The 421028-nt window shown below is 38.0% G+C and overlaps 1 protein-coding gene, 3 long non-coding RNA genes and 1 other non-coding gene across 8 annotated transcripts; 4 read left to right on the top strand and 1 right to left on the bottom strand.

Moving 5' to 3' along the window:
- Positions 1-60077: 60077 nt before the first annotated feature.
- Positions 60078-317841, top strand: Sema3e (semaphorin 3E). 3 transcript variants are annotated; one of them, XM_017592522.3, is made up of 18 exons: positions 60101-60591; positions 60668-60865; positions 191918-192078; positions 209349-209408; positions 212265-212384; positions 261778-261871; positions 276629-276748; positions 277827-277969; positions 279459-279573; positions 279996-280065; positions 283536-283680; positions 285919-286141; positions 291401-291492; positions 293982-294023; positions 294212-294378; positions 298192-298259; positions 299415-299554; positions 313659-317841. In XM_017592522.3, the coding sequence occupies exons 2-18, from the start codon at positions 60751-60753 to the stop codon at positions 314109-314111; spliced, it is 2328 nt and encodes a 775-aa protein (XP_017448011.1). In that variant the 5' UTR covers positions 60101-60591; positions 60668-60750; the 3' UTR covers positions 314112-317841. The 3 variants fall into 3 exon arrangements, with proteins under 3 accessions (XP_038963180.1, XP_017448011.1, NP_001100049.1); XM_039107252.2 differs by lacking the exon at positions 313659-317841 and adding an exon at positions 307236-311970 and having other exon boundaries at positions 60078-60865; NM_001106579.1 differs by having other exon boundaries at positions 60153-60865; positions 313659-315661.
- LOC120102552 (5S ribosomal RNA) lies at positions 95662-95780 on the top strand. The gene has a single exon (XR_005504194.1). It is a non-coding gene; the product is annotated as a 5S ribosomal RNA (ribosomal RNA).
- LOC134486716 (uncharacterized) lies at positions 140348-154144 on the bottom strand. The gene is made up of 2 exons (XR_010066071.1): positions 152643-154144; positions 140348-152181 (listed from the first exon to the last, which is right to left on the bottom strand). It is a non-coding gene; the product is annotated as an uncharacterized LOC134486716 (long non-coding RNA).
- Positions 317842-360446: 42605 nt separating the features above from the next.
- Positions 360447-382185, top strand: LOC108350655 (uncharacterized). Its single transcript, XR_001837508.3, has 3 exons — positions 360447-361087; positions 380809-380890; positions 381737-382185. It is a non-coding gene; the product is annotated as an uncharacterized LOC108350655 (long non-coding RNA).
- Positions 382186-399598: 17413 nt separating this feature from the next.
- Positions 399599-409577, top strand: LOC134486715 (uncharacterized). 2 transcript variants are annotated; one of them, XR_010066069.1, is made up of 4 exons: positions 399599-399807; positions 406496-406532; positions 406922-407098; positions 409264-409577. It is a non-coding gene; the product is annotated as an uncharacterized LOC134486715 (long non-coding RNA). The 2 variants fall into 2 exon arrangements; XR_010066070.1 differs by lacking the exon at positions 409264-409577 and having other exon boundaries at positions 406922-407267.
- The last annotated feature ends 11451 nt before the right edge of the window (positions 409578-421028 follow it).

The raw sequence follows: 421028 nt of genomic DNA, 5'->3' as shown, positions 1-421028 counted from the left end.
ACACTATGGTTAGATTTCATATTAACTGGATCTAAAGGTATATATTCCACACATTAGTGATATCAAGTCGCCATATACTACTTGCTAGAAAAAATGTTTGTTGCTCATAAAATATGAGAAAACAATTGAAGTAATCAAGATTACATTTTGGAAGAATCAAGAATTCTTAGTGTTATACACGTGAAAGCCAAAAATCAGAGACAAACCAATAAGGCTATAAAACAAAGCAAAAGAGCTAATATTTTAATAGAGTAAGATTTGAAAAAAAAACTGTGATACTCTGTGAGGTATTATCTTTTATGTTGCTGAGATGCAATTACGTTTGTAATATTATATTTCAAGGAATCATAGTAATATAATTGGTAAGGTCTAGTTTTTGCAGAAGAAAGTGCATGTAACTTTAGAATTAATCTGTTTATAAGTCATTAATACTTTTGATTACTTTAATGTCAATTTTTCCAAATGTATTAATTTGTTTTGGTAACTATTTATGTCTATTTGGGGGGAAAAAAGGTGCTTAATTTTAAAACCCATTTCCAAGTGGAAACCTACAATCTCTGAAATAAGAAATGATAACTGGAGCTTGGTCCCAAATGAATTTGAAACAGTGAAATCTATTTCTAATTATCCATTGCTAAGCAGATCCAAATACTAACTCAAAACACGACTATGTGCCATAGACTTGATCATATATGACCAAAACATGTGATTTAAGGTTATTAGACATTACTATTATCTTGTCACAGAATTGTGCATGCTACCTACTGTATATTGCAGTTGGGACAAAGAACTCAGACCTCAAGGTGGGAAGGGGGTGGGGGTGGGAACAATCAAAAGAAGAGAAAATCTTGCTTTATCAGAGTTCAGTTGTAAAACCTTTCTAAGAGGCCCAGATATAAGAATCAACATCACAGCAAACTTTGACTTACAGGTTTAATTGACACAGAGCCGTGACATATGTTAGGGATCAACACAGAAAAACAATGCATTCATACGAGGTTGTGGTGTGAAAGGGAAAAAAAACCCTCATGTTCCTAAAATGCTTGCTAAACGTTCAGTTTATTTGTACACAAAATGAAAAATAATCCTGACTTCTTCTGACCAATATGTATTCTCGATGAAATATTATTACTTCAAATGCCACATCTGATTTAAAACAAAATAACAATGCAATAGAAACTAGATGTAACTTTTTTTTTTCATTTTGCAGCAAGAAGAAAGGTCTCAGCAAACACTTCCTCTGGCAAGGGTCTTCTCCCTGTGAATCACTAGCAGGTGCTAATTGGCAAAAGAGAAAACAGTTTGCAATAGACACCTTTCTCCATAAAGTGTTGAGCTGCAAAAATCAAGTTCTTTGAACTTTATTGGCTGTTCAACAAATAGGCTTTTCATGGAAATAAATGCTCTGCTTCGTGTCAGCATCAAGGGATATCATTGGTAACCGTTCAAATGGGGTAAGTTCTGCTGACTTCCTTTCATAACAGGCTTAAGTCCTAGGGCCAGACAAAGAAAACCAAACTGTATTTTAAGTAGTTAAAAGATATATTTGGACAGTGACTAGTTCCACTGAACAGCAATGGGACCTGAGATACAGGAGTAGTTTCACATTTATTATGCAGTGAAAAGGTGTGCCCTATATAGAAATACAAGCCTCTAACATCATTGAAAATGTATGCAATATCTACAATAAATTCTTTGAAAAGGAAACCTTTTAAACACTATATCTAAGCCCAAATGCTAAATGACTTCATGTGTATACATTTTGGGTTCTAAAAGTTTTATTCCCCCATTTCATAACATAATTTTATTTTTTATTTATTTATTTTATGCATATGAGTACACTGTAGCTGTCTTCAGACACACCAGAAGATCAGATTTCATGACAGATGGTTGTGAGCCACCCTGTGGTTGCTAGGAATTGAACTCAGGACCTCTGGAAGAGCAGTCAGTGCTCTTAAAAACTAAGCCATCTCTCCATCCCATAACATAATTTTAAAATGACATTTAGGGAATGGTTACCATTTCATTTAATAATCCATAGTTCCCCACTTAAAAACTCATCCCAGTAGGAAGTTTACTGTTTTGTCACAGTAGATATAAAGCAAAATCATTTGTTAAGATGTACCTATAATTTAGAACAATTTAATCAGTGTTTACCTGTGTCAAACGTTAGGCACCCTTTATAACAATAAACTCAAGCTCCTAAAGATAATAGAGATTTCTTTGTTCAGAACTACAAAGTCTTCTTCTTTGTTGGTTGGGGTGTTTTGTATGTTTTATAAGCCATAGCTTATGAATAAACATTTGTTCAATTTCTATCAACTGGATCCCACCTGGATCTTGTCTAGAGACGGGAGTGAAATGAGTTGAAGTTTTACAACAAGGCTGTGTCGATAATGATATCCTATGGAGCTCTGGAAATATTGGCTATGGCATACTACGATTCACTCTGAGTCATAGCCCAATCTTACTGTAGATAGGCGAATATGTTCTAAGGGTAGACAAACTATATAGAAAACTTTCAGCACCTCTTTTCAAACAAAACCGAAATGAGCTTTCTGGGAGCTTAACATCCGGCAGGTGATAGTTGCAATCTGCTGACTGATGAATAATGCAGTGTGGCTGTGCATATAGATGTCGCAGCACAACATTACTAGTGCACACATGATGACATGTGGCGGATAGGTTCGTGTCTTCAGTGTGGTTACTACTGAATTAGAGTAAGAGCTGCTTTTGGACAACTAAGCCCAAAGCAATGGGAGATTGGTATTATAATGATAACAGAAATACAAAAAGTTCATCTTAGTAGGTGTGTTGTCCCAGGAAGCGTTTGTGAACCCCAAAGAGCACCATGGAGCTGATTCCAATCCAATCAGACCAGGGTCTCTTTATTCAAGCAGGAGCTTCGGCTACACCACCTGTCAGAACGGGATAGTGCAGCTGCGAGTCTATTTATAGTGCAGGTATTTATAGAGGCACAGGTAGGTATCTGGCTTGGTACTCATCTGATTGGAGGGCCATTATGGCCTTCAACATGATTGGATGGTGCTGGGAGCCAACCTTAACTTCTGTTTTCCTCCTGATTGGTGGTTGTTAAGAAATGAAGTGCCAGAGGCAGGCTTGTAACCTGTAGGTGCAGATTTGTTGGGGAGTAACTTGGAAACCGGTGCCAGATTCTGGCTTGTTGGGGAGTAACCTGGAAACTTGTGCTAGGTGCCAGTTTGTTAGTTAACCCGAGTTCAACCTTAGGTCAGGTTCTCTAAGATAGAGTCTGAACCCAAAAGATCTGGTCTCTCAGGTATACATTAGTATCAGAGCTGATGAAGGCTAGCTTTAAGTAAACTAGGATAAGATGCCCCATGATGCACACAACACCAGAAATGTCATATAGAATCTAAAATATCAAAAGTAGACAAAAGCAATGGCTGGAGGAAAGGTAGCTCTTACACATGATGTCTATCAACATTCGCAAAGTGAGCTGGGCCTGAGGAAACACCAAGTAAAAATAATTACTGTACTTTCTTTTTTTTTTTTTTTTTTTTTTTTGGTTCTTTTTTTTCCGGAGCTGGGGATCGAACCCAGGGCCTTGCGCTTCCTAGGCAAGCGCTCTACCACTGAGCTAAATCCCCAACCCGTAAAAATAATTACTAAACCCACCCAACATACACAGATGAAAATGTGGGTGAGCTTGATCTGGGAATATCAGTCAGTGGTAAATGTTTCCATTCTCTGGTTGAGGGCTCAGTTTTAGTCTCCAGGTCTTCAGCAGGGGAGGAGAAAGAGGAGGAGATAAGTTACGCTAATGCATCCGTACAATAGCATGTCAAATATAACTCTCTGTCTTACCTGAATGGTTACATTCCTAAGTTTAATTACACATTAAATGATATGGAGATAGTTAAAACTAAGCAATGGAAAGAAGATTAGGAGAAATGGGAGAGAGAGATGAAGAAAGTATTCAGGAAATGCCAAGCAAAGAGGGAAAATGTGAAAAGAGACTAAAGGCACAGAAAGTAGATTGAGAAGTTCCAACACTCATCTTTCAGCCTACTAGAATGATAAAATGAAGAGGAGGAGCTTGCAGTGAAACCAATACATTCTGAGGATTATAATATTCAAGTTAAGTATAAATCTTCTAGTTTAAAAGATGCATAATCGCCTTGCACATATGTACCAGATATGTAGCTTGGTCTTCATGTGGGTCCCTAGCAACAAGAACAGGTGTCTGTCTGTGGAATCTGTTGCCTTAATTTGACTGTCTTGTCTTGTCTGGCCTCAGTGAGAAAAGAAGGCCCTAGCCCTCAGACTCGACGTGTCAAGGTGGGGGATATCCAAGGGACCCCCACCTGCTCAGAGGAAAAGGGAAGGGAAGATCGGGAAAGGAGCTGTGAGATGGAGAACTAGGAACAGGGACAGCGATCAGGATGTAAATTAGATTAATTAATTAATTAATTAATTAAATGAAGAGGTATATGAAAAATGTAGCACTGGACATGTAGAAATCTATAATGTTTCCTTTTATTTTCTGTTGTCATTATTATAAATAAAATGTTGGGGATTGAAATACATCCCCAAAAGTTTTACCTTAATTTATATATGTTTATAATATTAATATTATTATATATTGTTAATAAAATATTGATTTATTGTTAATTAATATGTGTGTTATGTGTAACATTATATATAAGTTATATCATATGTAAATATGATTATAAACATAACTGCATATATACATATATATTGTAAATATTTTATTAAATAATATTATGATTTGCTTTAATGTTGCCTACACAGACTGCAGTCACTTAAGAATAAGCACCGTTTTAAGGGCGATAGTTTTGAAACAGAAAGCTATATGTGAATTGATACTTTATCAAAAGCCTTAGTATCTCAGACCTGAAGGTAGGAAGAAGGGAATTCACTAGCACTTGAAAGGAATGCCCTTGAAAATCTCCATGAAAAGGGCTTTCTGTTTTCTTAAAATAGATAATTCAGATAAGTTAATTTGAAAACATGAATCAAGAGGTAGACTTAATTATTCATACTTTGAATTATATAATGAAATTTTATAAAGGTAGTATATCTCATTGAAGAATTCAGAAATTGTCATGAGTACACTTATAATTTTCTAAGAATGATTTGAACATATTTCTCAAAGGCTTACAATTCCATAAAGCAAAAAGTTTCACCATGAATAATGAAATGGGACACTAAGCTGGAGGAAATCAAGCATCATCTATAAGTTGAGAAACATTTTCATCAGACAAAAACGATGTGGGTATATGAAATTTAAACAGAGGATGGAGTATCTTACTGTGACATATGTTCCAATGAGAAAGGTCAAGATATGCCCTTATGCCAAGGCACCCTGCTGAGGGACTTAGATTCTGACATTAGTGTTCCTTTGAGGGAAAGCAGTTGTTTTAGTGAAAGTATTATCTGGTACATTGTTAACCCAGTAGCTTAAGTTTGCTGAAAACATTAATTATCCCAGCATCCTGTGAGTCACTGAAGTAATGAAATTCAAGATGGGTTGATTTGACATTGTTAAGGGTCTTCAAAGAATGTGGAAGGGCCAGTGCTGATTTGAGGGACCAGGCCAGCAGGAGGAAGTATAGAGAATGCTACAGGCAAAAAGGCAGTGAGTCATCTCCAGGCGGCTGTTGGCTGAGTCACTCCACTGGGCTTCTCAGTAGCTTGTATTTCTCCAGGCAGTCATGGCCACTCTGTCTTTCTCAACATTCCAAATCCACCATCTTTTCCTGTCCTTCCTTTTAAATGATCTCTTTTGATGATATCTATACGGTTCTTTTTCCCTAATTCCAAACAACAACAACAACAAAAAGGATGTGTGTACAAAGGTCAAGGAAAGTTGATAAAGAGACAAAATATGTAGGTATACCTAAAGTTTTAAAAGTCTTAAGCCTTCAACACTGTGACAATAATTTGGAACAATTTAATAAATTATGAAATCAGATTGTGTAAATTATATTAAATGTGGAATTAGAACATATTTATAAAACCATCTCATTTGCAACATGTTAAATACATATTTATAAATTATTTCCTAAATTTTTTAAGAACAAAAAGGAAAAAATGTTATTTCTTCTACCATTTTCAGGGTGTTTTCATTTTGAAAAACTAAATGTAAAACCATATATACAACTTTTAGTAAAGAAAGCTACAACATACAGCATAGATATCAATAAGTATAAATTTAAATAGAATGTATATCTAGACTATTTCATCTGAGGATGTGTGTGCCTACTGATCTATATCATGTCTATATATGTGTAGCACCTATGAAGAACAGGCCAGAAGGGGACTTTGGATCTCTTGGAACTGCACTTGCAGGCAACTGGGAGCTCCCAAGAGAATTCTGGGAACCAAGTTTGGTTCCACTATAGGAGCTCTTAACTTCTGATCTATCACTGCAACCCTAAAACATCGCCATAATTTAACTAACTTTTATTGTTGTTTATACTTTGAATAATAAATATTCTAGTTCATGTGAAGTATTGTTTCAGTGTAACTTTTACCTTCATTTCCTTAATGATGATGATAATAATAATAATAATAATAATAATAATAGTAATTTTCTATATGGTTGTTGAACTATTCTTGGACAGATGTGTACAAATCCATGTATGAATTATTACTGCCCTTTTGAAAGCATCTTGGTATTTCTTCGAAAAATTATGCAAAGTTACCTTGTGATGCACCGTTCTACTTCTAGACTTCTATGGGTGTGTCCAAAAGAAATGAAAATAAGTGACACTTGTATATGAATGCTCAGTGGCATTATTGATAATAATCTAAAGAGTAACCACTGAAAAATATCCATTAACTGATAAGTGGATATTTAAATATACTAGCTATAGTACTGAGAAGCATTCCACTATTAAAAGGCGAGAAAGACTGATATTGTGTGTGTGTGTGTATGTGTGTGTGTGTACATGCACACACACACACAAAAATAAATATGATAAAAATATTTTAAATTAGTTATAGCTATGCAATTGTGAATATAACAAGAAACACCACACTGTACTGATTTAGTGAATATTGAGTGTGAATATTCAGTGTAAATTGTATCACAAGCAACCTGTTTTGCAAAAGAGAAAATCCAGGTAGTCTGTCTTGACTCAGTTTGGGCTTTATTGCTGTTAAGAGACACCATGATCAAGGAACTTTTATAAAGGACAGCATTTAACTGGGGCTGACTTATAGCTACAGAGGTTCAGTCCAGTATCATCATGGCAGGATGGCAGTGTCTAGGCCGATATGATGCTGGAGAAGGAGCTGAGAGGTCTACATCTTGGTCTGAAGGCAGCTAGGAAGAGACTTACTTCAGTGAACAGCCAGGAGGATACTCTCTTTCCCACTGGGCAGAGCTTGAGCACAGAGGAGATCTCAAACCCCACCCCCAGAGTGACATACTTCTAACAAGGATGCACCTCCGCCTATAAGACCACACCTCCTAATAGTGCCACTTCCCACGGGTCAAGTGTATTCACACCACCACACTATCCCATGATTACATAAGGACTACCCATGCACATGACTTAGCTGCTCAGACGCCATAAATAGAAAGGTCACTATAAGCTCTTTTGTCTATAGTCAACTGGACTATAGCGAGACCTTGTCTCAAAAGCATTGTCTCAAAAGCATGATGTTATCAATTACATCTCTTTAGTTATGACATACTGTGATGTGTAGAGGAATGACTAGGAGGTAAAGCTGATAAGTGAAGTGTATGTGTCATGAGAGAGACCAAATGAGTACTGGGTTACTGGAACTGAATTATGGCACGTTAGTCCTAGACGTTGAGATATTGATGAGGTATAAAAGATTTATATGGAAAAAAAATGACACTCAAATTGGTCTCAAGGTATCATAGGAGCCTAGCTGAGTAAAAGGATACAGCTTGCTACAGAGTATTGCCCTTCCATTCCCCAAACCTCCAACGATAATTTACTGCTGACAAGCGTACTGTTATTATTAGGCCCTTCTGCCAGCCACAATTGACTAGACTATAAATAAATCCTTGGCCAAAACTGCTCCAGATGTTTTCTCCAAGGAATTGAGAATTGGGATTTAGGTGGGTGTAATGTGAACTGAGGGCTGTAAGTTTAAGAATTACATGTCTGCCATCATCTATTATCTATACGGAGAGGACAAGAAAGTCAATCGGGGATGACTGATATTTAAAAAAATGGTACCCAGAGAGAAGAGACAAGATACAAAAAGCAGGCACTACTTGGATACAGAGGGCTCTGTGGTCCCATTTCTTGGTTTAAGTAGGGGTTCCTCAATTTTATTAGTTACTCCCAAGTCCTTCAACACAATTAACCTTTCCAAAAAAGGAAATGAATTGGAAGAAGGGATAGAACATGAGGCTGGAATACTCCTTCCTAAAGAGTTAATATGGCACGACCACAGAAGTTTGAAATCAAGCAGTGCAGTATTTGCTTTAGTAAATTTTATGACTTTATATTACAATTATTTACTATGATATTAGAATAGTACATCTAATCACTTCCCACTAAACAATATGTTCTTATTAATATCTAACAAACTTCATTCAACCCATGATGATGATTTTTTCCCACCCAGAAACTTTTGAATATCAATGATATTATAAGAAATCAGGACACAGAAATCCCTAGCTATTGGGCAGGAAATTTTTAAATATAAGTGAGGTAAGCACACATGACTACCTGAATTTATTGCTAGAGTACACACACACACAAAGACCAAAAAGTGTAGCATTTATAAGTTATCCCAGCAACCCTGCGGTATGATGGGAGGCAAAGAAAGGAGCATCAGGAGAATCCTCTATCATCTAGAGCTAGATAGTTGAAAGCCACCTAGGCTAAGTACTCAGTAACAGTAGAAAAGACATCAAGAAGGTCCTATCCCATCACGGTGGTAGTCAAGAACTCTCTGAATGTTGTCAGTTTTGCTCTGAACTACACACACACACACACACACACACACACACACACACACACAGAGAGAGAGAGAGAGAGAGAGAGAGAGAGAGAGAGAGAGAAATCTAGATGCCCTCAGATGCACACAGCATGTATACATACAACAATGACAAACACTTTTTAAATTTTTGTAACTCATTTAACTTCGAGGCTTAGATTTTGTTTCTCTCAATGTTCAGAGCAATGCTTTAAAATAGTTAATATTCAGTCCGTATACATATTAGAAATTTCAATTTAAAAAGCTTTAGAAGCGAGAACTGATAAGGAAGCAGTCCAATTAAAATCCTTAAATTGAACAAGGATTTGAAAAGTTACATGAGAATATGGAGAAAGATTTTCAGAGCTTGAATTAGGTAGTATGAATAGAAAGAAATGGAATAACATTAATAACTTTCTTAAAATTTGCTCAAAACTTTTATAGTCTTCTAGCCAAGAAGGAAAAATCTTCCAGTTCATTTTACTATCTGAAACTTTGCCCGATACCTTTTTTGCTTGGATTGATCCATATGCATTTTAATTAACATTCAATTCCTCTTTCTTATTATCATTCAGAAGAACTTAGCAAAGAACATGACTCCATGCCATTCATCTTAGTCCCTCATACACTCCTCACAATAGTGGGAGCAAGTCCCTGACACCGGGACAGCTGCCATGGTTGGCATGTGGTAGATAATAAAAGGAGGACTGAATCTCAGCAGGACACAAAGTCATTTGTACTTACAAATGTAACTTACACAGAGTTTTGAGCTCTGTGTCACCCATGCTATTTTTTCTAAATAGGAACATTTCACAAGAGCAAGGCTGATGGATGCAGACAGTCTAGTTGTTAATTTTCATAGCTGATGTTTTTATTATTGTTGTTCCAACTGAAGTAAAGCTGTCAGTTCACTCTTCACAAGCAAATCTATTAAAATTACATATAATTTTATTAATGTGTTGCAACATGGTTCTGAATCTTAAAAATGATTATAACCTTTCTTACAGTATGGCTATGAGACTCTTTCAAAATGTTTATCAATTGCTTGAGGCAGTACAGATGGCATACTAGCAATTGCTCCACAGCCCATAATTCTAGATTTCTCTATAACTCTAGAGGTGACATAGAGGAATAATTGCTCTTACAGAGAACATAGGTTCTGTTCTCAACAGCCACATGGAGTCTCACAATCAATCTTACTCTAGTTCCAGGGAGCGTTTTCATCTCTGTAGGGACCAGGTCCACATTATGGCACATAAATGCAACCAGGCAAAATACTCATACATAAAATCAAACAAATATATCTATTTTTTAAATTAAAACATCACTCAATGTTATTTAGGCAAACCTTAATTTTTGGCATTGATGAAAATATTAAATACAAAATAGCATCATATGTACAGTACAATTCTAAGTCTAATTTTACTCAAAGGTACCTCTTTTGACCTTCTCTATCTTTGCATTTGTCCTTTGGGCCTTTTAGTTGGTGTCTAGGTTTTCCTGATCATTTTGTCTCCAAAGCCTGACGTAAGGTCCATAAACAATAGATCCTCACAAATGCTTGATAAATCCATAATTTTAGAATATGTATTTCTTGGGTTCAGGAATATGGCTGAGCGGGTGAAAATGTTTACCAAACAAGTGTGGCAGGCTGACTTTGGATCCCGGAAACCTTTGCAAAAGCAAGGAACAATGGTACCTATCTGAGATCCCAATACTCCTGTGGGATGGTGGAGTCAGAAGAGGGGAATTCCCTGGCAGCATGCAATCCAGCAGCAAACAAGAGGGGACTCAACTTGAGGATGATGCAAGATGAGGAATGACACCATATCTTGGGTTATCTAATATCCAACCAGGGAAATACATGCACCAGCACACGTACACATAAGCACACAAAGAATTAAATAAAAAGTTTTCAAGTTTCATCTATATCATTGTCAGATCCCTCTCTAGGTAATATATGATAGACTGTAGTAACCTAATTTAGCAACAAACAAAACGAAAATCCTACTCTCATGAAACAAATATGTTGCATATAATCAAACAGGTAGACATCTGCTTGATTTTCATCCCAAGCATTAAGATATAAACTCTATGTTCTGAAATATTGGTATGTAGGTGTTTTTCAGTTCCTCTACAGTCTTAGTTTTAACCTCATCCCCTTCTGTTAAAAGATGATTATAGTCTCAAAAGGCATAGGTTGCTGAGGTAAATGAGTAACACAAAACACTTGAGTAGTGTCTGACATGCCTAAGAAACACTGCATCATTCTGATTTTTCCTAGAAGCTATTGAAATGGCTCAGCATTAGGGCAGGAAAAATGATCGGATAGAGAACTTCAATAAAACTCTGAGGTTCAAATCTCTGTAGGACTATGACCTAGGAGCTGACAAGAAAGGGACTTAGAGGTGGGTAGTACAAAAATGTTGCAGGATCAAGGTTGCAATTAAAGGAAAGAAAGACATGACAATGAAGGTGACCAGGACTCCAGCAGTGTAGAGGACCAACTAACAATGAAGGGAAACCAATGGCCTCAAGCTTTGACCCTCTGAATCACTCAAGTGTAAGTCATTGAGGCTTATAAAAAACGTTAAACAAGAAATTAACTTATTCCTCTGAATTTCTACCTGAAAATTCAGTGTTCTTGATATTTCTGCGCCCCCTGTACTATCCATTTGAAGTCTCTCAATTTGTTTCCATTTTTATTGTCACCAACTAGAAGTAGGTCTTTGTTGGTTAATTTTGTATTATTCTTGCACTTGCTTTACCTATGGTCTAGTTTATATTTTGTTCTATCCTATACATTTCTATCTGAAATGTGTCTCTGTCTGATTCACCCTCTCCCCTCATACTTGATCATAAAAATTAATATTGGTTACTATGTCAGAAGAAAGCTAACTGCTTAGGCCTGATGTTAGAGGTCTTTCTATATTCATACTGAAGACCCCCCCCAAATGTACTGTTAAAAAAAAGAGAGTATTCTCTGTTCAAAGCATCAGCCCTTGCCTCTTTTCTCACCTTAACTGAATTTTCCCTCTACCCTCAACGCTTTACAACTTCTATTGCCTTCCAGAAGTTCTGCCTTTGCCAGCTGGTCCTCGGGATGCATTGTGATTTAAATTTTGAGGAATTATGCCAAGAGAGGAGTTGGAGAGGGGTTGCCATACTATATGGGTGGGCAAAGAGTTTTGCTTTGATGGGGAAAGGGGGAAATAAGCAGGTTTTTATATGAGAACACTCAGCAGGAGAGAAAATCTACAGCTTTGACACCCCTTCTTTTGGAGGACTGTCTCAGGATTCCACTAAAACCATCTGGGAAGAGGATAGGAGATGAAGTTTAAACTGTAACCATGCAATTAGCATGTGTATGACAGGTCTGAAAGAGTGCTGCTGCAGTGTTCTTCCCCCAGAGGCCAGCAGTATGGCTTTGCTTTTAAAAATGGGTGACCCAGATTTGTACATGAATGACTTAGTCTCTGCCTTGGTCCTCTACATAACCTCCCCACCCATGGACTCTCTGAATTCCTACCATTGTTGAAACAAATAAGGCTGAGGTAGAGAGAATGGCTACTGTGCTCCCTGCTCAATAAACAGAGCTGAATGCCCTGAATGCGGGCACTAGGGACCACCTCCAGGGTAGTCAAGCAGTGGGAAGTGATCGCAGATGCATATGCTTTTCCATTGTGGAACAACTAGCAAGGTCCTGATGACTGGAATTACATTTTCCATTACTGGTCACAGAACTCCCGCCCCCATCGCCCCCATCGCAAGTCAATCTAGAGTTCAAGAGGAGGCCTCTGCATCCCTGCATTTGTTTCCATGGAGGTGTAGAGTGTAACAAGTGGGTTTGCCTTAGTGACTGTGCACCGATTTGTTGATGTTTTAAAAACAATAGTTCTCTTGGGCTGAATCCAATGTTTATCTTTAGACAACTGAAAACACTGAATAGGCTTAGCATTTTTTAAATTGTGTCTCAAGTATCTGAGGGCAATCTGCCCCTCTGAGGGAAAGAACTCGGAATGCAAACAATTCTTCTTAGCCTGGGAAGCACATAGGCATTGGGAGAAAATGACTTTAAATTTTAATATTAATTCATTTTTTCTCCCTTTAAATTTCTAAGAGAATTTTTATTAGGTCAAGTAAGAATTTCCATAGGCATTTTAGGAAATACCGATGGAGAAAAGATTAGAGCACAAACACAAAGTATCTTGATATGGAACAAAAGGAAAGCTTGCCATTCTTGCATTAAGAATGCAACTAACTGGGCTAGAGAGATAGCTCAGTGGTTAACTGCTCTTCCAAAGATTATGAGTTCGAATCCCGGCAACTACATGGTGTCTCACAACCATGCCTGAGCATTGCCTGAACAACCATCCTGTAATGAGATCTGATGCCCTCTTCTGGTGTGTCTGAAGACAGTTACAGTGTACTCATACATAATAAATAAATCTTTAAAAAAGGAAAGAATGCAACTGGTAGAAGCATTGTGAGTTTAAGGTCACCTGAGCTATGAAGTGATGAGCTGTGCAGTGCAGGTGGAAAAAAAGAAGAAATGAATAAATGAGAGAGACAGACACAGAAAGACAGACAGACAGACAGACACACACACACACACACACAGAGAGAGAGAGAGAGAGAGAGAGAGAGAGAGAGAGAGAGAGAGAGAGAGGTTTGTGAAATATGAGAACATATGGAAAGTGAGAAGAAAAGATTTATTCACCTGTGCACTTTGCCCCTGTCTTCTCTTCCCTTTGCTAATGGTCCTGCTTCTGCCCTGTCCTTTCTCTCTTCTAGGGCCTGAATGTTCTTGCAATTCTTACAAGATCTCTGGATCCAGCAGCCACAAAAGGCAAGGCTTGATTGTCCATCCTAACACAGCAATTATCAAATGCCTAATGCTGAAAGCAGGGTGAGAGTTATTCATTGTGGCCATAGAGGGAAGATGAACAAATAGAGTGCTCCACAAAACCCTTGTCTATCTTCCGGGTACTAATATGGGCTTTGTTTATGTGAAGAAACAACTGGGGTGGGTAGGCCAGAGGTATGCTTACTGAGCAACCGCAGGCAAAGTGTGGTCTGGTTCTGCAAGGTCTGGTTCTGCGAGGTGGTCCTGAGGAAGCTGTTATCACAGTCATTGCTTGAGGGAAACAATCTGGTTCTTTTGAGATGATTACTTCTGCTCCAGGATACAGCCTCACTATCATGGATAATTGCCCCTATTTGGATGTCCTCTGTCCTGCTGTCTCCTTGATTGCTTGGGAGTAGTTTGAGTTATATACCACAAAGATGTTTATCAATCAGTCAGTCCCCTTGTCCAAGTAATCCAAGGTGACTCAAGGGGGAAAGGTTAAGAAGGCAAAAGAGAACCACAAAACAGAGTGACCCCAGTGACCAGTGAAAAGCTGTGATAGCTTCCACAGCCTAGGAATCTATAACAAAATGTAAGCAAGAATTAAAAGAAAAAAAAAAAAAAAGCACCCATCATGTCATGCCCAAAGGAAACTCTAATCTGCAGACTCCAAAAGGCAGTCTGGGACTATAGGAAGATCTCTGGTAGGTAGCTTGTTTTACATGCAAAAACAGAGCCCTGCACACCCAAGGGAAACTACCTTTACACATAGTTTTCCTAAGGAATGCACAGCAAGGGAGATATGGGATTGCATATGGGAGTAGGGGATTTCCCTTTAGTAGAATGAAGCAGGAAAACAGGTAAAGCTCTCTGTTCAGATTCTCCCTGGTCTGTCTATCGCATTCACCCCAGATGTGGGCCAGGACCCCTCCCAGATGGCTTGTAAAGAGAACCGAGAAAAGGAAGAGCCAGCTCCTTCTGTTTGGTTTGCTTTAGGATAGCTGGGTTTTAGTTTTTACGAGCTACATTTGTGAAGTAGAAGTGGTCAGAGAACAAACTGTGGAAGTCGGTCCTTTTCTTCTTTCATGCATGTTTCAGGAATCAAACTCATGGCAGCAGACTTGGTCACAAAAGGCTTTCTTTGCCTGCTGAGCTAACCTAAGAGTTCCCGACCTTTCTCTGAACGTTTTGACCATGTGACACTGGTAACGTTCTACTACTGTCTTCTTTCCTATCAGTTCTGAATTGACTTAGCTCAGCGACTGCATCTCATTCATATCTGAGACATGGAGATAAGCTCCAAACCATCTTCTTTATAGACGAAGGCACTGAAGCAGAGAGAGCAGAACTGCCTGACTAGAAAGCATTAAAAACATCAGACGTGAGACCAAGTACTATATCTTTTGACTCAAAGTAATACAAATACCTAAATGGCTCTTGAAAAAAAAGTACCTAAGCATAATTGATGCGTATAGCATTCAACAGATGGTTCATGAGTTAAGATAATAATATAATAAAGAAGTTATAAATCAAGAAGTTATGATTTTTTTGGCAAATCGAATCTAAATGTGTATTTAAATTAATTTAAAACAATGAATAATCCTATTCACATTTAATGGCTAAGTAAAATATGTTGACTTTAAGAATTTCTGTACATTTGTAACGTAGTGAGGTAATAAGTATATTACATTTAGTGAAAAGATACACATTTACAGAACATATAATGGTGTGAAATTCTACAGCCACAGAGAAATTGGTAATTTTACACCATAGTTGGAAATCATACTGTTAAGGCCAGCTGTATTTCTTTTTTCGCCATATGAAATTTTAACTTATACTCAATGAATTTCAGAGGTTTTATAAAATTCTGGAGACATTCATTTCGTGTTATATACTTAATTTTTCATAGTGACTATTTTTATTTTCTTTGGAAAAGATGATGTAAATATTAATTTGATAAATGACAATAGAAATTATAACCTGTTTTTATTTTATTTTTGTAAAGTTGATTGTCAGCACAATAGTTAATCATCCAAACCAATCCACATGATAAATACATAAAGTTACATATTTATAATTTTATTTTTCTTCATTATTACACATACTAAATATACTGTCATTTTTTTGTAAAGTAGCTCCCTCTTTTAGTGTTACAATTAACACTGTTGTTTCTAAATCTGTATATGTGAATTATAATTCATGCAAACATTAGCAATGCAATGCATGTCCACGCTTCAATGTTTCCTACATTCCCATTCTAAAAGATAAGCTCCTCATACAAATGTAATATCTCAAACTCGTGATTCAACTTCCTGGTCTCTATCTCTTTTATCTTATGAGCAGATGAGCCTATCTGCATATCTTATACAATCTCTTCCTGTTGCCTTTCTCGCAGTTAGAGAGCTAGCTATAATCTCTCTAATTAGACCTGCTGACCCCACTTCCTGTACCTATCACACAGCTATGTTGACTAACATCCCATGTGCAGGATCCCTTTCCATCACCTTGCTCCCGTCCCCTGGGTTGAACGTAGGTGTCCTAGATTCCTTCCTTTTCCCTATGAAGTATGCTACTGTTTCCCTCTGGGGTCTGCAAGTCATAAACTGTTGCAGCTGCTTCCTGTGTTCTGCAACGTCTCCTCCTCCGTGCCTCACCTACCTAACATACAAGGACATCTTTCCCAGTCAGTGTTTTCCTAGAAAGGAGGAATCTTGGTACCAATAAAGTGGACATAGGTCAGATGAGAGCTACAAAGGTGTTTGCCAGTATGAGCAATTTTCTTGTGAAAGTGATCCCTGGTCATAGGTCAAACAATTAAGCTTTGGCTGTCTGCCAGAATAAAGAACTATCCCATGAAAGAAACACTATAAACATCCATGACAAAAATCCCCCTGAATCCCATCAGAGAAGGATTTGAGTTTATAGCATATCCCCAAGAGAGTCTACAAATACAAATTAGTGAACACACACGTACGTGCACTTGTATATGTTCATACACGCATGCATGCATGCATACACACACACTCATACACTTAAATATCTTAAATCATAAAATGTAAAGTTTTTACATGGTGCTTCTTTTCATATGTTCACAACATCGTATAGGATAACATCAAGGAATGGGAGTCCAGAAAGATCGGGACTTTGAATACATTGCTCTAGAATAAATCTGTGCTTACTTGAATTCCAGTGTAACTAACATTAAGAATCCAGATCTTTCAAATCTTGAAATAGATTTTTTTTCCTATACCTCGAGTGGTTCAACACCGTGTGTTTCTTCTTCTTCTCCAGAAGGCTTGAGAAGTTCAGGTGTGGCACTAAAGGATCTGACTTTACTCAAAGGGACAGTAAAGTGCTCGGTATTCAGTGTAACTTAGTTTTCTTCTCTTTCTCTTCTGCATTAAATAAAGGTCAAACATTTCCAGCAAGAAATTGTTAATATTACACTGGACTGTAAATATTTTAACTTATGACCTGAGTTTATTTTAAACGTTGTGTTTCACAATGTGCCGTCTGTGTAACACACCATCTTGGAAAGGTGTAGGAATTCAAATAACAAACACCACACTTATCTCAGCCCTTTGATTTCTGTTTGAAGGAACTGGGTATTTTAGACTTTCAGGCAACCAAATGATTTGCTTTAATGAAGGGTGGCAACTATTTTTACAACGTAACACAATTTCACCCTTGCAGCCAGTGAGTGTTATGCTTAACACAAAACACACTGCTCATCATCTCTCCTCTAAATGGTGCTTCAGAATGTTTATTTTAAGTAAAGAAAATGTCTTAAATATTTCTGGAGCTCACTATTTAAACAAAAAGTATACAAAATACACGTTGGCATGGATATTACACAGACAATTGTCATCCCAGCAGGCAGGCAAGGAGAGAGTGAACGGAAACTTAAAAATCAAAACTAAACAAAATAAAAGCCACATACTACCCCAAACTGAGACACAGACTCCCAAGAGATAAAGAGCCACCGAGGTGGAAATGAATTACTCCAGTACACATTTAAAAGCTTCTCTCATCATACTCCTGCTCTTGTCCTTGAGCAGAACTGGAGAAATTTCACCCTTGTCTTACATCCTATTTATTGAAAGTTATTTTCTGATCGACAACTTCAATAGCTTTCAGATCAGCTATACTTACATGTATGAAGAATATAAATTTTTGGTAAGTACGTAAGACAATCTGAGTATGTAGCATACAGTAAGTAGTTTCATTCAACTACGTTGTTTTAAAACGATTACAATTTTATTATTGAAAAGGGATCTTATTTAGGTTTTAGGTCTTTAAATTAAATAGGTTCTATAGGTGAGTTGCCGAATAATGTTGGGGAGGATAGAATGCTTCTCTGACCCATTGCTCCAAACCATTTACAGAATGGGGAAGCATTTATGCATCTACCATAAGATAAAGTAATCTTATCAGTAGCTCCTCAGACTCGCCGTAAGTTTTCAGAGAGAAAATATCTGATTACTCATTGATAGTTGTTATCATTCTGTCTAGGCTTTGCTCCACAGTTACCTGGCAACTGCCAGGTATGCCTGATTCACTATGAAAGGGGCTGCTTGCCCCCTCCTCCCTCCCTCCCTCCCCCTCTCTCTCTCTCTCTCTCTCTCTCTCTCTCTCTCTCTCTCTCTTTCTACTACCCTCTCAATTCCCCTCCCATGCCCTGAGTAAGCTCTATTCTATACTATACTATACTTTTGTGTGGCTGGTCCCTCACGGGGAAGAGATGCCTCAGTATGGGCTCAGGGAGGCAGCCCCTTTCCCCACACCCGACTACACATCCACCAAACATTCTCTTTCCCTATCTCTTTATAAAACACAACAATAGTCTTGAGATATTTTTGGACTCGTGAGGGAAAGAAATCATCTCTAAAGTAATTACTGACCAAAACAAAGACGATTGAAAACCATAAATTAACTAATAGGAGTGAGATAGGAAAGAATTACAATATTTAAAAACTCAGAGAATTAAAGTATCCGAAAAATCAGAATAGGTGATGAACTCACCTATTATCAGTTTGACAGGAAAAGAGTAAGAAACAGACTTCATCTCATGGATTCTTTTAGCATGCAAGTGTATGGAACCAGTCATTGCAAATGATAAGAAGTGCGAGGATAAAGCTCTTGGTTTTGTTGAGTTTCAGATGATCCTTGTAGTGAGAAAATGTATGCTGTAAATTTGCTCTAATGAAAACGCCATGACTCCTGGAGTGGTGAGGCATGCCTTTAATCCCATCAGGAAGGAGGCAGAGGCAGGAATTTCTCTGAAAGTCTAAGTCCAGTCTTAAAATCTTCACAAAATAAAGAATAAAGTAAAATATCTATTTTCTAATAGCTTGCTCTACAGAATAAGTTAGAGGACACCCACAGTTACACACAGAGAAACCCTGTCTCAAAACAACAACAACAAAAAAGTATGAATTAAGATAAATGAAATAGTGGTTCAAGATTTCCCAGACCTCATTTTATGCCTCATTTATAAACTTTTAAACTTGAAGATATTGTTTTAAAACTTTATTCCTCAACTTTCACATTTAAAAATTATGGCTTTAATAATATTAAATAGGATGGTGGTGGTATTGTTACCTTTGTAGATGTGCAATAAATTATTGTTGATTATTTATATTCCACACCACAGGGGGTTAGCCAACCTTCTGATCTTTGTCTACATGATTTTGGCTATTTTAGAAACCTTCTGTAGGTATAAAGATGTGTTGGTCTTTCTGTGCCTGAAGTGCCTGATAGACAGTAATATCCCGCAAAATACATCTTACATAGGTATAAGGGAACCTAGAGGATGGCATTTTTGCTTTCTTTTTTAATCCATGTAAGTTTAATGAAAATATGTGCATGGTGCTTCCATGGATACTGTAAAATGTTAGTTCTTAGTAGTCAGGTTGTTGTGTTCTACAAAAAAAGGAGGAACCAGGAATATGTTTTACAGAGCCAGGTATGGTGAGGTGGAAGGGTGCTTCACTGGGCCCATGCTGAGGCATCCCTTCTCCCTGAGGTACCAGCCACACAATTGGTATAGTATAGAATAGAGTTTATTTAGGGCCTGGGAAGGGGAGTTGAGAAGGGAGGAGAGGGAGAGGGAGGGGTAGGGGGAGGGAGGGAAGAGGGCAGGGGAGAGGGGAAAGGGGAAAGGAGAGAGAGGGGTGAGAGGGGAGAGGGAAGGAGGGAAGGAGGGAAGAGGGAAGAAGAGGGAAGAGGGAAGAAGAGGGGAGAGGGAAGAGAGAGAGGGAGAAAGAGGGAAGAGGGAAAAGGGAGAGAGGGAGTGAAGGAGAGAGGGAGAGACAGGAGGGAACCAGAGGGGAGAGGAGATGGTGGCCAGGAACACGTGAAGAGAGGCAGAAGGGAGAAGAGAGATTGGGAGAAGGGAGTAGATGAGAGAAAGGAGTCAGAGAGAATAAAAGAGTAAGAACGCGAGGAGGAGGCACACAATCCCTTTTAGAGTAAGCCAGGCCTATGTGGCTGTTGCCAAGAAACTGTGGAGTGGAGCCTAGAAGGAATGCTAACACAAGAGAGGCAGTATCCTGAAGGACAGATGCCTTATGGACACATCTTCAAACCATCTTTTCCTTTGGCTCCAGATAACACCTCTTTAGATAAACGCAACTGAATATACTCAGGACTTGTGCTGTCTACTGTAGTTATGATGAAAGCTAAACATATTGTGAAGCACTCCAGTTCACCACTTTAACCTCTCCAACCGGTTTCATTCCTATTACATAAAGTTCAAGATGCTCAATTAATAGAGCTAAACATTCATTGAGATGAATGCAGGATCTCTCGTTTTTGAACTCTGATCTTAGTTGGAACATGCTTAGTAACGGACAACTTAAACTGAGCACACCCAGGAACATGACCTCCAAGTGCTGCTTTGTAGACTGTATAGACTTCTTGAATCAAATTCCCATGTGCCCTTTGTTTATGTATAGCACTGAACTGAGAATGATCACAGTGTTCTCCTCCTTTCTACATAGTAAACTTTTCTCTACTTTTTTAAATTATCAAGTTGTATTCTCTATTTAGTATTAGCCTACATTGTATTTAGTTATATATATTAATTCCTGGCTAAGGACAATTTACTAAGTGGCTGTCAACTAACAAGGAGCTGATTAAATCCTGATACTTAGACTACTAAAATCCTCTAAGCTTATTGACCTGAAGGGTATGAAAAGGAAGGAGAAACGAAACCTCTAGAGGATCAGAGTGGGAGTTCCAAGACTCTTTACAGCCTTAGCAGCCCCACCGGGCAAAAGGACCTGCTTGGTGCTAATCACTGTCTGCTACTCACTTAGAGCTGGAATCTAGGCTGCAGTCCCTTCTAAAAATGTTTATTCCAACAACATACGATTTTACCAGTTATTTTGTTCTTCGAATTGCTCTTGAACTTTTTATATTAAGCTTAACTGACAATTTCCAAAACTAACAACTAAAATAATCACATTACAATTTGTGACTTTTTCAATACTTACCACATTTAAAACAAACTTATAAGTTACAGTTTAAGATGTTCAAAGAATACAGTTTTAAGTAATTAGTCTAAGCTCCACATTTTTCAAATACTGAACTGGTGCCCAGAGTGGCAAAGTTATCTCCTAAGGTTTCTGCTATCTAGCGCAGAGTGCATACCTATCCTCTGATCCAATAAAGACCTTAAGTTTGCGTTCTTCATTGCATAATCAGGTAGCTGTTACAGATGCTTCGATTATTTACGCTCAGAATAAAGATTACACCACGATTTAAGCAATACTGTAATCTGAGTAAAGTTACCTGATTCGGGCCAAATCTGTAGATACACTTTTTAGATAACCTACTGCTTGACATCCTCCCTGCTCCTCAATTTGTTCTTTGTTTGGTTTCGTTTCAGAAATGTGTGTTGAAGGAACGCCAGGAGGACACAAGCACTGTGATTCCGAGAGTGTTCAGTCTTCGCTTTGATTTATGGGCAAACGCTGGCCCCCGCTCCTACTGAGTTTTGAATATCTCCAGTCTCTAGAGCCCTGGGAAATAGGGGAGAACTGCCTGCTGCTTCAAAGCCCTAGGTAAAGTGGAAAGTCCACATTCCATCCATTCTTCCCTGGGAGGGAGTCTGTTCCTGCTTCAGAACAGGTTGCAGCTGAAACCACGAAAGGATTCCCACAACCCTTAGGTTTTATTAATCCTGAAGCTCTGCCCAGTACTTCTCTAGATCACACCTGGGCACCTGCCCCTTTCACCTCGGGCAAATCAGATGTGAGCCCCTGGTGCTTTGTGAACTTTCTCACAGCTCCTTAAACAAGTGTTGCTACACCCTTAGAATTTCAGTACAGTGAACTTTCAAAAATCTGAAATTAAGGAAGTAACAATGGAGCCAAAGCTGTAATTAAAACGCATGACTCCCTGTAACTTTTAATAGAACTTTGAGATTTTTCTTTTTTTAAAAAAGATAGCCAATAACTCACAGTATGCTGGAAATCCAATAGGATTTAAATTATTTGGTAGCTAAAATTGATTTAGTATTTCTCTTGAGAAAACATGCAAATAACGAATCAGTCCTACCAAATCGACTCAAAACTCTAATTATTAAAATACAGGCTATGAAGATAATAAAAACTTCTCAGTTCAGTAAATCATCTCAATAATTATATTAAAGGAATAGTTTTGACACAGAGATGTATGATATTAACACAGTACAGTCCTAACTAAAGATCCTAAAATGTTTGTGAGTACAGGGAGCAGTAAAACAATTGTCCATAGATTCTATATTTTCCAAAACTAAGGGGTTATTTTATTTTTAATTTGTGGTGTGTGTGTGTGTGTGTGTGTGTGTGCGTGTGCACGCGCATGTATGTTGGTGTGTCAGCATGAGTGTAAGCCACATATGAGTATATGCCTTCAGACACCAGAAGTATTGCATTCCTGGAAGTTAGACTCACAGGTTAGTCACCTGATATGGGTGCGGTGGAAGTAGATGGTCTCCTAACCTTTTTTTTTTTTTTTTTTTTTTTTGAGCTGAGGACCCAACCCAGGGCCTTGTGCTTGCTAGGCAAGCGCTCTACCACTGAGCTAAATCCCCAACCCCAACCCCGGTCTCTTAACTTTTGAGACAACACTTTATCACTAAGTTTTCAAAAAAAAAAAAAAATTGCCCTATGAAATGTTCAGGTTCAAGAAATGGTCTTTTATGTTTTGCTTCTTTGCCCATGAAGGTTTATGTATTGACACTGTAGTTCCTAGTTATAATCATCTTTTTCAATGCCTTTATCTTTATATATTTGGGAGTTTCGCCTGAATGTGTGTCTGGTCACTGAGTGTATGCCAGATGCTTTTGGAGGCAGGGAGACAGTGTTAAATCCCTTGGAACTGCAGTTAAAGATTGCTGTGAACTGTCAGGTAGGCACAGAGAACGAAATCCAGGTCATCTGGAAGAGCATCCAGTGTTCTTAACCACTGAGCCATATTTTCAGCCCATTCAGTTTATTTTTAAGGGAAAAAGGAACAGACTTACCATTGCTACTATTTTGACTTATTTTAATAATTTTGCATTTTGTCTATTAATTAACAACTCCTCAGTTAATGCATATTCAATATTTTTCTCTAACTGGTAGAAATTACAGAGAACCTTTCTGTATAAATGTTTCTATGTAGTGGAATTTCTTAGCATATCACATATTAGTGCTAAGTAATTAGAAATTGTCACATTATACCAACACTCCTAATTTATTTTATGTATGGAATTCAAAAGTTTTGATTTTGAAACTGATAAGTACAATAGTATGATTTAGTATCTTTGTTTTTCTTACAGACCTGAGAAAGCTAGTCATAGAGTACATTCAAGTTGAGGGGTCTTTTGGGAAATATGGGTTTTATATGATCCTAATATTATATTACATTTTCAACAATCATAATGTGCTTTATGTATCTATTAAATGAACAATGAATGTACCATTAAGCAAACCAGCAATTGCACACTGTGATTGCCAAAGTCAAAGTATCGTTTGGATTTTCTATTTAATATTGGTTTGTACTACTGTTATATTTTCATCTACTTTCTTGAAAGCTTTCATTCTTCTCTTGGATCTTCTATGTTCAATATTTAAATTTTTCTTTCTTTATTCATTCAGAGTTCTTCTGTATGAACCTATTAGAACATATTGCCAAAGTTAGTAGGAGGCCAAGCAGAGCAATTCAGGAGAAGCCAAGAGAAGCTAGATTGAATCAATTAGCTTCGAGAGGAGTTTGAACCAGAATAGCTGAGTTGAATCAGTCAGCCAGAGATCAGACAGAACTAGGAAGGGGTGAGCTTATTCAGCAGTAAGATTCAGAAGCTGAAAACATTCTAGGCCTAGATAGGATTGTATGAAGGCTAGAAGCTTCCAGGACTTGGTCTAGGTTAACAGACAGATGCAGTAAGCCTCAGAGACAATAATTTCATAATGTGAATAAAAGTTATTTTATTCTTCTAAATGAGTATATTATCTGATTGATGTATAGCACCAGGACACAGTCTCTCTATCATTTCACAAGGACCAATCATTTCTCTTTCTCAAAGTCTTTATTCTGCTGTGTTCTTTGACAATGTACTTGATAGATGTGCATATTTTCCTTGGCTTTTCTGGCCATGTCTGATCACTTCAGAATCTGTACATTAGACCCCAAAATATGGCGTAGATTTTCAACTAAGGGCTTTGGGACTCATAACAGAAATGGGTAAATGATGCATCTATTTTGTGGGTTACCATGGTAGCTTTTGAAATGAGTTACATTGCTTCTCAAAGTTAAAGATATGGTGAATATGTGGAAGTAGAAACACAAGCCCTCTCATATGATATTGGATTTGCTAAAACAAATGTTTTTATTATCTTTTATATTAAGAATGGCAAAAAAAACTCAAGTTTTTTTCACATACTTTTGACAAATACCAGATACTATCAGTAATTGGTGTGGGTAGCCACTTTTATATAGAAATAATCCAGAAAATTTGTCTTGATATAGAAGACAAAAGTATGGAGAATTTGTGTAAATCTTCACATTTTTCACATTTGCTTCTACATTACAGAAAGATCATGAGTAGGCAAGAAACAGTGAGAGATGTTGAATATAAGCACTAACAGTAAATTTCAACTATTACTTTAAAGCAAATATTGGCCACATAAAATCTATATTACAACTAATTAGCACTACAAAAATAGTTTTAGAAATACTTAAAAACAGTATGTTTTTATACATGGAAAACACTAGTTTTGTCCCTAAAGTCTCTCCCAGTATATAAAAAATTTTCGAGTTGAGGGTACTGATTATTTTAGATAATAAAATTTCTTTTCCAGAGAGCAGTGCTATAAACCTTTCTCAAACTTTATAAGGAATCATAAAGGAATATATAAGGAATATATAAATCTAAAAGTATGTTTATTTGTTACATTAAGCTTTTATGCCAATGAACCCCATGTATTCATGAGCTCTCTGGATAAAAATAATATCCATTTTATATTTTGTAAAAAATGACTACCAGCAACTTATATTCTTTAACTTAAAATTAAAATGTTAAGAAAGCACAATTTCATCTAATTTGTTTTATAACAATCAAATAAAATTTATAAAATGGCTCATAAAAGACTGAACATGGTAGTGACAATCTTAGGATTTTGGTTTCTTTGAAAATCATATTATACAAGTATGTTTTTGTTTTAATTTCAGGTGTGGGATATGAAAGTGTTTCATACCTTTTGCCTCAGCTGACTATGATTTGCCTCGTGCTTTAGCAGAAGCATTTTGTTTGTTTGTTTGCTTGTTTGTTTGTTTTGCCAGCTGCAGATAGTCCTGTGACTGTGAAACATCTGAGAGTCTGAAGACTGTTGAGAGGGTGTATAAATGCTAGGGTCCTAATAGGTGGAATTGTTGTTGGGAGGTTGTTGATTGGTTGTTGTTCATTATTATTCGTAGCAGTTTGTTAAGTAGTTATTAAGAAAACAAGAAGAAATTAGGTATCTCATGGTCAAGGTTAAACTTGTCCTAAGGAACTTGGCATTCCTAATCAGTAGGAAATAGTCTACTGATAATGTTGTTAACCCCCTTCTATTCCCCGCCTTTATTCAGGGATGTCTTTCCTCTTCCTTCTATTCTTTTTTTTTCTCCTCTTGCCTAGTGCTAGGGGCATTGAAAGAGTGGAAGAAAATGAGTGTAGAAAGGTGGAAGAGAGACGAACCCATAACATAGCAAAAGACCAGCTACAGCTTATTGTTAGGCTTAACAATAAGATTTTAATACTTTAGTAGGCACACAACCTACACGTTAGCGAGGGAAAATAGGAACCTTCACATCTATATAGCAGTAACATTTATTTCATTTAAAAAATTAAAGGAGATATATTTATGTTGCTGTATAGTTTGAGAAGGAACACTCTAACACACAGGAGAAAAAGAAGCAAAAGGAGTGTCTGGAGGAGGATGCAGAGAAAGGGAATGCTGGGAGAGTTTGCCCTCTTATTTTTCCCTGTTTGTTCAGTTCAGGATCTCAGTCCATGTGATGGTCTGTTTACATTCAGGGTGAGAGTTCCCTTTTCAGTTATGCTTTCAGGATATATTCTCTCTCTCTCTCTCTCTCTCTCTCTCTCTCTCTCTCTCTCACACACACACACACACACACACACACACACACACTTAAGTTGTGCCTCATAAACGCCTTGCATGTTTTAATTCAATCAAGATGATAATTGAAATCAGCTCTAAAAGTGAAGTTGCTTTTAACCCTAAGCTGGAAATGCAAGTATGAAAGCATTGTGTTGTTGTTCCACTGATTAGATGATGATGTCACCAGTGCTATGATGATATGCTATGATATCATTGTTCCACTGGAAAGGAGATTTCACCTCCTAAGTTATTTCCTGTGCTAGAGAAGAAGCGGATGTGTAGGATCTATAAGCTCATGAACTGAATTTCCATGGAAAAGCATTTTTGTTGAGGATTCTGAAGACTTATTGACTGACTGGAACTTTGTGATCCTGGAGAGTTGTAATCCCTGTGATGCAGTACCAAAATTATGTTGGGCTATTGTGGAAATAAAACATTGCTTTGTTTCAATCTACCCCAAACTATGTAGACTTCCAGTCTGAGCTTTGCTTTGAGTGACTACATTTTACCAAATAACATTTGACTCCATTTTGATTGTATATTCAAAGGCAGAATGACCTTTTATTTCATTTGCACATATACACATCACCACTTGTTCACCATCAAACATAAAGCATAGACTGATAAATAACTTATACAAGTTAAAAAGGTACCATTTAGGAACTTGTCAAAGTAAATTAGAAGCATATAGGCATACTAACTTAATTTTGAAGTTACATCAGAAGGCTGGAGAAATCATTCAACAATTAATAACATTTTGTGTTCTGCCAAAAAAAGTGAGTTCAGTTCCTGGTAGACAAATTGCAGTTTAATAACATTGCCATGACAACAGCCCCATCAACCTGTCATCTAAACATCCAATGAGGGTGAATAACTAACAGAGAGATTGTCAGATAGGGAACAATTCACATTTACATATGGCTTCAGATTATCAAGTTACCAGACTCAATAGCTTCCATGTAATTATTGGATCAACACTCTTTACCATTTGACTTCGACAACAAATATTATTCCACCTTACATCAAAAATAAAATGAAACAAAACACTCTCTGTGTTTTATAATAGAGAGACAGAGGAAGAAAAGGAGGAAAGAAAGCAAAAACAGCAAGAAGCTAGAGAAGTCAAAAGACAGAAAGAAGAGGAGGCTAGAGACTTAAGGAGAGATAGGAGACAGGAAAGAAATCTTCACAGAATCCTGGCCACCAGAGTAGAAGAGGCTAGAGGACCGAGAGGGTCTGAGAGGATAGTACCTGGCAACAGAAGAGAGACCTAGAATAGGGACCAGTGTGTGTGCTGCAAGGAGAAAGGGCACTGGGCAAGAGAATGCCCTAATAGGCCCAAGAAGAAGAGAGCCCCACACCCCAGAGTGCTGGCAATGCAAGAAGAGGATAGTGAATAGAGGGGTCAGGGTTCAGAACCCCTCCCCAAACCCAGGGTAATTCTCAAATGGAGGAGAAGCCCACCTATATTTTAGTAGACACAGGAGCACAACATTCGGTCTTACTTCAAACTAACGGGCCTCTGTCTTACAAGAAATCATGGTTTCAAGGGGCTACAGGGAGTAAGCAGTATTCATAAACTACCTGAAGAATGGTGGACCTAGTCATGGGCCAGGTATCCCACTCATTCTTTGTTGTACCAGAATGCCTCTACCCATTGCTAGGATGGGACCTTCTCACCAAATTTTGGGCCCAAATCCATTTCCTCCCCGAAGGGCCTGTGGTTAAAGGGCGGAGAGGCCAGCCCTTACAGGTCCTGACTGTTAAGCTAGAAGCTGAATAAAGACTCTTTGAACAGGCACAGCCATCTTGACTCAAGAATCAGCTAAAGCAATGATAAGCAAATGCATCAGTGGACCCACTTGGGAGTGAGCAAATTGACTCAAACCATCTTAAAGACTAAGTACCACGTTCTAGGGCTAAAACACCTGGTGGAGCAAATTGTCCATAACTATATTACCAAGGCAAAAGGTAAGTATTTGCAGGAATAAACTTGACTCTGGAAGGAGGCTCTGTGGGGACCGGCCTGAGACCTACTGGGAAGTGGGCGTCACTGAAATAAAACCAGGAAAATATGACTACAAGTATGTCCTAGTATTTGTAGATACCTTTTCAGGATGGGTAGAAGCCTTCCCCACTAAGCAAGAAATGGCCTCAATAGTTGTCAAGAAGATACTGGAAGAAATCTTTCCCAGGTTTGGGATACCCAAGGTAAACGGGTCAGACATCGGCCCTGCCTTTGTTGCCAAGGTCAGGTATTTAGAGGATGATTGGAAATTACATTGCATCTGCAGAACTCAAGAGCTCAGGACAGGTAGAGAGAATGAATAGAACTCTAAAAGAAACCCTGACCAAGTTGACCATGGAGACTGTGTGGTGGTCCTCCCCTTGGCCCTTTTCTGAGTTAGGAACACCCCTTTCCACTTTAACCTAACTCCTTTCAAAATTCTGTTTGGGACCCCTGCACCCCTGACAGTGTTGGGAGACGTATTTAAACCCACTTGTCATAGTAACAATGACTTATATGCTAGGTTGAAAGGACTACAGCTGGTACAAAAGGAAGTGTGGTCACAGCTGGCAACTGCCTTCGAGCCAGGGACCCCGAGACATCCCATCCAGTCCAGGTCAGAGATTCAGTCCACCTACAATGACACCAAGCCCAGACACTTGAGCCTTGCTGGAAAGGACCATACCTGGTGCTGCTGACCATCCCAACAGCTGTCAAGGTAGATGGAATAGCTGCCTGGATCCACGCATCCCACATAAAGATGACTTCTCAGGCAGAAGAGAAGGGCAGCAGTCAAGATTGGACAATTAAGGCCACTGATAACTCCCTGAAGCTAAAAATTATTAGAAAAACTGAAAATGGGGCTCATCCCCCTGACGGTGGTACTGTATCTTAGTTCTTATACTTAATGTTACAAACCCTGAAATGAATAAACGATGTACTGAGTTACGATTTTAAGATTAAAACCATGGCAAAAGAAAAAAGGGGGGAATGAAGAAATATGTGCCAACCTGACCTTATCCGACCACCCAGCTGCACCACGCCCCCCCCCTGGACTTTCCGAGGCCAGGTGCAGAGCGGGATGAGATAATTGGCTAATTAAGCCAAAAACAGCCCCTTGAGCAAATCAACCAATGCCTGAAGACATCCTTTCTCCTGTGTTACATCAATCAGAGTAAGCCAGCTAGCCTTGTTGCTGAGGTCTGCCCTCTGTAAAGTATAAAAGACGTGTGCTTTTTGAATTTGGGGTTGACTCTCCCTGTGAGGATGAGCAACCCCACATGCATGGATCAGTAAACCTCTTGACATTGCATCGGTCCATCGTCATATTGTGTGCAGTGGGTCACGCTCCTAAGCTAAGACCACTTTGGGGTCTTACAACACAGCATTGATCTTTCTATACATACCTATTGATGAGGAGCACACATTCTTAGTATAATCAGTCCAGCCAGTTAGATGTAGCGTAAATCTAGATAGTAATCATAACTTTATACATATAACAACTAACATCAACCTATCCCTACGTTGAATGTCCATTGCATGTTGATTACCTCAACTTAATATTTATACAGAAAAAGCAAACCCCTATGAATGTGGGTTTGACCTAATAGGCTCATCGAACCTTTCATTTTCCATAAAGTTTTTCCTTGTTTTCCACCATTCAGTACAGCTCACTGGACTCCTTATTGTCCATCCATGAGCTTTATCTAGGTGGTCTGATGCTTCTATGGCTCAGCTTGACCCTATGATCTTATGGCTTATTTGCTCTAGATATCCCTAACAGGTCTCTGAATGAGTGTGTTAATATTCTACCTCTCAGTTTTAAATGCTCGCTCTCTCTCTCTCTCTCTCTCTCTCTCTCTCTCTCTCTCTCACACACACACACACACACACACACATCCAGTGAATTATAGTTCAGTTGATTTGCTTCAACAGGAACAATCTATTTTTTTTCAGGAATTGTCAAATAAATTCCAAAACTAACTATTATTCAATAAAGACTAAGTGTTAAAAGCTGAAGATTTTATATTTTAGATCATTTGAAAATTATGTAATTCTGAAATAATTTCAAGAAATCAAAACTTATCCGGAGATGACATTGAGATGGAGCATTTCATAGGTCCAGTACCTTCTACTAGAAATTGGGATAGCTCTAATGAAAAGTTTTCACTTGTGGGAGTCAGAGTTTATATTGGTCAAATTAACCATCTTTTCAGTGCTGACTCTAAAATCATATCCTTGCCCTTCCTGTGTGAGCCAGTGCCCTGAGCATACCTTGGATGTTGGCTTCATATCCAGTCCCACAACACCCAGAGGAAGTCCCACTCCCACATATTCTAACACACCCAGGATCACAGGACCATGGGGAAGCTGGAATTCTAGTAGATCAGACACAACCAGGAACACTACAGCTCTGATACACTCAAGAGCTCTGTTGAGACCACAACATCTTTCCCAACACCCAGCATAACTGGGACCCCCACCGCAACAAGGAAAACACAAATGCCTGCCCAGCCAGAGGCATGGGTTCTTTTCAGCTTGCACCTGTGCCAGGAGCAAACCCAGGGCTCTGGCTCCCCACCCACTAGTGCAAAACCCTGAGAAAGCTAGACCATCAGGGGCGCTGACAAAAAGAGAATCTCAGGAGTTGGTCACACTAGGATTTCTGGATCCCAGAGGCAGCTTGATTCCCAGGAGTTCTGACACTCCCAAGATTTCAGGATCCTAGGATCTCAAAATCACAGGATCACAGAGACAGTTGGATTCTGAGGAGTTCTGACACAACCACGATAACAGGAGGGACAGGCTCCAGTCAGAGACAGCAAGGGCAGGTAGTACTAGAGATAACCAGATGGTCAGAGGCAAGAACAGAAATAAAAGCAACAGAAACCAAGGCTGTTTGGCATCATTAGAAGCCAGTTTTCCCACCACAGCGAGTCCTAGATACCCTGGGACTGCTTTTCACACTGGAAAAGCAAGATTTGGATTTAAAATCACATTTAATAATGATATAGAGAACTTTACGAAGGACATAAATAACTCCCTTAAAGAAATACAGGAGAACATAGATAAACAGTAGAAGCCCTTAAAAAGAAAATATAAAACCAAATGTAAGAATAATAGGTATAGAAGAGAGCAAAGATTCCCAACTTAAAGGGGCTGTAAATATCTTCAACAAAATTATAGAAGAAAACTTCTCTAACCTAAGGAAAGAGATGCCCATAAACATACAAGAAGCCTACAGAACTCCGAATAGATTGGATCAGAAAAGAAATTCCTCCCATCACATAGTGTAGTCAAAACACCTATCAAAAGCAATAAGGGAAAAAGGTAAAGTAACACATAGAGGCAGACCTATCAGAATTACACCAGAGTTCTTACCAGAGACTGGAAAATCGAGAAGATTCTGGGCAGATGTCATACAGACCCTAAGAGAACACAAATGCCAGTCCAGGCTCCTATAGCCAGCAAAACTCTCAATTACCATAGATGGAAAAAACAAGATATTCCATGACAAAATCAAATTTACACAATATCTTTCCACAATCATTGTATTGACACCAGGGCCCCCAATGGAGGAGTTAGAGAAGGGACTGAAGGGGTTTGCCACCCCATAGGAAGAACAGCAATATCAATTAACCAGATACCCCAGAGCTTCCAGGGACTAAATCACCAGTCAAAGAGTACACATGGAGTAACTGATGATTCTAGCAGCATATGTAGCAGAGGATGGCCTTGTTGGCTAACAATGGGAGGAGAGACCCTTTGTTCTGTGGAGGCTTGATGGCCCAGTGTAGGGGAATGCCAGGGTGGGGAGCCAGGAGGGAGTTGGTAGGTGGGTGATGGAGCAGGGAGAGGGGGGATGGGATAGGTGGTTTCCCGAGGGGGAACTGGGAAAGGGGATAGCATTTGAAGTGTAAATAAAGAAAATATCCAATGAAAGTAAAAAAAAAAATGTGCTGTACAAAGCATTCTGACAAAGATTATAATAAATCTTTTTTTCAAATTTTACTCTGAAATAAAATATATAACTTTAGAAAAGAGACTCATACATAGAGAAAAGGTAATAGAAATGTTTGTTTTATATTACATTTACTTAATCCCTCTTACCAAGTAACAAATTTATTTTCAATCAGTCCTATTATAAATCTAATTAATTGACTTTCCTCCTGTGCTTAGGTCTTTTATAAAGAGCCACTGTCCTTTTAAAAAAGTACAAAATACCTCCAACAGACTCTGTGTATTCTTTTTTTGTTGAAAAAGTTATATTTCATGAAATTTGTTATAAAGTGTCAAAATTACATTGCCAGGTAATTAAAAGCTTAAAATAAAAGCATACCTTCTGCCTTCCCATCTTAAGGAACACTTACTTTCCTTTTCCCAAGCTAGGTGATAGGGCAAGATCCAACCTGCATTCAAAGGGGCTCGATTTTTTCTGTATAAATATTCAGTTGACAATCGTTATGATCAGTTTTATATTCCAACACTTTTGTTTCTTTCTTCCTTTCTCTAAATTTGCCTACCAAAAACTCTATACCTAAAACCCTTATCGCTTTAGATGGCTTAGTCAATAAAACTTGTTCTTCCAGATGTTTAGGCTATACCCAGCTGTTTACCTCATACCCCATATCCAGTGGATTAGTAAATTCTGACAGTTCAAAAAAATAGGTCTAGATTCCAAGATGGTTTTCATCATTTTCAATACTCTGTCTTTTTCTAGTCCAAGAAAACGTCATCTTTTCTAGACAAAGAATTTGGTTTGCTAACTGGGTTAGTTTTTCCTTGCTCTCTGCTCCCTTTAGACTATCCTCAAAGGTCAGATGAGTCAAGCTAAGTTAGAATTACTCTCTATCTACAACACAGTCACCCTTATTTTATCCTGAGCTTCTACTCTGTCTTGATCCCTCAAGAAGTATCTCCTTTACTCTTGGCTATTTCTCTGTCAATTTCCTTTCCAGGTCTCCTCACAGTCTGATTTACCCTATTATTTCCCCAAGAAGCAGAGTAAGCATAAAATGATGGATGTTTTTCTTTCCCCTTCAGGCCTTAGTTCAACATTATCCTAAGGGACAGCTTTACTGTCTACATGATATTTTATTGTTTGTTTGTTTTTTTATCACCTTGGTAGCCCATATGAATTTATTTACTTCTTATAAAAGTAAGCCTCAAATACACAAGCTGGCTCCAAACTCCCTAGACAGTTGGAGATAACTTTGAACTCATGATCATTCTTGAGTGCTTGGTGGCAGGCACACAAACATGTGTGCCCCAATAACCCAATTTTTCACTCCAATATTTTCCCTGTATTTCAGTAACACAATATAATCTTATTTATTGTGCTTATTGTCTTTTCCTTCTTCATAAGAATAGTTCTTTTAAGTTTCCAGGGACTAAGCCACTACCCAAAGACACTGACCCTGGGCTCCAACCTCATAGGTAGCAATGAATAGCCTAGTAAGAGCACCAGTGGAAGGGGAAGCCCTTGGTCCTGCCAAGACTGAACCCCCAGTGAACGTGATTGTGGGCGGTAATGGGGGAGGAGGGGGAGGGAACACCCATCTAGAAGGGGAGGGGGAGGGGGAGGGGTTAGGGAGATGTTGGCCTGGAAACCGGGAAAGGGAATAACAATTGAAATGTAAAATAAGAAATAGCCAATTTAATAAAGATGGAGAAAAAAAAGAATAGTTCTTTTAGGACATTGTTCCTTGAGTCTATTGTCCATCTCTCACTAACTACACAACAATATTTCAACATAGTTGGGGGTTAATGTATGTTTGGCAAATATATTATAAAATTTCCTTTTTGTCTATTCTTTTACTTCATTAAAAATTGAAATATTTATTCAGAAAAAAATGTGTATGCAGCTTAACCTTAATAATTTGAATTAATTTGGAATCCAGAGACAAAAGATCTTGTGTTCAATGTTTTTATTTCTCAAGATATAAACTACATATCTATAAGATTAAAGAAAATGCCCACTTCAAGGCATGATCTAGCTATATTGAAGGAAATTAATCAAGTCAAGGTGTTTTGTAAAGTTCCTGCTTACACTTATCATTGATTGTACTAAAGATACTGGAGTGGATGAGAAAATGTGACTTATATCTTACATAGTGAATCTAAATTTTTGTCTACAAATAAGACACGAAGTGCTGTTGCTTCTGGAGACTCCCTAAAACCTGGACTACTCCAGTCTCAAGAAAGGAATGGCAAGATTCCTGTTTTATCTGAGACGGTGCCATGGTCAAGTGCACACTGGACATGTCTTACTCTATTTGGTAGTTACTGGTACTAACTAGAACCTACTAGAAATATAAACAAAGAATACTATTCATTCTGATGAGTATGATGGGAGACAGAGGAAAATAAAATAGTGTTATAAATAAATTCTCTCTGAAACCCTGGGCAGTTCAGGAATAGTGAGGATACTTTGAGTGGATTCCAGCTCTACAGATCCCTAAAGGCCTTCAGGGTGTTTACTTTCCATCAGGTGTTGGCCTGTGACTCAGGTTGAATCACCAGAAGGTAACTAATTCAATTATTTCCATTTGTAAGGCTGCAGTAACCTCTTTGGTCTCAGGCTGTTAGATTCCTCTTTTATGTTGGTGAAATGACTTCAAACTTTAAAAAGTAAAACATAATTCTGAACTGTTTTAAGACTTGTAAGTCTACTGAGGGCCCAATCCTCAATTACAAAAAGTGGAAAAAATTATTACTCCAACTCTCCACTTAGAAACCACTCACACTGCTACTAGCTTGAAGAAAATGAAAAATGAGGATGTTAACCAGCAATATGGTAACATTTCAAAAACAGCTTTACTCATAATACAAGAGTTTAAAAAGGAATTAATCTCTTGTAACTCTAATGTTTATTTCTGTAGGCTTGTTATGATCTGTAAATATAGTTGAATGGGTCTGAGTTATTCTGGAAGAATATATTTTATTGCTGTTTGTGGAAATGTTTGCAAGGCAATGGCAGTAATGTATTCGAAGACTAGAGATGACTCTGGCTTAGTTCCCGGAAAATACAATATTCTGTAAAGAAAAGCAGAAATAATCAGTTTCTTATGCTACCCATTCAGGTGCCCTGTGTTTCATGCAAATTTAAACCAGATACTAAAGAAAATGTATCTAAATAGGAAGAAATGTATCTATATGTATCTAAATATAAAGAAATGTATCTAAATGTATCTAAAACACACAGAAATAACTAAATATCTACTAACTGAACAATGTTTTGGGGATAAGAAGTTTCAAAGCAAGAAATACATAATTGTCATAGAATTGGTGGGAAGTGAATGTTTCTAGAATTGTTAAACTAAAACAAATTTGGAAGATTAAACAAAAGATCAATTTTACCTCCATGTACATCATCATCAAATAATTCCTCTCTGAATTCAAGGGTAATCAGAACTGCTAACCCCCACTCTAGTGGGAATGTGCCTCCTTTATAGAAAGCAGTATTATTCCAGGTAGGTTAACTTCAATTAAAACTATGTTATACACACACACACACACACACATGTACACACACACACACACACACACACACACACACTATATGTAATTTTAGGCAAACATGAAATAAGATGATCGCTATTCCTGGTTGTCAACTTGACTCTATCTGGAATGAACTACAGTCCAGAATTGGAAGGCTCATCTTTGATCCTAATCTTGACTCAGGGAGATAAAAGTTTCTGAGCTGGATCTTGGCATGGAGATCTTGAGGCAAAGGTAATCTTAGGAGCCTCAGGCAAGGAGATCTCTGAGTTCAAGGTCATCTGGGATAAAGCAAGTCCCAGATCCAGGCGTGGTGGTACACACCTTTAATCTGGGACATACCTTCTGCGGGAGATCAACTTAAGGATATTGGAAGAAGGAAGATGCTCTCTTTTTTGCCTGCCTGCCTTGTGGGACTGAGCCACTGCTAGATCCTTGGACTTCCGTTCACAGCAGCTGCTGATCACTGTTGGGTTGTTGGACTACAGACTGTAAGTCATCAACAAGTTCCCTTACTATATAGAGATTATCCATAAGTTCTGTGACTCTAGAGAACCCTGACTAATACTGGTTGTAGTGGTATTGTACTCGTTGGTTTATGTGTCAACTTGACACAAGGTGAAGTTATCAAGAAAAAGGAGCCTCAGTTGAGGAAATGCCTACATGACACCCAGCTGTAAGGCATTTTTTCAATTAGTGATCAAGGGGGAAGGACACACCCCATTGTGAGTGGTGCCATTCCTGGGCTGGTAGTATTGGGTTCTATAAGAGGGCAAGCTGAGCAAGCCAGGGGAAGCAAGTCAGTAAGAAATATCTCTCCATGCCCTCTGCATCAGTTCCTGCTTCCTGAGCTGCTTGAGTTCCAGTCCTGGCTTCCTTTGGTGATGAACAGCAATGTGGAAGTGTAAGCTGAATAAATTCTTTCCTCCCCAACTTGCTTCTTGGTCATGATGTTTGTGCGGGAATAGAAACCCTGACTAAGACAACAGAGTTTTAAAACACATTTATTGTTATTGACCCTCCCTCCTTCCACCTCTCTCTGTGTTGCCCTCCCACTCTCCTCCCCAGGTATATCTCTGACACATATTTTTCCCATTTCCATGGCACCCTTATCCTATTTCCTTCTTTAGAATGAATTCCCTTCCCACTCCCCACCCCTGTCTTAGTCCATTTATGTTTTTCTGATATCTGTAGTTACTCCAGCTTAGACTACAAAAAACACTCCGGTGTTAAGCGTGGGAAAACACCTTTCCCCTTCTAGGTCGGGGGAGTCCAAGAGACCTCCTATCCAAACAATATAGGCCATTGCTGTAGTCCTTAGCTCACTTTCACGGGGGGAGGGGGAAGGTTAGGACTCTACTGCTGAAGACACCACATACTTCAGGCAGACTTAAAAGCATACTTCCTTACAAGTAGCTCATAGTGTCAGAAAATGCTATGCAAGCTGCCAAGGGCGCGGAGGTGGTATCGTGTTGGTAACCAACAGCTACCTTATTGGACTTCTGTAGGAGGAAATGCAGCATCGCCCAGGTCTGCCTACACTGCGCTTCTAAGTAAGCAGCATGGCACACCATGCTCCTATAGTAGGCCCGGAAGTCAGAAGGCTGACTCCCCGCCCTCCCGCCCGCTGCATCCTTCGAAGTCAAATTGACTTCTTGCTCCTCCTCCCGGAAGTCAGATCACTGACTTTGATATCCACTCTGTCCCCGAGGTCAGACCACTGGCTTTCCCTTACAGAATGAATGCCCAGACAAGTGGTCAAACTGAGAACAAGTGATAGTGCAGTGACCAGCCCCAGTTGATACATATATAATACAACTACACCTATGGTTAAGAGACAGTTGTGGAAGGGAGGAGTGAGGGAAGACTGAAAGAATCAGAGGCCCAGGACAGTTGCTATAAAATAGTCTCAACTTTTTTTTTTTATTAAAAACAAACAAGGGGTTGGGGATTTAGCTCAGTGGTAGAGCGCTTGCCTAGCAAGCGCAAGGCCCTGGATTAGGTCCTCAGCTCCGAAAACAAGCAAACAAACAAACAAAAACAAACAAACAAACAATAACAAAAAGAGGACACAAAGTGGAGGGGTAAAGGGAGGACAGAATCGATATGGGAGCAATTGAGTACGGAATTCTCGAATGACTAATAAGATGTTTTATTACTGAAAACAAAGGGGGAGGGGGAGAAATGTGCTTCATAGAAATTGAATGAATATGTGTAAAAGTATCTGTCAGGCAAATTGAGATTTGTTGACACTCAATACCTCAGCAAAATGCCTAAAATTAGTCGGATGGGTAGATTGTTTTGTTTTGTAAAATGGTGATATAACACCATGGGTGACATGTTGGCACATGCTGAAGTCCCCCTAAACATCAATACATGCAACAGACTTAGTGCAAAGATTTATTGGTGGGGGAAGGGAAGAGATCCTGGAAATGGCTAGAGACAGAGAAAGGTGGGGAAAGAAAAGGACAGGAAGAGGGAGAAGAGAGAGAGGAAGAAGCGGGCAGGAAAACATAGGGCATGCAGAGGGAGAGAGTAAAGAAGGGAGGGAGGGGAGAGAGTATAGGAGATGGAGAAAGACAGAGTGTGTGGTAACAGGTGGTTTTCTTATTCGCCTGGCTTGTACTGGGCCAGCAGAAACCAAGCTGTTGCTAGGTGGAGCCTAGTGGAATTGTCTGTAAACCAGTGTAGAAAATCCCACATTATTGTTCAAATATTTAATTTCCAAGTACAGTCTTCTGGGTTTTGCATTGCTTTGTTTGGAGTTGCTCTGTATGGCTCTGGCTGGGCTGGAACTAGCTCTGAGGAGCAGGCCACCCTCAAACTTGGGAGTTCCCCCTGCCTCTGCCTCCCAAGTGCTGGGCTTAATTAAAAGCATGTGCCACCGCATCCGATGTAGGTCTTCTGTTTATAAATGAATGAAAATGGGATATATAGAACACTCAAGGTATTGAATTATGAAAACACAATAAAAATGATCAGTTCTGATTCATGAATCTGTAAGATAGGTTCTTAGTGAATTATTTATCATCAGGAGTTCCTTAGCCTCTGTGGGCATTTCTAATTTTACAGTTACTGGGGCACACTATCTCATCTGTTATCAGCTGACAGCCAAGGTTGGTGGTCAACCCCCAATGAAGATGCTACTCCAAGAAAGATGTCTTACATCACTTTGTAATGCTTTGTTTACTTTTCCTTTAGTCAAGACCCTTCTAGTTATCTTAATCAACAATCTCACTCCACTTTACAGCTAAACATTCTTTGCATATTATCCCTAGGCCAGGTTCTCTGGGGCTACAACTACCGACTAAATAAAATTGTCTATTTATTTATGCATGTATTTACCTGCTTTATGACCTACAGATTCAACGAAGTCACCACTCTCTGTATAGTTTAAACTGGAATTCAATATACTGATACCTTTCTGGACCTTCTTTCTTAGAACCACCATCTTTGTTAACCAGAGGCAAGGAATCTTGGTTGAGGGAATGGGGATCAGGGAGGGAGAGGAAGAACACTTCTTGCAAGGCCTCCAAGTATAATAACCTGGGCTCTGTGCCTCCCTTCCCCGGTTATGCTAAAGGACCTCCCAGGGAGATGTAATTGCAAGCTCATCCTTAACACCTCTCAGCCTGAGGGGAAAGAAAGTAATTTCCACTGTGTGGAGAGTCCAATCAGGGCAAACTTTGTAACTCCTTTGTTCCCTCAGCCTCTTCTGACACAATTGTTTTGTGTCTCTTAATGGTGAGAACCAGTGGCCTATCAAGGCTGCTGTAGCAGAAGGCCAGCACATATGTGTACCAGAGCTACTCCTGTTGTTTTGTAAAACAGCTAGGAGAAAAGCGCTTGAAAAGAGAAACCAAAATTTCAGTAATCGTAATCTAATAGCTATTATACATTTTACAGGTATATGTGTCACTATTTCATTATCCGTGAATATTGTAATGACTTTGTTTTATGTATCAGCATACTGAAACTTTTAAAAATATCTTTCATTGAAAATAGATTCCCCCCACCTTACATAATGTATCCTGATTCTAGTTTCTCTTTTCTTTATTCTACTCACTTCCTACTTCCCTGCCTGTCTGAATCCACCTCCTTTTTGTCTCTAACTAGGAAACAAACAGACTTCTATGGGATAATAATGAAGTAAGATAAAAAGAAAACGAACCTGATAAAGATATTTTTCCCCCAGTTGAAATGAGCCAATTCAAGCCAGATTAGATTATATTACATGTAGGTTTATTGGGAAGCTGCTCTCAAGCGGGTTCACTGATGCCAAGGACTGAGGCCAGGGAAGTCTACATCTTCAGAGAAAAGGAGTAGGGTGGGGGCGGGGAGAGAAAGAGAGAAGGGGATGCTCACAAAGAGAGCTAAGAGGAAGAAGAGAGAAGTGAAGGAAACATCAAAATGATGGGGTTATATAGCCCTCTGCGGGAAGGGCACGACAGCCCCTGGGCTGGAAAGTTCAGGATTGTGGGTATACAAGATAGGAATTAAGGAATGATGGGAGAACCTGAAAGCCAGGTCTGCTTTGATATGTAAAATATGCACCTCAGTCCCTTGTCTGAGGGTCTGAAACTAAACAGACAACACCAAGAAGAAGAAAACTCGACTAATCAACCAACCAAACAAGGAAACCCAGCTCATTGGAATTGAACAAAATAAGAGAATCCAAGAAATGGCACAAAAAACAAAGACCCACTCCTTGGCATACTCAAGAATCCCATGAAAACACCAAACTGAAAGCTATAATCTACATATATATGTGCAAAGGGCCTGTTGTGTAAAAAGTGAGACAAAAAAATATAAATACAGTGTAAAAGTAAAAGATAAAAAGGTAAAATTAGAAAAGAAACGAAAAAGGAAGATTCCCAACATGACACTGAGACAAGGAAGCCCCGCGGTTGTGTAGCTGAGTTCTGTTCTGTTGGCCATCTACTGCTGGGCATGTACTTATCCTAAAGACTAGTTTGTGGGTGAGGTATGGAGGGCATGTTTCCACTTCTTTTAGGTCTAGGACCCCAACAGGTACAAACCTGTACCGATCCTGTGCATAGTATATTGAACATTTTATATATGCTAGAGTGTTTAGAAATTTTCCAGCAAAAATTTACAAGAGAGCAATCCATACCCTATTCCTGCTCATTTTTAGTGATTTTCGGTAAAAAAGAGCTGTTATATTTTACATAAAAACACACATAGACACACACAGATGTACATATGCAAAGACTACACCATGATCCTGGAACTGGAGCTTAGCTTATGTATTTTACGTATTACATCAACACAGTTTCTCAAGCTTGGCTGACTGCAGTGTAGTTTATAGATGCTTCAACAGCATTAACATCACCTGGAGTTTGATTGAATTGCTGAGGTCCAATGCCCAGCCTCAGAATCGGCATTCTATGAATTTTTCTAAACAGTTTTTAAATACTCAAATTTAAAAATGAATGACAGTGAACATAGATCAGCAAATTTCTGCAGATGGTTTTTGTAATTATTCTTGGTTCTGTGAACCGTCCTCTCTCTAAACTACCCCACCACCGGAACTTTGTACCAGAAAAGTGCCCATTGGTCACTTGTAAACAAATAAGCAGCCTCTGACCCATTCTCCAATTGTATTTTCTGAGCATGAAACTAGTTTCAAGAAATCTGCTATTTATCCTGTCCTTTTTCACTAGAGTGTAAGATTCCTCTTAGCCCATGTCCATTGCACTGACAGGCAATCTGGGTACTCTACTTGCTGACCTTGGAATTGAAGCACGCTACTCTTCTGGAAGGTGATTATTTAGAGAGACAGCTGAGTAACTGAGAAGATGAAAGAACAACTGCAAGTAAAAGAGATCCAACTTCGCATGCTGACAGGAACCGGATATAGATCTGTCTTATGCTGATGGGAACCGGATATACGGATATAGATCTCCCCTATTCTGACGGGAACCAGATATACGGATATAGCTCTCTCCTATGCTGACCGGATCCAGATTTAGATCTCTGCTATGCTGATGGGAACCGGATATAGATCTCTGCTGAGAGATACAACCAGAGCATGTCCAATACAGAGGCTAACACTAGCCGCAAACCACTGAACTAAGAACAGGACCGCTGTTGGAAGAATTAGAGAAAGGATTGAACGAGCTGAAGGGGTTTGCAACCCCTTAAGAACAACAATGCCAACCAACCAGAGTTTCCAGGGACTAAACCACTACCCAAAGACTATACATGGTCTGACCCAGGGCTCCAGCTGCATGTGTAGCAGAGAATAGCCTTGTTGGGGCACCAGTGGAAGGGGAAGCCCTTGGTCCTGCAAGGTTGGGACCCCAGTGCAGGAGAATGTCAGGGGGAGATAAGTGGGGATGGATGAAGGGAAAACCCTTACGGGGGAGGTGGAGGGGAGGTATAGGAGGCTTATGGGAAATGGGAAAGGGAATAACATTTGAAATGTAAATAAAGAAGTATATCAGAGAGAGAGAGAGAGAGAGAGAGAGAGAGAGAGAGAGAGAGAGAGAGAGAGATATCCAACTTCAAACATCTGAGGACATTAAGGTAAATCGACAATAAAAAGACAACTCGAAGAAAAGATTATGTCCTTCATGATTTATAATCAAAGCCTTGCATGTACTACATGCTAATCCTAAAGGTATTGAAACATATGGTGGAAAAATTGTTATGTACATTGTTCCCCTCAGGGACTCACATGGTTATTTTATTTGTATACACTTATACAAATATTAGTACAGTTATAGTTTTATGCTACTTTCAAAAACCATGAACCTTAAGGACATGTTTGAAATGATGTGTCTTGGCATTTTTTAAAAAGGCTACAGAAAATAGATGTCTACATGCTAGGAGAATGAGTGATATTCAACTTAACATGCCAACCCTAAAAATTCCAGGAATGTGTGTGTCTTCAGGCACGACTCTATTTACAGGATCCGTGAAATAAGTAAAGGGATCAACTGAAGCGTAATGTTCAGGCATGCTGGGCACCTGTACAGATGATAGAAGGATAATGTTCAGGCATGGTGGGCCAAGGGAGGGTAATGATCTATTTTTTTATTGTCAAGGTCATTCACTCATGTATAGAGAGTATAACAAGCAAGAAATGTCTTAATACTTCTGGTATTTTACTGAAATGAAAAATAAAAATAAAAAAGTAAAGTTAGACACAGCAACCAGAAGAATGCAATGTCAGAGTTACTGTGACCAAGAGTGTCAAGACAAGAAGTTTGCTGACGCCATCCAAAATTGCTGCTAATAGGGACTGTACACTTTGTCCTTGAACACAAAGTATGTGCTAAAATAAAACTTCTTTACAGAGGGATAAAGACAAAGATGACACAGCAAATACTAAAATACCAAAATGAAATTTCTAATTGTGTGTGCTGCTGGGAAAAAGCTGTACCATTTACTAGCTCAATTCATCATGAGCAAGAAAGTGAGCCTAATCATCTTCATTTTAAAAAATATAGTGTTTCTTTCTAAGTCAGAGGTAGAAAGAACTGACTAGTGGGTGGTTAGTTAAATTTTATGCATTTTCAAATCTAAATTCTAAAAACATCATTACTTTATGTAATTAGATTTGATTTTCACCTAACAAGTTAAGTTATAAACATTTATTCAAGTTATCAGAGTTTACAGAGAGGCACAATGTACATCTGTGAATTTTTGTTTGTTTCTTAACATTAAGCTACTTTGGGTGTTTACTATTCATAGATGAACCATTATTAAAGGTCTGACTACTAACATCTAAGTCGATGACATATAACTTTCAAAATGTAATTTTGCACAATTTCGTAGGAGACAGTTTTATTTATGAAAAGGGAAATACGTTATTTATTTATTCATTACATCCCAATCGATGCCCCTCCCATGGTCGCCTCTTCACAGAGTCCCTTTCTCCCTCCCTATCCCCTTTTCCTCTGAGGCATGGTGCCACCCTGGTTATTCTCCCATAAGCTCATCCAGTCTACATAGGGTTAGGTATATCCTCTGCCACTGAAACCAGACAAGGCAGTCCTGTTGGAGAATGGATTCCACAGAGACTTAACAACCTGAGGGACAGCCCCCGCTAGAGTTGTTGGGGAACCTACATGGCAACTGAGTGGCACATCTGCTATATATGTGCTGAGGGGCCTCAGTCCAGCCCCTGTATGCTCAAAAGGCAAATTAGTAAGCCAGCTATGATAGTTACTCATTAAAATTACTGGTAAAACACTAAAAAAATTTTTTTAAAATTAAAAATTGAATATAACCGAGCTAATATTTTATTGTATATAAAGTCTAAACTGAGTTAATTATAATAAAAAATATTTCAAAGAATTTATATAAATTATCTTAAAAGCAAAATATATCTTAAACGACATTATTTCAATTTAAAGTAAAAACACTGAATACAATACACAGATAACATGAAAAACTAATTGTTTATAATGAAAATAAATCATACATGACTTTAAAAAGGTTTCTTTTCTCTTATTTCATTAGTGTCTTAGTCAGGGTTTGTATTCCTGAACAAAAAAGCAAGTTAGGAAGGAAAGGGTTTATTCAGCTTACACTTTCACTTTGCTCAAGTTCATCACCAAAGGAAGTCAGAATAGAAACTCACACAGGGCAGGAACTTGGAGGCAGGAGCTGATGCAGAGGCCATGAAGGGGTGCTGCTTACTGGGTTGCTTCTCCTGGTTCGCTCACCTTGCTTTCTTATAAAACCCAGGACTACCAGCCCAGGATGGCACCACCCACAATGGGTTGGGACCTCCCACCTTGATTACCAATTGAGAAAATGCCTTGCAGCTGGATCTCATGGAGGCATTTCCACAAGGGAAGCTTTTTTTCTTTGTGATAACTCAAGCTTGTGTCAAGTTGACACACAAACCAGCCAGCATAATTAGTGGTTGTAAAGTGGCATACAATATATTCTGATTATATTTATTCCAGTCTCTCAGTTCTTTCCAGTTCCATCTCCACTTTAATATTTACCCAACTTTTTGTCTCCTCTCTCTTTCTCTCTCTCTCTCTCTCTCTCTCTCTCTCTCTCTCTCTCTCTCTCTCTCTCCGCCATAAAGTCAAATTTGCATTGTCCAAGTACTCTTGGCCGTGTTGCCTGACCTGCATGATAACCTACGCTGGATCACAACATTAAAGAACATTCACTCTTCTCTACTAGCAGTTGTCAAGCGCATGTAGCTTCCCAGCTAGAAATACAGCATCATGCCCACTTCACCCACTTCTTACTGGGATTTTGAAATGCTTGAGTTTGTGCAAGTCTTAGGCATGCTGTCACAACATCTGTGAGTTCAAACATGCATCTGCTCTTTAAAGTCTAGAAAACACTGGGTTTCTTTTTGTAGCCATCTGCCATCGTTGGCCCTTACAGTAATAATTCTGCCTCCTCTCTTTGAGATCCTTGAATCTTGGGGAAAGGAATTTGATATGGAAGTCCCACTTGGATCTAAGTACTCTGTACTCTGTTATTCTCTACACATTGGCCAGTTGTAGTCTTCTGTATTAACTGGCATCTACAGCAACAAGACGCTTCTCTAAAAAGGATGGAGAGATGTGGGTCTAACAGTATGTTATTAAGATTTACTACTTGTTTTAATACTCTGCCTGTTTTGCAGTGCAATGCAACTAGGGTCTCCCCTAGGTCTCATGATCTAGGCATATGTCTTGGCCCTAAGTTGGCAGCAGCTATGGGTTCCCTTCCATCACACTGGCCTCATATCTAATCACAGAGTAGTTTGTTACTCCCATAACATGTGTGCCACTATTGTCCCAGAGGCCGCCGTATCTTACCAGGACAGTCTCCATGTTAGCTCATAGGGTTCACAGCTGAGTGAGAATGATGGTTGATTTTTCTCCTCAGGTAACATATATTAACATTTCAGTACTAAGAAAGCTAGAGAGTAGGTATGAAGTTTCCAGGTTAGCCCAACTTTATTTTCTACAACTCAAGTATGTGGTATTTTATCAATAGAGTCTCACCATCGAATTCTGGAAGGTAACAAAGAACACTGGCTTTGTGACTCTCAAGGCGTTTGCTTTTTATAGGTAAAAAATTAAGCTCCATATGGAGAGATTTTTCGTATCAACTCAAGTGTCTAAAAATTTTAAGTTTTTAAACAATTTTAATTGATGGAACATGTAAACTGATGTTACAGATGATCAGAAATGTCAGAAAGTCTGTCTTGACATTTTGTTACTTTGTATTTTTTTCTCTGAAAGGAAAAAAATAGTTCTAGTAAGCTGTTTCAGTTTCAGTTTTAGTAAGCCAAGTTTTAGAACAGAACATGATGCCTTAACTTAATTTTCTTTCCAAATTTTTCCATCATAGGACTTCAATGACATAAATCTAAAAATTAAAGAAGTTCAATTTTTATATTATTCTACTTATCTTTAACCTTTACTGAGGCCTAAATGTCATACAATAAAATGCATTGAATACATATAATTTGATAAATATGACACATGAAAATCTTTATAATCACGATCATGGTGCTGGAGACAGTGACTCAGCAGCAAAGCACATTTGGTCTTACAGAGGACCCAGGTTCAGTTCTTAACCCCCACCCCACATCAGTCCATAGGCACAGACACATCTGGTACACACATATCCACAGGCAAAATACACAGGCACACAAAATAAAGTAATTAAATAAAAATATCTTTAAAAATAACAAATATTTTCATCATCTACAATATTTTGGTTGCGGTTTCTAATATTTGTAACAGCTGATTTTTAAATGTTTTTCTTTTAAATTTGTCTTGTGCTGTGGTGTGTGAGTGTATGGATGAGTATGTCCGTGCGCTTGTGTGTGAACATGCATATATTTTTTTATGTGGATGACTTTGGAGGTCAGAAAATGGTGCTGGATCCCTTGATTCAACTGGACTTACAGGCAGTTGTGGGTCAGTGGATGTGGGTTCCAGGAACTTAACTCTGGTTCTTGGCAGGAATGGAAAGCACTTTACACAACTTCACTATCTCTTTAACCTACTACACAGCCCAACTTTAACTTAGTGTACTTGATATATTTTATTTTATTCATTCTTTTCATTTTACTAAGTTTGTATTACATATCGAGATACATAAGTACCTAGATTTTAATGATAGTAATGTAATGAAGGAACACAGATTCTAATAGTAATTAACATTTCCCCCAACATGTAGCTAATTGATATTTTTTTAGATTTCTTTTTTTTTTTTTTTTTGGTTCTTTTTTTTTGGAGCTGGGGACCGAACCCAGGGCCTTGTGCTTCCTAGGTAAGCGCTCTACCACTGAGCTAAATCCCCAACCCCTTTTTTAGATTTCTTAATTGGTCTTTTTTTTTTTTTTTTTTTTTGCAACAGTCAAATTCTACAGAAAAATACTCAAATAGACCAACTTTATAGAATACATTCTTTTTAGCAGATGTATTTCTCCAGCAATTTTTTCCAAAGGCGTTTTATATTCTGATATTCTGACCACATGGAAATGTGCTAAGGTTATTCTTCTATTGATTGTGGGATATGAGCTGATTCATTCTGAGAGCTGTATTGTCTTTCTGTGAAGGTCATTCACTTCATTAATGGGACGAAGAGGTGTTGAGTTGCCTGGTGCATAGATCTCTTTAACACTACATAAGAGTTACTCTATACCTTCAGTAATGCCTCTGAAAATATAAAACGTTTGCAAATGGCATAAGAACTACAGTGCTAGAATTATGAAAAAAAATCACTTATGCTTCCTGTAAGGCTATTTTCAGAAGTACTCCATAGTGGTAGTTTTAAGAAAAATAATATTTTATTTCATTATTCATATGGCAAAAATAAACCTTGTGTTCATAAACCTTCATGAAGATCTTTTTCTTTTAATCATGTATTATTATTATTATTATTAGTAGTAGTAGTAGTAGTAGTAGTAGTAATAGTAGTAGTAGCATCAGCAGCAGCAGCAGCAGCAGCAGCAGTAGCAGTGTACGCTCTCATCTTGCACACTGAGGTCAGATGAACTTTTCTGAAGTTGTTCTGTCTACTTTGGTTCCATGAATGAGACTCCAGAGATCAGATTTGCAAGGCAAACACTTTTCCTTACTGAACCATTTTGCCCATTGAGCTATTTTTCATACTTCAGACAGAAGAAGGTGAACTTATTTCAATAATTTAGAATTCCCACTGCAAAATAGAATATAGACTTTATAATCTCTAAAAATAAATATTTAAGTGCATTTATATCTGTCTCAGAACACTTAAGTTTTTCACTACATTTTACATATGTTCTAATGTTCCAAACAGATAAATATTTTGATTAAGGACACCATCCAGCTGCCTGATATTAAAACAGAATTCATACCCTCCCTTTTACTCCAAATATTGGTCTAGGAATTTTTCATATGTTAAAACATCACTGTAAATATTTTCACATAGTTTAAATATAATAAATTAATGTTTAACATCACAAAGAATAATTATATTTAATGTTTTTTAGTGATTATGTGTTCCTGAATCTTTTGCTTTTAATAAGAAGACTTATTTTCATATGAACATGAAAGCAAACAGATCACAGGCCCTGAAGCAGGAATGTGCTTAGTGAGGCACAGACTTTGCAGAAAGCCCTAAGTGTGGCATGGGGAGCAGAAGAAAGGGAGATAAAGATAAAGCAAAAACCCAAAGCAGTGGCCTGGATCAAGATGGAATTCTTAGACTGTTATATGGGTTTTACTCTTTGGATTGGCACTGAAAAGAGAAGAGATCTAAATATGAAGACAAGTAGATGAAGACAAGTCTTACAGACAGAAAGAAAGTTACAGATCAAACTCGTGCTTTGAACATGCTAAGGTAAAGTTGTTGATTGAGCATCCAAACAGCGATGTCTGGAAGATTCTGAACGTAAAGATCTGGACATTAAAGAGCTGCGTGTTTGTGTTTGCAGATACAGATTGGTATCTCATCTCTTAGATATGACGGAAAGTCATGGTTTTGCTTGGGATTACCAGTCGTTGAAATCAAAGGACCAGCATATCTAGGAGATAAACATGGATTTGCTACAGGGATTTAACATGAAGCCTTTGTGGAGGTTGGCCCATAAATCTTTGTTGGGTGGTTTTCTTCTTGCTAGGGGCTTGGATTTAGCAGCCAGGGGAGAATGGAAAATGTGGAGACAAAAAGCAAGCTGGGACTAACAGGCACGAACAAGAACGCAAAGACGAATGGAAACCAGCCTGGCTCTGTTGCCTCTGACATCAGTAACGCCGATGTTTTGCAGAGGCCTCATCAGACCTTCATCCTGAAGCTAAAGACACACACCTGGCCCAGGAAACGGAAAAGCTGAAAGAGCAGCTATGTAACTAACCCATCAGTTACCCGTTTCCACTCTCCATACTTCCTAGGAACGCCCTTTTTGATTTATGTGCCCGGAAATAGGTAAGAAACAGAAATCTTAGAAAGGTAGACCACTTTGGCAAAAATGAGGGGTTGCAAGTCTATCCAAAGGGGTTCGGTCCAAATGGAGAAGAGGTTAAACCACAGTTCTAAACTTCTACTACTAGGACATTTAGACGTGAAGAGCACAGACATTTCTAGGAAGATTCTTCCCTAGTAAACAATGCATCATTTTTTATTCCATCATAGTTATTAGTGCTTGGAAAGACGTGATGATTGGCATCTGTGTTGTGATTTATTGGAGATGAACCATGAGGATGGGAGAATTCCCCTATAGAGAGTGCTTGTATCAGACACCTGGACATCCATGTCATCGCCGCACTATTCACGGTAGCCAAGTTATCGAATCGGCCTAGGTGCCCATCAATGGAGGAGCCGTTAAAGAATACGTTAGTTTTACTCAGCCATGAAGAAAAATGAAGTCAAGTTGCTTGTAGAAAAATGGATGGGAATGGAGACCCGCAAGAGAAGCATAGGTTTCTTCTCTCGTAGGTGGACACTAGGCAAAAGCCAACTGGTGGAAAAGAAAGTTAAAAGGGATTATCAGCCAGTGGTCATGGCACACACCTTTGATCCCAACACTTGGGAGGCAGAGAGGCAGAGAGGCAGAGAGGCAGAGAGGCAGAGAGGCAGAGAGGCAGAGAGGCAGAGAGGCAGAGAGGCAGAGAGGCAGAGAGGCAGAGAGGCAGAGAGGCAGAGAGGCAGGTGGATCTCTGTGAGTTGGGCCTGGTATACAGGGCAAGTTTCAGGACAACCAGGGTTACACAGAGAGACCTTGTCTCCAAAAGCAAAATAAAACAAAACAACCAACCAAACAAAAAGGTGGGGGTATTATGAATGTGGAAGGAAAAGGAAAAGGGTCCGGGGGAAGGCAGGCAAATAGAGTAAGTACAGGAGAAAAAGGCAAAGTGCAGCACACACACAGATGGGAAAGTCACGATGCAGCTCCTTATTTTGTAGGATTATTGTTAGTACAAAACAAAAAGCTCACACCAGAAGCCACCGTCACCATGCCACAACCTGAACGTACAGCATGATGCCTTTATAAGAAACAAAATGTATCATAATTATATCACTATTTTTTGTGGGTCTGTGTATCTGGTGGATTAATTTATTTGCGTTTTTCTATTGCTGACATTAAATAAAAAACTAATCACAGAACCGACTTAAAGCAAAGCGTGAGATGAACGAGCGAAGACAGCATGTACCCACCCAACGTTTTGCATGCTTTTTTTTTTTTAAATCAAAGTTTTAAAATGGAAAATAGATACTTATCTGAAAGGTAAGTTAAGAACGGTTCATTTTGAAGGTAGAAAATGTAACATTTGTGAAGCGGAATACTTCTAAGACAGAGGAATCATTTAATTTTATAAAAAGAATTAAATTAATGCAAGGAATTATGCAGAAGATTGTGGTAGAAACGGGACATTCTAGGAGAAATATTTAAGTTGAAAATTTATTCAGACTATGAAAATTTATACTTGAATTATTTATACCTTAGGTCAATGGTAATATTGTTACATACAAAGAAAACTGCACCACACAGGCTTCTGAGAATTTATACTCGAGTGTGAGAAAACTAAAGGATGTGTCACATTGTAATGCAGTAAGATGCAAAGATGGCTGTGTTGGAAATAATTGGAAAAGTAGTCGCTCTTGCTTTAAAATTCACAGCATGCAGTAAATATTTAATTTGATCTTCACCTTTAGTTTTTAAAACACATTGTTTCTTGTATTTCAGAGATTTTTAGCTATTTGTAGGAGTATGATGCACTCATTACATTTTTTACTTAAGTATTAATATTTCATGTGGCTGTTTTTGTGAAATTCTATACAGCTTCTCTTACGATGATGTCAAGCGATCCACCTTCAGATGATTAAAAAATATGTAAAAAATTCTTCTGATTAATTCTAACCACAGTTCTAGGCTCATACACTAATCTCTCCCTGGAAACATGCTAGTTTTTGGCCTTGTGCACCTCAAAGTCAAACCGTAAATGGAAACATTGGTGTTGGGAACATCGGGCAGTGACACTGGTTTTATTTTTACTATTTGGCAGGTGAGTGAAATGACATGAGGCTTAGGGTACTTGATACTTTCTGGTTTTAGTTTTGAATTATTTATTTCCCATTAGGAAGCAGATTACATAAAGGATACATGTGGCAATTACATAGTTATCCCAGAGAGGAGTGCTACTAGAGGTGGTGTGGGTACCGGTATTGTACTCACCAACCAGGCCTTCTTAAATATAGAGTTTTCCAAACTACCAACATTTCGACTGAATTTGTTTAGGTTAACATGTTAACCCACACACCCTCACAAAGTGTACTTCTGTACCTAACACTTTAGTTTATGACTTATCTATGATTATCTTTTAATAATTCTAAAATAGTTAGTCAAAATTATTTCTCCAGGAGAAATTGTAGTACTCTTGGGCCTTAAATATTCTATTCAAGTATTTAAATGCTTGGCTTCTTACCTGGAAATCACCCATTCTAAAAACGTGAAGCACAGCTATATTCAAAACATATACATTTCTGTTCTCACTGGACAATGTATTTTTTTTAATTTTGTAACAGCAAAAACACAAAAATTGAGTGTACAAATCAGTTAGTAATAGTCAATTTCCTTAATAACTAAAACCACGCAGTACCAGGCTTTGCCTGCGTATGGTGCTAGTGCTATGTTCAGACATAAGTCTCAGAAATACCTGGCAGTGCAAAATTATCACTCAGCGCCCATGGAAAAGAACCTTAACAGATTTGACGGCACCGACAGCATACCTGAGATCTGGCTTCATGTGGAATCTGGCTAATTCACAGTAATGATTTTGCTAAGTTATTTGTAGGAATTACAGTGAAGTCAAAGGTTATATGAAATGTCTATTCCAGATTTCCTCTCCCATCTCTGGATCTAACTAATGGCTTCACTGGCACTTTTATTTGCTCATACATTGTTTTCTCTCTTCAGTGGATAGTTATTGGTTATATGCTAAGAAAAGCAAGGTCTTGCAGGAAAAAAGGAGTCACTGATTTACATGTGTGCCTATATTATATTTTTTTTTTGTACTGACTATTGCAATTGTTTTGAAGTCTAAAAATTACTTTCAAAATCAAAACGTGGCTTATTTAAAATATCTTGATTTTCCATTACAGCCTTTGCGAATTTTAGTGTTGGTTTCCAATCTGGCAAGGTACCTGGCTGTAGGAAAATATTGACTATCCGTTTCCCTAATTAAAAAAAAAAATTTCCAACGATGTGCGGCTTGGTCTTCATGTGGGCCCCCCAACAACTGGAGCTGGGTCTGTCCCTGACTCTGTTGCCTGCCTGCAAATTCTATTTCCTTAACTTGGCTGCCTTGTCTGACCTCAGTTGGAGAGGATGCTCCTAGTCCTGAAGTGACTTGAGTTGCCAAAGAGAATTGGAACCAAGGGGGAACCTCCCCTTTCTCAGAGGTGAAGGGGAGTGGTGAGGAAAAGGCCATGTGAGGTGGTTACTGAAAGGAGAGGGGGCTTCAGTAGGGATGTAATATGAATAAATAAATATATACATAAATAAATAGCAGTATGGGTGTTCTCAAAATCTACTATGAGATTCTAGACAAAAAGGGTTAGACAACTCCATTGCTACAGTTTATAGTATTTAACACTGGTTTCATACTTAATCTACTTTTAAGCAGATGAAACATAAAATATTGTCTTTTGGTTAGCTATTTTAGTAATAACACTGTTGGAAATTGTTGAAATTTTTCCCATAAAATATCATAAGTATCAGTAAATATACATGATTTATTATTTAAACACTTTCTTGGAGACATCTTTCTCTCTTTATAATTCAACAACACATATGTATATCTGGGTGTCCATACAGTATGTCAATATGCTTATAAAAACACAATAACCATTATTACCTCATGGTTCTTCCTAAAACTTAGTTACTTTAGAATGTATTCTTTCATAGTTTTCTCCTCCGTCTTCAGTTCCAGTAATTGCTAAGTCAAGATGACTAGTTAAAACATGCTTGCCTAAAATGGTCAATTTTCTGCCTTCTGACTCAGCCAGGAATGGAGGAACATCCGATGATGTCAATCCCAGGTGATAATTGTTGAGAGGAGAGCAGCAAGCACCTAGAGAACTTTTTGTTTCAAAACTTAACGCAGTGTGTTATTAACATGTCTTAAGGCTATATTACCTGGGGTGGGAGGACCTGAAGAACCGTGACAAAATTTTGTCTCCATAGTATTCTCTGAAGAGTGAGAGTCTTGGTTAGAACTCACACTCTGGAATCAAGTTGGATTTAAGATGGGAGTTGTTTCCCCTTAGAGAGCTTCACCACAGACAAGCTATCGGTATCCCTGTCCTAGAGCCTCCTTATGTGTATGAACCAATGAAAAGGCAATGCCTTGCAAAGGGCTGCTCTCAGAGTTCAGTCAGATTCCACACAAATGCCCCTCATGTGGCGGTGAGCGTGTAGAAAACAACACATCAACAGTAATCATTACTTTCACTCTGTGACGTTGAACTCAATGCTGTTCATTGAGGAAGTTAGCAACGCCCTGGGAAAAGCCGCTCAGCAGAGACAGCGCCAAAGCTCAAAAGGTCACAAACAGATGCCACAGCTTTTATGGAAAACACTGTGCAATATTCTTTCAAAGTTACTGTGTAGCTTTTAAAATGCAGAGCTCTGTCATTTAAAAAATAATTCTCTGTGATCCCTACAGAAATAAAACCTGTGTCTAAAAATTAAAGGCTTTCCAGAATGAGTCACATCCATAGTAATTTCATTTTGCCAAAGAAGGGGGCACAAGTAAACACCGTTCTTAGATTAAAAGCCATTAAAGACTTGTTTTACATTATAAAATACCTCAAAGGAGATGAAACCAAAGTTTAAGTCATAAGCAAAGAATTTGAAATTTTTATAAAGTATTTTTTTTTAATTTCCCACTCCTCTTCCTAGTCCTCATTTCCTTTCTCCTCTCCCTCTTCCTCTCCCTCTTCCTCTCCCGCCTCCTGGAATGGTTAGACTCAATCAAGGCTGATTTACTGACTTCTCATCTAAATGGTGACATTAGAATGATTGTCAACCTCATTCAGACAAGTGAGTAGCTTGGGCCCTGAGTGGCATTCATTGATGTCTTGCCTTTCCTTACCACCAGCAGAAGCATACAGCGGAGAAGAGTTTAGGCATCTATTTTGTCCTCTACATTTTAAGTAACAGGATGGGGGAGATAGGTAACATAGTCACACATCTTATGAGACAAGGCAGCGTAAATGAAAGGCCAATAAAAAGATCAACAGGTTTGGTCTGTAAAATTTAGCCTTAGCAGTGGGGAGCAGCAGCTGCTGCGTTGATGAGACACTTGAGATGCTCTGCACTGGAGATCCTTGGCATAGCCGGACTAGCACAAGTAGAAGAGGGATTACTGAAGCCCAAATTCCACGGCTACCAGGAAGAAATTTTATCTTGAGGTTTGAAAAGGCTCAATACCACTGCCATTGTGATACTATGATCTATTAATAGTATCATGATGTTCTTGAAGTGTGGTTCCATGTTGCTTGTGGATAAAGAGTGTTTGTGACATTATTTCTGAATACAGTCCTCAACTGGAAAAGCTGAAGACCCATCCCACCATTCTAACAGTGACTCCAGAAATCAACCAATCTCTTGTTTAGCCTCTAGGAATCTCAACCACTTTCTGGCTTTATTAGTGACATCTGCTGATGTCAGTGACAGACAGCAAAGGGAGATGATGGCTTTGGGATGGATTGTCTGAAAGCATGATTACCAAAGGAGTAGGTAAAGTATATACATATTTAGCCAGGGGAGTTTGTGCTATGATATGGTAAAAAATTAAAAGCAAAACAAAACAAAAAGCTTAGCATAAGTTTTTGATTCCTGCTCATATAACATCTGTTATACTCCTGAGTAACTTTCTCAGGAAACTTCCTCCAATATGATAATCCAAGATGCTTCAGTTTCCTGCCCCAGCATTCATTGTTTAGTCTTCCACACCTGTCTCAAAAAGACCTGAGAAAGCAGAGTTTTGGGGCATGCCTGTTCCACTGTCTCAGGCTTGATGTAATACCTATAGCTTCTGTTTGTATTTCTTTGGTCAGAATTAGGCAAATGTTTTCACAAATTACCCAGAGACTAGGCAGATTGTCCTTCATATGTGAAGGAAGAAAGATGAGAAATTTCTGGTTCTATTGACAAAGTATAGTCTCCCAAGGTGCACAATATACTTTTTAATTTTTTTAAAAGATTTATTTATTTATTACATGTATATGATTACACTGTAGCTGTCTTCAGACACACCAGAAGAGGGCATCAGTTCCCATTACAGATGTTGTGAGCCACTATGTGGTTGCTGGGGGTTGAATTCAGCACCTCTGGAAGAGCAGCCACTGTTCTTAACTGTTGAGCCATCTCTCCAGCCCCACAACATACTTTTAAACTGTGCAGACACACATGCTCTCAGCTTGTATTTTGTTTGGCCTATATTTTGAACATCTTAGTAGCTCATCAATGCTATGAGGTAATTGTTTCATTTTATATAAAGTTGTTGGATTTTAATTACTTATGCTATAAAAATAAAAATGACTAGTGAAGCATCCTGACGTCTAATGCTTAGATAATACTGGTGAGAGGATTTCCTAAACCAAATTCAAAGTCTGAGTATAACATAGGAATCTGTCAACAGATATTCCACATGATTCACAAGATGGGCAACCACTATCTCAGTGAAGGATTGTGTGAAAGTCCAGGTGCTTTTCTGCTCATAAGACTGGGATCCAGTGATTGACCTGTCTATACCAACACACTTTGGAGGGAACTGGAATGTCTGATCTTTATTCCCCCAACTTTACCCCTTATATCTAGTTTGAAGTTGTTCTTCATATAATAAGATTAATATTGCCAGGTGGTGGTGGCTTATCCTTTAATCTTAACGCAGAGGAAACAAAGGCAAGCAGATCTCTGACTTCAGTCTGATTAGACTACAGACTAATTCTATGACAGACAAGGCTACACAAAGAAATTTTGTAAAGAAACAAAAACAAGGGGCTGGAGAGATGGCTCAGTGGTTAAGAGCACTGACTGCTCTTCCAGTGGTCCTGAGTTCAATTCCCAGCAACCACATGGTGGCTCACAACCATCTGAAATGGGATCTGGTGTCCTCTTCTGGTGTGTCTGAAGACAGCAACAGTGTGCTCATATACATTAAATAAATAAATGTTAAAAAAAAACAAAAACCAAAACCAAAACAAACAGAAAACCCCCAAAATTAAACAAAGAAAAAACAAGCCAAAAATCCAACCAACAAACCAACCAAACAAAAAACGAGATTACCACCAGTGTCAGATTTAGAATGAGACATTATGTTTGACAAGAATAACTTTATTACTGGCATTGTTTACCTGTAGCAACATGGCTGCTCTGGCAAGGAATTACATCCAAATATCTTCTCTGTCTGGGTGATCTGCCTGAAAAACACATTTTTAATCCCTCTGTTTGAATATAAACAAATCCTTAGTACACACCTTGAATCCCAAACAATGAAGATAAAGTTAGTTTGAAGAAGGATGCATCCATGTTTGAAATCAATGTCTACCTCAGGGGCAGACAAAGTGATGAATCAGAGAAAGAATTGACAGAATGAGTCAGAGAAGGTATTGCAGAAAATCTTAAAAATATCCATAGATCCTCGCTAGCCAGGATCATCCAGCCATATGGCTTTAGCAAGGCAAATTCATCTCAGAGGCAGCTGGTTCTAGGGCACCACGGCATGCTTCTTCTAGCTATTCTCTGGTCCCAGCAGCAGCGCTCTCCTGACTCTCTGCTGCCTAACTCTGCTCACATTCCCAGCATCTGCCCCCTAATGCTTATAGTATCAACTCCTTGCAACCCCTTAAAATCAAGACTCAAATAACTTATATTTAGCAATCAGATTTATATCTTAAATTCTCTTTCCACAAAATGTCTATACAATAAACTCACAACTATTGATAATGATATAAACTGCCCACCTAGATAAGATAAATTTACCTATAAAAATCCACCCTGTAAGAAATATTCATAACTACCTGTGGTCCTTTGAGTCCACAAGGATTTGGGTTGTCCTTCTCTGCCTCCATCGTGGTTCTTCCCCTTTCTCTCTCTCTCCCCTTACAAAAACTCTATCCCTGCCCTACTGTCTCACTGCCAAATCACAGGCCCTGCCTCACCTGCCTAAAGACAACAATTCACAGATAGGATATACTCAATTCTTATCAGGAAAGCACAGGAAAGAGAAGGTATTTAAGAGCAGCACAGGAAGAAGGGTGAGTCAGTGCGGTGACTACAGAGCAATGGAATTGAGATCATTCATGCAGTTGAGTGAAGGTCAACAGAGGCAGTTGAAGCCAGAGAATGAGAAGGAGCCAAAAGATTAGAACAAATTGCCAGAGTTAATCTGAGGCTAAGCAGAGCAATTCAGTAAGAAGCTGAGAGAAGCCAGACTGAATCAATCAGTTTGGAGAGGAGTCTGAGCCAGAACAGCCAGATTGAGACAGTTACCCAGAGTTCAGGATGAACTAGAAAGGGTAAGCTCATTCAGCAGCAAGCTTCCAAGACAGCAACTACGTCAGGTTAATAAAAGATGTATTTTGCAGTTACCCATTTTATTCTCCCACATGTTTATACAGCCCAGACTGACAACCTGTAGCATCCCAAATCAAACATGGAATCATCAGATATTTCTGTTTATCCAAAATACCCACAATTCACAGGGATACTTTACTTACTGTTGAATTTATTTTAATTTTTCAATTTCAAATTATCCACAGTACTTGGGATTCTTCCTAAGTATTGTGCCTTTCATGTCCTGATATGTCTATATTATTCTTGGATTATACATAATTACTTTAAAAAAAAATCCACTGCCCAAAATGTCATCCTGAAATGAGAATATGAATGGCAAACCCACTTCTGACTTTTTATTTTCTGAAACTAATTATTCTTAGTTTCTTTCAAAAAAGTGAATGGCCAATTTTGTCTCAAAGACTATTCCAAAGGATTGTCTGAAAACACATGGTGGAAGCTGGAGTTTCAAGAGTACTGAATGTTTAGTTTAACAGTCATTTCAATTATTAATTTATTTCACATTATCTGTATGCTTTCTATAAAACACACACGGAAAGGTAAAAGGCCATAGAAAGGACTAGAAGGAATGCACAATACAAACATGAGAAGAACAAAACAGAGCATATTTTGTGGTGTTCAAAAAAAATGGATTACTGTGGTAAATGTTTTGAAATTGCCTCATCCTTACTTTGAGGAAGTAAGAAATATCAGCATCAATAATATTTATTCTCCCATTTACTTTGAGTCTTAATGAGATGGCTGTGATGGTCTTGCTTTAACTCTATAGCAGACACAGAATAGACACTGAGATGTTAGGTAGATGTCAGTTGAATAAGGGTATTAATTTTAGTAAGTAATGCACAGACCCTACATTTAATTTCCCTGCCCTTAGATAATGCTGAAAAAGCTATCTGTGCTCTTGTTACTTGGATTCTGGAACAGAGTGAGATGATTGTGAAGTTACAGCATGTCCCAGTTATGTCTGTAGCTAATCTGCCTGGCTTTTAAACTATGCAAGTGCCTAGGAAGACCACCCCGCGTTAGAAGTCTCTACATTATGTTGTTTCAGTGGTAAGTACTGTCTAGTGTTTGTTATCTTCTGTGAACCTTGCAAATCTAATTATTTATAATCTTTCTCGACATTTACCTTTTGTTAAATATACTCTGCTTGTATAAGGACATGATATCCTTTAAACATGGGTAAAGAATGCCTGGTTGGACTTCTTGCTTATATACAACGTAGGATATTGCAATGACCTAATTTATGTTTTCGTTATAATCACATGATTTTAGGCACATAATTCTGACAACCTGCCCACAGCCATTGCTATATGTAATAAAGAATAAGAGGGAAGTCATCGTAGCTGATATCGTTTGTTTACCATTCAACTCTCAGCTGTCAGACCAAACAGCGATTGCAGTTTATTGCTGTCTTGAAATAATACAACTCGTTTCCATGCCAGCAGCTCTAGAATGGTTGGTTTAGTTTTTGGAGCGGATTGAAAGTAGATTGAAAAGCTGACCTATTGTGTTAAGTTTATTTACACAAACACGGCGTTATGAAAATAAACTCTGAGAGTACACAACACTGACTTCCCAGGTATTTCAAGTTCATTAGCCACCAGGTAGAGAATTTCAACTTCACCCACAGACACCTCATTCAGAAGACCAACACCTTGACCTTTAATCTTTCTTAAATGTGAGGGGAGATATACATTTTTGCTTTGGGAAAGTGAATCTACGGCAGATGTTTTTTTTCATACCAACCCATTTTTGAAACGATGGAAAAATGACATTCCCTCTTCCGCACCCCCAGGCTCTTGAAATATGCACTTTCCTCAAAAGAGTCAAAAGTAACATTCGTAAGATGGAAAATACAGAAAACTTGAATTGTGTGGAAACAGTGAACAAATTAATTTGGCTCCTGGAGAGTGGCAGATTTAGACCGTGGTTTTATTCAAAGATCACTCTTGGTGAATGAGCATTTCAACGTCCTTCCCGAGGCCACGTCTCAGCCTTTCACAAGCTCAAATAATCGGAGTATCCTGCAGGTCTTCCTGGCCCCGCCCCGTCAGGGTGAGGACCTGTCTCCCTAGGCTGGCGGGCGGGTCAGAGCCCGGGAGATGCGGCGAGGCACGTGGGCTGGAGACACTTCCTAGAAACGCGCACGGGCTCAACCCTGCCTGAACTTTCCTGTAAACAGAGCGCTGACAGGCGGCATCCCCACTGGGTGGATCCCGCGCTCCTGGCGCAAGTGGCACTTCTTGCTTTTAATTATCGAGAGGAGAGGCGAATACGAACTAGCTGCACGGCAAGTCAGTGCAGGAGGCTGACTTCTGCGAGGCTTGCGGGGAGGCTGGGGGAAGAGCTGGGGGAGGCTGCTGCTCTGCTCCGGCTGTTTTCTCAATGAATAGCTGGCGGGGAGACTGAAGCTAGCCACAGCCTCCTCCTCACTCCGCGGCTGGGTGACGGCGACAGCTCCAGCCGGGACCTGGCTCTCAAGACGCGCTCCTTGGAATGTCCTCTTGCTCTGCGCTTCTAACCCACGGGTCCCCAGGACAGAAAGGCTTTCCGGATCCAAATATTGGTCGGCAAATGGTACTTGGGAATGGTATTTTCTGATGACAACCCCTTCTGTTTGTGACAAAGCCTGTCGCCCGCAGTTGCCCCTGAAGAGAAGTACGAAGTAAAACTCAGTCCTGCCTTAAAGTGTGGCTGAGGGACCAGAGGAGAGTCAGCACGCACCATGGCACCGACCGGACACATCCTCACCTTGCTGCTCTGGGGTCACCTGCTGGAGCTCTGGACCCCAGGTTACACTGCGAACCCCTCCTATCCCAGGCTACGACTGTCTCATAAAGGTAGGTTACCTTTCCTTATCCTTTTGTTAGGAAAATGCCCAAATAGAAAGTCACTTAACATAGGTCCACGATCCCCACCCCCAAGACCCCCAAAGCGCACCTGAAACATATTGCGACACTTCACCCAGGATTGTAAGCACCTCTAGTTAACATATCCTACCTCATCTGGGAAAAGTGTTACATCGCATGCCAACTTGGAGGTGTTATTTTTGCCCTAGAAATATCAGATATTATTCTGGAGAAGTTCACTCACCACTGTGCAGAACTGAGAAGGTGGGGCGCAATTGCTCAAAGCTGGAAAGGCTAAGTCCACCAAGGGAGCTGTAGGGATTGAAACACCACTACTTGCATTATGGCAGGTATATGGGACCGGCTTTAAAAGTAGAGGCACACTTTGTTGTTACTGCCACCGTTGTTCTTGGATGTTTTGATTGTTTCCTTTATAATGAGATTGAGAGGAGAAAAGAAAATTCCTGAGGAATAAATGATATCCCCGTGTAATTTAAATGACTAGCAAATAATAGAAATTAGCCTTCACGCTGAGTTGGTTATTAGAATATTTTAATGTGTGGCCAAATAAAGTAGTTTTCTGGCAATCATGGTAAATTGACTTATAATGATTAAATATTGCTATGCACTAGCTATTTCTTAAGTGTGCATTCATGTATTTTTACTGAATGTCTGGCAGAGTGTTTGTTTTATTCTATGCACAGCTACATCATATTCATAAATAAATGATCAAAAGATAGGTTTTGCATCAGGAGCAGTCAAAACCAATCATGAGTCTTCCTGTCACCAAACAAATAAAGAGCAAGACCTGTTTTAAGAGGAAGTGATTTTGTTGACTTAAAAGGAATTTGGAATAAATTATTGGGAATGAAGTATTCATTGCCACCACCAATTAAGGCAGAGAACAGATGCAATAATAAGGATTACATAAGAGCCATTTTATTCAACCGAGTAAGCTTTTAAATTGTCTTTCACTACGGAAAGAAGAGAACCTGCGTTTTTGAATACAAGACAGACTATTTAGCAGAGGATGGAACCAGGAGGTCTGAGTTTTGTATGACATAATTGGCCTTTTTGTTTTTTTATCGTACAGCAGTAAATGTAATGGTGACTCTAGAAATTTCCCATCTTAATACTTAAAACTACGACTATCTTCTTGATTTAAATAATGTCCTTGTAACATTATGTACTAGGTACCAAAAATGGATTAAGCACAAATCACAACACATTTGTAACATGTTTAGAATGTAGTGTCCTTTAGCCCATGCCTTTTGAGTTGGGATGATATATTATGATGGGTAGCAAAGCCTCTATTTCTAAGAAGTTATAGCCAGACACATCAAAATGCAAAATTTGATGGGATGGAGAAATGAGGATGCCAGAAAAGAATGTTTCTTATAAGTAGTATTTATCCTAGAGCTATTATGCATGAGTTATTTCTTCCTAATTTCTTTTCCTGAGTGTACACTGTTGATATCACAAAAATTACAGGAAAATGTATGGACTTGGTAAGTGCACTGTTAAGTGAGGTGAGCCAAACTCATGCCAGAAAGCACTGGACGTTCGTTCTTTCTGAAGTGTGGATCCCAGCCTATAACATGTGTACTGTGTGTCTGTACACAGCAAGCAAGTGTGACCAACTCTAGGTGGAGTGTAAGATTTAGAAAGCAGAGCAAGAGAGGGTGACGTTAGGCAATGAGGAAGGATGGAATGTAGGCAAAGGGACACGTGAGTCATGAAAGGATACAGGGCTTGTTTTTTTCCCTTCTAGTTTCAACTTTGCCATAGTTTTTTCCTTTTTTTTTTTTTTTTTTTTTTTTTGTAGTGGATAACTGAAGCAAAACGTAGAGAAAAGGAAAACAACAACAGCAGCATAGGCTGTTGGTTTTGACATGCTGCTCTTCTGTTAAGCCTTCTATTAACCTTTATACCTCAGGCAGACTTGGCTTTTGGTAGCTTAGTCTCAGTATGTTTTCCAAACTGCCTCATTTGGTTCTGCACGGGAGAGCTTATAATTGGGTCAGCATACCAAAATTCCATGGTAAAGTTGATCTCATTTAAATATATATTTTTTTAATCAAGCTCGTCTTCAAGATGTCTCTCTTCATCAGGGAGATAAGTGTAACTGATTTTATGAGCCGTGTCATATGCTGTGGAAAGGATCTTCATGTATTTGCGTGTAGCAGACTGAAAACTCTCACAAGATTTTTCTTTGGCATTTCTTCTCTGTTTATTGGGACTGGCTAAACAGACAATTTTATGATGCTGGTTTTATATGAAGACAGTGTAGCGATATCTGTGAATAAAATGTTCTTACTTGTGAAATTTAGGAGAGTCAGCTATGAGATCACACCAGAAAGGGAACCTGGAGCAGCAAATGCTTGCCGTACCACAGGTTCCTCAGTGACAGGAAAAGCAAGGAATGTCAGAGCAAGGACATCCAGTTCAGTCAGCACAAAATGAACCATTCTCCACACTCTGGAATTCAGCAGACCTTCCAAGAGTCTTCCAATATTGGGAATCATGCAGTGCAGATTAATCTTCTGAGGTATTGAATGGTGACAGTAATTTTGGGTTTTTAGTAGCAGGAGGAATTAAGTAATTAATATTACCAGTGGTTTGTTCAGTCTTTCAAAGTAAGATATGCAGGTGTATGTGACATAGCACCTCTGTGCTGCTGCCTGACCCTATGGGATGACACTGTCAGGTCCCTAGAGGACCCATGTTGTGTGTATCCATCATTCTTCTCATGGCAGTGGTCTATGTTATGTGTCAGGTGGGAGAAGGGCAGCCAGTTTTCTTTTACTCTCCACTTCCAGCAACAACAGCAGCAACAACAACAAAATCTCCCCTCCCCCATCCAGGAGGAGATTTAACTGTCATATACAAAGCTTGAGTTAATTTCTACAAAAGTATATTCACAAACGTGTCTAGAGGCCAACTGGTCCTTTCATTTTTTGTTTGTTTGTTTGTTTGTTTTTTCTTTTTTCTTTTTTTCGGAGCTGGGGACCGAACCCAGGGCCTTGCGCTTGCTAGGCAAGTGCTCTACCACTGAGCTAAATCCCCAACCCCATGGTCTGCTCTTAAACCTTTGAAAAAGAAGGCTTCTAAGTAGGAAGGCAATACAGGATAGAGAGCACCGTCTGGCTAGTTTCTAAGCATTTTTCACCTGTGATGGGACTGTCTTCAGGCCTCAGTTTTTCTTACCATCTCAATCTATCTTATTATTTAGAAAATGTGTCAATTTAGGGCAAATATAGGACATGAAAGGATAAGACATCCTCTATTCAGAAAATACATGTATCTCTTGGTGAGTTTTATAAGAACAAATAAGTTTTGTTAACAAGTGAAAACATAAAAAAAAATTAGGTGGCAAGATGCTATCTCTCCCTGAAAGAATATTTTTCAGTCAAGATTAGAGTTGAGGTTGACTATGTAAGGCAAAAAATTTAACATACAGTGGTAGTCATGCATCATGTGCATCATAGTGGTTTATTCTAGCTAAGGAGCCTAATATTGGTGAGATTAATGGAGAGTGAACTTTCTGTTCAAAGAGTTTTCATAGAAACTGTTTGCAACTCTCCTCAAAGACTGAATGGAAAGAATGAGGAGGAGCCCTGGTGAACTGAGTTTCTCCATAACCGTTCTTTCCTTATCTGTCACCATCCTGCATTAATGAGGTTACTGGGAAGGCAAAAATAACCTTCTCGAGAATGGAATTGAGAGAAGGAACAAACAAAGAAACAAATTAGCAAAGAACCAATCACGAGAACTGTAGAAAGCCCCAGTCAACAGAGACTCCCATCAAGGACAGTCAATCAGGAGAGTCTAGAAGATAGGAGTTCAAAGTCCCCCTGAGGAATGACAGTCACAGAAGACAAGGAGTGATTGCTTCAGCAAGACAGAGTTCTCCTAGGATGTTTGGGGAAGAGGCAGTTAAGTCAAGATATGTTGACATTATAAATGGAGAATTAGGCTTTCAATAGATACCCATGAACATAAAGCTTGCAAGTGTTAATCAGTATGTCTGAACTCAGACATGCTAACTCTGAACACCCAGGTCTGTGATAGTTCAGAGAGCTCAGGATTTGACATCAGCAGCCTCCACATCAGGTCCTCCTCCTCCTCCTCCTCCTCCTCCTCCTCCTCCTCCTCCTCCCCCCTCCTCCTCCTCCTCATAATGGCAATTCCTGACTCAATGAGCAAAGTACTGACCGCCATGGTGCCTACTCACAGAGGGTTAGAGAGCATCTTCTGTCACTATACTTGTGAATGTTCTTCGTAATCTAAAATTGTGTATATCATTAATAGTTCTTAAGCACTACTGGGGGTTGATTATTTTGGAAGGCAGCATGTTCTAACCCCAGGGAGTGGTAGGAAATTAGATATGGGTGAGTGTTAAGTTAGTGCCGCCCTACAAGGAAGAATTAGGTCTAAAGTAATATTAAAATGTTGTGGTTGGTCCTCAGGGACTGTTCATCCTAAATGCCACCTTCGGCCCTTAGTTATGCCATGTTAGTTATGTCTGTCTTCACTTTCAACATTTTCATAGCCAATATTGACTCAGATTTTAAAATTCTTTACGTTTATCAAACCAGGGTGCTAAAATGCAATGTTAAGAAAAGCTTTGTCTGAATGTCCTAGAGACTGGTGTTTTATTTTCTCTCCAGAAAAAAAATTGAAAGAAAATTAAATATAATAAACAAGGCAGTGATTAAGTTGGTATTTTATGACCCAGCTCAGAGTTTTGGTTTTAGCCAGTAACTAAGCATTATCAATAGTGATATTAGTCACACATCTCTGGGTGTTAATAAATAAAAACTGGTCATAAGGCATGATTCATAACCACAGTAGTTAAATAGGACTCGGGAGTAAACATTAACCCACATGCCAGACTCCATTAGGGAGTGTTGGTGAGAATTAAATGATGGTTTTATTAACAAATAGTTTATGGTAAGAAATAAACATAGAACGAAATGTGAGGAATTACAGTATGTTTTGTGGAGTTGGACTTACGGGAAAAAAAAAAAGCTTTCTAAGACGAAATCTATGTAAGGGTGTTTTCTTCCTTGACTAATTTCAAGAACTGACATCTTTCAACTGAGAACTTGCCTTCCTGTGATGAGCTTGTGGCGGTCACGGCAATTATTATTCAAGAACAGCTCTGCCTATTCAAGTTCTCTTGTGTAGATCAAGCTCTTCCCACCTATTACCTGGGTGCTCTAACCTGAAATCTTACAGGTTAAATCCCAATGGCCCCTAAAAAGAACAAGAGAATCCACTGATTTGCTTGAGTTTTTTTTTTAAACTGAGAAGTGAATTTCCACATCTATAGCTGGCTTCTTAAAATTCTCAGTCATCTCTGCTCTGTGCCTAAGGGTTTAGCAGTGCAGGAATGGTAAACAGAACAAGTACTTTAGGCTCAGACATTCCAAAAACACTCACACATTCTTATTTTGATGGGCTCAGTCCCCCTAGGTTTTGACAAAGCATGCCTAACTTAAATCTTGCTTGTGGTTCAGCAAGTAACTTATGTTTTGTGACCAAGAGCCTCCTCAGCTTTAAAGCAGGGCAGCATTTAATTTGCAGATGGGGAGGGATCAGGGAAGACAATACAAATCGATGTGGCACAATACTTTAGCCTTAGGAAGCCTTTCAAAAATAACCCAGTGAACCAGAAGAAACTTGAGAGAGCATCATCTTTGCTGGTTCCCATTTTAGATGTAAAAGGAACCACAAGCAAACTCAGCTTCCAACTTAAAGTAAGGGAAAATACTTACCCATCACAGGGTTTTTTTTTTTTTTTTTTTTTTTTTTTTCTAAAAGCAAGAGTTTTCCAGTTCTGACTACTGTAGGTGCCTACAAATTGTTGGGAATGTGGGAGTCCCTTGCATTTATAAGCTACTGTAGAATTACTTTGTTAATAATTTAAAGGAAGTTGGAACTTTACCAGCTGGCACCTGGGAGACAACAGACCAAATCCTAAAAATACCTACCCAACAAAGGTAATTGTGGCCCCGCCATTGTAAAGCACAATAGCGCTGATATTACAAAAGCCAGACCACACCGAGTCATGGTAGTCTAAACAGTGTCCGGCAGGCGGCTATCAGCTCAGCATGTGTTGTTTGCTTTGAAAGTGAAAGAGAACCTCTGCTCTGTCTTTCCTGGCACAAACTAGGTAAGGTGGCTGGGACAGGACTCACTCCTTACACTTAGGTGGAATTCGGTTAATGCCCATTGCCATACAAGCAAGGCTAAATGGCTTAGACACTGATTTCCAAAGGTGAGTGGAATGGGGTGGGGTGAGAAAGGTTCCAACGGAAACTGAGGTGTCCTGATGAGTGTTTATGACTTCTTCAGTAAAGGATACTTTAGAGGAGGGGCTTAGCCTGGTCTTCCCATTCATCTCCTTTCCCCTCCTGAGCGAAACAGCAGGGCTTCAGGAAGTCCTTGGAGGCATCTCTCATTTTCCCACCGTTGCAGCACAACCTTCTATGTTTTTAAAAACACTATTCTGCATGCACGTGCCAATCTTGGGTGATCACACTCCTCTTTTTTGCCGGCTCGATCCCCTGCTACCCAATGCGCACTTTGGCACCATCTCTCTCCCAACTCTTTCCCCAGACAGTGATTCCTTATCTTTACCTGACTTTAGGCCAAAGAAATGAAAACAGGTTGTAGTGGATGAAACATATTCATTCATCCTCAGTTTACCTTGAAACTTCATCTTATTTTTGTTCAATTTGATAACCAGAAAGTAAGATCTTTTTAATTAGAAAAAAATGCAATTATTAGGTACTCAAAATTTGCTGTAACGCATCTTATAATGAAATACACACTAAACAACCAAAAATTGTCCTGTGTTTTCAGGGCCCGACGTAGCTGACGCTGATAGGTGCCCTGAGATTGAGGCAGTGGGAGCACAGGGCGGGGCCGATGAGGATAGTAGGAAGCAGAACCTGTTAACTGACATCATCTGTTAAGGACACTTGATTTTAGGTGACAGAATATTATCAATGCAAACCTCTATGCTCTGTGTTTTGAGCTTTAGCTTGGAAAAAACAGAATGAGAAGAAGGTTTAGTCGGAGGTTATTGTGGAGGCGTAGAGTCTCTAAGAAGAAATTCCACTGGTGATTTCAGGTAGGCATAGCTCCACCGCCAGATAGAGCGGCCACAAAGTATAAAGAGAATAAAAGAGGGAGAGAATAGCAGTCAGCTGGGCCTGCTGACCCGTCCTCTCCTGGAAAAGAGGGAAATGAAGAGGCCTTTAAATTGTGAGTTCAAAACATACTGTAGATCAAAAGGCCAAAACAAAAACGTGTTCACAACGTTGCTCCCAGCTATTTACTGCTCCTGATTGCTCTTTTCCTGAGTGAAAAGTTTACTGTGGACCACGTGCTGTCTCAGGCCCCTCCCAACTTCACAAATGCAAAGACTCCTTTCTTCTCCCGATAGACCTCCCTGTGTGTTTGATTTCTCCAGAATCTTTAAAACCTACACACCTGGGAAACAGTGTGCTCTATTGGGAAAAGCACAGATGAATGGTGTTTAAGTTTCTGGATTTGAACTAATAGTGTATCTTATTTATGCTTCGTTTTTCTTGTAAGTCACTGAGCTCTGAGACTTATTTTCCTCAGCGCCAAAAAGAAGCTAATGGAAGTGTTTTGTCCCTTGTGATCATTACAGAAAAATGTATCACATCATAGAAATACAACTTGATATTGTCACCTGGATACTGTTCCTTACTTTATAGAATTTTAAGTGCCTTTAAGCTACTTGAAGTCAAGGGAGAATATTTTGTGATGCAATTGTATAGTGAATAAAATTACTTATTCAAGTCATTTTCGAAACCTATAGTTATTGAGTGGGTGGTTACTATGGTGGTTTACTTTGTTTTCAAATAAAAACATTTTTAGTTGACTTCTGCCTTATGGTCAAATGAAAGGCAACTTGATTTAGGGCTACTGCTAAGTACAGTATTTGTTTTGTTTTGTTTTGTTTTGTTTTGTTTTGTTTTGTTTTGTTTTGTTTTGTGATAGGGTTTCTTGGGGTAGCTGCGGCTGTCCTAAAGCTCACTCTGAAGATTAGGCTGGCCTTGAACTCACAGAGAACTACATACTTCTGTCTCCTGAGTGTTGGATCACAGGTGTGAGCCATGACACCCGCTAGTATCTTAATGTCCAAAATTGTAGGATTGGGGGTTGGGGATTTAGCTCAGTGGTAGAGCACTTGGCTTGCAAGCTCAAGGCCCTGGGTTCAGTCCTTAGCTCTAGGAAAAAAAAACAAACAAACAAACAAAAAAACCAAAAAAACTCAAAATTGTAGGATTGGTCATGATAAATACACTCAGAAGTTGAGCAATCTTACTATTCCCTGGTTTTTCTTTTTTTTTTTTTAAAGATTTATTTTATTTATATGACTACACTGTAGCTGTCTTCAGACACAGAGAAGAGGGCATCGGATCCCATTTCAAATGGTTATGAGCCACCATGTGGTTGCTGGGAATTGAACTCAGGACCTCTGGAAGAGCACAGTGCTCTTAACCGCTGAGCCATCTCTCCAGCCCCTGATTATTTTTAATTAAGCATGATGCATATGTATTTACTGAGCACAGCATAACATCTAAATATGTTTTATTCATTACTGATGCTGTAAATTGGGGCACATATTGCTATACTAAGTGCAAAACTTTAGTCAATTTCAGAGAAAGAAGCATCCTGTGAAATTCCAGAACATGTATATCTCGCAAAGATACGTTTTCTTGGACTAATGACAGTGTCACCACTGTTTATCCCTAGGCTCTGAATCTTGGTCTCTCACCTTGGAAATTTAGAAAATTTTAACCATTCAAAAAAGTTGGATTCATTCAACACTACCTTTTTCTGCGAATATTTGTTGAACTTTATCAGTGTTTTAGAGACTAAGAAGGTGGCTAGGGTTTTAGGACCTAAGGAGACAGTTTTCTTAATATAAGCGGTATGCTGGGTAAGTTTCTGGAGGGAGTAAAGGTTTGTCAGGTGAAAACCAAGGAAATACAAGCACAGTATAGATTTTAGTTAGTAATTATGTATCAGTGTTGGTTTATTAGTTGAAGTTACCATTAGGTAAACTATTAATAAATGGAAAACTGGGTCTAAGCATTATGGGAAACTAGTGTACTCGTTTCAAAACTAATCTTCCTGTTAACCTAATATTATTCTAAGATAAAGTTTTCTCTCTGTCTCTTTGTCTATCTCTTTCACACACACACACACACACACACACACACACACACACACACACACAGTCTTATGCCAAACCCTATTCCCAGAAGGCTAAGATGTATTTGTAAAGAGACTTACAATGATGAAACAAGAGATTCTAATGTATTAAGTATTAAGGTGAGGTCTACAGAGACAGAGCTTTGATTGATAGGGGAGCTAGAACTTTTATCTTGATGACGAGTGGGTGGCGGGCAGGTCAGAACCCACGAGCCAGTTGCTGACATCATTTCTCTAACTTCTAGCCCCTGGCTATGCTCCCACAGTTCTCCCAGTCTATAGGATGATCGCGCCAGAGACATGCTCTACTATATATCTACTTCCCCATTTTGTCGTTTGTGTGTTTACCACACACACTAATATCACCTATGCTGTTTGCCCAATCACACTCCTCCCCATACAGTTTCTGTGAGAATTTGAGAAATTTTTCTTTATTTAGTATGAGGGATATATAATTACTGAAACGAACTACTTTAGTTACATTTATTTTATTTATTTATGTACATGTATGTAGGCCTATGTGTCATGACAAACTTTTGGGAGCTAATTTTCTCCTTCTATCGTGTGCTGCTGGGAATCTGACCCAGATTGTTAATGTTGGCCACTTGTACCCCTGGAGCAATCTTGCCTGTACAGGTGCTGAAATTTTTGGTAGCAGTTTTTATTGTTTAGTTTGTCTCTAATGAATGTTCGTTATGTAATATGACTTATTACATATTGTAATGTCTATGATATAATTGCTGTATATAATGACATTTATATTACCTATTAAATTTTTGGCTGGATGACACTCATAAATATGTTCATATCAGACATCACAGAAAAGGAAATGATTGGTCTCGGGAGCACATCAGTGAAAGGAAAGATAGAAAAATTTATTATTTACGCCTTCTTCAAAAGGGTTTCTATTTGTAAAGTTCTGGAAAGGAGCCCAAAATGCTTTGAAACAACCCAGAATGCACTTGGAAGACCTTGTCTGAGGTTTGCACTGAAGCAGTGCACATGTGGGCTACACACGTGATTCCTTCACTTGCTCCTCAGCTCTTGTTTGTTCCAGACACCATCTTCCAAGGCCAATGCAACATCCTGCTGATTCCCACACTGATACATTCTGAAGAAACAGACACAAAGAAACCATAAAAGAAACAAGTGACTTCAACTCAAGGAGTCTATGCAAAAGAACAGTAACTTGTTCAACACTTAGGTTTTTGAACATGTCCTTCATAGGCCAAAGCATTTTGTTTTGATTTGATTGTGCGAGGATATTTGATGAACAATTTGATCATGGTACTCTGATTTTTCATTCTAAAGATCTTAAAATAAGATATTGAGATGGAAAATATTAAGATATTTTCATTTTTACTGTTTTTGTTTAAGGATTTTGTGAGTTTAAGATAAGATATTGATGGTCATGGTTGACCAGTTATACTGTTTTTTACAAGCTAGCAGGTGGTAAATGGAACTCATTTCTCATCCAATTTTAAGAATTTACATGGAATTTTCTGATTGTATAAAATAATACGTCAAGAGATAATTTTGTACTTAATTCATCATAGTCAGCTAAGAACATATTTCATTATCTCTAATATTTTTCTCTATTTTTAAATTTTGGTAGCAGATTAATTAAATACAATCTACATAAGTACAGATATAAACTAATGGATTTAACCAGTTTAGAAAAAGTGTACATTTTCGCTGTTCTATAAAAAGTAAATAAGCACAGAATTGAGAATCATTTAATTAGTTTTAGTAACTAGAATAAAAGATTTAAAAATAACTCAAAAAATTGTTTGTGTGTGCAGGGGTAGCTTGGAGAGAATTGTGGGTTTCTGTGGTGACTATACTTTGTGCACCTGTTCATGGGGAAGCCAGAGGTCAACCTTGTTTTGTTTCCTCAGAAGCCACCTACCTTGTTGTTTGAGTCAGGGTCTGTCAATTGTCCAGAGCTTGAATGAATCTAAAATGGCTGACTAGGGAATTGCAAGGATTGTCCAGTCCCTGTCTTCTCAACACAATTACAAATAGAGACACCACACTCAGCTTTTGTAAGTAAAGTCTCTGTGAATTTGAGACACTCCCTGGTCCCTGTAGCAACTTATTTTCAGGCTGATATATCATATATGTTTATCTATAATCTCTGTGTGTGTGTGTGTGTGTGTGTGTGTGTGTGTGTGTGTCTATCTATGCATCTCTCTCTGTAAAATGTAAAACTTCCATATATAGAGAGGAATTTTTCAAAAGATAATAAAAGGCAACAATGATTGAGAATAATTCTATTATTGATGAACATGTAATACTTTTGCACTCATCTTATGCAAACTCACGAAATCCTTATGCAAAAACAGTAAAAATGAAGAAAGAAAAAAAGATCTTTTCAAACGTAACAATGTAGCACTGGGTATGTTGTACATTTTTCTGGCTGGATAAATAGTATCCAAATGGCCAAATTTGCAAAATTGGGAAGAATGAATACCAAACACTAAGCATGGTGTCAGCTTAGAATTTGGATTAATGTGACATAATCATTCTTAGAAGAACCAGCACATCACTAAATTGAAAAGAACACTAAAGAAATGTTCACAGTCAAATGTTAAAAGTTTTACTTATCAGAATATTCAATTATCTGTACCACTGCATATTTTCATTACGATGGAATCTCAAATTAGTTCTTTTTTTGTGTCCAGAAAGAAAAAAGTGAAAGAAGATATAAAACACTGGAATGGATTTCACAACCACTTTAAATATCAATTTCAATACTAATTTGTTAAAGTCATGAGAAATGAGTGTTTAAATGTCTATGATATTAATATACTTTAATTTTATGATAATTTCTATAGCAAATTTCAAAGAACTATAGGAAGAAGAAAATATTATCATTCAGCCAATTATAGTCCATTTAACAGAAATAAATTTTATCCCCATCATTATATCTCTCACTTAAGACTAAGGTTATGCATTGAACATTACTTTTTGACAGATTTTCTTTTTTTGCCTTTTTTTTTACTCGCTCCACAATATGTATACCCAAATTGAAATCAGGTGTGTCGTTAGCGCCGTACAGAGACTTTTTATATTTGAAGGGGGAAAAAGACAATGATATCAATCTTAAGAATAAATAAAATGAAAAAATAATGAAAATTGGAAATAATAGGGAATTGCATATCAACGTCTTTAGGCTAAAGACGGAATAATTGTTTAGAAAGACATCAGATCCTTTATAGTGCTGTAAAATAAATGATGTACTAGGATTTTATTATGTGCAGTTTCATTTAAGCATGCGTAATTACCTTTACTAGATAACTGCATTTCTGCATTAGTCAACATGTAATACACACCGTTTGTGGTTCTGGGTTAGAAATGCTCTTTCGCCATTTACTGCTCATTTATCTCCACTGGATCATTAGAACAAACTTTGGTGTTGCTTACTATTGAATGTCTTCATAGTGATCAGTAATAAATAGGGAACTGCTATTGGTTTAGTTCTGTGGTGGGTGAGGAACTGCTATTGGTGTAGTTCTGCGGTGGGCGGGGAAAACTCCGGCCAGCAAATGGCCTCCTGGGTATGCTTGTCAGGACCACCGTTGTTGTAATGTCATTGTAGCATCCCACTCCTGAGCCCACCCGCACCCCATCGCCCAAATTTCCATTCATACTGCTAGCCACCGAAATTAGCCTTTGTCTTCCCAGCCTGCTTGCATACTCTACAAATAAGCCCAGCTGCTCCCGCAGCAGGTTGTTTGCGCAAACTCCCCCGTCCTGCTCTCCAACAGGATGGCAGCCAGGGTAAAGAGTAACAGCTGGGATTGGCTTACTCTGGCATTCAAGTAATTTGGGGTGGGTCCATTCCTAACTTTATTTCATTCAGATTTATACTCCTTCCTTCTGCTGATCATTACAGACAGATAAATGATATTTTTTCCTAAAATGTTTTTCGCATCTGCTGATATATCTGTCCATTCAAGGCAGGAAAAAATTATTTTTCGGATAGCTGTCTTCGTCCCTATTTAAAGACTATTTAGAAAACAAATAAGGGAAGATGAATTAGTGTGACTTTTAGACATAATAAACAGCAGTTGTTTCATTGGTTGGATAAGGATAAAGTGAAATAATTTTTAATGTCTTCAGAATAGGGCTTGACACATAGTAATTGCTAAGTTAGTATTTGATAGGAAGGAAATAGAGAATGAGGGAAGGGAGTGAAGAAGAGAGGAAGGGAGAGAAGGAGGGAGGAAAACAGGAAGGACCCGAAAGGGGAGGGAGGAGGGAGCTAGGTAGGGATGCAGAGTTGAGTAATAACTGCCTGATTGAAAACCTAACTGTACCTAGGCAATTAAAACCAGTATGACATATTTAACGTTTTCTTTATTGACTTCAAAAGTAAAGGAAAATAAAATAAAATCACAAGTGGAAAAAAAAAAGGCATTGGTCTAGGAAAGCCGTTCTACTTTCATCCATGTTGAGAAAGTTTTTGAATGTGCAAAGTCCCCTGATTCCTGCCGGTTTTGTGTGGCAACCAGGTCTGTGGCCTCTGAACAATGGTCAGGTGCCCACACACCTGCTATTTGTACTGATTGAGGGTGGCCGTTAACAGTCTAGTGAAAAGAAAACAACTGCCTACACAGTCTGCAGTGTGAATTATTGCCTCTTGGTTCACGTCACTCCATCTTAAGTTATCCTTTAGTGTCTCCAGGACATGAGTCTTGTCGGATTGACAGATGTTTAAAGGTGCTTACTGTGGTCCTCTCTTTATGGAGATTACGGACATGGGCCATGCTCGCTCTGGTCCTGTTCCTGTTTTGCCAGTGCTTGCCAGTATTCCTTGTCACCATAATTCCTCATCCAGGAAGGCCTGCCTTGCTCACAGGAGAGTCGTGCTTTTTAATTAGCAACATTTATTTCTCAGGGCTGCCTGGAGTTGACGTGCCTTACTTGTCAAATATGCTTTCTGTTCATTTACACTGAGATGGCTGTCAGCCCTTCTGAGAGCTTTGCATAGCCCAAGGAAAGCCAGCTTCTTTCTTCTTTTATTTATTTTATTTTACGTGTGGGGTTTCTTCGTTGAAGTTAAGGGAAACCCTCTTCTATTCTTGTCAATCTGTGTAGATCCTAAAAGCCTAGTAACCACACGTGGTTGTTTTTCCAAGGAAAGACATGAACTTCAGTGAGAGATCTTTCGTCAAAATTGTATGTTTTGCTTAATTTGCCTAGCATCAGTTTTTACATTTATTATCTTCAGAAAGTTAGAAATGACAAGGCTTGCACTAGTTATAAAAAATGCTTTTAAAGTTACTTTCTCTAATATAAAATATATTGATCATTGACTCTATCTAAATAACAGTAATCAGAAAGAGACGCAAGAGATTTTTTTTCCCACTAGATTATGTATCATATATGCTTTTTATGTTTATGGGATATGTGGACCAATAAATGACATTGCTTTTTGAAGTAGATATTGTGAAATTATATAATTATAGTTACTGAAATGTGAATGTAAAATTCCTTAATATGGAGAGACAGAATCTTTCTTCATAGCTAAAGTAAACAGGAGACTTTGAAAATGTCTGAGCAAATTTTTATGTGAAAAGAATCTGGAATGGTCACCACACCAGAATGGCAGAATTAAAATACCATCATGGCTGTGATTGCTTAATTTCGTAACTTTAATTTGCTGTCGTTTTGTAGATTTGCCAGTCTCTCTGAGTATTCATAGCAAGTCCTGTGTTTTAAAAAGAGGCATATAATTTCTTTCAGAAAAAAACCATTTTTTTTATTAACTCCTTGTAATTCAGACAGAAAACTAAAGGAACTCACTCTTGAGATTTTACACGTGGTAAGTACTCTGAATCTCTTCTGAATTAAAAAAGTTCTAGTCTAACCCAATTTCCTTGTAGTTCTGATTCCTTTTTTCTTCTAATACTTTGCTTCACTCAGTGCTGGGTCTCTATGTTAGTGGTACACACTTTGCACGTAGTTTTCCTTGTTTTGATACACAGGAGCAATGCTACAGGACTGTTCTGTGAGTAGTCAAACATCACCATGATAATGTGAGTTTCACGTAACTACGCTTTCTCACCTTCATACTGTCCTTTTTCATATTAATACATTAACGAGGGCTTCAAAATTCTACACTGTGATAAAGAGATTTTAACATAAGACAGACACACCCATGTGCAATGTTCCCATTTTCTTCAGAAGGTGAAGTTTATAATCAGTAACACTAAGGAGTTTTCAGCTGTCTTCGGACTATTTATAATTTCTTCCTTACACGTTATGCGCATTGTTGAAAAGACTGAGCCTTTGCCGCTCTTTCCATGTTATTTAATGTGGCAGTCATATAAGTTTGAGGAAATGGAAAAATAATCACACACATTCATATTATTATAAAAACTGTTCCTTTTCTGAATATACTATCATTTATGCATGCATTTTTATTACTATTTTTATTTACTGTATAAATACTCATATGTTCTTATTTGCCTAGCTCCTAACACCTAACCTGCTATCAACTGAAATGATGCTTTTGCCATGTCCCGGTGGAAACTTTTAATAATATTTCTCCATGTTTTTATCCAAACATTTCTTCAGGCACTTTAATATACCTACTTTCTATAAGCAAATTGTATTCAAGGGTCAACGCTAAGTATATGCCAGCTTTGATTTATGTGGGTATTAAATATAACCCATAAATATATCAAGGTTGGCGAGGAAAATTGTCTTGCAAAATATTGCATTGCGTTCATCATCTGAACTATTCTGTTCAGGAGTCTGCAGAAATTCCTACAGAATGCAGAACAAAGGCTTCGTGTCCATTATTCATTTTATCCATTATCAGCTATGCAGGTGATGGGAGTGCTACTTTCCTCACGATCCCGGACATCTTGCTGGGCCAACCGTTATTGTAGTTCATAGGCTTTGTAGTGGGGTAGGGCTCCCTCGGCGTCTTGCATAACACCTTCTAATATTATGAGAGTCAGTTTTCAGGGCAGAGGCTTCCAGGTCAGTTCCAGATAGATTCCTTCAAGCCCTGTGTTTAAAGTGTGACATGTTCGCAGTAATCTTTCCGTTAATTTCTAGGAGGTGACCAAGGTAGTGGCAATTCAGGGAAATTGCTCAAGCTTGACATTATTTTGTGTGTATTGTGTGATAGTCTATTGCTCTTGGGAGAAGCATTATCACATTGGGTAACGTAACTCCACTTAAACTATATTCACATGCATATGTATATATTAGCATATTTATTCATATAGATATAAATTATAATACACACCTATATGTGTGTGTGTGTGTGTGTGTATGTATGTATGTTGTAAAAATCATGTTTCCCTATGGTATTTTCAAACACCCATGTGCTATTCCCTTCCCTCTCAATCCCCTCTTACCAATTAAAGCCTCTCCTCCCCATTTTTCCCTTTTCCCTTTGTAGCACTCATGTAATATCCTCTCTCTAGGGCCTCTTCTCCAGCATGGGTCTGTTAGACCTTTCTGTGCCTGTTGTTACTCTGTGTTGCATGCTCAGAGTGAAGATTTGGAGCTAGGAACAGCAGATAGAGAGAACACGTGACATTTGTCATTATGGGTCTAGGTCACATGACTCATGCTTTCTAGTTCTATCCATTTATCTGAGAATTTCATGGTTAATTTTTTTTTATAGCAAAACTGGTATTCCTTGTGCATGTGTGCCACACTTTCATTATTCAGTCATCGGTTGAAAGTCATTTGTGTCGTTTCAGTCTTCTGGCTTTTGTGAATGAACTGGCAATGTGCAGGATTGAGTCAGTATCTCTGTAGCAGGATGTCAGGGAATGGTAGAGCTGGGTCGGATAGGAGATCTACTTGGAGCTTTTTGAGATTTTCCCACAGGTCTCTACAATAGCTGCAGTAGTTTCAATCCTACTAACAGTGAGGAGAATTCCCTTTTCCTTGAACCTTGACCAACATTTGTTCTTAGTTTTATTCTCAATTTATGCATTTGAACTGAGGTAAGATAAAATTTCAAAGTTATTTCAGTTTGTATTTCAGTCATTTTCTAAGGATTATGAACGCTTTCAAAGCTGTTCCTTTGCCATTTTAATTTGTGCTTTTGAGAGCTCTCTGTTCAAATCCGTAGCACATATTTTAATTGAGTCATTGCATATACATATTTTCATAAATTTTAATGCTTATTTTTATTCACCTATAGGAAGCAGCGTATGAATAATTTTTATTTTCTCTTTATTATATAGTTATACTTTTCATTGATATTTATAATTAGAATGCTAAAAAGTATTACTTTTATTTTAAAAACCAAAGTCATAGACCAACTTGCCTTCCTTTAGCTGACTCAGAGACGGTGTCTTCATAATTGGATGTTGTCTTCTATAATGATCGTCTGTCCCTCCCTTTTTGTGGTTCATGAACTGCACATGGATTAACCCAGCTAGCCCAGTCCCAAAGGAACCGAGGATAATTAATCTTCATCTCCTTACTCTCCTCCTGCCACCGTCAGTCCATCTGCTCCTGTAGAGTGAGATAGCTGCTTAGGTGGCTGCTGCATTGTTTCTCAAACCCTTTTGTAGCCTTCGTAGTTCCATCAATGGTTTGGAAGGTGAGCATTATAGCGGGTGTTTCACGATTGATATTGTCCTTACCAGTAAGTGAATCTCCTTTGCATAGTATAAGCAGAGCGATTATTAAAAATTCAAAACATTTCTGCTTCCATTCCTCAAAATAACACTAATGGAACAGTGCATAATGCATTTTTACAAAGATGCATTCTTGGCACGATTATGCTGTGCTCTTCAAGATTCAAGACCTGTTTATACCTTGACTTCTTGCTGTCTATCTCCTAACATTTCATTTGGTTTGATATTTAGACAGGGTCTCCTTCAGTTGCTAAGGCGGTTTCTCAAACTCATAGGCAACCAAAAACCAAAAACCAAAACCAAAACAAAAAACCCCAAAAAACAAAAACAAAAAAACCAACCTCCGGTATTCAGACATCAAGTAACTGAGATGACATGAGGTGCCATGACAACCAGCTTGCTCTGCATCTTCTTCTTTTTTTTTTCTTTCTCCATCTTTATTAACTTGAGTATTTCTTATTTACATTTCGATTGTTATTCCCCTTCCCGGTTTCCAAGCCAACATCCCCCTAACCCCTCCCCCTCCTCTCCGTCCTCCCCCCATTGCCGCCCTCCCCCCAACAATCTAGTTCACTGGGGGTTCAGTCTTAGCAGGACCCAGGGCTTCCCCTTCCACTGATGCTCTTACTAGGATATTCATTGCTACCTATGAGGTCAGAGTCCAGGGTCAGTCCATGTATAGTCTTTAGGTAGTGGCTTAGTCCCTGGAAGCTCTGGTTGGTGCTCTGCATCTTCTTTACAGAAGACTTCTCTGGTGATACTGAACTTGAGACCTGTCCAGCATTTCTTGCCTCCAGGTCTCTGTGCTTTCTGTCTTTGCGCCTTAAAATGCCTCTTGCTCTTCTCCCCACACTCCCTGCCACTATGCTATATATTACCACCTTCCTATCTTTTCGACTTGATGTACACATAACCAGTGCGCTTTGTACCTACCTCAGTTCTGTCCCAGGCATACTTTGTAAACTGAATACTGCTTTGCATCATGTTTACCTAGTCTTCCTTACCAGCAATCCAATCTTCTTTGCACAGTATACGTGGAGGGTTCATTAAAAATTCAAACGTTCTGCTTCCATTCCTCAAAATAACACTAATGGAAGAATGCATAATGCATTTTTAGAGAAATGTAGAGTAAACTCGTCAGGTATAGGGACAGTACTTTATCCACTGGTACGTTTATAGGCCCTATTAGAAGACCTATGAGAAGCAGCAGTGTAATAAATATATAAAGTCATCGAATGGGCTGTGCAGGGCTAATTGGCCTCTCCACAAGAAATGTGGAGAAGTATCCACATTTTACACAAAAGATTCTTTTCTCCAGCTCAGAAGATAAACAGCCTATTCATAAATAGCTCCAGAATTACCCACAGTTATGTGCCCATATATTTAATCATCTCTATGTTGATATGACTTTTTTTTTCTTATTGTGAATGAAAACTTTTCAAGCATTACTTTGTGTGAATTCCAGACTTTGCTCTGTCTGAGTTCTAGATCAATATCTTTGGCAAGACCTGGTACGTAAAGCGAGCTTGTCAAAAACTCTCAGTGGCTAACAATTTTCTCTTTCATAAAATCATTTAGTTACTAATGTATTCAAATTATAAATTCCACAAATGAAATGGAAGCTCTTTATGATCTGTGACTTGGTTACGGAAGAATACTTTGGGGGTTAGTTTTATCACTCTATGGTTAACCTCCTTAGAGTTTATATTAACCTTCATATAGGAAATGGAGATCAACATTCTCAAAGGAGGGTTATTAAATTTACGCTTGCAAGGTGAGCATTATACAGGAGCTTAAAGCATTAAAAATATGAAGATTATAATGGCTATCAAATATTTTAAATTCTAGAATATATTTACACATTTTTATTATTGTGTTTTTTATTGAAAAGATTGATTTTTAAGATATTTAAAAATTTTAACCACATTAATTATTAAAACAGACAAAGTATGTTATTGGTTAGAGTCTTTGAAGACTGTTTCTTGGTACGGGTGGGATCTCTTCTAGACCTTGATTGGTAGATTCGATTTGAGTCAAGAGAAAACCAGCAAAAGGGCCTAACTGCACAACCAAGAGGGAGAAATTGACTCTCTAGTTGTGGGTTTTCAGGGAAAGTTGCACACTTGAAAAAGAGCAGGACAGTCTCTGGAACTAGTAGATCAGAGGTACTTTGTCAGCTCTTTCCCTTTAATTAAAATCTTATAGAGGCGTTAAAGTGTGACAAATTTGTGATTTTTGTAAGCATTAAAATTACCATTGCTTCTTCATCTTTTTCTGGTTAAATGTTTCATTGTAGAGTTCCTGAGTTCTGAGAAGTTTGGTATTTCTTATTGATGAAGAATTTCTGTATACAAAAGTAGGAAAAGTGAGAAAAAAAGTGCACACAGTTTAAAAAAAGATATATAATGATGGTTTACCTTGGCTAGATCACTGTAATAATCAAAGACTTATTAGTCATCATAATAAGTTTATGATGACTTTTGTCATGGCTTTTGTACACATTTAATCTGTTTCTCAAAAGATAGGAAATAGAGTCATATCCAATTAGCAGTTACAATTCATCCCAGCTTAATATAATTATTTAAATGATAGCATCACAGATTTAGAAGACCCCCTGCAGGTTGTGCAGTATTTTCCAAGGTAGTGTTTAACCCCACAGGACACAAGTGCCTTTTTCTTTTTCTTTGTCAGGCTTATCTGCTGGGCTACCTTTAAGCAGGGTTGTTCAGAAGATCTCCTGATGATTAAAAAAAAATGTTCCTTTTAGTGGTTAGATATAGTGGGTATGTTTGATGCTGCTTGTATCCTATAGCTAAAACTGGTTCCTTAAGATGTGATTGCCCCTGAAGAGCAGATGCTCCCATATTCAAGTAATGCCATGTGAATCTTCTCCTCATTTTAATTGGTCAATAAAAGGCTAGGAGAACTTATGATTGGGCTGTGAAAGGAGTAAGGTGGGACTGGAGGTTCAAGAGGAGGTCACAGATGGGAGAGAGAAGAGGATAGATGGAGACTACCATGGGCCAGAATCGCATGGTCAGGAGAAGCAGCAAGTAACAAGGGGCTTTGTAGCTGGGGAATAAGATAGAATAGTATTAGATCTGCCCAATCTAGACATTTGGCTTATCAATAAACTATCTGGATTATGTGTCTTTTATACTGGCTTATTAGAACACTAATTCCAACAACAGTTGCAGAATCTGGAGATAGTCTGTTCTAGCTTAATGTTGACCTCTGGTTTGTCTAGCAAATCTCACAGAACAAATTATTTATGATATTTAACTTAGCCCTTATGTGTTTGCCATTGAAATCCATTTTCCCTAGCACTGTATGGCTCATGCATAGTAATAGAAGCCCTAATTCATATTTGATATGATGTGCCTTTAAGGTAGATGAGTGTGGTAGATCTGTGCAAATCTCTCTCCTCTGTTTAAAAACAAATAAGAATGAAAAAGAAGTAGAGAGGGGTATAAAGGAAGTAGAAAAGCAATAACAGCATTAAGACCAATCCTGTATTCCTTTTCCAAAACTCAAATATCTGCCTTTTCCTCCCACGGTCTGGTGGCTACTCTATCTGTCCATACCTAGCACCCACCCATCTGAAGTCAATTTTTGTTAAACTCAAGTTTTCTATATTTTTCTTATCCTTCTTTAACGCTGTTTCCAGGTGCCTAGATGATGTACTTTTCTCTCAGTAAAGAATCCACAAAACCTTTCACAAGAATTGAATGTTATACTTAAGTGATATAATTACAATATTTGTGTTCAAAATATGACTATTTTGAAGAGTCAAAATTAATGGCAAAATTAATGATAATTAGGTAAAAACTTAGGATGCTTGAAAAGTACAGCATACACAGTAACTATAGAAGCATTTGAAAGGCAAGGCCACTTCGCCTCAGTTGTAGCTTATTGTCTGTAGTGTGGCAACTGCTCCTGTAATATGGTCTAATTATGTCAGGGCAGGAATTGTGTCTGGTCCTTTGTTTTGTTTCCTTGGACTGTAATGTTTTCTTTAATGAAAGATGTTTGTTTAGTGGGCTTGTGTTGATTCAACCAAAATAAATTTTCTTTAATAGCACAAAGTCCGAAAGTGTTTTACATTTCTGAATCTTCTCATGTTTCACTGGGTATTCTTGTTAACAACTTGCTGTCTTTTGTAAGTTAGTATAGTTTTGTAGCTTGTTTTAACCAATTGAATGGAAACAAAAATTATAAACAAAATTGATGAATGCCTCCTTGAACATAACCCGGGAGCCTCATTGTTTAGAGAGTTACTGTTACATTTTCTTTCTCCTACTCCTATAGACAGTTTCAAACACATGGGCCAAGGATAAATCTTTTCTGCTGTGTCTAGAGTTATTGGTAAAGCACAACTGAATTGAATACCTGTTTGGATATGTCAAATGTGATACACATGTGTGTTTGAAACCATTGAGGATCTGGTTGTTATTTTTTTTTTCTGCCATAAATTGTCCCCTCTTGACTGACAACTGGCAACATACTTGTTCACAAAGACAATATTTTGGCAATTAAATATGACTAAGTAAACTGTTTTCTCAGCAATAGGATCTGATGTTTTTTGAAATTTCCTTGGTTTCTGTTGTTATCTCTTCCTTTTCATTTTTGATTTTGATAATTTCGATACTGTCTCTGTGCCCTCTGGTTAGTCTGGCTAAGGGTTTATCTATCTTGTTGATTTTAGCAAAGAACCAGCCCCTGGTTTTGTTGATTCCTATATAGTTCTCTATGTTTCTACTTGGTTGATTTCAGCGCTGAGTTTGATTATGTCCTGCATTCTATTCCTCTTGGGTGAGCTTCTTTTTAAACGTTCTAAAGCTTTCAGGTGTGCTGTCAAGCTGCTAATGTATGCTTTCTCCAGTTTCTTTTTGCAGACACTCAGAGCTATGAGTTTTCCTCTTAGCACTGCTTTCATTGTGTCCCATAAATTTTGGTATGTTGTGCCTTCATTTTCATTAACTTCTAGAAAGTCTTTAATTTCCTTTTATTTCTTCCTTGACTAAGTTGTCATTGAGTAGAGTGTTGTTCAGCTTCCGTGTGTATGTGGGCTTTCTGTCATTTTTGTTGTTATTGAAGACCAGGCTTAGTCCGTGGTGATCTGATAGGATTCATGGGGATTATTTCAGTCTTCTTGTACCTGTTGAAGCCTGTTTTGTGATCGATTACATGGCTACTTTGCAGAAGGTACCATGAGGTACTGAGAAAAAGGTATATTCTTTTGTTTTAGGATGAAATGTTTTATAGATATCTGCTAAATACATTTGGTTCGTACTTCTGTCAGTTTCACTGTTTCTGTTTAGCTTCTGTTTCCATGATTTGTCCATTGATGAGAGTGGGTTGCTGAAGTCCCCCTATTATTGTGTGAGGTGCATGCGTGCTTTGATCTGTAGTAAAATTTCTTTTATGAATGTGGGTGCCCTTGCATTTGGAGCATATATGTTCAGAATTGAGAGTCCTTGTTGGATTTTTTCCTTTGATGAGTATGATGTGTCCTTCCTTACCTTTTTTGATAACTTATGGTTGAAAGTCGATTTTATTCGATATTAGGATGGCTACTCCAGCTTGTTTCTTTGGACCATTTGCTTGGAATTGTTTTCCCAGTCTTTTACTCTTGGGGACTGTATGACATCTGTCCAGGATCTTCTAGCTTTCATAGTCTCTGAAGAGATGTCTGGTGTAATTCCAATAGGTCTGCCTTTATATGTTACCTGACCTTTTCTCTTACTGCTTTTAATATTATATATATATATATATATATATATATATATATATATATATATGTTTTCTTTGTTTTGTGCATTTGGTGTTCTGAATATTATGTGACAGGAAGAATTTCTTTTCTGGCCCAATCTATTTGGAGTTCTGTAGGCTTCTTGTATGTTCATGGGCATCTCTTTCTTTAGGTTAGGGAAGTTTTCTTCTATTATATTGCTGAAGATATTTACTGGCCCTTTAAGTTGGGAATCTTTGCTTTCTTCTATACCTATTATCCTTAGGTTTGATCTTCTCATTGTGTCCTGGATTCACTGGATATTTGGGGTTAAGAGCTTTTTGCATTTTGCATTTTTGTTGACTGTTGTGTCAATGTTTTCTATGATATCTTCTTCAACTGACATTCTCTCTTCTGTCTCTTGTATTCTGTTGGTGATGCTTATGTCTATGACTCCTGATCTATTCCTAGGTTTTTTATCTTCAGGTTTGTCTCCCTTTGTGATTTATTTATTGTTTCTATTTCCATTTTTAGGTCATGGTTTATTTTCTTCAATTCCTTTACTGGTTTGGTTGTGTTTTCCTGTAATTCTTTAAGTGGTTTTTATTGTTATAGTTCTTGTTTCCTCTTTAAGGGTTTCTATCTGATTACCTGCCTTTTCCTGTATTTCTTTAAGGGAGTCATTTATGTCCTCCTAAAGTCCTCTAACATCATCACGAGATGTGACTTTAAATCAGAATCTTTGTTTTCCGTTGTGTTGGCGTATGCAAGTCTTGCTATGGTGGGAGATCTGTGTTCTGATGATGTCAAGTGGCCTTGGTTTCTGTTGCTTAGGTTCTTATACTTGCTTCTTGACATCTGGTTATGTCTGGTGTTAGCTGGTCTCTGACAGTGGCTTGACCCTTCTGTAAGCCTGTGTGTCAGCACTCCTGGAAAACCAGTTCTTTCTTGGCTGAATTTGGGTCCAGAGAACTGTGGCACAGGGTCAGCTCCGAGCATAGACAGAAACTGGAAGCCCCCAATGCCTTCATTAATTTCTATCATTATTTATTTTCCTGATTTCATGAAATGTGAGGAGTTTGACTTACCTACATGATCTCATTTTTATAAAAATAAAATAAAACTCTCATTTGAAGCATTACAAAGGGCTGGGGTGTGTTTTTTAGTAGAAGATTGCTGAGTTACCACACCCTCCTGGATTCTTCTGCTGCAGCAACTAAAAAACAAATGAAAAAGCAAAATAAGAAGCTTGAGTACGGAGGGAAGCTCTGAACTGGGCATTTAACTTGGTATGTAGTAGGTATGATATAGATCCTTGGGGATTTTAGTCAGCAAGAACTGCATTTTTTGTTTTTTCCTTTGAGCAAAAGAAACTGCATGGTAGAGGAGGCAACCCTCCTCACTTCCTCCTCACTTCCACCTCACTTCCTCCTGACTTCCTCCTGACTTCCTCCTGACTTCTTCCTCACTTCTGCCTCACTTCTTCCTCACTTCTGCCCCCCATTTTCTCATCACTTCCATTTGTCTATCTCACATTCTTGTATTTTGCTTAGACATTCGATGATGATTACCAACTTCTGTTCTTCATTTCAATATGTGGATATTTTGTATCTCAATTTCTCTAAAAGATATCTCATCCTTAGAAATGATTTGATTTAAAAAGTAAAATTGCTTTATATTTTTTAATGGAAATCAGTGGGAAACCAAGATGAAATATTTAGTTTTCAGAGCAAATGAAGTTGTCTTTGGCAAACAGAATTCTCTGAAAGGTATGTTAAGTTAAACGAATGGACTTTCAGAGTTTGTTTCTGTCTTTCTCTGAACTACTAATTTTAAGTTTATGAAATCCTTGCATACATTTGACTGCTTGGTGTTAGGACCAAAAGTTTTTGTTCTAAACAGTTGAAAAAGGGACTGTAGATGACAAAAGAATAATTAACATGGAAAACTGATACACTTAATGCAAGAGCATTGCTAATCGTATTCTCCACTGATTATTTTTAGACCTGAATGCTTGTTCTCATGTTTCTGTAAGTCTGTTGCTCTATGCAGATGGTAAATAGGGCTCTTGTTGGTTCAGTGTTGGATGAAACGAGTAAAGAAAGGGTACTTTATAAAACAGTAACCAATTCATATTGTATTGTGGTTTTACAGTGGTCTCCTTAAAACAGTGCGATACTGTTAGCCTTGTGGTTAGCTTTCATAAAGTTTCATTCAGAGAGGAGAATTGATAATTCTTTCCTATGCATTATTTCTGTATATCACTAGTTGCTTTCCTTTATGTTATTTTCTTGTTAGGAGGAAGGCAGGATGGGTGAAACGCATTCAATGGATGCAGAGAAAGGACAAGTCTCCATTGCTTTCAGAGTGGATGAGAGTTACTGATATTAGGCCACTTTTCCCATCTGAATAAAAGTAGCCATTATTAAACATCTATTGTGTGGTCAGAGCTCTAAATGACCAGTGAAAAACCATAACATTTTATTATCCGCTCATCAACTAAAAAAGGGTCAGTTTAATAAAGATATAGCCAACAGATGACATGTCTATACGCTGAGTTTACTGGGTTCTTAGGAGAAGGCTTTAAAGGATTGTTCACACTTAGTATATCAAAATGCCTTCCCCAATGGTAGGAAGACTGCTCTTCATCCTATTTTTCTGAATGAAGCACTAGATATGGGGAATGTTACAAGGATGGAGAACTCTTACTTATGAAGTTACTGTGTGAACTCCAAAGCATCAAATCTAAAGACTTGGTCCTCTGAGTTGGAGTGTGCCTATCCTAGAAACAGATGCTTATCTGACTTACCAGCCCATGGAAACACTTGGAGCCCTCTGGTTCTTAATACTATGCAAATAAGGTTTTAGTAGAGCAAACAAACATCCAAGCTTACTTTAATATTAGAAAGGAAGTGGGACTGAGGGAGAAGATTTTGCTTGCCTGGTTTTCTGGTTAATTGAAGTAGAGTCATATATAGCTGTGTCACCTCCAATATTGACTATTAATCCTGTGTTTCAGTCTGTTCAGAATTGAGTTAATTTAAACATTACATTTAATGTTCATATTACAGAGCAAGGCATAGCACAACCTTAAAATTGTAAGCATGAAAATTAGCAATAGCATGACAGCACAGTTAAGGAAGGAAATTCTTTACTGTGAGGATCTGTAGAAAATCTAATAGAATTACTGCCCGGATTAAGTTTATATTTCTCTGGGAGGAATAGACTCTTCTCTCTTCTCCTTTCCTTCCCTTCTCTCCTATCCTCTCTTCACTTTTTCCTCTCCACCCCCATCCAGCCTCCTCTGACTTTACTTTTTGAATAGTATGCAGAGTGAAATTAAATATTAAATCAAGCAGTTTCAGGCCAGAGCACTGCAGGGATTCTCACACACAGTGTGTCAGGGAGAATGTCTCTGGTAAAGTGGTATTCAAGTAGATATTAAGGGAAATGACATAAGTGATGTCAGAGAACATCATAGGTAGAAGAACTGCAAGTGAATGCTTTGTACATCTGTCATCCTTAACTTTAACAATAAAGTAATCTCTGCCACTGACTTATTCTCCCAAATAGAAGCCTTCCTGTCAGATACTTAAAAGAACGTGTTGGTTCACACCCAAGACATATACCAAATTCACATAATGCAGTCACAAAAAAGAAAAGGCAAAAGCTGGGTAGTGGTGGCATACGCCTTCGATCCTAGCACTTAGGAGGCACAGGCATGTGCATCTATGAGTTCAAGCCCTGTCTGGTCTACAGAGCTAGTTTTAGGACAGCCACAGCTACAAAGGGAAATCCTGTCTAGAAAAAGCCACCACCACCACAACCACCACCAATAGCAATAACGTCAACACAAAGAGACAGAGAAAGAAATGACAAAAGGAAAAGAAAAAGAAAAAGAAAAGAACAAAATTCCACCAGAATAGTTAGCTTTTATAAGGAAGCAGGACTGACCAGTCATCCATGTATGTGAGCAGAAACATTTTAGTTTGGTTTAGTCTCTCTAGCTTGTTTTTGTTTTGTTTTGTTTTGTTCTTTCTTGTTTGCTCTCATGATAAAAACTTCTTTGTCAAGAAAAAATATATATTATAGTTTGTGGTTTATTTGACTCACAGTCAAGTTTAAAAACTCTACAAAAGTACTTTGACTTATTTTTAGTTCACTGTATAGCATTCACATGGCTGTACTGAAAATCTATTAGATGATTAATACAAACATTTCTTTTAACTATCATTTTGAAAATATTTCATTTTCAGATTAACTGGGTAGGGATCAAATATTAATTTTACTTTATATGAATGGGTAAAAATACATATTTAATTTCAAGAAGGAAATAACCTGTTGGGTGTGGTGGCCCACACATTTAATCCCAGTACTCAGGAGGCAGAGGCAGGTAGAGCTCTTTTGAGTTCAACATCAGCCTGGACTGTAGAGTGAGTCTAGGAGAGCCAGGGCTATACAGAGAAACCCTGTGTCAAAGAAACCAAAAGAAGAGAAAGAAATAACAATCTGTAATGCCAGATTGTTTTTCATGAGTCTTATGTCACAGAGAAAACACGTGACTTGACAAATGAAAATGACCACTTGAGTGTTGCTTGTCACTCATGGCTGGAAAGATCCAACCACCTTAAAGAATGGGCTGGTGTGATTTTTGTTAGCATCATAAGCTAGAATTTTGGTATTTCCTCCAGGATAAAATAATTACTTCTATTCAGAATAGTCTACTTCAGTCAAACTTTAAAACTCAGTGAAAAACCAGCCACCTACAAAACTTTTCATAATTTAAGTGTCATACGATGTGATCACTTGTCTTTGAAAACACGAAGACTGAGACAAGTTAGGAACATACATTTGTTAAGGAACACACATATTACTGAGAAATTATTACACATATTACACTTTTTCTCTTATTAAATAGAATTTATATCTTTAAATTGAATCATCAACCCATTTTATAAAGTTGGAATTGATGCACATGACTTCTACATAACCTGTTTGTATTGCTGGTGTAGCAACCTTCATGATGGTGCTGTATGATAAAATATTTATGTAATGAAAGAGAGAAGATATAGAAACAATAACATCCTGTTTAAGTGACACAAACTCTCAACAGTAATTCTATACTTTCTCAAAACCTGTAGTTGCTTTCCAGGTCTTTTGTTTTACGTATTGGCAAACTTACCTTAAGTTCTTCAAATGAAAGAAATTTTAAGCTACAATTTGCACCACCATCTATTAATTCTAACATGGTTTATCAAACAATGACATGACATTTCTACCAACTGTGAAAGCGTTTTGGATCTGTAACTATTTTGGGTTGATATCATTTGAAACATTTGATTAATATACTATTGGTTCTGCAGAAAGATTCAAAGCTTTGTATATACATTAAATATGTGACATAATCATCAAACAATTCATGTGTTTCTGAGGGACAACATGACTGCAAGTTACAATACTGCTCATGAAGAGAAAAATTGACCAATCAATTTTGGTTTATCATCATGATTTATTATACTCTACAGAAGAACTAAGAAGGTTGTCCTTAAGAACAATGAATTCCTACAGTTTGGTATTTGTATTATAATGAAAAGGTGCATCCTTTGGACAAAAACATGAAAAAGCTCATGCATATAAATTAGTTTTTAAGGGTAATGAGATTATAGATATTTTAGTGCTCCTTTTAGAAACCCTTTACCATTTTGGTTTTAGACCTCTTCCTCTTACTTTATGCATTTAAGCGCTTTGCCTGCATATATATATATATATATATACATATATATAATGTTTCTACTGCCCATGGCATTCAGGAAGAAGGATCCCATGATGCCGGGCTTACAGATGGTGATAAAGCACCTTATGGATGCTGGGAAAAGAACCTAGGTCCTCTGCGAAAGCAACAAGTGCTGTTAAGCACTGAGACGCCTCTTCAAGGCTCCTCAGACATTCCTTTTAATGCTATTAAAAATGATACAGTAATACAGATTAAAAATAACACAGTGATATGAGCCTCAACGAAAAGTGACAATTTACAGGTTGACAAATGTCACCATCCCTTAATTGTTCATCAAGCACTCATTCTGTCAACTCCCTTTCGGTGCTGTTGAATGCAGCTGAAACGTTTGCCTGGAATGTCTATCTGCTCATCTGTACTTCTGAGTAAAGCTTCCAAGGGCTTCCGAGTCTTCCCAGGATAAAATCCCTAATGTGATTTCCAAGGCTCTGCTTGCTGAGATAGATGCCTTGTGCCATTTCACCATCATTCCCAAGAGTCTGCTACTTTATCTCCTGGAGAATTTCTTTCTGCTTTACCTTGTGCCTTTCCATGTTCTCTTCATTGCCACTCCTTCTCTTTCCTTAGATCCTATTCAGCCTTCAGAATTTAGCTTCAAAGTCAGTTTCTCAGGGAAGGTCCTGTGGGTTTTCCCCTTTGATCACTGAAAATCTTCTGTTTCTTGTTTGTTATAAAACGGGGTCTTACTATGTATTCCTACATGGCCTGGAACTCACAATAGAAAGCCTTGAATACACAGAGTTCCCTCTGCCTCTTGAGTACTAGAATTAAAGGCATGTATCACCATGTTTAGCAGTGATGTGTGTGTATGTGATATAATATCTATCATATATATATGTATATATCTGTGTGTGTATAAAATGAATGATTATATATGTGTATATACATAAATAGAACATAATCTAATAAACCAGCTTACATTTCATTGCACATTAAAGCAGCAGACTAAAAATTATGGATTTTGAAATTTCTACACATAGCTAATAACAAGGATAGACCATTGAAGTTTTTTAATTTACTCCATTTAATTCTTTCTGCCACTCCTGTTTGTATCTAAAGGTTCTTTGAGATAATTGCTAGGGCTGGTTGATTGCTCAGCAGTTAAAAACACATATTTCTATTGTAAAAACTGATGTGATTTTTACCATTAGCATTAGTAGACTCATAAGACTTTTAAAACTCCAGATCCAGGCAATCCATCACAGTCCATCACTTTTTTTTTGTTTGTTTTTGTTTTTGGCCGGCACTATTACGTGCACTCATGTACACACACACACACACACACACACACACACACACACGTGCACACGTGCACACGTGCATGCACGAGCACACACATCTTAAAAATTTGTAAGAGAAAAAGTCCTCAGTGATGTGGAGAAGATACTTAAAACATTCAGCATCGACACCGCCCGGATCTAAAGGGACCTGATCAAATAGCTCCCTGCACCCAAATCCTGTGGGAGGGAGAGCTAGACCTTCAGAGGGGCAGACACACCTCAGAAGCCAGAGGAGACTACTCTCTGCCCACATTTCTGAATCTAGAGGAAAACACCTAGCACCATCTGGGCTCCCTGTGCACAGGGTCCTGAGAGAAGGTGGAGCAGGCCCTATGGTTGCTGCCTTCACGGAGAGCTGAAACCTGGCTCTGTGGAGTGACTTCAGGCCTGAGACCAGAGGTAAGACCAACTTTTCTGCTCCAAGTGACCTCCCTGGTAGACTCAGGACACACGCCCACAGGAACACCTGAAGACCAGTAGACAGGAACGACTACACGCCTGAAAGCAGAACACTCTGTTCCCATAACAAGCTGAAAGAGAACAGGAAAACAGGTCTACAGCACTCCTGACACACATGCCTGTAGGAAGGTCTAACCACTGTCAGAAATAGTAGAACAAGGTAACACCAGAGACAACGTGATGGCAAGAGTCAAGTGCAGGAACCCAAGCAACAGAAACCAAGACTACATGGCATCATTGGAGCCCAGTTCTCCCACCAAAGCAAACACTGAATATTCAAACACACCAGAAAAGCAAAATCTAGATTTTAAATCACATTTGATCATGATGATTGAGGACAGCATTTTTAGCAAATGGTGCTGGTTCAACTGGTGGTCAGCATGTGGAAGAATACAGCTTGATCCATTCTTATCACCCTGTATAAAGTTTAAGTCCAAGTGGATCAAGGACCTCTACATCAAACCAGATACACTCAAACTAATAGAAGAAAAAGTGGGGAAGCATCTCAAACACATGGGCACTGGAGAAAACTTTCTCAACAAAACACCAGTGGCTTATGCTCTAAGATCAAGAATTGACAAATGGGATCTCATAAAACTGCAAAGCTTTTGTAAGGCAAAGGACACTGTTGTTTGGACAAAATGGCAACAAACAGATTGGGAAAAGATTTTTACCAATCCTACAACTGATAGAGGGCTTATATCCAAAATATACAAGGAAATCATGAAGTTAGGCTGCAGGGAGACAAATAACCCTATTAAAAATGGGGTTCAGAGCTAAACAAAGAATTCACAGCTAAGGAATGCCAATGGCTGAGAAGCACCTAAAGAAATGTTCAACATCTTTAGTCATAAGGGAAATGCAAATCAAAACAACACTGAGATTCTACCTCACACCAGTCAGAATGGCTAAGATCAAAAACTCCGGTGACAGCAGATGCTGGAGAAAAAGGAACACTCCTCCATTGTTGGTGGGATTGCAGACTGGTACAACCATTCTGGAAATCAGTCTGGAGATTCCTCAGAAAATTGGACATTGAACTACCTGCGGACCCAGCTATACCTCTCTTGGGCATATACCCAAAAGATGCCCCAACATATAAAAAAAACACGTGCTCCACTATGTTCATAGCAGCCTTATTTATAATAGCCAGAAGCTGGAAAGAACCCAGATGCCCTTCAACAGAGGAATGGATACAGAAAATTTGGTACATCTACACAATGGAATACTACTCAGCTATCAAAAACAATGACTTTATGAAATGCATAGGCAAATGGATGGAACTGGAAAATATCATCCTGAGTGAGGTAACCCAATCACAGGAGAACACACATGGTATGCACTCATTGATAAGTGACTATTAGCCCAAATGCTTGAGTTACCCTAAATGCACAGGACACATGAAACTCAAGAAGGATGACCAAAATGCGAATGCTTCATTCCTTCTATAAAAGGGGAACAAGAATACCCTTGGGAGGGAATAGGGAGGCAAAGTTTAGAACAGAGGCTGAGGGAACACCCATTCAGAACCTGCCCCACATGTGGCCCATACATATACAGCCACCAAACTAGATAAGATGGATGAAGCAAAGAAGTGCAGGCTGACAGGAGCCGGATGTAGACCTCTCCTGAGAGACACAGCCAGAATATGGCAAATACAATGGCGAATGCCAGCAGCAAACCCCTGAACTCAGAATGGGACCCCTGTTGAAGGATTCAGAGAAAGGACTGGAAGAGCTTGAACGAGCTTGAGACTCCATATGAACAACAATGCCAACCAACCAGAGCTTCCAGGGACTAAGCCACTACCCAATGTCTATACATAGACTGACCCTGGGCTCCAACCTCATAGGTAGCAATGAATAGCCTAGTAAGATCACCAGTGGAAGGGGAAGCCCTTATCCTGCCAAGGCTGGACCCCTAGTGAATGGGATTGTTGGGGGGAGGGCAGTAATGGGGGGAGGATGGGGAGGGGAACACCCAGCTAGAAGGGGAGGGGGAGGGGTCATGTGGCCCGGAAACCAGGAAAGGGAATAACAATCGAAATGTAAATAAGAAATACCCAAGTTAATAAAGATGGAGAAAAACAAACATTCAGTATCTCTTTCTTGAAATTTAGACTGACAGCATGGCCCCAGTCTTTCTAGTGATCATGGTTTATTATATATTCAGAGAAAGAAACTGAATTCCATTGAAAAAAGACGGGTAAAGCATACTGTTTGTTCTCTTGTGGACATAATAGTTGTCTGAATCTCTACTTTTTTAAGGTTATGTATGTTAGATTTTCAGTTATTTCACATGAGGATGATTCAAATACAGAATCAAAGGAGCCTGGGGCAGGCCCTCAGCATTTTCTCAGCTGTTGGTACAGCATTCACCTCTAAGCTCCTTTAAAAGGGCCATCCTTCTGAACTATTTTCTGTTTTATTTCAGCAAGCAGAACGTGGCATTATTGTCACCCATGTGCACTTAGGACTAAAGGAAGAACTGAGAGCATTACCGCCATCATTGCACTTCCCAAAACCTAGCTTCCGGGAAAGAAAATAAAACCATACGGTTTTTAGCTTTAACTTCACAAAGTTCGTGGAATCTCAGCTTAATAATCTTGTTCTCAATCTAATATTAGTCACACAATATGCAGATGAATGCACATATTTTAAAATAAGAAGGCCAAATATTTTTGAAAATACTGTATTTCCAACATAGCAGATATCCCATCATCAATTTGAGGCTTTTAAAAAGAGTGACTGATTCGTTGCTTGATTGTATAGATGTGTGTAGTATGCTTGTGCCCATGTGCTTTTTGTGGTTCCTTGCACAATAGATGAGTTTGAAGGCCAAGGGTTGACATGGAAATGTAATGTCTTTTTTAATCACTTCTTTATGTTAATTTTTGAGGCACGATCTGTCCCGTAACTAGGACCTAGCCTTGACCCTGAAAACCTACCTAAAATAACATTATATTTATGAAACAAGTTGCACTTATATATTTTGGAATATATATGCTTGTAACAACAATCAATGAAAAAAGAGGGATTTTATATGCATGAATTTTAAAAAAGAGTAAAGACAGGTACATGGGAGGGATTGGTGGCAGAGAAGGCACAGGGAAATATGTAATTAATAATTGTTGAATTATAATATGAAAAATAGTAATAAACACGATTAAATATTTTTAGATATGAAGATTAACCTAGTGAAAAATGTCCTTCCTTTATATACTTATTCAACGAAGAGGCATAGCACACTGGAGAGACCATTTTTCGGCTTAGCGTACTATCCCCAGTTTGTCTGTTCTCGTACATTGCCTTCAGATCGATCTGTCAGTCTTCTTGCAACCCCACATTCTACTCATTTCTGCCTGTCTGCCCTTTTTTCAGCTGATGCCCCCTGTTGAGCAAAAGGCATTCTTTGATTTGTTTGTTTAAGGTGTACAATTTATGAAGACTCTCTGATATGCTCCCAATAATTGACATATTCTGTTCTTGATAACTCCTGGACTATTATGTTTTTAGGTTGATTTATTCATTATTTGAAGTAACCTTTGAAGCCACACTCAGATTTTAGTAGGTGCGCATTGAGTTGCATTTCTTTATGAAGAACTGTGGCTTCATCTTTGTTGGAAAGATGAAAGAAGAAAAGGCTACGGCCATACCACCCTGAACGCGCCCGATCTTGTCTGATCTCGGAAGCTAAGCAGGGTCGGTCCTGGTTAGTACTTGGATGGGAGACCGCCTGGGAATACTGGGTGCTGTAGGCTTTGGGGTTGGGGATTTAGCTCAGTGGTAGAGCGTTTGCCTAGCAAGCGCAAGGCCCTGGGTTCGGTCCCCAGCTCCGAAAAAAAGAAAAGAAAAAAAAAAAAAAAAAGAAGAAAAGGAAGTAAAGATCAGCATCCAAGGAGTTTTCAAATGAGTCTGTGATGCAATCACACAAGATTGATGCGAAACTGATGCTTATCATGATATCGAGCATTCTATAAACTTATCTTGTAAAACGTTTATTGTTTTAAAAATGTCTGTTAATATACATGGGTTTACCCCTCAAATTTAGAGACAATTAAAAATTGCGATATTAACCACTTCTTGTTTGGAAACACCCACAGTCTCCAACACGGACTGACAAATCTTCATGCGAATCAGGCTGTACCTTGAAGTAAAGGTTTGATTTATTAGGTTTATTTCATTCAGTCGTTCTGATATTTTCATAGCATCAACTGGTTGTGTGAAAAAGACTAATGGGATACATGCACATTGTTAAGTAGCAAGCAAGTAATACCCAGAACATATATTTGTTTGATTTGATTTAATTTCATTGAACTTGGATAGAACTATTTTCAACTTAAATTCAATTACTCAGGACCAACCATGTAAGCATTTAATGCCTCTATGTCAAGTTTGGGGCAAAGCTAGGTTACTTGCATTTGAACACTTGGTATAAATGAACTATTTTGGCGTCTGTTAGTTTCAAATGATTAAATTGTTTCTCTCCTGTGTCTCATAGTCACATAGTAACTTTTGAAAACACTTTACCCTCTAGGTGGGATAACTAGTTCCATAGCTTCTTAATGAAAGGAACATTGTGCTACATGTAGCTAATGTCTCCTCTAGATTTACTGTTTTAGCAAAGAGCCAGAAGTGGAAAATATTAAGCATTAGCAACTTACAATGACATCATTCTGTGTTTAATTAAAATGTGTCCTCTATTTCACCAAGGTGTTCGCTTCATACAGCCTTATCTGATTTCACTTCTCTTAAACTATTTTTAGTTTTCATATTTGATACTTAATTTCTGAAGACTAATGAAATGGTACCTCAAAACATTTAGGAAAATTGAACTCAGGAATATCTTGCATAAATTTTATCTTTGGAGAATCTGTTTATAAGGAAAAAATTATACTGTTTCTTATACATCACTTAGCCGTGTATATTAAGTGCCACATACTTTTAGGTCCTATGGATAGAAAGGTATATAACACAAGAAGAAAAAAATGACATAAAATTTTAGTTCATGACTTATGATGGAACAAATGCTGAAAGACATTGAAGCATCAATAGTTCCCATAGGCTTTCTGACCATACCATTTACATGCAGTTGACCCCTTTAATACAAGGTTTCCCTAATCCCAGTGTAACCTCTGCAGTACTTGAAGGAGCAGACTGGTGTTCTTAATCCAGGATTGTCAGTGAGGCTGTGTAATAGCATCATCTCACCATTGATATAGATACAGAAACACTGAGCAGAATATATATATGGGCAAGCAAAACATGGATGAAAAAAAAACCACAAATTTACCTTATAAAAGACATTTTGGTGTTTTCTTTCAATAGACTACAATGGGATATATAGATACTATTTTGCTTATTGGTTTTTGTTTTTGTTTTATCTATTGAGAAAGGGTCTCTTTAGCTCTGGCTGTTCAGTAACTCACTATGTAGACCAGGCTAGCCTCAAACTCAGGGATCCACCTGCATCTGCCTGCCAAGTGCTGGGATTAAATGTCTTAGCTCTGTTTTTTTGCTCATGTGATAGTAAGATATCAATGTTAGAATAAATATATGGATTCATCTCTAGTAAGGAATATAGTTATTTCTTAAGTGAACAATGGTACTGATAACTCTAAGTTGAGCATTATCATTCTGTCTCATAGAGTCAAATGGTCAGTAAGTGAATTGGTCTACCCATTGGTCTATTCATTCACTGAGATATTTGACTAGCATGTGGTGTTAAGTGGGCAAGCTATAATCAGGGCAAATAAAAGGACTGCTGGTGCAGAAACTTTAAGGTGACAAAGATTCCTATATTCCTTCTTGTCAGCAGTCATTTCACCTAATTAGACTGACTCTTGATAGCTGTACTTCTGTGCCTAGAATGATTTTCGGGAGCACCCAACAATATTCACAGGTTCAGAAAAATATTGAAAGATCCAAATTGCACAAAGGAGATTGAAAATCACTAGAATTGGATAGAAGAGAGACTGATGGAATCATGGATTTGAATGAGGAGCTGGGCATTGCTGAGTAACTCAATGCTGGAGATGGGCAAAGCCAGGACAGAAAGATGGCTGGTAGGCCACGTTTTCTTATAGAACAATTATTCTTATAGTATGCACATATACATATCAGAGATAGAGAAATAAAGTTTTCCCTTATACATACATATTATATAGTTAAATTACAATAGTGTTTGTGTGTTTCTGTCTGTGTGTGTGTGTGTGTCTGTGTGTGTGTGTGTGTGTGTGTGTGTGTGTGTGTCTGTGTGTCTGTGTGTTTGTCTGTATCTGTCTCACTATCTCCTGTGTTGATTCACTGAGGGATCCTGGAAGTAATGACACTTAAATAGCAATACCTTTATTCACCAAATACCAATCTTATTAAAAAGAATTAAGGATCCTTGTAGAAGTGGTTTGACTAAAACATAGAAAACATAAGATGAATCTTAAATATTCATGTGCAAATGAAGAATGGAAGGAAAGCAGGGAGGAATACAAGTAAGAGATTAAGAAATGGATCCCTCCATCTCTGGAGGACTGGAAAAATATGTAAGATCGATGAAATGTTTTATACACACACACACACACACACACACACACACACACACTATTGGGATCACATTGAATTTTAGAAGTAATCACTAGACAGTGGATTTCTCCTCTTAAGATGAGAGTATGGTGTTGAGCAATTTAAAGTTGATTTAAATACATAGACAAACATAGGCCTAGGAAGGAGAAACGTGTATTATGAAATAATCCTTACTGCCCACTTTAAAATATTTTTCAAACTCAATTCATGGGAGTCATCTGATAAAATTTTGATGTGACATAAAATGCTAGGCTATCTAAATTACATACCCTAACAGACAACTGGCAAGGCTGTGTGTTCCCTGTCTGCCCCACAGTGCTATAATTATTTCATTAACCTAGGAGGTAGTTTTATTAATCTTTGAAATTCCATCACTGATTAGCCTGATCCCTTTCCACATTTCAATCACCATCCTTGGAAATAGTCCCTTTGTTTACACACATTTGGCACAATTCCCACCTCCTAATTTGATCACCTGCACCTGGAAAAACTGGTAATTTCATTCGACAACTCAGGTGCCCTCATTAAGGAACAAAGCGTTACATAAATGCTACGGAACAAATTTGAATTGTTCTCGCATGAGCGCCCCACTTTCCGACACACAGTATGTTCTGTGAAAAACACAACACAATCGTATCTTTTGGCCGAGAGTAGAAACACTCCATACTGTCTAGAGGAAAACACTGTGGAACTGGAATGAGCTGGCAATGTTCTTTCCATTTTTGGCATAGTTCAACACGAAGGACAACCTCTGCCACCAAAGTGGCTGGCGTGATTCTGTGTTAAAAGACAGCTGGCTTATGGACCTTTAAACACATGCATCGGCTTTCCCCAAATGTGAAATGAAACAGTTTTGCTTGTGACTTTCGCCATTGAAATATAATTTTGAGAACTATTCATATGCTGTACACAGAATTTGCCCAACTCCACTTATGGACTGCGTTTTATGCTATGAATTGCCACGGTCCGTTTTGACAAGTTTTAAAATATAGTTGTTTCCCCTGCAAGGTGTGTGTGTAGCTCTGACTTGATCTTCGTTTTTAGATGCAGACTTGATTCTCAGGGTCGCCCTACTCCATTAGGGAACCGTTCAAGCTGTAGTGAGTTGCAATATAATCCAAATCTATAGCTTCCTCTTGTACCTCTTGGTAATGAAGTGGTCGTGAAATCTTCAAGGCAGGAAATCAGTGCTCATCAGTCATTTTCCCTGCTGCTTCTTACCTTCAAGACGCAGTCACCAGGTGCTATTGGCTGTGTATCCAGAGTAGGGAATTCTCTTAATCCATGCTTTGTTGTCTGTTCCTGCAGTCCCTATCTTTACTGTGGACTATGTACTTCTACCTGGCTCCAGATTCTCCCTGTTCTCTGAATACCCTTCCCCTTCCCTCTCCTCGTCCTCTTTCTCATTCTTTTCACCTCTTCTCCTCCCCTTTCTTTCGTTTTTCCTCCTCTCCCACCCAGCCTTTTGACTTCTCACTCTTCTTAGCTTAGAGAGCTGATTCTCCCTTCACATCTGATGGCTCACTACTGTCTAGTGAGTACATTTAGTCAACAAAGTACCCCCAAAGTTAGGACAAATCATCTTGACTTCTGTTTACCACGAACACCTGCTTCTCTGGTATTCCAGAAACCTTTACCTCTTGCAGATACATTTTGAAAATATCCGCTTGACTTTGTCATCGTTAGCAAATATCTTTCTCTGTTTTCTAGATATCCTCCACTTCTGCCTCACATCCCTAATTGATTAGGATTTACTTCCACCTGCTCTTCCTATTTTAGCCACTTCCTCCGTGAAAATTGCTCCCAATTTCCATACCATCATCTGAGTCACTTTCATGAAATTTAATCGTGTACACCAACCACATACTATTAAATATGTATTCTTGGACAACAAATCCGACCTATCACACCGTCATCCTTTTATGTCCATTCATCAAGCTACAACAAATAAAACTCATAAATAATATAGTAGTGTCTGGAAGCTTCAATGCCTTTATCTGGATCCACCCAATTGAAAGGAGATGGTAACAAAAACAAAGTGCCTTAGGATATTTTGTTTGAAAAGGACATCTCATAGACTATGGAGATTACAGAATAGACAAAAAAGCACTTTAAATTATTGAGATCTTTTATGTAAACATAAAGATTATCACTCAAATAGAAATGCAAAGTAACTAAATCCTAAACATCCCCTTTGTACTCTTTCCTTTTTGGACGTATGTAGTGTACATGTGTGTATGTATATTTTTGCTTTTGTGGGGCCACCCATGTTTTTGCGCCTGTGCGCTTATGTGGAGGGTAGTGTTGGAAATGATCCCTTGCTCTTCCACTCATCAGTTTAGGTGGTGTCTCTCAATCAAACTCAGAACTCACAAATATGGTTTGCCTTTCCCAGCAGATTTCTAGGGGATTCCCTGACTCCATCAGATTATGGAGAGTTACGAAGCCCATCTGTGATAAAAGTGGGTTTCTGGGATAAGACCTCACTCAGTACAATGCTTGAAGGACAGTTGCTTAACCATTGAGCCATGTCCCCAGCCTCCCTCCTCCCCCACCCCCTAGTTTTACCATTTTCCATGTAAATGATATGTTAATGGCATTATTATATTTAGCATTCAGAGTTTATGCTAGATATAATTTTATTATGCTGTTTGCAAAGTGCTAAAACACACATTAATTAACCCCACGGTATACTGGAGCACAAATACTTCAATGAGAACAGAACACAGTGTAAAACAAAAGAAAAGCACTGTTGAGGTCGCATTTTCTTATAATTTTATGTACAAGAATGAACTAGTGTCACATCCGGAGTTAACATTAAAAAAATGATTTGAGTCATTGCTATTGAACCAAATCCTAACATTACTTCTGTTCTATTGCTGCGTTAAAGTTATCAGGTTGAATGTATAGTTTGCTTTCTGTCTCAAAGTATGTTTTTAATGCAAATTTTTTTCTGCATGATTAAAGTACATGGATACAAGTATTCATGATACCTGTATCTGTTAGGATGCTGTATGTTTCATGTATTTCAAACAGGACTCAGTTGTTTAACAATGAGTATGTTATTACCTCAGAAGACACCCATTTTGCATAGGTAGGAATGATCCAGTTTTTTTCCATTCCTTTGCCCTCCAAGTCTTGATTCATCCACTTGGACTTTTAAGTTGGTTATTTAAGAACTGCTCCATAGCTTCAGGCGTAAGAGGTTCAAGACAGACAGAGTATTTCTTTCATACAGCTGTGTTTTGGTTTTATTACAAAAACTAATCATTTCCTTGTCTTTTGTTTTTACTGGATAGAAGTATAGCACATACCTCTGGCAAGCCAGTCATTGGCTAGAAAAAGGTAATACCTAATTGGCTTAGACTAATCAATATTCTTTATTTTAGTGTTTCTCTTGCACATGGTAATTGGAAAGTGAGCTGTAGGATTCAATGGTGGCTTTGTCATCAACAAAGAAAGCAGTGCCTACAGGTAGGCAGTCTGCTGTTCTGATAGTCATCAAACATGTTCATTCACTAGGCCTTGCTAATGAGCCTACAAGTCTTCACCGCAGGGAATAAAACACACCGAATGTTATAAATGAATCTAGGTATTAAATGTATTTTTTGGACATTTATAAAAGGGTACACAGTAAACCTCTGAGTAACTAAAGAACAGAAGAGATGTTCTAAGGGACTACATTTGCCTTCTTTAAAGTTATATATTTCTGTGTGTCAGACTTTTTACAATGAGATCGTGTCATTAGTCTTGTAAATTGGAAACAATGATTATAGTGTGCCTTAGCTGTATATTAAAATATAAAAGCTCCTGGATTAAAATATTCTTCCTGCAATTAAAAAGTTAGAATAAAGCATAATGGCAGACAGCGTTCTGCTAGTCAGTCATCCAAGAAAGCAGTTTCTGGAGGTGTAGGAGGATGCTTATTAAATACAATGGAGAGAGATATGATACTTAAAAAATATTAAAGGATTTATACCAGTGTAAGCCATCAAGTCACTTTAAAACTAGTCATTTCTGAACCTATTAGTTCTTGACCAACCAGTATGTAGCCACTGGCCACATGAACCTATTTAACACTTGAAGTCTAGCTAGTTGAATCGATATGTGCTTGTACCATAGGAAACAATTAATTTCAATACACTAAAATATGTCTTGAAGCAATATTCTGGATATATTTGGCTTCTCTAATACAATATTAAAATTATATTTCTCTGCTCCAATGTATTTATTCACTCATCACTTACTATTTATTCACTTGTTTCTTTGCTCCTAAAGATGTAAAGTTATACAAGTGACTCACCCTGTATCTGTGTCATTGTGTCAGGCTAGACCAGTGGTCCTCAACCTTCCTAATACCACAACCTTTTAATACAGTTTCACATGTTGTGGTGATCCCCAAACCATAAAAGCATATTGCATTAAAGCATAAAAGCATAGTACATTATAACTGTAATTTGGTTAGTGTTATAAAACATAATGTAAATATCTGATATGCAGGATGTCTGGTATGTGACCCCAAAGGGGTTGTGACCCGTAGGTGGACAATTCATTATTGGTCTATAAATGTTATGATGTGAGTGGATGAGACTTCAGGTGGTAGGGATGACTGACCTCAAGTCAACATTAGTAGCAACAGCTAGATATCTTGGGAGCAATGTCTATTTTAATAAGTACAGATAAAGAGAATCTAGACGGATGTGGTCTATATAGAAACTAGATAGGTAGGGAAGGAACACTCTCAAGAAACCAGAAGGAACTACTTTTTAAAATCTGAATAAAGGAATGTTACTAAGAATGCTGTGAGATTCCATCAATCAGATAAACTTTTGGGTATGATAATAAAGAAAAACCCAAATGCAATTAATTTAATTTATCGAAATGGTAATTGAATGGGTCAATGTGTTATACTCCACTGCACTTGATTCCGACCTAATGATGACATTGAGCTTAACAAGTGGAGGGAATTTCTACCTCTTCTCAGTTCAAGAACTGTAAGCTTATGAGGTCCCATGCTTAAAAGAAAAGAGAAAGACACATTCACTGGGAATTTCTGATAATATTAAGCCTGAGACTCAGGGGCTTATTAGGCCTCATGAGGCGCATCTGGCGAGCAGAATTCTAGGACAGAAGGATGCCCTGGGAACCTTAGGAAGTAACTGTAGGGATTTCAGAATAAGCTGCCATCAGAAGCAATATTTTGTGGATATATTTCTAAAATTATATCCATTTATTACTTATCTACTCATTTGTATATTTTAGCTCTGAAAATATGTGAAAATACGTACATGATTCATCCTATGGCGCCGCAGCTAAGATTTTATGTCCCCCCTCCCCATCAGAATCACTTTCACATGCTTTTCATGATAATCACATCCAGAGCAAATGTAGGCTTCAATTTACAATATTTGGGAATGATTGGGGGGACATGCTTTGCAGTACTCAGGAATGAGGGACACTGAATATTCAGTGTGTACATTCAGGACTCTAATTATACAAGCATCTCCCTCTTTAAAACCTTCTGAGATCAACTAGTATTTCCATCTCCTCCACAAAATAATTTCTGGATGAATTTGAATATCAGCTTCTTAATATCCATTTGCTTAGTGTCCTAGTTGTCTCTTGTTGCTATGATCAAAATCTTAACCAAAAACTATTTGGGGAGGAAAGTTTTATTTTGCCTATACTCACATTTCATAGTCTATCATTGAGGAAAGACGGAAGAAACTCCAGGCAGGAACCTGTATGCAAAAACCATGAAGGAACGTTGCTTGTGGGCTTGCTCATCAAGGCTTGTTGAGCTTGTATTTTATACACTGCAGGATCACCTGTCCCCGAGTTTGTGAACCTTCCCACATCAATCACCAATCAAGAAAATGTCCCACAGACATGCCCACAGTCCAAACTGACAGAGACAATTTTTCCATTGACGTTTTCTCTTCCCAGCTGAAACTGGTTTGTGTCCATTTGACAAGAATATCAGTTTCAAACCCAGGGATTCAATTCTTAAATTGTTCTTACCGATGGTTGTGAGGTGCCATATGGGTGCTGGGAATTGAACCAGACTCATACAAATGCAGCTTGTGCTCTTATCTAGCACCAAACTTCATATCTCAATACTGAAATTTGACTCCATTCCTTTCATATAAAAACTGACTTTAAGTATTAATAATCAGAAAAATTAGATGCTTTCAGACACTTTATATGATATATGTAAGATACAGAAATCAGAATATTTTTATAATCTCTATACATATAAATACGTGTATATGTAGATATTCGTGCTTTCATAATGCATTAATGCAATCACATAACTATATGTTTTTAGACAAATGTAGTGTCTTTATCACATCATATAATAATATAGAATTTATGAACTTGATCGTCAATAAGCAATGTATCTAAGATCATTCCATTTAAGCAATATATATCTACATCATTCTATGAAAGGTTACTTAGGTTTATTTAGTATGTAGTATTTAAAATGTCCTTCCACAAAGTCTGAGGGAAGCCACTCTGTTTACTTATGAATAAATAAACTATATTTTTATTCATGCTCTTAGGCAGTTCTGAATTTGAGAAGTTGATGTCTGTTATTCTCTATACTTACAAATAAAGCAACAATTTCCAGCAAACATCAACCCAGATCAGTCGGAAATATGTCACTCTGGCATCGGAGTATACCTGGCAACCTTTCATTTCTGTCAATTGGATTAGAGCAAATGACATTGAATGAAGGATGTAAGGAAAGGAAGACTTCCAAACTGCCTAAGTAGCTGTGATAACAATTTGCTATTGAATAAAAACTTCAAGACTCTCTAGATTTTGTGAAATACAGGCTGTGGTTGTTAGAATGATGGAATCTGAATGTCAAGATGACTGCGGCAGAATTTCAGCTTCATTCTATAATACACAGACACCGGACTAACTACCACCTCTCTGCCTTTCTGGTAAAATCATACAGTTCTAAAAATAGTGGAAGAAATTTCCATTTGTTTCACAGAAGGTCAAACAAACAAATGGACTATGAATTCCCTTAATTCCCTCTGATACCTATAAGAACATAAGACTGAAACACAGTATATAGTATATGGTGGAGACATTTGTGTCCAAGTCATTGCTAGTCACTGCTCACCATGGCCAATATCTGTCCTTAATCAACTAGTTTGACAAGCACCAGCAATTTCTTTTGGTAGGGGATAGCAATCACTTCAAACACACCATGTTGTAGACATATTTGATACATTTCACAGGGGACATGTTATTTATCAAATAATAAACAACACTTACACTCCATATTGCATAAGCTGTCAGATTTATTGCAAGTGGTCTTCATCTAGTATCTAAGTTGGCCTTTATTCTCTTCACGTATTAGTATATTCCTAACGAATAAATGGAAAATTAAGTTTGTTTTAATTTTCAGGAGGGATTGCTAAGAAATCTATAATATATTTCCTGTAAGCCTTAAGCTACCTAAAATTATATTAAATCAAAAGGGTCTTTGAACATAGGTAATGTCTTTGCAGGAAGGTTTACCATACAATTAGTGACATGCTTGCACTGTTGACATTTGCTTGTTGTGATGTACAGAAGATAGTTTCTGTTTGTTATTTTAGGAAGGAGTAAAAGAGAGAAAATCATTTCTAAGGAGATCATCATATCGAATCATTCTCATATAGATGTCTATTTTAACCCATGTTTCGTGGGCTTCAGGATACAATGTAAAGATGCAGATGCTTCAGTAAGTACAACCTTGAGACTTCTAGTGCTGAAAGAACTAAGGAAACCGTGTATTTGTCATTTGTTTTCCTTTCTCTCTCTTCATAAGTCTCTGACCCTTTAACTTGAATATAGCAATTTCAGAGCTCAAGGAAACCTGGACTCTGTATTTATGTTGTTGACTATAGAGATTACTTCCTTTGCTGGAGCATGGTGGGTAATGACAGGCCGTACACAAGAAAACGGAAATCTGTAGATTTTTATTATAATGTTTAGAGGGAGATAAGTTTACTTAAAACAACCTCTATTATAGCCCTTTCTTTTTCTTGCCCTTTGTATGAGGAAGGGTAGTACTGATTAAAATAGCATGCCAAACCACTTGGGTTGCTCTAAAATGATATAGACCTGATATATTATAGCAACATCACAAACAGAAAAGACATTCACCATTCTCAGAATCTGTGGTTTTAAGGTCCCAAACTCATCTGACATCTGATAAAAGTATGCAGATTCTCCTGAGGAAGAGAGACCTTAGGTTATACATAACATTTGGCAGTAGGCAGTGAGGGCTTCAAGACCCTCAGATGTCCTTCAAAGCTACTGCTAGAATCATAACTTCTATTTTGGATCAAAATCATTGTTTCAGAGATAATAAGATGATACAATAAGATAGATTTGAGGACAGAAGAAAGAAATACAAATTATCTCTACAATGTAATGTGTGTATCTATTTGAATAAATATATGTAATAATACATTTACCTTTTTAATGTATATAAATTGTGATCAGGTAATCCAGCCTCTGCCTGTCAATTTTACAGAAATCGTTACTCCTTATGACAGTACTATGGGATGGAATTTAAGGTGATGTCATGATGGATGTCTTATTTATATCTACAAAGATTCTTCCCCTAAAAGGTTGCCTTCATATGCTTTAGTACATGAAAAATGTGTTAGGGGAGGTATGTCATTTAATACATTATTATCACCATTTATGGATCAATTGCTAGTAGCAAGACATTGATTGTATAATTTCCATATATTTAAAAAAACTCTTAATAGCTCTAGTTAATGGTAGAGTTCTTGTTCATCCTGTGTTCATAACTATTTGAATATGAAGAAATCTCAAAATAGATATCCCCTAGAAGACTATCGATTATTGAGCTAGAACAAATATCAGCACAATTACCAGGAAAAAAATATATATATATATATATATGCCCTCAACATGTATTGAGTATCCTATACAGTAACAAACTTGGAGGGTTCATTAGTTTAAAAGAAGATAAATGCTGGATATATCATCATGGACTGTGTATTGCAGGGACAAAGAAACTACAAAGAAAAGACATATCTGAAATGAAATGTAGTTCTGGATAGTACAGTGAAAGCTATGGAGGATTTGTGGAGAAGAGCCTTGTGTAATTGTGCTCATCAGAGAAGATTACTCTGTGAGTAGAGCATTGTAGCAGAGACGTAAACAAGGAGAAAGACTTAACTAAGAGAAAAGGAAGAGATCAGTGATGAATAAGGGAAAAACATGCCCGTGTGGCCCAGTTCCAGAAACTATTTAACATTTGCAGAGAACTAAAAACAATGTTCAGTTCAGGAGCATCAGATAATATGATATTAGATAAGCAGTGAGGAATATTGTCAGGTATACTAGAAATGCAAAAGAGATCTCACTTAGTTCTTCTTGGAAACAATGTGTATGCTGTTTTATGAAGAGCGGATGGGAGAGTGGCCAGATAGGAAGAAGAACAAAAAAAAGAGATGATGAGAAACTGAATGTATTTCAGTAATCTAATTCACTTAACATGCCCTGACACCTATCTATGAAAAATGCATTGTATATCAAACTATAGGAACTGGTGACTACGTATGGTTTCTTTGGGAATTGATGTTGACATCACCCTCATGGCTAAGTATGTTGAACATTTTAAGTGTTTCTCAGCCATTTGAGATTCTTCTAATAAGAATTATTTGTTTAGATCTGTACCCTATTTTTAAGATTGGCTTACTGGGTTTCTTGAATTCTTTGTATTCTCTGGATATTAGTCCTCTATCAGATGTTGCGTTGGTAAAAATAATTTTCTATTCTGAGGGCTGATGTTTTGTTCAGTTGATGGTGTACCTTGCCTTACAGAAGCTTTTCAGTTTCATGGGGTTCCATTTATTAATTGCAGATCTTTGTGCTTGTGATATTGGTATTCTGCTCAGGAATTTGCCTCCTGTGCCAATGTGTTCAATGCTATTTCCCACTTTTTCTTCTATCATGCTTATTGTATCTGGTTTTGTTTTGAGGTTGTTGATCCATTTGGATTTGAGTTTTCTGCAGGGCGATAAACATGGATCTATTTGTGTTCTTCCACATGGTGACAACCAGTTAGACCAACAGCATTTGTTGAAGATGTTTTCCTTTGTCCATTGCATACTTTTGGCTCCTTTATTAAAAGTTAGGTACCCATAGGTATTTGGATTTATGCTCAAGTCTTCAATTCAGTTTCATCGATCAACTTGTCTGTTTTTATGCCAATACCATATGGTTTTATTACTATATCTCTACAGTAAAGCCTAAAATCAGTGATGGGGATATCACCAGCAGTTCCATTATTGTCCAGGATTGTTTTCGCTATCCTGGGTTTTTTGTTTTTCCTTATGAAGTTGTCCATATCAAATGCTCTTTCAAGTTCTGTAGTTCAAGAGTTGTGTTGGCATTTGGATGGGAATTGCATTAAATCTGTAGATTGCTTTTGGTAAGATGGTCACTTTTACTGTGTTAATCCTACCGATCAATGAACATAGGATATCTTTCCATCTTCTGATATCTTCTTCAATTTTTCTCTTCAAAGACATGAAATTATTCTCATACAAGTCTTTTAGTTTCCTGGCTAGAGTCTCTACAAGGTATTATATTATTTGTGGCTAATATGAAGGCTGTTGTTCGGTTGCTTTCTTGTTTTTATTCTCATCACATTTGTCATCGGTATATGGGGGGGTCACTATTCTTTTTTATTTTTTAGTTAATCTTTCCAGCAATAAGTGGTGAAGGAGTTTATCAGTTCAAGGAGTTTACCAGTTGTAGAAGTTCTTTGGTAGGAATTTGGGGGTTACTTCTGTATACTAGGATAGCAATAATTTGACTCCTTCCTTTCCAATTTGTATTGCCTTGATCTTCTTTAGTCATCTTACTGCTCTAGAAAAAGTGAAACCCTGTGTGGACAAACAAACGCAACCAACCAACCAAACAACCACCTAAGGAAGGAAAAAGAAAGAAAGGAAGAAAAGAATAAAGAAAAGGGAACCCGTATTACCATCGAATACTTGATTTACGGTCTTTCCCCTCTGCTTTAGCTATGCTGTAATATTCAGGGCCTGCTGTGGTAAAAAAGGTGGCCTCTAGTGGAGACATTCTGTCCTGGTTGTTATTGTGTTCTTAAGCTGGTGTCTAGCATCTGACTCTCAGGCAATTATAGGTCTAGATTTTGATTTCTGCATTTATCTTTGTTGGGTAGGTATTTTCTTCCTTGGTTTCTGCTTCCTCTGAATATTCAGGGAGTGAGATTGTTGCTCATTGCTTGTTTTAGTAGCCGGGTATGTTCACACGGAATGCCTGCTTGTGTTGCTGTGCTAGGGGCTAGCCTGGGGGGATTTGGTCTAGAACAGTGAGAGCAGAGAAGGTAGTGGGCAGGCTACCTGGTCTTCTAATTGGAGTGGTCTGTGGTTGAGCAGGGGTGTCTTTTTGAGGTTCGGACTGGGACATATTGAACAGTGTGGGAGGGAGACCCAGAGAGATATACAGGAGACATAGGCATGGGGTGGGGAGCCACAGCTAGTGATTTGTTGCAGTTCGGGAGGAGACTGAGGGATTGGGTGTAGGAAAACAAAGAGATTATAGAAGGTCTGTGCACAGCCCAGTTAGTTTTCTGGCAGGTGTGACCTCTTGTTGACAAGGGCTTCTGATTGAGTTGGGGGCTGGGAGTTAAGTAGGGTATACATACATGAATGAGATTCATAGTAGATGTGAGCAAGGAGGAAGGAAGGCTGCAGCCAGTCTTCTGTTGCAGAACTAGGACCAAATATGAGAAATTAGGTCTAGGGGATCAGAAAAAGTGAATTAGGTCCAAGGGCAGCTAACTTGCTTATAACAGGCAGTCATTGCCTGTGTCACGAAGTCCTTAAGTTGGTTTTAAAACAAAAATCAGAGATAGGAAAGTCCAAGAGCCTTCCTACATTCTAGTATGTCTTTGTACATATTACTAGGGAAGACTCAACAATATGAATAAACCCTTTATATAATTTCCAAATCTACGATTCAAGCTCCCTTCCTAAATCTGATTCTCCTAACACAAGTGCCTTTGCTGTAGTAAGAAGACAACACAACAAACGGCATATCTCTTCTCGGAGGTCTCCTTAGAGCATTGAGGAGATTTCACAAGAATAAGCCTGCAAAATTTCTTTACTATTTCCTAGTCTAACATGCCAAACTTTAGGTGAGTCACTGAAAAGGATGGCATTGACAAGGTAGTCAGAAGTAGACATTTGACTGCAGAGCTTGGAATGCAATGCAGTGACTCAGCGAACTTGGGGAGACGCAGGACAGGGTGAATATGGCTGACAGAATGCAGGTCCTGGCACCAGGCAACATCTTCCTTCTTGTGTGTTTGTCCTTGGGTCTTCACCCTAGTACTGCTTTTTGTCTATCAGAGATGAGCCATTTTTCAATATCCATGAACAAACGGAATTCCAAAGATTATATAGCTGAAGGTTTTAAAAAATGCATCACACTAACAGTATGTAGCCTTGCAAATGAGCTAAGACCATATAAATATTGCATATAAGTACTGTTGACTTAATTAAATGGTAATAAATGTTTAATCATATTCTAATGTCGAGATCAGAGAAATTATTATTTTCTGATTAATTTAGAATTAATTTCTATATTAATGTAGTTATGTCAGAAAAGGAAGTCGTCACAAGGAAAGGGTAATTTTCTTTTTAATGTAACTGTACCTATAGACATTGAAACTAAAATTAAGATATCTTATTTTGCATTACTTATCTTCCAGTGTGTGTATATTCATGTGTACAGGTATCCTAACATCATCTAATGAAGCAGAATTCTTATCATTGAAAGATATGGTTGAATGTTGTTTTGGTGTATTGTGCTGGCAAGATCTGGTAGAATTGACACATTGTATCCAGCAGTGATAGGCAGCATAAGGGGCTATAATTTGCATCTAAGGTATTATGCTTCCAAATCCATCTTTAAAACCACAGACTTTATTCCTTTATTAAGTTGTATCTACTGATTTTTATTATTTGTGTATATAATCTTACTTAGATGCCTGATTTTAACCCATTGTTTAAAATTAAACTTTACTGTTTCATTTACTGTTTCTGTTTTTTATCCTTTAGCATTTGAAAAGGATATTTGCATTTATGATTAAAAACGGAAATGCTATTCTTTGTACTCCTGGACCATTAAGGGTTCTTTAGAAAGTAATAATTCCTTACAGACTTCCTTCTAACAAGTCAGCATTCTTTAGATTTGAATTCTCTTCCTTTTCTTAGCACATCAAGAATAATAATATTGGGTCTGTGTAGTTAATTTAATTACTTTCCACTTTGAAATGGCAATAGGATTTCCTACTATGGTGGGAGTCCTCCAACCATTGCCATTGATAAGCACGGGTCACAAAGTTTGTGAATGAAATAGAAGCATGCCAGCTCATGTCCAGCCACACACGGTAGCAGATGACATCACGCGGAGTTTCAGTGCATTGCCTGAGCTTTCTACTCCAGTAGCAGCATGATGATCAGTGGGCTAACTCATCATCCTTCTCCAGCTCTAGCTCATTGCTTGCAGTGGTCTGAAGATGTAATATCATTTTATATCTTTATTGTTTTTTAAAAGAATTTTATTTATTTTCTTTTTATGAGTACACTGTAGCTGTCTTCAGACACACCAGAAGAGTGCATCAGATCCCATTAAATGGTTGCAAGCCACCATGTGGTTGCTGGGATTTGAACTTAGGACCTCTGGAAGAGCAGTCAGTGCTTTTAACCACTGAGCCATCTCTCTAGCCCTGTCATTTTATAACTTATTTGCACTTAGGTATGTTAATTATCTTTACAGTTTTTCATGCTGAAAAGGTCAATGTTCATTAAATTAAAAACTCTCAAGATAGTAATTTGAAAAAGATTCTAAAATGTTAATTTAATTAATTAAACTATTATACTACGGATAAAAAACAACCAAAATGAGATATGTGTAGTCAAAACTCAGATGGCTGTATGGATACCACAGGTCCTTCAAGTGGGGAATTTGTGATGAATTTACTTCTCTTTCCTTGTGACACAGAACTTTAAATTACAAAGAGACTATTTCTGGACCCTTAAAAGGGAAAAGTAAATATTTTTATGAGTACTGGGTTTCAAGAGACTGTGTTTAGAAAGGTTTTAAAAACAGTTTGTAGTCTTAATGGTAGGATAATGCACACTATAGGAACATAGATAATACATAGATAGATGCTTTTATGTTTAAAAAACATCTGAGAAGTCGGACACATTAATTTTGATGCAGATTTTGGGAAAGATGCTGAATCTTGTGACGTTCTAAGTACTTAAACCAGGTACATTATGAAATAAATTAGTATTTTCATATTGTTTTTTTTATTTTCATATTGTTTTTGAGAGGTAGGCATAACAATAAATTTCATAGTAGGTACGTACAACGTTTTTATTTATAAAACTGTATTAAATATTAATTTAATTTTTCTTAAAATCCAAATTCATAAGAAACCTACTACTTTAAGTTCTATCAGCTTCCACAAATGCACACATATATGAAAGACATTTGAATGATGTTACCCTATAACTTGGGAATAATCCTTCCCCACTGCACAATAGGCTGTAAAATTAAAGGTTTGGGGCCAGGAATGGATTACTCCATTTTGAGTTATTACACATCTAAGACTCCCGGACATTACAGGCCATTGCGATTGCTCTTAGTAACTCTCTAGCTTGATGGTAAGATGCTATTTCCAAAGCCATCCTACACTTGAGTCATAAGGTATGGGGAAATCAAATTGGTACAGACCCTGAAGCTTCATCCCTGTTGGCTAGGTATCACAGTCCTGGAATGTGCTATTTACTTGGGAAAATAATCAACAGTAGTCTTACTCAACTGCGAACCTTGTAAGCTGTAGTCACCAGTGGTCTGGCAAGATACGCCAGCTGGTACAGCAGTGATGTGACTGTATTGAACACAGCTGACTACTCTCTAATTAAATGGAACTCATGTCTGATCCCACGTACTGCAACACGTACATCCAGTGTAAGCTTTTTGTGATTGACTAGGTTCTAGAGGAAAGCTAATACTATTATTTGATGGATTTACAAAGTTTCATGAACCCAATGTGCCAATATTCGAATAAGTTCATTTCTGTTACGTCTATATTTTAATCAAATTTATACACAGGTATGTCTATTCTGAAGTCATCTGCTTTTAGTTACAGTGGATCCTTGGTTTCCATTTTTTTTTCTTTCCAAGGAAAAGGTTTGTCCTGTAATAGTTGTGGGAGAAATAAGATACATTTTAATTTTATTGAATAACAACTATTACATATGTTTTATGAATTTATAGGGCTGTTTAAAGCCTATCTTTGCTTTGGATGGTGTCTTGTAATCAACCAAATTATAAAGTCTGTATTTTAATAAACAAAGAAGGAAAAACTAGTTGGCAGAGCGATAGAAACAATGCAAATGTGACAGGGCCATTCATCCAAATCAAATTATCAGAAGCTTAGGAAATGCTTAAAGCTATGTTCTTTATATGCTTAACGCTATGCCCTTAAGCATCTGCTACATGGTTAATGGAATGTGTTCCTTCCTTCTTTGGAAATCACAGAATATATCCCTCTTGTTCCATGAAGAACTTATACATTGGTGTATTTTCCTGCCTTCCGTGTTGCAATATGGTAAAATAATTCCTCCTTTTCAATTAATCAAAGTCAGAAAAATCAAAAGACATAGTCTTATATTTGGCCTTCAGCAAGAAAGTAAGAACACTGTATGTAGTAAGGCTTGCCCATCACTGACAGTAGGTCCCCTTCACAGCTGTGCCATTGACTATGCCCCATCCCAAGGAATGATATAACTTATAGCAAGTACTTTGACTTGAATGTCTTATAGTGAAATGTTTCAGAAAGTAGAAAACATAAATATTAGCAAGTTGTTGAGTATGCTGAAGATTCTTTTGATAACCCTTTCCATTTAATTTTAGAAATAAAGCTGGTTATTTCACAGCCTAGGTTAAGTAACATCAAATGTTACGGTATTAAATCTTATAAAATGCTTTCCCATTAGTTTGTCTCTATAGTCATGTAGTGGGAGCTTCTATCTTTGATTTGATTCTGTCTGGCATGGAGTTGCTAACACTGATACACTCCTCTCCAAAGAAAAATTTTATGATTTTCCTCCATCCCTCCTGTTACTCTCTACAAATCTAGCACCATGATGAAGATATATTCTTTCTTTTCTTGCTTTTGTAGTAATGATATTTTTCAGGATAAAAATAAATTCATGAATAAGATTTATGAAACCAATGCACGTTCCTAACAGAAGTGAAATGGTCACTGGTTCTGAAGTCAACAAACATGATGAACCACTAACTAGAGAAATAAAAATAAATTGGAAAAATAAACATTTCTCACCTTGTTACTGCTCCCTAGTTCAGGTTACCATTCCTTGTATTAGTTAGCTTTTGTTATTATAAAGTGGCCCCTCTTCCAAATGTACTGACTGAAAACACTTGCCTTCTGCATTTGGAGTTCATGATTCTGCTTTTGGGATGAGAGCAGCACATGTGTTTGACGATGGCCTCACTGGTCTTTGCTGGCCCTGCACAGGTGTCTGACCAGCTGTGAGGATGACTGGAGTTAATGATCCAAAATGACCTGAAGCACGTCTGGCTGTTTGCCTGGGGACTCTCAGTTGTTGTCTGAGGTGTTTCAGTTCTGAACAGAGCAATGAGTTCTGTTACAGAGTAATGCAGGGTTGGATTCAAAGTGGTCCAAAGTGGTCTAAAGATTAGAGCCGGAGCAAAAAAAGAGAGAGATGCCGTAAAGGTGTGGGCTTGTGAAGACTGCTCGTACAGTCTCTTCCTGCATTTGACTAAAAGTACATATGACTAAGCTCAAGTTTATGCGGATAAACATGCCCTAAGGTGCAGATACCAGACAGCTTACTGTCTGCAATTTACTTCACTGTATGTTTTACTTCCATTTGCTTTGTGTGCGTGTGTGCGTGTGCGTGTGTGTGTGTGTGTGTGTGTGTGTGTGTGAGCGTGTGTATGAATGTGTGCATATGCCTACATCCTCTCCTCCTCTACACCCACCCAACTTGAAGTTCTTTCTCAGAAAAGAAACCCTAACTGCCCCAAACCTAATATGACAATAATTCCTCCAGAAATAAAGAACACAAAATAAAACACCCCCCCCCTAGAAAAGCAAACAAGTAACACCAACCCTCATCCCCTGTCAGATTCTAACCAAAACAAATGCACTGCCAGCACATAGCAAAATGGTGGGGTACATTATGTGTTGTCCGGTGACTCTTGAACATGAGGCCTGTCTAGGAGTGGCTGATATGCCCAGTGTCACTAAGTGATTTTCCCTCTCCCAGCAGATATAAGTGGCAGGCCCATTATTAACCCTTACCCTAGTGGCTAGGTTTTCATTCGTTTATTTTTTTTAAGTAAACAAAATAAAATATAAAAATATCATGTTGAAGTTAGACAAGACAAAGAAAGAGAAGGGAAAAGAGCCCAAGGGAAGGCACAAGAATAAGGGACTCACTATTTGCACATTCAAGAACCCATAGAAATATGGGTTGGGGATTTAGCTCAGTGGTAGAGTGCTTGCCTAGCAAGCGCAAGGCCCTGGGTTCGGTCCCCAGCTCCAGGAAAAAAAAAAAAAGGAAGAAGAAGAAAGAAAAAGAAGCCATAGAAATATAAAAGTGAAAGCCATAATATATACACAGATGACCTGATACAGTCCCATGTAGGCTTTGTGTATGTTGCTTCAGTCCCTCTGAGATCTTATGAGCTTTGATTTGTTGACTTAGAGCACCTTGATTGTTTTGTGGTCATCTTTCCCATGCTGACTCTTAAACTCTTTCTGCCACCTCCTTTTCCTGGGCTCTGAATGGAGGGATTTGATGGAGACCTTCTTTTTAGGACCGAATGGTTTATGGTTTCTCCCTCTTAGTGTAATGACTGCTGTGGGTCTCTGTGTTTATAATCTGGACTTCTTTCTCCCCTCTCCTGTGGGCATTGCTTTTTTTGCTGTTAGTATTTTTGCTTTTGGAGTCGTTTTGTAACAGAGATTTCTTTCTCTGGTCCTATTTGTCTGGTGCTATTCCTTTGCTATTTCTTCCTTTTCTCAAATTCTACTGAAATGCTTTGAGAAGAAAAACAAAATTATTCTCATTCAATAGCTTCTTTCTTTAATTTTCAATAGTTCTGTGAACAAACTTTAGGCAGAACTTTTAGGCAGAACTATTCCCTAGTGATACACATTCTGGGTTAAGGGTTTTTTTCTCCATTAATTAATTTACTTAATTAATTTGCGTCACTGCCTGCCCTTCTGGTACCTTCCTCACAGAGTTCCTCTCTCATCCCCTTCTCTTCTGAGAGCTACCCTGGGTATCTCCCCAACCCTGGCACATCAGTTCTCTGAGGGATTAGATACACCCTCTTCTACTGAAGCCAGACTAGGTAGCCCAGATTGGGACTGGATTCCACATTCTGGCAGAACTAGTCCTAGGGATACAAATTCTGGGCTAATGTTATTCAATTCAAACCCCCGTGGGACTTGAATTGCTTTGATATTTGTTTGGTTCCGGAAGAGCTGAGAGAAGTCAAGGTTAATACTTGAAGATTAAGGGGCAGGTTTAGCATTTACATAAAAATAGGCCACAGGAAATTTTAACATTCGTAATTATAGTTCATTTAAAAAACCTTTCCAGGAAATTGCACGTAGCTTTAAAAATGGATTCTAGAGGGGAATAATAAATCGATCAGGGTTCTAAAGATCATTTTTTTCTATAAACACTAAATGATTAACTATTTTTGTAATAAAATTATGAGCCCAAGAAGAATATAGTACAGAATTGTGTATATGAGCTAGTATCCATTTTTATCATTCCCTAAAACTAAGGATATTCCGAAGCATATAGATGCCAATTTGCTTAAGTATGACTGAATAGTTACCTGAAAATGCTAAGGTCAGCAAGATGTCACAATAGGTAGTAAGCAATAGAAATTATCCTAACTTTGAAGAATACTTAATTTCAAAGAACAAATGAAATTATAAGATCTGTACATCACTGATGCCTTAAAACAAATAAATACTTTATCCTCCTGTTATATAACTGTCCAGACACTTTAAGGCAGTCATACACTATTTTCTTCTATTTCCAGAACTTAGAAGTTCTGGACACTAATAAAACACTAATAATTTCAACTAGTGTCATTTTTATGCAAGAATTAAACTGCTGCATATTTGTACAGGTACTGATATATGTGTTATAAAGCTAAAAATCATTAAATATAAAATTCTTTGAGTGTGTTCTATTTATTATTAGAGTAATTCCAAATGGAAGCGAGTGACAAAAAATGACAATGAAACATGTCCTGTGTCACATAGAGTCATGGCAACACTGTTTTCTCCCTTCATATTCCCCCCACGTGTGGCCTTATTGGTTTATAGTGATATAGGTAGATACTGGGATACATACATACTTTAGTTTAGACAACTGGCAACAGATATTAACAGGGATTAAGTTCCAGCTTTTAGTCATAGGATTGTCTGATGTTTCTAGTTGGTTGTTCCTTGACGATAGAATCTAGAAAAACCCAGGAGAGAAACTTCTGGCATGCTGTGAGGGATTACTTAAATTAAGCTCATTGAGGTAAGAAGACCTAAGCTTGATGAGAGACATCATGCTGTGGGTGGACCTAATGGAATACAAAGGAGAAGATGAACCATGGGAGGAGCATGAACACTCCTCTCTAGCATTCAACTGTAGAACCCTGCAGTCACAAGTTTAAGCTCTTGCCTCTGTGACTACTCGTACCCTGGAGTTGCCACAATAAACCTTTCTCTTCTGTTGCTTTTGTCCAACTATAACTCTACAGGCACAAGAAAAGAAACCAATAGCCATGCTAAAACTATACAAGAGACAGAAATTTCATAGCTAATTCCCTCCCCTGATAAAGTTGCTCCGCTTATGAGGACAATTTCTCCTGACTAACCACCTCTTAAGATGGCACAGTGGGAAATCAATGTTAACATGAATTTCGGTGGCAATGTTCAAACCGTAACAATGTGCTTATTTTCCATTTGAATGTGAGACTTACAACACCACTATCACCACCCCCGCCATTAGTTGTTCTTTCTTTTTGTGAGTATCAGTCTCACTGTGTAGCTCAGGTTACCCTAAAATTCACTTTGTAGCTTAGGATGGCCTTGAGCTTCCTGTAATCCTACTTCCTTGTCTGCCTCTGTTATTTCACTAATATCATTTCTTGACAGTTATAATACTTAGGATACTTACAGAAATGTGGTTATAACTGAAGGCTGAAGGATAAACTTTTGCTAAAGATCACCTTAGATTTTTGCCTAATGTTAGAGCCTTTTGTATATAACCATCTTCTAATCCAGTTAAATAGCGTAAAGGGAATATTTTAAGGAATAGGAAAGCTAGGCATAAATATATCAATTTCCTGAAGTCCCGAATGTAGCAGATGTCCCAGCAAGGATCTGGGTTCATTCTCTTTTGTTCTGTGCCATTTGATATTTCTGTTCCATCAAGATTGACCGAAAGTGGAACCATAATTATTTGTGGGCATTTATTTGTTAGTTCTGAACACCAAAACTGGCTTATCACTGTGCAGCTGGTTTAAGTTCTAATTTTCTTTGTACCCCATAAGCGGCAATGTATCACCTAACTATCACTTCAACCAGAGATAGAGTTAATTCAATGAAATCAGGAAAGAGCTTAAAGCCTAGTACCGTATGTTTGACTACTGTTGTAGTTTATATTCTTAAACTATTATATTATATTCTTATTTATTTTTTATTTCATGTGGATTGGTAATTTGCTTGCATGTATATCTGTGTGAGGGTGTCAGATCACTTGGAACTGGAGCTATAGGGATTTTTGAACCACCGTGTGGATGTTAGGAATTGAACCCAGGTCCTCTAGAACAACCGGTGTGCTTAACCTCTGAGCTCTCTCTTCAACCTGTGTCTCATATATTTTAATAAAGAAAATATTTTACATATCTCAAAAGTATAATTTGGTGGTGACATGACATTATTAATCATTATTAATGAAGTTACTTGTAAGAGTTCTACTGTTCCAATTTTAGGTTATAATAAAATTTTATTATAATAAAAATGTCATTTTATTATGGTCTGTCATAGCTTTGGTTTTCAAGTGTGTTTTTATTAAAATACATCAGAATACTTGCTTCATCTCTGAACTCTAGCCATAATGTAAGAAACCCATCTGGTATATATCTTTGCTAATGTTAGTAGCACTAATATTTTTTATTCAGCATAATTTAGTAACTGTAGTTTTAAAAATTAGGTAAATATACATTCCTTATGATGTTTTCCCTCTTTAAAAGCTATATTTCAAATTTTAAGGGGAAATTACTAAGTGAGTGCTCTCCGAACAAGTCTTTATTTACCTTTTGAAATCCAACTCCAGTAGCGCAGAAGATCATAAAACTGTTTGGTAAAATATTGGTACCAGTTTCTGTAGGTGAAAGCAATAATGGGAAAAACTTTGTTTTGAAATGTCAAGATTGGTGGATTTCTCCATATTCATAATTACCCAAATCATCTAGATATGGCATAATCACTCATGCCACAATTGATCTCTGTGATTTCTTCAAATCCTTGCTTTTATAGAAATAGTTGTAGTTGTTTCAAGGCTCCTTCAGCCATACACAACTTATATGGCGATCATCTACCTCATTCCTTCTGCTTTGCCAGCTATGAACTTACAAATGTAGCAGTTACTGGGAATAATATATTTTCAATAACAAATCAGTGCATGGTGTAATTGGACAGTGGCGTCAATTTTGTGCTATTCTCTCAAAACCTAAAAAATCATATTTTGCAATGCACTCTACTTAATAGAAAATTCCTCTCTCTTAGTTTCATAACCTGTTCAGGCATAAGTACAAATAAGAAGATAGATATACTGGAAATATGTTTTGGAGATTCCAAACCAAGTTCAATCCCTGTTTCTGTGACTAAAACAAGAGCTGCGTTTCATCCCACCTACCCAGCAATCTTAGGGCCGAAGCATGGCAGAGCAGCACACGTTGGCCTACCTGACTGTTAGATAAGCTACCAGCATCAGTAAACTCTTTTGTCAGAAAATCAGGCAAGACACAGGAATATGTTTCTCTTGCTTATGCGATTGCCAATATCTTTATTTTTATAACGTGCAGAATTAAATTTATTTTAATGTATAAAATATCTTGAAAATATTTCCTGAATAACATGTCAAATAACAGTCAGTGTGCCTTTTCCGTACTTTGTCACTGACACTTTGGTGATAGCAAGTGACACTAAAATGAGTGACCACCACTTGTTAGTGTTAATTTTACATGGCAATGGATACTGAAATGTTTATAATATGAAATGGAATGAAGTTTAATTAATAATGTTGGGTAGATTAAATTCTATTTTGATGTGCCTTATTGACCTATACCCTTAGTGTGTGTACTAATTAGTGCTCCTTTTCATTATGTTCTCTTTGCAGATTCACCTAAATTAAGTTTTACTTATGCAATAAAAAGGGAAAAAGTTAATTTTAATTATAAATCATCTAATTGGCATGCAGACAGTACTTTAGCTATTTCCCACAGGACTCGAGCTATTTTGTGCCTCGTTGCAATACAGGCCTTAAGCTATTCTTTTAAACTGCACCATATAATTGAAACGCCACATTTGTTAAGTACATTTTGTATAAAAGCAAAAACACTTTCAAATAAAGTGCAATGTCATAGGCTTTATTAAATTTTCAATGTACGTCTTACATGTATTCACTAATTTATTAACTCAGTAATCAATTTAGTTTATTCATGTCATTATAGGACATCCGGACATGTCTTCCTTCCTTTAAGATGTTGGGTTGGGAGAGTTAGAGGAAGCAAATTGGATACCCTGTGTCCAGTGATTTAAAGGTAGAGGATGGTAAGATGGGGTGAGGTACTTGCCCAGCTCTAATCCCAGTGGTCTAGAGGCAGTGGAGAGCAAATATCTCTGAATTACAGGCCAGTCTGATACCTACTGTGAATTTCAAGCAAGGAAGAACTCCATAGTGGGACCCTGTCTCATAGAAAATAAGAAATTAATTAAAATTCAGGGCTGACAATTTGGTATTGGATAAATAATTGGGGTGGTCTTCCCCAAAGAAAATTGTCCCCTCTCAGCATTTCTTAGTTTCTTGTAGTGTTGTTTTGTACACACACACACACACACACACATACACACACACACACACTCCTACAATTAAAGGAAAAGAGGCCATAAATTCAAAATAAAGCAATTGGCAACAGTGGAGTGTAGAAAGGTTTGGAATTGGGGCAAATGATGTAATTTACATTTTAATTTTATAAAGAATAGGAAAATGTCAGGGAGAATGACAGGGACCTAACACACATCCTCAGGCAAGTTCTTATTTTGATTCTCCTACTTCAGGAGGTGATCAGTTTGGAGTAAATTGACCCATATTAACAAACATGGCTACAAAGAAGCAAATAGGATTCACTAATGCAGAGTGAAGTTAACATTCTCTAAGATGCAGAAAATTAAAAGGCATCATGAGAATAAGAAACAGAAATCCAATTTTCAAAATAGTTTAAGCCATTATTTCAGTAGGGTTTTTTTTTTTAACATGTCCAAATTATGTGAAGGTTCATTTATTGATTTTCAGCAATATACAGGCGATGATGACGATGATGGTGGTGGTGGTGGTGGTGATGATGATGATGATGATGATGATGATGATGATGCATCACAGCGAGACAGTCATGGACATGCTGCCTGCCAGCTTTCTTAGGTTCAGTCTCCACAAGGAAAACATGTTTGCCTCCAGTTGAAGAAGGAAATAAAGAAACTGGAAAGAAATAAGAATCATTTAGAACATGACCATTTCAGCTATCAAAGCATATATTTTATGTTAATGATGGGAAATGCTGTGTTTTCAAACATGATTCTTCTTTTTAATTTTTTAAAAAAGATTTCTTTTATGTCTGACTGCTCTTTCTTTTATGTATACCTGCATGCCAGAAGAGGGCATCAGATCCCATTGTAGATGGCTGTGAGCCATCATGTGGTTGCTGGGAATTGAACTAAGAACCTGTGAAAGAGCAGCCAGTGCTCTTAACCATTGAGCCATCTCTCCAGCCCCATAACCCCTCTTCTATAGGTGCATTAAGTGAGAAATGAATCAAGGCAAAGTAACTCATCATTCTCTTTCACCGTTTTAATATAGAAAGTTGACTCCATGTAGATTCACTCTGTGCCTATCAGGAGAAATATTGTTCGTTCACAAAACGACATGAACTGAACGGGAAGAATAATTTCAACACGTCAATTTAAGTGGTTTTCATTAATTTGAATGGTTTTCTGATAACAGCTCATCTTAAAAAAATAGTGCTTAATCTGGCTACAAAGTGAAGGTTTTAGTAATAAAATTCAAAAAGGTATAGTGCATGGGGGTTGGGAGTTTCATTGAACTTGTACCATGGTAATTGTTTTTACATTAATAGGTTTGGGAGTGCTGACAGTCTATTACATTTATTTATCCTGAATAAAATTTTCAAGTATCATGAACCTTCTTAGTTCCTGTAATTTTCCTGATTGTTTGTGAATGTGTAGAGCAGTAAGGATTAGCTCTGTGTAGATGTTGGAAGTATTATTGTGCACATATCTGTACCCAGAGCCTAGAGGGATGTGGTACTCTCATGTCAGAGACTTTCACCTCAGCATTTCTCCCTGCATTTATTACTCTAAATATTATTTGTAAACTGACAGCTTACCCTTAAAGTTCGCTGTTGCAATTTAAAAGGAACTTGTGGAATTTTACCTTTTAAAGTCTTAAGTTAGGACTAAATATTAATGAAACAAAATAATGTTTCATTTTTGCATTTTTAAACATCTGTGTATTGTTTAAAAAGATGTTACTTAACCCCTCCTATCCTCCCTGGTCTTTCCTCTATTGCCCAGCTCTTTCCCTGTCTACTTTTCTACCTTTCTTTTACCCATGCAGATTTCCCACATTAGAGAATGCATGTGATACCTAAGTTTATCTTTCTGGCTCATAGCACTTTGCATGATTTCTCTTGTTCCATTCATCTTCCAATTGATTAAAATATGAAAAATCATCAAATCATGGTTTCTTTATTCATTTGTTTATTGATGGGCACTTGGGCTAATTGAATAATGTGTGTGCATGTGTCTGTGTGTGTGCATGTGTGCGTTTGCATGCACATGCACCCAAGTGTAACAGCATATTTAGGCTACAATGGGAGACAATAGGAGGTAGAATTCACAAAGCCAGAAAAAGAATAAATTCTTAGTGAATCAGAATGACTCACATTCAGAAACATTATTCATAGAAGCATTCATAGATATAGAATTCATAGAATTCATAGAAGCATTGTTGAAAGTCAGACAATATGTGCAAGTTTGTGAAGAGGTAAGATTTCTTGATGTCTACATTCTGACATCATGCATTTCACTGACTCTGAATCATACTTCATGCATAATGTAAAAGCATCTGATGAGTGAAAAATAGTATGATTAGTATTCCATGTGTTCGTGTGTAACAGTAGCTGTTATAAGGGTTTTAGATCCCTAAAATATAACTTTTTAATATTAATATTTTATAGTACTTAAGTACATGCAATATATTTTTTTTGCAATTTCACACAACCTATTCATACAAAACAGTAGATCTCAAGTAGATACAGTTTTGCCCCACAGTTTTGGTACTGCGTGCAGACATTTGCTATGTAATTTCTAAGGAATATGTCTTATAAAATGTCCAAGGAAAATGAGGGTGCTATCCTGATGTGAGACTTCTATCTGAATACTCCTTTCTTTTTCCATCTTACCTCTATTCAAAAGTTCTCTTTATGCTGAACTTTATATTTTTCATTCTTATTGCTCGTGCTTGTTTTATACTTTAGTGACGAAGTGTATTCCATATGTTCTTTCATTATATGTCTTTATGATAGCCTGCTAGAGTTTTAAAATACTTCATACTGATGTGAATAGCCATATTTCAGTGTTTTCCACTACTACCTGTTACTATCTGAGGACGGCTGTATTACCTTTGTAAAGGCATGAACCTATGCTTTTGTTGGAAATTTGGACTGCTCTCAGAACGTTCTGGGGCAAGGAATAATTTTTCATCACTATCTTTGTAAGTTGTAATGTGTTTTGTTTCATGATAACTTTATATGTGTGTATGTATGTATATATATATATGTACATATATGTATAAAAGGCTATATGTGTATAAAAAATGTGTGTGTCTTGGTAGCATTTAAGTTTCCTATGAATGCAAATATTTATGTATTTATGTGACCTCTCTTTCCTCTCCCTTTCTCCCCCTCACTCTCTTTCTCATTCTTTCTCTCTTTGAAGATTTCTGTGGAGTGTCTTGTAGGCCAGGCTGAACTTGAACTTGTGATGTAGCGTAGGAGGAACTGGAATTCCTGATTCCCCTGTGTATATTTCTCAAGTGTTAGGATTAGAAGCATGAATCACCAAATCCAGTTCCACAACACTTTCTTTAGGACATATGCTTCTGAGTAGAATTTTAAACCCACAGGACATGTGAATGAATGTTATGAACAATATTTTTTCAGAAGTTATCCTCATCCTAAGGCCACCTATGTGTATGTGTGAATGTTTCCCTTGGTACATATGTTCATCAATACTTTAAATGATCTGATTTCATCAGTTTTTCTGATTTTTTTTTTATGTCTCAGACAAATTCTTGCTGGTCTTTAGTATGTTATTCTTTTGAGGTTGCACATTTTTATAAGTTTATTCCCACCCATATACATATTTTTGTAGTGAAATTCCAGCCAAATTTCTTTTAACATTGGAATATTTCGATTTTATTAGGACTTATTGCACTTTTTATATGTTTGCCAATCCTCTTGTGCAATGTCAAGGATTAATTACCAGAAATACCAGTGGTTTCTATTTCTCAGTTTCACTAGAGATCTTTAATGAATGAATGAGATCCCTAATGAATGTATCATAGAAAAATATATACAATAATAGAAAGATATTCAACCTGGTAGTTATTCTGTGATTTAAAAAACACACATAAAAATGCCTTTCCTTAATAAGTAAACACAGTATTTCTCATTTCATGCCAGCTATCTTTATACTTCTCACATCGTAATTTCTTCTTTAAACTCAGAATATGTTATGATGCCTATTTGTGACAAACAATTGTTTAATCAATTTTAACAGTCAACTCAGGTAAAGAGACTAACAACTATAATGTCTCCAGCATGGGGAGGGGGTAAAAACTCTAATGAAATCATTCCTAATTTCTTTTCTATGTATAAGGAACCCATTGATATTACTAGGTACCACACACATGTGCACAGAGATCAGAAAATTAGCCTACTGGAATTGAAAAAATAGCAAAACAATTTGATTAGTTCTTTAAATCAAGGGTGTTGGATCCATGCAAAATATCATTACATATTCAATTGGGATTACAGGTGTTCCCACTTCTTCAATTTATGGGTGACTTTCCTAGTCAATCCCGTTCGCGTTTAATATTACCAGGAGCTAGATAAATGGAGACGGTTGATTTCCTTGGCAGTGGATGTTTCTTTAACGTATTTTCTGTGGAAGGATTTGTGTAACCTCAAACAATGTAAATAAAACTGTGGTCTTTACTTTGCAGACTAATGGACAAAAGTAAATGTACTGCAGAGTAGGGAGAGGGTGCTCAGACATGCCAATGCTAACACTGTAGATGGCTGAGCTTGTTGATTTAAACTACAAGCTCCTTGATTTTGAAAATGAAAATGGCCGAGTATAATTACTTAAAATTCACAGTTGAATTAAAATTGGTAAGGCAGTGGATACACAAAAGAAATAGAGGATGAAGGAATAAATCTCTTTCCCTAGATACCCCATGAACATTTTATTCTGGGGGAAAACATGAGCACCCATGCTTGTGGCATTGGTGCTGAAGCAAAGACTTTGAGGCATTTGTCTGGAGTCTAAAAGAAAAAGGATAAGGGCGGACAGATCATTTAAATACATTATTTTATCTTTGATATTGTGATCATAGCTCATAGATTTTGGGTGTAAAACAAGAGGAGTAATACATACAGATACAAAACATAACTGGAGACCAGTGGAGAGTTAAAGAACAATACCTCCACTCCTTTCAGTGATAAAGAGAATACTGAGTGATGAGAATTAAATCATTTAAACAATCCTGCTTTCATGTTGAGAAAATTACATGTCGATGAACTTAAAAGAGGAGAAGTGTTTTGGTCCATTTCGTTATCAGATTAAGTCATGAAGATTCTAGCCCAGAGTTCTTTGAGAACAGATTCACTTGACACCTAGCTACAGCCTTATGGTAAATAACAGCATCAAGATTTATAGACAGGGAGAGTGTATGAGTTTGTTGAGGAATTAAGGTTGGATGTTGAAAATATAAAGTAAAGCAATTTACACAAGTAAAATTCCAAAAGTGTATTTACGATTCAGGACTGAGCTGAAATTTGCCAGACAATATGTAGAGAAAAGTGGAGGTTAGAAAAAATGATATAGAATATTGGTATGAATGTTTCCTTCTGACTTAAAAACCAAAATTTCATGGTGTGAAAAAAGTTACTTTCCAATGTAAGAATTTTGTCTTAGACTGGAAAAAAGTCTTTTAAAGTGAGATATTAATAAGTTTACTATGTGACAGTTCTGAAGGGCCCACGCTTCTGATTCCAATGTCTAGGAGACACATTGTATTAGCAGTTGTTTGGCAAAGGTAAGTTTTCTTCCTGTATTTGTTTTCAATCCAATTTAGACAGTAAGGAAGAGCAGTGGGAATCAAAAATGTGGTTGAGTCATATCCACAGGATCTAATGGGTCAAGGCCTGGAAGCATTAGGAAGTAATTGGATTCTTGCCTTTATTATTTCTCTTGCTCTGGGAATGTGATGTTGGTTTTCTATTCAGAAGACAGTATATAATATAGGTAGGGGCAATCTCCTAGTGCATAAGGGATAGTGTATGTAGTACCTACTGTTTCAGGAACTATGATTCTTAGCCTTCATAAGAATCCCGGTTCCCAAGTTTGCTGACCATCAGAGGGTCACAATCTAATAAGGTAAGGTAGTATGGGTCTTGAGGTCACATACATTAGAAATGGCAAGATAAACTCAGGATCAGAAATCAGAGGACCTACTCACTAAACATTGAGTGTAGATGTGAAAGTCGTAGAGATCTCCTCCAGCCTTTCTAGTAGAAGAAAGCATCTGAGTAATCCACCACACTGAAACCCACCTTCTTGTTTACCAGAGTCTTAGTCATACATAGGTTGGTGTGTTTTTAACTTCTATGAAAAAGACAAGTCCTGAAAAATAATAAATTATGATTGTGTATAGCTGGAGGTTTGTTTTTCCTCGTGACGTCTAAAGTGGAGAAAATGTAAAGTCATGGCATATTTCAGACACCTAAGGAGTTACAGCATCCATGGCGATGTGAGTTGTGATCAAATTCATCTCATTATGTTTATCTACTCTTCTACCTATTCGTGTGAGTGGAGAAGGGAAAGGCCTGGGAGCAGACTGTGCTGTAACTGAGTTAAAAAAAAGATTGATCTAGGAACAAAGACAGGAGCTGGTGAGACTGAAGCCAGGTCCGGAAGGGACTAATATACTACCCAGGGCAGCAAAGTTCATTCCTCCAGTTCTGGGTGCTTTATCTAGACTGAGAAATGCTACCAATTCCTCATTCCTCCGTATTTTATTTTCTGTTGAAAGATTGATGATTACTTTAGTATCGGAGTGGGTGGACTCTCTCATATGTCTGCTGCGGTAAGCCTGCTGGAGTCTGGCAGTGTGCCTCACCTGGCAGCTAAGAGGCAGGATATACCCTAGTGAAACTCTGTGGGTGGAAGAAAATTTGTCTTGGCCCATGTTTGCCTTAGAGAAACCTACTAACCACCATTTCTAGCAGCAACCCAGAAGTTTGGGCAAGCAGCCAATTTCCAAAGGTTAAGTATAAATCTTTAAATATGATTTGATAAGAATATAATACCATGCATTCTTCATTCGGGGAGCATTTGAAACAACATGTGTCTGTTCACAGCAGACCACGAAAGCCTTTGTACCATAAGTTGTCCTCCTTATTTAGGCTATGGATGAGGACTCTGCTGTGAAGATTAAAATTCATATAGTAATGGGGGCTAATGGCGTTGCTGCATTAAGTGTAGACTTTGTTAAAATGCTAACAGCAGCTTAGCAAGTGGGATCAAGGCAAAAAAAAAAAAAGAAAAAAGAAACAGACTAATGATTGCGCTGATGGCATCTCTCAGAATTGGACTTTATGTTGTTCATGGGGGTGAACGATGCACTTTTCTAGTAACTATGACTTCTCATCGTCTAATTATTAGTAAATAGTAATTTACAGGGTAATGGATTAATAATTGCATACTATTCAGGAGATAATTTTAATGTTTATTAGAACTCAGAATTCTTATATGATTATTTGGATCCAGTTAACGTCTATGGGCTTTTAAAATCGTTAATGTATCTATGCACACACAAGTGACTGAGCTGCTCTTGGCTCTGTTGTTGCTGTTCTTCTTCTGAGATGAAGCACTATGTTTGCTCATGCTTCTTCAATTAACTCCACCTTGCACTTATTTTAAGAGCAACTCTGGTATTACCAATGAATATCAACCCAGACATTAATTTTAACTACTTTGCTCTTTGTCTTCCATGCAAACAATTCATCTCTATTGATAAATAATTGTACACACAGAACACAAACACTGGAAATCATGTTTCCTATTAATGTACTTATGGTTATCCTATCATTTCTTCAATTGAGAACCCTTATTAGATAATAGCAGAGACTTAGTATTGAGAATGCTTTGTATATCACCATGACTAGTTCTGTGAGTTTAGAAAGAAAATAAGCATTGGATTTTTTTCAACAATTATTATTTGTTCAAGTCAAAGAAACCATTAAATCTTGATTTTTTTTTTTTTAAAAAAGTAGCCACTGGGTCTGGAGATATGATTATTGGCTGCTCTTCAGAGGCTCTGAGTTCAAGTCACAGAACTACGTAATGGCTCACAACTCTCTGTAATTCCACTCCCAGGGAATCTGATGCTTTCTTCCAGACCACATAGGGAACCTGGCACACATGTATGTGGTGCACACATATACAAGCAGGCAAAACACACATACACCTCGGATAAATGAACAATTGATTACTTAAAAATATCATCCAATCCAACCAATCATATAGGTGCTATGAAACAATGATTTGAAGTGTCTCGCTTAGATAACACACAAATATTTTAAAAATATGTCACATAGGCCCCATCACTTTCATGGTTACAAAAGCCAACTTGAAGGCTTAGCTTTGGCGCTTCTTATGTTATCTCACTTTTGCTGGTGTGTTAGCAATATGTCTTTCAGAAAACCAATTAAATCCTGGGTCAGGTTCCCCATAAAACCAGTACTACGTGCCTGCCCTTAGTAAGGCAATACATACAAAATAGTTAGAAAAAAAAGGGTACATGTTGGTGCATGCAGCTTTAATACCTGACGCTTGTTAAATTATCTGGGGTTCAGAGAACAGCACAGTGGAAAGTTTTCTCTTTTGTCAATGAAGCTTTCACACCTCCCAAAGTGGAACAATTTTCCACAAATCCCACAAGTAAATAGTAATCAGCCTAGAGTTTAGAGATGATAATTATTTATGTGTGCAGCTGTTCAAATGAGGAATTAGCATGGCTTCTAAGTGATATCATTATTTGATATCATATACACTGGATTTGTTCAAGCACTGTGATTTTCAATTATCTTCAATTAAGGTTTTAAATAAATGGTGACGGAAGGAAACAATATGAAGAATTTACAGATCCCTCTTAAGCATGTTTTAACCTTCCTGTCATTAGAAGCCCATAAAGAGTTACTATTTTCTACAAGGCAATTATACAGATGTCTGCGTCTAAGATGTCTTATGAAATCACAGGAAATAATTTAATTGGCACTTTACAGCATTTTTGGTTAATGTCTTCATTCTAAATGAACCTGTTATGTGAAGCAGAAAAGAGAAGTAGCAATTGAAGTGCTCTTCAGGGTGAGAGACGAAATGGAACATAGAACAAACCAGGGATTTTTGACCTATGTAACGTTTAAGGGTTATGGAGCAAAACAGATGAAACCAGACTGGAACAGAACCACTCTTGACTCTGAGGTTTTTCTCTTCTTTTCTTTTTGCCTGACACTTAACACAACAGTGCTTCTCAGCTCTGAAGTCAGCATGCCTGGTGCGTCATTTTATAGGTATGCAGAACAAAGAAAACAGTCATTCCCCTGCCCAGGAAAAGAGCCACATCTACCCAATCCCCCCCACTTCTTTCCACCTATGTCATTTTCTTTTCACCAGGAGGAGTTCACTTTACTGGTTTAGTACAAGCTAAGCTGCCTTAGCTTGCTGGTTTCCTCCAAGCATTTTTATGAGAATATATCACCGTGAACTTCTCTACCCATGAAATCACAAGCTTCTCATTAAAAAGGAGCTTGTTAAGATGATAGGAGCTGGAACTTTACCACACTAAGAGATCAGAACTGTAGACTTGAATTAATATGAGTTGGGCACATCACCACAGGCCCAACAGAATCAAAGTAAAAGTGTTTATGTGGTTGTAACCCTTAACTACATTTGTTCCTTTCACGAATGTAACATAGAAATCTCTAAATTTTTTCTTATTGATACTTTTGGCATAATATATTACATATGTTAGGGTATACATAAAATATGTGGGTCTTTTCTTTCTTTAAAACAAGATTTCATAGTCTATTTTGTGATGTAATGTTATGTGTGTGTGTGTGTGTGTGTGTGAGTGTGTGTGAGTGTGTGTGTTTGCACTCCATTGGTTTTTGTGATGTGTGTGTGTGTATGCTCCACATCATGAGTGTGAAGGACAGAGGGAGACAGTTCTCTTTTCCACTATGTATGAGTCAGAGATCAAACCAAATTTGCCAGGCAGGGTAATGAGTTGTATTTGCCATCTGAACGGTTTAGTTTTTTCGACTGATTCAGTCAAACAGCTTTACATTTCTTTGTGCCAGTTACCCCACACCAAAATTCAATTCATTCTGTCATTGTTATCACTAAAATACTGATAGCAATGGCAGCCACTTATTGAACATATACTACATAGAAAGTAGTATAAATTGTTTGATATCAGCCTTACAGGTTGTATACTTTGGGGAAATGAATTCTGTCAACACATAAGGTACTTTCCCTAAAGTCTTAAGATGGGTAAGCTTTCAAAAACAAATCTATACAGATGTAAAGAAGTGGATGTATTTTGAAAGTACAAGCTGCACAATTGCTTTCATTAAATTTTTTATTATGTCTTTTCTTGTTTAAATTTTTATCTATAAATTCATATCCATGACATACCATCAGAAGTCTATTTTGAAAACAGATCCACAAACCATCTAAATTTTATCATTTAGTAGTTTAAAGTATAGTGACAGACATGTTTTTAAAGCTGATCACAACACCAAGTAGTCTAGGGAAGAAAAAGGCAAAGCTAGGTGATGCACAGTGGTGAACACATGAAGTCACAGCCCTTGAAGAGAGAATGCAGGAGAATCATAAGCTTAATTCCAACCCAGGTTACTTGGGAACACACTGTCTCTGGAGGGAGACAAGATAAAATTAAGACTATAATCTTTGACAGCAATAAAATGACTATCTTCTACTTGCATTCTAGGCTGAATTGTTAATCTTATTTTTAGTCATGCTTTGGAAAAGGTCAACTTTTCTCTATGCATTTCATTTGCTTATTCAGATATTCAACATTTTAGAAGAAAATCACATTGATTTCTGTGTGCTTGCATCTTAAATCTTTGCATCTTTGTAAATATAAAGTAGACTTAACAAAGAAAACGATTTCAACAGCTACTAAGTCTCTAAATGTCCTTGGGGTTTTCTGTTGGGTTAGCTAACTTTGTATTGGAAAGTTCTGCTTCCTCCCTGGTTCTCAGGAAGTCCCTCCAAAGGACTTTTAGAGAGCTAAACCCTGCAGGGATGTGACTGACTGCAGCAGAAAGCTGATTTTGCCAAGCTCATCCAACCTGCTCTCCAAAGACTGTGCTTCCTCCTGTTTGCTCCTCTAGGGGCCTCTTCAGCAGTCTGTTTTTGTGCCCTCCCTTCTAGGAGGGCTCTTTGGGGAAATGTTTTTACCCTAACTTAGAAAACCCAAGCCACCTGCACTTAGTATATTTGACTCTCTTAGGATGCCAGAGTGCGGCTGTCTTTTTCCACGTTCTCTGAGGAACTGGAAGGTTGCATGAAGAAACGACTCCTATTTTGCTTCTTTCCAGCAGAGAGGAAGAATTGATGGAGAGAGCAGGACTTCCAGTACTTGCTGACTGCTGTAGCATCTTCTTCCATAATTTTGTGTACTCTTGCTTTCTTGACAGTGCAGCCTCTCATTCTCAGGTGTAATTTGTTTGCTTATTTATTCATCTTACTGACCTCCGCTGTGTGGAGAGGCTGGCTACTCTGCTGAATGCTGAAACAAGGCAAGGCACTTGACAGATATGGCCCCAGCTTCCCCTACTCTTAGAAACGTTAATTACCACCCTCATGCCACTTCAAAGCACTTCTGAAGAGTTGAGAGATGAGCCCAGCCCAGGCCCTTTAGCAAGAAACTCAGAGGTATAGCTAAAAATCTAGAGACTTCTTGTACTCTAGTACTTTCTCTAAAGTAGTGACATTAATATGCAGAATGTCTTTGCCTATCTCTCCATAAGCAAATTAACCACATGTATAAATTAATTTATTGCTTATGGATTTGCTCATCTAAAAATAACTGTCTTCATTTCAAGCACAGGCAATTCAGATAGGATGTAACCATTCTGATCGTGGACTCCATTTTTTTTTCCAGAAAAATAAAAAACTTTGTATTTACCTGAAACCTCTGTGTTTTAGATGACTTGGGATACTCAAGGACCAGTAGTGCTATTGAACTTTGCAAATGATAAAACACTATAAATTAATAGGATTTAGTAGATGTGTTCATTAGCTTTTGACTGCTGTAATTTAATACATGACACAATTCAAAAGGAGGAAAATTTGAGTCACGGTTTCAAAAGTCTATGGTCACTTGACTCTGTTGTTTTCTGAAGCTATGGTTGCACATAATGCCACAAGAGAGTCGTGTGGCAAGAAAAACCATACAACATCAGGTAGTAGGAGACAGGGAGATGTTCCTTTGATGGGTCAGGAGCACCAATTTGTTCTCTCTTTAAAATATGCAAAGATATATAGAATTTTAAAGCATTCCATTTATGTATTTGTTTGTTTGTTTGTTTACTTATTTATTGTGAATCTGTATATGTGAGTGGGCTTGCACATGCTGCTGGGAAAATATGGAGGTCATCGGAGAGCTTGCAAAAGTCCATTTTCACTTTCCACCAAATGGGTACTGGGGTTTAAAGCCAGCTCACCAGGCCTGACAACACACATCTTACCACTGAGCTGCCTCATCAGCCAGATATATACTATCTTAACTTTGAGCTGTTTTTATCCATTAAAATTCATGTTTTTAACCTAAAAGTAATGTAATATCCAGTTTTGTGTAATTAAGAGAAGACTTTCCTCAAGTGTTGACAAACTGTCACCTTCAGATTTTCAGAAAGTTCTTTTTCCACCCAGTTGTTGTGTTTCGCCTAATAGCAAAGCTGCTCTCATCCTCTGTGCAATAAACTGAAATGTTCTGGACATACAGGAAACAGTGGATATCTGCTTATAGAAGAAGAAAGGGAGAATCTTTATTTTGTAAATAGATTATCAGCAAATCTCAGGTATTAGGCAGGTATGGTAGGTGCTTTTAACCCCGGAACCATTTCACTTACATCATTGTAGAGCAGAAAATCTTCACAGTACACCACCTTTATGCCATCATTCTACTGTTTGTTATGGGTTGGATATTTTGGGAAGACAGTCTCTGTGACTGGCTTGGACATGCTTTGTAGATCAAAATGAATTCACAAAGAACCACTTACCTCTTTGTTTTCAGAGCTAGTATTAAAGGCACTACAATATCCAACAGTGATTTGGATATTGAACCTCTCCCAGGGACACATTTTAAGACCCTGACAAGCAGTGTCTGTAACCACAAGGAAGGGGTAGAACCTTTAAGAGGCAAGGACTACATACAAAAGGAGTTAGGGGCCTAGGAAGACAATCTCCAATAGAAGGGAGGAAGAGGATCCTATGGATCTATCAACCAGAGATCTCCAAATAAGATGTCAGACTCCATGGCTCGAAAAGATATTTATTCACAAGAAGATAAGATTTCCTTTGATATTTTGACAGGGTATTACAACTAAGGAAACAAACATAGGTATATGGCATTGAGAACTACACAAAAATTACAGTTATATGGCAATCATTCTAGAGTAGTAAATGTTATTATTTTGTTCTTTTTATATTCCTTTCCTCAGTTTTATTTACTTATTTGTTTTTTGTTAAAATTTATTTCCATACAATATATTTTGGTATGTTTGTCTCCTCCAAGGTCTTTTTCACTTCCCTATCCACCCAACTTTAACAAGACCAAAGCTTTTTTTTTTTAAAAAATTGATATACTTACATAGCAAGTTAAAAATTAAATACTGGTTTCACAATTTCAGTATCTTGTGAGAAGGAGAATGGGATTTTCAGATATGCTTGATGAAAAACATTTGGGGTATGTTGGGAGACAGACATCTAGAGTAGAGATTCCCCAAAAGGGACCTACAGACAGCCAACAAACATGAAAAGTTATTTAAGTGTTAATCAAAATCACCTTAACTAGAATTACGAAGCTTTAGGGAGAATGTGAAGAATCAGAACTGTCACAATGCTGGTGGGAACCTACAAAGGTAAAGACGTTTGGGGCAGCTTTTTCTCAAACATATGGAGTTGTTACAACCATGCAATCCTGCTAGATAGATATGAAAACATGCCTACATAGAGACTTATATTCAAATGGTTATAACAGCATTACTCAGGGTGACTGAAAATAGGAAGTTCCCAAATTTCCATCCATGAATAAACAGACACAATGCTATAGAGTAGCTACTCAGCAGAATGAATACTGACAGAAATGTTTCTTTAGATGAGTCTGGATGCAGGTTGTTGAGTTAAAGAGGAGAGGCAGAGAGGTTTTACTATGTGTCTCCATTCACAAAAGATACCAGAATACAGAAATTAATAGAGACTAGTTGAAAGTGGATTGTTTGCTTAAGGTTAGGAGGAGGATTTGGAGGACTCCTTGCCCTATTTACAGCAATAGTTAAACGACAGGAAGATTGTGGTTGAGGTTATAGAAATGTGCTAAACTCATCCACATTGGTGGTGGCATGTAGATCTGGGGCTACGTTGCAATCCAAAGGTCACTAAGAGTGATGGGATGAAATATGCTTTCCTCTAGACCACTGTTGCTCATCCTACGACAATTGACACCTGAGAAGAGATCACGATTTGTTTTGCATAGTTGTCTGGTACATTTAAGAACAGCTTAAACATTCTTTCTCTCTATCCATTAGAAGGAAAGAATCTCCACCTTTTGTTTTCTGGTTTTGACAATTTAATATGTTTCTGGACATTGCCTTGGGGCACAAAGAGAGGGAGGGTTTCTCAGTTAAAACAATTACTGTAGGGTTTTGGTTCTCTGAATCTATGACTTAAGACCCCTTCGACAAATGTCTCTAAAAATATTTAGATTATGATTCATAGCAGTAGCAAAATACAGTTAAAAAGTAGCAATGAGAATAATTTTACAGTTGGAGGTCACCACACCATAAGAAACTGTATTAAAAGGTCACACCATTTGGAAGGTTGAGCAGCACTGTTTTAAGGCTTAGAAATTGAAGAGGTGGAGAGCTACGGAGTAGAAAACTGCATGGCTATTTTTCAAAACAAATATTGAAGAATTTGATGGGGATATTTGACTATTTAAAGCATGACCAAGTATGTCTGAGTCAGCTGGGGATAACTCTAACAAGGTATTACAATGGCATGTCTTAAGTAATGGAAAGATATTTCTCACCATTCTGGAAACTCAAACCCAAGATTCTCTAAAGGAGGAAAGTAAGGGTGAGTTATCTGTCTTCCTGTTGGGCTGCAGCCTCTCCCTAATGATCATAATTACTCCCATCATAATTACTTCCTATGGTTCCTATCTGTTAATAGTCTTTGTAATTAGAGCAAATAACTTCACTATATTATGTGTGTGTGTGCATACACACATTAAATATAAAATTAAGTATAAAATTATGATTCCTTATGGCTTTTTTGGTACCAACCTCCTTACTGTTGTTTATTCCTCCTCATTTCCTCTCCTTCTGTACTATCCTCTGTCCTTCTTCACAACTTAAAGAATAGCCCTATAGTCCTCATTTCCTTTTCATATTAACTGTATCCTGCCCTTCATATCTCTAGGGCAGTGGTTCTCAATCTTCCCAATGCTTCCACCCTTTATACAATTCCTCATGTTGTGGTGAACCCCGCAACCATTATTTTCATTGCTACTGTAATTTTGTTGTTACTATGAAATGTAATGTATCTGTTGGTAGTAGGTGACCGCTGTGAAAGGTCATTCAACTGCTGCTCTAGGGCCTTTCCTCCACTCCTCATGGTCCCTTTTTATTTTCCTGTCTTCCACCATTACTCAAGGCTTTATACTCAATATGTAAAGAGTTGGAGTTAAGAAATACAAATAAGAAAATTGTGGCTTTTCATTTTATAGGTCTGGGTTACAAGTTCAATATAATACTTTCTAGATTCATACATTAATCTGCAGATTTCTTAACTTCATTTTCTTTATAGTTCCATTGTACTATGTATTGAATTATCAGTATCAATTTGTCAGCAGAAAGACATTTATGTTGTTTCCATTCTCTAGCCACTGTGAGCACAGCATCAGTGAACATGGCGGAGCAGGGATGTGTGGATGTCTTGGTTTTGAGAATGTGACAAGGGGTGGTGTTGCTGGGCCATAGTTTATATTGTTTTTAGCTTTTTGAGAATTCTGCACACTAATTTTCAGAGTGGCTGCACCGGTTTGCAAACCCAACGAAATGTATGAGTGTCCCTTCCCTCACCTCCTCACCACCATTTGCTCTTGGTGCTCTATTTATCTTTGCATTCTGACTCCGGTAAGATGAAATCCTAAAGTTGTTTCTATTTGCATGTCCTTAATAGTTAAGGATGACAAACACTTTTTGAGATATTTTTTTTTTTTTTTAGGTTCTGTATATTTCTTTTTTTTTTTTTTTTTATTAACTTGAGTATTTCTTATATACATTTCAAGTGTTATTCCCTTTCCCGGTTTCCGGACAAACATCACCCTCCCCCCTCCCCTTCGTTATGGGTGTTCCCCTCCCAAACCTCCCCCCATTGCCACCCTCCCCGCATAGTCTAGTTCACTGGGGGTTCAGTCTTAGCAGGACCCAGGGCTTCCCCTTCCACTGGTGCTCTTACTAGGATATTCATTGCTACCTATGGGGACAGAGTCCAGGGTCAGTCCATGTATAGTCTTTAGGTAGTGGCTTAGTCCCTGGAAGCTCTGGTTGCTTGACATTGTTGTACTTTTGGGGTCTCGAGCACCTTCAAGCTCTTCCAGTTCTTTCTCTGATTCCTTCAACGGGGGACCTATTCTCAGTTCAGTGGTTTGCTGCTGGCATTCGCCTCTGTATTTGCTGTATTCTGGCTGTGTGTCTCAGGAGCGATCTACATCCGGCTCCTGTCGGTCTGCACTTCTTTGCTTCATCCATCTTGTCTAATTGGGTGGCTGTATATGTATGGGCCACCTGTGGGGCAGGCTCTGAATGGGTGTTCCTTCAGTCTCTGTTTTAATCTTTGCCTCTCCCTTCCCTGCCAAGGGTATTCTTTTTCCTCATTTAAAGAAGGAGTGAAGCATTCACATTTTGATCATCCGTCTTGAGTTTCCTTTGTTCTAGGGATCTAGGGTAATTCAAGCATTTGGGCTAATAGCCACTTATCAATGAGTGCATACCATGTATGTCTTTCTGTGATTGGGTTAGCTCACTCAGGATGATATTTTCCAGTTCCAACCATTTGCCTACGAATTTCATAAACTCGTTGTTTTTGATAGCTGAGTAATATTCCATTGTGTAGATGTACCACATTTTCTGTATCCATTCCTCTGTTGAAGGGCATCTGGGTTCTTTCCAGTTTCTGGCTATTATAAATAAGGCTGCGATGAACATAGTGGAGCACGTGTCTCTTTTATATGTTGAGGCATCTTTTGGGTATATGCCCAAGAGAGGTATGGCTGGATCCTCAGGCAGTTCAATGTCCAATTTTCTGAGGAACCTCCAGACTGATTTCCAGAATGGTTTTACCAGTCTGCAATCCCACCAACAATGGAGGAGTGTTCCTCTTTCTCCACATCCTCGCCAGCATCTGCTGTCACCTGAGTTTTTGATCTTAGCCATTCTCACTGGTGTGAGGTGAAATCTCAGGGTTGTTTTGATTTGCATTTCCCTTATGACTAAAGATGTTGAACATTTCTTTAGGTGTTTCTCAGCCATTCGGCATTCCTCAGCTGTGAATTCTTTGTTTAGCTCTGAACCCCATTTTTTAATAGGGTTATTTGTTTCCCTGCGGTCTAACTTCTTGAGTTCTTTGTATATTTTGGATATAAGGCCTCTATCTGTTGTAGGATTGGTAAAGATCTTTTCCCAATCTGTTGGTTGCCGTTTTGTCCTAACCACCGTGTCCTTTGCCTTACAGAAGCTTTGCAGTTTTATGAGATCCCATTTGTCGATTCTTGATCTTAGAGCATAAGCCATTGGTGTTTTGTTCAGGAAATTTTTTCCAGTGCCCATGTGTTCCAGATGCTTCCCTAGTTTTTCTTCTATTAGTTTGAGTGTGTCTGGTTTGATGTGGAGGTCCTTGATCCACTTGGACTTAAGCTTTGTACAGGGTGATAAGCATGGATCGATCTGCATTCTTCTACATGTTGCCCTCCAGTTGAACCAGCACCATTTGCTGAAAATGCTATCTTTTTTCCATTGGATGGTTTTGGCTCCTTTGTCAAAAATCAAGTGACCATAGGTGTGTGGGTTCATTTCTGGGTCTTCAATTCTATTCCATTGGTCTATCTGTCTGTCTCTGTACCAATACCATGCAGTTTTTATCACTATTGCTCTGTAATACTGCTTGAGTTCAGGGATAGTGATTCCCCCTGAAGTCCTCTTATTGTTGAGGATAGCTTTAGCTATCCTGGGTTTTTTGTTATTCCAGATGAATTTGCAAATTGTTCTGTCTAACTCTTTGAAGAATTGGATTGGTATTTTGATGGGGATTGCATTGAATCTGTAGATTGCTTTTGGTAAAATGGCCATTTTTACTATATTAATCCTGCCAATCCATGAGCATGGGAGATCTTTCCATCTTCTGAGGTCTTCTTCAATTTCTTTCCTCAGTGTCTTGAAGTTCTTATTGTACAGATCTTTTACTTGCTTGGTTAAAGTCACACCGAGGTACTTTATATTATTTGGGTCTATTATGAAGGGTGTCGTTTCCCTAATTTCTTTCTCGGCTTGTTTTTGAGATATTTTTTAGTCGGTTTTCTTTCCTCTATAGCCCATCTTTAAAATTGGGTTATTTGTATCTTGGTTTTTTTTTTTTTTTTTTACTTTTTAATGTAATCTGGGTATTAATCTTCTGTCAGATATGTAACTGGTAAAGATTCTCTCCTAGAGTATGGACATTTTCTTCATTAAACTTTCACTTGTTTTACAGAAGCTTTTGAGCATTATGCTGTCACAATTGTCAATGGTTGGCCTTAACCACTGGGCAAAAGTCCTTCCATACGCCTATACCAGTAGGGCATAGCATATGTTTTTCTTGCAGCAATTCCAGCATTTCCCAATTCATCTTGAAATCTAATCAATTGGAGCTAATTTCTGTGCATGGCACTGAATATGGGTCTAATTTAAGTCATCTACATGGGGACATCCAGTCTTCCCCAGCACCTTTAAAAGAAAATATTGATTTTTCCTTGAGCATGCATTTTTGCATCTTTGTCAAATAGTAAATAGCTATTGTTACCTGCATTCATGATTAGATCTATTTTGTTCCACTGGTCTATGCTGTCTTTATTCTAGTGTCATCCTCTTTTTCTTACTAAAACTCTACAGTATATCTTGAAATGTGGAATTTTAATCTCTCCAGAATTATCGGTGCTGCTAATGGTTGCTCTGGTTATATATGATCATTTGTAGTTCCATATAAATTTTAGGATACTTTATTTCTGTCAAAAATGTTGTGGTAGTTTTGGTAGGGATTGCAATGAATCTGTGAATTGCTTTTGAATGGGTAGTTATTTTTCACGATATTAATTTAGTCCATATTGATGCTAGTGCATAGCAAGATGTAAGTGAATAAAATAAGAATGAAATGTTGGATTTTGTTTAAAATAAAACACTTTGAAGAAAAAGTCATAAAAGTTACTCCTCTCTAGGGTTCCTTGTGAGGATATTAGTGCATGGGTATAAAGATTCCACTCTCATGGGACTTTATTGAAAATGGTAGGGATTTCTCCCCATCCTTAATTTTTATAATGGCTTTATTTTCAGTTATTTTATTTCAAAGTGTGGTGAATTAACAAAAAATACCTACCCCAAATTATCTAGAGTATTTTTTCATATCTGGGGTGTTTAAGAGACATGAGAATCATTTTATTTGCTTTATTGGTATTAAAATATATTGGGACACAAATTGCTATATTTTTTAAGAACGACACTAGAAAAAGTACCATAAGTGAAATATGTACTTAATTTTATGTCAAGCAGTTTTGCAGTAGACTTAAAATATACATTGCTACCCATTGCTCAACATCTTCACATTGGGGCGAATAACAGACAATAGTGTCAGTTGACCAGGACACTCTTCTTACAAACTAAGTCATGTGATATAGTGATATTTTCACAGACATGGATTCTGTTACAAGCTGTTACTTCATCAAATCGTTGTACAAATCAAAGCTTTTGGTCCAAGTGATCAAAGCTTCATTTATATTTTTAGCAAATTATTCATCTTTTTTCCCCTCTATACATTCATCAACCTATATAAGAAACAACAGAGCAGGTATGTTTGCAGGAATTACCTCATTTATCAAGTTGACATTTTGGCTGCTCCACAAAATAAGCAGATTCCATCACTGGTATAGAGAGAAAAACTCAAATCGAATCTTGTGTGCCATTTGAGGACACATGATTAATGAGCATGTGCTCGGTTTTATTAATCTTTCTGAATTCTTGACATCTTACTCTCATCACATAACCTTTCATTTTGGAAACCACCTTTATGTTTAATGTAGATTTAATAAAAATGTAGGTTTGGAATTTTTCCTTGAATTTTAAAAATATACTGCTTATGAGGCTTTTATTCTTATGTTAAATATATCTATCTACCCTGTGCATATTATAAATAGCCATTTATTTCCCTAGGCTCTTATTAATAAAATACACTTGGTGAATCATGTTTAAATGAGTAACTGGTGCTAACACCTGAAGCATATATTTCTGGCCATAATTTCAGAATATGTAAAGCTATAATTGATGCTTTAAATTTTAGTATCAGAACAGCAATCATTTTAGTAGCTCCCATAAGGCCTAGGAGAGGTTCTTGAATGCAGTCTTTGAAGCAAATGTGAGCAGTCTAAACAACCCTGTAACGATGTGGTGGCAGCCATCCTTAGCCATTTTTATCTGATGTCCAACAATGTGAGGGGTACTCAAATGGTGGAAACATTTAGAATATCTGCCAGTAAATAATTAACTGTTTGAAGAAAAGAAAGTTTTTTTTACACTTTTAATTTGATAGGTTTTCATACACCATAGGGAGCTCAGGCAGAAAATGACCCATCACCAATACCATCTCTAAGAAAAACAAGTAAAAACTCCTCTAGTTAGATACAAATACGTCTAAGGAACATAGGTCAGCATTATGAACAGCTTTATGAGACTCAAGACTTGTTACAAATAGGAAAGAAGTCCTAAATTTTGGGACTGTCATATTTTAAATAGGAAAAGGTTACATTCACATTTAGTGGACTCACAAAGAATCAATTGCTGGAGTCTACAGAGGCACAGAAACAAGATGTAACTAGATCTCTCCTCAATGAGCTGTTGTGAGAGTTTCAGAACCTGTGAGAGACCACTGAATGGAACAGAACTTCACCCACAATAGGATAATTCATCATCACCCTGGAACCTAGCCTTTGTTTTACAATGATGGGATAATTGGATTTTGTCTTCTTTTCAGCCTAATCCTTATCTTAAACCTAACCCTCCAAGTTGAAAGCCTTAATTTAAACAAGAACTAGACAGACATTCTGTAGAATCTGATACTACGTAGATTAGCCTTTGACGCCATACAGTTGTCATTCTTAGCCCTGCTATCCTTTCCAGGTTAGGGTCAGGGTCAGGGTTAGGGTTAGGGTTAGGGTTAGGGTTAGGGTTAGGGTTAGGCTTAGGCTTAGGCTTAGGCTTAGGCATCAGCGTAGGCATTGGGGCAGATAATGAATAAAACATTAGCAGAGTTGAGCCATTACCAGTACAGCTTTATGTATAAGAACAGGTAGCGACCTGCTTTAGTGGGCATACAGATTCCTGCTCTAGGCCAATTTGCATGTCGTGGGTTGTAACTATTTAACAATATGTGCAATCAGTCCTTTATGTCAGCCAGCCAGCTTTTGGTTGTTTTTACTGCTTTAAATAGGTGCTTAATTTTATTATCATTTTACATCATTTTGATAAGTTTCACGATATAGAAAACAAATAAAAGTACACTGAATATTAATTGAGATGAATCTATTGCAAGTTACAAATTACAAGACCACAACCCTAGAAACTGGAAGGCAATCTCCTAAAAGCTTCCAGAATAATAGTACCTAACGCTACCTGCAAACAGGAATCTCTGGAGTGTCATCATCAGTAAACAGTGGCATGCCTGATCTAGCTGGTATTTGAAAGAATAAAAATTCAGAGTACAAAATGTCCTTTTAGATACTCAGGTAGATTAAGCATACCCTTGTTTTGGATGGTGATCACACATAACTGTGCATATTAGATGATAAAAAGATTCTCTTAACTGTGTCTACTTGTGTGTGGAGTGAACCATAGGAAGTTTGAAGGGAGGAGGGGAGGGAGATAGGGAGGGAGGAGGCTAGTGGACAACCTTAGACTGTAGATATGGTTCCTTGGGTAGCATCTACCTTAGTTTTGAAACAGATTCTCCTTGGCTTGGAACTGGCTGATTAGGCTATTCTGTTTGAGGGCGGGGGAGAGAGAGAGTGGCAGAGAAAGAGATTTCCCCATGATTATGACACAGAACAAAATTTAAGTAGTTAATATAAGTGTGACAAAGGGCATCTCCGATCTAGGGAAGCCTTCTAGAAAGGCCACTTAGCTTAAAGCACAGCTGTGCAGCTAGGCATGTCTGGCCCCCATCTGCACTGCCCACATCAGCCACCCAGGCTCACTAGTTCCATAACACAATTTCCTTTTCTGTTACTTGGGTCTCTGTAGGTAGACTGGTAAAACTAAAAAGAGATTTTTTTAATCAAAACTTCCCACTTAGAGAGTAACTAATCTTGTTGGAACATACAAAAGAGAAGGAACTCCTGGCTTACTGTCTTAGGGGAAGGAGCTGCGTGACACTAAGTTCTATTGTTTTTTTTTTTTTTTTCTCTTCTCCAGCTACATAGCTTTTTTTCCCCTGTGTCTGTAATAAAAGGGTGCCTTAGGGTGAGAATGAGTTGGCGCCATATTGGTTATATCTATTGCACTGTATATGATTCCCTAAGGAAACTGGACAGATGAAGGAGAGAACGTAGGAAGTGACTGCAGGATTCAGTAAGAATTTTTTGTGTCTTGGGAAAGATGAACAGGAACGTTTAACAGAGTAAATGAGGAAGGACTGGAAAAACTAGCCATTTATCTTGGAGATTGTGTGTGTGTGTAAGGTGAAAATGCATATATGCACATCTCATATGCAAGGAGGCTAGTGGACAACCTTAGACTGTAGATATGGTTCCTTGGGTAGCATCTACCTTAGTTTTGAAACAGATTCTCCTTGGCTTGGAACTGGCTGATTAGGCTATTCTGTTTGAGGGGTGAGACACCTCCCCAGCATGTACCAATATGCCATGCTTTTTATATAGTTCTGGGGATCAAAGTCACATCCTCATGCTTATGCAGCAAGCACATAGGTTACAAACTGTCTACACACCATCCACAGGATCTGCGATTGTGAGATTGTGTTTATTAACCAACACAAATGTGCAAAATAAAATATGGCGTCATCTTTATTTTTGTTGCTTTTTTGTTTATTTAGACATGAAGTGATTTCATCTCATTCTGATCTTAAAACTGGGAACATTTTCAAAGCCTACAAAAACCATATAATTTTTTAAAAAATCTTCCTTTTCAGCTGATGTTAGTGAAAGAATTATTCAAACAATAATTAGATTCCAGATATCAGGATTCCTGGTTGGGTTATTTCAACCAGGGTAGAACAAAGAAAAGAAAAAGTGGTGCCTTGTTAGCCTGGTAATAGCCCATTCAACCATTAATTTGGTTTTTTATATGTGCTAGTCCCTCTTCTAAGAATGAGATACGATTTGTGTCTGCCCTCCTATATTCATCTCTAACAGGGAAGAGGAATGGTAAATCACCTTTCCAGATGCAAAGTCTGTTGAATATGGCTTTCCATGGTCAAGGATCTGGATATTAATTCAACCTGATTATTAAGAATATGAGAAGAGCTCTTTTTCTTCATTTATGTTTTCAAGTTCAAAGAAGATGTGTCATCAACTTAGCAAGAAAAATAGTCTAGTAAAATGGAGACCCTTAAACTCTGAAATGAGTTTGTCCTTAAATATCTTAAAGTTTTCCTTTGATATATCTCTGTCAGGCTTCTCTAATTTGTGCATGTTTTTCCTGAGAAGAAACAGCAGACAGCAACATATGATGGCTTTCAAAACTCAAATTAATCACACCGGTTTGAGAGCCCAGAGCCACATGTCCCAGCTCTTGAGAATCCTCGGATGTAACAATGTCTAATATTTAGACTCAAGTTGTTTTCATAGGTGCTAACCTTTTGTCTTAAGATGATTCAAATTAATAAAATAATATACTGTAACACAATTTCCTATCATAATTTTTGCAGCAATAAAAGTAAAATACTTGTTAAATAGAAAACATTTGGACACCTTAAAATTTATGCATTTTTGTACTTAACATCTATTGGAAATTAAAATTTAACTAGGTTAATAAAGATTTGTTAGAGATATAATTATTTCAATGAAATAAAATAAGTGCACAAAACTAACTTATTGTTTAAAAATAAATTAGCTTTGCTTTTGAGGTGTGGCATGTTAAGAAAATATAATAATATGGACTGAGTGTATACATTCCCAAGATCTTTTCTCCTTGTTTGATTTTCGCTACAAATAAACAAATGCAAAGAAATAAACAAAATATTGTCCTTCAGTGCTTACTTATGAGTTGTTATAGTGGACATTAAGACAGGCTGCTTATGTTATTTTTTTTATTATAGTAGGTACCAAGATAAAACTTTATACTGGACTCCAAACATATTCTTTGTCATAAGAAGATGTATAACAATTTGAATAAAAACCTGTGTATACACACAATATATATATATATTGCATATATATATGTGTGTGTGTGTATGTGTGTGTGTGTGTACACGCAAAACACAATAGACTCCTGCTCACTGAATTCATGAATACTTGTGTTAAAACAATATATATCAGAAGTTGTTGTAAGCAGAACAAATGGCCCTCAGTTGTGCTTTTCAGTGGCTATATAGTGTGTCCTGGTCAGAAGATCCCATGATTTTATATTAATCAGGATCTAGATTTACAGCTTAGGAAAGGAAATCCAGACTAAATATGTGAAGCTTCATACACTGTATTGATAAACTCAGGCACGTAAGTCTTCAAAGGAGGCAGGATTGAGTGATGATACTCCTATGCCAAGCTGAGTACCTGCCAGGTTCATTTGAAGTATATTTAGGCAACTGAATCTTCACACAATTTTGTTTGATACATTGATGGTATGTGAACCATTATCTATGTCAATAAAATTAATTATGCATTTTAAACAAAATATGACTATTTTAGCATATATTTGAAGCCCTCATAAAACCATATGGTCCATAAATTAGATTGTTTATGATACTGTGTTAACTGAAGTCCCACATAAACATGGGCTGAGCCCATGTACCCATGGCTGAGTCACTAAGTGGGGATTAGTAAAGCTCATGAGAAAAAAAAGTTAGTGTTTGTTTTAATAATAACAACAATAACAATTGTATTCTATGATATTTTTATCCTTATGCTAAATATTTCTACAACATTGTTTTATTTAATGATTATATAAAGGCCACTTTAATTAATGTTCTCTTGAAAGTTTCAGAAATAAAAGCAAAACAGTCTCATGAAAATATTTTGATTACTCTTTGAAAGACTAAAAATATGTTTTGGATAATGTTCTTTTAGTTTCAGCTTAATGTTGCAGTATTTTCTGTGGAAGCTATAATCTAAACCACAATCCTAATATTATTTCTCTGAGTAAAAATTTTCCAAGTACTAGAATCATTTATCTAAAATAAATACTTAAAATATGCCTTAAAATAGAAAGAGCACAGTGTTTGCTAGTGAATACAGTTAATGAGTATGGTTCTGTTACTCATCATTTGTCCAGAAATAAAAACAACAAAAACAAAAAGAGAAAAAGCTGTGGAGGAATTCTTATTTATTCATTCATTCACTTTACATCCCAATATTAGTCCCCTTCTCAGTTCTGCCCCCCAATTCCCCCTCCTTCTTTAATAAAAGGGAGATTCCCAGGGTATCACCCCCATCCCAACTCTCATTTCTCTACCCCCACCCTCCCACCCTAACCTCATCTTTGGCACATGAAGTCACTGCCAGAGTAGGCGAATCCTCTGTCACTGAGGCAAGACAAGGCAGTTAGGGAACAGGATTCAAAGGATTCAGGGATAGTTTCCAATCCAGTTGATGGGGAAGCTACATGAAGACCAAACTGCACCCTGCTACATATGTGTGTGGGATAGGGGAGGCTGAGATCCAGCCTATGATCACTCCGGGAACCCCAAAGGTCCAGGTTAGTTGACTCTGTTGAACTTTCTTTATTCTGTAAGAACAATTCTTATGCCTAAACTTTGGTGTGAACTGCTTTTAAACCCCTGATATGATTTGGATACATGGAAAACAAACCCAAGATTAGGGCTAAGATAGTGCAGTGTTCTACTGGGGTGAAATGATGTTACATTGTAGGCTTAAATTTTTCAAAAGCTACTTTAATTATCCAACAAAACCAGAAATTCCCACTTCACGACACGCAATCAGGGAAAGAAACAGCATAGATAAAATAACAAGCAAAACCTTTTCACCCTGATTGCTCCCTCCTCCTTCACTGGTCAAGAGGAGAGGGAAAGGCACTGCTGCTGCCTGTTTCCCCTGACATTGACCATAGCCTTACATAGTTCACTGTGTTTAGAGGAGACTCGTTGACAAATTACATTTCACCAAACTGGAATTGATATTGGGAGGTAATTGATGTAGAGTTTCCAGAGAATTGGTGTTGGGGAGAGTGGTGAGTTTGCAGAGTGATCTTAGAGACCACAGGGAAGGAGTGGAAGAAACAAGGCTGGGCGAGGAGAAGCAAGGGGATGCATGTGATGCCAGCCACTGCATCCCAGAGGGAGACCATTGCTTTCACCCGCTTCTGACTTTTATGGAGCAGTTGCAGATGTGGGCTGCCCAGGGAAGGAGCTTGACCTTGGGCAAAGTGCCTCTCCCTCACAGACATCAGTAGAAAGCTTTTACAGCTGAACATTGTTGGTAGTACTCTCAAAATCTACGGGAGTAATTCCCTTCATTCACATAGGATGTCTTCTATCACATATCGTAGTTACTGTCATTCGACAGAGGCAAAGAAGGAAGAAATAACCCCAGAAACCCAACAAAGAAATCAAGGCAATTTAAGAGGATGGCAGAATAGGAGGTGAAGGATTACTGTAGGGTCCTGGATTCTGTGCTTATCCACTCCAGACACTAATAAATACTTTCTAAAGGAACAGCTCCCATTATTTGTTTATAATCAAGAGATTATCCAGTTATACGTCACTCAGCAAATAGAACATTAAGAAAAGTCACTCTGGTGTTTGTTAGTAATAAGAGGAACTTCTATGAATTGTTTCAAAACAAATATGCTGAGCCAAGATTCCTGTATTATTACTTGAGAAGTTTCATAGCGAGCACTTCTATTCAACTTTCTAACGGAGAAAATGAGATGGCCTACCCCCAGGCTATGTAAAGAACAAGCATATTAATACTTAGTAGCATGTCCCTTAGAATAATGATGTGCATCAAAGCATAAGGCCCACTCAGACATCATCTCCTTTTGATCAGTGCATTAATATCGGGCCAAGAAAAGCAGACATCACAAAGTATTAATGGATATATAACTTGATATTGTGTTTACATCATAATCACAAGATATAAAGAAGTATATGAGCTTTGTTCTAAAAGAATAAAGTAGACTCAATGTATCTTGATTTCTTCTTGTAGTTCATTTAAAAATGTCAAATATTGGAGGGATTCTTAGTAACTTAGAAAATGTTGACTCCTCCACGTTTGTGGCATGTGCGACTTTGTTTCCTGTGACTATATTGAAACACTAGAGGCAGTTTCACTCCATAAAGAAATGATTCTTTAACTCAGTTTCAGAGGTCCAAAAGGTAAAAAGTTTGGTAAGGTAATAAATTGGTAAATTGCTAATTTCTCCCCTTCCTCATATGACCCAACCTCCTACTGCACATCAGCACTTACTGAATGCTGGGATCTCGAATGCCAAGAAAATGATCACATTGCCAAAACAGAAGCAAAGTAGTGGCTGAGTCCCACAGTTCTGTCATTTGACCCAAGGTTGCCTGTTAACTTTTCATCTTCAATGGGCCACAGCTCTTAGTGCCAGCACCCTGATAACAAAGTTCCCAACCCATGAACACTGGGGAACAGCTCACTTCCAATCTCCAGAGTCGACAGATCTATATTTTTATTTCTCCCTTCTTTACTTTCTTCTAATTTATAGTTGAAAAGAGTTTGGGGGAAGATATGTAATATTTCTGTAAACTCTATATACATAATGCTTTTATCCATTAACCCATATTTATTGATTTTTTGTTTTTATTTATTCAAGATACATTTTATAAGTCTTCATTACTGTATTTATGATTATTTCCCTTTGTCTATCTCTTGAAAAACTTTGGTGATTGATTTTTACAAACTTTAACAAGCACACAAGCCCCACTTTCTGTCCATGAAACTCAATGTAAGAAACCAAACCGTGGATGAATGGGCTAGATGTGCATGGTACTCTCTCATCATTAGAGGTGACAGTTAAGCAATCCAATTAATGAGGGAAACTGCAGATGAGATGTGGTAAAAAGGGAACTGCTAAGTTTGTCCTCATCATGAGTGTAGCTGACAAGAATAGGTATGTTGAGGCCAAAGCTGCAGAACCTTTGAAAAGAGATATCCAAAGAATATATAGAGTTTTTGTGATGGAAAAGCATCCTGAACATAGTTGCTATATCCTTCCATCTTCAAACTCAATTTTCCTAATAATTTTAAACAGGATTTATTCCAAAACTTTAAACCCAATTTCTAGATGTCTACAAGTACACAAATATTAGGAAATTCATCTTCTTGGAAAAAGGCTAGGTTCAAGCCTATTAAGGAATGGTATAGAAATTACTGTTAATTAGTAGCCATTTTCTTCCAGACACCTTGTTTACCCAGCTTTGTGCTTTGCAATGTGGTAGAACTATTTTACCTTATTTTATTTTTGCAGTTAGTTGTAACCCTTCATTCTCTGACACTGAGGGGCACTTTTGCTGACTTGGAGTTGAAGGAGGTCTGTCCAAGCCTAATTACTGGCCATTTGCCAGCTCATTTTGTCCCCATTTAGTCTCCTGTCTACAGACAGAAAGAAGAGAGTGCAATCATATACAAAACTAGGGGAGGAGGAGGAAGGAGGGAGAGTAAGCAGGAACTCTTGAAGGTTTTTATTTTTAATACTCTGCCCAATTAAAGAAGTATTTCGATTCCCGATTTCTACTTTAGTGATCACACCACACATTTTCTTTCTTTATTTTTTTTACTTAAACCTACTGTAGCTAGTTCCCATCATTCATTAGCTTTGTCTGGTGCTCTGCAAAGCCACAGTGGACTCTTCTTTAGTCAATATCTTTTAGTAAATGGTGAAATGTTCTATACCAGTTGGATTACATACAATATACCTATCTACCTAAACATTATAAATGTTAGAATGAAAACATGTACACATTGGGTTTGACCCAATGTTTGATAAATTTGAAAACAACATTTAGTCTAATGAGATACTTTACCTTCTTAACGTACTGTGTTATACATAATTTCTATATTTAGCTTTTGACAGTGAGATTTTCTACTAATTATCAAGAGCATGCAAAGAGAATATTCAGCACTCCTATTCTTCTGGTGCCTTCCTGGGTACCTCAGTACTGGTAGAAAGGTACAGGCATAGCCAAATACATTGACACAATCCCTGTGGCATTGTGAGATGGGATGCTCTCCACTGAGTATGTGTACTTACAAGGAAGGCTATGAGATAGAGGAGAAACAAGTGCACAGCTTCCAAGCACCTGAAGGCCTACTTCCCAGAAAGTTTTCAGATTCTTTAGTTGCTGCTAAAAGTACTTATGTCACATTCCAGTGATCACTATGTGAACGATTTCAAACAATCTCTTAGACTGATAGCCCTTCACATGGGGTAGAATGGGCAACTTGAATACTCTTTTAATCTCAAGCTTTGTCTGGGGGATTTCTGTAAAGACACAAAGGACTCACTATCTAAAAAGTATTTACTTCATCACTTCAGAGCATATTTTCCAGATACTTAAAGTCTTTACAGTTAGCACAGTGCACTAGGCCTCCCCTCCGGAAGACTTACTGCATACAGAAGATAATAAATTTTCATGGAGTTTCATTACATTATTTTGTTCTCATGTTTCCTTCTGAAATGTATTTGTTTTTAACATTAAAATTAAATTAAAAATTAATATTTAAATAATTTGATTTTAGTCAAAACATTTTGCCAGTAGAGTCAGTAAATGAAATTATTTAAACAACTCCTGGTTCGGAGGAGAGTTGCTTTAATAATAAGATACTTAATTTCTCTCAGGCTTTCAGTGCTGATATTTGTAGTTGTATGCATCCATACATGACAATTAAAAATGACTTGACTTGAAGAAGAAGCTTGACTGTAAAATTTATCATGCCGATCTTTATGGGTTTTGACAGTAACAAATTTAATTTTGTACTTGGCTATTCACTCTCAGATTTGAACCTGTAATATTAATTGCTTAATAGGTTAAATAATTGAGGTGAAATAGGCAGAGATTTAAACATTATACTCAACTGAACCATGGTTTCTCTATATCATGCTTACAATAGTACTAATGGACTAGTAAATCTTTGTCCTCTATGCTTACCGGCTCCAAGAAAATAGTGAAGCCTTGAAATCAGATGTTCTTGCACCCCAGGAACTACACAAAATGCTCCATGAACTTGATTCTGTTAAACAGTAGAAATCTGTTCTCTCATAGTTCTTGAGATTACAAGGCCAAAGTCAAGGTGCCTAGCTGGTCATGCTCCTCGTGAAGGATCTAGGGAGGCATGTTTCCTTGTCACTAGTAGACGTATCACTCTATTCTTTTCTCCCCTTGTCCCGTGGTGTCGTACAAAACATAAATTTCCTTGATCCTGTGAGCCTTCCCTCCCCAGCCAAGCTAATATTCTTTCACTTACCTTGATTGTTTATGGAACCATAATGAATCTAGCTACTGCTAATTAGCTGACTGATACTTTTGTTCTACTTCTGTAGAAAACATAGAAAACAAAGCAGAAATCTTGACTCGTGGCTTTTGTTTCCTCTGTGTTCAAGCATGTAAGAGAAAGCAATAGTAAATGGTGCCCTTCAGTGTTGTAATCTGCTTGTATGACTGAAACACAGACTCCTTTGCCCTTCAAGAATCTCAGTTCCTGTGAAGGCCTCAGGTATTCTAATAACTTGGCCGTTGGCAGTAGTCAAAGTTAACAGCTCTCAGCCATGACAACTCAAGACATGACAACTCCATGGCTATCAATGCCTTTGTGTTTTCTTCTATGAATCCTTTCAGCCTTTTATTAGCTCTTCATTTTCCTCTTGTTGTCTATTTCATGCCCCAGTTCCTCTTGGGATGTTGAACGGCTTCTTCATTTGTTGGGAATCTGGCTGATTAATTAACTACTACACTCAGTTGCTATTTTCAAGGTGACCTTAGAAACCATTACTAGGAATGTGTTTAGCAGCTGAAGTAAAAACTTGGGCACTCCACTGGTGCTCAAGAATTATGGGATACTTAGTAACCAGACAAGCAGCACATATGACATCAGAATGGCAGAGAGCCGAGCCTTTTATTAACCCACTGACTGCCAGATCCTCTTTGTGGATGGTGCCAGGAAGGTTCAAGGGTTGGGGAGGTCCTCTTGCTTTTTAAGCTGTTGTAAAGGTGACTACCTTTAAGTCACCTGATGCTATGAATATAACACAGAGATTGCCACTTTTTGCTGTATTTGATGATCAATTTTTCAGTTTCCATGTCACCATTGTCATTGTCCTTGCTGCTATTGTCATCTCTATGTCCTGGTACCTCTGCTGCTTCCACTTCTTAATTCATGTTACCATATAGGATTGCTCTACTGAAAAGAGGCAAGAAGAGACAGCACAAGAGACATCTATACTGGGCCTGATGTTGAAACACCAGGCAGGCAGCACAAGGAAGTGTCTTTCAGCCCAGTTACTTTGGAATCCTGAGTAGCCTGTTTATACAGCAGCGGAAGGGATGGGTAGGCTGATCATAGCGACTTAGTGGCCCAATGATGGATCTTTCGTTTACATCATCACAGTTAGATTTGTGTTTGGGGCCAGTCATGGCCCTGTAGTTATCGACAATGACAGTAATCTCTCCAGTAGGGGATGGACTCACCTCTGGCCATATTGGAAATGGTTTCTCTAGGCACAAAGGATTCCAAAGAAATCTGGCAGAGGAAGTGCCTTTCAGAAACTCATCTTGAGGCATGGTGAAGGTGTTTGAGAAGCCTGATCCTGGCATGATTGTCTAGATTGATATTTACACTGTTAGCCCCTTTGCTTAAGTTGTGTCCACATTGGACACAGGTCTCTGACTGTGAAGTTGGGAAGAAATGCACATAATCGGCCTTTATGATGAAGTTCATGACAGGGGCAGCCAGTCATTGAGGACCATCTACCTTTTCCCTCATAATGATTCAGAATGTTAGCTGCTTTCTATAACACTAGTAAGCTACTCACAGAGAACATAGTGTTAAGTTATGATGCCTGGATTTCTTAAAGAAATAGTCTGCCAACGCCATCTCAGTCATTCACACAGTTGTCAGGTCTTGACCTGTGGCTTTAAAAGCTAATGTTCTTGATCCATTAACTATAAGCATGTAACTCAAGAAGGATGGAAAATTGAGAGGGGCTTCTAAAATGGAATACAGAGATAAAATTATTTGAATAGAGAGACATAGAGGGAGCAGAATTATATTTCAAGAGAGAACTTCTTACAAACTAGAGAAGGCACAGTATCCAGGAACCAAGGTCAAATTCTATTTACATGGGAGTGGAAAAGCAACGCTCTGTGGCTTTTAAAATAAAGACTAAATAGCCCAAGCACTGTTTTAAAGGTTAAAACTGAAAAAGTAGCCCATGAGTAGAGAGAACAACCAAAGGAAATAAATGAGAAAAATGTGAAAAATTGATGCCACTCAAAAGTTCAGTGAGGAGAAAATGTAGAAAGAAGGTATGCCATGTGATAGAGAAGTATCTGTAAAGTCACTGAAGGAAGAAGGAAGTTTCTTCTTTTTTTTTAAAGATTTATTTATTTTATATAGGTGTGTATACCGTCGCTGTCTTCAGATACACCAGAAGAGAGCAACAATGTTACAGATGGTTCTGAGCCACCATGTGGTTGTTGAGAATTGAACTCAGAACCTCTGGAAGAGCAACCATTGCTCCTAACTGCTGAGCCATCTCTCCAGCCCCAGAAAGTTTCTTCCTGATATGGAAAGAAAAATGATGTGCTCAGGTGGCCAGGTTTATTAAAGGCAGCATTCTAACTCAACGGTCATTACTGTGACACTTTAGGAAGAGATTCCCTGAGGCACCAGGGAAAAGAAACAGTACTAATTTCTTAGAGTTCAAAATTGCTTATTGTTTTACCCACAGATTCAACTCCAATTTCAGGAGACAACAAAAATTGTCTTCAAAGTTCAGTGAGAAATGATATCTAACATCGAAGTCTTTATACAATCAAATTATTAATTAACCCAAAGGAGGGTAATTAACACAAAACATAGGACAAACATGCAAGTCACTAGGGAGATCAGTTTCATTTGCCATTTCATAGGACACTGTCACATGATGTACCCTCCCAAGACAGGATAATAAACTACAAGAGAACCATTGAGTCAGGAAGGACTTAAAAGACCCTCTGAGCTCTCAAGGCAGGGTGCAGGTCAACAGTGGGTGGTGCAGTGAGCTGCTGCAGGGCAGAAGCACAGGAGACATCTCAGGGCAGTGACTCTGACGGACATCCTGATCCATTTGGAATTGCTGACAGAAGGCCTCAGACAACAGCTGGAGAGTTGGGAAGTGCACCCATGAGACAAGGAAAACAGAGAACCTCGGCCCACAGAAATGAGGGGTAGGTGGAAAGTACAGTGTAAGAGGACAGAAAGAGGGGATATCGAATCCCAGGACTGAAAGATCAGGAAGAAACTTTATTTTTATGTCTTATAGAGCTTTATTCAGAGATAACTTTTAAGAACTCACACTGCCATAAGTAACCAGGAGCCTTTTGTTCTCCATGACACACACTGATTGTTTAAATTCATTAAACATGCCACCTGCTTCTTGGAATGTGGCATAGCCCCTCACAAATATTCTCTCCAGATTCCTAGAATTGCTAACTCGGTGAGTAATGAGACAATTTAGCATTTCCTCTCCCTTTCACTAATACTCAAACAGCAGAAATGTCTCAGCTTTTGGCAGAATTATGCCACCTTCCCACGGATAAAATTTGCCTGAGTTTCACCTTTCTACAGTTTCTCTTTCTCCTCCTCTGCTGTGAACACTTTGTAGATATCATCCCTTTAAGTCTCCGAGATAGGCTCAAGGTAAATGTCTCTAAGGTTTGAACTCCCAGTTATACAAAAAGTTACTGCTGTAGCTTTCATAGAGCACACAATGTAGCTAAATATAAGTTAAAACATATGCTTTTCCTGTAATCTATTTTTACTGAAATAAGTTTGTTTTTAATTGTTCACAAATATTGGATAACAGTTTTTAATTAGTACATAAATATGTTTATAACTCACAAATGTGATTAAGCAAAAAGAACGTTTAAGTGTGAATTTTGCTATTTGAGATACCGTTTCTCTGTATAGCTCTGGCTACTCTAGAACTTGTTCTGTAGATCAGACTAGCCTAGGCTAGCATAACTCTACCTGCCTTTAAGTGTAAATTTTTCAGAATGAATTTAAAGACTTTTTTCGAAGAGGAATGTGTGAACTAGTTTTGATAAAAAATTCATAATAACCATGCAAATTATTCAAAATCCAATTTCTGGTTGCCTTGTAGATATTAAGCAAAGGGAATTTTTACAAGCAAGACACATCCTTGCATAGCTGTGAAATAGTATCCTTCTAAGCTCTTTTGTTTGTTTAGGAGAATTTCATAATGTAACATTTTAAGTGTAACACTTTCTACCACTCTCTGACTCCTCTCAACCCCTGCCAATCCCTCTCCCAATATTCATGTTCTCTTTTTGTAACTCACAGCATCCAACAGTTTCCCATATGTGCATGGTTTTATGTCCACCCAGGAAAGAATAGCTGACCTACCAAGAGTCATTTTCCTATAGAACCTGACTCTCCCTACTCTAGGCAGTGTCAGATTTATCAATTTGTAGTATTATCAACATTCCGTGAAATTTCATAAGATATACTTAAAATCATAGATAACATGTAGAAACACTAAAGAAAAACACACTCAATAGCAAAGTTTGTTTTTTTTCTTTTTTATTGGATATTTTATGTATTTACATTTCAAATGTTATCCCCTTTTCTGGTTCCCCTCTGCTTCTATGAGGATGCTCCCCCTCCTACCCACCCAGTTCTATCTCAACACCCTGACATTCCCCTACACTGAGGAGATGAGCTTTCTCTGGGGACCAAAAGCTTCTCCTCCTTAACTATATAATAACTCATGGAAAAACTAAGCAAGAAATTTCTGCCAAGGAAATACAGGAATTTGCGGGTTGTGGGGGACAGAAGAAAGGCTGACTTCAAGGTAGCAGAATGACTCCCTCAGTATGAGAGAGCTGATGACATATAAGTTACTAAATGTAAGTAAGAAGAGGAAAAAAAAAGAGCTATCTTCCTAGATGAAGTTTCAAGTACTGGTAATGAAGATTTTCTGTTCATACAGGAATTTCTTTGTACTCCTCAGATTCCCCACTAGCCATATTGTCTAACCTCTTCCTTGAATATTTTCCTTTGTGTCTAACTAAAAGCAAACAGTCCATGGATACATCTAGAAATGATTCAATATCTAAGCCATAAGTATTTGAAGGCAGAGAGGCCAGATAGATCTCTCAACCCTCCTCAGTACTGTTAGGCATAGTGAAAAATCTGCAGGCTATGCTAGGTGCACTGGAGTGCAGATACAGATCTGCAATCTCTGAGTCTCAACTTCTATGCCATATTCTCTCTAGCTCTTTCGCCTGCTGCTGTCTGCTCTCCTCCTTCTGTATTGTTGTGCCTGCCTACCCTTTATGACATCTCGTGCTTTTCATGAATCTGTACTTAGCAGATGAAATGTTGCAGATTTGCATTTCTCTATTGTCCCAACTGCATTTCCATCAATTCAGAGAATGTCCTTGGGAGTAGACCGAAGACAGGAGGACTAATTTTCTTGAAAATAACAGAAAAACACCCATCAGGCTGTTAAGTCCAAAAGACAATATAGTAATAATCTATAATATGCTATCTTTCTTTTTTAAAGATTTATTTATTTATTTATTATATATTTCTTTTATATTATATCTCCTTAAGAAGTGGTTGATGTGATTTCAATGTCTGTGGAAGGCTGTATTCCCTCGAAGATTCTTTTAAGATTGTGATATGGTTTGTCCCTAATGTGTCCATGTACTGGAGACTTGATCATCAAGTGACAGTGTTAGAGGTGAAAGAGTCTTTAAGAGCTTAGACCTAGAGGAAACAGTTAGGTCACTGAAGGATCTGCCCTTGAGAAACTTTACAATGGTTTTCTAGGTACTTAACTGTTGAAATATATTTTTAAATAATGAATCCCTTCAGCAGGCTCACTACCTGCCTCAATGGCTTATGTTTCCAAATGAAGGACTTTTCTATTTTAACATACCTTAAACAGCACAATAGCTGGGCCACTGCCTAACCTCCAAGCAGTGAATCCCAGTTATTACTTACCAATTCTATGTTCTATCTTGGCTGCCCTGGACCCAGTTAGGCAGCCCAGTGGGCTCAGACCTCTCTGTACTTCACTTTTCTCAGACATGTCTTTCCTCTCATCCACACTTTTCCAGCCTGGTGGATCTCTCTCCCTTCCTCTTCCTCCTCTCAGTTCTAAACTCGAGAATCCTAAAATCATGCCTCTCTCTGTCCTTTCCAGCCACTGGATGTTGTCTTCCTTATTTTCCAATCAAAACCAACTGGGGTCAGTTCCTAGAAGCTACATTTAGTCATTCTCAAGCAAAAAGTTTTAGAATACAAGGACACCTAACTTAATTAATTCTCAAAGAATTGTCTATGAAGTGGTCTATGAGCTCCTTTTCTAATTCATTGTTGTGACCTAATCAAGGGGCCCTGAGGTTTCCAATACCATGAGTTAAACATACCTCCCTTTTCTCTTTTTCCTTCCTTCATTCCTTCTTTCTATTCTTCCTTTCTTCCGTTCTTCGTTTCACTTTTGATTTTTCTAGAAAGGTTTTCTCTGTGTAGTCCTGACTGTCCTGGATTCTTTGTAGATGAAGGCTGGCTTCAAACTCATAAAGAGTTCCACCTGCTCCTAAGTGCAGGCCAATACCTCTTTTCTTTATGATTTCTTATCTTTAAGCATTACCTTATAGCAACAGAAAGTGCACTAAGGGAGACCAAGGCATGCATACTGGTGTGTAAATGCGTCATGAGAAAACCTTCTAGGAGAACCAGGTCAAGTTGAAGGATTAATACAAGGAAAGATGAGAAAAGACAGATAAACATGTGATCACAGGAGAAAATGCCCCAATGTTCTAACTTCCTGTGAGAAACTGTAGGATATAAATCAAGTACAAGACATGCCAGATTAAGGAAAGGAACTTGGTGTTTTTATACCCATGAGCTGATCTCATATGGGTTACTGACTGAAATGTATTTGTGGGTCCTACTCTAGGTCTTTTTCATATTTACAACACAGCTGGGTAACTGAGAGCAGTGGCCTGAATAGACATGAATCTAAGAATACAGGAATGAAAGCCTACTGTGTTAGAAACACGGGTAAGAATATGCAAGCAGAAGAATAAACAGTGGCTATAAAAATAAAGCACTGATAGGCACTTGGGCTAACATTATTGCTTAAGACAATGAGAAACCTGATTTGTAATTTCTCAAAGAGCAGCCAGGAGAGATATCATCCATCTGAAGATACTTTTGACTTAAATACTTCTCTGTGAAAAATGAAAGCATGTACTCAATAATCAAATGGATTATACATACACACACACACATACACACACACACACACACAGATACATATACATATACTTCTTGTCTCTGTTCTGAAGGTCCTCATACTAGGGAGCTTAATAATTTATTAAGGTTTCATCAGTAGTCTGAATAGTGTGTTCCAAATTCACATAAGAAAACCCTAAGTTCCCAATGTGAAGTGAAAATACTTAGGGTAAGTAAATATGAAAATCATGTGGGTTCTTAATAGGATTAATATCCTCTGTAGAAGTAAGTGAAAGCAAGCCCACTTTCTATGTTGTGCAAGAAGCTGTAGAGATGGTATTAGAGGCCATGTAGATATCCATCACTGGGAAATGCATTAAGTGACACTTTTGGTCTTGGGTCTTAGACTTTCTAGGATCAAAAATTCTGAGAACAGAATTTCTGTTGTTTTATCTATCTTGTCCATGTTACTCTGTAGGAGAAGCATGAACATTCATCTTTGAACATGATTTGTTTTATTAAAGATAAAATAATACTTGAAACAAAATTATGCAATCTTGTAATACTATCTCTTTCCTACCTAATGAACAATAATGCAAATATAATTTATTTTGTATATAATCTTAGTATATTTGTTATTATAAATTGTACAAAAAGTCAGAAATGTGTGACTTTTTTCCCCCAAGTTGAACCTGTGTGTTACATATGGTATTTCTATGAATCTTAGTGGAGATTGACTTTCGAACTTTCCAGAAAGGACTATGATTTACATATTGTCAAGAACTACTGGAGAGGTACCTATTAAACTCTCATTGACATTTTGAATATTGATACATGGGTCCTAAAGGTCTTAAATGTCCAGGTATTTAAAAAAGAAAAGAAAAGAAAAAGACTGGAATTTCTTTTTACTGCTATGAAAACATTGCATTTACAGGCACACCATAGAGTGGGTTAGCCATATGGTCGACACATTCACCCCTCAACCCATGCCTCATACTCATAGAGTGTAAAACTGTGTAAGGCAAAGTGCTATTGGTACCCAGCTAGCAATGCTGGAATGATTTCAACTTACTTTCTAAGTCTGGTGCCTGTTACTGATCAGTTACACAGAATGTTATCTGGCCAATTTGTTGTTACCAGAAAGCAAATCCTATTTTGGGTTTAGAATTCTTCTTGGTGGTATTATCTTTAAATGAACTCAACAATACCTTCTATACTATTTATCCCCCAAAATGGTTTCTGCATTATGTAAGTGATACTTGTATCCATTTCTTAAGTTGGAGTTAGCAAACAATGCTGAAGGCATAAATGACTGGTTTCTTACGATCTGTTCCCCTTATCACTGCAGACTGTCTTCAGCTTTTTTTCACTGATGCTCCCAACACTCTATATCATGAATACGGGATCTTCTTACTTTGTTCTATTTCCATGGGTAAAAGGAAGTGACGGAATGATAGGTGTTGCAGAAAGTACATGAGCTTTCATTATAATTGATAAGGAGGGAGGAAAAGAAAATGAAAGAAAACCACCATTGAGTCTACTGCCAAACTTTTGTCTCCAAAGTATTTTCAGTGGTGAGGGGCCTTGCTAGCAGAGACAGAAGCAGCTGGCCTCTCAGAGCCATTCTTGACATTCCCTATTTTCTAATGACCTGAAAGAAGAGCTGTAATTGGCAATAAATGTGTAGGCAGAGGAGAGAGCTCTCTAGCCCATGATGTCTTGGGAGCTAATTCTACACAGAACACAGATGAGACATATTTCTCAAGAAGGAAATCATTCTGGCAATACCTAGGACAATGAATAGAAGATCTGAACTTATAAGCCTCTCTAAATCTAGCTAATTCATTAATTTGCCATCCACCCAGTTAAAGAGAACCTATATTGACAAGGTCTTAGGCTTGTGTAGTATTTAGAGCCGAATGAGTATATTAGGTCATACCATTCATGTCTCAGTTCTGAACATACCCATCATGCTTATGTAGCAATGTTCTCTGAGATTAGCCCTCTGTCTTGGAGGGAAACTCATTACAACACAGGATGGATCAAGAAAATTCCTTTTGCACAGAATGTTCTAGGAGGAGGCAAACATTCTATTCTTCAAGGAAGCTAGTTAAGCTCAGAAAATAATTAAAATGTTAAGTGGTAGTTATTCAAAAGTAAATAATGTGAAAGAAAATCCCTGAAACCGACTACATACATTAGATTCCTCAATTCCTACACATACATATGTTATAAGGTCTGCTGAGAGGTCAGTCAGAGAAACTGAGCTCTCTGGAAAAGACACCCTCCAACTTGTCGTAGTGACCTTAGGTTGTGCAGTATGTTCCAGGTCTCCAGCTTTGTTGAGCTGTCACCTATGCTCTGAAGGACTTTGGGGCTGTAGCTATCCAGATCATTTCTGTTCCTGTAAGTAACCCCTTGCCCATATCCCTGCAAGTAAGCCCAATGAAACTCAGGGTTCACTTAGTTGGACTTTAGTGGTCTCTTCGGAATTCCATTGCACTGAGACACCATGATCAAGGTAACTCTTAAAAAGGACAACGTTTAATTGGGGCTGGCTTCTAGGTTCAGAGGTTTAGACCATTATCATCATGGTGGGAAGCAGGTCAACATCCAGGCAGGCATGGCATTGGAAGAGCTGAGAGTTCTGTATCTTGATCTGAAGGCAATCAGGAGAAGACTGTCTTCCAGGCAGCTAGGAGAAAGCTCTCTCAAAGCCCACACCCACAGGGACACACTTCCTTCAACGGGTCACACCTATAGATACCACTGCTGTTAGCAGAACACTTAACACATTATGTCTTATTGTTTTGTATTATCATTAGACCACCGAAACTAATGAATCCTGCGTGTATTTATCTTGATTTATATACACACAGAACCTGAACCTAGAATAATCTGAGATAGTAATAATTACTTCATTGAAGATGTGCTATCATGCGCCAGATACAACTTACCTAAAAGCAATGGACCAAGGGAGACATTTAAGGAAGTGAAATAAAAATGTGTAAATAATTTTTACGATTCAAATATTAAATAAAATAAAAATGTTAATTAATTTTCTCCAATTTGCGTCCAGTGCTTCATGTTTCCCAGCAAACTTTCTGCATACCTCCCTTCCATGCTGTGACCCATTACATGCAGACTTTGTTTATATGTACTAACTCCAAACTCCCAAGTCACAACTTTCACAACTATTTTTGCTTTCAAAACAAAACATGTATTTCTTTAGATTTCTGATCCTTCTATACATTCTCTTTTCTTTTCTTTTCTTTTTTTTTTTTTCGGAGCTGGGGACCGAACTCAGGGCCTTGTGCTTGCTAGGCAAGTGCTCTACTACTGAGCTAAATTCCCAACCCCACATTCTCTTTTCTTTTTAATTGCATACTCTTGCCCCTTGTGTTTCCCTGCTTCTAAAAAAAAAGCTGTGGAAATTCCAGCCTCGAATAGAATTAGCTACTCTAGTTTCTCTAGTTTTCTCATCAGAATCCAAATCCATTCTTTTCCACCATAACCCTCACTGTACAGACTTGTTCCCATTCACCTCCCATCAAACCTTGTGTTCTTGCATAGAGTGAAGTCACACATAAGAAACATGACATCTCACTTTTTTTTTTTTTTTTGGTTCTTTTTTTCGGAGCTGGGGACATCTCACTTTTAACTGCATGCCCATGGGCATACATCTGAGCCTTGGCAGATTTGTATGTGCATTCAGAGTGTGGTGTCCAGCCTGAGCCTTTCCTTCATAAAGACACCTTCATCCATCTATCCATTCTCGTTCTCTTATGCCTGCCTTTCCCCCGTCTCTTCTACTTAAGGAAAATTTGCTTATTTAGCCTTCTATCCTCTCTTTATTCTTGACCCCATTCTCTATCACAAAGGCAGTAACTAGGCAAAAAAAATCCTATCTTTCAGAGTGGAGAGATGCCCGTAGTTAGTGCACTGCCAAATTTTTACTTAACAATGGACTTCTTTTGAGGAAGTGTAGCAAAAGCAGCATTTCCTGAAGTATGATTGTAGGGAATTTTTTCTTTTAAATTTGACTGTTATTTCCTTTTCTAAAACTTCTGGGTGAAGGAAGGTTTCAATGTTGTTGAAATTAGTTCCAGTTCTTAAAGTGATATCACATCTCCATTAGCTCTTCCTCCGTAGCTGCAAAGCCAACTTGTATGGAGTGCATGAAGGCCACAGAGAAAAGGCTTTCATGCTCTGTCTAGCATACGGCAGCTGCAAAAACACATGATTTGGAGCACCAAGGCTATTGCTTATGTCTTTCTCCACTGCTACAGATGTGCTGTCTAAATGCATTGGCTTGTAGACCCTTGAAGTATAAGGTTGAGCCTCTATGGGAACGCTGAAAAAGTGTGTTCCTTTAGTTTTTCAGTCACAAAGCTAAACTGTATTCTGGGAAGTCAAATGTTCTGTGGGGCACACACAGTTCTCTGGCTATAGAAAGTTCCTTTATGCAAACTACATGATGCACTATTTATTACATGCTGTGTGACCATCCAAGGTACATGTATGTCATGCCTATGACTTTACAGCCTTCCTTCTATGTCTAGACTTGAGTGTTAAAGTTTTGCTGGAAGGAATCAATGGAAACAAACCCTCTCAAGCATTCCTGGAGTCTCCGACAAAGTTAAAGCACAGTTGGGCTGGGGAAGGAGGAAGACTCTATTTCTACTTCAACAGATATTTTGCCTCCATTGATGCTTAATGTTAATTTGTGTGCTGAGAATATCAGAACTCACGGCCTAATCATTACATTAAGTGTATTCTCTCTCTTGTAAGCACTTACACGATTACTTTCTAAAAAAAAAGTTTACATAAAACCGATGTATCTTTTTCAACCAAGTAACCGAACCTTATCCCTTGACAATACATGGGCCAAATGCTAAAGCAGGCATTTGTTATGATTTGCTGAGTGCCATTTCCATACTGAAGTGTTAGTTTCACCTTGTTCTTATTTGAAAAACACATTTCCTCCTAAGGAATCAAGCCTTAGTCTTAGAAATGTTTTCCAAGAAAAATCACGTTGGAAAAAGTGAGTCATAAAGTTTTAATTTTTTTATCGTTCACCTTTCTATCAAAAAAATGTTAAAGGCACCTAGTTTACGTGCTTATTGAGAAAGAAGTTTTAGCTCTTTAAAGGAGAGTACAGCCTTTGCTTTAAAGGATAAAGGCTGAGGAGCCAGAGTCTATGACTATTTTTCATCAGTGGACCTGAATATAAAAGTATGAAGATGCTCTTGAAATTAATAACTGAAACTATGGTTGGTGTCTTATATGTTATTGTAGTTAATAACGTTGGCATTTCATCTGGGCTCTGCCCCACAGTTACCTGGCAACAGCCAGGTGTGTCCCACTCATCATAAAAGTGGCATTTCCCTCTCCTCTCTTGCTCTTGTCCCTTATCCTCTTCCTTTTCTCTCCCTATTCTCCTCCCCCTCTCCCCATTTTTCTCCACCCTCTCTCTCCACATGCTCATGGCCTGCCTCTATTCCTCTACTCCTCTGCTTCCCCTCTCTGCCTTTCTCTCCCCTCCTCTCCCCTCCCCATGCCTTGAATAAACTCTATACTATACCTTCCTATGGCTCCTCCCATAGGGGGGTAGGGATGCCTCAGCATGGACCCACAGAGGCGCCTCCTTCCCCCATACCTTACTGCACCTCCACCGAACATTCCTTCTCTCTATTGTTTTATAAAACACAACAAACAACCTAAGAGAACCATTGAATTTAAAAAATGCTTTATACAAAGATTCAGTATTTGGACAAAAGCACAGGTACAAATGCAGGTTATGCAATGGGACATTTGGCAAATATCCACTTCTTCAGCGTTGTGGTGTGAAGATGCTCAGGACAGGGATAGGCCAGCTCTCCTAGCAGACAAGAGGGAAGCATCTAGGCTGCCAGAAGGAATTTCAACTATATTTCTTGATACTTGGCGTTGGTGTTTTAATCCGTTATGAAAGAGTATCCCACTCCTGTTAAGCTTCCATTTACTTTGTCTTAACCTCTTTTCCTCCCGTAAGTGAAGCCCTTTGGTGAGTTTTAAAACACCTGCAGAGCAGCTGTTCCAGGAGGTGTCAGCTCCTCTCCAGGGACCAGGACAGGGAAGAGGAGAAGGAAGGGGAGAAGGGAACGCTTAGTACCAGGAGAGGTCACAGTGTGAGCTCAGAGCCCTCACCCTGCTCCAACCAAGGCTGCTGCTTAGTTCAATTATCTCCTCTCTGCCTTGGCAAGGTTAGAATACTGTTCAATTAGCAGACCTTCTGCTGGCAATAGAGGTCTTCTTGAAGGGAAAAAAGCATGGGTTGGGGAAATAGATTTTATTCATTTTTTCTATATTTTTGTTTATTGTGTGTACACAAAGAAAAAACTATATACGCTGACAAGGGAATTGTGTCAGTGATAATAATTGATTATTCAAATAGAAATTCATTTCACCTTCCACTTTCTAGCTCTTTTGATTAACACACACACACACACACACATTCACACACACACACGTGTCATATGTGGGGTGTGCGTGTGTGCTAATGGAGTCAGATCAAAAAGAAAATTTCAACTTCATTAGAAATAGTTGTACAATGTCTACTTAATAATGCTATGTAATATAATCTTACTTCATTGAGAATAAGATTAGGATTTTGTGGGTGTTTTGTTATTTATTTATTTAATTTATTTATTTTTGATGTTTTTTTTTCGCCACACAGGAAGTTTCCAGTTAAGGAGGGAAACAGAATGTAGGCTGTGCATTTACTGTAATATTGAGTCTCCCAAGAGAGCACATATCATGAATGACACTGCAGCACCTTAAGTTTTGTTCTTTGTGTTTTAAGGAATCCAATGCTTTAAAAAAAAAACAGTAAAAATATTAGAAGCTAATATCCTCCCAACCATGAAGCAGGGGTGCCTTTACATTAAATGCCTGGAAGAGATTTTGACAGCTCTGAAGAAATTTGGATCAAAATAGCATGACAGTTATCGGAAACACATATAATTGGTTACTGGGAGTTGAACTCCTAATTTTATAAGACCTAAAAGTATATGGAATGATGGCTTTTCTAATAGTTCATACTGTAGTAGTTACTGGGGGTGTGGGGAAGAGGGTGATCTTATGTTGATTGGGAATACAGCTGCCCGGGTTGTTTAGATTTTTAAATAATACTCACCAATAGTTTGCCTTTAATGATAAAATATAACCTAATGCTGGTTTCGCAAATTTTACATTTTGTAACAAAGTCATCTTCATTTAGAAAGGATGCCTTCTAAATGCATAAACTTTAAAAGGTGTTTGCACTCTATATCTTTAACAAAAATTGTACTCATGAGTTCTTGTTAATTTTCTTTTGTAAATGTGTAATTCTGTTTTGCTTCAAACTTATAACATTTGTGGCTCCTCCAGTCCGATTACCCTGGGAATCATACATGGGTATTTGGAAGTGCAATCGGAAGGGGCAATTATGCTCTTCAGAGGACTTGTCAGGGAACCGAGCTGAAGGAGATTAAAGTAGATGTGATGGTTGCAGGGGTCACAGCCTTGATTTTGAGCCAAGACTTACTATCACTGTTTTAATTGAGCCTGAAAACTCAAAGGCTACAATGTGGTGGCCACCTATTACCATAGAAGACATGGCTCACTAATTGGAAACGAGCGATCACAGGCTTCTTCCAGGAACAAAGACTCAGAGCAGCCAAATATGAGTGGCAGTTCATTAAAGCAAATGTGCAGAGACTTGCAGGCTGCAATTGAGGCGGAGCTTTCCTTTTTACCTCTCAAAAATATGAACTCCTCACTGACTCTTTCTTAGAGGCGTGCACATTCTCATCCTAACTTTTATCTTAGTTTTAGTCTTGCTATAAGAGGATGAGAAAAGTCTTTTCCATTAGCGATGATGAAGAAATTTCCCATTAAATGTAATTTTGTATCTCCCAAATACATTTTAAAAATTATATTGGTAGGTTATCCTACCATATTACTTTCATTGCCATATCACGAAAGAATTAAAATCCAGGAAAATGTATGTAGTACGTTCTCACCCAAAGCACAGAAGTGGGCACAAGGTGGCATTTAGAGCATTGTACTTAGCAGAATAAGTGCATTTTGATTGATACACTTCTTTTCTCACCACATTCTCTTATATGTACAAACCTCACATAACCAAGTGCTAATGTCAGCTGCTATTAAATAAGACTAAGTTTTCAATTAAAATAATTTGTGGTGCTTTAATAGGAGACATATATTTTAGGCTTACTTCTTCACCTCAAAGAGATGTCAAGCACAACTATATTTAAAATATAATTGAGATTTTTTACTTTTCTCTCTTTAACATTATATAATATAGAATACAATATAGTTTATTTTTGGAGTGTGCTAGCTTTCTCTTTGCTAGTCCATAACCAGTGCTTATGCACTCAGGGCTGAGTGAGCTTGTCCACAGCCTGCATTTCATCTTTCTTGTTGATTAATTCTTGATGTTGATTAATTTTAAAAAATTCTGTCCCAAGTAATTTAGCAGGGATAAATGCTTTTTTAGGTTGCTTGCCCATTTTTTCCCAAAGATTCTTTCTACTTTAATGAAGAGTGTCTGTGCATGCTTTCTCCAAACATGGGGTCTGAAGGAGATCATATAAGTGTTGCATGTACCTACCAGCCCCTGCCCAGAGATCAGCATATGAAACACACACACACACACACACACACACACACACACACATTGTTCAATTTCAACCTGCCTTATTAGCTCAATTGCTGGGCACTGCTAATCTACTGTGGCTAGCGTGCTGTTCCGAATACTCTTAGCTCATCACCTCTCAACCTACCCTAGCTTCAGTTGTTCAGCTACCTTCAGTCCCATTTCAATAATCCAACCTCCCCTGTAGAGGAGGCCTATAGCTGCTCTGCCGAAGATCTCACATGGCTGGTTGGCTTTTCTCTCTCCAAAGCATGGCAAAACTCCTTTCTTTTCCCCAGTATCTGCTAGCTTGCCTGCAGGTAACCTGAAGTCCCGCCTCCCCTCCCCCCAACAATTAGCCTCTAGCATGTTTATTGATGGATCAAGAACCAACTGTAGAACAGGACCTTAGCATCAGAATCATTCCTACATATAAGGATGAACAGGGAAAAGGAAGGTGATCAGCTACCCAATAACCAACCATTGGTCACCTCAGAGAACACTGAATACCCCAGTGACTACCACCCACGTCAGCAGCCTCCAGATCTGGGTAGTAACAAGATTAGTGGATAAAAGTCCCAATAAATAATCTATATAATACTCTTACACCGATGGCTCAGGAACAGTGTGAAAGAGGTGTAGGAATGATTTAAATGCCAGATGATGAGGTATGGGGAGAACCCATGAGTACTCAACCCTACAAAAGACTACATACAACAGTGCTGTGAGTGGAAGACGTGTTCCTTCCCAGTCAAGAGCACACCAAATTATTGTCCAGTACTAAGCAATCTTCCCTAAAACAATATATACAAGTAATATTATATGGATTCAACAGATTATATTTGGAAATACATGTGAATATACAAATGAATATATGCATATAACAATAACTGAGGGAAATAGGGAAGGGGAAGTTAAAGGAAGAGAAGGGAATATAGAAGCTTTGAGAAGGGCGAGATGTAATTAAAATATAACATCATAAATAAGCAATCATCCAAAAAAGAATCATTAGGCAAATATACTTTACAGGGTTTGAATACATCCTAGTTACCATTTTACTGATCATCAACTTTGGGATAAAAAAAATGAGATTAACAAATTATATGCTTTTATCTCTGGCATCATATGTATATTTCTTGATCATGAAATCTTTGTCAGAGTTTACAACACTAACAGTAGTCATTAGTCATTTCTTTGTTGTTGCTATCAGAAAATAGATGGAGGTTGTCTTCTTCATCCCAACCTCAGTTGGTGGAGATCCTAATTATTTCCTGCTCAGAAGTATTGATGAGATTAGATAAATTTAGAGCTTTTAAAAATGCCCACCTGAAAAACATTTAGCCACTGAGACTAATTAAAATTGTTAAAGAAGAAAATAATGGCGTTAGAACAATCTCATGCTTCTATTTCTTGGTAGTCTAAAATACCTACTTTATTTTTCATTATATAGTAAACATATTTAAGATGTTTGCTGGAAGCATCTCAGTGTAATATTCATGTTAATGTTCATTGTGATAAAATACCTGAGGCAACCGATTAAAAGGAAGATGTGTTTATTGCATGTTATTAGTATCACAGTTTCAGGCCAAGGTCAACTATGTTGAGTTTGTGTCTATGGTGAATTGAGATATCACGAGAGTGAGAATTTGCTAGAATGGAGACCCTTACCTCATAATGGCATGACAATGGAGAAGAGGGACTAGCATCCCAGTAGTATCATTGAAGACATCCCTCCAATCGTCAAACTTCCTTCCACTGAGCACCTCCTACCAAAGGTTCTACCATCTCCCAATAACACAACACACAGAGGATGCAGCCTTTATTTACTACCTAGATCTTGGATGAACATGAAAGGTTCAAAACATAGCAATTGGAAAGTATTCCCTCCTGTTATAGTATGACTTTTTATGACTATATTATTTAAATGTGGCCTCAAGTATTTTCAATTATTAGTTTTATTAAATCAAGGATTATGTTAGTTGAATTTTTGTTTCTTGATATCTAAATGAAATAAATTGCTCATATAGAGGGAGATGTATTTCTTCAGAGTCTCAGCCCATGATTGGCTGCCCTCACTGGTATGTAAGAGAGAAGGTGTGTGAAGCCTGTGGAAGAGGTGGCTGCTCTCTGTAGAGTGGCCGGGAAGCAACAGAAGGGAAGACATGAGAAGCAGAGGGCAGAGTTCGGTCCTTAAGAGCAACTCACAAGAAGCTATTCCTTTCAGTGAGGTCTCATCTCCCAAGATTTTATCACCTCTCAATAGCACATAATATTTAATATATTATGTATTAAATATATATTTAATATATAAGGGATAAGTCCATTAGTGATGCTGGAGACCTCATATCCCAAACATTTTCCAAATCCAAAGGCCACATCTCAGAACAGTGCTGCATAGAGGACCTAGGATGAAGCCCATGAGTCTTGGAGAGTACTTTTAGAATACTAAAGTATAATAACAAAAATTAAGTGTTTCAGAACACAAACATTTATTCTTTAACTTACTTTTTACATAATTATGAATGATTAAACACCCTTTCAAGCAAGAAGAAAATAAACCTTCTGTCAACTGAAATAAACGTTAGCTGTTATACAAATATGTATTTTAATATAAGTACGACTATTTCTTTAGTCATTGTAAAAATGGATTCATTCACAGATTTATACGTGAGAGCTCTCTTATGGGCCATATGACAGACAGTCCACCACATGTCACCCAACCAAATTAGAGAATACACAGAAACAGTTAGGGAAAGCCCCATCTCCTCTTCAGATTCCAAAGTTCAATTTGGCACACATCATAAAGAATTTTGTCATTTGAGCAAAATTTTTGATTAGGGTTAAAAACACTAGCAGTGGCACTGGGATAATCCTATCAAAACTTTATTTTCTTCATGGAAAATAGAGAAATTCAGTTTCCTTTCTAGAAGATGAATGTACTGGAAACCTTAGAAATAGTGTGGCATTTCTTTTTTGTTGAAAAATGGAAGTTTACAAGTACACTATAGTGACACGTTCCTACTCCATTGAAATACTGACCTGTATACGAAGATGACATGTTAAAAATCAAATAAGTGCAAGAGTTCCCTAGAAATAGGAATCCCCAAGTAAACTAAAATATAAAATTATGCTAGATTTTTCTTTCAGAAATACCGATCAAAAGAAATGAAGAAACTATAGATATCATTTATTAAGCCAGCACTCTTCCCTTGAAAATCTTAAATAGAAAAGGAATGGCTTATTTTTTATTTCTCTAAGATAATATTTATTGCTTGCCTAATTAAAAATGGAATGGATTTGGCAGGAGCATGTCTCACGAATAGGTTTCTGTTTGAGTTTTTATATTCTATCTTAACATTCATTCAGAACACTGGCAGCACCTCTCAGGAATGTGCTCTTAACATTTCTCTTCTCATATTACCATGTTGATATAACCTCTTCTTGATCTTTTATGCAGTTTCAAAGAGAGATCAGTCTCACTTTACAACTGGTATTAACTTGGGATTAGAAAGTGGTTAGAATATTTTTACCATGTCTGGAATTCTGGCAATTCTTTGTACCTCATTGCCAAAAGGGTAGGCCCTCTGATTGTGTGAATACGTATTTACACCTATTTAATAGAATTTTTCTATGTAGAAGTTCCAAATCTTCATATCATACTGGAATTTTGGGGGGATTTTTTTTAAAAGCTCAGTGTCAAACCAAATACACCTCACATTCTTGGAAAGGAAGGCAGAAATCAGCGTTTTAGGGCTGTGGGCCTGCTGCAGTGTGCAATCTGAAGTAAATGTTCTAGAATTAGTGAAGACAATATCAAAATTAACACGAAGGATCTGAACACAAAACAAACACTGAATTTACTGTAAATATAGCATTTTTTCCTACCAGATTGAAGGTGATGAAGTAAATATTGTACTGTGTCATGTAGGATTTTGACATCATGCAGACATGTATACATGTGTCACAGAGGGTGTCTGCCTCCAGAATAGAACTCTGAGAATGTAGGTAGGAACCTACTCTGGCGATACATCAGATATATGGATCAGCTTGACCTTGAGACAGTATCACGAACCCTGTGTTTGTGTCAGCTTCCGTGGTCTCCCTTTCTTTCCTCACAAACTGACTTCTAACCTGACATTGTCACTTACTTCTCACTTGGGAATCACCCTCCCTCCCGTTGGTTCTTCTATTTTTACATTTATGGTAGCCCTACCTGAAGTGTTCAGAGGAAACATAGTTATCAGTTGACACAGGATTATGACATAATCCTTCCCAAGGTTTTCAAAATTGTAGTAAGTTCTTCTGAAACAAATAGCAAGCTTGTAAACGTTTAATGACAGGAGTAACTCCGAAGGGATTAAATGATTAAACAGTTGATCTTAAGGAATCTCCTCACACATCTTTCAAATTCTACAACATGAATGGCCCCACCCTTTCCAAGATCACATGTATGGGATGTCACTATTACATTAAAATGACACTATTAGTGAAACAAAATGCAAGTTAATTGTCATCTTAAAGAAGACTATATTGTAGTCAATGTGCACAAAATTTCTTTGTCATATTTTACACTCTTCCTACATAAAATACTAAGGACATAATGAAGTAAATACTGTAGAGTGAAACTTTGAATAAGTCCTTAAGCTTTGGCCAAAAAGAACTATGTTATTATGTCAATCAAATGTTTAGTTAACCTATTAGAATTGTTCATAGTTCTCAGCATAACTATTTTAAAATCAGAGGTTTTTAATAATTTAAGAACAGAATTTTGTAAACATATGAATGGTAGAGTCATGGAACTCTGGGTGTTATAATTGTGCTTTACTAAGCAAGCTGAGACTTCATTTTGAAATGGCAGTATTTTGATTCTTAATTCATATTAATCCTGCATCAATAGTAAGAACTGAATCTGAAAACTCATTTCTTCATATACTTGCATTAATTTTAACTGTCATCTTCCTTTTCCTGATTAGGGTATTTAGCAAAACATTAACATGCATGAAAGTTTATATGCCATTTGCTTGCTTCTGATAGCTGCACCACTGAGGTACACCTTTCAATTTTTCTGTCTGTTGTTATTGTTTGTCTCCCTGTGTGTCTATGTGTCTCTATGTCTGTCTCTGAAACACACACACACACACACACACACACACACACACACAGGCATGCATGCATGAATGCGCATACACAAATACGGATGCACACAAATGGATGCACACACACATGTATGCACACACACAGATGCCCGCACACGCACATGCACGCATGCACCTCCATTAAGATAGTAAATCTTAGTCCTTAACCAGGAACATCACAGAGAATTGCACCATTGCACTACCTCCTTACTGGGCAACGAGGGTTAATGCATTTCTCTTTGTTCTTGACAATGGCATAAAAAGAAAATTGACTTTTTGTTCTCAATTTCATGTGGAACTTCTTTTTCCAGATAGGAGCAATGACCTTGCCAGAAGGATCCAAGATTTTAAAATCACATTTGACTGGATGATGGATGGCCAGCTACCTGGTTGCACGCATCTGTTCTGGCAAAATCAAGGCTAGGAGTTGGGCAGCTCCATGTTTAAATATTTTCCTCTTGCCTTCATCTGGCAGAAACAATACTTTCAGAAATTCGCTTGACATGTTCAATGGCGATATTGTAAAAGAAACAAGTGTCTTGGCATATTTGGCAAATCAGTTTTTTTGTTTTCAAGGATATACTATCACCTTTATTTATTGGAAATTAATAGAGGTAGATGTTTTAATTCATTTTATTTTCTTCAAGTTTTATGCTGTGTGGTATTTTCTGAGTTTACGAAGTTGTCAAATTTCTCTGGAGTATCTATCTGCTGGTCTGTGAAATGGGACTGGGGCCAGTGGTGGAAGCGACATAACCCCTTGCAGACCGCATCTCCCAGTCTCTATCACACCACACAGGAGACTTTCTATGAATAAAATTCTCCCACAGCCTCTGGATTCCAAAGAATTGATGGGTGGTCTTCTAGCTATTATTTGCTTTGTGACAGGGTTTTCTGGGAAGGGAGTTGGTGCTGAGAACATGTAGAAGAGGTAAAAACAGGGGAATTTGTGAACAGCTTAGATACTAAGGCAACTTTTGTGAAAGAAAGTCATCAGTGAGTTGTACACATAGGGGTGGCTTGTCTCTCCTCTTCGTATTGATTTCAGCCTCATCTGAAGAAAACCCACGCACCCATGGGGCCGATTACCTACCAGGTGGCATCTGGCTCACTGAGGAACAACTACAGTAATTGAAAGACATGTGATGGAAAAGGAAATAAGGTTTCTGTGGCTGTATAGCATTTCCAAATCAATCAATCAATCAATCAATCAATCAATCAAGTAATTACAAATACCCCACAACCTCACTTTGACACCCCCATAAATAACCACTGCCAGTATTATTTTCTTCCGTATTGTGATGTGAGCAAGTAGGTTTGATTTTAATTTCATTAACAATATTTACAGGATCATAGTTTTTTCTCAGTCCTCATGGATTTGAAATTCATTACACTTTTATCACTTTTGTAACTATGAGAGTGAAGTGTTACTATAAAAAAGTATTTAAGATGTACACTAGTCATTACTGTCTACTATTACAAAAATTTAAAAACTATTGCTATTTAAAGATACAAATGTAAGACTGAGTAGTCCTGGAACTATTCATATAAAAATATTTTTTGAGATAAAATTATTTGAGTTGAGGAATGATTTGTTTCGATATACATGAAAGTATGGCTTTGTATCAGAGATGGAGATTGTAGCATAATGGTAGTTTTGTTATGATGCTGAAAAGCCACATAAAACCATCCACCTGTGTGGAAATGGACTCTGTTCCTATCCTTACAAAACAAAATAAGTACCAGGTTATATGTAGAAAAATCAATAACAATGTAAGGTTTAATAGCAATAGTAAAAAAGCTTAAGGAATATTTGGCTCCTTTTTGTACTTAGAATTTAAATGTGATGCGTAGATTGGAAACAGCTCTGTGTGACTGATTTTAGATAGAATTTCATAAACAAATAGATAATGAAATGAAGCAAATTTCCTGGAGATATAGGACAGATTTCTTCCTGTAAGCTGAGATGTGTATGAGGGGAAATAAAAACTATGAAGTTAACCTAAACATTTCTTTGTAACCAAATCAAGTTTTCTCTTTTAATTTACACACACACACACACACACACACACACACACACACACACACACACACACGGTATTTTCACTGATACAGTGACTGGATACTTACAGAATTTCTATTTAATGTTTAGCCATATTGTGAGAATAATGATATCTTTATAACATATTCAAATAAAAAATGTCTATTTCTATAGGGTATTTGCCATTATTACCCTTTGTCTTTTTAAAAATATTTTATTAGACATATTTCTTTACTTACATTTCAAACATTATTCCCCTTCACGGTTTCCTGTCCATAAGCCCCCATTCCCTCCCCTCCCCTCCCCCATATGGGTATTCCCCCTATACATTCCCCTTACTGACCCCCATATTCCCCTGCACTGGGGGTCCAACCTTGGCAGGACCAAGGGCTTTCCCTTTACTGGTGCCCCAACAAGGCTATTCTCTGCTACGTATGCAGTTGGAGCCCTGGATCAGTCCATGTATAGTTTTTCGTTGGGTTTAGTCCCTGGAAACTCTGGTTGGTTGGCATTGTTGTTTTTATTGGGTTGCAAGCTCCTTAAATTCTTTCAATACCTCTTCTAATTCCCTCCAAGGAGGTCATATTCTCAGTGCAGTGGTTTGCTACTAACACTGACCTCTGTATTGGACATGCTCTGGATATGTTTCTCAGGAGAGATCTATATCTGGTCCTTTCAGCATGCATTTTCTAGCTTCATCAATCTTATCTAGTTTTGGTGGCTGTATATATATGGACCACATATGGGGCAGGCTCTGAATGGCCATTCCTTGAGTTGTTGCTCTAAACTTTGCTTCCATATCCCCTCCTATGGATATTTTCCCCCCTTTTAAGAAGGAATGGGAGCATCTGCATTTTGGTCATCCTTCTTCTTGAGCTTCCTGTGGTCTGTGGATTGCATCTTGTGTAATTCGAGCTTTTTAGCTAATATCATTTATCAGTGAGTGCATACGAAGTATGTTTTTCTATGATTGAGTAACCTCACTCAGGATGATATTTTCTAGTTCATTCCATTTGCCTATGATTTTCATGAAGTCATTGTTTTTGATAGCTGAGTAGTACTCAATTGTATAGATGTACCACATTTTTTGAATCCATTTCTCTGTTGAAGGGCATCTGTGTTCTTTCCAGCTTCTGGTTATTGTAAATAAGGCTGCTATGAATATAGTGGAGCATGTGTGTTAGTTGTATGTTGGAGCATCTTTTGGGTATATGCCCAGGAGAGGTATAGTTGGGTCTGTAGGTAGTGGAATGGTCAATTTTCTGAGGAACCTCTAGACTGATTTCCAGAGTGGTGGTACCAGTTTGCAATCCCACCAACAATGGAGGAGTGTTCCTCTTTCTCCACATCCTCACCAGCATCTGCTGTCACCTGAGTTTTTTATCTCAGCCATTCTGACTGGTGTGAAGTGGAATTTCAGGGTTGTTTTGATTTGCATTTCCCTGATGACTAAAGATGTTGAACATTTCTTTGATATTCCTCAGTTGAGAATGTTTTGTTTAGCTCTGTACCCCATTTTTAATAGGGTTATTTGGCTCTCTGGAGTCTAACTTCTTGAGTTCTTTATATATTTTAGATATTAGCCCTCTATCACATGTAGGATTGGTAAAGATCTTTTCCCAATCTGATGGTTGCCATTTTGTTCTAATGACAATGTCTTTTGCTTTACAAAAGCTTTGCAGTTTTATGAGATCCCATTTGTTCATTCTTGATCTTAAAGAATGAGCCATTGGTGTTTTGTTCAGGAAATTTTCCCCAGTGTCCATGTGTTCGAGACTCTTCTCCACTTTTTCTTCTATTAGTTTGAGTGTATCTGGTTTGATGTGGAGGTCGTTGATCCACTTGGATTTAAGCTTTGTACAGGGTGATAAGCATGGATCGATCTGCATTCTTCTACATGTTGACCTCCAGTTGAACCAGTACCATTTGCTGAAAACGCTCTTTCTTCCATCGGACGGTTTTAGCTCCTTTGTCTAAGATCAAGGGACTATAGGTGTGTGGGTTCATTTCTGAGTCTTCAATTCTGTTTCACTGATTTATCTGCCTGTCTCTATACCAATACCATACAGTTTTTATGACTATTGCTCTGTAATACTGTTTGAAGTCAGGGATGGTGATTCCCCCAGAAGTTCTTTTATTGTTGAGTATAGTTTCGCTATCCTGGGTTTTTTGTTCTTCCAAATGAATTTGCAAATTTCTCTATCTCTATAAAGAATTGATTAGGAATTTTGCTGGGGATTGCATTGAATCTGAAGATTGCTTTTGGCAAATTGGCCATCTTTACTATATTAATCCTGCCAATCCATGAGCATGGGAGATCTTTCCATCTTCTGAGATCTTCCTCAATTTATTTCTTCAGAGTCTTGAAGTTCTTGTCATACAGATCTTTCACTTGCTTGGTTAAAGTAACACCAAGATATTTTATATTATTTGGGACTAATCTGAAGGGTGTTGTTTCCTTAATTTCTTTCTCAGCCTGTTTAGCCTTTCAGTAGAGGAAGGCTTCTGATTTGTTTGACTTAATTTTATACCCCGACACTTTGCTGAAGTTGTTTATCAGGTTAAGTGGTTCTCTGGTGGAACTTTTGGGGTCACTTAAGTACACTATCATATCATCTGCAATAGGTTATCAATGCTGAAGATAAGAAAAACAAGACTAGATGCCTAGAACAAATGAAACTCAAGATGGATGATCAAAATGTGAATGCTTCACTCCTTCTTTAAAAGGGGAACAAGAATACCCTTGGCAGGGAATAGAGAGGCAAAGATTAAAACAGAGACAGAAGGAACACCTTCAGAGCCTGCCCCACATGTGGCCCATACATATACAGCCACCCAATTAGACAAGATGGATGAAGCAAAGAAGTGCAGGCCGACAGGAGCTGGATGTAGATCGCTCCTGAGAGACACAGCCAGAATACAGCAAATACAGAGGCGAATGCCAGCAGCAAACCACTGAACTGAGAATAGGTCCCCCGTTGAAGGAATCAGAGAAAGAACTGGAAGAGCTTGAAGGGGCTCGAGACCCCATATGTACAACAATGACAACCAACCAGAGCTTCCAGGGACTAAGCCACTACCTAAAGACTATACATGACTGACCTTGGACTCTGACCTCATAGGTAGCAATGAATATCCTAGTAAGAGCACCAGTGGAAGGGGAAGCCATGGGTCCTGCTAAGACTGAACCCCCAGTGAACTAGACTGTTGGGGGAAGGGCGGCAATAGGGGGAGGGTGGGGAGGGGAACATCCGTAAGGAAGGGGAGGGGGGAGGGGAATGTTTGCCCGGAAACCGGGAAAGGGAATAACACTCAAAATGTATATAAGAAATACTCAAGTTAGTAAAAAAAAAAAAAAAAAAAGAAAAAAAAAAAGAAAAACAAGACTATTTATATGTGCTGCCTTCTAGATACTTTGGGATTCTTTTTATATACTGTAAGAGATAATGGGATTCTTATAACAAATCTGTCAATCAATTATCATGACTTCACAATAGGGAGTTTAATCACTTATCATTTAACACATCTTTAGTATCCCTTAAATAAAATGTATGTAGTGGTTTAAGTCCGAATGATACCACAGTATTCAAAGTGAAGTGTATGTCACTCCTGTGAAACTAATTTTATATAAGAAGAGAGAATAAGTATATATGAAGAACAAAATGAGAAAAACAAGGGCATGTTCTGCGTTTGATAAACATTGGAGTCCTCTGAGACCACTAACTAAAGTTTGCAAGTGTGAAGCTGCATAAATAAATACAGATCAGGAACTACAAATCAGGATTAAAACTTTAAGGATGAATGAGCTTTAAGAATCTGTCGTGCCCACCTCGGCCGGCAAGGAAGATGTAACACAGTTGGATTCTTCTCAACAGCCTTTATTGCAGGACCACCTCATTGCTGATATGGGGACCTTGAGCGTCAAAAGTGCTCGCCTTATATACACAACAGGCTGGGGCTATGCTAATTGTCTCTCAGGGATTGGCGGGGCACGAATCACCCCACTAGCACCCCTGCTACTTGTCCTCTAGGGATTGGCGGAGCATGAACCACCCCATTAGCATAATACCGCCCTGGCCAGATTGCCACCAGGTGCAAACCAGCGCATGCGCAGTACTGTTATATACCACAGGAGGACGCAGGATCACCTCATTATCCTATGGCCCTGGCAAGGGGACAAGCCTGTGCATGCTGATAAGTTGTTTACATCCAGACAGGGCTGGATGTTGGTGCCATCTTTGTTTTACCGCGCTGTACCCTACAAGAATCAAATATTTATTTTCTTTGTTGATCAACATTATTATTTTATCAACATTATTAGAAAAGTTTGGTGGAAAGGTCAGTATAGTTGTTGCTACAGAGAGGTGTAGAATTCTCGTAAAACCTTTTAAAATGTATTTTCTATATACTCATAACCTATATACATCACTTTAAGATGACTGAAATGATCAAACTTAAAAATAAAGAAATATTTGATACTTGCTCAACTAAGTTGATAGTGTGTTTTAAATTCAAATATGAATATAGATTGTATGAAACTTTGCTGGTTTATCACATAGAATGTGTGTGTGTGTGTGTGTGTGTGTGTGTGTGTGTGTGTGTGTGTGTGTGCATGCGAAAGCACATGTGTATGAAATGTACACCTGAGTTCAGGTATGTGCCTTCCATGAGGTAAGAAAACAACTTTTGGGAATCTGTTCTCTCTTTTCGCCTGGCTGAGGAAGGGACTCTCTTCTGTTTCTGCTGCAGCTTCGCACACTTCAGGTTAGCTTCCAGATGATTCTGCTATTTCTATCTGCTCTCCCATCATGCTGGGGCTAGCATTACAAGTATACTATGCATCTAGTCATCAGGCTGTGTGGCAAGCACATGTGGCACTGAGCAATCTCTTCAGTCTAACATAGAATATCTGTGAATTAAGAATAACCTGTAATATATTTACATCATAAATAATAGCGATGATTTCAATTATGTATATATTAGTCAAATTTCCCCACATATATGTATTTAAAAAGTGAATTTTTGGTAGTGCTAATTGCCAATAGTATTAGTTGTTAAACATGTATATTAATTAAAACAGACAAATATTAAGGAAACTAGCCATGATCCACTTATTTTAAATGTAATTTTAAGTATGATACAAATTTATAAGACAATAGTATCCTACTATTAAGTTAAAATGTGAGATAGATTCATCTGTGAAGTGGCTTTAGGCTAGAAAAATGGGATTTTAAATATTCATGTAAAATTAATCTTGTCATAAGGTATGGTCCTATGTATGCCTATAATCTCAGCACTTGAGAGACAGAAGAAGGAGGCTTGCTCTATGTCAGAGCATATTCTAGCTGCAGAGAGAGTACATCAGGTACCAGGTCAGCCAGGACTATATCATAAGGGCCTGACTAAAACAAACAAGCAAACAAACAAACATCTGCCTCACATTTAGATATCTAACTCTTTCAAATCAATAAAATATAAATAAAGGCAAAGCTGTATTCACTGTTGCATAAAGCACATATACACTTTTGAAAGATAAATGTTTAGATAATGGTGAAAGCCAAACTATAACATACTATTAATACTGAATGCTGCTGTGTCCTTGTCCAGTTTCAAATGGCACCAAGGCAATGAAGAAAGGACAGACACAGGGACACAGAAAAGCTGGCATCATGTAGTCTGGACTCTCCAATGGAGAAACATCAGCAGCACTGGAAGCTCCGGTCATATATTACACACAGGGAAACAGGTGGGAAGGGTACCTGCATACAGTGTGACGATGAGGTAGATTTAGATAGTCTCTGTGGGAGTTATCTCTGTAAAGGAGCAGGCTAGAGACATTGAAGTGGGAGGAAGCCGTGGTGGGAATTTTCTGAACTTTCCACATTTGCACAAGGACTGCCATCCCTCTAGGAAGAGTACCTCATTAGGTCGAGAGAATCTTTGCCACTCCCATTAGACTGAGGCAATGGGGGGGATCTTTGATATAGCGATGCCCATGTCTATAGCCCATATTCACACAGGCCCGCACTCAGGGCTTTCCCTCTTTCCCACAGAGAAAATCTTGTAAAGGCTCTAAAAATCTAAGTGTTTCCTCAGAAAGTATGAAAGACTGACTTTATAGAAAATGTTATAGCTTTTCACATATGTTCCAGGCTTCCTTAATCTATGTTTTGGTTATGTAATATTTTATTGTACATTTTCCCTCAGAATTCTGGAATTCTCTAAACAAGGTATAGTCAAGAGTAGGTTAAATGTAGACTTTGAGTCATTTTTTTCTCCTATGTTGAATAATGAGTTTACATTGTGGGTAAGACTAAACCCTTCTCATTTCCACTTAATGCCACAGCTGAACAAGTTTTTCTAGTATTAACTTTTCCTAGTATTCCAAAAGCTGGAAATCTTCCTTGTCTGCCTTATAGCCAGAACATTTTGTGTATAAGTCTTTATTAATTCAGTATGTCTTGAAAAGTGTTCATTGCTGAACAGGTTGATTATGTCTGATAATAAATACCATTTGAAGGCAAAATTGAAGGGGAAAAATCATTCTATTTACTGAAGTAAAGACACATCGCATTGAAATACTCTCCTAACATTGTCAGAATGCAAATTTTAACACCTATTGAAATACCTTCCTTCATCCCTCAACTGTAATCTACAGAAAACATAAGTGTTTGAATATCTTATTCCTTAGTTATGCCACAATCAATGGAAAAACAGCCAATGTGTACAATGAGGGGAAAACAATCACACAGCATGAATCTTTAGGCACTAGCTAACTTTATTTAGTGCATCAGACAATTTATATATTGAGAGTTAACGAGAGACACCTGAGTAAGTGAACCCAAGGCAAGCCATATGTGGTGTTTTTCATAGAGGCACATGAATGAGAACAGCTGAAGAAAACTGTCTTTTAACCACTACACGGAGAACAATTCTGTTTTGAAGAAACACTGCTCTTGTTTTCTTATGAGCACTCGGCATTCCCCTTGCATGGTTCCATTCTTGGACTGTGTTCCAACACACTTCCTCTTGCTTTATTTTTAATAATTAATCTTGTTTTTCTGAGACAGCTGTGTAGACCAGGATGGCCATGAACTCACAGAGAGACCGGAAGGATCCTGTCCCCAGCTGCTATGCACTTCCTGTGTCCTATGCGTTCCTGGCGGGTCCCTCTCTGGCCAGTTATTGAGGAAAAGTGTTGGTCTCACCTGTGAACTTAGGAGTGACAGCGCTCCTGGGAGACCAGCTTTCTCCGGGTGGGATTTGGGTACGGAGGGCTGTGGGACAGCCTTAGTTCTGGGGCACAGATCATTGCTGCACTGTTTTAAAAGCAAAATAGAAAGAAAAACATTCCTGCTATTAGTGATCTGAATGTTCTATAATTACTATCTGTAGTCTCTATTTATTTCTACTTAATAAGTGTTCAAGCTATTAGATATCACTAGATAATTTTCAAATAAAGTGTGTTTTAGTGGATTCTGCTTTCCCTTTAACATTCTTCCACACTTCTTTTTAATCCTTTTAATGTCCCTCCTCCACTGTCCTTTCTGTTTTCATGTCACATGTCACACGTCACACGTCACACGTCACACGTCACACGTCACACGTCACACGTCACATGTCACATGTCACAGATTGTTTCCCCAATTCTTTAGTACTTCGTCTCACCCTCTCTTGGTCTATTTCTACCTTTTTTTGCTTTTCCTATTTCCATTAGTTGATAGACACACGTACATATAACTTTCAAATGTAGGATCCACATTTGACAGAGAATATGTGGTTTATGTATTTCTGAGATTTAGGGACAATGCTTCATGTTATATATTTCAGATTCATCCATTTTCCTCCAAGTGTCATAATTTTGTCTTATTTTTTTTTTTTTGGGTTTTTTTTTTTTTTTGGTTTTTTTTTTTTTTTTTTCGGAGCTGGGGACCGAACCCAGGGCCTTGCGCTTTCTAGGCAAGTGCTCTGCCACTGAGCCAAATCCCCAGCCCCAATTTTGTTTTATTTAGATCTGAGTAGAGTCTTTCTCCCTCTCTCTCTCCCTCTCTCTCTCCCTCTCTCCCTCTCTCTCTCCCTCCCTCTCTCTCTCTCTCTCTATATATATATATATACACATATATATGCTACATTTCATCATCTTTATTCATGTGTTAGTGCATATTTATGCTGCTTACATTTCACAAATAAACATGGATATGCAGTTGTCTCTGTGATAGAGTGTGAATTTCCCTGGGTATGTTTGGTTTAGAATCATAGTTATATTTTTTAACTTTTTGAGCAACCCCAGATTTTCTTAATGTCTCAACTGCTACTAGCAATAAATAAGGGTTCTTTACTTCCCCAGACACTCAACAGAGTTTGTTGTTACATTTCTTCATGGTAACCATTCTGATTTGGTATACTGAGCACCATTGAAAATGTCTATTGACTATCTCTTCCACTTAAGCTTTCAAGTTCTGTCCTCACTATGCTTACTGCTTCGTTTCCCTCATTCTCTCTGTTTGCTCATTAAAGAGCTATCTGCAAACACTCCTTCATTGCTCCTTTCTGATTTATAGTGTGCACACCCAAAAGTAGCCAATGATTTTAAAGGAAATATGGTAATACCATTGGAGAATTCAGAGCATATTCTTTCCAAGTTTATAGTAGCATATCCTAGGTACACGCCCCTCAAGGACCACAGAAGAAGCTCCTCCCTGGATACAAGTAGAGAATACCACCAAGATATTCCCATAGAATTCCTTCATTTGGTCTTCAGTGAAATAAAATATACTCATGATTAAAGGCATAGATGGCGTTCGTAAAAACCAATTTAACTAATTGACGTTTAGGTGGTATTAACTCTACTGCTTGATTTTCCTCAGTTAAATGATTCAAATTCATGCATTTGTACGTATGTTTAATGAAAAGGTAGACAGTCATTCTGTGTAAACATGTCCCCAGTGTCTTCCTGTTTACAGAATTCAAAGATCAGAAAGCCAGAATATTCCATAAAATATTAAATGCTTACCATGTGTGTAAGATAAGAACTCAAGGAATCTTAAAAGACGATTTACTGTGTACCCTTATGTACATTGAGATTATTTTATTGTGTTTGAAAGTAGGAATTAGGGGGGTGGGGAGGGAGGGGAGAAAAAAAAGAATGTAGGAATTAATTGAAAATTTTAGTTCACTGAAATGCCTGTTGTTACCTTTGATTTGTGACAAAGAATTTAAAAATTCAATGAGTGCATGAAAGGCTAGCATTGCCTATTAAGAAAAGAGCAATTTACAAATCATGGCAATCCCATTATTACAACTTTCAAAAAGTTAGTTGATAGTATTTTGGCTTTTTGCACAGTTTGGGATACATATATGTGAAGGAAGAACTCTGCTAATAAACTACATTCTCAACACAACAGTTCGTTCCATTTTTAAAAATTTAATATTTTTCAACATTGTTACTGGCTGTTATTACTCATCTGTCCTGTCTGTTAAAATCATCAAAACATGATGCAAAAAAAAAATTTCCCATTTTAACTGTGAAATTGAAGTTTTTATTGGCTATTTCCATATTTTGTTTTAAAATATGATTTTGGTTGAGTAAACTTCCAGAAACACTAAATAAATCATTGATTTGGGAAATAATGGCATGTTTAATTACAGGACCAATTCTCACAGAGCTCTTACTTTGTGAGTTGACAGTGGAACGGGAAGTGTGTATTTAAGAAGGAAGCAAATCTATTTAAACTTGTGAGTTAGATAATATGCATGCTGTCCTGCAACTGACGCCTTACACACAGAAGCGCAGCACTTAAATACATTTTAACTGTAGAGAATGGTGCCTTAATATATCTATGTCAGTGAGTTTTAACACGGTGAGCCTTGCAGGTTAACAAGAAAGGCCCGGAGAGGAAATGACTAAATCCTCCGTGTAAATCTTCATTGACAGCTGATAATTAGCATGCAGCTTAGCTGCAATAATTAGTTCCCTCTTTAGAAAATTTCCGGATGAACTCAGAGTTGGTACATTTCGTTCTGTCTTATTTCTTTGTCCTTCTCTCCCAAGTGATTCATGTTATTTTTAGGAAGAAAGAACTTAAGATGCCACTCTTCTCCAGAGTCAGCACTGTCCATTACTGATGCCATCTTGTGGGGATTGACTGGGATTAGAGTCCCTTTGTCCCTTTCTTCCTGTAGATTTTGTCCCTTTCCTCCAGACAGCTTAAAGGCGGTGGGGGATAAAGAAGAGAACCACTTCCTGGTAAATATGTCAAGTCCATGGGATATCTGAGGCTAAGATCAGAGAGAAAAGTCCTCAAGGAGAGAGGGAGCCCCTTCTTGCCAGTCCAATCTGCCTTGGTCTGCATCAAAACAGATTTTGAAACTATAGCAAATTAGGAAATTAACATGTTTTCTAAGAAATAAAAACATATAAATCTGAATATGACACAAACTGACAAGTAAAAGCCATGTGAAAACCCCCATATTGTTATGCAGCTCTTTGATAATGCAAATTAAAGGTATATAAAATTGATATTAATGTGATTTTCTTGTTTTCTTTTTAATTATATCGAATCAAAAATGTTAAATTACAGGAGAGCTTCCATTCTAACTTGTATTCTCTATGGGGCGGTGACAAAAAAAATATTTCAGTTACTGATACAATATAATTCCATCATCAACTACAATTTTTTTGAGATCTATTTCAAGTATTTTATGTATATGGGTGCATTCTCTGCATTTCCGTGTGCATATCAGAAGAGGTTCCCTTATAGACAGTTTTGAGCTACCATGTGGGTGCTGGTTATTGAACTCAAGAACGCTTAAAGAACAGCCAGTGCTCTTAACTCATGAGCCATCTTCCAAGGCCCCACCCATTTTAAATAATTTATTTTTTGTTTTATATGCAGTGGTGTTTTGCCTGAATGTATGTCTGTGTGAAGGTGTTGGGTCCCTTGGAACTGGAGGTACAACTTATAAGTCACCATGCGGGTGCTGGGACTCCCACCCAGGACCTCTGGAGGAACAGTCAATGCTTGTAGCCACTGAGCCATCTCTCCAGTCCCAACCAGCCTTTCTTATAGTAAATTGTAAAATATGCATTTGATGCATCATTCATCAAATCTTTACTAATAAAGGACAAACATTTAATAAATTCAACAACTGTTTTACTTTTGGTGTCAGGAACAGTGGAGAGACCGAGTTGCCTGAGCTCACATTTATGACTTCATTTGCAGTTTAAAAATCTGTACTTAAACATTTTTCTTTACATTATGGTATAAGCACATTTTTCCTTCCTTTCAAACTTCAGTATATGACTTTCTTTCAAATCTACCTTTTACTTTAATTGATGTTAAATGCATACATTTTCGTGTCTATATGTATGTTTATATTCCTAAAGTTGACAATCAACAATTCTTGCTCAAATTTTGTACCAAAATCAACCAAATAACGTTAGCCATGCACTGATTTACTATAACTTCCAATTTTTAAATGTAAAAAATAGAGTTTTCCTGAAGAACAGTAATATTTATTTAATGCGGGAATATATATCTAGCTCTTTGAAGATGACCCATGTCATATATTTATTAATTTAATTGAAAATATTTATGTATAAAATTTATATATAAAATTTCAGATCCATAGGTGAAGAAGTTAAATTTGTAAATAAAATAGTGTAGTTAATGCAGAATAAATATAAAATTAAATAGACATATCCTTTTCAAAAAACAGTTTGATAATGGAATGCCTGGGTCTGTTATTACAGACATATGTCTAAAGCTAAGTCTTCATTCATAATCAGTACTGTCAACTTCTGAGGCTAAGTCAAAGATGTATGACTGTGTTTTAGGAAAGACAGCTAAAGTGTACTAAAAATGTTAGAAGGTTAATGATAAGAAAAATCGGGGTCTTTGTCCTATGAAGACGAGTAAGAAGATGTAAACCATTGCAAGGATAGGTTTTGCTTATTTTTCTGGTTCTGAGATGCGAGGTCAGTTGACCAGCCTAGGCTGCTTGGTGAATCATAGCTGGTGCTGTTCCGTTGTATGTGATGATCACGGTCAGCAGCAGTTGATGCATTTGACACACTTAGGGTTTAAAGAACATGACATATAATCCTTTGTTCTTTTAAAATGTTTTTTTAACTTAAAATTTTAAAATCCCTTAGGAATTATTATAGGAAGAATCTACATTTCATAACATAGAATTCTTTGGGCTGGAGAGATGGCTCAGTGGTTAAGAGCACTGACTGCTTTTCTAGAGGTCTTGAGTTCAAATCTCGGCAACCACATGGTGGCTCATAACCATCTGTAATGACATCTGGTGCCCTCTCCTGGTGTGTCTGAAGACAGTTACAGTGTACTTATAAATAAATAAATGAATAAATCTTTAAAAAATTCCTCAACTTGTTGCTTAAGATGTGTGGAAATTCAATTTTATTTGAGTTCAAATCTCGGCAACCACATGGTGGCTGGCAACCATCTGTAATGACATCTGGTGCCCTCTCCTGGTGTGTCTGAAGACAGTTACAGTGTACTTATAAATAAATAAATGAATAAATCTTTAAAAAATTCCTCAACTTGTTGCTTAAGATGTGTGGAAATTCAATTTTATTTATCATAACTGTTCTGGCATCAATTTTCCCCAGAGGGAATATGAGTGAGTTGGGATAAGTAAGGCTCAAATTGTGTAATACAAGAAAACACCTCATAATATAATCATCCATTAAAAATTATAAAGGTAGAGAAGGATAAAAATATAAGGAATGCAACCCAGAGAGGTTTAAAGGCTGATCTTTAACTGAGATCAAACTCATGACTAAAATTTGTTTCTTCAGATTCTGTATGTAAGAATTTGGTTGTAATGCACATGTATGCTGTACATTGATTATTATGTTTTAATAAGTAATCTGACTGTTATATTCTTGTAATAGCATTTACCTTTTCAAGACATTAAATTTGGGGTTGCCTAATTTTTTTCACTAATAAAATAAAGTCAATGGTAATTTAAACTATTATAGAGTGGCAGTTCATTGTGTATGTGGGAAATAGTAAAAGTCATTACAATTTAGCAAGTACATCATTCACACGAGTTAATGCATATTCCAGTTCTTTCCTTTTGCTTCACTTTGTCCAATCTCTATCTACAATAGCATAAGTGTACTTTTGAATCCTTCGGGTTCCTTAGGACTACAGAGAAGCAAAAGGGGTTAGAGAAGAAGTTAATCCAACACAGTAAAAGATGATTGGTGACACAGTAAATGACATTTCTTACTATTCAAAAATAAGTAAGAATCTTTAATCATTTAGAATTATCTTAAGCTTACAGAATTGGAAAACTCATAACAAGTAGAAGTTAATATTTATCTTTTTTGTATATGGAGAGGTAATGAGGTGGTAATGACCTCATTCAAAACTAAACAAGATGCATAGATGGACTTAACTCATGAAATAACTTCATAGGTTCTCATTCCAATTGCACATTTTCAATAAACAATCTTGACTTTATCTAGTAAACTCTGATAATAGTTCAGGCAAGGAAACTCCTATCAGAAACCTTTTATATATTTCATCTATTTTTCCAAGAAATTTAATTTCCTGAGCACCTCTATAGCCTAAAATGTAATAACTAATGTGCAGTCATTCTTCATTTGGACTTAATTATTATAGAGAAACTTTTATTGTGAACAGAAAATGGTAAATATCAGCAAATTATCAGACTACCTGGGGAAATTGTATGGAAAAGAGTCCACTTAGTAGGGTTCACATGAAATTAGGAACTCTCATTTATAACAACTAACTCATAATGTCATCTAAGAGCTTCTTTCCATGTTTCTCCCATGATATTAAAATGTACTTTCTAACTGGTGAATGCCTAGTAAGGAAAACAGGATTACTTGTAACTTTAAATACAGCACCTGGGTTTTTTTTTCCTTTCTTCTGTAATTCATGGGCCTCTATCAAATCTCTCTTGAATTCCAGTTTTCCTTACCAACAAAATACCTGGTACTCCTTCAGTCCTACCCTCAACAGAAGTGCTATGAAATTGATCTGGGGCTGAAAAAGGTGCTTTCTCGTGTTATTCTAGGACTCACAGATGGTCCATCTAACAATTCCTTGTAGATTAAGTTGCATAAGTTCTGAATAGTAAAGAAGAGAGTTTTCTAGTAGAACAGCTTCATTCATAGATTCTTTTCAATTTAATACACATTATAATTGCTACTATCAGTAGAAATTTAATGTCAAGCCATCAAGTATTTTGTATACACTTTTTTTTCATTTATAATGTTTTTGTTGTATATATTAGTTAGATGTAGTATCTTTTACAAGGACATTTTTGCACAAGGATGTTTTGTATGTTGAAAGCATTCCTCACATGCAGCTAATCTTCCTCCACAAAAGCTGTTAAGGCTCACTAAATTCACAAGAATTCAGGTCTAGCTCAATCAGTGAACTCCAGATTCAGTGAGGACACCTGACTCAGTAAATAAAGTGGAAAAGGGTCTTGGAAAAATCTAATATTAACAGAGAGCCTCCACATGCACACAGTTGTGTGTGCACATATACCCATATTCAAATGAATGCATATGCATATGTGCATACCATATACATGAGCATGTACAAACACATAAATAAGAATATAACAATAAAATAAAATATGTTTCTTCTAGATGTAGTAATTTCACTTTCCTTTTATCTAGTTTGGGTCTTCAACTATTATCATCTCGTTTCCTGGCTGTTTTGGTTGGAGATAATGGGTCTGATGGAATTTCTATGTGCTTCTGATACATCCCTCAGAGGAATAACTCATTAAAACTGTTTTAGTTACAGTTGTATTGGTTTGAAAAGACTCCATAACCAGGACAACTGTTATAAAATAAAGCACTTAATTTGGGAAAAAATAGCCTAAGATTCTTTACTTAGGCCAAGTGGTTCAATAGTTCATACGAGATGTATATATGGAATTTTAGAATCTTCCAACATTATTTAATTTAAACCCTAAATTTCAAGGTAACTCTACTCTACAGAATTTTGAGCAGAAAACCAGATAAGAAACATGTTCTTTTTTGTATTATTGTTTTCATTTTGTTCATTTGAACCAACTCTCACTAAGTAGCCCAGGCAGGCCTTGAACTCTCAACCCCCTGCCTCCTAGATTCTTAAAAGAGAGTAAAAGCAATTTCATATTTAGTGTTATATTTCATACTTGCATTTACTGCTTGTGAGTGTCCCATTCAGTAAGGATCTGCATGCTCCATGAGCTGATTGGTATTAAATTCTTCAAGATGAGTTTCGATTTTCACTATTTCCGAAGGAAACTTCTGCCATTCTGTACTCAGTCTGGTTGTGGGGCCACTATTCCTTCACATCACCTAAACCTCTCTCAAATGTACAGTTTGGAAGTCCTAAGCACTGAACTGGCATATTAAATTAAAGATAATACCCCAACAAACAAATGTACAGATGAGAATCGCCGAATTCTGGTTTCTTTAAATTTAATATATGTACCCCAAATATATATTGTTTGTAATTCCTAACATAGACAAGAATGCATGAAGATAGACTGAATCCCAGTCGTAGATTCCCAATGGGTTTCACAGTAATCAGAATTGTGATTACAATTCGGTTCTTGCCAGGGTCATGCAGTTTGATTTGTGTTTGATTTTCAATATCAGTTTGAGGTCGAAATACGATTTTTCAGAGTTGGAATCTAGTGGGTAAGTAGATAGACTTGGGTATACTTAGTCTAATTGCTATATCTTCTTATGCAAAGAAAGGCTTTAAAATGCCCTTGCACTGTATTATTGTACAATTATATATAACTGCACTATAGAGTACCTATTGTGATGAATAGTTTCGTCCATATTTTAAAAGCATCCAATATTTACGTTACAACTAAGTCTTATTTAGTTATTCAGATTAATAAATTAATAAACATCTTAATGCTCACATATTAAAATATTATATCATATGACTATATAGTCAGACTCCCTTGTATCTGTGGGTATTGTTTCCAAAGATTCAACTTCAGACATAAATTTTTTAAGGTGTTATATCTATCCAGAACATACCAGCACTTTTCTGCTTATTCACCAGACAGTAACGTGTGACAGCAACTCACAAAGCATTTATTTCGCATTAGGTAGCTTAAGATTTTAGAGATGACTTAAGAAATATGGAAGAATATGCCTAGGCTATAAGTAAAAAATAGTCCAAATTTATAGAGAGGTGTTGGAGCAGTAGAGTATTAGGAGACCTAGGACAAAATCCATGTGGATACAGAGGACTGACCGGATAATTTTTATTTTCCTTGAGTAATTCAATTTAAGGATTCTTATTTATGGAACAAACATGCTAACTGAGCTTTGAGAAAATCATTATTGGCAGCATTATGTGTTTTTATGTACCTCTTAAACCTCTGTTCATTTCAGAACTCTTGGAACTGAACAGGACGTCAATATTTCAAAGCCCCTTTGGTTTTCTTGATCTCCACACAATGCTGCTGGATGAGTATCAAGAACGGCTCTTTGTGGGAGGCAGAGACCTTGTCTATTCCCTGAACTTGGAACGCGTCAGTGATGGCTACAGAGAGGTATTGAAACACCAAGTGTTTAAAGTGGGGAAAGTAGAGGCGGGTGGTATAAGTGTGTGTTAGCTTACGTTTTTCCTGTTGTCTACTACTTTGAAGTTTTGAGTGGTTACGTAATTGAAATAAAATATTCATTAAATAGGAAACAATCTGGGGAAAACTTGTAAAGTATCATATATGAATTTTCTAGCCCATCAATGATATCAAGATGCACAGAGAATTATTTTCCTTGTGATTTAATCTTGCCTAGTGAGTGAGTTTTTTACCACACCCACTGTCTTGAGACCTGGTTTGCAGAATCCTAGATAAGTAACAGCGCCTCTAGACTCTAGTTATTGTTCTAATATCCAAACATGGCTCTGTCAGTATAACTATCTGGGTGTAGTTGTTATCAAGATTGTTAACTCAGATAAATGTTTCTGAAGCTTGCTAGAAAGTAGAATATTAAAAAAGTGGTGGCATATGTCTTTAGTCCCAGCACTATGGAGTCCCAGAGGCAGGGGACTCTCTGATTTCAAGGCCATTGTGCTTTATGCAGTGAATTTCAGAACAGCCAGGCATTGTCATGAAAAAAAAACAACAACAACAAGATAAGAATGTTGAAATATATTCCAAGAATATGTTGAATATGTTGAAAATGGTTAACTGTGGGGAAAAGAACAGCTTATACAAAACAGAGTTGGGTTACATTTTCAAGGTTGTATCAACGTGACATGAAATATGAAGACGTTTAAATCCTATTGTTTGGCATTAGTATGTGTTTGAAATAATCCACTTGGTTTATGTTTTATTTTTATGTTCATAAAATTGGGCCAAGTATGCGTGTTTTCAAGTTTGAAAAAAAATGACAAAAAACAGGATCCCCTAGTCTTTGCCAAATCCTAATCCCTAGAGGAAATAATTTAAAATGGTTTGCTATTTTTTTGGGGATCTTTTTTAATTTTGTGTAAGATGTGCACTAGGATTTGGGCTTAAAGCTAGAGCTTAAAGATAAAAAATATAGTTAGCACTCAACATCTTGGGTTCAACCACAGCCTTCCTCATTCCCTGCAGACGTGAAAGCCAGCCTTTTTGTATTGTTGTCCATTGATAAAGCTGGTGTTTGAATTTATGTACTATTTGTTAACTTTCAAGGAGATGAACACTTGCTTGCCTCCTTTTCACTAGACACATTCAAGCATCTTTACACCATCTGTTGCTGAACCCCTTGACCGATCCTTCCTTTTCCCAATATGCAGAGACTGAAAGTTTGGTTAAATAATCATAGCCTGTTAGAATGATTAGAACAATGAAGATAGTTCGTAACATCTTCACTTCCTTCCACACATCCTTCTTTTCCCTTTTCTCCTTCCTTCTCTTCCTGAAACATTCCTGTTTTTTGGGAAAAGTAAAATTGTGTTTCATATCATGCTTTAGTTTTTGTTTCTTGACACACCCGTAAGATGATTTGGATCACAAAAAACTAAGAGGTTAGATTAGACTTCTTTCAACATAATTCAGATCATATGTTATTGGCATACCCTTCTCACTTATGAGAATGTTCAGCTGTTTATGTAGATGTTCAACTGTTTAGAGCTACATCCTTCTGGCTTTAGTCTCACATATCCGAATCATATCCTCTTTGACCATTCTGAGAAAATAATTCAAAGTCAACTTTGATTAATTATATATACATATATTATATCTACATAATTATTTATTATATAATGCACTTATATAATATATAATGAAGATATATTTTATTTATATATCTTCATTAAAGTTAACAGATACTGCCTAAATTTAAACACCAAATATATGGATGCAGAGAGTACATTGAGTTGGATTTTGTATTTTAGAAGGAAGAGAGTGTTATTAAATTTAGGACTTTATGTCATATATATATATATATATATATATATATATATATTCCTAAATGTATAAATACAGTCTACTCTATTATTTTATGGCTGATCACTTGTTTTGGATAACCAATGGTACTCATTTGACTTGAGATAAGCATATCGACTTCCCTCTTCTCTAAATGCTTTTGTATCTGGATCCATATATATCCACATGACCTTCCCACTAAGTTGTCCAGATTATTCCCTCACTTATTGGATTGTCTCCTTCACAGCTTATTCTTTCTCTTTCCATGTTACTCTCAATAATGATATGCCTGTTTACTCAGATTTTCTGTAGTGGAATCTATAATGGAGAGGCAAAAAAAAATAAACTAAGTTTTATAATAATAAGCCTGTCAACATCCAAGCATTGATTTATGAGGAACTGAAGAGGCCCTACCTCCCACTGCTGAACAATTTGCTACTGATAGGTTCAGAGAAAGTGGGACTCATTGCCAGCAGTTGGATTCCCACTGAGATCCCATAAACCTCCAGTGGAATTCAGTGCACATAAATGGCACTTATTAAATTAAGTAGTCACAAGACCAAAGTGAAAGTCATGAATATTGGAAAGGAGGCAGTAGGGATGAGAAGACAGGCCTTGACACAGGAGGGAGATAAGATGGTAGAGGGGAAAGTAATCAGATTTAATTTTATGCACGCATGAAATTGTGAAAAAGTAGTATCATATGAAGCCCAATGAACCATTATTAAAGTTGCTAGTTTGTTGATTGAGGGGATGGGGTAGCAGGTATAAATTTGTGGGATAAACTTGCCAACACCAGTTCAGTCTCTGAAAAACTTAGGATTGACTCCTACAGTTCTTCTCTGACTCCGTATGCATTATGGGACATGACCACCCCCCTTCACAAGATAAAATTTCTTTTTCAAAATGAAAAAGGTAATTTCTAATTTACATGTTCCATTTTAGTCTTGTAGACGGTGAGTCGTATTTGCATGACAGACATGGTTCTTACATGGTAATCTTTGGACTGGATCAGGTCATCTCACAGGAAGATCTTTCAAGTTACAGTCAGCATCTTAGGACACAGTCTCCTAGTGATTTTCCTCAGCTGTTGTCTTCTGAAGCCATCACTAACCTGGTGTGATGTCCCTTCCAAGTAGGGAAAATTGGATTTCCTTCTTATTTCCCATTTATTGTTTTGTCCTAATTGTACCCTCAGGTCTTTAATGCCAGAAGATGAGATTTTAATGGAAGAAATGACCCGTAAAAATAATATAAGAGTAGGGGACCTGGAGCACACTGGGGTTTTATGAACTGATTCTCAGGAAGGCAATAGTGTAGCATGAGGCCATTGCGCTTCAGGGCGCATCTAGTGAAGATGCCAATGAAAGTATTTTATAACACTATTAAATTGAATGTCTTTTCTGGACTGAAGGAAACATCTTGATTTTTGTGGTGCTTAAAGCTTACATGTTATTTAGAGCTTTTTCAATGTAGATAATTCAACAAACATGTCAGGCCGCTAAAGGTTCCTCTCAGGGCTACAGCAGGGGCAGATACCAAGCAATTGCACCAGGGTTTATGCCTACTTGACTCTAAGGTAACGTCTTCAGTACACACTTCTTATTCTGCACTTGTCCTGACCATTTCACTCAAATAATGAGACAACTCCTGGGGACCCAGTAAGTCCTGTTCGATTGTTTCTGCTTATAGGAGCATCATGGTGAAGTACACTTCACGGCCTATCAGTTTAAAAGGAATGGGCTTAGCATAAGTTGAGTTTTTCAGTGCTCTCAGTTCTGAAAATCTAAATGGTCTTCTGATTAAGCTCTCCCACTGACTTTCTGATTGGATAAATGTCAACAGTTAGAGTCTCAATGCTTTCTGGTTTGTCAACATTTGGATTATGCCTCCGTTCTCTTGAACCAGTTCTATTAGGAAGGGTGGTTTTCTGTGTATTTTAGGATGTTGAAATGAATCCACAGTCTTTACCCAGTAGATACTAATAACATGTGTGGTCATTTGAATGAGAAATATCCTCTATAAGCTCAGGCATTGGAATGCTCTGTCCTCAGTTAATGGAGAAATCTGGGAAGGCTTAAATGGGGGAATCTTTCTTTGGAAGTATGTCATTGGGGCAGACTTTGAGAATATGTACCCTAACCCAACTTTCAGTTCTCCCTGTCTCTGTTTCTCTGCCCCCGTCTCTGTCTCTCTGTCTCTCTCTCTCTCTCTGTCTCTCTCGCTCTCTCTCTCTCTGTATGCATGTATATGTCTGTCTGTCTCTTTGTCACTGTCTATCTGTATCTTTTAGTCTATCTGTCAGGAGACCATATCTGCCTGCCGGCATGACTCATCACCACAATATATTCTTATCATTCTGAAACCATAAAGCCAAAATACCTTTTTCTTCTATAAGCTGATTCTGATCATTGTGTTTTATCACCAAAAATTTGCCTCTAATGGTGTGCAAATAATCTCCAATGACTTGATAATATAAGAAATATCTCCAAACATAGTCAGATAAAGTATTACCCTCAGTCAGTCTGATTATGTAAATGCAGGAATAGACCCTTCCATTAACATTGTTACAACCACCAAAACCAACACATAGCCTAGCTGTATATCTACTGATTAAACCACATCCATTTTTCCATTCTTTAGATCGAGGACTTTGAAAAATACACCCAAAGCCTATTTTTATTATCACATCTTACTTCTTTATTTCTTAATTTAAATGTGTTTAAGATGTAATAAATGTGATATGTAAAACTAAATAAGTAGCTCAGATACCTTAGAACAATGGTTTTCAACCTTTCCAATGCCGCCATGTGTTGTTCCTCATGTTTTGTGACCCCCACCACAAAATTATTTTCATCTCTACTTTATAACTGTACTTCTGCTACTGTTGTAAATGGTAATATCTATTCTGATAGGAATGTAAATATCTGATATGCAAGTATCTAATAAGCGGCCCCATGAATGGTTCATTCAACCCAACAGGTTGAGAACCGCTGCCCTATATGATATAATAACCACTAATCACCTCAAGATGAGACTATCACCAATCTTGTTACATAGGTGACTGTATTTTTCTTCTCTCTACATCTCTATCCATATTTTGCCAAGAAAAGTAGGTGCTATTCCTTGTTTTTAGAATTATTTTGTCATGTACTTTCTATACATTGCTTCTATTGGTATAGGTAATTTTAGCTATGATTAAAACTGACATGCAACAATATATTGTAATTTCCAGGGTTGTTTCTTCCTTTCTGTCAGTTAATCATATTTTGTAGATTTAGTCCCATTCATCATTCTTGTTGGTTCTTTGCAGTTAGAGTTAGGAAGGCAACCAGGGTGTCTAGCTCTGATTTCGAAATTCAAATCTTGACTTGGTCTATATAACTGTGGGTGAATTGCTTCACTTGGTTTGACCTCTGTTATACACTTGTAAGAGGCAAATATTAGTCTCCTTTGAGTATACAAAATTTGTTGATTTTAATGAAAGACCATCTGAGGTTTTTAGTTATGTAATAAATAGTAGTTATTATTTATTTTGAGACTGTGGGATATTTTCCCTCATGTAAATATAACATACTTTTCATTCCCAGGTCAAATGACAGTAGGTGAGTTCTAGTTTTTTACTTTATTAGTGGTACTAAGATCATTCGAGAATGTGTCCCCTGCTACACAAATATAGGAAAACATCCAAAGAAAGCATGCAGTAGAATCACTAACTTAATGATACATGAATGTCACTCATACATGAAGAGTGATGCAGTTAACTTTGCCAAATCTTCCCCAACTAGTGTATGAGGTGCCAGTTCACTGCAAATTCACCCACATTTTCCCACTGGTTTCTGTGACCCACATGTTCTTCAACATGTTTTTGACTCATGTATCACTGCATGAGCATATTACTAGCTTTAGAACTCCAAATCACATCTTAGTTATTTTAACTCACTTGATTATAGTTTTAACATTTATATGGATGATATATAGTGGAAAACTTAGAACTAGTGGTGAGAAAAATAAAATAACATTTTATAGTATCAAATATGATAAGTGCTACATGAAAAATAAAGCACTTTGAGATGGGGAAGGGTATAGAGGATGCTATGGAGAACAGGATGCCAGAAAAGATACTTTCTAAAGAAGAAACTTGATAACACACTGTACCTCAAGGCTCAGTAACTAACTTTGGCTACTGAACTAGACTAAAGGGCAGGAGAAAGAGGTTATGGTTGATTTGGAAAACCAGATCATTGAGACAGTTAAGCATCAGGAACTGACTGGCTGCTGTGGTAGATGGTAGGTCATGTTTGAAAAGAGAAAGACAGGAATATAAAAAGAGAATTTCCCATTTAGAAGAAGGAGCACCAAGGAATGATTTGAAATGATTACAAGCGTGTAGGGGTGATAGGTGTGTAATTCTACAAACTTCTGAGTACAAGTTTCTTTGTACTGCTCTATTTCAAGATTTTATTAGGAGAAATTTTAAAAATTTAGACAATATTTAAACCAGAAGAGGCAAAAATCAATAGAAACATCTTAACCAGAATAAGAAAGTCACCATTCCTAGTGACAGCTGGTAGGGAGCCACTGGTCTCAAGGGGGAAATTGGTTTTAATTAGAGGAAGATAAAGAGGAAAAATGGTCAAGGTAGGGGGAATGTTGTTAATGGTATTCCAGAGGATTTAACAAAAGGATTTAAGGCATTTAGAGGGGTGAGGTCAAATTAAAGGCCATACAGTTGTGACTCTAAGTATTGATTATTGACCCAGGGTAAGGGTCAATGGCCCATCGTGACCATAGTCATCAGTCAACAGTGATGTGTCATGATGAATTAGCCTTGACAATCTCCCAGGAAAGATGAGGAACTACTAATCTTCCTTTAGATTGTTGAAATCATCAAACACCTTGATCCTCACTGTCAGCCATCAACCATTTCTGTGATGCTTCCCCCCCTTCCCCTGTTACCCATAGAGGATCCCTCTTCTTCCATAAGGTGACAATTGTTTTGTATGTGATATGAATTCTCCTATGCTTATCTGTCTTTACAATTGGTTATTTTCGATCCTCATTTATATTTTTATATCCCCCCCTTTCTGTAAAAATCAAACAAACGTACATTTGTGTAGGAGTTCTTAATGTTTTGGGGTTCTGTTACTGTCTGTCATATGTTGAATGTCCAGTAATACTTACAAGTGTAAAATAAATACATAGAATTGCCAAGGAAATGTTAAGATTATTGAGATATACAGAATTCTAAGATTTCTGAACAAACTTGGAGTGAATATTCTGAGTAAAAGTTAGATCATGAAAAACTGTTACACTTAATCTTAGCTTGTTCACACCCACACATAGCTAATTAGATCACTTCTGTTTATTCTTCCTTTCATGATGTTTTCCCATTTCGCCTAAATCCAAACATTTTTCATCATGATCATCATCATCATCATCATCATCATCATCATCATCATTATTATTATTATATTATTATTATCATTATATTTGCAGAACGTTCCCTGGTCTTTCCTCACCCTTCTGTATAATTTTGATTCCCACATTGAATTAAGATTGACTATGCTCTGGTCCATCTGCATGATAAAATGGCTTCTACGTGAAGAGCTTGAATTAGATCCATCTACAAAGATGTAGGCAAATCAATTAACAGTGTGATGGTTTAATGAGAATAGCATCCATAGTGTCCTATATTTGAGCACTTGGTTTCCAGTGAGCGAAACAAAAGGATTAGGAGGTGTGGCTTTTTAGGAGGACATCTAATACTCTCCGTCTCACAGTTTGTGGTTTAAGATGGGCGCTCTCAGCTACACCTGCTTACCTGTTGCTATGTATGGTCTATGCCCACAACATGTTGATACACTCTTATTTTTCTGAAAGTGTGCACCCCAAGTAAACTCTTACTTTTATAAGTTGCCTAGGTTATGATGTTTTGTAACATAAATAGAAAAGTAACTAATACACATAGACAGTGAAAGAGTAAAAGTGTGTGTGTATACATATATATATATACATATACATGTATGTGTATATATACATGTATATTAAATCTAAAACAACCCTATAAATCATCATCTCTGCCATCTCTTATAAATCCTATTGTATTTATTGCCAAAGCTACTTTAGAAAATGTGTTTTCTAATTTTCATTAGGCTAATTACATCTGCCTTCTGTGACTACCACCTTACTCAGTTCTTATCTGTGCACTTCCTGCCCCCTCCAAATACTGTTTTACTTGTACCAGTAATTTCAGTCTTAACTTTACATTTGTAAACATTTAATGATCTTATAAATCATGTCCATGCCTTGACCCCACCCCTGAAATGAATTGAGGAATGCATGTTACTACTTAAATCAACCCAGGTTACTGGAATGTATATGTAGATCTTATGACTATGAGAAACAGTAGTCAAATTATGTAGTTATAAGTATTTAAAAATATATTTTAAACAGAAATATGTGGACATGTACGAGTGAGTTTTTCCACTCACATGTAAGAACCTATCATTTAATAAGCCTTCTGAGTTATGCAGTTCTTAGGAATTGCTATTGTTTGAAAATTGATTTCATTCATTATACTTTTCTAAGCACGTAATAATTTTGTTTTTAATCTGTAAATATCACGCTGCTCAATTCTTGTCATATTCATGAAGCACATTTAACTTTCTCTAAAAAATAAAATTGAGTCCTAACGCAAAATATTTCATCCTAAGATTTTCCAGTTATAATTTGTTACTTTACCTGAGAATTCTGCACTGTTAAAATTTGTATATCACTCTCTCCAAAGTCTCTAAAATACCCCCAAATGATGTCAGCAATTTTAGATTTCAACTCTGTTCTCATCATCTCATCCCTGACATTTTAGAAAAATTTAAAAGGCAGGCAACCTCCCACTGTTTAAAGAAAAATACATCTAAAACCCTCTTCTCTAAGAGAAGATTTGGCTGAACTGGAGAAAAACATATTCTGGGTGAAATATATTGCAGCATCCTGACATTTCTGATCAAGATGTGACAATATCGTGATACTAACATTGACAGAAGAGAAGAGTTAAAAGAGAGAAAACATTTCCTTTGCTTACAGAGCAGCATCCTTCCCTGGCCTTCTGCACCGGTGTGGTCTATGACGATGCTCAATCCTCAGATTCTGTTCTGGGATTGGTCTCCATTTACAGAAAGTCAGGGTTCCGCAGGCTTAATATTAGACAAGTTTTGTCACAGTTGCTACCATTTTCCAGTTACGATTCTGTATTGAGGAAGAAATTCTGATTTAGATAGTTCGAAACAATACGTATACATCCTTCCATTCTACTTTCAATGTATTTATCAGTGTGGTAATGTCAAGTTGCAACCAGAGAAGATAGTGATCGTTTATATCATGTTACATTTTCTGACCAGCAGATTCATACATAGCGGCGATACATTTTGTTTTGCATTAATATTGAATGTTGTTAATTTATTGAACCCTAGGATTGTTTGTTAAATATTTTAAGGCTTAAATATGTAATTCATAGATAATCCTTGATATGTTCGACAATATAATAGCAAACCCACAGATTCTATAACTAGATTGCCTGGAGTTCCACCTTAAGTCTACTGCTTATTAGATTATTGATTCTCAACCATAGACAGACTGAGCCTAGTACCGTTTTCTTACCTTTTGTGAGAGGTTTAAATGAGTTAGTACATATCAAATAAAGTGTCTGAAATGTAGTAAACATTATGTAAATACTTGCCATCAGTATGATTTTAAGGCATCTGATTTTAATGTGTCACTATTTCTAAGTGAGAGGTAGGAAAGAGAGCCGGGGTTAGAGATACAGATGAGAGCAGGACCCAAAGTGAGTAGAAGATGGGAATGAAGCTGCAAATGAGTTAGATAACTGACGGCTTTGCTGCTGGGACTCAATCTTATGATCCATGTCAGTGTAACTGGAGCATCCTGAACACCAGGCAAACATAAAAAGAATGAGAGTTCACTTGTGTTTATGCCGCAGCAGCATGCTGAATAAATGAAAGAAAGAGACCTGAGACCTGAAGGTAGGCCGTAGTAGCTAGACCAGGAGACCAGGCACAGCTCTTCCCATTGCACTTCATCTCTAGAGCTCTGTAATTACGGCCCTGGTCTCCTCTGTTGGTCTCCCGTGTGCCATCAGACCTCCTGGCTGCACCGTTTGTGATTACGTAGCTTCCCTTGGTTTTCTTGCCTCGCTGAGCTGCCTTTTACCTTAGCAGTGCTTAAGACCCGATGGAGTAGTGTGTCGGTGATGACAGCATGAAGAATTAACAAAGAACTTCACTACTTTTGGTTATTTATAGCAGAGCAGAACGGAAAGCCCTAGGAGGCTTCAGGGTCTAAGCCCAGGTAGCAGAAGGATTATCTGGGTCCCGTCCTTATCTCCTGTAGCTGTCTCTTCCAGGAAGACAATTACTATGACTTCCTGAGAAGCAAACATAACCTCTAGATAACATCAATTTTGGGCTAAAGCATAAAATTTTCTCTTTCCTATGAAACATCAGAAATGGATATTTTCTTTATATAAACTATATTTTATGAAGTCACAATTTAACCAATATCTATCAATAAACCTTTAGTTAAAAAGCTTTGGAAACATATTTTGCTCTCTAAATTTCTAAGTCTAATCTCGTTTTGTTGATTTTGAGCTAAAATTGTGTTATGTAATTTGGATGTCTGTACTTATGACTGTCCTTAGAAAATTCTGTTTTAGAAAACTTTACACAGTTTTCACATTTGTTCAAGGTTAAAAAGAATCATGTAGTTTAAATTTAGTTTTTGACTGAGTGGATGAAAGCATTAAAATATAATTTGCATATGAAATTTTAGAGGGTAATTCACATTAATGATAGCAATTGAGAAAGTTTTGTATTTAAAGGAGGACATTTATCAGGTCATTGATGTTTGTGTAACGGGCAAGTTCTGTTTGAGACCAAATACTTTGGAAAATAAGCCTTTCAAGTATTGATTTTATCTAGAGCCCAAAAGATCATAGTTGTGACTTATAAACAACTTGGATAATGACAGTCATTATAATTAAGTGCAAAGTCAAAAGCCCTAGGAGTGATAATGTGTGTGAGGTTAAGGATTACCATTTATAAGCCATTAGAATTATTTTAATGTGTTATATACAAACATTTTTCCTTTTAATGATATTTATGACATATAATTTAAGTGTATAGCAACAGTTCCTTTTATTATACATAGATAAAAATATATAGAAAGTAAAATCAAATTACAAAGCACTTACTAAAATATTGGAAATCTGAATATAATATTGCATGGAATTATAGTAGCATCATAGTTGTATAATTTATATGAATTATAATTTATGATAATTTACTTACTTTTAAGTATAACAGACATTCTAAAATTTTTAAATGATCCTATCTTTGTTAATTTGTTTTTGGTCCACTAAATCTGAATGCATTACAACAGTGAGCTGTTAAATCCTTAATCCTAGTGTAATTATGAAACTCAATAGGGAGCCCAGAAAAATGACTTAGTAATTTAATTTATATTTTATCTTATTCCCCTCCTTTGAGATGTGCAAGAACAGCAAATGGCTGTTAACGTGGAGGGATGACTGATTTATACAGCAGAAGTATTGTGATAAAATGATGTATATTTAACCTTTTACTTTTTGTACTTTTTTTTAGTACAAACAACTTGGAAACAACATTACACCCTGTTGTTTAACTGCCTTTAAAATGTTTTGTGCAGAACAAATAACTTAGTTTTATGGGGATTTTTGGATGCTAAATAGTGGAGCAGAACCAAAAGACATCCGGACTGCCAAAGCAAACGGAGGAATGAATTTCCTTACTGCTTGGCAGAGCATTTACACATGACGACTTTAAAAATATAACTTCTTATTTTCCTTGAAGTCACTTTGTCTTTTTCTGTCATCCAGTCAACTTTTGTACAAAGTCCTGAGAATGTTAAGCTATTAAAATGTGCAAACAAAATCCCTCCAAAATAAACCCCAGAACAAACAAAAGTTTAGGGAAGAATTTCCCATGCATGGACTTTGCTACACCGTTGATAAGCCAGTCTCATTTCCTTCTCTCTTTTTTTTTTTTTTTTTTTTTGGTTCTTTTTTTCGGAGCTGGGGACCGAACCCAGGGCCTTGCGCTTCCTAGGTAAGCGCTCTACCACTGAGCTAAATCCCCAGCCCCTCCTTCTCTCTTTAATTAGAATGATTTCACCATTTTCCCCTGGTGATGCTACTGTCATTTTTACCAGTTATGATCCTAACAATCTCTTGAAGCTTGATTCACTGTAACTATGCTACAGCATCCCCCTACCCCGATAAACCTGGACATTTTTACTTTTCAGTTGACTTTTGTTAAGACATTTTCATGTCTGTGAACTGTATGCCTCAGAGTTCATGGTGAGATCTTTTTAGCTGTATTGTCTTTATAAAGAATGTGATAAAGATGCCAGTCATCAGACACTGAATAAATAGACTATCTAAACCATGGGTCCAACTGACATTCACAGGCTTTGTTCCCTGGATTGTAGTAAGAGAGCTAAAATTAAGTATATAAATCATTGTAGTGTTTGCACAAACAAGAATGTCAAGAGGGATCAAAGTAAGAGAAATATTGTCTGATGGAAAGATATCTGGAAAGGTTTAAGTTGAGAATTGCTCCGTAAAACATGCTTGCAAGGTTGGCTTTATCATCTTTAGAATAATTGCCCCTAGTAGATTTGCTCGAGGACCAATGCTTACTGTGAAAATGTTAGAAAGAGTATTTATTGTCGTGACTCCTCCATAATAAACCCCCCCTTTTTTGTTTGGTTTAAACTGCTAAGGGCCTGAGGTTTTACATCATATTTGATGCATGCATAGTTTCATGCACTTCGTCATAAAGCATTACCCTCCTGGGGAAGAGACAAAAGGACACTGACTAGTCAGAACTATCAGGGAAGAACATCTCCGGGTTAAGTTCTCTAAGCAGCAATGCCTAGAAACCTCAGCAGACTAAACAATGGATGCTTTACATTTAAGGATCTCCAGCTCAGAAAATCTTTTCCTTTAGATAGAGCAGCGGGCTGTCAGCAAAATGTCTAAATTTTACTCAGAGAGACATCTTCCTTTTCCTGACCAGGGAACAAATTTCCCTTTTACCTTGCACAAAAATTTTGTCTGTGTCTCTCCTACCTATTTGGAAAGATAGTCTACAGTAAAAGTCATGAGAAAATAAGTAGAAATGCTGTAGGGGTTTGCCATCAAAACAGTAAGCTTGGAAATAATCATTATGAAGACATAAGAGAATATGTAATAATGTTCTCAGAATCTGGTTTAAAGAAATCAACATTTTATAATGAAGATAAAGTTCATAAGGAAGGATGATAACATTTTGATGAGTCCTATATATTCTAGGTATGTTAAGGTTTAACTCATTATTCTGAGTTACTGACCTTTATTCTAATTTGTTTATATCAGTAAACTGTTATAAAATGGCTAACATAGGAAAATGAGCTTTTACCCTGTTTAAGATGTATATTCGTACATATATATGTATAGAAGTCTATACATATTTTAACACATCAATTTGCATAAATTCTGAATCCACAGCAATGTTATAATTATCAACTTAGTAGAATATGTTTCATAAATCATTGGAGAAGATATCTTAGGGCAATTTTTTAAAAATATAAATAAATACTAGGTAAATTAAAGATCATAAATACTGCCGATTCACTTCTAGGATCCACACCATCAACACTTTTACATTATGTCTTGTTTAATTGAATGTGATCCACTGAGGCAGAAACGTGGAACAACAATAATAAGATTTTATGTATATGCTTTACGTTATTGTTTGTTTGTTTGTTTGTTTGTTTTTGAAGGTGATTTTCTTCTCTGGGTTACACTGATCTTTGTCTTGTCTTCTTATATACCAACACCAACAACCACTCCAAAAAAACCAATAGACTTTTGTGTAAGGTTCGTATGGTATACTCTGAAAGGTACAAATAAAATAATGATCTGAGTAATTGTCTGCAAGAAACTCTTGGGAAATCAAGGACAGGTCGAAATCACAACACAGAGTGCTCAGTCAGACGATAATATACTTAGTCACATACAATGCCATTGCTACTGTTTTGTACATTCTCAACATGACTACTGCTTCAAGCCTGGATCAGGCTGTATCCTATGTGACTGACATGAGAAGGCCCCTGCACCCACTTCTGGAATAGAATCCCTTTTCATGGTGCATCAGCTTTTAAAAGAATATTTATATCTTAAACATAGGTGGGATTCAAATATGAGCATCGATTCTTAAAAACTAAACTGCTTAAAAGGGTGATTGGTGAAAGAAAGCCAGCCAACAATATTTTAATGAGTACAGGCCCTGCCGAAACATGACTACAAAGAATCCTGGCCGTGTTGTTACAAAAGACATACCCTGTACAGCCTGCTGTTTGATTGTTTTAGAGGCATCCCCAAAACTTGTTATTTAAACATTAATTCTCATTCTTGATGTTGACCAACTGTTTAATAAAAGGAAATAGCAAGTGTTCAGCTTGATAATCAAAATGTTTTTGCAGACAAATTTGACTCAGAACACAGACAGGAAACACGAGAAGTCTAAATGAGAGATGCGAGGCACAAAAATATTTCCTATCTCACATAGACTTCGTTAAAACATCTACAAGGTTGAGCTATGATTACCTGAATTAGAAATGTGAACACAATAACAATAGTAAGTATCTGTAAGAATATATGCAAGCATGAAAAATGTATGCAGTTACAAGTCACAATATTGTACTCCTGCATGATAAGTCAGATGGACAGAATAGAAAGAAGGAAAGAATGAATAGCTAAAGGTTAGGGGAACAGTGGAAGGAAAGAGTGAATAGCTAAAGATTAGTGGAAGGATGACTTTGAGTTACCCAGTGATAATGAACAATGGCTTTAGTAGTGTTACAAACTAAAACCTCTGTGTATACATTTATAGTGCCAAAGGAAAAAATAAATTAAAATTATCAGTGCAATGTGTGGCCCCTTGTAAATTGATTCTGTAGTGCAGAGGGGGGGGGAGGTAGAGGGGGAAGGGGGAGAGGGGTAGAAGGGGAGAGGGCGAGAGTGAAGGGGAAGCTGGGGAAAATATAATGACAAGGAAAACCACTTCTTTTAATAACCTAGAAATTATGAAAAAACTAGTTTTGTTTTGTTTTTTGTTTGTTCATTTGTTTTCCTTCTGTTTGCTTCAGTTTCAGCTTGTTATTGCTTGATACTGTTGACAAAGAGAAAGAAGGTGTTTTATTTCGTTTTTATATTCTTCTCTTTAAGAAAGAAACCAACACACTTGAGATATCGTGACAACTTCTTCAAATCCATGTGGAAGCAGGAGGGTTGAATAGTTTTGTTTTTTAAGGCAGTACTGAGACACAGGCCTTGTAGGCATGGCTGTCCATAAACAAGCTATTTAGCCACTCAAAGCTGTGTCTATGAGTTGTTAAGACGCAGCGATGCTTTTAAGAGCCATCCATTCTTTCATACTCGCCTATAGCAGAAACATTCCTGAAAGTCCAGAACATTCTGATTTCTGTGCTTGGTGGTATAAATGCAAAAGGAACTTGAAAACCAAAGGGGTTGCTTGCATTTGCACCACAAGTAGTCTGGTTGTCCAATAGAATTGATGGCAGAGGTTACAACAGGTGGAATATGGAGAGGAGCGGGTTCTAGACCAGTAGTTCTCAAATTTCCTAATTCTGTGAGCAACATAGTTCCTCATGATGTGGTTACTCACAACTGCAAGGTTATTTTGTTTCCACTTCATAAAATGCAAATCAAAACAAACCTGAGATTCCACCTCACACCAGTCAGAATGGCTAAGATCAAAACCTCAGATGACAGCAGATGCTGGTGAGGATGTGGAGAAAGAGGAACACTCCCCCATTGTTGGTGGGATTGTAAGCTGGGTACAACAACTCTGGAAATCAGTCTGAGGGTTTTTACCCTCAGACATAGTACTACCTGAGGGCCCAGCTATACCACTCCTGGGCATATACCCAAAATATGTTCCAAAATATAACAAGGACACATGCTTCACTATGTTCATAGCAGCCTTATTTATAATAGCCAGAAGGTAGAAAGAACTCAGATGTCCTTCAACAGAGGAATGGATACAGGAAATGGGGTATATTTGTACAATGGAGTACTACTCACCTATTAAAAACAACGACTTCATGTAATTCGTAAGCAAATGGATAGAAATAGAAAATATCATCCTGAGTGAGGTAACCCAATCACAAAAGAACACACTTGAAATTCACTCACTGATAAGTGGATATTAGCTCCCAAACTCGGAATACCCAAGATACAATCCACCGACCATATGAAGCTCAAGCAAGAATTTGGAATACCAAGGAGTGGTTACTTCAGTCCTTCTTAGAAGGGAGAACCAAATAATCACAGGAGGAAATACAGAGACAAAGTTTGGAGCAGAGACTTGGGGAAAGGTCATCCAGACAGATCCATCCTATCTATTGTCACTAAACCCAGACAATATTGTGGATGCCAAGAAGTGCATGCTGACAGAAACCTGATATAGCTGTCTCCTGAGAGGCTCTGCCATAGCCTGAGAAATAGGGTCAGGTGCTCTCATCCAACCATTGGAAAGACGGGCCCACAGTGGAGGAGTTAGAAAAATGACTGAAGGAATTGAAGGAGTTTTCAACCCCTTACGAAGAAGAACAATATAAATAACCAGACCACCCAGAGCTCCCAGAGACTAAACCACCAAACAAAGAGTACACATGGAGGGACCCATGGCTCCAGCCACATATGTAGCAGAGGATGGCCGTGGGCCTGTGAAGGTTCAATGCTCTCATGTAGGAAAATGCCAGGGCAGGGAGATGGGAGGGACTGGACAGGTAGGTGAGGGAACACTCACAGAGGGAGCGAGAGTGGGGAAGGGATAGGGTGATTCCAGAGAGGAAATCGGGAAAGGGGATAACATTTGAAATTTAAGTAAATATCAAATAAAAATACGAAATATGCAGCATAAAAAAGAATTATTACTACGGCTATGAATCATAATGCAAATATCTGATATACTTGATATGTGATATTTGACCTCTGAAGGGGTCGCAATCCACTGTTGTTCATGCACATCCGGCTCTGGAGGCCTAGGCCGTGCAATGGACTGCCAGAGTAAGGACTGCTAAAAAGGTTTAGCGTGAAGTCAAAGCTCATAGCTAAGTTTCCTCAAATGATTATCTGAAGAAAATGAGATTTCATCTATCTTTTCAGAAATTTGAACAAAATGGGAACAAATGGAATTGTGGAAGAAAATGATGTGGTTTTTTTAAAATATGTTTTACTTATAAATACAGTTGCCCTAATGATACATTATCTTCCATTTCAGATATACTGGCCTAGCACAGCAGTAAAAGTAGAAGAATGCATAATGAAAGGAAAAGACGCAGTAAGTACTATTCACTGTACATTAAATAAACAGTCTATTCTTGGTTGCCTATAAAGAACTGAATTACCAAAGTTTTACTTTCTTTTCGAAAGATATATACAATTGTGTTCATAAAGGGAGGAAATATGCAATAGTACATTCTTCTATGAAACTAATTTCAATGTATAGTTGAAAGAACATAGGGCACCATCCTGACTGGAGCATGTACTTTTTAAATTCATTTCTTTTTATTGTACACACACACACACACACACACATACACACACACACACACACAGACACACACATGTTTTGCTTACATGTCTGTCTGTACATACATGTATGTATGGCCCAAAGAAATTGTTTGGTTCTCTAGAATTCTTAACCGCTGAGCCATCTCTCTAGCCCCAAGTTGAGCTGTTGATTTATTATATTTTAAGAAACTTAGATTTATAAATTCCTTACACAAATGTTTTTCTTCTGATAATTTGGGAGAAAATAGTGATTCTCGGAGGTTTGATTTTTGTTTGATGGGAATAAAAGAAGACACACTGTTCAGATGATTTTGCTTCACTTTGATTAAGTAGTTACGAAAGCAAAAAGAAAATGAGACCATAAAGTGTGAGAAGATATAGCAGGAAAAATGCTTGACTCATTTTACAAAGCTTCTTGGGTCGCCCCTGGTGTTTGAAGCAAAGTGTATCTCATATCAATTCAGAGTCCATGACGTACAGGAATGAGAGGTGCTGTTCTCAATACTCCAGATTCTCTCAGACGTGGCAGAGAGGCTTCCACATGTAAGGAGTGGCCATCCCTGAGGGAAAATATATGCCTTGGAGAGAAGCCATAGGTATTTCCTTGAAAGCAAATGTATCTTTGTTTCTATTAAGCTAAAATATGTAAACGACTGACACATTATTAGTATCTCCCAGTGCTCTGTTGCAACTGGAGTGTAGCCAAGGAATGAGTCAATGCTCTTGCTGCTTTAGTCCACACCGTGATGCTGAGAAGGGAACATCCTCTCAGCCCATGTCAATCTGTGCTCAACTGAGCCAAAGTGTGGTCTAATAAGCTTTTCCCAAGGACAGTGTGTCAATAGAGGAAAAAGCAGATGCTTCAAGCTATGTGAGGACAAATACTTTTACCTTGTCTGCATGGTAAGATTCTGTTAACTGTGTGGGCTCACACTCTAAGCAAAATGTTACACATATATGAGAAGTCGAATATATATACATATATATATATATGTATACATACATACACACACACGTGTGTGTGTGTGTGTGTGTGTGTGTGTAACATCAATTAATGAAAAAAGAGTTCACGAATTTAAAAGAGAGCAAGGAAGAATACATGGGAGGGTTCGGAGGGAGGAACAGGAATGTATAAGTGATATAATTGTATTATAACATCCCCAAATAAACTAAATAATATACAATATTGCTGTGGCAAAAATAGGTTATCTGGGAAGAGATATATTTGCATGAGGGCATGGATGATCGAGAAAGAATGAAAATAGCAGAGGCACAGTGTCAGCAGAGAAAGAGTAAGTGCTTCCATCAATGTGAGGGCAGATCATTTTCACCATGTCTACATAGTCAGGCTCTCCTACAATCTTTAAATTTTTATAAAGAACCCCATCATTTTGCTCAATGAGTCCATTATCTTGAAAATAAAAATATAGTATTGATTATTACAAATTCAGTGCAATTCTGGTAAATTTTCTCATTGTTTGAAGTCTACGCAATGTCACTAAAAAGAAATTGTTGAAAATTGGGAGGAGAAACAGTGTCAGGCAAGTCCTGTGTGTCAGAGTCGATGTTTGACTGTTAAGTGAGCTCAACAATGAATGAGTTAAATATTGTTCTCTGTAAACTTGAATTTAAAACTAGTGTTGCCCAACTAGAGCTCCCTGAAACATGGCCTGTATGATTCTCTGATAAACAGAGTTGATCAGATGCAGCACACCCTCACACACCCCATTCTCTGTGGCTTCTTTCCTTCTGTTGCTGGTATCCTGGGGACAAGCACGAGTTGGCACACAGTCAGTATCTTTATGTACCAAGATGGTTGACCCTTGGACTATAACATTCTGCAGCAACACGATCCTCAGAGTAATGTTACAGTCAAATGTTATTTCTAGTGGATGGTTTTATATATTTTTAAAACATTTTCCCCAAATTACATTTTACGTAAATTTATCACTTTGAGGCTAAAAGTACTATTTTGCCTATGAAAACTCTTTAGTGCCAATGGAAACTTCTACACCTGAGGGTGTATTTTAGTTTAAAAAATAAGTATTGGATTTTCTGTGTTAATGCTCACTGCAGGGATTATGGCAAATTGGTATTGTGGTTCAATCTTCATCAGAATTACCTTCGCTAGTTAAAAACCTTAAGAGTATTAAAAAGTTCTGTAGTACCCAATATCTACATCATATATTTTCTTAATAATAATGCTGTTTTTCTAATTACTGACTTTCTAATTTTATTCTGGTTCACTGTTTATATTGTTCTTTAAAAATGTCAGCACTGGGAATAATTTAATTACATGGGAAACATACTGGATGCAAATCAGTATAATTGAATCATTTTTAGATGCATTTGTGACCCTTGTTTTATTTCCTCAGTGTGATAGACTACCATAAAAATGGCCTACAGTATTATACAAATTATAAAAATTATGTCATATTTCGGTGCACTTTAAAGTGTGACTTACTCTAGCTCCTTTCTCCCAGGTCCTCATCTTCTTTATTCTGTTCCTTTTTTTTCCTCCCGATTCATTCTCCCGTTCTAGGACTGAGGGACAGCAAAGATCAAAGGCAGGTTAAACATTTGTTTTATTCTCACTCTGTGTTTCCTTTTGAATCTTTTTTAGAATGAGTGTGCCAATTATGTCCGGGTTTTGCATCACTACAACAGGACACACCTTCTGACCTGTGCTACGGGAGCCTTTGATCCACACTGTGCCTTTATCCGAGTCGGGCACCATTCAGAGGTAAGAAATCGCCTCAAAAAGAAAGACTGTGCTGTTTCCCTTACAAAAGATAAAATCACTGAGTTGTATTTATTTAATGTACGTGAGACAGAAGACTGATCTCTCGGTATCTTTAAAATTCCCATCAGCTCTCAACCTGTGAGCTAATTAGCCTACTGTGTATTTATTTGTGAATTTATTCACCAAACAATTTCATCTGCTTAACTTGTCTGCTTGGAACAGATTTTGCAAAACCAATGTGTGTTGTCTGCCATGCTCTTACATATATTTTACTAAATAAATTAAGCAAAACAGAGTCTATGTGGTGTGTGTTTACAGACAGATTCAGAAAGAGCCACACATAAACAAAGAGACATATGACCTCTATGAATAAAAATTTGCATGCTGTGCTTTACAAATGATACATAAAGCCTTTTGATTTTATAATTATGTTCTTTCCAGTCAGGCGAGGTAAGGAACACAGCAGAGGGAAAAGATTTCAAAGCAATAAAGGATGAATCTCAGTGTGAGAAAGACATGCATCTTATCCCCAAATATATCGACATTAGGCAATATGATGCTATATTAGCAATGACTCCATTACCACAGCTACTCTTAACAAGACAATGTGTGCCAACAAGGAGTCTCCAAGGTTAGGTAAACTCCTGGGTCCCGCAAGCCGAGTAAGCTCTGCTTTATCTTGCTCATAATTTGTAGCATGTTCCACCCCAATTTCATTCAGCAGTGTGTGGAATAGTACTCTGATTTCACGAATTGCTGCCTGTCATTTACACAAGAAGGCATAATTGAATATATTCCTTGATTTATCATGGCATATATATAGGTAAGGCATTTAATACTTACATCCTATTTATGAAAATGCAGTAGTGACTATAAATTTATAAAGAAGACCATTCATTTATAAGAATGCTTCGTTCAGATGGTACTTGTACTACTTAGTACAATAGGTATTAATAGCAAATACAATTAGCAATATCAAAGCACTTAATAGTTTCCTCTAGAGACTGCCCCAGATTGAGGTACTTTAGGAGTACCGAAATAGTATAAGTATCACACACAAAGACACCTCAATGCACTGCTTGGTACATCTTAGAGACACGGGGATGGGATTGGAGAATTTTAGTTAGAGATACAGAAGGGAACTCAGACTAGTGCAAGGTCAGATTGCATAATTGCACAGGATAAATTAATCAATATGCTTCCATGCGGACATATGCACATACATATTCTCTGTATATCTGCTAGCCATGTGATCTCTGCTGCATTTAGTTACTGGTACCTTTATTAATCCTTGACTCTCTGAGCAGAGGATTCATGATTAGATCTGCGTTATTAATCCTTTCAGTATTTTAAGATGCTTTGTTATCTCTATTTTTTGATTTTATTAGTTTTTTGAGAATTTCATGCAAGATACTTTGATCATATTCACCCTCCAAACTCTTCCTTATCCTCATCAATCCAACTTTGTGTCTTAAACCAGCAACAACAAAGAAATAAAATGATCAACCAACAAACAACAAAACCCAACCATGACCAGTTGTGTTGCCCCAAAATTCTTGGATGTGTGTGTCATTTAGAGAAATTGGCCTCTCCCTTTCCCAACTCCAAAGTTAGGCATGGGATTGTGTGCCCACCTCCTCTCTCCATGATGGGACATGGTCTGGCTTGAGTTTTTGCATGCTGTCACATCTACCATGTGTTCACAAGTAGAGCTGCCATCATGTATGCAAAGGATTCTAGCTCTTGGTACTCATTCACAACCTCTGACAATGATTTCTGGACATTGGGAGGAAGATGAGTGGTATATGTTCCATTTAGAGGTGAATATTTCCTCTGTGTTTGTTTGTTTTCAGAATAGTGTCTGTCTTTGCTTTTCAGCAAGTCATCTGAAATGCATCTCTATGTGCAGAGGTCTTTGACAAAAACATACCAATATTTCCTAGGATACCAAGACATGAGGTTCATCTATCACCTACCTTTATGTTTTACAAGTGAATATCATTGAATAGCATCATTTCTCCTGTCAGTCTCTTGTCCGTTTCCTGTAGAGGCTTCAGCATGCGTACATACATGTCATCTCACATGTCACTAACTCAGTTCACTTTTATGCAGTCATTTACTCTCCTTCCATCATTATGAGAATTCTGGGAACGGAAATCCAGTGATCAAGCTGGTGTTGCAGAAAGTCATCTCATTCAAGAAGTTTACTTTTGTTCCGGAAGATCAAAGACTATCCACCACTTCAGTTGAAAGTGTCCCTTTCTTTGTTGTCTTAGCAAATGGGTAAAATGTCTTCTGATCACTGGAGAATACTCTGGCAGTCATCACTCTGCTGCTCTTCTTTTCTGCTTACTAAGTGATAAAGACTGTTATTTTGCATCATAGCTCAACTTAAGGTCAATGTTTTTCTCTTTCTAGTCATTGGTGAGGGTCTGCTCACACACACACACATATGTGTGTGTGTGTGTTGTGTGTATGTGTGTGTCTATATATATTATATGCATGTGTGTCATGTGTGTGTTTGTATGTATGTATGTATGTATGTATGTATATATTTCATGTATTGGATGACTTCGAACACAATTTATGCACAGCATGTAGAAATTCAGGGCACAACCTCAGGTCTTAGATACTGTCCTCATTTTCTAACTGAGTTAACATTTTAAGCCTTGCTGGTGATTTCTCAATAAGTCTTCCACATTGGTACTCACTACTACCATCCACAGGAACTAGGTATGCCTCAGGAGAAATAAGTCTTCGCCTTGCTCTTCAACAATCCCCAATGCATCCAAATAGTTTTTGTTAAAGTTTTTTCCCTTGCTTCAATCATGCTGGAAAAGTTATTTCAATACAAAAATCTGTTGAATTAACAAAATAGAAGCATATGTAATTAAGCTTAATATCCACAGCATTGAATGTTTGATGTCATGCAGTCCAATATGAAAACTCTACATGTCATAAAAGGAATTTGTAGCTCCATGATAATAAGCGGTGAGGGATCTATTCCCACAGCACCTCTTGGAAGCTTGGAGCACTATGTGAGTAAATGCAAAGTTAACAATTATTGCAATGAAGGAAATCACTTAAATTAAAAGACTCAGAGAGGGTCATTACGGATGAGTTTGCAAATATTTGCCTAAGTTATATATGAAAAAATAATGATGGGGAAACCTAATTGTGACCTCAATGGCATATGGTGGTACTTGAAAGTTTTCAGTATTGAGAAGACAGAATTTTGAGCAGAGTACTGGGCTGACCTGACTTTAATTTGCATTAATTCAAGCAGGAAAGATGAAGGGCACAGAAGCACTTGAGGAGCCTATCATAAGCATTCTGAGAGATCACAAAGTGTTTAGCAGTGTTGCTGTTATAGCTGAGACACATGCATGGAACTGAAGGGAGAGACTGCTCACCAACAGACTGTATACAACAATTTTTATTTAAGTGATAAAGGTAAATGGGAATGAGAATTAAAAGCAGCTCCAGTTGTATTTCTTGTTAACCAGGGAGAGATGTGGCCTTTAACATAGAAGCACTTAACTCTGCAAATGGTGCATTCCTTGAGGGCATCACGAATGCTCTGAATTTCTTAGATTTTTTCTTCCTTTTCATTCTCATTTACAATATGATATGAAAGATTTGATCTTGACCAAAATGGATGTTAACACAGATTTTATTAGTGAATTATCTAGGATGGAGATGATGGTAGTCCCTGAATGTCTACTATCCAACTTCAGATTTATTTCATCTCTCACAGATTATTTCATGTATATCCATGGAAACAGAGTGAGAAGAGATGTGGCATAATTAGGTTGGTATAAATTCATACTCGTATAGGAGAAATGACGATCATGATTAAATTGGCAGGCAAAGATCACCAGTCAGTTCTACAGGGAGAGCAGTTTTGATTACAGGAAGCCAAATGTGGCTGAAATAGTGACAAATTAAACAGAATACTAATGTCCATTTAACTTAGTAAGACTTGGCCATGCATTCAAAGAGTTAAGGGAAAAGGCATGGGCAAGTACTGAAGTGCAGAAATTACTTTTATCAGTGTACTAGATACAGATTTTAACTCTTTTACAAAATCAGAGGATAAAGGTACCATCTTAGATGTAAGGAAGGTCGAGAAGAAGCAACTGGCCAGAGACAAATACCAGAGACTATTCAATCAATACAGCCCAAGCGTGGCATACTAAGGGTTACTTCTCAGGACTGAGACTCAAGCAGGAGGTATATTTGATCATTCATTCCTCACTAGTTTGAGTGTTTTATTGTGTCCATTTATATTTGGGAGTAAGTGTATTTGCATGCCTACCAAATCTTGAGTATGATTCCTTGCCTGGGAGAATTTGAGAAAACAGCTAAATGGAAAGCCAGGGGTCCCTGGAGTTTGGAAGGTGATAGAGAATGAAAGTCCACAAAGATAAGTAAGGAGGGAATAGGAAGGTTGGCAGAAAACGAGAAGAGTGAGGTGTAAAGAATGATGGAGAATCTGTATGGTTTAAAGCTTCCCAGGACTGCCACACCCAGGAGACCTAGAGGTACTGAAGAGGGAGGGCATCTTGCTGAAGTGCGCATGCTTACGCCAGCCTCCTAGACCAGAAGACCAAGGCCAGGCAGCTCTTGGATCACTTGTATCTCTTTGCTTCATTTATTTTACTTTTAACTTTTATTTAGTACATAATATAAGTACGGGAGTACAAAAATGTAAATGTTGAATTACTCAGGACTGCTGGGATAGCGTAGTAGTTATGATGGGACCTGTTCTTCCAGAGGTTCTAGATTCCGTTACAGATCGTGGTTAAGAAGCGTCTGTGATTCTAGTTCCGGGGGATCCAAAGACGTCTGCTGGAATTCACAGGCCTTAGACTGAACACTGTGTGCAGACATATGTGCAGTCAAAACATACTCCATACACTTAGAATAAAAATAATAAAAATAAAGAATAGGTCCCAGACCCCGTGGGAAAGAGACCTCACCGCCTGGTCAGGTGGGCACTCCTGAGGCTGCAGAGCAGAAGAGACCACCAACACTGCCCACCCCTGCCCACATCCCTGGCCCAAGAGGAAACTGTATAAGGCCTCTGGGCTCCCGTGGGGGAGGGCCCAGGAGCGGCAGGACCCCTGCCTGAGACACCGCCGGAACCTGAAGGAAACAGACGGGATAAACAGTTCTCTGCACCCAAATCCCGTGGGAGGGAGAGCTAAACCTTCAGAGAGGCAGACAAGCCTGGGAAACCAGAAGAGACTGCTCCCTGCACACACATCTCAGACGCCAGAGGAAAACACCAAAGGCCATCTGGAACCCTGGTGCACTGAAGCTCCCGGAAGGGGCGGCGCATATCTTCCTGGTTGCTGCCGCTGCAGAGAGCCCATGAGCAGCACCCCACGAGCGAACTTGAGCCTCGGGACCACAGGTAAGACCAACTTTTCTGCTGCAAGTGACCTGCCTGGTGAACTCAAGACACAGGCCCACAGGAACAGCTGAAGACCTGTAGAGAGGAAAAACTACACGCCCGAAAGCAGAACACTCTGTCCCCATAACTGACTGAAAGAGAGGAAAACGGGTCTACAGCACTCCTGACACACAGGCTTATAGGACAGTTTAGCCACTGACAGAAATAGCAGAACAAAGTAACACTAGAGATAATCTGATGGCAAGAGGCAAGCGCAGGAACCCAAGCAACAGAAACCAAGACTACATGGCAACATCGGAGCCCAATTCTCCCACCAAAACAAACATGGAATATCCAAACACACCAGAAAAGCAAGATCTAGTTTCAAAATCATATTTGATCATGGTGCTGGAGGACTTCAAGAAAGACGTGAAGAACTCCCTTAGGGAAACACAGGAAAACATTAATAAACAAGTAGAAGCCTACAGAGAGAAATCGCAAAAATCCCTGAAAGAATCGCAAAAATCCCTGAAAGAATTCCAGGAAAACACAATCAAACAGTTGAAGGAATTAAAAATGGAAATAGAAGCAATCAAGAAAGAACACATGGAAACAACCCTGGATATAGAAAACCAAAAGAAGAGACAAGGAGCTGTAGATACAAGCTTCACCAACAGAATACAAGAGATGGAAGAGAGAATCTCAGGAGCAGAAGATTCCATAGAAATCATTGACTCAACTGTCAAAGATAATGTAAAGTGGAAAAAGCTACTGGTCCAAAACATACAGGAAATCCAGGACTCAATGAGAAGATCAAACCTAAGGATAATAGGTATAGAAGAGAGTGAAGACTCCCAGCTCAAAGGACCAGTAAATATCTTCAACAAAATCATAGAAGAAAACTTCCCTAACCTAAAAAAAGAGATACCCATAGACATACAAGAAGCCTACAGAACTCCAAATAGATTGGACCAGAAAAGAAACACCTCCCGTCACATAATTGTCAAAACACCAAACGCACAAAATAAAGAAAGAATATTAAAAGCAGTAAGGGAAAAATGTCAAGTAACATATAAAGGGAGACCTATCAGAATCACACCAGACTTCTGGCCAGAAACTATGAAGGCCAGAAGATCCTGGACAGATGTCATACAGACCCTAAGAGAACATAAATGCCAGCCCAGGTTACTGTATCCTGCAAAACTCTCAATTAACATAGATGGAGAAACCAAGATATTCCATGACAAAACCAAATTTACACAATATCTTTCTACAAACCAGCACTACAAAGGATAATAAATGGTAAAGCCCAACATTAGGAGGCAAGCTATACCCTAGAAGAAGCAAGAAACTAATCGTCTTGGCAACAAAACAAAGAGAGTGAAAGCACACAAACATAGCCTCACATCCAAATATGAATATAACGGGAAGCAATAATCACTATTCCTTAATATCTCTCAACATCAATGGCCTCAACTCCCCAATAAAAAGAAATAGATTAACAAACTGGATACGCAATGAGGACCCTGCATTCTGCGGCCTACAGGAAACACACCTCAGAGACAAAGACAGACACTACCTCAGAGTGAAAGGCTGGAAAACAACTTTCCAAGCAAATGGTCAGAAGAAGCAAGCTGGAGTAGCCATTCTAATATCAAATAAAATCAATTTCCAACTAAAAGTCATCAAAAAAGATAAGGAAGGACACTTCATATTCATCAAAGGAAAAATCCACCAACATGAACTCTCAATCCTAAATATCTATGCCCCAAATACAAGGGCACCTACATACGTAAAAGAAACCTTACTAAAGCTCAAAACACACATTGCACCTCACACAATAATAGTGGGAGATTTCAACACCCCACTCTCATCAATGGACAGATCATGGAAACAGAAATTAAACAGTGATGTCGACAGACTAAGAGAAGTCATGAGCCAAATGGACTTAACGGATATTTATAGAACATTCTATCCTAAAGCAAAAGGATATACCTTCTTCTCAGCTCCTCATGGTACTTTCTCCAAAATTGACCATATAATTGGTCAAAAAACGGGCCTCAACAGGTACAGAAAGATAGAAATAATCCCGTGCGTGCTATCGTACCACCACGGCCTAAAACTTGTCTTCAATAACAATAAGGGAAGAATGCCCACATATACGTGGAAATTGAACAATGCTCTACTCAATGGTAACCTGGTCAAGGAAGAAATAAAGAAAGAAATTAAAAACTTTTTAGAATTTAATGAAAATGAAGGTACAACATACCCAAACTTATGGGACACAATGAAAGCTGTGCTAAGAGGAAAACTCATAGCGCTGAGTGCCTGCAGAAAGAAACAGGAAAGAGCATATGTCAGCAGCTTGACAGCACACCTAAAAGCTCTAGAACAAAAAGAAGCAAATACACCCAGGAGGAGTAGAAGGCAGGAAATAATCAAACTCAGAGCTGAAATCAACCAAGTAGAAACAAAAAGTACCATAGAAAGAATCAACAGAACCAAAAGTTGGTTCTTTGAGAAAATCAACAAGATAGATAAACCCTTAGCCAGACTAACGAGAGGACACAGAGAGTGCGTCCAAATTAACAAAATCAGAAATGAAAAGGGAGACATAACTACAGATTCAGAGGAAATTCAAAAAATCATCAGATCTTACTATAAAAACCTATATTCAACAAAACTTGAAAATCTTCAGGAAATGGACAATTTCCTAGACAGATACCAGGTATCGAAGTTAAATCAGGAACAGATAAACCAGTTAAACAACCCCATAACTCCTAAGGAAATAGAAGCAGTCATTAAAGGTCTCCCAACCAAAAAGAGCCCAGGTCCAGACGGGTTTAGTGCAGAATTCTATCAAACCTTCATAGAAGACCTCATACCAATATTATCCAAACTATTCGACAAAATTGAAACAGATGGATGCCTACCAAATATCTTCTACGAAGCCACAATTACACTTATACCTAAACCACACAAAGACACAACAAAGAAAGAGAACTTCAGACCAATTTCCCTTATGAATATCGACGCAAAAATACTCAACAAAATTCTGGGAAACCGAATTCAAGAGCACATCAAAACAATCATCCACCATGATCAAGTAGGCTTCATCCCAGGCATGCAGGGATGGTTTAATATACGGAAAACCAACAACGTGATCCATTATATAAACAAACTGAAAGAACAGAACCACATGATCATTTCATTAGATGCTGAGAAAGCATTTGACAAAATTCAACACCCCTTCATGATAAAAGTCCTGGAAAGAATAGGAATTCAAGGCCCATACCTAAACATAGTAAAAGCCGTATACAGCAAACCAGTTGCTAACATTAAACTAAATGGAGAGAAACTTGAATCATTCCCACTATATCAGGGAATAGACAAGGCTGCCCACTCTCTCCCTACTTATTCAATATAGTTCTTGAAGTTCTAGCCAGAGCAATCAGACAACAAAAGGAGATCAAGGGGATACAGATCGGAAAAGAAGAAGTCAAAATATCACTATTTGCAGATGATATGATAGTATATTTAAGTGATCCCAAAAGTTCCACCAGAGAACTACTAAAGCTGATAAACAACTTCAGCAAAGTGGCTGGGTATAAAATTAACTCAAATAAATCAGTTGCCTTCCTCTATACAAAAGAGAAACAGCCGAGAAAGAAATTAGGGAAACGACACCCTTCATAATAGACCCAAATAATATAAAGTACCTCGGTGTGACTTTAACCAAGCAAGTAAAAGATCTGTACAATAAGAACTTCAAGACACTGAGGAAAGAAATTGAAGAAGACATCAGAAGAAGGAAAGATCTCCCATGCTCATGGATTGGTAGGATTAATATAGTAAAAATGGCCATTTACCAAAAGCAATCTACAGATTCAATGCAATCCCCATCAAAATACCAATCCAATTCTTCAAAGAGTTAGACAGAACAATTTGCAAATTCATCTGGAATAACAAAAAACCCAGGATAGCGAAAGCTATCCTCAACAATAAAAGGACTTCTGGGGGAATCACTATCCCTGAACTCAAGCAGTATTACAGAGCAATAGTGATAAAAACTGCATGGTATTGGTACAGAGACAGACAGATAGACCAATGGAATAGAATTGAAGACCCAGAAATGAACCCACACACCTATGGTCACTTGATTTTTGACAAAGGAGCCAAAACCATCCAATGGAAAAAAGATAGCATTTTCAGCAAATGGTGCTGGTTCAACTGGAGGGCAACATGTAGAAGAATGCAGATCGATCCATGCTTATCACCCTGTACAAAGCTTAAGTCCAAGTGGATCAAGGACCTCCACATCAAACCAGACACACTCAAACTAATTGAAGAAAAACTAGGGAAGCATCTGGAACACATGGGCACTGGAAAAAATTTCCTGAACAAAACACCAATGGCTTACGCTCTAAGATCAAGAATCAACAAATGGGATCTCATAAAACTGCAATGCTTCTGTAAGGCAAAGGACACTGTGGTTAGGACAAAACGGCAACCAACAGATTGGGAAAAGATCTTTACCAATCCTACAACAGATAGAGGCCTTATATCCAAAATATACAAAGAACTCAAGAAGTTAGACAGCAGGGAAACAAATAACCCTATTAAAAAATGGGGTTCAGAGCTAAACAAAGAATTCACAGCTGAGGAATGCCAAATGGCTGAGAAACACCTAAAGAAATGTTCAACATCTTTAGTCATAAGGGAAATGCAAATCAAAACAACCCTGAGATTTCACCTCACACCAGTGAGAATGGCTAAGATCAAAAACTCAGGTGACAGCAGATGCTGGCGAGGATGTGGAGAAAGAGGAACACTCCTCCATTGTTGGTGGGATTGCAGACTGGTAAAACCATTCTGGAAATCAGTCTGGAGGTTCCTCAGAAAATTGGACATTGAACTGCCTGAGGATCCAGCTATACCTCTCTTGGGCATATACCCAAAAGATGCCTCAACATATAAAAGAGACACGTGCTCCACTATGTTCATCGCAGCCTTATTTATAATAGCCAGAAGCTGGAAAGAACCCAGATGCCCTTCAACAGAGGAATGGATACAGAAAATGTGGTACATCTACACAATGGAATATTACTCAGCTATCAAAAACAACGAGTTTATGAAATTCGTAGGCAGATGGTTGGAACTGGAAAATATCATCCTGAGTGAGCTAACCAAATCACAGAAAGACATACATGGTATGCACTCATTGATAAGTGGCTATTAGCCCAAATGATTGAATTACCCTAGATCCCTAGAACAAACGAAACTCAAGACGGATGATCAAAATGTGAATGCTTCACTCCTTCTTTAAATGAGGAAAAAGAATACCCTTGGCAGGGAAGGGAGAGGCAAAGATTAAAACAGAGACTGAAGGAACACCCATTCAGAGCCTGCCCCACATGTGGCCCGTACATATACAGCCACCCAATTAGACAAGATGGATGAAGCAAAGAAGTGCAGACCGACAGGAGCCGGATGTAGATCGCTCCTGAGAGACACAGCCAGAATACAGCAAATACAAAGGCGAATGCCAGCAGCAAACCACTGAACTGAGAATAGGTCCCCCGTCGAAGGAATCAGAGAAAGAACTGGAAGAGCTTGAAGGGGCTCGAGACCCCATATGTACAACAATGTCAAGCAACCAGAGCTTCCAGGGACTAAGCCACTACCTAAAGACTATACATGGACTGACCCTGGACTCTGACCCCATAGGTAGCAATGAATATCCTAGTAAGAGCACCAGTGGAAGGGGAAGCCCTGGGTCCTGCTAAGACTGAACCCCCAGTGAACTAGACTATGGGGGGGAGGGCGGCAATGGGGGGAGGGTTGGGAGGGGAACACCCATAAGGAAGGGGAGGGGGGAGGAGGGATGTTTGTCCGGAAACCGGGAAAGGGAATAACACTCGAAATGTATATAAGAAATACTCAAGGTAATAATAAAAAAAAATAAAGAATAGAAATAAGAATAGCTAAGTCTTTTAAGATATAAAACTGATATTTTTTCTTTCTTTGCAAATGAGGTGTTAACCAACACTCTAATCTTTTTTTCTTAACCCCTTTCCCTCAGGGTGCAATATTTCCACTTTTTTTGCCTTTGTTTTCTCTTTTCTGTTTTTCAGTATTAGTAGTTTTCAAACTTACATTTCCTTTAATATATTTTTTCTCTCTATGACTTTCCGCATTCTGTCATGCTGTGTCTTGATGAGTTTATAATTTTGTTCCACATTGTTTTAATCCTAATGCCATTTTTCTAATTTAAGTGTCTATTTAAATACTAAGTTATATTTCTATATATTTTCTGCTGTCTTTTCATTAGCTTCCATTGTCTGTCTGTATTCCTTGTTTGCTTTTCTTGTAGCATTGTACTGGATTCAGTCAGAAACATTTCTGTTACTTATTTTGAATAAACGTTTAGGAGGGCAGTAGGGTTCAAAATAGATGTCCACCTTCACAGTGTGGAACTCACCATTCTTTCTTTTTGGGACTCTTCCAATTTGTGGACACGTATATGTATATTCTCCTTGTTCTTATTCTCACTTTTTTAAGCTCAGTATTAATTTTCCCATAACTTTCTATATGTCTTCCTTGGATAATATCTTTACAACTTCCAGAAGCAGCTTCATGGAGCAACATGGACCTGATAACACAGAAGCTCATGTGTTCATATCCTACTCCAAAAGCCCTTGCCATCACGTGGAGATTGGGCAGAGCTGATGAGTTTCAGCTGTTTGTCTAGAATGGTGTTTCGGTTGTTCTTGTTCTTGTTGTTTCTTCCCTCTGTGCAAGCCTTGCCTTGACTCTCTTGTCCGTTCATTGTCCCGGTGCTTCTGCTGTGTTTTTTGGTTATAAGAAATCCCTTCCTGCATCTGTTCAGCCATTAAAGGCAATTGCAATAGGTGTTAGAGAGACTGATTGTGGGAACCTGATCGCTCTGTTTTTATGGAGAATGTACGGAAACCAGAATGCATGTCTTTACACAAATATAATGCATTCCCTAAACCACACATCTCTGTCTAGCTCTAATCTCTTCTTAAAATGGAACCCATGCAGGGAATGTAGAGAGGTTCACAGAATAAAAGGGAGAGCTTCTGATATAAAACCTGAATTTATGTGTGTCAAGGTCTTGAGACTCTTGAAAAGTTACAATGGTTTTCAGAACATAAAAGCTCTCTTACCACAGTGTTTTGAGTACAGTGGTGCAGCATTAGTATAGTCCTATTCATATGAGCTTTATTTTACATAACAAATTATTAAAACGGTAGTTACTTTCAAAACTACATGTATTTTTTTTCATAGTTTTCATAGGGTAGGCCATACGGTGCCACTTGCCTGGTTTCTCTGCTCAGCTCTGCCAGGCTGAAATGGTAGTGTTGCCGAGACTGTGGTATATTTGGTCACATTTTTGTTGATACTAGTTTGATTTGGTTTTTAGTTCTAAGACTGAAGTCTTCATCCTGTCGATAGCTGGCCTTACCTGAGAGAGGTCATAGCCTGTGAGCAGGCTTTTCTATAGCATAGAAAAACACTTGTCCAGGGTCAGAGAAAGTCATGCAATAAAAATTATTGAGGGGACTTACTTTCCTGTCACCCGTGCAACAGGAAGCAATAACAATCCAGGTCTGGACTCCCAGCCATTTCAAAGGACCCACCAACCACACACAAGGAAAGGGAATTTCCCATGGAGTCCTTACCTGGGAGTGGAAATCTTGCCTGACATTGGCAGTGTTCCCACCTTACACCTGCTCTTTTCATCTTTTATGGACAAAGAGAAGGTTTGATGAATGCAGATGGTTTTAAACTTTTGGGGAAAAGGCACGTAACGAAAGGCCTGAAAAGAAGCGAATCTTTTTGAACTTTATTTAGAGCTCCCCTTTTGGATTTTTACATGGGAAGTTGCATTTTTTTTCTTACAGGTTTTCTGAAGATTATGGGATGACTATATTGGCCACCTCCCGAGTCTGTATACCCAAATAAGGGAAATTTTGATTGTCTTTGAGGGCATATGTTTTTAAAATGGAGACTGCTGTCATGTTTTATAAGTAGAGAGTATTTTTTTCAGTGTAACTTTATGTAAAGTGTATTTATATCACTTTTAAAATATGCAGACAAGATTAGTCATGCAAATGTATTTTGCACCAAGGAAAATTAAAAATGAACTTTAGGAATTTCAGCATGTGATTTTGATAAGTTTCTCCTCCTGCGGAGAACAGCAGCTCAGCTATTTAAGTTTGTATGTTTGCTGGCCCTGCAATCACTAGAACCGTAAGTCTACCTCCAGAAGCCTACATACGTATTGGAAAATATGTTATAAACAGTACCTGTGACATTTTTGCCAGAGTGCATCTGAACCTTGTAGTCTATAAATTATTTCTTTTTCTTCTTGTGTATAGTTCCCATAACTTCATATATTTTTAGATATTATCTTGCATTTTTCCTAACTTTGGAAACTATATTTTAATGGAACCTGAAAGAATGTATATACGAAACATTGTAAAAACATATTCATTATAAATACATACATTTTGTTGTTTTTTTTTATGTGCTTTCATACAGGGTTTCGATATGTAGACCATGTTGGCCTCAGATTTATAAACCTCTTTTATTTTTTTCCGAGCTGAGGACCGAACCCAGGGCCTTGCGCTTGCTAGGCAAGCGCTCTATCACTGAGCTAAATCCCAAACCCCTATAAACCCCTTAACACAGTCTCCTGATGTCTAGGATGACAGACATGTGGCATCCTGGCTAGCAGTGTGGCATTTTTATTGGGATATGTTTTTCTTCATGGTGTTTCACTGGTGCTGTTTTTTCAATATATTAACTTTTCCCTGTTAACAGTGCACACTAAGATCCCCACTGCAATATTAGTAAATATTTTATAATACTTTTAAGTATTCAAAAGTTGTCCACTAGCATTATCTACGTAAAGCAAGTATTTTATTTTAAACAACTAAAGTTAGTGTAGTCATAAACTTAATAGTATTTCTTTTGAATTTTACAAAGAAATATACCCACCCTGATTTAGAAAATTATTTTATTATTAACTCTTGTTTTTTAACCCATAAAACATGAGATTTCAAATTTATTCTTTTGATGTGTTTCTGTAAGATCTATTTAGTTTTTGGACTGGAGAGATGGCTCAGCCGTTAAAGGCTAGGCTCACACGCAAAAATAGGATCTATTTAGTGTTCTATGCTTAGATAAATATTTTACTAGTAGCTTAAAAATAAAGATAAGTAATTAGAGATAACTTTAAATTATTGCAGTCACTAACTACATGAATAAAATAGTTCTACACAAATATGCACTTGTATTTAACAATGTTTATACTTTCACACATTTTTTAGATATTAAGCTATTCTTTGTTTAAGAGAAGTATGCAAAAACATAACTTATAAATACTGTAATGATTATATGTTGATACATATGAAATGAAAATATTTTGTTGATTTTCGATAGATAGCATATGGGAGTGGTTTATAAGTGTATGTACTGTTCAATACTCTCTTACATTTTGTTTGAAATAAGTGATAGAAAGGCAAATTGGTATTATTTTAAATTTATAGTTTATTTGGAGTTCAGTCTATGAAGTTTTTGTTCTCCAGTGTAGGAGGCATCTGCAAGTGTATGTGTAACGTTGACTAGACAATGTAATCCCTATGAAAAGCAATAACAATAGTGATCATTTGGGGCTGGAGAGATGGCTCAGTGGTTAAGAGCACCTGCTACATTCAATGTCCAGCCACCGCGTGGTGGCTCACAACCATCTGTAATCTAATCTGATGCCCTCTTCTGGTGTGCCTGAAGACAATCGCAGTGTACTCATGTACAACAAATGAACAAACAAACAAATAAGTAAATAATTCTTTTTAAAAATAACGATCATTTAGTGATATATTTTTAAGGTAGACTGTGTTGTACATTGGGGTAGATAGCGAATGTTAACTGCAGAAGAGGAAATTACACTAAGTCAGCCGCTATCAAACATAAATGCTAAAAGATTAGTTCTGTAAAAGGAAGACTTATTTTCTCCCTTTCGGCCATTTCAAATCTTATCATATCAAGGTATATTTGCTATAAGGTGGAACTGGAAGATGTAAACAGTAATTATTTAAGAGGTTATACATCTTCTCTATCAGAATATCAGTCACTCACTATACTGTTCCATTTGCTGCTTGTACATAAAATCTCAAATCACTCTGCATTAAATAGTAAGGAGGCCATGGCAGATGCCCATTATTTTTGGGATTTTTACAATCCCTAAAGTTGTGTTAAAATGTCTCAAAAGAAAGAGATTGTTCCTTGACACCTTCAGCTGTTTTCAGTCTCATCAGTTGTAAACTGGTTAAATTTCCTTTCTAGGGGAAAGGGAATCAGGGGTCCCCCTGCTAGGTTTTTGCCCATGAATGATTATCTTGTTACTGGGGAGGCAGTCCCCACTTTGCATATTCTCTGTGTGTGAGGCAGTCAGTGTGAAACCTCCTCTCTGTGCCAGGAGCCTGTGCTTTGAGATTTCAAAGACCAGTAGGATGTTCAACAGCCTTCCCATTGGCCACTGGAGAATGAGGGTCCAAAGGAGACGTATGCTGAACCAGAACTGTAGCTAATTAAACAACTGGCAGGCCCAATACCCAGGGAACAGTGAGTTCTTTTGTAAGGACATTTTCCTAACTTGAGTAATGAATGCATGGAAAGGGTCAATAAACAAAAACTTGAAAGTTTGCCAGTGCCAGCTCCATATTCACCACCTCCTGGGCACTCCTCCATCGGATTGTGTTATCATCCCTCAGAACATGAGCGCACACACACACGTGCACACATGGAGGAGAAGGCATATTTCTATTCCAATCATGCCAATGGGTCCTTTTATGTCATTGGGAGACATAAATAAAAAACTATTAATCCTGAAGTGACAGTGAACCAGGAGGAGAGCAGCGTGCTCATGCGGCTGGCCATCGAAAGGCCAAGAAAGCACTTGTGGCTGCTGCCCAGCCAGCATTGTACCTCAGACTTTATAAACCGGCAGCCATATGCCTAATTCGGTTCACAGATGTGCCCTGTTTGTCGCAGCCAGCATTTCTTGTTTGTTTTCTTTTACAGAGCGTATATTCGGAAAACGCTTGGGTTCACATAGTGAATTGTGATTTCTATTGGACCTGCATGAAAAGATCAGTGGGAACCCAAAGCTTGTCAGCACACTCCCCACCCAGAGGTCTAAGCTTCACAATGCCCCCATAGTTCGAGGTCCCCACCACTGCCACAATAAAGGCTTACCGGATCCAGCCTGCCTGTTTTCATTCCCACCTGGTTCTGACTGACATTGACATTTGTGACTTAAGCACTAGAAGGACAATAAACTTAAAACTCTTAAGTACTTGCTTAACTAAGTTAGCCACTAACTTTTGAGTGAATGAGTAAACTGTGACAGCCTTTATACTTTGATAACAGCGTGGTATTCTTTTAAGTTTCTATTTTGTAGCAATATTTTTTTAATATTATTCTTTAATCTTTTCTTTACAGTCCAGTTATTGTCCCCTTCTCCTTTGTCCTCTGACTGTTCCTCATCCCATAGCTCCTCCCCCCCAACCTCACCACCATCCCCAAGAGAATGTCCCCAACTCCCCCATAAACACTAGACTTCCCCACTTCCTGGGACCTCAAATCTCTAAAGGGTTGGTGCATCTTCTCTCACTAAGGCCTCACCAGGTAATCCTCTGCTGGGGGCTTCGTATCAGCTGCTATATACTGCCTGTTGGTGGCTCAGTGTCTGAGAGATCTTGGGGGTCCAGGTTAGTTGAGACTGGTGGTTTTAAATATGGTATTCTCAATAAGTTCAAGTTAAGATCCTTTGTTTTCGTTGTTGTTTTAATGCATAAAGTTTTGGTTAAATTTAGAAAAATTGGCAGAAGTATATGTAAAATATAAAAAGGTAACAAATATAAATCTTCCCAATATATTTTGTTATATACATTTTGTATTGCTCTTGAAGAGCTTTGGTAGTAACAGGATAAACATTCATTTATTTTACATTTCAGTCTTTAGAATATGCATTATAACATCACAAAGAACAGAAACATTCTTTAGGTTCACTGCTAATTAAATTGTTAAATGCATGAATAAAAAGTTACATTCTTTTAAAAGAACCTGTGAAGAGGTTTCAAAATTTGAATGTATCTGTTAACCAACATTAGACCAAGAAGGGCATACCTAATGCCTCACAAGGTTATACCTCTTTCCTGCAGTCTCCTGCCAGAGAAGCACTTTCCTGACTATACCACTTTCCTGCATTCCCCCTGCCACTACCACACCCCCCCCCCATCCCAAGCAGGCACGATCCTGACTCTGTCACCATGAGTGGTTGCAACTTTTAGAGTGCAGTTGAATGGATCATATCACATTCTTGAGTTCAGCTTCCTTTGCTCAAAAACGTGCTCAGATTTTCACACTGTATAATCGCAGATCACATGCTACTTTGCTGTAGCATTTTGTAGAGGATAAACCTCAATTCATTTGCCTTCCTTCTTTCCCTGACCTTGCAGTTCAGTCTTATTATCAGTTTGTTGCTGTAAGCATTCTTTTTTGTTTTTTTGGATGTTTTCTTTATTTACATTTCATATGTTATCCCATTTGCTGGTTCCCCTGTAGAAACCCCCTATCCCATCCCTGTCCCTCTGCTTCTATGAAGGTCCTCCCTCACCCACCCTCTCCCTCCCACCTCCCTGCCCTGGCATTCCCCTACACCTCAGCATCTAGACATCACAGGACCATGCCTCTCCTCTCAGTGATGTCCAACAAGGCCATCTTCTGCTACATATGCAGCTGGAACCATGGGTCGCTCCATGCATAGTCTTAGAATGGTGTGTGGTTTAGTCCCTGGGGACTCTGGGCAGTCTCATTAGTTGATATTGTGGTTCTTCATATGGGGTTGCAAATCCCTTCAGATATTTCAGTCCTTTCTCTAATTCCTCCATTGGGGACTCCTTTCTCAGTCAGTTGGTTGGCTGCAAGCATCTGCCTCTGTATTTGTCATGCTCTGGCAGAGCCTCTCAGGAGACAGCTTTATCAGGCTCCTGTCAGCATTTACTTTTTGGCTTCCACTATAGTGTCTGGGTTTGGTCACTGAATGTGGAACTGACTGATCCCCAGGTATGGCAGTCTCCGGATGTACTTTCTTTCAGTCTCTGTTCCACACTTTGTCTCCTTATATCCTCTTGTGAGTATTTAGTGCCCCTTTCTAAGATGGACTGAAGCATCCACACTTTGGTCTTCCTTCTTCTTGAGCTTCATGTGGTCTGTAAATTGTATCTTTGGTATTGTAAGCTTTTGGGCTACTATCTACTTATCAGTGAGTGCATATCATGTATGTTTTTTTTTATGATTGGGTTACCTCACTCAGGGTGATATTTTCTAGCCCCATCGATTTTCATATGAATTTCATGAAGTCATTGTTTTTAATAGCTGAGTAGTACTCCATTGTGTAAATGCAACACATTTCCGTATCCATACCTCTGTTGAAGAGCATCTGGATTCTTTCCAGCTTCTGGCAATTATAAATAAGGCTGCTTTGAACATAGGGGAGCACGTGTCTTTGGTATATGTTGGAGCATCTTTTGGGTATATGCCCAGGAGTGGTGTAGCTGGGTCCTTAGGTAGTACTGTGCCCAAATTTCTGAGGACCTCCAGATTGACTTCCAAAGTGGTTGTACCAGCTTGCAATCCCACCAACAAAGGAGGAGTGTTCCTCTTTCTCCACATCCTCACAAGTATCTGTTGGCACCTGAGTTTTTGATGTTAGCCATCCTGACTGGTGTGAGGTAGAGTCTCAGAGTTGTTTTGATTTGCAATTCCCTAATGACTAAGGATGTTGAACATTTCTTTAGGTGCCTCTCAGTCATTTGATATTCCTCAGTTGAGAATTCTTTGTTTAACTCTGTATCCCATTCTTTTTTTTTTTTTTTTATTAACTTGAGTATTTCTTATATACATTTCGAGTGTTATTCTCTTTCCCGGTATCCGGGCAAACATCCCCCTCCCCCCTCCCCTTCCTTATGGGTGTTCCCCTCCCAACCCTCCCCCCCATTGCCGCCCTCCCCCCACCAGTCTAGTTCACTGGGGGTTCAGTCTTAGCAGGACCCAGGGCTTCCCCTTCCACTGGTGCTCTTACTAGGAAATTCATTGCTACCTATGAGGTCAGAGTCCAGGGTCAGTCCATGTATAGTCTTTAGGTAGTGGCTTAGTCCCTGGAAGCTCTGGTTGCTTGGCATTGTTGTACATATGGGGTCTCGAGCCCCTTCAAGCTCTTCCAGTTCTTTCTCTGATTCCTTCAATGGGGGTCCTATTCTCAGTTCAGTGGTTTGCTGCTGGCATTCGCCTCTGTATTTGCTGTATTCTGGCTGTGTCTCTCAGGAGCGATCTACATCCGGCTCCTGTCGGTCTGCACTTCTTTGCTTCATCCATCTTGTCTAATTGGGTGGCTGTATATGTATGGGCCACATGTGGGGCAGGCTCTGAATGGGTGTTCCTTCAGTCTCTGTTTTAATCTTTGCCTCTCTCTTCCCTGCCAAGGGTATTCTTGTTCCCCTTTTAAAGAAGGAGTGAAGCATTCACATTTTGATCATCCGTCTTGAGTTTCATTTGTTCTAGGCATCTAGGGTAATTCAAGCATTTGGGCTAATAGCCACGTATCAATGAGTGCATACCATGTATGTCTTTCTGTGATTGGGTTAGCTCACTCAGGATGATGTTTTCCAGTTCCAACCATTTGCCTACGAATTTCATAAAGTCGTTGTTTTTGATAGCTGAGTAATATTCCATTGTGTAGATGTACCACATTTTCTGTATCCATTCCTCTGTTGAAGGGCATCTGGGTTCTTTCCAGCTTCTGGCTATTATAAATAAGGCTGCAATGAACATAGTGGAGCACGTGTCTTTTTTATATGTTGGGGCATCTTTTGGGTATATGCCCAAGAGAGGTATTCTTTAATAGCATTATTTGACTGGAGTCTAACTTCTTGAGTTCTTTGTATATTTGGATATTAGCCCTCTATGGGAAGTAGGATTGGTAAAGATCTTTTCCCAATCTGTTGGTTGCCATTTTGTCCTATTGACAGTGTCCTTTGCCTTACAGATACTTTGCAGTTTTATGAGGTCCCATTTGTTGATTCTTGATCTTAGAGCATAAGCCACTGGTGTTCTGTTCAGGAAATTTTCCCTTGTGCTTATTTGTTTGAGGCTCTTTCCCCGCTTTTTCTTCTATTAGTTTTAGTGTATCTGGTTTTATGTGGAGGTCCTTGATCCACTTGGACTTTGGCATTGTACAAGGCAGTAAGAATGAATTGATTTGCATTCTTCTACATGCTGACCTCAAGTTGAACCAGCATCATTTGTTGAAAATACTATTTTTTTCCCACTTGATGGTTTCAGCTTTGTCAAAGATCAATTGACCATAGTGTGTGAGTCCATTTCTGGGTCTTCAATTATATTCCATTGATCTTCCTGCCTGTCTCTGTACCAAAACCATAAAGTTTTTTTTTATCACTATTGCTCTGTAATACAACTTGAGGTTAGGTATCATGATTCCCTGAGAATTTCTTTTATTGTTGAGAGTAGTTTTTGCTATCCTGAGGTTTTTTTTTTCATTTTTTTCTTTTATTAGATATTTTTTAATTTACATTTCAAATGTTATTCCTTTTCCCAGTGTCCCAGACATATCCTGAGTTTTTTGTTTTTCCAAATGAATTTGCAAATTGCTCTTTCTAACTCTATGAAGAATTGAATTGGAATTGCATTTTGCAGACATGGATGTGCTTTTGTTGAGTCTATTGTAGGAGTACAATTGCTGGGTCATAGAAGATGCCTGTGTTGGCCTTCAGTAAATTTCAGTAGATGACTCTCAGTCATCATCCACTCATAGTCAATTCCCAGTCTATTGCACCCTCATACAGTGGCTATGTCTTCTATTTACATCGTATACCACAAGCTGACTATTGTCTCTTTATTCTGATGACTTTCTGGTGATATCACATTGTGGTTTTAATATTCGATGACTAAGAAAGTTAGGCACATTTTCCATTGCTAAGGTTTAGGATTAAGTAACCTTTGAAGCTTCAGTTTAAGGGCTGTTGGACATTTGCCGAATGACAATGTTGGTGAGACAGTTCATGGAATAGCTCATTGGAGTATCCAGTGTTGTGTGCAGTATACAGAAAGTCCTCTGTGAAGCTTACTTCCTCTCACAAGCAGTTCCATTTGTCTTTTTAAAAAGAGATAAAATTTAGGTGAGCGTTATACTAAAAATAGGAAGGGGGTAATGAAAGTGAGCCATAGAGTTAAATATAGGAATATAGGAACAGGGAGTGGAAATAAAAGCAGCACTAGGCTGGTTTGATGTTCCTTGTTTCCAGACAATAGTACCTGACATAAATCCCTGACACCCACATGGTGAAAGTAGACAGTGAACTCCCAAAAATTGTCTTCTAATCACCACATCATGCATTGAAACACAACACAACACACACACACACACACACACACACACACACACACACACACACACACAAGAAGTAAGTAAATGTAAAGAGTTTAAAACAGTATTTTTCAGGCATGGCATTTAAATTCTTCACTATGCAGCTAAGTCCAGAATAATGTGTGTTATACAATCCTGAGTGTAACATTAGGATTTAAAAACATCTGAGCTTCAGGGACAGTGTTTATATTGTAAAGAATATCTAAAGGTTCTCTGTAATATATTGTGTACATTACAGGGATTCAATAATACTGTCTTTTTAACATCAGTGCTTCTATTTACCTTTCTAAATTTGTATAAAATCAATACTATCACGAAACAGGATTATTAGAATCTTCTTAAACGTCACATATCTTTCAGTGATTAGTAGAGTAGTAATTACTACTTCGAAGTGTGCATTTTATTTAACCTTCCTTTCTTTACATTTGATATGTAATAGTATTTTCTTTGTAAAAGGACCCATATCTTCAGTGAACATTGTTCAACCTTTGTACTATGCAAAAAATCAGTAAAAACTTTCTGTATGTGGACCTCATGCTCATGCCAAGAGCTCACTGTTATTTCAGTTTCTAACTTTCCTACTTTGTAGGAAATACTATGGCAGCATGATAGTTTATTTCCGTTTTCCTATGGATATCATAGTAGAGGTTTAGTCATAGCATTATTACCTTACAGTGGAAATGGCTGATAAATTTAGATTTTAAGTAAACTACATAAAAGTAAGTCTTAAGATAGTAAAACTCTAATTTAAAAAAGGTTTGCCATTCACTTGAAGTCCATGATTATAAAAGGATACATTCTACCCTGGTGAAAGTTTCTTATTTTTGATCACATTTTTCACTTAGAAATTTGAATAATATCAGGTAGACGAATATATTCTTTTTCCTTACTACCAATATGGACATTATTAGTGAAGTGTGATAAAAGTTCTAAATTAAATCACACACAGTGTGATAAATGACAGACATGATATAGAACAGATGTTCATGGAGGAGAATTTGGTGCCCTAATTAAATATTTGCCCATCTAAAATGAGTTGCTAGTTCCAAGAGAGCAGTCAGAATTTTGTCAGATGATTTTTCCCTCAAATGAATAACAAAGCTTATTTTAAATGTCACTGAGCTCTGATCTTACTCACTCATGTTAACTATCCTAATTCTGTGTAGATATAGTTTCTTGAATGTGGATGAACTGAATAAGAGGACAGGACTGTGCAGCTGATCACTTGACTTTCTTAGAGGAGAAGCAGAAGCCATGGAAGACCCTTATTATCCTGCCGCTGGGATGAGCATTATTGGCCAGGCACTTGTGTTACTGTACATTGTATTAAACTGACTTCTGCATCCCTGCCACTCACAGTATCATCAGGTGTCATGGAGCGCAGGTTGATTCTCGATTTGAATCATGCTTCCTAAATACCTTTTCTTTATTTGCATTTAGAACAAATAGGCTCCGATGTTTACTGTTCTCATAAGCCCAGCAATGACCTTGTTTACTTCTAAGATTAAAATGTTGAACATGGTTCCGTGTATTCCCCCAGGTTCTCACGTGTCTGAAATATTTGAATTGGTATTCTAAGCTGAACTTACTACACAGATTCAGTTTTTGTTTGTTGAATAAAAATGTTAGGCCTTAGGGTTCAGGGGAATGGTACCGGAAAGGTATCAGTATGTCTTCTCCCAAATCTTGGTCTCATTAAGAGGCACCATTCAAATTACCACTGTTCAGTATGGTGGATGACAGGAGATTAATGCAGTACAAAACACAGGCTCTGGAACTATAAAGATGCAGTTTAATTCAGTAGTCTCCTACTTATTGTTTAACTATGACCTAACCTCTCTAAGCTTCAATTATCTCATATTCAACCTGAAGCTATTTTTTAATACCTAACTTGCAAGAATTCTGAAGTCTTACATGGGAAACTGTTGCCTTGGAACTGGGAATGTATTAAATATACATGAGAGTTAATTTATTTTCTGTGATGCTTACATAGATAATAATTCTGAGCTTTCAAATATATTCCTATTTCTAAGAACAAACAGGGACAGGAGATATGGCTCACCTGGTAAAGGCTTGCTTTGTGAAATCAAAGAGAAACAAATCCAGATGGCCAGCACCTGTGTCAAAGCTTACCATGGTAGTATATATCTGTAATTGTACCGAGGAAGGAGGGACAGATGAATTCCTGAAGGTCACTGGCCAGCCAGTTTAGGAGTTATAGAACCGGCCTCAAAACATGAGGTAGAGAATGGTAAATTAAGTTTCTCTCTCTCTCTCTCTCTCTCTCTCTCTCTCTCTCTCTCTCTCACACACACACACACACACACACACACACACACACACACACACACACACACTAATGTTCCCTGGGGAGTGCATAACATACAAGTTTGAGACTTCCTTCTGTTTGACACATCTAATTTAAATCCTTTTTTCCATTTGTTTTGACCTTATCTTCCCAGTTCTTTTCCCTCGTCTTCCCGTTACTCTTTCCACCAAACTTCATATATTCTTCCGAACAAAGCAACACCACTGAATCTTTATAGTGCTGCCAGTAGGAGTGGGATGTAGGACGATGGACTGGAACATGGGTACCTTTTCTGGGGCCACATTCTTAAAGAAAACTGATCTTCCCCCCGACCCCCAGCTGCCACCAGTAGCCAGTAGCTCCTCATCTAGGGGTGGAACTTGTGGACTACTCCTTATCCATGTTTAGATTTTGAATGGCTTATTCTTTTTTGTTTCACCTTTATTAACTTGGGTATTTCTTATTTACATTTCGATTGTTATTCCCTTTCCCGGTTTCCTGGCCAACATTACCTTAAACCCTCCCCCTCCCCTTCTCTATGGGTGTTCCTCTCCCAATCCTCCCCCATTACTGCCCTTCCCCCAACAATCACATTCACTGGGGGTTCAGTCTTGGCAGGACCAAGGGCTTCCCCTTCCACTGGTGCTCTTACTAGGCTATTAATTGCTACCTATGAGGTCAGAGCCCAGGGTCAGTCCATGTATAGTCTTTGGGTAGTGGCTTAGTCCCTGGAAGCTCTGGTTGGTTGGCATTGTTGTCCATAAGGGGTCTCGAGCCCCTTCAAGCTCTTTCAGTCCTTTCTAAAATTCCTTCAACGGGGGTCCCATTCTCAGTTCAGTGGTTTGCTGCTGGCATTTGCCTATGTATTTGCTGTATTGTGGCTGTGTCTCTCAGGAGAGATCTATATCAGGTTCCTGTCGGCCTGCACTTCTTTGCTTCATCCATCTTATCTAGTTTGGTGGCTGTATATGTATGGGCCACCTGTTGGGCAGGCTCTGAATGGGTGTTACTTCTGCCTCTGTTCTAAACTTTGCCTCCCTATTCCCTCCCAAGGGTATTCTTGTTCCCCTTTTAAAGAAGGAGTGAAGCATTTGCATTTCGGTCATCCTTCTTGAGTTTCATGTGTTCTGTGCATCAAGGATAATTCAAGCATTTGGGCTAATATCCACTTATCAATAAGTGCATACCATGTGTGTTTTTCTGTGATTGGGTTACCTCACTCAGGATGATATTTTCCAGTTTCATCCATTTGTCTATGAGTTTCATAAAGTCATTGTTTTTGATAGGTGAGTAATATTCCATTGTATAGATGTACCACATTTTCTGTATCCATTCCCCTGTTGAAGGGCATTTGGGTTCTTTCCAGCTTCTGGCTATTATAAGTAAGGCTGCTATGAACATAGTGGAGCATGTGTCTTTGTTATGTGTTGGGGTATCTTTTGGGTATATGGAATGGCTTATTCTTATGCAGGTCTTAATGCCAGTCATAGCTTCTGGGAGTTTATGGGTAGTGGGGTCTTGTCACATCTGGAAAATGCTGCTTAGTGGAACAGTGTTTTCATCTAGTAGCTCTGGTCCCTAAAATCTTTCACACATTCTTCCACATGATCCTCGAGCCTTTATGGATTGAATGGCTGATGTAGACGTGACATGTCATTTATTGTCCTATTCTGTGTGAGTTGACCAGTTGTGAGTCTCTAAAGCAAATGCCATCTACACCAGAAAAAATCTCTAATGAGAGTGGAGAGCTGCATTAATCTATTGGCATAAAATACTTAGGGCACAATATAATACTAGTCACACTTAACAGAATAATTGTTGTTCTCTAGGGTCTATGACCTACCAAGCCACAGGTTCCAGGTAACAGTAGCAGATTTCAATTCTTTTGATTGTTGAAAGTTTTAAATCCCATCAAAAAGTCATCGGCTAATTCCATAGAATTCATACTGTACCTATTTTGCCAGTTAGTTGTGATCGTACAGTCAACAATAATTACACATGGATGTAATTATTGATTACTTCCTTCCTCTAATAGCATGCACTGCATCTTCCAATACTCTGAAAGCTAGCCAGTAGACATGTGTCTTCTATGCCATTACCCGCTTGATGTCTTCATGCCTATGACTCAAGTCTGTTGTATATTCAGCAAAATTATCTTACTGTCTAGTTCTGGGGGGTCATCAGCAGCGATGGCAATAACCTAAAACAATTGTGGGTATCTGAGATACCCCAGTAAACAATGAGTTGAAAAGAAGTAATTCAAACATGACACTGGGCCTCTTGTTCAATATCCTGTGGAACTGGCAAGAGAAATTGTCTACCCATATAGAATAACTCAATTTAAACTCATTTACGTGTGTGTGTGTGTGTGTGTGTGTGTGTGTGTGTGTGTATTAGAAAGCTGCTGAGTAGTTGGGTGTCCATATAGATTCTTCCAAATTACTTAGTCTTAGTAATCCCTATTCATACAGGTTCCTCTGTTCTGCCTTTCCACCACCATCACCACTAAACACTTCAAGCTCCATTTTTCTTCTTTCATCCCAAAATTATTTTAATGCTTTTTACTCCAAATTAGAGAGAAATTTTTGCTCAGTCTCTACTTGACCTGAGTGCTTGTTTCTGACCTCACTGTATCCCTAGCAGCAGCCTTTTCTAGTTTGTCTATGCAGTGTTTACTCTGCCCACATCTACATGCTTTGAAGCCATGCATGCATGCATGCATGCATGCATACATACAAATACACACACGTATTTGCATACATGCACACACACAAACACACACACAAACATCACTTTGTGAAGAAGTTTCATTTAACCCGTTCACTTTCCTTAATCTCTGCTACTGTCAATAGTATTTATAATCTTTCTCTGAAGGCTTTCCTCATTTAGCTTTTAGGACCATATCTCTCTGTGTTAAAAATAATCCCATGCATTTCGCCTTTGCTTTTGACATTGATGATCATAGGATTTTAACCTGGTGTGTACTCTGCAATTTATGCTTTCCTGGAAGTACTTTGACTTTATTATCTACTTTTAACTCCCACATTTTATCCCCACTCTTAGTCTCTCTGGAAAATCAGAACATACGTCTTATCATTATAGAATTTACAGTAATTTCTAAAGGACACTGTCAGATAATACCTTAATAAGAAGAAAAGTATAATCATTTTTAAAAGAATTTTTTTTGACAGGAAAGGAAATGAATCAACATCCCCCTCATGTCTCTTTTACCTAATAAGAGAGGCTTAGGGCACACCAGCCAAATTGTACACCACATTTCAAAAACATTGTTTTCTCCACTGTCCCATGTTTTTCCACTTGTCAATCCTCATACTTGGACATCACAAACCCTCATTCTCTGCTTAGAGCACCCTAACTCATCCTACAGGACTCCAATCGAATGTCATAGCCTCTACAATCGGTGTCTTGACATGTGCTAGTTGAAGTTAAGGACGTCTTCCCTTATGCTTTAGTTTTGAGGAAAATCCTAATTGCTAACTGTTATTTTCATGAACATCAGCCTATCACTAAGGAAGAGACTGGGATTTCTATCTCCATATCTTCATGTCTAACCATAACTCTGGCAGTAATTATGAAAGCAATTTATTAAAAGTATACTAAGCAAATATGTAAAGCTCATTATTCTGTTTAATCTGGTGATTCAGAATCTTTTATATTCTAGAAATTCTGCACATTGTGGAATTGATCTAAATTTGTAAAAAAAATGTTCTGAATACCCTTGCGGGTTTATTCTTTAAAATTAAGAGCAGGTATGATCAAATATTAATCTTTATTGTCTTGCATTTAAACTACCATTTATTGAACTATAAGAAATCTACACATATACACGTATAAATATGCATGTATGGTTATCTTCCCAACTCATTGAACTTGCTGCTCTGTGAATTTTCCCTCTTCATGTGACTACTTATAACTTTGTTCTGTAGAACTTCTATGGTGAGGTACTGTGACTTCTTCTGCAGCATCTCTCTGTACTTTTACTTGATATGGGTTGCAGGCTAGGCAAGGAAAACTTTCTTAGCTAAAATGTGTGTGTGTGTGTGTGTGTGTGTGTGTGTGTGTGTGTGTGTGGTGTGTGTGTGTGTGCTTACATACCTTAGGAAAGGGTCTCCAATGTGCCACCTGTCTCCCAATATTTAGTTTTTTCCCCCTGATTCCTTAGTCTTTTTAGTTTTATCTATTTCCTTAATCTTACCTCTGCTTCCTCTTTACTACACATTGGGAGAAAGGACCACTTGTACCCCATCCTTTGTCTTCTTGAATTTCTTGTTGTTGGAGTGTGATAATGTGTCACAGGATGGCCACCTTACTGCTGAGTATGTCTTGTCTTACTTGCTTTTCTGACTTTACCATCCTGCTGCCGAGTGAACTACTGGACTGCAGTCTTGAAAATCTCACGTGTTAGTGATATCCTCTTGTTCCTCCAGTCACTGGCACTTTCACCTGCCCATCTCTACACTAAGTACGCCTAACTGTCCTCTCCTATTCAATGACTCAGAAAACAAAAAGAAAAGCAAAACAAACAAAAAACAAACTTTTCTTTTGCAGACCAAATCTAAACTTTGATAGAAGAGATAGCATGAATCAGCTAGAGAGAGATGAAAATCAGCTTTTACAAAGGAAGGGAAACTATTGATTTCCCTTCGAAAATGCTGACCGATGCATCATGTTCTAGACCTACCGCAGTTTGGTTATCCCTTCACCGCTCAAGGGACCTCTGTGTCATTTCCTTTAATTTGATCATCTACAATGCACCGCGGGGGAAGACTGACTCTAACGCAGTCTTCCAAGACTTGTTTCCTTAGGCCATCCCCTCCTTTCTAATGAGCACAATGTGTAACTTGCTTTGGCTGCATTGAATATGACAACTGTGACAGGCTATCATTACTATGGTGATCTTATGTGACAAACACTGAAAAATCTTGTAGACTAGTTCCTAATCAGTTTCACATTGAATAACAAATTTTGTCAGTGTATGGTAATGAGACACCTTCTAGAAAGGAGAAGCTCTCCTCGTGCCTGGAGAAGGACATACTTTCACCAAGCTTCTAGAAAAAAACACCTTTACAACGTTGCTTAGCTCGTGTGGTTTTATTCAGTGTTGAGTACCTGAGACACAGCCTTCTCCCACAAAATTTCAGAGCTGACCATTCTGATAAAGGCACTGTGGAAAGCCCTGAGTTTCTTTGCATCTGCTTATCTGCTTATCCCAGTTCCTGTTTCTCACATCTTACCCTTATTTGCCGTATATGTGCGTCACACACACACACACACACACACACACACACACACACACACACAGAGGAATGCTGAGGTCATGGACTGTGTATCTAGAGAACCACACATGCCCAAAGCCTACCAGTATATTAGTTACTATAGAGGGGCAGACTTCTCTCACTCCCAATGCCTACAGTAGGATATTGACATGCTGTGTGAGCAAATCACCATGTTACACTGAGGGAATTTTTGTTTGCCAAGCAGCTATATTATTCACTTTTTCCCTTTCCTCCATCAATAATCTTTTCATAGAGTTTTTCCTCAACCTTTGGTCATTTCTATATTCAATTTCCTAGTACAATTAATAATTGTTCATGTGAGTCTGAGCTTGCATAATTCACTTTATCATTTCTGGCCTCAACTCATTCTCAAATGATACAAAAAATAACCTACTCTATAAAACTTAAAAAAAAAAATCAGTGCCTTGCTAATCTTATCGAAATGAGTGAAACAATTTTATCAAAAGAGAAAGCTTGCATGAGTCTAACACACTACGCAGACCAATACTACCATGTGTTGGTAAGATCGTGGACATTTCATTAGATATAATACAAACCCAAACGTTAACTAGTATTATGCAGCAAATCAGTGGACTCCTCACAGGAAGAGTAGACAGTGTCACAATTCATGAGGCTTTTCCAGGAACACCAGCAAGAGACAAGCAAAAAGGTGGCAGTCTATCTAATATATCTGTTAACCTAGATACAAAATAGTATGTGGACATGGACAAATCTAACACAGGCTCAGACTGAAGCTTGACCCTGTGTAACAACTTACACCAAGACAGAAAGGCCAAAGATAAAAACAGAAACAAAAACAAAGACACCAAACCCCACAAACAAACAGAAACAAGTCAAGAAACAAATGCTATTGGTATTTTCTTAAAACTATCATTTCTTTAGGTGGATAAAGTGTTCCTGTAGTAAGAAGAATTTCAGGGGACTATGGCAAAGAACAAAAGCAGACGCTTAATGGCAGTAAGATAATTGATGAATGGGAAGTTACTCACCTTGTTTCTAGACAAATCCAGGTCTAGTGGATATTCTAGCGAAGTTCAAATAGTATCAGAGAATCCTGAGACTGAAGCAACTCTCCACATCAAACGTCATCATATTGGAGACTAAAAATGGATGAGAATGGACCCAAATTTTTAAAAGAAAGTGAGGTCAGGGCGAGGGAGATAGCTCAGTGAACAAAAACATCACCATCAAACCCGAGAAACTTACTGAGTTTAAACCTTGGGACCTACAAGTTAGAAGGTGATGACCGGCTTTCATGAGTTGTCCTTTGACTTCCACACATGTTCCGTGGTCTTCACACCTCCCATTAAATAAATAATCTTATTAGGGTTTCTGTTGTGGTAAAACACCACGATGAAAAGCAACTTGGGAAGAAATAGGTTTATTTCACCTTACACTTCCACACCATGGTCCATCATGGAAGGTAAATCAGGGTAGAAACTCAGGCAGGGCAGGAGCCTGGAGTGGAAGCAGTAACTGAGGCAGAAGCTGGGGAGGAACAGTGGTTACTGGGTTTCTCATTTTTAGCACTCACAGCCTATTTTCTCACAGTACCCAAGGTGACCTTGGGTGCCACCAGACAGTGATCTGGCCCCTCCCACACCAAGCATTAATCAAGAAGATGCCCCGCAGGCTTGCCAATAGACCAGTAATGACTGGATTGAGGTCCCTCTTCCCAAATGACTAGTTTGTGCCAATTTGGTATAAAACTAGCCAGCTTGTAAGTGCATAATGAAATAAAAATGAAACAAAACATACTAGTTTTTACTTCAAACAATAAGAAAAATATGAGCTCTATGAAATAGGAGGTTAAAACATCAGAGAATTTGATATGACTTCAACGGCACTTACCTATCAATATTAACGAAAACCATTTTCAGCTTTTTTCTGTTTATGTGCTATTATCACCTGCAAACAGTGAACTCTTTCACCCATCCTTTAAAAGAACTCAAAGAACAGAGATATATTGAAACCTCATCTGCACAAATTGTACAAGATATCTTAAGTTTTTGATATCTGTCATCTGTCTGTCTGTCTGTCTATTTTCACTACTGTGTACAGCCAGGTATGTTTTTATCTCACATAGGGCTATTTTTATACATATAGCTCTGGGTTTTTCTATATCCATTTCCCATAGATATTTATGGCAAAATTCTTAAGAAGATATAATGGTTTCCAACTGGTCATGTCATCTGGGACATGTTCTGTTTGTGGCCCAATGTCCTCCTGGATTGAAGAGGAATTATAGAAGTGTGTGATGTGTAGAGTTGCTGTGAAACTGAATAAAGGTAAATAAACTACCTAGAAGTAGTACTTGGAAAATAAATGCTCAAACATCAGCTATTGCCATTACCATCTCCCCTGTACTTATAATATCTTACTTTCCCCTGCAACATCTCCCGCTACCATCACCCTTTACAAATCTGAGTTTCGTTTTCTGTTTTCCTTTCGGTTATTAGGAGACAGGTTTTCTCTGTGTAGCCATGGCTGCCTGAGAAAAACCTCTGTAGACCAGGCTGGCCTTGAACTTGAGAGACCTGCCTGGCCTCTGTCTCCCGAGTACTGGGAATAAAGATGTGTGCCAGCACTCACTCCTAATGTGTGACATAAAATTCTTTATCTGCCTTCACTTTAAAACCACCCAAGCTGACAATCATATAGTCAATGTGTAATTTCCTTAAAAGCCCATTCTTCCATTCCTCCCTACTTTATACCCTGTCTGTTTCCTTTCTGCTTTTGCCTGTAATCTCATTTGTCACCTTGTTCTGCCAAGTGCATAGAATCTGACTGTATCCAACCCTCTCCCCAACCCACTTCTCTTTTTGTCGGCCCCTGCGCCGCCAGTGTGAATATCGAGCGTAGGTCTGTCGGATTGAAAGAAAACACGTACACGTACACGTACACGTACACGGGTCACCCATTTTCAGCGAGTGCCACCAAGGCTTTACTGAGATCTCCTTATATACCCGAGGCAAAAGCATTGGAAAACAACAAGGCAGGTGAAAATCCCCAACCAGGAAAACAGGAAAAGTCTGTGTGGTGGAAAGTTCAGGGCCCAATCAGGGGCTAAGAGCAGCTGCCAAGGGTGTAAACAACTTCTTGCTATAGCAGGCTAAAAGGCTCGGCGAGGGGGAAGGGAAACACCAAGGTAGGGCCCAACATCTTTTCTTTTTCATGTCAGAATCATTATCTTAACTGTCCTGTCAGCATGACATACTTTCCCCAACATTATTTCTGATGTCAAATCCATCTTCCTAATCATTGAGTCTCTGCACACATTTGTGAATTTCTGTTGGATCCCGAGTGGAAGAAATCCAAATGCTTTATCTCCAAATGCTGTAGCCAGTGCCCCTTGCAGCCAGGGTTTTTATGGCTGCTCAGTCTTTGTTCCCGCCTGTTTATTAATCTTGTGATATGTGTGTGTTGAAGCAAACAATATTTATTGTGACTGCTCTCCTTAATCTTTCACTTCTGTTTATACCGAAATGACTTATTTATTCTTCTAGGTTATTGTGTGTGTGATTATGGTAGTGATGAATAAGAGCTTTCTCTTAGTACCTGTGAGTTTGGATACGTTCGTTAAGAGATCTGAAACTATCAACACAGGATAAGATTACCTATCCTATTGTAACAGCAATGCGTTAAGTAAAACGTTAAGAAGTGAGAGAGAAACTATTCCCAATATTGGACTTTTAGCAAACTAGTGTTATTTAAGTCTTCATTAAATCATCTTATAATATTACTAATATTCTCCCTCCTCTCAAGACAAACCACCCTAATCTCAGGGCCGGAGATAGCTTCAAATGTTCACGTGATAGTTTTACTTAAGTAAGATTTTATTATAAGAGATTACATATATGGAACCCTTCATCAGACCCTTTCAGTTTAGTTCCTGTTTAATGCAGAGCTCGCTTTTTGTCTCTGATGTTCATTGGAGGATCATTGTACATTTAAATTATTATATTTAATGTTTGTTATCAAAACTAAAGAAAAACAAGCAGGGCACAGTGGTACACACCTTGTAACCTCAGTTCTCAAGGAGCTGAGGCAGGCAGATCTCCGTGAGTCCTTTGATACCAACCAGGTCTACATAGTGATGTCTTGTCACAACCAAAGTGGGGAAAGGAGGACAATATAAGAAAGCACTTAGTGTTGATGACATGCTCTGAGGAAATGATTAAATGACCATTTGTATAATAGCACAGTGTTGTACACAGAGTGCAGCACTCTTTGATTTGAAAAGCTGACCTATGGCGGAGTGGTCATTGGCGAGATATTTACTCTGCATTGTTTGTTCTTTACCCACTTATCAGATGCTTCTACTGAAAGGTCCTGGTCACCTAACTCAAAGAATTTATATAATTCTATTATATATAATAATCTCTTTCACACACACACATAATACAAATGTGTATATGTGGCAAGAGAAACAACTATATAGAGAGATTAGTAAATATGTAGAGAGACATAAATCCTTAAAATGAACTATGTTAAGGAGGTTGTTATTCTGTTTCCATACTAAAATAGCTCTCTTATACTTCGATAAGATGAGGATTTGGGAACAAAGAGAAAGGTTGGAAATTCAGGCTCAGGCCTTGTAGCAGGTGCTACACACATAGACCTTGCCCCACATACGGACATATGCAAAAATAAAATACCTCAATGCAGGCACATTTCTTGTTCTATTTCTTCTTTCCTTCAGAAAAAGCCAGGAGGCCCTTTATCAGGGCTCCTCTGAGTATTATAAACATCTTTGTCCATTAGCCCTATTTTTTCTACTTTTCTTTGTTGACACTATTATGTCCAGAAGCTCTGTGGCTTCAGCCAGGCTGAATGACAAGTCGACTGTTATAGAAGGCATGCTTTGCCATGCAGCTGTCCTGCCCCTACTGCACAGATGGCGGATTTATTTTCCCTTTTACCAGCAGTCCCTTTCTTCTCCGCACAGGACTGGGATCCTTTGTGATTGCGTATGACTCAATGCAGTAGTAGCACCCAGCCTTGAGGAGTTTTCAAATGTGCCCAAGTAAAGGGGAACAGGGAGTGCAGAACTGAGGCCATTTAGAAGACTGTCTGCATACTAAAAAGGGGTATGACCTCATGAGAAGCAGATATTCATCATTTTATAAAAAGCATCTTTGTCCTAAGAGCAGAATTATGATCTTTCCTTCATTCTGCATGGTCAGAATAACAGTAGAACAGTCACATTGAGGGACGGTGCACAGGAGCAGCCAGCAGCAGAGAATACCCAGATCTCGCCACTCAGTTGGAGCTAAGATTAGTGCTTTCTTGCCATGTGTACAAGTCTGAATGACTATCAAAGGAACAGTTAAACTTTTGAATGTATAAATGTTCATTTATCTTCCTATATAATCCTCCTATATTATGTCAGAGATTATCATCTACAAATGATTTAATCTCATCCATAGGTAGGCATATATAATTTATATATTACACATATCTTAATGCCCTTGTGTATCATATGTTTAATAAAAAGCAGGCATATTATAACTCAGTTATTCAGTACTGACTTGCCAGTTATCTTATGTAATGAATAGAGAAATTGAATACCTTAAACTAAAAAACTAGTAACTATAATATGGTTTCTACAAAATTATGTACACAATAAACATATATCAAAAACTGTTTAAACATTGTCTCTAGTAATTGTTAATGTGCTTGGTATTTTGCTCTGTAAATGAAATGATGGTAGTTGGACCATGAAGCCAGTTATAAAAAAAGCTTGTTTTCTTCTCCTGTTGCACACATAGAGAACCTGCTTGGATATTGAGTGATTTGTTTATGTAAAGAGAATCCAGATAATCTGCCTATGAGGCTTCCTATGGAATGGTGTTTCTGTTTCAACTGAAGCTGCAGATCAGAGATCTTTACGGATTGGTTACCCATCAGTGATGGATTTTTTTTTATCCCATTAGTTAGTCATTCTCCAAAATCAAACACAGATGATAATAAGATGAATAAATCAGAGTCAGATGGATAATACAGTTGAAAGAAAACTGTGCTGGTATTTCAAGTAATAAAAAAAATGCATTTGTTTTCTTAATCTCAATAATAGATATTTAATTGTGATTTTTTAAATTTATCTTTATTTAATTAAAACACAATTACATCATTTCCCTTTCTTTCTCAATTTCTCTAATCTCTCCAATTTTCCTTACAAATTCATGCACCTTTCTTTAATTATTGTTTTAAACACAGACACACAACTAAACATGTAAACCTAACTAAAGAATCCGTTAATGTTGCTCGTTTGTGTATAATTTTGGGGTGGATTGCTGATTTTGAATAACCATTTATAGGATTCTTCCTCAGGAAAGACAAATTCTCCCTCCCTTAGTACTTGTTAATTGTCTGTAGCTCTTCATCGAGAGGTGGAATCCTGTGAGATTTCCCCCAACCACATTATCATTGTCAGCTGATGTGATTATTGCTCAGGTCTTGTCTAGGCTGCCATATTGTTGAGAATTCATATACGCACCTTTCCTGTCACATCTAAAAGATACTCTCAAAGCCTGGTCCTCTTGGCTCATACACCCCCCCCTTCTATGATGTTTTCTGAAACTTAGCAGGAAGGATTTTTGTTGTAAATGAAATAATACAACTGTTTTCCGTATTTTCACCAACTATATCTTCCTTCTGCTTCCAAGAGAAGCTTGTTTGATGAGGGGTAAGAGCTAGACTTGTATGTATTTAGACTACAGTTAAGAACTCTACAAGCTTAGAAAAGTGGCCACAGCAAGTTCTTCCCTAAGATCTGTGATCTCACCAGCCTTGGGTAGCTGGGTAGGTTTACAGTGCCAGGCATGGCTTTCTTTCTGTTTAGTCGAGCTTAAATCCAATTAGACAGCTGTTGGTTGCTAACAGCATGTAAGTGCCACTGTTATATCATGAGAGCTGTCTTACTGTTTTGGACACTACTATTGTTTGTAAGCATCACAGCTGGGTAGGATTCTTGATTACATTCTTCCTTTTGTCAGCTAGCATAGCATAGCATAGCATAGCACCTTGCATAGCATAGCATAGCATAGCATAGCATAGCATAGCATAGCATAGCATAGCATAGCATAGCACCTTCTGCTATCATGACTTAGTCCTCAGGAGGAGGTTTTCAGGGCCGAACAGCTCCATTCCTGGATCCTCTTTCCAATATATATGGTTCCAAAATACTTCCTGAAGGCAACTCGGAAGGGTAACAGAAGCCTAATAATGTTTGCAGTCTTTCGGACTCTCCTTATCAACAACCTCAAAGATGGTCTCTCATGCCCGTCACTAGGCTTTCTGGTGGGTAGTCTATGGCTCGTGGGAAGAAACATTATATCCTCAAGTGGTACAACTTTATAGGCAAAATGGACACACAGACACTCACACACACATTTTATATAATTGTAGTAAATATAGAATGATTAATGATTGCCTATGACTATTTCCAACATCCTCAGTGTTATTTATCTTTCCTTATTGCCCTTCCTTCTCTCTCCCAAACAACAGCCCCTTCCTTCTAAGTATAACTTTTAAAATGTGACCGTGCTGGCTAGTTTTACAAATACTACCCATGTATGCCTGTTTATTCTCCTAAGCTTGTTTATTCTTACTTCCCTCGGTCAAGTTGGCATCCTTTTGGTGACCCAGTTCATTTGGTCCTCATAAAATGATAGTATGCAATGAAAATGTCATGAAGATAGAAATCAATCGGAATGAAAGATAATAAGATATAAGTTAGCTAGAATATTAATGTTGAGTTCAAAAATTATAAAATTCTACTGTTAGAAATGATTTTTTTTTTGTTCTTTTTTTTCGGAGCTGGGGACCGAACCCAGGGCCTTGCGCTTCCTAGGCAAGCGCTCTACCACTGAGCTAAATCCCCAACCCCAGAAATGATTTTTATAATTTGTTGTGTAGTATATGTTAAATTAATTTATGGCACCTGGTTGTGAACCGAGAATTACTATGAACATATTGAAGAATACATACAAAACCTAAGAATTTTCCAAAATTCTGCAGTGTCTTATGGTGAACAAGAAGGTACTTGTACTCGAACAAATATTTGCAGAAGTTTCAAGAAGGACATAGTTTCTGTGAGCATGCTGGTACAAAGGATCCCATAATTGCTAATTTAAAAAAGATTTATAAACTAATAGGAAAGTGTTTTAAGGACATTTGTGTGTGTTGAAGGAAGGTTAGGGGCTTGTAAGAATGTTGATAAAAAACATTTGAAATCAGTAAAACTGAAGTAGGGCAAAAGTCAAACTTGGGACAGATGTGGCCCAGCTGTTTCTTCTTTGGAAGCTCTGAGACAATCAGTTCTCTTTATGACTATATTAGCTTAAGCAACCTCTCCAAGTACATATTCTTGAATTTTAATGTCCCCTTTACTCTAATAATCATAGTTCCTACTGCTATCCAATAGTGATTATAACTTGATTTTTAACTTACTTAGAATAAAGCAAGTTTAATATATTTTATATAACACACACACACACACACACACACACACACAAAGAATACTTTATTCATATCCAGAGTAGACTTATGAGGTCAGTATTTATGGTAGGCTCACTGAGGTATTATGTACACATCATCATGCCAATAAAAATGTGGCCCTGGTGTGTTTAAATAGCTACTGTTCCTTAACACCTGAGAGGAACAGCATTCCTTCTGCTTCCTGAAATCAATGTTGAGAGAATATTTGGACCATGGACAATTAAAGATGCTGTAAAGTGCCTATTAATACAACAACATAGCTGCCTTAAGTAATACTATAGGAAAGGTAGCTTAGACTCTGAAGAAAGTTGCATAATAAAGCATCGCAGGGTATCAAGGATGTCATTTTAAAAGAATACATTTTTATGGGTAAATAGAGAAAAGGTATAGTGGGATTCTGTTTCCAACAGTAAAATCGCAGTACAAAAACTGAAAATATTATAAAAAAGAATTTGTAAATTAATTGGGATATACCAATCCAGTGTTGATTAGATAGATGGGAGAATAAGGAGAAATAAATATGGGACCAAAGAAAGGTCCTGCCTGCTGCATGATGGGTTATGTTTGCTTGTTCCCACACATGCCCAGTAGGCAAGGGGCGCAAATTGAAGCTTAAAAGAATTTGAAAGGAGTGAGCACAAACTACAGGAATGGCATAATACTATTAAACTAAGAAAGAGGAGGAAATGAATACTCCAGGAAATAATTAAGAGAGATCCAAAAAGAAAGATAATTTTGACTTTAAATATAGATTAAAGTGAATGTTTGTATAAAACCTGAAAATTTACTTAGGTATGTTATACCTATATGATGAATGCTTTTAGTGGCAGTTTAGTGGCACTTGCCAAGCCCTTCCAAAAATATTGAATCAGATATAAACAAATGAACACACGTCTATCAAATTATGAGATAAACATTTTCTTAATTAAAAAACCCTAATATTCCTTTTTATGACAATTATGCATTGAGAACCTCTTAAAAGATACCCAGAAATGTTTGGCAAGGCAAACACATGCCCCTTCTTGTTTGCAGTGACAGAAATGAAGGAGACTAAAATGATTATGGATATAGAATAGAAAACACTCACTGAGTATTACAAAGCCTCCCATTGCTTCTGCATCTGTGGAAAAGTTGCTATTTACCAGGAGTGCTTCCTGACTTTTATGTGGAAGGAACAAGTAATTTTTGCAAAATTTCTTCTTACCTTTTAAAGTGCTATACAAACATTAAAAATTATCAGTGGTGAAAAAAATAAAAGAACGGAATAAAAAATACAATAGTATTAACTTTAAAGTCTAAACATTTCTGCACAGTTTTACTTCTTTCCCCCCTTTTGCTTGCTTGTGTTTGGAAAAGACTTCAAATATGTGTCAGTGTTTGAATTTGAACGTGAGAAGAGCAAAAACAAATAATTAACTCATACTGCACAAGTACTTGTGATACACATTGCTATCGTCCTCTCATGAGAAGAGCTAAGGTCTAACTTTCATGACTGAAAGTGCTGTATTAACATGCGATGTATGTTAGGAACTTCAGCTCTACCACTGCCTTACCCCTAACAATAGCAAAAGCTTGAAATGATTGTCAGATTTCTCCTGTATTCATGATACTTCAGTTTTTCCCCCCACATTTCTTTGAGAATGTCTAAGTGACACACAAAGGAAACATGATGCTATTAGTTTGAGAAACTAATTATTAGTTGAAACCATTTTATTTAATTGACATTATACTTCCCATCTGACAGAATTACTTACAGTTCTTGAATCAAACAGCTTTTAGGCTAGCTGGATTCTACGGGCCTGGTGCAACTTTGATAAAGGAAAAATCCTGCAAACAATTACCATTCATATTTAGACATATTTTTGAGGTATATATGTAAGCTGTCTGCTCATATTACTATGCTAAATGTTTTGCTTATTTTCAATGGTGGGAGAAATTCACAGGCAAATGGATGAAACTAGAAAATATCATCCTGAATGAGGTAACACAGACACAAAACCACACAAATGGATATTATCCCAAAAGCTCAGAATACCACGATACAACCCACAAACTATATGGAGCTTAGAAGAAGGAAGTCCAGGGTGTGGATGCTCTAGTCCTACTTAAAAGTGGGAACAAAAAAAATAATTGGATATAGAGGGAAGGCCATGAGAGGGAGAGAGAAGAGGGAAAGAAAAAGTGGAGGCAAGACCAGGTGTAGGAAGAGGGAGAAGAGAGGTACAGACAGGAAATTGAACAGAAATATGTAGAAGTGGGAAATAGGCAACTGGGGGTAGTCACTAGAAAGTCCCAGATGCCAGGGAAGCAAGAGGTTCCCAGGACCCAATGGGGATATTTTTAGCCGAAATACAGAACAAAGGCTAGTTAGAACCTGTAGAGACCATATCCAGTGGTTAGGCACAGCCATTGGTTGAGGATGGAGCCACCCTCCCATCCCAAAAATATTAACTCAGAATTGCTCCTAGGATTCTAAATTCTACAATTGCTGCATTCTAAAGAAAATGCAGGGACAAAGAGTGGAGCATAGACTGAAAAAAAGACCATGAAGAGATGGCCCCACCTGCATCCATCCCATCTGCAGACACCAAACCCAGACACTATTGCTGATGCCAAGAAGTGCTTGCTGACAGGAGCCTGAAAGGCTCTGCCAGAGCCTGACCAATAGAGATGAGAATGCTTGGAGCCGAACATTGGATTGAGCACAGGATCCCAGTGGAGGAGTAGGGGAAGGTCTGAAGGAGCTGAAGGGATTTGGAACCCCATAGGAAGAACAATATCAACTAACTGGACCTCCCATACCTCCCAGGGACTAAAGCACCAACCAACAAGCACACCTGGAACCACCCATGGCTCCAGTTCCATGTGCAGAGGATTTCCTTATCTATCATCAGTGGGAGGGGCCACCCTTGGTCCTGTGGAGGCTTGATATCCCAGCATGAGAGGATTTTAGAGCAGTGAGGTGAGAGTGATTGGGTAGGTGAGCACCCTCATAGAGGGAAAGGGTGGGGGGATAGGATAAAAAGTTAGTAGATGGGGAACTGGGAAGGGGGACAACATTTGAAATGTAAATATATAAAATAACCAATAAATAAAAAGAAAGTATTGACCATATCACCCTGAAGCAAAAAAATATGCCCCCATGCAAATGCTGGTGATATCTTGTAAATTTAAACTATCTCATTCAGACTAAATTCCAGCTGTTAAAACACAGATAATGAAAAACCAGTGTAAGTAGTGACCGACATCCTCAAGAAGGTTAACTCCAGAATTACACATTGCTTGAACTGTGAACTTGATTGCTTGGGGGTCATGACAATGGCTCCATGCCTCAAGTTCTCTGGTTTAGTGACTGATTTTGTGGAAGACAATCGTATTTCTTGATTATCAGCATATATTTGTGTGCATGCGTGCGTGTGTGTGTGTGTGTGTGTATGTGTGTATGTGTATTTATATATATACACACATGTACACACATACGTATACATACATAGATATATTTGCTACTGACATGGTGAAGACAGTATATATATATATATGTACATATATATATACACACACATACACACATGTACATACATACATATATATACATAGATATATTTGTTACTGACATGGTGAAGACAGTATATATATATATATACACACACACACACATACACACATGTACAGACATATATATATACATAGATATATTTGTTACTGACATGGTGAAGACAGTATATCTATATGTATATATATGTGTATGTATATATATACACATACAATACATATGTATACAATATACATATATTGCTTTTATCACAACAATAGCAAATGATAGAATTTTGAAAACTTCTTATACAAACTTCAAATTACTTCATGCTGTTTTCAGCAGCATCCATAGGGAAAAGGATGTAATCTGTACAATTCCTACATCTTAAGTCTTTAATTTCATTTTTAAAAACTGCCGTGACTCACTCCGTTATTATCTGTTCACTTCAAACTTAACATTAATCCTGGAAAGAATCCATCATAAGTTGCAAAAACACCTATAAAATATATTATCTTTGTTGAATCCCTGGGGCAAGGAAGAACATATCTATTCTTTCATTGATTTAACAATCTAATCCCACAATGAAAGCCTAATCCATTAATGCAGAGAAGAATAGGACCATATTTATTGGCATTATAGACAGCTACATTAAGTATGCCCAAGGTACAGATGGTCTAATTTAGGTAAACACACACAAATCACACCTATGTTTTATAAGGTGTTCTGTAAGTATACTCTGAAGAAATCAGATAGGGAAATTGTCTTCTGGATGGGCAGCATTGAGTTGAAGAATATAAACAGTTGTGAAGCGTATACTTGGTGCCAGGTATTTATTTGACATAGGAGTTTCAAAGATGGCCGTTGGAACATTTCCTCGAGCCCAGAGACCTGCAAGGGAAAAAACAAGTGGATAAATATAATGTTTTTTTTATATTGATAGATAAAAAACCAGTAGAATGCTATGAGCAGAAGTTAAAAGAGCATTGTGATAGGCTGTGGAATGACAGGGAATCCTGGGGTGCAAAGGGAAGACAGGTTTTGATAACTACATGGGCAATGTTATCCTAAATGCATGGTTGAGCTCACAAAACAAAAGATCCTTAGAAACTGGCAAGTCCTTCAGGATATCTGGTTTACAAACTGGAAGAGAAAGTGCTGGAGGAGGAGAAGCACTCCAGTATGCAGCACTGTGTATCAAAGCCAAAGGACTTCGGGCTGCACTAGAATGTGTGCAAAGTCAGCAGAAGCGGTCATGGGCTCTGATACGAAGACATTCACATTTCTGAAAGAAAAGGTCCTTAGGGAGCAAAGGTCTGAGATGTGGGTCATAGAATCTATCCATGAAGCTGGGTTAAAATCGGGAGGATAATTCGGAAAGGAGTGAGACAAATAAGTTCCAGAGAGCAGGCAAGGATGCTAAGGAAGGGACAGTGAATACAGAGGAAAATGTGTATGTATGTCTGATGACAATACAGCTACTGTCCTGTTTGGTTTCATCTCTGTACTAGTCTTTTACCTTGGAACATAAATGGTGAGAACCAATTTTCTGCATAAGGTAATTTGGCCCAAAGAGTGAATTTCAATAACAGATTTGTTCTTAATACTTGAAAGTTTATTAAATTAAATTAAATTCTTTATTGATGTTGAATGAAGATCAATTACAGATGAATTTGTTTTATTGTTCTTTAAAATATTAATGTATATAATATGTAAAATTAGACATTTAAGGATTTCCTATGATGCCTCAATTTGGATACATATAGTAAAATGTACTAATCAGGAAAAAAATGTATATATCTCCTCAAATACTGTGTTTCTCTCTGGTGAGAACATTGAAATTTTTTTCTTCTAACTTTTTTGAACAATGTTTTTCAATTGTCATTATAGATAGTTCCTATTGTGTAACAAGACCCCAGAACTTCCTAGTTTTATTGTGACTTAGTATTCATTGTTTCTATTTTTTTCCCTCTTTACTCTTCTCTTTTCACTGTAGTCTTTGTGGGTATTTGTGGGGTGCTAGGCGGATGTAACATGGTGCACTAGACTGCATTTACTCTGCGCTGGCTCGAGCAAAGCATCAATACACCCTCAGGGGTAAAATGCAGCCTAGGATGTGGGAGGCTGAAGCTGGGGTTCCCAAGCTTCTGGGTCTCCGGTCTCCGCTGAAAAGTGTACGGAATCCGGAAGGAAGGGTTGGGGGTCCACGAGCCTGTGGCAAGGAGACTGAGCCGGGGGTCTGGTCCCCAAACTCTTGGACATCCAGATGTCACTGGATCACCGGGAATCGGGAACGGAGTGCACGCACAGACTTCCGGACATTCATTGCTGCTGGAAGTCACAGAAGACCAGAGAACCGAGGATGTCTGCAGGCTAAGGATGAGCCTGGGGTTAGCGAGTTGGGGAACTGTGGCTTAGCTCATGAGCAGAAGTCCTTAGCTAGTGGTGGTTATCTGAGAGCGCAGGGGAGCCTTCTATGGGAAGCTTAGACAGCAGGGCCCTGTAGACAAAGGTCTTCTTCATGTTCCCCATGGAGGTTCTTGATGAAAGAAACAGTCCTTGGTTCCGAACTGCTTATTGATTGCTCGTCATGGAAAATGGGTACATTTCCATCTTTTCAGGGTGGACCAGAGATCAAATTCCTTTTGCAGGAAGGAAAGTCCAGGAAGGTAACGTTATTGGCTAAAACCTCAGGGTCTCTAGATACCTCATTAGTACGGAGAACTCTGTTCTGGGCTACATGACCATAGGTCCCGTTTCCTATTTGGGAAGTGTGCACGTGTTCTAGGCCAGGAATCTGGCAGGGAGCAAGAAACCAGCTACCGTCTCAGGTGTGTGTGTGTGCCTGGGTGCTGGGGACTCTGAACCTGCTCAACTTTAACAAGTTTCCTGCCAGGATTCTCTGTCCCACAGTCTTGAGTGTCATGAGTCATTCATGATATTCTCCATTGTCATTATGAGATAAGGTTTAATGACATGGAAGCTAGACACTCAGAGAAGAGAATGATGGAAAAAAGACATGAGACTGATGAATAGACAGAAGGAAGATGAGTGCTTTATGCCCAAATCTTGGGGACTGTATGGGTTAAAGAATATTTTTTACATTATGGATAACTTTGCAGCAAAGTTTGGGGAGAAGATGGTTAATCTAGGTCAATAGACCATTCAAGCAATTGCAAGGATGACAGAGATGTACATCTGTGATATGGGTGAAGGCTTGTGGGCTCTCATGCCTGGCAACTGAAGGGATAGGACCGTCAGACTAGATTGTGGACATGAAAATTTTCTAGTATAACAGCGAACTGAGCAAAAGAAAAGCACAGATAATTAGCAATTTTGACAAAATACAGATGTCATTGTGTGACTGAAGCAAAGATGTTTGAGGGATTGGACAGTGACAAGGATTTTTTTTTAAAGATTAATTTGTTTTATGTATATGAGTACAGTGTAGCTGTCTTCAGAGACACCAGAAGAGGGTATCAGATTCCATTACAGATGGTTGTGAGCCTCTGTGGTTGCTAGGAGTTAAACTCAGGACCTTTGGAAGAGCAGACAGTGCTCTTAACCATTGAGCCATCTCTCCACCCCCAGTGAAATGGATCTTGGTAAGAATGGGTTTGATTGTTCTGGTTTGCAATGCACATTGTGTGGAGAAAATAGTAATATTCTTAGAACACAGTGTATAAGAGACAAAAGGACAGGTAAACACCACGTCCTCTTGGGAGCTGAATTACTTTTTCTATGCTATTGTAACAAATTGGTTTTGTGGCAGAACTCTCCATATTGTCTAGCTTATAATTCTCTAAATGAAAGCACCCAAAATGCATCTTACTAGATGAGAGTCGAGATATCAAGAGGACTGCCCCATTGGGAACTCACTTCATCGTCATTAGCATCTTCAAGAGATCAGCCTTGAACTGGTACTGTCCCATTCATCCATCATTAAAGCAAGCATTGGTGACCCACACTTTGCCTATCATAAATTTCACCGGCTAATCCTGTTCTTAATCATCAAATCTCCTTTCTCAGGGCTTATGTTATTATATGGCATCCATCTGGAACATCAGGTAGTCTCCACTTCTCAAAATCCTTAAGTTGTGCCATCTGTAAAATGTCTTTGGTAGTATTGGTCTAGGAATTAAGCAAGTCAAGATTTCTGTGTGTCTGATTTTTTTTTGCTTGTTACAGTATCTGTAACTTAGTTATAGAAAAGAGATTGAGACATACTACAAATTGATTGCAACTGTGTCATTTTAGAAGACATCCTGAAAAGTCCCAGAAAAGATACAAAATTGGAACAAAATTGAGGCATTTCTATTAATAGTAGAGCCGATAGGATGCGCCTTCCAAAATTATCTGTCTCCTGGTTTGTTTATTAGGAACTGTATACTTGCTATCAGCAGACTGGTGGGTTTAAAATTAGACTGTTTTCAGTGTGTCCATAAAAGAGGCAAACTCTTTTTTAGGGTTATTTGGCCTTAACACTCAAAAACTGTTTTATGTTACTGACTCTGTATGTGACATTTTTATTTCTGATTTATTTCTGCTTTAACTTTTAATTGCTTTAAACTGTCAGAAAGCTTGTGGGTACAGATAACTTGCTTAGGCAAAATGTCTGACAGCCACTTATACATTTGTCATAGGCAACTGTGAGGTGGTGATGAAGTTGGTACCCGAAAAGGAGCTGAAATAATGACTTTTAAATTGTTGCCTATGGTCAGAGACTTAATTCAGAACACAGATCATCATAGTCAACTGGGTCCTTAGTTTCCTTTTACTATCAGGTGCTTAATAAGCTTATTATAATAGCTCTTGTGACATAAAAAGTGAACAAAGTGTTATGACTTCATCTGATTCAGTAATTCAAGAACAAAGTTAAAAGTAGGCATATAAAAATTAGATACAGTATTATTTTAAAGGCATTCTACAATTAACATAAAAATACTTGGAGCACTCATATTAAAATTCTGCAAGAAGACTTCCCCATATTCTAAGCAGCAAGTGTGGAAACAAACAAGCAAACTTCAAACAAACAATGACATTTCCATTAGTGGACAAAAAAGAAATTACAAATCTTTTTTTTTTTAATTGAAATGATAGATTGAATAGACTTTTAGGGTAGCAAGGATATAGACTTTTATTAGAGAGGTAAAATCAAATAAAGAAGTTTAATTTGTTTGTTTTTTAAAGTGAGCATTGTTGAACCCAGGTTTCGCCATGATCAAATAAATATGAAATCTCCACGAATAGGGGAAAGTGTTTTTGGTCACAGTCTTTCTGAATATTGTCTGGCATGAGGTGTTGATTTCTGTCTTAGTAAGGGTTTTACTGCTGTGAATAAATACTAAGACCATGCAAGTCTTATAAAGGCCATCTGACTGGGGCTGGCTTACAGGGCTAGAGGTTCAGGCTATTATCATCAAGGCAGGATCATGGCAATGTCTAGGCAGGCATGGTGCAGGAGGAGCTGAGAGCTCTACATCTTCATCTGAAGGTTGTTAGCGGAATGCTGACTTCCAAGCAGCTAGGATGAAGGTCTTAAAGCCCACACCCACAGTGACACACCTCCAACAAGGCCACACCCACTCCAAGAGGGCCATCCCCTCTAATAGTGCCACTCCCAGGGCGAAGCATATACAAACCATAGCAGTGTCTGAGACTGTATTAGGATTCAGTGTTAACATTCATCTCTTCTCGCTGTGGAATTTGATTTAACGAGTCTGTCTTCTCACAGCCTCTGACAGGGCTAGATGTTGCATTGGTGTGCCCCACATGGGATGAACATTCCAGCATTAGTATCCATTAACCGAATTATTTTCAAAATGTCAAGGCTATGGGTTTCTTGGTTAATCAGACATGTGCTGAAATCCAAAATTCAGTGTAAGCCTCAGGAGCCTATATGATGATTTCCACTAGGGAAAACTCTCAAAATGTAAAGGAATTTTAACTTCATTAACTCCTGTTCCACAAAGCTAAGAAAGTTTTGATGACTATTTCTTTAGCATTTCCTACTTCTCTCACTTATGTGAAATTTAAACTCTTGGTTCTTCCTCAAAGAAATCAGCACTGTTCTTTTTACACTCCCCAACTCCTTCAGTGTTTGTGCTAAGGTGTCTAGTACTATCTGTTAGAGACAATAGCCTCATTAGCATCTTGAGACGAGAAGGTAAGTACTATAGAGGTTCAGCTTATGCAAGATCTTGACCTTAGCAAACATGCCTGTATTTTCTTTATGAGTTCTCTATAACCTTTAAAATGTATATGCTTTATGTTGTTTGTTTTTTTCAAATCCGTCACAAAGTGACAGGACTTAAGGGGCAGGCAAAACCCACACTCACACACTTGCTATCTTGAATGGTGTGCATGGGTTTGCACTGTAAGTTTATACAAAACTCTCCCCATCAACAATAGCTTGTAAGATCAACAATTCCTTCTCACTTGGCCAACTTTTTTTTCTCTGAAAATTATTTTCCGTGAACACTTAAAGAAGGAGCTCCTAATTTACTGCCACCCATACTGTCTTCTACGTTGTGCACAACACCTGAACAAGAACACATTTCTGCCGAGCCCAGTATGGCAGCCACAACTCTATGCTTTTCTACAGACAGTGTTTCACATTCAAAGGAAAGACTCGATAGTCACAGGGGTCAAAGGGTTTCGGCATTTACTGGAAGGGTTTTGAAATGGAAAGGCCAGGACAGTGATTTTAGATGACCATACAGAGAGAAAAGGCAACATGTAGAACAGGAAACAGGAGGTAATTGGGTGACAGGTAACTCAAAGTGAAGCTTAAGAGAAGCATACCCAACTGTGGTCAGTTGCCATGGGTGTGGGTTCACTGCTCTAAGTAGACTGCACAGACCTTACTAACAGAATGTTCTATTGCAAATTACGTTTTTTCTACAAAAGTTTCCACAGTTGTTGTTATTGCTACTTTCCTATATGCCTTTCATGTACCCAAACCACTTATGGCAGACTTGCTGGATATTACATGTGTATAGATATAGAAAGATATAGATATGGATAATATAGATAGGCTGGATATATAGATATAGAAATAGATATATATAGAGAGAGATATAGATATAGAAATAGAGATGGAGATAGAGATGAGGGTTGTGAAATCTAGAAACAGCCAGAGAAAATTTCTGTAAGTATATTCATGAAATCGAAGCCAATTATATAATAGTATTTTTGTGGAAATATCTTATGTAATTATGTATGTGAAATGTGAAAACCAATATATAAATTAAAAATGAAATAGTGACTATGACATTGACACATGCATTGAAATGAACAAATTATGAATTAATAATTCTAAATTATCAGTATTGATTATTTAAAAATAACATTTTTATTAAAATAAATATTCTAAGCTATTGGTAGTAAATTTTATTATTACTTTTTTCCAAATTATTCCAAAAGTTAATAAGCCACATTAGGGATAAAAACCTCAATTTTCCCTTTATCACTGGATCTCTTTTTCTGTACCGTCTTCATCCTGTTTCTTCTCTGGACTGTTTAATTGACTTATCTCAGTGTAGCTAACGTTATCTGACTGATGGAGAAAACCTGCTAATTTCTCGCTTCCCTCTGACAACAGTGAGTCTGCCTGAGGATCTGCCAAGCCTTTGCTTATTTATAAAACGCAATGTGTAACTACACATCTTCCTGTTATCAGGGTCCTGATGAGACCGTGTAAACTGTTAGTGACCTAACTTTACTGTGTTTTCTGTGTGCAAATAAACTCTTACCACAATTGGCACCTTCACAATGTCTTTTTCTGTTTTCTTTCCAGGACCCCCTGTTTCACCTGGAGTCACACAGATCTGAGAGAGGAAGGGGCAGATGTCCTTTTGACCCCAACTCCTCCTTTGTGTCCACACTAGTTGGTAATTATCTTTGACACACACATCAGATGTCAGTCATGGTGATTTAGAGTGTATTTTTCAACTTCCATACGTTCTTAGGCATTTCTTTATATGCTTTGCCTTGCGGAATCTGTCAGCTTAGGTACCTGGAGAAATGTACTGAATTTCAAGTCCTGCTGTCTTTGGTAATCTGACTCTGAAATAACTGCACGTGCCATAAAGTACCTGTGTCTCATGATGAAAATCGATCACCTACAAATACTCAAAACACAGTGATCTTTATGGATCTTTATTTTTGCATTCAGAAAATATAACTTGATAGTGGCTTTATAAAAACAGAGCCAAGGAAAATCAACTGTTTTAAAATATGTCTGAAATACCTTAAAGAATTGTGTGTGTGTGTGTGTGTGTATGTGTGTGTGTGTGTGTGTGGCTGTTGTATGCTTATGTTGCATTTTGTTATCCATAGTGTTCAGCAAAAACTCAATCTAAATTTACTTATTTAAATTTTTATCTTACATTTATTCTCTCTCTCTCTATATATATATATATATAGAATAAATATATATAATATATATATATATATATAGATGTGTGTGTGTGTGTGTCTGACCACTTGTGCACATGCATACAAATGCAGAGGTCAGAGGACAATACACAAGTGTCTACTCATTTTTCTACCATGTAGATGCTAAGATCTAAGTCATGTCATCCAGTTTCCTGAGCCATTTCCTTGTCCCCACTCATCTAAATTCTTCATAAGCTAAAATGTAAACTATAGTCTTATCAGCTCAAATTCACACTAAATGTGTACATTGAAAGAATTCAGTAAGATCATGCAGTGTGATAGATGTTTCAGTTTAATTCGGATTAATTAAGTGACTTGGCCAAACACCTCTCTTGTTACAATGAAGAAGCATGCTTTTCTGTATTGTTTAGATTTGAAAACCAGGCCCTTGTCAAAATACTTCAGAACTGCAACAATGGAACGACTTGAGAATTTCTCTACTTAAAATGAATGGAAGCAATTCCTGATACCTAACATGTGAACTAAGAGTCCTCAGTATTGAAAGGCTCTGAGGGTCCCTATGAACAAAATGCTATTATTATATTTTCAGTGTATATTTTCAGTATATATGCTCATTTCTCAGGACCATCAACATTCATTTCTCTTTGAAGAAAATAAGAAACTATGAGTTGTAGGGTCATCATATTCTAAGTAAACTGATAAAACTTGGAATACTTTGCTGATGTTCAAAAATATACTCTGAAGGGCTGAAGAGATGGTTTGTAGTTTAAGAGCACTGGTTGCCTTTGCAGGTTCAAGTCCCAGCACTCACAGTGTCTCACAACCTTCTCTAATGCTAGTCCCAGGGCATCTTGGTGTCCCCGACAGACACCACACCCACAGGTGCAGACACACATGCAGACAAAACACCTACATAATAACAATTAAGATTAAAAATGTAAAAGTAAAATATGCAATACCTGATTTCGACTGTACCCTGGTGAATCTTCGAGTGTTGCAAGATTTTGAGCTTTGCCTTCTGCTCACTACACTTTTCTTTCGGGATCATTGTTCTCAGATACAGACAAGAAAAATTTTATAGAAAAATAAAATCTGATGTTACCTTTATTAGTCAGAGGCTCTAACATTAACGTTATCATTAAAAAATTCTAAAATGAGAATTCCGCATAGTTAAGTTGAGACTTGACTAAATATGTGTTTTTAAAAATGTACACTTTTTAAAATTGTCTAATTGAAATTATTTTAGCTCTTTCATAAATTTGTACATAAAATGTGGGGTGTGTGTGTGCTTGTGTGTGTGTGCGTGTGTGTGTGTGTGCATGCATTTACATAGACTGTGAAGAGACCCTAAATATAAAACCAGAGATGTAAGACACCTTAGACAGTAGTAATCACAACATTAGGAATGGCATTCTTGTTGAATACTATATCCATAATTGCTAGACATTCCACAGGAATTGGCAGGGTCTGAGTAAAAATGCTTACATTTGATAAACTGAACATCTGGATGGAGTACAGACTGAGAAACTTTGGCAAACAGCAAACAAATTTTGAGATATTTCTCTTATTAAAAAGAAATTGGAGTTTGGATATTGCACACCGTGAGTTCCTATACAGTGAAATCCTTAAGTGTTTGGAAGTGAAGAACAATCATTCCAACATTTTGTTTAAGTGGGGAACACAGTCATTTCCATAGTGATCTCTGCCACTCAAGAGACAGTCTCTCTGGGGCTTGTTTATTCATGGAATCAGGAATTTAAGGCTGAAGTATTTAAGTGGGGGAGGATTACTGCAGGGCCATTGCCAAGTGAATTTGATTGAACTACTAAATTGAATTACTCTGTGCTGAAATGTGAAGTGCTTGCCATCTGAGGGCTGTTATATTTATTCAGAAGAGAAATCAAATAAAAAATAGCTTTCCAAGCTAAACACAAGCTATAGAACAATCTCTCCAATGAGAAGAAATAAAAATAAAATTCTTCACGTTTGTCCAATCTTCCTCATCCCAAAAGTACTTTGGAGAGATCATTTACTCAGTGTGGAAAAGCTGTAGCCACTAGACTGGAAACCAGATAACCTATGTGAGCCACCACTCTTTACAAGATAGGAAATAAAAATAATTCACTTAGTTGAAAAAACAGAAGAAATTGAGCTGAAAAAAAATTGGAGCTCCCTAACTTGGAATCTGACAAGTTTGGTGTTGCTTGCATGGGCAGAGAATAATGTATCAATCATTCCTTGTGACTTTGCTCAGTGTGTATCACACGATGGATAATACCTGTTCTCATGAAGGTCAACATAATGAGAAAACACTGATAGCAGTATTCCTGAGACTACGAGGTCTCAAAGAGGAATAATATAATTTTTATTAGTTCTTTGAAAAAATTTCATACAACATGTTTTGGTCATGCTCACCCCTTCCCTGTGTCCTCCCAGGTCACACTACATCCCTAACCACCCAAGTTGATGTATCCTTTTTTCTCATCCCCATCAACTCCAGTTTGTTCTGCCAATGTATTCTTGGAGGGGTGATGTTCAAGTGGCAAGGAATCAACTGCTCATATCTCTGCCTGTAGGGGTGGGACTCCTTGTCCATCTCCCCTGTCCATGTTGACATTTTTGTCTTGTTGAGCTTACACAGGCCTTATGCATACTCCTAGGACCACTGTGAATTCAGATGTGTGTATGTTCCATACATGGATGGAGGCTTCTATAATAGTATGTATCTATATGACTTCTTCACATGGCTTGCAATGTTATTTACTCTTTCCTGTGTTCTCTATTCTGCACTTTACTCCCCAATCCAAATATCCTTCTAAAACAATTAATATTTTATAGTATTTCTTAAAATTATTTATTGATCCAGAGTCTCACTATGTAGCCTGGCCAGTCAGGAACCCAATATGCAGACTACACTGGTCTTAAACTCACACGCATCCATTTGTGTCTCCGCCTCTCAAGTTCTGGGAATAAAGGCGTGTACCAATCCGTTTGTTTATGTTTTGACTTTAGAAACAACTTTAATTTTAGTGTAGTAATTCACTTTACTTGAGATTCTCAGGAGGAAAACTGAATATTATTACTAGGCAAGCAAAAAGAATTCAATATGCATGCTTTCATTAAACTAGGAAATAAAATGATAGCAGTTTCTATGTTAAAAAGAATTCAATAGTCATATGGAGTCATGTTCCCTATGATCAGAATCTAACCAAACTGAAGTTAAACATTAGTATAGCTTGTCCCCAAATGTCATTAAGACCTGATTTATTTTGGTGACCTACATAGAAGTTCATGCTTCAAGCACAGTATTTTTTATGTGTTTAACCAATGTCTTCCCCCAGGGTACTCGCAAATATATTATCAAAAGCTACTTTAATAACCGTTAAGTATTTAGCAGTTTAAAAGCTATTGCCATTCTGAAATTTGCACTAAACTCAGTTGCTGTGTTACTTCCTTGTGGCTTTCTAATACCTTGAAGAAACTTAGCACTTAGCTTACTTAATAAGATAAAATAAGCACATTATTTGGTAGTCAGCAAAATCAGAATCCATGAACTGTTTTCTCTGTGTCCCACATTTTCTTTTCAGCCGTTCTGTTCTGTTTAAGGCAATGTACCTTAGGGTCTCTTGAACTCTCTTTCAATCATATGGATACTTACGTTTCACATATTGCTTTTTCCATTAATTTTGTTAGAATTTCTGGTGTATTGTAATCCTATCACACTTGAAATATGTGTCCTTATTAAGATGAAAAGAGCTAGTTATAGAAGCCACTTGACTGTGTCACATTGTGTGTGTGTGTGTGTGTGTGTGTGTGTGTGTGTGTGTGTTGTAAGCACATATGTTTATGTGTGCCTGTGCCTCTATTCATATGTGTAGCAGATGGAGGGTGTTGGTTGTTCTGCTTTAACAGTTTGCGATTCTTTCCTTTAATGGATGGTTTCTCATTGACCTGGAGTTAGTCTGGTGTCCATCCTGTCTCCAGTTGTCCAGTTCTGGCCCACTAGGCATGTGTGAGGGCATACCAGATTTTTGCATGCGTGTCCCAGATCCAAATTTCTGTACTCATGCCTGTCTAGCCACTGCCCTAACTCACAAAACCATTTCCTCAGCTCTGCATCTGTTAACTCTTAATAGGACATCCTCAGGGACACAAGTTAAAGACTTAATATTTGATTTCAGTAAATAGCCAGCATTAAAAATTATTTTGGGAGCGGCAAGATGGTTTAGCAGAATAAAAGTGGATCCTACAGGGGCACAGATAGTCTGTGATTTCCACCTGTGAAACACACTCACATTCCCCTTCTTATCTGCACATGCTCACACATGTGAGTGTGCATGCACACACACACACACACACACACACACACACACACACCATATACAATAAGTTTCAAAATGTTTTAAAAGTGATTCCTTTTATGGTCCCAATGTGAGTTTTTCAGCAAATAAAATTACAAAGTCTATAAACATTAAAAATTTTGTGGTTTCATTAAAAAATTATATTTAGAAATATAACCTATTACCAGTTCTATGCATTAAGCATAAATGTTAATAGAACAGAACGTAACTGAAGCTCACCAGAAAAACATAAGCAATTGTGTCAAGTTCTTAGTGGCAAAGAATAAGTAATCATTTCTGCTGAATTAAGTATATTTATATCAAGAGCTGTGAGGAATGAATATTTATTTCTTGAATTCACCCCAACTGCAGAGAGAGAGATGTCTAGTTACTCTCTTACCACTTTGCCATTCCAAAAGAATGTCTTATTCAAGGCTGCTGTTCCCTCACATTGGCAAAATGCCCATGTCTGCATGCTTCCTGCAGCTTCTGGCCGTGCCTGGGTCTCCAAAGAGCTATTTAAACCCTTTGCTTATATTATAACTATTCCCTCAAATAAAAGGCAAAGGAAAAGAAACACTCAGTGTCTCCCTAAAAATATCCCTACTCTTCAAGCTCATGTCTTCATCATGTCCCTCATGAATTTAATTGACCGTGACCGTATTGATTGATGTCACTGGTTGCCTCCCAAGAAAATACAGACACAGACGTGAGTATCGGCTAATGAGCACACTTTTCTTTTACATTTTTGTCCCTTCTTAACATTGATGATTATGGCTAGTCAATTGGCAAGATGAAAAAAACCAAAACGCCCCAAACAGCTAACTAACTAATGTCATTTCACTCTCTGTGGGCTTTCAGGATGGATGGTCACTTATCATTCAGAAGGCCGATGAATTGGTCATCATTATGGTTCTTAGAGCATGCATTTATAAGATAAGTAGGAGAATCCTCTGAGTTAAATAAAATAAGAAGGTTGCAAATAACTATTGGGAATTGCACTTCTTAAAATACTAAGGGGGGGCACTAGGTCCAAACTACAAATAGAATCCCATTATAAGAATAAACTTATGCAGAAAAATGTTTATTGCATATTTTACCTTCACAGTGTATTTGTTTTCATATATAACTTAGAATAGTCTCTCTCTCTCTCTCTCTCTCTCTCTCTCTCTCTCTCTCTCTCTCTCTCTCTTCCTCTGGAATTTTGAATTTGCAATTTATTATATACACAGACTTGCAATAGCCACAAGGTTTTGAGACTGCAACTACTGTGGACAAATGCCAGAGCAATAATGGAATTTCAGGCTTCATGATTTTAAATTATGAAATTATCCTAATGTCACAATATTAATTAACAGAATTAACAGTTTTATAATGTTCTTAATTGTTTTTAATATTAAGATTAAAATAAAATTTCAAGAATTCCTTAATTCATATAAATGTCTGATAGACTCCTATCAATTGATATTTTTTTCCTTGCAGTCATTCTAAAACATTAGTCGATGAATTTGAGGAGAGGCGCAGAGGAGTTTGAGGATAGAGCTGAGGAAATAGAAATGATTTAGTTACTGTACTCATGAGTGAAGTTCTAAAAACATTTTTTCACGTAAAAATAAATCCAGTCTTACCCTGAGAACTTTCTATCATGTTTCATAGCATTTTTAACACCTAAAGGGAGGTTTAGATACATGTGATTGTTAACTCATTGAAGTATCCATTGATTCAATAAACGTTTATCTAGTATCATCACTATCCAGACATTGGCGGAGTATAATTTCAAGAACACAAAGAGCCAATTGAAACACAGCAGATGATTGATATGTTAGAAGTGAGCAGGGTGCTCATGGTGGCACCAAGCAATCCAAAAAGGGTTTGTGAAGGGAATGAGGAGTCGCCATAGAAATGGCCCAGGGAGTAGAGGTGAGACCCCATGGTTTCCACTGGTGACCAGGACTTTGAGACAATAAATGGTTTTCTCAGGGTCAAATTGAAGATATGGAGCTGGACATTCAGCTGGTTTCCAGTGCAGAGTTATACCCATCATAGTCATCATAATGTTGCCTATAGGTAGAGATTAGTATTGGATATAATAAGTTATATCCTCCTGTCAAAATGCCTTGAAAACATGTGTCTTCTGTTCATGTATAACCAGTTAGCTACCTAAAATAAATACAATATCACTTACCATTCAAATCTAGTTCTATATCAATAAGAAATGCCATTTGGCATAAAAATCAAAAACATCAAAATAGATTGGATATAAGTTAAAACTTTGTCTAAGACAATACGTCAGAGGGCACAGAAATCTAAAGCCTTGGACGTTTAAGCTCCTACTATTGAACCACTAAAAGACATTTTACTCCAAACATAACTCTACTTCCTTTCTTAAGTAAGGAAAATAACATTAATCTAGATCTCATTTGATGTTTCATTCTAGGAATAGCAAAATATTGATTTGACACTTTAATGACACCAAATATTTATAACTTTAAGAAGTATTTTTAAAAATATTTACTTTCTCTAAGTATTTATTTTCTTTAATATAATAAGGAACAGTTTCTCTCATGTAATTAATTATTAATTAATCATACCTAAAGCTTAATTCTAATTTATTTATATTTCTTGGTAATGTATTATCTTCTGTTTAGTTTTTTTGGGGGGGGTGGGGGGTGCAGGGAATGGTTTGGCAAACACAGTACCTACACACTATAGCTTCCTTTTGTTGTCTTTTCACAGTGATAATAAACATGAAAGCAGAAACGTTTCCTTCTGAGGATCAGCTAACATGCCAACCAAAACACATTTGGTTGTTTCCATAGCTTATGGTGTTTAGCACCTGGTTAGCTCCTTTGAAGTTTAAATTTAAAAGTTTATATTTAGTTATTTGAATTTTTCATGAAGTATTTTCTTTCATCTAACTACAAAAGGAGAAATTGGGTAAAAATGAAATGTATATCCTCTTGGAGCACACAGCCTGCCAAGATGAGATATTATTTGCTAACGTCACGCTGCCATCTACTGGCTGATATGGTCATTGTTTGGCCTTAATCAGTACAAGTAGAATTTTGAAACTGAAGGAAAAGAAAATAATCACAATATTTTAACGATCTATTCTTCACAGAAATAGATCTGTATCTCAAAGTAAACTCTGTCCCTCTTTTATCTTATTCCCTCATCATCACACCTCTCACTTTGCATGCGTTGATAATTGACAGGTACACAGCAGGCCTCTCTCCACAGTAAAACTTGCTTTCTTGAGAAAATTCAATATAGACCCAAGGGCGAAAGGAGTGAACTGGACACTCTCCGTTTTTCACCCTGATTCGCTGCTTTCGAACATTCTGATCATTTGCTTTTCCATTTCTTTCCTGCTTTATGAAAATTATGCCCTCAAGTGAAGTCCTGTGAGCCCATCCTGCATTCATGCTGGAACGTTTACTTATCCAAGCATCCAAGCTGTCGAGAATTCAGAGATGGACAATGTCACTGTCGTGTCCAGAAGACTTTATTTTTCGGGCGATCTCAGGGTTCTCTAGCCTCGATGATCTTTCTGCATTCCTTTTTTGTGATGGTTCCTGATCCTCTGTAGATGTTTCATGTGGGACTGATACTTCAGAGCCACTAAGTCGGCCCTTTGATCAGTTATGGATTTCTGTAAGAGCCTCTGTTCACGGCAGAAAGACATTTCTTTGATAAGCAGTCAGAGCTGCTCTGATCTGTAGCGATTAAGATTCGTATTTAGAAACAGTTGGATCTAGGTTGATTTAAGTAAATGGTAATAATATTTTCTTCTCTAAGGTCTGTGACCTCTCTATCTGTGAGTTCTTGCCTAGGTTTTGCTACTGAGGGAGAAAGAGAGAGCCAGTTTTCTGGAGGGTCTCCTGATTTCCTATGCTCAAGAGGTCAGCCCTATCTACATTTCTGATCATTTGATCCATAATAAATGAGTTCAGTAGAAAACAGACATGCAAAAGCACACACACACACACACACACACACACATACATATATATACAACAACAATAGTTACAAAAGAAAATAGCATAAATTTGAGAAATTGATGTAGGGGAAATGTAGTATAAGTTAAAAGTGGAAGACGCTTATAGGAAGATGTCATGCATATATATCTATATATGTAAAGAATTATATGCATATAATTGTACATGATATTATATAATTATATAATACATTATGTACAATTTTACATATATAACTATATTATTTGTTGTCAATGTATTATATGTTATACCACATATAATATATGTATATATTTATAAATATATAAATATATAATATATGAATATACAATATATTATATTATAATTATTATATAATATATTATTATATTATCATATATTATTAACATATAATATTATATATACTATACTATATGTTATATATGATAATAATAATTGTATATATAGTTAGTACATTCCACTAAAGTAGCAGTTGCCCCCCATAAAGTAAAGCAAAACATTGTCATAACATTTTCAGAAAATACAAAAGCTTTTATATTAAAAGTTTGACAATATTGGTATGAGGTCTTCTATGAAGGTTTGGTAGAATTCTGCACTAAACCCGTCTGGACCTGGGCTCTTTTTGGTTGGGAGACCTTTAATGACTGCTTCTATTTCCTTAGGAGTTATGGGGTTGTTTAACTGGTTTATCTGTTCCTGATTTAACTTCGGTACCTGGTATCTGTCTAGGAAATTATCCATTTCCTGAAGATTTTCAAGTTTTGTTGAATATAGGTTTTTATAGTAAGATCTGATGATTTTTTGAATTTCCTCTGAATCTGTTGTTATGTCTCCCTTTTCATTTCTGATTTTGTTAATTTGGACGCACTCTCTGTGTCCTCTCGTTAGTCTGGCTAAGGGTTTATCTATCTTGTTGATTTTCTCAAAGAACCAACTTTTGGTTCTGTTGATTCTTTCTATGGTCCTTTTTGTTTCTACTTGGTTGATTTCAGCTCTGAGTTTGATTATTTCCTGCCTTCTACTCCTCCTGGGTGTATGTGCTTCTTTTTGTTCTAACAGAAGATGGAAAGATCTCCCATGCTCATGGATTGGCAGGATTAATATAGTAAAAATGGCCATTTTACCAAAAGCGATCTACAGATTCAATGCAATCCCCATCAAAATACCAATCCAATTCTTCAAAGAGTTAGACAGAACAATTTGCAAATTCATCTGGAATAACAAAAAACCCAGGATAGCTAAAGCTATCCTCAACAATAAAAGGACTTCAGGGGGAATCACTATCCCTGAACTCAAGCAGTATTACAGAGCAATAGTGATAAAAACTGCATGGTATTGGTACAGAGACAGACAGATAGACGAATTGGAATAGAATTGAAGACCCAGAAATGAACCCACACACCTATGGTCACTTGATTTTTGACAAAGGAGCCAAAACCATCCAATGGAAAAAAGATAGCATTTTCAGCAAATGGTGCTGGTTCAACTGGAGGGCAACATGTAGAAGAATGCAGATCGATCCATGCTTATCACCCTGTACAAAGCTTAAGTCCAAGTGGATCAAGGACCTCCACATCAAACCAGACACACTCAAACTAATAGAAGAAAAACTAGGGAAGCATCTGGAACACATGGGCACTGGAAAAAAATTCCTAAACAAAACACCAATGGCTTACGCTCTAAGATCAAGAATCGACAAATGGGATCTCATAAAACTGCAAAGCTTCTGTAAGGCAAAGGACACGGTGGTTAGGACAAAACGGCAACCAACAGATTGGGAAAAGATCTTTACCAATCCTACAACAGATAGAGGCCTTATATCCAAAATATACAAAGAACTCAAGAAGTTAGACCGCAGGGAAACAAATAACCCTATTAAAAATGGGGTTCAGAGCTAAACAAAGAATTCACAGCTGAGGAATGCCGAATGGCTGAGGAACACCTAAAGAAATGTTCAACATCTTTAGTCATAAGGGAAATGCAAATCAAAACAACCCTGAGATTTCACCTCACACCAGTGAGAATGGCTAAGATCAAAAACTCAGGGGACAACAGATGCTGGCGAGGATGTGGAGGAAGAGGAACACTCCTCCATTGTTGGTGGGATTGCAAACTGGTACAACCATTCTGGAAATCAGTCTGGAGAATCCTCAGAAAATTGGACATTGAACTGCCTGAGGATCCAGCTATACCTCTCTTGGGCATATACCCAAAAGATGCCCCAACATATAAAAAAGACACGTGCTCCACTATGTTCATTGCAGCCTTATTTATAATAGCCAGAAGCTGGAAAGAACCCAGATGCCCTTCAACAGAGGAATGGATACAGAAAATGTGGTACATCTACACAATGGAATATTACTCAGCTATCAAAAACAACGACTTTATGAAATTCGTAGGCAAATGGTTGGAACTGGAAAATATCATCCTGAGTGAGCTAACCCAATCACAGAAAGACATACATGGTATGCACTCATTGATAAGTGGCTATTAGCCCAAATGCTTGAATTACCCTAGATGTCTAGAGCAAATGAAACTCAAGACGGATGATCAAAATGTGAATGCTTCACTCCTTCTTTAAAAGGGGAACAAGAATACCCTTGGCAGGGAAGAGAGAGGCAAAGAGTAAAACAGAGACTGAAGGAACACCCATTCAGAGTCTGCCCCACATGTGGCCCATACATATATAGCCACCCAATTAGACAAGATGGATGAAGCAAAGAAGTGCAGACCGACAGGAGCCGGATGTAGATCGCTCCTAAGAGACACAGCCAGAATACAGCAAATACAGAGGCGAATGCCAGCAGCAAACCACTGAACTGAGAATAGGACCCCCGTTGAAGGAATCAGAGAAAGAACTGGAAGAGCTTGAAGGGGCTCGAGACTCCATATGTACAACAATGCCAAGCAACCAGAGCTTCCAGGGACTAAGCCCCTACCCAAAGACTATACATGGACTGACCCTGGACTCTGACCTCATAGGTAGCAATGAATATCCTAGTAAGAGCACCAGTGGAAGGGGAAGCCCTGGGTCCTGCTAAGACTGAACCCCCAGTGAACTAGACTGGTGGGGGGAGGGCGGCAATGGGGGGAGGGTTGGGAGGGGAACACCCATAAGGAAGGGGAGGGGGGAGGGGGATGTTTGCCCGGATACCGGGAAAGGGAATAACACTTGAAATGTATATAAGAAATACTCAAGTTAATAAAAAAAAAAAAAGTTTGACAAGATGTTGAGTATATGTCTAGACTGAAGAGCAGGCTGCTGACAGGAACGCTCTCTGCTACAGCCGGGAGCTTCCTTTACTTGCTCCTCTACGTGTCCTACCTTTGCAGACTTTGATTATTTTCCTCCCCATAGCCCAATAGGATAACTTCTTAGAAATCCTGAAGTCCTGGCTACAGAATTATGATAACTAGACTTAATGGAAGGGCGAATACTCAAGTTAGAGTCCATAGAGTATGTTTCTACTTGCCCGTTTCAAGGCAGCTTTAGAAAATTGTTTCTGCCTACGTTGAAAACTGAATCTCGCATGGCTTTGCTGTACACTGCAAATAGGAGACTGAAAATAAATAACTAAGGAGTAGATTCCTTTGTGAGAAGACTACATTTACTTTTACCATATACAGTTTTTATCCACATATATTTTTAAACACCAATCATGTGCTTTGGAGACGGAAAAGTGTCTCATTTATATTTGCTATTTTTAAAAAATAATGAAAATTGGTTTATTGCAGTAATAGTTATAAATACTTTTAAAAAACTTTGAGTTTGATTTATGACTCCTTAACCTATTTCTCACTGGTATAACAAAACAAGTATTTTTTAAATCAATACTTAGTTCATGTTGGAAAGAAATATCTTTATGAACTGCCTCTTATATAACTCAGTTGACTACTTTTCCAACTTTCTACCACAGAAATGCATGTGATAATTTGAAATTTTTAAAAAAGTTTTAATCATTTTACATTAGACAAAAGCAACAACACAAACTCTGAAACAAATCCCGTAAACTAAATTTGTAGGCAGTATCTCCAATTTTCACAATTGAGTAAATATACTTGGTTAAAAAAATTTAGATTTATTTATTTTATGTATGTGAGTACACTGTCGCTCTCCTCAGACTCACCAGAAGAGGGCATCAGATCCCATTACAGATGGTTGTGAGCCACCCTGTGGTTTCCAGCAATTGAACTCAGGGCCTCTGGAAGAGCAATCAGTGCTCTTAACTGCTGAGCACGCAAGCCACTGATTAAATTTTTTAATAGTAGTAGCATTGTTTGTATTTCAAAACTTATAGCAAAAGTGACATATTAAATTAGAAGTAGGATTATGGTGAACTTTTTTAAACTTTGAAGTTCTTTAAATCACAAGTGTACATCTGCACTTAGGAACACAGTTTCAGTATTTGAAGAGCATCACTAGGGGTTAAGGAGAAGCTGAATTAGTGCAGTGCTTTGCCACAGGTATGAGGACCTGTGTTTGAGTCTCAGTATCTAAACAGCCCAGCCTGGCATGTTTTCTTAATCAGTGGATGCACAGACAGGAAGACCAGTAGTCAGTGAACCCAAATCCCAGTGAGAGAACTCGTCTCAGGTAGTGATGAAAGATGATGATGATGATGGTGACGATGACGAGGATGATGAGGACGATGCTGGTGGTGGTGGTGGTGGTGGTGGTGGTGGTGGTGGTGGTAGTGGTGGTGGTGGTGAAAAAGAAAAATGAAAGAAAAGAAAAGAAAAACTAAGATACACAAGGAGTATCATCCAAATTTGACCTCTGACTTCTCCATACTGGCAAACACATTTGCAGTCTAGTGCATGCCAACACACATGCTTAGGAATGTATACAAGTGTAAGAAAAAAAAAAAGAACCCAATAACGTATTTTTCAAGCATCATCTTTTCTGTATATATTTTTAATGCCAGCTAGAGTTCTGGGCACACAGCAAGGGAATAATTTAACCATTCTAAATGAAGTTTCTATTTCCAGAGATATGCTGTGACTATTTGCTTCTTTGCCAGAGACATTCATCTGGGATAGATCAGGACAGCGAGACTAGGCATGCCCAGAATAGGCCTCCTGGGCTAACTGATGCACACAGATTATGTCATCTGTGATTAGGAGAAGGAAGAACATTCAAAGTCCCCATGCCTCATAGCTGATAACATTTCTAAGGTTCAGTCATGCCCTCTTGTTTCCTATTTGTTTAGGAAAGAATGTTGTTTTCTCCTCCTAAGCTACTGTTGATGTCTTCATTTCTTTCTCTAAAAAAATATGTTGTGATTTCTTGAGATCTCACAGACATTTGAATAATCCTAAAACTTTTTTTTTAATCTGTGGCTTCTTCTCGTGCTGTAGCTAAGGTCAGTCAGTCATGCTGCTCTGACTAAAGATAGATAAGTCTTGAGCTCTTTACCACTCTCTTCTGACTCAGCTATAAACTCACCTGTTGGATGATTGCAGATACGACTTCAACAGAAGCTGTACTTAATGTGGTAAAGTCATATCAAAGGCATCAGATTTGATGTCAGAAGCACTTGAATTAATGGAACAACATGTAATCCCGATACAGTGATAACCTTAGAACAGTTAGCATGGGGGTTGAAAGAAGCATACTAAAATAATATGGGTCCAGGCAATACCACCAAATAGGTCTCAGCTGGGATCACCAGTGTCTCCCAGTGCCTTTCTCCTAATAACACTGAGTGTTGCTGCTTCTTGGGTTCAGAAAGAAAATGGTGCCCGGGATTCACAGCCAAGAGGCTGGGCATCACTTTGTGGTTGCTTTATTTATTCCTGCCCTAGATAATAGTGTTGGTGGCCTTACATTGGCTGTGTGTTAAACTGGTATGTTTGACATAACAGTGTCTTTACCTCACCCTCAGATTGGAGGACAGACATTGACTTGATTTCCTCTGGGTCGCTTCTGTAGGTAATGAACTGTTTGCTGGGCTCTACAGTGACTACTGGGGCCGAGACTCAGCGATCTTCCGCAGCCTGGGGAAGCTCGGCCATATCCGCACCGAGCATGACGATGAGCGGCTGCTGAAAGGTAGAAGTGAGGAATCAGAGTGGAAAATACGTCTACAGGCCATGGCTGAGTCTGCCGTTTTGATAATAAAATATAAACTAAAAATAGCCTTTCTAGCTATCATATATGTTCTCGGCCCAAAATACATGTTTATTACTTTATGCATAAAATACCTTAATTATGCAGTAAATTTATTTAGTGCAATGCTTGGATATTAAGAGTTAAATGAACAAGCTGGCTATAGGAAAAATAGAGACTCATTTAATAGCCTCTGCCTGTCTCATTAATTGGCATTGCTGCTGCATTGATTGTGCCCCCTGCTTGCTTTAATAGGATCATGCTGTACTTTAGAGATAAATAAAACTTTAGGAGCATCCAAACCATCTCCTAACCAGATATTCAGAAACACACACACACACACACACACACACACACACACACACACACAATCTTACATATAAACTTGCACATATACAAACATATAAACATAAGTATTACATACATGTTCATATATATGAGTTTTATATTTTGTCCCCATACTGGTATATCTAGGAGTGAAAATATGTATATATATATAATTTAATATATATAAAATTTAAATACTCAGTACCATATCAATCAAAGCCACCTACTCAGATTCTGTAGACTATAAAGGCAAAAGCTTAAATTCCTCACTTTAATAAGTGGTCTTCAAATTAAAGATAAATATGAAATACTTTTAACTTTTAATGTGGAGCTTAACATGTTCATTTATTTAATATAGATTGAGACAAAATTCATGGATGGTTTCCATAATGCTTCCTGCTTTTCTTCACTCAAGATGTTTTGTTTGCAATGAACGCTATGACGTTCACTGAAACCCCGACTCTTAGATTTTCTATTTAAATTGCATTTTAAAAAGTTTCTTGATTTGCACATAAACTGAGAGTAATGATCTAGGTTTCAATAACTAAAACTTCATCTAAAACTTTCAAGAAGGTTTTTTTCACACGTGGGTGAAACTTTGACAATCAGTTGATAAGTAATTTATCCGGGTGACTTTGTCATTGTACCATTACATGCATAATTTTTACATTCTAATGTGTTTTTTTTTCTGTAGAACCAAAATTTGTAGGTTCATATATGATTCCTGATAACGAAGACCCAGAGGACAACAAAATGTACTTCTTCTTCACTGAGAAGGCATTGGAGGCAGAGAACAATGCCCACACGATCTACACCCGAGTGGGGCGGCTGTGCGTGGTGAGGCTGGCGAGTCCGTGCCATTATGCTTTCTTACCGCAGTTTACATCACTCACCTCCGGGTGTAGAGCCAGGCATTTGTTACATTGTAAAACACTGTTTTGGCATTTCATTGGTTCTCAGGAGAATTTCCTACAGGACGCTTTGATCGTATTTGTCTCCCATTTCTCAACCCTTCAAAGATCCACAGCCATTCTGTACCCATGAGGCTTTGCGTTCTCTTGTCAGTTTCTACTAGAAATATATAGTATCTTGTAATATTCTGTAGACCGTCTTAACCGGGTAGTTGCTAAACCAAGGTTCCTGTGTTATAGCCATAGTAACTTTAGTGCGAATTAGAGTTTCACTGTAAAAGAGGCTCACCTCTGGTGAGTTTTCTCATTTTCAAAGCCATGTTACATAGTGACCCAAAATTAGCACTTAATACCCCCCAAAATAGCTTGTTATATTTTTAAAAATATTATGTGCAGTTGTTCATTTGCTTGTGTTCATAGATGTCTCCGTGTGTATTACTGTTCATGCATGTCGTAGCATGTGCATGGATAGATAGAAAAGATCCATTCTCCCCTGCCCCCATGTGGGTATTGGGGATTGAAGTCAGATCCCCTGGATTTGTTGGGAATCCCTTAACCTTGGGAGCCACCATGTTGGCCCAATTCTACTGTATTTTTAAATTCTATTTAACCAATTTTTTAAATTAATATCACCATCTTTTGGGGATGTATATGCTTGGATATGAACCAATCAGTTGCTCAGATCTGGAGTAAAAATGCAAAGCAAACACAAAACTGGAAGAATGCAGTTGCTTTGGCATTTAGTAAGATATTTAATAAAAATAACATACATTACATATAAATACACACGTACGCAGCTGGGAACAACCATGAAATCCTAAAGTGTAGCGATTGCAAATAGCAGTCACCTTGACTTGTCTCTTAAGCCTTCCTTCCCAAGGGAAGTAAAAGGAATGTTCCATTCAAATTTTTGAGACAGGGTTACTACACCATAAAGGCAGTATTTCATCTGGAAAAGGCAACCATAGTGATACGTATGGTAGTTAGACAATATATTGAGAGTACTTGAATGAAAGTACTACACTGAGAGATATCTTAGCAGTTAAGAATAAGCCTTGCATTTGCAGAGGAGCTCAATTTACTTCCCAGCACCCACAGCAAACAGTGAATGATCACCCGTGACTCCAATCCTGGGGATCAGTTGACCTCTCCTGGCCGGAGCACCCTCATACTTGTACTGGGTGAAACTCAAGTTAAAACAATCTTTGCTTTAAAAAGTACTGCATTGAGAAGGCAATGCCAGGGGGACGTGAGAAGGAACTATTTGCTTTTTGAGAGTTTTTTTTTTTTTTTGAGAGTTTTGCTCGATTTTCTTATACAAAGGAAAAGAGCCAAAGCATCTGCTCACTGCACCATATTAAAATGTGGCTGGTAAATATCCTTTAGGTCCTCATTTGTCCATTTTGATTTCGCAGAATGACATGGGAGGACAGAGAATCCTGGTGAATAAGTGGAGCACATTCCTCAAAGCACGGCTGGTTTGCTCAGTACCAGGGATGAATGGAATTGACACACACTTTGACGAATTAGGTAACAATTACTGGAGGATCTACATTTCACTTTTCTGCACACATGCCCCTCTACAACCATCACTTTCTAAGGCATAGGTGAAAAATATGTCTCCTGTGGTATTTGAGCTCTATACCAAAAAGACAAATGTCTATCTATTCATTTTGATCCGATCACCCACCTCCTAGGGCAGAAGGGTTGCAAGACAAAATGACCCATCTCTCTTCTGTAGAGGGGCACTGTTGGGTCCTTCTCTGCCACTCAGCTTACATCACCCAGAACAGAGCAATAAATAATTCATTGTTTTATCCTGGTCACAGCTGTCAGATGGGCAATCGGGTCTTAAAATCTACAGCTCTGTATTATTTTACATAAAAACATTTTCTTTGCATGCACAGAAGGTTAAAAGTACAAAATGATGGAATGCTTTTTCGCTCTTTCAGAGGATGTGTTTTTACTGCCTACCCGAGATCCCAAGAATCCAGTGATATTTGGACTATTTAATACTACCAGGTGAGAACTTTACAGTCAATAAAACACTACAGAAGATTTGCCGCACCACAGGTCCGTTTGTGGTGTACATTACTCAGAAACACTGGTGTCCCCATTGTCATTCCCATCCTCTGTATGCTGTAAATGTCCAGTTTCTCCTGCGTTCCCTTCGACTGTAGCTGTCTGTCATTCAGGTTCAAAGCCAAAGTCTCGGTCTAGACATTATCGTTTTGTTTGTAGCATCCCGTTATCCCTCTGCAACTACACTTCTGGTTCCTTGAATCACTCATGGACAACCATTTGATGCTTCTGATTGGTCAGGTTATGAGATATTACTTATGCTGTCAAGTCTAGCGTAATCCTTTTATTTATTTCTCAGATGAAAATTTCTAATCCATTCAGGCCTTCAAAGTGCTCCGGGAAATGTTCAGCTTCAGTTTAGGGGTATTTTTTTTTTGAATCTATGTTTATTTTTCCCATAGCAAACAATACCTTGACAGATCTCAGCATTTATATTGGCAGTTCTTAGCACTGGGTCTTTTATTCACTGTGACTGTTGGAAATGACTCTCCCTTCCAACTTCAGTTTATATCAGTGCTCTCATATGTAAAATAACTTTTATTCACCTGATGTAATCGTCATCTCTGAGGCTTACTGCCTCCATCTGCAAACCCAAGCCTAGTCCTGGACGCTTCTAGCCTCCCCACAGTCTTACTAGGCCTAGAATGGTTTCAGCCTTTAAGTCTCACTGTTAAGGGGGCTGGAGAGATGGCTCAGTGGTTAAGAGCACCTGACTGCTCTTCCAGAGGTCCTGAGTTCAATTCCCAGCAACCACATGGTGGCTCACAACCATCTGTAATGAAGAGTGCCCTCTTCTGGTGTGTCTGAAGACAGCTACAGTGTACTTTATATAATAAATGAATAAATCTTTAAAAAAAAAGACTTACTGTTAAATAAGCTCACGTACTCCTAGTTCTTTCTGATCTCTGGTTGGCTGATAAACCCCGCTGTTCTTGCTTCTTCTCCAAGATGACTGATTCGATCCGGCTTCTCTCAGTTTCTCACTGAATTACTGTCCTTGGCCTCACATTAACTTTGGCAATCTGTTCTAATTTTCTGTCTTTCTTTCTGTTCTCATGGGAGTTGGGCATACCCTATTCTGGCAGATCTTTCTGTGATTTGTCTCTTTGTCTGCCACTCAATTAGACATCGCTTCCAAACTTGGGTGCAAAGTACAAAGTAACTTTATCTTCCCCATTTGGGCTGAAAAGTAGGTTTTTCGAGTGGACAACACAATCTCAGGTTCACGTTGGGATCAAATACCCCGCAACACTAATACTTGCTACCCATGTCCAAGAAGTGATCCTGAGTCCTTAGTCAGGAACGTTGTCACAGCTTTGTTCTGATTGTCTTCATCCTAGGTAGATGCATACTGAACAAACCCTTGTCATCTGCTTTCTGTCCTAAATGCAGTGCTTAAGTTTAGAGCTTATAGATGTGTAATTTTTCTCTTTTGTTTGTTTGAATTTTATGTATCTATGAAAGAGTACTGTAAAGTAATATATCACTTATATTCATATATGAAATAAATACTCCTAGAATGAATTGTGTGTGTGTGTGTGTGTGTGTGTGTGTGTGTGTGTGTGTGTGTGTGTGTGTGTATTTCCCTGGATGTCTTTCAAAAAGAAAATGGCAGCATTAAGAATAAAGAAGAAAATATCTCAGTATTTCTGTAGAAAGGGAGTGATATTATTTAGTACTTAATTACCAAAGAATTAACCACAAATTGCAATATGATCCTGTACCTGGTGCTTACTTGTGGTCTTTCTATGCTTTTCCTTATGTTCCACAGGTGATTTTTAATGATCACTTTGAATTAAAAAGATTGAAAAGTTCTTTGAAAAAGTATCTCATTGTAACAAGACCTTTTCTTCCATACCCTAATATGGAAAACAGTTCTATTAACTATACTTTGATGTAAATTTAAAAAGTTAACATATACTGGTAGTCAACACAATACACAGGCAGTCTCTTTTACTTCATTTTTCTTATTCCAGAAAATAATTTTCGCATCACATGATAATTCCTTAAATGGTAAACTCTATGAGATAATCTGTATATTTTCCATTGGTTAAAATGATCAGTTTAAAAGCAAATCTCCAAAAATGATAGCATATTGGATCATTCAGAGAAATCAAAGCCATGATTTCCTTCCACGATTTCAACTTTGTTCAATTTATATATGAATCTGAGAGTGGAAAAAAGCTCCCAGCTGTACCTGCCATGGAGCCTGATATTTGCAGAATGGTGATCAAAGGTTTATTGCCACTTCAGCCGAGACTGTCTAGTTTTTGCCAGTATCACAGGCATTTCCAATTGCTTCAAGGTGTGTTATAAAATGTGTGAATTGATGTCCTAAGACAGTAACATGACTGCTGTTCTACAGCTGGCCCAGGGTGCAGGAAATACATTTGCACAGAGTTTACATTTACTAAAGCTCCTTCACAAACATCATTTATTTTAACTCACATACTATGGAGGCTTCAGAATGGTGCACTTCTTTCAAATGACGGCCCTCTGTTCTAGTAATATCATATACGCTTTTGAGTAAACGTGATTTCAGATGCTTCTAATGACTTGCACTAAATGATGATCTTAGTCCTTTGAAGGCAGAACTTCTTTCCATTTTAAAAATCATTGATCTCTGCTACATATGTGTATCAAGTATCTGAGTTTTATATAATTTTTCCATAACTGAACAACTCAGCGACCTATTTACAAAACCCCGGGCTGCAAAGTAGGGCAAAGGTTACCAGGAAATCTAGTAACATACAAAAGAATTTGTAGTGAAAAAAAAATAACAGCACAGTGATTAAGGGAACGCTATCTACATTCAAGATGTAGTAACTAGAAATAATTCCTTTTAATGACAAATTCAAATTGCTAATAATATTTTAAAAGGACATAAAGAGGGAGGCTGAAAGATGGCTTATCAGGAACAGAACTCGCTTCCAAGCCTAACAACACGTGGTTTGATCTTTAGAGCTCACACAGTTAAAGGAGAGAATTGACTCTTGAAAATATCTGACTCTACATACACACTGTAGCTCATGCCGTCCCTAAAGAAGAGTGTGTGTGTGTGTGTGTGTGTGTGTGTGTGTGTGTGAGAGAGAGAGAGAGAGAGAGAGACAGAGAGAGACAGAGAGAGACAGAGAGAGAGAATCAAGTGAAAATAATTCAAATAAACTAAAAACATATAGGACTTAACAATTACAAAGTGAAGTTGCACAATTTTATCTTTAAAATGTCATTTACTCATTTAGTAAGTGGAAAATGAAGGGATGACAAGTCTTTTAGTCTTATTACTTCAAATATTATAATAGCTAAGATTTCTAGAATATTCTATAAGTGCTCTTTACTCAAAAGACTTTATGCTAATGTACGTATATTGATATATTTGACTAAATGAATTCTTAATTTTTACTTTTCAGCAATATTTTTAGAGGCCATGCTGTATGTGTGTATCACATGTCAAGTATCCGGGAAGCCTTTAATGGCCCATATGCACATAAAGAAGGCCCTGAATATCACTGGTCACTGTATGAAGGAAAGGTCCCCTACCCAAGGCCTGGTTCTGTAAGTGTAATCATTGAACATACTTTTCTTATGTTTGAAGTCTTCGCTTCACCTGTTCTATCTTACTTTGCAGCTTAAGTGCTTAAGAATTTCATATCTATAAAAATGTTCCAATGTAAAGAGCTAACAATGACACATTGAATTTTATGCTAATTATTTAATGCAAGGGACATAAGCTAGCATTACAAGCTACCTAAATGGCTACATCTTAGCAGCATTGGCAGACCCCACTGATATGCCAGTCCAATAACTGAATTTTCAGTTGTACACGTGCTGATAAGCATGGAAATATTCAATAAAATGGGCACAGTGTAGTTTTCTTTGAGATTTGAGAGGATAATTAGTATTACTTGTTACTTTAAAACAATAAACTCTTTTTTGGTTCTAATACTTTAATATCTGTGTTCACTTCTCTGTTCCCCAGGACAGACTTGCTATTTTGTTCCATTAGCAGAATAAAGGAATTTTCAATGTTTTGCTTCTGCAGTCATACTACCAAAGCCCTAACTATTTATATCAACTTCTGTCCTTTCTACTAGGACATGTCTAAAGCTCACAATAATGAAGACGGTGATATAAATTTAAGCTCATTGATCACATAGGCAACTAGGCTGAAAAAGTTTCCACTGCTGTGTATTTTATCTGAGTCACAGTGTGCAAATATTTAGCTTGTCAATCAGGTCCAAATCTTCATTTTAGCAAGCAGCTGGAGAGATTGGGAGACTATGCTGGTTCCATGATTACCCCAACTCACAGAGAAACGGTTTTTGTAGGGACAAATCTCCAAATGACAGCAAACCTCACCTCCATTAACAAGTGTAAAGCTTTATCATGATAACCACCCTCACTGACTTAAAGTTATTACTTCCAATAAGACATAAAGTATATTTATTTTGCTCTATTGCTTGAAATTGCAACTTAAACGGGGAACCCCAGTACTCTGGCTTAGCTGAAAATGCTTCTTGAAACCACATGGCCTTAGAAAATGTTGGAGGAACTGATTGGTTGTTGAACTTCTTCCAAGGTAGACCAAAATGTTTCCACTAACGTATTGTGCAAGTGCATGCAAGTGCACAATTCATGTCAAATTCAGGCATATGGACTGATTTTTAAAAACAAACAATTATAAATGCCCCCTTTTATGGAACCTGGTTACTTAACTACTGCATTTATATATTAAATTAGAAAAAAAAAGCCAAGATACTCTTGGGCCATGCTGATTCTGGAGGAACACATGTGAAAGTGAGAAGCAGTTGTTAGCGAGCAAAGACCAGCCTGAGTACGCCTCATGATGGTCTGGATTGTATGTCTTAGCAACATTTAAGAGCAAGTAACTAGTTGTTCCTTTTGCCGGTTTGAAATCTGTATAAAATAATACAAAAATCACGCCGATTATATCAGGACAAGACAGAGAGTCTCTCTTCTTAACTAGTGATGATGGAGTTGAAATAGCTCTGAACTAAAATGCTAGAATTATGATGTCAGAAAGCAGAAACCATGACCCCATTGGTTTCAATAATGAGAACCCTATTTTGTACAATTATGGTCACTTTATTCATTCATTCATTTAGTTTTAAAGGCAAAGTCCCTCTTTGTATCTAGGCTGCCTTTAGACATGGGACCCTCTATTCCTCAGCTCCCCAGAAGCTTTAAACATTTATTAGTAAAAGTCGTGGTTTTGATGAATGGTGGGTCCTCTCTTATTCTTTCCCTCTTTTCTCTTTTCTTTCCTTTTCTGTTTCGCTTTTCTATTCTCTTTACTTTTTCTTCCCTTTTTCCTTTTGTGCCACATTATATTGAATCCAGGGCTCCATGTATTCAAGCACTCTACCACGAAACTATACCAACAGTGAATGACGGATTCTTCAGCCTATAATTTGACTTCAAATAAGAAACAAAATTTAAAACCATGAAAAAATATTTCGCTCGTTCATATTTTTGCATCCATTTGCCATCCACGAATTGTCCTGTACTGTATATATTTTCCATTCTGTGGAACTCAATGTTCTCTGTGTCTTTTCAATGATGAATTTTAAAAGTAACGTGGGTATTTTCTTTTTGAAACTGTTAATGCTGAATCCATTTCAGCAACAAAAGATGCTGAGCCACCATATTATGACGGAACGCACTGTACATTGTGTGAGGTTATTTGGCTTGTGTGGTGCTCCCTGCTAGTGGTCACATATTTGCTCTTTAGGTGTAAGAGAAAAAGAACAAATTAACCCGTGCTCATTTCAGTGTGCCAGCAAAGTGAATGGAGGAAAGTACGGATCCACCAAAGACTACCCTGACGACGCCATCCGATTCGCAAGGATGCATCCACTAATGTATCAGCCCATAAAACCTGTCCATAAAAAACCAATACTGGTAAAAACGGATGGAAAATATAACCTGAGGCAACTAGCAGTGGACCGAGTGGAAGCGGAGGATGGCCAGTATGACGTTTTATTTATTGGAACAGGTAAAGTCCTAAGAAAGCATTGACACATTGCAACTCGCACTCAGATAATGTGTGTCAATCTGCACATGTCCGGTTGACCCACTGACCCATTTGCACACTGATAAAGATGAGATGACTAAATGAATTTGTAACTTCAACTAACGCCATCATGTTGTCTTATTTATGGTAAGGAACTTGCAAGTTGTTCTGAGGAACACAATGTGCATGGTGACTTAACCTTAAAACTCCTCTTCCCTGTGTGAAGCTCTGCACTGGTCACAGCAACGACCATAAAAAGCATTCTTTTTTAAATTATTGGATATTTTCTTTATTTACATTTCAAATGTTATCCCCTTTCCCAGTTTCCCCTCCAGAAAACCCCTACCCCCTACCCCTGCTTTTATGAGGGTGCTCCCTGACCCACCCAACCACTCCTTTCTGCCTCCCCACCTTGACATTCCCCTATACTGGGGCATCAAGCCTTCACAGGACCAAGGGCCTCCCCTTGATGCCTGACAAGGCCATCCTCTGTTACCCATGCAGCTGGAACCATGGGTCTGTCCATGTGTACTCTTTGGATGGTGATTTAGTTCCTGGGAGCTCTGGTTAATTGGTATTGTTCGTATGGGGTTCCAAACCCCTTCAGTCATTTCTCTAACTCCTCCATTGGGGACCCTGTTCTCAGTCCAATGATTGGCTGTGAGAATCTGCCTCTGTATTTGATATGCTCTAGCAGAACCTCTCAGGAGACAGCTATATCAAGTTCCTGTCAGCATGTACTTCATGGCATCTACAATAGTGTCTGGGTTTGGCGACAGTATGTGGGCTGGATCCCCAGGTGGGCCAGTCTCTGGATGGCCTTTACTTCAGACTTTGCTCCACACTTTGTCTCTGTATTTCTTTCCTTGAGTATCCTTGAGTATTTTGTTCCCACTTCTAAGAAGGACTGAAGCATTCACACTTGGATCTTGTCTTCTTCTTGAACTTCATGTGGTCTGTAAATTGTATCTTGGGTATTCTGAGCTTTTGGGCTAATATCTACTTAGTGAGTGGAAATCATGTGTGGTCTTTTGTGATTGGGTTACCCACTAAGGATGGTATTTTCTAGTTCCATACATTTTTCTAAGAATTTCATGGAATCGTTTTTAATAGCTGAGCAGTATTCCATTGTGCAAATGTACCAGATTTTCTGGATCCATCCCTTTGTTGAAGGACATCTTGGTTCTTTCCAGCTTCTGGTTATTATAAAGAAGGCTGCTATGAACATAAGACTATTATGAACATAGTGGAGCATATGTCCTTGTTATAAGTTGGAGCATTTTTTGGGTATATTCCCAGGAGTGGTATAGCTGGGTACTCAGGTAGCACTATGTCTAAATTTCTGAGGAACCGCTAGACTGATTTCCAGAGTGGTTACACCAGCCTGCAAATCTCACCAATAATGGAGGAGTGTTCCTCTTTCTCCACATCCTTGCCAACATCTGCTGTCACCTGAGTTTTTGATCTTAGCCATTCTGACTGGTGTGAGGTGGAATCTCAGGGTTGCTTTGATTTGCATTTCCCTGATGACTAAGGATGAAGCATCCTTAAAACACTGCTTTGTGAGGTGTCAAAGACGACTTTGGCCCAGAAGAGGATGTAATCCTAAGGCCCTCTGTTCATGCTTCTCCAGGTTCCTGCCTTTTCTTTTTAAAAATTAAAGGTTTAAGCAAAAATTATTAAACTAAATTTAATAGACCCACAGTGTAGGCTGTATTTTATCACCATCAATAAGGTTAATAATATGCTCTGACAGTTCAATATTATATAAAAATCAGACTTCTGTAAGAAACCTAAAAGTACCTGATTGCTAGTCCACACCTACTGATTTCTGATCATTAAAAAAATAGGTGAAGAAAGTTCTAAAAAGCAAGACTGGAGTGTGATTAAAATACTTTAAGTGTTTTGTTTTAAATGCCTTAGAAAGCAGAGCATATATTCAGCAAACCAAAAGCTATTTTTCTCATTTGATTAATCAAAGCTCATTTAGAACATTCAGGAAATATCTTCTACATCATATTTAACTCATTGATACTGTCACATTGGGCCAGTCTTCCAAAAACAAATTAAGCCATTAGAGACAAGTAAATTGGAAAAGCCAATAAATAGTAGATTTCTCCCCAATAATTATCAGGCATGAGTTCTAATACAATATTAGGCTGTCATTATTGCCAAGTTACTGCTTCCAGATGAATAAATCAACTTATATTTTGCTTTTTATCTGATGTCATAATGTATTATGTGTGCTTAATTTTCAAAATGTGACCATTTTCATTCCCTTTTAGTTAATGATAAAGAAAGGTGATTGCTATAAGGTTGATTATAGTTTTATCAACTCATATATAGGAGTTGACAAATTCTATGTATGACATCTCACAAAATTTCATGGATTAATACTTCTAAAAGTCTAGTATATTTTTTGGACTATTATTTTTTACCCATAACAAGTTATATGTATGGGTAAAATTTATTTTTTATTACATTTTTTTCCTCCATCTTTATTAAATTGGGTATTTCTTATTTACATTTCAATTCTTATTTACTTTCCCGGTTTCCAGGCCAACATCCCATGTTAACCTCCTCCCATTACCGCCCTCCCCTCAACAATCCCGTTCACTGGGAGTTCAGTCTTGGGAGGATCAAGGGCTTCCCGTTCCACTGGTGCCCTTACTAGGCTATTCATTGCTACCTATGAGGTCAGAGTCCAGGGTCAGTCCATGTATAGTCTTTGGGTAGTGGCTTAGTCCCTGGAAGCTCTGGTTGCTTGGCATTGTTGTTCATATGGGGTCTCGAGCCCCTTCAAGCTCTTCCAGTCCTTTCTCTGATTCCTTCAATGGGGGTCCTATTCTCAGTTCAGTGGTTTGCTGCTGGCATTCGTCTATTTATTTGGTGTATTCTGGCTGTGTCTCTCAGGAGAAATCTACATCCGGTTCCTGTCAGCCTGCACTTCTTTGCTTCATCCATCTTATCTAGTTTGGTGGCTGTATATGTAGGGGCCAAATATGGGGCAGGCTCTGAATGGGTGTTCCTTCTGCCTCTGTACTACAGTTTGCCTCCATATTCCCTCCCAAGGGTATTCTTGTTCCCCTTTTGAAGAAGGAGGGAAGCATTCATGACTACCATTCCATAACTTAAATGAAAACACACTGATGCCTGTATATTTTCACTTATTTTTTAGTGGACAGTGTCATGAAGCATATTCTACCTGGGGGAAAATCCTGCCACCAACTCCAGCATCTGCCGTCAATGGATTTCAGCTGATGCCTCCTCTTTTTTTTTTTTTTTTTTGTTTTTTTGCATTTTTTTTTTTATTAACTTGAGTATTTCTTATATACATTTCGAGTGTTATTCCCTTTCCCGGTTTCCGGGCAAACATCCCCCTCCCCCCTCCCCTTCCTTATGGGTGTTCCCCTCCCAACCCTCCCCCCATTGCCGCCCTCCCCCCATAGACTAGTTCACTGTGGGTTCAGTCTTAGCAGGACCCAGGGCTTCCCCTTCCACTGGTGCTCTTACTAGGATATTCATTGCTACCTATGGGGTCAGAGTCCAGGGTCAGTCCATGTATAGTCTTTAGGTAGTGACTTAGTCCCTGGAAGCTCTGGTTGCTTGACATTGTTGTACATATGGGGTCTCGAGCGCCTTCAAGATCTTCCAGTTCTTTCTCTGATTCCTTCAATAGGGGACCTATTCTCAGTTCAGTGGTTTGCTGCTGGCATTCGCCTCTATATTTGCTGTATTCTGGCTGTGTCTCTCAGGAGCGATCTACATCCGGCTCCTGTCGGTCTGCACTTCTTTGCTTCATCCATCTTGTCTAATTGGGTGGCTGTATATGTATGGGCCACATGTGGGGCAGGCTCTGAATGGGTGTTCCTTCAGTCTCTGTTTTAATCTTTGCCTCTCCCTTCCCTGCCAAGGGTATTCTTTTTCCTCATTTAAAGAAGGAGTGAAGCATTCACATTTTGATCATCCGTCTTGAGTTTCGTTTGTTCTAGGGATCTAGGGTAATTCAAGCATTTGGGCTAATAGCCACTTATCAATGAGTGCATACCATGTATGTCTTTCTGTGATTGGGTTAGCTCACTCAGGATGATATTTTCCAGTTCCAACCATTTGCCTACGAATTTCATAAACTCGTTGTTTTTGATAGCTGAGTAATATTCCATTGTGTAGATGTACCACATTTTCTGTATCCATTCCTCTGTTGAAGGGCATCTGGGTTCTTTCCAGCTTCTGGCTATTATAAATAAGGCTGCGATGAACATAGTGGAGCACGTGTCTCTTTTATATGTTGAGGCATCTTTTGGGACAAAGAAAATATCAGCAATAATAAACATAAAATGAAACTAAACTAGAAATACAGTTTTATAAAACAGCAGGCAGATGTGGAAGGTGAGTAGATGGTCATGGATTATTGATTGAGCAGACTTTGCTGGACAGAAAGCCCCAGGTGTTATTGTCTTTGCATGCCTAGTGCAAGGATTATAGGGGTGCAGCTCTGACCACCTTGTTACAGGAGTGTTGAGGCTGAACCCATATCCTGAGGATTACACGGCAAACAGCTTCCACACTGAGAAATTTTGCTAGCCCATTCTTTCAAAGGTATATGGCTGTATGTATTCTAGATTCATTGATGTGTACAGTTTCTCTCAAGCTAAAAATTTAGAGCAGACCATCTAAAGGAACGAATTATATCAGAGAAAATAAGGAGCTGAAAAAAAAATCTTCTAGGGCCTCTGTTATTAACATACATTGAACTTTTATTACCCCAAACCAGATATTTGAAAAACAGTATAGGTAACTTTTGGAATGCAGCCCACTGGTAGCAGATTTGCCTAGTATATGGTACACTCTGTGTTCAATACCACCAAAAGAAAACAATGTGTGCCTCTCTTGGGAAAAAAGCATATCATACTTTCTTCCCACGTAGGGGGCTTAAGGAGAGTATCATCTTGCCTGATACATAACAAAAGAAAATTCTGAAATATGAGAGTTTGATTTCTGAATCTATGATTTTGTTTTTGTATTAACCTAATTATTTGAAAAACACTATGTATTACTTAAACTTTTGGTGAGGTATGCAAAAATTGCTCCTTGCTAATTGAAGTTATTGATGTCTAAGTAGTCACATGATTTTTAACTGGCAGTGATTCTGTGTTTTGCACAATCATATTTTCAGTTCTGTTTGCCATCTGAGTCCTTACACTTTCCACGTTGATTATTGCTGAATTTGCTTTTTCGCAGACACAGGAATCGTGCTGAAAGTAATCACAATTTACAACCAAGAAACAGAGTGGATGGAGGAAGTCATTCTGGAGGAACTTCAAATATTCAAGGTAATGTTATCAGCGATAAGGCCAAGATTCAGATAGCAGGCACAATCAAAGCTGAAAGCCAAGAGAAAGCTGTTGTACTGGTTTCAGGTTTTCTCTAGTGTCTTTTGAATGCAGAGAAAAGTAAAGTGAAGGATAATTTAAAATCTAGTGCTTCTCTCTCCCTCTCTCATAGTCAGAATGTTCAAAAGTGCCAATAGTCATGCAATAGAAAAATGTATCAATAACCCACCACTGTCCCAAGGGCACACTTGTCACACATGTGAATACCAGAGCAACTACTGAAGACTCACATTTTGCACAAACATATTATTAACACTGTTGCTAAGTGACACATTTCAGATAGTGCACAGTGGCAGGAGGAGCATGTGGTGTTTAACTGTAAAATGTTAATTACACACAAAAAAAAGTCATCAAGAAATTGAGATTATATGGACAGAGTAAAACAAATTTTTGACAATATATTTATTCATTCAAACTTATAATCAGTATATATATACTGTGAAGTGTTACTAACAAAACAGATACCGCATTTAAGCCCATACATCAATTCCTGACTCATATTTCTGTCCTCATGGATCTTGCAAATTTCTGATCACAGTCTTTTCATCTGAACAAGTCACAGCCTTGCTTTATGTGTGTTTCTGTTTAAAGGAACACAGTCTACATCATTGCTGACATAGTACTGAGCTCACCATCAATACCATTATAACTCATGGTTGGATGTAGCTTAAGTCATACGTAACTGTACATTATATCACACGTGCACTGTATCACAGCTGTTTTGAGTTTTGGAAACACTTCATAGCGTATCGGTGTCATGCTTGCGGCACATTTTAAACACCAAAAGAGTACCGAAAAGGTTACTAATAAAACAAAACAAAATAACGCTAAACAGTCTATGAGATGCACACTCACTTAGACCAGAGACTGAAGGATCTGAAGAGTCACCATATTGACCCAACTAGGAATGTATATATTCCATACTGCAGCTCTTTTACTGGTGTGTTTCTGCATTTGTCTGAAAAAAGAAAAGCACATACTTCAGGTATTGATATTAGGATTACAACGCAATTCAGCAGATAGACATATCAGAATCAAAAATGATGATGACTATGTACGACTGTAGTGGGTTTCCTTTGAAAGAACTGGCTAACGAAGAATGAGACGTGCTCCCTTTGCTGTCCTTCAGACTGGACATCCCTTTTGCTTTTTACTGAAATAGCCTCCCTTCTACCTCAAATACTCCAAACACACTCGATGACTCTTCACTGTAGGTATCTACGTAAGATATAGTTTCACATTTGGGACAAATAACTCTTATTTCTAGTATACAGCAGTGTATCTTTCCCACAATAACCCTTTAGGAGAACTGCTACCTGGATGAACACTTGAATAATGCCCTCCTGTGTAAAGAGTTTCTTGTCTAAATGTTACAAAAAATATTTACACACACACACACACACACACATAAATAAATAAATAATGAAAAAATAAGACAAAAGTTGCTAAGGCGTGAGAGATGTCTCGGCCACAAAAAGTGCTTGTTGCCAATACTACTGTCCTGACTTTGAACCCTGCGTGCTGGAAGAAAAGACCACATTGCAGAAAGAAGTTCTTTCACCTCCCTACATACACCATGGCACAAGGACAGGCACTCAATAAATGCATTCAAAGAGTAACTTAAAAACCAACGGGGGTGGTTGGGGATTTAGCTCAGTGGTAGAGCGCTTGCCTAGGAAGCGCAAGGCCCTGGGTTCGGTCCCCAGCTCCGAAAAAAAGAACAACAACAACAAAAAAAAACCCAACATACACTATCCAATTGTTTCTCTTAAAAATTAATTCTTCAAAAGGATAAATATTTCCAGGGTGAATTCCATCTTCCTGACATTTCTCTGCTCGCAGGATTAACATAGATTTCCTTGTGCTCATTAAAAGGCTCGGCTGTTAAATAGCATTGTTAAACTAACCTGAGGGCTCCTAATGCTATACCCTGGACTGTCTTTCCTCTATTGTTATCCTAAGAAAATGAGGGTCTTAATCTTGGTCAAAGATATACAGTGATTTATGATTAATCCAATACATACATGCTCCATACGGGCTTGAGTTTAAGTAATCAAAAAAAAAATAAAGTTTACTAGCCATAACAAGTATTCTAAAACGTAGTTTACTTCTAATGGTTTAAGCACTTTAGTAAAGTTTCCTTTATTATTCTAAAAATGAATGATTGGTGAGTAACAAACACCATTCAAAACAGTTACTATTTATTCTGGAGTCCAGGAATAAGAGGATAGGATCCACAGTTGTTTGTCATATGCCCAGCTATTAGAAATTAATTAAAAGGTATATTCTAGTCATGTTTGATTTGCACAGTGATTTACAAAAGCAAGAGATACAGACTGCACACATAGAACCACTCATAACTATTCTGACTTCTTGTTAAGCAGCTATTTCTGTATTTACTCAAGATGAATTTTTTTTATTCATTTTAGGATCCAGCCCCTATCATTTCTATGGAGATTTCTTCAAAGAGGGTAAGTTGCCTGCACGTCTGAGTCCTCTCTGTCTGTTAGTTAAAAACCAAAGTGTTTAACAATGTGAACATGTGACTTATGTGAGGAAAGGAGATGGCTCACTGTTTTCTGTTATTACTGTAGGAACCCAGGGGCTATTTCAGGGATCTCTGTAAAGTCACCTCTGCTAACCTTCTTGTTTCCTGCAGCAACAGCTCTATATTGGGTCAGCCTCTGCTGTGGCACAAGTCAGATTCCATCACTGTGACATGTACGGCAGCGCCTGTGCTGACTGCTGCCTGGCTCGAGACCCTTACTGTGCCTGGGATGGTATCTCCTGCTCCAGGTACTACCCGACAGGTGCACACTCAAAGAGGTGAGCCATTCCCCTGAATGTTTCCGTTACTCAGGAAATAAATAATTTTCTGCTATTTTTTTCCTTTTTGTCTCCATTCAATGAAAATAAGCTTTTTTAAAAAATCTAAACAAATCACCCTACTTATATTCTGATCATAAAGGTAAGCATTCATATGTGAAATTTTTCTTCACGTACAGTTGGTGCACTACCGTGCATACTGACCAGACATGATCATCCTATTCGGAGTTTTCCTTTGTAGCTCACTTTGCATTAAATCTCCCCCTCCTTTTATCCCCCCACCTTCCCCCACCACCGCAAGACACAATGAAGTTCAGATAAACTTAAAGCGTAGAAATGGCAGCCACCACCCTTGAAGGATTCGGAGACTTAAAAAGAAAATAAATAAATAAATCCTAAAATATGCCCTGCCGTTTCCCAGGTCCCCTCAAGCAGCTGGTCTTCATTTATTTCATTTAGAAAGTGAATATTTTTAACTCCTAGGCAAACGCACGACCTGTGTAATTAATGAAACCTGTGATTTAATTCAACACAAATGAAAGGTACCAAGAGACCTCTGAACGCTAATGTCTATGGCTTTGTGAAGTCATCGCCATTTGCAAGGAAAAGTAAACTCAAGCTGTATTTAAACAAGATTTTAGGCTCACAGAGCACTTTGAAGGGCATTTTTCTACTCAAGCTTTATGAGGCTGTATACATATTAAAGAATAAATAAGAAAAGAGTCTTATATAATAAGCAGGCTGCTTTTTTTTCCCTCATGGGGTACAAATAACACAGAGAATGATCTATAATTCCATCAGAAACGAAATTTGTATGAATTCCAATAACTTTTTCCATTTAATTTTGGGTTATTTTTCCAAATATATTTTGAATTAAATTGAATCTAAATCAGTATATTTCTCCTTTTAGGATCATACAAAATTTTTCTCTCATATTCTCCCTGCCTCCTCCTCCCCCTCTCTCCACTCCTCCCCTTCCTCCCTCTCTTCCTCCCCCTCTCTCTCTGTCTCTCTGTCTGTCTTACACACAAAAACATAACAGTCTTCACCAATTCAAAACTTTTATTTATTTGACTCTAGGAAATTAGCATCCTAAGAAGGATTTATAGACAGAATAGAATAAGCCAAAAATGAAGTGGGCCTTCCAAAGAAGTGTGGGTAAAATAATTTACCAACTGTCCTAAGCACGTGAGCGACTCATTTTGTGAGTACAAAGGCTTGTAGGTATTCCAACCCATTCTTGAAGAATACAGCTGCAATGGAGCGTTAAAGGATGAGGATCCTTTGTCGACCTGCTGCAGGTGCACTGTCCTGCAAGCTTGGCATATGAAGAAACAATGCGTGACCTTTGTTACAGGAAACCAAAGCCTCAGGTGGCGAGTGGAGCCACAAACAGCACTGGTCGTGGCTCACCTCTGAGCACTTTGGGTACTTGACCAAGTGCAATGTACAGAATGTTTTATTGCATTCTCTATAAAGCTGAGCACACTCTTACAAAGGAGTTTATGGGGGTTTTTGGTTTAAGAGAATTAATTATGCAAAGGTATGGCGTGCTCAGATGGACCATGCTAGTCCCCGACCCAGGAGAGAATGAAAGTCCGGGGCTCATCTGAAGGGATTGCTTTAAACTCATGGTTTTTAAATTTTTGATTAAATTTATGCTGAACTGACACAAAATAGAGATTTATAAGCTATAATAAGATGTTGCCAAATATGTCTATGCTGTGTAATGAATTAATCAAGGTAAATACTCTTAGCTCATCAAAGCTTTATCATTTAAAATCCTCTCTTTAAACTTTTAAAGTCAAGGTGTGTGTGTGTGTGTGTGTGTGTGTGTGTGTGTGTGTGTGTGTGTGTGTGTCTATGGACAAAGTTCATCCAATGTTTCTCTAAATTCCTTTATTGTCTATCTTTAGTCATGCCACAACAGGATAATTTACAAATATGGTAAATTTTTGATGCACCGTCATTGGCAATCATTAAAAAAGCTGTTTGTAAACCTTGCACCAATTGCTTATGAGTTGCCCACAATAATGTTAAGTTGTAACCGTTTCCCCGAGCTAGTACTTCTTTTGCTGTGCAGCTTTTAAAAGTATGAAACCACATGGTTGGTAATATTTATAAGAATAGGTTAAAAGAGTAGCTTAGAAAAGGTTAGATAAATGTACAAAATATCAGACACAGGATAGCAGTAAGGCATACTATGCAGAGTCTGGAGCCTTGCTTTTAAATGAATTAACTCAGGTCATAGTACTAGAGATCTTTCACTGTGGCAGATTCCTTTCAGCCACCACTCACTCCTGAAGGAAACGCTTTTGGGTAAGTTCCAGCATGTGGAGAGAAAATAGTTTGCTTTTATAGGATCATGTCTGCCTCAGACCTGAATAGAAGCTGGAAGAGAAAACTGGTCATTTACATAAGCATTTTTTTTTCTGCTCGCAGAGTGAAAATGAGTCAATAAGGGAAATACTTTACCTCACAATCTGGCTGCTTCTTTAAGTGACCTTCCAAAATACACTATAATCTATGGACTTGGCTCTTTTCCTCCTGGCTCTCCGTTTGTCTATTTCCAGTGTCCTCTGTAAAAGTTTCTAAGAAGTAAGGGATATAAAAAAATATGCAGCCTTAAATAATGTGAGGCTCCTTTCCTCAAACACTCTCCTTCCTTTGATCATAACACAGGTTTCATTTGAACGTGGTACAAAGGACAATTATATTGGGGTACTACAATAGGAAATGGAAGCTCTCAGGAAGATGTAACCTTTTCATAAATGCACAAACACATTTTAGAATTATTTATATACCATTCGAATCTCTTATCTAGAATGATCTAGAATGTTGTTTTCATTATCCTCAAATGGCTAGTATAATAATCTCAAACACCATCTCTGCGATATGGAAACTCTTTCCTTCCTCACTCTTTTATATCCCCTCTCCCATAATCACCATTGAGCAGCAGAGCAAAGCCATGGTCCTCTAAGAGAGGAAGCAATACTGACGGTTGAAGTCACACCTTCACTGGTGTCAGTTGTAACTAGTTGTTCACAGTAGCATAAGAGAAAAAGAAAAAATTCCCAGAAATTTCTTACCTTTGCTTTTATTATTATAAGGTTTTGTTCAGTAGCCCAAAGCAATGATAGAATGATATATGAAGAATTTTGTAAACTTCTGGGCCTTCTGGCTATGTTCTCTGATTGGCAATCCATTTTAAACAAAATGAAACAAGTATTCTTCTGTACATAGAGTATAACCCTGAAATTTGATTGACAATATCTTCAGCTTTTGCCTTTCCTCATGTGAGGAAAACTTTCATCCCTTGACTGGCATTCCATTGGCATTTAGTGAAGAGAATTAAGTGCAGTAGCAATGAAAAATGGAGACTCTAATAAGTTGAAATAGTTGGACTCAAATACCTTTTCCCTCCTTGTGCTTCATGATATCTAAGAGCACCTCCTACTCAAATAACTATTCCTGTTGGAATTACCCGCATAGACCCGCTGTCAACCCTTTGCAAACTAAACGTTTCTTGTTGTTTGATAATGCAATGAGAAGTGTATTAAATTACCATTTGGAGATCTGGAATTCAAACTTAATATAAACATTTAAAGAAGAGTGTTGCAATACATCTTCTAGCCATCGAAAATACTCCAGAGAAGTCAAAGCATAAAGCTTGGCGTTTATGCTAGTTTCATGCAACAGATAATTTTTTTTTCTCTGACAACAGAACTTTGCCGGAATCTTCGGGGTGGTTGGCTGTGTTTTGAAACACAGGAAACTGAAATCTCAGAATCTCCTACATTTCCTTTCTTCCAGGAGATTCCGCAGGCAGGATGTTCGGCACGGCAACGCCGCCCAGCAGTGCTTTGGGCAGCAATTTGTGGGTAACTATTAGAAAAAAAAATCAATCGTTATGATTTACCCAGCGTATGCTGAAGACGAACTGCACATTTCTTTAAATGAGTCATTTTCCTGAAACACTGTATTTGTTTCCCTCCCTAAATGTAAAAATCAGTGTCTGGTATTATACAGAACTATCAGAACTGGCTCCAGATCCAACCACTAAAACAATCTGACATTAGAGATCAAGATTGAAGAACGTTAGGACCAGATAGCGGTGACTGATAGCCGTAGCCCTCAGGAGTTAGCTCTGCATAGCCTTGGCTGCCCTGGAACTCACTCTGTAGACCAGGCCCATCTTGAACTCAGACTCTGCCTGTCTCTGCCTCTGTGAGTGCTGGGATTAAAGGCCTGTTCCACCACCACCCAGCTCAAATGTATTTTACCTATGTATGATGTAATGTGTATTATCTTTAGAACAAATGAAAACTCTTGCCTCTTCTGCTACAGCAGAGTAATTTTAGAACTGATATTAGCTGTCCTCAGATTTATGCAAAAATAAGAAACTTAAACAAAATAGAAAAAAATGAATATTTTTTTGGGTCATGTCACAATGGGCGACACCAAACTGGGCTTTATGTTATTGGGCTCATTGAGAAGCAAGAGACCATGGATGCCATTACTGGGCGCCAACATGGTTATCCCACTTTATATGTTTTTAATTTGTTTGTATCTAAGCAGACTTGGGATTCAGTGCAGGAACTCCAGCTTCTAGGATTATGAGTAAGAGAAAGTATGGCCATAATCTTAGGAAGTTTAGAGGTCAGCTTTGAATGTGAGGGTGAAAATTCTTAGGAAATCAGATGATGCCTTGTTTCTACATATTATACTCAAGCCTCTCCCTGCCTTATCAGGAAACATTGTCACTGATTTCCAGTGAGTTTCCCTTTGATGTAGTTTATCACTGTGGTTGCTGCCCCATATTTTAGAGCCAACTTCCCAGACGCCACATTCCAATCCACTTCATCATCTACTTGCCTTCTTAATTTCCATATTCTCAATAACTGACTAATGACTGCATAGAAATGAGCAACCAGGAAAGAGCTATTTACATTGATGTATGACCTGAGTAGAGTTTTTAAAATTAGCAAGAAAATCCCCAACCTCAAAGCTGATGCTATTTTACCTTTCTGTTGTAGGAGACGCTTTGGATAGGACTGAAGAGAGGCTGGCTTATGGCATAGAGAGCAACAGTACTTTGCTGGAATGCACCCCACGATCACTACAAGCAAAAGTTGTCTGGTTTGTACAGAAGGGACGCGACGTAAGAAAGGAAGAGGTAACTCATAGCTATGTATTCCCACTTGATGTCTTTCCTAGAGTGTGGAACAAGAAAATAGGTGATTTGGGTGTTTAAAATGAAATCATGTTGAGCTAAATATGCCTTACTCGTTCTAGAATATAAAACACCCAAACTTGATGGAGTTGTAGATCCCAAAGGTGGAGAGGGTAAGGTAGGTTAATCTTGGGGGCCTAGGGTCCAGCCAGGCTTCTTTCTCATCTCCAGGCTAGTGAAAATACCTGTCTCAAGAACACAGCATGAAAGGTTGCTAAGAAATGATACAATGGTTGTCTCCCAGCCTACGAATGCACTCCTACCCACATGCTTCTCAACACACATACAAACCCAATTTGTAAAAAGTAAATTTTCTTCGTTATTATTGTACTTATAAAATTACATATTATAAGTGTAGATTTTTATAAACATAATGTGTGCATTTCAATTAGATTTTACATAGTGTATGAATTCATATTTTAAATTATGTGCATTGATAATTCCTGTATTTCTTGCTAAATGTACTTACATCCTCATGATAAATGTCATGGAAATATATTAAACTGTATCTACCTACCAAGGCAGCATTCCTGAAAAATAGCAAACCAAACGTATTAACATATAAAATAATAGTGATGTCAATATTAATAAAGATTTAAATCAATCTGAGACACTGACACAGGGCTCTAATTCACTGGAAACAAAGGCAAGCCTCACCACTCTCCACATTTGGAGTGGTTTTGATATTTTTCCAGGTCACTTAAGGATTACGGGCAGTTACTTCTGTACTTAGAGAGCCAGGGCCAGAGGCAGACTTGAAGCACACCTGGAATGGCCTGGAGATGGTTATAAGAACATAAAGGTGATGGGCGTGGACTGGGCTGCATCCAGGGCATAGAGCCTCAAGGAGGAGAGATGGCTGATGCTTATTGAAGATTTCAACTCTGTTTTCACAAGTGACATTTCCAATTAGCAAGAAGAATGCTCATAGCAGTGGGAAGAATTCATCCTGTTGAATACAGTACAGATGGTCTTTGGTAAGGAGACATTTTCAAGTTGAGTGATTGATGGGATTCCTACAGCCCTGCCTTGTGCACAGAGAAGAGCCAGGAGCTCATGTCTGATAGGTGATCAGTAGAAATGACTACTACAGCCTTTTCACTGGTGATAAATCTGTCCCTGAAGTCTAAACTACGAAGTCCCCAGGAAATACTTTTTTAGGCTTTGATAAAACTAAAAACCTAACACCTGTAGTCTGTAGTCATATAGTACATTTTTGAGACATATGAGATTTATAAATTCTGGGTTCCCTGAATATTCATTACAGAAGAAGACTTGTACCAGTTCAAGCCGGATGGAGACCTGGCATTGCAAGACGGAAAGGGGCTCAGATCCACTTCTAATCTAAAAGTGTTTGCAATTGGTAACTACTGGCAAACAGAAGCTCGGTTTTCTCCAATGTTGTGTCATTGGGTATATCAACCACTCCCAGGCAGGTCCTATGTCAAGGGATAGTTGGACATCACGAAGCCAAATCCGTGCTTGTTTTGTTTCTTGTTTTATTTTGGATTTTTTGTTTTGTTTTGTTTTGTTTTCACCCAATATTTCTGCCTGTTCTTGAACTCCCTCTGCACATGAGGCTGGCCTGGATCTTAGATTTTTGCATGTCTCTACCTCTCTTGTGCAGTGATTAAAGATGTGCACTATTGTAACCAGCATTCTTTTGGAATCACTCTCTCTGTGTCTCTGTCTCTGTGTCTCTGTCCCTGTGTCTATCTCTGTCTCTGTGTCTCTGTCTCTGTCTGTGTGTGTGTGTGTGTGTGTCTAATTTTTTTCTTTTGGGTGGGTAGGTAGGTGGGGACATCCTGGGTGAGGGGAAGCACATGATCTTAATATATTGTATGATAAAAAATTTAAAAGCAATAACTTAAGAAGAGCTTCAATGTGCCATGGCTCATAGATAAGAATGGAAGTTTACCAGGAAAGAAAAGCTCTCCTGAATTTTCATGGCAGAGTACCATCGCACAAACATATAGGCAAAGCTAACGCAGCATTCCTCACCGAATTAAACTGTTTATTCACTGCCAATACATTTCCCCTTCTCAAATGTGAGATGAAATGCCTTGTAAATTACACTGCAACACTTGGCAGGAGGGGGGTCCTGGGAATAGTCCACAGTTCCTGCAGTCAGAAGGCTTCAGAAGACAGAAGTAATTCTTTCATCAGTAGACTTCTTCACTCAGTGAGCTCTGGTTCTCATTTGGAACTCAATGTAATATGCCTCATTTGGAAGTCATTCCGACATGATGCATCCATCAACTCTGAGCTTCTCTCCCGTCTTACTGATTATGTCTACCTTCTTTCCAACTGCATGCTAATTTCTCTAACATAGAGAGCTACTGATCTATAGAATTCTGCATTGACTCTCTACATGAAAGTCATAGCACAGTCAAAGAGTTAATCATTAAGCATAGCGATATATGCATTTAATTATTCACAAGTTACTATAAAACAAAACTGCTGAGTTCATCAGAGGCCAAATGCATAGATTCTATAATTACTTAGAAAGTAAGCCCTGAGTTTCATTTCATGGAACCTTTGCATTTATTATCATTTCTATGTCTTATTTACTTTGAGACATAGTAATCATATTGCCAAATGTCGACCATAATGAAGTATATTGAAGTTTGCTTAGTCAAATTCTTAGCTTTTATGAGGTTTCTGCGTGCACCACTCCTGGCAATAACAATCAAAATTTATTCCTCACTTCATAAACTTGGAAAAGATTGTTAACTTCTCAGACCACAGAGTATAAACCCCTTCCTCCTATTCAACTTAAATCCTTGATTCTAAGAATTTTATTCCTTTGAAGTGTCCATAAATACCTCTTATACTGAACCTTGTGGTGTGGATCGAATATTTGATCATGTTATTCTTTAGAATGTGTACACCTGCATTGCCATACATCTAAAATCTTGTGTGTGTGCCCTCTAAACTCTGGGTACCAAAATTTCTCTCAAATATATATCTTACAGTTTCCAGTTTCCTTAAATACACCATGTGGGAACAATCCCTGTGCATTTTATTAGATCTTTAAATATTAGTATGTCTTTCAAACTATTTTATTCGGGATGTATTCCATTGTTAATTATTTTTTAATAGTTATTAAGCATATTAAATATTCATTGAATAAGTTAAATATACTGGTTGCTCGACATAGCATTGTGATATGCTAAGGAAAAAAATCATTAGAATACATTTGACCAAAGAAGTTGTTCTTTGTTGCAAACCTACTGACCATGGATCTATGCTACGTGCCTTCCTTATTATTGCTAGATCTCTCAACTGAATAGTAGACATGATTATTCTCTTCTTATACTTAGAGAAACTGAAGTTGAGAGGGTTTATACACAATCAGTGACATACCCGATGTTTAAACTCAAGATTTCCTGACTCAGTGTTAGCTTATTGTCATCCGTTGTCCGAATATGGAGGAACTGTATAGTCTATGACAACCATTCTAAAAACATAGTTTATAATCAAAGTAATTGAAACCCAGAATGTGTAATAACTCACACTTAATAAAATAAACTCAGGACTAGGTCTTGTTCTACTAAATGTTCTTTCTACAAAATGACAAAATCTTCTGAAGTCAGAATATAAATACAGTTTCAGATGCTTGGGGGTGAAGAGCGAGTGGGAAACATCTCAGAGCAGTAGTACAGACATTTGACATCTGCCAGTGTAATCCCTACGACCCTTCAGCAGGCTGCTTCAGCTTCCCTGACAAAGCCATTTTCCTTCATGTTTAAGAATCTAAAAGCCCTTGCCACAGTTTGAGCTTTCCCCACTTTAAGCTCTGATATCAGGAATAACTGTTAATAGGATATGCAACAGTGGGTTTTCATCTTTCGTGTGACTTCTGAGTCTTCTTCTATTCTGTGTCTTTTGGTTAAAAAGAGCTCTTGCATTTCCGTGAGCTGCTGTATCCCCTGCGCTTGTGTGCTTTCCAATACCCTAAGCATTTTGTGTCCATTAATTCTTCTATCCTCTGCAGTGCTCTGGGGCTGAACCCTTGTAGGTAAAGAAACTGAAGCAAATAGAAATTGGGGAACTTCCGTAAGAGTCCATGGGCTGTGAAGTTATTGTGTTTTGATCAGTTTAAGAGGGAATGGAGAGAGAATGGACAATGAACGATTAAGAACTAAGGGGAACTAACATTATGAACAAAGAGGAAATCATATTTAAGAGAAAATTAGATGACAGATTATAAAAGAAATAGAAAATAATTAATGATTATAGTTACCATTCATTCAATGCTTCTTGTGTGCCCTGAGCTGTTCTGAGCATTCTACACACAGTAACCTACTTAAAACCTCCAACATTTCTCTGAAAAGGTATTATCATATACATTAAGGAAATGAAATGAAGTTTCCAGTATTTTTAGAGTAGAGTGGTTTAAATGATTAGAAACGGAAAGGTCAGACAGGGATATGATAGAACTTATGAGAAGAAATTGGGTAGGATATGGTAATCAGAAACATCTTTTGCAAAATGCTGGAAACGTACTCAGTTTCTAGCAAGAACAGTGTATGGGAAAGCTACAGAAGAAGCCATCAAGCAATAGGGTTACAGACACATGCATCTGGGTTGAACGAGAAACAGCACAGAGGGTTGTACCAGAGCTAAGATGAGAGAAGAACTGGAAGACAAGGGGAACCATGAGTTTGTTTCTTTTGAAATATGGGACTTGGCTCTGTTTATAGTTGGAAGGAAGAAGCCAGAGGGGGGTAGGATGTGCAGCTAACTGGGGAAGCCAGATAAAGAACATGTGTGAGAGGATCTAGTCAGAGAGAAAAGTGACAGGTTGTATTCTAAAGGAAGGGAAAGACTGGGCTAGGGAGATGACTCCACCATTAAAGGCAAAGCTCAAAAAGACAAGAAACAATGACGTCTCTTCCTCTGACCGGGGATGGGTGGGGGACAATAGTTGACTTAAGTGGATAGTGTGATTTCATCCACAGATGAGGGGTAGATGTCTAATGGTCTGCTGTCATTAATTAAATTTGGTATGTACATATGTTTTTACATACCATTTTCATTAAAGATAACAGACCAAACTTTACATGAAGCAGATGTAAATTGTTATTTTCTTATGATTGCAAAAGAAAACCACTTTTATAAGGAACTCTACATTATTGCCTTTCCCTGGTTTATTGATCCATAATTCCTACAATTTTGCATACTTGCAAATATAAGACCCCCAAATAATTGAAGATTTTCAGCCCTAGCATTATTAAGGAAAAACAGTATTTCTTGTTAAAATATTTAGCTGTAAAATTTAAATATTTTTCTTCCCTTAAAATGCATAAAATTATATTCTAGAACTCAGGAAATTGTAGATATTTTAACACACATTATTTGCTAAGATTTGCATGCTTAATAGTTAAGAATAGTGACAGTAGTGACCATGATTCACAAGAAATAAGGTATTTACTATATCGCTCTTCATGAAAAAATATTCTGACCCTAGATTTAAAGGTTGATGAAAATCCTGATACACTGAAGCCTTACCATTTAGTAGTATTGCCAAAAGTGTTTTGTAGAAAACACCCTATCAGGAAGCACCAACTCTTCCCTGTCTGGTGAGCACTAAAATGTCATTACATGAATTCTCACTAAAACCAAAGCAACAGTGTGAACAACATCTTTGACATTCAATCTTCTGGGATTTTTCTCTTTGGTCATAAAATATACTAATGATCCTGTAAGAAGACTAGATTTCAGCAGTAAGCTGAAAACGTGTCACAAATTTCTTGGAAAGAATTTGGGGGCAATGTGAAAACAGAATACACCCGGTGCCTATGATCAATGCAATCCCGTGTAGGACCTCTGTTTTGGTGAGTAGAGAGGAATCATCATCTCCCCTCTTAGTATTGATGTTACCATTGTGAATACTTAGTTTAAAGGGAATTGCATGTTGTATGTTTTAAAAAGAATATAACTTCAATGTACCGTACTGTGAGCATTGCACAAAATGACATCGGCCCCATATCTTGAATTGCAAATTATTCCCAATATTGTTTTAATATCATTGCCAAGGTTACCATTTTTAACTCCACATTTAGTCAATCCCTTGTGTACAAATTAATCAAAGTCACTTAAATTCTGCTGAAAAATGCAATATTCATTTTTAACCTGATGATCAGTGACTCCCCCCACCTAACTTAAGAGTTCTTACTTCTGTATTTACTGTATATAGATAAATTTTATCTTCTAAAGTAGAAGAGTTACAGAGTATAAGGCTCCGTGTTTCATCCACCATCTTGGTTGCTACTTGACTCATTCTCCTTTATAAATACTAACCAAGGACAAGAAATGTAAGGGATCAAAGACAGCCATGTCTGTGCTTCTGACTTTACACACATGAACAGAGAGTATGGCATTTGCTTTGGAATCAGCGTTCTTTGCTTTTTCCTGTTTTCACAACACACAGCGCATAAACTATAGCCTCTTTTGAAACATCCGCTTAGTAATTTTGATGTTTCTTGTTTTAACCCATTAAAATATTTTTTTAAACAAGTAACATTGTGCAGTTGGCAAATATTCAGACCTTCAGTTTCAATGGAAATGAAAACTCCATAATATACTATATCCTAACTATTTTCTTGTTCTGAGATAGTCATTTAGCTTGCTTAGTGATCCCAAACAATTCCTGTACTGTGAATAGAGAGCCCGAATGCACCCAAAGCTTTAGAGAAATCTCTCTTTGGTTAATTCTTCGAAACAACACTGAGAATCTTTGGCTATGAACTATATTGTCCTGCATCTATGGAAGCAGATGCATATGTGTTTTCTCCCTCTGACATTGGTCTTGTCAGGCTTTTGATGAAACCAGCGAACATGGCCGTACAGGAAGCCCTCTGCAGACACATGTGGATAGTGTGCTAAATCCCTTCATTTTCTGACTGCTCTTGTTATAGAATGCAGCTTTGGTGGTCTAGAAAATTAAATGTGATCACGCATTTTGATCCAGGTAGGGCAGCTTTGGTTGAACTGCCCTTGGGCGTCCCCCCTTCATCTGCAGTGAGATATCCACTTTAAGGAAATCAGTGCATTGCATTCCCTGCTGCTCTCTGTACATCTCTCATTTCATGATATACAGGGGAGATTTCCACAGGACTCAGTGCCTGAAATATGTACTTCCCCAAGGGGCACATTTCAAAGTATGCTTTAGAGATATAGTGAATTTTAGAATCGCTCATATGTTCCTCGTTCCTTTGGCCAGTAGGAATCCCAGTGTTAAGCTGCACTTGTAGGACAGTTGTACAGTTCCCTCTGGTAAGCATTTCTATATTTGAACTTTCTCCTCTTTCCTCTTTTCCTCCATTCTGATATTCTTGTCTCTGGACAGCTAATGACATTCATTTAAGACTTAGTTTTGATTCGAGTTTCTGAGTGCCCGTGACCCCAGTGATTTTGTACATGTAGACCCAGAAACCAGGTTAGTTTGCCAGTGCAAGTTGCTGATTACTCGGAAACCCTAGACTTCTCTTCATCTCTCTGGCTCTCCTTCTTGTTTTTGATTCTTTTTCGCTCCTGTTAGATAAATTAGTCAATTTTGATTAGCTATTAACAAGTTGCTATGATTTGCCTACAACATTTCTCTCGTTTGCTTTTATAGTCCCTGGATCACCTCTCCACACTCCCACCTTCTTCCCGAAATGCCCATTGGAATGATCTAAAGCAGTCCAAGTCCACATCTGCATAATAGATAGCTATACAATGTAGTAGACATGGATGAGCTGTAAAGGTAACACTGTTGTCGTACATGTCTTACTTCCTTTAAAACTCCTCACCACGATGTATACCACATCCTTGATTCAAGGATCTCTCCTTCATTCTGGTGGAAACTGAACATCATACAAATATATATTCATTGTAACTTCTGTTGTGTTAATAACAGTCATTTCTGCAAACAACACTGATAGACCCAAGCATGAATCTGTCAGCATTGTTCATTTCTGTGACTATTGCCAGTGTGTGTGTATGTGTGTGTGTGTGTGTGTGTGTGTGTGTGTGTGTGCATGCGCGTGTGTGTGCGCACGCGGGTGCACGGGGTGTATGCATACATTGCATGGTGTATGATGTGTATGTGTCAGTGAGGTCATGTAGGTGATGGTCAGAACACAAATTTTAAGACTGAGTTCTCTACTCCTTGGGTTACAATGATCAAGTGTAGGCCATCAATCTCACATAGCAAGAAATTTTATTCTACAAGCCATTTTGCACATCGTGGATGTTTTAAATATGGTGGTTACTCAAATTTCAATTCTTATTCATGATGACTTTCAGTGTCATCATTTGTTAGAAAAAAAAACAACTTTCATTTTTTCACATTTGTTCCCTGTACCATCCTAGACTTCCACAATGGAGACAAGAAGCAGTTCACTCTCTAGTTGGCAATAATCTCTGTCATATATATTAGAGCATAATTTAGGATAAAAAATTTTACTTTTATCTTACCAGATATATTTTTTTCTCTAAGTCAACCATTGTTTATATCCAATATGGGTCAGATACGTAAAACAATATATTGTTGGCCTTTGTTTTTTGACAAAATTGATTTTGTTACTTGGTTATAATGTATTCTGTGTTGATCCAATTTAAGGTCTATGTCTGCCTCTTTCCATTGCAAGACATGGAACCACGTGGCTTGTACACATGGGAGCCACTGCTTTCTTCTGACCAGCTCCCAGATGTGCACAGCTCCTGATGCAGTTATGTTTTTATTTGATATAATGGCACATCCTGAATCAATATTTGTAGTAAAGAATATTAAAACCATTTTTAGTAAGAAATGCTGTGTTCATATAGATTGCCCAGAAGAATATTTGATAGAATGATGTATTATTGTGCCATCTTCTTGACCACAGAAATCTGGACTGCAGATAGAGGACAATCACAGCTGTGTGAAAACAATGCTGTAATCAAGATTTGATGATGGGTATGACTAAGTTAGCGAAAGCAGAAGAATTAAATCACAGAAGGAATGCAAGTGCAAATTTCTAAGTCGTATTTATTTTTAGGTATCCATTAACCGCAGAAGGCACATTCAACTTTTAAGGCTATGTAACTTACACAGTGGACACTGGGAATTGTAATAGCACTTATTCCTGGGGGGAAAATGTGAATTCTCTGTAACCAAGAAGGGCAAAAAAAAATTACGAGAATAACATCATTTTTGTTGTGCAAATAACCAACGTAAAACAATTCCCATGGTAACTGTCGTGTTTCTCTGATATGGTCTGGGCTTTATATGCCTACAGTGACTTGCTTCTCAAACTTCAACATGTAGTTATGGATGAAATATTACCTTATGATATCAGACATCAAACATACCCCTAATTTCACTGAACACAGGCTTAGAGCTCATCTATTTTTCATTAAGTGTCTGACTAGGTGCAAGGTGAGTTTTTCATGTGCTATTCACTCTAACAGGAGACAGGAAGGAGACAGAAGATGATACTCACTGTAGGTGTTTGTAGGTGCATGTTTTTTCTAGTGAAGCCAATGCCCTAGACCGTCCTTACTTATGTGTGCTGCAACTGTCTTTCCTGAGTCATGGGCTGTTACCAGAATCATGCTGTCTTCCTTGCTATTCAGATCACTATTAGGGAGTTCTAGGAAATATGAGTGTTAGATCCATTTTCACGGACATACAGCACCCAAGGGCAAATTGATACATTTTGTTTACACTGTATTCTGAGCCCAGCACTTGTTGTGTAATGACTCATGAAAAATAAGAACACCAGTTCCCTTCATGACCTTGTCACATGATTAAAGAGAGGAACATTGTTTTGAAAAGAAAATGACTTAAAGAATATGTTAAATATCTTATGCGTTACGAACACCAGTGATGGTGAGTTGTAAAATGACATGAAAGATTCTTATGAGCTGTAAGGGAGGTATTATAAAGCAAATGAAATTTAAACCGAGGCCTAAAATGTAAATGAGCTAGCATACACTAGAAAAGATTTCACTGAAGAAAAGAAACACACACACACACACACACACACACACACACACACACACACACACAAAACCACCAACCGAAGAGTACACATGGACAGACCCATGGCTCCATCCGCATATGTAGCAGAGGATGGCCTTGTTGGGCATCAGTGGGAGGAGAGGCCCTTGGGCCTCTGAAGGCTCAATGCTCCAGTGTAGGGGAATGCCAGGGCGGGAAGGTGGGGGGGAGTGGGTATGTATGGGGAGGACCCTTATAGAAGCAGGAAGATGGGGACTAGGATGTGGTGTTTCTGGAGGGGAAACCAGGAAAGGGGATAACATTTGAAATGTAAATTAAAAAAATACCCAAAAAGAAAAGAAAAAAAAAACAAAACAGATGAAAGAATGTTGGGAATGCTTTGCTCCTACGAAATCATCTTGCTGGTGTGTGAACTGGCCCAGTGGGTAAACATGCTTGTTGTCAAGGATGAGGTTGCTTATGGGACCCACCTAGTGGAAGGAGACCTCTTACAAGCTGTCCTCTCATTTCCACATGCAGACCATGGCACATGTGCTCTGTGTGTGTGTGCACATGCACACACACAATAATACATACACACATATATACATATATATGAACATATGTATGTACATAGGCTAGAAGAGAAAACATGGTGGCAGTACCAGGAATGAAAGCAGACAGAATTAGAGAAAGAAATATTTGATTCTTTAAGTATTCTGGATGTCCCTGTCACCTGCTCTCAAAGATGTAATGTCTGCTTGAACTCTGACACATCTTAAAGGGTTTATTATATATTTAGAAGAATGGAGAAATGAATGCTTTGTATTCTTGTTGTATTGATCTTTCAATATTTGAAATAAAACATTCTTATATTGTTGAAAATTTTTGCAAACAAGGAATTTAAAAGTCTGCATACCCTTAAAATTATTTAGTATGATGATTTTTTTCATGGAAATGATTGTCTCCATAAGATAATATGGAACAATAACTATAATGTGTGTGTGTGTGTGTGTGTGTGTGTGTGTGTGTGTGTAAAACTTTCTTCCTACTGCACTGTATGTCATGTAATTTCATATTCCAACACTTATTTCAAATGCTTCCTTTTTCTACATTGTACTACATAGGGATGCTGTTTGGGCTCATTTGATTGGGACATACCATCGGTGTGATGAACCCATCTTTGCTTTTCTTACATCTGGGAAACACTTAAGTTTTGAAAATGGTTCACATTTTATGGTAAACACAAATATTAATACCGTGCTCCATCTTCCATATGATAAGAAATACAGTTTTTAAGTAAGTATTGGCCTTGGGATAACAAACACAGTGACTTAAAACATACTCGTGGGAAAGTCGCTAACCTCAGAAATGATCACTTTGGCTCCCTGCTGTGGGAAACAGCTTGTCATGCTGGTCACCTGAGCGACTCACATCTTCATGGACAAGCAAATGCTCTGAAGAAGCGTAGGTCCTTATTAGTTTGTTAAAGAAAAGATGAAGGATGCCAGGGAAAACCTCTGTGATACATGTATGTGCAACATTGCATGTGCACATGTAGAGAGGAGGTGAGGAGGTACAAAGATCGAAAGGAAGGAGAAATGTCATGTGACTGGACGAGGATATATGCAGTATATAGCCATTTCTCAGGGCTACATCATGCCATTCATCAGCAGACATCGAAAATCCTCCCAGTCAGTGAAGAGAGCAGAGTTCCTCCAACACTGCTAAGGAGGATCTGATGGAAAGAATGGACAGAAGGAAGGTTCGGGAAGTCTGCTGTGAGACCAAATGAGACAGAGCAGTGTGGAGTCTAACACTGGCATAAAAACCAATGAGGACAAAGCATCTTTTTCTGGTCACCACTGAAGAAATGTTCATATGGATTTGTTACAAGTTGTCTATGAGGATAGACACATAGATAGGAGATAGATAGATAGATAGATAGATAGACAGATAGAAGGCAGAGAGATAAATATAAGTATTCATTGATAGAGTTTGCGAGTCCTGGAATGATTATATAATTTTTAGAATTGGGAAGTGGCAAACGGAAGGGGTAGTTTCAGTGGAAGATTAGTATATCATAGTTGCTAAAGACCGGTATAAATCTTAGTATTATTTAAATTAACATAAAGGCAGTGGACTGTCTGTATAATGTGTGACATTTTAGGGAAACTGGTTGAAACAAAGAAATAGAAAGGTCACAATACATGGAATTTATTTTTGGAAGACTAGGAAATCTGATGATAAAACAAAGAACTAAGGAAAAGAATCATTCATTGGGGTTGGGGATTTAGCTCAGTGGTAGAGCGCTTGCCTAGCAAGCGCAAGGCCCTGGGTTCGGTCCCCAGCTCCCAAAAAAAAAAAAAAAAAAAAAAAAAAAGAATCAGGGCAGGGTAATGGCACAGGTAACACCCACTCATGAGCACACGCAACATGCAAATGCCAGAGGAGAAAGGCACATCAGCAAATGCAAGGTTTTAAAACCAGTGGAGGCTGCCTTTGAATTGGTATCATCAATGGTGCTGCAGACACAGGTTGAAACAGATGTGGAGTTAAGGGGAAGATTCACAGTGAACTCAGGCTGTATCAAAGTCTAGCATAGAAGGAACGAGACCGCAACACAAGCCTCTTGAGAGCTCATTGGCTGTCTGTTGGATGTTTAGTATCGAGTTATTTACTTTGTAGTTTAAAAAATAGCTTCTAGATATTAAATTCCCATCTCAATGCTAATTTAAAAATAACTTTAGAAAAGAGGTCAGTAGGCTGGGGTGGTGTCCACAATATTCGTATCACCAGCTATTACCAAAAACCGTCTGCTCATATGCAGAGAAGATGCCTTCGGCTTGAAGAGAATCAGGAATGAAGAGTGTAGTGTATCTGGAGCTCCTTTTGTCTCAACTGTTACACTCTCAAGCTTCTAATTCATCCTGTGGAACTAGAAACATATTCCAATTGAAAGTCTTACAAATTAATATTTCCATAGGTATGAAGGATGGAGTCTCTAATTACAGGACCAACACCATGTTGTCTTTATGTGAAAGGTCCAGTTTTCAGTCTGGTGTAATCAGGCCTAGTCCTGATTTTGTAGTCTCTGCAATGGCGACAGCAGCTTTTTGTTTGGTATTACCCCAGAGAACCCTCCCAGTGTGGTCTGGATTGCCAATCTACCATTGATACTAAAATCACAAAAACCACAAAAACACATTTGCCTTACCGAGCACCATCTATCCAAGCAAGGTAGAGGTGGCGATGGACAGCGCTGTACAGAGCATACAGCCTTCACAGCAGACTTTCTAGTCTCTACATTATTCCCTCTTTCATGAAGAAAAGTAAGTCAGAAAATAAACATAAAGGCCACCAGTCACCAAATTAATAGCCATACCTGTATTTGAAATTCTGCCCAATATTAAATCATATACAGGTATTGAAGACACAGTAGGACCCACCCATCGAAAGCCTTCATATGGCTTTCTTCTCTGAATTATATGTATCTATTTATAAGAGGTAATTATGTCCAAAGCAGACATGGGAGTTATTTGATCATCAATCATATCATAAAACTTGCCCTAAACTGTAGGTTCCTTTCCAGTGGAACTTTGATTTCATTTGTTTGCCTTCAGAAGTTGTTAATAAAGTCTGAACAAGGATATTTTGATGCTTGCTGAAATGTTTTTGTGGGTGGTTTACAGGAGTCAGTCAATGAAAGAGTCCCATCATTTAAACAGCCCTGTTGTTTATATAGCGAATCTTCACTCCGCTTTATTGTTAACTGCTCTGCTGATATAGATTGTTTTTTCTCCTCTTTAATGAGATTCGTTAGGGAGAAAGCTCTCTCTTGCGCATGTGTTTGGCTCCTTAATGTATTGGTGGGAAATGACCTCACTATTATTGATAAATGTGGCTTCCAATTTAAGTAAGTGCAGGGTTCATTTAATTACTTGGCACGTTTGTGGACCACCATAATTGTATGGTGTGATCAGGAATGTGTAATGGGAAAAAAACCAGGTTAATGTTTTCTGGACTATACTCATTGCTATTTACTTACTTGTTTGCTTGATTTGGGTTTTTCAGGTAAAGACGGATGACAGAGTTGTTAAGATGGACTTGGGCTTGCTCTTCCTCAGAGTCCGCAAGTCGGATGCAGGGACCTACTTTTGCCAAACGGTAGAACATAGCTTCGTCCACACTGTGCGCAAAATCACCTTGGAGGTGGTCGAAGAGCATAAAGTGGAGGGGATGTTTCATAAGGACCGCGAAGAGGAAAAACATCACAAGATGCCCTGCCCTCCCTTAACTGGTATGTCTCAGGGGACAAAACCCTGGTACAAGGAATTCTTGCAGCTGATTGGCTACAGCAACTTCCAGAGAGTGGAAGAATACTGCGAAAAGGTGTGGTGTACAGATAAGAAGAGGAAAAAGCTGAAAATGTCTCCCTCCAAGTGGAAGTATGCCAACCCCCAGGAAAAGAGGCTTCGCTCCAAAGCTGAGCATTTCCGCCTGCCCAGGCACACGCTGGTCTCTTGAGGGCGCCCTCTGCTGGCTGCCGAGGAACCTAGAATGGAAACATTTTTGTAAAGGGGGGGGGGGGGAGACTGAAAGCATGCAAAGTGTTTCTATTACTTCAAAGAGCATTCTGTCGTACTGAGAGGCGAGAAAGGTGTTTTAAGTTATTCTGCATACTCATCTGACTGTGCAAACCTCTCACAGTACTAGTACTTAAACCAGTGTCTTGCTTAAAAGGCTTCACATTGTATTTATCAACATGATCCGGGCTGTAACTTTGAGCTTGCTTTTCAGGGAAATTATTTTGCCACTGGGATATGTATTATAACTATAATGTTAAGCAAAGGTTATAGGTTTTCATAATCGAGAAAAATGTAAAACTAAATCAGCTCTGATCTTTCTGGAGTCTTTTGTTATTGTTAGATTTTTTTTTTGTTTTGTTTTTGTTTTTTTCACTTTGCAAGCATGAGGTAAAATGTACAGAATATCAGATACTGTAGGATTACCATGTGAACTTTTTGGTCGGTTGCTGTTTTGTTTTCTTTTTTTTTAAGCCATAAATTTTAAGTAGCTGTGTTGTGGTTGCTATAAACCGTAAAAGAAACCTCGGTCCATCCGTTCTTAGGCTTGTTCTCTTCATGGAACACTCACTAAACTATATTAAAAATATTTCTGTTTTATAAACAAGACATATCCTTTAAATTTCACCTTGGTGTGGAAGGAAGGAAGATAATCTCTCAGAAAGATATTTTTAAATGTTTTCAAACCATGAAAGAATTCTGTTTAAACGGTCTGTGCTGCCCTCTTGTGGTCGAAGAGGGCATCGTCTCTGTCGGTACTGTTTTCCTGCAAAGATTTGAAAAACAAAATTTATGAGTAGATGAATCTAGTTCCTTTTTCTGAAGACAAGATTAAAAATTTAATTGTAAATCATAATTTAATATGGAAACAGCGTGCTTGTGGATAATTGATAACTTCACAACACAATGGAGATATTAACTGCATTTGAGCTCTGAAATAGTAAAAAGTAAACTTTCAGTCCTTCCCTGAGACAAGAAGATATTCTGGAAGTATGTTTTACCTGTAAAGAAACTTTCAAAGCATTCTCTCTCACACGTGAAACCTTTCTATTTTATATTTGCTTTGAGGGTTCATGTTACTGCTGATGTCTTCAGAGAACCATTATCTTGGTCTTCTAAATATTTCCAAAATTTATATTTTTCAGAATGTTCATTTCTTGAGATCTTTCCTCTTTGTACTTTGAAGAGTTATCAGTTATCCTTTCTAAAAAAGTATGAGCTTTATGAAACTTTTTAGTTTGGTAAGAGTGAAGCACGTGGTGTGTGCATGACAAAGTTGAAGACTTAGACGTGAATGTAACAACTCTTTATGGCAGCTTTCTCTACTGGTGGATACCTGCTGCATAATCAAGAATATAAAGTGTTGGGAACCTCAGTGGATTTCTTTATCACTCTAGGATGAAAGACCACATAAGTATCCCATAGAAGTTTTTAAGTTCAGAATTTCTAAAACATCTAACAAATATAAATACAGAGAAATTTAACACGCTCTGAAAGGCCACATGTCATTGCATAGAGACCACTGGGACCAATAGGAATTGGCAAAACGGAGCATTCAACGCTTTTAAAATACTGTAGCTCATGAACACAAAGGGGGCGAGGGCAAACTGGAAAAATAAAACCATAAACACACCTCACTAGTTCCTAAGGAAAGTGTATGTCTGGAATATTCCAAGGGAACGGACAAATCTGTGGAGAAGTTTTGAAATGACCCTTCCACTTAGAAAATCACAGGGAAGGGGAAGATCTTCTCTTAATAAGTAAAGTAAAAATAAAAAAGTAAAAAGAAACAGAAATCCATGAATGCATTTTAACCTTAATTTACTGACAGGCAACTAAAGAAGAAAATGATCTTGCCGTGAGCTAAGCAGAATGTAAAGTTGTTTTTTTCTTTACCATTTAATCAGCAAATGAAGATGAAGACTATTGAACCAAAACTCACACATTAATCAGGAAGAAATATATTGATTTAAATGAAATGTGATAAAATTTTTAGGTGGAAATTTAGGGGGAGTACTAAATTATATATAAATATGTATTTATATGTACATATAGTCATGTATTATACATCCTCCTGCACACCTGTTTATTGTAAGACAACAAGGAATGGACACGGAGAGGTAGACACAGAGACACAAAGACATAGAGGCAGAGACAGGGGGAGAGCGCGTGCAGTTTCCAAGGATATAACTGTCCCTCTCTTCTCTGACCATCCTTGCATGCATTGCCTCCGAGTAGTATGAGATGTGCATCACTAAGCTTTTGAAAAGTTCAAACCAACTGCATACAAAATCTAATAACTTTTGAAAATCGGAAGCCTGCTACGTAAGCGTCACTAGTCTTCAGTTGGGCCTGGGGTTAGAATTCAAATAGACTTTCCTTTGAAAAGAATTCCTTTGAAAGAAGCAATGTTAACTCCCCCGTGAACTCAGGCAGAGTGTCTGGGGCTCTGTCAAAGAAGATGACAGCTCACCTTGAGACACCCAGATCTGACCTGGGCAAACAAAACATGTCCTCAAAATACAAGACTGACCCAAGACCCTAGCCTCCCATCCTTGTTCCAAAGAGGCCCTCCTGTATGACCAGTCTCCTGCTTCTCAGGCCCATGGTATCATCTAAAACAAGTAGCCTCTCCTTCAACATAATGTGACCTACTTAGCTACAGATCCAGACACACGAGGAACACCACACTTTAAAAGATGTCGGGACTTCAGAAGTCTTCCCCATGTCGAACATCCTGCAATGCTATCTTTCTTCTTTTGTGTCAGATGCTGAATGTTGTGGAGAGAAATTTTCAAGGTTGAGAAACCGGAAAGACAGCAGAAATAAATCCTAACAAATCCAGAGCAGGGATGAGAAGTCTACACTTGTTTTGTGAATTTCGATGCACATAGTACCTGGGGAACATTATGCTAAGTGTCTTCCTCTCCACAGTTGACTAAATCAGTAGGACATCCTACTGAGTATCTAGCAATTGTTGTGGGGTGTAGGGTTTTGTAAATCTTCATAGTAATTATGAATATTTGTAAAATTTGTACAATATAACAAATCATTCTGGATGTTAGTCTGAAGCATGAGAGAAACAGCAGTTATTGTCCTTTAAAATGAAATCTTTAGCCTGTCAAGCGTATGGAGTACTGAATGCTATATAGGTATTTTATATCCCAGGTAAATGTCAACACTCTTGTGACGAAAACTGGTCGCTGGTTTCTTAGAAATACTCTGCTCATTTTCCAGGCCAACGATTGCTGATTCGGATCAGATATAATTTCCATATTCCTTATGAACTCTCTTTTGCTTGTTGCATCATTATTTTAACCGCTGTTTTTTCGCCCAGTTGTCTTGGAAGAACAGCTTCCTACATTGGCTTTCATTATACATAAAATAGTTTAGCTCTGAGTGAGAGCACAATGCCAGAGTGTCTTTGTCTCTATGGTATCTTTTGTCGCTTTTGCAGCGTCTGTAAAGCATGTGCCATATTGTTTCTTTCCACTGATGATAAGCTCCGAGACTCATTCTCAACTGGTAATAGGTTACAGGGGCCCAGTGACTGTGTCTCCTTGACTATCATGTAGAGCCTCCACCCAATACTACACAAAGTCTGTATTATTAAATGGAATTTCTATTTCATTTTGGCTTAGAAGAAAAAGAAATAAATATTCTCCAAAGCATTAAGTGCTATCTATCTGAGAATTATTTTCTGCCCTCTTTCTTCGATCCTCTCTGCCTTCCTCCATCTTACTATCCCTCCTTCCCTTTTTCTTCCATCCCTGCCGACCTGCTTCCCTCCGTTCTTCCTTTCCTCACTCCCTCCTGCCATCACCTATATCTTCTATCCTTTTCCCTCCTTCCCACATGAACTTATTTCCTACATCCAGCCTGATGTGAGCTCTGGTGCCCAGCTGAAGGACTTTTTTTTTTAACTTAGAGAAAAATTCAATGTTCTTTCTGAGAGAAACCGTTGTCAATTTTTTCCAAGAAGGAAAAATATCATTAATCTCCCTTAATAGCAGGGGAGTTTATTTAAGCCATGCTAGTTTTCAAGAAACACCAGAGGGGAAGGAATAAACCTTTCAGCAGTCTCTTCTCTAGACAGGAGTTGGGAAATGAGCATGCCCACAAATAGCAACTATTCGTGAGTTGGGGGCAGAGGCAGGAGATTGTTACAAGCCTCAAGTTCTCTCTTAATGTACCCAAACTTCTGTCCTCTCCAGTACATTTTCAGAGTAGGAAGAGATTGTTTAAATGAAGTTTCACATTAAAAGAATCTCTATTTGAGAGGTTTTTTTTTTTTGGTGGTCAAATTTTATGCTATTGGAATGTACAATGTTTAAAAAAGAATTTGGTGCCAAATTCAAGACTAGTGGAAAACTCATTGTGGTTCTGCCATGATATAAGGGTATAACTTGAGTATGTAAACACAGAGCTACCATCTCTAAGAGAAGAGGAAAGTTCGTCCTGGAACCAGATATGAGTGACCACTGACTTGGAACAGGATTTAGGTTGCTACAAGTACCGTGTTCCAATATAGTAACAGATTCACAGTTTTTAAAGTAGGAAAGCAATGAATCAAGCCTTCTTCAAATGCATTGGTAGAAAGAACTGGCTGGCAAACTACAGACAAGTGAGGATGCATGAGGTGTGCACTTCGGATATGTGCTGATGGCATTCATTTTAGCTGGGTCATAAGTAGCAGTCTATTAATATACTCCAAAAGAATTTACCTGATAGCCACAAAGATGTGAGTCGGATACACAGCCAAGGATTAGCTAACTGTCAAAGAGCTAAAGATACCCCAAAGTAACTTGGTTTCAGCCTGCAACATTTTCATTCTCCACCATCATAGACATTCTAGACAGTTAACCAATCTTGAGGAATCTTCAACATGAGTCCCGTTGCTTGTGGACTTTGTATTTAAGGTCTACACTTGAAGCTTTCATTTTTCTGTGTGTCATTCAAGGCCTACTATATAGGACCCATTTTCTGTGTAGCACTTGATGAGACCATCTAAACTGCTTAATGTGTATAATGTCTTTAGTAAAAGGGAAATCTTATGTTAATTAAACAAGAGGTTTTGTTTAAACAAATGTTTTTGTTAGTTTTGCTTCTGATCTACGGGATCTAATTCAGAGCCTTAGACAAGCTTAGACTCATCAATCTTCTGGAGTCAGAATAATAATGTCAGAAGAAGAGCAAGGTCCAGGCTGGGATCTCCCCATAATCTCTCACTGTACGTAAAGCAAATTCAATACCTATGGAACTTAGTGTTCTTGGAGGACTTCCCAATAGAAATAGGGGAGTGTCTCTGACTCTTTCACCTGCTTTGATATGTATCCTTGATATGAGGGTTTATACCTAGTCAAATTGTAACTTGTTAGGGCATGTTTGGTGGATATCCCTGGGAGGCATTTTTTTTGGGGGGGGAACAAGAAGAGTGACATGAATCTAGGGACAGGGCAGGTGAGGACAGGGATTGTTGGAGTGAAGGAAGAGGAAACAGCAATCAGGATCTCTCTCTCTCTTTCTCTCTCTCTCTCTCTCTCTCTCTCTCTCTCTCTCCCTCCCTCCCTCCCTCCCTCCCTCCCTCCATCCCCCCCCACACACACACCACAGACAGATAATATGCCTTCAGTGGCTTTTACTGTCTCCCCTCCCGTCCGCAAAACAGGAAGGCAGGACTCCCATTTTCTGGGTAGCGCAATATGAAACCAGGCACATATTTGTCTTTGAGCCTTTGGCCTGGAATGGCAGGCAATTGAGACCTAGTATTCAGTAGAAACTACAGGGTCTGGTTTCTAGACCAAAATTCACAGACATATTCTTTAGAACTACACTGAAATTAGAAGAGCTGTGAACAAAGAAGACTTACCTGAGTTTCAACCAAGTCAACTCTAGCCTTGGAGGAGCCAGTCACATAACCATCCTTCTTCCAAGGTAGGGCACACTTCTATGGCTGTGAGATTCAGTTGTGGCTCAGTCTCACATCACATTTTAGACAAGGTGCTTTCGTCATTAACCGTCATCCAACCTTCTGCAATACTGTATCCCTAGGCCAGTCCTCAGTGAAAGGATTCCATAAGTGTCCTACCACTAAACTGAGTCATGCAACCCAGCAGGGCAGATTTGTGTTGTGTCCTGCACCATGCCAGATTAGGTGTAAGCTCAATGTACGTCTAAAATCATCCTCATATTTGGCTTATCTTATCTAAATATCTTCTCACAGCTACGCTAGGAGTCTTTTCTCCAAGACAGCTCTAGATCCTGTCCACAAGAAACAAATATAATCATCATATCCCTGGTGGCTAAAACCATCTTAAAGCAAAAAGTAGGAAGCAGAAAACACTACATTACTTAATTCAAATTGTAAAGCCATCGTCTTCAAAATTGCATGGCATTGCCTTTGAAACAGTCACATGAAATAAAAATGTATAATGGAGACCATAGAGTTAGGCCACACCACTTATACAACCATTGTATAATTTTCAACAGTGGTGTGAACAAGAGACAATCTTTTTAAAATAAATGTGAATGTTTTGGTATCACCATCCTAGGTAGTGGGAACAGGAGATCAGACTAGTTTTAAAGTCTTCATGTACTCTCTTTTACTCTTCCATCAAATATTATATCCAAACCATGGTTCCCCTCTCTCCCCTCACCATGTCCTGACTCCCTTCTCCTCCAGATCCACCCCCTATCCCTCAGAAAAGAGTAGGCCTCGCAGGGACGTCAAACAAACACGCCATAGTGAACCACAATAAAACCAGGTACATATTATAACATCAAGGCTGAACAAGGCACTATAGTGGGAAGAAAGGGAGCCCCTGCTCCCACTCTTAGAATTTCCACACGAAAACCAAGTGAGTTATCCACATAATACACTCAGAGCACCTAGGTCCTCTAGAATTTTTAGGCTTCCCTGGTCTCTGCAAGTTCCCATGAGTGCCCATCGGTTGACTATATTCATCTTGTTCTTTTTGTGTCCATTATAGGCACAAATATTTTCCAACCTACTTTAATAAGCATTCAATCTCTTCTCTAGCCCAGCAGAGGCAATGGAAGAGAAAAGTTATTAGGACATGGGGGAATTAGACCTGTTTAGAAATAGTTCATCAGGGGTGAGTTCAATCTCCTTTGTAAGGATATCAGCAGTTCAGACCCACAGCAAATACCTAATGTGAGCCAGCAGCTTCAGTCCAGTCTTCTTGGCAGGCAAACACCATGCACTAACCAGTAGCTGCAATTCAATCCTGAAGAAACCACCAGGCTTGCCAACCCTACTGAGGCTAGGCTGCAGACATTGAAAGAAGCTTCAGGAGACTTATGAGCAGTTCTTTGGTTTCTCCCAATGGTATCACCATGAGCAGAGCTCAGCAAGGCAATGTAAAGTGAACCAAAACATGTGTGTCTTGGTGAAGAATAGTGAAGTAGAACAAAGCAAACCAATCCTGGAGCTCCCACTGTCTGTGGGGATACTATTTATATTCCTTCATTATGAATCTTTTCACAAGTCAGCTATAGCAATACATCCTTTCATCTGTGTCTGCTTCAGCAAAACATCATTTGACTTAACTGATTTTCCAAATAAACCTGAAGTTTCCACTTCAGTCCATGACTCTTCTGGTTTCTCCAATGCTCCCTCCTCCTCAGCAGGATTCCCAGAGCTTCACCTAATATTTGGATTAAGTCTCTGTGGTCTCTGGTAAAAATTCTGTTAGGCTCCAGTTGTATCATACTCTGCAGGCAGGATAAAGTAGATCAAAGGTTTGTGGTTGCATTGGTGCAGCAATCCCTTCATTTAAGGGCCTTGTCTGGTTATAAAAGATGGCCAGTTCAGTCCATGTGTTCCCCATTACAAGGAGTCTTTGCTAGGACTACTCTCGTAGACTCCAATAGATTTTCTATTGCACTAAGTTTCCACCTTACCCCTCAAATATCCCCCAATTCCAGTCATTTCTCCAAGTATTTTCTCTCCCCCTATACCTGATCTCTGCTGTTCCCAACCCCACTGGTTCCAGTCCACCTTCAAAATCTGTTCTACTTTCCTTTCCCCCCAAAATCCTTGAGTCCCCTTTAAGCCCTCTTTGCGGCTTTGCCTCTCCAGATCTGTGAACGCTATCATTAACTAATGTGTTTTACTTTATGCCTGATACCCACTTATAAGTGAGTACATAGCATAAACTTTCTGTGTCTGGGTTATCTCAGAGTGATTTTTCTAGCTTTATCAATTTTCCTGAAAATTTTATGTCACTGTTTTAACATCTGAGCAATACTCCATTGTGTAAATGTACCACATTTTCTTTATCCATTCTTTGGGTGAGGGACAACTAGGTTGTTTCCAGTTTCTGGCTATTTTGAAGAAAGGTGCTTTAAACATAATTGATTGTCTTTGTGGTAGAATGGAGTATTCCTTAGGTATGTTTTTTTCTGTTTCTATTTTGTGGAATACTTTGAAGAGTATTGGTATTAGGTCTTCTTTGAAATTCTGCACTAAAACCATCTGACCCTAGCCTTTGTTCCTTTGTGAGGCTGTTTGTGATTGCTTCTATTTTCTTAGGGATTGATAAGTCTATTTATATTGCTTATGTGATTTTGATTTTACTTTGGCAAATGGTATCCATTAAGAAAAGTTTCCATTTTATGCCAATATTGTGGAATAGAGACTTTTTTTTCTTTTTTTCAGAGCTGGGGACCGAACCCAGGGCCTTGTCTTAGAGTTTTATTGCTGTGAAGAGATGTCATGACCATGGGAACTCATATAAAGCATTTGTAAAAATTAAAAAAATATATCATTTAATTGTGTTGAGTTAAAATTTAAATGTTTGTTCCACTATCATACTGATGCTAAACACAGCAGCATGCTGTCATACATGGTGCTGGAGAAGTCACAGAGAGTTCTGAATCTGGATTGTCAGAATGCAAGGAAAGAGAGTGACACTGGGCCTGGGTTGAGCTTCTGAAACCTCAAAGCCCAACCCTGATTACACACTTCATCTAACAAGGCCACACCTTCAATCATGTCACTCTCTATGAGTGTAAAAGGGTTATTTCCAGTCATACCACCACACCACCTCTCCCTAAGCAAGACTGCACTACACCATGACCCCACAGTTCCTCCCTACTCAAGCTTTGCATGTGGCCACTGCTTTGAAACTTTTTGGGAAAGTTTCATAGCAGCAGCAATAATGCTTTGTTTTCTCTTAGCAAAGCCATTGATCATTGACACTAAATCACTAATTATATCATGAATAAATTAATCTATTGGGCCATAACTGTCATGAAGTGATACATGAGTATTCTGAGATTATGGTTAATTTTCATTCTGGAGCAAGAACTGCTTGGCTTTTATTAATTATTAAAGAAATCATTGACCCAAAGTTCAAGAACAAGTCTATTATATATTCCATCTAATTATAGCTTGTAACACAAAAACATGGGGATATCAAATGACTTTTTAAAAGAGAAGACCCAGCATGAGAAGAAAGCACAGAGCATCAAATATTTTATTCTCACATACAGGACACAACATCCTATCCTATCCATTTAAATTTAGCATAAGATATTTAGATGAGTGAACAAATCATTTGAGTACAACAGCAATGAAAATTTGTATTTATTGTAGCAGTCTGTAAAGATCTCAGCTTATTTACCCATGAGTCCAAGGTAAAGACAGAGAGCATATAGCTTATGCTGGATAAAAGGATGAGTGAACACACAGACAATGGATGAGCCATTAACCAATAATTGGTTGTCAAGAGGATGATCACATAATTTTGACACACGTTTCAGACATTTTTAAAATGCAGACAATATTTAGTCTCATGCATGGTTGGGTGTGAAAGGAAGAAAATTCCAGGGCTAATTGACATAGCAATGTCTTTAGAGGTTTGGGTGAGTTCTATTGTTGGTTATCAACCAGAGAAGACTGCTTGGGCGTAGGTTTAAGACAATATGAAGTAATTGTCATCTGGCATCTTCACTGGCTACTGTAGGACCCAGCATTTCTTAAGGTGAGATTTTAAACACAAAACCTGTATTCTGTGTTTCCATAGTTTACTTACAAAAAAAAATACAGTTATCAAGAAGCAGAACTACAGAAGCCAAAAAATAAAATATGGGCAGTGCATTTAGAGACTTTCCCAGATTAATTAGGTCTTTGTTTTTATTTTGCTTAGCAGTCATGCCACCATGCTGAGTTTTACAGCCTGAATGGTATTTCCATCATGGAGTCAGTTGAGCTAAGGTCGGGAGCAATGTTACAATTTCCACACTTTATGTTACTCTGGACATTGATTTTTCCCTCAGGAAAGTGCTTTAAATGCTTACTTTTATATACAAACAGGTAAAAAAAAACCCCTCACTCCAATCACATTTCATCCTCAGGCAACACTCCACACTGGGATTGAATCAATACTGACACCCAGAGCTTAGAAACAGCAACGTGCAATCTATATATAGGAGACAGAGAGGAAAAGAATTCCACCAATGGAGACAGCTGAGTCTGCTATTATATCATCTGGTGAATTATCAAAAGTCAGGCTAAAAAAAAATGAAAATTTAAATTAAAATTAGTAACACTGGGCAGACTTCAGTTTTCCTGCCTATTAATCTAGAAAACTATTTCAAAATCTAATAATGCAAAATATTACTCAAAATACTTTCAGAAATAAAGATTATTGGGTTGGTGACTATATGTTGGAAATTCTTCTACAAAAGTATATAAGAAAGTAATATTTGGAGCAATTGTCTGAAAATATGCTAGTCCTACCAGCTATTTAACAGCAGCAGAAGGCGAAGTACAGACACACAGGGGAGCATACTTTCATCAGTGGTCCTTGATGAACAGATGGCAGCCTGTAGTCATTGCCAAAGTTTTCCTTGAAGGCTTCTTTCTAGACATCTCATCACTATTTGTAGGAGGCAATTGCTGAGATAAAGAGAATCAAGAAATCTAAGGTGTGTGGAAGGAGACCTGGGGGTAACTGAATGATCACAGTGATAGATAGCTAGAAGAAGCATTTAGCTTCCCCACTTCCAAAGGATAAAGCATATTTCATTGTTGTTTCTTGGAGGAATGCATTTTTCTGAAGAGAAACAGAGGATGATGAGATCTGGGGGAGAGGGAAATGGAGAGGGGAGGAGTTGGGAGGGGTAGAAGGAGGAAAAACAGTGATCAGAATGTACTGTATGAGAAATTAATATATTTTCAATGAAAACAAACAAAAAATCAATAAATAAGAAAATGGGGATTTAGTCGTGATGATGTTAGAAGGCTTTTCATTTATATCATTTTATCCTATAAGATGTGATTGCAATGGGAAATCTTCTAAAATATCTTTCCAGAGGAAATTCACAACATATTCATGTGAAGAACATTTTTTATTTAAACTTTGCTAGATATATTATTGCTGTATAATTGATGTGAAACAGGCTACATATATTTCTAGCACACAGTTTATGCATAGATGTATTTCTATGGAAGGTTCACAGTCAGAGAAGGAATATATTCACTGTCTTAAAAGGCTTGCTCTTATCTTGGTATAACTAATTTCTCCTAACACTACCCCAAAGCCTGACTAGGTAACCACTTACATCATCAAATATACAATTAGTAGAATTGTAGGCAAATGGGAATATACAGTATATTTTCTCCATGTCTCATTATCAGACTTCTCCAAAACTGACATATCTCTATAATTTATTGCTTTTTATTTCTAAGTAATTATTCTCTGAAACATAAATATCTGACTAATCGACACTTAGTTGTTTAAGGTGTTTATTAAAAGGAATATAATACTTCTGCTGTACTATTTATTTTCAAGTGTTTTAAAGCACATACACATGTATTTTTTTGGGGACAATTATAGGGGAGGAACTTCTAAATTGTATATCTGATGTTCATAGAATTATAAAGTATAAAATTATTTTCCAAATTGCACACACACACACACACATAAACACACACACACACATATGTATTTGTGTGATGTGTGTACCTGAGTGTGTGTGTTCACGTGTACATTTCTGACCATCACAATTGATATACTATTTAAAATTTTCTTCTTTCTTAGAGACAAAATATTAAAGTAGGGTTATTTCTTATTTCCTTGTAACTGATATGAATGCAACCTATATGTTTATAGCAACAGCCACTTCAAGAGGAGACAATTTATGACCTGGTACCATAAACATAGTCAGTACTAAGCACTGGTGGGGACCATAGTGGAGTTCCTATCTGCTAAATTCCAGTATAATTCCAAACTGCATTCTAAATCATATTTCTTTTTCCCTTTTACTTATAATAGATTTTTGTATATAATATATGATGACTATAATTCTCCCCCCCTCACAGTTCCTCTCAGTCATCCCTCATATCTAAATCGGCCCATTTTCTAACTCTCATTAGAAAACAAGGAGGATTTTAAGGAATAATGGTGGTAGGCTTAGATTTTTCAAACCCGGCTTTAATAAGGGTGCTTATTTGATTCCCCACCACCACATTTCTAGCCCACCACCCAAAGGTAAGACAGAAAAGATGGTATGATAAGGGGGTGTGGGCCTGTTCAGAAGTAGTTCTCTGGGGCGATTCCAATCTCCATTGTCAGGATTTAGCCATCCAGCTTAGTGTTGGGATACCAACAGTCTAGTTCAAAGGTGCCACAGGGAGCAGCATCCAGCAGAAACCACTAGACTCATGGATTCACGTGAGTGAGTGGGAGTGCCAGGCCCAGCTGGAATGTTCAGGAGTTTTCTTCTGTGTGAAGATGCAAGGCAAGACCAAGGAAGCATCGCACAGTTAGCTATGCAAACATGCCGATGCTGTCCGCTGACTTCTATTTATACTCCAAATGTCACAAGTCCACTCACCCGCCTTGCCTCAGCAAAACATGTGAGTCTACCTCAGCGAAACATCACATGAGTCTGCATCACGTTATACAACCAGAAATTTCCACTTCAGATGACACAATAAAATAAGATAAAAGAAAAATTACTATATCATAACAGGAAAAAGCAAGCATAATGAAAAGAGCCTTAAAAAAGAAACAAGAAATAGATATAGGCAAGAGATATAGTGTCCACTTGTTTGGACACCAAGGAATCTATAAAAACAAGGAGCCACAAAATATACCAAAAGGAACAGTAAGGTAGAGAGAAAGAGATGGAGAATGATAGAGGAAGAGAAATATATATATATATATATATATACATATATATATACACATATATATATGTATACACATATTTAATTTAGTATATATTAAATTAAATTTAAAAGTCATGTCAGGATATTTTAGAAAAGGAACCTCCAAAGATGTCATTGAGTTTGTTTTCGGTTGGTCATTTACTGTTAGAAAGGCAGCAGACCCTTAAGAGTAGTTTATTTCTTCCAGTGAAATTTCCTTGAAGAAAGCTAAATTGTCATTTGCAATTGGTTATTCATTGGAGAGCGCTTCTGGATTAGGAATGGGGCAGGTATCCACTTTTGCTTTCAGTTCTAGGACCCCATTTGGTGCAGGTCTATGCAGGTTCTGTGCACACTACCTCAGTCTCTGTAAATCATATGTGTGCTGATCCCAAAATTTAGAGTGCCTTGTCTCCTTGGTATCCTCCATCTCCTCTGGTTCTCAAAATCTTTCTTTCCTTGAGTGGAGGTAGACAATGTGAACACATCAAGTTTAGGGCAGATAATTTCAAGGGTTCCCAGTCTCTGCATTATATATGGCTAGGAGTCTCTTTATTTGTTCTTTTCTGCTGTAAGTGGAAGCCTCTCTGATGATGGCTGAGCAAGGTACTCATCTATGACAATAGTAGAATGTCATTAGGAGTTATTTTATTGCTATGCAAATTTTTCTAGAACTACAATATTGTTTTTACTCTAGATCCATGGGCTACTCAGTCTCAGATTCTTGGTCACCCAAGTAATGTTAGGTATGAGTCCCATCTTGTGAAGTGGGCCTAAAATCAAATCAGATGCTGGTTTAGTTACTCCCACAAGCTTTGTGCCTCCATTGCAGTACCCTTTTTTATAAGCAGGAGAGCATTGTATATCAAAGGATTTGTGGCAGGATTGATGTTTATCCTTCTCAGTTGACAGCATGAAGAGTACCTTCCTGTACCAATGATGCTAACACATATGGATAAAGGTTCTATTCAGGCACCTGCTTGAATTCTCCAAGTTCAACGAGTTGTGTAAATGTTGTTCACAGCAATGGTGCTTGCTATCAATTTGTAGAAAGCAATATCCTCAGCCATTTGGGGATTGCCTGGGTTGTTTGGAGGATTCCCAGGCAAATTCTTTGGCCAAGAAATTAATTAGATGTAACCCAATCTTGGAACTGGAAGCCTCATTTCATAACAAGAGATGTCTAATTGAGGCTGTGTCTCCCCCATTATTTGGCAATTTTGTTCAGAAAAAATTAGGAAGTTTCTACTGTATTATATTTCCATACTACACCAAAAATGGCCTTTAATTTAACTGTCTCCCCTTATATTTCCTCTCTTGTCCTTCTCTCCCTTCTTGATCCTCCCATTATTATACTCTACACCATCCTCCATTCTATCTATTCGCTTTCCCTTTTCTATAAAGATATATCTGCCTACTTCTATCAGTCCCATACTCTATACTTAATCTCTGTGATTCTATAGATTGTAGCTTGGTTATTGCTGATTCAACAGCTAATATCTACTCATAGGCACATACACACAGTATGTGTCTTTCTGGGTCTGGGTTACTTCGTTCCAAATAATTTTTTCTAGTTCCATCCATTTATCTCAAATTTCATCTTTTCATTTTTAAATGACTGAGTACTACTTTGTAATGCCAATGTACCTTATTTTGTTGATCTAGGTTGGTTAAAATTTCTGGATATTAGAATAGAGCAACAATAAACATCACTAAGCAAATGTCACTGTGTCAGGATGAAGGATCTTTTGGGTGCATATCCACAAGTAGTATAGCTGGATCTTGAGGTAAATTGATTCTCATCTTTCTGAGACACCACCACACTGATTTGCATACTGGCTACACAAGTTAGCTCTTTTAACAGCAATGGATGAATGTTCCCCTTGGTTCCACAACCTCACTACCACCCACTGTCATTTTGTCAAAAAAAAGTTCTTAGCCATTCTGACTGGTATAAGATGAAATCTCAAAGTAGTTTGGTTTGCATTTTCCTGATGACTAAAGATGTTGAACATTTCTCTAAGCGTTTCTTAGATACTTGAATTTTGTCTTTTAGGACTTCTGTTTAGATCTGTTCTACATTTTTGCATTGGATTATTTGTATTTTTGATATCTAGTGTTTTTAGTCCCTTGTATGTTTTATATAATAGCGTTTACTATTCCATAGTTTTGTTTCATTTTTTAATTCATTCTCATTCTGCAGGGTGCAGCTTTATTCCATTGATGATGTACAGAAGCTTCTCAGTTTCATGAGATTCCAGTCATTAATTGTTGACCTTAGCACCTATGCTAATGGAATTCTGTGCAGAAAGTCTTCTCCTATGCTACTGAGTTCAAGGCTATTTCCCCAATTTCTCTATATCAAGTTCAATGTATTTTCATTTTTTTTCCTTTGAGGTGTTTGATTCGTTGGGAGGTGAGTTTTGCCCAGTCAGAATTGTAAGTATCAATCCATTTGGATTCTTCTATATGCAGCCATTGAGTTTGATGAGCAACTTTTAATGAAGATGTTGTCTTTTTCCAGAGTGTATTTCTGGATTCCTGAACAAAAATCAGGTATTTGTGGGTGTGTAGATTCATATCTGGGACTTTAGTTTGATTTTATTGATTGATATGTTCGTTTTTGTGTCATACCATGTTTTGTTTGTTTGTCTTTTTTATTAGTGCAACTTGAAATCAAGAATGTATCTTCAATAGTTGGAAAGTTTTTATTACACAGGTCTTTCACTAATTTGGTTAGAGTTATCCCAAGAATTTTATATTATTTGAGGCTATTGTGACAAGTGTTTCCCTGATTTATTTCTGAGATCATTTGTCATTTGATATAGGACAGTTTTCTGAGTTAATTTTGTATCCAGCTACATTTCTGAAAGTATTTATCTTGTATGAATTTTTCCATGGACTTTTCAAGGTCACTTATGTATACCATCATATTATTTGCAAATATTCTTCAGCTTCCTTTGCAACTTAGATTGCCTCAATCTCTCTTAGTTGCCTTACTGCTCTAGCTAAGATTCCTAGTAAAATATTAAAGAGATATGAAGAGAGTGAACAATCTTGTCTTATTCTTGATTTTACTGGAATTACTTAGAATTTCTCTCTATTTAAGGTGCTGACTATGGACTTGCTGTAAACTGCCTTTACAATGTTTAGTTAGTCCTTGGTATCTCTTCTCTTTCCAGGACTTTTATTATCAAAGTATGTTGGATTTTGTCAAAGATCTTTTCTGCAACTAATGACCATGTTTTGTACTTCAGTTTGTTGATTTGTAATATTACATTTATTGATTTACAGATATGGAACTATATCATTTTATCTTAGGAAGTTGTAACGCCCACCTCGTCCAGCAAGGAAGACGCAACACCGTTGGATTCTTCTCAACAGCCTTTATTGCAGGAACATCTCATTGTTGATACAGGGGACCCCGAGGAACAAAGGCACCAGCCTTATATACAAAACAGGCTATGGCTATATACTTGTCCTCTAGGGATTGGTGAAGCATGAAATACCTCATTAGTATGAGTATCACTCCAGCCTGAAGCTGCCAGAGAAATGCTAAGGACATGCACTTTGTGGGTGTAAACCACAAACGACCACCAGATGTCAGCGCCATCTTTTATCTATATGTGCCACTCCCTACAACTCCTCCTTTTTTGTATTATTAAAAAAAAGAAAGCCATTAGGTGGAGGTAGTGGTCTGAGAGAGATCAGACATGTCTCACAGAGTGCCCAGCTCGGCTATGGTGGGCCACTCTTGCAGTTAGGACTGCACCCCAATGGCAACAAATGAACTTATGCTGTAACACAAAATTCTGGGCTATACGTATGTTTTTATTGGGGGAGAAACTGGGCAGAGGAGCATTTGACCAGCCCATATGTTCAAACGGGGTGTAGCCACCTCTTTCTATGACTGGTCTAGATCAGGGTGTCACGTCAATATTGTCATTGTTCCTGTCTTAGGTCGTTCCTCTCGGCAGCTCGGCCTTTTACGTCACTGGGTTACCGTATCGCCACCGGGCCCCTGCCTTAGGTTGGTCCGAGCCCGAGGAAAGTTGCCCGTCTCTGGATACAATGACTTCACATGACACTGACAAAATACGATCTAGGGCGAACTCTTAATTTTTCAAAGAGACCAGCCATATGTTGGGAGAAGCACTACTTTCAATGGCAACTATAGCCTGGTAAACAATCGCTTTGTGTCTGGCATGCTCTCGTTGTAAACGGCAAAAGAGCCATAGACATACTCCACATCCCAAGAGGACAATGGCCCCCCAGGCAAACATGCCAGCCCATTCTTTGAAAAAGGAGAAAGCATTGGTAATCCATGAGGTGAAATCTCCAAACGTGATGTGTTCCAATCTAGTGTTGCTAAGGACAGCAATCTGCATCAGCAATTGTCTCGATAATTGCTCTGCTTTCATGTACCAGTTTCCTTTCAGATAATTTGAGATTTCTTTGCTCTGTTGAGAATACTGAGAAAAGTTAGCTTGCAAAGGAGTAATACATGGAAAACTACAATTATGTATCATAATTAAAGTTGTAATGTTCAATTCAGCAGAATTATTGACTGATGTGTCTCCACTGCCTGAAGAGACTCCTTGGATAACTATACTCAAAGCAGCCAGGATGGCCCCAGTGCTCATTGCACTGTCACTCATAGGATCTAACCAATTAGCTCATGTGGTCCTTCGCAGCCATATACAAGGCTGAGAGGAATTTTTAAAAGTGAAACATAATGTATGCAGCAAAGAAAGATTAGTGGCAGTATACCGTTGGGGCAATTCTCCATTTGGCACTATAGAGGGAACACCACGCAAACAGGAGGTGGAGAAAAAGGTTGGCAAGACAGTAGAATTGCTATGAACCGGCATAAGTACTGGCCAGGATCTGGCAATAGCCCACAGCATGGGTGAATCAACCTGGATTACCATTCCCAGTAGTAATAGTAGGGTTCATAGTCTCATCTTCAGGAATAGCAGGAGGCAGTTTTCGAGTCAAATGCTCAGGCACCCAGATTGGATTGTCTTGATTCTGTGGAAAAACACAAACAGCTCCCCTAGATCTCGAAATTATGGGATCTGGGCCACACCAGTCACCAGATAAGACATCCTTCCACTTTACTTCTGTATTAGTCATAGGTTTAGTAGTAGCATGGCGATCCGCAGCAGAGCGGCCATGCACATCCAAGATTAAAAAGCTCAAAGTAAAAAGCACTAATGACAACTGTTCTCTTAATGTTCTGCCATAGGCAATTCCCCCTTTTTGTTTTTGTATAAGATCTTTTAAGGTACAATGTGCTCTTTCCACAATTCCTTGACCTTGGGGATTGTACTATAACCCAGTAGTATGCTTGACCTGCATTGTCTGGCAAAATGCCTGAAAGGACTTTGCTGTGTAGGCAGGCCCGTTGTCTGTCTTGAGACTATCAGGCTTTCCCCAGGCTGCCCACACCTCTAAGCAATGACTAATGGCATTACGAGCCTTTTCATCAGTCATCAGAGTGGCATGTATAATACCAGAACAGGTATCAACAGAAACATGAGCATACTTTAAATTTCCAAATTGAGATATGTGTGTGACATCCATCTGGCAAATTTTTAGCAGAATCAGACCATGAGGGTTAATTCCCACATGAGGAGGGTGGTGAAATTGAACACAATTCTGGCAATGTAATACCACATCACGAGCTGCAACTCTAGAGATTTTAAATTTTTGTTGAATAGTGAAGGCAGGAACATGAAACTTTTGATGAAATTCTCTAGCGAGATCAACCGGAGCTGTATGAAAAATAAACTCTCTACGAGTACTAGCATCTACCAGGGCGTTATTGCTGGCCATGGGACCAGGCAAATTAGTATGGGCTCGAATATGTTGTATGAAAAATTTATTTTTTTTGGCCCAAATCAATTTTTGTAATTCTAAAAGAATTTGACATACAGTACTAGTCGACCTAATTGGCCCTGCAATTTCAAGTGAGCGCACAGCATTAACTACATAAGCAGAATCAGAAATTAAATTAAAAGAATCATGAAATCTTTTAAAAACTTCTAATACAATTTTACATTCTGTAATTTGGGGGTTGCCTGGACTGTATTGAATTAATACTGGTTCTTGAGAATCAACCATATAGGTACCTACACCTGTTTTGGAGCCATCTGTATAAATATCTAACGCTCCAGACAAAGGCAGTGACCTTAGGAAAGATCACTGGATGTTCAGTAAAAAATTGTAACAAAGGATCCTTAGGATAATGATTGTCAAACTCTCCATCAAAACTACAGCATAATATGGCCCAATCATCTATCAAGGCACACAATGTTTCCATCTGAGCTGTAGTATAAGGTATAATAATTTTCTTGGGTAAAATACCAAAATGCTGAATGCAAGATTTAACACCTAACATAGCAAGCTGTGCAACGGCAGAAGGGTAATGTTCAAGGGTCTTATTAGGAGAAATATGGGGATAAATCCACAGAAGTGGTCCTTGTTGCCATAGCACCCCTGTAGGCTGAGGAAAGGTTCTCAGTATACACAAAAAAAGATCTTCCTTTTCCTTGTACCTTGTTGCATTGCCTTTTCCAGTCTTTCTTCTGCTTTCCTTAAGGATAATCGTGCTTCCTTGGTTAAAGCACGGGGTGACGTAAGCTGAGAATCCCCTTTCAGGATCTCATAGAGTGGTTGTAACACTACATTGGGCATTTTAATATGTACATAGGGTCGAATCCAATTTATGCTTCCTAGTAATTTCTGAAAGTCATTAAATATTTTTAAATGATTTTTTGGTCAAGTGGCTGACAAAAGAATTGTAACCAGTTCACCTGGGACTTTCAGGACCTCAGTAGCAGCCCTTTATCAAACTGTCTCAGTGGGCTAAAGGCCCATGGAAAAGAAAACATTAATCTTGACCTTGGTCACAGCCTCTAATTGGAGTAAGCTGAAGAGCCGGTGCCAAGACTTTTTCCTCTTATCATCTTAGAGTAAAGCCTGTTCTGTCTGGAAAAACAAAGTTACTCACAGTCTGCTGTAGACTTTTTTTGAAACTACTTCAGGGGCTACCCTGTCCCCAAACCTGGGGCATTTTGACCAGAGAGGCAGGAACTGGCTGTTGAGGGGATAGGATCAAAGGCACTCTCGATGTAATTTAATGTTGGAGACCAACTCCTCTCTTGGAATAAGGCCAGCAGATAAGGTAGGCTCCCTTAAAGAACTTCTCTTAATGAGTGCTCTCCTTCTGTGAGCAAGTGTTGAAGGTCAGGTCACTAAAGGCAGCAACTGGAATATTTTTTTTTCTGACCTTGTTCTTTGAGGGATGGATAAATTCCTTTCTAGTTCTTGTTTTCCTTAGAGTCCTCCTCCGCCTCACTCTCAGCCTTTTCAGATCATTCCTCCTGTAGCATTTCTAACACAGCCTGTCCCTTTTTTATAGCCTGCTGACAGCATTTCTGATCTTCTAGACATCTATGCACTAAGCGCTTTCAAGGTTCCTTGCTCCCAAGCAAAATCTAAATCTTTCCCCAGCTTATCCCAGCTGTCCACCATGAGATTCCCAGAGACAGCGAACCAAGGTGCAATGGCATCACATTCACTAAGAAATCTCTCTATAGTGCTTCTTTTCATCCTAAGCCTTTTTCTTTCAAACAGCTCTTGAAGAGCCAGAAAAATTGGGTGAGACCAAGAAGTCTCCATGCTCACTGCAGCAGCTCCGCAGCTAGTTTCCCTGCCCCCTACTGTGTGGGCTGCGAGCACAAGCACAGATAAAACACTATGCTTCAAAAAATAACGTTGGCTATCAACCAACACACCGCCACTAGAGTGGGGTCCATAAAATTAAATTTCCTTTCACTACACTTGCTCCATAGCCAGAGGCCTTATCTGGGGAACTTTTATTTATGAGCGGTTTCTTCCTCAAGGTCTGCCAAGTCATTCTCACTAAGCTCTGAGTCACTAGATATTCCCAAGGTCAATGCCTTTAAAGAGGGAAATAATTTCTTTGTCTCTAGGTCCGGACTATCACTCCGGTCTTTCTCTATCCTCTCCTTGGTTTTTTTTCTGTCTTTTCTTTTATTCCCTTTCCTCCCTTTCTTTTCTTTCCTTCCTTCAAAACTTTCTCTTCCTCTGACATACTTTCTTGTTGCTCTGTAAGGATTTTTTTGACCTGTCCTAACAGCTTCTTCACAATGTTTATCTTCTAAGCAGGCATGGACCATTCGCCAAAGCGACTTTGTCCCTGGTTTAAGCTTGCCCTCTGTTGTTTCCCTATCCAGATCTTTTCCTAACTTGCCCCATGCTCTCAAAGTAAGAGATCCTGACACTATAAACCACGGAGCACAACAGTTACATTCATCAAGAAAACTCAACAGGATTTTCTTTTCGATTTTAAGCTTATGCTGACCAAGAAGCTCCTGAAAAGCTGACAGGAGCGGAGTAGAGTGTGAGTTTCCCATGCTTTACGAGCTTATTTACGATCGATTTACGGGCAGGGCAAGCTGACGTGTTTTTTTACACACGGTCTTGTAGTTCATCATTAGTGGGCTCTTCCCAGCAAATGCACTCGTGTCCTGGACGGTGGCAATTCAAACAGTAACAACACTACAACACAAAAAGGGTAAAAGGCAAAAGTGCTAGTCCAACCCACAGAGGATCAATTGGGGATCAACATTGCTGTGTTCCACAAACCCTTTTGCCTCTAAATCAAGGCTTTCATCATCATTGCTTACTCCAGAGAACCTTATTGTCCCTATTAGGGAATTTTATAGTCCCTATTACCCGGGAGCTTTATAGTTCCTTATCCAGAAGCTTTATTGCCCCTTCCGGGAACTTACCGACATCGCTGTCCTGAATTGAAGAGTTCTGAATCCACGAGAAAAGAGAATTTTCTTAGGTCACCGTTTGGGCCACCAGTTGCAACACAATATCTTTCTACAAATCCAGCACTACAAAGGATAATAAAGGGTAAAGCCCAACATAAGGAGGTAAGCTATACCCTAGAAGAAGCAAGAAACTAATCGTCTTGGCAACAAAACAAAGAGAAGAAAAGCACACAAACATAACCTCACATCCAAATATGAATATAACAGGAAGCAATAATCACTATTCCTTAATATCTCTCAACATCAATGGCTTCAAATCCCCAATAAAAAGACATAGATTAACAAACTGGATACGCAATGAGGACCCTGCATTCTGCTGCTGTTTGGTGAACCTGCTGGTTTTTTCAGGTGTAATATTGAAATATAGCTGCCTGGTGTCTGCTTGCTGAAGGACTGAACTGTAGCTACTGGTTTGTGCCTGGTTTCTGCCTGCCCAGAGGACCAGTCTGCAGCTGCTAAGTCGTATTTGATGTTTGCTACAGGACTGAAAAAAGATTAAGCTCTTCCCCAAAGACTACTGCTGAACAGGTCATTTTATCCCATATCCTAATAACTTTTCTTTTCCACTACCTCTGCTGGTTATAAAATGACTTCTAATCCTATTTTGCCATACTCATCGATCAGTGAGCTAGAAGAGAGGTTAAACTCTTATTACAAGTAGGTTGCAAAAATGTATGCCTTCAAAAAGAGAGCTCCAAAGTCAGGTAATCCCATGAAAGAAGAATCAGAAAAGAGAAGAGGAGAGAGAGAGGGGATGAAAAACTCCAGGAGAATAAATTCTAAAACAGGAGAGCAAATTTTATATGGACTCACATAGTCTGAATCCATAATCACGGGGTCTATACAATTTGCACCAGGTCCCCTACTTATATAATAATGAGAGATCAAATTTTGGATATTCAGATTCCACCTATGTTTAATTCAAGTACAATAACAGGTTAGTACCTATCTGCAGTTTCCTGGTTACCCCACAGCAAAACCTTAGCCAAGCTCGAGTTTCCAGGGTGCCCCCCAACAGGACATGACTCTCTAGGTTATTCCCAAAAATTCATCAACTAGCAGTATTTTCCAGGTTATTCCCCAACAAATCTGCACCTCTGAGTTACAAGCCCACCCCTGGAATTTCACCTCCTAACAGCCAACAATCAGGAGGAAAGCAGAAATTAAGTTTATGTTATGGCTCCTAGCACCAGTCAATTATGTTAAAGGACACAGTAGGCACTCAATTATGTGGAAAGCCGCGATAGCATTCGCCATTACAAGATGGCGCTGGCTTCCGCTGCGCCAGCCCGACTTCCTTTCAGGAAACTAGCTGTGTGCACATGTGCAAGAGTGTGTTCGCGCCAAGTCTTTGCCCACCCCGGGGCGAGCCAATGAGATCATGGGTAAGCAACCAATCAGGCGTGGACATGCCACATTAGGGTGTATATAAGCAGCGCCATTCTGGGGCTCAGTCTCTCCTCTTCAAGATGCAATAAACGCTTTGCTGCAGAAGGATCCTGGTGTCCGCGCATCGTTCTTGCTCGCGAGACGTTGGGCGCGTGACAAATTAGATGCTTGCCAGGCCAGAAACACTCTCTTCTTGCGTGTCATTTCCAATAAAACATTGTCCTGATGGGTGTTCGGGGCTTTTTCTCCCAGAACTGACCTGTGAGTTGGTAGTAGGGTAAGCCCCAAGCTTGGGCTTGTGAATAAAGAGCTAGGCATGATTGCATCGGATCGGCTACTGATTGGTCTTTCGGGATTGACAAACGCTTCCTGGTACTATACTAATAGATTTCCTTAGAGTTTTTATGAGACTTCTGGACAAGCGGGTCTCTAATTTTTGTGTTTCTCTTGGGGCTCTTCTATTTTTTTGAACTTTTAATTGATTCTCTGTGAATTTCACATTATGCACCCCAATCTCACTCAATATTCATCCTCCATCCTTTCAATCCCCATAACCTCCTCCCAACAAAACAAAACCCAAAACATTTTATTGAGGGGGCAGTGGTAGTATGTCACATAGTGTCACACAGTGTACCTACCTTTTTGTCCACATATCTTTAGTTGCAAATATTCATTGCAATAAGTAAATGCTCTTGTTTGAGGCCTTTGGTTTCTACTACATTACCAATACTCAGAGGAAGATCCACACAGCTAAGTTTACAACTTGTGAAAAGAAATAAAGAAAAGCTTAAGCAGTGAAAGAAAATATCAACAGAGAAAGCTGGTACAGATGTAACTGAAGGAGGAGGCCATGTTCCAGCCTTAATCAGGAGCATATCTTTGAAGCTTCTGCCATTTGGTTCTAGCTTTAGCATCTAGGATAGAAGACTGGGTTATGGAATCTCTCCCTCCATGACTAAGGAAAACTTGCTGAGGTCAGGTGGGTGTCAGGGATTTCCCTGCACAGAGACTCAGAGAAGCCATTTTGTGAATCTGGATTGCTTTTGTGACCCCAGAATGCTGGAAATGCCAGAGTCAAGGGATACCTGCTAACGAAAGCTGCAGACTGGTTGTGGAACAAACCCAAGAGTGAAAAATGTGTTTCAATCAACAAAGAAGAAAAAGGTTGGAGATCTGAAGAACACTTTGACACCAGCCTTAAAAATGCAGAATTTGAATTATGTCATGCTGAGTTTTGGTCTTGCTTTGGCTTATTATTTCCTTACTATGCACCCTCTCCTCCCAGAGTATAGTTTGTGCTGTTTAATGTTGGAAGTATGTAATCTGCATTGTTATTTTTATTTTACAGTGGATTATAGTTAAGATATTGCTATGAGTCTCAGAAGAGACTTTAAACTGTGGACTTAAGTGTTGAGACGGTGATTGATAGGCTGTGAGACTTTTGAAGTTGGACCAAAGACATTTTCACAAATCTTTATTCCACATGATATGACTATACTTTTATTGATGCCGAGGGAGTGGAATGTGGAGGTGTGAATAATAATGTCTGCATAGGTTCATATCTTTAATTCTTAGTTTTCAGGGAGTGGCACTGCTTGAGAAGAATTAGGAGGGATGACCTTGTTGGGGTATGTCTGGCCTTGTTGGAGGAAGTGTGCAACTGGGCTTTGAGGTTTCAAAAGCCCAAACCAGGTTCTTTTTCTCTCCCTGCTGCCTATGAATTTGGATGTAGAACTCTCAGCTAATTCTTCAGGAACATGTTTGTCTGTGTGCTACCATGCTCCCAGCTCTGATGATAATGGACTAAACCTCTGAAATAACAACTAAGCCTGCATTAAATACTTTTAAAAAATAAGAGTTGCCTAGGTCACAGCAAAAGAACATTGATGAAGGCAAGGTCAATCTTACCTGGTTGAATCTATTTGATGAATGCTAGTTGTATCTCAGTAGAAGTCTCCTTTAGGTTAGGAAATTTTTCTTCTATGATTTTGTTGAAAATGTTTTTGTGCCTTGTATCTGGGATTACCATTGCTTTTGACCAAACTACCCATCTTGTCTATAAAGTGTTCAATTCCTGAGATCCTCTCTTTCACCTCTCAGATTCTTTTAGTGAATTTGCCTCTGAGGCTCTTTCTCAAGTTTCTAAAGTTTTTATGTCTAGATTTCCCTCACTTTGGGCTTTCTTTATTTTATTACACTTTCACATCTTGAACAGTTTTATTCATTTCCTTCCACTCTTTGTGTTTTAGTTTCATGGATTGATTTATGGTGTTAATTCAGTTCCTCTTTAAGGACTTCTCTCCTATTTATAAAGGATATTTTACAGTCTTTTTGTTGTGCTGCAGCTATGTTTTACTTCTCAGAGCATACTGTGGTAGCATTGCCTGATTCTAGTGGAGGCATATTGTCCTGGGTCTCAGAGGTAGGTGTGTGTGTGTGTGTGTGTGTGTGTGTGTGTGTGTGTGTGTGTGTATGTGTGTGTTTACATATATTTACAGATTCAGTCTTTCCTTCAGATGAGCCCCTTGATAGGCATCCAATTCCATGTGGTCAGATCTAATAAACATATATACATGAAAGTAAACCTAAGTGAATGGGACTCAGCAGGTAGGTGTGTGTGTGTGTGTGTGTGTGTGTGTGTGTGTGTGTGTGTGTGTGTATGTGTGTGTGCATGTATTTACATATAATATATAAAAATAGTGATTAAAGAAGAAGAGGTCATGAACTGGAGGATAATAGAGACAGAATATTGAAATAGTTGAAGAGGGAAGGGTGGAAATTATGTAAATACAGCTTGTCTTACTTAAGGTTTTATTGCTGTGAACAGACACCATGACCAATGTAAGTTTTATACAAGATAACATTTAATTGGGGCTGGCTTATAGGTTCAGAGGTTCAGTCCATTATCATCAAAGCAGGAGCATTGCAGCATCCAGGCAGGCATGGTGCAGGAGGAACTGAGTTATACATCTTCACCCGAACGAAGTCAGAAACAGATTGAATTTCCCCAGGCAGCTATGGGGAAGGTCTCCAAGCCCACTCCCACAGTGACACACTTCCTCCAACAAGGCTGCACCTTCTAATAGTGCCATTCCCTGGCATGCTTATGCAAACTATCATGCAGTACTAATGTATGAAATTCTAAGAAGATCTTTAAAAATTAAATAAAAATTAAATTAACAAAGAAAAATGTGTCCTTTGGAATAAGAAGTAAACTTGACATAAAAATTTATGTATGAATTTCCAAATGTTTGCTGTGGACGTCACTCAGGAAAATGTAAGAAGGTATCCAATAAAATATTATCCTACAGCAGCATACCCACAGCAGTTTACTGTTTCGTTTTTACTCTCAGGAGTGATATAGCAGATATATTCTTGGTAGCAATTTGAAAATTAGCTTGGAGTTTATTTTTAAATGTGAGAATGTCTCATTTCTTGTGCTAATTAGTTCTATTTGAGGAGGACATACATCAGAAGACTGTGAATTTATTTTTTCCGGTTTGCCATGTCTATATGTAGGCTAGCAATAGAAGCATTTCTAAACAAGGGATGTTGGAACTGCCTTCATTTGGCTATATTTTATGCTACAGCTTGACGTTGCTGGAAAATACTATAGAATATTTCTATAAAAATCCGTAAATTAAATCCATAAACAGAAACATGTTATTGGTGAGATCATTCCTTAATATGTTGCATGTGTCTCTTTATCCTTTAAGGTTGAAATGTGGAAAAATCTGTATTTTACTCAGTGTAAGACTGTTGTCATGTTACACCAACTTCTGGACCATGAGACTGTCTTAATTCAGGTTTTTAGTCTCAATATCTTGCCAACATTTTTTTTTTTTTGGTTCTTTTTTTCAGAGCTGGGGACTGAACCCAGGGCCTTGCGCTTCCTAGGTAAGCGCTCTACCACTGAGCTAAATCCCCAGCCCCTTGCCAACATTTTTAACATAGACAACATGGATGGATGGATAGTACATGATAGATAACTGTTTTAGGTAAATAGGTGTTTATAGAAAGGAATTTTTAATAAAGGGAGCTTTCTCAAAATGTATCAAACATTATTCTCTCCAATAAAACCCCCAAAGACTCCATACTTTGTATAGAGCAAAGTAAACAACAGAGACAGGGCATCTGAGATACTGCATCTTCTCTACTAAGTTTGTCTACAAATACCAATAGAGTAAACTCACAGAAGTATCTGCTCCTTTCGGGCTTCTTATGGTTTCACTCTAAAGCATTTCCCCAAAGGCTCGTGTGTTGACTATCTGGTCCCCAGTTGGTAGAGCATTTGTTGAGAGGTGAAAAAGTTAGAGACCTGGCTTCATCTGTAGATGACGAGATTGGTATTTCTCATCTTATGTTATTACAGGAACAGGTAGAATGTTCGAAGGTGAAGCTCATTGGAGTAAGTAGCTAGTTAGTGTCTACCCCTCAAAATATGTCATATAGTCAGGTTCTCTCTCTGCTTCTTAAATATTCTTAATAGTTAGTTTATTTCTGTGTATGTGTATGCATGATGTGAGCATGTGTCACATGCTATCACTGTGCATGTAAAAATCAGAGGACAACCTTGGGGATCAGTTCACTTACTTCTGATCATATGTTGCCAGTAGATCAGGCTCAGGTTGTCAGACCTAAGGCAATCATCTTTACCTGCTGAGTCATCTTGCCCCTTCCCTCTCTGCTTTTTGTCTTGCCTACTTCAAAACAAGCAGCATCTGCCATGTACCCCTGCCGTAGTATGTATGGCCACACTATGCTTCTCCTCAGACTCAAAGTAATGGATCCAGGAGATCTCAGACTGAACAACACTAGACAATAATACCGAATAAACCTTTCTTTCCTCAAGTGCCAGGCACATCCCATGTATTTTGTCACAGTGACAAAAATTATCTTGTTGTCTTCATCTCCTGATATGTGACAAGATGGAGAATCTAATATTCTTGTAATGCAAAAGAAGTGATGTCTTTACTGTTTTTAGTAACACTTGGGTCTTTATCATTAAAAGTCCTAGAATACAAATATCACTTGAAAAACAATCCTGATTAAAATTTAGTGTTGTTAAATGACTTTGACATCTTTTCAAGTTAATCACAATCCCTTCTGGACACCCTTGACTAGTCCCCCTCACTCAGTTCTCTCACAAGAATGGAGCCCAACATCTGTGGGAGCCTCAAGGGATCCTGTGTTATTATATTAACTGTGCCATACTCTAGTTTTATAACTAAACCATACCTTATATAATCCATTCATTTCAGAGTCCTCCTTTTAGTTATGATGCTATTAAATTGAAACTTTTGTTTTCTCAAGATAAAGGTTACATCACCTTAGAAGTCATGGGTGCTGACTAACTTTAGAACATGAATATATCCCTGACTCAGTGCTCAGATTACTCATTCTACTTCAAGTATCGGGTTGACTCTTTCACTTCACTGCCTCTGCTTTCTATGCCTTCCTTCACCTTATTTCCAGCAAATGCAATGACTTCTGATGATTTACTTGAACTCCTAGAGTTTCTTTTGGATTTCTTTATCTAATTATTATTCAAACCCCTCTGTATGTATATACCTTGTGAGGGAGTTGATTTCTTTACTTACACATAAATTCAGTTATTATTAAGGATGACTTACCTTTTTCTTCAATTTATACTTGTGTGTGTGTGTGTGTGTTTGTGTGTGTGTGCACGTCCGTGTGTGCACAGTCCACATGTGTGCCACAGCATACATACGAAGGTGAGAGAAAAATTTCAGAAATTGGTTTTCTCCTTCCATCATGTTCCAGGAACAGAACTCAGGCCATCAGGCTTGGTGGCAAGTGCCTTTATTTTCTAAATTTTCTCGCCAGTTCGAAAGTAGGAATAACTTCTATGGCAGTCATCTACCAATCTTCCCTGCAGTATAAGGGCTCTTCCACCCCATGTGTATTTAAATTCTTCTGTCACTGAATAAAAGAAAGATTTGTTTTGGCTCATACTTTGGGGTTAAAGTCTCATTGGAGGCATAGCGGCAGGAGCTGGAAAGCAGCTTATCACATTGAATTCACAGAAAGCAGAGAAAGAGAGAAATGATAATGTTCTGCTCATTTTCTTCTCTTTATCACAAAACACAATCTATTCAATGGTACCACACATATTAGCTGGGTCTTCCCATCTCAGTTCACCTAATCTAGAAACACCTTTAGTAACATGCCCAATTTGTGTCCCAGTTGATTCTAGACCTTGTCCAGTTGACATTCTATTATATGTTTCTATAATTTGGGTCCTTAGAGGAGAATAGAAGAAAGTTATAGGGTTTCCCATGTTTATAAATTATTAAGATAGCCTGCTATTCTTACAGATGTGAGCAGAAGACATAAAATCATGGATTAGATGAGGGAAGTATAAGTACAATGTTGCTACAAGTTCCCCTTGCTTCCATCTCCCATGTTCCATGGAAATGATATAACATGGCTTAGGTAGATATTCCACACTGTGGAATGGATTCACAACAAAAGAATACCACTTCTGAGATTCTGTTTATTTTTTATCAAACTTTGGCTTCATAGAAAGGGATTCATTACAATATCATTCAAGGTCTTTTTTTCCAAAGCAACCTTGAAAAATTACCATATAAGCTTTGCATTTAGACTTTAGCTGCACTCAGATATAATATTCAAAGATGTAAGTACATAGTCCTTGGTAAACTGCTTCTCACAATGGTAAGGTTCATTCCTTATACCTCCCCATCTACTAGCTACATTCCATAAGGCAGAAAGAAAGGTCTCCATTTTCTCTTCTATTATTGAACATCTTAATTTATTCTCACAAGGATCCTTAAACATTAGAACTCTTCCTGTGTGTCCAGAATGGGATTGAGAGGCTAAATCTTTTAAATTCATACTCCATTTTAGAAAATTTAAACTCAGGTAAGCCTAACTCAGGCTGGTGCCTAACATTGGTTTCCTAGTTCCAGTTTCTAGGGAAATCCCAACAAATCCCGTTTTTCCAAGTTGATTGCCAACAAGCTGCCCCCTGCCTAATGACCACCAATGCAGAGGGAAGCAGAAATTAAGTTTATGATTTGACTTCCAGCACCAGCCAATTATACTAAAGGCCACAGTAGGTTTCCAATTAGATGCTTGCCATGCTAGAAACACACACACACACACACACACACACACACACACACACACACACACACATACCACCTGCTGCTTTCTATAAAACAGATAGATGGGCCTTGCCCAGATAGATGTTTGGGGATCCTCTCCATCAAAGCCATCCTGCTTGAGCTTGAGAATAAAGACCCTGTTATGATTTACATCAGATTGGCTCTTGTCTTTTAGGGTAGGGGGAGTTCACTAACACTTTTCTGGAACTAAGAATTTAGAGGTTTAAGAAGGGCAACTGACAAGTCCATATTTTTCACTTTTGAACTTGTAAAAAAAAAACCCATAAAATTCTATTTGTTCCAGTCTGCATGTCTGAAGGTTCTGCTGTTTTGAATTTATCATGATATCCTTCATGAAGTATTTTGAAGACTCCCCAAGGATATCATTAAACTGCAATGAACAAAAGAAGTCCACCAATCAAGGATAGTGTTTACAGTCCATGTAGAAATATCCTCTAATTCCAAGACTGGCTCCAGGCCGAGCCCCCCATTAACTCTGGTCCAGTTCCTTACATAGCCAGTACCACAGAAACTTGAATACACTAGTAGGAGGCTGTTTTTCTCTTCTGCACTGAACTTAACTGATGATATCTTTTGAGAAATGAACTTACTTTGGGAAAGTAATAGTGCTTTCTAACATCATCCCTTTGTCCTGGGGCGAGCAGGGAGCTACATTTTTCTTTGGTATTCAGCCTTAAAGACAATGCTTTGCTTTTTGTTTCCATTTGGTTTTATATCACCTCCGTAGTAACTTAGTTCTTCCCCTAGGCATTTTATTAAAATAAGCTGTATTCTTATAATCCATTAAAGAGACGGGGGATATGTAGCTTCTAATACAGTAACCATTTGTTCAGGCAAACTATCTCATTAGTAATTGTCAGTTTTTAAAAGTAGATGCTGAGGAAGTCAATTATCTTACAAGGTTTGGTAGACACAATGTTCCGTGTAGTAAAGGGTATGGCAGGAAGGCTGAATACATTTATTTTCAGTGCTTATCTAGTTCTCATAATGAGCAAGGACCAATAATCCAACTATAACACTTTATGTTCCCAGAAACCCCAAGTGATAGGACACTTTTTACAGATGAACATATTGGCTTGCTCAAAGTTAAAGACGGAAAATTAAAAAGCAATATAATCTGCATAACCCTAGACTAGACTCCTTTAAAACCAATGCCATTCGTGAGAAGCTGAATAAAATGTGTCCTTCTTTCTCAGTGTTTAATGACTGGTTACGATAACCTCTCCTCTGAGCTTTCACCAGACCAAGCAATGATGCAGTTTCAGTCAGAGCGCTTCCACTTATAGCCCTGGAAAGGGAATGATGAGAAGAGAGAATGTAAAGTTGAATCCAAGTCTGATATACACTTCTGTGATAAAAATTACAAGAGAATCTAAAGATACCAGAGCACAGAACAACCTGTTCTCTGAGGTTATTATTCAGAGTGATGGTTGTTAATAAGCAGTGTACAAAAAGAAGCTTCTGGGGCACTTTCCTCTCCTTTGACATTTCTTTTTTTATTTTTAATGTTTTTTTAAATAGATATTTTAGGGCCCTTGCACTTTTCTTTTCATTTACAGATTTCGATTTTGAAATATAAATGCAACTGAGAGGGAGGTGAGTCCAGGAATGAGAACAGCTCTCTTTGCTGAGATTTAATCGGTAGATCTGACTGTGAATTTGTCAAGTGAGTGGGCTCTGTAATAAACTGTTTACTTTCCCACTTATCATAATAGAAAGGGCATGAACCAGAAAGTCGTTGCAGAGTGCCTTGTGACTGGCGCAGGGAGGGGTGGGGAAGCTTCTCTGCACATCCAGCCAGTGACTCAGTTCTGTGAAATTCATCATCATCCTTTTCCAAGATAAAGTCTCACACTGTTTATCCATCAGTAAAGCAGGCAGATTCTGAGTACAGGACCTGCTCCTTACACTGTTGGGCTGTGCTCAGTTGATCTAGATTTTTTTTTTTAGTTGATCAACATTTTTTTTTCTATAGTTCAGTTTAACACCATTTCACCCGGTAGTGTTCCAGAAGATAACATTCCTTGATTTACATATAGCACTGGCTCAGGGATATTTCCATCCTCCTAATTACGGGATTTTGCTTTGCTTTTCTTCTGAGGCTACCCTCATTGTGTCATAATATGCTGTGTGGTGCGCTTGTTTATGTAGAATGATTACCTTCCTCATTGAGCTGTTCTTGGAGATTTCGTCTGTTGTATGTGTATCTCTTTATGTGTTTGATTTTTCTTTTGGAAACTGATGTAAATATGCTTACTGAATAAAGAGGGTAAATGAATCTTATATTAAGAATTTTCCTATTAGTAATCCTGTTACTATTTTCTTCCATAGCAATAGGCTTCTTATATTGATTAAATTTTTCGTATTTGTCTGTCTGTAACTTACAAATATATTTATAACTTGATATTATAAATTTAACATGGATTATATTAATGAATTTAATAAAATGATCTACATATTAAAGCTATACATTTAAATTTCCCTTTTATGAACTTCAGTCCATTAGTCTTTGGTTAATTTTTAATATATTTTAAATTCTAAACTTTGTATACTTTAATTTCTCTAATAAATACCAGTTTGGCTTCTATTCCACAGTAAAAAATAGTTTCTGCATAAATATAATTCAGTATTTTCTAAAAATTGTTGCAAACAGATTTACTGTGAATTCAAGATTCAATGGTTAGTAAGTTATATATGTATTAAAGTTAAAAATTTTGCAGCATTATAAATTTAGTAATCTATTTGACAAGTATTTCCCAACTGCTCAACAGAGGTGAAACAAAGATGATACACCACTGTGAGAATGTGGGCATGACTGAGATGCTGTCTCTTGACCTAGGAGTTTAGGAAAAATAAATAAATGAGATAATAATGTTGTTCTCTATCATTTAAACTTCAGCTTATTTAATGAATCATTCATGACAGAGGTCTAAGTGATGGATTACAATGTCCTTTATTTTACTTTACCTAAAGATGACTTTACAGAATCAGAGATATAAAGTCAAATAGTTCAGAGAGAACTAGTCAGTGCTAGTTTACTCTTATTACTTTCCTTTTGAAGATGCTTAAAACAACTATCAACTGAACCTCAAAACTGGCTGTTTATCAGGAATGGGGCCCTGGGCACCTGGCTGCTCCCACAGCTGGAAACAAACTCAGTGTATTTTTCTGGTAGCAAGTGAAGACATTAGTAGACAGTTGGTAGAAGTCCCTCTGTGCTTGGCTTGAGTCATGAATGTTTGGGAAAAGTCTGGGAGAGCGGCTACTTTGAATGCTGAGGCTTCCTCCTGACAAATTCTGTCATGAGATGTTTTCTAATTATAGTCTGAAGATTTCTAATTTGCTTCCAAGTGTGAAATTTGGAGTTCACATTCTAGAAATGAAATCCATTTAAACTCCCACTCTTCAGTACATATATAGACCCAGGTCTGTGATATGCTATCTTAATTAAATTTGGCTGAATTTTCTCTTTGACACTGTCTGAGGCACTATTGTAGTTGCTAAATAACCATGAAAGCAGCTTTCTTTTCCTATCTTTTAAAACTCTTCAGTGTCTGGAATATAAGTGGACAAATATTATGTATATTTTCTACATTAATATTTCTTCTTACCTAGCATCAGTTTTTCAGTCTTCAAAATGAACATCATGTGGGACTTTGAAACCAACAAAGAAAAAGGAAAAATGTCAGCCAATGAAAAATACTACTTATCGGCGGATCCCGGCCCGCAGCAGCTCTCTGCTCCCAAACCCCGTGGGAGAGAGACCTCACTGCCTGATCAGGTGGGCACTCCTGAGGCTGCAGAGCAGAGGAGACCACCAACACTGCCCACCCCTGCCCACATCCCTGGCCCAAGAGGCAACTGTATAAGGACTCTGGGTTCCCGTAGGGAAGGGCCCAGGAGCGGCAGGACCCCTGCGCCTGAGACAACGCCGGAACCTGAAGGAAACAGACTGGATAAACAGTTCTCTGAACCCAAATCCCGTGGGAGGGAGAGCTAAACCTTCAGAGAGGCGGACACGCCTGGGAAACCAGAAGAGACTGCACTCTGTGCACATCCAGACGCCAGAGGAAAACACCAAACGCCATCTGGAACCCTGGTGCACGGAGGCTCCCGGAAAGAGCGGCGCAGATCTTCCCGGTTGCTGCCACAGCGGAGAGGACTTAGGCAGTGCCCCACAACCAAACTTGAGCCTTGGAACCGCAGGTAGGACCAACTTTTCCCCTGCAAGAAATCTGCCTGGTGAACTCAAGACACAGGCCCACAGGAACAGCTGAAAACCTGTAGAGAGGAAAAACTACATGCCCGAACACAGAACACTCTGTCCCCATAACTGGCTGAAAGAAAACAGGAAAACAGGTCTACAGCACTCCTGACACACAGGCTTATAGGACAGTCTAGCCACGGTCAGAAATAGCAGAACAAAGTAACACTAGAGATAATCTGATGGCGAGAGGCAAGCGCAGGAACCCAAGCAACAGAAACCAAGACTACATGGCATCATCGGAGCCCACTTCTCCTACCAAAATAAACATGGAATATCCAAACACACCAGAAAAGCAAGATCTAGTTTCAAAATCATATTTGATCATGATGCTGGAGGACTTCAAGAAAGACAGGAAGAACTCCCTTAGAGAACAAGTAGAAGCCTACAGAGAGGAATCACAAAAATGCCTGAAAGAATTCCAGGAAAACATAAATAAACAAGTAGAAACCCATAGAGAGGAGACACAAAAATCCCTGAAAGAATTCCAGGAAAACACAATCAAACAGTTGAAGGAATTAAAAATGGAAATAGAAGCAATCAAGAAAGAACACATGGAAACAACCCTGGATATAGAAAATCAAAAGAAGAGACAAGGAGCTGTAGATACAAGCTTCACCAACAGAATACAAGAGATGGAAGAGAGAATCTCGGGAGCAGAAGATTCCCTAGAAATCATTGACTCAACTGTCAAAGATAATGTAAAGCAGAAAAAGCTACTGGTCCAAAACATACAGGAAATCCAGGACTCAATGAGAAGATCAAACCTAAGGATAATAGGTATAGAAGAGAGTGAAGACTCCCAGCTCAAAGGACCAGTAAATATCTTCAACAAAATCATAGAAGAAAACTTCCCTTACCTAAAAAAAGAGATACCCATAGGCATACAAGAAGCCTACAGAACTCCAAATAGATTGGACCAGAAAAGAAACACCTCCCGTCACATAATAGTCAAAACACCAAACGCACAAAATAAAGAAAGAATATTAAAAGCAGTAAGGGAAAAAGGTCAAGTAACATATAAAGGCAGACCTATCAGAATCACACCAGACTTTTCGCCAGAAACTATGAAGGCCAGAAGATCCTGGACAGATGTCATACAGACCCTAAGAGAACACAAATGTCAGCCCAGGTTACTGTATCCTGCAAAACTCTCAATTATCATAGATGGAGAAACCAAGATATTCTATGACAAAACCAAATTTACACAATATCTTTCTACAAATCCAGCACTACAAAGGATAATAAAGGGTAAAGTCCAACATAAGGAGGCAAGCTATACCCTAGAAGAAGCAAGAAACTAATCATCTTGGCAACAAAACAAAGAGAAGAAAAGCACACAAACATAACCTCACATCCAAATATGAATATAAGAGGAAGCAATAATCACTATTCCTTAATATCTCTCAACATCAATGGCCTCAACTCCCCAATAAAAAGACATAGATTAACAAACTGGATAAGCAATGAGGACCCTGCATTCTGCTGCCTACAGGAAACACACCTCAGAGACAAATACAGACACTACCTCAGAGTGAAAGGCTGGAAAACAACTTTCCAAGCAAATTGTCAGAAGAAGCAAGCTGGAGTAGCCATTCTAATATCAAATAAAATCAATTTTCAATTAAAAGTCATCAAAAAAGATAAGGAAGGACACTTCATATTCATCAAAGGAAAAATCCAGCAAGATGAACTCTCAATCCTCATCTTCGTTTGGTTTATATACACGTGTGCAATTTCTAGGCTTGAAAGTAAAATGATGCTATCTGGTGCTGGATAGAGGAGCCTTATTTTTTATTATGGCAGCTTGCTATTTTTGTAACATGGTGATTTGGTTGAACACAATAAAGTACAGTAGTAACTGATCTCCCCTTCTTCCTGGATGAGTGAGGAGATGATTAAATGTTGATGTCAGCATCCTTGAGCATATTCAGATGAGCTTCTGCTTCTGTTGAAAAGGATGCTGTGTTTGATTGTGGTCCGAAGCTTTGAAGCACTACTTGGCATCTCCTTCCTTGGAGGTCTCACTGTTTAAACATAACAGATTTGATAGCTTGTTGGTAAGGTGAGGTCCAGCTTGTCTCCACTAGGTTATCTTCATGTGAATCCGGTGGTTATACGGTTTTGTTTTAGGGATATTTCATTTTTCTTAATAACGGTTTTAGCTGACATTCATGGAGAGAATGAATCCTTAGAACTGTGCCACTAGTGAAAGGAAATCCTGTCTAGAGTATGTTTCTTTTCAAAGCTGTGTCACACCATCCTTTGGGCCCTCTGCTGGAAAAGTAGAATCAAGTCTCAAATAATGCCTTTTAAATTGTATCCTCTAGTATTATAGATGTAGGACAGTACTGTATCATACCTCTGTGGATGTAAAATAGCTTGTACCTGCTTTATGATACGTAGTAGTAACCGTGCTTTATCAGAGCTGTTTTTAATGATGTTGCTCAGAATGTTTTCTTTCCAGATGATGATTGAGAAGCTAATTTAAAAAAAAATGGTGCCAGGTACCACAAGAGTAACAGAACTGTGCTGTTTTCTCGGGTTTTGTTTTTTTACTTTTTTTTTTTAATGGAGTGTGCTGGATGTCTCTACAGTTTTGTTCAGATGACTGCAGAACCTGGAAAAGCTGTTGCTGCTGTTGATGCATAACACACTGCTATTATTGGTCTTTTTATATAAATATAAATATATATATACAGATATATAATTTGAATTTTTTGAAACTTTAGCTGTGCTGTCAACTTTGGAAAAAAGTATCCCCGTTTACTGTGTTGAGTTGGCACTATACAGAAATTAACAGCCATATTGGTCTAGAAATTTTGAACTTAAGTTTTTTCCATTTGTACAGGTGTAACACACTGTATTAAATATGTAAGGTCTTATCTACGTGGGTTTGATTACAAAAACTAATAAAGTATTCTCTAAATTAAAAAAAAACTTACTTTGTATCCAAGTATGTGGTCAGTATTGGAGAAAGTTCTATGAAGTGCTGAGAAAAAGGTATAGTCTTTTGTAATTGAGTGAGATGTTCTATAAATATCTGTTAAATCTATTTTGTTTATGATATCAGTTGACTCCAGCATTTCTCTGTTTTGTCTTTGTCTGAATGACCTGTCTATTAGTGAGAGTGAAGTATATTGCTGTGTGAGGTCTATATGGAATTTATGCTGTAGTGGTGTTTATTTTATGAACTTAGGTGCCTTGTGCTTGGTGCATAGATATTAAGAGTTCTGATAGCCCCCTGGTGGATCTTTCCTCTGATGAGTATGAAGTGTCCTTCCCATGTCTTCTGATTAGCTTTGGTGTAAAGTCTATTTTGCTAGATATTGATATGCTACCCCAGTTTACTTCTTAGGTCTGTTTTCGTGGACTATCTTTTTCTGTTCCTTTACTCTGAGGTAATATCTATTCATGATTTCAAGGTTAGCTAAAGAAAGGATCCTGTTTTATAATCCATTCTGTTGGTCTGTGTTTTTTTTATTGGGGAATTGAGACCATTGGTGTTGAGACTTTATCAATGAGCAATGTTTGTTGATTACTGTTATTTTGTTATGAGGTGAGTTATTTACCCTTTTTGGATTTGCTGAGCTAGAATTATCTTAGAAATGGGGACAGAAAGGAGGCATAGCTTGTGGCCTGCTACAGAAGTTTGGGAAACTGGATTGGGGGACAGGGGAAAGAGTGAAGGTCTCAATAACAAAGTAAAACAGAGAATCATTTCTCAGGTAATAAAAACAACCAATGGGCTTAGTAGCATCTGCTGCTCTTGGTATCAACTAATTCATTTTAAATAAAACTATGAATAAAGATTAAAAAAAAAAGAAAAATACTACTTATCAAAATATGGCCCATCCTGTATTTACTAATTATTTTTTGCTTACAATATAAAGTAGTCAGAGAGAAAAAATAACAATAGCAACAATAATAGTAACTCTCTAAAAATATTGTTTTTTGTTTATTATAACCACAGTACTTGAGAAACAACTTAAGGCAGGAAATACTTATTTTGTCTCTGGTTAGGAGGGTTTCAATGTATCCTTTATAAAGACACAATGGAATGGCTCGGCTCAAGGTAGTATGTAGGATGATCTCATTACACAGGTGAAGGCAGGTACAAGATAGAACAAGGCCTGTCATTGGATGAGAAGGAAGGATGGGGGAGGAGAAAAGATTGAGGGAAAAGAAGAAGACTGGAGGAGAGTGGAAGAGGACGCTGCGGAGAGAACATGGAGGCTGATATAAAGATTCTTTTCTATGTATTTATAGGTTGTTATGCATATTCTTAAGGGATGGATGTGTATAGGGCTTGTATATTTAGGTGGGCAATTATATCTTACCAATTGAATCAGAGGTTACTGTGTTGTGTGTTCTTTCTTGTGGCAATTTGAGTTTGGGAGAATGTGTGGTGGCAGACACTGGGCCGCCACAAAGTTGGGATGTATATTTCTGGCATGGCGAAGCCTGCCTTGGGAGCTGGATGGGTAGAGAGATTGTTGCGAGGCTCAGAGAGAAGCCATCAGCAGTGTTATATGGGATAGAGCAAAGAAGGTGATAGGCTTTGCTGACAGAGATTAAGATATCTATTATATACCTTGGGGCACTATGGTACCAGACCTAGAGTGAGATAAAAGAAAGCTTTTTTTTTTTATAATTTTACAGCAACAGTAGTAGGCACATATGTCATTGTCTACTGATGTCAGAGTCTACCAGGAATCAGAGAGCAAGGCAAGAACCAGGAGCCCATATAGCCTTCAAAGCCCATCCTTAGTGAACTACTGCTACTAATCACCAAATCCTAATGCCTCCCTAGGCTCTGAAAGAAGAGTGCTAGTTGTGGGTAAAGTGTTAAAAATATGCGCTTGCCTAGCAAGTGCAAGGCCCTGGGTTCAGACCTCAGCTCCGGGGGAAAAAAAAGAAAAAAATATGAGTCTGGTTTATGATTGGAGGTTCGTGTTTAAAATTTAATACATATAAATTATAACATTATAGGTAGGGCTGAGTGTTTATCTGAAGGGCATAAAAATATACATAGAATTAAGTGAAAGTGAGGTTATATAGGAAAGGAACCTTTGTTCTGGGGCAAGTCTCTGTAGCAAGGGACCTGAGTGGGTCTCAGGAGCCATTGCTAGAATAGTGAGCAATATTGTTGTTCCTCTTTTGTATTTTCCATAATTTGTGAGATTTTGTTCAATTCTCAAATTGGTAAGAGTGGAATTAACTTGGAGAAATTTAGATCAGTCAGGTATTCCTTGGATATATCAATTAAGTAGATGAAAAGATCATGAAAGAGAATCTTGTTACCCATTCAATCTCTGAAAGACAGGCTGAGAGTTTTAATATTGTCCTAATAAGAAAGACCATGCTTCCACCAAGAGAACCCCATGGCACTTGTGAAAAGCAGAAATGGAAATTGTATGACCCCAATTGACATATATCTACCTCACATCATTAAATGCTCATTGGACATGATGGCACCTGCTGCAACTGTAAACCCTGCACTATAAGGCTATTATGTCATCCTCATTTCAACTGAGAAGCAGTGTATTTCCTAAGACTTTACAGCATAGACTAGAAAACCAGACAGAATGAATTCAAAGTTCTATTCTGTATCTTGAGAATTGTAAAACTCTGGCAATTTGTCCACCCTCTCTATACTCCATTTATCTGTAAATGAAACAGAGCAATAATGACCTCTAAAGACTGTAGCAATGGTTATTTGTGCTGATATATATATATATATATATATATATGTATATATATATATAGCCATATTATGTTTATTATTAAAACTAGGTAATACACAGAATATACACATCACCCTGTGATAACAGGATAATGATCAACTTAGTAGATTAATTTGCCCAGTAATTAAACAGCAGCAAGAATTTTTTTTTTAATCAAGGAAAGAATAAAACTCATATATAGTAGACAGTGAAGGGTAGCATCAGTAGAGTGTATGACATCAGGTAAACAAGCACATAAAATTGAAACACTGAAAGTTAAGGACAGAGCAAAGTGTGGAATCATAGAATCAACCTATTAAGGAATCAAGAAGTTCACAGAATCCACAAGAAAGGCAAGGGAAATAAAACAGATTCATCAATTCAGCACCAAGAAAACTCGTTTGAAATAGTACTTATTTGTCTGCCCAAAGCTTTTCATCATTGAAGTACCAAAGAAACTATTCCAGAATCAAGGAGCAATTAACAGTTTGAGCCACCTCCATTAAAGAGTTACAGTTCAGAGATTGCATCAATCTCAGAAGAGACTTTGAACTTTGGACTTTTTACACTGATGAGACTGTGGTACACTATGGGGACTTTTGAAGTTGGATTAAATGCATTTGTATAATGGTATGGCTAGGTCACCCCCCCCCCCATAGACTCATGTGTTTGAACAAGGTTATGAGGGTCAGGGAGTGGAATGTGGTAATTTGAATAGGTTTGGCCACCATAGAAAGTGGCACTATTAGGTGTGGCCTTATTGGAGTAGCTGTGGCCTTGATGGAGGAGGTGTGTCACTCTGCGTGTGGGCTTTGGGGTCTCTCATGCTCAAGCTCTGCCCAGTGTGGAGTCAGAGCCTCTTTCTGGTTACCTGTGGGGGACAGTCCCCTTCTACTACCTGCAGATGGAGATTTAGAACTCTTAGGTCCTCCAGCACTATGTCTGCCTAGATGTTGCCATGTTTCCCACCATGATGATAATGGACTGAACCTCTGAAACTGTAAGCCAGCCCCAATAACATGTTTACCTTTATAAGAGTTGTCTTGATCATGGTGTCTCTTCACAGCAATGGAACTAAGACACAAGTACACATAAATAAAAGTAAAATAAATCTTAGAAAAAAAAGAATCATCAGTATATTCAGAAATGGGAATAGTTGGATTAAACTAGATCTATCAATTGACATATTGTTGTTGCAATATCCATACTTACCAAACTTAAAATAGTATCACTAAAAATTAAGAACCATTGATAACATTTACTTTACATTCAAATATTCTAAGTACTATGCTAAAACATTTTTATGTATAGGATACATTTTTCGAGAAAACTACAAGAGTATAAAATGTCCAAATGGATAAAATTTTCCATCTTTAGGAGTCTATGCACAACACTTAGAATAGAACCTGGTACATATGACATACTTCCAATGTGTCATACGGTATTTGATTTCAAATGAGGTGTTGATACTTCACATAACATGTTCAACTCAAATAACTATAAATTTTGGAACTGGGATTTGAAGTTAGGTAACCTGACCCCAGAGCCCACAATTGATCTCACAGTTAACAATGAACCCAATCCAGAAACACACCTGGAAATGCAGGGTTTTTTGTTTTTTTTAACTTTGTGCTCATTTACCATTGCTATACTTCCCTTTGTTGCCAGAGTGAAATATGTCATGATATGAAACAGAGAAGAAATAATCACTAGTCTAGTTCATATAAACAAAGATATGAGAACAAAGTACTATGAATTCCAGAGTTTCACATTGCAAAAATAGGGAAGGCTGACTTTCGTGTATGATGGAGGGTTTGAAGCCATATCTTTGTGATCCTGTGAAGTAGTAGTCAGAATACAATCAAATTAGTGCTTACTCTAAAGAGAACATGGAGGAAGAGCTTCAGAAATCTGTTGGGGAAGACAATGGAAGCAGGGGATGAAGATCACGAAGCCTAGCAGCATGTATGAATTAAGATGCCATAAATAAGCCCATTACTTTGTGTCTAAAACTTCATTTAAAAATGAATAGCATTAAACAATATCGACAAGAAAATCTGTGCTGGGCTCGAAGTGAAAACACACGCAAAACCAGAGTTGGAAGAGTTCTCTGAAAGCTCAGCTGGCTCCAGCAATCGGCGAGCTCATTATGTGTGAAGCTCGGAGCATGTGAGGACCGATAGCATAGAGAAAAGAGAGGCAGTTGCTAAGATAAAGCATGTGAGTAGCTCAGTCCTGGAGCAGCGACTTAGCTTGTAGCCAGGCCTGAGCACAACTTGCTGTAGTAAATGGAGAATGACAAAAAGGTAACAGGGAGACTGTACTTCACTTTATCAAAAGAATGGGGTCACAGACAAATTAAGGTTTTCAATAAGAATGCTGGCGATCTGATTGAGGAGAATAAGCGATGGGTTACAGGAGACTGCAAACAATATAGGGCAGAGATGGTTGGACTGTATAAGGAGGTGGCAGCAGTGGCATTCACTTCTACATTCACAGGGTGTAGAAGTGTCTGAGTTTCAGAGTGATGGACAGATAGATCCAGTAAAATGCTGAAGTCTGTTGTTAAGGAAAGTGGGTAAAATAGTAGCAAGAGTAGTTCCCCAAAAGAAGAAAACAGGAAAAGTAGATTTTGGCAGGGAGATAGAAAAAGCATACTGTAATAACAGAAAATATCCAAAGAATTATTTTTTTAGGTGAAAGAGTAACAGATGCATATGCAATGAAGGGAAATGACCTACTTATTTATTTATTTATTTATTTATTTATTTATTTATTTATTTATTTATTTATTTATTTTTGTCTGAGCTCTACAGCTGGGAAGTAGTCCTGTGAACCAGCATTTTAATTTCTATCCATAGTTTCTATAGTTTATTTCAAAAGGCATACAGAATCTCTCCCCACTCTGTCTCTCTCAGAAGTTATGAGTGACTAAATTGATAATTGCTCTTTTGAATACATATGAGCTGGGATGACTATGCATCTTAATGATTGAGATAAAAAGTCATATGAAACTTGTTATTTCTTTTTTCTTTTTATTTTATTGATATCAAACAGAAATTTAGGTCAGTAAATTGTGGGCTGTCCAGTGGCTGTCATCTATGGCAATGGGGAAAGAAGTACTCTGTGAAATGAGAGATTCATAACTAAATCTGAAACTCTTTGAAAGTCTGTTTTCACTTTATTTAAAGAAGATTAAAATGGTTCAGTGACTTTCTCCTATAGTGCATTCAAACCCCTTATGTGGTCAAAAATTATTACCTGGATTCCATTACAAGGAATTCATGTCTTTCAGCAATGGCTTCCGAACAGGTTCAGACCATCTTCACTTCTTACTTATATAGTAGCATTTTTTTTTAATTTACTAGCTTTCTGGTCTACTTCTCATTGTTGCTGTTTGAGTGTCCCTGGGCACCTGTATTAGCAACTTGCATGCTCTCAAAACTTCAGCCCAATTGACCTTGACAAATAGTGGCCATATATTTCAAGTGCTGTAGAGTTTTATTTCTGACAAGTATTTAAAATTAAATTTTCACTTCAATACTAAACCACAGTTGTGCTGACAAAGTAGTTCATCCCAAGAAAATAAAACACAGTTCTCTCCACTGATGTATGAACTTGATATGCACTCATTTCATAATGAAAGGAAAAACAGTGAAGTGATACTTGTCATGAAGGCTATTTCTGGCCTAACTTTGATATTGAGAATCCGGCATTATCATATGTAGGGCAGCTTTTCATGCCCAGCAAGCCAGCTGTCTTAGATTTTCTATGATAAAGACTCTCTGGATTTTTAACAATAATATTTTTTCACTCAGAAAAATTTCAATTATAGAATACAACAGAAAACACAGAACCGAGACAATGTGTTCTACATGATAATCAGAAAATTATTATACTCTTTGAGCAAGAAAAACTTCACAAATCAGATGTGTGACTAAGTAATCTCTTAGCTGGTGTGATACTTACGGAAACCTGTATGGACTGAAGCATATTTAATATTTTTACTCCACCTCCCAACAAATCAAAGGTCATATGAACTCAATGGTCTTCTACCACAGCAATTAAGTCACAGTTGATAGTATAATCAAAATAGATTTAATATCTGTCAAATGATTAAGATTAAATAATAAACTATTAAAAACAGCTTCAAAATTTAAAATTCCGTTCCTCCGCTACCAGTGTCAGGATCTTTGTGTATTTTATCATAAATAGAAATGCCATTCAAGAATGAAAAGTATAATAGACTTTGCTCATTTTGGATTTGTAGTTTGGAAGAGTTTTTAAATATATATTTGCCAAAAACATTTCACTTAAAATACCATTTTACTGTGTAAATAAATGAACCCATTTTTCCCCCTGAAATCTCTCATATATAAGCAGTAAGCTTTGCCTACATTTCTTCTTTCTTCACTGCATGCGCCTCATTGTCTTCGGGCTAGCACTGCTGTTTCTGTGTCTGGCTTCCAGTTGTGATGGAGAGATAGACAAGAGAAGGAGGCCAGCCAGCATACTGGAGCTGTGTGATTGCGGTGACTTGTTAATTCTGCAGGAGCCTGTCACTCTGGTCTGAGAGCTCCTCATCTGTGGAGGGTCTTGTCATATGTCTCCACACTAATGACCCTGTTTGGCTCTCAACCACTTAACCTTCTAAGTGTAAGAAATCCTGACCTCTTCTACTGCTGTCTCTTTTAACCTTCCCATGCTTCTGAAACCCTAATTCCTGCTCCAGTTGACCAGTTCAGATCATGCCTGCTCTTGCTAGAACAGGGTGTGCTCTGACTTAGTACCTGGAATTGGCCCACCATTTAAACACAATCACTGGGATTCTGGTATGGACTGTGGGTATATTATTTTTAATGAGTATAATCTCTTCCAGAAAACAAGGAACTGCGTGGTATGTCAAACAACCAAAGGCACTTGGTTCATCCAAGGCAGTAGAGCTCCTACCCAGCACCAGCATGTTTCAGCGTCAAGAGACCGTGACTCCAGATTGCTGAGGAGAAAGTGGCCACTGCAAAGGTAATGGGATGGAATGACTATAGCTATTCAAAGCACAAGTGGAAGTCCAGAAGTCTGTGGTACCAAGAATCAATTATTTGAATCCATAGTAGAGAATTTTGAAGATCCTGTGCCCAAATTCAATTGTATTTCCAGTATCTTTATGATGTCTACTTTATGGGCGATTTTGTCTTACCTTCTGTTATCAGATAGCATGTCTCAGTTGCCATTTACTTTTAAGTCTTTTTTTTTAAGTTTTGTATTATTCATTTATTTATTTGTGTAACATACATCCTGACATCAGTTTCCCCTCCCTCCTTTGCCCCCAGTCCCTCCACCACCCTTCTACCTCCTTCCGTCTACTTCAAGTCCTTTTTACTTAAGAAAAGGACCACCTATGGCTATTAACCAGACATGACCTATCAAGTTACAGTAAGACTAGGCAACTCCCTCCTGTTAAGGCTAGAGAGGAAGTCCAGTAGGAGAAAAGGGTCAGTTCCTAAGGCATGACACAGAATCAGAGAAAGCCTCTGCTCCCACTGTTAAGAGTTCCAAAGAAGACCAAGATCTAGAACCTGTACACATCTCTGCATCTTTTAGAACCTATCACCAAACTCTATTAATGAAGAAAGTGACGGGCACTTTGTGTTTCGTGGTATTATAGAAGAGATTTAGTTGTTTACACAAGGATGAAGGAATTACCCAGTTTGTAGCTCTTGAGGAAGTAGAATTGTGGATTCCTTCACATTCCCCATTATGTGCTGGGAAGTGAGGTCATAGAGGCAAAAGATGGACAGTAAAACAAAGATTAAACCCCTTGCGTATAGGGATGAATTTCAGGGCCAATTGAAGAATTATATGTCAGCTTATTGTAGAACTTCCCGTTAAATCTATACTGAATGAATCCTCAAAAAGGCTTTGAGCTAGATTGTAGGCATAAATTTTTTGCAACCTACTTTTAGTAAGGGTTCAATCTCTCTTATAGCCCACCACCCAGCAGAGATACTGGAAAAGAAAAGTTATTAGGAGGCGAGCAAAGTGGACCTGTTTGGCAATGGTTCTTTGGGGGCAATATTGATTTTTGGCCGCAGTTCAGTCCTGTAGCAAACACCAAATATGACTCAGCAGCTACAGGCCGGTCCTCTAGGCAAGCAGACTCCATCTACAAACTGACAGCTACAGTTCAGTCCTTTAAGCAAGCAAACACCAGGCAGCTGTAGTTCAATCCTGAAGAAAGCGCCAGGCTTACCAACTGGCCTAAGCCAAGGCCATAAAAGCAGCAAGCTGCCACAGGAACCTCAGGAGCAGTTCTTGGGTGAGTTTTTCTCAATGGTAGCATTACCACAAGTTGAGCTCATGTAAGGAGAACCATACATGCATGTCTTTAATGAAGAATATCAATGTGGAGCAAACCAAACCAATGTTCAGTGCTCATCTCCCACTGTCTATGGGGTTATATTTATACCCTTCATCAAATGTCCTTTCACATGTTTGCTATATCAAAACATCCTGTCACCTGTGTCTGCTTCAGGTAAACAGTCTTTCATGTGTTTGCTTTAGCAAGATATCCTTTCACCTGTATGGCCCAGGAAAACATCTTTTGACATAACTTTCCAAAGAACTAGAAGTTTCCACTTTACTAGCTCTTGGTATAATCCCATCTTCTGTATGGTACACTTTATATCCCCTTTGATTCAGAATTTTTATAGATAACTCAGTTATTTTTTTTCTTTTTTCTTTTTTTCAGAGCTGGGGACTGAACCCAGGGCCTTGCACTTGCTAGGCAAGCGCTCTATCACTGCGCTAAATCCCCAACCCCCAGATAACTCACTTATATTCAACACAAAACACACAGAAATGTAGGCAAACTAAGGCCTGAATATCAGCCACTGTACACTCCTCAGTACTTTCTTCAGCACAGAAGAGCTCAAGCTAAATATTGACTGAGACTATGCACATTCATATAACTCCTGTTTAATAAAGCATGCATAGGATATTCTTTAATACCCCACATGTACAAATAATTCAGCTTCCTCAGCATGCTCGAGAGACTAAAGACTGTACAGTAAAAATCCAAAGCCATCCCTCAAGGCGAGAACAAAGTAAGAGTGACCTTGCACATGTTCTCAGAACACTATGTCTTCAGAAGTAAGCGAGGCAGGAGTATGAATATGTGTGACTCAGTGGATGAACACCCAAGCAAAGGACATCCACAGTGAACGGAGATCGAATCAAACAATTTCAACATCAAGGTGAAACAGAAAGAGCTACAAGAACTCAGTTCTGAAAATACAACCCAACAAGCAAATTGTCGGGGGCAGGGTTGCCATTAAGTCCTCCGTGCACTTGAATAGCTTGCCTCAGGTTTTTGTTTTTCCTTTTAGATATGGAAAATCTGAATCCATCATTCCGTTTTAGGTATAACATTCTGCATTTCTAACTGTCTTTCTGATGCTCCTAATGTCTGGTCTTCAGAGTCAAGTGAACCTAGATAATGATGTCCCAATTATGTAAATATCAAAGGAGCAAGGATCCTTACACAAGTAAACTTCAAACACAAAGCACATGACCTAGAAAAGTTCTCTTGAAAGCAAATCACCCGATAAATTTGCAATCTCACTTATATTTTCCCCTTCAAAAAAGGAGCAAATAACAACAATAATAGGTAATTCTGATTTAATCTTTATGATGCATCTAATAGCTTTAGGATGCTGATTTAGTAGCTTTACATGTGTTGGTCATTTAAACTTTCTTCACAAAAAATCTTTGGAGTAATTAGGGAACATATCTAAAACAAAACTTTCAAAAGAAAAATAATAAATAAAATAGTATAAGTAAACATTAAATACTTTTTCACAGATATTGGATTGTAATTCATTACAAACATTGGATGAAACTATCTTATTACTTGAAATTAGTTGTATTAACTTTTCCTAGGGAGACGGGAACAAATGATTATTCATCCCAGATAGTTCATTGATGCCAGAACAAAACACAATTCTATCTAAGTCTAGGTTAGTGAACCACTGAGTTGACTGGAGTTACTACAGGAACATGTGCGAGGGATTATTTTATAGATGTTTTAAAAGCAGCTACATCACCACCAACTCTACACTGGAATGACTGACAGTTCATGAAAGCTACATCCCGGACCTTCTTGCACAACCTGCAGGCAGTGTACCACTCAGAGCATCTGCTGCTCCTACCAATTACTGATGTGTATACAACCTCAGAAAGGGGACTTGTGAATCTTTTCAGTTTCAAGAGTATCCAGTTATGGGTGAATTTTATTTACACCCCGATTATTTTTTGAGTCTTAAGGAACCTTTCTCTCTTAGGGAGAGAAGATTTCAATTCAATGGGAACACTTACACAATAAAATTCATATGCAAAACATATAGATATGCCAGTAGGACTGACATTTACTATAATTCACCATAAGCCAATATCAAGGGATTGTATTGAGGAGGTAGTTATTGAAGCACAGTTTCTCTGTGTAGCTCAGGCTATCCTGGAACTTGCTCTCAAACTCAGAAATTCATCTGCCTCTACCTCCTGAGTGCTGGGATTAGAAGTATGAGGCACCATACCAACCAAGATCATTCTTAAAGAAAATTCTAATATGTTATAACTTGTAAACTTATAGACATAGCAGATAAGAGCATGAGGATTTAAGCATTATAATCAAGAATATGCAATTCCAGTTGTGATTTACATTACAGTATATTTATTGTCGTTTGCTATTAAATCCAGTAGTCAAAAGTAAATCTTTGTCAATTTGATAGACAGTCAGAATAGAATAAGGTGGAACTTACAGGTAAGTAGAAATAAAGAGTTCATGGACGCTGGTCAGTGGTATCAGGTCTTCACTCAGCATGTACAGGATATTGGTTCTAGCCTCACCCCTGGAAAAAGAAGTAAAAGGAAATAAAAACTGTCAAATGTCAATATGTCATTCAGTGTCATGACATCATTTCTGATATAATAAACTTCAGTTCCAGGAGGTAGCAAAAATCTCCCAAACACTTGGATATTTCTCTTTGGAAGAGGAGTTTGCTTAACTAAGTTTCAATCCAAATGTTTGCTTTTCTCTGAATTATACATTCCTACTCCTGGTTTGCTGTGTGAGGTTGTTATTGGTACTTCCATATTTTCTGGTTAACGCAAACAAGAGTAATTCTTTCCACTGCATTTTCCATTTACAACTTAGTTTCCAGGAGGCAGTGCTCATCATATTTTCCTTACATTTCCTTAGAAATATACTCTACTATAATAAAATTTGGGGTGGGTAAATTCTTTAAAAGTACAATATCTGAACTCAGTTCTTTTTTGAATTCACTAGCAAATCCTATCTTTATACCTAATAATATGATACTTCCTCCACAACTGCAGATCACACTGTGTTTGCTAGGAGATGCTAGAGGAGATGGATGAAATTCTGTGAAGAATCATTTGACACATGCCTATCTGCCTTTGGCTTCCTGGAGACAAAACTCTTAGTCAAAGGTCAATGTACTCCTGGTAGGAAATTTAACAATTGAAATTGCGAGTAAGGACCGAAAGAGCTGAAGGGGTTTGAAACCCCATAGGAATAACAATAATATCAATCAACCAGACACCCCAGAGCTCCCATGGACTAAACCACCAACCAAAGAATATACATGGAGGGACCCATGGCTCCAGCTGTTATGTAGCAGAAGATGGCAATGTTTGGCATTAATAGGAGTTGAAGCCCTTGGTCCCATGAAGGCTCCTTTCCCCAGTGTAGGGGAATGCCTGGACATTGAGGTGGGAGTGGGTGGGTGGGAATGGGAGCATCTTCTTAGAAGCAGGGGGAGGTGGGGAGGAGATAAGAGAGGGGGGAAAGGGGATAACATTTGAAATGTAAAATACATAAAATATCCAAGGGAAAAAAAGAATTAAGAGGAGGAAGATTTGAAATACTATTATGCAGTAGTATACCCTACTATAGCTAGCAGGTACTGGGCTTTGAGCCAGTGATAAAGTCCCTAAGATACTTGGATCTAATTGGAATGCTGTAGATGACCATAGGGCAACAGTAGAAGTTATCCACAAAGCTAATGGCTAAATGACAGCAGCAAATGAAGCTAGCTGTTAACATTATATTCAGAGTTAACAAAACTGAAAGGTAACTGGTGTCAATGAAGACTTTAGTTATCATTCCTGCTTGTCTCAGACATGAGTTCTAGGCTGAACAATTACTCTTAGCTGACTACAAGGTTAATCTAGATATGACTGAGGTTCACTATATCCTCCTAGGTTGGTTCAAAGGGCTTAGTGTAGTAGTCCCAGTATCAGCCTGGAGTAGATTAAGTCTTTAACCTTTAATAGAAACCGTAACAAATTAAGTCCTGGATGTTGGGTTTGTTCTCTTGTCCAGGTTCTCCAAGGTGTTTATTTTACTCTTATTCCACTGAAACCAAAAACACTCATCTCTCTCTCCTTTTCCCATCCCCCTCTCCTGCAACTGTCAAGACTCCCCAGTCTGCCTAGACTGTTGTTTACTCCTTGGAATTCCAACAAAAACACCCTCAAGCTCTGTTCAGTGTTCATTTTAAAGTTCTTTTATCCGCACTACAAAGTTGCAAGGGGACCCTCTGTCTTCCAGTGATAAAATAGCTTCAAAGGCACTCACCCAATGAGTTCTGTATTCTGTCATTTCAGTTACTCTGCCTGGGATTCCCCCCATCAACTCCTTACATAGAATTCTGTCTTTTCTAGAGAACTCCCTCCTTCACAAGTCTTTGGTCTTTCAATAGGACCCTCTAAAATTGTACTTACGTCATTACAAAGCAGTCGAACTAGTGTTGGTCTAATCTTTCCTCAGCGGGTATCTCAGAAGGACTGGCTTACATAAGGCAATGAGGGCAGGGACAGAAAAGCTTCCTTCAAGTTTCATTGTTTACTGCTCTCTTAAGTAATGTTTCGTAAGGCAGGAAAGTCATAAATTGAACCCCACCCACCCCTACCTCTTAGCAACCTAATTGCTTTCTTTCCTAAATCACTAGTCTCTAGGACACAAATTATTTCCCTGAGTGAGTCAAAAGGGAAGAAGGGACATGTCATTTCGTCAGAATATAAACATGGGCTTTTATCTGAGGACAACATCTCCCGCAGGCCAACAGCACTCAATTTTGTGCATGGTGAAACAGAAAACAGGAACAAGAAAAGGAGTACAAATTGTCTCCAGGCTTTTAGAATTCTAAGGTAGAAAACCAAAACCAAAACCAAAACCGACCAACCAAACAAACAAAAACAAAACAAAACAAAACCCTTGTACAATCCTCCTGAATCAAGAACAGGACTACATTCCCTCTTATAGTTACAGCAAAATGTGGTTAAAAAACAAAAAAAAGACAGATGGACTCCTTGTGTTAAACCTTCACCTTCTTTCCCTTACAAGTCATCTACCATGCTAGCTTCTACAGAAAGATAAGAGGCACACATAGCTATATGTATCTTAAAAGAAAATGCCAGTCATCCAAGATGTAGCAGATTATAAACAGAATGAACTTTAGTGCTTGAAGTTCTTTGTACAGAAATAACTTAAGTATAGATCCCAAAGGATGAAAATTAAACATTGAATTATGTTAATGTAACTCGTCACATTATGAGATTAAAATTAATTGTGTAATTAAAAGACATCGTAGTGCACACACATACACTACAAAACAAAACAAAAACTAAAATAACAATAACAACAACACAACAACAATAAATCCATGGGGTTCTTTTTGTGTTGGTCAGCTACTGCTGGTCTGCCTTGGAGGTTTGATATACCCAGTCACAATATTAAAATTTTATGTGAATGGAAGGTTGAACATCTGGGTGGTGATGGGAGGAGAATCTCCAAATGCTAGCCATCTTGTGCTTGGTTCTTGAGAAAGGATCACTTTCTAACCTGGAGCTCATGCACCAGGCAAAATTGTCTGACTGAGAGTCCCAGGATCTACCTGCATCCATTCACAGAACTGAACCTTGAAAGGAGAAGTGAGCACCACTTTGCCACAGGCCCTTTCCTGTGGCACAGAGATTAAACGTGGGTCCTTGCCGGTCACAGAGCACTTTCTGATTGCCAAAGGACTATCACTTCTGAATTTAAAGTCTATAAATAGCTGAATGCAGCGTAAGACTCTGAAAATAAATCCTCTGACAAATAACAGCTCTGAACTCTGCAAAAGACACATAAAAAGTTACTCTAGGCTCTGGAGCCTTATCAAAAGCATGGGGATTTCAGAGGAGTAAAGAGTTTGAAGCAAGTATTCTGCAGAATGAATTCGCTATTCTGTTGTGTCTTTGTCCTGGAAGTAGAGAGCTAGTTCAGTTTACCTTTGCTCCAGAAATGAATTAAATGATCTTCAAAACATGAGTTTAGTACTTGGTTACCTCCACTTTAGCACCATACCTTTCCATCCCCTAGGCTTCTGTTTTTCCAAAGGATGTACAGATGTTGTTCCACTTCCTAAAGATTCACAAGATACAACTGACTTTGTAACTGCAGATTCAAAGCTTACGTTATCAGCCATAAATGAGACTTTTCATCTCTGCCTGCTTTATTTCTCTGTCTTATCTCGATTACATGGAACTCCACAGTAGAACAGGGTTGTGCTTTAGGAGAGTCCTTAACCCCAGTCAATATTCATTAATGGAGTGGTTCGGCAGTGAGTCAGATAGACTTGTGTCCTAGTCGAGATTCTTGCTATTATTTAGCCACATTTTACTGGGTTGACTTCATATGTGCTTCTGCCCATTTTTTAAAAAAATTATTATTATGATTCTGAAGGGAGGAATAATATACTCGTTACAATTATAATTCTCTTGTCTTTATGAGGTAAGTCAAATTTAGTTTAAAATTTAAATATACACTAAGTTATTAACAAGCATCAATCCTTTTTAATATTTGTCTTCCTTACAGATGCCTGTCTAATGTTCATTTTCTTCCATTTCTTTTTTTTTTTTTTTTGGTTCTTTTTTTCGGAGCTGGGGACCGAACCCAGGGCCTTGCGCTTCCTAGGTAAGCTCTCTACCACTGAGCTAAATCCCCAGCCCCTTAATGTTCATTTTCAAGAACATTTCTGGGCGAGATTCTTAAAGTGCATTAGTAATCTTCGAAACCTTTCTCCATGAGACCCATATGCTCTTTCTCTTTTCTTTCACAAATCATGTAAGTCTTAATTCATTTCAAGTGTGATATAAGATTTTATCATATTGTAAATATAGAAGTTTCAAAATAAATAATAATATCTTTTCAAATGTATCCACTAGAGTCTAAAACTCACTCCGATGGTTTGAATGTGTTTGACTCGCATAGACTCATGTGTTTGAATAATTGACACACATAAGAAGTGGTACTATTAAGAGGTCTGGCTTTGTTGGAGTAGCTGTGGCCTTTTTGGAGGAAGTGTGTCACTGTGGGGTGAGCTTTGAAGTCTCCTGTGCTCAAGCTATGTACAGTGCGTCAAGGAATCTTCTGCTGCCTTTAGATAGAGCTGTAAGATTCTCAGCTAGTTCCTTCTCCAATACTATATCTGCCATGCATACAAAGCTGCCATACTTCCCACAATCATGACAATGAACTGCATCCTCTGGAGCAGTTAGCCAGCCTTGATGAAATTTTTTCTTTATAAGAGTTGCCAGGCTCATGAAGTCTCTTTACAGCAACAGAAACCCTAACTAAGACACTCACCATAGTTCCTTCAGGAGACAGGTAGAAAGGAGTAATTATGTTTCCTAGATTGGAACATCAGTTTGTCTCTTTCTATGCCGTATTAGAGACTTTTCTTTTCAGGCCAGAGGACAAAAGTTAAGCTCTTCTTTAATTGGATGTACAAAGACATGCTGTTCTCTCATAAGGGCAAGTGTGGAGGGGCAGGTAAGAAATTGGATCTTTCAAAGCAGATCTTATTTGTAAGGGCAGTTTGAAGAGACGAGCTTGAAGTAGGGAACCAGGAAAATAGACCTAGGCTGAGAGGACTCAGTGGCAGGAACTTGTGATGCTTGAAATTGAAACTAGAGTAGTTATTGAAGCATCGGGGAGTGGAAATGACAGTCTAGAATGTGAAAATACAAATGATAAGTAAAATTAGGTTTGGCAAAGGCATCTGCCAAGAGATTAAGAGCTGAATATTCTTTATGGACTTCTACAGACAGTTTCTTTATATGTAAAGTGCTATTTAAACAACACTAGATTCAGGCTGGGGATGTACATACTAATGTTTAGCCCATGGAGTGGCAGATGGACTAATCCAAACATCCAAATGAAGATACCCACTTGACCAGCTTTATTGTACCATTTCTATAGAGTAGTAATCTTTCAGTGTGATTCTTTTTCACAAACACAATTTCACATGTGGAAGAAATGAAAGTTTGATCTGAGGTGCCAATCATGTGTTCTGTTAAACAATTCCTGCAGGCCATCTGAGGTTTATCATGTTCTTCATGGCTGCTTTAAACTTTGTGTATAACCATTCTTCAAATTGATACTAAATTGATACTAAATTGGGAGAGCCTGATTGCAACTTGTTAGAAATTAAAATTTTCACATTTTGTATATGAAATAAATGTCTGTCCCGTATCTGATTCATTTCAGAATGAATTAAAATTCCATTTATTTTAAATCAAATTGACACATTTTAAAATTAAATTTATATTCCATATTTAGGTCCTTTACTTTCAGTTTAAATTTAAGTTTATCTCAATATAAACTAATTTAAATTCATTTTAAAATTTAGATTTTGGTCACTGTGGTTATAATTGATCAGCTTCCATTTAAGATTAAAAAAAAAAAACAGATACGTAACCTAAAAAGATAAAACAAAAGTAGAAGTTTAGGTAGTAAACTGGGTTCTCCTATCATCCGTAGACAGAATAGAAAAAATATAGGGTATAACTAATTCAGAAAACAAGGCTTGTAAAGTAGGCAAGAAGTACATATTTATGGAAGGCTATTTTTTTTTTTTGGTTCTTTTTTTTGGAGCTGGGGACCAAACCCAGGGCCTTGTGCTTCCTAGGTAAGCACTCTACCACTGAGCTAAATCCCCAGCCCTTATGGAAGGCTATTTTACACTACAGGAAGGGACATTCCTCTTTTGAGAAGGTGTGAAATAAGGAAGGACAAATCTGTGAAGCAGTCCTATCCTGAGGCAAACTGGTAGAAAAACTCGGGAATGGCTTCTCTGGCTGTTGTGCATCAGGTGCTGTGGTAATACCTAGTTATCTAAGACTTCTCTAAGACAGCCTTGCTCTTGGAATTTGGGTGACAAATGTGAATATGAGGAATAAATACAAGTATACACAGGAGACTAGACCCTTTGTCAGACGGCACAAAAGACTGTGACACTTAAGAACAATGTTTTCATTCAACAACGTGTATACAGTATCTCGTGACATAGTTATGGTGTAGAGTAGTAGCATCTTGAGGACTTTGGTGGCTTGAGTTCCTGTTGGTCAATATATTCTGCCTTATTAAACACTTGCTTTCAGAATACCTGATTCTGATGGGGCTTTTAAAATTTGTTTTACAAATACCTATGACCTGAAAATTTCCACAAAACATTCTCTTATTTCAATCTCATAATCATTAATAAATCAATATCTAATCATTTCCTAAGTTTAGAATAATTATTATAATTTTTGACATCTAGTGTAGGGAGCTGCGACCTGCCGTGCCTCAAAGATGGCACTGGTTTCTGCCTTCCACCCTCCCGATGGTGAGCGCTCCTTGTAGTGAACAAGTCCTTATTTGGCTATGCCTGCCTGGCCTGCTAGCTTCCGCATAAAGACAGCCTATCGGCATGACCCACGTAGCACGTTGGGGTTGGTTGGCGTTGGGTACTTAAGCTGATGTAGGGCGTTCTCTGGGGTCAGAAGATTGTATCAAGGTTCCTGAATAAACTGCTTGAAGAAGATCTCCTCTGGTCGTGTCTTCCTTGCTGGTCGAGGTTGGTCGCGACAATCTAGCAATATTGATTGCATGCTTCTTATCAGATGCCTTCTGTGAGATGACTATTTTCGTATCACTATTTCTATAAACTTTATTGTATTCCAAATAATTTCATAACGATACTGTTATATGACTTTTAACTCCACAAAATGCATGAAAGTGTTCTATAGGTACATATGCGAGAAATATTTAATGTTTTTTTCCATGACTAAAACAGAAAATTTCTTTCAAAACATAGTTTATTTAGGGGCTTTTTTATTAAAAATGGAAATAATCACTTTTCTTGACAATGGTACATTTTTATAAGAAAGTTTGAGCATCGTGCATACACACACACACACACACACACACACACACACACACACACACACACCCCTTATTAAACGAGCTTATATTAAAATAGTAAGAATGGTTGTTTCATATCACAGAGGCTCAGAGTGCAAATGTTATTAGGGCCTTGAGGCATGATGCATCAGCATTCACTTTAGTCCCACAATGACTGTCTCACAGAACCCGAAAACTGCTCACTCTATGAGGCTTACTGCTTCAGCAGTAATAATCTGGAACCCAAAATCTAGAAGGCTCTTGGAGAGCTACTTTCCGTAGTCAATGACGGAAGCCTGGAAACCCTGGTTCTGATTCCAGTGCAAGAGGTGCCAGCAGCAGCAGCAGATGCCACTGTGATTATTCAATTCAGCCAAGCCAACAAAAGAAAAGTAAGCCTCTCTCTGCTATGTGCCCATCCTTTAGAAATATGGCTGCTACCAAAAGATTCTACGAGCCCATGGGTTTGGTCATCCCATATCAATTAAGCATTTAAGACAATTCCTTGGCCAAGGCTCCCTATTCATGTGATTCTAATCTGTGGCAAGTTAATAATCAAAAACAAAAATCACAGGCAGTAACCTAATAGCATCTGGAGGCCAGCTCTTAATATTTACTTGCTAAAATAAAAACTATAAAAAAAAGCTATAGAAGCATATATTTCATATATTCAGACACATAGAAGTTATAATCTAATCAATTATCAAATACTTTATTAGTATACATTAATAAAAATATTTCTTCCTTTTTTTAAAAAGTTAAGTTGAAAGTCATAAAAATATCAACAATTAATTTTTATCTATGTCTATGTGCCCTGTTTATGGTCCAGATGAAATGTTTTTATAAGCAATAAAGTAATATATAGATATAGATATAGATATACATATAGATATAGATATAGATATAATTTTAGATTTATTTTGGAAAAAGATTGTGTTGTGATTACCTGTTCAGACAATTTATGTCTTATTGACAGTGATTTTAAAAATGAGTTTGAAAGTTCTAAGAAAATGATAACACAATCCAAGTGTCTTGGTAAGGCAAAGGCTTTAATTTCTGCAGAAAGGTTGTACAGCCATGTCCAGATAAGCCTGTAAGTGCAACTAGACAGAACCAACTACAGAACAACTGTTTTGTTTTTTTTTTTATTAACTTGAGTATTTCTTATATACATTTCGAGTGTTATTCCCTTTCCCGGTTTCCGGGCAAACATCCCCCTCCCCCCTCCCCTTCCTTATGGGTGTTCCCCTCCCCATCCTCCCCCCATTGCCGCCCTCCCCCCAACAATCTAGTTCACTGGGGGTTCAGTCTTAGCAGGACCCAGGGCTTCCCCTTCCACTGGTGCTCTTACTAGGATATTCATTGCTACCTATGAGGTCAGAGTCCAGGATCAGTCCATGTATAGTCTTTAGGTAATGGCTTAGTCCCTGAAAGCTCTGGTTGCTTGGCATTGTTGTACATATGGGGTCTCGAGCCCCTTCAGCTCTTCCAGTTCTTTCTCTGATTCCTTCAACGGGGGTCCTATTCTCAGTTCAGTGGTTTGCTGCTGGCATTCGCCTCTGTGTTTGCTGTATTCTGGGTGTGTCTCTCAGGAGCGATCTACATCCGGCTCCTGTCAGCCTGCACTTCTTTGCTTCATCCATCTTGTCTAATTGGATGGCTGTATATGTATGGGCCACATGTGGGGCAGGCTCTGAATAGGTGTTCCTTCTGTGTCTGTTTTAATCTTTGCCTCTCTATTCCCTGCCAAGGGTATTCTTATTCCCCTTTAAAGAAGGAGTGAAGCATTCACATTTTGATCATCCATCTTGAGTTTCATTTGTTCTAGGCATCTAGGGTAATTCAAGCATTTGGGCTAATAGCCACTTATCAATGAGTGCATACCATGTGTGTTTTTCTGTGATTGGGTTACCTCACTCAGGATGATATTTTCCAGTTCCAACCATTTGCCTACGAATTTCATAAAGTCATTGTTTTTGATAGCTGAGTAATATTCCATTGTGTAGATGTACCACATTTTCTGTACCCATTCCTTTGTTAAAGGGCATCTGGGTTCTTTCCAGCTTCTAGCTATTATAAATAAGGCTGCTATGAACATAGTGGAGCACGTGTCTTTTTTATATGTTGGGGCATCTTGTGGGTATATGCCCAAGAAAGATATAGCTGGGTCCTCAGGCAGTTCAATGTCCAATTTTCTGAGGAGCCTCCAGACTGATTTCCAGAATGGTTGTACCAGTCTGCAATCGCACCAACAATGGAGGAGTGTTCCAGTTTCTCCACATCCTCGCCAGCTTCTGCTGTCCTTGGAGTTCTTGATCTTAGCCATTCTGACTGGTGTGAGGTGAAATCTCAGGGTTGTTTTGATTAGCATTTCCTTTATGACTAAAGATATTGAACATTTCTTTAGGTGTTTCTCAGCCTTTCGGCATTCCTCAGCTGTGAATTCTTTGTTTAGCTCTGAACCCCAATTTTTAATAGGGTTATTTGTCTCCCTGCGGTCTAACTTCTTAAGTTCTTTGTATATTTTGGATATAAGACCTCTATCTGTTGTAGGATTGGTAAAGATCTTTTCCCAATCTGTTGGTTGCCGTTTTGTCCTAACCACAGTGTCCTTTGCCTTACAGAAGCTTTGCAGTTTTATGAGATCCCATTTGTCGATTCTTGATCTTAGAGCATAAGCCATTGGTGTTTTGTTCAGGAAATTTTTTCCAGTGCCCATGTGTTCCAGGTGCTGCCCTAGTTTTTCTTCTATTAGTTTGAGTGTATCTGTTTTGATGTGGAGGTCCTTGATCCACTTGGACTTAAGCTTTGTACAGGGTGATAAGCATGGATCGATCTGCATTCTTCTACATGTTGACCTCCAGTTGAACCAGCACCATTTGCTGAAAATGCTATCTTTTTTCCATTTGATGGTTTTGGCTCCTTTGTCAAAGATCAAGTGCCCATAGGTGTGTGGGTTCATTTCTGGGTCTTCAATTCTCTTCCATTGGTCTATCTGTCCGTCTCTGTACCAATACCATGCAGTTTTTATCACTATTGCTCTGCAATACTGCTTGAGTTCAGGGACAGTGATTCCCCCTGAAGTCCTTTTATTGTTGAGGATAGTTTTAGCTATTCTGGGTTTTTTGTTATTCCAGATGAATTTGCAAATTGTTCTGTCTAACTCTTTGAAAAATTGGATTGGTATTTTGATGGGGATTGCATTGAATCTGTAGATCGCTTTTGGTAAAATGGCCATTTTTACTATATTAATCCTGCCAATCCATGAGCATGGGAGATCTTTCCATCTTCTGAGGTCTTCTTCAATTTCTTTCTTCAGAGTCTTGAAGTTCTTATTGTACAGATCTTTTACTTGCTTGGTTAAAGGCACACCGAGGTACTTTATATTATTTGGGTCTATTATGAAGGGTGTCGTTTCCCTAATTTCTTCCTCGGCTTGTTTCTCTTTTGTGTAGAGGAAGGCTACTGATTTATTTGAGTTAATTTTATACCCAGCCACTTTGCTGAAGTTGTTTATCAGCTTTAGTAGTTCTCTGGTGGAACTTTTGGGATCACTTAAATATACTATCATATCATCTGCAAATAGTGATATTTTGACTTCTTCTTTTCCAATCTGTATCCCCTTGACCTCCTTTTGTTGTCTGATTTCTCTGGCCAGAACTTCAAGAACTATATTGAATAAGTAGGGAGAGAGTGGGCAGCCTTGTCTAGTCCCTGATTTTAGTGGGATTGCTTCAAGTTTCTCTCCATTTAGTTTAATGTTAGCAACTTGTTTGCTGTATATGGCTTTTACTATGTTTAGGCATGGGCCTTGAATTCCTATTCTTTCCAGGACTTTTATCATGAAGGGGTGTTGAATTTTGTCAAATGCTTTCTCAGCATCTAATGAAATGATCATGTGGTTTTGTTCTTTCAGTTTGTTTATACAATGGATCACGTTGATGGTTTTCCGTATATTAAACCATCCCTGCATGCCTGGGATGAAGCCTACTTGATCATGGTGGATGATTGTTTTGATGTGCTCTTGGATTCGGCTTGCCAGAATTTTATTGAGTATTTTTGCGTCGATATTCATAAGGGAAATTGGTCTGAAGTTCTCTTTCCTTTTTGGGTCTTTGTGTGGTTTAGATATAAGATTAATTATGGCTTCATAGAAGGAATTCGGTACTGCTCCATCCGTTTCAATTTTGTGGAATAGTTTGGATAATATTGGTATGAGGTCTTCTATGAAGGTCTGATAGAATTCTGCACTAAACCCGTCTGGACATGGACTCTTTTTGGTTGGGAGACCCTTAATGACTTCTATTTCCTTAGGAGTTATGGGGTTGTTTAACTGATTTAACTTTGGTACCTGGTATCTGTCTAGGAAATTGTCCATTTCCTGCAGATTTTCAAATTTTGTTGAATATAGGCTTTTATAGTAAGATCTGATGATTTTTTGAATTTCCTCTGAATCTGTAGTTATGTCTCCCTTTTCATTTCTGATTTTGTTAATTTGGACGTACTCTCTGTGTCCTTCGTTAGTCTGGCTAAGGGTTTATCTATCTTGTTGATTTTCTCAAAGAACCAACTTTTGCTTCTGTTGATTCTTTCTATGGTCCTTTTTGTTTCTACTTGATTGATTTCAGCTCTGAGTTTGATTATTTCCTGCCTTCTACTCCTCCTGGGTGTTTTTGCTTCTTTTTGTTCTAGAGCTTTTAGGTGTGTTGTCAAGCTGCTGACATATGCTCTTTCCTGTTTCTTTCTGCAGGCACTCAGCGCTATGAGTTTTCCTCTTAGCACAGCTTCCATTGTGTCCCATAAGTTTGGGTATGTTGTACCTTCATTTTCATTAAATTCTAAAAAGTCCTTAATTTCTTTCTTTATTTCTTCCTTGACCAGGTTATCATTGAGTAGAGCATTGTTCAATTTCCACGTATATGTGGGCATTCTTCCCTTATTGTTATTGAAGACCAGTTTTAGGCTGTGGTGGTCTGACAGCACGCATGGGATTATTTCCATCTTTCTGCACCTGTTGAGGCCCGTTTTTTGACCAATTATATGGTCAATTTTGGAGAAAGTACCATGAGGAGCTGAGAAGAAGGTATATCCTTTTGCTTTAGGATAGAATGTTCTATAAATATCTGTTAAGTCCATTTGGCTCATGACTTCTCTTAGTCTGTCTACGTCTCTGTTTAATTTCTGTTTCCATGATCTGTTGATTGATGAGAGTGGGGTGTTGAAATCTCCTACTATTATTGTGTGAGGTGCAATGTGTGTTTTGAGCTTTAGTAAGGTTTCTTTTACATATGTAGGTGCCCTTGTATTTGGGGCATAGATATTTAGGACTGAGAGTTCATCTTGGTGGATTTTTCCTTTGATGAATATGAAGTGTCCTTCCTTATCTTTTTGATGTATTTTAGTTGAAAATTGATTTTATTTGATATTAGAATGGCTACTCCAGCTTGCTTCTTCCGACCATTTGCTTGGAAAGTTGTTTTCCAGCCTTTCACTCTGAGGTAGAGTCTGTCTTTGTCTCTGAGGTGTGTTTCCTGTAGGCAGCAGAATGCAGGGTCCTCTTTGCGTATCCAGTTTGTTAATCTATGTCGTTTTATTGGGGAATTGAGGCCATTCATGTTGAGAGATATTAAGGAATAGTGATTATTGCTTCCTTTTATATTCATATTTGGATATGAGGTTATGTTTGTGTGCTTGTCTTCTCTTTGTTTTGTTGCCAAGTCGATTAGTTTCTTGCTTCTTCTAGGGTATAGCTTGCCTCCTTATGTTGGGCTTTACTATTTATTATCCTTTGTAGTGCTGGATTTGTAGAAAGATATTGTGTAAATTTGGTTTTGTCATGGGATATCTTGGTTTCTCCATCTATGTTAATTGAGAGTTTTGCTGGATACAGTAACCTGGGCTGGCATTTGTGTTCTCTTAGGGTCTGTATGACATCTGTCCAGGATCTTCTGGCTTTCATAGTTTCTGGCGAAAAGTCTGGTGTGATTCTGATAGGTCTGCCTTTATATGTTACTTGACCTTTCTCCCTTTTAATATTCTTTTTGCTTTTAATATGCTTTTAATATTTTTTCTTTATTTTGTGCGTTTGGTGTCTTGACTATTATGTAACGGGAGGTGTTTCTTTTCTGGTCCAATCTATTTGGAGTTCTGTAGGCTTCTTGTATGCCTATGGGTATCTCTTTTTTTAGGTTAGGGAAGTTTTCTTCTTTGATTTTGTTGAAGATATTTACTGGTCCTTTGAGCTGGGAGTCTTCACTGTCTTCTATACCTATTATCCTTAGGTTTGATCTTCTCATTGAGTCCTGGATTTCCTGTATGTTTTGGACCAGTAGCTTTTTTGCTTTACATTATCTTTAACAGTTGAGTCAATGATTTCTACGGAATCTTCTGCTCCTGAGATTCTCTCTTCCCTCTCTTGTATTCTGTTGGTGAAGCTCGTATCTACAGCTCCTTGTCTCTTCTTTTGGTTTTCTATATCCATGGTTGTTTCCATGTGTTCTTTCTTGATTGCTTCTATTTCCATTTTTAATTCCTTCCTCTGTTTGATTGTGTTTTCCTGGAATTCTTTCAGGGATTTTTGTGAGTCCTCTCTATGGGCTTCTACTTGTTTATTTATGATTTCCTGGAATTCTTTCAGGGATTTTTGTGATTCCTCTCTGTAGGCTTCTACTTGTTCTCTAAGGGAGTTCTTCACGTCTTTCTTGAAGTCCTCCAGCATCATGATCAAATATGATTTTGAAACTAGATATTGCTTTTCTGGTGTGTTTGGATATTCCGTGTTTGCTTTGGTGGGAGAATTGGGCTCCGATGATGCCGTGTAGTCTTGGTTTCTGTTGCTTGGGTTCCTGCGCTTGCCTCTCGCCATCAGATTATCTCTAGTGTTACTTTGTTCTGCTATTTCTGACAGTGGCTAGACTGTCCTATATGCCTGTGTGTCAGGTGTGCTGTAGACCTGTTTTCCTGTTTTCTTTCAGCCAGTTATGCGGACTGCTTTTGGGCGTGTAGTTTTTCCTATCTATAGGTCTTCAGCTGTTCCTGTGGGCCTGTGTCTGGAGTTCACCAGGCAGGTTACTTGCAGCAGAAAAGTTGGTCTTACCTGTGGTCCCGAGGCTCAAGCTTTCTCATCGGGTGTTGCTTATGAGCTCTCAGCAGCAGCAGCAACCAGGAAGATCTGCGCCGCCCTTTCCAGGAGCTTCTGTGCACCAGGATGGAGTTTGGTGTTTTCCTCTGGCGTCAGAGATGTGTGCAGAGTGCAGTCTCTTCTGGTTTCCCAAGCGTGTCTGCCTCTCTGAAGGTTTAGCTCTCCCTCCCACGGGATTTGGGTGCAGAGAACTGTTTATCCGGTAGGTCCCTTCAGTTTCTGGTGGTGACTCAGACGCAGCGGTCCTGCTGCTCCTGGCCCTCCTCTACAGGAACCCAGAGGCCTTATACAGTTTCCTCTTGGGCCAGGGATGTGGGCAGGGGTGGGCAGTGTTGGAGGTCCTTGTTTTGTTTTTGAATTCCTAACACAGAAGGGTCCTGTGCCTCACTCACGTGGTCATAGCTTTGTCTTGTGATACTGCCTAATTTACATCAAAGCTGCTGATGAGCAAAGTTGAGAACAGGATGTAACCTTGGGCCTGTATTTTGATTTTAAGAAGAAATCTGGGGGATTTGAGTATCTGCTGAGTGGCTTCTTAAATGGAGTTTTATCATATTTAACCCTTATTCAACCCTTTGATAAGAAATGTGTGTACATTTCTTACAATACTTTCCAAGTAATGTTTATCAAGTTATACATTTTGTTAAATTAGTCAGCAGCAGCCAATCAGAGTGCTCCTCAGCTGCCAAGCACAGCTGGTATTACTTTATTTCTAAGACCTTGACCTAGAGCTTTAAAAGAAACAAGACTGAAACAGTCAAGAGTTACTGGGAAATGTCAATTTGCTGTATAGAAATATGTTTACAGTCACTTCTAAGGAAGAAGGATGTGTTAGTTAGCCCTCTTTTGTCTGCCTGACTGGTGATACCCAAAGACCAGGGGCTCCTTGACCTCATCCAGAGTCTGTTTATAACTAACTCAAAGATTACTAACCTCTTCAGGCTTGTCACTACTGCTCTCCATCTCTTCACCAATGGTGCCTTTCTATGCTGGCTTCTTGCTCCTTTCATCACATGTTGACACAGCCATCATGAAAAGGCAAAACTGGTGAGCATCTGGGCCTTTAGCAGACTGCAATCCCTGACCACCCTGCCTCTGTCTTGTGAAAGGGGAAAAAATTAAAAGCCTTGCTTTTCATTTGGTCTGAGGTATTTGTTACTGGAAACACAGATGGATTGAAACTACTACTAGGGTTGCTAATTTTTCCCTCTTAAACAGATACCATATGATGTATTATTGCCATATTTGTAATTTCTATGTGCCCATGAGTATGTGTGGGTTGTTGTACTTTGAGTTCTCTTGAAAAACTTGAACAATCAAAAACACTTACAGAATATATAAAGCACTTGCTAAGGAAAACAACTATTTTCCAAATTTTTCTGTATCTTTATGTTAAAGTTTGAGTGTCAGTGAAAAGCTAAACAAAAACTGTATTTACTAATATGTTATTTGAAATTATAATACTTAAGAAATCGTAATTACAATAGAATTTGTATTTTATCCCAATTTATTGTATTGGATATTCTATCCAAAGAAATACTCTAAAATGACTATATAAGAAAATTACAGAGAGACTACTATGATTAAAATAAATTCACTCTTCACTTCTATTCATATACTATAACTCCCGGGTCTAAAAATATCTTAATGAGGCATCACCTCTGACTCCATGTATAGAAGAAACTATGACTGATACTCTTACAGAGAATATAACTGAGTCTGTACAAATAAGTGGAGATTTCTCTACACTGTTTAAAAGTTAGGGTTGGCCCTTAGACTCTAACACCATATTGAAATCAACAGGAACAGAAACATTTAATATGGTATCCATGTCTGCCTCAACAAGCAAGCACTAAGGACATAGGAATCTCAGGCCTAAACTCCATGCCTGCTCATGAAATAATGGTGACTACTAAAGAACTAATATACCACAAAGTTTTAGGAACTGTGTCTAAACACTGATCACTATTAATTATATTTAAAGAAACAGTCTATCTCTCATGTACTTAACTTTTGTAGCTTGACTTTTTTTTCAATTTTAAGAACTAAATATTTAGATTGTTTCTAAAATTCTAAAAAAAATGGAAGTATAACTAAGGTTGACATATTTATAAAATGGAAAAGAAAGTTATTTTTTCTGGTCAGGCCAGTTTTCTTACTTAAAAAAATTTTTTTTCAAAGAATTTTGTGCAAGTGATGTACTGCCAGAGTTGACTTTATTATTAAGGAACATTTTATTTACTGATTTTCAAAAGCTATTTATGTAACCTATAATTGCCAGTATTTTTCTTGCTACAATTTTGTGACTCATGAAGGATGTGAAGAGGAACCTTGATAAAAATGGCTTGTTTTGCAACATGATAATTGTAAAGATTATAATATACTTGCGAGTCTGTCAACAGGAGTTTCAAAAGGACAAAGTTAAGGGGAAGAGAGCAGGCCATACCTCAAACACAAAGTGAGTAACATTTTCTTCCAAGTAGTTTTCATCTTTCTTATAAACAATATCCCTTATCCTTCTTGTCTCCCACCTCATAAACATAAATTGTTCCAGTTTTTGATAGACTCCATTCTGTAACCTGTGCTCATTTTCTTTATCTTTCTTCAGAATAATGCCAGAGCAGTCTGACCCCCAAAGGACACATTAGCACTTCGAGACCTATTTCCTGTTCTTCTTTCCTCATACTGCAGTGAGTCAATAAATCTCTTTTCAAGTGGGCTATTTTTGATCTGTATTCACTGGATTTGAAATCGTCTTTAGCCTGAAATGCAGGTTTTAAAAGCTTATAAAATGGGGCTGTCTATGGCAGGTCCACACAGTTCTTTGTACAGCTGGGCCATAGTCTAAAACTTGGCCGTAACTGCTCTTTAACTAGCTGGGAAGGTGGGAAGTCAGGAAGGACAGTGTTTCAAATCTGTGCTAAAGTGAGGTTGATAAACTGGCAGTTTGTCCTTGAAAGTACTCTTGTTCAATGCTTTGGCTGTATAGATCGATATTGTACTTGAATTGCTCTGCTCATCAGCCTACAAGTCACCTATGAGATTGAATAAAAACTGTTTCCTAGACTTATATTTTAAGTCACTGCTAAAATAGTAATTTATACAAAATGCTGATATTATACAATACTTCATGTCCAATTGTTTTCAAACAGACTGTAGAAGGGCACGATGTTATTTCAGAATATATAGATGCATATTTTATGAAGGCAGATAATTTTAGAAAATATAGTCTACTTCTGACAGAATGCAGCCAATATTCGAGCATCAATGCATTATAGACAAGCAAAGCTGCTACACTAGAGAAGCATAAAATGGCTGTAGGGTTTGTGGAACAGCTGAGTAAGAGTAGCTGTCAGTGGTCCTTTAACTTTTAGCTTTGTACTTCTTGGTTGGTTTTGCTTAGATGTTTAATTTATTTATTAGTAATTTTTATCTTTTGAGAATTTTATATATGTGTTCAATGAAAAATGAACAAAAGCTCCCCTTTTAATTCCAACACACCTGCTCAGAACTGAACCTCTTCTTTGATTTTTAAGGCAAACATCCACTGGAACATGAGACACTTATTATGGCCGCACCCTCAAAGAAGAATAATTGTCCTTCTCCCAGCAGCTGTCAACTGCCAATTGTTCCTCAGGGAGAAATGGGGCACGGAGAGCATCTCTCCTTACATGTTGGTGATTTAACTGGCTTAGTGTTGTACAGGTCTTTTGCAGGTAAACAAATCTACTATGAATTCTTGAATAAAATATCGATTATGTTCAGAAGACAGTACTTCACTTCATTCATTTCTCCCCATTCTTCAGTTTTGTTTATTTTAAGTTATTTTATTATTTAAAAATTGTGTATGTGGTGGTTTGAATGAGAAGGCCCTATAGGCTCATGCTTGCTTCCTGCGTTATTCCTGCTTATTACACTCTTCAGGAAGAATCACGGGATGTGGTCGTACTAGAGGAGGTGTGCCGCCAGGCTCATTTTGTTAACTTCTAAACCCCCTTGAGCTGGGCCTTCACAGCCCACTTCGACATTTCAAAAACCCACTTCAGTCTCTCTCTCTCTCTCTCTCTCTCTCTCTCTCTCTCTCTCCCTCTTTTTCTTTCTCCCTCTGTGTGTGTGTGCATGTGTGTGCGTGTGTATCTCCGTGACTGCTGAACAGAATGTACGCTCAGTTACTGCCCAAGTGCACAGCCTTCCTGCCTACTGCCACAATGACCATAGAGTTGCCCTCTGTCTTAGTTAGGGTTTTATTGCTGTGAACAGTCACCATAATCAATGCAAGTTTTATAAAGGACAACATTTAATTGGGGCTGGCTTAGAGGTTCAGAGGTTCAGTCCATTATCATCAAGGTGGGAGCATGGCAGCATCCAGACAGGCATGGTGCAGGAGGAGCTGAGTTCTACATCTTTACCCGAAGGAAGCCAGGAACAGACTGAGCATCCTCAGGCAGCTAAGAGTAGGGTCTCCAAGCCCACCCCTACAGTGACACACTTCCTCCAATAAGGCCACACCTTCAAATAATGGCACTCCCTGGGCCAAGCATATGCAAACCATCACACCCTCTGAAACTGTAAACCAGCTCCCAGTTGAATGATTTCTTCTATGTTGCACTGATTACTGTGTCTCTTCACAGCAGCAGATAAGTAATTGAGACAGAAGTTAGTATCAGGAGTGGTTTTGCTTGTAAAAGATCTGATGAGGCAGTTCTTGGAGATTTTGGATGTGAGCAGGGATTGATGGACATTCTAGCTGGAGCTTGGAAGACAGTAGTAGTGCTGAGAGCATTGTGGACCATCAGGGCCCAGCTCAAGAGGTTTTAGAGGTTAACAAAATGAGCAACCAGTCTAAAGACCACCCCTGTGATATTTTGGCAAAGAGTATGGCAGCTTTCTGGCCTTGCCCAAACTTTTTATGGAGGCTAAACTAAAAAAGTTGGGGTCAATGCCATTAGCAAAGGAGATATCAAGACAGCCTTATATCGACTGCCATGTGGTTATTAGTGAACACTCATATATTGACCTATAATAAAAAAGGAATGTCACAAAAATAAATAAACAAATGTAAGTTTAAGTAGAGTACCATGGAATGCAATGTTAGGACTAAGTCTTGTGCTCAAAGATAAGAAGTTTAAAGAAAGGCCTGTTGCTGAATGACGATGCCCTCAAAGCAAGAGACCATTTGCTTAATCCTGTAACACATGAAAGAAAATGGTCCCAGAGAGGAATTTCTTTTACATAAAAAGCTGCAACAAGTCAAAGCTTATGTAGATACAATTTAAGGATGGGCCAAAGTTACAGGCCTAAAAACCAGAATTCAGCAGCTAGCTCTGGCTTTATCAAGAAAGATACGGGACTAAAGGGATTGTTGACTATGTAGCTATTGAGAGTATCTGATGCCAATTTTGTGGCAAGAGAGTCCCTTTATGGAGGTGTTGCATGGTCATGCATGAAGGGGTAAGTGTGGAGCCTGGATGGCATTGGAAATGTCTGGATATTTGGAGATGCTAGAGCTGTGGGATACCTGCCAAGGAGAGCTGGGGACAGCATGTGTAACCAACATCCCAAAAGGGAAGTGTTGGTTAATTATCAAAGTTGGGAGAAATGGAGGACCCAAAAGACTCATTTAAACTCTGGGTTACTAGACACAAAGCCGCAGAATTTGGAGTTTGCCCTGCTAGGTTTTGGGTTTGCTTTGGTCCAGTGTTTATTCACTATGGCCCCTTCCTCCTCTTTGGAATAGTAATGTATAGTCTGTGCCACTGGATGTTGAGAGTATGCAATTTACTTTTTAATTTTAACTTTACAGAAGGTAACAATTAAGAAAGTACCTGGGGTCTGAGAAAGGATTGTGGATTTGGGGCTTTTAAACACTCTTAAAACCATGAAACTTTATGGAAACTTTTAATTTTGAACTAAATGCATTTTGCATGATGTTATTATAGTATCAGGCATACATTTCCTTCCATAAAGATAGGCTCAACTTGAATCTAAAAGTGCTAAATTGTCCTGAACATCTGAGCCACTGTCTCACCAGTGGGCACATCTCTCCTAGTAGGTATTTATTATATGCTTTATTACCAATATTTTCAAAGTGTTTTTAGAGTGTGTGATGGTTCCCATATGCTTCCCCAGGGAGTGTCACTATTAGAAGGCATGGCTCTGTTGGGATAGATGTGTCACTGTGGGTGTGGGCTTTAAGACCCTCATTCTAGCTGCCAAGTCAGTATTCTGCTAGCAACCTTCAGATGAAGATGTGGAATTCTCAGCTCCTCCTGCACCATGTCTGCCTGGATGTTGCCATCCATGTTCATGCCTTGATGATAATGGACTGAATTTCTGAACCTGTAAGCCAGCCCCAACTAAATGTTATCCTTATAGAGTTGCGTTGGTCATGGTTTCTGTTCACAGTAGTAAAACTCAAACTAATACAAGTAATGTATAAAATTAGCTCTTCAACAATAAGACAGCATTTGTTTTTACATTTCAAAAATGAAAAATAATTTGATCCCATTACATTAAGAAGCTCAAAATGGAGATGTAATGTGTATGGACTACATTTTTGAGCATATTTCACCTTGCTAACCTTTATTTCATCTTTATTATTATTATTATTATTATTATTATTAATTGTTATTATTAAATCTTTTTTACAGTCCTGTTGTCCCCCTCCCCCAGTCTTCCCTCCAACTGTTTCTCATCTCATTCCTCCCTCACAGTCTCCAAGAAGATGCTCCCATCTCCTCTCACCCACCCCACCACTCCCTAGGGCCTCAAGTCTCTTGAGGGTTAGGTGCTTCTTCTCTCACTGAGGACAGATCAGGCAGCCCTTTGTTGGATATGTGTCAAGGGCCTCATATAAGCCAGTGTTTGCTACCTGGGCAGTAGCTCAGTGTCTGAAAGACATAGGGGATGCAGGTTAGTTGAGACTGCTGGTCTTCCTATGGGGTCACTCTCCTGCTCAGCTTCTTCCAGCCTTCCCCTAATTCATCCATAGGGTTATTGGCTCTCTGGAGTCTAACATCTTGAGTTTTTTTTATATTTTGGATTTTAGCCCTCTATAGGATGTAGGATTGGAAAAGATCTTTTCCCAATCTGTTGGTTACCATTTTGTCCTAAAGACAGTGTCCTTTGATTTACAGAAGCTTTGCATTTTAATGAGGTCCCATTTGTCTATTCTTGATCTTGAGCATAAGCCATTGGTGTTTTGTTCTGGAAATTTTCCCTAGTGCCCATGTGATTGAGAATCTTCCCCACTTTTTCTTCTATTAGTTTGAGTGTATCTAGTTTGATGTGGAGGTCCTTGATCCACTTGGACATAAGTTTTGTACAGGGTGATAAAAATGGATCGATTTGCATTCTTCTACATGCTAACCTCCAGTTGAACCAGCACCATTTGTTGAAAATGCTATCTTTCTTCCACTGGATGGTTTTAGCTCCTTTGTCAAAATCAAATGACTATAGGTGTGTGGGTTCATTTCTAAGTCTTCAATTCTGTTCCACTGATCTATCTGCCTGTCTCTGTACCAATACCATACAGTTTTTATGACTATTGCTCTGTAATATTGCTTGAGGTCAGGGATGGTGATTCCCCCAGAAGTTCTTTTATTGTTGAGTATAGTTTTTTGCTATCCTGGGTTTTTTGTTATTCCAAATGAATTTTCAAATTGCTCTTTCTAACTCTATTAAGAATTGAGTTGGAATTTTGATGGAGATGGTATTGAAACGGTAGAAAGCTTTTGGCAAAATGGCCATTTTTACTGTAATAATCCTGCCAATCCATAATTGGATGTCTTTTCATCTTCTGAGATCTTCTATTTCTTTCTTTAGAGACTTAAAGTTCTTGTCATAGAGATCTTTCACATGCTTGGTTAGAGTCACACCGAGGTATTTTATGTTATTTGGGACTATTGTGAAGGGTGTCTGTACTAGCTAGTTTTGTGTGTCAACTTGACACAAGCTGGGAGTTATCACAGAAAAAAGAAGCCTCAGTTGTGGAAATGCCTTCATGAGATACAGCTGTAAGACATTTTCTCAGTTAGTGATCAAGGTGGGGAGGACCCAGCCCCTTGTAGGTGCTGCCATCCCTGGACTGGCAGTCCTGAGTTCTATAAGAAAGCAAGCTGAGCAACCCAGGGGAAGCAAGCCAGTAAAAATATCCCTCCAAGGCCTCTGCATCAGCTCCTGCTTCCTGACCTGCTTGAGTTCCAGTCCTGACTTTGATTGGTGATGAACAACATGGAATTAAGCTAAATAAACCCTTTCCTCCCTGACTTGCTTCTTGTTCATGATGTTTGTACAGAAATAGAAACCTTGACTAAGACAGTGTCATTTCCCTAATTTCTATCTCAGCCTTTTTATCCTTTGAGTAGAGATAGGATACTGATTTGTTTGAGTTAATTTTATACCCAGGCACTTTGCAGAAGATGTTTATCAGGCTTAGTAGTTCTCTGGTGGAACTTTTGGGGTACTTAAGTATGCTATCATATCATCTGCAAATAGTGATATTTTGACTTCTTCCTTTTCAATTTGTATCCCTTTGACCTTTTGTTGTCTGATTGCTCTGGCTAGGACTTTGAATACTATATTGAATGGGTAGGGAGACAGTGGGCAGCCTTGTCTAGTCCCTGATTTTAGTGGGATTGCTTCATGTTTCTCTTCATTTAGTTTAATGTTGGCTATTGGTTTGCTGTATATTGATTTTACTATGTTTAGTTATAGATCTTGAATTCCTGATCTTTCCAGGACTTCTATCATGAAGGGGTATTGAATTTTGTCAATTGCTTTTTCAGCATCTAAATCAGGAACAGATAAACCAGTTAAACAACCCCATAACTCCTAAGGAAATAGAAGCAGTCATTAAAGGTCTCCCAACCAAAAAGAGCCCAGGTCCAGACGGGTTTAGTGCAGAATTCTATCAAACCTTCATAGAAGACCTCATACCAATATTATCCAAACTATTCCACAAAATTGAAACAGATGGAGCCCTACCGAATTCCTTCTACGAAGCCACAATTACTCTTATACCTAAACCACACAAAGACACAACAAAGAAAGAGAACTTCAGACCAATTTCCCTTATGAATATCGACGCAAAAATACTCAATAAAATTCTGGCAAACCGAATTCAAGAGCACATCAAAACAATCATCCACCATGATCAAGTAGGCTTCATCCCAGGCATGCAGGGATGGTTTAATATACGGAAAACCATCAACGTGATCCATTATATAAACAAACTGAAAGAACAGAACCACATGATCATTTCATTAGATGCTGAGAAAGCATTTGACAAAATTCAACGCCCCTTCATGATAAAAGTCCTGGAAAGAATAGGAATTCAAGGCCCATACCTAAACATAGTAAAAGCCATATACAGCAAACCAGTTGCTAACATTAAACTAAATGGAGAGAAACTTGAAGCAATCCCACTAAAATCAGGGACTAGACAAGGCTGCCCACTCTCTCCCTACTTATTCAATATAGTTCTTGAAGTTCTAGCCAGAGCAATCAGACAACAAAAGGAGATCAAAGGGATACAGATCGGAAAAGAAGAGGTCAAAATATCACTATTTGCAGATGACATGATAGTATATTTAAGTGATCCCAAAAGTTCCACCAGAGAACTACTAAAGCTGATAAACAACTTCAGCAAAGTGGCTGGGTATAAAATTAACTCAAATAAATCAGTTGCCTTCCTCTATACAAAAGAGAAACAGGCCGAGAAAGAAATTAGGGAAACGACACCCTTCATAATAGACCCAAATAATATAAAGTACCTCGGTGTGACTTTAACCAAGCAAGTAAAAGATCTGTACAATAAGAACTTCAAGACACTGAGGAAAGAAATTGAAGAAGACCTCAGAAGATGGAAAGATCTCCCATGCTCATGGATTGGCAGGATTAATATGGTAAAAATGGCCATTTTACCAAAAGCAATCTACAGATTCAATGCAATCCCCATCAAAATACCAATCCAATTCTTCAAAGAGTTAGACAGAACAATTTGCAAATTCATCTGGAATAACAAAAAACCCAGGATAGCTAAAGCTATCCTCAACAATAAAAGGACTTCAGGGGGAATCACTATCCCTGAACTCAAGCAGTATTACAGAGCAATAGTGATAAAAACTGCATGGTATTGGTACAGAGACAGACAGATAGACCAATGGAATAGAATTGAAGACCCAGAAATGAACCCACACACCTATGGTCACTTGATTTTTGACAAAGGAGCCAAAACCATCCAATGGAAAAAAGATAGTATTTTCAGCAAATGGTGCTGGTTCAACTGGAGGGCAACATGTAGAAGAATGCAGATCGATCCATCCTTATCACCCTGTACAAAGCTTAAGTCCAAGTGGATCAAGGACCTCCACATCAAACCAGACACACTCAAACTAATAGAAGAAAAACTAGGGAAGCATCTGGAACACATGGGCACTGGAAAAAATTTCCTGAACAAAACACCAATGGCTTATGCTCTAAGATCAAGAATCGACAAATGGGATCTCATAAAACTGCAAAGCTTCTGTAAGGCAAAGGACACTGTGGTTAGGACAAAACGGCAACCAACAGATTGGGAAAAGATCTTTACCAATCCTACAACAGATAGAGGCCTTATTTCCAAAATATACAAAGAACTCAAGAAGTTAGACCGCAGGGAAACAAATAACCCTATTAAAAAATGGGGTTCAGAGCTAAACAAAGAATTCACAGCTGAGGAATGCCGAATGGCTGAGAAACACCTAAAGAAATGTTCAACATCTTTAGTCATAAGGGAAATGCAAATCAAAACAACCCTGAGATTTCACCTCACACCAGTGCGATTGGCTAAGATCAAAAACTCAGGTGACAGCAGATGCTGGCGAGGATGTGGAGAAAGAGGAACACTCCTCCATTGTTGGTGGGATTGCAGACTGGTAAAACCATTCTGGAAATCAGTCTGGAGGTTCCTCAGAAAATTGGACATTGAACTGCCTGATGATCCAGCTATACCTCTCTTGGGCATATACCCAAAAGATGCCTCAACATATAAAAGAGACACGTGCTCCACTATGTTCATCGCAGCCTTATTTATAATAGCCAGAAAATGGAAAGAACCCAGATGCCCTTCAACAGAGGAATGGATACAGAAAATGTGGTACATCTACACAATGGAATATTACTCAGCTATCAAAAACAACGAGTTTATGAAATTCGTAGGCAAATGGTTGGAACTGGAAAATATCATCCTGAGTGAGCTAACCCAATCACAGAAAGACATACATGGTATGCACTCATTGATAAGTGGCTATTAGCCCAAATGCTTGAATTACCCTAGATCCCTAGAACAAACGAAACTCAAGACGGATGATCAAAATGTGAATGCTTCACTCCTTCTTTAAATGAGGAAAAAGAATACCCTTGGCAGGGAAGGGAGAGGCAAAGATTAAAACAGAGACTGAAGGAACACCCATTCAGAGCCTGCCCCACATGTGGCCCATACATATACAGCCACCCAATTAGACAAGATGGATGAAGCAAAGAAGTGCAGACCGACAGGAGCCGGATGTAGATCGCTCCTGAGAGACACAGCCAGAATACAGCAAATATAGAGGCGAATGCCAGCAGCAAACCACTGAACTGAGAATAGGTCCCCTATTGAAGGAATCAGAGAAAGAACTGGAAGAGCTTGAAGGGGCTCGAGACCCCAAAAGTACAACAATGCCAAGCAACCAGAGCTTCCAGGGACTAAGCCACTACCTAAAGACTATACATGGACTGACCCTGGACTCTGACCCCATAGGTAGCAATGAATATCCTAGTAAGAGCACCAGTGGAAGGGGAAGCCCTGGGTCCTGCTAAGACTGAACCCACAGTGAACTAGTCTATGGGGGGAGGGCGGCAATGGGGGGAGGGTTGGGAGGGGAACACCCATAAGGAAGGGGAGGGGGGAGGGGGATGTTTGCCCGGAAACCGGGAAAGGGAATAACACTCGAAATGTATATAAGAAATACTCAAGTTAATAAAAAAAAAAAAAAAAAAAGAGATGATCATGTGATAGTAGATTACTTGTTGAATCCCTCTGATAAAGCCTACTTTATCATGATGGATGATCATTTTGATGTGTTCTTGGATTTGGATTGTGAGAATTTTATTGAGTGTTTTTGCATTGCTATTCATAAGGCAAATTGGTCTGAAGTTCTCTTTCTTTGTTGGGTCTTTGTGTGGTTTAGGTATAAGTGTAATTGTGGTGTCATAGAAGGAATTTGGTAGTGCTTCATCTGTTTCTAATTTGTGGAATAGATTGGACAGTATTGGTATGAGGTCTTCTATGAAGGTCTGATAGAATTCTGCACTAAATCAATTGGGTCCTTGGCTCTTTGGGTGGGAGACTTTTTTTTATTAGATTTATTTCTTTACTTACATTTCAAATGTTATTCCTTTTCCCGGTTTCCTGTCCATAAACCCCCATTTCCTCCCCCTCCCCCATATTAGTGTTTCCCCAATCCATTCCCCTTACACCCCCCAACATTCTCTTGCACTGGGGGGGGGGTCCAACCTTGGCAGGACCAAGGGTTTCCCCTTCCACTGGTGTCCCAAGTAGGCTATTCTCTGCTACATATGCAGTTGGAGCCCTGGGTCAGTCCATGTATAATCTTTGGGTAGTGGTTTAGTCCCTGGAAGATCTGGTTGGTTGGCATTGTTGTTCTTAAGGGGTTGCAAGCTCCTTCAGTTCTTTCAATCCTTCCTCTAATTCCCTCAAAGGGAGTCCTGTTCTCACTTCAGTGGTTTATTGCTAGTGTTGACCTCTGTATTGGACATACTCTGGATGTGTCTCTCAGGAGAGGTCTATATCCAGTGATTGGGAGACTTTTAATAACTCCTTTAATTTCTTTATCTGATCCTGATTTAACTTTGGTACCTGGTATTTGTCTAGAACATCGTCCATTTCGTCCAGATTTTCCACTTCTGTTGAATAGAGGCTTTTGTAGAAGGATCTGAGGAATTTTTTTAAATCCCTCACATTCTGTTGTTATGTATCCGTTTTCATTTCTGATTTTGTTAATTTGGACACACTTTCCGTAGCCTCTGGTTAGTCTGGCTAAGGGTTTAACCATCTTGTTGATTTTCTCAAAGAACCACCTCCTGGTTTTGCTGATTCTTTGTATAGTCCTTTTTGTTTCTACTTGGTTTCAGCTGAGTTTGATTATTCCCTGCCTTCTACTCCTCTTGGGTGTATTTGCTTCTTTTTGTTCTAGAGCTTTTAGATATGCTGTCAAGTTGCTGATGTATGCTCTCTCCTGTTTCTTTTTGGAGGCACTTGGAGCTATGAGTTTTCCTCTTAGCAATGCTTTCATTGTGTCCCATAAGTTTGGCCATGTTGCGCCTTCATTTTCATTAAATTCTAACAAATCTTTAATTTCTCTCTTTATTTCTTCCTTGACCCAGTTTTCATTGAGTATGGCGTTGTTCAACTCCTATGTATATGTGGGCTTTCTGTTGTTTTTGTTGTTATTGAAGACTAACCTTATTCCCTGGTGATCTCATAGGATGCCTGGGATTATTTCAATCTTCTTGTATATGTGCAAGTCTATTTTGTGACCAATTATATGGTCAGTTTTGGAGAAGGTACTGTGAGATGCTGAGAAGGTATATTCTTTGTTTTAGAATGAAATGTTCTATAAATATCTGTTAAGTCCATTTGGTTTATAACTTATTAGTTTCTCTATGTCTCTGTTTAATTTCTGTTTCCATGATCTGTCCATTGATGAGTGCAGTTTGTTGAAATCTCCCACTATTGTTGTGTGATGCACAATGTATGCTTTGAGCTTTAGTAAGGTTTCTTTTATGAATGTAGGCGTCCTTGAACTTGGAGCATAGATATTTAGGATTGAGAGTTCATCTTGGAGGATTTTTCCTTTGATGAATATGAAGTGTCCTTGCTTATTTTTTTGATAATTTTTTATTGAAAGTAGATTTTATTCAATGTTAGAATGGTTATTCCAGCTCGTTTCTTCAGACCATTTGTTTGGAAAGTTGTTTTCTAGCCTTTTACTCTGAGGTTGTGTCTGTCTTTATTTCTGAAACAGGTTTCCTGTATGCAGCAAAATACTGGTCCTCTTTACATATCCAGACCATTAGTCTATGTCTTTTTATTGGGGAATTGAGTCCATTGATGTGAAGAGATATTAAGGAATAGTGATAGTTGTTCTCTGTTATTTTTATTGTTAGAGTTGGTATTATGCTTGTGTGTCTCTCTTCTTTGGTGTCGTTGCAAGGAGATAATTTGCTTACTTTTTCTAGGGTGTAGTTTCCTTCCTTGTGTTGGAGTTTTCCATCTATTATCCTTTGTATGGCTGGATTTATAGAAAAATATTGTGTAAATTTGGTTTTGTCGTGGAATATCTTGACTTCTCCATCTACCTTAATTGAGATTTTTGCTGGCTATAGTATCCTGAGCTGGAATTTGTATTCTCTTAGGGTCTGTATGACATCTCCCCAGGATCTTCTGACATTCATACTCTCTGTTGAGATGTCTGGTGTAATTCTGATAGGTCTGCCTTTATGTGTTACTTGACCTTTTTCCCTTACTGCTTTTCATACTCTCTTTGTTTTATGAGTTTGGTGTTTTGAATATTATGTGACAGGAGAACTTTCTTTTCTGGTTCAATCTATTTGGAGTTTTGTAGGCTTCTTGTATTTTTATGGGTATCTCTTTCTTTAGGTTAGGGAAATTTTCTTCTATAATTTTGTTGCAGATATTTACTAAGTTTATATGTTGGGAGTCTTCACTCTCTTCTATCCCTATTATCTTTAGGTTTGTTCTTCTCATTGTGTTCTGGATTTCCTGGGTTAGGAGCTTTTTGCCTTTTACATTATCTTTGACAGTTGTGTTGATAATTTTATGGTATCTTCTGGCCCTGAGATTCTCTATTCTATCCCTTGTATTCTGTTGGTGATGCTTACATCTATGACTACTGATCTCTTTCCTAGGTTTTCTCTCTCCAGGGTTGTCTCCCTTTGTGCTTTCTTTATTGTTTCTATTCCATTTTTAAATCCTGGATGGTTTTGTTCAAATCCCTCATCTGTTTGGTTGTGTTTTCCTGTAGTTCTTTAAGGGATTTTTGTGTTTCCTCTTTAACAGCTTCTACTTGTTTACTTGTGTTGTCCTGTATTTCTTTAAGGGAGTTATTTATTTCATTCTTAAAGTCCACTATCATCATCAAAAGATGTGATTTTAAATCCATATCTTGCTTTTCCAGTGTGTTTGCATATTCAGTATTTGCTTTGGTGGGAAAACTGGGCCCTGACTATGCCAAGAACCTTTGGTTTCTGTTGCTTAGTTTCAGTGCTCGACTCTTGCCATCAGGTTGTCTCTGGTGTTAGCTGGTTTTGCTGTCTCTGATGGTGGCTTGACCCTCCTATAGCCCTGTGTGTCAGCACTCCTGTAGACCTGTTTTCTTTCAGCTAGATCTGGGAACAGAGAGCTGTTCCTGGGGTTTGTGTGACCTGAAACCTCCAAGCTGGTTGCTTGGTACAGAAGAGTTGGTCTTACCTCTGCACTCAGGTGTGTAGGTGCTCCTAGTTACTGGTTTTCAGCTTTGGGCACAGGCAGAAACCTGAATGGTCCTGCACCTGACTGCTCCTGGGTTCCTGTGCTCAGAGGGCACAGATGGTATTAGGTGGTTTCATCTTGGGTCAGGAATATGGGTAGAAAGTAGTTGTCTTCTCTGTCTTCTCAGGACTATCTGCACTTCTGAGGGTCCAGCTCTCTCCCCCATGAGTTTTAGGTACAGTGAGCTGTGGGACTGGTTCAATTCAGTTCTGGGCACGGGCAGAAACCAGCAGATTCCTGCAACTTACTGCTGCTATATTCCTATATCCAGAGGCCACTATGCTGGTTCCTCTTGGACCAGGAATGTGAGCAGACATGGTTGTCTCCCCTGAGATCTCAGGATTTTCTACACTTCTGGGAATTCAGCTCTCTCCCCAATAGATTTGCTGTGTCACAGTTTTTGACTATGGGATGTCAACTCCATCCCTCCAATTGATGCCCTATCTACTTGGAATGTACTCTACAAGTTCCCTCTCTCCATTGTATGACATTTCATCTAAGGTCTCTCCCTTTGAGTGATGAGCATCTCTCACCTCCCAGGTCATTTGTACATTCAAGAGTGTCCCCCCAACTCCTACACCCCAAATTGCCTTTCCCATTCTTTCTGCTGGCCCCCGGGGCTTCACTCCTGTTCCTCCCCGTGCCCCCAGTACCTGATCATGTTCACCTTTTCCCCTTCCCATCTCCTCTCCCACTCAGGTACCTCCCTCCCTCCCTTTGCCCCCATGTGATTGCTTTCTTCTCCCTCCCAAGTGGGATTGAGGCATCCTTACTTTGACCATTTGCTTGTTAACCTTCTTGAGTTCTGTGGATTATATCCTGGGTATTATGTACTTCATACATGTTCTTTTGGGTCTGAGTTACCTTATTCAGGATATTTTCTAGTTCCATCCATTTACCTAAAAAATTCATGATGTCTTTTTTCTTAATAGCGGAGTAGTATTCCATTGTGTAAACAAACCCCATTTTCTGTATCCATTCTTTCATTGTGGGACATCTGGGTTGTTTCCAATTTCTGGCTATTACAAATAAGGCCACTATGAACATAGTGGAACATGTAGACATGTGGCATGGTGGGCCATCTTTTGGGTATATGCCCAAAAGTGGTATAGCTGGGTCTTCAGGTAGATCAATTTCTAATTTTCTGAGGAGACTGCAGATTGATTTCCAGAATGGTTGTGACAATTTGCAATCCCACCAGCAAATGAAGAGTGCTTCTCTTTCTCAACAACCTCACCACCATGTGCTGTTACCTGAGTTTTTGATCTTAGCCAATCTTATTGGTATAAAGTGTTATCTTTGGGTCATTTTTATTTGCATTTCCCTGATGACTAAGGACTTTGAACACTTTTTAAGTGTTTCTCTGCCATTCCAGATTTCTCTGTTGTGAATTTTCTGTTTAGTTCTATACCCCAATTTTTGATTGGGTTGTTTGGTTTTTGAATGTTAGCTTCTTGAGTTCCTTATATATTTTGGATATTAGCCCTCTATCATATGTGGGGTTACTATATTTTTTTCCAATCCGTAGGTTGACAGTTTGTTCAACTAACCATGTCCTTTGCCTTATAGAAGATTTTTAGTCCCATTTATCAATTTTTGGTGTTAGAGACTGAGTCATTGGAGTTCTTTTTAGGAAATTCTTCCAGTGCCAATGAGTTCGAGAATCTTTTCCACTTTCTCTTCTATGAGATTCAGTGTATCTGGTTTTGTGTTGAGGTCCTTGATCCATTTGGACTTGAGCTTTGTGCAAGGTGACAAATATGGATCTATTTTCATTTTTCTACATACCAAATGCCAGTTAGACCAGCACCATTTATTAAAGATGCTTTCATTTTTCCATTGTATATTTTTGGCTTCCTTGTCAAAGATCAAGTGTGTATAAGTGTGTGATTTTATTTCTGGGACTTCAATTCTATTCCATTGATCAATGTATCTGTCCCTGTACCAATATCATGCCATTTTTTTTTATCACTATGACTCTGTAGTATAGCTTGAGGTTAGGGATGGTGATTTCCTCCAGAAGTTCTTTTATTGCTAAGAATTGTTTTGTATATCCTGGGTATGTTGTTATTTTCCAGATGAATTTGAAAATTGCTCTTTCCACGTCTTTGAAGAATTGTGTTGAAATTTTGATGGTGATTGCATTGAATCTGTAGATTGCTTTTGGTAGGTTGGACATTGGTAAATCCATGAACATGGGAGATCTCTCCCTTTTTTGAAGTCTTCTTTGATTTCTTTCTTGAGAGACTTGAAGTTCTTGTCATACAAATCTTTCACTCATTTGGTTAGAATTACCACAAGATATTTTATATTATTTGTGGCTATTGTGAAGGATGCTGTTTCCTTAATTTCTTTCTTAGCCTATTTATCATTTGTGTAAAGGAAGGGCACTGATTTACTTGAGTTGATTTTATATCCGGTCACTTTGCTGAAGTGGTTTATCAGCTATAGAAGTTCTCTGGTAGAATATTTGGGTTTGCTTATGTACACTGTCATATCATCTGCAAACAGTGATACCTTTACTTCTTCTTTGCCAATTTGTATCCTCTTGACCTCCTTTTGTTGTCTTATTGTTCTAGTTAGAACTTCAAGTATTATATTGAATAGATATGGGGAAAGTGAGCATTCTTGCCTTATTCCCGATTTTAGTGGGATTGCTTTAAGTATCTCTCTATTTAATTGAATATTGGATGTTGGTTTGATCTACATTACTTTTATTATATGTAGATATGGGCCTTGCATTCCTGATTTCTCCAATGCTTTTAACATGAAAGGGTGTTGTATTTTGCCAAATGCTTTTTCAGCTTCTGTGAGATGATCATTTGATTTTTTTGTTTGAGTTTGTTTATATCATGGATTGCATTAATGGATTTTCATATATTGAACCAACCTTGCACGTCTAGGATGAAGCACACTTAATCATGGTGAATAATGGTTTTAATGTGCTCTTGGATTTGGTTTGTGAGAATTTTGTTGAGTATTTTTGCATTGATATTCATAAGTGCAATTGGTCTGAAGTTCTCTTTTTTGTGTTTGATCCTTGTGTGATTTAGGTATCAGAGTAACTGTGGCTTTATGGAATGAATTAGGTAATGTTCCTTCTGTTTCTATTTTATGGAATAGTTTGAGGAGTGTTGGTATTAGCTGTTCTTTGAAAGTTTGGTTGAATTCTGCACTAAAGCCACCTGGTCCTAGGCTCTTTTTTGTTGGGAGGATTTTAGTGACTTCTATTATTTCCTTATGGGATATGGGCTTCTTTAGATAGTTTACCTGCACTTTATTTAACTTTAGTATGTGGTATATGTCTAGAACATCATCCATTTCATGTAGATTTTTCCAGTTTTGTAGATATAGGCTTTTTTAGTAGCCTATTTTTAATTTAACTTTTAATTAATTTTTAAAAATTTCTGCAGTTTCTGTTGTTATGTCTCTTTTTCATTTTTGATTTTGTTAATTCTGGTACTGTCTCTGGGCCTTTTAGTCAGTTTATCTAAGGGTTTACCTGTCTTGTTAATTTTCACAAAGAAAAATTTGGTTTTGTTGATTATTTGTATCCTTCCCTTTGTTTCTATTTGACTGGTTTCAGCCCTGAGTTTGTTTCCTGCTGTCTACTCCTCTTAGGTGTATTTGCTTCTTTTTGTTCTAGAGCTCTCATTGTGCTGTGAAGTTGCTACTGTAGGAGCTCTCCAATTTCTTTAAGAGGCCACTTAGTGCTATGTATTTTCCTATTAGCACTGCTTTTATTGTGTCACATAAGTTTGGGTATGCTGTGTTTTCATTTTCATTGAATTCCAGGAAGTCTTTAATTTTTTCTTTATTTCTTCTCTGACCAAGTTATTGTTTAGTAGAAAGTTGTTCAGTTTCTATGAGTATGTGGATTTTCTGTTTTTGTTGGTGTTATTGAAGTCTAGCCTTAGTCCATGGTAATCTGATAGGATGCATGGGATTATTTCAATCTCCTTATATCAGTTGAGGCTTGTTTTCTGACTGATTGTATGGTTAATTTTGGAGAAGGTACTATGAGGTGTTGAGAAGGTATATATTTTGTTTTAAGGTGAAATGTTTTGTATATATTTGTTAAATCCATTTGGTTCACAACCTCTATTAGTTTCTTTGGGTCTCATTTAGTTTCTGTTTCAATGACCTATCTATTACTGAGAGTGGGGTGTTGAAGTCTCCCACTATTATTGTGTGGGGTTCAGTGTATGTTTTGAGCTTTAATAAGGTTTCTTTCATGAATGTGGATGCCTGTGCATTTGGAGCACAGATGTTCCAAACTGAGACTTTTTCTTGATGGATTTTTGCTTTGATGAATATGAAGTGTCCTTCACCGTCTCAGTTGAAAACTTTTGGTTCAGTCTATTTTATTGGATATTATGATAGAAATTCCATCTTGTTCCTTCAGCCATTTGCTTGGAAGACTTTTTTCCAGTCTTTTACTCTGAGGTAATGTCTATCATTGTTATTGAGGTGTGTTTTTTTTGTATACAGCAAAATGCTAGATCCTGATTGCATATCCAATCTGTAAACTTATGTCTTCTTATTGGGGAATTCAGTGTGTTGATATTGAGAGATATTAAAGACAAATTGTTAGTTCCTGTTTTATTTGTTGTTGTAGGTGGCATTATGTGAATGTGACTCCCTCCTTTTGGTTTTTACCATGAGATGATTAATATCTTGTTTTTTCTTTGTAGGTACTCTGCCTGCATTGGAGGTTTCCTCCTAGATTCATCTGTAGGGACTGATTGGTAGATAGATATTTTTAAAATTTGGTTTTCTCCTAGAAGATTTTGGTTTCTCCATCTATGTTGATTGAAAGGTTTGCTGGGAAAGTTGCTTGGGTTAGCATTTGTGTTCTCTTAGGTTCTGAATGACCTCTGTCCAGGTTCTTGCCACTTTTAGTGTCTGTTGAGAAGTCTGTAATTCTGATAGGTTTGTCTTTATACATTACCTGGCCATTTTTGCTTACAGCTTTTAATATTCTTTCTTTGTTCTATGCATTTAGTGTTTTGACTATTATGTGATGAAAGGATTTTCTTTGGTGGTCCAGTGTACTTGGTGTTCTATAGGTTTCTTGTACATTTATGGCTCTCTGTCTTTAGGTTGGGAAAGTTTTCTTCTATGATTTTGTTGAAGATGTTTTCAGGTCCTTTGAGTTGGGTATCTTTGCTCTCTTCTATTTCTATTATTCTTAGATTTGGTCTTTTCATTGTGTCCTGGATTTCTTGGATGTTTTGAGTTAAGAGTATTTTTTTGTTTTGAATTTTCTTGGATAGTTGTGTTGATCTCCTCTTAGGTATCTTCTACATCTAAGATTCTCTCTTCTATCTCTTGTATTCTGTTGGTGATGCTACATCTGTAATTCCTGACCTCTTTCCTAGGTTTTCCATTTCCAGGTTTGCCTCTGTTTGTGTTTTCTTTATAAACACTATAAACCTATTTCTAGGTTTACGTTTTGGACTGCTTTGTTCAATTCCTTTACCTGATTGATTGTATATTCCTGTCATTAAAGGATTTGTTTGTTTCCTTTTTAAAAGTTTCTACCTATTTACCCATGTTCTCCTGCATTTCTTTCAGTGAGTTCTTTATATTCTCCTTAAAGGAGTCTATTATCTTCATGAGATAAGATTTTAGGTCAGTTCCTGATTTTCTGTTGGTGTGTTGGTGTATCCCGGGCTTGCTGTGGTGGGAGAAGTGGGTTCTGATTATGCTAAAGTATATTTGCTTCTGTTGCTTATGGTCTTGTGCTTGCCTCTGGACATCAGGTTGTCTCTGGTGTTAGATGGTCTGGGTGTATCTCCCTGGAGCCTGCCTCCAGTGTTCCTGGGTTGCTGCTGGTTTCCTGGGAGGCCTGTGGCTCTAGCTGTAACAGACATCTTATAAGGTCTTCAGGCTGTGGGTCTTCAAAGGAACAGAAAAGCTGCTGATTTGTTGAACTGCTTGCAGCAGATCTTCAGACCGTGTGGACTACAGGGGAACAGACAGACTGCTGGGAGGACTTCACACTGTAAGGTCAGTTGCCCTGAGGCTAGCAGAGCTTCTGGGAGGCCTTCATACTCTGGGGTCTTTAGAGCACTAACATTTTTTAAAGAAATATTTTATTAATTCTTTGATAAATTTCATACATTATGATCATATTCACCCTCAATTCCTCCCCTTAACTTCTCTCAAATCCACCTCTACCTCCTTACTCCCACATCTTACTGCTCTATGTTTTATGCCTTCTGGTATGGTTTATCATGGGTTAGAAGAGGAGTAGAGGTGGTATTTATATAGAAAATGAAGTATATTACAAACAAAATCTCAAAATAAGTGACTCTTCAAACCCTAAGACACTGTGATACTTATATTTTAGTTATGAATAATGATAAGACAGTTACTCTAGACTCATGATTTGCTTCATGTTTATTGATTTTGAATTACCTCTGTTTTTCACATGGTGAACACAGTTGTATAGTAGGTTTATATTATTTCGTCAAGAAAAATGTCCCCTAGAAGTAGAAAGAACAAGGACCCATTATTTTAAAATAGTTATGTTCGAGTTAAGTCTAAGAGCCTTACCACTTTAAGTCAGAGCTGAGTAAGCAGTGTTTTTGAGCCTCAGCGGTAAATTGTAATGCTTGATTCCAGTTCCAAGAGTGGATGACTCCAAATGGCTGCAACTTTGTGAAATCTGCAGGCTCAAGCAAGAATGAGCAGGCCTGCGTTCTCACTTTTTTCTCAGCACTCAGAGTAGACAACTCATTTTTGCATATATTATTAATATTATTTTAGGTTTTAGATAACATCACTGAAATTCATGTAAATGCTACCTTATGGCTAGCATTTATTTTTCTTTGTGAGATCTATTTGAAGCAAAAAACAAAAAAGTAATATAGTGGAATTTTGTTAAATAATAACAATAAAAGTGAAAAGTAATATAGATAAAAATTGATAAAGGGTTAAATAGCTTATATAAACACAAGTTAAAAAACACACGTGGTATTTGTATTATATATTATATTTCAATTTTGAGAGTAAAGTATATGTTCTGTTTGAAGTTTTAATTCTTTAATATAAAAATTATTAACATTTACCTGGCTGCAAATGACTTGGTCATGATGAGCTTACAAATAGAATTAATAATCATGTTCTATGTGCCAGCAATGGCTCTCAGTCTGGGAACCAGAGCAGTACTCTTCAGGAATGTATGCCAAATACGCATTTGCTTCTGCCTGTTGCAAAGCCATAGTCTACAAAATCAGAATTATCTTCAGTATTCTGGAAAATTCCTTAATTAAAGTATAACTGACTTCTTCAAACCTCAGCTTAAATATCACCTACCTTGGGAGGCCTTCCCTAGCCGCCTTCTGAAAATTAACAATCTACTCTTTCTTATTATGTCAGTTACATTTTTTTATGGATGGTACAAATGTGTTCAGTTATGTATTTAATTTCAGCACTGCTGTTTATGATCTACTTCCCAGTGTACTAAGGCTTTCTGAGTCTAGGAACAAAAGCTGCGCTATTCCTCATTGTAACTGTTGTATTTAGCTCCATGCCAGATAAGAAGCCACATTGCTTTTGTTTCCCCCAGGATGTGAACAAATGTTAATCTTTATCATGGTGCAAGATTTCAATGGAATGATATCATGATCAATTTTATAACAATTTTTTTTATTTTGTGCATGCATGTGTCTATGAACACTCACTCAAAATGTTACAGATGTCATAGATCACACTCATTTAAGACAGGATATGTGCATAGGTCAGAGAAGAACGTGTGTAAGTTCTTTCCATCTACCATGTGGGCTCTTTGGATCAAACTCAGGCCATTAGCGTAGTAAAAGAAATCTTAATCCACTGAGTCATGTTAATGTCCCTGATAATAATTTTAAAAGTATGTTATTTTATTCATTATTTGAGAATTCATGCATTCATATAATGTATTTTGACTGGATTTACCTCCACTCCTTCCGCTAACTCCTCCCAGATCCATCACTTACCCAATTTCCTCCCCCGCCCCTTTTTTTCAATAACCCACTGAGTTCAATTTGGGCTGTGCATATGTATTCCTGGATACAATAACATCTACTGTAGTGTTGTTGACCTACAAGTGGTCCCGCACTTAAAGAAAACTGATGTTTTTTCTCCAGCATACATTACCTGTGAATAGATTCTTCGGGTAGGTTGGGGGTTGTGATGCTTTCTCTTAAGACTGGCATACTGAATAAATAGATCTTGCGCAGCCAGCCATGGCTGTTGTGAGTTCCTGAACTCAGGAGCTCTGAAATGTCCAGAAAACTGCATCTCACTTGTGCTTACAACCTCAGACTCTTATCTTCTGCATCCTCTTCAATGAAAGTCTCTGAACCTAAGAGGGAGGACTGTGGTAGAAATGTTTTATTTTCTGTCAAGCATGACTAGCTGAGAATGTTTGTGTTAATTTCTGTTCACTGCAGGAAGAAATATGATACATTCTAATATATATATATATATATGTGTGTGTGTGTGTGTGTGTGTGTGTGTGTGTGTGTGTGTGTGTTTATTGGACAAGCCACATATAATGTCTTGAGTGAGTCTTCACAGACATATACAAGCACAAAATAAATAAAATTGTTATAAAATTGCCCATGGTATCATTACATTAAAATTTTGCACCATGATAAAGGCTAACATTTGTTCACACTCTAGGGGAAACAAAAACAGTGTTCCTTTTCATCTGCCATGGAGATAAATTACCTATATCGTTATCTATATCTATTTATCTATCTGTCTCTCTATCTATATATTTTTTTCAAGGAACCATGCTGTAATCATGTTTGCTGGAAACTTGTAGAGATATACCTGCCTCTGCCTCCCAAGTTCTGAAATTAAAGTGATGGGCCACTATGCCTGGTTGTCCATTTTGAAGACTTCAAATTATCTCAATTTCACTTGTATTAATTAACCAGAGAGGGACGAAAAGAAGTAAAACATTATATCTTCATGCTATTTATCTCTTGTTATAACTTATTCCTTGAAACTTTTATATATATACACCATGTATCCCGATCATATTGCCCTTCAGTTCGCTGTAATGACTTTTGTTTCCTGTCACTTTTTCTTCTCACTTTTATGTCCTCCTTCTATAATTTTTTTATTGTTTTTAACTCATGGACTCTAATTATTGCTGCAACATTCCCATGGACATGAGTTCATTCTCTGGGTTATGAGGAACTTACCAATAACTGCTCTCTTTTTTTTTCTTTTTAAAGATTTATTTGTTTATTATATTTAAGTACGCTGTAGCTGTCTTCAGACACATGAGAAGAGGGCAACCATTACAGGTGGTTGTGAGCTATCATGTGGCTGCCGGGATTTGAACTCAGGACCTCTGGAAGAGCAGGCAGTGCTCTTAATGACTGAGCCACCTCTCCAGTCCGATGTATACTTTTCTTTCTTTTCTTTTAATTAACTTGAGTATTTCTTATTTACATTTTGAATGTTATTCCCTTTCCCGGTTTCCGGGCCAACATCCCCCAACCCCTCTCCCTCCCCTTCTCTTTTGGTGTTCCCCTCCCCATCGTCCCCCCATTGCCGCCCTCCCTCCAACAATCACGTTCATTGGGGGTTCAGTCTTAGCAGGACCCAGGGCTTCCCCTTCCACTGGTGCTCTTACTAGGATATTCATTGCTACCTATGAGGTTGGAGCCCAGGGTCAGTCCATGTATAGTCTTTAGGTAGTGGCTTAGTCCCAGGAAGCTCTGGTTGGTTGGCATTGTTGTTCATATGGGATCTCGAGCCCCTTCAAGCTCTTCCAGTCCTTTCTCTGATTCCTTCAACAGGGGTCCCGTTCTCAGTTCAGTGGTTTGCTGCTGGCATTCGCCTCTGTGTTTGCTATATTCTGGCTATGTCTCTCAGGAGAGATCTACATCCGTTCCTGTTGGCCTGCACTTCTTTGCTTCATCCATCTTGTCTAATTGGGTGGCTGTATATGTATGGGCCACATGTGGGGCAGGCTCTGAATGGGTGTTCCTTCTGTCTCTGTTTTAATCTTTGCCTCCCTATCTCCTGCCAAGGGTATTCTTGTTCCCCTTTTAAAGAAGTCAATAACTGCACTGCTAAAGAAGAGGCTCTCCGTCCCTACCAGTAATCAATTAAAAGCATGGGGGCATTGCAATGATAACTCATAAGGATCTCCTGTGCCCTTTATCTGATTTTCTGCAATGTTTAAATTTTATATAATCATATTATTGTAAATAAGCTCAAGAAATTATCAATAGTGCAATGTGTATGTAAATGTCTATGTCACTTGTCAAGTGTGAATTTGTGTAACTATTAGCACAGACAAGACACAGAGCCATGAGACCACCATAGAACCTCAGAGCAACTTCACCTACTGTAATGGCTTTCAGCCCCATTCAAGCAACTGTGTATGCTGTCTATTCTTACACTTCTATTTCTGATATTGGCTGGTTAAAGAAATATAGTCATCTTACCAAACCATTAATAAATCATTTATTTATTTATTTATTTATTTATTTATTGCTAGCCATAATTGGTATCAATTTGAGAAATTGATACCGTGAAAACCCCTTACTACTGAGCTACACTACAGCCAATAGTTGGTTTGCTTTTACTCAAGAGTTTTATCTTGTTATTAGAGTTTATACCTTGCTTAACTCTCTCCTTCTTGAAGAGGATATAAGGTCCTTACAGGTTTTCAGCTGTTTTGAATAATATCAACATGAACAAGTATGTAAAGATTGCTGTGTATAAATAGCATTTTCACCTTTGTTGTGAGTTATCATGTGGTCAAAAGAATGATCCATGGTGAACAATGCCTTGGAGAACTGTGAGAGAAGCTTCAGGATAGAAGGCAAAGGGCTTTTTGTCTTTAGTGCATTTTGTTCCCTGGATTGTTCTTGGACTCGATTTCATGATTCCTGTGATAAACATTTACACTCAATTTATAAGACATGTTTACTCTTGCTGGATGTCAGTAAAGAGCTACAGAGCCCAATCTAGTCAGTGTATTCTGAATCTGGATATGACTTTCTGCCTTTCTTTTATGCTTTCCCAGATATGATCTTTAGTAGGTACCAGGAGATTGTCCTTAAATTGTTCTGTCCTGAGAAAGATCTGGGAAAGGACTTCTCCGTTAAGATTTAGGAAGTACTTACTGGCTTTTATTTACATGCTTTTCTGAATTCAAACAACCTTCCTTGGATCGTTTCTTTCTTTGTTACATTTAAGTATTTAAGTACTTACACTTAAAGTTGTCTGCAGCTTCAGATTGTAATCTGCCCCATTCTCTTAGGTCCTCAGATCCCAGGTCTCCGAGACAGATCTGCATAGGTTGGTGAAAGTTGACAGCTAAATGATTTAATGTTTTAATATCATAAATTAAAGATGTATGCTAAGTATTATAGGAAATTCAAAACTGGGAAAAGCATACAAGAGTAAATGATCATTGCTGGCATCCTTGCCATTGAAATGCTGTCACTATTTATATTTATTTCCTATTTTTTCCATAGACAAGATATTGAATTTATGGTTCCACTTATGCAATGAGCATTGTTTCCTCTCTTTCTTTTTGTTATGAAATAATATAAACACTAGGCAAAGGACAAATACTGCATGCGTGTAAGCAAATACTTATGAGACACAAAGAGTGGTAAAGTAAATGCCTCTGAGCCCAGCACCAAGTGTAATGGAGTGCACCCGTACCTTTGATTTGCACTGGAAATATGTTTCTGTTTTATCTGTGCTTTACATATTTTACATATTCTTTTGGGGGATTTAAAAGAGTCATACTGATGAAAATGTCTCACTTTTTAAAGTATGTCTTTAGGAAAGCTATCAAGCCAATGATACCATTCATCTCTGCCTGGGACTGGTAGACTGTTTCTTAGCCTTCCTCTCAAATCCCTTTCAAAACTGCTTATGGGAGGTATTGAAACATTTTGCCTTTGCAATTGCTGTGACGTATGTCTTCTTTAATTAAAGTTCAGTTACTCCTGGACTAACTAGCTAGTAATTTTGTTTTATGAGCACAGTGAAATTTCAACGAAGACTAATTTGCTGTAACTTTTGGATACTAGTACAAAATCATATTTGGAAGCTAAATATAGATTCTGGTGTTCTTTTTCTTTTCCATGGGAAGTTTGGAAAATTTAACATGAGAAAATATTTCAATTAAGATCCCTGCCAGATGCAGCAGAAACAGAATGATCTGCAGGCAGACCGACATCTAAGCAGGCTCCCCCCAACCCCCGCCCAGGGTAAGCAGCCATAGCAAACATTACACTTCAAGCAACTTCGCTTTGAGCCGGCCCTTGGCCTCACAGTAAGATTCCGTACAGTCCGAAAGTGACACCAAACAGTGATGTATTGACCAAGGAAAATGATGGCTCAACATACATTAGAAAATTGCAAAGGAGAGGGGTCAGGACATCCAAGGTGAAAATTAATCCTTCAGCAGGATTCTATCCAGTGCATCCCATGTACTAAAACCATTTTTCAAAATTGCTAAGATATATATCCTTGTATATGTTCATTTTTCATACCTATGTTGTAGAAATTTCAGCCTTTATTAATTTTAGCTATAGAAAATTATTTTCACTTATTGTTTTAATGGGTTGCTTAACGGAGTCTATATACATGCTATAACCTAAGTATTCCCTCTAATTTTTTTTGCCTAGTCTTCCCTTCAAATTTCCATTTCTTTTGTCCACAGAGGCACCAATATTGGACAAAGAACAGCCATTAATCAGGTGACCTTTATCTTCTCATCGTGTCTCCATTCCAGAGAGGTAGATATAAGCAACTAAGAAAATGTGGAAATTTGAAACTTGCATGTAGAGATGATTAATGAATGAAAGCAAATATTATAGATAACCAGGAGAGAGAAATCAAGTCAAATCAAGTCCTATAGATTCCACTAGGATAGATGATCTATAAGGAAAAAATATAATGATTTAGTGAAAATTGCTCAAGAAATAATGTTCCAGGTAAAGGGAATGTCTTGTGAACTTAGCAATAGAAAAAAAAATAGTTGAGCTAAGCACACATTTCCTAAAGAAACACTGACAATAGATAAAGTCAAGTAGGATGCAAGAACAAGTTGTTCTGAACACTCTAATAGAATTTTGTGTTCCTGCAGGATTGTGATGGAATCAACAATATTACAGGAGTTCTGTGCAAGTTTTTAAAGATGAGAACATGTCCATTGACTAGTTTAGTGGAGATTCAATGTGATGACACGAGATGGAATGGATAACAGAGGGCGCGAAGTTGAGCAGATACCTCACAGGCATCTGGAGATATTCATACTTCCTAGGTTAATATTAATGTTATAGCTGCAGTATTAAATCTGGTGGGTCTATATAAGTGGAGAAAAAATAAGAAGGATTCATGCTTTGATCTTGTGAATCATACTATTTTAGATAAAAAAAGGTCAACAGACACAAATAAATCCAGCAGAATTAAAATATTTGAGTAGTAAAAAATGTTAATTTTCATGTCTTTTAAATTCTCATGTCTTTTAAATGAATTTAAATGATTTTATTAGTTTATGTGCATGTGTGTTTTGCTGTCATGTGTATATCTGCAATCCATGTAAGGTTGGTACCCTCAGAGGCCAGAATCCTCTGGATGTGGAGTTACAGATGGTTGTTGGCCACCATGTTAGAGCTGGGAATTGAACCCAGTTTTTCTAGAAGATCAGCCAATACTCTTAATTGCTTAGCCATCTTTTTAGTTCTCCTATTTTTTATTATGTTTGTATTTCTTGCCAAAAAATTATAAATTTAATTGACTTGTTGAATGATAAAGATACATTTATTCTTCAGTTTAGCTTGTGGTATCATTGACTGTGCAAAATGACCAACTGCAATAATTGTACATTTCATATACAAATCTAAGAATCTTTTTGGTCTTGACATGTTAATATAAATACAGCTATAATCTTTATATATATATATACATATATATATATATATAGTTAAGACTAATGAATATGTCCATGGATTATTAACTAGAAGAGAACTATAATCAGCGAGAGGCAAAGAAAATAATTTTAACCTAGAAATTGAATGTAGATATTAAGAATTTTATTTTTAGAATTACATAATTTTCAGAAACTTAAGTATTCTCTAAATTTTATTGATGAATTGGAGTAAGAAGACTTTTATAGTCACTACAATTTTCAATAAAATCACTGAAATTAAGTATAAAGAAATTTGACTTGGTTTAAGGATACCCATGAGATGTAGACCCACATAGAAACATTTGTTTAGGCACAATATATACGTGGTGGCTATTCCTGGTTGTCAACTTGACTACCTCCAGAATGAACTACAGTTCAAAACTCTGATAGAATTGTTTCTGTCCAAAAGAACTGCAGGGATGGAAATAGAGAAGAGCCCGAGGAAAAGGAGGCCCAGTGACATGCTCAAATTGGGATCCATCTCAAGGGAAGTCTCCAACACCTGACACTATGACTAATGCTATGGCGTACTTACAGACAGGAGCCTAGCATGGCTGCCCTCTGAGGAGCGCAACACACAGCTGAAAGTTTCAGATGCAGATACTTATGCCCAACCAGTGGATAGAAACCTGGGACCCCTGTGGTTGAATTAGGGAAAGGCTGGAAGAAGCTGAGGAGGACGGTGACCCCATAGGAAGACCAGCAGTCTCAGCTAACCTGGATGCCCTGGGATCCCTCAGACACTGAGCCAACTACCGACACCAGCTGATAAGAGCCCTGGACACATATACAGCAGAGGACTGGCCTCAGTGAAAGATGTATCTGACCTCCTAAGACTTGAGACCCCAGGGAGTGTGCAGGTCTGGTTGGATGGGGTGGGGTGGGTATGGGGATGTGGTGACATCTTCATGGAGACAGGGGAGAGATGGGGAGAAATGGGGGACAGGAGGTATGGCATGAGGAACAGTCAGAGGTCAGACTGTGAGGGGGATAACAACTGGACTGTAAATAAAACAAAATTAAAAAAAAAAAAGAGGGAAAACAATTCTTGAAAGAAGGAAAAAAAACCAAAATCTGTAGGTGCTGCCTTTACTTGTAAAACAATCTCTTAAGAAGAAAATACAATGAGCAGTATAATCTAGACAGTAATATCTTTATAAGCAATATATTTGTTCTTTGAATATTCTATACACTTATGTGATGTACATTGATCATCTCTAGTCTGCTACTCTTTCCCCACTCACTTCCCCAAGTAGCCTACCCTCCACCCTCCGTTTTTCTATCATTAAACAGAACTGAAGTTTTTTTGTGTGTGTGTATAATAATATATAATTCCTGAACTAATGATTTATATGTGTTGCTTATGAGAATATTAACTTTTCCACACCTATCCTCTTGCATCAACTTAGAATGCCAAAATGTGCATCAAAATGCTTTAAACAAAGAAGTGTTTCAGGTTTCTAAAAATGCTCAATTTTTGCCCAATTAAAAATTTACTTCATATTTTATTTCTTTAGCTTCTTTTCTGTTGAATGCTTCTGGGACTACTTTATGAAACACAACTTCAAAGCATCTGACAGAGAACAATGTCCTTGTCTTTGAGGAGTAGCACTTCATTTTCTTGGTCAGCAACTAAATCTAATATTGTGCTTAAATATGAAACGCATGTAGAGAATATCCTGTGATAATAAAGGCAAGACCATCATAAATTAAAAGAAACTCATCCGAGTTCACAGCTTAGGACGTATTAATTAGTTAATTTAGGCAAACTGGAATGTTAACAGTAGAGCCATTGTGTTCATCACAAATAAAGTCAATTGAGTAAAATGAACCCGTGTCACCATAATATTTGGTCATTTCTGTAAAATAAATCCTCTATGTTTTTGTCTGGATCAGAAACAAGTTTATATCAGGTGATGCAGATATATATGTATATATATATGTGTGTGTGTGTATGTATGTATTATGTTTATTATCTATACACAATATAATGTTCTATTATATGTAAAATTTTTGTATTATGAGAAAAATGGAAGATCACTACGGCATGCCTATTTAAACAGTAGGTGACATGGGTTCCATTATCCTACAGAGATGAAGAGAGTATTTGTTGCTCTCATTTGGTGTGCATAGATTATAGAACGAAAGTTAGAAATACCAAGATGGCATTGCAAACAAGCGTCAACTGTGGACTCAACAGACAGTCAGAATACATTAAAAGTCTTGTTTACATAGTCACATCATTAGACTATTTTTTTTAACAACAATCTTCTTTTCTGAGGAGTATGGGCCATTGCACATTTTCTTTTAATTGTACATCACGGATGAAGAGCTTGCATTTCAGATAAAGGTAAAGCAGCTGACACTGAAAAGGAAGTAATGAATAGAACAAGAACCTGGAAACAAGAACCTGGATTCATAGAATCTTTGTCAAATGAAGTATAAAGTCAATGGTATGTTTTTATTTGATCACTATAAGAAAATGTGCTTCATTAAAATAACAAAAACCATTGACTATGCTGATAATATTAATTAGAAAGCTATGAGCTCTGTAGGTTTCCTGAATCCAGCACAGTACAGAAAAATACACAGCACTTGAAAGACTGACAGGAGATAATAGTAGTATTCACTTTTCAGAGGAAGAGGGCAATTTGATATGTTGGCCTGACACAAGAACATTCTGAGAATATGCCTTCCTGATGACTGTAGCGTTTTCAAATTAAGTAAAATGAGTGGGAGAGTGAAGCAGTGTACACTCACTCTTGTAATATAAAGGCATTAAAGCAGATGGACTCAAGGGCCTGTGGCCAAGTGCGAGAGAATTAACTGAATAAGGATGGGCGAGTCTTCATCATCAAACACATTAACTGATTGTGCAGTGTTAGGACAGTATGAACTCTTTTCTGGACTGTTTGATTTAGAATAAACATGCTTCTAGAGGGACCCGTAAGAGGAGAGACAGGTGAACAACTAAAATGTGTTTAGGAAGAGTTATAGCCAAAAGGGTCCTTGGCTTTGCTTAAGCTTAGCCCCTAGCACTATGACACTTGATGCATGTAGACTTGGAAGAGTCACTGACATACATAGATGGAAGACACATCAAGCGAATGGCTTCAGCTTGAACTCCCCATGTTTTACTTTAACTTTGAAAAAATAATTTTCTTAACTTACCTAGTTTGGCTAGTAAAGACTATTTTATAGAAAGATAACCACTGCATGTTGAACACTATTTCAATTATGTTAATTAATTGAAAACAGGTATCACTTTCTTACTTTAATACTGAACACCAGGAGATGCCTTCCCTGTGTGCTCAGTCTGATTTGAGAGAGGGAAATAGAGAACTTGTCTGGACAGTCCCTTCTGTTATGCAACAGCATGTGTAAGGAACCCCAGCCCTCTTTTTCCATGGAATGCTTTCCCATGCCTTCTGATACTTTCATGCACATATCTGTGGATGATACATCAGAATGATGCAGAGAAGCCGGTCCAGGAGCACGACATTGATTCTATTTATATTCCCTCCTCTTCATTTTATGTTACATCAGATATAAGCTTCTGTTGTTTAAGTCAGTTCTTTTTTCCTTCCATTGATTGAAAACATATCTTTCTCACACGATGTATCCTGATTTCTCTTCCCTCCCAGCTCTTCCACACCTCCCCTTCCATCATCCCCTGTGTTGTCCCTCATCAGAAAACAAACAGGCTAATATGGGATAATAATAAAATCAATTAAAATAAAATAAAATAAATAAGACAAAAACCAACACATCAGAATTGGACAAAACAAACAAGCAGAATAAAAAGAGCCCAAGAGAAGGCACAAGAAACAGAGACCCATTTGTTCGAACACTAAAGAATCTTATAAAAACACTTCTAGAAGCTGTATCATATCCACAGAGGACCTTTCCAACAGTCTTTCCCTGCACCAATGAATTGAAGGCTACTCCCACTTTCTCTTCTATTGTGTTCAATTCATCTGGTTTAATGTGTTGGCCTTTGATCCATTTGGATTTCAGTTTTTGTAGGGTGATAATGATGGATATATTAGGAACTTCAGTCATGCAGCCCTTCAGTTTGACCAATGTCATTCATTAAGATGCTGTCTTTTTCCCTGTATGTATTTTGGACTTATTTATCAAAGCTCAGGTGTCCATAGGAATGTGGATTCATATGTAGATCTTCAATTCAATTATATTGATTGGCATGTCTGCTTTTGTATCAGTATCATCTCTTGTAATTATGATAGCTCTGTAGTACAAGAAATCAGAAATAGTGGTTCTTCTAGCAGTTTCTTTTTTTATTCAGGAATGTTTTTTATCTCCTATTTGGTTGGTTGTGTGTGTGTGCATGTGTGTGTGTGTGTGTGTGTGTGTGTGTGTGTGTGTTTAACCTTTCATAGTAGTAGGGAATATATAAAGTAAATGGAATTGTTATAAATAGTCTTACACAATTACTCTAGGGTGTTTTCCTAGCAGGAAATTATTCAAACTTGATGTAAGCTACAAGACAATTAACAGTACTCTCTTGTTTTCCCATTTACCATCTTCATGGTAACATGTATAGGCACATTAATAGATGCTTCCCTTTAAGAATAACTAATGGGGAAATGTTGACACAGATAAATAGAACACTGCTTCCTTAAAAATTAATTCATTGCTCATATTAAAAAGGATTCAGTGTATTAACGAAGTTTGTTACAACCAATTACTCCTGTTCTTCACAATTGTGTTTCATATTAAAAGCCTCCTTGAAAGATACAAATGACCCCATATAGAGAACTTTATTTAATTAGCCCAGAGTAGGACTAGTGTTTGTTTTCTGACATGTCCTCCAGTTGGCATGAGTGAACATCAAGGGCTGGGTTGCATTAAACTAGATCCTTGAAGTAGCCACCGTTGGCTTGTACAGCATAGGTGACATGTGCTGAAAAAAAATTAATAAGTGGCCTACTTCTAATGTTGCAGCACAGCCTTGGGAACTTGGTTATTAGACTGGAAACAATTTTTTTAAACCGACTCTTGCAGGAGAAAGCAATAAGGATGAGGAGCCCTAAGTTGTCTTCCTGTTTCATTGTTATTTTAATTGAAATCTGGGACGAACAGGAGGATAGGCAATTCAAGATGTAAACCCGATTAATAAAATTGCATGGTCATAAATATGCTTTACGTATGAGTTACAGAGCATAACCATAGATGAACTATCAGGAAATATCAGGAAGTATCACAAAGAAATGCAAAATAAGAATAATTAACAGTGTTGCCTAGCATGGATGAATTTAGGTAATGTAACATTTTTATAATCCAAACACAAAGATGCTCATAGTTATTTAAAATATCATTTGTACATGGGTTGAGGAGAAATACATATTGTCTTTAAGTTAGTAGGGTTCTTACATACAATAAGAGTCATATACAAACACTATCAAGGATATAAGTAAACATGTAGTTGAGTGGGTTATTTTAAGAGAATCATCACAGTATTTAGCAACTGGATTAAAATAAAACTATCCAGGAGTGGGAAGCTGGATCAGTCAGTAAAGTGCTACTCTTCAAGTGGATCACCAGAGTTCAGATCCTCAGTATGCACATAAAAGTCAGTCATTGTAACACAAAGTATTTGTAAACCCAGAACAGGAGCATGGTAGACCAGAAACAGACCGGTCTGCGGAGCTCATTGACCAACCAGTCTTGCAAAGTTTTGACGTCTAGAATCCATGAGACCCCTTGTTTCAAGGGACAAGGATGAAAAATAATCAAGGAATATATTCAATGTCCATCTCTGGCCTCCACCTGAAAAAGTATGGCAACACACACATGCACACACACATGTTTGTCCAAGCAAGGTACCATACATATATACACAGCAGCATTCTTAGCAAGCTTGTTCTTTAGTTCACCTTAAAACACAGCTGAACATGCTACCTCCTGTGTGATGCATGCCATCTCTCCCTATAAGAATCACTCTTACTTCTTGTACAATTCTGCTACTCTACTGAGCCCAGCTAGGCTATAACACAGTACTGCTGCAATAAACATACTGAACTGCCCAGATTTTCTTCTCTACTTTCATTCACTCATTAATTTACAACATGTTTGGGAATGATTCTGCACCAAATTTTTTACATGAAGACTTTACCATTTAGATACTTCTTGTCCATTTTTTGGGGGCTGACATTCTCTATAGATTTCTGGCAGCTGTGTCTGCTGCTTGATTACACTCGGTTTATGACAGTTTACTAAGACGGTTGCTTCTAAAGCAGGGCCATCAAGTCTAGTCACCTCTTCATGGTCAGCAGTTGCTTCCGGTACTCCATTTGTAGATCCAATAAGAGAAGAATTGTGATATATAGCACTACCATTTATTTACAACTGAGAACTTCTATAGAGGAGGTCCTTGAATCTTCTTAGCAATGGAATAGAATAGACGAATGCTACCATTCTTCTTCAACAAATTCTTCCAGTAAGTTGCTTTTCTACTATGTCTTACATGTTAACAATAATTTAATGTCTGATTAACACATAGGTCTAAACATACCTACATGAAATGGTGCATCTATCTCAAATATTATTTTTCTAAACTGTTTATTGTTATTCTGTCTACATTGGTGTTCTTTCTGCTTGAATGTATATGTGTGAGTGTGCCAGATGCCCTGGAACTGGGGCTACAGACATTTGTGAGCTGCCATGTTGGGGCTGGGAATTGAACCTGGGTCTTAACCACTAAGCTATCTCTCCAAACCCTCAATATTATTTTTGTTAAAGCAAAAGCTATTACATCACATGATGGGCTTCATGGTAGCCTGTGACACACCTGTACAAGAGAAAATCAGGTTATACAAGTTTATATGATGTTGAACACCATACTGAGCTCACTGTGCTCTTGCTAAACATAAGAGATGTTACTTGACTAAACACAATGGGTCTTCAAGAGTATATTTTCAGCTATGATTGCTTGGGTCCATACTTTGGAACTTTTGTGGGGTTTTCTTTTCATGTATGTTTTTTAATTACATCATATATGGGTCAGCAAGACAGTTCTGAGGTATAAAAATGCTCGTCTTGTAAGCATCAGGACCCGATTTCATTCCCAGAACTCATGGTAGAAGGGAACTAAAGAACTAATTTCTGAAACTTTCCTTCTAAACTTTGAAAGCATACCCCACACAGAGACATGCACACACACACACACACACCATACATACATGTACACATCATATACGAGCATGAACAATAAAAATATAAACTGAGAGGTTTTAAAAAAATCACATTACACTAGAATGTCAGTGAATACAGATCATTCTAACTTAAGCTTCTCTGAGGTACATCATCAACTCTACTCTCCTTTGAAGCAAGTCTCAGTCAGTGTTTAGTAGCCTGGTTAGCACGTGGGCAGTATGTTAATGCAGGAGCCCTTGATGCATTTCCAGAAGTTAGGCCCAGATTCCGGCTAGCATGTTTGAATCCACTGATTCTTTACAGAATTTAATTTTTAAAACATGAAATTGTGTGTGTGTGTGTGTGTGTGTGTGTGTGTGTGTGTGTGTGAGAGAGAGAGAGAGAGAGAGAGAGAGAGAGAGAGAGAGAGTGTGTGTGTGTGTGTGTGTGTGTTACATTTGGAATTTTCGGAGAAAATTTGAATGTAAGTACAGAGTAAACTATGTACGGATTAAACACAGCTGCCCAGATGTCTAAACTATCAAAAGACTTTGCTAAGTAAGCGATTCTTTAGAAAAGCGAGCTCTTTTGTTCCACTCTTGTACCAGAGCCTTCATTCGTTTGTAGAGGAAAATTCCATCCTACAAAAAGAGTAAGAGGACAAATTTTCAGTATGTGCATTTCTTTACTGAGCTGAGAAGAACTAGGGTCTTCTAACCGGAGTCCAGCAAATTTAAAGATGAGCTTGCAACAGTTTTGTATTTATTCCTATTTTCCTTGATTTTAACGCCTACAGTTTCTTTTCAAAACCCATATTATTTCTGAAGTGTCCTCTAATATCTCCCTCAGGTAGATAATGAAAGCGTTTATTAAAAAAAAACCCAACTGTAAATCATAGCACTTGTCTGAATGTGGAACAGTAGACACTATTTAATGCTGCAGTTCAGTGTTTTAATGTTGATGTTAGCTGTGTTCTTATGTGTCATTTTCTTTTGTCTCAACGTAATGACTTTCAATAGTTCCTTCTCAGCAGGATTCCTGGGCCCATGCTTTACAGTTCCATAACAAGCACATCATGTAGGATTATCTGAGAGGAGAAGGATACAGAAATGCTGAGGTCCTTCCCTGATTCCAGGGTCACAGTTGATAGCTTCTGAGGTTTCTCTCTCTCCTTGAGTATACTCACTACAATACTTACTGAGCTCTGTACAACAAGCGACTCCAACCAGTCCATCAAAAGATTATAACAACCTGAGAACACCGTGACTAAATAGAAAAATCTATAACACCATATGTCACATCGTGCACACATTCAATAATGGTTGGTAGACAATGTTTTCCTACCATTTCGAAAGGAAAATTACTTGCCTTGTCTTGAATTCAAGACTTTTCTATTCATTTTGCCTAAATTTTCCATACAAATATCTTAGCAGAGCAAGCAGATAACTGAACTATCACTTGTGGTTGATTGTTTGCAATGAGGAGAATTAATCTGTGTTATAAAATAATTCATGTGTTGAGGTGAAAATGAGTGTACAAATTTGAATTGTGTATCAAGATAATGAAAGCTATTTTATAACTTGGTCGTAAGGAAAGGCTTCTGTAATTATAATTTCTTATCTAGAAATTTACCCAGGGGAAGTAAATACCACGTAGTCTCTATATTACCTATGCACTGGTTAATTTGTGGGGGCTTTTGTTTGCTTTTTCTTTTATTCTTTTTTCTTTGTCTTTGTGCTGTGTTTTGTTTTGTTTTTTATAAAGAAGATACAGCTTTCTGAGTAATATCATTGTCATTGAACAATTAAAAACTTACTGATTAACTTAACTACCATATTTTCATAACAAAACAAAGTAAAATAGCCCCTTTACAAATTGCCTTAGTTGTGCAGTGATCTACGAGAGCATCAGGTTGCAAAGTGCCCTATACTCATCAAAAGCGATTACTTCATTGCCCACCAGATGGCGCCACACAGTTCTAAATGCTGTATTTAGAAAAGAAGCTGCAGTATGTCAGAGAGCGAGTCCACACCTCTTCCCCACTTGTATTTTGTTTGCTTCCAGGAAAGTAGGTAGCAATATGAAAAAGAGACAGATGGATAATAACTCTCTAAACGTAAAGCTGCCTTATAAGAAACACAAGAATTGAAATTCATTCTTTAAAACAAAAGTTTTCATTATTGATTTATTCACTTTACATCCTCATTGCAACCCCGTTCCTACCCGCTTTCCACAATCCTCCTCCCCCCATTACCACTCCCCTTTCTCCTTGGGTACAAAGCACACTGGTACATCAAGTCTCAGCAGGACTAAGGCACATCCTCTCACACTGTGGCCAGACAAGCCAGGAGACAATTTTAATCTCCTCTAGGCCAAAGATGCAGCCATCACAGAGCCGGCCCAGACAAACTATCCATTTGGGAATAGAACAGAGAGAGAAAACACACACACACATGAAGAGGAAAGTTGGGGATAGCATTTATAAACTGGTAGGCATGAGCAAAATAATTTCCTTCCTAATGGACATTGGAACAGGGTGACATTACATTTTTCACTTGTAAAGGTAACCAGAGCCAGTGCAGAACATCCTATTTCTGGCTTTTACCACAGTCACAGACTTTGCATAATGAATGCCACTTTTCTGTTTAAATATACTCAGTGGCTCTCTATTCCTTTCAGAATTAAATTTAAGCTTCCAGAGTTACTGAGAGTACCACACTATGAACTGTATCTCTCTATTAGTCATGGCATAATATACCTGTGACAGATGGACAAAATCGATCATGTCATAAGGACATCATTCGAATCAGTTGGCCTTATCTCTTTCTTATCAAAACTTTCTAGACAAAGGAAGCTGTGTTTTGATTAACTATAAACAGAGTAGCCATGCCTCAAGGCATAGGTCTGTCTGCTTTTCCACTTGGACTTATCTGTCCCTCTTCCACAGACTCTACTAACCTTGGATTTATACACATGAAATGAGTGAACAGAGTTGAATTCATTTTTAAGAGATTGGGCTCACAGAGGTTGAAATGGCAGGCAAACAGCCTGCAGGTCCTCTGTGTGTATGTTATGACTGCTAGTTTGGTTTTCCTGTGGGACGGCTAACAGTGGGAGCAGGTGTGTCTCTGATTCTATTGTCTACTCTTGAGGCCCTTTCCCTTTTCCTGGATTGCTTTGGCCAGCCTGAATACGATGACTTTTGCCTTGTCTTAGTGTGTCTCTTTTTGTCCCGTTTGATGCCCCTTGGAGGCCTGCTCTTTTCTGAAGTGGAAACAGAGGGAGAGCGGACCTGGTTTATTGGGGAGGTAGAGGGAGGTGGGAGGAGTGGAGGAAGGGGAAACTGTGGGTGGGATGTATTATGTGAGAGAAGAATCTATTTTGAATGAAAATAAAAACACCAAGATTCGCACATAGCTCTTGCTACTTCTTTGTGTTTTCTGACCCTTCCTGATGCAGTTGTCGGCTTTTCATCACAAGCCAGGGGTGTTCCTGGACCACGAGATCGAAATCAGCTTATCCCACTTCTTAACATGTCATGTTCTTTTCTAGCCTGCTGTCACAAGTTGTCACATAGATAAGCTGTGCATGGGCTTCTTGTCATAAGCAGATTTGAGAAAGAACATAAAGGGATCCCTAAGCACTCCATATTGCTTTTTAGCCTATTAGATTCTTACAGTATACACTCTTAAAAACATATAGGTCTGAAAATCGTTTTTGAGGATTTCCATTTCAGGGTCACAGCAAGCCCGTCATGGTCCTTGAACCTGACAAACTAAATATCTATTTAATATATAAAAGACATAATCATCGATGCATTGGGTGTGGATCTTCACATAGAGGACCGAGAAGGGAAGGAGTTGTGTTCTGAAGGCTTTGCTTTAGTCTGTAGTGCCATTCCTTTCTGACTTGGGATAATGTGCATGGGAAGAGTAAACAGTCCAAGCTCAGTCAAAAAGCTTCATAGGCAAGACCTGGATCCCAAGATCCCTCATGTCCAGTGAAGTCCGTGGTCCTGGAACTTAACAGAATGTGCTATTTGGACAAACCAGTAGATTGGATGGATTAGTGGTATGGACTCTTGCAATATGAATCCTGTGCAAACCATTGTAAAGAGATAAAAATTAGTTATAAAATATTTCATTTACAATACAGTTATCAACAGATTGCTCTCTCTTTTTTTTCTTTTCTTTCGGAGCTGGGGACCGAACCCAGGGCCTTGTGCTTGCTAGGCAAGCACTCTACCACTGAGCTAAATCCCCAACCCCAACAAATTGCTCTCTTAAACCATGATATTTTGAACATAGTCTACCCTGGAGAGGTAGAGACTTTGTCTTCTTAACTCTAATTAATTCAACTGTTATATTGGATCGGTGGTTGGTTATCTGCAAATAAGAGTAAGTCTGTACTCCAATTAAATGGCTTGGGAATGTTCTATGTAACATGGTGGCGTCTAACTAAAATTAAACAAATTTAAAAGCTGAATTTCTTGCTTTATATGTTCCATATTTCCAGGGGATGTAGTCCTTCTTCCAGAACTTCTTTGATCCAAGCAGAAACCTGTGTGGATAAGTGATGCAGCTTAGACTGCATTGCAAGCTGCAGCCAGAACACCACAGTGTCATCCATATGTTGTTGTTGTTGTTGTTGTTGTTGTTGTTATTGTTGTTGTTCTGTATATTTGCCAGAAGCTTTTCCCTATGTTATCTGCCTCTTTCCCTGAGAGTGAGTTGATTCAAGGACCAGTCTATGACTCACCCACTTAACACTGGGAGCAGCCCTGAGGCTTTGGTGGAATAATTTTGACTCGATTGCAGACACCTTTCTGGGGTGAGAGATTTTAAAAAGGAAAAGAGAAAAGGAAAAAAATCCTTCTGGGTAATGGATTCTGAGAGGGAAAGATTATGTTCTAAGGCAATGCTGACCCAAATGAGGAAAATATGGGAGGGATTTTCTCCCTTTGTGAAATCATCCTTACTGTAATTCTACATGATAATTTCTTATCAAAGAAGAAATATCAAAGTACAGGACAAGGCAGGATGGTAGAAAGGCTATGCACAGCGATCAAATATCCTAGGAAAGCAAAATCCCTAGCTAGTCCAACAAGGCTGTTTATCTGATCGGCTGGAAGGAGTGGCTAATTTGTACAGAGAGAACAGCAGCAGCCTCCTAGCAACATGGTCTCAGCCTAGCACTTTCCAGTTACTCGGGTATCCAAGCAGAACTGCCATTTCGGAGTCCTCTACCCTCCTTCTGCTATGTGTACAAGCAAAGGAGGAATGACAAGAGGATATTGATCTCTTTATAAGAATACAGTAGACAATATAGACAGAATGTGTTTAACAGATCACATATGCTTTAAAGAATTCAGCTGAAAAGCCAATCCTGTAGATCACATGAAACATGTGGCTCAAAATACAAAATGCTACATGTAAAATTTCTCTACACATGAGTGCATGTTGTTTCTAGTTACACATGGACACACAGAAAGGCTGTGCTCTTTTCACTGGAGTCATGGTCAAATCTATCCTTGTTTCACTGGAGGCTGCGGAAGTTCTTGTTTACAGAAACAGAGCACCCGAGTCACAAGACTGCGATGAACACTTCACATGCTGTGTAATGACATATAGCTCAGCAAAGTAAGATTAAGGTGCTTGGTACTTCAAAAGTAAACATAAATGTCTATGAATACCGTACTTGTATGGAGGGAAAGCAAGTAATTTTCTGTTTATCACTTGAACTGGTGTGGCTTCATAACCATCACAACCAAAAGTTAAAATGCATTTGCTCAAAAGTTTATTTCCACAATAGAACAATGACTGAGGCTGCCCTTTGTTTGTGTTTTTCTATCCAGATTCTAATATTCAACATTGGCCTCAGTACAGCCATGTTTCCTCTCAACTCACCTCAATTACTGAAAAGGCTTTCAGATTACAGTAGTACATCATTTCCCTTTCCCTTGATTCCAATATTGTTTTCCTTCCAGCAAGGTTTTAATAGGGTTGGTTTTATAAAGGATAATATAAGTTGCAAATAAAGTATCCAAACGTGGAAACTCAGGAGACAGCTCAATGGGTAAAGTGTTTGCTGCCAAGCTCTGCGTCTGTGCATTATAGTCATGTAAAAT

This window comes from Rattus norvegicus, chromosome 4, assembly GCF_036323735.1.
Source record: "Rattus norvegicus strain BN/NHsdMcwi chromosome 4, GRCr8, whole genome shotgun sequence".
Taxonomy (NCBI): Eukaryota; Metazoa; Chordata; class Mammalia; order Rodentia; family Muridae; genus Rattus; species Rattus norvegicus.
Note: the sequence above shows the minus strand (reverse complement) of the source record. Positions and strands in the feature narration are given on the sequence as shown.

What these genes read in the sequence shown, in the direction of transcription:
- Sema3e (XM_017592522.3), top strand. Translation starts at nt 60,751, where the DNA reads ATGGCACCGACCGGACACATCCTCACCTTGCTGCTCTGGGGTCACCTG. An exon ending in TCAGTGATGGCTACAGAGAG is followed by an intron (nt 192,079 to 209,348) that starts GTATTGAAACAC and finishes CTTCCATTTCAG; the next exon opens with ATATACTGGCCTAGCACAGC. An exon ending in GAGTCGGGCACCATTCAGAG is followed by an intron (nt 212,385 to 261,777) that starts GTAAGAAATCGC and finishes TTTTCTTTCCAG; the next exon opens with GACCCCCTGTTTCACCTGGA.